At 38.8% G+C, this 576,716-nt stretch overlaps 2 protein-coding genes across 5 annotated transcripts; one reads left to right on the top strand and one right to left on the bottom strand.

Annotated features, from left to right (window-relative positions):
* Positions 1–79,408: 79,408 nt before the first annotated feature.
* LOC149230854 (putative F-box protein At3g61730) lies at positions 79,409–81,850 on the top strand. The gene is made up of 8 exons (XM_089376154.1): positions 79,409–79,512; positions 80,426–80,628; positions 80,730–80,774; positions 80,888–81,052; positions 81,158–81,205; positions 81,294–81,464; positions 81,563–81,670; positions 81,768–81,850. The coding sequence occupies exons 1-8, from the start codon at positions 79,409–79,411 to the stop codon at positions 81,848–81,850; spliced, it is 927 nt and encodes a 308-aa protein (XP_089232280.1).
* Positions 81,851–166,785: 84,935 nt separating this feature from the next.
* On the bottom strand, positions 166,786–570,920 carry LOC149230853 (uncharacterized). 4 transcript variants are annotated; one of them, XM_089379081.1, is made up of 15 exons: positions 570,594–570,915; positions 569,526–569,709; positions 512,995–513,076; positions 456,731–456,834; positions 435,430–435,556; positions 398,189–398,283; positions 363,335–363,458; positions 337,608–337,688; positions 300,928–301,026; positions 270,569–270,745; positions 270,365–270,410; positions 270,149–270,207; positions 215,780–215,854; positions 215,311–215,487; positions 166,786–167,685 (listed from the first exon to the last, which is right to left on the bottom strand). In XM_089379081.1, the coding sequence occupies exons 4-15, from the start codon at positions 456,790–456,792 to the stop codon at positions 167,344–167,346; spliced, it is 1,464 nt and encodes a 487-aa protein (XP_089235207.1). In that variant the 5' UTR covers positions 456,793–456,834; positions 512,995–513,076; positions 569,526–569,709; positions 570,594–570,915; the 3' UTR covers positions 166,786–167,343. The 4 variants fall into 4 exon arrangements, with proteins under 4 accessions (XP_089235207.1, XP_089235208.1, XP_089235205.1 ...); XM_089379082.1 differs by having other exon boundaries at positions 569,539–569,709; XM_089379079.1 differs by lacking the exon at positions 569,526–569,709.
* Positions 570,921–576,716: the final 5,796 nt, after the last annotated feature.

Raw genomic sequence — 576,716 nt, 5'->3', positions numbered from 1 at the left:
CAAAGAAGATAAAAGATTGTTTATCATCTTAGATTGCATTTTAGGAATTATACATCTACATCTCGCGGTGAACCTGAAAGGAAAATTTCTTAAGTAAGATCAACTATAAAATAAATTTAATGAATCTAACAACATTTTGGAACCTAACTCACAACGTCTAGAAGTCTAGGTAGAGACGTATTCTGGCGTCGTAAAGCTTGGTAACTGTTGTTCTCACTGATGGTTGGGTGATTCCTCCACTTTGAGACGATAAGTGCCAGTACGGACTTGTGCTCCCACGTACCGTCGAGTATATTTTGGGAGACCACAATAGGCTTAATCCTTTATCCATAGGAAGCCGTGTATGCCGCCCTATCGATCACAATGCATTGAACACAACATTCGGGAAGATTGACTGTCGTACCGTAAAAAGTATTCTGCAGTTTTGCGATTGGTTTGGTAATCCCTCTACCTAGATTTCCAGAGCAGTCCCTTTCGTTTCTTTTCAGACTCCTTAACGGAAAAGGTCCATCTGAGCACTTGTCACTTCAGGCTCATTAAAAATCGAAGGCGACTAGAGTCATCTTTTGTTTTTTCTTGACTCTTTAAAATTGAAAAAACACGTTGTGTCAAAGCGTCTAAAATTTATTTTAAACGGAATAATCATCACCCTTTCCTACGTTGATCTTAGGTTGAGAAAATGGAATCCACCAACCAAGGAATTCCCCTTGGAGGAAATCCTAGTCCCTTCTCCTCTTGGGGAGATGTTGGTGCACCCCATATGGCCACATTGTCGCTTCCAGGATTGACAATTGGCTTGCGGGTATGGCTCTTCTCAACCTCTGTCGTTCAGAACACCGCAATTCCTTAACAATCGAGTCAGCAACTAGATGAATCCAGAGTTACCCACCAACATTCTACTTCCTCCAATTCTTCCTCTCCTCCTTCCTCTTTGCTTGATGGGGTTGGTAAATCCAAAAATCAAGTACCTGAGAAGAAGAAGGAAAAGAAGAAGAAAGAGAAGAAGAAGAAGGAGCCAAAAGCGAAATGGGGCAACCAAGCATCGTCTAGCGAAAATCCACACACTGCACCGACCAGGCCTAAATCGCCATGTGTCATTTGCAAAGGAGACCACTATCATAGAGATTGTCCCTGCATCCCTCGGATCTTAAGGGACTGGTCTCCTCGTTTGCACAACCCGGTGTCGTCAACCTCTGATGATCATGTTGAAAACACACCGTCGACTAGTGAAAGTGAAGCCCCAGGACAAAAAGGAAAATATAGACTTCCTTGTAAACTGTGTGAAGGCGATCATGTCGTCCACCGTTGTCCCTTCTTAGACAAGGCTAAAAGAGTTTTGGAAGATCGTCCGGTTTCACCATTACGACTTCCTCCTGGATATAAAAAACTCTTGCCGAGTCCATCACTAGTTGAAAATCTGACTGACCCGCCCAGATGGTCGACCGAAGCATCTACCATTGAAGACAAACCATCTGAACCCATACCAGACGAAAGTCAAAAGATCAAGGTGGCAGTTGACCCGGTCTTGCCTTCAGAGGTTCCATCTTCAGATGATACAGTCACAAAAGAGAATAAGGATGATGCCGTCCAAATTCATTTCGTAAGCATAGACTCCGATGAACATGGGGGAAATTTACCCATTCCTTTACCGCAGGAAGGAAGTTCGTCAGAGTCATACCCGGCCATCTATTCGGTCCCACCTCCAAGCAACCTAGTTGTTTCCTTCGACTGGAATCAACTAGGCAGACCCCGTTTACCGGCTAGTGTACCCTTCCAAATTATTGCTCAAATATATAGAATGGTTATGGCTGGTACCATCATAGATGAAGGGGCTTCTGTGAGTATCCTTTCCTTGACTGCTTGGAAAGCGCTTGGTTCGCCATCTCTTTTGCCTGAGATGAGAAATCTAACAGGCTTTGACAAAGGAACCAGTCGACCGTTAGGGATCCTTCCCAATGTGGCCATAACATTGAGAGGGAAAACCGTTCACATGAATGTAATGGTAGTTCAAGGACCCCTAGATTATAATCTACTCCTTGGATGAGACTATATTTATTGCATGGGAGCCATTGTCTCATCACTCTTTAGAGTAATGTGTTTTCCGCACAAAGAAAGAATGGTCAAGCTCGTAGACCAACTTTCATTTCCCGGATCACAAAGAGCAAATAGTCATATGCCATCCCTTAATGGTCTTTTCACACAAGTAATGTCTCATCAATCTCCAGTCCATCCATCTGATGAGCGCGAGTGATTTGGGGGACATGACTGAAACCCAGGGGGCATACACCCTGGTCTGCTTCGGCAGGAAAACTTCAGGTATAGGGTAGGCTTCCGCGAGAGATATATGACTAGACTGTACTCCCGTCTGTGATTGGAAGAGGGGGTTAGACTGGAATAATATTCTCTCATCAAAGTTATGTGAGTGGATTGTCTCACCTTTGTCTATTTTGGTAGACATCGTCGAAGAAGTGTTTTGTTTGCGATGTGAATAGAACAATATTTGGTAACCTGAAAGAGGTAGACCTTTCCTGATAAAACAAATGTTTTGTTGGAGATTTGAAAGGTGACCTTGAAACTCTGTTTTATACCTGGGGGCATGCAAACCTTTTGGCGTGCAAGAAAAGAGCGACTATTTTTTTTTTTTAATTTGTAGGTCCTCTAACCCTTTAAACTCGTAGGATTGGTCGTTTCCTAACTTGCATAAAGAAAGGATGTGGGGCAAAACTCTAAAAATTGTCGTTTTTAAATGGGACATTCTTATTATACGACTGGATTAATCGAGCAGTTTTAGCACATAGTTCAAGCTCGTTAAAAAATAAACATAAGTCATGAGCAAATGTTTCCTCCAGTGTTTAAGCTCAATAAAAAAAAATGAACCGATTTCCGGTAAATAACCATGGTGAATGTAGTACTTCAGCCTTTAAAGCCCTGGTCGTGTTCTCATCATCACCTCCACTCTGTATTGGCCGATCATTCACCTCCATTTGATTGTTTACCCCTTTTGAGGAACAGTTGCGAAGAGTGATCCCACTAGCCATCCTTGTAACACTACCGTGATTGGAAAATTCCAAACCTTACCTGGAATCAGCTGCTACCCAATTTTATCACTCGTTCCTCAAAAGACGAGTCTCCTTTAAGTTCTTTTCAATTGACTCGTAAAATATGAAAAAATTGCCTAGTCATTGGCCTCTCCAGCTCGTTAAAGGGACCGGAAGTGCTATCCCTCCTTTAGATTTTAATCTTTTTGGACCTGAGAGATTATTACACAAAAAGATCGAGCGCTTGTTTTGTTCAGCTCGTTAAAAGTATCGAAAATTCATCCCTTCTGTATTATTTTATACTTTTTCGGACTTAAGGGATTAGATGACGAAAAAGGAATTTTGGAGTTTCCTTTACGTCCCTTTTCAGACTCTCTAAAATTGAAAAGGATCGAGTTATCTTTGTCGTTAAACTCGTTAAAACTTAATAGTGACAAACTTGTCCATAGTAGACAAGAACGAGTTTCACTATCACTAGGCTCGTTAAAACATAGCGATGGGTTTACCTGAAGGGAAAATTATAGAACAAGCATATTTTATCCTCCTCAAGCTTGACAAAAATAAAGAGGTACTGGTCAGCAATGACTGGGGAAAAATTGGGAAGAAAACTTGAAGAAACTTTGTTGGTAGCAAGTCGCTCTTGAACATGACACTTTCACTCCGCATCCAAGGCGGGTTGGGTTGTTTCATTCACCGGTCACATCACCATGGTCCTATCACACCATCCACATTTGGGGTTAATGCTACCAATCCATCACGTCAGTGTTTCCGATATGTTCAAGAGAAGTCATTCAGAGAATTCACCTGTGTCTCACCCGCTACAATACATTTACACTCCATTCTTTCATGACCGCCACCCTGAACCTTTTGTCATCAGATCGTTTTCGCCTCCATTAAAATTATTTGCTCTATTCCATGTCATTGATGTGGGATTCATTAAGGCCCTCCTGTGACGGATCGCTTCTTGTCGACATCAGCTCATTATCCAAGAAGTCGATCTAGGAACACCCCGTTCAGTACTTTGAAGCTTGCATGCCTCAATGGCAAGTTTCTCACTTCCGGCGACAGGTTTACATCAATGGCCTTCGACCGAAATATTTTGTGTGGTGTTCGACGCCAAGTCCTTTATTCACACCACGTGAATTGTACTGCAGTACCTTGAGGGTCATTATCATTATTGGTGATTCCTCTCACGCCTCTTAACAGCTTACATCATTGGCTGGTAATCAGGCGATGTCTTTCCATTTTTGACTCCAGAACATCTCTCACATGGATAGACTTGTACTTCGAGTGAAGATCGAATGAGATTGAAGACCCCGGATCTAGTTTCATTCATCCGGGCTGCGATATATATTCAAAAAAATAAAGACATCAAATGGACATCGTTGCTGCACAGATAATCATCCAATCAAACGGATGATGGCTCTACCAGAATCATCAGTCTACACTCAGACGATTGTCTGTCTTATGTACATGAAAATGAATTTATAAAGCTAAGCATGGGAATGCCTGCCTCGGCTAGATCATGAAAATATTATGAAGATAATGTATTGTTTGTATCTTATTACAGGTCTCCTCCCAGCTTGAAAGAACTTCGGATCCTCATAATAAAGCATTTCACCCGACATCAAAAGATTAACGACCTCATGCTTTAGGGGGCAACTGTTATAGACATTTTTGGGCACTGCAACCCCAAGCATGAAATGTCCATAAACCAAGGGCTCCTAAGTCCCTAAAAGTGTTGTTCTAACCCATAAAGGAACAAGGTCAACTGATTACAGCTTCTCCCAGAAGTTCTCCATGAAAAACTGCTCAAAACTGGTTCAAAACAGGATCATTTCAGCTGCTCCATAGGCAAAGTGCGTTGCATATCACCTAAATACACTCTGTGGGTGCGTTGCATCTCAAAAATCCCTTCTATGGGGTGCGATGGGCGAGAAGTGACAAATGGCAGTGTCATTCCGCGAGGTGGAGAGGCTTGGAATATTCCAAAAACTTCTCCTGTGACACTTGCCTCTCTGAATTCGACCAAGGATGAGTAAGAGATCATCAATCTCCAAGTGGAAGCAAGAACTATCAGAGGGAAGAAACTAATCAAATCACAAGCTGACTCATCTCCCTTACAGATATCTATATATGGATCCCTCATCCCAGAGATCCAGAGGCTGGAATTTTGCATCTTGAAAGGAATTGTTGTTGGTTTCTTGAGATAACACATAGTGTTGGGTGATCTAAGCTTTGTATGAGGTGAAGAAGGGCTTACTTGTTGAGAGGATGATGTTGGGTCAGAACAACTGGTTGTAACTCCCTTGGCTCTTTCTTGGTTATTAATAAAAGCTATTCAAGTTTTCCTCCATACTCTTGTGTCATTTATGTTTTATGCATTTGTATGGTCAATTTACATCTGATCCTAGATTTTTTATGATTATAGATCCATGTTCTTGTATAGTGTTATGCTACTGTGATCCTACAGGTACTCCGTGAAGCTGGGTGTACAAGGGAGCAAGTAGCGAAAGACTATCAAGAGAGAGAGGAATCGAACTAGGAGATTAGCGCAAGACAGAGGTTGGTCTTGTTTGTTCTTCTCTCATCTATATTTCATAAAGGAAACAAAAAAGTAGCTTTACCTTGTTTGTTTCTAAGGTAGCTACCACACCTTAGTGGGATAAGCAATTCTGTGTAGACACTTTTCCCTATAACATTCAATGAGCAAGAAGCTCATTGACATATATCATAAAGATAATATTTATTTTCTTGGATAAATACAAATATAAAAAGTACATTTATGAATACCAAACCTAGCTACATTTCCTTCAACACTCCCTCTTAACTAGGGAGGTATTCATACAACATTACAAGGTGCTTGGATATTATCAATCTTAAAGAATTCATATAAGAGAAACTAGATTGGAAATCCATTTGTTATAGTATCATAATAACCAACATTGTCTCCACAGTAAGGCCTTGACTGACAGCTCTATCTCTCAATAGATCATAGCACAATGTTGGCAAGAACAATGAATTATAGACACCTTAGTCATTGTCTCTCAACGTACATACCCACCCGGGTGTTCACTCAGTATGACCTTCTAGGAATATTCTTGTCTTGGGTTCCCAACCCTGAAATAATATCAGTCCTATTACCTACTCTTGTCTTGTATGCCCTACACATCTTCAAAGAGAATCGATACCAGATGATTACCCATTCCTCCCATTATTTCTTCCCAAGTGAAGACAAGAATGTTGTGTCTATATTGTGTCTACATTTTAATTCATGGCCTTCATCTAGATTTATGGTTGTTAACCCTGGTCTAGTGCATGACACGTGAAATGGAAAAACACAATTGTCACTATTTTGTAATCAGGGGTGATCCAAAACTCCCTCTTGATCATGGACCTATCAGATCTCCCTCTTAACTAGGGACTCTTTCATTCATCAACAACTTCTTCTTCATGGGTCCTTCAGCTGCTTGCTCTCCTTTCTTTCTTTGATGTCATGAAGTCTTTGTTCGAACTTCTTCTAGGTAGGGCACCATCCATTGATGAATTTCCTTCCTTTTTTGTCATTTCATTGCTTCCTTCGTGGAAAGTGGATTTCTTCTCATACACCAGGTTTTCTTGTCATCTAGCTACTCCTTTGTCATCTTTCCATGCTTCAGAATACTCTTCTCTTGGATTCTATATTGTACTTTCTTATTTACATGCTTCAACATAGTAGCCCATCATGACTTCATCCTGATATTGCTTCAACCTTAAATAGTGCTTTTTCTGGATAACTTATTCATCATGACATATTCATAGAGTAGAATCATTTATATGCATATTTCATATCTCCAAGGCCTTCATAGGTGTCAAGGGTCCTTCCTTCCTTTGTCAGAGTTGTCCTGCCTTCTTCAGGAGATATATTCAATGGTTCTTTGTTAGATAGTGATTCTTCGTGATCATGGTGTTATTCACATGCTTGATCTCTTTCTTCATTTTCTTCTCTTGGATCGATTGGTCAACCACCTTATGCTCCTTGTCAGAGTTGATGAGCCTCGGTATTGCAACAAGAATGTTGCAACTCCCAAGGCTACCGACTTTAATTATCAACCCGGGTTTCATACAAAATTAAGAGGTATCAACACTATATGTCCAACATACAATGTATCCTTCCTTTTTTGTCATGATGTAATGGAGTGCATGTACTAAAATCAAATCCTAAACTAATTGCAGAAAATGCTCAAAATGGAAACCTTAACCTATTGCAAGAAATAAAGTACAAGGAAAGAAACCTATTCTAATTGCATAAAGATAATGAAATAAATGTAAAATATACCTAGCTTAACCCTATTTATCACATGTGATTATTTAAACTAACTGAGCATGGAGTCTGATCTATGGAGTATTAACTGCTATGTGTTGTGGGGAAAAGTATCCGACTCGGAATGACCCTATCCCTACTCTAAGGGTGATAGTTCCTTAGCAACAACTGAAAGTAAAGCTTTGATATTTTCCTTTATGAAAGTACAGAGAAGGAAGAAAAGATTGACCAACCGATATCCTTCGCTTTTGTCGATCTTGTCTTCTCTCTTCGTCCCTTGCTCCCAGCTCCTTGTTCTCTTGCCGGCCCCGCTACACAAAGATCCTGCACAAACAAGAGAAGGAAACTACAAGAAACATGTACTCATAACTGATGCATGGATTAGAGTGAATCAGATATACAGGTAAATACAATACATCAATGCAATACAAGTATATAGGAGAACATTCAAAGCTTTATTGATAGAAGTAAAAGGTTCTGAGAAGGTTACAACCATCAATGGCTCCAATCCAGCAGCACCTCCCCAGCAACAAGAAATCTCCTCTTCCCCTCTATAAAAGCAATCACCCAATAGCTCTAACTGTAAACCAACAGCACTTCCTTGCTTTGCACAAAATTCCAGCCTCCTTAGACCTCATAGAAGAGCTCTATATATAGGATAGAAGAAGAAAGGATGAGTCAGCTTGAGACTGACATAAAGCTGCCTTGTGTCCTTTCCCTCTTCAGTTCTTAAGTCCACTTGGAGATCCTTGCTTACACATGGAGATCAAGTACCTCTTACTCATCACAGGGCGAATTCCTTGAACCAAGTGTCAGTTTGGAAGCTTCCTGGGCAATTGACACCTTGCAGAATGACTGTGCCACTTGGCCAATCTCGCCCAGCGCAGGTAGCCTTCATTAGAGTTGACTTTCAGCGCAGGTACAAGGAGGAGCAGTTGACATTCAGCGCAGATGCTCAGTGGAGCAGCTGACATGATCCAAAAATAGCCTGTTTTTGAGTGTTTTCAGGTGGAGAACTGATGGGAAGTGCTGTGGTTTGCTGACCTTGTTCTTCTAGGGGTAAGAACAACATGTTTAGGGACTGAGGATCCCTGTAATTATCGAAATTTCATGCTCTATGCTGCGAGGCACAAAAATGTCTATAACAGTTGCCCCCTAAAGTATGAGGCCGTTTATCGGGTGAAATGCTTTATCTAGAGGGTCCGAAGTTCATTCCAGTGCTGAGGAGGCGCCCTGTAATACAATACAATACAATACATTATTTTTCATTTTGTTTTCATGATCTAGCTAAGGCGGGTATTCCCATGCTCAGCTTTATAAATACATTTTGGTACATAGAACAGACGATCGTCTGATGGTAGACTGATAATTCTCTGCTGAAATTATCATCCTTTGAATAGGATGATCATCTGCTGCAATGATGTACATGACAAATGCTTTTATATTTCCTGAATATATATCGCAGCCCGGATGGATGAAACTAGATCCGGGGTCTTCAAAACTCGTTCGATCTTCACTCTAAGTACAAGTCGATCCATGTGAGAATTGCGCTGAAGTCGAACATGGAAAGACATCGCTTGATTACCGGTCAATGATGAAAACCGTTAACAAGCGCGAGAGGAATCACCGATAATGATAATGACCCTCAAGGTACTGCAGTACAATTCACGTGGCGTGAATAAAGGACTTGGCGTCGAACGCCACGCAAAATCTTCTGGTCGAAGGTCATTGATGTATACCTGTCGCCGGAAGTGAGAAACTTGCCATTGAGGCATGCAAGCTTCAAAGTACTGATGGGGTTGTTCCTAGATCAACTTCTTGGATAATGAGCTGAAGTTGACAAGAAGCGATCCGTCAAAGGAGGGCCTTAATGAATCCCACATCAATGACACGGAACGGAGTTAATGATTTTAGTGGAGGTGAAAACAAACTGTGACATATGATTCAGGGTGGCGATCATGAATGGATGAAGGATAATGTATGGCAGTGGATGGGACACGGTTGACACTTTCAGAATGACCTCTCTTGAACATATAACGACACTGATGCGATGGATCGGTAGCATTACCCCAAATGTGGATGGTTTGGCGAAGACCATGGTGATGAGACCGGTGAATGAAACAACCCAACCCGATGTGGTACGGAGGAAAAGTGTCATGTTCAAGAGCGACTTGCTACCATTAAACTTTGATGTTCTCCCAATTTTTCCCTAGTCATTTCTGACCAGTACCTCTTTATTTTTGTCAAGCTTGAGGAGGATAACATATGCTTGTTCTATAACTTGCCCTTCGGGCAAGCCCATTGCTATGATTTAACGAGCTTAGCGATAGGGAAACTCGTTCTCGTCTAAAGACAAGTTTGTCGCTATTTAATGAATTTAACGAGTCTAACGACAAGGATAACTCGGTCCTTTTCATTTTTAGAGAGTCTGAAAAGGTACATAAAGTCAACTCCATAATTCCTTTTTCGTCATCTAATCCCTTAAGTCCGAAAAAGTATAAAACAATACAGAAGGGATGAATTTTCGATTGCTTTAACGAGCCGAACAAAACAAGCGCTCGATCTTTTTGTGCAATAATCCCTCAGGTCCAAAAAGATTAAAATTTAGAGGAGGGATAGCTCTTCCGGTCGTTTAACGAGCTGGAAGGCCAAAACTCGGCAAACTTTTCATATTTTACGAGTCAGTGAAAAGAGCTCAAAGAAGACTCGTCTTTTGAGGAACGAGTGATAAACAGGGATAGCAGCAGATTCCAGGTACAGGTTGGAATTTTCCAATCACGGCAGTGTCACAAGGATGGCTAGGTGAAATCACTCTTCGCAGCTGTTTCTCAAAAGAGGTAAACACACAAATGGAGGTGAATGATCGGCCAAATGAAAAGTGGAGGTGACGGTGCACAAACACGACCAAGGCTTTTATGGCTGATGAATTTACGATCTCAAAAGGTTATTTACCGGTTCATTTTTTCTGAATGAGCTTGAACTCTAGGGGAAGATTGCTCACAACTTATGTTTATTTTTTAACGAGCATGAACTATGTGCTAAAACTGCTCGATCTTGCGTTTATTTTTTAACGAGCATGAACTATGTGCTAAAACTGCTCGATATACCAGTCATAGAATAAGAACGCCTCCTGTGAGATAGCTATTTTTTTAAGGAGCTTTATCTCACGAAGCTATGCTCCAATTTTGGCAAGTTTTTACTTTTGCCCCACAGACTTTCTTCATGCAAGGTCGGAATCGGCTAATCCTACGAGTTTAAAGGGTTAGACCTACAGGTTTAAAGGGAGGACCTAAAAATTTAAAAAATAAATAGTCGTCCCTCGCTCACATTCCAAAAGTTTGCATGCCCCCAGACATAGGATAGAATTTCGAGGCTGCCCCTCCTCTCCCCTACCTCTGCTTTTCTTTGGGTGTTCACAGCTACTTGTCATCTTGCCAATCTAATGTTAACGATACTAGTCTTCTCGTTATTTTAAGGGGTCTTACGCGGTACTCAGTCTTCCCGTCGGCCCTACTTTTAACGAACAGCTATTTGTGACAAGAGAAGAACACTACTCAAAGACAAAACATTGGTATTATTGAGGGAGGCTTGTCTCTTTCTTATTATCCGAAGAGGGTTCTATTTGCTGCCGCAAATCAATCTCTTTCTTCGGCGATGTCTATCATTGGGTTACTCAAAGATGGTTACCCTCTGTCACAACAAGAGAGTCTCCTTCTTTGGAGGCTGCCCCTACTTATCCTTCAAAACATTTGTTTTAATGGGTGAGGCTTGCTTTTCCCCAAAGATGGTTACTTCTTGCTATCACAAATGGACCCCTTCCTTAGTAGAGCCCACCTCTTTAGACAAATGGAGCGACCGCTTCGCTCACATAACTTTGACAAAAGAATTTTATCCTAGAACAACCCTCCTTTCCACTGCCGGACGGGGTACGGACTAGTCCATTCTTCTGCGGAAATTCTACCTTATACCCGGGGTTTCTTCTGCCCGAAGCAGACCAGGGTGCATGCCCCCTGGGTTCCAGTCTTTCTTTCCGAATCACTCGCACTCATCGGGAAGTAGGACTGGGGGTGGAGGCGAATCTTGAGTGAACAGACCATTTAGGAATGGTATTTGACTATTTGCGATGCGAGATCCCGGAAACGAAAGTTGGTCTACGAGCTTGACCATCCTTCCTTCGTGTGGAAAACACATTACTCTAAAGAGTGAGGAGACTATTGCTCCCATGCAATAAATATAGTCACGTCCAAGGAGTAGGTTATAATCCAAGGGTCCCTGGACGACCATCACGTTCAAATTGACGGTCTTCCCTTTCAATGTAACAGGCACATTGGGGAGGATTCCTAATGGTCGACTGGTTCCTTTATCAAAACCTGAGAGATTTCTTAACTCAGGTAAAAGCGCCGGGGAACCCAGTGCTTTCCAAGCAACAGAGGAAAGGATACTCACAGACGCCCCCTCATCAATGATAGTACCAGCCATAATCATTCTATAGATCTGGACAATGATTCTGAATGGTATACTGGCTGGTAACCGGGGTCTGCCTAGTTGATTCCAATCAAAGGATACAACCAGGTTGCTTGGTGGTGGGACCGAATATACGGCCGGGTATGACCCTGATGATGTTCCTTCCTGCGATAAAGGAATGGGCGCATTGCCCTGACGCTCATCAGAGTCGGTGCTAATGAAAAGAACCTGGATGGTGTCATCCTTATTCTCTTCAGTGAGGGTGTCGCATGAAGATGACTCTTCGGCGACGGTGTCATTTGAAGATGGGTCTTCAATGACAGAGTCATTGGACGATGAAACCTCTGAAGGAAGAACCGGGTCAACTGCCGTTTCGACCTTTAGACTTTCGTCTGGTCTGGATTCAGTGGGTTCATTCTCAATGACCGACACTTCAGCTGACCACTTGGGCGGGTCAGCTGGATTTTCAACTATCAAGGGATTAGGCGCGAGTTTTTGGTATCCAGGAGGAAGTCGTAACGGTGAAACCGGACGATCTTCCAAAACTCTCTTTGCCTCATCTAAGAATGGACATTTGTGGATGGCATGCTTGCCTTCACACAATACACAGGGTGATCTTGATCTCCCTCTTCGTCCTTCACTCTCGCTAGTCGACGGACTGCAATCAACATGACTATCAGAGGTTGATGCTACCGGATTGTGCAACCTCGGGGACCAGTCCCTTAGTATCCGGGGAATACAAGGACAATCACGATGGAAGTGGGTCCCTTTGCAAATGACACATGGCGATTTAGGCCCGGTCGGTGCAGTGTGTGGGTTTTTGTCAGCTGTCTTTTGCTTGCCCCCAGTCGCCTTCGCCATAGGCTCCTTCTGCTTCTTTTCTTTCTTCTTCTTTTCCTTCTTCTCCTTGGGAGGTTGACTTTTGCCAGCCCTACCTTGCGAAGATGAAGGATCAGAGGAAGTATTGTAAGAAGTGGAAGACTGGTGGGTAGTTCTAGACTGTTCTGACTGTTGATTCGACTGCTCAGGATTAGTGGCGATCTGGACTATATTAGTTGAAAAGAGCCATACAGGTAGGCCAATTGTCAATCCTGGAAGTGACAATGTCGCCATATGAGGCGCACCAACATCTCCCCAAGAGGAGAAGGGATTTGGACTTCCGCCAAGGTTGCCTCCTTGGTTGGTGGGCTCCATACTTTTCAACTGAAAGATCAACGTGGGAATAACAGGTGATTTTGTTCCGCTTAAAATAAATTTTATTAACGACGCTTTTAGACACAAACTTGCTTTTTCATGTTTTAAGAGTCGAGAAAAAGCTAAAGATGACTCTAGTCGCCTTCGATGTTTTAACGAGCCCGAAGTGACAAATGCTCGGTTGGACTTTTTCAGTTATAGAGTTTGGAAAAGGCCAAAAGAAACTGCTCTGGAGTTCTAGGCAGAGGGTGTGCCAAACTTTTCGCGAAACCACAGAATACGTTTTACGGTACGGGTGGTCGATCTTCGTGAATGCTGTGTTCACTGCATCGTGATCAGTAGGGCGGTCGACACGGCTTCCTATGGATAAAGGATGATTGCCTATAGGGGTCTCCCAATATATACTCGACGGTACGTGGGAGCACAAGTCCGTATTAGTGCCACCGACTCTCAGGAGGAATCACCCACCTTCGTAGAGATCGACAGTCACTATGTTTAACGACGCCGGAACACGTCTCTACCTAGACCTCTAGATGTTTGCGTTATGTTACAAAGCGTTGTTATGTAAATTGGATTTATTTTAATGTTGATCTTGCTTAACAGTTTGCCTTTAAGGATCACCACGAGATGTATATATACAACTTCCTAAATGCAATCTAAGATGAGAAGCAAAACTTTTCAATCTTTCAACTTTGAAAACCTTAATCTACTGAGGGAAAAGAAAGACATCAACTTTTCTCAGAGATCATAGAACACACACTAAATGCACTTTTTCCTAAATCACATGCAAACTGTCAATAATGCACATGCACAATGCAGATATTTCTTTTCTTTTTCCTTAATGTTGATGTAAGACAAAAAGGAAACTGTTGTATAACTTTGAATCTAATTTCAAGCGAAAGTAAACAAGCTTGTCCAAAATCAAAAGACACCTTAAGATCGACTTGTTTAGACACTGGAAACGTATAGATTCAAACCACAAAATGAAAAACAAACAAACTCAAACAGCCATGAACGGTAATAAAACTAGCTCTTAAGATCTCAAAGACACTTTTACAGTTCAGGATCTAAGAGGCCACAGCTATACTGGTTTGCTTTTCACAATGGGAAACTATAACTGAAGTAAGAAATACTGAAAGAACAATCACAGTTTCATCACACAACTGAGGCGGAATAATGTCAAGGAAAGTTGGTTTACAGCAAGTACAATGACAAGCAATCAGCAGCAAAACAACAGTGAAAACAGGGCTAAGACACAGTGGGAAACCTCAGGAAGACATAGCCTAACTGGATCAGCGCAGGCTCTGGTCTGTCAAATTGACTCTCAGCGCAGTTCCCGAAGGGAGTACCTACGCTGAAATGCAGACTGCCTGTGGACAGCGTGCACTGAGACACGAGAGTTGCGTTTACAAGGATTTCCGGGTCATAAAAAGCTCAAAAATTCACTGTTTTTGCTGAAATAAAAAGCTATAGGTCAAGTACAAGCTAAGGGATGATCAAGAGGATGAAAAGCTATCACAAAGAGTACAAGAGTCTTTTGTAGATCAGCTCTTCAAATCATGAATCTGCTCAGAAAATGAGCAAGAGTAGCAGCCCCTCTACTTCGCTTTTGATATAGTCAAAAGCTTTTCGATTTGGTACTCTTTTGTTCAGGAAATGAATAGCAAAGATACTACAAACACAAATCAAATGGATACGCTCCCCAGTGGAGTCGCCAGTTTGTTGTGGGGAAAAGTATCCGACTCGGAATGACCCTATCCCTACTCTAAGGGTGATAGTTCCTTAGCAACAACTGAAAGTAAAGCTTTGATATTTTCCTTTATGAAAGTACAGAGAAGGAAGAAAAGATTGACCAACCGATATCCTTCGCTTTTGTCGATCTTGTCTTCTCTCTTCGTCCCTTGCTCCCAGCTCCTTGTTCTCTTGCCGGCCCCGCTACACAAAGATCCTGCACAAACAAGAGAAGGAAACTACAAGAAACATGTACTCATAACTGATGCATGGATTAGAGTGAATCAGATATACAGGTAAATACAATACATCAATGCAATACAAGTATATAGGAGAACATTCAAAGCTTTATTGATAGAAGTAAAAGGTTCTGAGAAGGTTACAACCATCAATGGCTCCAATCCAGCAGCACCTCCCCAGCAGCAAGAAATCTCCTCTTCCCCTCTATAAAAGCAATCACCCAATAGCTCTAACTGTAAACCAACAGCACTTCCTTGCTTTGCACAAAATTCCAGCCTCCTTAGACCTCATAGAAGAGCTCTATATATAGGATAGAAGAAGAAAGGATGAGTCAGCTTGAGACTGACATAAAGTTGCCTTGTGTCCTTTCCCTCTTCAGTTCTTAAGTCCACTTGGAGATCCTTGCTTACACATGGAGATCAAGTACCTCTTACTCATCACAGGGCGAATTCCTTGAACCAAGTGTCAGTTTGGAAGCTTCCTGGGCAATTGACACCTTGCAGAATGACTGTGCCACTTGGCCAATCTCGCCCAGCGCAGGTAGCCTTCATTAGAGTTGACTTTTAGCGCAGGTACAAGGAGGAGCAGTTGACATTCAGCGCAGATGCTCAGTGGAGCAGCTGACATGATCCAAAAATAGCCTGTTTTTTAGTGTTTTCAGGTGGAGAACTGATGGGAAGTGTTGTGGTTTGCTGACCTTGTTCTTCTAGGGGTAAGAACAACATGTTTAGGGACTGAGGATCCCTGTAATTATCGACATTTCATGCTCTATGTTGCGAGGCACAAAAATGTCTATAACACTATGTGCATGTGTGAATATAAAAGAACTTTTTTTTAATCTTTTTGTTTTATAAATGCAAATGCTAATCTTTCCTTGTTCTTTGGCGGGGGAGAAAGGTATGGAGGAAGAGGGTTAAAATGGTATTTATGGCATGGAGTTCAAGTAGGGTCCTAATCCTATCTTCAAAGATGATTTTTCTCAATTTGGGCTCAAAAAAAGCTACTACAAGATTTCTTACAAGATGTCTACAAGATGTTACAAATTTACTACACGAAGTTACAATTCATCGAATGACTAAGGAAATGAAATCAAAATTGGATGGGAAAAAAAAAAATATTGACTAGGATTTCTTAGGTCTCCATTCCAAGTTCAATCACTTAAAAATACCTCTGTTAACCCATGCTAAAAAATACAACAAATTACTAGTCGAAAATCTAGAAATTTGAGAACTAGTGACCTCGTAAATCTATAAATTGCATAACCTAATCAAGTGAAACTGCAATGGGGTAATTTTTGTTATTAACTAGAATGTTTTTTTGATATAATTCAATTGGAACCAACTTCATTGAAGCTCAATAGCATGCTCTAAGAAATAGCATAAATTTTTTGTTCTTTGCTAGAAAGGAGTTCCAGAAATCTAGATTTGGGGATAAGAAAAACAATCCAAGTATCTCAATGATTACTATGACCTTCCAAATATTTTCCAAGGATGAAATAATGCTTGTGATCCTGTAAAAGAACTTACATTAACCATTTAACCCAATCCTACAACAAGAAATCATTAATACTAAATGAAAAAATGGAAATAAATAAGAACAAGAGATGCATGTGAATAAGAAGTGAAAAGAAGAAAAGAAAATGATACAAAATGGCTTTGAGGCTCCTGGGATAGCCACGCCAAAGGAAACTCAAAGACCTATGAAGGAGAAAAAGATTTAGAAGTTGAGTATGACACCAATCTTCATTATTTTCATCAATACAATTACATCCCTGCAAGAAAATACAATGAAGCTGCAAAAATACGAGTTCTATCCACAAGAAGACTAATAAAAATATATCCCTAAAGGTAAATTCGACTTGTTACTTATAAAAAATTATTAGGAATCATTAGAAATGAAAGGAGGAAGCTTTCCCCACCAAAATTCCTTGATTAGTGGATCTGGTTCCCAATACTAGGAATCTGCATTAAATCACAGGGAACACATTCCTAAATTTTCTCAATCATTGGAGTTCAAAAATATGTGCCATAATTCCATAATAACTTATTGATTTATTATTTAATATTGATCCTCCTATAGTAGGGAGCAAGTCCCTAAATTATCTTCTCCTCCGAATATTCATAATCTGCCCAATATTCTCATAATATTCCACAAAAATGAAAAAAAATATTAGGCACAAATATGAAATTATTCATAAACCTTCCTAATGAATATATTAAAGTTAAAAATACGTTATCTAATGCAAAAGGAGAGGTGTAATGTGCTAAAGTATGCTCATAGGCGTTAATTTATCTTTAATTTAGAGGCATGGGCCTTACTTTATGTTTAATTTAGAGGCTCATCATACCCCCCTGCTAAAAGTGTTGCTCAACCTCTGAGCAACTTAGTGACCTCATTGTGCCTCATTCATGGACTTAGTGGCCTCTCCCTTTTGCACCCCTCAGTCCTTTCTCTTAAGAAACTTGGCTGTAAGTTCTACAAGGACAAGCCCAATAATCTCTTTGTGCATAGAAAAATCACTGTTTCTTGAGACCATTAGCTTGCTTTCTTCCCCTGATGCAATATGGGTTCTTGAATATTTTTTTAGTTTGGAAAGGTATTAAACATCCTTATCAACCTTATACTACCTTGTTCCACCATTTGGACACCTCTAAAACCTTCAAAATTCCTTTAGATGAGAACTAGGACATCCTATAGTAATTCCCGTCAAAACTACAAGAAACCTATAGGAAACCCTGTTAAAACTACAGGAAACATGTTTTAAGCATAAATGATAGTATGAGGTTAGGGAAGACCCTTAAGTTGGCTTCCATTCCCTTCTCCCATTTCTATAACATCTTTTAGGCCTTGGACAAAAGCTAGAAAGAGATTAGAGACCTCTTGGAAAGCCTCTTTTTATCAATGCAGTTTGAGTTCTATTTTGATAGTGAATGCCTCATTTTCCTTTTGTTTCCATCTTCTTCTCTCTTGTGGTCTAGATGATTGCCTAATGGCCTTGGAGTTTTTTGTTTTGATTAGGTCTGTCTTAGGCACTGTCTTTTTTGGTTTTAGCACCATTTGTTCTTTTATTCCTTCTTGTAGCAACATTTTGTCTTCCTGTAGTAGCCATTCCTTCTCTTTTAGAATCTTTTGTTAGGCCCCTATACTACTAGTGTAACCCCTTATTATTATTATTACAACCCCCTTATTGTATTGTTGTACCCATGTAGTCCCCATATTGTTACTATTGTGCCCCATAGAAGCCCATTATTATTATTTTTGTGCCCTTACATTATTATTGTTATGTCGGCTCTGATTATATTATGACCCCTTAGATTCATATATAGAAAGGAGGTCTTTTCATGTGTATCATCCAAGAATTGTTCATTTGTGTAATGTAAAGGAAGTTTTCCCCTTGAGGAGGTTGAATTATAAGGCGTTGATCTATCTTTTCTATCTTTTTGTGAGCTGGTTTCATAACATTTAGTATCAGAGCTTTGGATTCTAGGGTTTTGCTGCTCCAAATAGGTCATCATGGGATTTTCACTATAAATTTTTTCTGCGACGTTTCAGATGCTACAAAAAAAACCCATTTGGACCGAAATCATTCTAAACCTCAAGTCCTAATTTTAGATATTTTTGCGCTATATTTGCGGAGATATGATCTTAGGAAGTTGGCCATTTTGCAGACTCCTGAATTACATTCCAAACAGGTGACCTGGGGAATATAGTCACAAATTGTGTTTTGAGCATCAGATTGCAATTTCATTAGAAGTTACAGAAAGACGACAGACTGAAGTTTCCTGTATATATTTTTCAGATCCTAAGGTCAAAACAGTGACACGTGGCACTTCACACAAGTTCACTCTTATGAAAAGGTATATAATCAGGTCATCTTGGGAGATTGTGCATAACTCTTTCTTGGAGAATCTAAATTAAATCACACTAGTGGCATTGGAAATAGGACGTAGAGGGATACTATAGGTTGCAATTTCAGAACTTAAAGATCTGAAAGTACAGAGTTACATTCGTTTCAAGATCGAGCTCCTAAAATTAAGAAAAAGCAAGATGAAGAATTTTGATGACAAGGATCCGGTAAATTGGATACTACAGATGGAGAAATATTTTGATCTACATGGTGTACCACTATTACAAAAGGTATGTATTGCATCTTCATATTTAGAACAAGGTCAATTTTTATGGTATAAAGGGATTTGTTCTCGTAAACAACTTGTTACGTGGTCACTTTTCATGGAGGAAATTATAGCACATTATGAGAATACAAAGAGCAACACCAGAACAATTAGAAGAAAAAAGAGAAAAAGGGCTTTGTTACAAATTGGAAAGAAAAATTATGGCAACAAGGAATTCTACCCCTCACAACTATAAAGATGGACGTGTTGTTTCTACTAGCCTTCCAAAACCTACAAGGGTTACACCACAACAATTGGAAGAAAAAAGAGAAAAAGGGCTTTGTTAAAATTGTGATAGCAAATGCACTAAAGGTCATAAGTGTGCTGAGAAGAAATTATTTTACATAGAGTATGAAGAGGAGGAATAAAAGGATCAAGAAACATCAAAAGAAGAGGATATATGCTAGGACCCAACCCCAGAGAAAGAAGAAATGAATCCGACCATATCTTGTAAGGCATTGGCAAGAATTACCACTCCTTAGAATCTCAAGATAGAAGGACATATCAAGAAGAAAAAGGTTTAAGAAGTGAAAGATCACATCAAGAAAGAAGAAATGAATCCAACCATATCTTGTAATGCATTGGCTGGAATTACCACTCCTCAAACTATCCAAATAGAAGGACATATCAAGAAAAAAAAATGTTCAAGAAGTGAAAGATCACATCGTGCATTAAGAAATGAATCCGACCATATCTTGTAAAGCATTGGAAGAAATTACCGCACGTCAAACTCTCAAGATAGAAGGACATATCAAGAAGAAAAAGGTTCAAGCAATGAAAGATCACATCGAGCATCAACAACAAGTTCTCCAACTTTTAAAGGATAATGCCACTTTGCTGCAAAATCGAATGAAACAACAGGTAGATCAACATCGTAGTGAAAAATGTTTTGATGTAGGTGATTGGGTATTTTTACTGCTACATTTCAAGCAAGTTATTTATGATAAGGAAACATTGGGAATACTACATGCACTTAAGAAATGGTGACCTTACTGAATGGGAAAACACTTTAAGGTAAAAATGGATCATGATAGTCTTAAATACTTTTTAGAACAACTATTATATTTAGAAGAACATAAAAAATGGGTCACAAATATGTTGGGTTATGACTTTGACATCATTTATAGAAAAGGGAAGCAAAATTTTTTTGCATATGCACTCTCAAGAAAAGATGAGGATGTGGAAGCATTGTTTAGTGTTATTTCTATTATCCAACCAGATTGGATAAATGAAGCAAGGGATGAATGGAAGAAGGGTGAAGAAGTATGGCCACTCATTCAAAAGTTGCAGAAGATCGCAATTCAAACAATATTGCTATAACTTGAAGAGGAAGGAAAAATCATATTGGAACCTGGAGCAGTCACAGAAACAAGAACCCGACAACTACAAAATCAATCAATTTCAAAGTATGTCATCAAGTGAAAGAACTTACTTGCTAAAGATTCCACATGGGAGGACAAGAATTTTATACAGAAGCATCAAGAACTACTCAAGCATTGAGGACAACACTTTTTGAAGGAGAGGGGCATGTTAGGCCCCTATACTACTTGTGTAACCCCTTATTGTTATTAGTACAACCCCCTTATTATATTGTTGCACCCATGTAGTCCCCATATTGTTACTATTGTGCCCCATAGAAGCCCACTATTGTTATTACTGTGCCCTTACATTATTATTGTTATGTCGGCTCTGATTATATTATGACCCCTTAGACTCCTATATATAGAAATGAGGTCTTGTCATTTGTATCATCCAAGAATTGTTCATTTGTGTAATGTAAAGGAGGTTTCCCCCTTGAAGAGGCTTATTTATATGGCGTTGATCTATCTTTTCTATCTTTTTGTGAGCTGGTTTCATAACATATTTTAACTATATGTTAGTGATGAGAAATGATGTATAGGGCTTGGAGGATGATGCTAGGTCTCAGAGGGAGTAGTGTAGGTTTATGAAAATAGAGAGGATGCTCTGTTTGTTTTCTTCAAGGAATTTTTAAGGTGAGACAAAGTGTAGGGGTTGTTCTTGAAATTATGAAATGGGATGGATGAATGATGGATAGATAGTGAATATGAAGTGGATGGAGGGCTCAGAGTGTTGTGGTGACTTGGCCTTTGCAAAAAATTATTCTTTTAACTATTGTCCTCATTCCTTGATATCATCACCCTTTATAATTTGACTTTTCAACATTGCATGAGTGAAGGAGTGAGCTGGAATTAACTAGTTGAAGGTCGTTGAGATTGCAGACCCATCCTTAGCTTATAAAACCCCACCCCGCATGAATTGACATCAAATTTATAACTATAATATGCTCAAGAGAAGAGGTAACGAATATTTCATACCTGTACCTACCTGATGGATTTTGGAGAGACATGCATGCTACTGCTGAGTTGATGTTGTTGTGTTGCTAATGACTCAGGTACATCTTCTTGACTGCCTTTTTCTTTTTTGTTGATCTCATTTTGCTGATGGGTTGTCTTCTTATTGATGTGTAGGTGTTGGGGGACCTATGTCAACCTTCCCTAAAGCATACTTGACCTTTTGACCCATGTCTCCATAATATTGCCTCTTATAGCTTCTTCTCAGCCTTCCTGTAGAGATCTTCTAGTAATTCGGGATAACCTCTTGTAGCAGACTTGTTTTTTCCATATCTCCCAAATGATAGAATGGATTGACCTGAAAATTTCTGAGCATGTTTCCATCATCATTATGCACCTCCCCATAAAAAAATCTTAGCCAATGGATGCACGAATCTCGAGAAAAACTAAAAATGGTTGAGGTGATGGAGGTTGATTTCTTGGAATGTGCTAAAATTTCTTGGGCATGTTACCATCATCCATATGCATCTCCCCGTGAAACAATTTTTTAAATGGATGCACAAATATCGAGAAAATTAGAAAATGGTTGTAGGTGATGGAGGCTAATTTCTTGGAAACTGTGTACAGAATTTGCTGAAATTGCTTGAGCATGCTACCATCATCCATATGCATCTCCCCATGAAACATCTTGGCAAATGGATGCATGGTTTTCAAGTTATGGCAAAAAATAAATTTTTTTCTATGTATTTTTTTTACGAGATATTTTTCGGTGTAAATCACATGATACTTCATTTGTCGACGCGTTTCGAACCAACTAGTGTGGTTCATCGCTAGGACAAGTTTCCTATAGTAAAACAGAGCATTCTTGTAGTTTTTTGAAGAGAAAACAAATTGAATGGAAAAATCTTGAGAATGATGAGTGGATGGTGGAAATAGATGAGGGTGATGGAGTTAAATGGCCTTTGTCTTGTTGGAGCATTTGAGCAAAGGAGAAGAAAGTCAAAATTTGACTTCTTTTGATTAGGCTTGACCAACTTTTTTCTTTTGGTACCAACTTGTTTTTGTTTCTTGCAAACGTTGGAGAGTACATGAATTAGAGAGACACATGGAGCAATTTTTATTTATTTCTTTTTTTCTAGGCCTACTAGCTTCCTCAATGAGGTTTTCAACTAGTAGGTCTGCCTAGGCGCCTCAAAGGAGGTTTTTGCCTAGGATATTTTCTTTTTTCTCTTTTTCTTTTTTCCCAACCCATTGACTGCCTCATGGAGGTTTTCAATCAATGAGCCAATCTCAAGTGCCTCAAAGGAGGTTTTCACTTGAGATTTAACTTTTTTTCTCTTATTTTTCAATTTTATTTTTTTTCTACCCTACTCTAATTGAAAAACAAAATCACTTTCAAGTATAAGAATACTTCCAATGGAGCCATGTGCACATCAAGATGACAGAAAAACTAATGTGTAGGCTTGCAATATATGATTTGACATGTACCTGGATTTCAGAGACCAAATTATTTGACTTTGAAAGGATCAATCATAGTTGAAGAACAAATTGATGCTCCATCTTGTTGATTTTCTGGAACCAAACCTCAATATAACTTTGATGTCCTTGGTTTTCTTGCTTATATAGATCATTCTTCATGTCTTCTTCTACCATGACCTTAAAATCTTCCTCCTTTTGTTGATTATTCTCTTGAATACATGGAGAATTTGATGGTAACCATGAGGGAGCTCTCTTGATATCTGATTTTGATGTTTGCTTTTCATCAAGTGCAGCCCATGATTATGTGGTCTTCTCATTTGAATCTTCTTCTTCTGGATGTGGTCCTTCAATGATATCAAGATAATGTCTTTTTTGCAATACTCTTTCTGAGCTATGGTGAATACCTTTGATCTCAAGAGGAGATGTTTGGAAGTGTTGTACCTCAGCATTGTAAGTGGGTTGAGTTACTTCAATGTGTGGGTTTGGAAATGGTGATATAGGTAGTTGAGTGGGAGTGGATATTTGAGATGGGTGTGGTTGGGGTTGTGGTTGTGGTGGAGATGAATGGTAGGGATAACATGGAGTTGAGTATGGTAGATATCGAGGAAAATATTGAGGATATTGTGGATGGCTCCCATAAGTTCCTTGCCAACCTTGTTGCCAAGATTAGTTTTGGGGTTGAGATGGCCAACGTTTCCAAGGAAAGGGTGTGTTCCAATTACTTTTATATGGATGTGCATAAGCTTGAAATTGTGAATTAGGTTCTTGCATCATACTAGGTTGAATAGGATGCCATGGTTCTCTTGGAGCTATATAACATACTTGCATTGGCAATTGACTTGTTCCATTGTCCTCTTGGTAAACTTCCTTCAACCTTGGTCATGAGGGGAAATATTTAACATCATGTTATTCTGCATGGATGGCACAAATATCAACATCTTCTTTTTGCTCATATTGTATTCTTAACATTTCTACTTGTTCACTTAAATGACTAAGAATTTATGTTTTAAAGTTATCAAGCAAATTTCCAAGTTTAGATTAACTTACCAATCTTGATGCTGATTGACTTACTCCTACCCTTCCTCTTGATATGTGTTTTCATGTTTCACAAATTTCTTCAAATGATAATTGATATACATCACCTCTACTCATGAGATTAAGAATATCAATCCACTCATCCCTAATTGTTCTAAGTAAGAGGGTTTTTAGTGTGTCAGGTCCTAAATGATGTAGTTTTTCCCTTTTAGCATTATACATGAACCTCTCTATTAGATCCTCTAGACTCTCACCTTCTCTTTGATTTGTTCTAAAGATTTATTCTTTAAGATCATGATATTTATATTTTTCTAGAAATATATTTTGCATATCATTCCATAATCTTATTCAATTAGTCCCTAAACTCATGAACCATTTAAGATCTCTATCCTTCAACGTTGTAGGAAACAATCTCAATTTTTTAGTTTTAATAAGTAACCATAAGATCTACAAACAATTTAAAATTCAAAGAGAAAGGTTTTTGGATCCTCTGACCTTAGAGCATGAAATTTTGGAAGAAAATATGGAGGGATGTTCTTCATGTGCACACTACCATTAATATTCTTGAATGGGAAATCCGAGAGATCTTCCTCATTCTCATCATCTCCATCCATTTCTTCTACATTCTTTGCCATCTTCTTCTTCTACCTGCAAAAGTGAATGGTGATGTGGCTCTTACTGCACCACGTGATCAAATGGGGGTGGGTGGGTTGGTGTTAGAGAATTTTTTGTTTTTATGATTGAATGAAAACTATAATGCAATGCAGTTTTCTACTTTCGAAATTAAATATTCCTAATGCAAATATTTTTTACTTTTTTCACAAAGTAAAAATAAATGAATCAACTAGGGAAGAAAACAATGCATACTTTGACACCTCCCCAGAAACAACACCAAAAAGTGATTAGCCTTGGTATTGCGATAAGAATGTTGCAACTCCCAAGGCTACCAACTTTAATTATCAACTCGGGTTTCATACAAACTTAAGAGGTATCGACACTATATGTGAAAGATACAATGTATCCTTCCTTTGTTGTCATGATGTAATGGAGTGCATGTACTGAAATCAAATCCTAAACTAATTTCAAGAAATGAAATGCTCGAAATAGAAACCTTAACCTATTGCAAGAAATAAAGTACAAGGAAAGAAACATATTCTAATTTCACAAAGATCATGAACTAAATGTAAAAGAAACCTAACTTAACCCTCTTTATCACATGTGATGATTTAAACTAATTGAGCATGGATTCTAATCTATGGAGTATTAATTGCCATGTGCATGTGTGAATATAAAAGAAACTTTTTTTTTAATCTTGTTGTTTTATAAATGCAAATACTAATCTTTCCTTGTTCTTTGGCAGGGTATAAATGTATAGAGGAAGAGGATTAAAATGTTCTTAATGGAATGGAGGTAAAGTATGGGCCTAATCCTATCTTCAATGATGATTTTTCTCAATTCGGGCTAAAAACAAGCTGCCACACGGTTTCCTACAAGATGTCTACAGGATGTTACAGATTTACTAGACGAAGTTATAATTCATCGAATGACAAAAAAAATCAAATCCAAATTAGATGGGAAAATTTTTTCTATTGAATAGGACGACTTAGGTCTCCATTCCAAGTGGAATCACTGAAAAAGACCTCTGTTAACCCATGCTAAAAAATAGTAGAAAATTACTAGTTGAAAATCTAGAAATTCGAGAACTATTGAGCTAGTAAATCTATAAAATGCCTAACCTAATCAAGTGAATATGCAATGGGATAATTTTTGTTATGAACTATGTTTTTTTAATCTAATTCAAGTGGAACCAACTCGATTGAAGCTCATTAGAATGCTCTAAAAAACAACATAAATTCATTGTTCTTTGCCACAAAGGAGTTCGAGAAATCTAGATTTGGGGATAAGAAAACTAATCCAATTAGCTCAATGATTACTATGAACTTCCAAATATTTTCCAAGGATGAAATTATTCTTTCGATCCTGCAAAAGAAATTACATTAACCATTTAACCCAATCCTATAACAATAAATCATTAATACTAAATGCAAAAATGGAAAGAAATAAGAACAAGAGATGCATGTGAATAAGAAGTGAAAAGAAGAAAATAAAATGATACAAAAGGGCTCTGAGGCTCCTAGGATTGCTAAGCCTAGGGAAACTCAGATACCTATGGAGGATAACAAAATTTAGAAGCTTAACATGACACCAATCTTCATTATTTTCATCAATACAATTACATCCCTATAATAAAATACAATGGAGCTACAAAAATACGAGTTCTCTCCACAAGAAGACTAATAAAAATCTATCCCTAGAGGAAAATACAACTCGGTACTTATACAAAATTATTAGGAATCATTCCCCATGAAAGGAGGAATATTTCCCCATAAAAATACCTTGATTAGTGGATCTAGTTCCCAATAATATGAATATGCATTAAATGGCAGGGAACAAATTCCTAGATTTTCTCAATCATTGGAGTTCCACAATCTATCATAATTCCATAATATCTTGTTGATTTATTATTTAATATTGATCCTCCTGTAGTGGGGAGAAAGTCCCTAAATTATATCCTCCTCTAAATCTTCATAATCTGCCCAACATTGTCATAATATTCCACAAAAATAATATTAGGCAAAAATATTCAATTATTTATAAACCTTCCTAATGAATATATTAAAGTTAAAAATGCATTATCTAATGAAAAAAGAGAGGTTTAATGTGTTGAAGGATGGTCATAGGCCTTAATTTATGTTTAATTTAGAGGCATGGGCCTTACTTTATGTCTAATTTAGAGGCCCATCAAGAGAACTTCTTCATTGCTTGCTTCCTGGACTAGTCATAATTTCTTCTTACTTCTTAGTCAACAACCTTATACTCCTTATGTGAGCATATCCTTTTTTTGACCTTCATGTCATTGTAGTACATTCCTTTGAGCTTGTCCTTGGTGAAAGATATTCTTGCATACTTGATCATATTATAGAACTATTCCCATGACTCAATAATATACATATGATAACGTGACTAAACTTTGATGCATACATACCTCACCTTGATTCTCCTTTGATCATCTTAGCTTCATTTGGTTTTCCTTGGTGTGTCCTTTCTTGTTTCATCTTATCTTTCCTGCATATCATCATTTTCTTGAATCCCGTGAATGGGATTCCCGATGAGACATCTACTTTCGTTCATGAACCTTCTTTTGAAGATTCCATCATAGGATCTTAAAGGCCATTTCCTTGAAAATGTTTCTTTTCTTTTGATGATGGAGGTCTTTTAAAATTCTTAATCATGATCAATTTTCTTTCATCGTGGATGAGGTCTTATACTAGGTATGCTCCTTCTACATGAATATCTTGAGCTATATCTACCATGCTCCTATATTCTATAATATATTTCTAACCATGCAATTTGTTCTCATTATAAATTCTACTTCTACATGAGTATGTAGAACTCTATGTATTTCATGCTTCTAGATTCTAGAAGATGTTTCTAGATATGCAATTTTTATTTTATTCCTACATGCTCCTATCCTACTCAAAACCTTGAAAGAAGACTTTAAGCAAAGAATTTGACTTAGTCATAGTAGAGATATGGAGGATATTCCTTCTTTTGCTTCTTTTCTTCTTCTTTAATCTCTTGAGGCATGTGAGCTTCCTCCCTTTTTATTTTGTTGTTATTGTCCTTCTTAATCTTAGGATGATTCCTTTTGTAGTGTCAATATTCTTTGCATCCATAGCATTGGATTTTGGACATATATTTGTTGTTTCTTCTCCGTGGACCAAATTTGCCAAATTTTTCCTTTTTCTTAGCCATGGTAGAAAAATGCTTGCTCCTTTGATCCCACATCTTCCTTTGCTTTAAGTCTGGTTTCCTCTGACTTGCATAGAGACCATATTTCACTGAGTGTGGTTGCTTCCTTCTTGGCATATATGGTTGATGTGAAGCTGCCCCAATCCTTAGGTAGAGCATTGAGTGCTACAATTGTCATTTTTCTGTCAGACATGACTTCCCCCTACTCTTGAAGTTGATCCCTCATCTCAGAGATCTTCATGAAGTAGGGAGATATTCCTTCCTTGGATATATTCATCTTGTACAATGCATTTCTTAGAGATATCACTTCTTCGACTGTGGATACCGAGAATAGATCTACTAGATTATCATAAATTTCTTTTGATGTTTCAAAATTGGAGTCATAAGGAATGAGAGAGTCCTTGATAGATTCTATTAGAATCCTTTGAGCTCTTGCCTCATCCTTATTTTACTTGGCTAAACCTTGGGTTTTGTTCCTTAGCAGGGATAGTGATATTCCCTTTGACATGTTCTAGAAATTCATTCTCTTTGAGAAGCAAATCAATCCTCTTCTTCCATGAAAGAAAGTTATTGGTACCTACCAATTTGTTGCTTTCCTTGCAAAAAGACATTGATGTATATTCAGAAGGGGACATATACTTACATGATAGATTTGAAACATAGTTGACTTCTTTTCTCCTTGAAGTCTTGATGGCTTGCCTTCCTTGAATCTTGATGTTCCTCAAGATGTATTCTCAAAGTGGGCTTGATTTATGATGAGACTTGCTTTATGATTTGTGGCTTGATGATGTAGGTCCCTCTTTGATCTACTCTTCTTTGTAGGTGCCTTCATATAAGGCTCTTCTTTTAACTTTGTAGTATCCCCTAATGAATGATAGATGATAGACTTTCTTTTCCTTGATGTGATAGAGAATCCTTGGCTGGATGCTTCAAATTTTTTAGATGTCCTTCCTTGATTAGTCACCTTATGAGTTTTCTTGAGATGCCCTTTCCTTGATGTGTCACTTGAGCTCTGATACCAAGTTGAAAAATCTAGGGAAATTAAGTGTAGAATGACTCTTTAGGACTAGATAACAATTTGTGAAGTCTTTTTCGAATTTACCTTTGTTATATTAACCTTCTTCTTCTCTTATTAATACATGTGTGTGTACTTCATCAAACTCCTATCAAAACATAAAAAAAGAACACAAGCTATTGGCTCTCTACCAGGGCCAAAACCCCTCTTCTCTTAAGAGGAAAACCCTTCAGTAAGTTTTCTCTTATTGAAGCTTCTTTCTTGATCAATTCCAAAACCTAGACCCTTGACTAGAAGAACCCCCAAGTACAAGTCAATTCCTTCCTTTTTCTATGCACTATGTTTCCCCAGCAATTTGTCCACCTCCTTCCGGCACTTTGTTACCTGGATTTTCATCCTTCTTCCGACACTTTGTTCCCCGGCACTTCATCCTTCTTCTGGCACTTCATTCTTCCTTCCACTATTAGTAGACCTTCTAGAAGAGATACTTATCTTTTTTACTTAGTGATATCCTTCACCTAAGTATAATCCTTCCTTCTCTTGATCATATAAGTCTCTTATTGATGTATAGTGGTAGTCTTAGTGTGACAGCACTGCAGCCCTAATTATTGCATATGTGAGAGTTACCCTAGAGAATTAGGGTCCTTTTTCCTTTGCTAGAGAGATAGGCTTTTTTCTTGTCTTGGGAGGCATTGTAGGCCTAGTTTCAAACCCAAAATACTATAGTTCATGGATTGTTTGTCCCTGTTGTCATACCTACAAATTTGACCTCTTTTTATTTGCACATGTGACTATTTCTAGCCCTAGAAACAATCCTCTACCTTCACTTTTAGTTTTCCTTACTTCATTATACTTTAGAGACCCTTCTAGACTTATTTCCCTTCACGTTATCCCAGCCTCTTCCTTCACTAATTTCAGAGATGATTGCATTCTATTTGGAGGAGTGGACAACCTCTATATATAGAGGAATGTCCCTCTTTTAGGCTGACTTTCTATTTTGAGTCTGACTTGACTTCCTTTGCTTTGATGGGTGCTTTTAATGGTGTCATTTATTATTTTGATGGTACTTGACTTTTCTTGGAGGTGACTTATTTGACTCTTATACACAATCTAACATACACTTAAGGTATTTAACATAATTCTTTTGACCTTTTGACTTACCTATAACACTTTAACATGTGCTAGACCTACTTCAATGAGCAAGAAACTCATTGAAATATATCATAAAAATAATATTTCTTTTCTTGGATAAATAGAAATATCAAAAGTAAATTTATGAATACCAAGCCTAGTTACATTTCCTTCAACACTATGAAGGATACCAATATTTAGAAGCTGAACATGGCACCAAAATTCATTATTTCCATCAATACAGTTACATCCCTACTAGAAATGAAAGTGGAGCTACAGAAATACAAGTTCTCTCCACAAGAAGACTAAGAAAAATCAATCCCTAGAGGCAAATTAGACTTGGTACTTCTACAAAATGGAATCATTCCCCATGAAAGGTGGAAGCTTTCCCCTCAAAAATCCCTCGAATAGTGGATCTAGTTCCCAACCCTATGAATCTGCATTAAATGACAAAGAACACATTCCTAGATTTTCTCAATCATTGGAGCTCCAGAATTTGTGCATGATTTCATGATATATTGTTGATGTATTAGTCAATATTGATCCTCCTGTAGTAGGGAGAATGTCCCTAAATTATCTCCTCCTCCAAATCTTCATAATCTACCCAATATTCTCACAATATTTCACAAAAATAAATAATATTATGCACAAATATGCAATTATCCATAAACCTTCCTAATGAATATAGTAAAGTTAAAAATACATCATCTAATTCAAAAAGAGAGGTTTAATGTGCTGAAGGATGGTCAGATGGGCCTTAATTTATGTCTAATTTGGAGGCCCATCACTATGGGGGTATCTTCGGGGATCATTTAAGATACCCTATCTACATTTATTTAGGATTTATGGGATATATTAATAACAATGCAACAAAATTGAAATCCCTGTGAGAGGGACTACATTTCTCAGACTCAAGGTTACACCAAACTTATGGTGGAGAGATATTCTCAACTCATTATAAACATGATATACAAGATCCTACATGGCACCCAAATTAGCAAAATATTCTCAGTTGGAGACTTGAAAGCCTACTCATATGAGTAGAATTTTTCCTTCCTCAGTTGTGGTGATCATCCACACTTACATCAGAAGAGCTAGAAATCAAATTGTAGATAAGTGTTGTAGCAGCTACAACCACCCTCCAAAAATTTGTTTATGCTTCGTTTTGGAGCCTCCCTTCTAAATCACAATAGCTCATCTCACACTAACCCAGGTACTTGTGCTCTGATTGAGCTTCATCCTTTGCATTATGGCTTGTGTTTTCTTACTTGGTTTATTGTCTAACCCACAAACCGATCCCTTGAGTTGGTCTTCACCTGGTTTGAGGCTTCCCTTAGTGAACTACACAATCCTTGAGGGAAACCAACCTTGCTCTTAGAAATTGCGTAATACAAGCTAATAGTGAGACTTCAGATCCAAAATTGTGCAAAGATACTTAACAATCAACCTTCATCTAGGAAAATATGTAGAGCATGAGGGGCAGCCTAGAGCCACTCAACCCAGAAACTACATAGAAGCTTCTTCCTCAGAATCTGCTAAGTGTATGAGCCAGTGAGTTTTCTAGTCCTTCCCAGAATTACATAATATCTACAGGAAATACATGGCAGTTTTCCCGTAAAAGAAAAAAGAAAGAAGCATCCCTAGGAAGTAGGGATCTATTATTGGTTTCTCAAGGGTGACACATTGCTATCCTTAGAAGTTTCCACCAAGTGTCGCTTTTGTCCTTGATCCCAAGCATGTGCGTCATAAATTCCAATTTTCACATTACATATGTAATGGAGGACTCTACAGCTCATTTGTACATTTGATCATTAAGACCTAGCATTCCTTAGGAGATTAAGGAGCCTTTGGAGCATTGTCGTCAATTTTTTGGGTGAGTTTTTATTTTATCGTCTTTTCCTACTTTTTTTGTCGCTTTTCATTGTTTAACTTATGAGAGTGTTGTTTTACTTGTTTCTTTGAATGACTACTAGTTTTTTAACTTATTTTGTATTTAGAAGTGTTGTTTCAAGTTATAGGCTACCTTTCCTAAGAGTCACATGAGTTTTCCCATCTTGCAGTAATGGTCATTGTTGCGGAAACTCTCTTCACATGAGTCATTTTCCTCCAGTTTAATCAATTTTTGCACTTGTTTCACATGCATCCATCAATACTTAGTTAGATATGCACCCAACTTCACATCATCCTTCAAATTTGCTTGATTTTCACATTCCCCATTAGTATATTTGGTCTCCCTTACCCGGATCTCACACTTCACTACATGCACTGCGCAATTTGGGAGCTCAAGGCCTCTGAATTAGCTTCGGGAATTGTGGAATGCCTGTCTTGGCCTAGCTCCAACTACGCATTGCGCAGTTTCACAAGCTAGTCTCCCAACTTGGCCATTGAGACTGTGAAATCCGCAGTCTCTCCCAAGCCCTAGACTAAACTGAATTGTGCATTGTGTAGTTCCAGTCATCAAGCTTCCACATTGACTATTGGGACCACGTAGTGCGCAATTACCACAGTCAGTCAGTCACCCCTATTGGTTAAAATTGCAAAAATCCACCTCATCGGATACCTTGATTTCTACTTGATCATGTTATGGAGTTAGATTTGTAATAGCTAATGTTTTCTTGCCATGAGTGTCCCTTCTGTCCCACAGGTACCACATTCGTGAAGCACTTCTCTCCTGCAGCAATTGTGCCATGGCACCAAAGATAATTGCTTCAAGAGATACTACTAAAAGAAGTACTGGGGAAGTAGTTGAGAAAGCACCAGTTAACTTGCCAATATATCCATACACTCGACTACTCATAGAAATGGAGTCAACACTAACATGACAGCAAGTCCAACAACAATAGTAGAAGGCAACAATCAAGTACAATATCAGGGAAAGAGGAAGTTGCTAACATAATAGAGGGAGAACAAAGATGCAAAGTAAAAGCAGACTCAATATTCATGCAGACATCTTTGGTAGCAGAAGCAAAAGGAAGCAAAGGACACAGAAAACAAAGTAGAGGAAGATAGAAAAGAAGAGCTTGTAAGTACCAGAATTGAGATCGTAGCTAGCATAACAACAGTTGAAGGAAGGACGGGAGTGGTGGGCTCCAGTATTGTAGCAATAATGCTACAACTCCTGGGGCTCCCTATCTCTAATTTTATCAACCCGGTAGTTCGTACAAACTTGGAAGCGACGGTGTTGTATGCACAAGTACTAGCTCTTGTCGCAGCTGTCACTTGGTCAGCTGGCACAAGTCCGCTAGTGCTCAAGCCAACTTCTATATGCTCTTTAGAAGAAGCTTTCTAAATGATGGACGAAGGCTATCTCGAGGGAAATTGATCTACTTTGCAAAAGTGAACTGAAAGCCAACCAAGACATGAAACCCTAGTAAACCCTAATTTGACTAGTTTGACTCTATGATGCAATAGTGAAAGTGCAAATGTCTAAAAAGGATGCCATTACTTCTAATAATGTGAAATGCATGAACTCAAACTACTTCTATGAAAAAGAACATTGTTTTTGTATTTTTGCTTAAGTGGATGGAGTGATTATGAATTCGTTTCTTATTAGGGTTTGGCTGTGCAGAGGTGGTGCGAAGGGAGAGAAAGCTTGGGAAAGGTCAGGATGGCTAGGAGAGGTCCCAGAGGGTCCCTAGCATCAGTCCACAGAAGTCTACACCGTTCAGATGCTCGGCAACCAAGTTTGCAGGCTTCTATAGGATGTCTGCAGGGGATCCTACAGGAAACTAAGGAATTCTACAGGAAGTCTGCTAACTTCTACAGGATGTGCTGTAAGTGGAAGTTTTGGGTGATGGTGAAGTGATGGAACGGTTTGGGTGGATAGGTAAGGTGGAGATGGAACTTGTGATGGCTCAGGAGCAGAGGAATAAGATGGAGAGAGAGTGCACAGAGTTGATTGATGGACCGAAGGATGGCAGCAACGAAAGGTCAAAAAGATGAAGCTACGTGGCAATGGATGGGTTGGAAGGTAAACGAGCTGAACAGAGGTCGAGTAGGTGGCTTGAGGAGAGGTGAAGAAGAAGAAGAAGGGAGTAGAATGATATGGAGCAGTTTAAATAAAACAAATGACTTATGTCTTGCACCAAAAACGAGAATTCATTAACCAGTGCTACCTGTGCTATTAAATCAAATAACAGTGATGTAAATCATGAAGAAAAGTCGTGCATGGAATTGCAATGACGAAGTATGGCTCAAGAGCGAAAGTGCATGGAAGGATCCACGATTAAACCGACTGTGTTGCAGCTTGCATGAGAGTAGAAAAGACTACGTTTTTTTTTGGTGGTTGGTATAGACTGCACCCCAATCCCTAAACAGAGATGGCAGTGATCTCTAACAACCTTTTCTTGGAGCTCCTGTGTATTACAAACCTCCTATCCGAATCTAAGCAGCTGAAAGTAATTTAATCATAAACCAATCCTACTCAATCCTATTAAATAAATCAAATCAGTAAACTGTATTCTTGAAATGCATATCAAAACAAGTAAACAAAATGCTGGAAAGAAAGGTAAATAACACTACAAGAAGAGGAGATATATTGCTCTCAGGTTGGGCCCTAACCTGAGAGCTATAGCTCCCTTAAAATCTCAGAATTAGATCCAAATCTGCTGGCCTTTATTCATAATCAAAAGTCTGATGTCATGCCAAAATTGGCTTACAAAAACAAACACCGAGTTATGCTCCAAAAATTACGATATCAGTCCAAAAGTTCAAAAGGCTCCTAACAAAGGCTACGGCCTTCATATTTATACAAAATGAAGATCAAGCTGGCTTCCTCCATTCGTGGAGCTTGGCTGTCCAACTGAAAGTCAAACTGCTGTAAAACTGCTGATCCTGTAGAACGTGTTGGCTGCCTTTAAGCTCGGTGGGGAGAGCTGTTAGAGCTCGGAGTGAAGGTGAAAATCACGAGGAGGGTCATCCAGACTGTGGACAACCTCCCTATGAACCCGCAATGTCACCTTTGCTGTCTCCTTGTCTCCTTTTGCGTGGTCTTTTGCTCTCTTTAATGCCAAGAACCTGAAATCATCATGTATTAGTCACATAGATATAATGCTTGCCCTTCTTCCTACAAACAACACAAATATACTAAGAAATGAATGCATAAGTGGTAAAATATGAATGGTTGAGCAAGGTAAGTAGGCCAATATGAGCCCAAATTGTACCAAAAATTGGGGCTCATCATCACCCCCCAGCTAAACTATTTTCTCATCCTTGAGCAACTTTGCTCCGGCTCATTGTCCTTGGCCGAGAACTAGAGCCCGGAGCATGCTCTTCCTTTCCTGTTCTTGGTGGCCCTGCCTTTTCTGCCCCTGGCGGTGATGAGGGTGGTGCTTCCTCCCCCTTTTTCGTTTCCTTGAGTCGGGCTTCGGAAGCCGATTGGCCTATTCTTCGTGTCCAGGAAGTTATTTTTGGGCTTCCCTTCTCGGGGGTGGCCGATGTTTTAGAGGGGGATCTTTTACTGGGTGGAGTAGAGACACCCCCTGAAATTGTTTGGCTGCTGGGTGGAGGCTGCGGCTTGCCCGTGTTGATTCTCTTACTTCTCCTGGCTTCAAAAGGTAGAGGGATCTCCCTCTCTTTCTTCTCCTTCGGCTTTGGAGGTGTACTGAGGGCGGCCAGCGCAGCTGCTGCCTCCTTTTCAGGAATCCCAGCCTTCTCTTCCTTGCGTTTTGCTTTCTCAGAGCTCCTTGTAGAGGGCCCCTTCTTTTCAGATTTCGGGCTTCCTGTAGAAGACCCTGCTTTGCCCACTTCCGGGCCTTCTGTAGAAGATCCTTTCTTTACCAATTTTGGGCTTCCTGTAGAAGACCCGGTTTTAGCCACTCTCGGGCTTCCTGTAGAAGCCCCTGCTTTGGTAATTTTCGGGCTTCCTGTAGAAGACCCTTTCTCTGTCTTCGGGCTTCCTGTAGAAGCCTGTTTCTCAATGATTTTCGGGCTTCCTGTAGAAGCCCCTTTTGCCAATTTCGGGCTTCCTGTAGAAGCCTGTTTCTGCTTTCCTGTAGACACGGGTGTCACCACCTTTTCTTGCTTAGCCGCATGGGTTTTGCTTTTTGCTTTGGTTGCAGGTGCTGATGAGGTACTTGGGCTGACGTGGACCACCTCAGCTTTGTCCATTCTGCTCTTCAACCTCTTTTCTCTTGCTGACAAGATGGGTGTGCCACCTTTTTCTTTGTCATCCTTTTCCTCATGCTTCTTCTTTTGTTCTTTCTTCTGCACTGTGGTCGGGGTCTTCTGGCCTTTTTCTCTCTTTCCCTCGGCCACTGCTTCTTGTTCTTCACTACTGGAGGAACCCGTTTCTTCAATCAACATTTTAATGTCTCCATCTCTTGTCAAATTCCGGAATGATTCCCATGAGAGGGGAGCCTTATATGAATGCAGCGCATCCTCCACAAGAAGCTTGATCAACCCATGGTGGGCTATCTGATCTGGTATGCCCTCTTTTAGCTTTGTGGCACACTCAATTAGAGACTGCAACAGGAAATAAGGAATGCTCAGTTTTTGTTCTACAGGAAGGTCAATCCGGTGCCTCAATTCAGTGAGCAACCGAAAGTGATATGCATAAACGATGCTAAAACGGCCTTCACAAGTTATATATTTCATGATTTGCAAGCTGACTTCATTCCATGGTGGCAGCAAGCTGGTTCTTCGCACCCCATTTTTGTCCTCTGAGAATTCCTCCTCGGGTGGAAAGAATTCCTTCTTGGCTTGCTGGCTCAACTTTCTTTCTTCCTTATCCCATGGCAAACCCATCGGAAGTTCAGTAATCCGACTGATATATTACGGGGTGAGCTTGAGGCTTAGACCTCTGAAGTTCACTGTGGCCAGTGTCTTGGATTTCGGCTTCAGAGCCTGCAAAAATTCTTTTACCACTTCATCATCGTACCCCTGCAATTTGTCACAAAAAGATATCCATTGAACCCGTGTGAAGAGCTCTACCACTTCCTGGTTTTCCCTCAATTTGGTTGAATCAGTGGGTTCTCGTCCTATAAAACCACCCGGCATGATAAAACAAGTTTCTTAACCAGAGGTGGTGATTGTGGAAGAGATTTTGGTTTACTGAGACAGAGCGTAGAATGTCATGCACATAACCCACAAAACTTATCCCTGAGGACTTAACACAGTTTAATTACTCGACATCCTGTAGAATGACAGTATAGGCACAACAGACAACAATTTCACCATTTCTCTATGACCAGACTGTGGACGACAATTCTGCCACCTTTAATAACCAGTTGCATGAAGAGTTCAGGGTTACCTCTTTAATTGGCCACCTTTTTACGTGAGGCACCCGCTTTCCTGTAGAAACCTGTGTTCCTGTAGGATGACAACGTTCCTGTAGAATGACAGCGTTCCTGTAGAATGCAGCGCACGGTTTTCGGGAGAGATTGCAGTCGGTCTGCGCCTTGGGCGTGCTTCTCAATCGCTCTGATAGCCAAAGGCTCGGCGTATCACACTGCAGAAGGATCAGGATAGCCGCTCGAGTTCAAACCGGTGGGTGATAAATGCATGAATGCGATCTAGCCGATTAGATTTTGAATTCGGCAGAATCCGTGGCGCGGGGGTGAGCTGTCTCCGCCGGACCGTTGGGTGACATCACCCCATCATTCAACTGTGCGTTCACTTGCTGCCGCATCAATTCCTGCAGATCTGTCGCCGCCTCTTCTGTTGAACTCGTTTTCTCGACGGGATTTCTCTCACGTGCGTGCAACTCATTCTTTTTGTCACGGCCGCCACCCATACATCCAACTAGACCATTAACTGGCCAACGTGGCCGGCCAACTGACCATACTACCGCTCAACCCATTCACCTTTACACTTAAGCAATCAATCAAAGTAACATTCATGCAATCTGATGGAAGGAAGGGTCGAGACACTTACCTGCGTGGCTGCACACGATGTTTCGGCTCTTTAGACGCTGATGAGTCGATTTACCTGCTGTTGGCGGACTTACACAGGCCCGGAGGTCCATGTTCATGAGCTGCCGTCGATGGATGGGATGCTTCAGTTGCATGCGCCCACGTTTCCCTTCATATGGCCTGCGCGGTGAATGGTATCCACTCTAGCAGGCTTAACTGTTACAGGACTCCCGCAGGATGTCTTGGAATAGTTCTTCCTCCTTGGGTGCATGTTGCACGATGATGGATGGCCTCACGATCATGCTCTCGGAGCCTCTGGCTGACTGTGATGAATATGGTGTGAGGTTTCTAGCGCTTTTTTCCATTTACAAGTTGCTTTTCCTCGAGACTCATCGATCTGCTTCGCTGGTGCAGGTACTTTGTTGCATGTCGACAAGGATGGTGGAGCAAGATAACAACAATGTGCATGGTTGACAACAGTGGCATGCATGCATCCAAACCGATCCTTAGCTGTTAAATCGCCTCATGAAATGAATTCTGGCCCGTTTTGAGCTTCTACAGGAAGCTTCCTGTAGAAATACAGCGCTTCTTGTAGAAAGGATGCGTTCCTGTAGAGAGTCTGCACCTTCCTGTAGAAGATTTGCATCTTCCTGTAGAAACTCTGCATTTTCCTGTAGAAGACTCAAACTGTAATAAAATTGCACATACCTTGAAGAAAATGAGGATTCTTGGAGGAGGTGCTGGTGAGGTGTCCTGGCTGCATGATGAGGACCCTTGGCTTTGAGTTGAGAGGCTTCCTCTCCTCCATAGAACACCTGCATGCAATTTTACATAATGAATCTGCTGACCTTGTTTTTTTTCTTTTTTTTTTTCTCTTTTTTTTTGAAAGATAACAGGGGCGCCTCATTGAGGTTTTCACCCTTGCCATCTGCCTTGAGTGCCTCAAAGAGGTTTTCACTCAAGGATCTTTTTCCAATCTCTTTTTTCTTTTTCTTTTTTGAAAAGACAATAGGGGCGCCTCAATGAGGTTTTCACCCCTACCACCTGCCTTGGGCGCCTCAAAAAGGTTTTCACCCAAGGATCTTTATTATTATTATTATTATTATTATTATTATTTTAGATTCTTCAGGGTATGCCCAAAGCAGAGGCAGAACCCTTCTCTATGACCAACACTGCCTTCTCCATAGTTTTGATGAACTCTTGTCTTGAGGGAGGCTTCCTGTAGATCTTCAATCGATGCCCATTGACAAGCATGGGGATGGCTTCCTCATCAATGGTCCTATTAAGCACAGATCCATTGTCATGACATTTTTCCACTGAATATGGCCCTAGCCATCTGGTTCTCAGCTTCCCCTTGAAATCTTTGTATCTGGAGTCATACAACAAAGCCCAATCTCCCGGCTGAAATTGCTTGTCATGGAGATGTTGGTCATGCCACACCTTTCTCTGAAGTTGAACCACTTCTGAGTGAAGGAGGGCCTGCATTCGGTGCTCATCCAGGCCATTCAGCTGCAATAGCCTTTCTTGTTGTGCATGGCTGAGATCTAGGTCCACCTGAGCTGCCATCCTCAAAGTGTTGTATTCAAACTCAATGGACAGCAAAGCTTTCTTCCCATAGACCAGCTCATAAGGTGTGAAGCCGGTGGTGGTCTTCCAAGTGGTGTTGTAAGCCCATGTGGCTTCAACCAGGCGATCTGCCCAGTCCTTTCTGCTACTGCTCACCACCTTAGTCAAGATCCCTTCTAATGCTCTATTGGTGACTTCCACCTGCCCATTTGCTTGAGGGTGATAGGGGGTGGAAGTCCTATGCTTGATCTTGTCATGAGCTAGTAGATCTTCAACCAGGTTGGAGGTGAACTGGCTCCCTTGATCGGTGACCAGCTCTCTTGGATAGCCAAACTTATAGAAGATGTTTTCTCTTAGGAACTCGGCCACCTTTTCTTCTGTTGCTGCTTTGATTGCTTTGGTCTCTGCCCACTTTGTCAGGTAGTCAGTGCACACAATGATGTAAGACCTTTGCCTCGAAGGAGGGTTGATTGGGCCCACAAAGTCCATACCCCACTTCTCAAATGGCTCAAGAGTCACCTGAGGTTGGAGAGGCATCTCATCCCTTTGGGTCGGTTTCCCCATTCTTTGGCATTGGTCACACTGGCTGACATATCTTCTGACATCTTGATGAAGTGTGGGCCAATAGTAGCCTGCCTGCAGGATCTTGAAGGCAGTTCTCTTTGCTGCAAAATGTCCTCCACAAGGCCCATCATGACAAGCGAGGAGGATATCAAAGACTTCCTCCTCCCTTACACAACGCCTTAAGATTTGATCGGGGCCAAGCTTGAACAGATTGCCCCCAATCCAAGTAAATGAGGCACTTTTTCTGATGATTCTGCTCTTCTCTCTGGAAGATAGGTGCGGAGGGAACTGTGCTGAAACAAGGTAGTTTTCTATATCAGAAAACCATGGAGAGAGTACTGAAATAGCAAACAGATGTTCATCGGGCATCTTGTCATCCACCGTTCCATCCTCATCTGCAGACAAATCCAATCTAGATAAAAAATCAGCAACAACATTTTCTCTACCTGGTTTGTCAACAATGGTCAAATCAAACTGCTGCAATAAAAGTAACCATCTAATAATACGAGCATTCACATCTGGTTTATTCATTAAATATCTAATTGCAGCATGGTCTGTATGTACAAAGGTTTGATAGCCAGTAATATAATGTTGGAACTTGTTCAGTGCATGGACCACAGCCAAGAATTCTTTCTCGGTTACAGTGTAATTCAACTAAGCTTTGGACAAGTTTTTTCTAACAAAGTAAATGGCATATGGAAGTTTTTGCTCAACTTGTCCTAAAGCTTCACCTATGGCTTTGTTCGAGGCATCGGTGTGGATGTGGAAAGGTAGGGCCCAGTTTGGACCTCTCAGGATTGGGGCTGACACCAACTTGTCCTTCAATTCATTTAAAGCCCTCTGACAATCGTCAGTCCATTTAAACTCCACATCTTTTGCCAATAGGCCAAACAATGGCGAGGCTAGCTTGCTGAAATCTTTAATGAATCTCCGATAGTATCCTGCTAATCCCAAGAAACTCCGAACATCCCTTACCTTTTGAGGAGGTGGAACCTTCTTGATGAGAGCAATTTTGTTAGGATCCACCTGCAACCCTTGGCAAGAAATGGTATGGCCTAGCACGGTCCCTTCAGTCATTAGGAATTCACATTTTTCAGGACTAAGGGACAAGTTCATCTCGATGCATTTGGTTAGGACTTTTCCCAGATTGAACAATGCTTCCTGAAAGTTGGCCCCATAAGGAGTGAAGTCATCCATATATATTTCCACTGCATCATGGACCAGCTCCGAGAAGATGCTCAAAACAGCTCTCTGGAAGGTAGCAGGAGCATTGCATAGCCCAAAGGGAAGGACTCGGTAGGCAAAGGTACCCCAAGGGAAAGTGAAGGTGGTCTTATCTTGGTCTTCCGGGCTGATTTGGATTTGGTTGTACCCGCTAAACCCATCCAGGAAAGAGAATAACTTCTTTCCTGCCAGTCCATCCAACACTTGATCTATGAAAGGTAGGGGGAAATGGTCTTTCTTGGTAGCTTTGTTCAGCTCTCGGTAATCCACACAGATTCTCCATTTCCCATTTTCCTTGGGACCAACACCAGAGGGGACACCCATTCACTATCTGAGATGGGGTAGATGAATCCGGCATCCAACAGTTTTTGCAATTCTTCCTTGACAATGTCCTTAAGGGCTGGATTCATTCTCCTCTGGGGTTGCCTAACTGGCTTACAATCCTCTTTGATGTATATGTGATGGGTACAAACCGAAGGATGGACTCCTTTCATCTCCTTATAGCTCCAAGCAAAAGCATCTAGGTGACTGGCCAACAGGCTACACAGCTCCTTTTCCTGGGAAGGAGATAGGGAGGAGCTTATCTTCAACGTTCTCTCAGGGCTGAAATCCACATTCTTGACCCTGGGAGTGACAGGGTTGGTTGTACAAAGATCCACTAAAGTGCTAGCTTGGGCATCCTCCACCAATTTCTCTAAGGATAATGTACTGGAAGGTGGATTCTGGATCAAGGTCTCAATCAAGTCATCCTCGGTTGGGGGGTCTCTTCTAGTGGTCTCTAAGGTGCACAGAGGTGCTGAGTACACCTCGTCTTCCTCTCCTTCTTCTAACCAGAGTGGTAAGTCATGCTCTAAGGAGGGTTGGGCAGGAGGGTATAGGACTAGCTGTTTGGACATAGGACCATTTTTGATGGTCATATTTCCTGCACGACAACTTATGTAAGCATCTGCAGTGGCTAACCAAGGCCTTCCCAAAATGAGAGGATATCCAGTAAGCTTTGCCTTGGGTTGCAGAACCAAGAAATCTGCAGGATATTCCCAAGAGTTGATAGAGACCAAGACATCCTCCACAATCCCTTCGGGAGTCACAGTGGAGCGATCTGCTAATTGCAGTACTGTCGAGGTCTTCCTCAAGGAACCCTGAAGATTGAGTTTGAGCATGATGTCCCTGGTCATCACATTAATGGAAGCCCCCAGATCAATCAAGGTGTGAGTTATGATGGTGCCATTGATGTGGACATCTACTATAGGACTTCCAGGATCTAGGTACTTTGGGCAGATGACTTGTCCTAACATAAGGTCAGACAGTTGTCCTATGACATTGATGGTTGAAGCATATTTCTTCTGCCTGCCTGGGTGTTTGAAGCACTTTTCCTTAACCAGTTTGTTGTATATTGGCACATCCTTGATGGCTTGGAGAAGTGGTATTTTTACACACAACTGCTTGAGCTCACCCATAAGCTCATCCTCATCTAGGTTGGGTTGTGTGGTGGCTGTTAGTCTCTCAGGAAAGGGTGGAATAGCCTTTGGTTCACTTTCCTGTTTATCTTCCTCATCCTCTGGGGGAGGAGGTTGGCGATCTGGTAGAGTCTTTCCAGATAGAAGGTTGATCTCCTGGATCTCCACAACATAGGTAGGGCATGAGGTTTCCCCAGTGTATACCTGTTGGGCCTGTCTATTGTTGGGTTTTGGGTTCGGTTAAGCAGGCATTTGAGGTTGCCTTGGAGGAGCAGGAGGTAATGGTTGAGGTTGAACCGATGGTGGAGGCAAAATGGCAGGAGGAGTGTTGTACTGGGGCCTCCACCCCGACTGAGGTGCATTCCACTGAGGCTGTGGCTGGGCATGTGAATGATATGAATGAGAAGTAGGTTGAGTGGGGTACTGAGTTGGATAAGACCATGGAGGAGGCATGGACTAGGAAGGATGAGCAGGGGGACCCCAGGAAGGCATAGGAGTCGATTGGTTGGGGCTGTAATAAGCTTGAGGTGCCCCTTGCATCCCCTGCTGATAAGGTCTAGATCCTTGTGGCCTCCTTTGGTTGAGGTAATAGAGAGGTTCAGTGGGAGCTTCTGTCCCTTGGTACATGGCTTTAAACCCAGGTAAGGCTGGACACTGATTTTTGGGGTGGTCCTCCTCACAAACGAAACATACTTCAACCGAATGCAATGGGCATTCGTTCTTAGGGTGTCTCCTTGTGCACCTAGGGCAGAAGACAGCCAAGGCTCTCTCAGCTTCTTCTTTCTTCTGCTGGATTCTGAATGTGTCCAGTTGCATGGCAATGGTTTGTCTCACCTCACTCTTGAGATCCTCTAATTGATTTGCAAGCTCATGTTTGGAGAAAGGGACACTAGTTGCGAGGAGGTTTCCCCTACCTCGTTTCCGAGCTGCCCTGGAGTGGTTTCTAAACACAGTCTTGATGTCCTCATAAGGCAGTTGGTAAATGTCCCCCCCAGCTAACATGTGAAGGGTATCTAAGAGGTCTTCAGGGACTCCTCGGAGCAGGACCAACTTGAGGGATTCAGGGTCAAGTGTGCACCTGGCCCGCTTATAGCTTAGTTGGAACCTCTCCTCATAATCCTCTAAGGACTCATCATTTCCCATGGTCATCCGAAATATTTCTCCCTTGGTTTCCTTAGACCTAAAATAATCCCTGTACTTGGTATTGAAAGCTTGCTGCATCTGAGCCCAAGTGGTGATACTATTCCCAGGTAAGCCCATGAACCAGCATAATGCTGCATCCTTAAGAGTTGAAGGGAAGAGTTTCAGCTTTTGCTCATCTTCAGTATAGTCATAGGTTCTACAAAGGATAGCAAACTCAAACAGGAAGGTATCAGGATCTTCAGTAGTCAGACCATGGAAGTGAGGTAAGGCGGAGGGGCTAATGTTCTTCATTTTCATCTCTCCATTGGTCTCTCGGATGGAGAAGGCACCTTCTATTCTCTCATCCTCTCTTCTATTGCCAGCCATAGCTTCAGGTGGAGTGGTTTCTAACTCTTCTTCTACTATAGGATCTTTGTATATCTCTGGATGTTCACCTATAGGTTCTTCTGGGTCACTGTCACCAAAGAAGAGAGAAGGTTGACTCAGTGATGTGGTGGGGGTGTTGGGTAGGAATTTGCCTGATTTATCTCGGTTCCTAGGAGGCATGAAATGGAAAAGACTTTCTTTTTTGATTGTTTTTGCTTTTTATTTTGTACCTGCAAAACTGAAACAGATTGATCTACAGCTAACTATAAAGATGGAGAATTAAACTGAAAGCAGGAAAGAACTAATCTACTTTGCTCAAATGAAATTGCAGGAATGGAAATGCTAGTCTACGCTTGCAGAAATGAAATGCTAATCTATGAAAGCAGGAAATGCTAATCTATGAAAGCAGGAAATGCTAATCTATGAAAGCAGGAAATGCTAATCTATGAAAGCAGGAAATGTCTATGCTACTTTTGCAGAATGGAAATGAAATAAACTACTTAGCAGAAGGCAAGAGTAAGAAAATAGAAGAAAAGAAACAATTACTAATACTCTGACGCTTCCCCGGCAACGGCGCCAAAAAGATGGTGGGATCCAGTATTGTAGCAATAATGCTACAACTCCTGGGGCTCCCTATCTCTAATTTTATCAACCCGGTAGTTCGTACAAACTTGGAAGCGACGGTGCTGTATGCACAAGTACTAGCTCTTGTCGCAGTTGTCACTTGGTCAGCTGGCACAAGTCCGCTAGGGCTCAAGCCAACTTCTATATGCTCTTCAGAATAAGCTTTCTAAATTATGGACGAAGGCTATCTCGAGGGAAATTGATCTACTTTGCAAAAGTGAACTGAAAGCCAACCAAGACATGAAACCCTAGTAAACCCTAATTTGACTAGTTTGACTCTATGATGCAATAGTGAAAGTGAAAATGTCTAAAAAGGATGCCATTACTTCTAATAATGTGAAATGCATGAACTCAAACTACTTCTATGAAAAAGAACATTGTTTTTGTATTTTTGCTTAAGTGGATGGAGTGATTATGAATTCGTTTCTTATTAGGGTTTGGCTGTGCAGAGGTGGTGCGAAGGGAGAGAAAGATTGGGAAAGGTCGGGATGGCTAGGAGAGGTCCCAGAGGGTCCCTAGCATCAGTCCACAGAAGTCTACACCATTCAGATGCTCGACAACCAAGTTTGCAGGCTTCTACAGGATGTCTGCAGGGGATCCTACAGGAAACTAAGGAATTCTACAGGAAGTCTGCTAACTTCTATAGGATGTGCTGTAAGTGGAAGTTTTGGGTGATGGTGAAGTGATGGAACGGTTTGGGTGGATAGGTAAGGTGGAGATGGAACTTGTGATGGCTCAGGAGTAGAGGAATAAGATGGAGAGAGAGTGCACGGAGTTGATTGATGGACCGAAGGATGGCAGCAACGAAAGGTCAAAAAGATGAAGCTACGTGGCAATGGATGGGTTGGAAGGTAAACGAGCTGAATAGAGGTCGAGTAGGTGGCTTGAGGAGAGGTGAAGAATAAGAAGAAGGGAGTAGAAGGATATGGAGCAGTGTAAATAAAACAAATGACTTATGTCTTGCACCAAAAACGAGAATTCATTAACCAGTGCTACCTGTGCTATTAAATCAAATAACAGTGATGTAAATCATGAAGAAAAGTCGTGCATGGAATTGCAATGACGAAGTATGGCTCAAGAGCGAAAGTGCATGGAAGGATCCACGATTAAACCGACTGTGTTGCAGCTTGCATGAGAGTAGAAAAGACTGCGTTTTTTTTTGGTGGTTGGTATAGACTGCACCCCAATCCCTAAACAGAGATGGCAGTGATCTCTAACAACCTTTTCTTGGAGCTCTTGTGTATTACAAACCTCCTATCCGAATCTAAGCAGCTGAAAGTAATTTAATCATAAACCAATCCTACTCAATCCTATTAAAGAAATCAAATCAGCAAACTGTATTCTTGAAATGCATATCAAAACAAGTAAACAAAATGCTGGAAAGAAAGGTAAATAACACTACAAGAAGAGGAGATCTATTGCTCTCAGGTTGGGCCCTAACCTGAGAGCTATAGCTCCCTTAAAAGCTCAGAATTAGATCCAAATCTGCTGGCCTTTATTCATAATCAAAAGTCTGATGTCATGCCAAAACTGGATTACAAAAACAAACACCGAGCTATGCTCCAAAAATTACGATATCAGTCCAAAAGTTCAAAAAGATCCTAACAAAGGCTACGGCCTTCATATTTATACAAAATGAAGATCAAGCTGGCTTCCTCCATTCGTGGAGCTTGGATGTCCAACTGAAATTCAAACTGCTGTAAAACTGTTGATCCTGTAGAACGTGTTGGCTGCCTTTAAGCTCGGTGGGGAGAGCTGTTAGAGCTCGGAGTGAAGGTGAAAATCATGAGGAGGGTCATCGAGACTGTGGACAACCTCCCTATGAACCCGCAATGTCACCTTTGCTGTCTCCTTGTCTCCTTTTGCGTGGTCTTTTGCTCTCTTTAATGCCAAGAACCTGAAATCATCATGTATTAGTCACATAGATATAATGCTTGCCCTTCTTCCTACAAACAACACGAATATACTAAGAAATGAATGCATAAGTGGTAAAATATGAATGGTTGAGCAAGGTAAGTAGGCCAATATGAGCCCAAATTGTACCAAAAATTGGGGCTCATCAGGGATTTGAGGAGGAAAGAATAAGAAGAGAACTAGAAGCAGGAAGAAGAACAAAGATATGTCGCAATGACAAAGAAAACAACACCAATACAGGTTGATGGGCTGGAACAACTAACAACTGAGGAAAAGAATGAATATATATAGGTTCCCTCACCAATGCTAAACACAAGAACCAAGTATGGCTAGAGATCAATGAGTACATGGAACAACTAAGATGAGAGGTCACCAAAGAAGATTTGGAATTGAGTGCACATAACATGCAAAAGTACATCGATGGTCCTGTCATGGTCAAGACCATGCTGCACATGCTTTAGAATGATTTGAACACAGGTCCCAAGACCATATACCCATATTCTATGGAGGAAAGAGTTGGCTACTAGAAAGAAACCATCAAGAATTTTGGGGACATCATCATGCAGGACCAAGCTTGGCATCAATATGTGACTGAGAAGAACCAAGTGGAGGTTTCTAAGTTGGTATTTTTCAAAACTTCGGAATCAACTTGTTTGGTTGTCTCTAGCCTATTTTTCCTTACATTTGTACATGTGGAAAATGTAATATTATTTGTAAATATGTTGTAAGTGAAATTCCAAGTGTCATTAGTGGAATTTGAATGGTCATCATGTTATGTAATCAGTAACTATTAAGGAAGTTGAAGAGTCATGAGGGTAGTCAAAGAGTCACAAAGGGGAATGTCAAGGGTCACCCCACCCTTTTTTATAAATAGAACCTCATAACTCATAGAACCAGCTTTTGGGAGCCAAGATTTTGGTTGGGCTTAGGCTTAGAGAATGTTTGGCGGTATTTTGACAAACCTTGGCTTCTCCACAATGTAGAGCGATTATAATTCTTTGGAGGAACAAGTGTTCTTGACTATAATGTTCCACTATTGGGGCTAGTGGCTATCAATGGTGTATGTATGGATGGAAATTTCACTTATAATAATAATAACTAGGCCAACATGCTTTTATGCATATGTTTTCATTGTTGTTGGAATATTATGGTTTCTTTAGTAATTTTTTTTGTTTAAATTACACATTTTCTTATGAACTACTTTGTATGCAATTGTATGAATCTTGTTGAATGTGTGTTGTTGGATTAACTTGTCACTATGGTCTGTGTACTATTCCGCATTTCATCTTGTGATGTCATTGAGCTTGTGTGTCCCTTTCAAGATGTGTACTATTACATGCTTCTAAGGGGCACACTTCCTTTTCCCCTCCTTGTGTTAGAATCCCCCATGCATCTCACTTGACTGGTTGCAAGGTCACACACTTGCTTCAACCAAAAGTTATCATACTTATCTCTACGCGCTACCGCGGTCAAGGAAGTACACTACCACCCACTACTGGGACTCTGACTCCAAACGATCTGAGGTCTAGTTGGGACTTCTTACTAGGGAGATCCCCTCAATGTTGGTGGGTCCAACACTGTCAACATTTCTAGCACTAGAATGAGGGCCAAATGACAAGCTGAGCCCTTGAAGTTTGTATTGAATTTGTACACATCATTTATGACTTCTATCACAATTACAACCCCGACATGTTTTCCTCACACTACTGATTTCGATGTATCAGCATATGTTATAGATGACTTGTCACAACTCAAATTTAATGGCAAAAGCAGAGAATCCTTGTTAATTCACACAATTTATTTTATGGGTTTCTGCGACAAAAATGAGATCCCCTCGAATGACATTGCCTGTGGCTTGTTCACTTTCACATTCAAAGGGTGCGTCAAGCAATGGTGTTGCACATTTCCCACAACCTCTATACATTATTTTGAGCACATGATCAAATAATTAGGTTGTGCTTTCATCTTTTATGACCATAAAGCACTTCATCACAAAATTTTAAAAGTGCGAAAAGTATGTAGCGAATCAATTGCGCAATTTTATGATCGTTTCTGTCATCATTGTTTTGAATTTCCAGAACAGGAAGTTGACTAGAAATTTTTGAATGAAATATTTCAGTATCTTGTTGATATCTCTCAGAATCCACATGAGTTAGAATCATTCAAACCCCTCCCAACATACCTCTATGTTAGAGTTTCGAAATATTAGATGGAAAATGAGACTGTCCCAAGTGATCCTTCATACCCTTCTCATTAAACAACTCTAGCTTCACAGGATGAGGTGGGAGGAGTTGTGAACCTACCTATTGAACTGTCACCATCTCCTCCTACCCCACCTACTCTAGATTTCCATGCAGATTTGAAATGCAAGCTTGATGGTTGTCACATGGTCTCATCCACTAAAACTCCATCCACTAGTTCTTTCGATCCTCTGGATTTTGGTATGTTGTGTTCATCCATTCCAGACTTCACATGTGATTTTAATGAGGATCAAGTTATAGATGGAGCTGGTATTGAATAGCCAACCTACGCTATTATTTTTTATGAGTATGTGTGAGAATATGAACAAGAAGTTGCAGTGAAGGATGACCTCCTTCAGTCTGCACCTCGTCCGCTTTATCCTGACATCTTTTGTGGTTCTACCATTTCTGATTCCTCTTGTGAAAATATATCTCCAGATGTTTCCACTTCCCATCATTCAAAAAATGCAAGGGATGTCATTCTGTCATTTGATTTTGGGGAGGAGAAATATTTCTTCCCAGATCCACTCGATCTCTCATCTTTCATTTTTGGAAACTTAGAGGGTGACATTTTTTTTTCTCATCAACCCCATTTATGTTTCGTCAAATCATGAGGATATCATTGTCCATATTGAATTTTATGATCATGGATGTCATGGTATTTTCATTCATTCATTTGATCATGATTATGATTTACCTACTATTGATCTTTCTAAGCCACCGGTCTTTGATGATCCATCTTCTGATGAAATGGAAACTCCTCAAGCAATTGAGGCACTTCAGCTAAGATGATGGTTATGTCAGGTTCTCGTAGCCTTGAGGTCAATTCCACTTCTGATTATGAATCTGTTGAATCTCTCCAGGCTCCTCATTGTTCTCCTGTTCATATTGAAAATCAATCCACTTCACAGTTTTTACATCCTCCACCAAAATCACACAATCCTATTGCTCATGCATTGGAGGAGTCATTTGTGGAAAGCACTATTGTGAAAAAGAAATTTTCTTATTTCTTCATGTTTTCTCGTTTTTAAAGTTTGAAGGTGTGTACATCCTTGTCGTCCATGTGCAATGTTACACAACACCATGATACGTCTGCAGAATGCCCTTAATGTGCTTTCAATATTTTCTTTTCTGTGGATGAATTCTAACTTCAAATGTTTTGGTTTGCATTTCTTGATATTTCTTGTTTGTTGGTATGCTTGAATATATGTTATGTCAACCATGCCATCACCTACATGGTTCAACCAATGCGCTGGTAGATAAATTGGAAATATCACTTCACATGAGTTGGACCATGCTCTGCTTATCTTAGGAGTAGGAGTAGTATTTACTTTTCTGTTTTGTTTTTCTTACTTTGTTTTTATTTGTATTACTTCTTTCCTTTGCTTCTTTTCTTGTGCACCCGTAGGATTAGTTTCCGCATCAAACCATATTTGGGTTCTTGAGACAAGAAGGGTGAAATACAAGAGGAATTGTAAAGACATCAACAATTGGTTATCTGTCTATTCCATCTATTTAAGAATATCTTTCATTTCTTCTAGTTGATGATACCCTGATGGAAAATATGTTCCTTTCAGAGTGAGTCTAGGTGAAATCACAACTCTTGCAATTTCTATTAGTACCACCTACTCTAATCAGTTTTCTATATTTGGTTAACCCTTGTCAACCCAATCAAGTAGAGTAAGGAGAGGGGAAAACCTTAACAAATATGCCAGAGGTATATATAAACATCCTTATTTGAAGGGACAACCTCTTCTACTCTCAATAAGTCCGGATCCCTCTTCCGCTTAATGAAATAAATAAGTGCCCATGCACAATTCTATGAAAATCAAATGAAATGGAAAATAAATAAAGGTGAAATAAGAAAAAGGATTCCTGCACAGAGAGGCAAAGCAAGTAACTCCACTGAGGTACTATCTAGGCTCACTGGCAGTGGAGCAATGCTTGTATTCTTGAAGTGACTTCGTCGGGGTACTATCCAGGCCTACTTGCAGCAGAGCAACACTAGAGATGAAACTAAAACTCTGACAATATATATTACTTATGCATAAATATACCTCTCATCCCCAATCGAAACAACTCAGTTGAATTGGTTTGGTATGTGTGTTGTCGATAAAGAGAATGGTAGGTACTATATATTTAACTCAAGCTAGTGAAGAAGTTGTAATAATCGAAGAATAGAATAATACTTCCAGAAGAGTTAGACTTTCTTTACATGAGACAGGGTCCATACAGAGAGCTGGAGTTCTACCTGTGTGTCACCAATGTTGTAGCAGCTACAACCACCCTCCAAATTTTTTCCTATGCTTCGTTTTGCAGCCTCCCTCCTAAATCACAACAACTCATCTCGCACTGACCCAGGTACTTGTGCTTTGATTGAGATTCATCCTTTGAATTATGGCTTGTGTTTTATTACTTGGTTTATTGTCTAACCCACAAGCTGATCCCTTGACTTCGTCTTCACCTGGTTTTAGGCTTGCCTTAGTGAACTACGCAATCCTTGAGGGAAACCAACCTTGCTCTATGGAATTGCACAGTCCAAGCTAACAGTGAACCTTCAGCTCCAAAATTATGTAGAGACAGTTGAAAACCAACCTTCAGCTGGGAAACTACACAAAAAATTAGGGGCAACCTAGAGCAACTCAACCCAAAAACTACGCAGAAGCTTCTTCTTCAAAAGCTGCTCAATACATGAGTGAGTGAGTTTCACAGTCCTTCCCAGAACTGCACAATCTCTCTAGGAAATGCATGGCAATTTTCAGAAAAACCAAAAAAGAAATAAGCATCCCTAGGAAGTAGGGATCTATTATTTCTTTCCTGAGGGTGACACATTGCTATCCTTAGAAGTTTCCACCAAGTTTCACTTTTGTCCTTGATCCTAGGCATGTGCATCATAAATTCCAATTTGCTCAATTCTATGTAATGGACACCTCTAGAGCTCATTTTTACATTCTATCATCAAGCCCTAGCATTCCCAAGGAGATCAAGGAGCCTTCAAATCATTGTCAATCGCTTTTCTGTGTGAGTTTTTATTTTATCATCTTTGGCTACTTTTTCTGTTGCTTTTAATTGTTTATCTTGTGAGGGTGTTGTTTCACTTGTTTCTTTGAACGACTGCTAGAATTTTAACTTGTTTTATCTTGTAGAAGTGTTGTTTCAAGTTATAGACTTCCTTTCCCAAGTGTTGCATGAGTTTTCCCGTTTTGCACTAATAGTCGCATTGCAGTGACTCTCCTCACATGCTTCATTTTCCTTCAATTAAATCAATTGTTGCACTTGTTTCACATGAATGTATCAACTCTTAGTCAGATCTGCACCCGACATCAAATCATCCTTCAGATCTGCTTGATTTTCACATGCCCCTGGGAAAATCTGGGCTCCCCTTTCCTAGATCTCACACTTCACTTCCTGCACTGCAAAATCTGGGAGCTCAAGGCCTCTACCTTGGCTTCTAGAATTGTATAGATCCTATCCTGACTAAGCTCCAACTGCACAGTTCCAGGAGCCAGTCTCCTAGCTTGGCCACTGATACTGCACAATGCACAGTCTCTCCTAGGCCCTAGCCCAAACTGAACTACGCATTGCATAGTTCCAGTCATTAAGCTTCCACATTGACTGCTAGGACTTTGAAGTGTGCAGTTCCAACAGTCATTTTGTCACTCCTGTCGATCAAAATTACGCAATCCCCCACATCAGCTGCATTAATTACTACTTGATTACGTTGTGAAGTTAGATTTGTAAGAGCTAATGTTTGCTTGCCATGAGTGTCCCTTCTCTCCCACAGGTACCACACTCATGAAGCACTTCTCTCCTGTAGTAATTGTACAATGGCACCAAAGAGAGTTTCTTCAAGGGAGACCATTGAAAGCAGTAATGGGGAAGAAGTTTAGCAAGTGCCAGTTAACTAGCCAATATATCCAGGAACTTAACTACTCATAGAAAAGGAGTCAACACTAACATGGTAGAAGGTCCAGCAGAAATAACAGAAGGCAATAATTTAGTACAAGATGAGGGAAAGATGAAGTTTCTAACATAATAGAGGGAGGACAAAGCAGCAAAGTCAAAGTAGATTCAATCTTCATGCAGGTAGCTTTGGCCACAGAGGACACATACAACACAGCATAGGAAGAGAGAAAAGTAGAGCTTGCAGGTAGCAGAACTGAGATCACAACAAGCATAAAAAAAACTGAAGGACGAATAAGAATTGAGGAGGAAAGAACAGAAAGAGAAGAAAAAGTGGGAAGATGAAAAAAGGCAGGGTGGAATGAAAGAGAAAACAACGCTAATACAGGTTGATGAGCCAGAACAACAAGCAACTGAGGAAAAGAATGAAGAGATACAGGTTCCCTCACCAATGCTAAACACGAGAACCAAGTTTGGCTAGAGATTGATGAGTACATGGAGCAGCTAAGATGAGAGGTTAGTAGGGAAGACTTGGATATGAGAGCACATAACATGCAAAAGTTAATTAGCGGTCTCGTCATGGTCAACACCATGTTGCACATGCTTCAAAATGGGTTGTACATAGGTTCCAAGACCACATTTCCGTATGTTATGGAGGCAAGGGTCCACTATTAGAAAAACACCATCAAGCAGTTTCGAGACATCATCATGCAGTACCAAGCTTGGCATCAATATGTGACCAAGAAGCACCAAGTGGAGGTTGTTGAGTTGGTCTTTCCCTAAACTTCGGAATCATAGTGTTTTGTCTTGTTAGGTTGTCTCTAGCCTATTTTTTCTTACATGGGTACATGTGCAAAATGTAATATTATTTGTAAATATGTTGTAAGTGAAATTCGAAGTGTCATTAGTGGAATGTGAAAGGTCATCACCTTATGTAATGAGTTACTTATAAGGAAGTTGAAGAGTCATGAGGGTAGTCAAAGATTCACAAAGGGGAATTTCAAGGGTCACCCCACCCTTTTTTATAAATAGAACCTCATAACTCATAGAACAGGCTTTTGGGAGCCAAGATTTTGGCTAGGCTTAGGCTTAGAGAAGGCTGAGGAGTATTGTGATGAGCCTTGGCTTCTCCGCAACGTAGAGTGAGTATACTAATTTGGAGGAGCAAGTGTTCTTGACTATAATGTTCCACTATTGGGGATAGTGGTTGTCAATGGTGTATGTATGGATGGAACTTTCACTTATAATAATAATAATAACTGATCCAACATGCTTTCATGCATATGTTGTTATTGTAGTTGGACTATTTTGGTTGCTTTAGCAATGTATGTTGTTTAATTTACACATTTTCTTTTGAACTACTTTATATTCAACTGTATGAATCGTGTTGAGTGTGTGTTGTTGGATTAACCTATCACTTTGTTTTGTGGACTATTCTACATTTTAGCTTGTGATGTCATTTCACTCGTCTATCACTTTCAGGGTGTGTACTATTACAGGCTTCTAAGGGGCACACTTCCTTTTCCCGTCCATGTGTTAGAACCCCCCATGCATCTCACTTGAATTGCTACAAGGTCACACTTATTTCAGCCAAAGTTATCATACTTATCTCTACATGCTACATCGGTTAAGGCATTACACCACCACCCACTGTTGGGACTCGTACTCCAAACCATCTAAGGTCTAGTTGGGAATTCTTACTGGGGAGATCCCCTCAATGTTGGTGGGTCCATCACCGTCAACAATAAGTTAGGCACTTAGGAATGCTCTTGTTAGCTTCAAAGATCTCCTCATGGAAATCCTTTGAAAAATCTCCCTCAACAAGAATGCTAGGTTATAGCTAAGTAGGAAAAATATCCCCGACTAATATCTTTCGATCTTATTTCTTCATTTTCTTTATCTATATCTATCAATTTGAAATTGTCTTATCTTCTCTAGCTTTTAGTTTTTGGATTTTATTGCGTCGAGATGATCTCCACAACCCACTATGGGGGAGATGTGTGTAATGTCAGTAAGTAATGTAATGTAAGTAATTAAGTCTGTCAACATTATTAAATATCAAGAAAAGTACATATAGGGGAAAAAACAAAACAAAATTAAGGGTCAGCTTCATATTCAAATTGAAACATATATAAATGTAAAATGCAATGTAAAAGATAAAATGAAAAATGTATAATGTAGAACGTAAAATCCATATAAATTAAAATAATTATTTTGTAACCATATTTAAATTTAATTAATAAGTGCATAAAAACTTAATACTTACAATATAGCAATATTTTTAACCATGCATATTCATCGCCACTTTACAATGGATATTATTTACTTGTAAAATAGGATTTTTCACAATACCATGTGCCAATACCATGGCTTATCAAAAGCAGATGCCCAAAAACAATATAAAAATTTAATTAATAAGCACATAAAAACTTAATACTGACAATAAACTTACAATATAACAAGATTTTTAACCATGGATATTTCCCCCACTTTACCATGGATATTATTAACTTGTAAATAGGTGTTTTTACAATAACATGGCTTATCAATACCAAATGTGCAAAAAACATAATTCATTTCAAAATCAAAGGAATTTAATTATATAATATTTTTTAATTAAATCTAAAAGAAAAAGGGTTATAATTACTTTTGAGATATATTTAAACATTCTATCCACATTACTACTAAAAATATTTCGTAGATATTCCATAGAGAGAGGAGAGAGGTAGGGAGAGAGATAGAGGTGAAGGGGGGAGAGAGGGAGGGAAGAACAAAGACATAAAGAGATGGAGGTGAAGAGAGAGAGGTAATGACAAGGGAGAGACGGAGAGAGAGTGAGTTAGAGATGAGAGGAGGGAAGAGAGAGAGGAGAGGAGAGGGAGAGAGGGAGAGGGAGAGAGATGGGGGGAGACGGAGGGAGGTGGGACATAAATGGAAAGACAGGAAAGAAGAGAGAGAGGGATTGAGAGAGAGGAGAGAGAGTGAGGGAGAGAGGAGAGTGGGTGGGAAGAGAGAGAGATTCCTTTTAGATGTAAAGAATATAATTTATTTGAGCCTTAATCAATCCAAACCTCAAGTGAAGTGACATGATTACCATTGGCAAGAGTATTACATAGACTACATGGACACATCGTAATGTTCACACACATGTATACATGTGGAAATTTAGGCTTATGATGCTAGCTATTCATGTAGCAAGTGTACAATAGTGTATATGATGAATGGTTTAGTGATAAATTATAAGCAACTTCAAAGTTGGAATAAATTACATTTAACTTGGTTATCCTTTTCTAATGTTCTTATGTATTTATGGTACAACTAAAAACTAAGAATCTTCTTTGTTTATATAAACTAGCCTACATCCATCTTAACCCCAAATCTACCAAGCACTAAGAGGGATCAAATCTCTTGAGGTGCAAACCTCTTTTAGAGTGCAATAATATTTGATCCCTCTCGACGTTTGGTAGATCCAGAATTAAAATAGATTTAAGTTTGTTTTTTAATCGACAAACATAAATATGTCCTCTACTCTTTTGAAAAGATTGAAAGTCTAAATCTAGTCTAATTTTCTCAATACTGGACTATCCAAAAACTCCATGACTTAATATATACTTCATATTTTTAGAAAATATAAAATATTTACCCAAAAATAATAAAATAATCGGCCTTACTTCTCTTCAAAATTAAGTTAAAGAGAAAAGGGTAGAGTTTAAGCGACAGTGTACTTAGTAACTTAAAATACAAATATGAGGAATAATTACATTAACATGGCATTCCATTGGAATGAATTATCATTTATCATTTAAAGAAAAAAAGCTTATGTGAAAAGGTAGGTACTTTCTTTGAATGTATGTTTACTCACTAAGTGCTAAAAGCAAATTTGAACTAGAGTGACAAAACGATAATAAAATGCTTGATAATATAAACACACAATAATAATAGAATAATTATGATTGTAAGAAGCTCAACATTAAGCTTCATGGTAATTGAAGGCATGTAATGTAATATTGTGAATATATATATATATATATATATGAATATATATATAAAAGAGTTGTAGTGATTTGAAATCAGCCTACTTTGTATTTGGAAAATGTAATTCATGTGATAGGAGGGATTAAAGTTTGTTGTTTAGGGAATATTTGTTGTGCATTTTTGCTGTCCAATTATTTTTATTACTCTTAAAAAGAAGTATTGTATAAAGGTTATATATATGGTATTTTTTCTTCTTATGTATATTTATTAAATATGTTTAATTGTGTAAATCAGATAAATTGTATAGGTATAATTTTTTGGTTAATACTAAATTTTTTGAGAGATGTGTTATGACTTTTGCGTTTTAAAAAATATAAGAATATAATAACTATAATTTTTTTGGGAAATTTTTATTTTATCATAAATATTATGAATAAGATAATATTTGATCATTTTAAAATTAGGTTTTCTTAGTATATATATAAGAGATAAAAGGTACAATTATAATAAAATGGGATCATTGAGGAATTTTGGTTTATATAACAATATAATAATAGAAATGTAATTCAATATTTAGGGCTTAATAAGGGGTTTTTGGGTTAACATGGGGCTTATATAATGCTTCACATGTGACTCCTCTTCAAAAAAGTGTTGTATTCAACACTTGACTATCTATGGGTATTTCTAGATTAACAACTCATCTTCCCATGTTTCTTATTCCACATGCAGGTTCTTCCATTTGATGAGATACTCAATAATTGCTTGATTTCTCAATTGCTTAGTTCTTATTTCCAAATTTGTTTATGTTTTTAGTATTATTCCCCCCCTTCAATAATCTTTGGTAGAATAGTTTGGACTAGGATCTTATCACCAATTATTCTCTTTAAGCAGGAAACATGGAAGACTGAGTGTATATGTGAAGGTGGATGTAGCTTCAATTTGTAAGCCATACTTTCAATCCTCTGCAACACCTTATAAGGGCCATAATAACTCAGGGCTAATTTATTTTCCTTATTTTGTTACTTAAGGGACATATGTTTATATGTTTGTAATTTCAAAAATACCCAAACCCCCACTTCAAATTCCCTTTCATTGTGATTTTGATTTGCTTGTTGTTTCATCCTATTTTGTGCCATAACCAAGTTGTCATTCAATAGTTTGAGAACCTCTTGTTGGTGTTGAATGTGGTCCTCTACTTCTTAAGCACGTATAGTTCCTTTGAAGGGTGATGTGATGGATGAAGGATGATATCCATAAAGTGCCATCATTGGCGACAATTTTTTATGAATTATGGAAGGATGTATTGTATCACCAATTTACCAAGGGCAACCATTTCACCCATATTGTATGTTTATAAGATGAAAATCAATTTAGATATCCTTCTAAAATTTTATTCACAATCTCAAAGTTCCATCAAATTGAGGATGATAAGATGAGCTATGAGCCAATTGAGTACCCAAACGAGAAAATAATTCAATCCAAAAATTTGCAGTGAAAATTGGATTTTTGTCACTTACAATAATCTTTGGTATTCCATTTAGATTTTGTATTATTACCATGAATTCTTATGCTATATTAGTTTCTTTAAAAGGATGATAAAGAGAGAAAAAGTGGGCATACTTTCTCATTCGATCTACCACTACCATACTAGCATTGTTTCCTTCAAATTTGGGTAAACCTGTAATAAAATACATTGAAACTTGTTTCCAACATTGGTTTGGTATGGTTAACAACTAAAGGATCCCTAGGATCTTTATAGTCTCTCCTTTATTTGGTTGGCATACCACACATTCTGCGACAAGTTTTTGCACATATGCTTTTTTAAGACCTTCCCAGAAAAAATATTTCTTGATACTATGACATTTCTTCAAGAACCTTGAATGTCCTCTTATAGGAGAAGAATATAATCCAATAAAACATTTTGTTTGAGTTGAGAATTCTTATATAAGTATAAGCAATATTAATACCATAATAAATAATTTTTCCATGTAAATTTTTCTACTACATTGGGGTCCTCTTGTGGTTATTCAATGATCTTGAATATCTTCTCATCTTGTTTCTATTCTATCATTTCTTCTTCCACCCAGTCATATTATGGAATGGAAATAGCACATAGTAAACCATTTTTGTCTTCCTATTTCCTTGAGAGTGCATATTCCACAATATTGTGTTGTCCTTGTATATATATTTTTTCAAAGTCATAACTCAACATCTTTGTAATCCATTGTTGTTGTTGTTTTGAGGATATTATTTGCTCCAAGAAGTACTTTAGACCATTATGATATTTTTTACTTTGATGTGGAATATTCCTACTATGTATGGATGCCATTTCTTAACTGCGTGTAGTATAGCCAAAATTTATTTTTCATAGATGGGTGTAAGTAAGTTATTTACTTTAATTTCACTAATTTCCAAGGCAAGGTTCCTTCCTTCTTGTATCAACACTACACCAATGTCATGGCCCAGGGCACCACACTTCCACAATAAATATTTTTTTGAAGTTAATGTTTCGAAGAAGGGATTTGTACACATAGCCTCTTTAATTTATTCAAATTCATTGGTTACTTCTTTAGTTCAATTAAATGTTTCCTTCTTCAATAATTTTTTTAGACATGCTCTTGTTTGACTAGAATTCCTGAAAAACTTATGGTAATATCTTTTCAACAATAATAATCCTTTGAATTTTTTCAAGGTATTAGGGATTGTCCATTCCCTGCTTTAATGTTTTTATCTTCCGCCTTAACACCATCATGTGATACAATATGACCCAAATACTCCATTTCTTGAACCCTGAAGGCACACTTGGAAGGATTTTCATATAGTTGTTTCTCTTCCAATAATGTCAATACCTTATCAACCTATTGTATGCTCATCCCAAGATTTATTGTATATTAATATGTCATTATAAAATACTAACAAATTTTTTCTAAGGTGCATCTGTATGTCCAAAAGGCATAACTAAAAAATCATAATGACCTTCACGTGTTCTAAAGGATTTTTTGGGAATTTTGTCTTGCCTCATTCTAATTTGATGATATCCAGATTGGAGATCCAACTTAGTAAAGAAAATTGCTCCATGTGATTCATCTAAAAATTAATAAATGAAAAGAATAAGATACTTATCTTTGATTGTCATTTTGTTGAGTTGTCTATAGTCTGGACACATATGCCACAAACCATCCTTTTTTATAACCATCACAATTGGTGAAGAGAAATATCTCTAGCTAGGCTAAATGATGTTTGCCTCTAACATTTCTTAAACCGTACACTCAATCTCACTCTTTTGTGCATGTGGATATATGTAATACCTAATGTTAGGTGGTACACTTCTAGGTTTTAAATGAATAGCATGGTCATGATCTCAAATAGGTGAAAGACCCTTAGGAATTTCTCCAAATACCTTAGCATGATTATTGATAACTTTTTGAATATCCACTATAGTAGAGGATATCTATGTTTGAACATCTAATAAACACAATTTTTAAATACACCTTGGTTTCCATTTTTTATAAAACAAATTCATGCTATTAGATCCTATCACTTTACTAGGCTTCCCTTGGATACCTCTAAGCTCAAATTCCTTTCCTTCTTAGAAAAATATTATGAAAAGATCTTGTAAATAAAGCATCATTATTCCCAGTGATTGTAACCTTTGGACCCCTAACACAACATCAACACCATCCATATGGATTGCAATAATGGTATTAACTAATAAATATACCCCATATTTAGCTGAATATGATGGCACTTCCCTAAAAAATTTATGATACCTCCATCTACAATCATTACTTCAAATTATGGTGATAGATATACAAAGCAAATAAGAAGTTTTTTCCAATTTTTAATTGATGAAGATATAGGTATTACTTGAATCAATAAATATTGTTACCCTTTTCCCTTTGAAATATCCTTCTATCTTAATGGTTTGTGGAGCACTGATGTTGAGAAATGCATGACACAAGATTGTTGGAGTAGTATCTTCTAGCTCTAGACCTTGTGAAGTTTTCTCTTTTTGATCTTCTCCATCTTCACAATATATGTATAATAATTTCTTCTCGTTACATTTATGCCCCTTACTATACTTATTGTCACAGTTGAAACATAGTCCCTTTGCTCTTCTTTCATTCATTTGTTGAGGATTCAACCTTGTCAGTTTAGGAAAGGGAGCATTATTTTCTCTATAGTTATTAGTGAACATTTTTCTAGTGGCCATACTTTTACGTTCAAATTTCCTTTACAAACTGAAAGCACACTCTAGAGATTTAGGTTCAAAGGGTGTTAGGCCCCTATACTACTAGTGTAACCCCTTATTGTTATTAGTACAACCCACTTATTATATTGATGTACCCATGTACTGCCCATATTGTTACTGATGTGCCCCATAGAAGCCCACTATTGTTATTATTGTGCCCTTACATTATTATTGTTATGTCAGCTCTGATTATGTTATGGCCCCTTAGACTCCTATATATAGAAAGGAGGTCTTTTCATTTGTATCATCGAAGAATTGTTCATTTATGTAATGTAAAGGAGGTTGCCCCCTCGAAGAGGCTGAATTCTAAGGCGTTGATCTATCTTTTCTATCTTCTCTTGAGCTGGTTTCATAACATTTGGTATCAAAGCTTTGGATTCTAGGGTTTTGCTACTCCAAACAGGCCATCGTGGCATTTTCGCTATAACTTTTTTTCTGTGGAATTTCAAAAGTCGCAAAAAAACCCATTTGAGAAGAAATCGCGTTGAACCTTGGGTCCAAATTTCAAAGCTTTTCGCGTGATATTTGCGGAGATAAGATCTAAGGAAGTTGGTCATTTTGCATACTCCTAAATTACATTCAAAACAGGTGACCTGGGGAAAATCGTCATAACTTTCTCTCTGGGGATTGGATTGAAATTTCGTAAGAAGGTACAGAAAGGGGACGGACTGTAGTTTCTTTTATATCTTTTTCAGAGCCAAAGGTCGAAAAATTGACACGTGGCACTTCATACAAGTTCGCTTTTCTGGAAAGGTCTATAATCAGGTCATCTTGGGAGATTGTGCATAACTCTTTTTTGGAGAATCCAATTTGGATCAGACTAGTGGCATTGGAAAGAAGACACAGAGGGCTACTACAAGTAGCAATTTCAGAACTTAAATATCTACAAGTACATAGTTACAGTTGTTTCAATATCGAGGTCCTAAAATCAAGAAAAAGAAAGATGAGGAAGTTTGGTGGCAAGGATCCGGTAAATTGGATACTTCAGATGGAGCAATATTTTGATCTACATGTTGTACCACTATTACAAAAGGTATGTATGGCATCTTCATATTTAGAACCAAATCAATTTTATGGTATAAAGGGCTTTGTTCTCGTAAACAACTTGTTACATGGTCAATTCTCACGGAGGAAATGATAGCACATTATGAGGATATAAAGAGCAACACCTTCTTTAGAGCAACACCACAACAATTGGAAAGAGTAAAAGGGCTTTGTGACATATTTGAAAGTAAAATTATGGAAACAAGGAAGTCTACCCCTCACAATTTTAAAGATGAACGTGTTGTTTCTCCTAGCCTTCCACAACCTACAAGGGTTACACCACAACAATTGGAAGAAAAAAGAGAAAAAGGGCTTTGTTACAATTGTGATAGCAAATGCACTAAAGGTCATAAATGTGCTGAGAAGAAATTATTTTACATAGAGTATGAAGAAGAGGAAGAAAAGGATTAAGAAACATCAAAAGAAGAGGATATATGCTAGGACCCGACCCCAGAGAAAGAAGAAATGAATCAGAACATATCTTGTAAACTATTGGCAAGAATGACCACTCCTCAAACTCTCAAGATAGAAGGACATATCAAGAAGAAAAAGGTGCAAGAAGTGAAAGATCACATCAAGAAAGAAGAAATGAATCCAGCCATATCTTGTAATTCATTGGTCGGAATTACCACTCCTCAAACTATCAAGATAGAAGGACATATCAAGAAGAAAAATGTTCAAGAAGTGAAAGATCACATCGAGCATCAAGAAATGAATCTGACCCTATCTTGTAAAGGATTGGAAGAAATTACCACTCCTCAAACTCTAAATATAGAAGGACATATCAAGAAGAAAAAGGTTCAAGCAGTGAAAGATCACATCGAGCATCAACAACAAGTTCTCCAACTTTTAAAGGATAACGCCACTTAGGTGCAAAATCAAATGAAACAATAGGTAGATCAACATCATAGTGAAAAATGTTTTGATGTAGGCGATTGGGTATTTTTTCTGCTACATCTAAAGCAAGCTATTTATGAGAAGGAAATGTTGGCAATACTACATGCACTTAAAAAATGGCAACCTTACCGAATGGGAAGACTCTTCAAGGATGAGGATGTGGAAGCATTGTTTTGTGCTATTTCTATTATCCAATCAGATTGGATAAACAAAGCAAGGGATGAATGGAAGAAGGACAAAGAAGTATGGCCACTTATTCAAAAATTGCAAAAGATCCCAATTCAAACAATATTTCCAGATATTGAAAAGGAAGGAAAAATCATATTGGAACCTGGAGCAGTCACAGAAACAAGAACCCGACAGCTACGAAATCAATCAATTTCAGAGTATCTCATCAAGTGGAAGAACTTACCCGCTGAAGATTCCACATGGGAGGACAAGAATTTTATACAAAAGCATCAAGAACTACTCAAGCGTTGAGGACAACGCTTTTTGAAGGAGAGGGGCATGTTAGGCCCCTATACTACTAGTGTAACCCCTTATTGTTATTAGTACAACCCACTTATTATATTGATGTACCCATGTACTGCCCATATTGTTACTAATGTGCCCCATAGAAGCCCATTATTGTTATTATTGTGCCCTTACATTATTATTGTTATGTCGGCTCTGATTATGTTATGGCCCCTTAGACTCCTATATATAGAAAGGAGGTCTTTTCATTTGTATCATCGAAGAATTTTTCATTTATGTAATGTAAAGGAGGTTGCCCCCTCGAAGAGGCTGAATTCTAAGACGTTGATCTATCTTTTCTATCTTTTCTTGAGCTGGTTTCATAACAAAGGGACACACCTCATGTTGGATGATTTCCTTTAAAGTTCCCATAAATAGGTCTAACAAGTTATCCTATGACATAATCTTTACTCTAAGACTCAATTTTTGGAATTGTTGAATGTGCCCTATAATTGTACCTTTTTTTTCAAATATTTACCAATTGAATAAATAATGCGTTTCTATTAATATCCCAATAATTTGATATCAATTCCTTTGTAAAAATAGATCAACATCCTTTTTTCTTTCACAAATCCAATGATACCATACATGTTGGTCTTGTTTTAAAAGCATATATGCAAGAGTTAGATTTTGTAGGGATGCGACTTAGTGTAGACAAAAGTATTTCTCCATTTAAAATATCCATATTACATTATCATTTCCATCAAATTTCCTCATATCAATATTTTGAATGTAGTATTTCCTTGGTGATAACTTGAAGCCCTGATGACGTAGATCTTGGATTGAAAGTTCATGATTATGGTTCTACGATTCAAAATTTATGTTATCTAATTGTCATAGCATATTCCCCATATGATATTGATTCTCGACAACATGCTTCTCCTTATGTTCATGATTTTTTTGGATCTCGAAATCCATTTCAAAAATTCTCCCCAAGAGAAGATTTTCCATGACAATCATGGATTTTTGTATTTCTTCATTATTTTCATTCATCTTCTTTTCTATTCCTTCCTTATTTTCATCCATATTCTTTCCATTTATCTTTTAAAATTTTCTTAGAAACCTAAGAGAATCCACCTTTTTCAACATGTTACCATCCATTTCATTAACTTTCTTATTTAATTGAGGTAACCTAAATTCTATGCCTTCACTTTCTTCATGAGTCAAGGATGGGCCTTTAGTAGATTTAATTAGTGTATTATATTTTTGTTAGGCATGTTTCAAAATAATAGTAGCATTCCTCTTTTTCACAACAACAACAACAAAAGAGAATCTTCTAATCAATGGTTAAGTTAGTAGTAAGTTCCATACCTTAATTTAGAGAACATCAGAATGACTGAAGTTTTATCGATATATCTCTGACATTTGGTTCCTTATAGATATGAAAATTTTCTTTGTAATACTTTGATATGTAGTTTCTATATTTCCAAAGGTATCAATTGAATTTGATGTGTCAACTAAAAGATATAGTAACTTTCCCAAAACGTGTTAATGTTCTAGCCTCTTCCCAAGAGAAGACTTGTATAACATGCCACATGTCTAATTATTAAAATATAATTTTGGAAGTTCACCTGAGGTACTTCTATGTATCTTCTGAAATTACTGAATATTTCACAGTCTCAAAATTACCTGACAAGAACATATAGAAAAAAATCCAAGCTAACTTGCTTAGAAATTATTTCATGACTTCACAAACCCTATATTCCACAAGCTATAACTCTGAAATTATATCAAACCAAATTTTGAAAATGGAACTAGCTATTCCCCAAGATTTCTTTTTAATATGGCCCAAGTTTCCCTTTACAAATCAGTCTCGAACATGTTATTTTGGCATTTTTGCTATAACATGCATATAGAAACCCTAACTTCATTGGATCATGTCTTAAATAATATAATGAACCAATATTTGTAACTTGAACCAGATGTTCATCACCATTTTCTATCAACCTGGTCCAATTTTCATGGTCTTCTGCCTCGTAGAATATAAGTTATAGCAAAAATATCAAACTAACCAGTTTGAGGTAAAATATAGAAGCATTTAGAAACCTAACTTCCTTGGACCATATCTCCAAAAATATAGTGAACCAATATTTAAAAATTGAACCCAAGATTACCTGAGATATCTTCTCAAACTTCTCCAAGTTTCACTATTTGAAACCTCCTAGAAAAAATGTTCTAGAAAAAATATCACGATGACATGTTTGAAACAACAAAACCTTAGGATCATGAGCTCTAATACCAAAAGTTATATTCCTTGTGCCTTAAAAAAGATAAGAAACCAATAATTATAGTCCTTTCTAAGGGGGAAACCCCCTTTTACAATAAATACCATGAACAAGACAATATTTTATGATCTTAAGAGTAGGTCTCTTTAGTATATATAGGGGAAAATTGATACAATTATAACAAAATGGGACCATGAGGGACTCTAGCCCACATAAAAATATAACAATTCAAATGTAATCACTCAATAACTAAGAATTAATAGAGGAGTTTTGAGTCAACATGAGACTTATATAGAATTTAACAAGATGAGAAAATGTAAAATTACATTGATAAAAGATAAACAAAAAAAATGTTTTATCTTCAAAACCATTTTTATTAACAAATTTTATTTCTAATTATATTTCCTTTTCCATAACAAATAAAACAAAATATCAAATCACACCATATAAATGTTTCTTTTTTTTTTTTTTTTTTTTGTGTTATTGTGGTTCACAGACATTTGGTGGTTGCTACATCCACTGTTAGGTCCCTATACTACTAATGTAACCCCTTATTGTTGGGTTATGACTTTGACATCATCTATAGAAAAGGGAAGCAAAATTTTGTTGCAGATGCACTCTCAAGAAAAGATGAGGATGTGGAAGCATTGTTTTGTGCTATTTCTATTATCCAACTAAATTGGATAAATGAAGCAAAGGATGAATGGAAGAAGGATGAAGAAGTGTGGTCACTCATTCCAAATTTGCAGAAGATCCCAGTTCAAACAATATTGCTAAAACTTGATGAGGAAGGAAAAATCATATTGGAGCCTGGAGCAATCACAGAAACAAGAACCCGATAGCTACGAAATCGATCAATTTCAGAGTATCTCATCAAGTGGAGGAACTTACCAGCTGAAGATTCCACATGGGAGGACAAGAATTTTATACAGGAGCATCAAGAACTACTCAAGCGTTGAGGACAACACTTCTTGAAGGAGAGGGGCATGTTAGGTCCCTATACTACTAGTATAATCCCTTATTTTTATTAGTACAACACCCTTATTATATTGTTGTGCCCATGTAGTCCCCATATTGTTATTATTGTGCCCCATAGAAGCCCACTATTGTTATTATTGTGGCCTTACATTATTATTGTTATGTTCGCTCTGATTATATTATGACCCCTTAGACTCCTATATATAGAAAAGAGGTCTTGTCATTTGTATCATCTAAGAATTGTTCATTTGTGTAATGTAAAGGAGGGTGCCCCCTCGAAGAGGCTTATTTCTAAGGCTGTTCTTCTATCTTTTCTATCTTTTGTGAGTTGGTTTCATAACATCCACGAGAAAATCTGGGCAGATCAACCTCGAAGGGAATCACAAATCTCACCTGCCAAGTTAGCAAAGCCTGACCTCAAGGGCGTTGAGGGGAATTGACCCTATGAACTCCCGATCAGTGAGGTACTTAGAAACGGGAACTCAACCAGGTGAGCTAACCCTTAGGACTCATATAAATGTTTCGTTCTCCCAAACTATTGAAACTATTTTTTTATAAATAAAATGGGTATACATTTATATTATTAAAAAAATATGGATTATAAGGCCAGAACCTTTACATATTCCAATCTTACTTGAAGGTTTGAGAATGTGCATGGAGGATCAATCCTAACCCTTAAGCAATTTCCCCATGACAAAAAACTTTAGTCCCTTTCCAAATAATTTTTTTCCAAAATATAGACACATTTACAATCCATTTTTCACTATAATTTTATCTTGATCTAGTTTGAATTTTTGTTTTTCTTGGTGAATTTTTTTTCTTTTCTTCCCAACTTGAATCCAACCTGCATTTTATGCAAATTTTTCTGGATCATTCTTCAACAAGTGCATTATAATACTCTTGAAATATTCCTCACCTGCCTGATCTTCCCAAGAAGTTTCCTTTTCAACGATATTCCTTATGGTTTCTGGAGGGGTTCCATTTTCCAAAAGGGATTTTTTTTTTCCACTAACTCTGCATCTGTAGAATCCTTACTGGTGATCAAAGGATCCACATTGACAAGTGATTTTTCCTTCTTAGATTTTGTTTCCACATATGTGATTTCTTTAACTGTATCTACTTCCTTCTTGTCTTCTGGTTCTTTCTTGTCCTGAAGCTCTTCCTCTTTGAATATTGTATAGTGATCACCTTGTTATCCTTCCCACCATTTAAGCCTTTTGGATTTTTTCTGGTCTTTCATATTATGAGAACATTTGGGGCAGCTTTTAATTACATGTTTGTTTCATAGCAATATCTACACTGAAATGAAATATTCTCATAGTCGATATTTTGGACCAAAACAAAGGTTGGAGCCATTAAATTAATCTCCGTGGGGAAACCCTTGGTGAAGTCAATATCCACACAAATGCAGGCATAAGTAGTCTTGTAATTTTTTTTATTTTTTAGGACAATATCGATAAAACATTCTCAATGCATTCCTAGTGGAGGAAAGTGATGTATGACTCCAAAGATGAAAGGGAAGGTTCAGAAGCTTTACCCAAATTGGGGATATGGATATTAATGTTGTTATCGAGTCTAAAGTGGGATTTCAAGGCTACATGAAGAGGCCAACACTCCCCAAAATCACGTCCCAACTTCACAGATGGCCTTCTTGTACTCAGAATTGTCAAAAACCACAGTGAGGAAACATTGACCCATAGGGTAAATATTTATTTGATCCATCAAAGCAACTTCCATGTCCCAAAGATCTATTTATGCAGATTGGCCAACCACAACTAGTAGCCATTAAACTTTCAAACCAAGCCATTCTTTTAAAAATAATTTTCACAAAAAAAACTTCCTCATCCACAAGAACACTGAGGGAAGAAATTTCTTGAACCACTATAAGGCTAGAACCAAATTTCAACATAGAGTTGTGTGAAACCGAAGAAGTGCTAGCTTGACCGACAACCACACTTGCAAAAGAAACATACTTTTTCACCATATCATAGGGATTCACCATTGAATGATATGTGGAAGAGAACTACGGAAATCCACACAAAAAAATAAAGATTGAGAGGCTAGGGTGAAACCCTAACAGTCGCAAGGGTTTCCAGAGCTCTTTCCATCTCCATTCCTAAAAAAAATGACAGAAAAATAAAAATATGTTGTGGAGTTATGATGGGATCAGGTGTATCAATTCTTATATGGTTGCACCCCAAAATATCAAAATTATTAACAATAAGACATCCACTCTAATTGTGAAAAATTTACTAATAAAATTGGGATTTCTTTAAAACCTAAACATAGTTAATTACACATTTGAAAATTTCCTTAAATTGCTTATATAAATGATTATGAAAAATTTATATTAGTATAATACTATAAAATAGATTTCCTAATATGTTTTCTTTGGCCTATTTCACGTTATTATTTATTACTATCATAGATAAGGAATATTTGGAATGTTTTTTTTATAGTAATATAAATAATCATAAAAATTATTTATATATAAAAAATAAAACACGGTTGTTGCAACACCCAAAAAGGGTGAATTGTGAGAGCCGAGGGTTTTGAAGGGGGGTCTTGGGTATTTTATTTTCCTGTGGGATCTGGGTTCATGGATGGAGGCTATCTTGGCGGTAAAACAACCTGTGACCTTGTGTGCTATTACATGGGTGGTTTATTTTTTTCCAGGGTGTAATTTTGGTGGTTCATGTTTCTTATTTGTCTTGTACTCGGGTTTGAGTCTCGACTGTTGGCTTTATTTTTACTCAGAGAGTTTTTCTTAATTTAATCCCTTTCTCCCTAGGGTTTTCTACCCTTGTATTTTAACACTATTAGTGGGTTTGGGAACAAACATAGGTTTTACTCTCGGGGCCTTCGTAGGTTACTTCATGGTGGTTAGTGATTGCTTTGGACTGAGTGACTTCGGGGTCTTTAAAGAATACATCAGAGGTCAGCGTCTATTGAGGTTTTGACCCAGTTTTCTCAGAATTGCATCCGGAATGCAAAATAGAGTTGTTTATGCATGGATGTGGAGTTGATAGATTATTCTTCTGACACATTGGCCCCATCGAATATCTGGGTTGAATTAAAACACTTGTCGCATGGTAGGAAGGAACGAGAAACAACATTACCACTAGATGTTTAGGTAACCATTCTTTCCTCGGTTATGGAAGACATGGAGGTAACCGTAGAGGGGTTAGGGTTCTCACAACCAGCTACCATGGTGATGGAAGGCCTATTTAATCTAGGGGAGGGAATTGACTCACCAATTTTTAACAATCCCGTCACCTTCAGCGCTGCAAACCTGGGCACATTAACAACAACGTACTGAGGCACTTCTGGGTTGCATGGGGGTGGCAGAGCCGGGATTAAGATGAATGGCATCAAAAACACTGGGTTTCTTGAATCATCCTTACAATGCACTTAGGGTAACTGCCATAGGGTTCCCACTCCCAGTATCTGCTTCAAATAGTCATACCTCAGGGTATTTTGACTTCATCACCCGACAGGATACAAGGCCAGAAGAAAACATAGCCTCTAACTCTAATGAAAACCCCCTCACTGAAGGAGTCCAACAATTTATAAGCCCACATAACAGAATTGGGGGGGTAAAAGAACAAAGTCTTCAAATATTTGAGAACGTGGCCGACTTCTAGTTTTTAGGGTTGGTATAAGCATGGCACAAGCACTGCTGACAGAGAGCATGTTACTTGTGGGCAAGGTCTGTGGATACAATTATACCCCGTCGCACTTAAAAAATAGACAATAGAGGTCTGGGGGACTTTGATGGAGCAACTTCCTGCCGTCCTCACCATGTCAAGGGGTTGGTTTGATCTCATTTTTCCTTGGCCAAAACCAGTGGATTGGGTTTTGACTCATTACTGGCACATAGAGATGACACTAGTCCTGCTCAAACGATGGCCGCCTCTCTTCGATCCAGAGAAGGAAAACATGGAGGCGAGACCGATTTGGGTGTGTCTCCCAGGACTCCCTCTACAACTATGGGTAAAGGATATTTTTAGATGCATTGGGGACGACCTAGGAGTATGCCTGGATCATGACAGATCATACCATGAATTAGGCTACTTGGAAATTGCTAGAATTATGGTGCACTTAGACTTCCCAAGAAGGATTGGTGGAGAGATACCGACTACATATGGGTGAGATCATCAGGTGGTAGATATTAGATTATGAGGGCATCCTGTTTCATTGCAGGAGGTGTCACGAGGTTGGTAAACTATACAAAGACTGCCCTCTAATTACAGGGAAATAGATGGAACCCCCGAGATCTTTTATTTCGGCGAGCACCCAAACGAATGAGGTAGAGGTTTCTTCTCTAGTGGTACTTCTGGGTGAAACTTTACCAAGCCGAGGAGTTTTAGAGGTGTTTACTTCACAGACGAAGTCCAGGACCTCTGAGACACCGATCACCAGATCACGTTCCAGAGAATCTGCACCTTTTTTGGGTACTCTTCCTCCCTCTCCTTTGTTTTCACATGAATGTCTGTTATCTAGTATTTCATCTTCATCTATGTTTATTTCAGGTCCTGGCAGTGGGGTTAACAAACTATGTTCCTTAAATTGTCATGTGGTATTAGCTCCTCCTCCACCCCTCAATTCCTCCCCGACCATTTTTCAGGACACCCTACCTCTGGTCCCCAAGGATAGCCCAAAATCTAGTGGTTCTCACTGCTATAACCTGCGATCCTTACAAATTACAAGGACCCCTTCCTTTGGTTTGGATGAGGACCCTCTTCCATCCTTACCCTCGAAGCCCTCCAGAGGTAGACAATCCCACTTATCCAAAGCCATCATGAGGGTTGGTATAGAGGTGGCATTGGGCATTCAGACTCCTATTGATTGGGTCCTTAGAGAAAAGGGATGCCCTAAAAAGGTTACCCCATGAAGTGCCTCTCGTTCAACTGCAGGGGTTTCGCCAGCCCAGACAAAAAATTGGCGCTAAAGAGGTTGTGTAGTTCAGAGCATTTGGATGTATTATTTATGCAAGAGTCTAGGGGAAAAGGCTCCATAAACAATGTTCTTATGAAAATTCTTTCAAATTGGGTTTTTCAGTTTTTGGATGTGAGAGGGTATTCGAGAGGTTGTGCCTTGTGGTATAACGAAAAGTTTATAAGAATGGTTAATGTTTGGGAAGGGGAGGGTTTTCTGGGAGCTGATATCACCTCGACTGATATCGAAATACCCCTCAGGATCATCAACATCTAGGGGCCATGCCATAACAAGGAGGTTTTTTGGGAACAACTCTTGAAAGATGTTTTTATGCAATCTGAAAATTTGATTATTGGAGGTGATCTAAATTTATCGTTAGGTCTCACGGAATCTTGGGGAAACAGGGCCTAGACTGATCCCTTAACTGCTTTCTTTGAAGTATTAATGGACTCTCATGACCTCCTGAACATTGAATCGACAAAGATCATGCCTTCTTGGAGGAATCAAAGGAACAGGGAGGACTGCAATAGACAATGGGTGGGATTAGGGGGTCTATCCAACCATTCCCCGATTTTCTTAGAGATTTTTATTCGCCTTTTAAGTTTAATGCGACTTCAAGGCTTGCTGAAGCAGAATTCCACAATTTAGTAAGGGATAACTGGACTCATTGTGGACCAGATAACCAATCCTTCCTGACCGATATAATTGCAAATAACCTACCCCAATTACAATCGAAAACCACTAGCTGGGCTAGAAAAAATTAGAAAAAGGATGAGGATGAGTTAAAATGGATCGAAGGAATCCTCAAACAATTGGAAAACATGGGGCTTTCTAGTTATGAAAACTCTGAATCATAGGATAAACTAATCAAATTGGAAACAGAAAAGATCCGACTGTTGAGACAGAAAGAGGAGACATGGCACTTAAAAAGCAGTGCGATATGGCTAAAGGCCAAGGATGAGAACTCAAAGTTCTTTCAATAATATGTTAGGGGGAGGAGATCTATTAATACCATCTAGGCACTACGAGACCAAATGGGCAGGGAGGCCAGCACCTTCAATCAGCTTGTTGATATGGGAATGTGACATTTTTCTCATATCTTCAAGGCACCTAGGGGCACCTCCATCACTAAGATCCTCTGTATTGCTGAGGTTCTCCCTAGATTTGTTGAGGAGGAAGAAGTGGAGGCTTTAAATGAGCCTATATCGATGGGGGAAATGGAAGAAACTCTAAAATGTTTCACAAGGGACAAGAGATCGGGGCCAGACAGGTGGCCCATGGAATTTTACATCACTTTTCTTGAGCTCATTGGGCCTGATTTTCTCTTGGCCATTGAGGATTGTAGAATTTCTGGCAAGATGTATGAGGGGTTTAACTCGACCTTCTTGGTTGTCATCCCAAAAGTTGATAAGCCCCGTACTTTTGACGACTATCAGCTCATCTCCCTCTACAACTGTATCTATAAAATTATATCCAAAATTATTTCCATGCGCGTAAAACCTTCCTTATCTAGGATGCTTTCCAAGGACTATATTGCTTTCCTCAGCCACCGTCAGAACCATGAAGCCATAGGGACTGCTCAAGAAGGCCTCCACTCCATCAAAAAATAGAACAAAAAGTCCATTATCCTTAAGATCGATCTATCCAAATATTTTGATCATGCTAGTTGGTCCTATCTGCAACTCATCCTTACTCATATGAGTTTCCCTCATTCTTTCATTAACTAGATCATGTTGTTTTACTCTTCTGCATCCTATAGTATACTTATCAATGGGGTTTCATCGGGTTTTTTCCATGTTGAATGTGGGCTGAGACAAGGATGCCCCCTATCCCCCCTGCTTTTTCTTTTGATCATGGAGGGTTTAAGTAGGATGTTAAAAAATGCTTGCTCAGAAGGAGCTCTAGGGGGGGGTCCTGATATCCGATGTGTCATATCTCTCTCATCTATTGTTTGTAGATGATGTACTTATATTTTTAAATGGTTCTTTCCATGATAACTCTTTTTTCAAGAACATTATATCATTGTTTCATAAAGCTACAAGTATGGAGCTAAATTATAACAAATCTGCCATCATTTTAGTGTCATTCCTACAAAATCAAGGAAATATATGCTTTAAAACAATTTGCATTCGTTAAACAGTAGCTGGAAATAGGCCTCAAATATCTTGGTTTTAGGCTGAAGCTAAACGGTTATCGCATCGCTGATTGGTCTTGGCTTATTGCAAAAGTTGAAAGTTGCATGAACATCTCACAGGAGCAATGGCTCTATAAGGCTGGCAAGCTTACATTGATAAAATCATTGTAGAGGCTATATCGATTTATTGGATGACTCTTGTCTGCATTCCAAAAGGTATTCTCAATAGGATTCAACAGATTTATTATAGGTTCCTCTGGCGGGACAAAATGTGGGGTGGAATTTTTCTTGGGTTTGTTGGGATAGGATTGGGAAACCAAAAAAATGGGGTGGATGGGGTATAAAGGATCTCTAGAATTTTCCAAAGGCACTGGTGGCAAGATGGGTTGGAAAATAATCAAGTCTAGGAGTCTATCGAAAGAGGTGGTCTACTATAAGTACATTCATCCTCTATCCGTAATTGAATGGATACGTAGGCTCTATCAGACCTTCCCTGGTGCATCGATCATATGGAAGGCCATTACCCTTTATTTAAGTATCATCAAGGATGACTTGGTGTGTTGTATTAGAAATGGTGAATAGGTAATATTAGGCACTGATGCCTGGTCTGGATGTGGAAACACACACATTCTCCCACGAGCTTTGAGACAACTTCTTTCAGGAACCGATATCACCCAGATTACCCAAATTGCTGAGGTTGGATGCCCATCCTGGGCTTCGCAACAATAGCTGGACTATAGGGTCCTTGGCATTCCAGATAGATGGAATAGGGTCTGGCATCAGTTCATAGGTGCTTCAGAGGAAGCCCACATCACAATAACAACACGGGATGATGAGATCATTTGAGCCTCTACTCCCCATGGACATTATACCCCAAAAGATGGATACGCAACCCTTATGAATGCACAGGACATTGGAAATATCTGTTGGTGGTGGTGCCACTTATGGAAGCTAAAAGCTCCTCAAAAAACACGGTTTTTCATGTGGTGTGTCCTCCCGAACAAGGTTTCCACAGAGTCAAACCTTATGAAACGTGCTTTCCAGGGTCTTTGCAGATGTTTCCTCTGCCAAAATGACGCTGAGGATACTGATCATTTATTTCTCCATTGTTTAGTTACTGCACAAGTTTGGTCTTACATTATAATCACTCTCAACATAAAAAAAAAAAATGGGACGGCCAAAACATCGCTGAGGCATGGCATCGTTGGTGGTCTGAGGCTGACAGAAAAAAAGCTAGGAATTTTCCTTTGATTATCTACTGGGGCATTTGGTTAAATAAGAACTACTATATCTTTCAAGATGCTCAAACCTACTGGCCTATCACCCGTAACAATATTGTGGCCACTTACAATCTGTTACCTGATGATCCAGATCGCCAGCATTCTCGAGTCATCACCCCTGGGATTATTGACAAAAGCTCTCCTTGGGTCTATTTTGATCATTCAGCTTAGGCTCTGGGCTATGGGGGGGGGCTATTCTCCACATAAATGAGAACCTTTTTGACAAAATCAAAGTGGGATTAGGGAGGGGAACAAAACTACCACAGGATATAGATTTTTGGGGATTCACATCTTGTTATAAATTGGATCAACAATGCATATCATTGTCACTTGCATACACTAAGGGATTTACTGGACAATGTCATCACTCTAAAATCACAATTTGATTTGATTTAATGCTCTCACATATACAGGGAAAGAAATGGGATTACAGATCGTCTTTCCAAAGAGGTTGCGTCGCTGAACAGGGGGTAGTGGATGACAGAAGAATTTAGAGATAGTGTTTTTTTCCAGTTTTTCCATCGTCCATTCATCGAACTGGATGGAAATATTTTGGAATGATCCACCCGATCATCTGATGCTTTTTTACTTTTTTGTTTTTACACAGTTTCTGGACTCATTATGGACTTTTGTTAATACCATTATTCACTTTTTTTATGTAAATATCATGTTGATATCTGTAAATATTAAACAATTTCTGAACTCATTATGGATTTTTGTTAATACCGCTATTTACTTTTTTATGTAAATATCATGCTGATATCTGTAAATATTGAACGATGATTTTTTTGATCACAAGTGACTGCATCTCATACATGATGAAGATACAACATGTAATTTTCTTAATCTATTAATGAAAATTGAGTTTTTTCCTAAAAAAAAAACACTACCTTATAAATATATTGATGGGTATGTTTATTTAAAAAAAAAAAAATTAATTTTAATTTAATTTTTAACTATTAAGTGAATCATAAGAATTTAACTTTCATAAAATATTCTTAATAATAGTATAAAATAAAAAATAATTGAAATTTTATATGTTCAAAAGGTCTTGGATAGACAATGATTAGGTGTTATGTTAAGGCACTCTTTGATGTGAAGTCATCGTTCAATTTGTGCTATGTTAAGACACTCCTTGATGTGAAGTCATCCGTGCAATTCCCTAGTGATATATTGGACATGATGAAATGAGTTACCAAGCTTACAAAAAGAATTGAGATTTATATGAAAAGTAGTAATATTATTTTTACCATTTTAATTAAATTGATTCACTAAAAAATGATACATAGGAACAAGTGTCATATAAAACAAGTTATAGTCATTTGAACATGTAGTATTGATAAACATAATATTGATCCATTATCCATTTACAAATTAAAAGTTTTCATAATTAAAAATAAATTACATATTTTTTAACTAAATACATATTTTAACATATATATTATTTTTCTTTGTAATTAATAATAACTAATTTATTTTAATGATTTTTTAAATTTTAATAATGGAAATATATTATTAATAAATAAATATTTTAATACTGAACCTAAAATAATAATTTATATAACTATTCTTTTATATATATATATATATATATATATATATATATATATATATCAAAACCATTACGGAACAATTAGTTGCAATGTAGGCATAAATTTAGACAAGTGTCTATTTCTTGTGTAAAAAACTTATTTAAACAAAAATTAATAGGTAATTTATATTGATTTAAATGTTTATAGAGTTAAAAACTATGTATAAAGTATGCTACATAGTAATCATAAACCCTCATTTAAAATAGCTTTACATATGATATCATATTTATATCTTTTAAAATCAAATTATTATTATTATGTAAAAAATTGTATTAAATTTTTAAAATATATAAATTTTGAAATGCAACATCAATATTTTTCATATAAAAAAACATAAAAAAATAAATTAATTAAACATTATCTAAATTAATTAATTATAAATAAATTATGTTTAAAAATAAATCTAAATACTTTATGAAAAAAATAATTTAAATAAATATTGTAATTAAAAAATATATTGTTATTCATTTTATATTAAATTCATTATCCAATTATTAATTAAAAAATAAAAAACTGTCAAAATAAAAATAATATAATATAATATATGAATGATTATTTATTGTCTTGTACATTTTTATTAGTAAAACTATATAGTAAATGTTATGGTACTTGGTTTGGTACTTCATACAATGACAATTCATTTTCATAAATATTTTAGATTTGATACATGCACTATTTATTAAATTTATGACAATTGGTTGCATAAAAGTTTATTTTTTATTTTTATTTTTTTAGTAATTTTTTTTCTTCTAAAAATTCAATTTTAAATATCATGAAATTAATCATTTCATAAAAATGATGATGGTGATAATGGTTAACGTCACTGAGACCAAACTTTGGTCTATGGGACCTAAAGAAACCAATTATTTAGTTTGATCTAAGATTTTATTCTTATGCTCAAAAAGCTTGGAGAGAAGCCTCCCGAGCTCACTGTAATTTTGACAACCTAAAAGGCTAGGAAGGTAAGTATTGCAACAAAGATTTTGAAACTGAGATCTAATGTGGTTGTACGCGGGGCACTCTAAGAGGAAGTGATTTTCATCCTCGATTTCTCACAGAGATGGCATAACCTTTCCATCCATGGTGTTTTAGGAACTACCCAATGACCCGTTTCACTATGGAGCTCATGAGAGTTCGTTCTAATCTTGGCTATCTTAATTTTCTTCTTTGAGCTAGTTAAAATAGAGAGATACTTTTGATATTCTAGGGTGGGGTTGATGTCCTCCTTATAATATCTTAATTTTCTTTTAGCTGCTAAATCTTTCTCACACCACATTTTTCTTTGAACTTAGAAGTAACAATATTTTTAATGTTATTAATGTTTTGCAATGCAACATTCTCGTCGATCTCCCAATGGTTTAACCAGGCCCTGGTGTCTTTATACCAACCTCGTTTGAGCCTTAGGTGGTTTTGGATAGAATTTAAAGCTAGCTTAGGAAGTCTATGGTCTCCTATGTTATTGAGTTTCTGTTTGTACAACAGAAGCCTAGTCATAGCTAAGCTCTGGATAGCGGAAAAACCCACTTCTATAAGGAGAATAGGATAGGGTGTGTTGCTTTTAATTTTGAGGTTATACGTTATAAAACGCTTCTAGATTTTCTCAATCTTTCTCCAGGATTCTAGAGAGATGTTACAACCCCAAACCTCACATCCATATAAGATAACAAGAGTGACTAAAGTTTCAAAGAGGAACTTCTTTCTATCCCACATTATGAGGTTTGTCATTTTACAATTATTTTCAAGACCAAAATAAGCTTTCCATCCCACATTAACCCTTTTCTCAATGTTATAGTTCCAATTGAGCTTGTGATGAATATCAATTCCTAGGTACTTGTAGGAAGACACTTCCTCCAAGTTACTATTGTCATACATAAAATTAGCTTAAGTTTCCTTCTTAGATTTGATAATCATAACTTTTATTTTGTCAATGTTAACAATCATACCCATGGTAGCAGAAATCCTTAAGAAGTATAAGTTGCTTATCAAGATCAGACGGGCATCTTGCGAGAAGAACAATATCGTTAGCTTGCGAGAAGAACAATATCATCAGCCTAGAGAAGAAGGATGATGACTATCCAAACTAATATCATGCCAGCACACCCTGCTTCCTCTAAACAACCTTTTAACTTGTAGATATAAATATCAAAATATTTAATTTAATATATAATTTTTTCAAAACTTTATAAAATTTTCAAAATTAATTGAATATCGAACTTTTTATTAAAAACAAAAGAAAATAAAAATTATACCAAAACCATTTTTAAAACAAATATCCAAGGCCCTCGTATTAGTAAACCAATTAATTGAATATCAAACTTTTTATTAAAAACAAAAAATAAAAATTATACCAAAACCATTTTTAAAACAAATATCCAAGGCCCTCGTATTAGTAAACCAGATCCTAAACTGTCTTATTTAATTTATAAGGTTGAATTTATTTTTTATTATTCAAATATATTTTTTAATGTAAAAATAAATTTTATATTTAATTATTACCATATTTCTAATAAAAATTAATAATAAATATTAAATAAGACCGGAGAGACAAAAAGAAAAAATTAAATTAAAAAATAAAATAAAAGAACCCTTTTGCCTATAAGTGTCTATGCTTACAGTTTTCCTTACTCTGGTTAGAACCCATGGACCGGAGGTCATCCTAGATTTTTTTTTGCCCATAAATATCCTTGGCTATTCAGTACTAATAACCATTCATCTAGGAATCTGAACGTTCCAGAATTTGGCAATCTGCCAATCCCCAACTTCTTGACGATCGCATCCGCCTCAAATTCCAGATAAAACGAAATGAAGAAGCCAGCAAAGTCAAAGCAAATAGTTTGCTCGCCTCGACCTCGAATGATCACCAAAAGAATGTCTCGAGCATGTCCATTACAATCGCAATTCGCCTGGTAATATCGACTGTTATTGTTAATAAGATTTGATAACCATATTTCCTTCGTGTTATTTTCCGTTCTTCGATAAATTTAAGTGAATACGGCATAATGTTTCGAAGCTCATGGGAGATTGACATTTTCCTGTGGACAAGTGCTGAAATAATGCGGTCCGACCGTATAATTGTTAAATTTGCCGGGAGATTTTCCAAGAGGAGGCTCACTTTGAAAGCTTTGACAACATTATGCTGTAAAGTTAGTTCTTATTAAACTGCGCCATGATTTCCTGACTTATTTCTTCAATTTACGGAAGAAACTCTGTTTTTAGTTCAGGAATATAATGGTGTTAGTCTAAGTATTAAAATTTACTCAAGATTTCATGCTTTGCCGATCTTTCCACCAGATGCGGTCTGGAAATTTATATACGATGTCCTGTTATTGCGAAGTTACGCTTTAATACCGTGCTTGACAAAGTTTAGATTTGTAAAAAGAGCTCCTCCTCAAATAAATACTTTAACAGTAGCAGTTATTGCTTTAAATTTCATTGTTTCTTAAATTTAACGGCATCTTTTAAATATTCGTTAATTTTAAAAAAATCAGTAACTTCAAAGTCTTATCAACTTCCGGTTAGGACTCCTTCGAATTAAAGAGGCAGCTGTTAAATAAATGGCAATTCTTGCTTCTGTTGTAACAAATTTTAACTGACAATTAAATTTATTTCATATTAGATTTCAAATATATAATTTTTGTTTTGTCTTCACTGTTTTTGTTTCAAAGACTCATTTTTTCAATGTAGATTTTTCCCGAAAAGATTATTGCCTCCAACTGAAGATCCATTCTGAAATGTCTGCGGCGCAGCTACGTTGCAAATTTGTGTTCTATAGTAGAGGCTTTGTGAATCTTCTAAAGATACTTTAAATTGCGGAAACAGGTACAATGACGACATTTGGACGGCAATTGCACAGTTCCTGGACGCAAAAAGTATTGTAAGGCTGGCATTAGTAAATCACCACTTCTACAATATGGTGATGGACGACAGTATCTGGAAATTCATCTGCTTGAGAGACCTTGAGGTTCCTCCGCCAAGGAAACCCGTTCAATTTAGCTGGAAGGACATCTATACCTCGGCTTTTGGTATGTAGGCTGTCAATCAATTATCTTTTGGAAATTTACAAGTCGACATAAAACTTCGGCTACTGATTCTGATTGCAATTTGCGTAAAATCTGCTATGAAGACGGAAGTCATTCCTACAGCATTCGTCTGGTTGAAAAGCACATCGGTATGTACAGTGTTCATTAAAAATTCTAAACTTTAAACTTTTTCACGTCATTCCTTTTATTTTATATTTTTCCCGATTGATAGATCGCTGCATCTCAATCAATGTTTTCGCAGATTGGATGAGAATCGGAGCCTTCTCCTTTGACTCCGGCGAGGTGCTGGTGACTGAAAAGATTTCAGAGGTTAAAGCCACAATTTCAAATAAAGAAAAGGGAAAATTCAAAATTCCTACCAAAGCATGCCTATTATCGGACGTCAAGACGGGAATATGGATTGCAGGTAATGGGGAATGAAATATAGTAAAACAAAATACAAAATTTAGTCAAAGTTTCAGTCAATTTGGATTAAATTAAAGCGTGGAAATGATCCCATGGCATTCTTCAGATCTCCAACTGGTTCGCTGCCCTGTCTGCAACCTTAAAACATGTGAAGGTGAAAATCTATCTTCTCCCTTCGTCTTCTTTGGCAATGAGACGATGAAGTTTTATGTACAGCCTGATGCTTAATTATTTAATTGTAGGCACAATGCAAACCCTAGATGTCCGACATTTTGAGCTTTTTCTTCACAAAGAATACAAAGATGGATCCTGGGAGTATACCGAAGTAGGTTCACATATAGTTCAGTGCAATTGTCTGGCAGCTACAGCTGGAATCTTTGATGGCATGCACATCAAGTGTGACTCCACATTAGGTGAGAACCTGCAAAACAATGCACTAAAAGCAAGTGACTTTAGCATGATTTCTATTACTTCCAAGTTATTGACGTGGATTCGAAGTATACCTATTTAGAGCTCGTGGATTTAAAGTCATGGATGGGTAAACCCGGAGACTGGGAGCCAAAGGTAAAGATATCCTCACATGCTACAGCAGTGAGCACAAATTTACAGGATAACGAAGGTGTGTTTCGATTACGCCACTGCACTTTAAAGCTTCTCACATAGTGTTCAATAACCTTTGACGCTCTACATCGCAAGGTTAAACTGAACTGTCGCAGGTCTGCATGTGCGGTACCATATACTGAAAGCTGGCGAGGAAGGACCTGTGCTTGCTATTCGTGTTTCCCAGCAGCTCGTCTAAAGTAAAGCGTATGAGCATCCAACCGTGAGGACGGAATGCCCTTACTTTAAGAGCTGCTCTTTTTCACATTAGTTAATTTGTATATGGTTAAAACCTATTCATATATAGTTGGACGAGTAGTTCAATTCTCATTGGGTCAATAGCTTCTTCGGCACAAAAAGAAGCATGAGGGAACATAATGATTAGAACATATCCTAAAGGAAGAGGGGTTTGTTGTCAGCCCACACATTCATTTTATCCTAGTTGTGTAGAAAAGGCACGCACCACTCTTTCTGGCAAAGGTCAAGGTAGTTTGCACTCTCCTTGAAAAATTGCAGTTGTCTTCGTTAATTGGAAGAAAATAACCCCCCTTAAAACAGGGATAGTAGTTTTGGGGTAAATCATTTGTGTGCTGCCGTTTGAGCACTCCTGTGTACTTTTTCGAAACACTTGTCCTGAATCTGGAACATAGCTACGGATTATACCTTCGTCGTGCTTCTTTCATATTATTTTCTTTATTTATGTTGTGGTTTTGTATTATAGGAATGGGATTACATATATTGCACGCTGAATTTCTTTTTATTTTTTTCTCCATTCGTTAAAACTGGCCTGTCAAATATGTTTTTTTGGGTTTGTTTTGTGGTTGTAAAAATGGAATTTAAAAAACAAAAGTTAAAATGCTAAATAACATGAAATATGTCACATATTTTTACTTTTTTGGGGGTGGTTTTCAAAATGGAATTTAAAATACCAAAGTTAAAATCGCTGAGTAAGTAAGATGCTTGCGACACATGTTTTTGTTAAGTGTGTGGGATGCCTATTTACAAAGAATTTTATTGGCTCACCATAAAATTATTAGGTACATTCAACTTCAAATACATTTGGAGTTATATATAACTAATTTCAAATTTGAAGATTATAATTGAGAAAATATCTTATTTCAACAAATCCAAATAAAATTCACTAATGTAAGTATTAATTCTAACACTCTTTTTTAATGCTTACATTATAAAGTTTTCATTTCAAAGAACAATACTAAGTCACATAAACATATTTCGCTTTAAGCTTGTATGGTTTGGCTTTTTTTAGCACTTTTATCCACTTTGAGATCTCTTAGAGTACACTCTTTCTCAACCACCAACTTTGAGCTACCACTTGATATATTTGAGATACAATTTCTTTTGACCATTCTTGACATATTTGTAGGACCGACGATTCATAACATTCAAGTTGAATTTCGAGTATCCACATATTATCATCTTGTCACTATGCTAGAGAAGCAGTCTTGACACCAAATCATTCTACTCTCAAACTCCCCTATGACAAAAACATAGCACATTGTGTTTACTAATTATATATGCAAGCATCTAGATACTGAATTTGTCTAGCAATCAATCTTACAAAGTTACCTTTTTACAAACTCACAGACACAAAAAATCATAACCTGCAATTATTGTTCTTGGGTCACACATCCTCTAGAACCACAAATCCTAACAGATTATAGACATAATCAAACCAATGACATGTTCTTTTGGCATCACATACAACAAGAACCACCATCTTAAATTATGTTACTTTGTTTTATGATTGTTTCTTCCTATTTCATCAATCAAAACAACAAGATAGGTAAAAATTTGAAAAACGTATAGTTAACCTAACAAAGGACATGATGATAAAAACAATCATTGTTCTAAGTTTCCTTGCACCCACTACCAAAAATCAGACGACAGTGATGGAATCTGAGCGGCTTTGGCGTATAGTGGTAGAAAATGAGTCATAATTGGTGGCATGGACCACTTAGTGAATTTCATGTGAATTCCAACTTCTCTCATGTTAATTTGGCAACTCATTCACAAATTCCAACCATGGGATGGTATTACCCTTTTCGAGAGGACCAATTTTGACTATTGAAGTGCTCAATTTGGACAAGGGAAAACTGTATCATTGAATTAAATCCCACATGTGCATATTTGACCAGATTGGCCCTAAAACAAATTGGATACCCTTGGAAGGCTATAAATACAAGTGGCCTCAACCTCATTTGGACATGATCATGAGAGATTATTCTATTTTGTTCTTTGGTTTGGCTCACACAGATTTGAGGCAAGTTTGCAGAGATTGATTGGCACAAGTCCAAAATTGTAGGTTCTGAAGCTCGCATCTCTATTTTTAGGGTTTTGAGTCTCATTAGCAGGCATGCCATAGAGAAATATTGACTGCAGTCACAGGCATGTCATGGAGAAATTTCGACCAAATCCTTTCATTCACATGCATTACACATCTTCCCTACGACTGGAATCTAAAGGTTGAAATTTTCAGTTGACCAAAGTTTTCACCCATTGACCGGAGAGTTTGGAAGCTGACTACAGACAATGATAATTGACTATAGGTTCCTGAATTAGGGTTTTTCGATTTTTAGCATGGTTGGGTTCATCTTATGGATATTGTTTAGTTTATTTGGTTAGATAGTTGTATGGATGAAGATATCGATCATTGTACTCTCTTTTGTTGAATCATTCAATGACAATCTAATAAGAAGAAGAATTTGAAAGGGTTTCCCCATAGTGGGTTTTACCTCGATCTCTGACCAATCCTGGTGTCTCTATATGTGAATTTTTTTCTTCTATTATTCCTTTATGTTTCGTTGCATTGATGATGATATTGTTCTTTCTATATATTTGTATATGTTGTTGAATAATATTGTAAATATGAATAATGTTAAGTTGTTATGGGGTGAATTTAATATGTTAGTGATGAAATGCAATTATCAAAGAAAAGAACAATGTAGCTTTTAAGAAAAATTAACATGGTATCAAAGTTGGGCTAAAGAAAAGTCATTAAGATCACCCCTAACAAGACACCTTTCATGGTAGCAAGAGAAGATGGATGATACCAAAAAGAATACTAGGGTTTGAAGGTAACCCTACGCAATTTGTGTATTAGGGTTTGATGGATATCGTGAGGTTATGGTTTGAAAGAAACCTTGGAATATGAAAAATATTGGAGATATGCACTTTAGAAACCCTAGCATGATCAATGTGAACATGTGCAAGCACTTGTGACAGATTTGATGTAGCTCTAGATGGGATAATCTCAATTAGGCCTTGGTTATTGATAAAGTTGATGAGTATATTGAAGGAAACAATGTTATATGATGAATGGAAAGCCATGAATTTTGAAGGTTGGTTCAAGGGGGAGTTGGCCTCCTCTTGTTAAAATATAAGTACCTTTTATATTTATGTTACCTCTTTGTGATTCTATTCTTGTTTGAGTTTATTCCTTTGATTATTGGTTATACTTCCTATATATATTAGTATTTGGATACTTCTAATGTCTTGATGAGTTGTGATAAGTGTATCTTCTTGAGGATCATGGTTAGTGCAGGAATACTAGCACTAGAAAAGGAAAAGAGGCACTTGATGAAAAATTGACAAAGTGTTACCTATGTCAAATGAGAAGGTGCACAAGTATTTGAGTACTACAAGGTATATATGATGCATTGTTTCAATGTTATGTTTCAGCTGCAACATTGGATGGCTAGGTAAGCCCTAAGCTATGATGAATATCACCTTCACAAATGGTTCATGCATGCATATGCAAGCAAGTAAGTTTGATTCATGGTACTTATGCTGAGATAGTGCACTTGGTATTGGACAATTATCTTGCATTATATTAATTCATGGTAAAGCTACATAGAAACATTGATTTTTGATATAATAGTATACTTGATAATTGGCAAAGAATCTCACATCTTAGACATGATGGATCTCCTAGACACATTTATATTGATACTATTGATAATTATTGTGATAAGCATGATAACCATGATGATAGAAGCGTAATGATAAGACTATTTATCAACATGTACTTGTTGACCTTGTCTTAATAGTTATGACCTATGGTAAAATTGGATGCCTTGATTTGATGATTGAATAAATGTAAAGAAATGACGTAGTGATTATAATATTTGGAGTATGATGATAAACTTGCTAGATACCCTAATCATAAGACTTTAACTCTTGACGAAATTTGATGGTGTGTTCATATGTGATGATGAAGTAGTTGATGCTAACATGTTATGACTATGATGAATATATGTGGTAGAACCCAATATAGTTGGATTTCATGATCTAATAGTCCTGTTGATGCATGAAAATATTATGATAGACAGATTGATGACTTGAATGAGGATGGTTGAAGTGGTTTCTCATTAAGAGGAAGAAACTCTTCATAAGATCCCTACACCTATTATCATTTGCATTAAAAGTATAGAAGATTCTTTATTGTTGAATTAAAAAGACAAATATCTGATGTTGTTGGTTTGCAGCAAGTTTTGATATGGGTAGAGAAGGATTCTCCTAGTCCAAGCCACAATTGCATGTGATCCGAACTTAAACATGAATGGAACAAATTGCAGATATAATAATGAATACATACATGCAACAAAAATAACACTTCATTTAATTAATATCAAATATTGAAATATGATTAGAAACAAAATGGAAATAAGATGGCTCGGGCGATGGTAGCTTATCTATGGGAAGAGATGTGGCGGCCACATGCCTCTGAACTTTGTTATAATGAGGCTCGAAAGCCTATTTATTATTGACAAACAATGGAAAGCCCTAAATATCCAAAAACCTAACCCTAGGAGATGAAGTGCCTAAACTATGGGCCCCGTTTGGGTAAATTAGTACATCAACTTCCTGGGTCGTAACTTTGGCACACAATCTTCGTTTGACGTGCATAATACCCTGTTAGAATGATCTATCCGAGGACTACAACTTTTGAATGCAAACATAGTCAAAGACTCATGTTTTCCTAGTTGTCCCAAAGAACATTATTTAGGGCCTCAAAATGGCTCTGGAAGTTCACGTTCCAAAAAACTTCCAAAAATAGTAAACTATGCTACTATTAAGGAAACTGAAAAACTGAAAGAGACAGTGTTGGGGGTCCAAGTGGAATAGGTGGGTGGCCACCATTATCCACTTGGATTGGTCCTCCCCCCTCAGGAAGTAATGGTCCCCATTGCATTGAGCGCCTCAATGAGATGGGGAAACTTCTGTTGAACTTGGCCCCTGATGAGCCACTTGCCTTGATGTAGGAGTTGGCCAACTTTGACAACCCGATATAGTTGGATCTTCTACTAGCGAGTGTTCTTAATTTGTGTTTCCATGATTCGATCAGTTGTGGCATGTTCCATGTAGTCTGGGTTTAGCTTGTTTGGTGTGAGTTGTTCTGCAATGTCAAATGTGTCCAGGAATGGTGGAAAGTATGGCCGAAGGCAATCTAGGTTGAACACTAGGTGCAGACCAAGGAATGGTGTAATGCTGAGCTCGATGGAATTGTACCCTATAGCCTTGGTGATGGTGTATGGACCATATTGCAGTGGGCAAAGCTTGCGGTGGGGGCTAGCGAGGTGCTCCTTCTGCAAATGTAGCCAAACATTGTTGCCCACCTGGAACTCGTGTGAAACCCAATGTTGATCATGGCGTTGCTTGTACTTAGCATTGGCTTTTTCCAATATATCATGGACCTGCAGAAATGTGCTCAATGAAGTTGTTAGCCCTGTCGACTTCAGACTAAAAATGAGCCAAATCCATCTGAATAGCTGCAAATGATATGGCCACATCAATGGGACATAATGGTTGAAATCCTAGGTGTACCTAAAAGGGGTTCTAGACCGTTGATCTATGGAGAGCTCTGTTGTAGTTGTGTTGGACATAGGGGAGGCTTTCATCCCTTATACGTGGATGCTTTAAGTTGTACATGCATAACATGTGTACGATCATCCTATTGATGACCTCTGTTTGGCCATCAGTTTGGGGATAGAAAGTTGTGGAATTAGTGAGTTTGGTATCTAGCATTGGTCAGAGACTTGACCAAAATTCACTTAGGAATCTGTTGTCCCGATCTAAGACGATGGATTATGGGATCCCAATGTAGATTTTCTTGTAGATTTAATAGCTTATGTGATATGATAAAACACAAGACAAGAATCTACTCTACTCTTCAGCGGAAACCAAAATTGATCGATGAAAACATTAAGCAGAAAGAGGAAGAATATCAATCGCACATAACACAATATTTCTCTGGGGAAATCAACTGCTAAAAACTCTGACTATCTATATTACATTAACCAGAAGATATAAGAAGAAAATATAATGCTTGTTCATCTTGAACAATTCCTGCACTAGTACAATCTAACACTCTGCCTCACAAGCTAGCTCAAGCCAACGTTGCTTTGTGCCAAGCCCTTACTTCCTTGCGCAATACCTGGAGGAATCAACCCATATTTAATTGGGAAATCCACTCTCCATAACTGGCAATCAAAACATAGGTCCTCAACTGATTGCATGCACCATCTATACAACTTGGAAAATTATACAACTAATAGTACATTGTCCCTAAACTCTAATCTCAACTGGGTCTTCATTTGAATTCACATGCATGAAGTATTTATGAGTGAATCTTCAGTTAGCTAGTGTTGTATTGGTGATGCACTGGTGCACTACTCCACTATTAAACCTGTACTAATTCCTCCAACAGTTAGAACTAGTATAACTGACTATAACTCAGTTAGAATGAGTTATCTAATTACAACTCAAAATAACTCAACACGAATCCCTAAAATTTAGGGATCACTCTACATGACTTTAGATAGACTTCCAACTCGAATTTCCTAAGTCAATTAAGTCAATTTAACTTAATTGACTATGAGAATAGAATTACAATTTAATTCAAGGACAAATTAAATTGGAATTTCTGGTTGTTATTTTTAACACTCCCCCTCAACAAGAAAAGGATTATCAGCTACCCCAATCCTGTCTCTATGAAACTCGAATTTTCATCTTGACAATGCCTTTGTCAAAATATCAGCATCCTTCCCCTCTACGGGAATGTACTCCAATAACATAATTCTCCTCTGTAAAAAATCTCGAAGATGATGATACCGGGTATCAATATGCTTCAAACAATCATGAAAAAATAGATTTTCAGATAGTTTGATATAACTTTGATTGTCAAAGTAAATCACAATTGGATCCATCTGCTAACCAAACAAACCAACCAGAATCTTCCTCATCCAGATAGCCTCACAAGCTACTTGATTAGTAGCCATGTACTCTGCTTATGTTGAACTAAGTGCAACTTATCTTTGTTTCCTGTTGTACCAAGAAATAGCTGCTGAACCAATATTGAAGATCCCTCTTTATGTTCTCTTTTTGTCGGATGTACTCCCTACCCAATCTACATCAGTGAAGCCTTGAAGCTTCACTCCCTCTTTCTATTTGTACCATAAACCATATTGATTAGTGCCTCTGAGGTATCTCAACACATGCTTGGATGCCTTCTAATACAACTTGGTCGACTTAACCATCGCTTGACTAAGTTGGTTAACTGCATAGCAAAAAATGGTCGTGTGCTCACCAAACACATGAGTGAACTCATAAGTTGTCTGTAAATAGTAGCTTCCACTACTTCACCCGAAGTAGCATCCTCCTTCCACCAGTTACCTGCTAGAGGAGTATTCATGGGTTTACTGCTCTTCATGTGGAACCTTTTCAATATCTCGTTGGCATACTTTCCCTGAGAGACAAAAATTTCATCATCACCTTGCCATACTTCAATGCCCAGAAAGTAGTGCATGAGCCCAAATTCCTTCATTTCTAACTCTCTTGAAAGGTCCTCTTTGCAATACTTGATCAACTTATCATCACCTGTCATAATCAATTCATCGGCATATAAAACAATAATAAAAAATTTACCTTAAACCAGAATATGGTAAAGGTTCGCTTCTGCTTCACTTTTGGTGAAGCCCAACCTGGTGAAGTAGCTATCTATCCTGGTGTACCAAGCACGAGGTACAGCCCATACAATGCTCAATTGAGTCGGCACACATGCGACTCTTGGTCGAAGGTCTCAAAAACTTTAGGCTGCTCAATATACACCTCTTCCTCAACCATACCATTAAGGAAGGATGTCTTTACATCCATCTAATGTATATTCCATCCCATCTGTGATGATAGTGCTAAAATGGATATGATTAATGAGTACCTTTCAATAGGAGAAAAGGTCTTATTGTAATCAATCCTCTCCACCTAAGAAAAATCTCGGGCCACAAAACTAGCCTTGTGTTTCTCCACACTACCATATGCTGCTTGCTTTACCTTGTAAAGCTATCAGGAACTCACAACTTGTCCGCTGGTCATGGGACCCCATCCCAAAGATTGTTCCTAACAATGGAGTCATACTCCTCAACCATGGAATCAACCCAAATTGGTTGTTGCACTGCTTACTCAAAAGAGTATGGCTCTGTCTCTAGACATCCGCTCATATGAGCCATGTATCTAGTGTACCTCTCTAGTCACCTCCTCTTCCTGCATTGTGATATGGGTGCTCCTACATTCTCTCTCATATCATGCAATAACTTGTCAGCCTCTCTGGTCCGATTTCTCGCATCTTTGGAAGTATTTGCATGAGTGGGTGTCTCCACTCCCTGATCCTCTGCATGTGGCTACTCCACATCAATCTGAGGTTGCTGCTTAGGAGCTAAAATCTTCTCAATCGTATGTAGCTGAAACTCCCTCTCAAGGGAACATCTCATGGCATTCTCTTCATTGAATTTTACATCCCTGCGAACCACTGTCATTAGGTACACCTGATAGTTGTGAGGTGTATTAGTGTACCCCACAAATATTCCAACTTTGTTGTTGGCTCAAGCTTCTTCAGTGACCCACATTTGGTCTCTTCCCTAAGAAAGCCTCCTCCTGTGTACTCATCCCAAGAATTCGATGAGGACTTTTATTCTACAAATAAAAATTTGAGTTACATGCATTAGCCCACAAGTGTAGTGGTAGGCCCTAATCATGAAACATTTCCTGTGCTGCCACTATTATGCTTCTATTCTTCCTTTCATCCACGCCATTTTGTTGTCGTTTATGAGGTGCTATCAACTCTCGTCGAATGCCTTTTGCTGCACATAAGTTTTTAAACTCATTCGACACATACTCTCCACTGTTATCACTCTTGATAGATTTAACCTTACTTCCATTATCTTTCTCGACCAATGCTTTAAATTCACAAAACTTTGCAAAAGTATGATCTTTCTTTTTCATTAAGAAGATCCAACATTTACGAGAAAAATCATTAACAAATATAACATAATACATGTTTGGTCATGGATGCTATCAAGAATGATCCACACACATTTGAATGGACTCGATCGAGGTTCACCTATGCTCATCTATCTTTGTTGTGAAAGGAAGCTCTGGTGTATTTTCCCAAAGTACACCCTTTGCATGTGTCAACTTGCTCTAGTATACCTTTGCGAAGACCAGTAGAATTTTTTTTGCATGATTTTCAGAGTGTCATGATGCAAGTGACCCAACTTCCTATGCCACAACTCACCAATGTTTCAGCTCTAAACCCTCTCTTCTTTTGTACTCAAGGAAACAAAATCTTCTACCTCCAACTTGTAGAGATTCTTCACTTGAACCCCTATCCTCTTTATCTATCTTGTGGTTATGTGACAAATGAATGTCTTTCCCTTATTAAAGATCACATCATAACCTCTATCCTCCAACATGGAAGCAAATACCAAGTTCTTCTTCAAACCAGGAACATACATAACATCTCACAAATTGAGGGGAGCACTCGACTCCCTCTGAAAGGTAATTGTATGAAGCCTGGTAACATTGTACCTCCCGTCATCACCCATCTTAATATGATCTAGAGATCCTTCTCCTCCAAGTTACTGAAGAGCTCTTTGTTACCAGTCATGTGGAAAGAATCTCCACTATCCAGGTACCATACACTACCCATCATCGATGACAACATACATGCGATGAGGGTAAAGTCAGTTTGAATTGTGAGGCAAGAGCCTCACCTCTTTCCATTCCTCCTGAGGGCTTCTTACCAGCCTTCTTGGGCAGACACTTTGTGGAAAAATGTCCTAGCTCATGGGAATGAAAGAACTTAACTTTAAACATGTCCTTCTTCTTGCCTCCATGACAAGAATATGATTTAGAATGGGATGATTTCCCCTTCCCTTTCTTTTCCTTACCTGATAATGAACAAATTTTCTCATCAACAGTGTTTGATGAGGATCCATCTCTGGTATTCCTCTAAATTTCTTCCTGTACCAAATCTGACCACAGGTGTTCCCAATTTGGTAGCTTCTCCCTCCCATCGACATAGTCTTGATAACTATTCCAACTCTTCGAAAGTCCTAGAAGAGCTAGGCTCACCATATAATCCTCAGCAACAATGATGCCGACACTACCAATCTCATCCCGACAATGGGTGAACATGATCAATTACTTCATAATAGAGTCACCCTCCTCCATTTTGATCTAAAAAGAGTTTGTCCTTCAGTGCCAATTTCCTCTGATCATTGTTATTTTGAAATAGGTCTGTCAATGCCTTGCACATTGAGTATGGAGTATCCTTGCCATGGAGACTCGAGAAAATGTGGTCTCGAACTCCCTCTAGGATAATCCTTATCACTTTTTCCACACACTTTCTCCATTCATCCAAATCTTTAGCATCCAATGCTAGAGCCTTAGGAATGTCATGATCTATGAATTCCTTGAGGCAATTTTCTTCCAACACTGCCTCCATCTTGTCCTTCCTAGCTATGTAATTTGAGTTTCCCTCCAAGGCATACTCAAGTCACAAACCATAGAAAGACATATTTTCACTCTAAAATATGAACTTGCAAATTTGATTTTCACCTGCCCACCAAACTCGAAATCTCCTCTTCTATATTGTCTTAAGCTTCGATACCATGCAAACTTTCTTGTAGATTCAACAGCTTATGTGATATGCTAAAACACAAGACAATAATCTATCTACTCTTCAACGAAAACCAAAATTCATCTATGAAAACAATAAGAAAAAAGAGGAAGAATACCAATCACACATAACACAATATTTCTCTAGGGAAAGCAACCACTAAAAACCTCGACTATCTATGTTACATTAATCAGAAGATCTAAGAAGAAAATACGATGCTTGTTCATCCTAAACAATTCTTGCACTAGTACAATCTAACTCTATACCTCACAAGCTATCTCAATCCTACAATTAGCCAATTATGTTGTCTACCAAGCCCCTACTTCCTTGCGCAATTCCTAGAGGAATCAACTCATATTTAATTAGGAAATCCACTCTCCATAAATGTGAAATCAAAACATAGGTCCTCAAGTGATTGCATGCACCATCTGTACAACTTGGAAAATTATACAAATTCTAGTACAATGTCCCTAAAATCTAATCTCAACTGGGTCTTCATCTGAACTGACATGCATGAATTATTTGTGAGTGAATCTTCAGTTAATTGGTGTGGTACTAGTGATGCACTGGTGCACTACTCCACTACTAGACCTCTACTAGTTCCTCTAATAGTTAGAACTAGTTTAACAAACTATAACTCAGTTAGACTGAGTTCTCTAATTACAACTCCAAATAACTCAACATGGGCCCCTAAAATTTAGGGATCACTCTACATGACTCTAGATAGACTTCCAACTCAAATTTCCTAAGTCTATTAAGTCAATTTAACTTAATTAACTATTACAAGTTGCTATGAGAATAGAATTACAATTTAATTCAAGGACAAATTAAATTGGAATTTATTATTGCTATTTTTAACACCCAAAGTGTACCCACAGTCACTCAAAGAAGAGCTTAGCAGTGGCCTTTGCTGTGATACTCTTCTTGCATTCCACCATAATGGCCATCTTAGACAATCTTTCAAACACCATGAAAGCGCAGTCGTTTTCGTGCTTAGTAGAAGGAAGGGCCGACATGTAATCCATGGAGCTGGATTCCCAAGGGAGACTAAGAGTAGGAAGAGGAGTATATAGGCCTTGATTCTTTATGGTTGGTTTGGAAATTGTGTAGGCAGTGCATGATTTAATGTACCTCTCAATATCCTGGTCAAGATTCAGCCAATAAAAATACTTTTGCAGTACTGCCACTATATTCTCTATTCTGAAATGTCCAGCGATGCAACTGTAGTGCACCTCCCCAATCATATTGGCACGCTCGGTTGAAGGAACACATATGTGTTCCATTTGGCATAACAATGCATCCTAAAGGTGAAAATTTAGAACTTTCTTACCTTCCATGAGTGTCTAGTACGTGTTGTCAACTTTTGATCACTTTCGTAAATATGCGGCCACCACGAAGTCTTGTGCCTACAGGAGTTGAGCACAGTGATCAACTCCATCACTGGTGGTTGGCTGAGGTATTCTGCAACATTATTGGTGCTTCCCTTCTTGTACTTAATGTTCAAATGGAATTGTTGCAGGTATGTGGGCCATTTTTTATGGCGATTGTTTTACAACTTCCCTTATATTTGTATGAACTACAAGGGTCAGTGGTCTGTGGGGATGCCAGTTTCCTTCCCCATAATGTAATGCTTCCATTGATGGCAGGCCTGCAAAATGGAATACATTTATTTGTCATAGGTGGGATACTTTTAAATTGTTTCTGAAAGTGTCTCACTGTGGTAAGCCACTAGGTGCCCCTGCCAAGTAAGAACTGCACCAATAGCATAGTCAGAGGCATCTATCTCAATCTTAAATGGTTGTTGCAAGTCTCGTAATGTGAAGACTGGTACAAAGAAGAGGCATTGCTTCAACTCAGAAAATGCCTTCTATTTGGTTTTGGACCAAAATAACTTTGCTTTCGCTCCGCCCTTGGTGACTTGACTTAAAGGCCAAGTGATATGAGAGAACCAAAACATGAACCTGCAATAGAAATTGGCAAGGCCGAGAAAGCTATGGAGCTCTCTTAGAGTAGTTGGGGCTTGCCAATCCTAAATGACTTGTATCATGGATGAGTCCACATGCACACCCTTCTCATCAATTATGTACCCCAGATATTGAACCTGGGTCATGCCAAAAGTGAATTTCTCTAGATTGGCACACAACTTGTGTTGTTGCAGGGTTTAGAGGACCTATCGAATATGGTAGAGGTGCTCTTCCTAACTCTAGTTGAAGATCAAGATGTCATCTAAATGCACCACCACGAATGCATTGGTGAATGGTCACAAGATGTCGTCCATCAATCTCATGAAGGGTGCAGAGGTATTTGTCAACCTGAAAGGCATGACCAACCATTTGAAAAGGCCCTCCTTGGATTTGAAGGTAGTATTCCACACATCGAAGGGTTTGATAGGAACCTGGTGATAACCATACTTCAATTCAATATTGATGAAATATTTAGCCCCTTTGAGCTAGTCTAGAGGGTCATCAATCCATGGGATTGGGTACCTATTACGAACAGTGGTCTTGTTCAGTGCCCAATAGTCAATATAGAGTCTCCAAGTCCCATCCTTCTTTTGTAACAATACAATCAAGCTCCCGCAGAGTGATGAGCTTGGCTTGATGTTCCCTTTCTGCAACAACTCCTGAATCTACATCTTGATCTCATTGTTCTCCAGAATAGAGCATCAATAGATTGACCCATTGGGTAGCGGTGTGCCTGGGGTCATATCGATGGAGTGCTTAACCTAATGGTGTAGAGGTACCCCCATAGATGAGGAAAAAATGTCTTTGTACTCCTCCATGACCATATCCATCTGTTGTTGTTGTGCAGAGGAGCCTTGTTTGGAAGCTGTGGCCACAATCCTCTTCTTTCCCTAAGGAAGAATCATAAGGAAAAAAAATTTCTTGGTCTGTGAAATTATCTTACTGAATTGATTGGCATAGATCAAAGAGATGGCAGTAGGTAGGGCTACCTTCGACATCCTGTACAACTTGTTTCCCAAAGTAATAATCGCATAGTGAGGTCTAGACTCATATACATCATGTCACTTCCACAAGTATGGTTGTCCTAATAATAAATCACAAAATTCAAGAGGAGAAACATCACACAATATCTCATGTGTGAAGGGAATGATGTTGTAGGGAAGGCGACACTGCTGGTTAATGCAAAGATCTCATCCTTGGTGAAGCCACCTGATGGTGTATGTCTGCGGATGTGTTGTAGTTAGTAGACCCAACCGCTTCATGACCTTTGCTGAAATGAGGTTCCTTTGGCTCCCACTGTCGACAATGAACTCCAGCGGAGAACCCTTCACCCACATCTATGAGTGGAAGATGTGTTCCCCCTCCTCTGGATCTTCGGGCTCATTCTTATAAATCTTGTCGATGGCCACGATAGAACTAGGCTCCATGTCAATGATCTACTTCCCTTGTCATTCCCCTTGTCAGGTTCTGACTCAGAGTCAGAACATGCATCTGATTCGAAAGCCTTCAGCTCAGCCACCAGTGACAGCTTGGCCCAACACTCACTTGTGTTGTGAGTGGGTCTCTTATGGAACTCACAAAATTTTCCTGTCTCCTTCTTTGTCTTCAGGGTATTGTTCTTTCCTTGCGGCTTCGCTAGGTTGTCCTAGATTTCCCTGCCTTGGATTTTTCCTTTTCTCTATGGTTTGGGGGTGCCTTTCCCTTGCTTTGGATTTGTAGATCCAAAGTCTCACTTCTTCTATTTAAACTTCTACTCAATCTTGACAGTGTATCGATATGTCGTGTCGAGTGAGAAGATGTCCAGTAAATCCATCTCGTCTTGGATGTATTTGTGTGGACAACCATGGTACTTGAGTACCAAACATCGCTTAGAATCCTTGATACCGAAATTCATGCAAAGGGTATGAAAAACATTGGTAAACTTAGGCACATCTTGGTCCCTTCCCTATCGCAGCGTGGTCGACTTTATGCATTTATCCTCATAGTTCCTGATAGGGTAGTACTACTCCTTGATGACATCCCAGAACAAATTCCAAGTAGGTGTGGCTGAAAATAGTGAGGGTGTACTTTCATCCTTTTTCTCACAATAAGTTTCCCACTAGTCCTTGACTTGGGGGCGGCTTTGAGAAGTGCAAAAGTAATATTTTCCCAACTGGGAAAATCATGAACATAAAATATCCTTCTAGCATATTTAACCATTTATCTATGGAGTCCGCATCTATCTGACCTTCATATATGGGGATGGCAAAGTTAACTTGTACGTTAAAGGGCATGGTGCTCAAGAGTGGTTGTTAGAAGAAATGTGTTGCCTTTGGGTAGCCGTTGAAGGATATGGTAAGAGTTGTCCATCATCACATTCCTTTTTCACTTGAGGGCTTCTTCAAGCAATATTTTGAAAGGATCTCATGCCCCATCATCTTTCTTCTCTTCCACAATTGGAGGCCTTTGGGATTTGCGAGGCTTGTCTTGCAAAGGTTCAACTAGTTCGAGCCCTAACTCCTTATATCCTGACTTCATTGGGGACATGAAAAGAAAAACTAATAAATAACATACCGCTCTGATACCACTAATACAAAATTAAAAAATAATTCAACAAATCATAGATATAACCATAAATATAGATATGCGGCAGAAATAACACTTCATTTCATTAATACGAAATGCTGAAATATGCTTACAAACAAAATGGAAATAAGTTAGCTCAGGCAATGGTAGCTTATCTCTGGGAAGAGATGTGGTGGCTATATGCCTTTCAACTATGATATAATGAGGCTTGAAGGCCTATTTATTATTTAGAAATAATGAGAAACCCTAAACATCCAAAACCCTAACCCTAGGAGATGAAACAATTAAACTATGGGCCCTATTTAGGTAAATTGGTACATCAACTTCTCGGGGTCGTAACTTTGGCATACGATCTCCGTTTGACGCGCATAATACCTCATTAGAAATATCTATTCGAGGACTACAAATTTCAAATGAAAACATAAATCAAAGTCACATGTTTGCCTAAATTTCCCCAAAAAAAACATCGTTTAGAGCCTCAAAAAGGCTTTAGAAGTTCAGGACCTGAAAATTTGCCAAAAATAGTAAATTGTGTAACAATTAAGGAAACTGAAAAAATGAAAGAGACAATGTTGAGGGTCCAAGTGGAATAGGTGGGTGGCCACAAATATCCACCTAGATCATCATGGAAGAAGGCCTATGGGTACGGTTGTGCCTATAGGTCACAAAATCTAAAGCTTCATGCAGAAAATTAAAAGTGTACCTGGAGTATAACAATCCTACAGACATGGAGCAGATAATAGAATGTTCTATGAGCAGGAAATTTCGAATATTTGACAACTATAGAGAATTTGAATGTGTTGACTAAAATTATGTTTGCAGGGAACATAAGTATGCATATTATTAAGATATTTAGATTTGATCATTAAAGGTAGTAGATGATAGTATTTCATAACAATTGCAAGGGTTTGAAAAAGATTTAGCTTGTTGGTTTGACTTAATGAGCATATTGGCTTGGATGATTGATGATGCTTTAGAACTTTGACATGATGCTAGATGGTTCACAAATATGTTTGATTGTTTTAATTGACAATGATAACAAGTTCGAGTTTTGATTTGATTTGGTACTTGATGACTAATGATTTTCCTTGATGATAGTTCTATGTGGGCATATTTACTTTCAGCAATTGATGTTGGCATTAATTTTGTATTTTCTTCATTAAGTTTGGCACTTTGGTTGAAGTATAAATAGTTGTGACTTATACTTGTTATATGCATTTTCATCTAGTGACAATTAACCTTATGATGCCCTGAGGGAATTTTGATATTTCTTAAATTTGTTGACATAACAATAGATGAAGTCTTGACTTGATATTTTGATATGAGCTCTACCTGTCACTTGGTCCAAAGAGTTTGTTACAATTATAATTAAATAACCTTTTATGATTTTGATATTAGTTTGATCCGATATCTAAGGTTTGATAAGCTAACTTAGTTGATTTGATTGCACAATATTGATTTGTGTAAGGTTGAGCATATTGGTTTGATCAATGTTATGTTTGCAAAAATCATTACACGAAGAAAGCTTCCCAAGCCTAGTATGTATGCATTGATAGTTCCATCATGAAGTGAGGAACATGTGAAAGTCCAAACCTCTACTTGAAAAGTGGTCCAAGGTATAACTTTCATTTTGGATTTATATGTTGATGGTCTATTCCTGATAGGTAATGAGCCTCTGATGATCAAATTAAGAGGGAGACAGTGTAAGGTCCCACCTTACCAACTATCAATAATATGGAGAAATTAAGGTCACATTGAACACTAATACTCATTTTTTTTTTTTTTGTTCATAATATGACTAACTTCGTTATCATATGTAATCATTTTCCTTTGTTTATTTCAACATAAGGAGTCATGGATAACTTTCCATTCAAACTAATTTGAAAACACATTTCTCCCCAAGTTTAAATGATGATAACATGTGCTCATTTCATACTTATTCATGAACTCTATGTAAGACTGGAAATAAATTCCACCATAATTCCATGTGTGAGAATTAAGCTAGATCAACCTATTTGATTTCCTAGATTATGCTAAATAAGCTTCACTTATTGGCTCTTGATATCATAACCACAATGTATGTCACAAGGACCTAATATTATGCTTCTATCACAAAAATCACATATAAGAATATGAGCATTAACCTACCTGTAACAAGGTAACCGAAGGAGGAATATGCCTCTCTTCATAAAAAATCTAATAAATATGATATGTTTATGAAATATAAAAATAGAATGAAAAAATATATTGATCCAACCACACTTCCAAATTTATCGACTGAAAATTCCCAATCCCAATTACTAAGGAGAACTATTATTTGCAAAATGGCATTGCTTCAATCATGAGACTTGTATAATAAATGTTTCAGCAAGAGAAACTATTGTTTAAAATTCAGAAGCATATTATTCTTCAAAAAGTGCCAAGTAAAACAATGGACCTGCGAAATTTGGGCACATATAATTTTTTGCTACAGTCATTGAAATATAATATTGCACCCATGAATACATGCAACTCAGACAACTTATTATGCTCACTTGCACAAAATCCTACAAAATTGATCACTATAAAATTGTTTCCAACAAGAACCCCCTTTTTATATGAAAACTTTAGATAATAAAAGTAACAACTATCCTATTCTCTATTCACACTTCAACAACTTATTAAATTCGTTTTCACATTCATACAAAAACTTGTAGAAATAGGAAGCTACATCCATTAAATAATCTCTTCATAAATTTCTAGTACATGAAAGCTACAGTAAGACATTTACTCTAACAATTTATATGCACAAAAGATACAGTCATTGAGGCCTTTTAACAAACACTTTGCAAGCATGCAATCTACAACCATTAAGACCTTTTGACAAACAATTTGCAAGCATGTAATCTACAATCATTGAGGCATTTTGTCAAACACTTTGCAAGCGTGCAATCTACAACCATTGAGGCATTTTGTCAAACACTTGGTAGCAATGAATTTGAGATTCTTCTTCAACCTATTTATCTCATAAAATTGATAAATTGAACTTAAAAATGTTGGCATATTAAAATGGGGATTTTCACCCAAAACAACTTGACAATAGGCAAACATTATTGGTAGCAACAATTTGCAAAGTTCCTCGGATTTTTGAATCAGGTTTTGAAAATCCTTTTTTTTGGAATCAAATTTGAGGTTACATGGTCTAAAGGTACGAATACCCCCTCATGTTGAGTTGAATTGCAATAAAAAATCTAAGGATTCAATTCTTTAAAACAACATAACTTTGGATCTCATTTACAACTTTTGTCAAACACATAGAATGCAAACTTTTATTTGTAGATATAAATGAAGAAAGACAACCCAATATTATGCTAGTATGAGTTTTTCATTGAATATATGAATTTCTAAGTTCACTGTATGAATTATGGATACATGTAATTAATCAAACATTTTACAACCTCCAAAGCTACTTCACTTTACTTGCCAAACTTATTGCAGCCACTGCTACAATTTAGCAAACACATGGCAGCCCTGAATGCTACATCCATTAAGAATTTCTGTCAATCAATTTCCAATGGAACTACACTAAAAACTTACATAAAATAAACTACATCCATTGAGGAATTTCTTCAAATATTTAGTGTGCAACCTTTTTTTAAGAGATCTAAGTTTCAACGAACAATCTAATTCATAGTAAGCAAGAACCATGTATTAAATTTCTAAAAGGCACAATGAAATGTTATCAAACATAGAATATTGGCTTTAGATAATAGACATGACCTACTATGAACAAAAATTCATTATAAGCATAATTTGAATTTGAAATCCTTGGAAACACATTCCTTTTTTAATTCCCTGCATGTAAACTCTCATACATAATTGCTATGAAACTATTAACTCATTGTTGGTTAGCTCATAAATAAATTTCTAAATATTTCACAAATATTCATAATTTTGTAATAGTTTTTTAAAGTAGCAATAATAAATTTAAAATTTCAACACTTTAAAACTAATAAGAAACCAAAATTTGAAGAGAATTTATAGACATAACTGAAAATGTATATATATAACTCCAAAAAGATGAGAATATGCTCTAGCTCTAATGCCTTAGATGAGAGTATGCTCTAGCTCCAATTCCCTTACCAACTCATTGTGAATCATCTGAATTTCCACCTAACCATATCCAAGGAGAACTTTACCCTTGGAACCCCTCAGTTGTATAAGCTCACAAATAGTGCCAAAATATAGCAGTAGAGAGATATATAAGGAAAACTAAGGAATTTAAGTTTCACTTCCTCTCAATACCACTCATGTTCAACTCCATTGGATAGACCTACTTAGTAATTTAGATTAGCATTTGGCTAATCTCCAAATCTCTCCCTCTCACAGTCTTCTTCAATCCCTCAAACTCTTGGTGTTACCATGCACCTCTCTTTTTTCTCCCCTAAGTGAGAAGATATGAGACACATATATAGGAGGAGCAACAAATTCTTGTCATAAAGGAAGAGTAATATTCATGCCTTGAGGAAAAGTAACATATTCCATTTAGACGAGTGTAACTCATGCCATTAAGGAGAGTGTAACATATACATTAAAGATTGTGTAAGAGGAATATTTTATGACATGCTTTTAATGTATGTAAGATGAATATGCCACATATTTGATGAGTGCATAAGAGAGAGTATAATGTATGATTAAGAGAGAGAGTTATGTAGAGCCATTGGAGTCATCAAGGAGAGAGGTGTGAAGTGATTGAGGTGATGAAGGTGACTTGTAATTCCTTTTAATAATAATATCATATTCTCATAAAAGATAATAATAATAATAATAATATTGATGATTAAGTCAAGATTGAACTATTAGGATTGATTAGTGATAAGTTAAGTGATTTTTCTTCGACTATACTTGATTACCAATTTATGCAAGGTGATTTACTAGTTTTGGAAAGTCATACTTGAGATTCTAGACATAACTTTTTATTTTTAGAAAGTCACCCTAGGATTGCCTGAAATGAGATTTTTTAAGGAAATTCATCCCTAGGCTGCCGTAGTAGATTGAGGACTCCACTCCATGATCTACTCCAAGGATCCATGATTCAACATCTTGATCTTTCAAATATTTAGGACTCCATGCCCTAATCCTTTTATTATAGATCCAAGACTCCATGTCTTTATATTTCATGGATTTAGGACTTCACACCCTAATTTCCATGGCTTCTCTTCTACTCTTCTTTGAAACTCTATGCTTCACCTTAATGTACTAATTGTGAGCTCATACCCATTTGATGGTTCATTGGTAAGGTCTTGTTCCAAGGCCAAGAATTGTGCATGAATTTCGCAGTCATTTTCGTTCTGAAGAAATGACTCCCACAATCATTTATAATTTGAACATCCTTGTTTGAAAATACCAATATCCCCTGCAACATTTTGTTGAGTACAATATTAAGAATATATAATCATACAAATCATGTAGCATCACTTCCACATGACTCCCATAGTCATTTATAATTTGAGCATCCATGTTTGCAAATAACCATGCCCCTACCACATCCTGCTAAGTACCAAATTAAGGATATAATCATGCAAATCATGTATCATCCATAAATAATATTTAACCATATTTTCCACATAACCATGATCATCCATGGATATATGTGTCTCAAACCTAGATAACTATCTATGTCATACACCTATGTCCAAACTAGGATACAACAGAGAAAACATCGATAATATGCACTTAACCAAAATGTGCTTACTAAAATCAGTTGTTATCATAAGCACGTAGGAACCATGTGACCTAAACCAAGTCTATAGCATACAAACATATACATAAGTCTAACATGCATAATATTTATATCACTGCATCAACATCACCCTCTCCAAGTGTCATCAATGTTACCTCACCAAGAAGGGACACTACAATTCACCTCTAAAGTTTGAAATGACGAATCATGGAATGATGAATTACTTTACGAATTTTGGGAAATGTAATATTCCTCATTGGAAAAATAACAATAAATACCAAAAACATGAACTAGGAGCGACAATTAAAATTAAATTCCAAGCACCCAAATTAGAATGCCATTGAATATAAGCAGAATAACTAAGCCATTTTATTAATCAATGGGAATATGGATACATAATGGGTAAGCGCAATGGAACCCAGGCTTTCTGTGCAAGATATGCAAACCCCATGTGAAATATCGCTAAACCAATTACTTAATTGGTTCCAAATGAATAATGCACACTGCCCAAAAAATCTACTATAGGCTGCCAAATGGAACTGGTCTTCCTTCCCAAAATAATGCCCAAAATTCTTTACAATTGTAACCACAATATCCTCTACTCAAAATTGAAAATACCCAGAAAAGGTTTGACCTATCTCTAAGCCAAAGTGGAACCCACAAAATGGTGCAAAGTCCCTAGCTAACCAGCAATTCACCTTGCTATAAGAATGAGGATTTCAAGCCTAAATATCACCCAGAAAATTCTGTAAAATTAGTTGGATACTCCTCTCAATAAACCACAAAGAAGCAAAAAGGGTTTGGGAAGAATCCACCGACCCCCGGTGACCCCCAACAAGTGTGAATTTCCCAATCTTTCGAGAAAACGCCCCTCAATTTTGATACTACTAAATTATGCCCAAATCTACCACGTGAAATTCCTCCTAGCACTGGCTAAATTCTCCACTAAAAAATAACTTCTATATCCAAGCCTTATCTCTCCCGACTCCACTTCTCTAAACCTCTGTGCAACACTTGGTTAATAGCTTTTGTGCCCTTGCCAAAAGATAGAAAAATTAACCCAGGTAATAACATTCAATCCATCTCAGAAAATCACTATCCAAACTCCAGTATAACAATAGAAAAATGCCTAGAAAATATCGGAGCCTCTAACCATCACTTTCTCCCACAATGTGCCTCCACAAAATACCTTTGCACCCAAGAAAAACACATTACTAAAAGAACTCCTGCAATGGTGTCCAATGGAAGCTTTTAATTGGGCTCCCCAAATTGCCTCACTAGGGAGACACTCAAAGTTCTCCAAAATGAGGGTGGAATCTCGCTTGGAATTCCTGGTGCTAAACAACACTCTGTCCCTTGTGCTAAATAAATCTAAGAGAAGATGAAATATGAATTGTAAAAGTCAAAAGATGACTAGAAAATGAGCCCATCCTCCTTTTATAATTTCTCCCCATGCTTCTAGACTCCTTTTTTAATTATCATTTTATTGGTAGGGACCACTTTCCACTAAGTGACTTTTGCCTCCATTTTAATAAAATAATTTGTCGCCAATCTCAAATAAAATAATATTTGTGACCTTTCCCTAAAATAATATTTTCCCCTTTACTTAATATCACCAAAATGAGGAAAAGATCCCATGCTCACAAAATTGGTGATATTACAGTCCTCCCCACCAAAAATTGCTTGTCCAAGCAATGTCGGAACAAGCACCCCCTCTGCCTACTAATCACCACTATCATCACCAGTAATACCAAGGTCCCAAATGTGCCACTGATTCATTCTCGGTCTCTACGCTGTCTGATCATGAGTGAATCTCTTAATATCAAGATTCTAAGGCATCCTGATCAACGTGAAGAACCCCTTGCTCCACTCACTGTCCAACAAGGTATAAACTCTAGAAGCCCTATACATACTATCAATAAGTATAGCATCATGATAATATAGGGCTCTGTCCAACTCTCCATGAAGCTTCCCTACCAAGTAGTCCACCTCATGCATGCTAAGAGTAAACTCTTGAAGATACAACCCAATCCCTGTGGGGACAAAGTCTCTCCTACATGTGCTCCTCCTGATATCCTCCTACTGACCAACCTTCCATGTTTATGAAGTCCCCCATGCCATTGATGACTCATTGAAGCCCAACAGAAAGTCTGATTGATCTCCCCCAATAGCAGCCATCCCATCCCTAAAGGTCTTTTAGCCATCTAGTAATGTGATCCTTGAGTCCCATGCCCATCTCAGAAAAGTGTTGCCATGTTGTCATTGCACCACTTTGACTCGAATAGGTTACCCATCATGTGCACACTGAAACCTCCTCCCTTGAAAATTGGAGGTAAAATATCAATGAAGGCCAAGCTCATCCTGCCCAAGTGTCTCTATGATGTCAATATATACCCACCCATTGTTAGTCTCAATCCTGAGATGAAACTAAAGAAGCCTCCCTCACCAAGCAATGGAGGCATCAATGATCCCCCATGTGTCAACCCCAAAGTGAGATAGATCACCCTCTACTATGGTCCTACTCCTCACAAGATGGAGTGGCCTATCAACCAAATGAATTCCTAGATACCCTAGCCAAACCTACTATGGCATAGCTCTAACATCTGTTGGAATCTGTCTATTCCTCGTCCCTAGTCTCTGCATGCAACCGACATATAGGCCCCATATATCATGAACTAATCTAATGCATGCTAAACCACCCTTTTTCGAGTACTGCATAGTACTAATTACTGCTGGAAGCCACATGTGCCAAATAACTGCCCCCCGAAGGTAATGAATAGATGGGTATCTAATACTCACAATCGACTCAGTGTATGTGGACCCATCCTATTCTTGCAAACCATCACGACTAATTTTTCCATCCACCCTGTTGGCCCTCAATTTTGGTCATTATTGCCTATCCTAAACCCATTAATTTACCACCATATTCCATCCTATTTCACTTACATATGCTTCATTTTACTCTTATTTTTCGTATTCAAGTAACTAAATTAAGTTTTTCAATTTTTAGAAATTTTTGTAAACATTGGGGTTTGAGAGTAAATTTGGACTGCATTAAAAATTCCCGTAATAGCTCCATTAAAGTCATATGTGCAAGACACCTCGGTGAGATCTGAGCACATATTTGGAAATCTTGGGAACCATATATGGAGAAACACCTATTGGTTTGGTCAACCTGAGCAAACAAAGGCTCAGTCAACACTGGTCAAACTTGACCTGTCATTCAGAAATACCTATTAAAAAGGGGCAGAATATTATTTTTTGGGATTTTTCCTAACTTTGTGAGCCAGACTTGATGAGTTCGACTTGAATGAATGGATTAGGATAGATAAGACTGTTAGAGCCATTGTAGCAATTTTTTTGATGATTTTCTTATTTAAATTAAGTTTATGGACCATTCAAGTATGTAATTTGTATTCAGACTATTGGAGAATTTTTGATAATTTGAAGAATACTTTCTGCTATTCTAGTTTCTATTCATGTTGTGGATGTTTTCATAAGTTATTTGTAGCTGAGAGTTCCTTAGGTTTACAAGGCAAGGTTGGAGGGCCCCCATACCAAGCTAAGTACACTTTGATTAAATTAGCATAACTTTAATTTCAGTGTTTCTTATTTCAAATTTATGATTCAGTTATTTAGATGTGTGATGTGTTTTGTGTGATTTTTGGACGATGTTAGTTTAAAGTAAAATTTTCATATGAAAGGACAAACAAGGATTTAAGTTAAATTCTCTTTCTATCAAGTTATGAATCATATAGCTAAAATCATCCTTCTTGCATTTCCTGTATTATTTCTTGAATTCTAGTTTTTATTTGATGCGATGGTAATGTTATTGGAGTATAAATGTGTGGAAGGACAACTAGGACCTCCTAAGTTAGGAGCCTCTTCTCTTGCTATCTACACATTACAAAACACTGCTCTTTAGTTTCTCTTCTTGGGTACAATACTGTGAGGAAGGATAAGAAGGACCTCCTAAGTTAGGAGCCCCTTCTCTTGCTTGCTGCATCTTAAACCATAAAATTTTTAGTCTTTTAAAAATTAGAATATATATTTGTAATATGCATTTCCTTTAACCTTGTAGTATTACCTTCCTAAATTGACTTCACCTTAAATCCATATACTTTGGACGTGCTTCCAAGTCTACAAACACGGATTAACAAGTAAAACACCCGTGTTAGTTTACTTAGTAAATTGACCTGACACACCCTCTCAATACTGTGCCAATATAATGTCTGGAGGCTAGACACATACTAGAAAGTTGCCTCCATCGTACATGGTATCCTCTGTTCATGCATGGCATGACATGTTATGTGGAAAGAGTGACACATGTATCTCTTGTAACTAGCTCCATAGGTGTAGGCTCACTGATGGATGACATGTCACCCCTACAGATGATCACCTCATCCCCCAACCTATGGTTGTCAACTCATGCACCAACCCAATGCCACTGCTAAGAGGTCTCTACCCTATTGTGTTGAGTGCCATACCAATATCTTGGGTGAGCTCCCTATCCCTCACTACTCATGCCTAGAGTGTCAAAGGACAACAACCAAATCATTTGTGCCTATAAGTGATCTATAATATGGACAGGCATGTGAGTCCCCATGGATACCATCGAGTATTTCTCAGTTGTGTCCCCATCAATCTTGGGTGAACTACACCCAAAGTTATGCCTTGTGCCTCCATCCATAAGTCTCCTTGGAGGAAACCCTCCAAGACCTCGTTGTGCACACCATATGCCCCTGCATCCCATTGAGTACCCCTGTACTCCTCGACCTGGCACTGTACACTGCAGCTTATCCCTGTACACCACTAGATACCCTATGTTGTTGTTGTACCATCTTGTATCATCTTGTATCTTTCTTGTGCCACTGTACCTATCACTACCCACATGTACTCGATGTAATGTGAGTCACTCAATGCAAAACAATATGCTACATCAAACAAGCACACATCTCCATGCTCCTCTATAGACCATTACCCATTACTGCATACCTATATACAACACTGGATGATAGGGTCTAAAATTGGGTATGTATGCATCAAGTTGCATCCTTCTACATAACACTGGACTCTGCGACATATCCATATGCACCCTAAGTACCACTGCTTATTGTCGTACCACCATATATCATATGACATCTTGCATGTGCCAGCGCATCCACCACTCTGCTAATAAGCCCTCCATGATGTGGCTACATCTCCCTATCTTCCCTTAAAGACTTGAGAAGCCTGACTCCTCACATCCCAATGGGAATGACACTATTGTGCAAATCCCCAGTAGCTATGGTGTCCAATATACCAATGAGAGAGCACTGTCTCCATGTAATGCCCTTTCGGGTGGCCTTCCAATGCCACCTCCTCCTTCTTGCTCCTACTAGAGTAGGATAATCACACTATGACTCCACGCACAATCAATATACCAAGAAAAATCATGAAATATGTTTTCTCCCCTATCAAACCATCTTGTCACTAGTGTTGTCTGAGGCTCTGATGGAGATCTAAAAATGTGTGTGCACCCAAACATCAGATCCATCACGCAACTACTACCATCACCTACCATCTATATGATGTGATGGGAAATCCCACTTGGATCCCAACAACAGTTTGGCCCTCGAGTCCCTCTCGTAATCCATGGCCACTGCTGAAATGTCACCATGGATGTATCAAACCGCCTAACCTACTACATTGGGTAACTCTGGCATAGATCGAGATGCCTCTATACCTATCAACACCTCATCAATGGTGGATATGTCTCCCGACACTTCATCAACATGTGGTGCACTGCTATTACCTGAGTGATCGATCACAACCCCAGATACCTCATCAATGAATACCTCAACAACGGATGGCATCTCATCAACAGGTGTATACTCAATTGTCTCCTTGACAACCATGGCCCCTTCAACAACTCCTTCATCTTATACCTTAATCCTTCTCATCATCCCTACATAATTCCACTAAATTCCCACTGATTTGAGCATGTCTCTTAGTTGATAGAACTCCCAAAAAGAGAGGGACCCTTGAATGCAATGTCTCAATGATTGGTATGACCTCCATTTTTCCCCCAATAACTCCACATCATTTACAATCATGTCTTGCCAGCTTGACGCATTATTCATAATTTTGGGCATAATGGATTTTTTATATAATTGAGAATGGTCCTGATTCCCAATTATGGTATGAATTAGTTGCTTCCCCACATCAATCAACATTTGTTGCATCCTAATATTCAAGGTTACTACCATGTTGTTTGATTTTAAGCTTTCTTTGGATCCCATGATTTCTTAGTTTTTTTAATTATTTTTGCCTTGTCATAGAATGAAGGGTTTCCCACAAGATGAGCCAAGATTACGGCTCTGATACCAGTATAATATTCATGATTGGAAAATAGCAGTAAATACCAAAAATATGAACTAGGAACGACAATTAAAATTAAAGTCCAAGCACCCAAATTAGAAAACCATTGAAAATAAACAAAATAATTGATCCATTTTATTAATCAATGGGAATATGAGCATATAATGAGTAAGAAAAATGGAACCTAGGCTTGCTCTACAAGCTATGAAAACCCTAGGTGAAATATTGTTGATCTGACTACTAAAATGGCTCCAAACTAATAATGCACACTACGCAAAAAATCTGTTATAGGCTACCAAATGGAACTAGTCTTCCTACTCAAAATGATGCCTGGAATGCTCTAAAATTGCAGCCACAAGCTCCTCTCCTCAAACCCAAAAATATCCTGAAAATTTTTCTTTGTCTCCAAGCCAAAGTGGAACCCACAAAATGGTACAAAGTCCCCAGTTAACTAGAAATTCGCCCTTCTATATGAATGAGGATTTCAAGCCTAGATATGCCCAAAAAATTCTGTAAAATTAGTCAGAGACTCCTCTCAATAAACCCACCAAAACCCAGAAAGGGTTTAGGCTGGATCCGTCGACCCCCAGTGATCCCCAACAAGTGTGAATTGCCCATTTTGGTCAAAAAATGCCCCACAATTTTGATACTACTGAATTATGCCCCAATCTACAACAAGAAATTTCTCCTAGCTCCATCTAAATTCTTCACTGAAAAATACCTCCTATATCCAACCCTTATCTCTCCTGACTCCACTTATCTAAAATCTTGTGCAACACTTGGTTAATAGCTTATGTTCCCTTGCCAAAAGAAAGAAAAATTTACCCAGGTAATAGCCTTCAATCCATCTTGAAAAATCATTGTCCAAACCCTGATCTAACAATATGAAAAATCCTTGCAAAACATTGGAGCCTCTAACCCATGCTTTCTCCCACAATGTTCCCCACAAAATACCTTTGTGCCCTAGAAAAACACAATGCCGAATAAACTCCTGCAATGATGTCCAATGGAAGCTCTGAATTGAGCTCCCGAAATTGTCTCACTAGGGAGACACTCGAAGTTCTCTGAAATGAGGGTGAAATTTCACTTGGAATTCCTGGTGCTAAACAACTTCAAGAGAAGATGAAATACGAAGTGTAATAGTCAAAAAATGATTAACAAATGATTCGATCCTCCTTTTATAATTTCTCCCATGCTTCTAGACTCCTTTTTTAATTATTATTTTATTGGTGGGGGCCATTTTCCACTAAGTGACTTTTTCCTCCATTTTAATAAAATAATAAGTTTCTACTGATATCCAATAAAATAATACTTTCCACCTTTCTCAAAAATAATATTTTCCCCTTTACATAATATCACCAAAAAGAGGCAAAATTCCCATGCTCACAAAATTGGGGATATTACAGAAACGAAGATCTATATCATAAAGCTATTAAAGAGTTTGTGGAAAGTGTAAATGAAAATACTTGGACACTCCAATTGAATTTCAAGAAGTTATGAATATATATCGTTGAACCTAATTTGGCAACCAATTGTTGATTGAATTATTGATGTTTCAGGTGAACATCCATCTGTATATATGTTTTGAATAGAATCTAAGTCAATTAATGATTGAGTTGCTTCATACGCATTGAGTTACTGCCAAGAACACTTCAATAAATTTGCATGGGATGATGAATTTTTTGGTCTGAGACATTCTTCGTATGATATGTGACTACATATATGTAACGATGTTGTTTCAAGATCTTTGTTAATGAGATAAGCACATCTGGGTGTCGCCTTAGTGTGAGATCTGCCATGATATTTTGATGAGAAAAAACATAGAAGAAAAAAATGTATCATTAAGCTTGACTGAGGTTGAGTACGATGATGTTAGCATGGCTAGCTATGAGTTAGGTTGAAGAAGCTCTTTGAAGATTTTTTTAAGTAAGTTATGGATATTACATGAATACATTGCGATAATAATGAGTGGGATATGATTGGAAAAGAATACTGAGATATCTTCAGTCAATGTTGTTGCATGAGACAAGCTTAGGCTTGTGGTTGCTACCTCCATGAGAGGGAGGATAAATATGGTATACTTTTGTGATATATGTATTTCTTTTCTAATATGATATTTGATTTGTTGATCTGCATGAATAAGAGATTTTTGTTATTGTGACATGATGATTAAGTTGATACCATATGTGAGCATGATCATATGTTTATGATCTATAGAGAGCATTGTTGATTGAGGACACCGAGCCATCTCTTCCCCCCTTGTCTAAGCTCCCAAGGTGTGGAATTGATATGGAGGGCTCCTGGGGTTGAGGGAACTCTGGAAAATAGGTGTGCATGATGCCTACTCTTGTAGCAGGTTAGGTATATCCACTATTTTCACCCATAGGGTGTGTGATCCTTATTTATTTTGACAATTTGGGTATCTCCCCCTATCTTGATCTAGAAAAGTATACCCCAGTTGGCATCATACCCACAAGTCAGGCTTGTTTAGATTGTCCCTCCCCATTTGGCCAATGGTTTGAGGAGGCTTGGGGATGGGTGATCCTTACCATTGGTAATTCAGGTATCTCATCGAAGCTCAGATTATGATGAAGTTATTCTACCACATGACTCTTGAGGGTCATAGTTGGAAAGATCAGTAGGAAATAGGATGGGTTGAGATGTGCTCCCCTATATCACCTATAGTTTGATATTGGGTTGAAGATGTTTTTCTCCCCCATGAGATTCCAGGTTGAGATGTGATCCCCGGTGTGATTTTGGGTTGATATGTGCCCCCTTATGTGGTTTCCTGTTGAGACTAAGCTCCCCGATGTGGTTTTAGTTTGAGATGTGTTCCCCGATATTATTTCAGATTGAGATGTGCTCTCCAACGTAATAGAGGGTGGTAGCTTAGGATCCCCTCTGATGTAAAATTTCTTCTTCTTTTATATTAAAAAATGTTCAACATACGAGCAGTGATAAATAATGATATTTGATGACGAGATACTTGAGACAAGATATGATTTGATGACAGGATACTTGCAATGATTACATGATGTAGTTGGAATTTCTCCCTAGCTCAGAGGGAGTGTTAATTTCGAAGCTCAATGATAGATTCCAACCATGGGATGAGATTCCTCTTTTCTAGAGGACCAATTTTGACACTTGAAGGGCTCAATTTGGACAAGGGAAAGTGTATTTTTGAATTAAATCCCACATGTGAATATTTGATCAGGTCGGCCCTAAGACTAATTGGACACCCTTGGTAGGCTATAAATACAAGTGACCTTAACCTCATTTGGACATTATCATGATACATTATTCTATTCTCTTCTTTGGTTTGGCTCACATAGGTCTAAGGCAAGTTGGTGGAGATTGGTTGGCATAGGTCTAAAATTGTAGGGTCCAAAGCTCACATCTCTATTTCTAGGGTTTCAGATCTCAGCTGCAGGCATGTCATGGAGAAATTTCGACTGTAGCCATAGGCACATCATGGAGAAATTTTTACCGAAGCCTTTAGCTGCATGCATGACACATCTTCCTGCAAGTACAACCTAAAGGTTGAATTTTTTAGTTGACCAAAGTTTTTTCTTGTTAACTGTAAAGTTCGACAATTGACTACAAATAGTGACAATTGATTACAGGTTCCTGAATTAGGGTTTTGGGATTATTAGCATGGTTGGGTTCATCTTATGCATATTGTTTAGATGATTTTGCTAGATAGTTGTATGGATGAACATATTGATCATTGTACTCTATTTTGTTGAATCATTCAATGACAATATAATAATAAGAAAAATTTGAAAGGGTTTTCCCCATAGTGGGTTTTGCCCTGGTCTCTAACCAATCCTGGTGTCTCTATGTGTGAATTATTTTCTTTTATCATTCCTTTATGTTCTATTTCATTAATGATGATAGTTTTCTTTCTATATATATTTTCATATACCGCTAAATAATCTTGTAATTATGATAATTTTAAGTTGTTATGGGGTGAATTTAATATGTTAGTGATGAAATGCAATTATAAAAGCAAAGAGCAATATATCCCTTAAGAAAAATTAAGATCTCCTACCATATTAGCTAAGTATGTTATTGATTCTCTTTGTAATCAATCTATGTAGATCCCTACCAATATTTAGAAGGAGATCCATCCAGTTAAAAGTGATATTATTCAATATTTTATCATGGACAATACATATTTTCTGACCAAGAAAATCATCATTTTTCTTCTTGGTGAGAAATAGTTGAATGGGACTTAATATTCAATATTTGTTTTTTTGCATCAGTAAATTCACCCAAATGATCTTCAGGTATGTAGTAATTTGTTATAGGATTTGGCGTCCAACACCTTTATATATAACTTGTAGTAATTTTATCATCACCTTATTTTGGGTTCACTTGAATTGATCCTACCAACAAATCTAGATTAGTTGCTACTACATTATCTTCACATTGCATTTGCCCATATTTGATCTCAAACCAAATCCATATTTTTTTCACAACAAGATAAAGTACTTTTCACTTTTTCTATCGACGCAAAGAATATGAGCCATCCATGTGGCATGTCATCTAGGAACAAAGGTGATCATTCAACTACTACAAATTAGGAACAACTCCTCTTTATTATTTCTAAGTGGAGTGGATTAGAGAATATAGATGAGAATCCAGTGGATGTTTGACTCAATTCTTCTTTATCACATCAAAGGAATTTTCTTTTTTGGAATGATCCTAACCAGGTCTTTGTCAAAGGAATTTCAACAATATCTTCAGATGAAATTTCCGGCTGCAAACTTTTAGTATCATTTTTTTGTTTTTTTGGAATCAAATCTTCTTATACACTACTTATGACATCTGAAACTTCTGAAATCTGAACAATTTGACTATCATCATCAACTGAATTCAAATCAATATACAAAATGAAACACTCTAGATCGGTATGTACAACATGAATAGGGTGATTATTTGGTCTTTCTTTGCTACTAATCATGAATTTCATCCTATTCTCTCGATATAGTTTTGTGATTTTCCCAAATACCGGTATAGTAGCATATGAAAAATCAATTTTCAAGGTTCCTTTCATTTCTTCTCCCCATGACCGTGAAAGAAACATGCCAAACCATGGAGGTATATCAACGACCACTACATCCATCAATACATTTTTGGCCAGGATTTGATCAGGGGACACTACTAGATATTTGATAAGGCCAAGGCATTTGACTCTCCCTAAATCAAAGGAATACAAATCATGGTAAGGTCGAGTAATATCTAATCCTAGTTTGTCCATAATAGCCTTTGGCATCAGATTATGTGAAGTGTCGGAATCTAAAATGGCATTATGGAGTATAAACTCATGGATTTTCAAACTAAGATAGAAAGGAAGAACTTCATTATCCTCAGGACTTCCGTCTACAACTAGACCAAATAAAAGTGCAGTCTCATCATCGGCAACATTGACAGTATCTGACATTTGATCTACTTTCAACATCTTAGCAATTTGGAATTTGTACTTTTCATTATGAACTAGTTCAGTTAGAGGAATTGAACCCTTCAATTTGGCAATTTCATTCTCTAAGATAAATAGATTGGATTGTTTGTATACCTATTTTGCTACAGTGTCCTTCCTTTCAGGCTTTCCTTTGGCTTGAGATTCCTTTTTTTTACTTTCATTTTGAACCTCCTAGTCCTTCCTTGCATTGCGGGTAGAAGCTTCACTATTTCTATCCCGACTCAAAACGACAATTTCTTTTTCTCTATTTTGATTTGCAAGAGCTACTTCTTTATCCTGTGCATATTTCTAAACATTCTGCCCTTTCTGATGTAATGTGACAGGGACATTTTTTCTCCCTAAGTTGTATTGTTACTACAAATGATTGAGGGGATTCTGATATCCCCTTTAATTCTCTCTGGTCTGCATTGACCATGAATCATCATTGGCAAGGACAAGCTGTTGATCACTTGGTGTTATTAATTCTTGAGAAAACTGATCTTCCTCAATCAAAAAGGTAAGTGATTCATCTTCTACAAATAAATGATTAGCCTCGACAATGTCTTCTTCATCATCTTCTGGGCACAATGTGTAGTTTTTCTGAAATGGTGTTTTGATATGTCCTTGAGGATCATGATTTTTCTATTCTTTCTTCTTGTTTTTGAACTGTGATTGTTGCTAGCACCTGTAGTTCGGATTCCTTATCGAAGGCTCCACTTGTCTATCAGCAATAGTCATTCTCTCCATCATCCTTTCCATTGTTTTAATCAAAGTGTCAAGCTTTACCTTGGAAGAAGAAGAAGACTCTTCCTTAATAGCAACATTCTTCTCAGGTTTCTATGATTTGATTTTGGACTTTTTGATAAGAAAATTGGCTTCCACAGTTACAACATTGCACTGCATCTCTTCCAAGGTTGTAGCATCTCTCTCCCTAAGTTGATATCCCATGTCTGGATCGAAGGCATCAGGATAGTGGAGGAGGGCCAAAACAGGGGGAGGTTTGATGTCATTAGGAATGGAATTATAAACTAGATTGAACCATGTTGTAAACTCCTGCACTGACTCATTTAGGTTTCTTTTCATAGCATTGTACTCAGCGAAATTTTGTAATGGATTTTTCTTCTCCTGCCACCAGGCCAAGAATAACTCTATCAACCGCTGTGAACTATTGATGGAATTGGCTGCCAAACTACGAAACCATTTCTTCACATCTCTAGAAAAACTCTGAGCTATGATTCTCATCTTTTCATCCTCCTCATCAACCTCTTCAAGGTCAATGAAATCTACCAGTTTTTCAACATGTTGTTGAGCTGTAATCTTTGATGTTCCATCAAATAGAGGGAGTCTTTGGCCATAGTTCTGAGGTAGAGCAGCAAGTTGACTAGGTAATATTAAAGGAAAAAACCCTGCCATGACTACTAGAGGAGGAAGAATGTGTACTACAATGGGTTGGGTAGGTATTACAATAGGTTGTGTTGATGGAGATGATGACACTAGCAGAGATAGTGGTAAACTAACAACGGCAGATGATGTAGCTGATGTGTTTAGAGCTGAAGTAGAAGGTGAAGTAGTAGCCAGGTTTTAAAGTTGATATTGAATATAAGCTTTCTCGATAGTGATTTCAAGTTGGTCTGCTAAGCTTTGGAGTTTATCAAAATTTAACCACAACTCGTGATCAATTTTGGAAAAGAGGGATTTAGCATAAGGAAGGTAGGAGTCAAACCTAATAGGATCAAAAACCAATTCCGAAAGGGAAGACTCAGATTTAGATCGAAACAAAGATTGCTCAAACTGAATATCAAAACAAATGTATTCTGTAGTCAACACTTGATCAGGTAGAGGTGTAGTTTTTACCAATTTTCTAGGTTCACTTTTAGGAATGGGAGGTTTGGGTTTTTTAAGTAACTTCTTTGGATCATTAACAATAGTAGGACCCTTAGGCATTACTCCAAATATCTTGGAATGATTTTTGATAACTTTATGGATATCCTCTTACATAGATGATATTGACATTTGAAAATTTAGTAATCATAATTGTGCAATAACACCCTAATGCCCTTTTTTGAGTGGTTTTGTCATTCCATTAGAGCTTATTACTTTAGAGGGTTTCCCTTGGATACCTTTAAACTAAATTTTTTTACCTTTTTAGCTAAATATTATGAAGATATATATAAAATTATAGGTCGTGGTTCCCAACAGTTTAACCATTAGATCCTTAATACAACATCAACACCACCATTTATATTGCAATAATGGGACTATCCAAGAAATACATTGCCATATTGAGCTTAATACTATGGCACTCCCCTGAATAATTTATGATACATCCATCTACAATCATTACTTCAAACTCTGGTATTGGATATATGAAACAATTGAGAAGTTTGCTAATTCGTAATTGTTGAAATTAAGGGTATTTCTAGAATCAGTCAACATTGTTACCTTTTGCCTTTCAATATATTCTTCTTTCTTGAGAGTTTGTGGAGTATTCATGCCAACCAATGCATGAGAATATATTGTGGGAGTAGGCACTTCTAATTCTGGAGCTTGTGATGGTTCCAATTCTTGATCTTATTGATCTTCAAAGTATATGTAGAATAATTTCTTCCTACTACATTTATGCCCCTTAATGTACTTGTTGTCACATTTGAAACATAATCCTTTTTCTCTTATTTAATCCTTTTTTTGAGGTTTCAACCTTGTTGGTTGAAGGAAGTTAAGAGAGAAAGCATGATTTTCTCTATATTTATTACTAACAAAATTTCTAATGGCTATATTTTTACTCTTAACTTTAATTTCCAGATTGAAAGCATGCTCTAGATATTTCAGTTCAAATTGAGACACCTCATTTTGGATGTCTTCCTTTAAAATTTCCTTTGATAGGTCTAACAAATTATCCTCTAAAATTTTCTTTACCCTGATACTTAGCTTTTGAAATTGTTGAATGTGCTCTGTAACTAGACTTTTTTGTCAAAAATTTACCGATTGACTAAAGAATGCATTACTCTTAATATCCCCATAATGTGCTATCAATTCTTATGTGAAAATGGACCAAGATATATCAAAATTATTTTTCCTTTCACAAATTCATCGATATCATACATGTTGGTCATTTTCTAAAAGCATGGATGCAATAAAAGAATATCCATGTTATAGGATCACTATCATCAAACTATTAAATTTTAATACTATTGCAGTTAATTGGTTATTATTCTCTTATCAAATTGATTGTTTGTCTTCTACAATTTTCATATGGAAAATATTGAATAAAACACTACTACAACTTCACAAAAAATAAATAAACCACAAAAACTAAAAAAATAAAATTATTATACACACACAAATATTTTTGGACAAATATCCCTTGAAAAACCCTAATGTGGGGAAAAACAATTATGTAGATGAGCATTTTATTTATTATTTAGCACAATTTTATGATTGAAAAATTAAAATTGTTTGTCGTAAATTAGCAACCTTCGTAAAAAAATTTCTTTCACTTTGGTAAGTCAATTTGACCTCCTAGAGACAAATCATCCCCTCTGATCCAATTCGACCCTCATCTAAATCCTTGAACTGGTCCACACGTGTAGCCCTAGAAACTCGACCCTCACTGGAAAACTTACACTAGTTGGAAATAAACTTGGCCTCCTCTGGAATTTGACTTCTCCTGGCAAACTCGGCTTCTCCTTTGCAAATTGATCACTCTAGAAAATTTCTCCTTTCTCTGGCAACTCAACCTTTCTGAAACTCGGAAACTCATCCTCTCTTAAGAAATTCGCACTACTAAGAAACTTGACCTCTTTGAAGAAATTTACACAACTGGAAAACTCATCCTCTCTAAAGAAATTCTCATTGTTAGGAAACTTAGTCTCTCTACATAAAATATCGACCTCCCTCTATCTTTGAGAAATTGGAAATCACTATGAAGAATTCTCCTGCAACTTTGTCTTCAATCACTATTGATCTCAATCTACTAGTGCCCTCACACTATTACTCTACCCTTTCTATCACTGCAAATATGTGTCTTTCATCTATTCTCCAAATGCCCATTGATTTCCTCTTATATTTTCTCATTGTTAAATTATGGTATGTTCTATGCTTAGAGTAGTTTACTTGTTTTTCTTATTATTATCCACAGATTAGCAATCACATGTACATTAAGTAAAGTGCAGATAGAACATTAAACAATTGATAGAAAACAAGCCAAGACAAGAGACACAAGATCTGGTGGCTAGCTAGGGACAAACCCCAATATGGGGAAACCCTTTGATCAAATCTTCTTTTATCTTCAATAATTCGGCAAAGAGAAATAGTACATAAAACTGATTTACATCAACAGCAGCAAACCCTAGATCAGCCCTCAACTAGGGCAGACAATATCTTGCAAAACGACTATTGAATCGGCTTGATTCCTTCACCAAAAAATGCGGCCTTCTAAGGAGAGTCAATTCCACCTATAGCGCATTTTTGAGAGAGAGAAAGATGGTCAACACTGGTCAAACTTCTGATCTGCAGTTGCAGCCCTAAATTTGTGTCCTTGCTTCCACACATGTGAGAGAAGAGTCCCTTTCTATGCAATAGGAGAAGAGCCTCTTTTCTACACAGGAGAGAGAGAGAGATGTGATGAGAGAGTGTGTCCAAATGAGGAAAAGACCCCCTGTATTTATATACAAATGTTGATGATTGAATAGATGCGACTATTCGGCTTCTAAGCCTACATGAGTTGCTGGTCGGCTTGATAATTATTCCATAATCAAAATAAATTCATATCTCCATAAATACTTATCGGAATCGGATGATATTTAGATCAATCCTACACCTCTCGACAAGAGGAATCTAATAAAAATATTATCAACCATGAATATGATGACCCGCATGGAGTTTGGCCCTAGTTGCCAATTTTAACACTCCCTCTCAACTAGGGAGAAATCCATCTGCAATTCATCTATCAGTCATTAATATTAATACATCAAATGCACTGCCCTGTAAAGCTTGACCCCTGCTCTGCTCTGCTCTATCCTGCATGCTCTACTCTGTTTTGTTCTGCCATGTTCTGTTTTGCTCTGCTCTACTCTGCTCTATTCTGCTCTGCTCTGCTTTGTCAGAATTATGAAGAAGTTGAAATGATAGACGATGTATCATACCATCCTCCACTGACTCAAGGTCAGTCTCAGAGTGTGTACCACTAGTCCCAAACTAGTCCTCAACCGACCCGAAGTCAGTGTCATAGTGGGTACAACTCCTACCACTGGTCCCAGACCAGTATCATCCTCCACTGACTCAAAGTCAGTCTCAAAGTGTGTACCACTGGTCCCAGACCAGTCCTCAACCGACTTAAAGTCACTGTCATAGTGGGTACAACTCCTACCATTGGTCCTAGAGCAGTATCATTGATCCCAAATCAATGAAGTTCATCCTAGCATAGGGAGTACAGTAGATACAGCGATGCATCCATCAGTACTACTATGGTCCCTATCCTCATTTCCCTACTCATTAATCAGACGAGAGGTACTTCCCATGAGTCCCAAATTGCATGGGTAGGATGCCTCGACAAAAGAACTAATCAATCCTGTCCACAGGAGAGCGAATCATCTTGTCCCACAAGAGAGCGAATCATCTTGTCCACAGGAGAGCGAATCATCCTGTCCACAGGAGAGCGAATCATCCTGTCTCACAAGAGAGTGAATCATATTGTCCACAATCACCATGGAGAACACATCATCCAGGCCTCACAAGAGAACTAAACATCTTGCTTCACAATCGTCATGGAGAACACAACATCCAAACCTTAAAGGAGAACTATCATCCTGCTACATAATCGTCAAGGAGAACACATCATCCAGACCTCACAGGAGAACTAATGATCCTACTACATAGTCGTCATGGGGTGTCACAGGGAAAGTTTGATCCTTTTACTCGATACAGAGTGCACCACCAGGGGATGGTGAGTCACCCTATGGTCATATGTCGCTCCAAGAAGTACCCCGCGCCCCCCCCGCGGAGCTCCCAAAGCTCAATACATCATACAAGACCCTCATCAAAGGGTCTTTTAATGACACCAAGTCATTCTTGGAAAGTCAGGAATTTGACCTTCCCTAGGGGCTTTGTCAGAATGTCGGCGACCTGTTCATCAGTACCAATATGTTGGAGCCTTATCACTCCTCGCTGCACCATATCTCGAATATAGTGGTACCTGATATCGATATGCTTGGAGTGGTCATGAAATATGGGATTCTCTAACAAACGAATCCCACTCTGGTTATCACATAAGATCACGTTGGTATCCAATGTAAGTCCAAACAGCTCACTGAATAGCTTTCGCAACCAGACTGCCTCATAGGAGGCCATGCTAGCAGCAATATACTCTACCTCAGCGGTGCTCAAATCCACCGACTTCTGCTTCTTGCTCATCCAGGATATCGAAGCAGATCCCAAGGAGAAACAACACCCAGAAGTGCTCTTACATTCCTCCACATTGCCTGCCCAATCAGCATCAGTGTATCCAAGTAGTCTCACATCTCTGGCAGTGTATTTTAACCCATAAGAAAATTTTCCACCAAGATATCTCAACAGATTCTTGGTACCAATCCAATGTATGTGGTGAGGTTCAACCATATGTTGACTCAACATGTTGATTGCGAAGCATATATCTGGACGAGAGTTCACCAAGAACATTAATGCTCCGACGAGTTGACGATACTATTGGCATTATGGCACAGGTTTGGAGCTATGGCATAAGTGTTGTCCTTGATGGAAACTCACTCTGGTGACAGATCTCATTTCAGGCTTTCAGAATGAAGGAAAAGATTGATACACAGGTTCACCTAGACGAAGACGTGTATACACGTGGGTTATACGTTACAAAAGCGCGTATGCATATACACACACTTTCACATAAGGAAAAGCGTGTATATGTTGGAGAACTTACTTTTGGTCCATGGTATTTAGTCCTTGGTAATTGAACCTATGGTTTTGGGCCATGGTATCTTGTCAGAAGTGTTGATCCCAAGTATTGGGTCCATGGTATTGTTTTATTATGGTTTTGGACCGTGGTATTGTGAAAGGCCTAAGACTATAAAAGAGGAAGGAGATCATTTGGAAAAATATAATCTGAATTAATTGAATATTTGATAAAAGTGCTAGATCTGGAATATTGGTGATTGGATTATGGTGCAGATCTGGATCTAAATGAAGGAGGAACCTGAGCGCAAAGAGAAGGATAAGTTCTCTTGATGGGTCATAATCTTAAGGCTTGAATAATAGTATCTTTGTATGATTTCGATCCGTTATATGTGGCGCATGCTTGATCTATAAATCTGGTAATCTGGGTTAATTAATGTCTGAATAGTTGAAAGAGTGAATTATCCTTTATAGATCTGTACGCAGGTTCAGTGAGGCTAAGGCGCGTATACATGCAGGTTCTGTGAGTAAAAACAGCGTATACACAAGTTGGTTCAAACACAGAAGCGTATGCATGGAGGTTTCTGGTTATTGAAGTAGCGTACATCTCTTGAGTTGTGTTCTAGCTGCTTCTGTTTATTGCTGCAGTGTTCTGGGTTCAGAATTTGGTGTGTGGTTACTGTTACTGTGTTTGGGATACAACTGTCAGAGAAGTGTCTACTTGATTCAGTTCTAATTGGTGAAAAGGAGATTGTTTGATGTAGAAATTCTTGATGATTGATTGATGTTCATGGATCCAGTCTGAAAATTTATGAAACATGGTCCCTGGAAGAAAGAGAAGGTTGTAGCCTTTTGTAAGCCAGCACTTATGTACTAGTATCTTGGCTAGTGCAAGAGCTAAGGGGGTTGTATCTCCCTTCCAGGAGAAGCTGGAGAACGAGAGAGGGTTGTAGCTCTCTACATGTTGCAGCCTGCGTACTAGTAAAGGACTGCACCAGTACAGAATCATTGTAAAAAGGAGTTTCTAATTAAATAGAAGATAGAGACGAATTGCAGCAGGTGGTTTTCACCTACATTGGGTTTCCACCTTATATCTTGTGTTCTTGTGTGTGATTGTCTTGCTCTGTTTCACTGTTTCTGGTTACTGTTTATTTGATTCTGATACACAAATTAATGATCAACATCTGTAAGATAAAGTAAATTATAAGTTTGCATGGTATATGCGGGTTTCCTTATACGTAGTTGCGTATATACGTTGTTTTCACTAACTGAAGTAGCATATATGATCTGGATTTGAAAAAGGAAATAATTGACTTGATAATACTGATTCACCCCCCCTCTCAATATTATTTCCAACAATTGGTATCAGAGCAGGTCCTTCTGAAGAAGCTTGATCGCTTGAAGGAAGATCCATCATCATGAGCAACTATGAGAGAGAAGCATCGATCAGGCCACCAATTTTTGATGGGACCAACTTCATCTATTGGAAGGTAAGAGTCACAACCTATCTTCAATCTCTTGGTACAGAAGTCTGGGATATCATAGATACAGGGTACAATTTTCCATCCACAACTCCTACAGATTCGGCTGGTAAGAAGCAATATGAAACAAATGCAAAGGCTATCAATACTCTATTAGGATGTCTATCTCAATCAGGATTCGTCAAGGTTATGTAGTATAAATCCGCAAAAGAAATATGGAACAAGATTGTTCTGAGCTATGAAGGAGATGAACAGGTAAAACGAGCAAAACTTCAAACCCTCAGAATTCAGTATGAAAATCTCAGAATGCACAATGATGAAAGTGTGGCTAACTATTTCCTTCGTGTAGATGAGATTTTTAATTGTATGAAAAACTTGGGTGAAGAAATAAAAGAGGTTGTTGTGGTTGAAAAGGTTCTAAGATCTTTGTCCTCTAAGTTTGAATCTAAAGTTTCTGTTTGTTCCTCCATGTCGTCCGAGAAAACCCAGATCTGAAATACCCTCCTTCCATTGCTCAATCCAGCCTTTATGGTTCCCAGATCTCCACACATGGGCGAGTTTTACCTCCAACTGATCGGCTACCCGACCACCCTACTTTTATCTAGCCTTCATCACAGCGAAGTAATCCCGAGGGGCTTCCCAGGAGAGCGATTAGGTGAGAATCTATGGAACCTTACCATGTCACAGCTGCACGGAATTCTGACTGCTTACGAAATGAGGAAAGGAGGACCATCAAACAGGAGAGAAGCTACTTTCAAGGCTTCAGGAAAAGGAGATTACTATGAGTCAGGACATATGTCAGAAGAAGAGGAAGAATCAAATTTTGTCAAGAACCTTCAACGGGGTGCTGGAAGATTCAAAGGTAAGTTACCTTTCGAATGCTTTGCTTGTGGAAGAGTCGATCACTATGCTGCCAAATGTCCTCATAAAGATAAGCTTGACAAGGGTAAGGAACCTGTTAGATGGAACAAGAAACAAAATGTAAATAAGAAAAGCTATTACACTCATGAAGACAGTGATGGACTTTCAAATAGTGATGAAGATGAACAAGGTAATAAATATAGACTTTTAATGGATTTTGAAGATGAAGATTTCATGGATGCTATAGATGAAGAAGGTCTTTATGAAGAGATTTCTAAACTCAAAATTTGTTTACAAGAGAAAAATATGATTATTGATACTCTGCAATTCCATCTGGCTGAAAGGGAAAAACATCATGAAAAGTTAGAATGTGAAATTGTGGGACTTAGAAAAGAGATTGAGAAATCTAAAGCTCTTAATCTTAGATTTGTTAAACGATCTGAAACATTAGATGAGATTATCAAAGTGCAGCGTTCTCCACTAATTAAGATAGGTCTGGGATATAATGAAGAAACAACTCAAGCGCAGGAACCATCTACTCCAAAAGTTATCTTGATGCAGCAAGGAAAAGTGAATAAAGGCCAAATGGAAATCACCAGGTAAATCAGGGACAATTCACCTCAAGAATGAACAAAGACTATCAGAAAAGTTGGGGGCAATCTACTTTGAGAATGAACAGAAGCTACAACCAGCCACAGATAAAACCTTCTCAATTTGCCTCAAGAATGGATGTCAATAGGAACTACAATCATTTGGCTGGTAGATTTGATAATCACAGGAGTTTCTTCAATGGTCAATGTTTCTCTTGCCATAACTTTGGTCACAAAGCAGCTCAATGTGTTGCCTATAAGACAATCATGACTAGAGAAGCTCATAAACAGAGGAGTATGACTGGGATCATGAAAAGGACCTGTTAGCGCTCGAATTTGCCTCAGGCTGAGGAAGGCAAAACTCGAGGCAACATCAAACCAAGCTCAGCCTGGTAGCTAGCCCTACGAGGACAGGAGAGGCCTCTCTCTGGGTCTATCTCGGCAAAAGGTTTTCAAATGGGCTGAGATGACCGATATGAATATTGATTTTAGGCTAGTAAATTGATAAGATAGTTTGATTTAAGATTTTTAGGGTTTGTTGGAAAACAGGGAAAGGCAATTTTGGGTGCGGGGATGTGACACAGTTTTTGTAGAGGTCTGTTTGGGGCAAGGTAGGAAATCTTCTTGATGTCTTTAAAGGAATTGAATGGATAGAAATGACTGGTGAGGAGCTAAGGAGAGCGAGAAACTTTCAGGAGTTCTCCTTAAACAGATGAAAACATAGATATTAAACAAACTTAAAGGCAGAGCATACAAGATTATGAATTCTACCTTAACACTTCATTTGTTTAATTTGCAGAAAAGAATAGTAGGAAAATGATACACATAACAAACTTAAAAGTACATGATAGAAACACACCATCAACACAAATAACCACAGGAATCCCAAATAGTGCTGCAAAACCCTGGTCTTTCCTTTGCCAAAATTGCAGAGATACAATATGTAATACAGTCTAAGCTTATCCCTCAAGAGTCCAACCATGAAAATGACTAAGAAAATACATAATATAGGCAAGCTAACACATTCCCTTGCCTCTAGGGGTCGAGCTCATCATCCTAGGAGCTGTTTCAACCAATTCTAAACAAAGCACTATAATCTAGGCAGTCAAAACAACTTTCCTCTATAAGCTAGGAAACCAATTCATTCATTAATTTTTTGCTATTTTATGAATGAATCTTCTAGAATAGGTAAATAAGTGTCATGTCAACATAAAATTACATTAATTACATCAAGGAGGGTGAAAAATCCCACCATAAGTCAAAACTGGTCAAAACTAGGTGAATTCCTGAGCTGGAAGGTGCAAAATGTGCAAAAAATCCTGATGTGTAGCGCGCCTTTCCACATACTTTTGGGGCACTTACCAGAATCCAAATTGAGCTCCGGTTGGCTTGTTGGAAAGGTATTTGAGTCTAAGTTCCAACCCAAGTAGAATTTTCCAATTTGGTGTCCATTTTCCCCTCCAAAAGTTCATTCTCCCAAGACTTCTTCCTGTGTGTCCAAAAAGGGGCAGTGAGGTCATTTTTTGCATGTTTTTTGACCTTTTGGGGACCCAAACCTTGATGAAATGCCTTGGCAGTGGCTGAGCAGATATATTTCATCATGAAAAATCCAAAAATGCAAACCTTTCGTGATTTGGACCTCCCCATCTTCAGGGTAGCGCGCGGCGCACTACGCGTTGAGCCCAAAAACCTGTTTTTACATAAAAATTTCAAAATTGACAAAATTTTTCCCAAATTTCTTGAAATTTGGGCTGTGGGTCCCCAATCAAGTATTATGCTCAGTCAAAGAGGCTTCGGCCAAAATTTGGAGTGGATCGGGCCTTTTCCGCCGTTTTAGTGCCTTGCTCAATCACCTCTTAAGGATCTTAATTTTTGCCTTGCAAACATGCATGCGGGCCCAATAATGATTGTTCATGTGATGAAGCAAGTCTTTGTCTCTATTGGCTTTTTCCAACAACCCCTCCAAGTGTCGATTGACCTTCTCAAGCACAAATTGCCGCGCCACAAGTGTCAAGTCACCCGGTCTTTTACGGGCCAACCTACGGTCTTCACGGATTCGTTGCAGCTCTATAAGTGTGTGCTCGTCCTCTAACTATTTATTGCGCTGCTCTAGATACCTGATATATGAAGCTGTCTCATCATGACTAGTAACAAAACCTGATGGCTCACCTGAAGGCCTCTCCTCATGCTTGGGCTTCTTGCCCTTATCCTGTACCTGCGGTGCTGCTGTCGAAAGCGAGGCCCCTTCCACACGAGGTGGAGATAACACTCGTTGTGCTGCTGCGAAAAAAGGTCTAGTGCCTCTCTGATATGTAATGAAAATAGGCCTGGTCTCATGATGCTCAAAACACTGCATAGCAAGAGGACAAGCATGCAATTCTCTAAGGTTGATTGGTTCTTCCCTGACATGTTTGCCACTTTTCCGAGGCCTCCGGGATTCCTGTTCTCTCAAGGGAGAATCACTTTCGGTCTCTGCCTCATATTCAAATGAGTGACCAGATGACATGACTGCTGATATACAAACTGCCTTGAATGAAACTGTGGTGTGCAATTGAATGTGAACTGCTTTTTTGCTCTAACAATGTTGTGACCAAGGGGACACAAATATATAAGGGAAATGTTAGGAAAGGGGAAACATTAGGGAAATAGGGGCAATGAGAATAAAATAAGGAATTTAGGGAAGGGAAAGGGCATAGAAATTATGATATTTTAGGGTTTGGGGTGAAGTAGGGAATATTATGGTTGTAATAGAAGGGAGGGGTTAGAATTTATAGGGGGATAGTGTAGGGTTTTATGAAGAATTTTTGAGGAAAATGTTGGTGAATATAGGGGATAGGGAATCAAAAGGAAATAGGAAAATGAGAACCTTGGTTAACATTTATTTTTGAAACCCTACAGCAATCTTGGCATTTAAATCCTTACAGCAAATTAATGGACAAGGAGGGTTTTTACACTTGGTTTTCCATGGCAAATATATCATAATCTCTTATATAAACCGTCCAAAAACCAAGAACAAGTCGTGAATGTAAGCCTACCTATGATTTGATACTTGAGAAGAGGCGTTTTAGTGATTTCTGGCAAAGTTCTGGGCATAAATGTCAATGCGTAGCGCGCCTCAACCAACGTGCCGCGCGCTCCTGATGCGTAGCGCCCTTGCAAAATAACACTACAAATTGTGGCCTGATGCGTAGCGCGCCCGTAGTGCGTAGCGCGCCCACCCTGATGCGTAGCGCGCACTTAGCTACATAGTTAATTTTGAAGTAGGTTTTTGGAGCCCTTCCCGGTGTCCAAATTGGGTGCAGGATAGCTTGTTAGAAAGGTATCTGAGTCTAATTTCCAACCCAAGTGGAATTTTTCAATTTGAAGTTCATTTACTCTATAAAAAATCAAATCTCCCAAGACTGGTCAAAATGTGCCAAATGAGGCTGCCTCAAGGCAAAGTGTTGTTGCCGTCAACTTTTAAATGCCTTCCTCAACTCCAAATTGAGTTCATGATAGCTCATTGGAAATATATTTATGTCTAGTTATCATTTGACTCATCAAGAAAGTCATTTGGCCAACCAATCTAGGAGAAAACTTGATTTTCCCAAGGTCACTTCAGAGGTGCATTTGATTCTCCTGAGGCAACGGTATTTTTGACATTTCTCTAAAACCATGACACCTGTGTAAAACGTGAAGGAGGTTTTTCTTCCTTGGCCTGTTGTGGACACAAAACTCTCTCATTTTTCCCAAATTCATCTTTTATTGCTCTGAAACATCTTTTGAGTGAAACTTATCCCGATGTGTGAAACAAGGAATTTTGTGGAAATGAAGCGAAATGAAGGGGATAAGAGGCTTCTAAATTCTTGGGGAAATTTTTGGAAGTAGGGAGGGATGTTAGGAAGCAAGGGAAAGTGGAATCTCAGAGATCGAGTGAGGGGAAGGGGTCCAAAAGGGCAAAACACAAGCCCAACCTAGAAAATTGCCAGGTTGTAGCAAGAAACTAGGGTTTGTGGAAAAATGAGGAATTTGGGGGATCTCAGAGATGGGAAGTGTTTGATAAGGTACATGAAGGATAGGGGAAGGTGTATGAACATCTGGATACAAGTTTTTTCGATAATTTGACCATCCAAGAGAAATTACCTCCAAAACCCTAGGAGAGGGAAATGGACCTTACCAAGGCACAACTGAAGCATGAACAAGGTGTAGAATGACTCATTAGACACTGACATGATAATGACAACCCTATGAATGATGATAGACTCAGCTAAATGATGACATGGACTGACATTTGGGCAACTTTGAAAAGAGTGAAAGCAAACCCTAGACCTAATGCCTAGTGATCAAATTTTGCTTGAAGACTCTTGAAATGACAAAATTTGACCTTGACACTCTGAGACCACTTTGTAAGAGCATATTTGATCATTGTAGGAATGCTGGAAAGACTGACACTAACAGGACCTACAATAACTTCTCTGCTCTTGAAAATGAAATAGAATGTTCTATTTGTAACAATTTCGGTCATGAAGATTCTGAATGCAGGAGCAGGTTTCGGCGGACTACTCAGAAGGAGCAAGCCTCAAGTGCCAAAACATGGAGAATAAAAGAACCACAACCAGAAAGATGTGGTATAACCTTATATGCAGAAGGGCAAGAAAATCAATGGTACATCGACAGTGTTCGAAACATATGACAGGTGATAAAGAAAAACTTTAGTCATATAGTGCCTTAGAGAAGGAGAAGAAGGTCTCTTTTGGAAATGACACCCCTGCTCTCATAAAAGGTAAAGGTTTTGTTCAGTTGAAAGAAAGGGTCAAAGATGGAAATGTCATGTATGTTGATGGCTTGAAGCATAATCTATTGAGTTTCAATCAGATGTGTGATCAAGGAACTGAGGTAATATTTCGATCAAATGGATGTAGTGTTCGTGATCTTGATACAGGAAAAATGGTGATCAAAGGCGTAATAACTCCAAATAATTTATACATATTCAAAGAAGGACAACATCAATGCTATCTAAGCAAGAATGATGAACACTGGCTATGGCACAGAGGATTGGGGCATCTTAGCTTCTCACAGATAAGGAAAGCATGCAAATACCAAGCAGTTCGTGGTCTTCCAGACATCAGAATTCTAGACAATACAATATGCAAATCATGTCAGTTTGGTAAGCAAACCAAAACTAACTTCCCTGAGAAGGAAGGATCAGCTAGCAGGCCACTTGAACTTTTCCATACTGATGTATGTGGTCCATCTAAGAAAAGGTCACCCCGAGGAGAAGAATACTTTATATTATTCATTGATGATTTTTCCAGGATGTGTTGGATAGGACTTATGAAGCACAAAGACGAAGCCTTTGAAAAATTCAAATCATTCAAAGCCTTGGTGGAGAACGAATTAGATCACAGAATCAAATGCCTCAGGTCTGATTGAGGAGGAGAATTTACCTCGAATGAATTTTTCGATTTTTGTGAAGAACATGGAATAAGAAGGGAATTTTCTACAGCTAGGACTCCTCAGCAAAATGGAGTAGTGGAAAGGATGAACAGAACAATTCAACAAATGGCTCGTGCTATGCTTGATGAGTCTGGAACTCCCGCAACCTTCTAGGGTGAAGCCGCATTTGCTGCAGTTGTTATTCTCAACAAGAAAAATGTCCGGGTGAACAGCACTCAAACTCCTCATGAGCTCTGGTATGGTGAGACTCCTACAGTAAAACATTTCAAAATTTTTGGAAGCAAATGCTATATTAAAAATAATGATGAAAATCTTGGCAAGTTTGAACCTAGAGCAAATGAAGGCATTCTCCTTGGTTATTCTCCCCACAGCAAAGCATATCAGTGTTACAACAAAAGACTTGGAAGAATTGTTGACAACATTGATGTAGTGATTAATGAAGAAGGAAACATTCCTAGGCAAGTGAATTCCGAAGATTTCGAAGATGATGAGGACTATCCGTCAACATCAAATAAGACTTATGATGAAGAAGAAGCTCAAGAGCCACCAGAAGAACAGATAAGGATAGAAGATAAGACTCCATCTAGGTACGTTCAGAAGAATCATCCAGAATCTCAAATTTTGGGGCAGAAAGAGGCAGCCATACAAACAAGAAGAACAATTTCAGAAGCCTCAAGCTATTTGGCATTGCTCTCCTCCACTGAACCACAAAATGTAAAAGAGGCATGCAAAGATGAATGTTGGGTCAAGGCAATGGATGAAGAACTTGAGCAGATTGAAAAGAATAACACTTGGGAGTTGGTTCCTAGACCAAAAGATAAGAATGTCATAGGGACAAAATGGATATTCAAAAACAAGTTGAATGAAAATGGGGAAGTTATTAGAAACAAGGCCAGACTTGTTTATAAAGGGTATGTTCAACAAGAAGGAATAGACTTTGAAGAAACTTTTGCTCCCGTTGCTAGACTTGAGGCCATCTGAATTTTCCTTGCTCTCTCAAGCTTTCAGAAGTTCAAAGTATTTCAAATGGACGTGAAATCAGCTTTTTTGAATGGAGACTTAGAAGAAGAAGTGTATATTAAACAACCAGATGGATTCATCCTTGGAAATTATCCAAAACTTGTATGCAGACTTAAGAAGGCTCTCTATGGTCTTAAACAAGCTCCAAGGGCTTGGTATTATCGTCTGGACAAATATCTTCATCAACAAGGTTTCTCAAAAGGATCAGCAGATAACAATCTTTATATAAAAATTGAAAACAACAAATTGCTAATACTTTTTGTGTATGTTGATGATATCATCTTTGGCAGCAATGAAGAAGCTATGAGTCAAAACTTTGCCTTGGTGATGCAGAAAGAATTTGAAATGTCCTTGCTTGGAGAACTGACATATTTTCTTGGATTACAAATCCAACAAAATGAAGGCGGTATTTTTTTATCTCAAACCAAGTACCTCAAGTAGATTTTGAAGAAGTATGGAATGGAAGATTCGAAACCAGTATGTACCCCTATGGTTACAAGATGCAGCCTTAGTGCAAATGATGAATCAGAAGCAGTGCATCAACCAACTTATAGATCCATGATTGGAAGTCTGCTCTATTTAACAGGTACCCGACCAGACATCATGCATGCAATGGGAATGGTTGGAAGATTTCAGGCAGATCCTAAGGAAACCCATCTTCAAGCAATAAAGAGAATTTTCAAGTATCTTCAAGGAACTCAAAACTATGGCCTGTGGCATTCGAGAGATACCGATCTCACTCTTCATGCTTATACAGATGCAGATTGCGCTGGAAGCGTGGATGACAGAAAAAGCACAAGTGGTGGTGCATTCTTTATGGGTTCCAGATTAGTATCTTGGTTCAGCAAGAAACAGAGTTCGATTGCTCTATATACAGCTGAAGCAGAATATGTGGCTGCCGCATCTTGTTGCACACAACTCCTTTGGATGATGCAAACTTTGTAGGATTTTCAAATCACTTGTACTCCACCTATCTCCATCTTATGTGATAATACAAGTGCTATCAGTATCTCAAAATATCCTGTCATGCATTCAAAGACTAAGCACATACCGATCAAATATCATTTTCTTCAGAAACAAGTGTTGGAACAAAAGGTCAAATTGGAGTATGTTCCCTCAAAGGAACAATTTGCTAATATTCCACCAAACCACTGCCCAAGGAAACTTTTGAATACCTCAGACAGAAGCTGGGAGTAGTTGATGCATCATCTTGCTGTTGAAACTTGTCTGTTTCAGAGAAAAGTGGGTGTACGCGTGTTTCCTGAGAAGGATCCGCGTACATACGCCAGTTTATGCAAAGACAGTCACGTATATGGTAGTTTGAAAGAAATCAGTGGGGACAAACTCTGGTTGAAGAAAGTCTGATATGGGTTTGACAGAGACCATCTGGCACAGGTTCAGGGGGAGCAGATAAAATTATGATAATGCATTGTTGGCATTACATTAGAAGCTCTTGGTTCAAGTTCACAGCTGTTGTTGATCTCAGGTGGAAGAAATGCAGAGGGAGAATAGAAGGAAAACATGGTTGCTGATCTAAATAGTGATTGACAGATGCTGCTGATATCAGTTATTGGTGACTTTCATAAGTCTTGCTCTAGATATTTCGTCTCTATGTCATGTATCTCTTTTATGGTGTCAAGGTCATGTAATGGCCTAGTTTGCTTTCCCCACAATGCCTGGGATGAATGATGTAATATACTTGGTTTTCATATGTAAATTTCTGACGATCCCCACTTGGTTGGGTGATGGATGTACGTATAGAGTCTTTTGGTGATAGGAAGGTCTTTTATGATGTTTCTTCTTGAAGAACATCTTTTTGCAGATCTTTCCTACAGTTAGGGGGAGCATGATCAGCACAACAGAGTAGAGATTTTAGCATGTACTCTGGGGGAGCACAACCCTTTTCCCTTGATGACAAAGGGGGAAATGACTTTGAGGATCTTGGGGTTACCATCAAGTCCAAAGGGGGAGATTGTTAGCATTATGGAACAGGTTTGGAGCTATGGCATAGGTGTTGTCCTTGATGGCAACTCACTCTGGTGACAGATATCAGTTCAGGCTTTCAGAATGAAGGAAAAGATATATATGCAGGTTCACCTAGATGAAGACACGTATACACGCGGGTTATACGTTATAAAAGCGCGTATGCGTATACACGCACTTTCACGCAAGGAAAAGCGCGTATATGTTGGAGAACTTACTTTTGGTCTGTGGTATTTAGTCCTTGGTAATTGAACCTATGGTTTTGGGCCATGGTATCTCGTTAGAAGTGTTGATCCCAAGTATTGGGTCCATGGTATTGTTTTATTATGGTTTTGGACCGTGGTATTGTGAAAGGCCTAAGACTATAAAAGAGGAAGGAGATCATTTGGCAAAGGATAATCTGAATTAATTGAATATCTGATAAAAGTGCTAGATCTGGAATATTGGTGATTGGGTTATGGTGCAGATCTGGATCTGAATGGAGGAACCTAAGCGCAAAGAGAAGGATAAGTTCTATTGATGGGTCATAATCTTAAGGCTTGAATAATAGTATCTTTGTATGATTTTTATCCATTATATGTGGCGCATGCTTGATCTATAAATCTGGTAATCTCAGTTAATTAATGTCTGAATAGTTGAAAGAGTTAATTATCCTTTATAGATCTGTATGCAGGTTCAGTGAGGCTAAGGCGCGTATACACGCGGGTTCTGTGAGTAAAAACAACGTATATGCAGGTTGGTTCAAACACAGAAGCGCATGCACGCAGGTTTCTGGTTATTGAAGTAGCGTACATCTCTTGAGTTGTGTTCTAGCTGCTTCTATTTATTGCTGCAGTGTTCTGGGTTCAGAATTTGGTGTGTGGTTATTGTTACTGTGTTTTTGGTACAGCTGCCAGAGAAGTATCTACTTGATTCAGTTCTAATTGGTGAAAAGGAGATTGTTTGATGTAGAAATTCTTGATGATTGATTGATGTTCATTGATCCAGTCTGAAAATTTATGAAACGTGGTCGAAAGAGAAGGTTGTAGCCTTCTGTAGGCCAGCACCTACGTACTAGTATCTTGGCTAGTGCAAGAGCTAAGGGGGTTGTAGCTCCCTTCCAGGAGAAGCTGGAGAACGAGAGAGGGTTGTAGCTCTCTGCAGGTTGCAGCCTGCGTACTGGTAAAGGACTACACCAATACAGAATCATTGTAAAAAGAAGTTTCTAATTAAATAGAAGATACAGACGAATTGCAACAGGTGGTTTTCACCCACATTGGATTTCCACCTTATGTCTTGTGTTCTTGTGTGTGATTGTCTTCTTCTTTGTTTCACTGTTTCTGGTTATTGTTTATTTGATTCTGATACACAGACTAATTATCAACATCTGTAAGATAAAGTAAATTATAAGTTTGCATGGTATACGCGGGTTTCCTTATACGTAGTTGCGTATATATGCGGTTTTCACTAACTGAAGTAGCGTATATGATCTGGATTTGAAAAAGGAAATAATTGACTTGATAATACTGATTCACCCCCCCCCCCCCCCTCTTAGTATTATTTCCAACAGATACTCTGTGGCATTTCGTAAAACAGGTCCAATAGTGCTACCACTTAACTTCTTAAATTCAAGCTCCATCGGGATAGTAACAGGCTTGCAGTCTACCATACTGAATCTTTCTAATACCTTCACCACATATTTTCCTTGAGATAGGAAAATTTCACCTGGCTTCTGCCACACTTCAAGTCCTAAAATAGTGCATTAGTCCTAGGTCCTTCATTTCAAATTCAAAAGCCAAATCCCTCTTACATTTGTGAATGAGAGGGTTTGCACCTGTTAGGAAGAGATCATCAACATACAACACCAGTATGAGAGGTTTGTCATCTTCAACCTTAATGTAAAGGTTAGGATCGGCTTCACTCCTAGTGAATCCCAGCTTCATCAAGTAGCTATCGGTCCTCTCATACCATGCTCAGGGTGCTTGCTTCAGCCCATAGAGGGCCTTCTTCAACCTGCATACATGAGATTTTAGATCATAAATCTCAAATCCTTCGGGTTGCTCCACGTAGACCTCTTTGATAGAACCATGCAAGAACGTGGTCTTGACATCCATTTGATGTAGGTTCCATCCTTGTGAAGCCGCAAGGGCTATGATCGAGCATATGGTGGTATATCTGGAAATAGGTGCAAATATCTCATCATAATCTATACCTTCCTTCTAGGAGAAGCCATGAATGACAAAACGAGCCTTATACTTTTCCATACTTCCATCTGCTGCATGCTTTATCTTGTAAAGCCATTTAGAAGTGACAACTGTCTTGTCCTGGGGTCTGGGAGCTACTTCCCAGACATCATTCTTCATAATAGACTCATATTCTTCGGTCATAGCATCCTTCAATACTTGATGCTTGACGACATCTGAGAATGATGAAGGCTCATTTTGTATGATCGTGCTCATGATGGTCAGGTATCCCTGATACCTGTTAGGTTTCTTACTTTCACGGAAGGTTCCTCGGGGTGCAATGTGTCCTTCAGCATCATCGAGTAGCCCCCTAATCCAAGAGGGCCTCTTCCTAGGATAGGAAGGCTTGGGTGGATCAATAGGATCCATGGGTTCTTCCACATCAGGCATTGTTTCATCATCCTTTTCTTTTGGTTCCCTAGTGTCAGCTTCATGAGAGCTCCTCAAAGTCGAAAGATTGTCCACCTTGCTGAGAGCCATATCTTCATCAGAGGTGACATCATGACTAATCACGACTTCCCTTTAACCGGCTACATAGATTCTATATCCCTTAGTATTTTCACCATAGCCCACAAAGATTCATTTCTTTCCAGATGCACCCAATTTATTCATTTTCTCTTTCGGCACATGAAAATATACAGGGCTTCCAAAAATTATAAAATGAGATACATCAGGTTTCTTGCTGGTGAACCTTTCTTCAAGAGTCTTAGAACCCAATGCTTAATGAGGGCATCAGTTTTGTACATATATGGCGGTGTTTGCAGCTTCAGCCCATAGAAACTACAGAAGTCTTTGATCATGGAGCATGGCTCAAACAACTTCCACAATCGTACAGTTCTTCCTTTTCACCACACCATTCTATTCAGGAGTATATGGTGTAGTAGTCTCCCTCTTAATTCCAGCCTCTTTACAAAAGTCATGAAACTCGTTAGATTCATATTCAGTCCCATTATCAGTCCTTAAGATCTTGTTCTTCTTTTCAGTTTGATTCTTGATCAAGGCTTGAGATGTGTCACAAGACATGACACCTAGCAGACTTCCTCCGACCTGATATAATGAATCAACTCGAAACCCATGAGTGAAGGCATATTTAATATTGTTTTTCCATGCACGTAACTTTCCATTGCTGAAAGCCACCTTGTAGCCTTTGTCTTCCATAGCTGAAATGGACACCAGGTTCCTTCTGAGGTTAGTTACATATAATACATCCTGTAAGTGGATCGTATTACCTTGATTCAATTTAAGAGAGACATTGCCTACACCTTTCACGGGATATTTCATATTATCTCCAAGGACAATTTCCAGGTTAGTTTCTTTCTCTGTCAGATTATGGAGAACTTCTTTGTAATCAGTGAAGTGCCTTGAGGAACCACTATCACTAAGCCAAATTCCCAGCGAGTCCAAAGGAGCAGAGGTAGATAGAGCAGCTAGTAGATAATATTCATCTTGCTTATTGTCAACAGTGTTAGATTCATACATGAAATTTCTAGCCTTCTTGAATGATTGTCCTCTTAATTTCCAACACTCCTTTCACCTCTGCTATTAGATTTGCCATTCCTTTGATTGCAATGAGAGGGATTTTTATCATCATCTCGGTGTGAGTCCCTTCTATCAGGGCATTCTCTTGCATAGTGACCTACTTTATCGCAAATGTAACATCGTCATTTTCTTCCACCCTTAGGTCCAGCCTTTATTTTTTATTTAGTCCCGGAATTATTCCTTTTCTTAGCATGAGAAGAAAAGGCAGTAGGAGGACCTTTAGGCACGACCATTTCTTGCTCTTCTATCCTTGTTTCTTCTTGAATGCATCTTGCCATTAATTCCTCAAAATCAGGAATTGCGTTATTGTTGAGAAGAGTAATCTTGAACATGTACCATTCGGATGGTAATCCTCCAAGGGTTGAGAGTGCCATTTCCCTATCAGTAATAATTTCTCCAATAGATAGGAGATCGTTCTTCATGTTAAATTGGCAACTAGGGCCAAACTCCATGTGGGTTAGCTTATTTCTGGCAACTGATATTTTTATTGGATCCCTCTCATCGAGAGGTGTAGGATTGATCCAAAGATCATCCGATTCCGATAAGTATTTATGGAGATATGAATTTATTTTGTTTATGTAATTATTATCAAGCCGACCAACACTTATGTAGGCTCTAGAAGCCCAACCGTCATGTCTATTCAACACATGTGTTTTTGGTATAAATAGTTGAGGATTTGATGTCATTTACACACATTCTTCAGGTGATCTCCCCTCCACGTCTTGGTTTTTTGGAGAAGGAGAGAACAAAAGAATACGATGGCCTTAAATGATGCCCTAGAAGCAGTGCAATGCCCTAGCCACAGTGAAAAATGCAGTAAAGGAGAAGGCATTAAATGCAACCCTAAATAACAGTCTCGTGAAGCCCTAAACGCAGCAAAGGAAAAGTACGCAGCCACTATACGCAAAATGAAAAGATACACTGTCACTTATACACACAGCAATCTCTAATCCGTTGGCAATGGAGACCTATACGCACAACAAATACTATATATGTTGGGCATTATATATACGCTGTTTAATACGCTGTGTATGACTTCATATATATGTGCTGGAAATGAATATGTATACGCATCAAATAGTAATACAGTCATATGCATAGCATATGAACGCAACAAATTGTAATACAGTCACATGCATAGCATATGAACGCAACAAATTGCAATACAGTCAAACACATAGCATCTAAACGCAGCAAATGACAATACAGTCATACGTTTTCATGTCATCTGAACACAGTCTTATACATGGAACGCAGTCACTGGAATGCATACATGTAAACGCAGTCATATGAGAACATGTTCATATATACACGCAGTCATATGAGGGATATGGAACCAAGATCATATATGGAATATGGAACCACGTTCATATAATCTATATAGTATAAGGAACACAGCGTAATGAACGCAGTCAAGGCAGCTAGGTAAGGAACACGCTGTAGTGAACACAGAACATAAAGGGTCTATACGCACCTTGAAGAATCATACACGTTGTTCACATGCTGAGAAACCCTATAGACCTGTCAACGCTGTAATAGAAGAGACCTGTTAACGCAAAAAAGAAGTCTGCTGAATAGGATCTATAGCCTAGCTGCTTTGCTAGGCTGCAAGCCATAGCAAACAGCTAAGGCTGATATCATCGGAAGAAAATTGTTGCAGCATGATAAAGCAACGAGAAGGCAGAGGCAACAGCATGATGGGCGGCACTATGAGATCATGTGCATGGGCAGTACAATGATACATTAGCAAGGGCAATAGCATAATGATGATGCACCTTAGTTCGAACAGCATTATGATGGATAAGATCATGGACATGGGCAGCATGATGATAATCATGATTAGTGTAGCATGGTGCAATATGCAGTGGTGCAGCTTGAGGACCTGATGCAGCACGATGATAGGTGAAGGAGTCACCTTGGAGAATCAGTTGAAGCATAATGTCTTCAACTAATCTCATCGCTTTAGGAGATGATCTATGCTCATATCTAGATAAGTCAAAGTGTTGACTTCTATTGTAAATGTACTCTCTCTCTCTCTTTCTCTGCTGAACTTTGAAGATAAAAGAAGATTTGATCAAAGGGTTTCCCCACACATTGTGGGGTTTTTCCCTGGCTCGCGCCACATCTTGTGTCCTCTTGTCTTGGCTTGTCTTCTGTGATTTATATTTATGTTCTATCTGTAGTTTATCTTAACGCTGATGTGATTGCTAACTGTGAAAATTTAAATAAATTTCTCTAGCATAGAACATACCTAAAATTAACATGGTATCCGAGCTGAGGTGAAGACAATGCCCAAGCAAGAGTGAAATAGCAATCACCAAAGACAGTTGGGACAAGACAGAAGGATCAATGGGTTCCTCATAATTCACCGAGGGTGAATTCAAAGCAAAGAATGTTATCAGAATGGCGCAGCGGAAGATTTTGATGGTCCATCTTAAGATCACTTCATTGGGAAGTTCGGATCCAAGGGTGGAAGGAAAGGTGGATGCCTTGTTGAAATAAGTTCGGCCGTTATGCGAAGGAGTGTCCGAATGGCAGAGACACATCTCTTGATGAAGATAACAATCATTCCTGGGACATCTTCAATGATCAAAGGAATGACTGGTAATGCAGGTCAGGAAATGGTCGACTCTTCCACGAAAGCAAGGAACCCCAAAATCTCATTTATGTACCTGATCGAACCTGATGTCCATCTCGGAAATGGAAGTCAAAGGTTGCAGGGTGGCACTTATCAATGGAAATGTACGTGCTTGAAAATAGATCTTTTAAAGATGTTTTTGAGTTCAGGGTTGTATCAAGTTGCAGGAAGTCCACTGGGGACCATGTCTATTGACTCAGCTCTAGAGGTATGTGAGTCAAATGGTGACTAGGATGCCTGAATTCAAAAGGAAGCATGAAGGTACATGTCTGAAATGTACCAAAGGAAAATATTATAAGGGTACCATTTCCCTCATGCAGTAGGTTCACAGGTTTGGAACAACCCGAGGAGTTTGAGAATCATGATCAAGGAATCTCATGTATATAGGTGGAAGAAAGCCCTCTATGGCTTGAAGAAAAACACCTCATGCATAGTATGAGAGGATTGATAGCTATCTAATGCAGCTGAGATTCACTAGGAGTGAAACCGATCCAAACCATTACTCGAAGCTTGTGGATGATAAACCTCTCGTACCGGCACCTATGTCTGACAGGTGCAGACCCTCTCATTTATAGGAGACAGAGGGAGTTGGATTCTGAATGTGGGAAGATAAGCTGCAAGCTTGTGACTGCCTCAAGGATCTTAACTTTCAGAAGTTATATGATAATGATGTCGGACCAGATTTGGGAAATGCCTCTGAGTTTCATAAACTCATTCGTGTTGATGTCCTTGGAGAACCTCTGTCTGGACATATGTGTTGCAGTTAGCATGGTGAGCTCATATTTGGTTGAGCCTCACTGGATTGGTTCCAAGAATCTTCTGAGATATCTTCAGGGCACAATCTGTCATGGATTGAGATACACTGCCGGAAATATGAAACCATATGATTATTCGAATGATGAGTGGGCAAGTAGTGTGGAGGATCACTAGAGCACTTCTCAGTGTTGTTTCTCTGCCTCAATATCCTGGATGAGCAGGAAGCAGAAGTAGGTGACTCTGAGCACCACCAAGGCAGAATACATTGCTGATAGTATGGCCTTCTATGAGGTAGTCTGGTTGTTGAAGCTCTTTAGTGAGGTGTTTGTACACATGATGAATACCACTGTGATTCTCTGTGACAACCAGAGGTGGGATTCGATTATTGAGGAATCCCGTATTTGACAATTGCTCCAGCAGATAGACATAAATTACTGCCTTATCTAGGATATGGTAAGTCGATGATCAAGTAGGCTCCATCACACTGAGATGATGTACAGGACAGAGCCCTGAGGAAAGATCAAATTTGTGATTTTCCTGAACGACTTGGAGTCGTCGAGAGACCTTTGTAAAAGGGTCCTGCATGCTGCATACATTGAGCTCTAGGAGCTTTGGGGGGCTTGCAGTTCTATTGGAGCAATATACGACCACAGGGTGACTCACCCTCTCCTGGTGGTGCGCACTGAAACAAGATGATTCGCTCTCTTGTGGGACAAGATGATTCGCTCTCTTGTGGGACAAGATGATTCGCTCTCTTGTGTAGCAGGATGATTAGTTCTCTTGTGAGGCCTGGATTGATGTGTTCTCCATGGCGATTGTAGCAGGATTGATGTGTTCTCCTGTGAGGCCTAGATTGATATGTTCTCCATGGCAGCCTGGATTGATGTGTTCTCCATGGCGATTGTAGTAGGATTGATGTGTTCTCCTGTGAGGACAGGATTGATTAAGTTCTCTTGTCGAGGCATCCTACCCATGCAGTCTGGGACTCATGGGAAGTACCTCTCATTTGATCAATGAGCAGGGAAATGAAGTTAGGGACCATAGTAGTACCGATGGACGCATCGTTGTATCTACCATACTCCCTACGCTAGGATGTCCTCCATTGATCTGGGATCAATGATACTGGTCTGGGACCAGTGGTAGGAGTTGTACATGCTATGACGCTGACTTCAGGTCGGCTGAGACTGGTCTGGGACCAGTGGTACATACTCCGAGACTGACTTCGTGTCAGTGCAGTACTCGTCTGGGACCAGTGAGAGTGGTACATACTATGACGCTGACTTCGGGTCGGTTGAGACTGGTCTGGGACCAGTGGTACACTCTCTGAGACTGCGATACAGGTCTGGGACCAATGGTACACTCTCTGAGACTGCGATACTGGTCTGGGACCAGTGGTAGGAGTGATACTTACTATGAAGCTGACTTCGGGTCAGTTGAGACTGGTCTGGGACTAGTGGTATGCACTCTGAGACTGACTTCAGGTCAGTGGAGAATGATATGACTCATTCTCGATCAATTCTTCTTCTTCATAGTTCAGCGGAGATGAGCAGAGCAGAGCAAAGCCAGCAGAGCAAAGCTAGCAGAGCTGAGCTGAGCAGAGCAGAGCTAGTAAAGCAGAGCAGAGCAGAGCCAGCAGAGAAAAGCTAGCAGAGCTGAGCTGAGCAGACCAAAGCCAGCAGAGCAAAGCTAGCAGAGCTGAGCTGAGCAGAGCAGAGCTAGTAAAGCAGAGCAGAGCAGAGCCAGCAAAGCAAAGCCAGCAGAGCTGAGCTAAGCAGAGCAGAGCCAGTAGAGCTGAGCAGAGCAGAGCCAGCAGTGCTGAGCAGAGCAAAGCTAGCAGAGCCAGCAGCGCTGAGCATAGCAGAGCCGAGCCAGGAGAGCTGAGCAGAGCAGAGCAAAGCCAGCAGAGCTGAGTAGAGCCAGTAGAGCTAGGCAGAGTAGTGCAAGGCACTAATGGCAGAGTAGTGCAAGGCACTAAATGTACTCTATCTCTCTCTTTCTCTGCTGAACTTTGAAGATAAAAGAAGATTTGATCAAAGGGTTTCCCCACACATTGTGGGGTTTTTCCTTGGCTCGCGCCACATCTTGTGTCCTCTTGTCTTGGCTTGTCTTCTGTGATTTATATTTATGTTCTATCTGCAGTTTATCTTAATGCTAATGTGATTGCTAACTGTGAAAATTTAAATAAATTGCTCTAGCATAGAACATACCTAAAATTAACATGGTATCAAAGTTGCGGTGAAGACAATGCCCAAGCAAGAGTGAAATAGCAATCACCGAAGACAGTTGGGACAAGACAGAAGGATCAATGGGTTCCTCATAATTCACCGAGGGTGAATTCAAAGCAAAGAATGTTATCAGAATGGCGCAACGGAAGATTTTGATGGTCCATCTTAAGATCACTTCATTGGGAAGTTCGGATCTAAGGGTGGAAGGAAAGGCGGATGCCTTGTTGAAATAAGTTCGGCCGTTATGCGAAGGAGTGTCCGAATGGCAGAGACACATCTCTTGATGAAGATAACAATCATTCCTGGGACATCTTCAATGATCAAAAGAATGACTGGTAATGCAGGTCATCAAGGAAATGGTCGACTCTTCCACGAAAGCAAGGAACCCCAAAATCTCTTTTATGTACCTGATCGAACCTGATGTCCATCTCGGAAATGGAAGTCAAAGGTTGCAGGGTGGCACTTATCGATGGAAAGGTACGTGCTTGAAAATAGATCTTTTAAAGATGTTTTTGAGTTCAGGGTTGTATCAAGTTGCAGGAAGTCCACTGGGGACCATGTCCATTGACTCAGCTCTAGAGGTTTGTGAGTCAAATGGTGACTAGGATGCCTGAATTCAAAAGGAAGCATGAAGGTACATGTCTGAAATGTACCAAAGGAAAATATTATAAGGGTACCATTCCCCTCATGCAGCAGGTTCACAGGTTTGGAACAACCCGAGGAGTTTGAGAATCATGATCAAGGAATCTCATGTATATAGGTGGAAGAAAGCCCTCTATGGCTTGAAGAAAAATACCTCATGCATAGTATGAGAGGATTGATAGCTATCTAATGCAGCTGAGGTTCTCTAGGAGTGAAACCGATCCAAACCATTACTCGAAGGTTGTGGATGATAAACCTCTCGTACCGGCACCTATGTCTGACAGGTGCAGACCCTCTCATTTATAGGAGATAGAGGGAGTTGGATTCTGAATGTGGGAAGATAAGCTGCAAGCTTGTGACTGCCTCAAGGATCTTAACTTTTAGAAGTTATATGATAATGATGTCGGACCAGATTTGGGAAACGCCTCTGAGTTTCATAAACTCATTCATGTTGATGTCCTTGGAGAACCTCCATCCGGACATATGTGTTGCAGTTAGCATAGTGAGCTCATATTTGGTTGAGCCTCACTGGATTGGTGCCAAGAATCTTCTGAGATATCTTCAGGGCACAATCTGTCATGGATTGAGATACACTACCGGAATTATGAAACCATATGATTATTCGAATGATGAGTGGGCAAGTAGTGTGGAGGATCACTAGAGCACTTCTCAGTTTTGTTTCTCTGCCTCGATATCCTGGATGAGCAGGAAGCAGAAGTAGGTGACTCTGAGCACCACCAAGGCAGAATACATTGCTGATAGTATGGCCTTCTATGAGGCAGTCTGGTTGCTGAAGCTCTTCAGTGAGGTGTTTGTACACATGATGAATACCACTGTGATTCTCTGTGACAACCAGAGGTGGGATTCGATTATTGAGGAATCCCGTATTTGACAATTGCTCCAGCAGATAGACATCAATTACTGCCTTATCTGGGGTATGGTAAGTCGATGATCGAGGAGGCTCCATCACACTGAGATGATGGACAGGACAGAGCCCTGAGGAAAGATCAAATTTGTGATTTTCCCGAACGACTTGGAGTCGTCGAGAGACCTTTGTAAAAGGGTCCTGCATGCTGCATACATTGAGCTCTAGGAGCTTTGGGGGGCTTGCAGTTCTATTGGAGCAACATACGACCACAGGGTGACTCACCCTCCCCTGGTGGTGCGCACTGAAACAAGATGATTCGCTCTCTTGTGGGACAAGATGATTCGCTCTCTTGTGTAGCAGGATGATTAGTTCTCCTGTGAGGCCTGGATTGATGTGTTCTCCATGGTGATTGTAGCAGGATTGATGTGTTCTCCTGTGAGGAAAGGATTGATTAAGTTCTCATGTCGAGGCATCCTACCCATGCAGTCTGGGACTCATGGGAAGTACCTCTCATCTGATTAATGAGTAGGGAAATGAAGTTAGGGACCATAGTAGTACCGATGGACGCATCGTTGTATCTACCGTACTCCCTACGCTAGGATGTCCTCCATTGATCTGGGATCAATGATACTGGTCTGGAACCAGTGGTAGGAGTTGTACATGCTATGACGCTGACTTCGGGTCGGTTGAGACTGGTCTGGGACTAGTGGTACATACTCCGAGATTGACTTCGTGTCAGTGCAGTATTGGTCTGGGACCAGTGAGAGTGGTACATACTATGACGCTGACTTTGGGTCGGTTGAGACTGGTCTGGGACCAGTGGTACACTCTCTGAGACTTCGATACTGGTCTGGGACCAGTGGTACACTCTCTGAGACTGCGATAATGTTCTGGGACCAGTGGTAGGAGTGGTACTTACTATGAAGCTGACTTCGGGTCAGTTGAGACTGGTCTGGGACTAGTGGTATGCACTCTGAGACTGACTTCAGGTCAGTGGAGAATGATATGACTCATTCTCGATCAATTCTTCTTCTTCATAGTTCAGTGGAGATGATCATAGCAGAGCAGAGCCAGCAGAGCAAAGCTAGCAGAGCTGAGCTGAGCAGAGCAGAGCCAGTAGAGCAGAGCCAGCAGAGCAAAGCTAGAAGAGCTGAGCTGAGTAGAGTAGAGCCAGTAAAGCTGAGCAGAGCAGAGCCAGCAGCGCTGAGCAGAGCAGAGCCGAGCCAGTAGAGCTGATCAGAGCAGAGCAAAACCAGCAGAGCTGAGTAGAGCCAGCAGAGCTAGGCAGAGTAGTGCAAGGCACTAATGGCAGAGATAGTATAGTCATACATATGTATCAGCGGATGGAGTTCTCCCTAGTTGAGAGGGAGTGTTAAATTGGAAACTAGGGCCAAACTCCATGTGGGTTAGCTTATTTCTGGCAGCTGATATTTTTATTGGATCCCTCTCGTCGAGAGGTGTAGGATTGATCCAAAGATCATCCGATTCCGATAAGTATTTATGGAGATACGAATTTATTTTGTTTATGTAATTATTATCAAGCCGACCAGCACTTATGCAGGCTCTAGAAGCCGAACCGTCATGTCTATTCAACCCATGTGTTTTTGGTATAAATAGTTGAGGATTTGATGTCATTTACACACATTCTTCAGGTGATCTCCTCTCCACGTCTTGGGTTTTTGGAGAAGGAGAGAACAAAAGAATACGCTGGCCATAAATGATGCCCTAGAAGCAGTGCAATGCCCTAGCCGCAGTGAAAAACACAGTAAAGGAGAAGGCATTAAATGCAACCCTAAATAACAGTCTCGTGAAGCCCTAAATGCAGCAAAGGAAAAGTATGTAGCCACTATACGCAAAATGAAAAGATACATTGTCACCTATACACACAGCAAATACTATATACGTTGGGCATTATATATACATTGTTCAATACGCTGTGTATGAGTTCATATATATGTGCTGGAAATGAATATGTATACGCAGCAAATAGTAATACAGTCATATGCATAGCATATGAACGCAGCAAATTGTAATACAGTCATATGCATAGCATATGAACGCAGCAAATTGCAATACAGTCATACACATAGCATCTAAACGCAGCAAATGACAATACAGTCATACGTTTTCATGTCATCTGAACACAGTCTTATACATGGAACGCAGTCACTGGAATGCATACATGTAAACGTAGTCATATGAGGGATATGGAACCAAGATCATATATGGAATATGGAACCACGTTCATATAATCTATATAATATAAGGAACACAGCGTAATGAACGCAGTCAAGGCAGCTAGGTAAGGAACACGTTGTAGCGAACACAGAACATAAAGGGTCTATACACACCTTGAAGAATCATACACGTTGTTCACATGCTGAGAAACCCTATAGACCTGTCAATGCTGTAATAGAAGAGACCTGTTAACACAAAAAAGAATTCTGTTGAATATTATCTATAGCCTAGTTATTTTGCTAGGCTGCAAGCCATAGCAAACAGCTAAGGCTGATATCATCGGAAGAAAATTGTTGCAACATGATAAAGCAACGAGAAGGTAGAGGCAACAGCATGATGGGAAGCACTATGAGATCATGTGCATGGGCAGTATAATGATACATTAGCAAGGGCAATAGCATGATGATGATGCACCTTAGTTCGAACAGCATTATGATGGATAAGATCATGGACATGGGCAGCATGATGATAATCATGATTAGTGTAGCATGGTGCAATATGCAGTGGTGCAGCTTGAGGACCTGATGCAGCACAATGATAGGTGAAGGAGTCACCTTGGAGAATCAGTTGAAGCAGAATGTCTTCAACTGATCTCATCGCTTTAGGAGATGATCTATGCTCAGATCTAGATAAGTCAAAGTGTTGACTTCTATTGTAAATGTACTCTCTCTCTCTCTTTCTCTGTTGAACTTTGAAGATAAAAGAAGATTTGATCAAAGGGTTTCCCCACACATTGTGGGGTTTTTTCCTGGCTCGCGCCACATCTTGTGTCCTCTTGTCTTGGCTTGTCTTCCGTGATTTAGATTTATGTTCTATCTGCAGTTTATCTTAATGCTGATGTGATTGCTAACTGTGAAAATTTAAATAAATTTCTCTAGCATAGAACGTACCTAAAATTAACACTTCATCTCGATGATTCTTAAGAATTATGCTTGCATGCTCTCATCTTTTCCCTTCTTAATTTCCTTCAGCTTATTTCTAAGAAACAAAACTTGATTTGCATCATTAACTTTAAACAAACTCACCATTTTATCGTAGATTTCCTTGGAGGTGTTCATATCGGAGATGTAGGCCACCAAGTGCTTGTCGATAGAGTCCCAGATGATCTTCTTTGTTTTGACTTCACCGGTTTTCCATTTGTTCTTGGCAACATCGAGTGCATTTGATGGAGGCTCAAGAATATTGCCTCTCACATGGTCCAACACTCCTTGATATTTCAAGGTTAGATCGAGAGACATCTTCAATACATGATAGTCAAACTTCTCATTGAGCTTGCCTTTGGTAGGGAAGAGTGTTGAGGACCCCATAGTTCTTTTTGGATAGCCTTGCCAATCTTCTCTTCCATTATTTCTCTTGCTCTTGCTCGGGCTTTGTCTTCACCTCAGCTTTGATACCATGTTAAATTATGATATGTTCTATGCTTAGAGAAGTTTACTTCTTTTCCTTATTATTATCCATAGATTAGCAATCACATGTACATTAAGTAAAGTGTATATAGAACATTAAACGATCGACAGAAAACAAGCCAAGACAAGAGACACAAGATGTGGCGGCTAGCCAGGGACAAACCCCAATATGGGGAAACCCTTTGATCAAATATTCTTTTATCTTCAATAATTCAGCAGAGAGAAATAGTACATAAATATGATTTACGTCAGCAGCAACAAACCCTAGATCAGCCCTCAACTAGGGCAGACAATATCTTGCAAACCGACAATCAGATCGACTTGATTCCTTCACCACAAAATGCAGCCTTTTTAGGAGAGTCAGTTCTACCTATAACACAGTTTTGAGAGAGAGAAAGATGGTCAATGCTGGTCAAACTTCCAATCTGCAGTTGCAGCCCTAAATCTGCGTCCTTCCTTCCACACATGTGAGAGAAGAGTCCCTTTTTGCACAGTAGGAGAAGAGCCTCTTTTCTGCGCAGGAGAGAAAGAGAGATGTGATGAGAGAGTGTGTCCAAATGAGGAAAATACCTCCTGTATTTATATACAAATGTTGATGATTGAATAGATGCGACTGTTGCGCTTCTGAGCCTACATGAGTTACTGGTATGCTTGATAGTTGTTCCATAATCAAAATAAATTCATATCTCCATAAATACTTATCGGAATTGGATGATATTTAGATCAATCCTACACCTCTCGATGAGAGGAATCTAAGAGAAATATTCAACCATGAATAAGATGACCACATGGAGTTTGGCCCTAGTTTCCAATTTTAACCTTCATTGACTGACCAACAACCACGATCTAATCTCAATCGAGGGTTAAGATCATCTTGACCCATCAAATGACTTTTCTAGAAGCCACTAGTCGAAAATAGATTTAACTCAATTAATCCTAATTAATTAAGCCATTTTCCTAAGTTATACTTAAGAAATTTAATTAACATGCTAATTAATTCTAATTAAGGTAATTTTCCTTAGACTAGAACACATTTTTGAGCTACATAAACTAAGTTACACTCCCTTTTAGTGAGGAAGGTGTTATGCATAACACCCAACTTGTTTCTTAAGAAGATGAATCTCACCTTCCTCAATGCCTTTGTCAAAATGTTTGTTTCCTGCTCATCTATAGGTATATAATGTAACTGAGAAATCCTACATTATACCATAATTTTAAAAATCGGATAACATAAACTGGAAACCAGTCAAACTAACCATTCACTAGCAAATCTAGCTGGACTAACCGCAAAACCGGGTTTATGCCACCATGCTAATTTTTCACAAAAATTGGACCTAATAAACTAGTTTATTTTAGAACGAAACCGGCCCATTTATGGGTAAACTGGTCAATTCCATCATAAATTAATCGATTCATTTCCATGGCTATCATGGACCCACTGCACTGGTTTTTGGAAGCTTCTTAGGTGGTTTGGAGGGAAACTAAGGGTTGTTTCCTTCCAAAAACACCCTCTCCAAGCCAATAAAAGGAGGTCACCCCCCTCATTTGCCTCACACATATCATTTGGAGTTTTTGTGAGTTTCATTGGGAGCTTAGAGAGTGTTGATTTTTTGTTGGAGTAGTCATCTTGGAGGCTTGGAGTTGGACTTGGAGCTATTTTGGAGATAGTTTCCTTGTTTCTTGCCCTTAAGGAACCATGTTTTTGAGATTAGTTGATGCATTTAATAAGGTGAAGGATGGAACCCTTCTATTTGAGATTTTGGATGAGATTATTTAGGAAGTGGGGGCGAATAATGTTGTGCATGTCATCAAAGATAACGCCTCAAACTATGTTCTTGCTAGAAAGATGCTTGAGTCCAAATATAAGACCATATTTTGGACTCCATGTGTTTCACTTTGCATATGCCTCATGCTTGAGGACATAGGCAAAGTGGAGTGGGTAAAAAACACTATAGAGGAATGATTATGTTGATCATTGATATGTACCAATATACCTATAGCCTTGTATTAGGTGAATGGCCTCATAGCTTGTTGCATTTTTTTCGGCTTTAAAGACCATTTAAATCCTCATTTCTTATGTATTGTGTCGATGATATGTATTACACTCGGTTCCATTTTGAGATATTCACCTTTACATGGTCTATAGATGAGCAAACTTTGCATATTTTATCTCTATCGGTCTGGAATCATGGTTTTAAATCTTAAAAATAGTTTTTTTCATTAAAAATTAATTATTTCATGTAATTTTTTAAAAACCAGTTCATTGAGATCTAACTGGTCCTAGTTTGACTGGTTCCAGTTTGAAAACTGATTTATCAGGTGCATCGTTCCGGTCACCGGCTCCGATTTTAAAACTATGTGTTGTAAATAATCCTTGATGAAGTGGCACCTGATGTTTATATGCTTGAACCTGTTGTGAAACACTAGATTCTTGGATAACTTGATGCAACTCTGATTGTCACATTGTATCACCGTCATCTCTATCCTCTAACTAAACAAGGTCACTAGCAGCTTCAGAAGCCATATGGCCTCACATGTAGCCATGCTAGTTGCCATGTACTTTGCATCTGCAAAAATTTCTGTAGACTTTTGCTTCTAACTGTACCAAGAAACAACTCTTGATCCCATATTGAAGAAACACCTTAAAGTGCTTTTCTAATCCACTGTATTACCTTCCTAGTCAGCATCAGTATAGTCCAGCAACGTGACACCATCACCTTGAGCATACCTGATCCCATACTTGATAGTGTCCCAAAAATATCTCAGCACATGTTTAACTGTTGTCCAATGCACTCTCTTTGGTTCCACCATGAACTAACTAAGATAGTTTACTAAATAGAATATATCTAGCATGGTGTTGACTAAATACATGAGAGAGCCTATCAATTGTCTATATAAGGTGGTGTCTACATCCATCTCCCTAGATGTTTCTAACTTCCTCCAATTCATGATCATGGGTGTAGACATGGCTCTGCAATCCTCCATCTAGAACCTCCTCAGGATCTCGATGCAGTATTTGCCTTGCCCAAGGAAAATATCCCCATTTGTATGCCACACCTCCATGCCTAAAAAGTAGTGCATGGACCCCAAATCCTTCTTTTTGAACTCTTTCGCAAGATCCCTCTTGAACTCCTTTATGAGACCTATTGAACATGTAAGAAACAAATTTTCTACGTACAAGACAAGCATGAGAACCTCACCCCAAACCACCAAGTAGTAGAGGTTCGCATCTACCTCACTCTTCATAAAGCCTATGCCTTGCAAGTACCTATCAATGCGCTCATAAACTCTCTTCAAACTACACACTTGGGTCTCTCTGATGTGTACTAAAAATCCCTCCTATTGTTCAATGTACACTTCCTCCTCCAACTCACCATTGAGGAACCTCATCTTGACATCCATATGATGGATCTTCCATCCCATTTTTGCTAACAATGAGATCACAACCCTAATAGAAGTATACCTGTCCACAAGAGTGAATATCTCCTTGTAGTCTTTTCCCTCCTTTTGAGAACCCCTTGGCCACAAACCTTGCCTTGTATTTTTTGATGCTCCTATCTACATTGTACTTGATCTTGAATATCCAACATGATCCAACCACTGCCCTTTCTATCATATAGGAACAACCTCCCACACATATTTCTGCATGATTGAGGTGTACCCATCAATCAATATAGCATCGTGCCACACCTATTGTTGTGTGTCCTCCTAATAGCTGGAAGGCTCGATATCTACTAAATGACTAACTAATTCCATGTAGCCAAAGTACCTCTCTGGATGTGTTCACTCTCTCCATCTCATCCTAGGAGTCCCCACAAAATCCTAAGCATCCCTAAATGTTTGTTATACCTCGTGATTCCTCCTTCCAACTATAGAGTTAGGAATATCCACCTTTATATCCTCTTGATGCATCTCTCAAATTTTCTACATCTACTGCTCCATACTTTGGGAAGTGTCAGGAATATCTACACTTGAGATAGTGCCCATACTAGTTACTATACTCATGCTTTGTTTCCCCTAATCTTACCACTTAACTCTAGGAGATTTTGTTGGTTGCTCACTCGGATCATCAACTGCTGGAAAATATCTGGACATCCTATATGCCTTGTTTTTAGGTCCCTATAATACTAGTGTAGCCCCCTTATTCTTATTGTTAGTGTATCCCCATTATTTTTATTGTTGTGCCCATGTAGCCTCCATATAGTTATTGTTGTTCCCCATAGAAGCCCACTATTTTTATTGATGTGTCCTTACATTATTATGTTATGTAAGCATTGATTATATTGTGACCCCATGAACCCCTATATACACCAAGGTCTTGTCATTTGTATCATCCGAGAATTCTTGATTTATGCAATGTAAAGGAGGTTTCCCCCTTGAATAAACTAATTTTAAATTCATCGATCTATCTCTTCTTCTATTTTGTGATCTGGTTGCATAACATATGCTATCAAAGCTTTGGATTCTAGAGTTTTGCTGCTTCAAACAGGTCATCTTGGAGTTTTAACTAAACTTTCTTTCTATGAGGCTTCAGATGCTAAAATTTTCACCCCATGGAGCCAAAATCTTGGTAAAGTTCTTGGAAAAAACTCAGATCTTGGTTCGTTATATTTTTGGAGATATGGTACGAAGAAGTTAGGGTTTCTGCATGCTCACGAATTCAGTCTCAAACAGGTCACCTAAGTAAAATCGTCATAACATTCTCTTTGAGCATCATATTTGAATTTTGTAAAAAATGACCGAAAATTCACGGAACGTATTTTCTCATGTATCAATTTCAGAGCCAAAGGCTGAAACAGTGACACATGGCATCCCATACAAATTTTCTCCACTGAACTAGTCAATAATCATGTCGTCGTGGGAGATTTGGCATAAATTTATCTTGAAGAATCCAATCTTGATTTGACTTGTGGCATTGGAAAGAAGCCTCATAGGGCTACCATAGGATGGAATTTCAGACTCTTGGAGGTCGAAATTACATAGATACAATAGTTTCAAGATTGAGTTCCTAAAAGAAAGAAAAATGTGTGTATTTATTTTTAATTTTGCATAGATTTTGTTTGAAAAATCAGTTCGAAGTGATTTAAAGAGTATGGTGAAGCATAGATATCATTGTTTGATTCCAAAATGCCTCAAAACAAAAAAATGGATACACCTAGTAAGAAACTAGAAATATCTACAATGACACATGAGTAAGAGGAATAAATGCAACATGATATATCAAAATTATGAGACCAAGTGCAACAACTATTGGAGGAAAAACATGTGCTCAAACTATTGGAGGAGAAACATGTGCTCAAACTATTGGAGGAAAAACCGTTGTATGAAAAAAACTCCAAATGTTTCTTTGGGGTATAGGAGATGGAATATTTGGGTCATATTGTATCTCATACAAGGGCGTTAATTTAGATATTAACAAAATTAAAGCCATAAAGGAATGAAAAATCCCCACAACCATAAAGCATGTTCAAGAATTTATTAGGTTGGCAGGGTATTATTGCAAGTTTGTTAACAATTATGGGAAAACAGAAGCACCTCTAACAACATTATTGAAGAAATATGCATTTTTTGGAATCCAAAAGCAACTAGGTTCTTTGAATATCTTAAGGGTACAATGTGCCAAGATCTGGTTTTAGCTACTCCAGATTTCACAAAAACCTTAATGGTGGAATGTGATGTCTCAAAAAATGGAATGGCGTTATTTTAATGCAAGAAGGAAAACCCATTGCTTTTGAAAGTTGTCTAATCAAGGGAAAGTATTTACACAAACCTATTTATGAGAAGGAAATGTTGGAAATACTACATGCCCTAAAGCAATGGCGCCCTTACATAACGAGAATACATTTCAAAGTAAAAACAGATCATGATAGTCTTAAATACTTTTTGGAACAAAGATTATCTTCAAAAGAGCAACAAAAATGGGTCACTAGATGTTGGGTTATGACTTTGAAATCATCTACAAAAAAGGGAACCAAAATGTTGTTTCAAATGCACTCTCAAGAAGGGATGAGGATGTTGAAGCATTTCTCTATGCCATTTCTATTATCCAGCCTCATTGGGTAAATGAAGCAAGGGAGGAATAGAAGAATGACAAAAGGTGTGGAAACTCATTCAAAATTTGCAACAAGATACCAGTACATGTGATACATTTATCTAGAAAAATGACTCATTATGGTACAACTATCGCTTATATCTATGTAAGAATTCCCAACTCAAACAAAATATTCTTTTGTAATTGCACACCTCTCCTTTAGGAGGGAGCTCGGGATTTTTAAAAGCATACCATAGGGTCAAGAAGAAAACTTTTTGGAATGGACTTGAATCTGATATTCAAAATTTTGTGGCAAAATGTTTGGTTTTCCAACAAAATAAAGTTGAGATGATTAAGACCCCAGGTCTATTACAACCTTTAGTAATTCCAAGTTTGCATTGGGAGGAGGTATCAATGTATTTTATCATAGGTTTACCCAAGTCCAAAGAAAATAGTGTCACCATGGTCGTAGTTGATAGATTTACCAAGTATGCACACTTTTGTGAATTATCTCATCCTTTCACAGCCAGTACAATTGAATTTAAGGAAACAATTCAAAAGCTACATGGAAACCCAAATATTATTGTAAGTGACAGAGATCACATTTTTAGTGGAAATTTTTCGATCAAATTGTTTTCTTGTCTTGGTACTCAATTAGCTCATAGCTCATCTTATGATCCTCAATCTAGCTAGAAGACTAAGGTAGTGAATAGATGTTTGGAAGGATCACTTCGTTGCTTTGTATCTGATAAAAAAACACAGCGGGTCAAGTGGTTACCTCCGGTTGAATGGTGGTATAACATTTCCTTCCATATTGCAACAAAAATGACCCCATTTATGACACTTTATAGATATCATCGACTATCCATCACATCATCTTTAAGAAAAAATTCTAAGGTTTAAGCAATGGAAGATCACATCAAGCATTAACAAGTTCTCTAACTCTTATAGGATAACCCCACTCTAATACAAAATCAAATGAATAAATAAGAAAATCAACGTCGCAGTGAGAGAAGTTTTGATGTAGGCGACTAGGTATTTTTACAGCTAAACCATACAAACAAATGTCCCTCAAGCAAGATAAGAAGCACAATAAATTATCACCCAAGTACTATGGTCCTTACAAGGTGTTGCAAAATATTGGTACTATGGCATATAAATTGGAGCTACCTGCATCTTCCTAAGGAGACCCAGTTTTCCATGTTTCATTCTTAAAGAAGGTTATTGGTGACAAGCTCCAAGTTCAAACAATATTGTTAGAACTTGATGAGGAAGGAAAAGTCATATCGAAGCCTGAAGAAGTCACGAAAACAAGAACCTAACAACTACAAAATCACTCAATTTCAGAGTATCTCATTAAGTGGAAAACTTACGGCTGAAGATTTTTCATGGGAGGATGAGAATTTTATATGGAAGCATCAAAAACTACTCAAGTGCTGACGACAACACTTTTTTCGAAGGAGAGAGGCATGTTAGGTCTCTATAATACTAGTGTATCCCCCTTATTGTTATTTTAGTTCTCATGTAGCCCCCATATTGTTATTGTTGTGCCCCATAGAAGCCCACTATTGTTATTTTTGTTCCCTTACATTATTACTGTTATGTAGGCTTTGATTATATTGTGACCCCTTAGACTCCTATATATACCAAGGAGGTCTTGTCATTTGTATCACCCAATAATTGTTCACTTAAGTGATGTAAAGGAGGTTTCCCCCACAAAGAGGCTAATTTTCAAGTCATTGGTCTCTCTTTTCTTTTGTTGTGTGATCTAGTTGCATAACACTTGTCCTCTAGGAACATGACATCTCTTCTAGCTATAATCTTTATGGACCTAGAATGAAAATTTTATATGCCTTAAAGGTCTTGATGTACCCCATAAAATACCCTCTCTCTATAGTCTGATCTAGCTTGGAACGTGTATCTCCCAGAATGTGACAATATGCTAGGCTGCCAAATATCTTAAAATCACTGAAATCTAGCCTCTTCCATGTGAATGCCTCCTTTGTAATCATCTTGCCCAATTCTCTATGTGGGACCTTGTTTTTTATGTAAACTGTTGGAACCCATAAGTAGTGTGGTAGATCCTAGTTATACAACATATTTGTCGTTGCCTCCGAAATAGAATAATTATTTCTCTCATTAACCCCATTCTACTATGGGTTGTAAGGAACCATCCACTCTCTCTTAAATCCCACTCTGGTACAAAACTCCTGAAAATCCTTTCCCATGTACTCACCTTCGTTGTTTGACCGAAGAACCATGATCTTCTGGCATGTCACATTTTCCATTAGAGCTTTAAACTTCTAAAAGTGATTAAAGACCTCATCCTTGGTCATTGAGAAGTATATCAAAGTCTTCTTGGATAAATCATCAATAAAAGTAGCGAAGTACTATTATCCCCTCAAAGACGTTGTAGTCATTCGCCCACATATATCTGAATGCATTAAGTCGTGAATATCATGTGATCTAGTGTCACTCCTTGGAAAAGATGATTTCACAAACTTACCCAACACACATCCTCCACAAACATCGTCATGCTCTGTGCTCGCCTCTAGAATACATTTCACCGTCTTAAGAAGCAATCTAAGTGCTCCACGATGTATATGACCCATCCTCCTATGCCATAGATCCCCCTAATCCTTCAAATTATTGTTGCTAACTAGTGCCTTAGAAGTCCATTTGCAACTCGTATATTCATTCACTCATAAATCCAATCGTTATATGTAATTTCCAATCTTTATGCTTGAGTAGCACCCGTGCCCATCTAAAGAGTACATCGTACCCTTTATCCTGAAGGATAGATATGGAAGTCAAGTTCATACCCAAGCCTAGCACATGCAACATGTCATGAATCAAAACTGGCTTGCCATTTTCCCTTTGAAATAGAACAATCCCTCTTGCAATTGAATTACATTTGGAATTGTTCACCATCTGGATCTGAAATCTAGTGTCCTCCTCTTTGTAGCTAGAGAAGTACTCTCTAACTCTTCTCATGTGAAATGATGCCCCGCTATCTATATATCATACACCCTATGAGGTCGATCTAGATAGGAAATCTATTAGTGTGAATTCCTTATCCATCATGCTAGAGAGATCATATACACTCATTGAAACTGTTGTTTTCTTCTTGCCCTTCTTCTTAGTCTTCTTTCTTTACAGACAATTGTTGACATAGTGGCTGAACTCATGAAAACCTAGAATTTGACCTTGGAAAGGTCCTTCTCACCTTTTAGGTTTGGCCCCTTCATGAACCCCTTCTTCGCTTTTTCCTTCCTGGCTAGGGCCACATTCTCCTATTGTTCCTCACTCTTTTGAGTCCTACTGCTATTGCCATTGAAAAGACTTAGCCTCGACTCCTCCTGAGTGAAATCATTCCATAATCGATCCCAACGCGGTAATGTGGCATGTCCAATGATCACTTGGAGGAATGCATCCCACTACTTCGTAAATCCTTAGGGTTATATGCACCATCTTGTCATCATCTGGTTTCTTTCCCACTACAGCTAACTCGTCCTTTACCAATCTAAGTCTGGTGAGGTAACTAATAACATCTGCACCTCTTTGCATCTTCATATTCCTTAGCTTTTATCTAAGAGGTAGCTTCATGTTGATGGTATCATCCTGGAAGAGTTTCAAAATAGTGTCCAACATTTTCTTTGTTGTATCCAACTCTACGATATGTGGGAACTTTATGGTCCTTGACTCCATCAAGGATTATTCTCTGTGTTTTGGAATCTTCCTTATGGTATGTTGAAAGTTATGTTGGATCCATTGAAACGACTATCACATTGGTCGCATACTCAAGACCATTTTCTTCCAACAATAAGGAAATTTTGGCTTTCTAGGCACCAAAATTTGAGGGCCATCCAATCTTTATTGATCTCTCAAACCTACTAAGGCCATTTTATAAACCCTAGGAAATCATTAGAGGAAATTTTAGCCTAAAAGTGCCCCTAAAATTTTCATATAATTTCCAAGTCACAATATGTAAGCCAATAAAAAACAAGTAAATTTAAAAAGAGGTACATGTCTTAAATCATTTTAAATTGTTTAATTTGAGTATTCGTGAAATATTCTATTTTTAATTTTGAAATATTTTTTTATTAACTTGGGTATTCGCAAAATATTGTGTTAATATTATTTACCTATCTTACACATATGAATTAGAATATCAAACAAGTTATTAATGCAATGTAATTCTTGATATTAGTGAAAAAATATAAATTAAAAATGCAAGTCCATTTTGTTAATGTCCAATAAGATAGGTGATCAAAGTCTGTATGTCCAGTTATTTATTTTGAGACTGTTGGTAAAGTTTAGCCTATAAATTCACCAAGTATTATAGTCTAAATTGTTTTCATGCAAAGGTCTCAAATTGGTCAAGTCATTGAAAATATGTGTGTCAAAAGAGGTCCAATAATCTTGATTTGAACTATAACGTCCCTAAGGGGTCATCATTGAGGTGTCGTGAGTGAGTGTTGGACAATTGATGGTGGTTGTGCTAGTATTGTGCATGAATTTTGGCATTGATGTCAACCAGACGGGCTAATGCGTGACTCAAAATGATTCATATGATAGCTAAAGGCTTCATGTAGAGGATCATCATAGTGGGTCTAATTTCAGTTGTCTAAAGAATAAATGAGCAGAGAAGTTTGCAGTCATCTTCCAAGCAGCAGAATGACTCAAAGCCTACATTGAACCCTCTCCATTGGAAAGTGCTCTGAACAATCTTTCCAACGATAGGTGGGAGTCCAAAAATGGACTCTTGGATCAAAAGATATAGTCTGTTGAAGTTTCAAGGATTAAAGCCTTAGGAAGGAAAGAATATCAGAGATTGCATATCAGAGGTCTAGAGATATCGGCGATCGCATATCGGTGGTCCAACATATTGGAAATTTCATATCAGAGGTCCTACATATCGAAGCATCAGCACATCGGAAGGTCGGTGAATTGGAGAATCAGGACTTCTTAAGTGACAACCTTTAAAAAGTTGTGATATGCATAATGTGCTAATAGTGTTAAAAACCATTGGGGAATGTCGATAAAGGTTAATAAAGGATTTCATCACAAAACCAAAGGTCGACGAGCCCTCTTCTCTCTCTAGCGGGACACATGGCAGCATATGATTGGTTTCGATAAAGCTGCAGTGGCATTTTACATCAGCATGGCGTGACGGTATGACAGGACACGTGGCAGGCAGTTTTGGTATTTTGTGGGAACTAAAGGAACAAATCTGGGTGACACGTGTCACCACTCATGAGGTGCCACATGGAGTGATGACGTCATATCAGAGGGCGACATATCGAAGATTGAGGATGTCGACACTTTATAACAGTTGGAAATTGGAAACTTCCAATAAGGGGGCTCCGATATTGGGATGACACATGGTCAAGAAGAACTTAAAGAACCAAGGGCGCTAAGCACTTAACAAAGGAAAAATGACCCCTGGCAGGAGAAAAATGCCTTATCACTGTAAAGCTAAGCAGCAGGTCATAGTTCTCGGTCCTATGACAAGAAATGCAGGGAGGGCTAAGCAGAAGGAGCCAAAATGAAATCAGAAACTTGAAGTTACAATAAAAGGGGGCTTCAATATGGCATTAAGTCAATGGCCACTGGCCCAATCATATGAGAAAGAAAATGCCAAGGGTCTGAGAAGTATCAGAGCATTGCAACAATGTGAAATTTCTTCGATAAGACAATACCGAGAATTAAAGGCGTATGGGTCGACAACGACGAGATTGAGTGCAATAATAGAGGAGTTGGTAGTTTGAAAGGGAAACTAACAGGTTTTGTGAAAACAACTTCAACCACTCCATATTTCAAGGCAGAGGATCAGCATTAATGAACCAATTTCTAGATTTGAAGGTTGAAGATTTTCCAACAGTTCTGAAGTTCCTGCTGTTTTCCTTGATTGTTTTTATCTTTAGTTTATTGTTCATATTTTTTCCAGAAGTAGCCACAGTCAGCAATAGATTTCCTTCAAAGTTTCAAGAGAACAAACAAATTTGTCTAGAATTCCTATTTTCTAGTTTTGTTTCAAAAATATCTATATCTTTGTTAGATATTATTTTGTAATAAATTTTATTTGAAGTCCGAATTTATTTGAGACAAAGTCTATAAATATTTTGTAATAAGACTTAGAAATAGTTTGATTATGTATGAAGAAAATAGTTATACATTGATGTAAGCGGTGGATTGTACTCAAAGTAATCGAATTTTAGAAATACAGAGGCAATTTTGTTCCAGGATTCTTGCATCAAGCAAATGGTGATGTGTTCTCTTATGTTAAATTGTTTCTTTTTCTCAGTTTCCATATGAATTTCCCTTCCTGATTGTTGCAACAAGATTAAGAGTTGAATTTACTTAAATGTACTCTGCTCTAGCTTGTTTAGTCAATCCTAATGTTTTCCTCATGAGATTAAATATAAAATTCATTTCAATATGCTTTATATTTAATTGATCATATGTTTATTCATCTCATTCACACCACAAACAACTCTACAAGATCTAGGAGTTTGCCTACCCTGCCCTGTTACAGCTACTCTATCATTTTGTAATTGATTACCCAAAACTTTATGGCTCCATGCCCAATGGACTTTTCCAACATCTTTCAATCAAAATTTTGAAAAACACACCTCCAACTTCAATACCTAACCTAAAATCTTGAAAGAAGAAAGTAAATCATACAGAGAGATCCCTCTCTGGCACTAGAAGGGCTAGATCCCAACTTTGAAAGTGGTTTGTGGTTACTTTTATAGTTTTCTTCCTAGACCTAGGAAAATTACGGAGTGCTAACACATTTGACATTAATAACCATGTCCCAAAAACACACCAAAAAGTAGTTAAATATAATATAGTTAAATAGTTAGACAACGTGTTCTAGAAAGGAAAAATTACTGGATTTTTGCCAAAAATATTAAATATATAGTTAAATATAAAATAGTTAAATAGTTGAAAACTTATTCAAGGATTTTGGTCAAAAATATAAAATATATAGTTAAATATACAACGGTTAAATAATTAAATATAAAGTAGTTAAAAATGTATTCTAGAAAGAACAAATCACTGAATTCTAACCAGAAAAAAATATTTCGAGTGAAAATGTGGTCTTAGGAGACAACGCCATTAAAAAAACATTGAAAGGAATAGTTATATATATATATATATATATACTATTTTGATAAAAGTGTCATATATCTAGGGATATAAATAAAAGTAAAAAAATTAGAAACAATATACTAATTTTTTTTAGTAAATCTTGTGCTAATAAATATTGTGAAACATAGATAAAAGTAGAGTAATATTAAAAATTGTTTGCATGGCATTTTTTATTAATTTCTTGATTATTCTTTAGGAAACCACTTTTAGGTTGAAATTTACTCTAATGATAGTGAAATCCTAAACTGAAGAATATGATTTAGGTTTTAAACCTTCACCTTTCCTCTTCATGTGCTTGCACAAAGCCTTCTTCTACCCTTAGAACTGTTCTAATACCATGTGAAATTTTAATAGTTGCAGTTAACCAGTTATTATTCTCGTATCAAATTGATTATGTCTTATGTAATTTGTATGTGGAAATATTGAATAAAACACTATTATTTCACAAAAAATAAATAAACTAGAGGAACTGAGAAAATATTACACACACAGATAATGAACACCAATATTTTTAGGCAAATGACCCAGGAAAAACCCTAGTGCAAAAAACAAATTCTACAGATGCGTATTTTATTTATTTTTTAACAAAATTATGTGATTGAAAAATTACAATTGTTTGTCGTAAATTAGCAAACCTTCGGAAAATTGTTTCTTTCAATTTTGCAAGTCAATTTGAACTCCTAGAGATAATTCAGTCCCTCTGATCCAATTTGTCCCTCCTCTAAAGCCTCACACTGGTCCACAGGTGCGGCCCTTGCAACTTTTTCCTCACTAGCAAACTCGCACTGGCTGGAAATAAACTCTACCTGCTCTGAAATTTGACTTCTCCTAGAAAACTCAACTTCTCCCATGCAAATTGATCACTTTGGAAATTTTTTCCTTACTCTAGCAACTCAGCGTCTTAAAAGCAATTCACATTGTTGGGAAACTAAGTCTCGGTGCAGATAAAATCAACCTCCCTCTATCTTTGAGAAACTAGAAATTGTTGTGAAGAATTATCTCCAACAACTCTATCTTCAGTTACTGTTGATCTCAATCTGTTGGTACCCTCACGCTATCAATGCGTCCTTGTTATCACTGCAAATCTGTCTTTTATCTATTCACCAAATGCCCATCGATTTCCACTTATATTCTCTCATGAGCAACCAACGACCACGATCTAATCTCAGTCGACGGTTAAACTCATATTGACCCCATTAAATGACTTGAGTAGTCACAATAGGAAAATCAATTTACCTCAATTAATCTCGATTAATTAAGCCATTTCCCTAAGTTAGACTTCGGAAATATAATAAATTGGTTAATTAATTCTAAGGTAATTTTTCTTAGAATGTTTTTCTAAGTATTGGATAAAATCAATTAATTTGTGTCTCTAGCCTCGTACACAATACTTGACACTAGAACACATGTCTGAGCTACATAAACTAACACAAACTTCCCCATATCAATCTTTGAAATATAGTAGTTCCTTGGTGCTAACTTGAAGCTCTGATGGTGTAGATTTTGGATTGAGAATTCATGGTAAGGGTTTTGTGCTTTGATATTTGTGATCTCTAATTATGATAAAAATACTCCCCATATGTGATTGAATTCTAATGCAATTGTTCTCTCTATTTTTTTTAATTCTTTGGATCTCAATCTCCCTTTTAGACATATCATTTTAACATAATGACTTGTAATTATTTTATGAAATTTTTTCATTTATTCCTTATTTTAATTCATCTTCTTTTCTATTTCTTCCACCAATTCTCTTTTAATGTTTGTTTTAAACCTTAACAAATCCACCTTTTTCAACACACAACCACATTTTCGACTAAAAATGTGGTCTCAAGAGACAACGCCATTAAAAAAACACTGAAAGGAATATATATATATATATATATATATATATATATATATATATATATATATATATATTATTTTGATAGAAATGTCATATATCTAGGGATATAAAAAAAATTAAAAAAAATTAGAAATAATATATTAAATTTTTTTATTAAATCTTGTGCTAATAAATATTGTGAAACATAGATAAAAGTAAAGTAATACTAAAAATTGTCTACATGGCAATTTTTTATTAATTTCTTGATTATTCTTTAGGAGGCCTCTTTTAGGGTGAAATTTACTCTAATGATAGTAAAACCCTAAATTAAAGAATATGATTTAGGTTTTAAACCTTCATCTTTCCTCTTCATGTGCTTGCACAAAGCCTTTTTCTACCCTTAGAACTGTTCTAATACCATGTGAAATTTTAATAGTTGCAGTTAAGCGGTTATTATTCTCGTATCAAATTGATTATCTCTTCTGTAATTTGTATGTGGAAATATTGAATAAAACACTATTATTTCACAAAAAATAAATAAACCAGACGAACTGAGAAAATATTACACACACAGATAATGAATACAAATATTTTTGGGCAAATGACCCAGGAAAAACCCTAATGCAAAAAAAACAAATTTACAAATGAGTATTTTATTTATTTTTCAACAAAATTATGTGATTGAAAAATTACAATTGTTTGTCGTAAATTAGAAAACCTTCGGAAAATTGTTTCTTTCAATTTTGCAAGTCAATTTGAACTCCTAGAGATAATTCAATCCCTCTGATCCAATTTGTCCCTCCTCTAAAGCCTCACATTGGTCCACAGGTGCGGCCCTTGCAACTTGTTCCTCACTAGCAAACTCGCACTGGCTAGAAATAAACTCGACCTGCTCTGGAATTTGACTTCTCCTGGAAAACTCAACTTCTCCCGTGCAAATTGATCACTTTGGAAATTTTTTTCCTTACTCTAGCAACTCAGCGTCTCAAAAGCAATTCACATTGTTGGGAAACTAAGTTTTGGTGCAGATAAAATCAACCTCCCTCTATCTTTGAGAAACTCGAAATTGTTGTGAAGAATTATCTCCAACAACTCTATCTTCAATACGCTATCAATGTGTCCTTGTTATCACTGCAAATCTGTCTTTTATCTATTCACCAAATGCCCATCGATTTCCGCTTATATTCTCTCGTGAGCAACCAACGACCACAATCTAATCTCAATCAATGGCTAAACTCATATTGACCCCATTAAATGACTTTTCTAGTAGTCACAATAGGAAAATCGATTTACCTCAATTAATCTCGATTAAGCCATTTCCCTAAGTAATTTTCCTTGGAATGTTTTTCTAAGTATAAGATAAAATCAATCAATTTGTGTCTCTAGCCTCATACACCCAACTTGACACTAGAACACATGTCCAAGCTACATAAACTAACACAAACTTCCCCATATCAATCTTTGAAATATAGTAGTTCCTTGATGCTAACTTGAAGCTCTGATGATGTAGATTTTGGATTGAGAATTCATGATAAGGGTTTTGTGCTTTGATATTTGTGATCTCTAATTATGATAAAAATACTCCCCATATGTGATTGAATTCTAATGCAATTGTTCTCTATTTTATTTATTTATTTGGTTCTCAATCTTTCTTTTACGTATATCATTTTAACATAATGACTTTTAATTATTTTATGAAATTTCTGCATTCATTCCTTATTTCAGTTCATCTTCTTTTCTATTTTTTCCACCAATTCTCTTTTAATGTTTTTTTGAAACCTTAATAAATCCACCTTTTTCAACACACAACCATCTATTTCATTAATTTTCTTTTTAATTGGGAGAACCTAAATTTTAAGTCTTCATTTTCTTCATAAGTCCTAGATGAGCCTTCATGAGGCTTAATTAGTGTAATAGTTTTTTGATATTTCTTTAGAGCTATGTGAAAAAATAATAATACTCTTCTTTATCACAATTTTCAATTACCCAATCTTTTAATCAAAATTTATGTTACTTGCAAGTTATGTACCTTTAAATGGAATTCAATACTCCGATATGTCATCTCTGCGATTCCATAGGTTTGACTAAAATTTGATGATCCAAGTGAAAATTATGGTAACTTTCCCCAAAATTATTTTTGGCCTCTTGCTATAAACAAACTTGTACAGCATACCACATGTCCAATTCTTCAAAAGATACTTCTTTGTCTCCTAAGGTCCCTAAAGATTTTACAGTTTAAGAAGTACAAGAAAAAAGTTGTAACAAAAATACCAAGCTGACCTATTTGAAACTAATTTTAAGATCCTTCACAAACCTTAACTTCTATAGAGTATTATCTCCAAAAGTATAGGGAACCAAATTCTAAAATTTGCACCAGATATTCCACAAGATGCCACCTTAATATGGTCGATGTTTCACCATGTGAAACATCCCAAAAAATGTTATAGCAAAAATGTCAAGCTGACATATTTGACACTGATTTCAGGAGCATTCAAGAACCCTGACTTCTTTAGAGCATATCTTTGGAAGTATAACGAACTAAGATCTGAAATTTGAACTAGATACTCCCCAAGATTTCTCCTCAATATTCTCCAAGTTTCACCCTCAACAACCTCCCAAAAAAATTTATAGTGAAAGTGCCAAATTGACCTATTTGAAAATGATTTCAGGAGCACTCAGGAACCCTAAATTCCTTGTAGCATATCTTTAAATGTATAATGAACCAAGATCTAAAATTTGAACTAGAGGTTCCTTGAGATTTATGCTCAACATTTTTTAAGTTTTACCATCTAAAACATACCAGACAAAACTTATAGAGGAAAACACCAAGATGATTTGTTTAAAATAGCAAAACCCTACGATGATAGGCTCTAATACAATATATTATGAACCTTGCACATTGAAAATGATAAGAAACCAATAATTATAGTAATCTTCGAAGCGGAAACTTCATTCTACAATTAATACAAGGTACAAAACAATATTTGATGATTCTAAGATTGTCTCCTATATATATATATATATATATATATATATATATATATATATATCAGAAACAAATGGTACAATTATAATAAAATAAGACTATGAAAGGTTCTAGCCTACATAACAATATAATAATAGAAATGTAATAACATGTAAGCACAAAAGTTAATGCTCTAGTAACACCCTTCTTTGTGATACCAATAACATCGTGTGACAATTTAAGTCAATAACATCGAGTGACAATTTAAGTCACTAAGAAACTCCAACAATATGATGAAACATCTACCTTCTAACACCATCAACTAATCCCTTGGAGGTACTAGAACCATCATCCATATCCATGATAGACAAGTATACCAAAACCACATAATAATTAGATAGCATGCTCCAAGATACCAACAAATATACAACCAATTGTTTATCAACAAGGCAAGAACATGTGAGAAGACCACCAAGTCAGAAAGCACAATCATCCAACCAAGGAGAAGACAGACCCCCACTAAATGATCCAAAGCAATGAAGAAAATGGGCTCCATGAAAATGTATCTCCCCAAGTCAGTTCAAAGCTCCAAGGTACAAGTAGCAAATCTCCATCAATGTGATGAAAATCACAAATTGGAACCACATACAGTATGGGGTGTAAAAGGAACAATACAACTGAAATCTACATTAAACATCCAAAATAACAGATTTAGCATACTTTTGTGCACTCTGATTTATTAGCACCAGTCAGGAATGAAATTAAACTCTTGAAGACCACCAAGTTAGAAAGCACAATCATCCAACCAAGGAGAAGACAGACCCCCACCAAATGATCCAAAGCAATGAAGAAAATGGGCTCCATGAAATGTATCTCCCCAAGTCAGTTCAAAGCTCCAAGGTATAAGTAGCAAATCTCCATCAATGTGATGAAAATCACAAATTGGAACCACATACAGTATGGGGTGTAAAAGGAACAATACAACTGAAATCTAAATTAAACATCCAAAATAACATATTTAGCATACTTTTGTGCACTCTGATTTATTAGCACCAGTCAGGAATGAAATTAAACTCTTGAATAGATAAAAACAACAATACAATTACCAAAATAGCATATCTAGCATATTTTTATGCACAATGATTTATTAGAACCTGTCAGGGATGAAATCAAAACCTTGAATAATAAGCACCATAATACAGTGATCTTACTCAACTCTAACAGACGAGAAAAGCATTTTAGTAAAGCATTGCATCATAAAAATAGTACGAAATATACAAATGGTGTGGACATACTTGGATTGCAATTGAGATAAGACCCACGAGCAAATTATGAATACATTTTCCTTCAACAACATTTCTCCAAGGACATGTATTTACAGATTGCCGTTTAACCACTTTCCTGCAGATTTTCCACTACAGAATGCCAAAGTTTCCATGTCGAACCAATCTAAATATAAATAATTGCAACAGATTATGGACACAATATCATGAAACAGTGTCCTCTCTGACAAATAACAGCAAGTTGACATTCTTGATACATGACGAAACAATTGTCACAGGATGTGGTAAGTGCAGGTTTATAAAATATAATTCTGCACTGGTTCCACTTACCTGTTTTGTGTCTTTTTAAAAGAATCAAAGCCAATACCCTGGATCAGAAGCTCTAAAATTACAATGATGTCAACAGTGGGCAACATGAAACTGCCAGACCTCAATAGGCCTTAATTTATAATTCATCATATGTAGTAAATACACTGAATTGATAATGTACAAACAAATACTGTTGGCTGTTTGCTAGGCTTCACGGTTCGCCATTTGAAGGATATTGCCATCATAGACAAACCCACTGGTTGCAGCTGTTGCTATTGGTCATTATGGAAAAAACTACCCTGTTGGTGGCTTCCTTTTGATATGCTTGTTGATGTGTTGCTTTCAGCAGATGAGTCATAACAAGTCTCAGTTTGTGCCTTGACTTTGTCAGGTGAACCAGATTGTGTTTGAGAACCATCCGTACATGGTGATATCATTATTTCAGACGTTGTGGCCTGTGAAAACTCCTTTTCAGGGCCACTAAAAATGTCTTGAAAAGATGTTTCTGAAGCTTTCTTACAGGATATAGTATCTGAAGGTTGGGAGGTTTTATTTTGAGAAACTTCTCCAGTTTCCAGATCTCGAAGGGAGGCAATGATTGCTTCCATGACCATCTACAAAACAATAATGTAAAATTTCATGTCAAGCTTAATCTTGAGCATGCAAACATATGAAGAGGAAGATTTGTTTTCATTGTAAGAACATCAATACCATGAATGATGATATATATCAAAGTTAATAAAGGTTATAACATTTTAGCGTAGATCAATATATAAATGCTTCAAACATAATACAAAGTAGGGAGAGGATAAAGAAACAGTGAATCACTTCCTAATTTATAAGATGCAATGTAAAATAGGCTGATAAACTAGGAAAAAATAGGACTCTTGAAATTTAAAAAATTTTCAAAATATAGAAGCACTATTGAGGATGTTTCTCAGTTATATAAATTCCTTACAGCCCAAACGATAGCGATTTATTACATATTCCGCACCAGAACCAATATTACTGAACTCGAGAACAGCACATGTTAAGTCAATGACAAATCAGATTTTATGTTATTTACTAATTAGCAGCTTTGCTGCTTGGGTATGAATTTACCATCTCAAGAACACACATGAAGAAATGCTAGGAAGAAACGAAGGTTAGGTTGTGAAGATCACACTTTCCAATCTACTAATGAATATAAATATTATTCAAACTCTCAACTATTTCAAAATCTGCTGAAACAAATTTGAAAAATACTTGCGGTCCAATTAGATTTTTTCTCACCAAGATTTTAATCAAGGGAGATTCCAGAGTCAAATGGAATCACACTAGAGAAGTGAAAAAAATATGTCATGATAAAGTCATTTGGTATTGTTTTAAAACGTCATGAATGTTACATTCAAATGGGCTGCTTCTTTCACTAAAATACTTGTCACATACCAAATGTGAGACCCATAAAATCCCACCCAGCACACAGGGTCATGAATGACCATAAACGACTTGCTATGGAATACAGTGCTAGTCATTGTTGCCATCACAAACGAAAGGATTGAAACAATTCTTAATAAATAGACAAAAATAATATTAATAATTGTATAAAAAACTACATGTCACAATATGTTTTCCAATGCTAAAGCTTAATATACACAAGAAATAGCACAAAAAACAACCAGAGCATTGCATCCCTTCAAGTATCAGCTGTCTACAAAGTAGCAAAAATAATTTGAATGTAGCCTTTAATGTATGTAAATACACCTTGACTTGGCGTGCAATGCAGACTCGTCATAAATGGTCGCTTTCTCAGGAAATAGTCCAATGCCAAATGAAGAATAAAGAAAATGGATAGATGCATTCCAGCAAGGAATCACATATAAACACATCAAGTTAATGCACAATTCCCACCCGCGTATTAATACCCTACCCGGGCTACATCATATCATTTCCATGTGAATGTTGAGATTCTATAGCATGTGCAGTAGAATACAATTTTCTGATCTGATAATTACTTTCGAATGAATTTTCAAACAGTGTTTTTCATGCCACTGTTATCATTGAATAATTACACCTAGAAAATCTTGACTGTAAATGCGGCGGAAACAAGAAATATCATAGAAAAAGAGGCCTGCACAAAAGGCACAATATTTTTACCGTGGAAACCCAGTCAGGGAGAAAACCCAGCAATTTTTTCTCGAGGATAAATTGTTTTTTCAGCAAGGTTTACAAATCAGAATGTCTAGAAATCTGTGCCAACCTAAGTCACAGGACACGTCCCTCAGGGTCTCGTGTCCCATATTTCACGTGTCAGACACAAAAACCACCCTAAAATGTGTTGAAAACGTTTTTCTCCGTGTACTCCAATCAAGACACTTGTTTTGGACGTGTCAAAAACATGCCCTAACATTTTTGGTTCTTAGGACACATGTCCCATGAAAAGTGACATTTAAAACCTACAACATGGTTTATTTTTTGGGTTTTTTTGTCATTGTTCGCCATCGAAGTTGAGTTTGCTCGTCGCTGGAATCCAATTTGTTGTGCAGTGTGAGGAATTCCTTCATATTCGAGCGCAATGCTCACAACTTCACATCGACCTAGCCCTGGAGATGTAGGAGATGAGCGTTCGCATGCTTTGTTGAGAGTTTGGAGCACTTAAATTTCTTGTAAGTTGTGTTATAGCTTACGGAACTTAACTTAATTATACACGAGTGACCACATATAGATCGTGTGTTGAAATAAAAATCCAAGCTCCCCATCATGTGCTCATTGCTCACTACACCTTCGAGGTCTAAAGGGAGGGAAAGCTCGATTAACGCTTTGGTCAACAATGAAGTTTGATCACATATAAATTTATAGTTCATAAACTACATTATGTGATGTTTGAAGTTTGAACATTATCAATCTTGTTTGAAGTTAATAACAAAAATTATAACATGAACAATGAACACTGAACTGTGAACATCATTGATGTAGTAAATTAATAAACTAACTAGTAAATTATTAAATAGTAGATAGTGTATACTAAATAATAAATAGATATCATCATGATTCATATCTATATGGATCAAGCACTATATTTCAGTGCTTTTTAATTCATATATATAGATATATATATATATATATATATATATATATATATATATATATATATAAAACGTGTCCCTCGTGCCCTGTTTCCAGGGTCGTTGCATCTCGTGTTGAATACTCGTATTTATGTGTCCTTCGTGTCTCGTGTCATGTGACTTAGGTGCCAACATTACAAGTCAAATCACCATTCAAACCTAGTCAAACTTCTACTTGCCAACTTTGGTCAAACCAGTCAAAAACGTCAACTCAGTCAACATTGGTCAAATTGCACCTTGTAGTCAAAATGGCACGTGTGGCATGCGGTCAAATCAGCCTATGGTCAAACCCTCACACGTGTGGCATGTGGTCAACTCAACTTGCAGTCAAACCCTCGCACATGTAGCATGAAGTCAACTCAGCCTGCGGTCAAACCCTTACACGTGACTACATGGACTGCGGTCAAACCTGGTCAAATCCTCACACATGCGGTTGTACGGATGTTGTTGGCTCAAACTCGATCAAAACCCTTCACACGTGCAGTCTCCAACAGAGAGATAGAATGATGAAAAAAAATGAAAGATGAAAGAAAGATTTCTAAGTTGAAATTTCTCCTCTAGAAAAAATGAATGAGCTTGCTATGTTGATGAGTGTCTCCTCACATCTAAGTTGCACAAAACGGGGAAACGGGTACGAGTTTCTGAAACGGGCACGGGTATGAAACGTGACCCCCCCAAATTTTGGAAACAAGGAAATGCAATATATATATAGATATATATTAGGATATTTAAGAAATATGTGCAATCATAAAACATATATGATACATTCTAATTTATTACATTATGATTAAATTGTCAATTGTCAATGCATAAAAAATAAGTCTCTAAATTTACATCACATTTACTCATGAATGATCACATAATGAAAATAGCAATATCCAATATCAACCACGAGAAATTTCTAATTTCTTGTCTCGTGTTTGATTGGAAGTCTCCTTCTACATAGTCAAACGACCTTAGTGTTCTTGATTAAATACAAGTTCCATACCCTATGTGCTCTTGATTATTGGGAGTCTCCCCTGCATAGAGGGCTTGGTTCTCTTGATTAAATACAAGTTCCATACCCTAGTACATGACAAAATCCAATGGAAACATTGCAATCCCCCCAATCCTGAAATCCCGAAAAACAGATAAGCCTGTTGGATTTTGAGTTAGATCTAAAATTCTACTTTCTCCATATGAAATCCAATGAGGGTGAATCCACTCTCAAACATCCTGAGTCATTTCATGGTAATGTTACAAATTTAAAAAAAATGATGAAAATGACAAATAAAGGAGAATGTCACTTTTACTTTAAGAATTACATTACCATGAAATTCATATCAACACTAGGGCCATAAGCTTGAACATTAGGCTGCCCCACTCAAAAAATCATCTTCTTTATAACTTGAGAGGCATCTAGAAGATATTTTAGTCGCCCAAAAAAAAAATAGAAGCAAAAAAATAAAAATAAAAATACAAGAAAAAGTCAAGTTAGAAGAGGAAACTCCACCGTATGGCCTAGAAACGCGTTTCCGGCCGTACTGACCACGTTTCCTCCTCTATAAATGGGCCAGTATGGCTGGAAACGAGTTTCCAGGTCGTACGGTACGAGTTTCCTCGTTTTCGTTTCATTTGTAGCCGGAAACGGACCCTTCTCTAACATTTCCTGCAGCTTAGCCTCACATGCATATCTATTTATATAGAGCTCTAATGTTGAGTGGAGGCATAAGTCAACTAACAAGGGGTTTCGGGATTCGACAGATACGAGGATTCAAGTGTCGGATACAAACACGTTGACCCCCCAGAATGGAACACGTTCAGATACGATATATATTATTTTATTAAAATATATATATATTGAAAATGGAATTCATCAAACCTTTAAATGTAGAAGGTGCATTAGTAAGGCCAAAAGGCATGACCAAAAATTCATAGTGACCCTCATGTGTTCTAAATGTTGTTTTCGGAATGTCTTTAGTCTTCATTCTAATTTGATGATATCCTGAACAAAGATCCAACTTGGTGAAATAAATTGATCCATGCAATTCATCCAATAATTCATCAATGACAGGAATGGGAAACTTATTTTTAATACTGAGCTTGTTGAGCTCCCTATAATCCGGACACAAGCGCCATGATCCATCCTTCTTATGCACCAATACTACTGGAGCAGAGAAAGAACTTTGGCTAGGTTGAATTATACCAGCCTCTAGCATTTCTGCAACCATATGTTCAATTTCACTCTTTTGAGCAGAGGGATATCTGTACGGCCTGATGTTTGGAGGAACACTTCCTGGAATCAAATGAATAGCATGATCATGATCACGAATAGATGGGAGACCTTTGGGAGTCTCAAATAGCTTGGAATGATTGTCCAAGACTTTTTGGAGATCTGGAGAAATAGATGATTTCGATGTGGAAACATCTAGCGAACATAATTGTGCAATTAGATCTCGTTGTTCCTTTTTTAGAAGCTTTGTCATACCTTTAGAGCTGATTATCTTTCCCGGTTTCCCTGCAATACCCCTTAATTCAACTTTCCTTTCCTTCCATAGAAAATTTCATGAAAAGTTCTTCAAAGTTAAAAGCTATTGTACCCAAGGATTGTAGCCATTGGACTCCTAGTACAACATCAGCACCTCGCATTGGAATGGAAAGCATTGGGCTATTCAATACATATTCTCCCATGGATAGCTTCATATTATGGCACTTTCCAGAGCCATTTATGGTTCCTCCACTTGCAACCATCACTTGACACTATGGTGCTGGATATAGGAAGCAATTCAATTCTTTTGTTATCTTACAATGAATAAAATGGTGGGTACTTCCTGAATCAATCAACACTATTACCTTTTTCTTCTTGATATGTCCTTTTATCTTGATGGTTTGAGGAGTGGTAATTCCAGCCAATGCATTGCAAGATATGGTTGGATTCATTTTTCTTTATATAGGCTTTGTTCCTGGAGCATATCCTCTTCTTTTGACCTTTCTTGTTCATTTTCTTCCTCCTCTTCACAATCTATGTAGAATAATTTCTTCTCATCACACTTATGACCTTTAATGTATTTGCTATCACAACTGTAACAAAGCCCTTTTGCTCTTTTTTCTTCCAATTGTTGTGGTTTCAACCTTAAAGCCTGTGGAAGGCTAGGGGCAACAACACTTCCATCTTTATAGTTGTGAGTGGTAGGCTTCCTGGTTGCCATAATTTTGCTTTCCATTTTTCTCGCTAACCTAAATGCCTTCACCAATGAATCAAGTTCCCAAAGGCGAACCTCATGTTTGATATTATCAATTAAAGTCCCTATAAACACATCAATCCTATGCTCCTCTGGAATATTTTTTACCCTTATGTTCAATTTTTGGAACTCCTCAATGTGCTCAATCATTGAACCCTTTTGTTTGAGACTTATCAATTGGCTAAAAAAAAGTGTTGCTTTCTGCATCCTCATAATGTATTGTCATTTCTTCCGTAAAAATTGCCCAAGTGACAATTTGTTTACAAGAGCAAAGCTATCGATACCATACAAACTGATTTGGTTCCAAATATAAAGTTGCAATACATACCTTTTGTGTGTTTTGCACATTATGGAGATCGAAAAATTGCTCCATCTGTAGTATCCATGTTGCGGGATCCTTGCCATCAAACTTCCTCATATCAATTTTAGGAATATGGTGGGTCTTCAATCCAACATTAAAGTCTATGAAATCATGATTAACATTTCTTTTGTTCTCATCATGAGTTTCCTTTACTATCCTTTCACCATTAGTGACATTTCTTGTAGCAACTTATTCAAATTTATCTTCAATTCTTCCATTTTATTGTCCATGCCATTCATCTTAGCTTCCACGTCATTCATCTTAGCTTCTACGCCTTTCTTTAAACCATCCATCTTAACTTCCATTACTTTTTGTGTGAGTGACATTTTTTGTACTTAGTCTCGTAATTTTGATATATCATGTTGCATTTCTTCTTCTTCTTCATGAGTCATGCTAGAGCTTTCAGGTTGCTTACTAGGTGTTTGCATTTTCTTTCCTCGGGGCATCAATTACCGATAATAATGCTTTACTATGCCCTTTGAATTCCTTCAAACTAATTTTTCAAACCAAGCTTATGCAAAATTTAAAAAAAAAACTACACACCTTTTCTTTCACTTTGTAGGAACTCGATATTGAATTGAATGTATCCCTGTAATTTCGGATCATCCAGTTCTGAAATTGCGACCTGCAGTATCCCTCTGTGTCCTCTTCCCAATGCCACCAGTCTGATCGAATTTAGATTCTCCAAGGCAGAGTTATGCACAATCTCCCAAAATGACCTGATTATAGACCTTTCCAGAAGAGCGAACTTGTATGAAGTACCACGCGTCACTGTTTTGACCTTCGTATCTAAAAAATATACACAAGAAACTACAATCCGTCCTCTTTCTGTAACTTCTTACAAAATTTCAATCTGATGCTCAAAACAAAAGTTATGACGATTTTCCCCAAGTCACCTGTTTGGAATGAAATTCGGGAGTTTGCAAAAAGACCAACTTCCTTAGATCATATCTCCACAAATATAGCGCGAAAAGCTCTGAAATTCGAACCCGAGGTTCATAATGATTTTGACCCAAATGGGTTTTGTTTTAGCGTTTGAAACGTCGCAGAAAAAAAGTTATAGCGCAAATGCCACAATGACCTGTTTGGAGCAGCAAAACCCTAGAATCCAAAGCTCTGATACCAAACGTTATGAAACCAGCTCACAAAAAGATAGAAAAGAGATAAACGCCTTGGAATTCAGCCTCTTCAAGGGGGCAACCTCCTTTACATTACACAAATGAACAATTCTTGGATGATTCAAATGACAAAACCTCCTTTCTATATATAAGAGTCTAAGGAGTCACAATATAACCAAGCCGACCTAACAATAATAATATAAAGGCACAAAAATAACAATAGAGAGATTCTATGGGGCACAGGAATAACAATATGGGAACAATAGGGGCACAACAATATTAATAAGAGATACAACTACAATAGTAATGGGGGCATTACTAGTATTATAGGGGCCTAACATGATACAAATTCAGTGATTTAAACATAGATCTTCATCTAGATGGAAGTTTTACAAAGGAACATTATGCATACAAAATTACAAATACAATTGTGACATAAATGATAAATTATAAATTATAAATTTTTAATACATATTCAATTCATCAATGATCCAATAGGAGAAAGACAAGGTAGTAAGATAAAGATATTGCAGTTTTCTCATTAAGTCATCAAAAATTAAAATGTGTTACTGCTTACATAAGTAGTGTAATGCCAATGGCAAATATAAATAGCAAATGAAAAACAACTACAACTACAAGTATACAAGCCTCGAGGCAGTAGGTAGCTCACGACTCATGACTCATAAATCCTCATAGTCATCATCAAAATGAGCATCAATGTCCTCATCATCATGGTCACCACTTCTCTCCTCTGTTGCATCTGTTGGTGTGGAGGATGACCCCTATAGTATAACCATCATCAAATTTGAGAGGCTCTAACACTTACATGTTGCTTGAATCTCCTTGAAAATGCTACCACGCCCTTTGCTCCTTGCTCCCAAACACCCATAGCAAACCCCTAACAAACTAAACAAGTGAATGTGCAAATAGAAGTGTCCTGATGAGGACACGTTCCGAATTCAAAGTGTCCTGATTGGGACACGTTCCGGATTCGAAGTGTCCCGATCGGACACGACATGTCCCGATTTTCGAACACGAATCCGCCCGAATCGTGTCCGATTCACTGGATTCGGGACACGTAGGGCCTGGGGGACGAATCTGGTTTCATAGGTGGAGACCCACAATAAGAAGCCCTTCATCACAAGAGACCCCTTCACTTATTAAGCCTACATTACAACTCAACATTAGACTAGAATTGTTTATTCCACTAGTGGGTGAAAAACTCCATCAAATAAACAAATTAACCCTACTATATAAACAATAGATCACTCCATCCCGAGCAGGCAATGTGAGTTCCTTGGGCCAATCTCCACGAGCTATGTGAAAATTTCAAGTTTGAAATCCTATTGCACTTAGAATGGCTGCTGAAGATTAATAATAAAACCCTCATCTACTGCACCGGTTTTCCCAAGTTGGGTTTTTTTGGGGACAATTGTCCAAAATAACTGTGTCAAAATTATTGTGCACTATAATTTAATTTTTAGTTAGAAGAATAATTTCAAGTAGTTGCAATAGATAAAATTTTCACACATTCAACCTCTTAAGGGGCTTATTTTTTTGTTTATGACCTAGTTTGGTGGTCTTGTCACCAAAAGTTAGTTATTTTGCACATTATTTTTATTTTAGGGGCTAATGTAGGCCCAAGTAGCTAAATCAAACTCATTAGAAGTGTATAAATAGAAGTGATGAGGACTCATTTTAGGATCATCACTTGGATTTGGAACTAGTATCTCTTTATAGATTTTCGCTATCCTTCTTGGAGGATGAATTTTTGGAGCATGGAATGAATTTTGACGTTGAAAATTCATTCCTTGATCCCTTTCCCCTCCCTAATTAGGTCAAGCCGAGGTGCTAATGTTGTACTAGTGCTGATGTTATTTTGCACATTATTTTTATTTTACGGGCTAATGTAGGCCCAAGTAGCTAAATCGAACTCATTAGAAGTGTATAAATAGAAGTGATGAGGATTCATTTTAGGAGCGTCATTTGGATTTGGAACTAGTATCTCTTTAGAGATTTTCGCTATCCTTCTTGGAGGATGAATTTTTGGAGCATGGAATGAATTTTGACGTTGAAAATTCATTCCCTGATCATTTTGACATCTAGGGCTTAGGGATCTCCATTATAAGGCACATACTCAAAACCTAACCCTTGAAATTGTCCCCCAAGCCCTTCCTTGAGAGCCTTCCATCTTGTCTTCCAAGACAGGCAAGCCATATATTTGAGCCTCTCTTGTGAATAGACTTCTAGGATCACCGCTCACCCTATCATTGATCCATCCATTTTGTGATCCTTATCATAACAAGCCTCCTTCCATCGGTGAAAGTCCATAAAGAGTAGGAAGCCTTAGCTGAGGTGATAGTGGGCTATCGCTCCATTTTTTCCCTTAGCCTAGTAGCAGCCCTTCAAGGATCCCCTTTTAAGAGGCTTGCTAGTTTGAGCGGTAACAAGCCCCTTGGAAAATGACATTGGAAATTACTTCCACATTGAAAAGGAGAAGTGGGAAATCATTGGTCCTCAATTTGATTGTGCTCCCATTTATGATACCGACAAGGAAGATGAGGTTGAGATTTGTTTTCCCTTTCTCTCGGGCAATGTTGATAATTTGGCCAAAATATCTATGATATTTGGAAACACTGCGATATTTGGAAATATAGTGATATTTTTGGCAAGCCAAAATATCACCGAGAAGATATCGCGATATTTCGGCAAAATATCATGCAATGACCCTAAAAGCCGTCGGGCAGGCTGGGTCACAGCAAGAAAAAGCAATTTTGGTCATTTCATTTGCTCATTTTGTTTTCTAAGTCTTGGAAAAGGAAGGGGAAGAGCTTTGTGGTGGTTGTCAAGGAGGGATTGAGGATCAAATAGCCATTATCACCACCAACTAAGAATTTTTGTGGATCAAACATTGAAGAATAGTGAGACAAACTTCATTTCTTCCATTAACAGATATGTTCTTAAAAACCCCTATGTTAATGATTTTTTTCATAGATTTAGGGTTATGCTTGCTTGCCTCTTTGCCTACCAACATTTTGCTTCTTCTTCTTTTTTTCCATTTGCTATGATTTTCATGCCCAAGAGCCAATGCAAGAGTTTTCTCCATATTTGGACAACAAACTTCATTTTTTTTAAACATTCTTATGCATCCTCTTATTGTCATTTTTCATTCACATTGCAAATAATGTAGTAAAAAATATATTTTTTTCAAATAATGTAGTAAAAAATATATTTTTTTCAAATATCCATCATCTTGAGCAACCTATTTATTGCATCCCTTCCTTCCCTCGCCCTTCATTCCCCTCTCATCACAACCTTGTGGCCTATACAAAGCACAATATTATGAGCAATGATTGTGATAAGAACTTCTTAAAGGTAATCATTCATTCCACCATTGTGTACTTCGAGGGAAGGCTCTGCATTTCCATATTGACTCGTGTTCCTTCTCTTAGGGATTCCTCTTACCTCACATAGAAACCATATTTTCCCACCTCCTGCCCACAACATCCTCCATGTGTTTGGGCTTGCATTCGCTTTTGGATTTGCTGCATGAGTAATCGTATAGGCAGGCGTATTTATATTGATTTGATGATATGTTGGTTGCATTGGCTTTATGATTACACTTAATATTAGCTTCGTCGTATGCATGTTAGGGTAGGATGCATTGCATGCTCATTTTCTCATTAGAATTAACATCATATGGTATTTCTCATGGTAGATTAGATGCATTTAGATTAAATTTGCATTATATTTACTTTTTTGTTGATTTTATGGCCTAAAGGCTAACACTAAGCATGGGTGATCATAAGACACCATAGAAACATGTTAACATGTGCGTGTAGTCTTTGATATGTGCAAGTAACAAGTCTCTGGTAACCAAGAGATAGTTGGCGTTCCCATGACCTCTCCATTCGAGTAGCTTCGCCCACTTGTCCGAGAGCTCATGTCCCAATTGGAGCCAGATGTTACCCACCATTTTGTGGGTGATATCCCTAGGAGAAAATATTTCTCCATGATGGTCCTCAGGTGACAGCTCCTTGCAGCAACCATCTAGCTCATTGTGCCATTTCTCTACCACCTGAGCTAACCATGTGGTCCCTAACCCATCTATCATGATCATATGTTTGAAGGTGGGCCTCCCAAACCTAAAGGTATGCCCTGTCATTTGGTGATTGAGTATTTTAGTTTACTTATCATGAAAACTCTTGGGCATGGATTAACAGGGGGATTTGGCAGAAAGAGTGGACTAGGTCTTTGCTCTTGTCCCCTAGGTCTCTTTTGGATGTTAACCTTGGACCCTAGACCCATGGGATCTCTTTTACTGACCTTTGGGCTTTATGGATAGTACTACACGGGAAACCCCGACTTTGGTTGCGTGGTCCCAATCCCCGATCCACATATATCACCCCCTTCCAGTCATTATAATCCCATTCATCACTCCTCCCATCCACATTCCTCCACTGGGTCCACAAAGGGTCAGCCACCCCCCCCCCCCTTTGCCCACACCTTGGATCGAGCATGGAACGATGCCCAGAGGTTGATGCAAACAAAAAGAAAAGAAAAAACATAATTGGCGACATTCAACAGGAAATTGTACCCCAAAATGCAAAAGATGGTTGGAACAAGCACATTAGCACGTGGTCAAAAGCCAATACATGTGCTCCACCCCTTTCCATGGCCATCACCCTGGTTCCTATAGGGCCTAGATGAGCCTCCTCTATCATTCAAGAACTCATGATTGTCCCAACCCTTGGTGGGTGATGAATTGCCCCAACCTCGAAAAGGGTATCCATTGCTATACTTTACACATCATGCTCTCATTCCCTTCAGCCCCAACTAATTAACCAAAGAAAAATCGAAAAAAGGCATATGAAGATGGGTGGAAAAATCAAAGTCAAGGTAACTCATGTACCATCATTTCTCCCTCCTACAAATCATTTACCCAAGTATGGGCTTCCCATTCATTAGCTACCCTTGTACCATAGCATGTGAACCAAGTTTTCCCCTTCAATTCCCTACAGTGTTCCATCACTTTATCACATGCCACCATCATTTGAAGGATGTACCAGGGACATATCCCATGCTTTAGAAGCTGAAACCACCCAATAAGGTGCTTGGTTAACCCCCCTTTGAGCTGGGAGACATTTGCACATGCCAAAGCCCACTATGCAAGGGCATGCCACCATGAAATGGCCACCTATTTTTCATGGTTTGTAAACTCTTTTTCTTGATTTCTTTAATGACTTGGTGTATTGGAGGGCAAGGAGATGCATTGGATCTTATGCAAGATTGCAGATGGTCTCCATTTTGGGTTTGGTCTCCCTACACGAGATCCTAACCCTCCAGAGGGCTACATTGACACATGTAGGGGTGTGCATAGAGAGCCATAGGCCTCCACAGCAACAAACAACATTCCATGGATCCCCAAAGTCATTTAGAGATTGCTCATTGTTCATCTATTGGACAAAGAAGATGCACTTGGTTCACCATGCCGAGCCAACTCCACAATTGCACCATACACTTGGCAGATGATCCAAGATCTATATGATGATGTGGCATCACTTATATCATCATCCTAGCCCTTGCAGATGGTCTACAGGTATCTTAAATCTGTTTGGAGACCCATGAGGAGATTTGTGTGCCCCCACATCCATTTGGTAGCACCACAGGTTTATTACTTGGAGAACAAGGGGCCAACCCGTTCTCCATTATTTTGGAGTCCTACTTCACATTATGGCACCTATGGACTTCATTAGGCCTCCTCTAATGCCCAACAACACATGATATTTATCATTCAAACCTCTTGAGTCACTTACTCCTTTGTTATTGAGCTAATTTGGTGGGCTTGTCACCAAAAGTACTTGTATTTTTCACATTATTTTATTCTAGGGCTAAATTAGGCCAAAATAAGCTAAATCAAATTCATTAAAATTTGTATAAATAGCTGATGAGTTGATTCATTTTCTCATCATCACTTGGATTGGATCATTCTCCCTTGTGATATTTTCACTATTCTTTTTAGAGGACGAAATTGGATCGATGAATGAATTTTCATGTTTGGATCTCTTCATTTTTGTCTTGGAGCTTATATATTGGCAAATGATGATGATTGGATATAATTGTTCTCACATGTAAGTGCTTTTTTAATGCTATTTTGTCTTTTTATTATGTCACATGCATGTTGATGGGGAATTTTTCTATACTAGGCTGAAATTTGTTTCTTTTCTTGTGTGAAATGGTGGAAACCTATATTTTATTAGTGTTGCATCATGTCACAGGCCATGCTTGAATTAGTGAAAATTCCTAGAGATATTTTGTTAAAATTTTATCTCGATAAGTCATCAGATATTGCATATCAAAGTAAAAATACCTTGAAGCAATTATCCCATGCCCTAATTGCCATGCAAAATTGTTCTAGAGGCCTCTTTGACCAAGTGAAATCACTCCAAGCATTGGAATCATCTTGACTCCATTTCTCCCAAAGGATTAGGCACTGGTCCTCCATAAGTGATCACCAAAAAGCATAATCTTTATCCCTCTCCCTCTTTTTCTAGGCCTAGCATACATTGGTCACATAGGGCATCAATTATCTCACAATCTAGCCATCCAAACACTTCGGTTTCTGGTCCACAACTACAATGGAGTTTGCTCTAGAGGCCCTCCAAATTTGAAGCAAATCCGACAATGGGATCTCAAGATATTGCAAGCCCTAGCTCGAGGACCGTTTCTTGCCCTAGGTTTCCCTTGGCTAGTGACCTCATCTGGATCATTGCATTCCATTCCAAGAAGATTGTTCACTGATCCTCTTCTCTTCCACAATTAGGTCAAGCGCCTCCTTAAGTGACCAATTCCTCTTACTTGACCTAATTTTGGGTTCACTTGGTCCCGTGTGGTCCCACAACGTTTTGAAGATAATTTCACAAAGGCCATTATGTAACCAAGTTTTCACAAGGGTTTCTACGACTAGGTCCCTCCATAAGTCTTATTTGCAAACCCTAGGACTTGAAATCCCCTTGGCCCTTCTTAAGACTTAGAGAGCTTTACACCTTCCTTCTCAGGGAAGTAAGCCATTTAATTGAGTCTCTCTTGCGAATAGGCCTCTTCAGGAATCACTCTTTTCCCTTTATTGGCCCATTTATCTAGGTGATTCCGTTCATACCAAATCTCCTCCCATCAGTGAAATTCTGTAAACAGTAGGGAGCTTTAGTTGAGGTGACAGTGGACTATTGCTCCATTGTTGCCCTTGACCTAGTCGTTTCCCCTCTAGGATCCCCTTTTAGGACCCCTGCTAGTTTGAGAAATAACAAGTACCGTCGGCCAATCTCCCTGAGCTAGACACCAAGGCTCATGAGAGAAGCACTGCCCTGGGCCATTCACCCCTAGCCAAATCAACATGTCCCCATGGGTGAACAACTAGGGAAGCCACTAGGAAATTGGACATTTGTGTCATACAACAACACAAGGCTTTCCCATAATTGTTAAGGATAAGGCCCTGCATACTAATGTAATTGACAATCCCTACAAGGCATCATTTGCCACAATACCCATGGACATTGCATGCATCTAATGAATATGAATTTCTCCACGTTCTATGCATGGTTTTGAAGACCATGAAGTTCAAAAGAAAATTCACAATGCAGAACAACGTGATAAAATTCAGCATTAGTTTCAAGGGTGTTGATGTTTTTCCAACATCGGGCATACATTCTCCCACAGGGTCATGCTAATTTGACTAGTGGGGGAATGATACATTCACCCAAAGAAGCCGTGCTAATTTGGTTGGGCCACACTAATTTGGCTAGGGGTGAATGGCCGAGGGGCTGACATCTCCCATGGAGTCATGCTGATTTAACTAGGGGAGATTGATACATTTAACCATGAGAACATGCTAATATGGCTAGGGGTAAATGGCCCACGGTACTCACATTGCTAGCTTCAAGGTGTAGTGATATATTTTATACAGCGGGTTTGAATTGTTTATCTAATGGGTCTTTTACCCATTAGTGGGCTAACAATTCTAGTCTAATGTTATGTTGTCATGTAGACTCTATAAGTGAGGGGGTGAAAAGCCACCTCCATGGGTGTCCACTCACATTAGAGCTCTATATAAATAGACAAAGATGTGATCTCATTGATCTTTTATAAGAGAAGGAGCAATTCAGCTAAAGAGAAATCTATTGGAGATCATCAATTTCTATCTCTTTTGTTATGGTTGCATGTGCGAGGAAGAAAGACAGTTGACCAGCTGAGTTGACCGAGTTTATTGACCATCTTTTCTAGCCACATGTGTGAACTTATTGACCAAAGTACAACCAAGTTTGACTGCAACAAAGTCAGCACATGCGAAAGGTTGACTAAAAGGTTTTGACCGCAAATTTAACTAGGTCGCACATGCAGACTGTAGACCGCCACTGACTGCAGGCCCAAAGTTGACTAGGCCAGGTTGACTGTAGAGTTAACTATTTGACCAATGTTAACTTTTGACTATTTTGGTTGGTTTGACAAATGTTGACTTGCTAAAGTTTGACCAATTTTGATTGGTATTTTGACTAGTACTTTTGGCACAGATTTCTAGACAAATTATGATTTGTAAACCTTGTTGAAAGACAATTTCTCCTTGAGAAAAGATTGTTGGGTTTTCTCCCAAGGTTGGGTTCTATTATGCATGGTTGTCTTTCTATGATCTTTACTATTTGTGTTGCATTTACTATGGATATTTTTTGAGTATAATTATTGAATGATAGCAGTGGCATAAAAATATTGTTTGAAAAATCATTAGGAAATAATTACCAGGCAAAAAATTGTATTCTATTGCACTTGTCATAGAATTTCAACATGGTATCAGATTTTTTTTGAAAGATCAACAATTGAAGTCAGTTCCTAAGAGACAGTATTCAACAACTTGATTGGATTTTAGATCTTTTGTCAAAATGGTGCCAAGTCTCAAATTAGAAGACAGGTTGGATCGTGCCAACAATTTTAGATCTTGGAAGACCAGGATACCCCGTGTCTTGGAAGAAAATGGGCTTCAAGATCATGTGAAGGAAGTCATTCTAGAGCCAAAGGGAGATGAGGAGAAAGCCAAGGCCAAGAGAATCTTGATAGATTCCACATTTTGTTGAGTTGAACACTGTCAAAGAAGTATATGATGCTTTGGTGGGATTGTACAAGAGTAACAACACTAGCAAGAAACTAACCTTGAGGCATCAACTTCGTGGTGTCATGATGACTAGATCCGATTTTTTTCTCTTATCTTATGAGAGTATCTCTATCGAGAGATGAACATAGAGCCATTGGAGATGCCATTGATGATGCAAACCTTGTTACAGTGACTCCCAATGGATTTCCTTCCTCATGGCATCCATTTGTACAAAGAATTTGTGCACGAGATAAGCTGCTCAAGTTTGATAAACTATGGATTGATTGTGTCCAAGACAATGCTAGATTGTTGTCTAAGAACAACGTGCAGAGACCTTACGATGAAGAAACTCAAGCCCTTGCAACTAATGCAAGGAAATGAAAAGGAAGAAGAAATTTTGGAAAGCCTAAAAAGAAAGATACAAGTAGAAGACTAGCTCCAGTTCAGGATCAAAAGAAGAAGGATATGTCAAAGATCAGGTGCTTCAATTGCCATAATTTGGGTCATTATGCCTCCGAGTGTCCTGAGAATAAAAAGAAGGAAAAGTAGCATGCATTAGCAACTAATGTTGTTGATGATGATGAGCATCCACCACAGAAGAAGTCAACGGAATATTTATTTGTCTCCGCTCTTACAGGCACTATTACAGATGACAATGATGTTTGGCTGATGAACAGTGGTGCTTCTAGGCACATGACTGATTTTCAAGATTCTCTTACAGATTTGACAGTGAGGGATTTAGCATTTTAGGTGGAACTTGGGGATAAAACCAAGTTTCCAGTGAAAAGGGATTGGGACAACATCGTTTCAACTAGAATACAAAGATTCTGTACATATGAGAGATGTTTTGTTTGTACTAGGATTGAAGAAGAAGTTTTTCTCTATTTCAACATTGGAGGACAGAGGTTATAGAGTTTCATTTGTAGATGGTCAGGTTCTTGTATGGCCTAAGAGTTCGAGCATAGACTCACCAGAAGTGATTGATGCTCGATAGGGAGGACTATGCAAACTGATGGGACAACAAGCCCAAGCATTGGTACATAACAATATCAATTTATGTGAGTTATGGCATTAGACATTTGCTCACCTATATTGCATGGCTTTGCCAACATTAAGGAAGATTATTACAAGTCTTCCAAAGCTTCGAGTAGAGCATGATGGTGTTTGCAGGGACTGTCCACTTGGCAAGAATGCCAAGGGATCTTTTCCGAGCAATGATAGTAGATCCAAGGGGATCTTGGATCTAGTGCATTCAAACGTATGCAGACCGATGACAGTTCCATCCTTGGGCGGTTACTGTACTATGTGATCTTCATTGACGATTTCTCCCGGAAGACTTGGATCTACTTCATGAAGACCAAGGGTGAGGGCTTCAACAGGTTCCATGAGTTCAAGACTCAGGTAGAGAACTTGACAAGAAAGAAGATCAAAGTTTTGAGGTCAGATAATGTAGGAGAGTATACTTCCAGGGACTTAGTGATATCTGCAAGGTGGTAGGGATCAAGATGGAGTGGATAGTTCTTTACAACCCTCAGCAGAATGGGGTTGCAGAAAGAAAGAACATGTCCATTGTGGAAGCAATGAAGGCAATGATTCATGATCAAAATCAGGATCTACCCATGTTCTTATGGGCAAAGGCATCCAACACAGTTGCCTATGTTCAAAACAGGAGTCCTCACAGTTGGTTGTCAAGTATGCATTCACGTGCCCAAGGAGAAGAGGAAGAAGTTAGAACCTTCTAGAAAGAAGGGTACTTTTGTGGAATAGAGCGAGACTTTGAAGGCCTATAGGATCTACATTCTGAGTCGTCAAATTGAGGTTTTGATGAGGAGGTAACCTTCAAGAGGTCCAAACAGACCCACATGGAGATTGATAGTAAAAGCAGGAGGCTCCGAAGGATGCAGATACAGGGCCCTCTATTCCCATTGATCATCCTTCAAACTGTCAGGAGAAGTCAAATGAGCCAGCAGAGCCAGTGGATCTACCTAGAGTTGTTGTGACTAGGAAGAGACTAGCGTGGTTCTGTGACACTTTCCAGGGTGCAGAAGAACATGCAGCTCCCACAGGTACTTCCAAGGAGGGCAAACGACCATAGATGTAATTGGGTTATATGGCATTGATGAGCCACATCATTGACTCTGAGCCTTCCAATTATGAGGAGGCAACAGGGCAATAGGTTTGGAAGGATGCCATGATAGAGGAGTATCAATTCATCATAGAGAATGATATGTGGGAGATAGTTCTGAGGCAGGAGGGGACGTCAGTGGTGATTTCCAAGTGAGTCTATAAGATAAAGCATGTAGCAAATAGCAGCATCGTGAAGCATAAAGCGAGGTTCGTGGTGAGAAGGTTCTCCCAGAAAGAGGGAGTGGACTATGCAGAGAGTTTGCTCCAGTTGCCAGGTACACTTCTATTAGGACTATTGTTTTTCTTTCTTTTGTTATGTGTTGGAAGATACATCAGATGGATGTAAAGACCATGTTCCAAATCATGTGATTGAGGAGGAAGTGTACATAGAGCAACCTTAGAGCTTTGAGATACATGGGAAGGAATCCCATGTTTGTAGATTGAAGAAGGCTTTGTATGTACTCAACCAGGCACCTTGGGTATGGTATTCCAAGATTAATGGATACTTGATGAGTTTGGGCTTCACCAAGAGTGATCTGAACCCTGACCTTTACTTCATGGTTGTTGATGGTGATCCTTTGATCTTGGTGTTCTATGTTGATGATTTGTTCCTTATTGGGGCTGAGAGCCTCATTTTTGGGTTCAAGAGGGAATTGGACTCAGAGTTCGAGATGAAGGATCTTGGCTTGATGCATTATTTCTTGGGATTGGAGGTGTGGCAAAGACGGAATTGGACTCAGAGTTCGAGATGAAGGATCTTGGCTTGATGCATTATTTCTTGGGATTGGAGGTGTGGCATAGATCAAATGAGATCTTCCTCGAGCGGGTGAAAAACATTGTTTAGATTTTAAGGAGATTTGACATGATGGACTGCAAGTCCATGGATACACCTATGATGACAAATCTAAAGAAGATGAATGATTCTACATCAGATTCAGATTTGGTGGATCCCACGATGTGCAAGAAGTTGATTGGATCCTGGATGTACCTGGTTAACAACAGCCTAGATATTTGCTTTGCAATGAACACCATGAGCCAGTTTATGGTTGAGCTTGGGCATGTTATATACCTAGGGGGGATAATATGGGGTACCAAGGGAGGTACCCAAGGTAATAATGTAATAATGAGATGGGCCATAGTAATAAATAAGGTGGTTAACCCATATCATGTAAGGGACCACAAGTAGTTAATAATAATGTAATGGGCCCATGGTATTAGTTGATGGTATGGGGGAACCATGCTAATGACCCATGGTATTGTATGTATGAGGCCTATATAGAGGCTAGAGACTCCACATGGAGATATAGTGAAGGATTATTGTATAAACAGGCATATGGCTTGTGGAGTGTTCTCCTTCCTTAAGGAGTGAATGTATGGTGTTGCCCTACCTTAAGGGTTTGATCTATAAAGAATCATTTCGTATTATTTTTGGTTTTATTTGCATTATCTTATATTTTCATATCAAATCTATAATATTTCTGGGTTAGATCTATAACAAGTGGTATCAGAGCTACAACAAGTGGTATCAGAGCACTTTCTTGGGCACAAAAGTGGAGATTTTTTTTTTAATTTTTTGCAGGATTTCGGGGGCGGCGAGTTGCAGATCAGATCTGTATGTTTTGGTGCAAGATCTGCAAAATCTAATTGCAGATCTATATTCTTTGTGAAAAAATAGCCGATTTCAAAAAAAAAATCGGTTGAATCGGAGTCCAGATGAAGGAGATATCGCTAATCTAAAAATCAGTGGGGTTGCAGACAATTTTTCAGGGAAGCGAGTTTGCGGCGCAGATCTGGACGTCCTGGTGCACGATCTGCAAAATCTAATTGTAGATCTGGAATCTTTGTGAAAAAATACCTAATTTCAAAAAAAAAATCAATCGAATCGGAGTCCAGATGAGGGAGATATCACTGATTTAAAATCAGCTCTTTTTTGCAGAAATTTTGGTGACGGCGGGACAGTTGCAGCGCAGATCTGAAATTTTAAGTGTCAGGATCAAGATTTCTATCACATGGGTAGATGCAGAATGATTGTTCAATTTCTGAAAACAGGTCATAATAGGGATTCTGAGAAATATTGACGAAACTGTGACAATTTAAAATTTTCGCCAATTTTTTTGTGATGTCTGGCCAAGATTGGAATTTGGGGGACTTGTATAAATTTGATGGCTCTCATCCAGCCAAATGGTTAGCAAAAATGGAGAAATGTTTTAGTTTGTATTACATCATGGATGATGGGGCTCGGCTGAGAATGGGACAAATGTACTTGGACAATGAAAGACGACAATGGTGGCAAGAGCATCAACGTTCCAATGGAAGGTTTTTGACTTGGGATGTCTTCAAAAAAGCTCTTATAGAGTGCTTTGACCGTAAATCTAATCTTGTGGATAAACTCACATAGACAGACACACATCCTAGCAAAGATTTTATTTTTACAGGAAAGAAGGAAACCAAGGAACCAAAAAGGTTATTTTTTGCTGGTATCTCTGTATTGCAGGTTCATGGATTGATTCAGAAAGAGAAAATCATTGTGTCTATAAATCCGAGTTGCAAGCAAAATCTCATAAATTTCAACTTGGCAAAAACCTTGCAAGTTCCTGCAAAACACATTGAAAACACACAGGTGGATGATGAGGATGTTCAAGTGTATAAGGATTTGAAGATTTCTATGAATAAGTATGTGTTGCATGGTGATTTTTATACTTCAGAGATGGATAACATGGATGTTGTTTTGGGATATCCTTGGATGGAATCTGTGGGTACGGTCAATATTAATGTGCAAAAGAAATTCCTGAAGCTCTGGTATAAAAAGAAGAAAATTACATTACAGGATATTTCCATCAATAAACAAGTAGAGTCCACGAAGGTTGACGCAGAAGATGTTCCAGGGACTGACATATCAGATGATGAGCATATGATGGTCGACAATCAAACACAAACAGAGGCTGAAGCTGAAAAGGTAACAGGTGCTGACACATCTGATGAGGATTCAGTGGTTGAAGTCATATTGGAAACGAAGACACCACAACAGGCACCACAGCAGGGTGAATTAAAGAAAAAGGCACCGTGGGTTAAAACTTCAACATATCATCACCCACATCACCCCGCAAGAAAACAACCAACAAGATGGCAACCAATTAGTCATAAGGACAACAACCCCCGTATGACGGATAGCGAGGAGCGACGATCCACCTACTACACATCAACACAGAAGAGCTGCCACGGTCAACTTCCATCTCAAGCGAGCGAGGCACTAGCGAAATTGAGTGTTCACCTTTCTCTTGGATGGCTAGATGCACATGCATGGTACCAGTGGACTACTCTTTTGAGTAGATCTTATTATTTGTGTTCTTCCCATGTTTCGGGGACGAAACATGCTTAGGGGGGTGGAATGTTATATACCTAGGGGGGATAATATGGGGTACCAAGGGAGGTGCCCAAAGTAATAATGTAATAATGGGATGGGCCATAGTAATAAATAAGGTGGTTAACCCATATCATGTAAGGGACCACAAGTAGTTAATAATAATGTAACGGGCCCATGGTATTAGTTGATGGTATGAGGGAACCATGGTAATGACCCATGGTATTGTATGTATGAGGCCTATATAGAGGCTAGAGACTCCACATGGAGATATAGTGAAGGATTATTGTATGAACAGGCATATGGCTTGTGGAGTGTTCTCCTTCCTTAAGGAGTGAATGTATGGTGTTGCCCTACCTTAAGGGTTTGATTTATAAAGAATCATTTCATATTATTTTTGGTTTTATTTGCATTATCTTGTATTTTCATATCAAATCTATAATATTTCTGGGTTAGATCTATAACAAGTGGTATCAGAGCTACAACAGGGCATGTACATTAGGTTGCAACAAAGCATGTGTTGAAATACCTGCGTAGTATGGTTGGATATGGTTTGAGATATGTCTCAAGTGGTGAAGTGAGGTGGCAAGGATATACTAATTTAGGTTGCAGGGATATACTCAAGTAAATTTTTTAGCTGGACACAAACTTATGTTGCACTGACTATAGTAGAGACGGAATATATCGCAGCCAATGCAACAAGTTAGGAAGTAGTATGGCTTTGGAAGCTACGTGCAGGGCTATTTGATCGGGAGCTAGAGATGACCATGATAAATTGAGATAATCAAATTTATGTTAAGCTTTCAGAGAATCCAGTATTTCATGACAGGTCGAAGCACATTGAGATCAAATATCACTTCATCTGAGACATGGTGCAAAAGGGAGTAGTGAAGCTCCAATACATACCCACAAACGAGCAAATTGTGGACATTCTCACCAAGCCTCTATATAGAGCGAAGTTTTTATACTTCAGAGACAAGCTTGGCATGACGCATGTTGCTGCAAAATCTAGCAGGCCTTGGAGAGGGGTACCCTACATGGACATTACTAGACTAAGAGAAAACAATGGGGTAGTGGCCCACTATCACCACAACCAAAACCCCCTGCTCTTTATTGATTTTCACCGATGGGAGGAGTCTCGATATGTGAGAAGGTCAACTAATGGATATTCTAGGTTTATGGTACAAGGTGACTCAATGGTACCTTCTACAAGAAGGGCACAATTTAGGCTTGATGCTCTAATTGGAGGCAATTCGCTTTCATTATAGAGTCCTAGGGTAAGGACACAAGACCTAAGGCTTGATTGATAGGTTGAGTGTTGGGGTGGCCAAAGTCAAAGCAAGGAGAAAGGGTTTCCAACAATGTATATCAGTAAGATCAAGGTACATGAAACCTTCAAACAATCCCCTAAGTTGAAGCAAGACTAGACTAGGGTTCGCTCTAGGGAAAACAACTAGGGCAAAGAAATTTATGGACAAGATTGAAGTGGATTCCCACCAAAAGGATTGATTTTGTGGAAAATGTAGTTCCCTTGATGTTTAGGCTCTCTAATCCCACAAATGTACCTTGCCTAGGGATATTTACCAAGCCCTAGTTTGCAAGCAAGGGCTAAATTGAGAGAATATTTATGGACAAAAAGAGATTGACCACCAACAAAATAAGGCTAGTGCCTTATCCCCTGGGAGTATAGAGTCTATGATGTGATAAGACAACCAAATAGTTGCTAAGGAGGCTAAATTCTTGATGCCCTAGCAACAAAAATTCAAGCATTTACCTATGTAAAGGATAATGGAATTTTCATGGGAGATCTAGTCAAAGTTCACCATTAGGACATTCATTCACATGTTATGTATGAGTAATGTATGCAATGGGTCATCTGGATAGAATTCAATAAATTTTCAATAAATTAGGGCATAACTGCAAGACCAAGATTCAACATTATTCCATACATTAGACATATAAGAAATAGATATCCAACAGTAAGTTTACTTACAAGATAACATGCAAAGAGAATCCATCCATTGATCCAAAGAATAGGTCCAAAGACAAATAAATCAACTCCAAATATCAAAGTGGATTCAAAGATCCAAGTTCTCCACAAGAAAGAAGGACAAATTTACTAAAGGGCTGAAAATCCCAAGTTGTGATGATGATTTGATATACCTATATGAGGAATTCGACTTCTAATTTTGGCCTAATGCCCCTCAAAATAATAAAATATGCTCATCACAAGTAAGATCACAAGCCAACCTAGTAGCAAATGATAAAACATAACTCTTGCCCACACGTGTGAACCGTAAGAGAGAAAGATTAGAAACCTTCTAAAATCACCTCCTAAGGGTTGACCCTTAGGTCCCCGTCAATGCTCCTTTGTGGACTCAAAATTTCAATCTTGGGGCACAAAAATGGACTCATGGGTCTCTAGGTGGTCAAAATACCAGTCTCTACTCGAATGTTGGGGGTTTTCAAGGTGGTGCTAGCCCTCCCATGTCTCAAGGTGTGAGACCATCCTCCTCCGTACCCTAGATCAACTACCCTCCCTCTAAGAGTGTTAAGCCAACTGGGGCATTCTGGGTCCAGCTGCATCATCCCATAAAAGTCATCAATATAGGGCAAAGTACTAGAACAATGTGTATGCTTGAGGTGTCCACGAATATGTATGATGCTCTACTACTACTTGGTGTCCTAGGGTTCTCAACGCTCCACCTGTGAGTGCCAATATGCTCCTCTAAAAGACTTGGGCCCCAGTTAAGTTGCCCAAGCCATGGTTGTGGAACCACCTTACAATTATACATAATATTCAGTACTAGAAACTACATCATTAGGTACATTTAATCATTTTTGCATCCAAGTGAACCAAGCTTGCAAGTAATGGGTAATTTGACACTTCAAATGAGGTTTCCTTCCCAAAATTAAGGCTTTGAACTCACAATGGTGTAACCTCCCTAGGTAGGAGTGGCTAATAGACCACCCTATTAGATGTTTTCAACCCTCAAGGAGAATTGGCACGTCCTTGGTCCACCCTTCAATTGATAGGTGCCATGAGAATAATGATGGAACGAAGGGGGGAAGACTTCATGGCCAAGTGCCATGGTCAAAGGGAACAACAATGATGGGCTCCTCATCCTGGGTGTATAGATGTGGGGAGGAAGCAATCATGGATGCATGAATTACCAACTCGGCCTTTGTTTTTGTTGAATTTTCTTATAATACAAACTGATTTTCTTATCTAATAATTACTTCCAATGATTTACACTCAACTTATCTTATGTCACTTATATCATTAAGCAATTATACATAGAAAATATCAGTTGTAATGCAATAATAACCATCGGATCATAAAGAGACATCAAAACACAAAGAGACAACAAAATTATCTTCGGAAAACCCAACCTTGGGAAAAACTCGACCAAATTTTCTTCTAAGGAGAATTCAATTTTCAGCAAAGTTTACAATAGAAAATTGTCTAAAAATGTGTCAATTTTTAAGCACAAATACTAGTCAAACCTGATCAAAATCCTTCAAAATATCTAACAGTCAATTCTGGTCAAAGGGGGTTGAAATCCAGCCTAAAGATAGTGGTAAAAGTAGCCTGTGGTCAACTATGGTCAAAGTGCCCAGAACTGTGGTAAAAAAAGGTCTGAATTTCAGTGGTTAATCCAGCAGTCAAAAGTTGCCTTCTTTCTCATTCAAACCTTGTCCAAGATCAACCTAACAGTAGTCCAAATTGGTAGGTCAAAGATGTTCAATGAATAGCTTCAAAATCCTTGCTTAAAACACACAGAAAACCCCCCTCCTTAACTCACACGTGTGAACAGAACTGCAGATGATAATAAGAGATCTGAACTATCTAGATGATGGAGGTTGAATGGTGTATTTATATGACTCAAATGAGTTGGTTATGACCAAGAGTCACACCCTTTCATGGTGGGGCCGACTTGATGATTTGGGGCCTACATGAACCCCATAAATTACAATTTTAATATTATTTTCCATAATTTCCTTGGCCAAATTAGTAGGCCTATTTGGCATGCAGGAATACCTCTCGATGCTACACAAAAAATCAACTCTCCCTCTTAGCAAGGGAGGTATTCTCTTGCAACAGATTTCCCTTAGCTGGGAATTCTCCTTCCTTAAGAAAATTTTCATGAGCTTATCATATTGACACATGGTTATAATTATATCTTTTACAAATATCCAAGGGTGGGCCAAGATTCCTTTATGGCTCCTCAAGCAAATATATCAAACTTATTTGGTCATGCCCTTAGCCTAAGCATTAAATTTTACTTAACTTCTCAACAAGATTTTCCTTTGGACTATTCACCTTTCTGGTCAGAGTCCTTTGTGAACTACCCAAATCCTTCTGGTATTTAAAGGTGAATCTCATCTATCTCCTTTGGTCAACATAGCCAAGTCCTTTTTGGCTTCTAAGGAGAAGATTTGTCCAATCTTATAGTTTCCTTGGAACATTCACTTTTGGTCGACCTAGCCAAGTCCTTTTGGCTTCAAAGGTGAATGTATACATCTCTTCTTGGTCAAAATCCTTTATGACCCATCCAAATCCTTTCTGGCTTCAGTAAATTGTTTGTTAAATCCTACAAACACTTCATCATACCCTTCCATTAGGGAGACATCCAACATCATACTAAGCTCATCTCTATCCACAATTTACTCAATTGTGGATATGTACTGGAGCTCTATTACTCCACTTTTTATCATGTCTCAAATGAAGTGATCTGGCCATTGTTTTATGACTTGTGATGTCCCTGCAAAAACTCACTTCACCTCCTAAGACATTTCCACTGTACAACATAGGTACCAATGTACCATATATATATATATATATATATATATATATATATATATATATACAGAGAGAGAGAGAGAGAGAGATAGCAAATATTTGGTCCATAGATGTAGTCATGTACTTTCAAGAAATAAGGTAAAAATCCTTCATCTTAATTTTTGAAGCTAACTCTTTTTGAAACTGAAACAGGTCTTCCTTGTGGTAATCTTACTCCTTCTATTATGACAACAATCCTTCTAATATTCCTTTTCATAAGCAAGTCCTTCTGTTACTATCACTCCCTTTGTCACATTGGTAAGTCCTGTGGACTACTGCTGCTACTCCTTACTTGAGAGATCCTTTTAGTCATAATTTTGCTTATCCCTTTTGATGCTTAGTATCAACAATGTTTCTGCAAACCTTACTCAGGATATCATGTAAGAAACAATTATCATTGAGTAGAAAATACAAGGACAAAGGAATGTTCAAGAGATGGATCTTTTAAATTACTTATCTGTTAACTTAGAGTTGTTGACTCCCTCTTCATCCTTGCTACCTTACTGAAATCCACCTGCAAACTTCATCAAGATTATGCAACTTCCTTATTATGCATTCCAAATCTAGTTCTAGGGTATCCCATAAACTCTAGAATTTATAATAGGTTGTCCTTTTCCTCCAATGTCATTGATGATCTCAACTCATGTCATGATCTTGGATTTTGATCGAAAGAATCCTTTGACTTCTTTGGAGGTGGCTAGTTATCTTCATGTTGCTTGCCTTTCCTTCCTTGCATGAGCTAGGGTTTCTTCATTCAATGCAATCATTGATATAAGTCAAGCTCTAGGGTTTTATCCACAAACCCTAGGGCTTTCTCATCCAAGTCTTCTAGTCTTCTGGGGTTTACATACCTTTAGACTTCCAAATTTCATTGACACTTTTTGTAAGTCAAACAAACTTTGTCATATCATGTTGTTAATCTTATTTCTTTATAGGTGAGGAAACCTTTTCTCCTCAACTACCTTTGATTCTGGAGCAACTTCCTCAACAAATCAAATCATTTGATCACTGAGCATTCTAAATATATTGTGGACATAGAGGTTGTGTCCTAGTTCCACCAATCTTCCACAGAATACTTCATGAAAGTAAAGTGTCTTCAAAGGAGGGAATGGGATTATGGCAATCTATAGAATCTTAAAAGAGAACTTGCTCCAGCAACCAACCTTTAATAAATGAGCAAGTAACAATCTTCAATGATCTAGACTTTCTTTGTAGAAGGGTCATTAACAAATTTTGTTCACAAACAAAATCCTTAGCAGATCTTAGATGATTCTTTTTCAGCCCTTCCAAGTCATTGGACCTCCTCAAAATCATTGCAATATTAACAATATGTCCTTTACGATTTGACATCCTTTACGATTTGACATTCACAAGAGAATTTCAATCTCCAAAACTAATGAGGAACTTGGTCTCTTCTTCACTAAACTTATGAATACCCTTGACCTAGCTATATTTGTTTGCATTTTCAAAGGTATAGATTGCACTTGAGTTTGAGGTAATCGTCTACTTGTTCAATCTTCCAAGATTCATTTCTTCAAACAATGGTGAGTGTAAATCTGAGAATTAGGAACTAAAGTTAGCTCCTTCTAGTTTCTTGAATCAAACAATCTTCCAACCTATTCTGGCAAGTAATGGCACCCTTGTTTTCAAGGTATTAGTCAAAATGCATCCTTGACTTACAAGGAAGGTTCTTTTTGGTGACTTCGCTAGTCTCTTTACTTTTGTTGGTCTCTCCACAAGCTTATTAGCTTCCTTTTTTCACTCACTGAGACCTCTCAGCGTTCCTATTCTATGACTAAGGTCCTTCGGTCCTATTGCTACAGACTTGAGGCCTCTCTACTTCCTCAACTGAAATCATCCTTAAAATGTACTTCTCATTCTCGGCCTCTTAGAAGCTTATTGTTCAAGAAATGTACAATCTTAAAAGATGACCCATAATAAAAAACATTGATTTCTGTGCCTTTAGGATTGCATGTCAACTTCTTTTCTCGAAGTGGGCCAATGATATCTTTCCTCAAGCAAGCCTCTGATCTTATTATCTCAAAGTGATATGCTAATTACTGTGCAATTTCTTAATCAGATTATTTAGGAATACATGAATATCTAGCTCATTTTCATTTGGATTTCTATAATGTTCCACAATCTATAGGAAATCTCTATTCCATCCAACTCATTCTTCATGTATTCGACATCAAGGCTTTCTTGTTCGATGCATTAGATCATTCAGCCCTTTATTAGTATTTTTTCATTCATCCCTCAACTTGATGCCTTTGCTTAACTCAGCGTGTTGTATAAATCTAAGATCTGAGGCCTCTTTCTAGAGGTATTGTGACTTACTTATCTGCAACTTTGGATAAATGCCTAAGGCCCTACCTGTGGCCTATACTTGTCCTTTTCAACCTTGTTCTTCTTCAAAACTTTTCACAGACTTAGGTTACTCCCTCTTTCTAGGTCATGTTTTTCTCATCAAAACATGGCTTCTTCAAGGTACTAAAGTGGCTTCTCTTTCACCTAGGCTATGATACCATGTTGAATTTTCTTATAATAGAAACTAATTTTCTAATCTGATAATTACTTCCAATGCTTTACACTCAAGTTATCTTATGTTACTTATATCATTAAGTAATTATACATAGAAAAACCCTGGGAAAACCCAACCAGCGTTTCTTCTAAGGAGAATTCAATCTTCAACAAAGTTTGCAATAGAAAATTGTCTAGAAATCTGTGCCAATTTCTAAGCACAAATACCAGTCAAACTTGATCAAAATGTTGATCAAAATCCTTCAAACTATATGAAAATCAACTCTAGTCAAAGGTGTTCATTTTTCTTAGGGTTGTATTGTTCTTTGCTTTGATAATTGCATTAATACACTTTTTATCACTTACATATTCATTCACCCCATAACATCATTAAAAACATATGCAATTATATAGAAAGAACAACATCCTCAACAGGGCAACAAAAATAAAAGGAACATTAGAAGAAAAGCACACACACAAAGAGACATCAAGATTGGTCGGAGACCAGGGAAAAACCCCACAAGGGGGAAAACCCGGAATTCAATGATTCTTCTTCCATTAGATTGTCATCAAAAGTTCAATCAAAGAGGTACAATGTACAAATGTCAACAGACTACCCATGGCCATGACTTGTTCACAACTTTGTTTGTGAAAAAGTCTCATCACCAGAATTTCCATATGATACTAACATCAATAACTTACCAAAATACCTTAACTGCCTTTAGACTGGAAGGAAACCATACATATACCAATACTTCTTGTAATGCTATATATGAATATATATGATGATTAGGGTTTCTGTTGGAGATAGAGTTTCTACCTATGTTGCACGAAACTTCCAGGAACCCGATGTTTCGGGCTGTATCCATACCTGAAACTCCAAAACTTGGCCGAAAATCTATCAAAACTCTACCATCATGGAATCATCTATGAGAGTTAATATATACTTGTTTTTCCTTCTAAATTGTAATCTATGACGTTTCGGCTGACATTTCCATTTTTCAGAGGTGACGTTTCTAAACGTACCCATTTCGGAAACTCCGAAACATTTCGGTGTTTCGTGCAACTTAGGTTTCTGCATATTACTTGAAGATGCCAAGGAATATCATTAGCTACCTTACACAATTGAAATGTCAAGTCTAACCATATAGCTATACGTGTTGTACAAAAAGCCAAATCAATATGTCGAGCTATACCAGTACTGTCTCACTTCTGCATATATTAGGGTTTCTCATAGATGCCAGTACCATAGAATACATGAGATCATTCTATCATACTGTGATGACCATGAAGAAATATATACATAACTAAATTATGATACCAAGGTAGTGATAAGAATACTGTTTTGAAACGCCATGTATGCATTGGATGAAATGTCATGGATCCCCTGCATATACTTATACACATACGTTGCCAATAACAACAGAGATTCATATAATGGAATGCCATATATAACTGAGTCATATAAGCAATCGTGATATCATACGTCTGAGATGCTATATGTTGGATCATGCCATACATACAGTCCATATAACAGAGTCATGACTCATCTAGTGTCGAGCTATGTCGCATGAAACTTCTAGGAACTCGGCGTTTCGATCCGTACCCATACCTGAAACTCTGAAACTTGGCCAAAACTCAGCCTAAACTCGACCATCATGTAATCATCTATGAGAATTAATATACACTTGTTTTTCCTTCTAAATTGTCATCTATGGGTCTTATTCCATTTTTTATTGCAAGATAATGTGTTATTCACTTATTTATTTATTTATATATATATTTTATATATACATAATGACGTTTTGGCTAATGTTTTAACCGATGTTTCCATTTTTTGGAACTAACGTACCCATTTCAGAAACTCTAAAACGTTTCGGCGTTTCGTGCAACTTAGCTGCCGAGACAGATAAATATTGCTGAGACAATAGGGATGTCGGGACTGAAGTATAACAATGAATATATGTGAAAGAGACTTCAACCATGTCAGATAGATACCATACATATGATGCCAGCCATACATACTATACCATATATATATATCTATATATATATATATATATATATATATAGTAGACATCCACAAAGACAATATACCCATCGTGGATCATTCGTATCACTGAGATTGATAATCACAGAACAAGCCAATTGTGCATTAAATCGCAAAAGGAAAAAACATATGTTCAATCAAGAGACTACCCATATAGACGAGATTCTATGCCAATACGCTGAGACTATGATCATACCAATGAGATGTCAACTGCCAAACATTCCTATGATACTACTGAAATGTCGAGAGCCAAGATTCAGTGGATGTAAACCATAGAAATAGAATGCGAGAGCCATAGATGTCATATCACTAAGATAAATGCGAAGAACAAAGAGATATATATAATGAGACCATCCACAGAGAGCGAGTAATCTTTCCACCAAGAACTAACTTCAAATGTCAAGACACTATGAAGTTTGTGACACTATGGAGAATGCAAAAATGAGAAGGCGAGGTCCAAAGAAGCCATCGAAATTTCAAAATGATCCAAGTTTCTTTTGGAAATCACCCCTATGGGGTATTAATAGTTGTCCACCACTGGTGAAGGGTCGCAACCCTTGGATGGGCCGACATGAAACAATTGAAGCCGACTTGAAAAGAAGTTTGAATTACAATAATTTTCCCGCCATTAAGGTCGACATTGAATTTCAAAAGAAAAGGATTTCTTTAATAATTTCAGTCGACTTGGAGATCACAAATAATAGTTCAAAGTCAAGAGGGCTATGGAATTTCTTCATAACTGTCAAAATTAACAAGAGGGAGCCGAAATTTGGCCTAAAGTCAGTGGTCAAAATGTTGAAATTCGTTTTCAAGATTGAATTTCTAATCATGATAATTACTCATGACAGCTAAATACGTTTTTCTTTTAGCATTTACTTCATTCAATTAGGTCATCAAGCAATTATACATTCATAGTGCAAAAAAGACAAAAGACACCAGAAATTAGACCAATTGCCAGGGCAAAACCCACATGGGGGAAACCCAACAATCCTTATAGAATATTCGTCAACAAGAGAGAAATCCAACTCATATACAAACTAAACAGTAGTAACTAGATAACTCTCCAACCACCAAGCCAACCCTCAAAGACTTCCAGAAAAATGCCTCAAATTGTCCACAATTAAATCTGTAAGCAAGTCTGCTTCAGTCTTTCATAACAGTTGAATTTCGTCTTTTGCTTTGGATCATGTCACAAATTATCCTTCAGGATGGGAGCAAGGTTCCACAGAGACACTTTGTATCGTTCCACAAATATTGTTCCTTAGAGATACTGCCTCAGACTTGCACATTGTCACAGCCTCAGATTCACACTATTACAAGGATACATCTTGCCTCAATCTTGTGTACTATCACAGCCTTAGACTCGCACTATACAAAGATATATATCTACCTTAAATTCTTCGTATAAGCCTTAGAGATGTATGTGATTTGAAGTGTGTCCTGGAGGCGAGTGATTAGGCTTTATTTATAGTTGTTTCGTCATGCAAAACGGTGTGTCCCATGAGCAAGCTGACTTGATCCTTGGAGAACAGACTTGGGCACTTGGAGAAATAAGAATATACTATAAAAATTCAATTTTATTCCTTTTAAATGTCCAAATGGGACATGACAAACAATTTTTCTTTTTCACTCAATTTATTTTTGTGACTTATACAAAATCATAATGATAAAATATTATGAAGACCGAACCTAGTTACAACTTCAATACTCCCTCTTAACTAGGAAGGTATTCACAATGACTCATCGAGATATTCTCAAGTTGAAGACTTCTATAAGAAACGATTCAGATTTATAAGCATAGTTATAAACATCATCATGACCGGCATTATCAAATTACCAAGGCCTTGACAAGTAAGCTCTCTCTCCAATAGATCAGAGCACAATGTTGAGAAACATTCAACGAGACACCACACAACTGCGGAGTATGTACTCCACAGGACCATTTCCTAATTCGGTGTCACAGTACTTGACTTAAGCGTGCCAGTTCTAATTGGTCACGATACTTGACACAAGGAAATGTCGATCCACTGGACCATTCTTTAACCATGTCCATGTACTTGACTTACAACTGTTAGTACTAGCCACAATACATGACACAAAAAAGTTTGTCCAAGATATTTATCCAATCCACCACTCTCCCTATTTGTGTCCATGTACTTGACTTACGACTGTTAGTCCTAGCCACAAAAAATGGCACAAGGAGAACTAGGTGTCCATCCTCATTGTCTCTCAATCTTGGACGAGTCATCCATAAGCCCAACCTTGTCTAATGTAGCTTCTCGGCACCCAACAACTCCATATCTCGAATAGTGGTACTTATTCATAACGTGCTTCGACCTTCCATGAAAGATCGGGTTTTCTATCAATCTTCATACAAAGCATCATGGCCGAATTCAGCACGCCATCAAACGGTCCATTAAACATCTTTCAGAGCCAAACTTTTGCACAAACTATCATATACTCCTCCTTTGCAGTGCTTACTGCAACATAATCTTGCTTCATTCTTTTCCAAGAAACCATACCAGATCCCAAGCAGAAACAACTACCAGTAGTACCTGTTGACCACTACGTGTCAACGACCCATCGCAGTACACCCCCTTTTTTGCAAAAGGGATAGCACCTGATCGATGCGTTCCTACCATCCAGCTATCATCGTCAACCTGATGATCATGTTAAAATGTAAACCCATTCTGCATGTGTATAACGTAAATAATCTCAACAGATCTGTGTTGTGTATGTAATCACCTAGGTAAACCTACTTTTTCTGGTGACGATCATTCCAGGATGTTTTTGTCTCATCAATCCATTCTCGGATGGTCGGCAGAGTTTTCCTTCAACCTTACCCAAAGCCGGAGTGGATTTTGTCATTGGGATCTTAGGGAGTCCTAGTGTTATAGATCGAGTCTCTGTAAAAGTGATTTGGGAATAATCCTAACTATTTGGTTAGGTTATTTTATAACAAATTGCTTAGTCTGCTGGATTATATTTGTGTCACAAAAATGGGTAGTTTCTGAAAGTCTATTTCAAATGGGTTTCCCCCCTTGAGATGTAAAAAATGTAAAAATCATGATGTAAAATGTCTTGAGGGTTAGAAAAATAATTTGTTCCCTCATAGGTTAATTAATTAAATTTTCTAGCCAAAATTAATTAAAATCCTAAGCTAGAAATTTAATTAATTATAGGTCCTAGGTAAATTTAAATTTTCCAAAGGCAAAATTCATGGGTCCTTTAAAAATTAAATTTTAAAGAGATTCAGGGACTAAGGTTAATTGATTATTTTGCTAAATTTTAAGCCTTTGGTCCTTGGGGTTAAATCAAAGTCAAAATTTTGAGGAAATTAATTTAAAAATTTAATTTTTGAATTAATTAAAATGCATTTAATTAAAAATTTCGAATTTCCTTAATAATTTAAAATTTCGACAGATGAGATTAAAAAAAAAAAATTAATACTCATCAATGGTCGAGATTACTTTGACGAGGATCACTCGAACTAGTCATTGGAGGATTTATCTTTAAATAGGAGGTCATTTGTCAGTCAGTTCATTCGATCTCTGGATCGTGTACTAAGCTCTCAAGCTCTCTTGTATACTTTTTTGAATTAATGTAAAAGTCTTTGGGGTTTCAACGTGCTGTAGCGTTTCTCTTCATGAATTTATGGTAACATTGTTTTAGCTTCTGCTTAATGTGAAAACTATCAATCAATAGCTTTCTTAGAATACTCTGAATACAGGTATCTTATTCAGTTTGTTGGATCTAGGGTAACATTTTTTATTTTGATTGAAGTAGCAGGTATCTCTATTTCTTCAGAATTTGATTGTTGTTCTATTTCTCTACTTGATTTGATAGTTGATTTAGTGTTTGCAGAAGATCTCTCAGGTTCTCATTGAGCATTTGGGGATAGTCCTCGGTTGGAGTAGCCAACACTCAACACATATTTTCTGAAGAGCCTACTTCATATAAGCCTTAGGGTTTATCTAACAATAAATTTTTTTCTGCAAGGTGTTTTTGGGCTAGTACCTCTCTAAAATTTCAAAAACTTTTAGATATTTTGTAGAAATTTTGATAGATCTGACTATTAAGAGCCTTAGATTATCAGATCTGGGAGCGGAGTTGGACTCATACTTCTCAAATCTGATAGATCTGTAAATTATTTGTATAAATCTGTTATTTATTTGTGTAGATCTAAAATTTCATAACATAATTTTGAATTTTAACACTTGGGTTTTTGGGATTTTCTCTATTTTTGTACATATTGGGTATTGGGTTTTTCTCTTTTCACTTGTGCAGGAATAGATTTGAGAAATCAGTCAAGTAAATCTTCAGATCTAAGCTAGATCTAGACCCTGAAGGGCAAGATCTAAGCTCAAAGATTGTTTGCAAAAATAGATCTGAGAAATCAACCAAGTAAATCTTCAGATCTGAGGTAGATCTAGACCCTGGAGGGCAAGATATGGGCTCAAAGATTGTTTGCAAGAATAAATATGAGAAATTATCCAAGTAAATCTTTAGATTTGAGCTAGATCTAGACACTGGAGGGCAAGATCTGGGCTCAAAGATTGTTTGCATGAATAGATCTGAGAAATCAGCCAAGGAAATCTTCATATCTGAGATTTTTCAAGCAGATCTGGGGGTTTTGAGGCAGATTTAGACCTTGGAGGGCAATATCTTATCTCAAATCTTTTTACACGGCTAGCCATTAAAGATTTTAAAATAAATCTGAAGATCTGAAGCAAAATAATTTTTTTCAGAACAAGGGTTTCAAGTTTTGGAGCTCCTAAGCCCAGATCTGCCTTCTCTTAGCCCAACGCTAGTTCTATTGGGCCTAGATTCCCCTTGCTCCATTTCTGATTTGAATATTTGATTTTCTGAAGCTAATCAATGGTGGGTTTTTGCAGAAAATTTGGTAAAATTTGCGTTTCAGGTATATAAAAATTTTGGGCAACTTCGGCAAGTGATTTTCAAGGCCTAGGGCCTAAGGGTTTGATCTCCAAACCATCTTTTTCCTCACTGTTTGCGACAGCAGTGATACCTTTCTAATAGTGGTGAAAAACACATCTAAGTGGTTTGAAATTAACTAAAAAATTACTAAATACATTAATAAGTCATTTATGTTTGATGTGTATCATGAATTTCGCCTAGATCTACATTTTGGGTCACTGTTATCTCTGAATAATTTTGTTTCTGAAGTTTGAAATATAACAGTGGAAAAATTTCATGTGGGTTAGCCTAAAATCAGTTCCTAAGTTGTCTAATACATTAAGGAATTAATTTCTTGAGTTAGGCATTCATCGTTAGGATTATTTCATGTTTTAATTGTTGGCAGTAATAAGTATATCAGATCTGATATAATTTTAGAAATCACATCACAACAGGCTGAAATCTTTTTATAATTCATGTGGGCAAGTTTGGAAAAATTTCGGTAAATTTTTGGCATAAAGATATCATTGATAGCTTATTGTTTTCATTGTCATATTGCTGCTGTCATAAAGTTTTTCTTACTGCTGTCCTAAAAATCAATTTCTGAAAATTAAGTACTCTGTCATTAAATTGTGATAAAATGCATATCCTTTGTTTCATAAAACTGAGTATTTTTTGAGCATTTGTTGATATTAATTGCAAAGAAGTTTTTGTTCTCTTTGAGCTATAAATGTATCAAAAAGATTTGAAATAAGCTTGTGTTCTAATGTAATATCTTCGGGGGTTTAATTTTGAGTCTTCATGTAATAAAGCGAACATTTCATTTGGGTATTGGATGTTTCTGTGACATAAGCATCTTTTCGTCCTTGAATCTAACTTCATCTCATCTTCTCATCATCTGGTGCATTTGCATATAAGTTAGTTTTGCATAAATAAAATTTACTTCCACGCACAAGCTTGGTCGATAGCGAGATAGGTATCCATCAATCCTTGCTTGAGAAGCTTGTTTTAATAGTACTTAAAACGGTGACCTTACAATCGTCAGAGCAACATCCCTCTGCATCGTCGGAGGCACCAGATATGTTATAATTTCAGGAGAGGTATCATTAATCACACCTTAGTATGCTTCTCCTTATCTTCTCTCTGCCAATTACTACGAAATCAGGCTCAACACAAAAAGGATTGAAGGGTTCACATTTAAATAGGTACTTAACTAAAGTTAACCAAGATTCTTGCATCTGGCATTAGCTTTAAGATCTGCATTTCATATAAAACAGTCATTCATCTAAGTAGCAGTTGCTAATCGATTACTTGGTCTTAATTTCCCTAGCAAGATCGTTGACTCCATAAGGCACTGGTATCAATCACTTAAAATCTAATCAAATCCTATAAGTCTTGCTAAATCTTAATCAAGTACTTGATTGCTTCACTATGTCTCCTGAACTAGCTGGTTCCCAACTAGTTCTTCTTCATGCCACTTTTCCATAGGGTCTACCCCCCTTAGCGTGTTGTAGGGAGACGGCTTAAACGGAGGGATTGGGGATCAGGGTGACAACCCCCGATCTGAGCGTTATCGCAGTGCCTAGACATCTTGTGCGACAACATTTTTGGCGCGGTTGTCGGGGATGTTTTATTCTTGGCACTTCAACGACATTTTATCCAGTGTTTTTAAAACCGGAACCGGCGACCGGACCGGTCCACCTAATGAACCGGTTTACCGACCGGAACCGGTCTAACCGGGACTGGTTTGGTCTAAACGAACCGGTTTTTAAAAAATACATTAAATAATTAATTTTTAATGAAACAAAACTATTTTTAAGATGTAAAACCATGATTCCAAGCCAATAGAGACAAAATATGCAAAGTTTGCTCATTTATATACCATGTAAAGGTGAATATATCAAAACACCTTTACTTCCCCCCCAAAACCCCTAAACCACAGTCAAAATCCGCCTTTTTGCACCGTCATTACTTGTATTGCTATGGTTTAAGAGCTGACCATTATTTTAAATTAGTTTAGGTGACTAAGGTTGCTGTAAGCACTGATGTGGGGTCCCATAACCACCTCATGGATGGAGACTGGAATAAATAGTCCTTGTTTATTACTAAGATTGATAGAGTATATCTGCAATTGTAAATTAAAATACTGGATAATGATTGATTGATAAGAATTTATTAAGAATGATATCAACATTGGGCCTCTTGACTGTGTATAGATATACAGTGATTGGTCACGAGGTGTGTGGCCTTTGACCTTTCATTGGCATAATTAGTATTGTTCCTACTACATTGCCACCCTCTTAAGAATGTTTTGTTCTCAAAGCATAGTAAATGAGATTTTCTCTTGCTGAGCATGCTTTCTTGGTAGCATCATCTTTATTTGGTTGTGGGAGTTTGACTCAGTTCTTGATTTGAGTGATGGTGAGGTTCCTTTGCAGTGTGGTTACACAGGTGATCTGTTGATTTAAAACTTATGACTGATGAAGTCGATTCACACTGATACAATGGTCTGCAATCTGGTACTGGGTAAGGTGAAATCGCTCTAAGGTCCAAAACTTGTATGTCATATCTGCATTTTGAAGCTAAGATCAGTTAAGTCATTGTTCCTGAAGCGGAAACAGAGGTTTGCATTAGGTATACTGTCTGATTATGCTGTTGTATGCTCATAATTGATATTTAGAAGCTACACTATGTTTGTTTTTACTATTGCATGATGTTTGGAATGAGATCAGGGCTGTTATAAAAGACTCTCAATGTTACAAAGGTTGCTATAGATCTTCTATAGTCTTTCTTGGCCCTTGCTATTGTATAATGCTTGGTGTGTTGAATGGTGAACCTCTAAGGAAATAATTATAATTTGAAGTCTGCTGCTACCTGTTGACAGAGACATCATATGGATTAACTTGGAGAAGTATTTCCGAGGCTGTAAAGTACTTGCTGGTTGATTTGTTCATTGCTGCAGTATACTATTGTTGACTCATAAATTGTTGATCTGCTGAGTATGATGTTGAATAGGATGCTGATAATATGTTGTTGATGCCCAGAGCTCCAAGAATGTTTTGTTAGATTGTGTGCTATTGATCAAAGAAGATTTTTGCTTAGGGTTTGTATAGCAGAGATGTATTGTAAGTTAAAACTGTTTCGTTTGAACAGCATGCCTAAAACCGGCCGGTTTAGGACAGAACCGGCCGGTTTGATACAAACCGGCCGGTTCCGTCCTAAACCGGCCGGTTTTTCACCGGTTAGGGCAAAAACTGGGCGAAGGGGGCCTTCCAACCGGGTTTTTTGGCCGGTTCGGACCGGCCAGCTAGCTAACCGGCCGGTTTGACCGGTTACCGGTTTTTCAAAACGGTTTTAAAAACTATGATTTTATCTTCATTCTCCTCATATCATCTTTATCATTTTTACCGGCAATGCTAACATTTTTGGCGTTGTTGCCGGGGACCAATTTATTGGTCCTGGGCTTTATGAAATTCATCATTCATCATTCATCTTTCTATCATTCACTTGAGCAGGCAACGACAACATCTTTTGGCGCCGTTGCTGGGGATATTTTATTCTCGACACTTCAACGACATTTTATCTTCATTCTCCTCATATCATCTTTATCATTTTTACCGGCAACACCAACATTTTTGGCGTCGTTGCCAGGGATAGATTTATTAGGCCTGGGATTTACAACATTCATCATTCATCTTTCATCTTTCTATCATTCATTTGAGTTGGCAACGACAACATTTTTTGGTGCCGTTTTCGGGGACATTTTATTCTCGGCACTTCAACGACATTTTGTCATCATTCTTCTCATTTCTCATTTTTTCATTGCGCTGGCAACGACAACATTTTTTGGCGCTGCTGCCAAGGAAGAAGTTTTTTATGTCCTTGGTTTTTTCGACATCGTTTTAATCATCTCATATTTTCCGCCATTCATTAGCCTGTCAAGCGGCACAACATTTCCTGGCGTCTTTTGATATTTCCATCGCCCTATCCTTCGTCATCTCCTTAATCATTTCATCTGCACCTTTAGCACCTAGACATTTCAGTTTGTTTCTTGTTTGGGTGGCGACTCCACTTCTTCCATTTATTATTTCTCAAACAAGAAGCCCTCCCTTATATCCAATTGTTTGTTTTCCTTTTGGACCTTAGAGCTAGATTCATGTTCAAGTGGTAAGTCAAGCAAGTCATCATGGATGATTCGTTTACCTCGTGTCATTTTACTAATCTTCTCCATGATATTCCGGAAGTGGCCATTCATAAATTGTCTTTGTTCTCAGGTGGTGATTCAATCGTTGTTAGAAAGCATCTATGCAGGTTTACTCATACAATGCTTAGATATTGCCGATCTCCCGAAATGATCATGAAGATGTCAAAATGCGTCTACTTGCCTTTTCTTTAGAGGGTGATGCTTTGAATTGGTTTAATAATTGTCCTAAAGATTCTTTCGCTTCTTTACAAGACATTGTCAATGCTTTTAAAGATAGATATGGTTATCAAGATAACTCGTCTTGTGCCCCTAAAATTATGCAACAAAATGAAAGTGATCTTGTGAAGGATCCAGCTTATCGATGAAAGATTTCAAGACAATTCTCCATATCAGAATGTGCCATCCACTTGTACCGTTGCAGTTCAAATCCATGATAGTGGGAAAACAGGGACAAGTTGTCAAATCAACGTCAACAATGAAAGGGAAAATGATAAGCAAATTATAGAAGAACTAAAGCAGTTGGTTAGAGACATGCAATTCAGTCAAACGCAGCTGATAAAAAATATGGAGCTTAATCAAGAAATATGTGTAATCAATTACGTCAGGTATATGAGAACTTTATACAACGACATGCAAAGTCGGCATGCTAATTGTGGCCAAGGAAAAACCCACAAGGGGAAAACTCAGCAATTCTTTACTTATAGAATCTTTATCAACAAGAGAGAAATCCAAGTCATAGACAAACTGACTAGTAGTAACTAGAACACTCCTAAACCACTAGCCAACCCTCCCAGACTTCCAGAATAAGGTGCCTCAAACTGTCCACAATTAAATATGTAAGGAGGTCTGCTTCAGTGTTTCATAAGGGCCGAATTTCATCTTCTGCTTCAGATCATTTCCCAAATTATACTACAAGATATGAGCAAGGTTACAAAGAGACACTTCGTATCATTCCATAGATATTGTTCCTCAGAGATACTGCCTCAGGCTAGCAAACTTTCACAGCCTCAGATTCACACTGTTACAAGGATACATCTTGCCTCAGTCTTGCATACTCTCACAACCTTAGACTCGACTATACAGAGATATATATCTGCCTCTGATTCTCTGTATAAGCCTCGTAGATGTATGTGATCCGAAGTGTTTCCTAGAGAAGAGTGATTAAGCTCTATTTATAGTTGTTTCGTTTTGTCATGCGAAAAGGTATGTCCTATGTGCAAGCCGACTTGATCCTTGGAGGGTCGACTTGGGCACTTGGAGAGAAGAGAATATACCTTAAAAATTCAATTATCTTCCTTCTAAATGCCCAAATAAGACATGAAAAATAATTTTTCTTTTTGACTCAAATAAAAAAAAATTGTGACTTTTTACAAAATCATAATGATAAAATATTATGAAGACCGAACCTAGTTGCAATTTCAAAACAAAGTAGCCTACGGTCAAAGTGTCCAGAACTTTAGTCAAAATAGGTTAAAACAAGTTCGAATTTCAATGGTCAATGCAGAAGTCAAAACTTGCCTTCTTTCTCAAGACAAAACTCATCCAAGATCAGTCAAACAATAGTCTGAATTGGCAGGTCAAAGATGCTCAATGAATGGCTTCAAAATCCTTGCTTAAAAGCTCAAAAAACCCCCCTCCTTGACTTGCACATGAGAACAAAACTGTAGATGATAATAAGAGATCCGAATTGTCCAAATGATGGAGGTTGAGTGGTGTATTTAGATGACACAAATGAGTGGGTTTAAAACCAAAGTTCACACCCTTTCATGGTGGGGTCGACTTGGGTTATGAATAAATAATGTAAAATAATGTAAATGATAATAACCATAAATAATTATTAGTTAACTAGTAATTAGGTTTAAGAGTCATGTCTCATTTTTATTAGTTAACTAGTAATTAAGTTGAAAAGTCATGTCTAAATGAGACATGACTCTCCATGAAGAGACACCTGCTTGGTATATAAACAAGTCTCTCATTCTCATTACATCAATCATTCTTATTCATTCATTTAATATATAATATTTGTATCCTCATGGATATCTTCATATTCCAAGTCTTTTGGAGTAATTAATCTGTAAAAGGAACTTTGTTCGCTTCACTTGGTATCAGAGGAGTTTGATCCTCCGGCCACTCCACCGCTACACAGAGCCACACTCTCTAATCCAGTCCCTTGGCCATCAAGGTTTCGTCAACATTGTTGCTGTCAAGTTTGAAGCATTTCGCTACAAAAAGTTGGAGTTTCTCCATATCAGGCCTTTGGCCATTAATTAATTAAAATTATTAATAAAACGATAAAAAACAAAAACAAAAAAACATATCTAGTAAATAAAATAAAAAGAAAAGTAAAATTAAGTAAAAAAAAGAAAACAACAACAACAAAAATTCAATCAACTGCCATATGCTTTCGATAATCAATTCTTCTTCGTGAACGATGCAATAAAGACCTCATTGTATTGTAATATCAATTCTAGCCGGGACGTAGACTCAAACTTAGTAATCTTTTCTGCTTTTCGTCGAGTCATTTGGAGAGAGGGCACTCAAACATTCAATGACTTCTACATTCGACTGTGATGCATTTTCATTGCCCCACCATCAACTACCAAATTGTTGTTCCCATTGGTAGTAGCGTCCTCCATTTCACCTTACCCTACCGACTTCACCAACGCGCTGCCATCCCTACCGCAAGCCATCACAACAAACCATTCAAGCCGCCACTAACAACGACCTCCGTCTGAGCCCAACGCTAAGTCAACTACACAGCCACCACAACCGTCGCCTAACAACGCGTTAACCACACACACCTGCATGCCTCTGCTAGATCCTTCATCGTTCCCGTCACCCATCCCTTGTTCTGGCTCCTAGCGTCCCGTACCCTGTGCTCCTGGCGTCCCATGCTCCTGGAGCCCTGTGCTCTCCGCTGACCTGTCTCCCCCTCGAGTCGTCCTCCTGTCCGTGGCCACCATCCACAACACCGTAATAGTTCTGTTGTGCGGGAGCCACCATCGACTCATCAGACACCCTAGCCATGGTCAACAGTCGTGACCCAATCAACTGTCGGCCCGCCTTTTAATTAATACTCCATAATAATTATATTATAAATTTAAAAAAAACAAAGAGTAAAGTATTAAATATATTAAAAGGATTATATTAAATATATATATATATATATATATATATATATATATATATATATATATATATATTAAAAAAAAAATTAATATAGAAAGGGAAAAAAATGAAAGGAAAAAAGAATAACAATATGAAAAAAAAAAAATCCATACAAAGTTAAAAGAAGTGAAGAAAAAGAAAAAAATATGGAATGTCTAAGTAATGAACAAAAACAATCATTTGCAAGAGATATAGAACAATTAATGACTATAATTGAGTGACAACATGCTGATTTTAATGAGAAGAGAGAAATGGGAATCCCAATTGCAAGTTGAACGTCCATCACCACTCCCACAAAACAATGTAATCCAGTGTACCAAGAAAGTGCAGTGAAAAGATCAAGAGAATGGCAAAATAGCCAAACTTCAACAAAACAAGAAAGCGTTAGAACACGAACATAAAAATCTTGTGGATATTCATTACAAAGAAATAATGGAAAAAGGCAAAGAAATTTCTCGTCTCAAGAACCACATTGAAAAGTTACTAACATAAGTGAAGAAGACTAAGGCCACAAAGAAAGAACTCAAGAAGCACTTATCAGAACAAGAAGAGGAAACCTTGTGTTTAAAGAACCCTAATAAAAATTTATTTTAGAACAAATCAAAGATCTAAAAGATGAAAAGCTTAAAATTCAAAACACTGAAAATAAGGTTGATAAATCAGAAATCAAGGAACTTTTAAGTCTAAGAAACCATAATCAAAGTCTATTCACTCAAATTAAGAAACTTAAAGATGATAAGAAAGCATTAAAAGACAAGTTAGAACAATTCACTCAAGAAGAAGTGTCGAAATCTCCAGTGGTAACAGTCCAAGTTGAAAATAAGGGAACGAATATCGATCGAGTGAATATGACAAGTCAGTTGAAGAAATGACACACTTAGATGTTGTAGTTCAGACAATGAACATCCCAAGTGAATGTTCCATAACCAACTCAACAACATCTTCGCCAGAAGAAAATCTAAAAATTGCCACATGCCCAATAAGGGAAAGTCAAACCAAAAAAGTTCCATATCGACATCTGAATCACAAGATTAGACAATTAAATCAAGCTATGTATATGTATCATTTAGAACCGAAACAACAAACTGATGTTCCAGAGAATAGTGATGTAACCTCAATCCAGTCCTATGATGACAAGTCGTTACAAAATTCCAGTGATCAGAATATTACACAGAAAATTAATCTGGAATGGTCTAATCCCTTCTCAGTGCGACAGTTTTGTTTTTCACTTAGAAAATCATATCAACATGTATCGACAAAGATGCCAGTTTCGAGATAGAAAGACATTTGAAGCCGAAAAAAAGATCAAGCCTTTTTCATTAACAAGCTTTGAGGACAAAGCTTTCTGAGAAGGAAGACAGTGTTATGAATAAATATATAACAAATAATGTAAAATAATGTAAATGATAATAACCATAAATAATTATTAGTTAACTAGTAATTAGGTTGGAGAGTCATGTCTAAAGGAAACATGACTCTCCATGAAGAGACACCTGCTTGGTATATAAGCAAGTCTCTCACTCTCATTGTATCAATCATTCTTATTCATGCATTTAAAATATAATATTTGTATCCTCATGGATATCTTCATATTCCAAGTCTTTTGGAGTAATTAATCTATAGAAGGAACATTGTTAGCTTAAACTTGATGATTTGGGGCCTACATGAACCCCACAAATTACAAATTTAATTTTATTTTCCATAATTTCCTTGGCTAATTTGGTACGCCTATTTGGCATGCGAGAATACTTCTTGATGCTACACAAAAAATCAACAATTTTTCCACCCTTCTTGTGTTCCTTTTACTTTTTCTTTATTTTTCTTTGTATTATTGCTCGTAGCTCAAGGTTTAGAGTTAACTTTCTATGATGTATAGCAATTATTACCCCCTTAATGATGAAGCAGCTCATTGCCCATCAAGTGTTGGGACATGCAAGGGTTCCTTCTCATAATATGAAGATCAACATGTGCTTAGGAACCAAGTGATGTCAACAATGAGTGAGGTAGATTTCATGCTAGGCTTTTGCTCACGTGCTAATGTTTATGTCCTGACCATACTTTGCATTTCAATCTTCCTTTGTTTTTTCTTGTGGCCATCATATGCTTTTTCTTGTTTTTTAGTTGCATCAACCTCCCAAGGCCAAGTTCCAGGCCCTACCCATGTATGAGGATGTATGGTGCCAAATCCTAAAGAAGCAATGGCCAGTTGAACCTAAAGAAGGAAGGTGGAATATAAGGTTTGTAATGTAAGATGGAAAGTGGTAAGTATGGAATAGGGAGAGATGGGACCACGCTATCTCAATCGGGTTTGCCCAAGTAGTGCCCCTCCATACCCATTGGGTTATTAGCGCAGGTCCCACTGGACTAGGATGAAAGATTAACCCCCCATTTAAAGTGAGGGAACAAGATCACAGTGAAAACCCTCTTCCTTCCAAGTTACCCCTTAATTTGTGCCAAATGCCCAAAATACAAACAAGCATAAGCACTCGATTGTAAAATGAATAAAGTACCTTTTGATCGGAATCACACCTTCCAAAATGTGCTCTTGCCAAATGGGCAAGGAAACATATAACTAATGTAGGTGAAAAAGATATGAATGGCACATCATCATCTGCTAGTAGTAGCTGTCAAGGGTTGTTGGTTGGCCAACTAGAAGAGATGATGAGAGAAAATTTCTCGTATGGGGTCACCCATTTTTGGTGGGTAACAATGCAGATTGTCTCCCTCTCAAAAAGGGAGTGTTGATGTTTGTGCTGGAGTGGGTAGACATTCTCCCACGAGGTCATGCTGATTTAACTAGTGGGCGAATAATACATTCACCCAAGGAGCCACGCTGATTTGGCAAGGGGTGAATGGCCTAGGCCAACAATATATAGAGTCAAGACTCAAAAGTTAAAACTGAAAATTAAAAATGAGCAATGAGCATTGAATGAGCATCGCAAGGGAAGAGTGTCAGCAATTAACTAGTAAGTTAGATAGTGTCATGGGGTAAGCCACGCAGAGGTAAGCTTGGTAAGTCGAATGAGTGAGTTAAGAATTGCAAATTAGTTTAGGTTTTGATATTTGTTTTGTATTTTTCCTTTTAGTTTTAATTTTTTTTTAATTCAAGGATTATTAGACAAATTGAAGGGGGGGGCCTCCTCAAAAGTGGTGCTTTTGGGCTTGGTGCTATTGATTAAATACTAGTTCCAGACCCTCATACATTATAAAATCCAATGGAAACATTGCAATTCCCCCCAATCCTAAAATCCTGAAACTTTAAGTGTGATGGATTTTAAGTGGGACCTAAAATTCTACTTTCTCCATATGAAATCCAACGAGGTCAAAACCACTCTCAAACACCCTGAATCAACTAATGGTAATGTTAAAAATTTAAGTATGAAAATGAAGGATAAAGGAGGATGTTACTTTTACTTACCATTATTTCCATAGCATTAGTAGGGCCTTATGGTTGAATACTAAGCTTCCCCACTCATAAATTATTGTTTTTAAGCAAAATTAATGGGGTAAGCCTAGCTCTTTCTGAAGGGAGACACCCACAAGCACCCTTTTTGGGGAAACGTGTGCCCGACACTAGGGAAATATTTCCCTTGCGTCTCCCCATGTATCCCCGAAAGGGAGGCGTGGGGAAACGTTTCCCCAAGTGTCCCCCTGCCCCAGGTGCGTGGGAAGCATGAGGTGCATGCACCCCACCTTGGAGGGGACACGTCCCCATGGAACACTCAAACAAACATGAATGGATTTGGAAAATTACCGAGGACTGAAATGAAAACTATTAACAGGGATGATAATGCTTTCATGCAAAGCCTATGTGTCTCAAAAAGTAATTGAATATAAGAAAATCACAGTAGTTGAGAAAGAATGAGCACATCTATTATAGTGCACAAGATTCTAAAAGACCTATGGAGCAAAAGATCTAATACAAGCTTTTTGATACAAAACTCTAACATAATGTGGCAGACACTATAAGCATGACCTTTTTCTAAGATCAACAAACAGCTAGATATTAGAAACAGAGGAGGGCATTGAGGGTGGTGAGTAATACATGTGTAAATGTGTGTGTGTGTGTGTGTGTGTGTGTGAGAGAGAGAGAGAGAGAGAGAGACCCTTTCTTCATCATCTATTGAAATTGGAACTCGAGCAAATCTATCCAAAGGACAGTCAGAAACTTGGTTTCCTGTGGGAAATGCTGCTACCGTATCAATGCAATTTTTGTCAAGGATGCTGTCACTGCTTTTATCGCATTTATTGGATGTACCTTCAGCATCGCTGTTTTCTTTCCTCTGACAGAAGACAAAATGTAAGTGATAAAGTAAAATTGAAAACCATTAACATTAGCATTCTTAGAAGACTTGAAACAGGAATATTTGGTTAGCAGGCCACTAAGTGCCTACTGTAGCTCCATCAATCTATCAAGAACTTTAAGCAGCCTAAAATTGTGGAAAGCTCCAGTATCTATATCAAATAAGCTACTCATGAATGTACGAATTTAGCCATAGTGGAAGCATAATTATAATATCAAGACTCGCCGCTACATATTTCAACATCAGGATCCTAAGAGTTTGAAGCTTGCACCTCCTGTCCACTTAAGTCCTCTGCATGGATGATGCCTACAGTTTTTTCTGATTTGTCTGCAAATTCAAAAGGTACCTGAAGATGTGTACAAAAAATTAGAATAACTAAAAATATTGCTTTACCTACTATAAATTCAAGTGCAAATTGACACCTTCAGCTCTTTAGCAACATAAAAAAATTGTTTCTATCTCGAGCATCTATGAACTGTAATTTTTCAATCAATGTCATCAAAACATGTATAGATATGATAGATCAGAATGCCAGTAGCAAATACAAAATAGGGTATAAGAATCTCAAAACATGTACTCCTAAATCTCATAATCAGTAGCACCGCTATTGACACTGACATTGTGCTCTCCTCCCTCTTCCTCCAACATATCCAGTAAAAGCACTGCATCTGCTGTATGGCAAATGACTGCCCAAGAGGATCGCCATCATCAAAAGTGATCAACTCTATGACCAATGCATCAAAATTGAGGTATTGAAACAGTGACAATAGTTAACCAATGCCAACACACAACCATTGGCCATTGGCCAATGTCAGGACCCATGTGACTTCAGTGTTGAACATTCATAGAGACATGCCCTAAAAAACACAAATGTCCCATGATCTTTTTTATGCTTGGGATACAGATGTCCCAAGTGTCTAGGTGTGCGACACAGTTCAGGTGGCCTAAAGGATAGTGTCGTGTGACATAGTAATTAACCAAACGGTTAATTACTAGAGCATCCATAAAAGAAGTGGTAAACCCTAAATGTCCAAAGAGAGATATATTTAATAAGTGATTCATACAAGTATAAATGTAATTGAGGGATTGGGTCATTATGATAGTGAGTCACCATTCAGCCTACCTATTAGTTAATAGGATATAACTATAATAATAGTAATTAGAAATAATATATATACAAAATACGTAGGTATATTACAAAGCCCTTGTCCAAAGGAGAATCAAAGATCCAGAAGATCAATCGGTACAGGGATTTTACCTCCCTACCTAAGTGTGCGAGTCACATGTCAGAAGGTCCCATGAGCTGTATAAGCTGTATAACTGTTGAGAGAATAGAAGATTGTGAAAGCACCCTTAAATGGATGAACAGAGGGAGATGCATGCAATGAAAAATTCCCTTAAGAGGGTGTTGCAGAGATGATTGTAGAATGAGTTTACAATACTACAAGCTTGCTGTACAATGTTGCTATAAAAGTCTGATGTGACGTAGTTGTTTGGGCAATGGAGATATAAAAGTCTAATGTCTTCTTGGAAAATAGTGGACGTGAATTCACTGTCGGAGAGGATTCCTTGGCTCATGACACTCTTTATGACTACTTGTGTCTGCAAGAGGTTAATCCAACAAGAGAGAAGATGTTGAAGCATGTTACTGAGCATGAATATATGTAATAGGTGTTGACATTCATGTCAAAGGAGTCAACAATAAAATCCTCTAGAGTGTATGTTGAAATCCATAAGAAAGAGAGGATCAAATGGAACCAACCAGCAATTCTAAATCCTGCAATATACAAGGAGAAAATAGTGAGCACTAGCGCAGCCCTCAAAAAAGAAATAATGCTAGTGTAAGTGCATAAGTGAGAGAAATACTTCACAAGAAGAGGGAGTCCATAAGAGTGCTCTAGTAAGAAAGATAACCATGCACAATGGCAGCCAGGAACAACAGGATGCAATAGCATATGGTGCTCGTAGGCTAAAGAAGAATCAATAGATCACTACAACATGATATTATAAATTAGATGTAAGTTGTGTATTTATACACAACTCCATAGTAGGGTGTCATCCCCAAGAGGGTTTATGGGCCCACTATGATGACTAGCTCTGCTTTATCCACTTAGGAATATAATAAATGAGTGTTCACTAGGTTGGCATTAAGCCAATCCTAAAAACACAATAATGATAAAGTTAAGCTTACACCATCATCTCAACATACCCCCTTAATTTGAAAAAAAAAATCATGATAAAGAATGATGATATACAAATGAGAAAGTTTTTAATAGATACCCAACTCAAATATCCTTGACAGTAGGTTTACAAATACCTAGTACAAATGCAAGTGGGTGTATAGATACCCAACTTGTTAAATTTGGACAACTAGGTCCAAACTCCATGTTCTGATGCTCAGATTAAGAGGCTAATATTTTTGTTGGATTCCTCTTTCTGAGAGGTGTAAAATCCATATAAAAATAGTCTTAATCCGATGAGCAGAACTTATATTGTGAATTTATTATTCTTAATAAATTATATGTGCAAGGTCAGCCAGTTTTGTAATGTAGGCTCACATGCCCAACAGATGTGTCACACACCCTCATTGATGGATATATATACAGGAAAAGTTGGAGAGAATTTGATCACAACTCAACTCACATCTTCCTCTCTCATCTTAGAGAGTACGCTACCTGGAGGACGAATTTCAGCCACACGTGGGAAGGACGAAGAGGACAGACTGTACGGATTTTCTGCTGCTAGGGTTTCGCAGAAAGTTTGACCAGCGTTGACTTTGGTCAACGCTTGGTCCAATCAAGCTGAAAATTGGTGGAAAGTTCGATTTTTGAAGGCCGTACTATCTGGCACAAAAATCGAGGTCAAAGGGTTGACCGTTTTGCTGCTGCGTTGACTTTTAGCTTGCTGCCCCTGCATTGACTTTTCAGGACAGCGTTGACTTTTGTAGAATTGACTTTGGTTGACTCATCTACTAGTTGGAGGGATCTTGTGACACCTCTGGGCTGGCTGACCAAAGGAGACTTTGCTGGTTGAAGCATCCTGTTGACCGCCGAAACAAACACACACATTTTTCCTGTTTCTGATTTGTCTTCTGTAAGATCTGCTTATATGTTCTATCTGCATTTTGCTTAACTACTTGTATGATTGCTGTGAGAAAAGTGAAATTGCTCTTAGCATAGAACATCTTCAAAACTTAACATGGTATCAGAGCTGAGGTGAAGACAAACTCTATCTATAGCAATCATCATCGATGTCAATGGATGCCTTTGTGTCGCTGTACATAAAGGATTATATACGCTATCAATGATATACACGTTGTAACGGAAAGATATACAGCGCAGCTGTAGAGGATATGTTTAGGCAGTAAAGGAAGCCGCAGTCATAAGGACATGAGGCTGTCGTCATGAAGAGTCAAGTATCCGCAGGCTTAAGAGCTCTGGCCAAAGTGCGAAGAGGAGTATTTCTGTGTCTTTTGTTTATGATTTGATTGGCCGAGTAAGGAAGGAGGCTAGCCGAGCTTGTAAAGAAGAGTTCTGGGCATAAAGACAAGGGTTATTCTCTATGCACAGGCCGCTGAGTGATTTTGAGTTTTACAATGGGACAAAAGTCTGTTTTGAGAGGGTCGAGAGGCCCAACAAGGAGCAGGAAGAAGGCCGCAGTACCCTTGACCATCAACGCAGTAATTAAAGAAGTTTGAAGGCTGTATAGTAGGGCTGTCGTAGCAACCACAGAAAGCCCTAACCAGGGCCGAAATTTCAGGGTCTGTGCATTGGTCGAAATGTATTTTTGGACAGAAATATGACGTCTATAACAGGTATGTGCTTGTCTTTTGTAATGATGAATTTGCCAGATATTATGGTCCAGATTAGACAGTTTGCAATTCTGGTATAATGGGCTGTAAGAAGATGCTTGGTAAAGCTCCAAGTATAGTCCCTTGAGAGGGACATCAAGGGCTGTTACAAGGCAGATGCTTTGGAGTCTTAAAAATGGATATATGGAAGAGCTTAAGGGTAGTCAAGTGGGCTTATTATCAGACCCCATCTTCTGTAGTGAAACATGACAATATGACATAGTTTTCTGACAGTGATCTTCTGCACTTATTGTAGTATCACTTACTCTCATGACAGTTATGCCTAGCAGTGATATTTCAATTTTCACAAGTCCTCCATCTACAAGATGTACTCTATGTACCCAAATTGAAGAAGAACCTTGTGTCTGTATCTGCCATGGAAGACAAAGGATTCAATGTAACTTTCCCTGATGGAAAGGTACTCATGTGGAAGAAGAGCTTCAAGGAAGCTATCTCAATTGGTTTTAGAGTTGGTACACTCTACCAGGTTGGAGGGAGTCCGTTGGGAGCTATGACTTGTGATACTATCCGTCAAACCAAACTATGGCACCGAAGATTTGGACACCCTCATTACAAGGCTCTTCCCGAAGCAAGGAAGGTGGTGACAGGGATGCCTGATTTTGGAAATAATCATGAAGGTGTATGTAAGGGCTGTGCTGAAGGAAAACATTCAAGGGGACCTTTCCCCTCAAGTGTCACAAAGACATCTGAGATATTGCAACTGGTCCATTCTGATCTTTCCGGTATGTTGCCTGTAACATCCCTAGGGGGATGTTCTTACTATATGACATTTACTGATGACTTCTCTCGCAAAACCTGGATATACTTCTTGAAGAAGAAGGATGAGGCTTTCATGTGGTTCCGTACCTTCAAAGCCTTGGTGGAAAATATGACCGGAAAGAAGATCAAGATTTTGAGGACTGACAATGGCACTGAATATGAGTCAAATGAGTTCAAAGACTTTTGCAGAGAAGCTGGCATTAAGAGGGAGACTACCACTGCATATACTCCTGAACAGAATGGTGCTGCTGAACGCAAGAATAGGACTATTGTGGAAGCTGCCCGTGCCATGCTATGTGACCAGGGTCTTCCAAAGTTTATGTGGGGAGAAGCTGCAAATACTGCTGTGTACATTCAAAACCGATGCCCTCATTCCGCTTTGGACTCCAAAACTCCCGAAAAGTTTTTCTCTGGTAAGAAACCTGATGTCTCACATTTGAGAATTTTTGGATGTCCTGTCTATTTTCATGTGCCGAAAGAAAAGAGAAGTAAGCTGGATGCTACTGGAAAGAAAGGAATGTTTGTGGGCTACAGTGAGACTTCTAAGGCATATAGAGTCTATGTACCTGGTCAAAGGGAAGTAGAGATAAGCCATGATGTCACTTTTGACGAAGATGCTTCCCTGAAGAAAGTAGTAGATCTTCCTAGATCTGAAGAAAATCATGAAGAAAGACCTGGAAATCTGGAAGAACCCCAGGATGAGACTATGCCTGATGTTGAAGGGCCTATGGACCCTATTGATCCTTCCCCTTCTCTAGGAAAGAAGCCATCATGGCTCAGGGACACCCTCGAAGATGCTAAGGGTCATGCTGCCCCAAGGGGGACATTCCGAGAAAGCAAGAAGCCGTGTAGATACCAAGGGTATCTAGCTGCCATGAGTTCTATTATACAATCTGAACCTGGATTTTTTTGAGGAAGCCATCAAGCATCAAGTCTGGAAGGATGCTATGCATGAAGAATATGAGGCTATTATGAAGAATGATGTCTGGGATGTGGTCCCAAGACCGAAGGACAAATCTGTTGTCACCTCTAAATGGCTCTACAAGATTAAACATGGACCTGATGGGAGTGCTGAAAAGTTTAAGGCAAGATTTGTTGCCCGTGGCTTCTCTCAAAAGGAAGGAATTGACTATGACGATATATTTGCACCTGTGGCACGATATACCACCATCCGATCCATCATAGCCCTTGCTGCTACGCAAGGATGGAGTCTTCATCAGATGGATGTCAAGACCGCTTTTCTGCATGGTGCAATAAAGGAAGAGGTGTATGTAGAACAACCTCTGGGATTTGAAGTTCAAGATCGAGACACTTATGTCTGCAGGTTGAAGAAAGCCCTCTATGAGTTAAAGCAAGCACCCAGAGCTTGGTATGAGAGGATGGATAGTTACTTGATGAAGCTGGGCTTCACTCGAAGCAATGCTGATCCAAACCTTTACTTTAAGGTTGTGGAAGGAAAGCCTCTCATTCTAGTGCTGTATGTGGACGACCTCTTCCTGACAGGTGATGACCCTCTCATTCATCAATGTAAGAGGGAGCTTGCTGCTGAGTTCGAGATGAAAGACCTAGGACTGATGCACTATTTCCTAGGCCTGGAGGTCTGGCAGAGACCTGGAGAGATTTTCCTTTCTCAAGGAAAATATATTGTGAAGCTTCTGGAAAGATTTGGGATGATGGACTGTAAGTCTGTGTCGACACCAATGGAACTCAACTTTAAGAAGTTGAGTGGCAGCGCTGCAGGGCCTATCTTGGCCAATCCTACTGAGTATCGTCAACTCATAGGAGCTTTGATGTTCTTAGTGAACACCCGTCCGGACATATGTTTTGCAGTGAATACTTTGAGTCAACAGATGGTTGAGCCTCATCATTTTCACTGGGTTGGTGCCAAGAATCTTTTGAGATATCTTCGGGGCACGATAAACCATGGGCTGAGATACATTGCCGGGAGTGTGATACTCCGTGGATATACTGATGCCGATTGGGCTGGCAGTGTGGTGGATCGCAAGAGCACATCTGGATGCTGTTTCAATCTTGGTTCTGCTTCGATCTCATGGATGAGCAGGAAGCAGAAGTCGGTGGCTTTGAGCACCGTGGAGGCCGAATACATTGCTGCTAGTATGGCCTGTTGTGAAGCAGTTTGGTTGAGGAAGCTCTTTAGTGAGCTGTTCCAACATGTGCTAGATACCACTGTGATACTCTGTGATAATCAGAGTGGGATTCATATGACTGAGAATCCTGTGTTCCACGACCGATCCAAGCATATTGATATCAGGTACCACTTTATCCGGGATATGGTACAGCGAGGCGCCGTAAGGCTCGATCATATAGGAACTGATGAGCAGGTCGCGGATATTCTCACTAAGCCCCTGGGGAAGGTCAAGTTCCTAACCTTCCATGAGAGTCTTGGTGTCGTGGAAAGACCCTATGATGTGGGTCCTGTTGGACGATGAGCTCTGGGAGCTCTGGGGGGCTTTGGGGATAGCTTCTCGGAGCTATAAGCACTCATAATGCTTTTGCCCCACCCTTGTGATTATTGAGCTGGTTCGCCACTCATTTATCTGTGCCCCGTATGCATCCTACCCATTGAGTTCAGGGCTCATGGGAAGTACCTCTCATTTGGCCAATGAGGTGTGGAAAAGTTAGAGACTATTAGCAAAGACTGATGGACGCATCAGAGATTGCCGTACTCTCTATCTAGGATGGCATGGTCCAACCACTTGATCTGGGATCAAGATTTGTGAGGTCTGGGACCTCTGGACTGACTATGTCAGTCGGGGAATGATGTCTTTGTGACTGACCCACTTCTGTTCTGAAATAAAGAAGCCAGCAAAGCAAGTTTCGGCGGGATGACTCACGATGTTGATTGCACTAATAAATGGAGTTCTCCCTAGTTGAGAGGGAGTGTTAAATTTGGACAACTAGGTCCAAACTCCATGTTCTGATGCTCAGATTAAGAGGCTAATATTTTTGTTGGATTCCTCTTTCTGAGAGGTGTAAAATCCATATAAAAATAGTCTTAATCCGATGAGCAGAACTTATATTGTGAATTTATTATTCTTAATAAATTATATGTGCAAGGTCAGCCAGTTTTGTAATGTAGGCTCACATGCCCAACAGATGTGTCACACACCCTCATTGATGGATATATATACAGGAAAAGTTGGAGAGAATTTGATCACAACTCAACTCACATCTTCCTCTCTCATCTTAGAGAGTACGCTACCTGGAGGACGAATTTCAGCCACACGTGGGAAGGACGAAGAGGACAGACTGTACGGATTTTCTGCTGCTAGGGTTTCGCAGAAAGTTTGACCAGCGTTGACTTTGGTCAACGCTTGGTCCAATCAAGCTGAAAATTGGTGGAAAGTTCGATTTTTGAAGGCCGTACTATCTGGCACAAAAATCGAGGTCAAAGGGTTGACCGTTTTGCTGCTGCGTTGACTTTTAGCTTGCTGCCCCTGCATTGACTTTTCAGGACAGCGTTGACTTTTGTAGAATTGACTTTGGTTGACTCATCTACTAGTTGGAGGGATCTTGTGACACATCTGGGCTGGCTGACCAAAGGAGACTTTGCTGGTTGAAGCATCCTGTTGACCGCCGAAACAAACACACACATTTTTCCTGTTTCTGATTTGTCTTCTGTAAGATCTGCTTATATGTTCTATCTGCATTTTGCTTAACTACTTGTATGATTGCTGTGAGAAAAGTGAAATTGCTCTTAGCATAGAACATCTTCAAAACTTAACACAACTTGAATACAATACAGTGAGTATATGGATATAAAACTCGAATAAATACAAGAGTAACCAATTTAGTACAAACGAGTGTGGGTTTATGAATACCCAACTTAATGTAGAGTTGATTATGCCTGAAATACAAAACAAGAGTGGGTTTATGGATATCCAACTTAAATACAACATAGGAGTTGGTTATGGGTAACCAACTCAATACACAAAGTGGGTTTATGAAACCCGACTCAATGCAAAATGAGAGGGTTTACGGATACACAACTCGAACACAACTAAGAAGTGCATTTATGGATTCCCAACTCAATACAAATGAGAGTGGGTTTATGGATACCCAACAAAATACATATGAAAGGCGAGTTTATGACTACCAAGCTTAACACAAACGCAAGTAGCCTACTAAATACAAGTGTGAATGGCTGTATGGATACCAAAATTAAACATAAAGTGGAGTGTATGAATACTCAATTCAAATATAGGTTGTCCTCAAACAAACTACAAAATTTAGTGAGCTCATTGATACATGTTCAAAATAATATTGGCATTATTCTCAACATACTCCTTTAATATGAACAATGAGCCTTGGAGAGTGTTGAAATTTGTAAACAGGTTCGGTCTTCATTAATGTATTTACGATGTACTTATCAAAAGAATGAAGAAAATATTTTTATTATTATTTCTATGACTTATTAAAGCATGGGTTTCATGCTTGGGTCATCATGTTTTAGGTCAAAGTCCCCATTGCGGACTTCTATAGGCTGTCCTCAAACAAACTACAAAATTTAGTGAGCTCATTGATACATGGTCAAAATAGGATTGGCATTATTCTCAACATACTCCTTTAATATGAACAATGAGCCTTGGAGAGTGTTGAAATTTGTAACTAGGTTCAGTCTTCATTAATGTATTTAATATGTACTCATCAAAAGAATGAAGAAAATATTTTTATTATTATTTCTATGACTTATTAAAGCATTGGTTTCATGCTTGGGTCATCATGTTTTAGGTCAAAGTCCCCATTGCGGACTTCTAGGATTTATCCCAAATCATTAGAGCCGTTGTACATTTAAACAGACCCTTCTTGGGCTTTCGAATGATGTAAAAAGAATTATTTTTGAGTCAAAAATGAATTTAGTCTCCTACAAACCAAGTCGGCCTCAAGACAGGTAATTCGACCTCCTTGGAAGGCTACAAATACAAGGAGTTTCAATTCATTTGGAGAATCTCACTCACTCACTCATAGTTTGATTTCTGAAACTGGAAGTTGGAAAAGTGCGAAGTTGATAAAGGGATAGACATGGAGCTGGAAGGAAGTGTGAGTTTCTAGAAAGGGATAGAAGGCCTAAAGATTGAAATTTTGGGACAAATCTCACTTTGTTCTAAGGTGTATCAAGGGTGATCGAATTTCTCCAAGTTGGGTTGAAGTTGTTGTTGATGCTGCCATGTCGAAGTTGCTCGTGAACAATTGTCGTCTGCAAGAAGGATTGATGGCTGACTTGGTGTGGAGGGAGACTTGGACTAGGTGTAGAGTCTTGGACTATCTCGAGAAACTATTGAAGGAAGAATCGTTGACAGGGTTTTCCCCTAGATAGGGGTTTTCCCCTGGTTGTCCGCCTACATTTGTTGTCCTTGTGTTATTGTTTTGGTAATTGCTTGATGAACTAAAAGATAAAGAAGAACACAAAGATAAAAGAATCACAAGTAATTATCTATATAGGAAATCTTTCTGCCTTTCTGATTTTCTAACAGAGAGAAGCCACTACAACAAAACTTCTCCCCTCAATGTTGAACATGTGTCATAAAACAATGCAACTGATATAATGGATTGATAATATTTTCCCTCCTATCAAGGTTTATCAAAGTTTTCTTTTGAAGCATTCAAATCCTTAAGCGAAATAATTCCATTCAATATTATCTAATCAATATTCAAGCAATTGACCTCAATAGAAAGGAAAGATGACAAGTGGAAAAAAGAAAAGCCATCATTACATATACAATAGCAACGCTCTCTATCAAATCACAATTACGTCTATAATTCAGGAACAACAACATGCTCCTCATCACCCACCAAAAGTGGGTGAACTCTAAGCTATTGTTGATTTGGGGTAGCATCGAATGTGCTCTAGCCACGAAATTTGGTGGAGAGGTTAGGGCACATGAGATCTCCAATACCCAGAAAGGGTTTGGGCAGATTCTAAACAGATCAGGAGATATTAAAATAATTAATATTTTTAATGGAGTCCCTAAGTCTAAACTTAGGGAAAATAAAATATTAATGTGTATTAATATGAATCTGTGTTAAAATGGTCCAAAAGACCTGGATCAAGCCAGATCTAATCTTAGCCGTCGATTAGGGACTTAATCTCAGCCATTGAGATGTCAACAGGAAAAGTATAAGAGGGGGCTTGAGGGTCACTTGGAGGAGACACCAGAGTGATCAATCATTTTATTCTCTCAAGCGGGGTTTGCTAAGAAAGATACAATCAGTGATCCAGAGAGCAGCTGAGGGGCATTGAGTACAGAGAAACAAAGAAGGCAAAGATTGTGTCGCGAGAGCAATGCAGCAACCAAGGAGAGTGACGCAGAGCCAGCAAAGGCTCACGCAGGGCCATGCAGAGGCAGCCAAGTGTTGCGGAGAGCACCAGAGGGGCTAGCGTGGTTGATGCAGAGGTTCCCAGAGTTGACGCAAGGCCTCCTGGGGCTGACACAGGCGAATGAAGGCTTATGCAGGGCCAGCGCTAGGCTAGGAGAGGCTGACGCAGTCCAGATTGGGCAGACACTAGGGTTGCAGAGCAATTTTGTGCTGAGGAACTGCCGGAAAGATTTACCGGGATTTCAGCCAGGAGAATTCTCTCAAACTGTGAGGCATAGCTGCTAAGGAAATTCTCTGTTGGGTAGGCCAGTTTCGGCACCCAGATTGTACTCTGATATTGCTTAATAAGAAAACCCTCAGATAGTTGCATTGGTTTTCCAGCATTGGGTTTTTCCGGGGACATTGGTCCAAAAAAAATGTGTCATGTGTCTTTTAGTTGCTAATCTGTAATATGTTGAGCATGCACTAGTATTTATTTTTAGTGTTTAATTTGTAAATAACTTGTTAAAGAAAAATAACAAGTAGGTAGGAATAAATCGAAAAAAGTGCATGAATGGGTTCTAAACTAAGTAAACTTAGAAACTTCAACATGGTATCAGAACATGATTGCAGATCACAGGAGGACTAAAAGACATCAACCGAGCGGAGCAATAGTAGCAGAAAACAGTTGTCCTGAGGTGACAGAAGTTGTTTCTAGCCGCGTAGAAGCCAAGAAGTGTGACGCAGAGCCAGCTAGAGCCACACAGAAGAAGTCGGGAGCTACGGAGAGCCTCTGAGAAACCAGCATTGCCGACGCAGAGGGCTAGAGGGCTAATGCAGGGCATCCCAGGGCTGACGCAGACCCATCTGGGGTGACGCAAAGCCAGCGTCAGGCAGAGTGGCGCTGACGCAGTTCATAAAGAGGCAGTTGTTGGAATCTAGAAGGCTGCAGAAATATTGCAGAGTGGAGCTCGTGAGGTACTGTAGTCAGAACAATACCTGACAGAGCAGGGCCAGAGGAGTTGTTACCGAGGGTTTCTAGCCGAGGAACCTGGATCAACAGTGCGTGCACAAGACGATCAGAGTAGGGGGCATCTCGACAAGTAGTAGAAGGATTTCCAGGAGGGAAATCAAGACTCAGAGGGAGTCCAGAAGAGAACTTCCAGACGAGAAGTAGAGACTCAGAGGAGATGAACAGAGAACTTCCAGGGGGGAAGTAGAGGAGCGTCATGGCACTACACGGAGTAAGAGACCAGGATCTACTGGACGGTGCATCGAACTTCACAGTTTGGAAGGCCAGAATCTTATCACTGCTTGACAGGAATTGTGTCAAGAACTTTGCCTTGAAGGTTATAGCTATCCCAGTCGACCCCAATGATAACAACAAGTACGGAGAGGCGATGACGAGGGCCAGGTGCATAATCCTTGACGGGGTCAAGGATCATGTGGTGCCATATATAGCCGAGAAGGAAATGGCAGTTGAGATGTGGGAGGCTCTCAAGAACCTATACCAGCATACTTCTGTACAGAGAAGAATGTTGCTTGAGAACCAGACGAGGTCGTATTAGATGAAGAAGGGTCAATAGATTGACACCTTCCTCGGAGGACTGAATGAGATCCGAGACTAGTTGACTACTATAGGAGCGACATCAGATCAGGAGCTTATCGTGAGCACAGTCCTAAATGTTGTCTCAGAATATTGGGAAGTGTTTGTCCAAAGTATCCTGGGTAGAGGGACTCTTCCACCTTGGGACGAGATGTGGGCAGCGCTTCGCCAGGAAGAGATCAGATGGCAGTCAAAGACAGGTAGGAACAGCAAAGGGATCAAGGTCAAGCAGGAGGAGGAGGATGTGGCCCTAACATCTGAGGGAAAGCAGGAGAAGTGGAAGAAGAAAGATCTCTCAAAGATCAAGTGCTTCCACTGTGGAGAGATGGGTCATTATGCGACCCAGTGCCCAAGGAAGAAGAGTAAGGGAGAGTCTTCCAAGACTAAGGCAGCGCCAGCACGGGAAAAGAAGCAAGTTTTGACAAACGATGACTGTGCCATGAGTGCACACGTGCCACTTGAGCGGAAGTGGGGAGACATCGAGCTGTATTCAAGCGAACTACAGGCGATGAGGGGCAAGATCCTCGAGGTACCCAGCCTCTTGGATTAGACCTTGCTACGGGAGCCCTGACGAGGAGTCGCAGCACTGGATGAGTCAGGTACAGACGGATGCGGATGGAGCAATAGAGAGAGCTACAGTGCAGGAGTCCCAAGATAGCGCAGAGCTAGCAAGCTGCAGCAGTGCGAGAGGCACAGGGGTGTTGCACCAGTGCAGGAAGGCATAGAGAGGTGTGCAACAGTGCAAGATGGAGGGAGTTGTTGCAGCAGCGCAGAGGTCAGAGAGAGGGAGCACTTGTCAGCGGCAGAGGGAGCTTCAGCATCAGTGGGTGTTTCTAGCCCAACAGGGAGGTCAGTTGGGAGATCAGTTACTTACTTCTCAGTAACTAAGTTGCAGTGTAGCAGTGGGCAGCACGATGTGGCATGATGAGAGGAGGTGCAGTGCTAGGAGAAAGGACCAGCAACAACACAGATGCAAAGGGAGTTGTCATACAGATGCAACAGTGGCAGTGGCAAAACCTGGGCAGCAGTATAAGATGCAACAGTGCAGAGGATGTTGGGAAAGAATGCCTAGCATCAGTACAAGTACCGATGTCGGATGATCAGAGTAATATTCAGTGAGGAGTATTGCTAGAGCACAGTCCTCGCTAAGAGGGAGTGTTGATTTGGGGTAGCATCAGATGTGCTCTAGCCTCGAAATTTGGTGGAGAGGTTGGGGCACATGAGATCTCCAATACCCAGAAAAGGTTTGGGCAGATTCTAAACAAATCAAGAGATATTAAAATAATTAATATTTTTACTAGAGTCCCTAAGTCGTCCCTAAGTCTAAACTTAGGGAAAATAAAATATTAATGTGTATTAATATGAATATGTGTTAGAATGGTCCAAAAGACATGGATCAAGCCAGATCTAATCTTAGTCGTTGATTAGGGACTTAATCTCAGTCATTGAGATGTCAATAGAAAAAGTATAAGAGCAGGCTTGAGGGTCACTTGGAGGAGACACTAGAGTGATCAGTCATTCTATTCTCTAGAGCGAGGTTTGCTAAGAGAGATACAATCAGTGATAGGGAGAGCAGCGGAGGGGCATTGAGTACAGAGAAACAGAGAATCCAGAGATTGTGTTGGGAGAGCAACGCAGCAGCCAAGCAGAGTGACACAAAGCCAGCAAGGGCTCACGCAGGCCCACACAAGGCCACACCAAGCGCTGCGCAGAGCACTAAAGGGGCCAACGTGGCTGACGTAGAGGCTCCCAGAGCTAACGCAGGGCCTCCTGGGGCTGGCGTAGGCCAAGGAAGGCTTACGCAGGGCCAGCGCTGGGTTAGGAGAGGCTGACACAGTGCAGATTGGGCAGACGCTGGGGATGCAGAGCAGTTTTGTGCTGAGGAACTGCCGAAAGGATTTACTGGGGTTTCAGCCAGGAGATTTCTCTCAAACTATGAGGCATAGCTGCTAAGGAAATTCTCTGAGGGTAGGTCAGTTTCGAAACCCAGATTGTACTCTGATATTGCTTAATAAGAAAATACTCAGATAGCTGCACCGGTTTTCCTGCATTGGGTTTTTCTGGGGACATTGGTCCAAAAATAATGGTCTCATGTGGTATGTTTGTTCTTGTTTCTTTTAGTTGTTGATATGTAATATATTGAGCATGCACTGGTGTTTATTTCCAGTATTTACTTTGTAAATAACTTAAAGAAAAATAACAAGTAGGTAGGAATAAATCAGAAAAAGTGCATGAAGGGTTTCTAAACTAAGTAAACTTAGAAACTTCAAGAGCTATCTCTTCAGTGGACAACCAGTAACCGCTAACAACCATCGATGCAACCAATATATTGTGCCATTTGATCTCCTCTCCCTGCATTAGCCATATATCCCCTCGCCCATCTATCAAGAGCAATTTTGCAAATGGGTGCTTATGCTCGTTTCTCTCAGGCATTTTGGGCATGAATTATTGGGTGTCTTGGAAGAAACAAGGGCTTTTACCATGGTTTTGTTCCCTCAACTTAAATGGGCGGTTAATCCTCAATCCTAGTCCCATGGGATCTCCCCTATTGACCTATGGTTTTAGGAAGGGCACTACTTGAGAAACAACGAGTCTTGTTTTCCAGTTCCACGTTCTTCACTACCCTCCGCACATTACAAGCCCTATTTCAACATTTTCCTTCTCGAGTTCCACATGACCACTGGGTCCACAAGTTACAGGCGCTCCCCCACTCTGTGTCCACATATCTGGGTCAAGCCTAGAAATGTTGCCCCAGAGGTTGATGCAGCTGAAAGAACGTTAAAAGCATAGCATGGCTACAAGCAAGCAACAAAAGGAAAGAATATTATAAAATGCAAAAAATGGTGAAGACATTTAATATAGGACATGGCCAAAAGCCAAAACATGAGCTCTATCCCTCGTCATTATGGCCATCACCCTGGTTCCTAGGGCCTATGAATGCCCACAAAACAATAAAGGAACCCACGAATGTCCCAACCCCTATTGGGCGATGACCTACCCCACCTTAAGTGGGTAATAATTGCTTCATCATATACAACATGCTCTCATTTCCTGGAGCCCCAAGCAGTAATACAAAGAAAAGTCAAGAAAAGTCAAAAGGAAAATAATGAAGGGTGGAAAAACAAAGGTCGGGGTAACTCATGTATCCACAATTGCTCTCTCCTTCATCTATATTCCTAATATGTGGAAATCCCTCATCATTGCTATTCTTGTACCCACAGCATTTGGCCTTGAGACCGTCGTGTACCATTCCATCCATCATCATTAACATGCCACCTATCCATTTAAGGATGTACTAGGGGGGACCTATCTTTCCCCTTAAGGGTTGGGAACACATAATAGGGTTGTTTATTTACCACTCCTACCTAGGGAGGTAACACTATTATGATATCAAAGCCCCAAATTTGGAATGGAAGCCCCATATAAAATCTAAATTTGCCCTTGATTGACAAACTTGGTCCACTTAGATGCATTAATGAGTTATTGTTATTGATGGTGAGGATGCAACACTAGACATTATATGTGATTGACAGGCTGTTTCATCATGGGTTGGGCAACTTAATTGGGGCCCATGTGCACCGGAGGATCATATTAACACCCCCAGGTGAAGCGTTGAGAGCCATGGGACTCCCATCATTTGCAAAGCATCATTTCACGCCATGGGAACCTTCAGTACCCCCAACAGTCTGCTCATTGCCCCACATTATTCACAAAATGGTGCACTTGGACCAGTATGCCTAAGTTGGCTAAGCATTTACCATGTGGTGTGGCAGTTGATCCAAGGCCCAAAGGAGGTTTGTCATGCATTTGGAGACATGGGAGGGCAAGTACCATCATCAGAGGCCTCAATATTGGAGCATTACAAGCTATTCTATCATTAGGAGAAACATGAGACTGTTTTTTGTGCCCTAGACACAACATTGGGGCCCACATGATGACTTGCTTGGAGAGTTAGGGGCCATCCCCTAGTTCAATATTTATGGAGCATCTCTCACACATTTTGGCACAAAGAGGCCTCAATGTTGCCTTCCAACAACCCTACATCAACATGACATCATTATTTCAACTAGCATTTGGATGGATAATTCATATTTTCATTAACCTACTTGGTCTGCTTGTGACAAAGGGATGAATCTTGCCCAATTTTATAATGTTGTGTGGATTCTAGGCTAAAATTTGACTTAGTAGATCATGTATAAATAGATGACAGCTCATTTGAGCTAATCACCATCATCACACTTTCGATTGGTCTTCTTGAGATAATTTCGCAATTGTTTCTTTGGCTATTGGAGATCTTGTGGATGCATTTTGATATATGGAAGCTCTTTCGCATCCTTCTTTCGAGCTATTTCCTGGATTTTTGGATGGATTTATTACACATTACTTTGCAAGTGCCTCATGTTGATGAAATTTTTCCTCTTGAACTTGTTTAATGTATGGAATTGCTACTTCTAGAATGTCCTCAATTATGCCCTAATTATTGAAAATTAATTTTGAAAATCTTTCTATTTGAGTATTGCATACGTTATTCAATGTATGGCATGTAATGAATGTTCCTAGTGGAGGAAAATCTTTGAACTCTCCATGAAACTCCATTATCTTTGCAGTCAATAAATGCTTAAACATGATACCTAGGGCATCATTTTTAAGCTTCCTTAGAGATGATAACATTCTAAGACTCCATATGCCCAAAGAACAGGGCACTAATCCAAATCCTTGGTGATCATCTCTACTTTTCATCCATAATTTTTCCTCTTAAAATTCAATCCTTTAAGCCTAGGGCAAAAATATAGGGCTTGCAGCGAAATTTTCAAGAGGATACTTTTCGAGAATTCGAGAGCCTAAACATCAAGTTTATGATCTAGGATACCTATGCTCCAAGTTTGGTGGGCATCCACTCGAGGTTCATCCATAAAATCTTTTGACCTAGGTGTTCCTCCAAGACAGAAACCCTAGGTTCTTCTCCCTCGACATGAGGATTCCCTTGAAGGTTCTACGAGCTTAGCACTTGTTGAAGTATATCATAAGTGTTGGAAAATCAAAGATATTATATTAGGGTTTGATTCTCGGATCTTGATAATTTCTTGTGAGTGTGTTGGCTTCTTTTACTTCTTTATTATCTTATCTTTCATCAAGCAATTATACTTACATGAAGATCACAAAACAAGAGACACAAGATATAGGCACATGCCAGGGAAAAACCCCCCTCGAGGGGAAAGCCAAGTCAAAGTAACTCTTCCTTACAATAATATTCTTTGAGACTCTTCACCCTAGACCAAGACCAGACTTTCCCTCCACACCATGTCACCCTCCAAGATCTTTGACCCTTTCCACCAAATTCAACTATGCAGCAGATCCCAGCAACATGCAGCTTCCGGCAACAGCAAAACCCGACCTCGATCTCCTAAACCAGACCACGAAACAGAGGGAGAGAGGCACCAAAACTTCGATTTCCCTCTTCTCTAGAGACTCCCCCAAACTTGCACTTCTTTCCTCCTTTTCACAACAAACTTCGCATCCCCAGAACTTCCCAGAAGATATCGAATTGCTTGTGAGAGTGATGCTTCCAAATGACTTCGACTTCCTTCTTTATACACTCTTCTTGTGGGTTGAATGAGGGTCTCTACGCCGACTTGATCTTCCTTGGGCCGACATGATGTGGAGGACACATAATTCATATTTTGCTTGATACAAAACCTTTTTACATCATCCGAAAGCCCAAGAAGGGTCTCTTCAAATGTACAATGACTCTATAAACTCAATATTAATCCTAGTAGTCCAGAATGGGGACTTTGACTAATATGATGATGACCCAAGCAAGAAACACATGCTTTAATAAGTCACTGTTACAATAATAAAATTTATTTTCTTTATTCTTTTGACAAGTACATTACATAGTGACTCAAGTACATTATTGAAGACCAAACATAGTTACTTTTCCAACACTTGCTCTTAACTAGGGAGGTATTCATAATGTATAAATACAATGGAAGATCTCAAACTATATGAAAACATGAAGATCCTTTAGGCACTGCAAGGCCATAGACAACATTCCTAGCTAGGGCAATCTATCCAACTAGTCACTCAACAATTTAGGCACTGCAATGCCTTGGACTACATTCGTGACTAGGGCAATCTATCCAACCAACCACTCAACAATGTAGGCACCGCAATGCCATAGACTAGATTCTTGACCAGGGCAATCTACCCAACCATTCACTCAACAATTTACGCACCGCAATGCCATGGACTAGATTCTTGACCAAGGCAATCTATCCAGGTGGGACTAAGGTGGACTCAAGCTTTCAACCCCTCTAAATACCATCAGGCTTACTTTCTAACCACCAACCCAAACATACAGGTGTGTATCCAAAAGCCGAGCTCAATAAACAACACCACCTCTCCAATTTCAAGATTCCTGACATCAACACACAGTGTCGACCTCATATCTCCCCAGGCAATGCTTCACTCGCAAAGCCTCAACAAATCTCTTGCATTCCTTTATCATCATAACAATCACCAAACCCAACAGGTTCCTTAGATATTCAAACTTCTTATCAGGAAGAGCCTTTGTCAGAATGTCTACTACATGTTCGTCTGTCAGAACATATTCTAGCTTCACGATCCCACCCTGTGCCAAGTTCCTAATAAAGTGGATCTTATTATTGATATGTTTCGTCCTCGAATGAAAAACGGGATATCCAGACATCTTGATACAACTTTGATTATCACAGCTAATCACAGTAGGACCCAGAGATTTTTCGAACAAGTCTGTCAGAAGCTTCCTTAACCAAACAGCTTATTTTCCTACTTCACATGAAGCCACATATTCTGCCTCAACACTACTCATTGCAATGGGATCCTGCTTCCTACTCATCCATGAGATCATAGCAGCTCCCAGACTAAACCATCCTTCAGTAGTGCTCCTTCCATCGGCCTCACTGCCACCCTAATCAGAGTTTTGTGAAGCCAATCAGCTTGACTTCCTTACTATCATACTTTAGGCAATGATGTATAGTGCTACGAAGATACCTCAATATATGTTTGGCAGCTATCTAGTGATCATGACAAGGCTCCAACTAAAACTGACTAAGAATGTTTACTGCAAAACATATATCTGGCCTAGTATTTACCAAATACATCAGGGAACCCACCAATTGTCGATATAAGGTGGGATCCACGAGACTCGACTCAGAGCTTCTCAACTTCTTGAGATTGGTGGTCATAGGAGTAACCATCAGCTTGGATTCCATCATCCCAAATTTTTGCATTAACTTGATAATGTACCTTCCTTGCCCCAAATATATCTCTCTAGGTCTTTGCCATACTTCTAGACCTAGGTAGTAGTGCATCAGTCCTAGATCCTTCATCTCAAATTCCATTGCCAACAACTTCTTGCATAGATCATCCACATACAATAGAATAATGACTATCTCATTATTCATGACCTTGATATATAGATTCGGATCAGCAGTACTCTTCACGAACCCAATCCTGAGAAGATATGCATCCATTCTTGCATACCATGCCCTTGGTGCTTGCTTCAAGCCATATAGAGCCTTCTTGAGTCTGCAAATATGAGAGTCCCTACTATTCACTTCAAATCCTTCAGGTTGTTCGATGTACACTTCCTCATCAATGGTCCCATTCAAAAATGCGGTCTTAACATCCATTTGATGGATATTCCACCCCATTGTAGCAGCTAGTGAAACCAATGATCTAATGGTAGTGTACCTAGCAATAGGTGCAAATGTTTCTTCATAGCCAATGCCTTCCTTTTGAGAGAAATCCCTTGCAACGAACCTTGCCTTGTCCTTGTCTATACATCCATCAATAGCATGTTCGATCTTATAAATCCACTTTGATGTGACAACTAATTTGTCACTAGGTGTAGGAATAATTGCCCAAACACCATTCTTCATGATGGAATGATATTCTTCCTACATAGATTTCTTACAAACCTCTTCATGCTTAGCTTTCTGAAATGTAGATGGCTCGGCTTCAATCAACTTTGACATATATGTAGCATAACCAGAATACCTTTTCAGTTTCTTACTTTCTGTGGAGGACCCTTTTGCAGCTTCATGTCCTTCATCTTGAGGGGCACTAGTGTCCTTTTGGTCAAATCTCTCCACAAGCCTTTGTATGAACTCTTTGTAGGATGTGATATGTACATGACCCAAAGGGATCAACCCTCGATACCACCATTCCAAAGCATCTCCATCCAAGTGCAAAGTTGCATGTCTAATAACGTCTGCCTCCCTCATGGGGTTTAGCCGGAAATATGTGTCCAATTCTTGTACCCACTTTCTGACAAAACTCCTAGATGAACCATCAAAGTGGGTGAGGGTCATTTTTCCCTCAACGATACTCACACTCCCTTGAGCCATGGTTTTGTTTATAGTTCACCCATCACAGTGCATACATGCCCAAATCTTCCATGATCTTGATGGCTCCTCCACAACTGACCAAGATCATGCTTTGATAACACTGTAATGATCCTAAATAGGAATACAAGTGATAACAAGCAAATAATATATGCAACAAATTACAAAAATGAAATATTCAGCAAACACCCATATAAAAGTTGCAAATGGAGAACTTCTGAGCCATTTTATTTAATTTCTGCAAGCCAAATACAATAGATGATGGAATGGTGCACCTAGGCTTGTCACAATGGACAAGAAGGACCAAACCCAGGTAGGAAAATGGCTGAGCTGAAGGTTGCCCAGCTGCTGCACCAATCTGCACTGCGCTGCCCAGAAAACTATTGCTATGTTGAAGTTCGAATGGCTGGAAAGTGTACTAAAACTGGCCAGAAATTTATATGCTTCTAACCCCAGATTACTTGGACACAACCCAAAAAAAACCAGAAGGGATTTTAGTTGGTTTTGAATTTTGATTTTCAAGCCCCTTGGAGCCTCCCCTCAGCTGTAGCTGCAAAACTCGGCCTGCTAGAAACTGCCTGTAAATCCACCTGAAAACTCCTCCAAAATGTTGAGTTCACCCCTGCTATCCAATCCCTGACTTCCCAAATGATCTCTTGGCCCAAATCAGTTGCTCCCAAGCACCACGAAAATCTGTTGAGTGGCCTTTGCGTTGTCCCTCAACCCAGCAGTTTGACTTGTTGGAATGTTGGCTCAGTTGGCTGTAAAACCCAGCAAGAATATTGGTCTAATGCTGTTGCTTCAGCGCCCCAACTCCTAGACAAGCAATCAAATCTCTGCTTGACTCAATCTCCCTCTGCATGTTTCATGGCTGCCCAGAAATACGCACTCCTTGCTCTGCAATGGCTGCTGGTGTATGTCATTGCAATGTAACTCCTGAAAACTCTTGTGGAACAGCCTCCCTAGGGCGAGCACGGATGGTCCCCCGAAGTAGAGGTTGAATCTCCCACTTGAGAGACTCGTGGCTAAATGGTCGATAGATTCGCTGAACAGTAGAGTGATAAGATGAGTAGTTGTTTGCAAATGTCCAAGATACCAAATGGAGGCCTCCAAGCTCTATTTATAATTGCTAGTCCTCTCCCTTGGTGGTCCCCACCTTCCACTAATAAAATATTACTTTGTCACCATTCTTAATTAAAATAATAATTTCCACTTTTCTCCCACAAAATAATATTTTCTCCTTTTTATTTAATATCACCAAAAATTGGCAAAACTCCTTAGTGAATTTTGCACTCACAAAATTGGGAACATTACAAACAACTATGGATTGTATAGTGGTGTATTGGGCAACTAGAGCAAAATCTCATCATAGTCGATTCCTTCCTTTTGTGAGAATCCACAAGCCACGAACCTTGCCTTGTATATCTTAACACTTCCATTAGCCCCATTATTAATCTTGTAGATTCATTCTATGGACTTTTCCTTGGGTTTAGGCACCACTTCCCAGACATTGTTCTTCATGATTGACTCATATTCCTTAGCCATAGCATCCTTCCATACTTGGTGCTTCACAAATTATTAGAAAGTGCAAGGTTCAATTTGAATGATAGTACTGGCAACCAAGTATCCTTGATACTTGGTAGGCTTCTTACTTTCTCGAAAAGTTCCTTTTCTCTTTTGGTACATCAAAATATACAAGATAATCAAAGATTCTAAAATGTGCAACATCAAGTCCAAAAAAGACTAGGCCTGCAACCTACCTCTACCAAGAAAACAGAGTTGCGCCCTACTGTTAGGAAGAGAAACCACACACAAATACACCCAAAACCTGCCCAGACTTTCAACAAGGCAAGTGTTTGCCTCCTGCTGCAATATTGAACCTGCAATACACATAAAAATGCTCCAAACCAGTCCTTCCTTCCCTCCATGGATTGCCTTCTCCTTCTAGCTGCGACTACCTCAAAGGCATAATTGATAGATGCTTTTGGATGATGTTGAAATGCCTCCAACATCACTCTAATTTATATCTTTCACAAGGGCTTCAACAAACTATCCTAATGGGCTTGTACAACTGTCACAAAACACAAGCCTACATGACTTGTCACCCACAAAACCCACCAACCACATAAAAAATTAATATCTCCACTTCTAGAGCTCAAATTTGAGTGATTTGCATTTCCTCTTTCTCCTCTTGAGGACCTCTATCATCTCAAATCATCACATGTCAAAATCCGCTAATGGTTTAACACCCACAAGCTTGGGTGTAAATCCCACACCTTCAGTTCCAAGCCCACAAATCACTTTTGTGGCACTCCAACCTCCAAACCCCAAACCCTAGGGCCTAGAGTACCTCCCAAGCTACCAAATCTCAACAAAGACCAGCGATGTCAGAATGGATAAATCGAAGAATATCAGTTGTCTTGCTCTCCCTATAAGGGAATGCTCCCTTTGTATGGTTTCCTACTACACAACCTTGACAAACTCCTTCGTGATTCATATGAAATTTGGCCATCCCTGTGACCATCTTCCTTACACTCGATAACGCTTTGTAATGTAAATGATCAAATCTTCAGCACCATGGCTCACGTTGAATAGAAGTGTCATTTGTCAAAACTCCCAAAGGACTTCCACCAACTTGATAAAGACCATCAACCCTAAACCCAAGAGTAAAAGCATCTCTAAAATTCTTATTCCATGCACGTAAATTTCATCAGTGAAAGTTGTTGATTTGGGGTAGCATCGGATGTGCTCTAGCCACGAAATTTGGTGGACAGGTTGGGGCACATCAGATCTCTAATACCCAAAAAGGGTTTGGGGAGATTCTAAACAGATTAGGAGATATTAGAATAATTAATATTTTTAATGGAGTCCCTAAGTCTAAACTTAGGGAAAATAAAATATTAATGTGTTTTAATATGAATCTGTGTTAGAATGGTCCAAAAGACATGGATCAAGCCATATCTAATCTTAGCCATTGATTAAGGACTTAATCTTGGCCAGTGAGATGTCAACAGAAAAAGTATAAGAGGAGGCTTGAGGGGCACTTGGAGAACAAACTAAGGGAGACCAGTCAGTTCAATTTCTAGAGCAGGGTATGCTGAAAAATTGAACTAGTGGTCTGGAGAGTAGTCAGGAGGCAGCTAGTACAGAACAGAGAGACAAGATATCAATGCAGAAGAGGCAGATGCAGAGCCAAAGGAAGCCACGCAGAGGCAGCAGAGACTGCACAGAGCCAGAAGGGCCTGCGTCATCCATGCATACGCTGCAGGAGTGACGCAGAAGCCCAGAGAGGCTGCGCAGAGCCTCAGTACGCTGACGCAGAGGGTTTTAGGTTGTAGCAGATGTCAGTAGGGCCTACGCTAGGTTTAGGAAAATGTTGGAAGTTTGTCTATCTGTGGGTAAGCCAGCTTGGCACCCTGTTGTACAAGAAAATTGTTGAATAATAAAATCCTCCCTCGCTGCACCGGTTTTCCCACATTGGGTTATTTTGGGGACATTAGTCCCAAATAACTATGTCAATGTGTGCATATTTTTGTTTTTGTATTACGATGTGATATCTGCAACACTATTTATTTTAATGTTTGTTGAAGTAATTTCATGAAAGCAGGTAATCAGAAACAGAAAGGGAAAACCAGTTATGGGTTGAGACAATGATGCAGAGGCATCCACCTCAGAGCACTCACGCAGATTTTCAAAAGATTGCACAAGAGAGAGATTTTGATTTCTCTATGTTGGCTTCCAGGTTGGAAGAAGAAGTGGCATGCATGACTAGTGCTACATCATCAGAAGTATGGTATATAGACAGTGGAGCCTCGTGGCATATGACGGGAAGCAGGGAGTGTTTCTCAGAAAATCGAGAAGAGAAGATGAACTTTCAGATCACCTTGGGGAACAAGGCAAATTATACTCCAGTAGGAAAGGATACCATAGTTTTTCAGACAGAATTAGGAGAGCGGTTCCGTGCCACAACTGTGCTGCATGTGCCAGGATTGGGGATGAACTTACTTTCCATGTCATAACTACAAGGCAGGGGCTATGACATCTACTTCATCAAGGAAAAGGTATATGTCAAACACCCGAGCTGGAAAAAGAAAGTGCAGATCGGAATCAAAATTAATCGGTTGTACAGATTAAAACTAAAATCTCCAATGGCACTAATAGGCAATCAGAATGAGGAAGAGGAGCAAACAAAAGCACCTATTAGCCGAGGAAGAACCAGCAAGGAACTTCGTCAGATTCTATGTGATGTAAAGAACTTCATCGGAGAGCCAAGGAACAGTAAAAGGGAGTGTTGACCACTACTGGTCAACTACCCATGCAGTACCCCCCCCCTTTTCTTTGCAAAAAGGGGCAGCACCTGATCAGCGTTTCCGTGCCATCCTGCAGTCATCAGCAGCTTGATCATTTTGATTGTAAACCCAGTCTGCATGTATGAATTGTAAATAATCTTAGCAGACATGAGTCGTGTATGTGTATTGCCTAGGTGGACCTAACTTTCTAGTGGTAATCTACGTCCCGGAAGGTTTTTCGTTTCACCGATCCATGGATCGGCAGAGTTTTCCTTCAAACCGGACCCCAAAGCCAGGATGGATTTTGTCATTAGAACTTTAGGAGAATCCTAGTGTGTTGATCTGCTAGATTATAGTTGTGTCGCAGAACTGGGTGTTTTGTGAGGGTCTGTATTAAGTGGGTTTGTCCCCTTGAGATGTAAATTGTAAAAAGTCATCATGAAATGTGTCTTGAGGGTTGAAAATGTTTTAAATCCCCTCGTGAGTCCTAAGTCCTAGGTCCTAGGTGATGTTTCCGAAGGCTTAGTTCGATGATCCATTTAAAAAATGAAATAAAATAATAAAATAAATAAAAATTAAGAAATTTAAAAATTTTAAAAATGAAATAAAATAATAAATAATAAAAAATTTAAAATTTTAAAAAATGAAATAAATAAAAAAATAAAGCAAAAACCCTAACTAATAAAATAATAATATTTTAAGTGAATAAATGGACGGATGAGATCAAGAGATGTCTTGATCCTCATCAACGCTCGAGATCATTTCTACATGGATCATTCGAACTAGCCGTTGGGATCATTTCCTTTATATAGGGTCTTAGGTGGTCATTTCAGAGCATTCGATCTGTGAGTCTGATACTGAAGAAGCTCTCTTGTAAATCTGATTTCTGGTTAATAAAAGAAGACTTTGGGGTCCAAATCGCGCTGGTGTTACTCTCTGGAATTGCTGTGAGATGTTTATTTTTCTGCATATTTCAGTTTTCAGCCATTAATAGTAGCTTGTTTTCAGAGTATTGTGAGCACAGGTATCTTGTTCACTTGCTAGGGTTTGAGTGTTGTTAGGGTTTCTGAAATAATGGCAGGTATCTCCATTATTTCCTGAGATCTAGCAGCATTCTTGCTCTCTTTATTGATGGTTGCTTGAGATGTGCAGGAAATCTTTAGGTCAAGGATATTGGTGGGCGTTTGGGGAAGTTCTAGGCTGAACCAACCGACTCCCACAGGCTTTTCTTTGCAGAGCCCAGCTGATTTTGCCCTGGGTTAATCATTTAAAATTTCTTTCCTATTTTACATGAGAAATTTTCTTCAGTCTGTTCACATCAAAATTTAAATTCCAATATTTCGAAAATATCACTGCAATTATTGTTAAATTTGGTTGTTCTAGAGCTGTAAATTTTTTGTGATTCTAGGTTAATTTTGAAGGGTTTTACTTTGAAGTTTTGCATATATCTGTCGGGCTCTTGTTTTCTGTTTTCCAGGGTTATCATTACGTTGTCTAGGGTTTCTCAGGCTCAAGCGCTTCTGATCTGAGGCTGTTAAAAATATGCCAGAACTGTGATGGGCATCATTTCATGCACCAGTGCACTAGCTAGATAAAAGGAGAACGCATTCAATCTATCAGATCAGCAGACCGATTCCGTTCAATAGATCGCCAACGTACTTTGCAGCGGCAGTGATAATATAATTAATCTGCGGTTCGAGAGTGAAAAGCATTCAGCTCATTCATAAACCCTGCATAAGTTTCCTATCTAGCACGCTGTCGCATAAAGACCTGTCATCCAGCTTATCGGAAGTCTCTGCGTAACTCTCTGGGTGGACTAGCCGCTCCTCAATCTCATTCACCGAAGGTTGTTCATCGATCTGGTCATCGAAATATATCCTCGGCCAGCATCTTCGTTTTGGAATTTGTGTGCAGACTTATACCCACATCAAACCAAGGGAGAATGCGGTTCGCCCTTCCTATTTTCCCAAACATTACAGCGTGGTCACCTGCTAATTCTGCATAAGTCGTTCCAAGTTTCACTTCCCAGCGTTTTTCGATTCTCTTTGTCACGTTGTTGAGGGTTGATCTCGTCTCGGCGTTCTTCCTTGATCGTATGCGGTAAGTTAGGTTTTTTGAAGCATAGCGTAAGTTTGCCTGAGACTCTAAGTTTCGTGTGCGGCCAAATAGTTTCTGATTCCTGTTTGATTGGTTTTCAATTCGATATAGTGCGTAGTCTATGTTTTAATTTAGAGCTATTTTAGATTTGTAATATATGTTTATGTCTTAATATTTTCGTTTTAGATTCGGATTTGGCTTGGTTATTCCTTTTAGGTTAGTCTTAGTTTTAGCTTTAATAATTTGTTTTATTAGCGTAGATTTTTTCTTTAGATTTTAATTTGATCTAAAATTTGTATAGTTTTCTTTTATGTAGATTTTATTTTTATGTTTTAGATTTCAGTTAGAATTAGATTTTAAGTTTTAGTTTAAATAAAGTTTTATAAATTTTAGGATTTTTAAAATTTCATTTTTATGTAAAAATAAAAAATAAAAAATGCAAAAAGATTTATTTATAAATTTTTAGGCCTTTTTTTTATTTTCATATAGTTAGATTTTTCAAAAAATTCGAAAAAAAAAAAAAATATATATATATATATATATATAATTTTGTGGAAAATTAGTTTTGCCAGTTTTAGTGGCTTTTCATGTTATATCTTTCATGTTGAGATCTGAATCTTCAAGTCGAGATACGAACAGGATATCTGGTTAATGGTTTATGACTCGTGGTGGTTTAAAGCATTCATCTCTTCAAAATTTTCAGTTGCTGGATATCGTTTTGGTCATTTTAAGAGCATTATGATTTAGCTGAAGATAGGTGATTGCTGTTCACGATTTATTTTTCTATATCATTTAACAAGTAATCATTTTAATAACAATCTCTTAAGGCACTGGTCAGATAACTAATCAAATCATTTTAGTGCTTATCTTAATCGTGTCTCGTGTCTCCCAACCAACTGGTCGACAGTTGGTCTCATCATCTCACAGGGACTACCCCCCTTAGTCGCGGGAGACAGGCTTGAACGGAGGGATCGGGGATCAGAGTGACAACCCCCGGTCTGAGCGTTGTCGTGTCAATCTGCGCGACAACAGGGAGCAAAAACAGCTAGACAGGTATCAGGTGTCAGTAGCTCAGAATGGAGAGCCTACCAACTTCAAGCAGGCAAATCAGCATCAGGGCTGGCTAGATGCAATGGAGTATAACTCCATAATGGTAAACGATGTCTGGGAGGTGTTGTCAAGGCCTCATGATAAATCTATGGTAGGTTAAAGATGGATCTACAAGATCAAATATGTTGCAGACGGCAGTATTGAAAAATACAAGACCAGGTTTGTGGCTAAGGGGTATGCTCAAGAGGAAGGGATTGACTATGAGGAAACCCTCGCCCCAGTAGCCAGGTATACATCTATTAGGACCGTGATATCTCTTGCAGCCCAGATGGGATAGGAGATCCATCTTGAAAAAAGCCTTGTATGGGCTGAAGTAGGCACCAAAAGCATGGTATGGTCGAATAGATGGCTACTTGCAAAAGATGGGGTTTGTCAAGAGTGACACGGATCCGAATCTCGACTATCTGGTCATAGAGAGCGAGCCACTTATCTTAGTATTATATGTGGATGATATCGTCCTGACAGGATCATCCAGACTCATCGAAGACTACAAGAAGAATCTAGCCACAAAGCTCGATATGAAGGATCTGGGACGAATGCACTATTTTATAGGGTTGGAAGTTTGGCAGTAGAAAGGAGAAATCTTCCCTGGGCAAGGAAGGTATGCTACAGAAATTCTGAAAATGTTCGGGATGGGAGACTGTTGACCTATGGCTACACCAATGATCACCAACTGGAAGAAGATTGATGCATCAGAAGATAAGGATGTCGATCCCACCCTATACCGACAGCTCATAGGGTCCCTAATGTATCTAGTCAATACCAGGCCAGATATTTGCTACGTTGTCAATACCCTCAATCAGTTCATGGTGGAACCAAAGAGGGCTCATTGAGCAGCAGCCAAGCACATTCTTAGGTATTTACAAGGAACAGTTGATTATGGGCTCTTATACAACAAGGGGAAGGATATCAGGTTGAGTGGATTCACTGATGCAGATTGGGCAGGAAGTTCAGTGGATCAAAAAAGTACCTCTAGGTACTGTTTCAACATTGGATCAAGAATAACCACCTGGTGCAGTGGGAAACAGAAGTTCGTGGCTCTGAGCTCGTCTGAGGCAGAATATATGGCGGCAAGCACAGCTTCGTGTGAGGCCATATGGCTTAGAAAACTACTGGTAAACCTATCCAGAAGAAATATGGAGGCGACCAGGATCATGTGTGATAATCAGAGTTGCATCAAACTCTCTAAGAATCCAATGTTTCATGATAGGTCAAAGCATATTGATATCCGGTGTCACTTTGTCATAGATTGTGTCCAACGTCGAGCTGTACAGTTGAGCTACACTCCTACAGTGCAACAAGTGGTAGATATCCTCACCAAGGCCCTCAGAAAGTCAAAAATTGACTACTTCAGAGAAAAGATGGAGATGGTAAAGAACCCCTTTCAGAAGTAGTGTGTCAGCAGCACGAATAAAGAGGGAGTTGCAGTGCAGATGCAGTGTTGGGAAAAAGGACCAACCGCAGCACAGATGCAGAGGAAGTTGCAGTGCAGATGCAGTGTTGGGAGAAAGGACCAACAGCAGCACAAACGCAAAGGAAGGTGCAGTGTGGATGCAGTGCTGGGAGAAAGGACCAGCAGCACGGATGCAGAGGGAGCTATCGTATAGATGCAGCAGTGGCAGTGGCAGAACCATTGGCAGCAGTACAGGATGCAACAATGTAGAGGATGTTGGGCAGGGAGGCCTAGCATCAGCATAGGTACCGATACTAGATGATCAGAGTAATTCTCAATGAGTATTGCTAGAGCACAGTCCTCGCTAAGAGGGAGTGTTGATTTGGGGTAGCATCGAATGTGCTCTAGCCACGAAATTTTGTGGAGAGGCTGGGGCACATGAGATCTCCGATACCCAGAAAGGCGTTGGGCAGATTCTAAACAAATCAGGGGATATTAAAATAATTTATATTTTTAATGGAGTCCCTAAGTCTAAACTTAGGGAAAATAAAATATTAATGTGTATTAATATGAATCTGTGTTAGAATGGTCCAAAAGACATGGATCAAGCCAGATCTAATCTTAGTCGTCGATTAAGAACTTAATCTCGGTCGTTGAGATGTCAACAGAAAAAGTATAAGAGGCTTGAGGGGCACTTCGAGAACACATTGAGGGAGACCAGTGAGTTCAATTTCTGGAGCAGGGTTTGCTGAGAAATTGAACTAGTGGTCTAGAGAGCAGTCAGGAGGTAGAAAATACGGAACAGAGAAACGGGATATCAGCGCAGAAGAGGCAGACGCAGAGCTAGAAGAAGCCACGCAAAGGCTGCAGAGATTGCACAGAGCCAAAAGGGTCTACATCATCCACACAAAGGCTGCAGGAGTGACGCAGAAGCCCAGAGAGGCTGCATAGAGCCTCAATAGGCTGACATAGAGGGTTTCAGGCTATAGCAGAGGTCAGTAGGGCCTACGCTGGGTTTAGGAAAGTGCTGGAAGTTTGTCTATCTGTGGGTAAGCCAGTGTGGCACCCTGTTGTACAAGAAAATTGTTGAATAATAAATCCCCCCTTGTTGCACCAGTGTTCCCACATTGGGTTTTTCCGGGGACATTAGTCTAAAATAACTGTGTCAATGTGTGCATATTTTTCTTTATGTATTACGATGTGATATCTGCAGCAGTATTTATTTTAATGTTTGTTGAAGTAATTTCATGAATAGCTTATGATGAAATAAGTAGGAGAAGTAAACCAGTTGGTGCAGTGGTAGAATTTTCACAAAAGCTACCTTGAAGCCTTTGTCCTCCATTGCAGAAATAGATACCAAATTCTTCTTCAAATAGGGCACATAGAAAACATCTTGAAGATGTATGATTTGACCATAGTTCAAGTGAAGAGTAACAGTTCCTATTCCTTTCATGGGGTAGGTGGCATTATCACCAAGAATAATATTTAGATTAGTGTTCCTCTCAACTAAATTTGAGCAAACCTCCTTATATCCAGTGACATGTCTTGAGGCTCCACAATCAATTAACCATTGATCCAAGGTATCCGAAGGAGAGGCAGTAGGCAAAGTAGAAATGAGATAATACTCATCCTATTTTTCAACAACATTATTTTCATCATACTTGGCATTCCTTGTCCTCTTGGGAGGTTGATTATTTCCTTCTCGAGCAGAAGGAGCACTCCATTTTCCTTTGTAATTAGACCTGTTGTTTCTTTGATTGTTGTTGTTGTCGCTTGGAGGATTCTTCTTGTGAGTACATTCTCTAGATTACTTGTTGCAATCGAAGCATATTCTTTTGCTTTTTCCTTTGAATCCCTTGTTAAAGCCAAAACCCTACATTCTTGAATTCGATGGACCAACACCATTTCTCCTTTTAGCATGTGTAAAGAAAGCAGTAGGTTCACTTCCATTAACAGACTTATCTCTCTCCATCATCCTTATTTCCTCTTGAGTACATCTAGCCAATAGCTCATCAAAACTAGGTATCTTGTCATTGTTGAGAATGGTGGTAACAAATGTTTCCCATGGCCTTGTAAGACCTCCAAGTGCAATAAGGGTATGTTCCATGTCAGCGGTAACTTTCCAATTGATAGAAAATCATTCTTTACTTGAGTTATTCTCATGAAATATGCTTGTATAGACTCCCCTTTGTCCATTGTGATATCCTTCAACTTGTTCTTGAGAAAGAGAATTTGATTTGCATTGTTGATTTCGAACATCCTTATCAACTTATCATATATTTCCTTGGAAGTTCCTTGACCAAAAATATAAGAGATTAAATTCTTTTGAATGGATTCAACTATTAGTTTCTTAGCTTTGACCTCTCCTTTTCTATACTTCATTCTAGTAGCAGCAAGTGCATTTGAAGGAGGCTCCACCACTTTCCCTTGTGCATAATCCAACACTTCATGTTCCTCCAAGGTCAAATCAAGAGTTACCTTCCAAGCATTATAATCTGATTTTTCATTGAGATTATCCTTTGTCTTGAAATAAGAGTGAGCCATAGACACTTGTTCCAACACACCTTGTTCAACAGCAGCAATTATTCAACAATGATTGTTTCTCTTGTTCCTTGGGCTTGTCTTCACCTAGGCTCTGATACTATGTTAACTTTTATGGTATGGTCTATGCTTGCAAAAATTACTTCAATGTTTTATTAGCCTAATAACCATCACATTAAAACTTCAGTAGCATTCACTTTAGATCATCGTTGATGGTAATTGTAGATAAAACATCAACATTAAGTACAAGAAGATATGAGATGACACATGAATTGTGTAAAATGAAAAGTTTCAAGTGAATTTTATGCTCAAGATGCCCAAGAGACATGTCTCTTTCTAAATTGGATCACTTATCTTTGTAAATTAAACTCTAGTAAGTTTGCACATTTACATTTTCATCTGTATTTGTTGAAGTGTTGAACAACTCGTAAATAATGGTGGCCAGTAACTCCTGGTAAGTATATAGATTTACATGTTTTTCCTTATCCCATCTTTTACGCAAATACTTGCTTAAATTATGGTGGATAGTAACTTATGGTAAATATGTTATTTACGTGAGTATGAGTTATTTTCAACGAATGGTCATATCCTTAAAGGCATGAACCTTCAACACTTGTTATTAAGGAAAATCTCTCTTTAACAGATTTTCAACAATAACTAACAGAATAGAAGCCCTGGATAATCATCCATTCCATACATTAGACACAAATAAATACATATCAAATCCAAGGTGCACTTACAAGATAGAATGCATGAACAAGCCTTTATTTCTCGAAAATAACATCTCCAAGACCAAATAAATAGCTCCAAATAGAAAAATACACGTAGATGAAGCCCATCCCAATTCAGCTTGTTTGCCAGTGATGGAAGCTTGATAGGGCCTCCTTTCTCCCACAATGTCTATCCCTATGAGAATTCTTTCCCGGCGTCTCCCCAGAGTCACATCTCCACAAGAAAACAAGAAGGACGAAAATCTCTAAGAGGGTTGAAATGAGTCACAAGTGATGATGGTCCAATATAATGAAACTCTACTCTATTTATATGAGTAGGACTAATAATTAGCTTAATAAAGCCCCTAAAACAAGTTTTATGTTAAAATATGCTTGGGTTACAAGCCAACCCATTAGCTTTATCAAAATATGCCCTAATATTCCTAAATGTGTGAGCCATAAGCTCCCTCAAGCTGACATCATCAACAAAAAATGCTCCTAATGCCATCTCCAAGGGTGATGAGATGTCCAAGAGGGCGTAGATGTCTGTGAAGTCCATGATTTGAGGGTTTTCCCTCAAATTCACCTCATTACCTCGTGTGGGGTCCCAAGATCCAGCTAGGGTGCCACAAAGTGGTCTCCATGGGTCTCCAACTACCAAAAGTGACCTCCTCTCTTCTAGTGTTGGGGCTTCTTCAAGTGCAACAATCCCTCCCTAGTCTCTCAGTGTGAGACCATCATCATTTGGGCTCTGAATCAGCGACTACCCATCACGTTGTGTTAAGGCCATCCTGGGGGCATGTTGGATCCAGCTATGTCATCCTGAAGAATCCTCAAGTCTAGGTCAAAGTGAACCAATGTCTTCGGTGTTATAAGAACTCTAGGACATGTGTCATCTAATATTGTTGCTAGGAGGCTCCAAACTCTAGACACTTCACTTGTTGGTGCCAATGTACTCCTCGAAAGGCCTTGGGTACCTATGGAGTAGGTGCCTAAGGCCTAGGTTGCTAAACCACTTGACAAGAACAACATGGATTCTAGTCATGAGAGACAAAGATCAATAATGCATCTATGTGAACCAAACTTGAATGTTAAGGTCAATTTAATATTTACCCCTTTCCAAAATCAGGTCCAAGAAAGGTGTTTCCTCCCTAAGTAGCTCAGGGAGAAATTCCCTCCTTTAGAAGCCCTCCTCATCCTCTGTGTTAAACACACATAGGCAGCAAGAACAATATGAAAGATAAAACATGACAATACATTTTTATTAACAATTGATATACATTTATAGTACATTGTTTGACCGTTGGGTTCCATATCCCAAGGTCTCTTGGACTCCTTTGTCCATTCGGCTTCCACACTAACCCATTGAGGATTTAATTCTTCTTGTAATTGAGATTCAAGCTGCAAAAATTCAATCTGTTCTTGTGCATATTGTAGACATGTTTAAATTTATGAGAGAGAGCCTTCGCTGATTTGGAATGTTTCATCAACATTACAATGTATAAGAGTTTTCATGAACTCTAATACTTTAGTAATTGTAGCCATTTTTCTCAACACTTAGAAATGCACCACTAGATGCTTGTTTTAGTATGAGTTGAAGTGAAAATGTACCCTAAATAATCACAATGCTTGCAACAAAATTCTAATACATCTTCATAAACATGTTAAACATTAGAGACCCATCATTCCAAGGTGCATGTATAACCAACATCAGCTTTAAATGTTCTACATAGCACTCAACCATCAACACAATTCAATAACAATACTATACCACTCCAAAAGACATGATTTCACCATATAGCCTTCAAAGCTATATGTGAAGAGCACCTTCATGAACATGTAAAGAGTGAGGACACACGAAGCATATAACCAGCACATGAACTACTGTACATTCACGCTATCCAATCATATAATACAACATATAGGAGGCATATATTCTCTTCCCAGCAACTCTTTTGTCACAAGTCAGCTTCAATGTACATAGAACACAAACCAATATATCTTTGCCAAAATGCAAGGATGAATATGGACTAGAACTCTTCCATTATAAAATCTTTCCCTGTGCCTTTGTAAGATAAATCTCACTAGCAAACATTATGCGTGGAAACTTGCCGAACCGTTCGTCCAAGAGTTTGCAGGTTCAGGTGCAGATTGAGATGTTGGGGCCTTCATCATTTCTTTAAATTTCGAAATGATATGTTGGATCTCGTCATTCACATTTAAAGCCTAAAAAGCATGGCCTCATTATCACCGGCTCTCTCCACCATCCTCTATATAGTAGATTGTGATTGTCGGCATACCTGTCCATGTGGAAGAGGAAGAGTCGCCTCGAGCTGCGCCAGAAGATGCCCTTGTCAAGAATCGCACTACGAAGCCCTCAAATGCCCGTCGTCTACAGTTCAGTTGAGTTCTCACGTCGGGTTCACCATTTTTTCTTCAATATTTAGCACTTCACAATTGCATATAGTGCAAGTAAAGTTCGATTATAGATATACGGTGAAATGAGTGAACTTAGAAGTTCATACACCAGTCACAACCAGAGAAATAATAGCACAGATTTCCAAGGAACAGTGAACCTGATATAGCGTTGTCCAGAAATGCTTGTCTCCACTCAAGTCTTGGTCTAGATGTCTCGAATCAGTTCCAGAAGTAGATTCGACTGCTGTAAGGGAAAATTCAGGTGCATGGGAGAGCGTGAACCTTCTTTGGATAATTGTCTAGTGATTAAGAACGGTGGGAGGTGCTTTCTTAGCACAACCTTAGAACTGATAAAGGAGTCCCCACAATACGCCTTTACCCAAGCGTCTTTGTGAGAGGTGAAGAGCAACAAATCTTCTGGTTCAAAAATTTCTAATAGACACCACTCAAACCGGGATCATTGAAGGCATCACTTCCTTTCGACTTCCAAGAGCGGTTATGAGGTCTCAAAGATGCAGTCAAACGCATATCATATTCAATTCAACCCAGGTTCCACAACTTCATAGTTTAATCAGTGCATTGTCCGACAATAGGTATAACATTCAATTCACTGGAGAGCCCAGAGCAGCCTAAATTGTTAAAAGCAGAAAGCAGAGAACTCTTTGTCCAAAAAGGCAGAGAACGAATAATGCAGAGAACAAATAACGCTTTGTCTAAATGTAGAGAGAAAATAAAGCAGAGATTTCAAAGATAGTGCTACATCGACAAACTTGTAAGGCAAGTGCAGACTAACCATCAACGTATCAATAGAACCTCCGCATTTCAATAGAGCATAGGACAAACCCAGGTAATGCAGGCTGACAGAAAACGTTTGGATTTGCAGGCTGACAATTTTTTTTGTTGTTTCTATTTTCAAAGTGTAGATAGCACAGACAAAGGGACAGTTCTGTATGTTAGACACACATGGAGAAAACTAAAGATGAAGGGCCAACAAACATCAAACTTGTCTTCGCTACACACATAGAGATTCGACGAGCGTGTGAATCTATCCAGCAAACTGTTGGATATAAATCAAATTAATCTGCAGCAAAACTTTGATTTAAAATGAACATTCAAACGAAGCGCCTTCTACGAGTCCGCTGCGCTGAGTGAGGAGCTGAATTCAGTGTCCAAAGAAGGAGCTTTAGAGAACAAAAAGGCAAAGAAGAGAAATCTTTCCAAGAAATGGTCTGTGGCCTTCGGAGCTATCACGTTAACTGCACATCACATCTGGTCGTGGCCGTTGGACATTATTTCGACGACCTAGTGTCATTCTCACTCAGCCCAACGGTCCAAGGTTCGAATCAAAGAGAGGCACACTGCAACGCAGTTCTTCTACACCTTATCAGCATAAAATCTGAGAAAACTCCAAAATCTTCTTTCAATACACTGTTATACATAAATCACTGACTCAACCCAAACCCATAACGATTAATACATCAGCACATATATCATTTATCACAAGCGCACACAGAGATGGAGGCACGGGATATATGATAGAGGCCACAAATCAAACTCAACAGCTCTCACGCAACGGAAATTTTAACAACCCAGAAGTTACCAAGGACCACACTTCCCGCTTCAGTTGTTTGATCAATACCCAACACTGTACAAGAGCAGTGTAAATGTCGTAGAAATTTCTCATATCCCACCCCGGTTTTCAGTTTCACCTTATCTCTCCAAAATAGTTAAATGCCCTTTCCCATATCCATACATTCAACAACAGGAAAATAAATTTTGCTGAAAACACAAATTCTGGAAATATAACAGAATGCTGGAAAATGCAGAAATAAATATCAGCACATACAAACAGCCATTTAACACATTTAAACACAATCATTTTTGGTCAAGGTGACCCTGGAAAAACTCCCTACAACTCTTGGGGAAAACCAGTTTGAAAGCTCCTTCTTATTTCTGGAAAATGCTTTTTACAGTGAGAGAAAATATTCAGCAAAAATCAGCAAGCAAACTTTTACAACTTATCTCGTTTTCCGTGCCTCAGCCCACTGGAAAAACTTGCAAACAGCAAAACTGAACAGCAATAAATGATATACGGCCTCCTCGATTTTTGTGCCAAATTTCAACGTTAAATGCTGTTGTACGGCCTGCCTAGAAAAGCGTGCAAGCTGCCATAAATGTTGTTGTACGGTTTCCTTGATTTTTGTGCAAAAAAACAACAGTACAGTGTACGAATTTCTGCCTAGAAATGCATGCCAAGGTACAGCCACTTGTTGTACGGCCTCCCTTGAAAAACGTGCTAGCAAATTTCAGACTTTCTGCTCCTCGATTTCTGTGCCAACTTGTTGTACAGACTTCTTGGAATCTGAGCCAAAGCTGTTGTACGGCCTTTCTAGAAAAACATGCCCAAAACCTACCTTTCACTGTGTGCTAACTCAGCGGTACGGACTTGTTGGAATGCTGCCTTGGAATGTGTGCCAAGCTGCTGCCTCCTTCTCCTCACTGTCCAGAAATCTCCCTCGCTCTCTTGTTCTCCCTCTCTCAATCTGCTCATGAAAGAATGAATGAATTTTTCCTCCTTTCCCTCCTTTAATCTAACCCTAAATGACTTTTCGGGAATCCCTAAATCCAATGGCTAAAATAGATTGAGATCTAAGGCTGAGATTAAATGCTCATTTAAATCTCACTTTCTATTTTTTAATTCACCCCACTTTAATAAAGACCCACTTAGTCATTTATTTCCAAAGTCACTTTTCCTTTCTAATTTTACATTGACTTTATTAAAGTCACTTTAAAATTAGACTTTAGTAACTTTATCACTTAAAGTCACTTTTAAATTAAATTCTTTTGGACACTTTTCCCTAGGCCAAAGATCAAAGCCTTAGGGAACCACCTATCCTCCGGTACCAAATTTCAATACTCCCTCTTATCGAGGAAGGTGTTCCTCACCACACCCATCTTGTCTTTGAAGTAGGCATGCTTGCCTCGTGGTAAGGCTTTGGTAAAAATATCTGCAACCTGCTCATCAGTGAGAATATACTCAAGCTTCACAGCTCCCTTCTGAACATAGTCTCTGATGAAATGATATTTGATCCCGATATGCTTTGACCTGTCATGAAATACTGGATTCCCCGTGAGTTTAATGGAACTCTGATTATCACAGTAAATCACTGAAGGTCTCAACGGCTGACCAAATAAGCCAAACAACCTCTCGCGAAGCCAAATGGCCTCACAACTAGCTAGACTGGCTGCCATATACTCTGCTTCCGCTGAACTCAATGCTACTGACTGCTGCTTCTGGCTGAACCATGACACTACTGCCGAACCCAACCCAAAACAGCACCCTGAAGTGCTCTTCCTATCAGAAGCACAACCTGCCCAATCAGAATCAGTATAACCTACCAATCTCACTCCATCCCCCTGACTGTAGTCCAGAACATAATCCACTGTCCCCTGCAAGTACCGCAAAATATGTTTTGCATCCACCCAGTGAACCTTCCTAGGCTCACACATAAACTGACTCATCGTGTTGACTGCAAAACAAATATCTGGTCTAGTGTTGACCAAATACATCAAGGAACTAATCAGCTGCCTGTACAATGTGGGATCCACCAACTCAGAATCCGAAGCATGAAGCTTCTTCCAGTTGGTGATCATCGGTGTCGACATGGGTTTACAATCCTCCATGTGGAATCTACCAAGGATGTCCACAATATACTTCCCCTGCCCCAGGAAGAAATGCCCCTCCTCCTGCCACACCTCCAAACCCAAAAAGTAATGCATCAAGCCGACGTCCTTCATCTCAAACTTCGCCGCAAGATCTCTCTTGCAGTGCTCTATGAGTCTCTCTGCACCTGTAATGACCAAGTCATCCACATACAGCACCAGAATGAGAGGCTCCTCACCTATCACAATATAGTAAAGGTTTGGATCTGCCTCACTCTTTGTGAAACCCATCCCCTGCAAGTATGTATCTATCCTGGAGTACCAAGCTCTGGGAGCTTGCTTCAGGCCATAAAGGGCCTTCTTCAGTCTGCACACATGGGACTCCTTCCCATGCACCTCAAAGCCCTGTGGCTGCTCAATGTACACCTCCTCCTGTATGAAGCCATTGAGAAATGCAGTCTTCACATCCATCTGGTGGATCTTCCAACCCATCTCTGCTGTTATCGATATAATGGAGCGGATCAAAGTATATCGAGCCACGGGAGCGAAGGTCTCCTCATAATCAACTCCCTCTACCTGGGAGAACCCTTTCGCCACAAACCTCGCTTTGAATTTCTCAATGCTGCCATCTGCAGCATGCTTTACCTTGTAAAGCCATCTGGAAGTAACCACGGATTTGCCCTCAGGCCTCAGCACCACCTCCCAAACATCATTCTTCATGATAGAAGAATACTCCTCCTACATGGCCTCTCTCCAGACCTGCTCGCTAGCTGCATCCTCATAGCTAGAAGGCTTAGAGTCAAGGATGCTGGTAGCCATTGCCATATAGCTACAAAACCTCTCAGGTGGTCTACTCTCCCTGACCGGCCTCTTAGGCTGATCCGGATTTAAACAGGAACGCAACAAATTACAGAGATAACCATATACACAAAGATGCAGCGGAAATAATACTTCATTTCATTAATGGAAAATACTGAAATATGCTTACAAACAGAAATGGGAATAAACTAGCTAGGGCGATGGTAGCTTATCTCTGAGAAGAGATGTGATGGCTACATGCCTCTGAACTGTGTTACAATGAGGCTCGAAGGCCTATTTATTGTTGAGAAACAATGGAAAAACCCTTAACATTCCAAAACCTAACCCTAGGAGATGAAATGCCAAACTGTGGGCCCCGTTTGGGGGTAAGTTGGTACATCAACTTCCCGGGGTCGTAACTTTGGCATATGATCTCCGTTTGACGCGTACAATAGCTCATTAGAAAGATCTATCCAAGCACTATCATTGTTGGAACGGGCAACACCAGTCCATTCCATGGACTCGTGTTGCCCCCGGATTCCCCAAAAAACGTCGTTTAGGGCCTCAAAACGGCTCCGGAAGTTCAGGACCCGAAAAACTGCTAAAAATAGTAAGTTGTGCTACAATTAAGGAAACTGAAAATGTTGAGAAAGACAATGGTGGGGGTCCAGGTGGACTTGGCAGGTGGCCACCAATATCCACCTGGATCATTCCTCCCCCCTTAGGAAGCAATGGTCCCCATTGCGTTGAGCTCCTCCATGAGATGAGGAAACTTCTGCTGAACTTGTTCCCTGCTGAGCCACTTGCCCTGCTGAAGGAGTTGGCCCGCTTTGACAACTCGATACAGTTGGATATTCTGTTGGCGAGTGTTTTTGATCTGTGTGTCCATGATCCGATCAGTTGCAGCTTGTTCCATGCAATCTGGATTTAATTCTGTGGGTTTGAGCTGTTCTGCAATGTCGGATGTGTCTAGCAATGGTGGAAAGTATGGCCGAAGGCGGTCCACATTAAATACTAGGTGCAGGCCAAGGAATGGGGGAATGCTGAGCTCAAATGCATTGTCTCCCATAGCCTTAGTAATGGTGTAAGGACCATATCGGAGTGGTCTCAATTTACGATAGGCTCCAGTAAGGCGTTCCTTTTGCAAATGCAACCAAACTTTGTCGCCCACCTGAAACTTGTGTGGCACCCGATGTTGATCATGTCGTTGCTTGTACTTGGCATTTGATTTCTCAAGAATGTCATGGACCTGCTGGCGAATATGTTGGATGCGCTCAATGAAGCTGGTGGCCTTATCGGTTTCGGACTGGACATGAGCTGAATTCATGTGAGTAGCTGCAAGTGGCATGGCCACATCAATGGGGCATAGTGGCTGGAATCCCAAACCCACCTGAAAAGGGCTAGGCCAGTGGAGCTGTGAAGATCTCGGTTGTAGCTGTGCTGAACGTAGGGGAGGCTCTTGTCCCATGTGCGTGGATGCTTTGAGTTATAAATGCGCAGAATGTGCACAATCATCCTATTGACAACCTCTGTCTGGCCATCAGTTTGAGGATGGAAGGCTGTGGACTTCGTGAGTTTGGTGTCCAGCATTGACCAGAGACTGGACCAAAAGGTGCTGAGAAACCGACTGTCCCGGTCTGAGATGATAGACTGTGGGATCCCAAAGTGCACCCACACTCGTTCAAAGAAGAGTTTAGCAGTGGCTTCTGCTGTGATATTCTTCTTGCAGGCCATCATAATGGCCATCTTTGAGAACATGTCGACGACCACAAAAACACAGTCATTTCCATGCTTAGTGGAAGGAAGGCCTGACATGTAATCCATGGAGATGGATTCCTAAGGTCGACTAGGGGTAGGCAATGGGGTATAGAGGCCTTGCTTCTTAATGGTCGGTTTGGCAATGGCACAGGCAGTACATGATCGGATGTACTTCCCAACATCCTGTCGAAGATTCGGCCAATAGAAATAGTTTTGCAGTACTGCCACTGTTTTCTCGACCCCGAAATGCCAGCAGCCCGACTGTAGTGTGCTTCCCAAATCATCTTGGCACGCTCGCTTGAAGGAACACAGAGGTGACCGAGGTGGCATAATAGGGCATCCTGGAGGTGAAAATCTGCAACCTGCCGACCCTCCAAGAGTGTTTGGTATGTGTGGCCGAATTCTGGGTCGCTTTTGTAGAGAAGTGGCCAATCAGAAGTCTCGTGCCCGCAAGAGTTGAGCACGGTGGTTAGCGCCATGATCGGTGGTCGACTGAGGCAATCTGCAACATTATTGGTGTTGCCCTTTTTATACTTGATATTCAAGTGAAACTGTTGCAGGTATGTAGACCACTTCTGATGGCGATCATTCTGCAATTTCCCTTGGGTCTGTATGAACTGCAGAGGTCGGTGGTCTGTGTGGATGACCGTTTCCTTCCCCAAAATGTAATGCTTCCATTGTCGGCAGGCCTGTACAATGGAATACATCTCTTTATCATAAGTGGGGTACTTCCGGACTGTGTCTGAAAGTGTTTCACTGTGATATGCCACTGGATGTCCATGTTGAGTAAGGACTGCCCCAATAGCATAGTCAGAGGCATCTGTCTCGACCTCAAATGGTTGTTGTAAATCTGGTAACGCGAGCACTGGTGCCGTGCAGAGGCGATCCTTCAACTCCCTGAATGCCTTCTGTTGAGATTCAGACCAAAAGAATTTTGCTTTCGCCCCGCCCTTGGTGACTTGACTCAAGGGCCAAGAAATATGAGAAAATCCCAACACAAACCTGCGGTAGAAGTTGGCAAGACCTAGAAAGCTGCGGAGCTCTGTTAGAGTGGTTGGAGAGGGCCAATCCCGAATGACTTGGACCTTGGCTGGATCGACATGCACCCCCTGTTCATCAATGATGTATCCCAGATACTGAACCTCGGTCATGCCAAAAGTGCATTTCTCCAAATTGGCACATAGCTTGTGTTGCCGCAGTGTTTGGAGAACCTGTCGGATGTGGTGGAGGTGCTCTTCCCAACTCTGGCTGAAGATCAGAATGTCATCCAAGTATACTACTACAAAGGAGTTGGTGAATGGCCGCAAGATGTCATCCATTAGCCTCATAAAGGTTGCAGGAGCATTCGTCAATCCGAAAGGCATGACCAACCATTCGAAGAGGCCATCCTTGGATTTGAAGGCAGTCTTCCACACATCTGAGGGTTCAATTGGTACCTGGTGATATCCTGACTTCAGATCGATCTTGCTGAAATATTTCGCCCCCTTTAGTTGGTCTAGGAGGTCATCAATCCGCGGGATCGGGTACCTATTACGGACAGTGATCTTGTTCAGCGCCCGATAGTCAATACAGAGTCTCCACGTCCCATCCTTCTTCTGTACCAACACTATCGGGCTCCCACAGGGCGAAGAACTCGGACGGATGTGACCTTTCTGCAGGAGCTCCTGAATCTGCCTCTTGATTTCATTGTTCTCCAGAACGGAGCGCCGATAAATTGGTCCATTGGGTAGCGGCGCACCTGGGGTCAGATCGATGGAGTGCTTGACTTGACAGTGCAGAGGAACCCCTGCCGGGGAGGTGAAGATGTCTTCGTACTCCTCCACAATCTTGTCCATCTGTAGCTGCCGTGCAGAGGGACCCCGTTTGGAGGTCGCGGCCACTGTCTTCTTCTTCCCTTGAGGGCGTATCATCAGGAAAACAAATTTCCTGGTTTTGGAAATGATCTTACTGCATTGTTTTGCAGTAATCAAAGAGATGGCGGCAGGTGGTGCTACCTCTGGTATCCTGAAGAACTTATTTCCCAATGTAATAATAACAGCACGGGGCCTTGATTCATACACACCATGTCGCTTCCACAAGTATGGTTGTCCTAGTAATACATCACAAACTTCAAGGGGAGCAATGTCACACAATACCTCATCCGTGAAGGGCTTGATGTTGTATGGAAGGCGACACTGCTGGCTCACGCGAAGATCTCGCCCTTGGTGAAGCCACCCAATGGTGTATGGTTGTGGATGTGCTGTGGTCGGTAAGCCCAACTGCTTCACGACCTCTGCCGAAATGAGGTTCTTTTGACTCCCGCTATCAACAATGAACTGTATCGGGGAGCCCTTTACCCACATCTGGGAGTGGAAGAGACGCTCCTCCTCCTCTGGATCTTCGGGTTCATTTTTCTGGATCTTTGCGGTAGCAACAGTGGCACTGGGATCCGCATCAATGATCTGCTTCCCTTTTTCATACCCCTTATCGGGTTCTGACTCAGAGTCGGAACATGCATCTGATTCTAAAACCTTTAGCTCAGCCACCAGTGACTGCTTGGCCCGACACTCACTTGTGTTGTGAGTGGAGCTCTTATGGAACTCGCACCATTTTCCAGTGTCCTTTCTCGGCTTCGCGGCGTTGCTCTTTGCATGCAGCTTCGGCTGGTTGTCTTGGGTTGTCCCGCCTTGGCTTTGTCCTTTGTTCTGTGGTTTAGGGGCACCTTTCCCCTGCTTTGGATTCGCAGATCCAAAGTCTCGCTTCTTTTGTTTAAACTTCTGCTCGACCTTGACGGCATACCGGTATGCTGCGCCGAGCGAGGGGATGTTTAGGAATTGTATTTCTTCCTAGATGTACTTGTGCAGGCAGCCACGGTATTTGAGTATCAAATGTTGCTCCGAATCCTTGATACCCAACTTTGTGCGAAGGGTATGGAAAAGATTGGTGAACTCTGGCACGTCTTGGTCCCTTCCCTGCCGCAGCGTGGTCCACTTTATGTATTCATCCTCATAGCTTCCGACAGGGTAGTACTGCTCCTTGATGGCATCCCGGAACGAATCCCAGGTGGGTGCGGCTGAAAATAGTGAGCCAGTACTTCCATCCTTCTGCTCGCAGTAGGTTTCCCACCAGTCCTTGACGTGGGGGGCTGCTTTGAGAAGAGCAAAAACAATCTTTTCCCGACTCGAAAATTCATGAACAAAAAAATAACCCTCTAGCAGATTTAACCATTTATCTACGGCATCGGCGTCTATCTGACCCTCGAATATGGGGATTTCAAAATTAACTTGTACCTTAAAGGGTGTGGCGTTTCCAGAGGAGCTGCTGGAAGCCGATGCGCCGCTTCTGGGTAGCCGCTGAAGGATCTGCGCAAAGCTGTCCATCATCGCGTTCCGTTGTCGCTCAAGCGCTTCTTCGAGCAAGATTTTGATGGGATCTCCTGCCCCCTCGTCTTTCTTCTCGTCCGCCATGGGAGGCCGTCGGGATTTGCGAGGCTGGTCTTGCAAAGGTTCAACCAGTTCAAGCCCTAACTCCTTATATCCCGACCTTGTTGGGGACATGCAAAGAAAAACAGAGAAAAAGCAGACCGCTCTGATACCACTGATCCGGATTTAAACAGGAACGCAACAAATTACAGAGATAACCATATACACAAAGATGCAGCGGAAATAATACTTCATTTCATTAATGGAAAATACTGAAATATGCTTACAAACAGAAATGGCAATAAACTAGCTAGGGCGATGGTAGCTTATCTCTGAGAAGAGATGTGATGGCTACATGCCTCTGAACTGTGTTACAATGAGGCTCGAAGGCCTATTTATTGTTGAGAAACAATGGAAAAACCCTTAACATTCCAAAACCTAACCCTAGGAGATGAAATGCCAAACTGTGGGCCCCATTTGGGGGTAAGTTGGTACATCAACTTCCCGGGGTCGTAACTTTGGCATATGATCTCCGTTTGACGCGTACAATAGCTCATTAGAAAGATCTATCCGAGCACTATCATTGGAATGGACTGGTGTTGCCCCCGGATTCCCCAAAAAACATCGTTTAGGGCCTCAAAACGGCTCCGGAAGTTCAGGACCCGAAAAACTGCTAAAAATAGTAAGTTGTGCTACAATTAAGGAAACTGAAAATGTTGAGAAAGACAATGGTGGGGGTCCAGGTGGACTTGGCAGGTGGCCACCAATATCCACCTGGATCATAGGCTCAGCAACAGATGTGGCATCTCTCAAGGTGTCTTGAAGCCACTTGGGCTTCCTCTTCCCTGAGTGCACTTCTCCCATTGGAGAATGAAACTCCTCCTCATCATCATCATCAGGAGCCTGAACTCCTGACTGTCTATCTGTTGTCCTCCTGCCTGCACCTAAACCTGCAGAAGCTGAGGTACCGTGTGAACTGTCCATCAGTGGACTCCCTAGTGAACTGCTCTGTGGACTGCTCTGCATGCTGCTCGGAGCACCACCCCTCTGGCTCGGCGAGCCACTGCTCACTGACGAACCTAACATCCTCATAGATGTACCTCCGCATCCTCCCGATCCCTACCTACTAGATTCCTGCGACTAACTCAACTGCTGCTAAGGGTTTGGCTGATCCAGATACTCTAACTCCCGTGACCTCCTAAAGGCCTTGTCCTCCTCGAACTTCACATCCTGCCTGACAACAACTTTCCTCTATGCAGGAATGTAAATCCGAAACGCCTTTGAGGTCTCACTGTAGCCCACAAATATATCCTTCTCTGCGGTGGGCTCTAGTTTGGTCCTCTTCTCCTTGGGTAAGTAGGAGTATGTAATGCACCCAAAGATACGAAGATGACCAATATCAGGCTTCTTCCCAAAAAAAGCCTCCTCTGGAGTCATGTGCCCCAAGGCACAATGCGGACTCCTCTTCTGCAAATAAACATCTATGTTGCAGGCCTCTACCCACAAGAACAATGGCAACCCCTGATCATGTAACATGGCTTTGGCAGCCCCTCCGATGGATCTGTTCTTCCTCTCCGCAACCCCGTTCTGCTGAGGGTTGTAAGGAACAGTGAACTCCCTCCTAATGCCTTCCTCTGCACAATAGTCAACAAACTCTCCAAGCGTGTACTCTCCCCCATTGTCCGACCTCAAGGACTTGATCTTCCGACCTGTCTGTGTCTCCACAAGAGCTCTAAACTCCTGAAACCGCTTGAAGACCTCACTCTTGGTCTTTAAGAAATAAATCTAAGTCCTCCTGGAGTGATCATCAATGAATAAAACATAGTACTCATATCCACTCAAGGAAACATGAGACATCTAACCGCTCACATCGGAATGAATCAAATCAAGTATCCCAGTCGCTCTGCTGTCACTGCTGGGAAAAGGGGATTTGGAAAACTTGCCCATCGCACATCCTCTGCAAGTATCAAAGTGATCAGTACTGAAATCTGGCACACCTATAGTGATCTCTCGCAAGGTCCTCAAGGCTCCATGATACATATGCCCCATCCTGCGATGCCAAATCTCACACAGCTCAGAACTGCTAGCTCTGCTGTCGGTACTACTACTCAATGCCAAAAGGGGCTAGAATGCAAACTTGTACACCTTTGCATGGCGTACACCTATCACTCTAGCTGAATCAGCTGGAGTGCCTCTGGGATACATCAACACCTATCCTCACCTGAACAGTACCTCATATCCTCTGTCCTCCAAAGCTGAGACGGATATGAGGTTCTTCCTCATCCCTGGCACATAAAGAACATCTGACACCTTCAAGGGAGGTTTGGACTCCCTCTGAAATGTCAGTGTCCCCACACCGACTGTGCTAACAACTCTGTCATCACCGAGTACTACCTCTATATCAGTGCCACTCTCTGAAAGCTCTGAGAAGTACTCACAGACTCCTGTCATGTGACATGAAGCCCCACTGTCTACATACCAGATACCCGAAGATGCTTCGTTAATCGAGGGAAAGGCATGCTCCCCCTAAACCTATGTGGCAGGTGATCCTGCACTAGAGGACTCACACGCAGTGAGCCCAAACTCCCGGTCAAAACGATCTGCAAAGTCCTCAACCTTTGCTGAAGCTGCCAAGCTCTGGTTCTTCCCCTTCTTCTTCTTCTTCTCCGGACACACAACTGCATAGTGTCCCATCTTTTGACAATTCCAACACTTCACCTTGGAATAGTCCTTCTGTGTGTTACCCTGTTTACCTTTACCTTTGCCTTTGCCCCCACCATTGCTTGTGGAAGCCTGCTTCTTCCCTTTGCCTTTCTTGCCTCTTGCCAACAGTGCTACATCCTCATCCTGCTCAACTGACTTGGCTGCCCCAAGCTGACCTTTCCTGATTTCTGTCTAAATGCAATCATCCCAAAACCTCTCCCATGTGGGAAGGGTCCCACGTGCACAAACCCCATCAGCAAAGTTCATCCATGAACAGGGGAGGCCATTCACTGCAATCCACACCAACTCAGTGGGTGGAATGATCTCTCCAACTGCTGCCAACTCATCTATCACATTAGTAATCTTTGTGAGATATCCAGCTGCACTATCATTACCCATCTTAATGGTCTTCAGCTTCTCCTTCAGGACCATTTTCCAGTTCTCATTGGTACTCTGGTAGAGATTGGACAATGTTGTCCACATCTCATGGGCATTTCTCTTTCCTCTCACATGAGGAATGCAATGGTCTTTGACTCCGTCTAGAATTAGTCTCTTACCCTTGTTGTTCTTTCTATTATAAGCAGCCAACTAAGTGGCATCAGTAGGCACAACAACAGGGTTCTGTGTGGTATGCACCATAATGTCCCAGACTTCTGCCTCCTCAAAGATACTCTGCATTCTCTCCTTCCAAACGTTGTAATTGGTATGCCCATCCAACCTATCCTCCACCCTCAATCCCAATGACATCCTGCTGTCCTAAAACTGAAAAATAGCACTGCTGTAGTAAAGATAAAACTGTTGTTTGTGAAAAATCAGCGTGCTAGAATTTTCTGAGTGAAAAATCAGCAGGCTGTAATTTTCCTCCTTGTTGTCCCAAACTGCACTTCAGCACTCAAGCTCTGATACCATGTAGAAATTTCTCATTTCCCACCCCGGTTTTCAGTTTCACCTTATTTCTCCAAAATAGTTAAATGCCCTTTCCCATATCCATACATTCAACAACAGGAAAATAAATTTTGTTGAAAACACAAATTCTGGAAATATAACAGAATGCTGGAAAATGCAGAAATAAATATCAGCACATACAAACAGCCATTTAACACATTTAAACACAGTTATTTTTTATCAAGGTGACCCTAGAAAAACACCCTACAACCCTTGGGGAAAACCAGTTTGAAAGCTCCTTCTTATTTCTAGAAAATGCTTTTTACAGTGAGAGAAAATATTCAGCAAAAATCAGCAAGCAAACTTTTACAACTTATCTCGTTTTCCGTGCCTCACAGCCAACTGGAAAAACTTGCAAACAACAAAACTGAATAGCAATAAATGTTGTACGGCCTCCTCAATTTTTGTGCCAAATTTCAGCGTTAAATGCTGTTGTACGGCCTACCTAGAAAAGCATGCAAGCTGCCATAAATGCTGTTGTACGATTTCCTCTATTTCTGTGCAGATAAAACAACAGTACAGTGTACGGATTTCTGCCTAGAAATGCGTGCCAAGGTATAGCCACTTGTACGGCCTCCCTTGAAAAACGTGCCAGCAAATTTTAGACTTTCTACTCCTCTATTTCTGTGCTAACTTGTTGTATGGCCTTCTTGGAATCTGAGCCAAAACTGTTGTACGGCCTTTCTAGAAAAACATGCCCAAAACCTGCCTTTCACTATGTCCTAACTCAGTTGTACGGACTTGCTGGAATGTTGCCTTGGAATGTGTGCCAAGCTGCTGCCTCCTTCTCCTCACTGTCCAAAAATCTCCCTTACTCTCTTGCTCTCCCTCTCTCAATCTGCTCATGAAAGAATGAATGACTTTTTCCTCCTTTCCCTCCTTTAATCTAACCCTAAGTGACTTTTGGGGAATCCCTAAATCCAATGGCTGAAATAGATTGAGATCTAGGGCTGAGATTAAATGCTCATTTAAATCTCACTTTCTATTTTTTAATTCACCCCACTTTAATAAAGACCCACTTAGTCATTTATTTCAAAAGTCACTTTTCCTTTCTAATTTTACATTGACTTTATTAAAGTCACTTTAAAATTAGACTTTAGTAACTTTATCACTTAAAGTCACTTTTAAATTAGATTTGACTTTATAAAAATTATAAAGTCACTTGAGGAGAAAAATTAAATTCTTTTGGACACTTTTCCCTAGGCCAAAGATCAAAGCCTTAGGGAACCACCTATCCTCCGGTACCAAATTTCAATAAATATATGGCAGCGTAAACAAATAGGGGCAGCGTACCAAAACAGCGTTCAACGCATGGCACAGCGCTTCCAGAATCTTACTGCAATCCAGATTGTCAAATTGTAGGTCGTCCAGTTGATCTCAAGGGCATTCAACTCAGCGATTCAGAGGATTCTCCAGGGCAACGCTAAAATTACCATGTCAGAACAGCGTTTCTTTTATGAAACATTTATGAACAATCAGGATAGTCAAAGAGCACAAGTAAAGCAAGGGTCAAGACTGTAAAAGATAGAGGGCGCAAGTAACGCAGAAGAGCCTTAAAATAGCCAGAGTCAGGTGCAGCGTATACAGTGCCAGAGGTCAGGTAGGAGAGGCAGCAGATTTCTGGCAGACAATGAATTAATGGAGCGTTACAGGTAATGCACAGAATTGGCAGGTCTGCACACAGTAAAACGCTTTATAAGGTGACAATTCTGCTCAATTCTGATTAAGAGAAAGGCAGAACTGACATATATATAGAGACCACAAAACAAGTGGCTCAAATTGGAGCAGGACCAGCAATCGCCCGCTCTGATACCATGTTAAACACACATAGGCAGCAAGAACAATATGAAAGATAAAACATGACAATACATTTTTATTAACAATTGATATACATTTATAGTACATTGTTTGACCATTGGGTTCCATATCCCAAGGTCTCTTGGACTCCTTTTGTCCATTCGGCTTCCACACTAACCCATTGAGGATTAGGTGTCCAACACTCTGGAGACTCTTCTAGCCCTTGGAAGAATTTAATGTGCACAAGGAAAATTATTATTTTAAATGTGAAACCCACATCTACACAAAAGTACAACTCAACTTGGTTAAGGAAATTCGACCTCCAAGGGCACATATAAAGGGAACACTCTTGGCATCACTTAGAGGCATAATCACACATCACATCTTCTTATTTGATTTGACTACCTCTGAAATTGCAAGTCCAAGTTCACACATGCGAAGAGGAGAGAGAAAGAATTTGTTGACTACGTTGACTTTATGTATCGAGACTTTGACTAATGTTGACTTTTGGTGTTTGGACTTGATTTGACCTTTGACTTGGGATTTTGGATCTATTTGGAAGACTAAGTTGACTAGCACATTAACCAAGATTTTTTGGGTTGTTTGGCCAATGTTCACTATAGAAATTCGCCTAGGGTTTCCGCAAGTCAACATTTGAATTTGACCAAATCTTATGGGCAGAGTTTTGGGACTGCTTTCACTGATTTAGACGGAAGAAAGGAGGTTGCATCTTTTAGCAAGTTGACTGAATCTTTTGGAGCTAATATTGACCATTGATTTTCACCGATTAGGGATGTGTTAATTGTTGTTGACTTTGACCAAAAATTGCAAAATTTAAGTTTGACCAGATTTGACTATATTGCTCAAATTGGTTTGGATATTGGATAGTTGACTTGGTTGGTCAAGAGTTTGACCCTTTGACTCATTATTGATGTATTTGGGCATTGTATCTCTCTGTTGAACATTTGAAGACAATCAAATACAAGAAGAATTTGGAAAGGGTTTTCCCCCTTGTTGGGTTTTTCACTAGTCTTTGACCAATCACCAAATTGTTGTCTCTATTGTTCTTGGTTGTCTTCTATTGTGCACTTGGTTTATTGTTCTATCTACAATTGCTTACTGGTGCTGGAAGATTGAAATTATATTGGAAATCAATTGTTATAAGTGATTGTGTTAAGCATAGAACACAGGAAAATTAACATTTAGGTGCTTCCGGTTGCGTCCACCCTTCAATTGATGGATGCTAGTGAATATTAATGTGGAAAATGGAGGGGAAAAGACTTCATGGCCAATTGCCACAATCAAAGGGGCCAGTTGATTAGGGTGTCCACACCCTCAATGTACAGATGTCAGGAGGGAGCATTTGTGGATGCATGAGTTACCAGCTCTGCCTTTGGTTTTCTCACCCCTCTTGTGTGCCTTTTACTTCTTGATTTTTCTTTATATTATCGGTCATAGCTCAAGGATTAGAGCTTACATTGTATGATGTAGTAGTTTTATTTTGCCTTCAAGACGAGTCAATTTATCGCTCATTGAGTTTGGGACATGCAGGGGTTACTTATTTTGATGAAATGGAGCAACATGTGCTCAGGAAACGGGTGATGGCCATATTAGTGAGGTAGAGCTTATGTTAGGATTTTTCCCATGTGTTAATCTTTATGTCCCTAGCCATCTCCTACAACTTGATTTTTCTTTCTTTTGTTTAATTGTGGCCATGATATGCTCTTGTTTTTTTCTTTTAGTTGCATTAACCTCCCCGAGCAAATTTTCCATCCCCTACTGAAGGTATGTGAACATTTTTGTCGCAAAATCTAACAGGCCTTGAAAAGGGAAACCCTATAAGGTATCCCACTATACCACAACCAAAACCCCCTACTCTTTATGGCCTTTCACTGATGGGAGGAGTCCCAATAGAAAAAAGATTCAATTATAATAGGTATTCTAGGGTTAATGTGTGAACGATCTCACTAGGAGGTCTTGAAGAAAGACACAATTTAGGTTCAAGGCTTCATAAGGAAGCAATTCCTTTTCTTTCAAGGGTCCTAGAATCAAAGGCACAAAACCTAGGGTTTGATAGATTTGACAATTGTTGGAGCAACTCAATGTCAAAGCAAGGAGAAAATTTTTCTTATAATGTATATTAGCTAAGCCAAGGCTCATGAAACCTTCAAGAAAGTCCTTGAGAAAAGAACTAGCATTTCCTTCTTAGAGCAAACACCTAGGGCAAGAGAATTTATGGATGAAATTGGAGTGGATGCCCACCAAATTGATAGGTTTTGTGGAAAGCCCTACCCTCTTCATGTTTAGGCTCTCCAAACACCAAAATCCTTCCTCCCTATAAATTCGCACTAAGCCCTAGCTTTCTACCCTAGCCTCAAAAGGACCGAATTACGAAAAAGAGTAAATGGATAAATGTAAGATGTGATCACCAACCAAATGGACCAGTCCCTTGTTCCTTGGGAGTATTGAGTCCTTATTGCATTAGTTGAGCCAAAGAGCTTCTAAGAAGGCCAACATTTTGATGCCTCGGCAAGCAAAATTCCAACAATTACCTATGCAATGGAAGATCGATTTTTGATGGGAGAGCTACCAAGATTTCACCACTAAGGACATTAATTTACACATTATTTATGAGTAATGCATGCAATAGATCATCAAAATCAGCATTCAATAGATATTCAACAAATTAGGGCACAATTGCAATTACTAGAATCAACAAAATTCCATACATTAAACATCGAAGAAATAAATTTTCAACATCTAGATACACTTACAAGATAATATGCATAGAATCGATTCCATTCATCCAAAGAATAGCTCCAAAGATAGACAAATCAACTCCAAATGTCAAAGTGCATCAAGATTACTCCAAATCATCCATGAGAGAAAAGTGTGAATTGCTCAGGAAGGCCAAAATTCCAGGTGATGAAATGATGAGAGATCAAATGAAATGATCTCTAATATACATGTGTCTAACTAAGACCTATTTTAGCCTATAAGCCCCTCAAATCATAAAATAATGGGCAAAAACTAGTCAAGGTTACAAGCTGACCTTGTAGCTAATGTGAAACATAATAAAATCTCCAACAAGAGGGCCAAAATGCTGATGTCATGTTGTCGTAGGCTCTTCTAGGGCTTGCGTTGAACTCCTTTAGTGCCATGACATGTGTAGAGGGTTCATAAAATGAAGGTCTAGGGGTTAGCCCCTAGATCTCTATGCAAATCATCCTATAGCCCTCAAATGTGGGTTTGGGGCACAAAATTAGGTATCATTGGTCTCCAAGTGGTAAATAACCCTGATTCTGCTCCCACATTGAGGGCTCTCAAGATGGTGTTAGCCCTCCCATGTCTCAAGCAAGAGAATTTTACTAGGTAATAAATTGGCAGTAGCTAGGGTTAATAAAATCAACAATTCTACATGCTTGGTGTGCATTAATTCTTCAGGGCTCTGACAGCAACATTGCTAATGTCTATGTATTGTCTAATAACAGTTTGAATATATATACCGTCTTCTAACACTTTGAAATATAGGCAAAGGAAATGGTTCCATTTGTTATGAGATTTGAAGTTGCATATTATGAATTTTAAACCATTAAGCAATGAATCATGATATGCTTTCCAATGACTATTCAACTTATGATTAAGTTAATCGTATATGATTCTGATAATATTATAATGATTTAAAATCTCTCTTTTCCAAATTGTCTACTAAATAATTTATTCCAAAATTTTAGGGATAGCCTAATCACACACTAGCTTCTTGTAACTTTGGCTGAACTCATTAGTGAAAATCAAGGAAGCAAGTTCATTGTTAGTAGGTACTGATGAACAAATCCATGATTTAGACAACTTTTGACCATGTATTATGAATAAGATTACTCATTTCATATAGATCTTATTTTTTATGTTGAATATTCACCTGGATGTTTGGTTTCAACTTTCAAGTAAAGGATTCATGGAAATAAATGCATCACTACTCAGTGGTCACCATATCATCTTCAACCAAAACTCATTGGTATATGATTCAAATAAGGTGCAAAGAAAGGAAAATTGCTCCAAGGGAATATTCAACATACCTCAGTTCTACTCATTTGCCACCTAGAGCGAAAATGATCAATGGCATCTTCAGTGGTGTCTGCATTGGATTGGAATTTATGGTATAAAACTTATGCAAAAGCAACATAAAAGCAGAACAAAAAATAAGAATACTACTAACTATAAAGAGAAACCAAAAGCAAATGCAATCATGTCGATGTGGATATCAGAACCATTAGGTCAAAGCCAAAAAGTACCATTTTGTGTGGATCCTGGACCTCCAATAATTTCATGCAACACATTCTGCATATGAAAAATTGTTTTGAAAGTCAAAAACCAACTGAGATTAAAGACCAAGTCATTAAAATTAGCACCTCCAGAGAGCATATCAGAAAATAAAATGTAAAGCAAATGTCACAAGACAAAATAAGAATTCACAAATGAAGCTGTATGGAATATACCTCATCCAGATTTCCTAATTCATCGAAGTAGTCATATAAACATTCAGAAGCATGTGGTTCAATCAAATCATCTGGAGGATGCAAGACATTATGAAAGAAAATGCTTATTGAATCATAATAGAATGGTGGTCGTGGAGAGTTGTGGTCACCCTCAAACTTGATGATGTTTTTGTCACCCTGCAAGATATAAATGTCAAATGTTCACAATCAAAGACTTGTAATGGTTGCATCTTTTTATTCTACTTTTCATAATGCAAGCAAAGTACATATTTAAGTAAAAGGGAGATTTTGATTCAAGAACAGCACCAGTCATTAGTTTATCAAAATACTTTACTGAAGTGCCAATCCATGAATATCATAATTTCATAAAAGCATGAAAAACAAAAATGGATGACAAGATTAGTAAATAATATACTTTTAAGGTCACGGCCCAGCCAAACAACAAATTGGTGTATGAGACCCCCTTGTTTGTGGGACAAGGGACCCACCTCCATGCAGCGATTTGACTGCTAATGTCTACGGGGCTGTACATACTCTATCCCCCTCTAGATTTGAACTTGTGACCTCTTGCGAGGAAGTACATGTTCTTAACCATTAGGCCCACTCAAGATGGAGGTCGATTAAAAATGCCACATGTAAGTCAACTGCTTGTTCAAGGACAATATCTCAAAAGGGCACTAATAGATGTCACAAGGTAATGAACCTTCAAAGTGAAGGGGCCAAGTTATGTGTTAGGACAAGGTTTTCTTATTTCAACGTATTGATGGACACCAACTTTTCAAAACTGACCACAGTGAGGTCATAAAATCAAACAAAACTGTTCAGTATTTGTTAATGGTTGTATTTTCATATGAACCAACACTTTAGAATCCTCAATGCATCATCATTAATTATATTTCCTTGTGACGTACCTTCTGTTAGTCACATGAGCATTCATAAGAAAAGAGACTGGCCCAGATAGTGCATAAGAACAATAATACAATTATAAGTGTGAAAGATGTAACAGATGATCGACAAGCAATCACCAAGATTTTCTTATAAAGTACCTAGGAGAGAAGACTAATATAAGGGATGCGCCCTTCCATATTTAATATAATTTACGTAAATTAGGTACATAACAACACAATATCGATGCACTGTAGAAGCATCAAGCCATCCCACATCTAAGTTGTCGGAAATGGACACCAACCACCCTGCCCGCATAAAACCAGGGCGAAAAGCATATGGAAAACACCAATACAGGTACAAAACACATGGCATTGTACAACTATACAAAAACATGTTTCACAAATGGAAAGGCATTTCAACGTTTTTGTTGACTTTTATGGACATAAACTTTTGGATTTTGCATAATGTAAGTAATGATCATCTTTGGGTTTCCTTCTACATTGTCATTTATGTATAACATTCTTATTTCCTTGAACGATAATGTGTCATTTTAATATAACACATATTGTAATTTTCATATATCATGTTCCCCCAAAGCACCCTACATCTCTTTTTTTGCAGGAGCAGGGTGGGGTGGGGGCAGTATGTGTCAAGTTTGCATGGTTTTCCCATTTCCAAAACCCATACCCAATTCCACGTTCTATCCAATTTAGTTTTGCATGGACTTTTGTTGGGAATATCCATAAGAGTCTCAAACAGATCTTGTTTGACTCTAAATATGCCTCCGAAAGGGAGTTGTACTGGGATTCAAATTCTTTGGAATGTAAATCATTTGTCATCTTTGTTGACGGTGGTTGTGACCTCATGGGTTCTCACTTGGTGGAAAGGTCCCAGCCACAAGTGTGGGACCCGAAGGGCTCATCTCATCAACGTCACTACCCTTCCCTTGCATTTGGTCATTTAACCAAAACATGGATACGCTCATAATCATGAATTCTATTCCCTTGTGGCATACCCTATGGTAGTCATGAGAGCATCCATAGGAGATAGGCTGAAATAGTCCATAAGAAGAAAAATATAATTATAAATGTGAATGAGTCAACGAATGATAGACAAGCAATGAAAATGATTTCCTTCTATAGTACCAAGAAAAGATGACTAATAGAAGGGACACATCCTTCCATCATTAATATAATTTACATAATTTAGATACATAATGACACAATATTGATGCATTGTAGAACCAACAATCTAAGTTGTATGAAATGTCACCTCCAACATCATATAAGTTGTATGAAATGTCACCTCCGACATCCCCCCCCCCCCACCAACCTCCACAGAATACCAAGACCAAAAACATATGGAAAACGCAAATATAAGTATGAAACACATAGGGTTGTACCACTGTATGAAAACATGTTTTCATAATGGAAAGCATTTCAACCCATATAGTAGCACTTCAACACTTTTGTTGACTTTTATGGACGCAAATGGATTTTGCATAATGCAAGCAATGATCATCTTTGTGTTTCTCTCAGAAGTGTTAATGTATATCATTCTTATTTTCCTAAAAGATCATGTGTTATTTTAATATAATACATATCGTGATTTTCATATATTGTGTTTCCCCCAAAGTACCTTTTGTTTTTGGCTGTGGGGGGAGGTGTTAGAAAATCAGAAAGGCAGAAAGATTTTCTTTAAGTTGATAAATTCTTGTGATATTCTTATGTTCTCCTTTTACTTTAGTTCATCAAGCAATTACCAAAATAATAACACGAAGATCACAGACACCGGATGTAAGTGGACAGCCAGGGAAAAACCCCTATCGAGGGGAAAACCCAGTTAACAACTCTTCCTTTAATAGTTTCACGAGATGATCCAAGACTCCTTGACCTAGACACAGACTTCCTCCAATCACCAAGTCAACCCTTCCTTTATTCTGCAGATCAAAGTCTTCCAACAACAACTTGGACCTAGCACTTCAATCTAGTAGTAGCAGACTTTCGACTTGCCTAGCAACAGAACTTTGACCCAACAGACTTTTGACTTCCCCAGCAACAGAACTTCGACCCAACAAAACTTCGACCTTCCCACCAGCAAAACTTCGACCCAACAAATCTAGAACTTTGACCCAGCAAAACTTCGACCTTCCCAACAGTAGAATTTTGATCCAGTAAATCCACGCGTTTGAGAGAGAGACAATCTAGAAAATTTGATTTTTCTTCTCTAGCAAATCTCCTCCTTCTGCAACTCCGCACTTTTTCTGTTGCCTCTTCTTGATATCTAACTTGTGTCTGAGTGTGTCTTCCAAATGAATCGAACTACTTGTATGTATACCCTTTTCGGAAGTTTTAATCACCCTCATGTAGGCCGACTTGATCAAGTAAGGGCCGACTTGGTGTGGAGGTGACAAATGACTATTTTACTCAATAATAATTATTTTTACATGATTCAAAAGCCCAAGAAGGGTCTCATTAAATGGACAATGACTCTAAGGACTTAAGACAAAACCTAGAAGTGCTCAATGGGGACTTTGAACTAAAACATGATGACCCAAGCATGAAATCCATGCTATAATAAAAATAAAAATTAAAAAAAAAACTTTCTTTTAATAAATACATTTCATTATGACTCAAATACAATTATGAAGACCGAACCTAGTTATATTCTTCAACACTTCCTCTTAACTAGGGAGGTATTCATACATACAAGTACATGGAAGATCTCAAAACACATGAACCACGAAGAGTTTAGGCGCTTACGATGCCACGGACTAGATTCCTGACCAGGGCAATCTATACAAGAGAGACTAAGATGGACTAAAGCATTCAGCCTCTCTAGGTACTAGTAGGCTTATTTGTTAACCATCAACCCAAGGACCTAGGTAGGTAATGCAAGGTCAGAGCTCTATGACCAACGTCACCCTCCCTACTTCAAGAACTAGACATCATCACATAGGTCGGCAAGATGTCCTTCTAGGCATATTACACATAGTGCCTCAACACATCAAATCTCTCTCAATTAAACAGATCGGTAGCATCGAGCATCCTTCCAAAACTTTGACAAATTTGCTTGAACAATCACAACCCCAATCAATAACAAACTTACACATAAGTAAACACAAACCTTCGGGGTCAAACATCTTGATGTTTCTTCACGATTTATCATAGTAGGACTTAGAGGCTTTCCAAACAAATCTTGACAGAAGATTCCTCAATCATATAGCTTCCTTTCCTACTTCACATGCAGCAACATATTCTTCAACCTGATCCTACTTTCCTTCTTTCAACAACACCTCAATCTACATTCTCCAATTTCTTCAAGGTATCCATCATGACTATAATATGCCCTCCCTCTCAACTGGAGAGATATCCTTCTTTCTTCTATCTAGGCTCCCTCTTAACTTAGGGAGATCAACTTCTTTCTATGACATCAAAGAATCTATCATGGCTTCCATCCTTCCTATCAAATTCATCTTGATCATCATTATTCATATAACTTCCTTTATAATGCTTATCAATCAAATCAACTTTACTTATGAATATCTTCAGCATCTTGAAGATTATGTACCTGCACAACTTAGATAGCAACTACAACCAACTACATATATAGAAGCATGAATTTAACTATATCAGAATCATATAATAATGGAAGCAATAGACTTTACACCAGTGTTGCACGAACCCCCCCCGCCAAGGATCCAAACTAAGAATCTGTCTCGTACGGATCCGTGGTTCAGAATTTCGAAACTGTGAATCAGGTCGGCGAAGACAGTTCCTAGAAATTTGGAACCATGTCGACCTGATCAGCACTTCCAGATTTTTGAACCGTAAATCTGACAACGAATCCTCCCTGGATCCGTGGCGGATCAGGCACAGATCCGTACGGATCCCAAGCAAATCCGAAGGGAGATGGGCAGTTCCATAGGATTCTAAATTTTTTTTTTTTTTTCCTTTGACCTAAGTTGGATTGGGGCTTCTCAGACACTCCCAAGGTGCTCCCTTGATGCTCCTTAGATTCTTCCTAGATGCTCCCTCGTTGTAATGTTAGAATCTTAAAGTAAATGTGGCGTTCTTCCTTATTTTTCATTTTCATCCTTTTACTTAAAGTTTTAACATTACCATGAAATGACTCAAGATGTTTCAAAGTGGTTCCAACCTCATCGGACTTCATATGGAGAAAACAGAATTTCATATCCTATTCAAAATTCAATAGACATAACAGTTTTCAAGAATTCAGGATCAATGGGATTGTGGCATTTCATTAGATTATATCATGTATGAGGGTATGTGATTAGCATTTAAGCAAGAGCACCACGCACTATATGAACCCTAGTGTTGGTGGTGTTAATTGTTCAACTACTTTGTCATGCCCTTAGCAAAAAATTGCCTTTCAATCAAGTTAAAATCATCGATCAAGCATGTTAAGCTTTTTCTTCCATATTTTAAGGCTTGGATTAGGTAGTTTGATTAAAAGTGGGGAATGTTGACTAATATCCCAAGACAATCGAGCAAAAGGCAAAGGCTAGACAAGACGAGAAGAATCTAGATTCTAGATGGTTGATGCATCTAAATGGTTGATGCTCGAATAATTAATCATTAATGTACAATGGATGCCATATCTATCTTGATTTATGTACAATATGCATGTTTCCATATCTTCTACAACTAATTTGGTATTTTGGATGTTTTTTTAATATAAATGCAACAAAAAAAAACAATATATATATAGTAGACGTTTCCAAGACGCTACCACGTCCCCGCTTCATGCAACATTGTTTTAGACATCAAATACCTAAACTTAGTTAGGTTCATAATCAACAAGAGACACATACTTTTATACTTCAACTTCTTGCTAGGGTTTTGTCATAAACCCTAGATTTCATCATCAAGACTTCGAGCAACTCAATCAAGATAACAATCTTCATTATATCTAGGGTCTCAATATTTCTTCCAGAGATATGACATACTCTACTATAATATATTGCAAACCCTAGAAGCAATTCAAACAAGTATAGTTCTACAATGCATCCAACAACTTTAGAATTCATATGTTAGACTTCTACTAGGATTTAATGCAAACCCTAGATTTCATCTTTGAGATACTAAGCTTCAACAATCAAAACCAATCACAGCACAATCTAAGGTTTCAACAATATGACCAACCTTTTTGTAAACCCTAGATTTTATCATCACATTTGAAACAATATCATCACATCATATCCTAGAATATCAAACTTCTACTAGGGCTTAGTTACAAACCCTAGATTTCACACACTATAAGCATCAACAATTTGGTTAGCAAATATATCTAGGATTTCATAATTATGCGCAAGCATATCAATATCCATTAGGTAAGCCCAAGATACAAATATCAATACATTTTAAAGTCAGACTTATAACGACCTTGACTAGGCTAGGATTTTGATCAGACAAACAAACATACACCTAGGGTTTCATTCCTAGGAGCTTACTCTCGATACATAAGGCTTTTACTCATAAACCCTAATTTACCAAGACCTCAAGGTCTAGGAACACATTACCATCCAAGCCTAAAGGACTAAAGTTTCCATAATAATACTAAAACTCCAAACATGGCATTACCATCAAAACCCCAAACATCAAAAGAATAGTACTTTCTATATTTCATCAATAACCCTAAGTAGACTAGGGTTTTCCTATTAGCATACCCTTAGGTTAGGGTTTTACAGAGAACCTTTTAGGGTTGTTTTTAACGAGGTTAGGTTCAATCTAATGATTAATCACCCAAATAAGAATCTCTATGCTTCAAAGAACCTAGACATAACACTTGTTAGTAATGTCAAGCAGAATTAAATGAATATACCTCTATCACGAAGAGAACAAAACTTATGATCTAAAACATAACTTTGAGTTGGTTTCTAGACAAACCTTATAAGACATCAATTTCAATGCTTTGTCTTGTGAGATCTTCTCCATGGCCCTTGAGCATATCAACAAGCTTTTCCTAAACAAGGAAAATATAAAAGGAAATGTTATTAGCATCTAATATAAATACATCTAGATAAGAAAAAGGAAAACCAAACATAAAAGATAATACAAGGAGTAAGATACTTATCTTTGGAAAAATGGTGAGGACACCCTCTTAATCCAATCTCGAGGGATACCTATAACTTTAAAAAAACAATTCAACAATGTTTTTCCAAAGCATGTGAAACCTATAAGTGCTAAAAAATCAAAATACAAAACAATTCAAAAACTTAGAGTAGAGCGACTTAGTAGTATAATTCCTTTATTTCTGATTCTTTGGTTTTGTTCTTCTTTGGAGATCCTTCTTCGACAACATTTGCTTGATCCCTATTTCTCTTTCTATTCCTTGGATTCTCAAGACAATCACTTCTATAGTGACCCATCTTTTGACAATTGTAGCATTTGATTTTGGATAGGTCCACCTTCCTTCTAGGCCCTTTAGACTTCTTGAAGGTTCCTTTGTTCTTGTGATGAGCAGAATAGGCATTTGAAACTTTCTCCTCTTCATTCTCTTTGTTGGTCACTAATGAAATTCAGACTTCTTCTTGACTAAATGTATTCCATAATTGTTCGAATGTAGGAGTTTCCTTCCAACTATTGAGACCTGATGAAAAGGCACTCCAATATGTTGGTAATCCTAGAAGTGCAGTGATTATAAGCTCCTTTTTAGGTACCGTCTCATCAATTTCCTAGAGTTCATCTCTGATTCTAGCTATTCTTACAAAGAAGGATGCCACGGTGTCTTCCTTTGTCATCTTTATAGTTCTTAGTTAATTCTTAAGACTTGCTATTTGACCAATATTCTTGATTGTGAATAATTTGGACAAAGCTTCATACATCTCATGAGAAAAATCTATGTTACATGTATATGAGATGAGGTTATCCTTTATTCCATCCAACATTAGTGTCATGGCCAATATCTTTGTTTCTCAGAACTTTTCCTTTTCTACATCACTTGAATCATTTATAGGCTTTATTCTTCTCGAGGATGAGATCTATCATCTTTTTCCATGACCTCTAATTGGATGCTCCTTGTAATTTGCTTTCTCCATTCATTGAGTTAGAAATTGTTCTTGAAGATGGTAGGCTTGACTAGATCCAAGAATTTATTCTTCTCGAGGATGAGATCTATCGTCTTTTTGCATGACCTGTAATTGGATGCTCCTTGTAATTTGTTTTCTCCATTCATTGAGTTCGACATTGTTCTTGAAGATGGTAGGCTTGACTTCTTATATGATCCTTTTCCTTGATGACCCTTTATTCAAACTTCTTAAAACTCGTTATTCTCCTTTTAATAGATCTTCAAGTTGCCTTTTTCCTTCTTCTTCACCTTAGCTCTGATTCCATGTTTTATTAACTTTCTTATGTTCTTTTACTTTAGCTCATCAAGCAATTACCAAAACAATAACACGAAGATCACAAACCCCAGATGTAGGAGGACAGCCAGGAAAAAATCCCTATCTAGGGGAAAACCTAATCAACAACTCTTCCTTTAATAGTTTCACGAGATGATCCAAGACTCCTTGACCTGGACACGGACTTCCTCTAATCACTAAGTCAGCCCTTCCTTTCCTCTGCATATGATAGTATTCCAGCAACAACTTCGACCTAGCACCTCCATCTAGTAGCAGTAGACTTTCAACTTCCCCAGCAACAGAACTTCAACCTTCCTAGTAATAGAATTTCGATCCAGTAAAGAGCCCAATAAATCCACACGTGTGAGAGAGAAACAATCCAGAAACTTCATTTTTTCTTCTCCAGCAAAGCTCCTCCTTCTGCAACTTCGCACTTTTTCTGCTACCTCTTCTAGATATCAAACTTATGTGTGAGTGTGCCTTCCAATTGACTCGAACTGCGTGTATATATAACCTTTTCAGGAGTTCAAATTACCCCCATGTAGGCTGACTTGATCAGGGAAGGGTCAACTTGTTGTGGAGGTGACAAATGACTTATTTTACTCAATAATAATTCATTTTACATGATTCAAAAGCCCGAGAAGGGTCTGATTAAATGCACAATGGCTCTAATGACTCAAGACAAAACCTAGAAGTTCTCAATGCGGACTTTGAACTAAAACATCATGACCCAAGCATGAAACCCATGCTTTAATAAGTCACAATAATAATAATAATAATTATTTTTCTTTCTTTTAATAAATACATGTCATTATGACTCAAATACAATTATGAAGACCAGACCTAGTTATTCTTCAACAGGAGGGGGGTCCTGTTTTTGAGACCCATACCCATTTTGACGTTTCAGTTTTGTCAATAGCATTCTCAAATAGATATTTTTTTATTATTATTCCAAAAATGCCTTCAAAAAGGAATTGTATTAGGATTTTGTTTCTTTGGAATGCAAATTGACTATCATCTTTGTTTAGGGTTGTTACCTCCCGAGTTCTCACTTGGTGGAAACATCCTAAGCACAAGTATGGGACCCCAATGGTTCATCTCATTAACACCACTACACCTTCCCCTGTGTTTGAACACTAACCAAAACAAGAATACACTCGTTATTACATACAAATATGCTGGAATATTTGTGATGCAATATTTGTGACATGATGGCTACCAAAAAAATTACATTATGGGAATGATAGCCATTAGAAAACTCTTCAACAAAGTGCCACAATCTAGCACATGCTATGTAGATCTGATGCTGAAGAGGGTTGACATAAGGTTCTAAACATGCATGGGGAAACCCTTCATCAACCTACAAAAATTATTTTTGGTGTCTCTCCCAATGCAAATCTACATGTGGTATGTCAGTCACAACTTAACCGAATGTTGAACTTTTAACACCAAATCTGATCTATTTTTCACACAATTATTTATAGAAAGAAAAAGAATTAACATAAATTAAAAACTAAAACTATGAAAATAAATATGTTGATGTTCTCAACTTTTAAATACTAAATTTGCAGCAGAAAAATAAATAGGAAATCACCACAAAACAGTAGAAACTCCCTTCACTTTATACTAAAATATGGAAACTTTAGGGCCTAGACACACACAGATATTACACAGAAAATACAGCAATTAGAACCTGGAACATGCCCTAGGATTTTTGGCCCAAAGAAGAATTTGGCCCCCTAAAAATGGCTTCCCTGGAAGATAATTTGACCTTAGGAATTTCTCAACCTCCACCTACAGAAAATTCAGCCTCCACCTGTACGATTGCACCATGGGAAAATTTTGGCGCCCAAAGAAGAATTTGGCCCCCTAAAAATGGCATTTCTCAACCTCCACCTACAGAAATTCAAGCCTCCACCTGTACGATTGCACCATGGGAAAATTTTGGTTTCCTTCCTCACATGGCACTATATGGAAATCTAGGCCTCTCCTCACAGTCTTGACTTGCACCAAAAACATGGCCTCTCTCCTCCAAATCTCGGCCCCCTTCAGAGATCTCGACCTTCTCTCAAATTCTCCTTCCAAAAATCACTGAACACTTTTCCTCTTTCTCCTTAATCACTCAAGCCTCCCACTCATGAGAAAATTGCTTCCTCAATAATGCAATTGTGTCTCCATCCTCTCCCTTGGGTTCTCTTTATAATTTCAAATTGAACAAAATCCCTAACCCTCAATCTCCAAAGTGATAGATGGGTAAGATTAAGTCCTAACCTACTTAGATCAAAGGCTGAGATTAGATATAAGTCACTTAAATAATTAAATATTTATCCTTAAAAATTTACCCAATTAGCCAACATTAATTTATTAAATTAAGTAATGTGTTTTTCCTAAGTTAAACTTAGGAAAAGAATTCATATTAGTTGCTTCTCTCGAACAACCACCTTGTTACCCTCCAAAATGGGTAACCCATAGGAGAAAAAAAATTATCCTACATTTAAAAGCTAGCTGATCAGCGAGACAGCCAACAGCTCCTGCAAACCACCATTAGACAATAATATGACATGTGCCTTCACCACTTCCATCAACCATGTGCCTCTCACAATCTAGTATTACCATTTGGAAGTTGGGCTACTATTCAAAAGCTAAGCTACCGTAAACGCCTAGACTAAGGGCCAGAAATTTCGTTCCCCATTTCTGAAATGGAAACGGGGACAATCCTCCTGCAAAAAGCCACGAAAACATTTTCTTGTTGTTTCAAAAATTTGGAAACACCGTGTAACGAACAAAGTTCGTATACTTAGAGGAATGCTTTGATAGCAATGAAATGAACAAAGTTCGTATATGCAGAAGGTCACACAAAGTATCCAATAACCGCAAGATTCCGCATAAGATTGATTTAGGGTGGTCAGATCCCTTCTCAATTCAACAATTTTGTTTATCACTCGAGGGATCATATCAACTGGTATCAACGAAGATGACAGTTCCAAGACAATAAGACATTTGAAATAGAAAAAGAGATCAAGCCTTTTTATTAGCAAGCTTTGAGGACAAAGCTTTTTGTGGAGGAAGGCAATGTTATGAATAAAATATAGATATAAATAATGTAAATATAGATAATAATAGCACATCATAGATAATGATTACCTAGTAATTAGTTAATGAAGAGGTATGTTCCTAAGGACATGGTCGTTCATAAACATGCCTAGGGTATATAAGCAGGCCCTCACTTTCATTTGTATCATCATTCTCATTCATACATTTTATATATATTCTTGTATCTTGAATGGAGATCTTCATATTCCAAGTCTTTTAGAGTATATAACTTTTGCGTATACGAACTTTGTTCATTACACACCGGTTTTGTGCATAATCACATATCCGAGGGGTTTTTTAATTTTTTTTAGTTGTTTCCGAATATCTGAAAACGGATCCATGAAAATCATGATCCATTTCTGGAAATGGCTCCACATTAAGTACCTTAAAAGTGTCGGGAATGAGGTATATTTTTCAAGTTTCATTTTAAAAATTAAAAGTTTAAAGCCTTTACCAATACTTTAATGACGATTTCTAATCCACCGACAACATTCGAAGTTCGAGTTGTTGTTGGAGCATAGAGGTGCCATCGTCATGACCACTTAGCACTGTCTCGCCATCGCCATAGGCATAGAGCCTGCTGTTGGGGCCATTCCCTGTTGTTGGAGCCATTCCCTATTGGAGCCATTCATCATTCCCTATTATTGGAGCCTCGTGACCACTAACCTATTGGAGCCATCGTGACCACTGACCTGTTGGAGCGGGTGTGACCATTGACCCGTTGTAGCAAGTACCTGAGCAGAGTCCAAAGTCCAGACTCACAGTCTATAGAGATTCGTTGTGACACTGTCGCTTAGTCACTGAATCAGTCCCTCAACCGCCCTGAGAGGAGCCGTCGTTACCTCAGGTTGGAGGCTATGACTTTTTTTATGCAGAGTCTAGAGTCAAGACTCAGAAACATTGATTTGTTTTAAATTTTTAAATTAAAGATTTTAACTATTTACTAATACCTTTGTGTGCTATTGAGGTGCTTTAAATTCTTAATAAATCGCTGTAGAGGTTGAAGGTCTCCAAGACCCAATTCTTAGACAACCTTACAAGGTAGACGGAGTCGGGACTGAAGGCCTCCAAGACCCAATTTTTAGGCAACCTTAGAAGGTAGAGGGACTAAAGGCCTCCAAGACCCAATCCCACAGGCACTGTTTTGTGGCCATCTGAGTCCTCTTTCTCAGGTATTGGCTGCAGCAATTCACTTTGCAAACTAGTATAGCTTGTCAAAGCAATTGCATTATTTGATGAGGAAGACATGTCAAGATCCTTCATATTGACCTCAATTTCACTTGAAACTGGTCCCATATCAGTTGTAATTTCAGACGATGCAACTTCTCTTTTGTCATTAAGTGATTTTTCACTCACTGTTGACTCTTTTGTTAAAGAATTAGACTCATTTCTAGTAGCTAAGCTGGTAGTTGCTTCTTGTTGATCAGGCTACAAAGTAGGGAAAGTACTATCACATGGAGACAAATACGTTTAGTGAGTAGACTATCAAAACCATAGACACAACATCTAATACTTGTTGTTGCTGGTTTAGACTCCCAGATTGAGTGTAAGCTCCCATTACTTGCTACAATACAGAGTTCACTAAGTTCGCCGTGTCACTTCCACTACTAACTGCTACATTGCTATTATTACAATTTCTCAATTTGTCTCTCACAATCACTGTTGATACCTAAATGCTCATCAGACCATCCTTGTTGCACTATATCTTGTTTTCTTGTAGAAACTGTAAAATAAAGCTAATATCATCACTCCAGAGTCCAAAGTATAACACACAAGATTCAGTCTTCAGATTGTCCATCTCTTTTCATACCTTTTGTAATTTCTTGACAAGTCTAGGCACATGGTTTACAATGTTTGGTTCTTATACTTTCTCCATCATCATTCACCAATTTATACTACTTTCTTCACAGCCAACTACTCATCTAATTATAATTTTTAAAATTTTTATGAAGAATATAACTCTATTAATGGTTGCACTCAGCACTGAGTTGCAAGTTGGCCTGAGAGTTGGCAGTCTTCCTTTCTTGGTGGTTTTGACTTACAATTATTAAGTTAATTATTAGCCTACTGCTACATTCATTAGGTCTTTATTAAACAGACTCCAGCCAGATATGTAAAAACTACAATTAAATTTCTAATATGACTAGTGCATAAAAGAAAATTTAAATAACATATGTTACAGTATTTATATGTATTGTTTCAAGCCTAGAAGGAACACCAATGCCATGCTTAACAGCAAAAAAAATGAGTCTAAAATTTTACTATATTTTAAAATGGAAGTTTTAAGTTTTAAGTTTTAACTAAAGCAATTTATAATTGTCAAATTTATTTTTCAGTTTCATTTACATCATCATCATGGCAACTTCAAGTTCAGTCATTCGTGAGGCAGAGGAACAAGAAATTGAATGTCTCTAAAGTTGATCCAAAGTCACCATTTTGGAAATATGTAAATGTTGTGGGGAAGATCCAAGGAGGAGGACCATTGGCAAGGGTTTGTAATGAGTGTCAAAAGAGTTTAGGGGATCATACACTCTGGTTAAAGCACATTTACTTGGTTTAAGAGGCAATCAGATTCGAATATGCACTGGCCCACCTAAACAAAATGGGACAGAGGGAAAACTTTTAAGCAAGGAAAAACTTGTAAAATATCAGAAAGAATAAAATGAGGTGGATGCTAAAGCAAATGAGGCAAATCTCGTCTCTTAATTTAAACAAGCAACAAGGTTGGGATCATCTTCATCAAAGCTTCCACTTGGACCACTTCCCTATTATGGAATTGGCAACCCTAGTTCAACGCGGTCTAGTTTGGGGCTGCTTGAAAAGAGTTTTAATAATGATGCTCGAGATATGGCAAATGCATCTATAATTCAATGCATTTATGCAAATGGTCTTCCCTTTAACCTTGTGTGATCTTGTTAATGGGCAAAGATGATCAAAGTAGTCAATGAAGCCCCAAAAGGGTACAAGAGCCATAGATATGAGAAGGTCCACACTACAATGTTGAGTGTTGAGAAGTTAGATTTGGAGGTTAAATTAAACCTCATTCGTAATTCATGGCGCATTTCAAGGGTGTCCATCATTTCTAATGGATGGAAAGATCAAAGGAATAGGCCTTTGATCAATGTGATTGCTCAGAGCCCAAAGGGGGCAATGTTTATGAAGGTAGTGGATTGTGAGGGGTAGCTGAAAGATTCCCAGTTCATTGTTGACATCTTGATTGAAGCAATTGAATTGGTGGGGCAAGAAAATGATGCCCAAGAAATAACTGACAATGCAACGACGTGTAGAGCAGCAAACCTAATTATTGAAGGCAAATATCAGCACATCTTTTGGACCCCTTGTGTTGTACATTCATTGAGCCTCGTGTTAAGCAAGACGAAGAAGAAAATTGAGTGGATTCAAGTTATTTTTGAAGAGGCAAAATAAATGCAAACCTTTATCACAAATCACCACATGTCCCAAGGCATCTACAGGGAATTTGCGAAGTTGGAGCTCCTTAAGATACCTAAACTTTAAAGTTTATTTCATAAATTTTAATTTCTATGACTCTAAATTCAAATATATAAATTGGATTCCCATCTTTCATGATTCGTGAATCATAATAATTATTCAATCAAAATATGAATTTTAATTTATTGAAACATTGACAATTTGGCACTTGCAAGTTGTCGAGACTCGTTTTGCTTCTCACATCATAGTCTTAACAAGGCTTATGCAGGTGAAAGAAGCATTACAATCAATGGTATGCAATTCTCTTTGGAATCAATGGAGACAATCCCAATCTAAAAGAGCACAAGCAGTGAAAAGGTTGGTTGTTGATAATGAATACCTCTTAGCATTTACTAAGCTAATTGTGGATTTGCTTCACCAGTTTGACACAGATATCCCTAATTTTGCAGAGGTGTATGAGGGCATTGATTCCAAGGTAGAGAAGATAAGGGTGGTTATGAATTCCAAGCATAAAGACCCAGATGAATTCTTTTATATAAAGGTAAAAGATATATTGACCAAAAGGTGGAACAAGATGACCACTCCATTGCAACTTTTGGCCTATGCAGTGAATCCAAAATATTATGTTGCAGAGTTGCTAAGTAATCCAAAAAGAACTGCACGAAACAAAGACCCAGATGTCTCACAAGGATTTAAAAAAGCTTTTAGAAAGCTTTTTGTAGATGTTGAAATTGGGATTCAGATTCGTTCAAAGTTTGCTCATTTTGTGGGATCAAAGGGTTGGGGTGTTGATATTGATTGTATGCAAGACAAGACCAAATTAAGTCCAATTGATTGGTGGAACTACTATGGTGGGGAACTTCCACATATCCAAAAATTGGCCATCAAGATCTTGTCATAGGTTGCTAGTTCCTCTTTAGCAGAAAGGAACTGGAGTACATATGGCTTCATTCATTCAATGAAGTGAAACAGATTGGGCTCCAAGAAGGCTGAGGAACTAGTGTATGTTCATTCAAACCTTCGCCTTTTGTCACACAAGAGAGACGAATACAAATTTGGGCCCACCAAACTATGGGATGTGGAACCAGAGTTGCTTGACTTGGATATGACATTGAATGTCAAGTCTCATATGAATTTGTTTGATGAGGAGGCACCAATAGTTGGATCTTCAAGTGGACATGGCAGCAATGCTCCCACTCCTGGAGAGGATGTGGTTCTTAGTGACATGAATGAAGACATATTTGATGATATGTAAATGTAATTTATGATGGTGTTTTAAAATTTTGAACAATGAATATTGAATACCATAATATGACATATGAATTATGAATAATGGTAGTAGACTACTAGACATAGTTCATTTTGTACTTTGTATTATGTAGTGTGCATTATTAATTTTGGTGATGATGTTGTAACTTGTCATGCTGATGATTGAAATTTGAAACAGAAACTTGATGACATGTCGAATCATGAATGTTATAATAATCATTAATGATGATGACAATGTTTATACTGAATTGATGATAGATGATAGATGATAATTGATTATGTATTTTTAGATATAGAATCTAGATTCTAAAAGATGAATGATAATATGAAATTCTTATTTTGTTATATGTTTGTGTGTGTGTGTGTGTGTGTCGTTTCCTTACCGTATCATATCCAAATTTTTTGAAAATTTATCATATCCGTTTCAAACCTCGTATCTTTATCTATTCCCATATATGTTTTAGTGCAACTTAGTTCCAAAGATACTTTGATCATTTTGCAACCAAGTGCTCATACTTCTGTGTTTTGAGCATTTAGTATGGATAATGGGGTGATCTGGAAGATTGACAGACCTTCACTGTAATTTTATTCTCTCACCTATCTAGAAACCCATGATTGAGATAGCGAGTTCCATTTTCCCTATGCCACACTTAACACCTTCCATCCCACATTACAAGCCCCATATCTCACCTCCATTCCTCAAGTACAATTTGTCATTAGTTCTTGGGGATTTGGCACTCATATGTTCGCACACCTTGAGTAGGGCCCGAAAACTTTGCTCTGAGAGGTTGATGCAACTAATAGAAAAGGAAAGAGCATATCATGGCCACAACGAAACAACAGATTGAAAATCAAAATGCAAAAGATGGTCGGGACATAAACATTAGCACAAGGGCAAAAGCCTAGCATGAGTTCTACCTACCTCATATGGCCATCACCCAATTCCTAAGCACATGATGCTTCATTACATCAAAGAGGAACCCTGGTATGTCCCAACCACAATCAGCGATACACTGACTAAGCCTAAGGGGGTGAATAAAATTACTACATCATTCAAAGCAAGCTCTAACCCTTGAGCTTGTTGCCACAAAATCTTGCAGGAAAACATCACCTTAAGGTGTGCTTCCAAATCAAATCAGTTAGTATTGTATGGAAATCAGAATTGAGAGCAACTCAAATTTGTGCTTTGTCACCCCTTATCAGATTATTTAGGCTTTCCAAGACCAAAAATCTACCTTCCTAGTCAATTTTTACTAAGTGCCAATTGTTGCTGAATTAGGTAAGAGAGAGAGAGATAAAAGTTAATGGATAAAATTGACTTGATCACCAACAAACTGATGGCCCATGCCTAGTCCTAGGGTTGTTGGAGTCTATGGATTCTTTAGGTTGGCTAAAACTTGCAATTGAGGAGTCCCGATAGGGGAGATGTCACCTAAGATTGGCATTCTAATGTTAAGGAACAAGGTGACCTAAGTAGGATCTCAAGAAGAAAGGCACAATTTAGGTTCAAGGCTTCACAAAGGAGCAATTCGTTTTCTAAAGGGAGAGTTCTACAACACAAGGCACAAGACCTAGGGTTTGCTAATTTTGATGTGTTTTGGAGTATTCAAAGCTCAAAGTCTAAAGAGAAAGGGTTTCTTGTAAAATGATATGACAAAGGCAAGGCTCATGAAACCCTCGACAAGTCTCCAAGTTGAGGCGAAACTAGCCTAGGGTGTGACCTTAGGAAAAACAGCTAGGTTAAGAAGATTTATAGATAAGATTGACGTGGATGCCCACCAAAAGGATAGATTTTGTGGCAAATGACATCCTCTTGATGTTTAGGCTTTCGAATCCCCTAAATTTTCGCACCCTAGGAATTCCCATCAAGCCCTAGCTGCTCCCCTAGCCTTAAAGGGTCCAAAATTAGCAAGAGAAAATTTTATGGATAAAAGTAAGGTGTGATCACCAACAAAGTAGAACAATCCCTTGTTCCTTGGGAGAATGGAGTTGAGGATGAGATAGATCAACCAATAGAGTTTCCAAGGAGGTCGAAATTTGATGCCCTAGCAACAAGATTTCAAGCATTTACCTATACACTAGAAAAATGTTTTTTCATGGGCGAGCTTTTAGGAGTTCACCACTAGGACAATTCATTACATGTTATGTATGAGTAATGCATGCAATATTCATCTAGATAGAAATTCAATTAATCTTCAACAAATTAGGGCACAATTTAGCATAACCTAGAATCAATTATTCCATACATTAGACATAAAGAAATAAATATTCAACAATTAGGTGCAACTTACAAGATAACATGCAAGATTTCCATCCATTAGACCAAAGAATAGCTCCAAAGATAACCAAGATCAACTCCAAATATCAAAATGCATCCACAACATCCAAATCTTCCACAAGAGAACAAGTTTGAATTCAACTAACTAGGTCAAACATCTCAAGAGGTGTGATGATCAGAGATCACAATGACATGTTTCTAAATTTATATGAGGCATATGAATGCCTATTTAGCCTACAAGCCCCTATAAACATAAAAACAATGTGCTAGGTTACAAGTTGACCTAGCAGCCTTCGGAAAATTAAATAAAACTCTGCATGTGTGACTCGAAATGATGGCTAGCGTAGGCTTGCTTAAGGCAAGTGTTGAGGGCAATAGATGCCTTAGCAAGTGTAAAGGGCGGGGATATCTTCCTTGGTCAAGGGAGATATACTACAAAGATTCTGAAGAAGTACAGGATGTAGGACTGTAGACCCATCTCCATACCTATGATTACGAACTGGAGGAAGATAGATGCATCGAAGGATGAGGGCATGGACCCAACCTTGTATAGACAACTCATTGGTTCCCTTGTGTATCAGGTCAACGTTAGGCCAAATCAGGGTTGTGGAGCAGTGGCTCCCCCCCCCCTTGAATTCCTCCAGGAGCGCGCTCTGAGAGGGGGCAAATCAGGGCGAGCCGGGAGTGCGCTCCCAAAATTCCCTCTCGCCACGCTCTCGCAAAAAAAAAAAAAAAAAAATCACTCTTTGTTTTTCTCACAAAATTTGTCACAAAGATGTTCCAAACACAAATTTTTTTCAAAGAAACAAGATTTTTTGAGTAAGGCAGCCTAATATTCAAGCTTATGGCCCTAGTATTGATATGCAATTCATGGTAATGCTAAATTCTGAAAGTAAAAGTGACATTCTCCTTTATCTTTCATTTTCATCCTTTTACTTTAAGAATTTATCATTACCATGAATTGCCATTACCATGAAATGACTCAGGATGTTTGAGGGTGGTTCTGACCTCATTGGATTTCATATGGAGAAAGTAGAATTTTAGATCTCACTCAAAATCTAGTAGACTTATCAGTTTTTCAGGATTTCAGAATTTGGGGGATTGCAATGTTTCCATTGGACTTTGTCATGTACTAGGGTATGGAACTCGTATATAATCAAGAGCACCAAGCCCTCTATGTACATTGATGTTAGCGACAATGGTTGTTGAACGCCTCTATCATGACCCTCCTAAGAATGTACACATCACTCTAACAAAATCTTGATTTGACATGCTACACTTTCTCAATCTTATGTTTTTGCTTAGAGGGTGATATTAATGACAAAGATCCCAAGATAGGCAATGATTTTGATGATACGTAGGTATTTGTTGTAGCATGATTTTTTTATATGCTAGAGTCCATCTAAAGCCTATTTGTTGATGCATTTTTTGTTCAGAGATGGATTGCACCCTTACATGCTATATAAATGACAACTTGTAATTTGTGGACATGTCGTTGATGAAGATTATAACTACTAGATCAATGATGTTATATGGTTTAATCCATGTTTTTATGTTTCTTACCATTAATCCATCATTCTGCATGCTTTTGTTGACATATATGCATCAAAATACATAAAAATATATATTACATAAATTTGCTCCAAAAATCGCTCCAGACCCGAGAGCTTTTGAAAATATCACTCTGCACTCACGATTTTTCTCCCATTCCCAAGCAACCTCGATGCTAGCCCTCCCTATCACACGATATGAGACAATCCTCATCTGGTCCTTGGATCAACTACATGCCTCTGTGATCATTGCTATGTTGGTTGGGGGAATGTTGGTCCAAGTGCAGCATCCCATAAAAATAAGTGATATAGGGAAAAGTGTAGAACCATTATGGGTGTTGAAGGTGCCCATGGTTACAAGTGATACTCTATAACCATTCAGAGGCCCATGGCTCTCAACGCCTCACCTGTGGGTGCCAATATGTCCCTCTCCAGGACCTGGACCCAAGTTCAGTTGCCAAGACCTATAGATGGAACCACCTTTCAATTACAAACAATATCCAAAGTTGCAACTTTCACCATAAGGTACATCTAATCATTATTGCATCTAAGTGAATCAAGCTTGAAAGAAATGGGAAAATTAACACTTCATACAGGGCTTCTCTTCCAAAATTGTAGCCTTAGTCATGTAATGGTGTTACCTCCTGTGAAAATTTTATTGCAGTTACTGGTGATTATTCTTCTATCATTAAATATTATTTGTCTTTTGTAAATTAGCTTACAACAAATATTGAATAAAAACATAACTACAATTTCACCAAAACTTAATCACAAGAACTAAGAAAAGAATGCATCACTTTGAAGAATTTCTCCATAAATTCTCTCCTCAATTTCTCTTGTTGAAACCCCATTGTTGGTGTCTCCCATGCTATCACTGCAAATCTACTTGTTCAAATGATCTCCAAAGGCCCCATCGATCTTATCTTATAATCTCTCATTGACTACTCAACAACCATGATCTAATCACAACTGATCGCTAAGATCATATTGACATCCTCCAATCACTTTTCTAGAAGTCACTAGAGCAAAATTGATTTGTCTCAATTAATCTCGATTAATTAAACCGTTTCCCTATGTTAGACTTAGGAAGAAGTCCCTATGTTAGACTTAGGAAGATAACTAAAACTGGTCAATTAAATCTAATTAAAACATTTCGCTTAAAAACATTTTATGTGTTTTGGAGATAATTAACCCACTTGTGGTCCTAGCCTCATCAACACCATTTGAGACTAGAACACATGTCTAAGCTACAAAAACTAACACCTCCCTAGGTAGGACCGGTGAATAGACGATCCTATTAGGTGTTCTTAAGCCCCAAGGGGAAGTGACATGTCCTTGGTCCACACTTCAATCAATAGCTTCCATGAAAATAATGATGGAACGGAGAGTGAAAGACTTCATGACCAAGTGTCATGGTGAAAGGGACCGGTTATGTTGGAGTAGCTCATCCTAAGTGTATAGATGCGACGAGGGAGCAATCATGGATGCATGAGTTAACAACTCGGCCTTTGTTTTTACATCCCACTTATGCCTTTCGGTTTTTCTTGATTCTTCTTTGTATTACCGCTCATAGATCAAGGAATGAGAGCTTTTTTGTATGATGTATAGCATGTATTTACCCCATTTAGGGTGTGGCATCTCAGTTCCCACAAGGGCTTCGGACGTTTAATGGTTCCTTTTCATTAATATGTAGGGCAACATTAGCCTAGGATCCGAGTCATGGCCATAACAAGTGAAGTAGATCTCATGCTTGGGTTTTTCCCACTTGCTAAATTGAATGGTCCCATCCATCTTTTGCATTTTGATTTTTCCTTTGTTTTTCTTGTGGCCATCATATGCTCTCTCTGTTTCTTTTAGTTGCATCAACCTCCCATAGAAAATTTCCACGTAATACTTGTTGAAGAATCTAGGGCATCTAGGATAAGATGAGATTCTTCTAACGATGATAACTATTTGTGAGGTACTTTTTACTTTTTCTTATTGGCACAATCTTCTCCTATTATTATTAGAGTGTGTTCTCTTACTTCATCACATAGTTACCAAAACAAAAGAGACAAGAATAGAAGATGTTGGCTCTCAGCTAGGGCAAAACCTCTCCCTCCTAGACAGGAAAACCCTTCTACAAATTTCTCTTATTGAAGCTTCAATTAACCAATAGATCCTCCAAGCACAAGAAACAGTCTCTCTTTTGCAACTTCCCTTTTGTCTTCAATCAATGCCTCCTTCTATGTTGCACCTTGATCTCTTACTTCTAGCAATTGATGGCACTTTCCTTCGCTCTTTTTCTGGCAACTGCAGAAACCCTAGGTCTTATTAGAAACCTCTTCGTTGATGCCTTACTTTCCTTTGCTTGGCAATCTTCCTTCGCTTTGATACTTAGACTAGATAATTGAGGCTCTTCTTCCGGTATATCTCTGAGTCAAAGGCTGATCCTCTTAACCCTACTGCAGACCTAATTTCTTTGCACGTGTGGCTGATCTAAGGCTTGAGATAGAGCATTTTGCTTTCTCCCTTCCTTCGATAGATGTGGGACCCCCTTCGCTTGAGATGGAGGCCTATTTGGAGTCTCTTCTTAGCCCAATCGAACTCTCTTATGTTGTTGCACTTGTCGATCTAATGTGATTGCAGAACTGCCCTCCTTTCTTGGCACGTGTGACAGAATTAGGCCCCAAAACAATCCTCCCAAACTCAGTTTCTACTATTCCTTCTTCACAACCTTAGAAGCACCTTCCAACTCCTTTTTCGCACCTCTTTCTTGACTCTCTTCTTCGCTGATTTCAGAGATCACTTGACGGTCTAATTGTGAGGTCGAATGGACCTATATATAGGACACAAGATGTGGCCAGGGACAGACCCCAATGTGGGGAAACCCTTTGATTAAATCTTCTTATTATTCTTCAATAGTTCAGCAGGGAGAGAGAGAGTACAAATATCATAAATACAAGCCCAAAACAGATTTGCCAAATTAGCAGTCAAATTAGTAGTCAAATCAGCAGTCAATGCAGCCCTAACCAAAAAGTCAATGGTGGTCAAATTTGCATCAAATCATCCTCTAATCAGCTCAGTCAACAGCAAAAAAATGTGACCTCCAAAGATGGTCAAAGTCAACCCAAAACAGCTCAGTCAACCCAAACAAACCTTGTTGTAATTTCTGCGGTCAAACCAAATGGTCAACACTGCAGTCAACACAGTCAAACAATCCCCAATCACCTCGTATTTCATGCCAAAGAATGCTTCTAGAAAAGATCGAAATTTTGGCCCCAAAACAGAAGTCAACACATGGTCGAAGTGACCAAGTCAATGCTAGTCAACGCTGCCCTAATCACAAAATTTTCAGCCTCCTGAAATTTTCCTTCCATCCACACATACGAAGAAGAGAGAGCCTCGAAGTGTACGAACCAATCAAGAGAGGAGAGAGAAGATGTTGTGATGAGATAAGTGAGTGTCCAAATGAGAGAAGGGTCACTCCTATATATACAATTCGTTGAGGGTGAGGAGATACATCCATTGGGCTTCATGAGCCTACATTTGATTGAGGTCGGCCTTAACAACTTGTACATGAAAAAGAACAAATTCAAAATTCCATTTCTGCTTGTCAAAATGAGATGATCTTTATATCAAAATTGTACCTCTCAGAAAGAGGAATCCAATGCAATAATCATCTCCATCATATGAGTTGTCCTAAGGTGGAAGTTGGCCCTAGTTTCCAATTTTAACACTCCCTCTCAACTAAGGAGAATTCCACCTGCCAATCCATTATCATGCCAACCTGTCATCCTATACCATCATTGTCTTGTACTGCGCTGCATTGTTGAACCATGAAGAAATAATGAAGAAGTGATCAAGAGTGGGTCATAAGATCATACCACTCTCCACTAACTAAAGTCAGTCCTTGATCCCAGATCATGTTTTTGAACACCATGCATCCTAGTCATAGGGAGTACGACAGTACACGATGCCTCCATCAGTAGCGCTATGGTCCCTAACCATCTTTTCCCAACTCATTGGTTAGATGAGAGGTACTCCCCATGAGTCCCAGACTCTATGGGTAGGATGTGTGTCGGGGAATCAGCAGGGGAAGGTGAACCACTCATCCTATGCATATGTCAATCACAGGGGAAGGTGAACCACTCACCCTACATACATGTGTCCGGGTAGGGGAAGGTGAACCACTCACCCTACACACATGTCAACCATAATGGGGTATCACAGGGGCAGGTGAACCACTCACCCTATGGTCGCTCATAGCTATCTCCAAGAAGTACCCCACGCCCCCAGGAGCTCCCAGAGCTCCGTGTCCAACTCATACGGGACCCTCATAGGAGAGTCGTTCCACAACTCCAAGCCTCTCTCAAAAGGTTAAAAATTTGACCTTCCCTAAAGGCTTCATGAGAATGTCTGTAACCTGCTCATCAGTCCTGATGTGATGGAGTCTAACTGCTCCCCGTTGTACCATATCCCAGATAAAGTGGTACCTGATATCAATGTGCTTGGAGCAGTCGTGGAAAACGGGATTCTCTAATAGACGAATCCCACTCTGGCTGTTGCAGAAGATCACGGTCGTATCTAGCACGAGCTCAAATTGCTAACTGAAGAGCTTCCTCAACCAAAATGCTTCACAACAGGCCATACTCGCAGCAATGTATTCGGCCTCGATGGTGCTTAGTGCAACCGATTTTTGCTTCCTGCTCATCCAAGATATAGAAGCAAACCCCAAAGAGAAGCAGCACCCAGACATGCTCTTACGATCCACCAAACTGCCAGCCCAGTCAGCATCTGTATATCCATGTAGCTTCAAATTCCCAACAGTGTATCTAAGTCCATAGAGGATTATGCCTCGGACATATCTGAAGATATTCATGGCAAAAACTTGGACTAAAAATTTGAATTTTCAGTTTCCCGGCAAAAACTTGCTATTTTTAGACATTTGGGGCAGCCTATTCAGTATTTTCAGCTTGTTGATCTGTAACAAACTTACTGTTCTAATTAGTTTATCAGTTTTGAATTTTTTGAATCACATTCTCTAAAAACTCAAAAAAATAACTTTTTAATTTTGGTGAAAAGTTTCTATTTTTAGAAGTATTGAGCAGCTATTTTTGGCTAGGTTAATTTGTTGATCTGTAGTTAATTCAGTACTGTAATAATCATACCAGTTCTGAAAATTGCTAAGGCAAACGCAACTAGAGCCCTAAATCTGAAATTCTCAAGTTTTGGCGCATTCTGCTATTTTTTGGCATATTGGATATCTAGTTTGGGCAATCTTTATTTTTCTATTTGTTTTTACTTACTACGGTAATCTTAAAATCAGATCTGAATAATTGTTGAATACTCCATCGTAAAGTGTAATTTACATCGCAGGTTAAATTGGAAATTTTATGCTTCAATGTGTTGTGTAATTTTCATCATTTGGATTGGCTTATGCACTGCGGTTATACATTGGTAAATCTGAATTTTCTGAAGTAGTAGTGCTGATATAAACTATCATAAATCTGTGATCAGCGTCTTGATTGACTACTTAGCATTTGGCATCTTGGTATCTTGGTATATTGTTCAAAATTTGCGCTTGTATCTATAAGCATTTTATCTTTTTTAAGATTGTTATTCACTACTGATAAATACTCTTAAAAGTTTTATAATCAAAGTACTTAAACAACTTAAGAAAATCTTAACTCAAGATAAATCTCACTCATAATCTCTTGCACAAGCATTCTAGATCTAGATTTTCATTAATAATGTACCTCCTAGCATAAGCTAGGTTGATAAAGATATAGGTCAACCCTTTTTATCTAGCTTGAGGGGCCTCAGCAAATCTTCGGTGGAGGCCACAGTCTTTGCAACGTTGGAGGCATCGAGTGATAAAAGCCTAACAGAAGGTACCGTTAATCACGCCCTAGCCTGCTTCCTGTTAGCCTCCTTCCCACAACCTACCTTGGAGCCCAGCTTCAAAATAGTTAAAGGAAGGCTACACTTAGACTAAGCATTTAACTAAAATTTACCAAGATCACTACATCTCAAATAGGTCTTAGGATTTGCACATCATATAGGTAGGTCAATCATTCAAGCAGCGGGTGTCCATCCCGTCATTTGGTTTCAATTTGTAAAAAGCAAGAGTTTGTGACTCCATCAAGGCACTAGTCTCATAATTGAAAAATCTAACTTAATAAATAATCTTGCTTCAATTCAACCAAATGGCTAGGCCACTCATCCGTGTCTCCCAAGTGAGTTGATTCTCAACTTACTTTCTTTCACTTCTTTCCATAGGGACTAACCCCCATAGCTTGTTGTTGGGAGACAGTTAGAACGAAGTGGGCGGGTATCAGAGTCACAGCGCCCGTCCTGAGCCTTGTCACGGTGCCTGTACAATCAGGGCAACAACAAGTTGCATACTTCAAGGAAGAGATCCTTTGAGGGATTTTTGTTATATTCACATTTCATAATATAGAGCCTCTCTCCTTGCTCATATAAATGGGAGAAAACATCCTTGGAGTTACATCCGATCATAAGTCGCTTGTAAGACTCTTCATATTCCACCATTCTTTCTTGTAACACCCGGAGGCTTTCAGGATCAAGATCCTCATTTTCTTCTTTTGGGGAGAAGCTTTCAATTTTATCACTGTTAATTTCCAAAATTGCAATTGACAACTCCACATCGTCCTCACTTTCTTGGTTGTCTTGGTCATCCAAATCCTCACCAGGTAATGAGCCATATTTTTCTTTAATTTTATGACACAAGGAATTGAATGCACCAGTATAATAGACAAGTTCAGAGAAGAGATCATATGTAGGGCATTCTTCATATTCTTGTTGTATGCTTTGGAGGTCTAACCTACCCTTATCATGGAATTTGAGTAAGAAGTCCTCATCTTCATCTTCTAGTACCTGCTCACAAAGTTCATTCAGCAAATCCAATCTTTCCCATAGGCTTTAAAGGCTTTCAAAGCTAAGGTTATGGACATTTTATTTTTCATAATCAGCCATTCAAAGGGCAAATCTGGAGTCGCCAAGGTGAATATTCAATGCCTTCATAGATGCTTGCTTCACCCTACAAGCATTAACTTTGGGGTTCAATGAAGAACTAGGGCTTCATTCTTTCAATGGAGTCGCCAAGAATGATATGTCAATAATGTCACAAGGGAACAAGACACAATCTCATTTCCCCGGCAACGGTGCCAAAAATGTTACCACTGAATTTAGAAGGGGTTCCTAAGGGACTACTACTAGATGAAGTGGAAATAATTGGACAAGGACCAACTGTCACCTCAGTCGATGTCCCCTGCTCTTTACGAACTTTCACCGATGGGAGGAGTCCCTGTATGAGGGAAATCACTATGAGTGGTAAGTCAATGATTGTATAGGTAAAGATTTCTAGAGCCCATTCAAAGGAGAGACTCAAATGATGGGGTTCGCTTGCTTTAGAAGCAAGGTGTGGGGCTCTCCAAGAAAGGCTTAAAGGAGACCTAGACCTCGAGATTAGAGATAATCCTTGATAAGGGATGCCCTAGACCTAAAATTTCTGAGGGAAGAAGTTTTCTAGGTAGCCTTGTGAAATAGTGAATGATAAAGGTATGAGACCACAAAGAAGCCCAATAGGACCCAAGCAAGGTCTAGGATTTCAGGTGAAACTTCAAACAAAAGATCTAGACCAAGCAAGTGAGAAGAATAGGGTCAATGAAATGTGGATTTCACTTGAGTTTTAATGCAATGACCCTTGAGGAAGCCACTTACCAAGGAAACCTAGGAACAAAGTTGTGTGATATTTTGTGATAATCAAAGTTGTGTGAAGCTAACAGAGAATCCAGTTTTCCATGAGCACTGTTTTAAAAACCGGTCGTTTCGACTCCGATTCGGCTGAGTTGGTCTGGGTCATAGCCCAATTGGGTCGACTCGACCTTTGAACCGGACCGGCCGGCCAGGTTGTTACCAAGCCGGCCGAGTCTGAGCCAACTCGGCCGGTCAAGTCACTTTAGGGACATTTTTTTTTGAAATTTCATTTTTGGGGACTCCCTGGGCTTCCCTGTCTGACTCTGATCCCTAGTATTGATATGCTATTCATGGTAATGTTAAATTCTTAAAGTAAAAGTGACATTTTTCGGTTCCGGCCTCATTGGATTTCATATGGAGAAAGTAGAATTTTAGATTCCATTCAAAATCCAGCAGACTTGTCAGTTTTTCAGGATTTCAAGATTGGGGGATTGCAATGTTTCCATTGAATTTTGTCATGTATTAGGATATGGAACTCGTATTTAATCAAGAGCACCAATCCCTCTATGTACCTTGATGTTAGTGACAATGGTTGTCGAACTCCTCCAGGATTCGCTCCCAAACCGAAAGCTTCTGAAAATGTCGCTCCCGCTCCCCGCTTTCGCTCTCGCTCCCAAGTAACACTGAGCCAAATGATGTTGGCAACTCTAGCAGTAGCCTGTAGTATTGGTAATAGACTTTTGTTGCAGAGGCCATTTCTAGCCTCCTTGGTTATGTGTTTTTGTTTTGATCTCTATATCATCATCGTGTATGTATTGGACAGTGCACTGGGTCCCATTTTGATATAATGGATATATTCATAAGCCTACTTTGATCATATGTTGTCTTCTATCTATATTCTAATGTTGTGTGTTTGGAAACATGAATGAAAATCTTTAAAATTATGTGTTTTTATAAAAAAAAAAATATTTAATGTATTTTTTACAACGACTGAGTCATTGAAATCAAGCCGGCCAAGTTGATACCAAGTCGGAGTCGGAGTCGGAGTTGACCCTCAGCCGAGTCGGAGTCAGAGACGGAGTTTGAAAACATTGTCCATGAGAAGTTGAAGCACATCAATATCAAGTACCACTTCATTCATAACATGGTGCAAAAGGGAGCAGTTAGGCTCCAATATGTCTCCACTGATGAAAAGATTGTTGATATTCTTACAAAGCCTCTATCCAGACGAAAAGATTGTTGATATTCTTACAAAGCCTCTATCCAGACCGGAGTTTGTATAATTTAGGGACAAGCTTGGACTTGTTGAGAATGCCTCTCTCATTAAGAGGTAATATTGATGAGATAGCATCATGGATTGACATTCTTCCTGTGTCAAGTATATTGACTCGAATTATGGAGAATGGTCTAGTAGAGGACAGTTTTTCTTCCTGTGTCTAGTATGTTGACCTGAATGAGGAAAAATGGTCCTAGAGCATCAATTTCATTTAGCATCGAGCCTTGGATTGTGTAGTTAGAGTTTGGCCTTTGGTGATTCACCATGTCTTATTGACCCAAATGATGGTGAAGCAAGACTAGTCAAGATGCCATGTGTCAATTACCGACCCAAATAATGGTGACTAGTTGATCCTAAATGATATCCCATGTGTCTGAAGTACTAACCCGAATTATGGTAAGGATATACCATAGGTCTGAAGTACTAACCTGAATGATGGTGATTAGTTGATGCAGATGATTCACCATGTGCCTGAATCGCTGAGCCGAATTACGCAGAGGATATACCAAAGGTCTAAAGTGCTGACCCGAATTATGGTAAATGGTTGATGTTATTGGATTACCATGTGTCACATTCGTGACCCGATTATGGTAATGATTTATTATAACCTTGTCTTCGAGAAATTTGTTCAACTAAAAGAACATATATCTAGTCATTATGAATACCTCCCTAGCTAAGAGGGAGTGTTTAATTTTGTAGCTATGGTTGGTCTTCATAATTTATATTTTAGCCCTTGTAATGAATAAAGAATTTGAAAGGCATGTTCTTCATGTCAGATTTAAATGAGAAAATTTCGAAATTCAAGTTTGAATTTTTGGCTCCAAAATAGTCAAGTCAGCCCCAGTATCAAACAGGGACTCTTTACTACCCTAATTTACAATAATTTCAGTTCTGTACTCGAAAATGACCAGGTGCCCATACTTACTGATAGATTCAGCAAGACGTCAATACTTGTGCCATGCTGCAAGGCAATCACGAGATAAGTAGTGAAACTCTTATTCAAACAAGTGTGGCTACACTTTGGACTCCACAATTCCATCATAGAAAACTACGACAACAAAATTCTTTAGCGGCTTTTGGATATTGTTATGATGATGAAGAACTAAAATCTATACAAAGACTATATCTATAAATCCAAACAAAAAAGCAAAGAAGAAACAGAAGGCTTCATTTTAGAGACTGCACATTGCAACAACAGTAGGTTAAAAAACCAAGGAATCAATATAAAACAAAGTGTGGTCAAATACATATGTGCACTTGAAAATAATTCATAAGAATAAGAAAGTCAAATGAGAGAGAATCAATCCCTGCATGTTTTCCATCTATCTTCTTGTTTCAAGATTCGCCAACCTAAATACATGTCGTAGAAATGAATTCCTAGAAGTTTTGTCCTAATTAAAACTAAATGTGCCAAAAATTAACATTGAAAGTCTTATAATTTTCCCTGTACAAATTCCAAAGTAACATAGTTATTGGAAAGATGTAGCTTACAGCATATGAGTTATATACGAGATCTGAATGATGAGGCTGAATAAAAAGGTCCCCTGTGCCATGTCCAAATAATGCAGGAATAAAAGACTTTGTCGCTATCTGTGGGATAGAGTTTCAAAATAATGAGTTCAACAGCTAAGAAAAAACTTGAAAGATGAAAACATACTTAATTTCAATAGGGATACATTATAACTTCTTGCATAGATTTATAACAATCTGAACGGTTAAGGTGAAAATACTTGGGAAGCTTAAAGAGTGAATGAACCCAAAATTATGATTTTGGAAATAACAATAAGATAAAGATAATCAAGAAACAGTGTTTTTTCATGACTTAAATGAATGAGAGAAAGCAAATACAATCAAAATATCATCCATCTGAACACAGGAATTATCATTTTATCCCTTATTCCAACTCGTTACCTATTTACAAATACAAACAAGTACACATAATCAACATACAATATACAACAATATTGCTACCACTAATAATGATTATTCAAGATTAGGGACTCTTTATACATTTACTGTTGGAATTTTGGTATTTGCGGTCGGTATTCATTAGCTCACAAAAGAAGATGAACTTAAGTCAGCCCTAAAAAGAAAAACTAAAAGGAGGGAATTTAAAATTTAAATTTGAATTTATTTTTTCCTCCAAAAGATAAGTTGGCCCTCCAAAAAGTTCATGTTGGCCAGCCATAAAGACACTCCTATTTGGGCTCATTAGATCACTATAAAAAGGCCACTCGTCCTCCTCCTTTTGGCATCAATTTGGATTACATCAAGATCTTCTGAGGTTCTGTTCACACGTGCAAAGAAGAAAATGAGACCAGCGAGGTTTGACCAGCCTCTTTGACTCGCATTGACCAGCATTTGACCAAATTCTGGACACTCTGTTTCACTGAATTTTTTAACAGTTTTGACCGTAGTTGACTAGGGTTACTGAGGCAGTTGCAGGAGGCCGAAATTCAGCCCTGTTGACCAGGGTTGACCAAATTTCTGAGGCAGTAACAGGAAGGCTGAAATGTGGCTTGTTTGACCAGGTTTGACTCATTTGCTTCTGAGGTCAGTTTGACCCATATTGACTGGAAAATCAGATTGCATCTCTTGTTGAATTGGACAATTTCTCTAAGAAAAGGTTGCTCGGTCTTTCCCAAGTTGGGTTTTCCCAGGGTAGATTTTCTGTCTCTTCTGTTTCAGCTATCTCTTCATGATCCTACTGTCATTATTGTTTTACAGCTGAGCTTTTCTATGTATAATTGCTTAATGATGAATATGACACAAGAAGGATTAATTAAAAAACCATGAGAAGTAATTATCAGATCAGAAAGTCATGAAAAATCAACATGGGATCAGAGCTTAGGAGAAAGAGCAGCCTTGAAGAATTCAAGTTTGTAATATGGCCGAGTTTGTTTAAGAGGTCTGTGTCCAAGAAGAAATGCAGGCTGCAGTGAAGCAAGCACTGATTGTGCCATAGTTCTGTTCCAACAGAAAAGTCTGTAGGTTTGTAGCCCTAACCACAGCCAGGAAAGGTGATGCAAAGCCTCAAAGAGACCTGGTAAGGCCATCCATAGAACTGGTTAGGAAGTCTCAGGGATAACTTTAGGAGGACCAAAAGACCTCAGAAGTTGGGCAGACTAGGACACAGACCTAAAGGCCTCAAACCCTCAGCAATTCAGGACTGAGTTGCCTCAGAAGGACAGAAATAGTGAACAGAAGTTGCAAGATGATGTCGTTGAAAAGAAAAGTTTGGTTTGAAGAGTCTATTCAACTAGGTCTGTGAATCCTCAGGGCTGAGGAAGGTTTGTGACAGCCACTACCAAATTATGCATCCAGCATTTGGATTCACAAATACTTGACACCATGCCTATGCCAGGAAATTGTAAACCTGATTTCATGTGCACGTTAAAGTTTTCTTTCCACTGCCAGACATGCAATCCTTTTCCCAAGAACAGGTAGACATATGCATGAAAGGAAGAATGAGGACCCTACAAAGAAAAGGAAGGAACCTGGAACATCTAGAAATGTTGAACAGAGTTACTGTTAAATAGGCAATAAAGTATCTGGTTTGCTCTTCGGAAACATTATGGTAATTTATATCTTTGCTAATAAGCTAGCTGTCAATATAATTTTTGTTCTTGAATAGAAGTAACAATTACTTGGATTGATCAGTTGACGGGGCGAGTTCTCTTATGGAAGACATTGGAAGGCCATATTCCCTCTCTGCTGAGGTCATTTTTCATGAAGCATAATGACATTGTTGACATGGTAGTTGGAGAGCATTGCTCTGTACAGTGCTTAAGTACAAGCCTTACAAAGACTTTATTCATCATTAATCTTCATATATTTGCTTAGACTGATAGTGGTAGCTTGACTGAGATAAAACATTCTTGATTGATTGATGTCTTGATTAGGACTGAAACAAAGATCTAGAAAGCAGAATAGCAGGACCAAGATAAAGAGCTCATGTTCAGGCCTTGTTGAGCAAAGTTGAAGTCTGTTTAGAAAGAATCAAGAGTGTCACTCATGTATGTGTAAGAATCAAGAGTGTCACTCATGTATGTGTAAGAATCAAGAGTGTCACTCATGTATGTGTAAGAGACACCTTGTATATGCTGAAGTTTGCATTGGATGTCTTTCCAGAACAGGTTGAAAGATACAGTGAGAGGGAGGTGAGGAAAGATTCCAGGGATGAATTCACAAGTGGTCAAAAACTCAGGATGATATGACAGCATCCCATATCAAATTCTTAGTTCCATGGGAGGCTAAATTTTCACATGACAAAATTTGCCGAATTTACAAAGAGTGTTGATGAAATTTGGAAGTATTAGGGTTTGTAAACCCTGGAAGACTAGAAGTCTTGGATGAGAAAGCCCTTGGGTTTGTGGATAAAACCCATGAGCTATACCTACATTGATGATTTCACCGAATGAAAAAACCCTAGCTCATGCAAAAAAGGAAAGGAAAGCAGCACGCTGATGATGAGGACGAAGATGATGAGTTTGCAGATGGATTTCAATGATTTCTGCAAGAAGGCAAAGATCAAGAGAGAATTGACAATTTCCGACAATCCTCAAAACATAAGTACTTTATATCTCACTTCCCTTACTATTATTTTTTTACTATTAGTTAGCCCCACTTTCTATCTTTTCTTCCATGACCTCCTAATGAGGGTTGCAGGTACATTGTGAAGGCTGCCAAGGCTTTGGTAAGCAGATAGAAGCACTAGGAAGAACGAAGGAAAAATGTTATGAATATAATTCATAACAAGTAAATAAATCAAATAAATGTAAATATTAAATAATCAAATATTGATTATGTTAAATAGTCATTAAGTGAAAAGACATGTCTAAAAGACATGCCCAGTCACGAAAGGACACCTGCTTAGGTATATAAATGCGGGTCCTCATTGTAACATTCATCACTTATACATTTTTATATATAATAAATTATTATTACAAATACCTCTCGTATATTTTTACATTCAAGCCTCCAAGCTATCAGTTTTGATGCTTCAGTGGTATCAGAGACATAGTGCACAATATAATCATGTGGGTCTTTGAACGTTGTTTTCCGCACAATGTGCCATTGCGTTCATGTCCTGAATGTGTTGAACAGTTAAGTAAAATTCAAGAAGCATTTCAGTGTTTAGAAAAATCATATGCAGAAGTTAAAGCGTGTTGAAAGGAAATCAACAATAAGAAAGATGACAGCGACAATGAAGAAACAAAACAAGGTGAAGCAAGAGAAGAAGATTTTGATCAGAATGATGATAATGAAAATGAAGATGTAATAGATAATGATATCGATCAAGATGATGATCCAGATGAAAGGGACAATGGATATAATTCAATAACAAGGTCAGGAAGCTCATATGGGATAGTTGAAAATGAAGAGGAATCTGAAGGAGTAATGTCAAATGCATCCAATGTTGGTCCACCAGATGTGCAAAGACAATCTAGATATCATAATTACGAAAGTAATGATGAAGAGTATGATTCCTTTTCAGGTTCTGAACACTCCGTTGTATCAGTTGACTTTGAAGCAATGCCCATAATCACTCCAGTGCATTCCTTCACTAACTCTTGTCATCGTGTAACTAGAGGTAATCTTAGTCTCATGGTTGAAGAGTTCATAAGAGCACATAGGACAGTTGTACAGATACATACATGTGAGACACTTGAGGACATACTTGTTTTTCTTACTAGACAAGAGGAAATAGAAGATGCATGCAAGAAAATTACAAAAGAGATTCAGAACATGGTTGATCAGGTTGGGCCTGTGAAAGCAGTTCCACGCTATTCAACCCTACCCCCAGCGATGCAACAAAATATTTCTGAAGCCAGCAACCAGACAATTTATAGAGAATGCAGGAGAAGAATTGAGCAGTGACAGAACACGCAGGAGCAGAGACTCTGAATTCAACCATCAAAAATTGAGAGATGACAGACTGAATGACACAGAATCTATGACCAGTAGCCAAAGTTATAGAATTGAAATACCAATGGGCTTGACAGGGAGTGAAACCCACAGTCACAAAAGTTGTAGACATGTAATAACCAGTAGCAGAGGTGGCTCTGAAATCAGCCATGTAAGTTATGGAGATGAAAAACAGAAATACAGAGAATATGAAAGCAGTCACAAGACTGGTAAACTTGAAATACCAATCGCCATTAAAGATAGTGAAACAAGCAGTCAGCATAGCAGTTGCAGAGATGGAATATTCATACACAGAAGCTATGATAGAGGGCAGTCTGAAAGATCCTCATGTGACAATGACAGCGGGCAGTCTGAAGGGTCCTCTTGTGACAATGAAAGGTATTCATGCAACTATATCAGAAAACCTATACCTCGTTATGAAAAAACTTATGGAAATCCAAAGGAGATTGGGATCAGCAAAATTGTTTTTGCAGATGATGAGGAAGCAAAACAGTATACAATGAATGAACAGGATGGGGAGGAATCTGAAATCAGCCACCATGGAAGCCATATCATTGAAAAACCCAGAAGCAGGGAATCCAAAACCAGCAGTGAAACCAGCAGACAGGAAATCTGTAGAGATGGAATACTTGCTAGAAGACATTCTGAAATTAGCCCTAACAGTTATAGGGATGAGAACCCAAGATTCAGAGAATCTAAAATCAGACACAAGATGAGCAAAATTGTTTTTGCAGTTGACAAAGACCTGAAACAATACACAATAAGTGAACATGAAGGAGAATCATCTGAAATCAGCTCACATGAAACCTTTAGTCTTGAACATGATGGAGAATTAAAATCTGCAACCTCCGGGTTTGTAGCAGAGAACCTCATAGGAAAGGGAGGCTGCGCAAAGTGTGGGTCAAAAGATCTGATGCTTGAAAATGATATCATCCTTTGTGAGGGTGCTTGTGATCGTGGCTTTCACCAGAAATGCCTGGAACCTCCTTTGGAAAATGCAAATATTCCTCCTAAAGGCGAGGGTTGGCTCTGCCCAGAGTGTGACTGCAAAGTTGACTGCTTTGATTTAGTCAAATGAACACTTTGGAACAACCTTTAAAATTAAGGGTGTTGAGAAACAAGTTCTTGATGATATTGTTGAGGATCAGGCTGATCTAGATTCTACACACATATGGCAAGCACAAGAAAGGTCCAGCTTATTCAAGGGGTTTGGTGTTGGAACCAAAGAAAGGCCTTTATGACAAATATATTATTTTTATAGCATTGCATCATGTCATGGGACATGTATGAATAAGTGAATGTTCCTAGAGATATTTTGTTGAAATTTATCTTGATAAGTCATCATGTATTGCGTATCAAAGTGTAAAGACCTTGAAGAAATTGCCCATGCCCTAATTGCCAAGCAAAATTGTTCTAGAGGCCTCCTTGACTAAGTGAATCCATCTCAAGCATTGGAATCTCCTTGACTCCATTTCTCCCAAAGGATTAGCCACTGATCACCTTAAAGCATATTTTTCTCACCTTTCTCTCTTTCTCTCTAGGCCTAGCCTACATAGGTCACCTAGCGCATCAATTATCTCACAATCTAGCCATCCAAACACTTCGATTTTTGGTCCACAACTGTGTTGGAGTTTGCTCTAGAGGCCATCCAAATTTGAAACGAATCCTATGGTGGGATCTCGAGATATTCCAAGCCCTAGCTCAACGATTGTTCTTTGTCCTAGGTTTCTTTTGGCTAGTTACCTCATTTGGATCATTGCATTCTATTCCAAGAAGATTTGTCCATTCATCCTCTTCTCTTCCGTAATTAGGTCAAGCCCCTCCTTGAGTGACCAATTCCTCTTGACCTAATTTTGGGTCTACTTGGTTTTGTGTGGTCCCACAACTTTTCGAAGATAATCTCACAAAGACCATTTGGAAACCAAGTTTTCACAAAGGGTTTTTAGGACTAGGTCCCTCCTTTACAAAGATTATTTGCAAAACCTAGCCCTTGAAACTCCCTTGGCCCTTCTTAGAGTGTAAAATCCCTTAAAAAAATCTACTAAGTGTCATTCCCAATTTTTGCAAATTATGGATGGGAAAATTTTGGATACAAACCTAGGAAAAGTGGGTGGACATTAATTAATTTAGTGTTGTGTGGTAATAGAGGCCCCAAACATTAGACAAAGGCAAGATTAATCACATAGTGGGATGTGGGGACCACCCCATGATGAAATACGCACCCCCTTGATGGAGAAATTTGAATCACTAAGGACGGAGCTCGAATTACTTGGTGTAGGGGCCCACATGAAGGAAGAGAGCAGCAATTATAAATAAGAGGAAGGTAGCATCATTCAACACTTTTGATCATTTGACATTTTACACTGTTGCACAAGCTATTCAATTGAGTCACAGGTGTTGTTTAAAACCAGCGGTTTCCAAGAGGAAATCTCACCCTCTTCTTCGATGGACCACGAGTGCCACCCTAGGGAGGCAAATTCTACTCATTTTTGCAGTTGGAAGGAAGACCACGCAAGCAGCAAGAATTCTGAGTTCGCTGGGACATAGTTTAGGGAGCCAAATAGTGATTGGAGGAGAGAAGAGCCGAAGTGAGGGGTTGTATTGTTGTTGGGGCACTCTTTGATCAATTTTCTAGCACAGGAGGGAGATTTGCAGGGACAAAAATCATCACCCAACAACCATTCGAATTCCTGGAGGAGGGCCTACGTCATTATGTTCATGGATTGTGCAATCCTTTCTTGAAGCAACTTCTGGGGTGGCTTGCGCAAGGGTTCGAGGAGCTGGGGCTATTTGGACTTGGATTAGAGGGGATTGTGGGGGATTTTCTAGCATTTTGGTGGAGCAGCAAACATTGCATCTGTCGCGGGTTACATTTTCTGCGTGTGGAGGAGGTCCAAGCATTTGGGGTCAATTTTGGAGCGTCAAAACTAGAGCAAACCCTTTCTGGGTTTTTGACAAGGATCTCATAAATAATTTGGCAGAATTTTCTGGGCAGATTTGAGGGGTCAAACAGGGATCCCAACTCAGCCAGCAGCGGGAGGAGTTAGGAGAAATTGGGCTGAAATTTCAAGGTCAACATTTGGCCAATTCCTTCGTGGGTTTTTGTGGGTTATTGGTGGAGGGCCTGGGTTAATTTCACGAAATTTTCTGAGCACCAGAGGAGGCCCTAGCAACCATTTCTTGCAGCCAGCAGTGCAGATTTCAAAGGGACAACCACACTTGTATCTGATTTCATCACTTGGGCATTGTTAGCTTGCCTTGAGCAAGCCCAGGTGCATGAATTCTGATCTTATCTTGTACCTAACATTTATCTTACTAATATGGCTTAGCTCAGCGTAGATTTTGGCATTTTCTAGGTGTTTAATGTGGTGCAATTTTATGTGTGTGTGTTTTCTATGTTTGCTTTGTTTATCATTGTAAATTTCTATTAGAAATATTACATAAAGAGCCTTACACCTTGTTTCCCAAGAAGCAAACCATACAATTGAGTCTCTCTCATGAATAGGCCTTAGGAATCACTCTTTATCCCTTCAATGACTCATTCATTTAGTGATTCCCCTCATACCGGGTCTCCTCCCATCAGTGAAAATTCGTAAACAGCAGGGCGCTTTAGCTGAGATGACAATGGGCTATTGCTCCATTATTTCCCTTGACCTAGTAGTTGTCTCTTTAGGATCCACTCCTAGGACCCCGGCTAGTTTGAGTAAGTAACAGTCACCATAGCACTCCACCTCCTGCTCTTTAGAGTATTTTCACCACAAGGGAGGCTTCTCTGTATAAGTCAACTAACAGGTATTTTAAGGCTATGGTTCAAAGGTGACAAATAGATAAGCTTAAGAAGGGCACTCAAACTAAGGACAAGGCTCAATCCAATAGAAAAAGGAATAGTGTCCTCTTCAAGAGGCCTATCAAAGGCACTTATGACCCATGGTTTTATGGAATAATCAATCATAATGGCTTACCAAGGTGCATAAGACAAGAAAAGGCTTGTGAAAAATTGATATGATCAACAGAAGGAGCCACAACCCTTCAACAAGCCCTAAGTTAAATCCCTTGTGATAATTTAGGGTTTCCTGAGGAAAAATAGTTAGGGTCTGTGACGTCAGCCCTAGGGAGGAAAATTTAACCATGGAAAAGACTAGATTTTGATGCAATGAGACTCAGTCCATGAGAAACACCTCATACTAGCGTCTTCCTCCTAGTTGAATTCAACACTATGCCATAGCCTAGCAGTCAGCATTGAAGGACTAGGAATCAGAGTAGAGAGAAGAATAAAATTTTAAAAAATATTTAATGAAGTTTGATCACCTATGAGGAAGCTCGTGATTGTTCCTTCGGTAATGAACTCTAAGGGAAACCTACTATTGAGATATCAAACCCTAGAAGGGAATAAGCGGAAGAAAAACTCGAGTTACCACTTTACGAGGGGAAAAAATCAAGAGAAATGGGTTGAAGGAAATGTAACTAGGTTCGGTCTTCATAAATGTACTTTTGATATTTGTATTTATTCAAGAAAAATAAATATTTTTTTATTATATCTGTCAATGAGTTTCTTGCTCATTGAAATAGGTCTAACACATGTTAAACTGTTATATGTGAGTCAAAGAGTCAAAACAATTATGTTGAAGACCTTAAGGGCATGTTACACTAGGTATACTTATGTATTAGAGTCAAAGAAGACACCTCCAAGCAAAGTCAAAGTCTCCTCCAAGCAATGGCACCATCAAAAGAAGAAATCTGAATTATATCAAGCAAGTCGGCCTCAAGTCTTCATGTCGGCCACTAGTCAGCCTAAAAGGAGACAGACTCCCATATAAGGAGCCATTCAACCTCCTCAAAGTACAATGATATCATTTCTGAAATCATCGAGAAAGAGGATGAGTAAAGGGTACGGAAAAGTCAAGAAAAGAGGTCTCCAAGTGCAGCGAAGAAGGAAGGAAGAAAGGCGAAGTTTTGGGACTGTTCTAGGGTTAAATACAGCGACACGTGCAAAGGCAAAGAAGGCTATTTTGCTGTCATAATGAACTCTCCTATTACAGTCATAAAGGAGAAGTGTTTGGGCTAGAAAAGAGTGCCTATAAGGCCTCTCACTCAAGTGAGGAAGAAGGCTATACAAGCGAAGGAAGAAGGAGAAGTCTAACATAGTTCTTGTGAGGGTATTCCCTCACACATGCGAAGAACTAGGGCTGCACTACTACTGCTCTAAGGCTGCAATCTTTGTGAAAGAGAAGAAGGTTCGGTTGGGAGGCAACAAGGTCATCTTCTTAAGTTAGAAAGGTTGCATCTCAAGCGAAGGAAGAAAAGGTCAACAATCATTCTAAAGCATACAATCTAAGGTCTCTACAGTTGCCGAAGGGAGGAAGATGAATAAGAATCACACAGCCATATAACCATATGCACAACAAATTAACACACAAAAATTAAACTGGTGGAAAAGACAGAGAGTCATCATGTGGTCTCTCGTGCTCATGTAATTCTCATTATTCAAAAAATTTAATAACACATTTAAATACATGAGTAAGTGGTCTTAAGATAGTGCGTCTATCTTAGGCTCACTTGGTTGAGACAATTTCTCAACTTACACATTAATTTAGGAGAGCTAGTTGGAGAGAATCTCTCATCCAAACTAGACTCCTTAGTTTGAGGAATTCTCGTGATTTTATTTATTTAATTTAATAATTGGATTTATTATTGAATTTTAAGAGAGTGACGCTAACAGAAGACAAAGTGTTGGAAGGAGGAGGACGAAGTGTTGCAAAAAGAAGTAATCTTGAAAGGGCTTGACTTGTGCTTGGAGGATCTTCTTGTCAAGAGTTTAGGGCTTCGCATTGATCAATAGAAGCTTCAATAAGAGAAATTTACCAAAGGTTTTTACTCTCAAGAGAATAGAGGTTTTAATCCTCGCAGAGACCCAACATCATGTGTTCTCGTTCTTATGTTTTGGTAGCATGTTAAGTTATGGTATGTTCTATGCTTATAACAGTTTACTTATCTTTCTTATTATTATCGACAGATTAGCAATCACATGTACATAAGGTAAAGTGCAGATAGAACATTAAAGGATTGACAGAAAACAAGCCAAGACAAGAGACACGTGATGTGGCAGCTAGCCAGGGACAAACAACAATGTGGGGAAACCCTTTGATCAAATCTTCCTTTATCTTCAATAATCCAGCAGAGAGAAATAGTACATAAATCTGATTTACAACAGCAGCAGCAAACCCTAGATCTGTCCCAAACTAGGGCAAACAATATCTTGCAAACCGACCGTCGGATCGGCTTGATTCCACCACCAAAAATGGGCCTTCAGAGGAGATCCAGATGGACCTACAACGCAGTTCTGAGGAGGGAGTCTTTTGGTCAACGCTGGTCAAACTTAGGTTCTGCAGTTGCTGTCCTAAAACTGCGTCCTTCCTTCCACGTGTGAGACAGAGTCTCTTTTCTGCGCAGTAGAGAAGAGCCTCTTTTCTGCGTAAGAGAGAGAGAGATGTGATGAGATGAGTGAGTCCAAATGAGGAAAAGACCTCCTGTATTTATACATAACTATTGATGTTTGAATAGATGCAATTGTTGGGCTTCTGAGCCTACATGAGTTGTAGGTCAGCTTGATAATTATACCATAATCAAAATAAATTCATATCTCCATAAATACTTATCGGAATCGGATGATCTTTAGATCAATCCTACACCTCTCGACGAGAGGAATCTAATAAAAATATTATCAGCCATGAATAAGATGACCCACATGGAGTTTGGCCCTAGTTGCCAATATTAACATAGCAATTTGATGAAGTACACACACATGCATTAATAAGAAGAAGAAGATTAAGCTAACAAGAAAAATTGTAAAAAGACTTCACAAATTGTTATCAAGTCAAGAAGACTAACACTACACATAATTGCCCTTGATTCTTCAACATGGAATCGAAGCAAAGGTGACACATCAAGGAAAGGGCATCTCAAAAACACTCATCAAGAAAGGACATGTACAAAAGTTGAAGCATCAAGCCAAGAAGTCTATCTCACTTCAAGAACAAGAAGGTCTACTATCTATCATTCATCAAGGAAGACTATAAAGTAAGAAGAAGAGCCTTATATAAAGACACCTACAAGAAGAGCAAATCAAAGAGGGACCTACATCATCTACAAGCCATCAAGCAAATCTCATCATCCAGCGAGTCCACTTGGAGAAAGTAACTTGAAGAACATCAAGATCTAACGAAGGAAAGCCATCAAGTCGTCAAGGAGAAAGCAAGTCCACTACATCTCAAATCTATCAAGTAAGTATATGTCCCCTTTTGAATATACATCAATGCCTTTTCGCAATTAAAACAATAAATTGGTTTGGACCACTAACTTTCTTGCATGGAAGAAGACGATTGATTTACTTCTCAAGGAGAATGAGCTTCTAGAACACATCAAAGGGAATATCACTGTCCCTGCTAAGGAACAAACTCATGCCTTAGCCAAGTACAATAAGGATGAGACAAGAGCTCAAAGGATTCTAAATGAATCCATCAAAGACTCTCTCATTCCTTATGTCTCCAAACTTGAAACATCAAAAGAAATCTATTAATAAACTAGTAGACTATTCTCGGTAGCCACAGCTAGAGAAGTGATATCTCTTCGAAATGATTTGTATAAGATGAAGATATCAAAGGAAGGAATAGCATCATACTTCATGAAGATCTCTTAGATGAGGGATCAACTTCATGAGCTAGGAGAAGTCATGTCTAACAGAGAAATGACAACCGTAGTACTCAATGCTTTACCTGAGGATTGGGGCAACTTCACATCAAGCATATATGTCAAGAAGGAAGCCACCCCACTAAGTGAAATGTGGTCTCTATGCAAGATAGAGGAAACAAGACTCAAAGCAAAAGAGGATGTGGGATCAAAGGAGCAAGCATTTGCAACCATGGCCAAGAAAAAGGGAAATTTGGCAAATTTGGTCCACGAAGAACCAGTGTTCCACGGGGACGCGTCCCCCAGGGTCGGGTGCACGCACCCCTCGCACCCGGGACAGGAAGTCTCTTGGGGGTGTGTTTCCCCACGCACCCTTTTTGGGGAGTCTCAGGGAGACGCAAGGGGGTGCGTTTCCCTAGTGTGGGAATCTAGACTCTCCAAAAAGGGTGCTTCTAGGCGTCCCCCTTCAGTGTGGGAGTCTAGACTCCCCAAAAAGGGTATGCCTGGGCATCCCCCTTCAAAAAGGGTGGGCCTGGGCGTCCCCCTTTAAATTTGTCTAATAGGACTTAAAAATTAAAAATCAAAAATCAAAAATTCAAAAATCAAAACCATTAAATTTTTTTTTTAAACTAAATAACTAAAACTTAAAAGTCTAAAAAAAAAAACATAAAACTCAATAACTAAAACTTAAAAGTCTAAACCTAAAAGTCATGAAAGGCAAAACTTAAAAGCTCATTTCATTTCAACGCAAAGTCATTTCCATTTCCACGCAGAGGCATTTCCATTTCCAAGCAGCGCTGAAATTCCATTTCCATGCAGAGCTGAAAGCGTGAACAGTGAACACGCCCAGCCAACCTCCCTGCCGCCGCCGCTGAGCCGAGACTCTGAGCCAATCACCTTGCGTTTCTCCAGCCCGCTGTTTGTCTGAACGTTGAGTCGCTGCGACTGAGAGACATTGAGTTGAGAGACGCTGAGCCGAGTCATTGCTGCTGAGAGACACTGAGCCGAGACAGCGAACTGCATCACCTTGCAGGCTTGTTGTTGGCAGTTGCTCCAGCCGCTGTTAGTTTGACCACGACTTCTAGCCGCAGCCCAGCATCCACGGACCTCCTTTGCGGTCAACCCTCTGTGCCTGACATTGTGCGGCTCCACCTCCAGGTAGACACTGAAGCTTGAAATTTGAAATGTGTTACTATTGTAGTTTAAAAAAAAAAGTTGTAACAGTGAACATACAGCCTGCTGTAATTTTTAAATTTTTTAATTTTTTTTAAATTTGATATCATCTGTTTAAACTTTAATTATAATGTTTTAAATTTTAATAATTTTTAAATATAAACTTTAATGAAAACTTCAAAATGCTTCAAACCACAGTCACTCGAATTTAATTTTTATTTTTTGTTCATGTTTTTGTTTTTGAATTTTAATAATTTAAATTTAATTCTACTATATTTGCATTGTAAATTTTAATTTAAATGATGAGAAATTTATTTATTTTTAAACTCTTCCTGCAGGGCAAAAAAACAAAAAAAAAATTGCAAAATAAATTAAAACAGTGACACAACAAGCTGCAAGCCTGCAAGTGTAAAACCGTTGATTACAACATGAGCAGCCACAGTCACACTGATAGTGATAGTGATTATGATGTTCAAATAGAAAGTCCTCTTGGATCTGAAATCGATCAATGTATTTGAATATTTTATTATTGATTTTTATTTTTGTTTTTCGAATCTCATGGTATGTATGAATAATAATTAATTCAATAATGAGACTTGAGTATGTCATATGAATGATGTATGTATCAAAATGAATGATGAGGATGGATCAATGATTCAATTGTCTATTTAATATTTTTATGCTTTCATTATTGAACAGTGAACAATGAATATGAACTTGAATGATACATATATATATATACCTCGACATCTCCCCGCACCCCTGAAATTTCCCTAAAATTTGAGGGTACTCCCACACGCCCCCCCTGTGCATCCCCCCGCACCGGAGTCTTGCTAGAACATTGCGAAGAACAAATAATAGAGATATGTCCAAAATCCAATGCTTTGGATGCCAAGAATATGGACAGTAAAAAATGAATTGTCCAAAACTTAAGAAGGACAACAACAACAAACGAAAAAGGGAAGAAGCTCACATGACTCAAGACGTGAACAAAGAAGAAAAGAAGCAAAAGAAGGAAGATCCTCCGGATCTCTACTATGACTAAGTCTACTTCTTTACTTAAAGTCTTCTTTCAAAGTTTTGAGTAGTATAGCAGCATGTAGGAATATAATAGAATTGCATGGCTAGAAACATCTTCTAGAATCTAGAAGCATGATGTACAGAGTTCAAAATACTCATGTAGAAGGAGCATTTATAAATAGAACAAAATACATGCTTAGAAATATCTTCCAAAATATAGGAGCATGGTAGATATAGCTGAAGATATTCATGTAGAAGGAGCATAACTAGTATAAGACCTCATCCACAATGAAAAAAAATTGATCATGATTAAGAATCTTAGAAGACCTCCATCATCAAAAAGAAAGAAACATTTGCAGGGTAAGGGTCTTCAAGATCCTCTGATGGAATCTCCAAAAGAAGATTCATAAACAAAAGCAAATGTCTCATTGGGAGTCCCATTCATGGGATTCAAGAAAAGGATGATATGCAAGCAAGCTAAGATGAAGCAAGAAGGGCCACACCAAGGACAACCAAATGAAGCTAAGATGATCAAAGGAGAATCAAGATGAGGTATGTATGCATCAAAGTTAAGTCATGTCATCATATGTATATTATTGAGTCATGGGAATAGTTCTATGACATGATCAAGTATGAAAGAATCTCTTTCACCAATGACATGCTCGAAGGCATGTACTACAATGCAATGAAGGTCAACAAAAGGAAATACTCACATAAGGAGTATAAGATTGCTAACTAAGAAGCAAGAAGAAATGTTGACTAGTCCAAGAAGTAGGCAATGAAGAAGTGCTCCCACAAGGAGTAGAAGGTGGTTGACCAATCTATCCAAGAAGAAGCCAATGAAGAAAGAGATCAAGCATGAGAAGAACACCATGGTCACAAAGAATCACTATCTGACAAAGATCCATTGAAGACATCTCCTGAAAGAAGGCAGGACAACTCTGACAAAGGAAGGAAAAGATCAAAGGACCCTTGACACCTATGAAGGCCTTGGAGATATGAAAACTACAGATAACTGATTCTACTCTACAAAGATGTCACAATAAAGAAACTATCCAACAAAACCACCATTTAATGTTGAAGCAATATCAGGATGAACTCATGAAGGGCTCATAGATCAAAGCATGGGAACAAGCAAGTACAACGAAGCATTCATGTGAAGAGTAGTCTGAAGCATAGACAAGATGACAAAGAAGCAACCAAGATGACAAGAGAACCTAATATATGTCAAGAAGGCCACTTTCCATGAAGGAAGCAATGACATGACAAACCAGGAAGGAAAGTGATCGATGGATGATGCCCTACCAAGAAGAAGTTCAAACAATGACTTCATGACATCAAAGAAAAGAAGGAGATCAAGCAGCTGGAGGACCCACAAAGAAGAAGTTGTTGATGAATGGACAGGTCCCTAGCTAAGAGAGAGTTATAACAAGCTCCCAATTACAAAGGAACTTGGACAAGTACCTTGTTAGAGGATACTTGGGCATGTCTTCCTCAATTGAGAGGAAGAGATAGACATAACATTATTGTCTTCAATTGGGAAGAAAGAATGGGAGGATTGGGTAATCATCTGGCATCCGATACTCTTTGAGGATGTGTAGGGCATCCAAGACAAGAGTAGGCAAGAGGACCAATATTCTTTGAGGGTTGGGAACCCAAGATAAGAATAGTCCAAGAAGGTCATACTCAGTGAACACCCGGGTGGGTATGTACCTTGAGAGACATTGACTAAGGTGTCTATAACTCATTGGTCACGCCAACATTGTGCTTTGATCTATTGAGAGATAGAGTTGTGAAGGCCTTGTTGATGCAACAATGTTGGTTACTATGATGCTATAACAGATGGATTGCCAATCCGATTTCTCTTATGTGAATTCTTCAAGATTGAAACATAGCGAAACACCTTGTAATGTTGTATGAATACCTCCCTAGTTAAAAGGAAGTGTTGAAGGAAATGTAACTAGGTTCCGTCTTCATAAATGTGCTTTTGATATTTGTATTTATTCAAGAAAATAAATATTATTTTTATTATATATGTCAATGAGTTTCTTGTTCATTGAAATAGGTCTAGCACATGTTAAAGTGTTATAGGTGAGTCAAAAAAATTATGTTGAAGACCTTAAGGGCATGTTACACTAGGTATATTTATGTATTAGAGTCAAAGAAGACACCTCCAAGCAAAGTCAAAGTCTCCTCCAAGCAATGGCACCATCAAAAGAAGCAATCCAAATTATATCAAGCAAGTCAGCCTCAAGTCTTCATGTTGGCCTCTAGTTGGCCTAAAAGGAGACAAACTCCTATATAAGGAGCCATTCGACCTCCTCAAAGTACAATGATATCATCTCTAAAATCAACGAGAAAGAGGACGAGTAAAGGGTACGGAAAAGTCATGGAAAGAGGTCTCCAAGTGCAGCGAAGAAGGAAGGAAGAAAGGCGAAGTTTTGGGACTATTCTAGGGCTAGTTACAGTCACACACGCGAAGGAAAAGAAAGCTATTCTGCTGTCATAACGAACTCTCCTATTGCAGTCATAAAGGAGAAGTGTTTGGGCTAGAAAAGAGTGCCTATAAGGCCTCTCACTCAAGCGAGGAAGAAGGATATACAAGCAAAGGAAGAAGGAGAAGTCTAACATAGTTCTTGTGAGGGTATTCCCTCACACGTGCGAAGAGCTAGGGTTGCACTATTGCTTCTCTAAGTTTGCAATCTTTGTGAAAAAGAAGAAGGCTCGGTTGGGAGGCAACAAGGTCATCTTCTTAAGTTAGAAAGGCTCCATCTCAAGCGAAGGAAGAAAAGGTCTCTACAGTTGCCAAAGGGAAGAAGACAAAGAGCTGGAAGGAGGAGGACGAAGTGTTGCAAGAGTAAGTAATCTTCAAAGGGCTTGACTTGTGCTTGGAGGATCTTTTTGTCAAGGGTCTAGGGTTTGGCATTCATCAATAGAAGCTTCAATAAGAGAAATTTACCGAAGGGTTTTCCTCTCAAGAGAAGAGAGGCTTTGGCCCGGGCAAATAGCCAACATCTTGTGTTCTTGTTCTTATGTTTTGGTAGAAGTTTGATGAAGTACACACACAAGCATTAATAAGAAGAAGAAGAAGATTAAGCTAACAAGACAAATTGTAAAAAGACTTCGAAAATTGTTATCAAGTCAAGAAGAATCACACTACACCTAATTGCCCTTGATTCTTCAACAGAATGCTCCCTTGGAGGTCCTCAAGGGATGTCATACACTCTCTAGTTAAAACACACAATATTTTATCAAGATTCCATATAAAGATATGCAATTTAACAGGAACATAGACACCCTAGCAAAAATTATTTCAAGCAATAATAATCAAAAGATAATCAACAATAAAGATACTCACAACTTACAAGATATGCATGAACAAATCCTCGATTATCCGAAAGTGATGTCTCCACAACAAAAGCTAGTCTCCAATAGAAAAATTATCCACAAAGATCACATTTCCACAAGAATACAAGGCAAAAACAACTAGGTTGAAATCCTCTAAGGAGGGCAAAATAGACCACAAGTGATGATCAAATGAGATGTGAGGTGAGCTTTTATTTATATGAGGTCTACCTTACCTAATTTTAGCCTAAGAAGCCCCTGAACAAGTTTGGCAATGAGTAAACATAAAATAACCCTTGGGTTACAAGCCAACCCACTAGCTCAATATGCCATACGCACATGTGAGTCATAAGCATCATAATGTCGATGCCATGCTCTTTTTGGGCTTCAAATATCATGTATTCATGGGATGAAGGCTTAAAATGTGTCTATGTGCCACGATCATCCATCATTTGAGGAGTGTTCCTCAAATCCCGCTCGAATCATGTTCAAGCGTCTGAAATCCAGCTGTGGTGTCACCACGTAATCTCCATGGATCTCTAGTTGCCAATGCAAGGCTTCCTCTCTCCAACATTAGGGCTCCATCAAGTGCAACAAGCCCTCCTAATCATCTCATGGAAGACCATCCTCATCCATGCTCTAAATCATGGCATGCCCATTAGGTAGTGTCAAGGCCAGCTTGGGGGCATGTTGGCTTCCGTGGTGCAATCATCAAGAATCCTTTGTGCTAGGTCAAAGAAGATCAGTGTCCTCGGTCCTAAGGGTGCTCTAGGACATGTATCATTTGCTCAAGTCATCATAAGGCCTAACGCTCTGATGCAAGTGGGCAATGCTGCACTTACTAAGTCATCAACCTCTCTGAAAGGCCTTGGTACCTGTGGAGCGAGTGCCCTTAAGGCCTGGACTATTGTGGATGACCTGACAAAACCAACTTAAACTCTAGTCAAAGCAACCATTCATCAAAGACTACGATCATATAAGCATCTAAGTGGACCAAACTTACATGTTAAGGGCATATTAATACCTCAAACTTGGATCACCTCTTGATATCTAACTAAACCAAGTCACGCAAAAGTGCCCCCTACCTTGATAGAGGTGGCTAACAATCAACCCTATTAGGTTCTATCAGCCCCCTGTTAGTTTTTACGGATATGGTAGCATCAGACAAGTGTTCTAGTCTTTAAGGTGTCAAAGAGGCTTAAGAACACAAGGACTCCAAAACCCAGAAAAGGTTTGGAGAAAAAAACACTTAGAAACCCCTCAATTAAATTAATTGATCAATAATTAAAAAGGTTCCTAAGTCTAACTTAGGAAAATTGATTATTTAATAGGTATTAATTAACAAAATCGATTTTTCTCTAGAGAATTTCAAAAAAAAGTGATTTGGCGGAGTCTGAGATGATCTTGGTCATCGATCATAATTAGATATTGGTTGTTGATGCTCCAGTGAGAGATTATAAGAGCAAGTCAAGGAGCTTGGAGAAGACACAGTTTACAGGTTGTGAGAAAGGTCGATCAGATTCCCCAGTTTGTAGTACTCAATGAAGGTGTAGTTTGAGCCAGGTAAGAGCATCGGAGTGAGGGAGCAACAAAGATTTGGGAGCATAGGTCCTGAGGAGATTTTCCTCATTTTTCCAGCGTCCAGGAGGCAGGAAAAGAGGAGGTTGAATCGTCTGTAGGAGAGGCTGATTTGTGAAGTGCGAGTTAGCCAGAAATCCCAGTGTGAGTTGCCGAAAGAGGTTCAATTTAGTTTTCGTAGTCTAGATCAGTGTCCGAAAGGCGAAGCGAATTCATTCCAGAGGCAGAGGGAGGCTAGACGTCCTAGTTAGAGGCAGTTCCATGGTTGTGCAAAATTATTCTGACTAGTAGCGTGCAGTTCTGGATGGAGTGTGAACTCCAAATAGGGGTGCAAGTTGCCTAGAGAGAGGCCAAATCCTTTGCAAAGGAGACAAGGTTGTCTACAATATATTTTTCCAATTAGGCAACCAATTGTAAATCTCTCAAATTGTTGCATAATAAATAACACCCTCATCTCCTGCACTGGTTTTCCCTTCGGGGTTTTTCCGCAGACAATTGTCCAACAATAACAATGTCATTATTTCATGTGTGTGCATCTATTTCTCAGTTCCTGTTATTATTTCTGCGACATATTTTATTTGTGAAGTATTTGTGAAGAATTGCAGTGTGGTTTATTCGCTACTTGTTGTTAATAATTTAACAAAAGACAAATAAATTGTTAAGTTAGGAGAATAATACTCAGTCTCTACAATTCAAGGAATTTTTCACTTAGTATCAGAGCATTGAAGATCAGATCAAAGGCTCAGAGGCGAAAGAAAGAGAGATCGTACAGTTTCAAAGGGAGATCTAAAGCATTATTTCCAGATCTGCGCAGGCCAGCTAGGCAATGCGAGTAGCAAAGAGGCAGAAAATCGATTTCCAGTTCAAGTGTAGGAAAAGTTCGATTTTGCCTCCAATCTGTAGCAGCAAGCAGTAGGATTGTTGGAGAAGCTTTTTGTTGAGCAAATCAAATAGTTCGCAGCATAGATCTAGCGCATTGAATTTGCAGCAATGGTTTTGCAGTTGCAGATCAGCGCATGGAAGGAAGAGAAATGCACAACGTAGAACTATACCCAGGACTTCTCCCATGCATTTGAAGTTCATAAATTTTTCTAGTATGGCCGCAGAAAGATGCAATATTCAGGAGACCACGCATTGTCTTCCAGATTGGAAGATGAATTCGCTCAGATAGCTTGCCTCTCTACCTCAACTTCATAGGGTGTCTAGTACATACACAGTGGAGCGTCAACTCACATGACAAGAGTTAGAGACTAGTCCAATTATAGGGACGAGGAGATGGATTTCCATATCCAGATGGGAAACAAGCGTAAATGTACTCCAATTGGGAGAGGAACCATCGAGATTCGGAGGGAGTCAAGGGCAAGCACCAGTGTTACAGATGTGCTACATGTGCCTAACTTAGTTATGAACCTATTTTCAGTATCAGAACTACAGCACAAGGGATATGATGTCTACTTCATAGGGAAGAAGGTGTTCATCAAACACCAAAGCTGGAAGAAGGTGAAGTAGATTGGCATTTGTAGCAACGGGTTGTATAAGTTGCAGCTCGACTCTCCAAAGGCACTCATTCGCAACAGTAGCAGTGACAATAGTAGCAATGGGAGAGACCTGAATGAATTGTGCCATAGGAGAATGGGTCATCTACAACATGGAGCACTTAGGATGCTCAAGGAGACAGTGACAGGTGTTCTAGAATGAAGCACAGAACACAATGATGTGTGTAGGGGGTACATACTTGGGAAATATGCTAAAGTAGCATTCCCAAGAAATGACAATAGATCAGATGGTGTGTTGCAGCTTATACACTTAGATATTTGCGGCCCAATGTCCACTAGATCTCCCAAAGGATACGAGTACTTCATCACCTTCATTAACGACTACTCCAGGAAGACCTAGATCTATTTTTTGAAAACCAAGGATGAGGTCTTTAGTCGTTTCCAAGAGTCTGAAGCTCTAATGGAAAATGCGACAAGGAATAATATCAAGGTGTTTAGTGGATAACAGAGGAGAGTACACAGACAGTGACTTCACGAGCACTTGTGCAAAGGAGGGCATCAAGAGGGAATGGACAGCTCCATACAATCCACAACAAAATGGAGTAGCGGAGAGGAAGAACGGGTCTATAGTTGGGGCAGCAAAATCTATATTGTATGACCAAGATATGCCCAAGTTTCTCTAGGCAAAGGCATGCAACACAGCAGTGTATATTCAGAACAGGGTTCCTCACAAGGCATTGGGGAAGATAACACCAGAAGAGGTTTTCTCAAGGAAGAAGTCGGAGGTCAGTCACTTCAAGATCTTTGGCAATTTAACCCACTGCCATGTACCAGAAGAGAAACAAACTAAATTAGATCAGAATATAGCAAAGAAGGGGTTCTTTGTGGGGTATAGCGAAACCTCAAAGGCATATAAGACCTATATTCCTAGTAGTAGGAAGATTATCGTGAGACGGGACATGAAGTTCATGGAGGACAAGACATTCAAGAGATCTCACGAGATGCCGACAGGTGATCAAAGTGAGCCAGCGAAAGCTCCATTAGTTCAACAACAGGGATAGTTGCAGGGATAGTCACAATGTTCTAGTACAGTGACCAATACCAACACTAATTCAAATGTCGGGAATCCATCAAATTACAACAGACGGAGCAGCAGAGGCAGGATGAGGAGTTGGTCGAACCACCCACCACTAGTTGTCGCACCAATAGAGAGGTTCGTCAGACACTAAGGGATGTCTACGGATTTATAGGGACTCCTAGGATGCATCGTGTTACCCAACATTTTGTGGGTGATATCCCTAGGGGAAATTTGTTCTCCAAGATGGTCCTCACCCTACAAACAGCCGCCACAAACTAGCTCGATGTGCAATTTCTCTGCCACCTGAGCCAATCGTGTGGTCCCTCACCCATCTGCCACGATCGTATGTTTGAAGGTGGGCCTCCCAAACCTAAAGGTATGCCTTGTCATTGGTAATTAAGCATTGTGCTTTAATTGTCATGGACACTTTTGGGCATGGATTAATGGGGGGATTCGGCAAAAGGAATGGGCTAGGTCTGCGCTCTTGTCCCCTAGACCCCTTTTGGATATTAACCTTGGAATCTAGTCCCGTGGGATCTCTTTTACTAACCATTTGGCTTTAGGGATGGTATTTCATGGGAAACCCTGATTTTGGTTGCATGGTCCCACTCCCTCATCTGCATCTATTACCCCCCTTCCACTCATTATTACCCCATTCATCATTTCTCCCACCCAGGTCCACACAAGGCTAGTTCTCCCCTTCCCCTTGCCCACACCTTGGGTTAGGTCTAGAATGATGCCCCGGAGATTAATGCGGCTAAAAAGAAAAGAAAAAGCATAATTGGCCACATTCAATAGGAAAATGTACCACAAAATGCAAAATATGGTCGGAACAAACACATTTAGCACGTGGGAAAAAGTCAATACAAGAGCTCTACCACATCATCATGGCCATCACCCTGGTTCCTACAGGATCTATGAGCCTCCTTCATCGTATAGGAACCCACTCATGGTTAACGCTCTGATGTTAAGACAACCCCTCTAAAAGTCTCATGATACATATGGCAAAGAAATACTAATAGGTTTGTTGTATTAAAAATTATTAAAATCTTTAACCATCCGCAATGTGCAAGAATCATGTGTCGGTCAACCTTTTCATTCCCGGGATCACAAAAGCACTATATAATTTCATCGAGGGTCTAAGAAATGTATGGCAATGTTTCAAAAATAATTTTATCTAATTTGCTGGTGAGTACATTTTGTTTAGTCTCAGGTGCAATGATCTCTGTTGAGAAGTTATAAGCATTGTAATTGCAAGCCGAATTTCAAAGCGGATTTTGGCATAAGTTTTTTCTATTTGGGAAAATTCGTGGGCCTTGGTTTTTTCTTAACAAAATCGCTTTGAAGTCTTCCTCAACATCGCATCCTAAGACAATGTAGCATTGACCCAAAAGGATGGAGAGAAAAATACATAGATTTTTTGCATGCATTTTTGAAAGAGATATTGTAATACCTAAATGCTGCTCACAACACTGAAACCATGTTATAACATATCTTATAATTTGATGATGTGTGGGCCCAAAAAGTTTGATGAAGGTAAAATTTAAAGCCTGGATCTGCTCTTGCTAATGTAATATTTCATTTTTAACATAGGATTGGACGCTTGATGGCACATAGATTTCCTATGCATGTTAAATCTGGGCAACTCGTTTACAGTTGTCTATTGCAGAGTTTATAAATCAATTTGTTCTATTTTCATTGAGCCGTGTTGACCACTACGTGTCAACGACCCATAGCAGTACACCCCCTTTTTTCACAAAAGGGATAGCACCTGATCGACGTGTCCGTGTCGTTCAACTATCATCATCAGCCTGATCATCATGTTATAATGTAAACCCTTTCTACATGTGTAAATTGTAAATAATCTCAGTAGATTTGTGTCGTGTATGTAATTGCCTAGGTAAACCTAATTTTCTGGTGACGATCTACATTCCGAGACGGTTTTTGTCTCACCGATCCATTCTCGGATGGTCCGCAGAGTTTTCCTTCAGCCTTACCCCAAAGCCGGAGTGGATTTTGTCACTGGGAGCTTAGGGGAGTCCTACTGTTATAGATCAAGTCTCTGTAAAAGTGATTTGGGAATAATCCTAACTATTTGGTTAGGTTATCTTATTACAAATTGCTTAGTCTACTGGATTATATTTGAGTCATAGAAACGGGTAGTCTGTAAGGGTCTATTTCAAATGGGTTTTCCCCCTTGAAATGTAAAAAATGTAAAAATCATGATGTAAAGTGTCTGGAGGGTTAGAAAAATAATTTATCTCCTCATAAGTTAACTAATTAAATTTTCTCGCCAAAATTAATTAAAATCCTAAGCCAGAAATTTAATTAATTATAAGTCCTAGGTAAATTTAAATTTTCCAAAGGCAAAATTCGTGGGTCCTTTAAAAATTAAATTTTAAAGAGATCCAGGGACTAAGGTTAATTGATTATTTTGCTAAATTTTAAGCCTTTGGCCCCCGGGGTTAGGTCAAAGTCAAAATTTTGAAGAAATTAATTCAAAATTTTAATTTTTGAATTAATTAAAATGCATGTTCGAAATTTCCTCAATAATTTAAAATTTCGATGGATGAGATTAAAAGAAATTTTGATCATCATCAACAGTTGAGATTGCTTTAACGAGGATCACTTGAACTAGCCATTGGAGGATTTATCTTTAAATAAGAGGTGATTTTGTCAGTCAGGACCATCCGATCTTTTGGTTGTGTACTAAGCGAAAAGCTCTCTGGTATCTTTTTTATGAGCAATAAAGAAATATTTTGGGCTTAAAAATTTAATAAAAACAAAAAACAAAACAAAACAAAAAATCTAAAAGATTAAAAATTTAAAAAAAAAAGCATTAAAAATTTCTAAAAATTAAAAACTTTAAGAAGTCATAAAAAATTCTAATTTTGGTGGCTAGAAAAATAAATTAAAGGACTTGCACTTTCACATTAAAAAATTTCCTAAGGAACGATTGAAATTCTAATTTTAAATTCCTTTGTGTTAAATGTTAAATCTTAAATGCATGTTTTTCTATGGTCGAGGTGCAATGATGTAGGAGCATTCAACCCAAGAGAAAATCATCGTATTTTAGTAGACATAGGGGGTCATGTGTTTTAAGGAAGTTGGATTCCTAAGTGTTGAATTAATGTAACATTTAGGCTTTTGAGTGAGTAGGGTAGGAATTAATTAGATAATGTGAGATATTTTGTAAATGCTCTCGAATGAAGGATAACATGAGTGGTTAATAATGACGAGAGAGTTAGAAGTCAATTATAACTCTTAAGGTAGTTTCATGATTCGAGGAACTAGAGAGGACATTTAGGAGCCAGTTCAGTAGATTAAGGATCTGAACCAGAATTAGTTCAACAGAAACTTTCTGGTGTAAATGTAAGCCTACGAGCAGAGTGTAGAGGGAAGCGGCCACTGATATTGAAGATCAAGCCTGAGAGACAGGGAGTCTCGATATGTAATCGGTTGTTTATACTTATATGTACAGAGTTTTATTCCATAACTATGTAAGTGTGTGGAATGAATATTGAATGATTGAATTATATGTAAGATTGTATATTGTGTAACAAAGGTTGCAAGCAGAGTTTTGTAGAACACAGAGAGGAAGAGAATGATTCAGAGGAATCATAATGGGTCTTTGAATCCAATTGGAAGATCAGAGAGGATCACTAGAGAGACAGCAATGTGAGGATTCGCAGAAGTCAAGCTCAGGAGAGAATTGAGCAGCAGAATAGTGGAAGTACGAGAACCTTTGAAGGAACCTGAACCACAGAGAAAACACTGAAGAAATAGCGTAAAACATAAGTAAAGAGAAAAGCAGAGAAATGAAGAGGTGATGCACAGCAACCATTGGATCTTATAGATCAACGGGCAGGATCGATTCACATGGTGGAAGAGTGCAAAATATAGTCGGCGACAAAGCGGTTTTTATACAGGAAAGTGGTATTTCGGGTGGAGCAAAAGTGGCGAAGCAAAAGTGGTAAGTGGTATTGAAGGGTAATCACCCGACTCCACTCATCGGTTGACACATAGCACGAAAGCAAAGAGAGAAAACCGCTTTATCGGGCGGGTTTTCTCCATGCTTGTGTCTCACCCGAAATCATTGTGGACCATTGGATCCGTTGAGTGCAGATCCACGATGGAGGATTGTCGCGCAAGTTGTTCGATCGGAGATCGGGAATAACAAAGGACGACGAAGTATAGGGGAAGGCTTTGATGCGCGGACCCGACGATCTATAGATGTGGGAGTAATCCTTTTGAAGTCCGGCTTAAGCATTAAACGTAATCGGAGATCGAAGAAGGTGGAGCGCAACAAAAAGGATTGAAGCCATGAGACAGAACCGACGGAGTTATAGATGCGGGTCTAATAATTTGAGTTCCGAAAGGTTATGTTATCGCAGATCAGGGATGCATGGAGTGTGTAGTGTGACCAAGGAGAATCGCGATTGCGATAAGCGATAAAGAGAAACCTCAAAAACTATGCAAGGGCTTTCAAAAGTGCGGAAAAGGTATGTTTGCAATAGAATTCTATCATAAAGGGTTTATAATAGAATAAAGCACCTATATGAGGTTTCTATGTGAAAGTCCAATTATAAGTGGGTTTGAATATATATGCGGGCTTAAGGGTTAATAAAAGGTTTAAAGTAAGGTTTATGAGAGTGAATGATTTCCGATAGAAAAGGAAGGATGGATTAAGGGTTAGACTTGGTTAGTCTATAAATTATTCCGCAAAGATTAAGAAAAGGGGCCTTAACCATTGATGTTTGAAGATTTGACTCAATTGTGAGTTAAATTCCTGGGACAATGTGCTTATGCATTTTACATGCATACTGTGGATGTAAGCAGGGGTAACCCTGCATCATGCAACAATTGTTTTAAGTTATATTGACTGCTGGAGAAAATTAATTAATTCTAGATCTTGGTCATTAACGATAATCATCTTAAATCTGGAATATCTTGCGTGATACAGTTTTGGGCATTTATATTGATTATTCATGATTGTCATTATTTGTCACATATTGAAAATTGTTCTAGATAACTTCTTTTATTTAGTTGATGGTTAATTCAAATATTAAAGGCACTAGTCCATAATTATTTATATCTTGTGGTCATGTCTTGGTTACATTAGCGTTTAATCTATTCATCTAAATTAATCAAGATTCATTTAGATTCATCACGTTGTCCATCATTAAAATCTCCTAGAGCCCGTGATCCACAGGCTTTCTCATCCATTTACCTTAGGGACTACCCCTCTTGACTTGTCTAGGAGAGGGTCTAGACAGAGTGAATAAGGATCGAGAGTGACAGCCCTTACTCTGAGTGTTGTCGCGGTGCCTAGACATTATGTGCAACAACAAGCCGCATTGATCTGATCTGAAGCAAGGTAACCTTAGTATTACATTTTTGTGCCCAATACAACGAATTGATTTGAATACGCTCCTACAGTGAAACAATGTGAAATTGACATTTCAGCAATCTTGTGTGTTAGTCACTACTAAGAGGGCTACAGAGGTCGCTATCATATATTGTTATGAATCTTGTTGCAAAACATATTTCAACTGTGCATTTGTTGACAATATTCCTACAGGGATCATTATATACATACACTGCTGCTAGCCAGGGTTTGACATTGATTCTCATTATGAGTAGAGAATGAAGTGATTGAGGTTGGGAATATATTTTTCTGCACATGATTGTTGAATGCATGCTAGTATATACTGCAATTGTCATGTAACTTGTGTGATTGCGTAATGATGAGAACAAGACATTCTTCAAAAGTATGAGATCATTTATATTTAGAGAAAGAGTTTGTGGTCATCTCTTATATAGTACTAGCATAGTTATCTTATATGTGCCACTAGGACTCTGTCATCCTCTTCACAACCACACACTATTGACCTATACCCAGTGCCTAAGTCACCTAACATGGGGACATGCAGGACACGCAAATTCGTGTCCGACACGGGGCACATAGACCCCACGAAATAGGACACTTTATATATATATATATATATATATATATATATATATATATATATATTTCAATGATTTCATATTACACATATTCTCATTCATGATACAAATTCAAATATAGATATAGATTCTACATTGTAAATTTGTAAGTTGTAACATTATGCATACATAATAAAATGCAATCGTAACAGATTCATCAATGACCCAATAGGAGACAGACAAGAAATTGCATTTTTCTCATTAAGTCATCAAAGTCAAAATGTGTTACATAGATACTGAGTCTTGAGGACTTCCAACTAGCAATGCCAATGGGAAATAGAAATAATAAATACAAAACAAGGTAGTAGGAAGCTCATCAATCATCATCATCCAAAACAGCGTCATTGTCATAGTCACCACTTCTCTCCTCTATATCCAATGTAATATATGCATTCGTTGATGTGGAGGATGACTCCTCAAGAGTATCACCATCATCAAAAGTGATAAGCCTAGCACTGACTCATTAAGGTCCAAGTTGGCCAATGCCAACTCAACACTATTGTCCAAACCTATATCAATAGGAAACATATCCCACATCTTTGTCTTTCCCTTCAACACTTGCAGACTCTAATGAAACTGGAACAACCAGGGCATTGCCAATGGGGACATTCTTCCCCCTTCTTTTGCCCCTTCCCTACTACCCTTGATTGAGCCATGAATGCTATAAAGAAACGAAGAAAAAATTCAAAAGCGTTAAACAAAATGGACAGGCAAACTGCTGTAGCAAAAATGGAAAAATAAAAATAAAAATAAAAAAGGAAGCATAATGCACTTATTGTTTGCTTGAATCACCTCCAAAACACTCCTAAACCTTTTGCTACTCACTCCCACACACCCACAGCAAGATACAAACACAAGAATGAGGAAAAAGTGGCCCAAATCAGGGTTAAAATGACCCACGACACGCTTTTGAAGAGGGACACGTGTGCCAAAATCAAGACACATTGGCTCGGAGAATTTGATTCGTTGTCCCAAAGAATCCCACATCTTCAGACACGCTCGAGCCACAAATCGGATATGTGTCCCTCAAGAATGGTGTCTGACACATGGGATTCGAGACATGAGCGGGTGGAGGACAAATCTAGTTTCTTAGGCCAGTGCCATACTCACTTAGATGATGAGCCTTGATGAGTTAAGGGAAGTAATTTTGTAGGAAGATTGTATTAGAAAGCTACAAAGATAGATCTTCATATAATGAGTTGATGAAAATGAACTTGGACAAGAATTGATGAGCACAATGTTTGCAATGTCATGATGCCACTTTTTCGACATCTAGCATTTGAGCCAGAGTGCTGCAAAGCTTCCTTGCATTTTGATGACAGAGTATGATTTGACATTGTTGTTACTGTCATGATAGCATATTAGCAGATTTGACCTTCTAGAGTTCTTGACAGTGAAAGTTTAAAATTTGAGGGAGAGGCTAATTGGAAGCTAAGGTTTGTTAGTTATGGATTGTTGGACAAAAGAAAGGCAGTAGCAAGCAAATAATGTGATGATGACAGTGATCATACAATAGTAACATCAATTTGTGCAGAGGTTTCATTGACATACTGTTGAATTGTTGGTTAGATATATTTGGGCCAGAGATTCACTGTTATTATTGAAGTAATATTGCCTACGGTTTTGAGCAGGGTTTATGTTACTACCAACTAGTATTATTATAAAGATTAAATTATCTATGACCTTGGATTTGACATTAATATTCAAATGATAAGAGTTAGTCAAAGACATATAATGTTGCTATTTTGACAGACACATACATGTTGAGACAGGGTTGTGGGAGATGAGCAGTGAAGTAAGGGTTTGATATGCTGATTGACCAGAGGCAAATTTGATTGACAAAGATTGTATTGCAGTTTCTTTTGTATTATCAAACATCAGTGGATCCAGTCTGAAAATTGTGAAATGTAGTCCTTCGGTTGATTAGGGTGGTACAAGGCAAGAGAGTGGAGTCTCCTTCAAGTTGGAGCCTGAGAACCTTTTAGGGTGGCAAGATGGTGCTAGGGCAGGTTGGCGCTTGCACAGGGCGTTGGAGCATCTGCCCAATGGCAGTTGGTAAATAGGGTGTTGTCGCATCCTTCAAAATGGAGCATGTAAACTAGGTCGTTGGAGCGACCGCCCAGTTGCAGTTGGTAAATCAAGGCATTGAAGCATCCTTCAGGTTGGAGCCTATAAACTAGGGGGTTGGAGCCTCCCTTAGTTGGAGCTGAAAATATTGATGTACATTTTATTGAAGACAAATACTAAGAAGCGTTCAATGGTTTTTGTCCCAGACGAGTTTCCACCTGAAAATATGTTGTCTACTGTCTTGATGTTTGCACATTGTTGAATGGTGTTGTTTACTGTTGATTTATCTTACATCTGATGATAATGTTAATTAATTCTCTATAAAGTTAAAAATATACTAATTGAAGAGGAATGTTGATTCACCCCCCTCTAAGTATTTCCAACGCATCCCCTCCTTATAACTAGAGAAATATTCTCTAACTCTCATCATGTGTGTTGACCATCCACTGTCGATATAACAAATATGTGGATGTAGAGCTAGAGAGGCAAACTATGAGAACGAATTCCCTCTAGCATCGAAGAAAAAACCTCAATGTTTGTTAAGGTTGCTATCTACTTCCCCTTCTTTTCTCGTTTCTTCTGGTTAGGACATTGGCTAACATAGTGTCCTAGTTGATTGCAACCAAAGCACTTGATTTTACTCAAGTCCTTTTCTCCTTTTGGGCCTGATCCCTTGTTGGATCCTTTCTTCACCTTCCCTTTAACTGTTAGGGCTACGTTTTCTTGCCCCTCAAACTTCAAAGTTTTCCGATTGCTGCAGTGGCTGCCATTAACCAAGCTAAGCCTAACATCCTCCTGAGTTAAATCACTCCATAGGCGATCCCATCCTGGTAGTGTATCTCGTCCATTTATCACTTGGACGAACACCTCCCACTGCTTAGATAAACCCATTCATGGCTATTCACACCAGCGCTGTGAAAACATCCCAATAAGAATCCCTACTGCAACAACTGATGATATTACTCCTATTTGTTAAATTCCTTTAAACAAATTACTTGCAGTTTCCTACGGCAAATATCATAATACATACATTGCAGCGTTCACTTAATTAAATTATATGCGGAAACAAAGGATGAGCAAGAAAGAAAATACAACACAATTGACACTGTTATTTTTGGACAAATGTCCCCGGAAAAAACCAAAGCGGGAAAACCGGTGTAGCAGTTTTGAGGGTTTATTATTATTAAGCAATAGCAAATTCTGAATACATGTCTAAATACCTCACAGGTTATTCAGTCACAGAGAGAGAAATACTAGCAGAAAGATTTGTGATTACCTCACACAATCACTGAGAAAAATCTCGGTTGATCTGGTCACTAGATGAGGTTCCTCCGGCAAGCCCTATCTGCCTCTGCACAGTGCTCACGCAATCCATGCATCAATTCCTCTAGGCACTACGTCACCCAACCTACTGATCAATTTTCTGCCCAGAGACTCTCCTCTCAACCTCTTGGTCTCATACCCCGGCTCTCGGCTTCTCAACACTGACTCTGCTAAAAAAAAATCGGACTCTTTCTCACCCTCTACGCTGCCTCTATGTGACCCTATGCCAGCCTCTGCGTGAGAGTTGCTAGATCACTCTCTGCCTCTCTCTATTGATGATTCTCTGGTTGAGAAAATCTCTCTCTCTCTCTAGATGCTATCCCTACCCCTCAATTGCAAGAAATCTCCTTGATCAGAACTTCCTTCTGAGAACTTCTCACTTCAGAAATTCGATCTCTTGATCTCTTGATGTATGTTTTGCAAACGACCCTTAAGCTTCCTTAAATAATCTTCTCGTTGACATTCAACGGCCCAAATTAAAAGCTAATTAATGGCTAAGATCATTTTAGCTTGATCCTCGTCTTCTTCTAGAAGTTACACCTGCAATTAGATTAATACCCATTAATATTTTTAATTTCCTAAGTTTAGACTTAGGGTCCCATTAATAAATATTAATTATTTTAATAAAATTGTTTCTGGGTTCTTTCAAATGCATGTGCCCGAGCCTCCCTGAAAAATTTGAGGCCTAGAGCACATCCATTGCTACCCCAAATCAACAATCTTGTCATCACTTGGCTTATCTCCTACTGCAACCAAATCATCCTTGGCAAATCAAACTCTGGTGAGATAGGAAGTCATGTCTTAACCCTTTTGCATCTTAATCCTCCTCAGCTTCTCTCTGAGAATCAATTTCCTATTTTCAATAGGATTTTGGTACAGATTTACAATCGCGTCCCACATTTGCTTACCTATGTCCTTCTCTAAGATATGAGGGACTATATGGTCCTTGACTCCATCAAGGATAACCCTCTTGGATTTGGCATTCTCATTTTTATAAGTTGCTAGTTGTTGTGGATCTATCGACATGGCAATAGCATTCTGCACATGCTCCTTTAGTCCATACTCGTCCAATAGAAAAGACATGCTGGCTTTCCACGTGCCAAAGTTGGAGGCTCCATCCAATCTGTCCTGCTCAAACCTGTTGCGACCATTTCTAGAAATCTGGAAATATAGCAAAACCAAAATAAATTTGGAGAATATAAAGTGGGTTATAAACCCTCGTCTTTCTCTTCATGTGCCCTCTGTTGATTTACTCCTACAAATCCCCTGCATTGATCTACTCTGATACCATGTGAAAATTTCTTAATTGCAATTACCAAAATTTATTCTCCTATCTATGTTGATTATTTGTCTTTAGAAATTAATCACGTCAAATAACGAATAAATCACTACTACAATTTTCACAAATAATAATAGGAACGAAGAAATAAAGTACACATACAAAATAATTAACACCGGTGTTTTTGGACAAATTTTCCTTGGAAAAACCCCAATGTGAGAAAAACCAATTCTGTAGATGAGGGTTTTATTATTATTCTTCAACAAAAATTGAGAATTACAATTTGCTTACCTCTCACTAGCGAAGCTCTGGAAAATTATCTTCTCTTCACAAAATCGGTCTGGAAACCTCAAAATCTCCCTTTACAGATCTAGTCAGCCTCCCTGTGAAGTTCACACTCCTCCCTGCAATTCGCACTGGCTACTCCAGTAATTCGCACTGCCTCCGAGTGATGGATCTAACACTGGCAACTGAAACGAACTTATTTGTCACTCGCACTAGCTAATTGGCTATTCGCACTATTGGACTCAGCTCTTCTGTTGATTAAATTGACCCCCTTCCTCCCACTGGAAACTGGAAATCACTGAGAAAATTCCTCTGGAAATTTTCTCCCCAATCTTCTTTGCTAAAACCCTTTTGTCGATGTTTCCCTTGATCAAATTGCACCCTTTCTCTCACTACAACTAGGTAATTCAAACTCCTTGATGTGTCTCCAACTAACCCTTCGATTTCCTTTTATAATCTCTCATTGACAAATCAATGGCCATGATCTAATCACAATCGACGGTCAAGATCATCTTGACCCTATCAAATGACTTTTCCGGAAGTCTCTAGAGAAAAATTGATTTACCTCAACTAATCCAATTTAATTAACCAGATTTCCTAAGTTAGACTAAGGAAAATATTCAATAATTGGCTAATTAATCTAATTAAGACATTTTCCTTAGAAAAACCTTCTGGGTCATGGAGATATTTATCCTTTTGTGTTCATAGCCTCTTAGACACCAATAGAGACTAGAACACATGTCTTAGCTACTCAAAAACTAACACATCCTATTACTCAACCCTAGGACCCTACTAATGCATGTTAAATTCTAAATGTAATAGTCCTTTTACTTAAATTTTTAAAATTACCATTAATTGGTTCAGGATGTTTGAGAGTGGTTCCAACAAGTGTTGCAGGAACCGTCCCCCCCCCAAGGATCCAAAGGCAGATCCGCATCCCATACAGATCCACCACTGATCCTTTGGCAAAACCACGGACCGGAAAATCGAATCTGCAGTTCCTCCTTTTTTGGTGATTCCTGCAAATTTGGATTCGTGGGGGCCCAATCCGCGGTTCCTATTTCCCGATCCGTAGATCTGGAAAGGATCAAGTGCAGATCAATGGAGGTTCGGGCGTGTATCCACCGTGGATCGCGAGCGGATCCGAGAGAAGGTGGACAGTTTCGTGGGGCTTTTTTTTGCTTTTTTGTTTTTGGAAATTTCGAACTATTCTATGAGGAACTACACTTTCCAAATACTCCCAAAGTACCCCTTCATGCTCCCTAGACGCATCCTAGATGCTCCCTAATGGTAATGTTAAATTCTTAAAGTGAAAGTGACATTCTCCTTTATCTTTCATTTCCATCCTTCTACTTAAATTTTTAACATTACCATGAAATGACTTAGGATGTTTGTGAGTGGTTCCAACCTCATCAAACTTCATATGGAAAAAATAGAATTTCATATCCCATTCAAAATTCAGCAGACTTAACAGTTTTCAGGATCAATGGGATTGTGGCATTTCATTGGATTATATCATGTATGAGGGCATACGATTGGCATTTAATCAAGAACAACAAGCCCTATATATACCCCAGTGTTGGTGTTATTGATTGTTGAACTCCTTTGTCATGGCCTTAGCAATTATGTACCCTTCACTCAAGTCAAAATCATTGATCAGGCATGTTAAGCTTTCTCTACCATATTATAAGACTTGGATTAAGCTGTTTGATCAAAATTAGGCAATGTTGACTAAAATCATAGAGGCAAAGGCTAGACAAGAGAAGAGGAATCTAGATTGTAGATAGTTGATGCTAGAATAATTAATCGTTGATGTACAATGGATGCCATATCTATCTTGATTTATCATGCCATATCTATCTTGATTTATGTAAAAATGTGCATGTTTCATGTCTTCTACAATTAATTTGGTATTTTGGATTTTTTTAATATAAATGCAATAAAATATTAAAAAAATTATATATATATATAGTAGACACTTCCGAGACGCTTCGCTTCCTAGATTTTTGGAAAATGACACTTCCTCGTCCCCACTTCCAAAAAACATCCTCGTTTCATCCCCACTTCATGTAACATTGGTTCCAACATCATTGAATTTCCTATGGAGAAAGTAGAATTTTGGATTCCATTCAAAATTCAACAGACTTAACAATTTTAACTTTTTAGGATTGGCACGATTGCAATGTTTCCATTACATTCTGTCATGTGTGAGCGTATGAAATTAGCAATTAATCAAGCGCATCAAGCCCTCTATGCAACTCAAGGTTGGTGGCATTGATTGTTGAACTTCTTTGTCATGGCCCTAGTAAAAATGTACTCTTCGCTCAAGCAAAATCATTGATTTAGGATGTTAAGCTTTTTCTATCCTATTTTAGAGCTTAGAGGGTGATATTGATGACAAGGATACCATTAGGCAATGATTTGGATGATATGTAGTTATTTGTTGTAGCAATATTTTTTTCTGGACTCTAAAGGCCGTTTACACCCTCTTTGTTAATGTATTTTTGGTTCAGAGATAGATTTCTCTCATTGCTATTTTGGTTATATGCACCCTTGCTATATATTCCCATGGATCATGCAGCTTCAATATTTATAGCTGCATGTGGACTGATGAGAATATTTTTCTGTTCTTCCGAAAAAATCTCAAAGCAGTTAGTCCAAAGGATACCAAACTTAATACAGAAGTGATCAAAGATATAAGGATAGTAAATTTTAGAAAGTTATATTTAGTATTTTGAATACAACTTGCATCGCTTCGACTTACTTCAGACCCATAATATCATCCTTATTACTTTTGATTATTTTCCAATATTTCAACTTGTATTCACTAGTAGACACCTTTCATGCAAGCACATATTCATATTTCTTACTAATATTATGTGAAGTCCCCGACATCCTAATCTCAATAGTCACAGAATCACGGTAGGAAAAATGGATATGCAAGAAGCATAAGCAGAAGCATCAGGCCACCTTAAACAAGCTACGCACATTAAAAATGCATGTAATGATTGATAAATGAGATCACATCAAGACCAACGAATGAAAACCATGATCAAAGAGATATCTCCAGACAACTTGCGGATCGCTAAAAGCTCTGGGTAACCACAGTAGTAGTACACAACCATCCCAAAACCCATTTAATACGCAATACTAAGCATGAAATCTTCCAAATATAACATTCATGTCTAATAAGTGAAACATTTATCTCACTTTCGATTGTGAAATATAATATGCCGCACAGGGGAAGACCTTAGAATAAAAGTGCATACCGAGTTTTATATGGCAATTTTCCTAGAGATTGATAGTCCACGACAATTGTACACATAGATTATTAGCTGAAATATGCACTTTGGAAACAATGCATATTGTACATTTTTTTCTACAGCTCAGTGTCAAAGCCAATCTTTCCAAATAGGAAGACGTTGTTACATGCATAAATACTTCTAAGCACAAAGAGCTTAGTAATTTTTAGCCAATACCAGATATGCAACTATGCCGACAATGTCTAAGAAGACCTAACCTATCACTGTCCAACTTCAATTTAAGTCTTATATCTGTATTACTGTAAAGAGTTCTAGAACCAAAAACCTTCAGTGAATGTTTACTTCATTCTACTGACTATCAACATAAGTTTCAGCTAACATCATTACTAAACAAAACAGATTTGAAATTCACAGCTAACAAAACATTTAATAAACCCCCTACAGACAAGCTTTTCATCAATTAGTTATACACAATTATCAAATTTTAAAGAGCTACTGCCACAAAACATACCAATAGCTTTTCATAAGTAAGTGACTTGGATATTCGTGTTTTAGAAGATTAATCCAACATAAAAATAGCCATATGTCAACAACAACAGTTTACCAAACAAGAGGATAATGGGAACGTGCAAATAAACAACAACCTTAACAACATCAAGATCCATGATATCAAAATGCGCCTTCTTCTGGATCACCTTTCGCATATATTGAACTGCAACTTTAACCTGCACCCAGAAATTATATACTAAGACAAACAAATATTGAAAAAGAAACACACTCGGCTTACTTTTAACTAGCACTCAAAATATGATCCACAATATTAATTACATATGGTATTACCTTAGCTTAGTAAGGCTCTGAGATGTAGTTAACCACTCATAGTGACTCCACTCATTTTCATTTCATCACACATGACATTCTCTTCCTGTCTAAGAGAGTGTGACCTACTCTTTTTCGCTACTGTGGGCACAATGTGATCTTTTGGTGGCACGACTTTATTGTGGATATGGTTTTTGCATTGAAACGTTATTTTCGGATTGAAAGAAGTGTCTTATGTGGAGAATTTTGTAAGTTTAATGTTTTATCATAGATATTATGCATGTCGAATGTTTAAAGTAGGATTTCTCTTTATACCATGACTAAATGCTTAATTATTGTTAGAATCTCATTACATTATTGCATGTAAAATTGTTCTCCCTAAGGCCTATAGGGAAACATTGAATGTGCAGCCCCTATATTTAATTACTCCCCTCACAAGAATAATAGCTATGGTTTTAAAAGTGGATGCCCTAGACATCCCCCCTTGCTCCATCAAGGTTTCTCCCTTGAAGTTTAACCCTAAATGACTCCATTAAACCCTAGTAGCATAGTGCATTGATCATTAGTGTATTAATCATCCACATGTTTTATAAAATTTCATCTTCCTCTTCCTTCTCCTACACATTTTCACTAGATGCTAGGATTTCTAGGGAAGATTTATGCATAAAAGTGAATTTTGCGTGAATGTTTGAGGCTCATAGATTAGGAGTTCCACTTATAAATTGTGAAAAGGCATAGTGCATGGTTGATACCTCCTATCTAAGGCTGATGTCACCTTTTTGTTGCTTATGCGTACCTAATAGCCATAGAAATAAATTCCCTAGACTAATCCTAGTATCTACTGGAAGATATTTAATCCTTTGTTGTTGAATATCACTTTAAGATCTTTTCTAGGGCTACTATAAGACATTGAATACCCTTTCATCACATATCATCCAAACCCTAACTTATAGCAGCCTCATTCTTAATCTAGGCAGAGTATTTTATAATATCCCTTGGTATTATTTTCACTTAACATTACAGGAATCGCTCCAAAAAAATTAAACCATGCATTTCTATTCCAAAGACTGCATAAATTTGCACAATTTCACGCCACAGAAAGTACCAGCAAATTAAATAAAAGTTTGCAATGTAAAAACCCAAAAATTAAATAAAATGTTGTTGCTCCAGCAATTTTTATTAATGGATTCTGAGGGATTTTAAATTAATTTCTTGAGATGCAACCTAGTGAAATAAGCCTGAAAATGCTTTCCCTGAACTTATGATAACTCGCTCTTTCAATGTAATTTCAGCCCCTGCAAAACAACAATTCGGTCCACCATGATATATGCAATTCAGCCCTCTCACTGGATGGATAAGTAGCTCCTTGTTGGACAACCACCGAAACCTATCAGCTAGACAACCACCGAAACTGACCGCCACCAGCTAGGGTATATATTTCAACACCGAAACCAAGAAATACCAAGGGTTTCTCACTCACACCATAAACTATTAAAGCTCTTGGAATAATTATCAAAATATCAACACTCAATCATACCCTGAATGGACTCTTCTCTTTCTTTTTATAACTTTTCCCCTCCAAATACCATGTGTCGCTGAAATACCATGGGTAATACCATGGGCCATGAAAAAACCATGGATTTTCCCTTTATAACCCATTTTAAATTAATTATTCATTTCACCTTTTGATGTTGCTTTCCTTTCCAAATGAAAATGAACAATTAATTTGATCTTCTTGGAAAGGGATGTTAAATAGTGTAGCTTAGACAAGTGTTCTAGCCTTGAGAGATGTCATTGAGGCTAGGAACACAGAGGATCTAATTATCTACAAGCCCATATAATTTTTCCTAGGTTTCACCTAGGGACAAATCTTAATTACGTCAACTAGTGATTTTTTAAATATTTTCCAAGTCTAAACTTAGGGAAAGTGGATAATTATTGACATTAATCAAGATAAGATCAATTTACCTCTAGAAGCTTATGGAAAGTTTCTAAGATGATCTTAGCCATCGATTGGATCAAGTGAACTTCTAATCGTGGTCATTCATCTATGATTGAGAAATTATAAAGGGATTCAAAGGGCATCTTTGGAGACACATTGAGTGGGTGATTTTCAGTGAGACACGAGGAGGGTTTTAGCAGTAGTGATTGGAAGAAGATTTTCCGAAGATTTTTTCTATTGGTTATTTTCTGCAAGAAGCTGAGTTTTTTTCCAGTGAGGTCGTGAGCTTCAAGAGGCCGAGTTGCTCAGTAAATTCATAGGAGTAGAGGCCAAGATTATTTCCGGGATGCAATGTGAGTCTTCCAGTGGCCAGTGCAAGTTTTCCAGAGGTGGTGCGAATTCTCAGGAGGTCAAGTCGAGTTTTCAAAGGGGCAAATCAAGTTTCCAAAGGGTGGTGTGAATTTTCCAAAAGACAATGTGAATCACCGAAAGACCATTGGGAGTTTCCAGGTTGCCAGTGAGAGTTGTTTGAGGCAATGCAAATTGCAAAAGAGGAAGTTGTGATATTTATTCAAGTTGATTTGATTAGCAGAAGTGAAGATAAAATATTGTCGAAGCTTTGGTTGTGTCAAGAAAACAGTTGATGTATTTTCTCAAAAGCAGTTTTTACTAAAGATAATAATATAAACCCTCAGATCTGAAAACTTGTTTCCGCACATTAGGGTTTTTCTAGGGACATTTGTCCAATCATACTTGTGTAAATTGTGTGATTGGTTTCTCGTGTAATTTATTTTCTGAATGGTGTTATTCATGTTTCTTATTCATTACTTTTAGTAGAAAAAATAATAAGTCGTGAACAAGTAATAGGAAATAATTAACTAGGTTAATAGCACCTTCTGGGTAGCCAGAAATTTCACATGGTATCAGAGCACTAAAGCGCTGAGGTTATTGGTTATCTAAGCGAAATGGTTTCAAAGGAGAAATCAAAGGTTTTCGCACAGCCAAATCTCTTCAGATTTATTGGGGTTTATTTTTCGAGGATTTCATAAATGGCTTCAGCTGGATTGAGGTTCGACGACCACTGATTTAATTATTTTTCTAGTTTAATTTTTATCATTCACACTAGAACATTTTTACAAGCCAGGTCACTTTAAAAGATCCTAGATAAGTCCAGATCAACATGAACAGGTACAGGTGTGTAGGAGATTTCACAGAATGTGGAGCAGCTGCAAGATAAGGAGCTTGAAGCTCCACCCACAACAAGTGGGAGAAGGAATCTCAATGTGCTTCAAACATTAAGAGATGTGCAAGAGTTTGTTGGAGCCCCTAGATTGAGCACCAAGGAAAGGAGACTACCAAAGAAATATTTCGAGTATAAGGTGTTTGTGAGTGAGCTTAATGGTTGTGAGCTTTCCAGCGATGAAGAGGTTGCACAACACTAGGTGCGGCAAGATGTTGAGGCGAAGGACAACTCCATCCAAAACGATGGTTGGGAGGTGGTGCCTAGACCATTGGATAGCGCAATTGTTGGTTACCGATGGGTCTATAAGATCAAGCACGCTACAGATGGCAGCATAGAAAAGTTCAAGGCAAGGTTCATGGCCAAGGGGTTTTCCCAGAAAGAGGGAATAGATTTTGAGGAAATGTTTGCTCCCATGGCCAACGTGTACTTCCACTAAGGTTGTGATCTCACTTGCAGCACAGATGGGATGGCAGATCCATCAGATGGATGTCAAGACAGCATTCTTGAATGGAGTCATAGAAGAGGAGGCTTACATTGAATAGCCAAAGGGATTTGATATGTATGGGAGGGAAACTCATGTATGCAAGTTGAAGAGAGCACAATACGGACTCAAGCAAGCTCCAAGAGCATGGTATGGTCAGATTTCCAGCTACTTGCTAGAGATGGGTTTGATTAAGAGTGAGGCAAATTCGAACCTCTACTATCTTATGGTTGGAGGTGAACCAATCATTCTTGTTTTGTATGTGGATGATCTATTTTTCACTGGGTCACCAAGTCTCATAGAAGACGTCAAGAGGGACTTAGTTTCAAAGTTCGAGATGAAGGACCTAGGGTTGATGCACTATTTTCTAGGTCCAAAGGTGTGGAAGACTAATGGGGAAATCTTCCTTGCTCAAGGTAGATATACTATGGACATCTTGAAGAAATCCAATATGCTATACTGTAAACCCATGTCTACACATATTATAAACAAGTTGAAGAAGATTGATGCATCGCAGCAAGAAGTAGCGGACCCCCCCTTTATCTACAGCTTATTAGCTCTCTCATGTATATGGTCAACACAAGGCCAGAGATTTGCTTTGTAGTCAACACTCTTAGTCAGTTCATGGCGGAACCAAAGAGGGTGCATTGAAGAGTGGCAAAGCATGTGTTGAGATATCTATGAGGTATAGTTGACTATGGGTTGAGATATACTCAGGGTGATGGTGTCAAGTTGATGGGATATACTGATACAGACTGGGAGAGAAATGCAATGGACAGGGAAAGCACTTCAGGGTGTTGCTTCAGCATTGGATCAGCAATAGTCTCTTGGTAGAGCAGGAAGTAGAAGTCAGTTGCATTTAGCTCTGCAGAAGCAGAGTACATGGCAGCAAGCATGGCTACATGTGAGGCCAAATGGCTTTGGTAGCTGCTAGTGGCACTGTTTGATCAGAGGATGGAGTTGACCATTATCCAATGTGATAATCAAAGTTGTGTCAAGCTATCTAAGAATCTAGTATTTTGTGATAGGTCAAAACACATTGACATCAGATACCTTTTCATCACAAATTGTGTACAACATGGGTCAACTCGACTACAGTATCTGCCTACAAATCGGTAGGTGGCAGACATTCTAACGAAGGCCTTGAATAAAGCAAAGTTTGTTTTCTTAAGGGTTAAGTTGGGTGTTCTGCAAAACACCTTCCTTGCTAAGATGGAGTGTTAAATATTGTAGCTCGGAGCCTCGGACAGATGTTCTAGTCTTGAGAGGTGTCATTAAGGCTAGGAACACAAAGGATTTAATTATCTCCAAGCCCATGTAATTTTTCAGAAGTTTCACCTAGGGAAAATATATTAATTATGTCAATTAGTGATTTTTAAAATATTTCTTAAGTCTAAACTCAGGGAAAATTGAGAATTAATTGGCATTAGTTGGGATAAGATTGATTTACCTCTCGAAGCTTATGGAAAGTTTCTAAGGTGATCTTAGCAATCGATTGGATCAAGTGAACTTCTAATCGTAGTAATTCATCTATGAATGAAAGATTATAAGGGAAATCGATCCGCAACATTGGAGACACATCAAGTGGGTTATTTTCAATGAGACACTAGAAGGGTTTCAACTTTAAACAACAGTAATCGGGAGAAGATTTTCCGGAGTTCTTTGCTATCAGTTATTTTCTGTAGGTGGTTGAATTTTACCAGTGAGGTTGTAAGCTTTAGGAGAAGGCCGAGTTGGTAAGAAAATTCGCAAGAGTAGAGCCTGATATAATATCTGGGAAGCAGTGCAAGTCTTCCAGTGGCCAGTGCGAATTGCCAAGGGGGAAAATAGAGTTTTCCAAGACACAAATTGAGTTTCTAGAGGGTTGTGCAAATTTTCCAAGAGACTGTGCGAATTAATAGATGACCAGTGCGAGTTGCCAGGTTGCCAATGCAAGATGCTAGAGGCAATGTGAATTGACGAAGAGGAAACCATGGGGATTCTTTGGGATGATTTGATTAGCATAATTTAAGATAAAATATTCCTGGAGCTTTGCCAGTGTCAGGAAAATAGTTGATGTATTTTCTCAATAACAATTTTCTTGTGTTGATTTGGGGTAGCATCGGATGTGCTCTAGCCACGAAATTTGGTGGAGAGGTTGGGGCACATGAGATCTCCAATACCCAGAAGGGTTTTGGGAGATTCTAAATAGTTCAGGAAATATTAAAATAGTTAATATTTTTAATGGAGTCCCTAAGTCTAAACTTAGGGAAAATAAAATATTAATGTGTATTAATATGAATCTGTGTTAGAATGGTCCAAAAGACATGGATCAAGCCAGATCTAATCTTAGCCGTTGATTAGGGACTTAATCTGAGCCTTGAGATCTCAACAGAAAAAAGTATAAGAGGAGGCTTGAGGGGCACTTGGAGAACACACTGAGGGAGACCAGTCAGTTCAATTTCTAGAGCGGGGTTTGCTAAGAAATTGAACCAGTGGTCTGGAGAGCAGTCAGGAGGTAACAAGTACAAAATAGAGAGACGGGAGATCAACATAGAAGAGGCAAATGAAAAACCAGAGGAAGCCACGCAGAGGCAGCAGAGACTACGTAGAGCTAGAAGGACCTGCGTCATCCACGCAGAGGCTGCAAGAGTGACACCAAAGCCCAGAGAGGTTGCGCAAAGCCTCAATAGGCTGCCACAGAGGGTTTCAGGTTGTAGCAGAGGTCAATAGAGCCTACGTTGGGTTTAGGAAAGTGCTGGAGTTTGTCTATCTATGGGTAAGCCAGTTTGGCACCCTATTGTACAAGAAAATTGCTGAATAATAAAATCCTCCCTTGCTACAACGGTTTTCCCACATTGCGTTTTTCTGGGGACATTAGTCCAAAATAACTATGTCAATGTGTGCATATCTTTGTTTCTGTATTACAATGTCATATTTGTAGCAGTATTTATTTTAATGTTTGTTGAAGTAATTTCAAGAATAACTTATGATGAAATAAGAAGGAAACGTAAAGCAGTTGCTGCAGTGATAGAATTTTGACATGGTATCAGAGCAAGTAATCAGAGACAGAAAGGGAAAATCAGTTATGGGTCGAGACCACGATGCAGAGGCATCCACCTCAGGGGACACACGTAGACGTTCAGAAGCTTGCACAAGAGAGAGATTTCGATTTCTCTATGTTGGCTCCTAGGTTGGAAGAAGAAGTGGCGTGCATGACTAGTGTTGCATCATTAGAAGTATGGTATATAGACAGTGGAGCCTCGTGGCATATGACGGGAATCAGGGAGTGTTTCTCAGAATATCGAGAAGAGAAGATGAACTTTTAGATCACCATGGGGAACAAGGCAAAGTGTACTCCGGTAGGAAAGGGTACCATAGTTTTCCAGACAGAATCAGGAGAGCGGTTCTGTGCCACAAATGTGCTGCATGTGCCAGGATTAGGGATGAACTTACTTTCCATGTCGCAACTACAAGGCAAGGGCTATCACGTCTACTTCATCAAGGAAAAGGTATACGTCAAACACCCGAGCTGGAAAAAGAAAGTGCAAATCGGGATCAAAAGTAATCGGTTGTACAGATTACAACTAGAATCTCCAATGGCACTAATAGGCAGTCATGGGGGCAAACACTTGAACGAACTACGCCATAAAAGGATAGGTCACTTGCACCATGGAGCTCTGAGAATTCTCAGGAGCACTGTAACAGGAGTTTCGGATCTAAGTACAGAACAAGATGATGTATGCAAGGGATGCGCTCTAAGAAAGTATGCCAAGGCAACATTTCCTAGGAGCAACCATAGGGCCAAGAGTGTACTAGGATTGATACACCCAGATATCTACGAACCTATGTCCGTCAAAGCTCTCAGCGGTGCCAAGTATTTCCTTACTTTCATTCATGACCACTAGAGGAAAACTTGGATCTATTTTTTGAAAACCAAGGATGAGGTTTTCTATCGATTCAAGGATTTCAAGGCTCTAGTGGACAATCTGACACGTAAGAAAATAAAAGTCTTGCGCTCAGATAATGCTGGAGAATATGTCAATAAGTACTTCACTAATTTTTGTGCTAAAGAGGGCATCAGAAGAGAGTGGACGGCTCCCTACAATCCAGAGTAGAATGGGGTGGCAGAAAGGAAAAAAATAGGACTATTGTAGAAACAACTAGGGCCATGCTATATGATCAGGATATGCCAAAATCCTTGTTGGCAGAAGCATGCAACATGACTCCTCATCAAGCATTGGGCAAGACTACTCCTCTACGTTCAGAACAGGACCCCTCATCAGGCATTGGGCAAGATTACTCCAGAGAAAGTCTTCACTGGAAAGACACCTAAAGTCAGTCATTTCAAGATATTTGGGAGTTTGGCATATTGTCGCATATCCAAAGAAAAGAGGAAGAAGCTGGATCAAACTACAAAAAAGGGGTATTTGGCAGGATATAGCGAGAACGCTAAGGCATACAGGATCTATCTTCCAGGAAGCAAGAAGGTAATAGTACGACAAGATGTAAATTTCATGGAGGACAGAGCTTTTAGAAAATCTCGCGAAATGCCTTCCAAGGAGCAGTCGAAAGAGGATCCGTTGGTCATGCCTCTTCAACCAATGGAAGTGAAGAATCCTTCCTCAGATGAGGAAGATTCTCAGGATGAGGAAGAGGAGCAAACAGAAGCACCTGTTGGCAGAGGAAGGACCAGCATGGAACTTCGTCAGATTCTGCGTGATGCAGAGAACTTCATTGGATAGCCAAGGAACAGTGAAAGGGAGCGAAAACAGCCAGATAAGTATTAGGCGTTAGTAGCTCAGGATAGAGAGCCTGCCAGCTTCAAGGAGGCAACTCAGCATCAGGTCTGGCTAGATGCGATGGTGCAGGAGTATAACTCCATAATGGTAAACGATGTCTGGGAGGTGGTGTCAAGGCCTCAAGACAAATCTGTGGTAGGTTCAAGATGGATCTACAAGATCAAATATGTTGCGAACAGCACTATTGAAAAATACAAGGCCAGGTTTCTGGCTAAGGGGTATGCTCAAAAGGAGGGAATTGACTATGAGGAAACCTTCGCCCTGATAGCCAGGTATACATCCATTAGGACCGTGATATCTCTTGCAGCCCAGTTCGGATGGGAGATCCATCAGATGGATGTCAAGATCGCATTTCTAAATGGGGTAATAGAAGAAGAAGTATACATTGAACAACCAAAGGGCTTTGAAACTCATGAGAAGAAGTCTCATGTATGCAGACTGAAGAAAGCCTTGTATGGGCTGAAGCAGGCACCAAGAGCGTGGTATGTTCGAATAGATGGCTACTTGCAGAAGATGGGGTTTGTCAAGAGTGACACAAATCTGAATCTCTACTATCTGGTCATAAAGAGCGAGCCACTTATCTTAGTATTATATGTGGATGATCTCTTCCTGACAAGATCATCATGACTCGTTAAAGACAGCAAGAAGAATCTAGCGACAGAGTTCGATATGAAGGATCTGGGACGAATTCACTATTTTTTAGGGTTGGAATTTTGGCAATAGAAAGGAGAAATCTTCCTTGGGCAAGGAAGGTATGCTACAGAAATTATGAAAAGGTTCGAGATGGGAGACTGTAGACCTATGGCTACGCCAATGATCACCAACTAGAAGAAGATTGATGCATCAGAAGACAAGGATGTCGATCCCACCCTATACCGACAACTCATAGGGTCCCTGATGTATCTAGTCAATACCAGGGCAGATATTTGCTACACTGTCAACACCCACAGTCAGTTCATGGTGCAACCAAAGAGGGTTCACTGAGCAGCAGCCAAGCACGTTCTCAGGTATTTACAGGGAACAATTAATTATGGGCTCTTATACAACAAGGGGAAGGATATCAGGTTGCGTGGATTTAGTAATGCAAATTGGGCAAGAAGTTCAATGGATCGGAAAAGTACCTCTGGGTACTGTTTCAACATTGGATCAGGAATAACCTCCCAGTGCAGTAGGAAACAGAAGTCTGTGGCTCTGAGCTCGTTTGAGGCGGAAAATATGGCAGCAAGCACAGCTTCGTGTGAGACCATATGGCTTAGAAAACTGTTGGTAAACCTACTCAGAAGAAATATGGAGGCAACCAGGATCATATGTGATAATCAGAGTTGCATCAAACTCTCTGAGAATCCAGTATTTCATGATAGCTCAAAGCATATTGATATCCTGTGTCACTTTGTCAGAGATTGTGTCCACCGTGGAGCTGTACAGTTGAGCTACACTCCTACAGGGGAACAAGTGGTAGATATCCTCACCAAGGCCCTTGGAAAGTCAAAATTTGACTACTTCAAGGGAAAGATGGGGATGGTAAAGAACCCCTTTCAGAAGTAGTGTGTTAGCAGCACGAATGAAGAGGGATTTGCAGTGCAGATGCAGTGTTGGGAGAAAGGACCAAAAGTAGCACAGATGCAGACGGAGTTGCAGTGCAGATGCAGTGTTGGGAGAGAGGACCAACAGTAGCACAGATGCAGAGGAAGGTGCAGCGCGGATGCAGTGCTAGGAGAAAGGACCAGCAGCAGCACGGATGCAAAGGGAGTTGTCATACAAATGCAGCAGTGGCAGTGGCAAAACCATGGGCGACAGTGCAGGATGCAATGATGCAGATGATGTTGGGCAGGGAGGCCTAGCATCAGCACAGGTACCGATGTCGGATGATCAGAGTAATACTCAGTGAAAAGTATTGCTGGAGCACAGTCCTTGCTAAGAGGGAGTGTTGATTTGGGGTAGCATCGGATGTGCTCTAGCCACGAAATTTCGTGGAGAGGTTGGGGCACATGAGATCTCCAATACCCAGAAAGGGTTTGGGAAAATTCTAAACATATCAGGAAATATGAAAATAAGTAATATTTTTAATGGAGTCCCTAAGTCTAAACTTAGGGAAAATAAAATATTAACGTGTATTAATATGAATCTGTGTTAGAATGGTCCAAAAAACATGGATCAAGCCAGATCTAATCTTAGACGTTGATTAGGGACTTAATCTCGGCCGTTGAGATGTCAACAGAAAAAGTATAAGAGGAGGCTTGAGGGACACTTGGAGAACACACTGAGGGAGACCAGTTAGTTCAATTTCTGGAGCGAGGTTTGCTGAGAAATTGAACCAGTGGTATGGAGAGCAGTCACGAGGCAACAAGTACGGAACAGAGAGACAGGAGATCAGCGCAGAAGAGGCAGATGCAGAGCCAGAGGAACCCACGCAGAGGCAGTAGAGACTGCGCAAAGCCAGAAGAGCCTGCTTCATCCACGCAAAGGCTGCAGGGGTGACGTAGAAGCCCAGAGAGGCTGCGCAGAGCCTCAGTGGGCTGACGAAGAGGGCTTCAAGCTATAGCAGAGGTCAGTAGGGCCTACGTTGGGTTTAGTAAAGTGTTGGACGTTTGTCTATCTGTGGGTAAGCCATTTTGGCACCTTGTTGTACATGAAAATTGTTGAATATTAAAATCCTCCCTTTTTGCACCGATTTTCCCACATTGGGTTTTTCTAGGGACATTAGTCCAAAATAATTGTGTCAATGTGTGCATATCTTTGTTTCTGTATTACGATGTGATATCTGCAACAGTATCTATTTTAATGTTTGTTGAAGTAATTTCATGAATAACTTATGATGAAATAAGTAGGAAAAGTAAATCAGTTGCTGCAGTGATAGAATTTTCACATGTTGAAGATACTAATATAAACCCTCAGATCTGAAAACTAGTTTTCTCCACATTGGGGTCTTTCCAAGGGCATTCGTCCAGCAATACTTGTGTCAATTGTGTGATTGGTTTTCGTGTAATTTATTGCGAATGGTGATGTACATGTGTCTTATTGATTACTTTCAGCAAAAGAATTATTTTTTCATGAAAAAGTAATAGGAAATAATTAACTGGGTTAATAGAACTATTAGCCTTGTACTCACATAAAACAATCAATAAAGTCCAAAATAATAAATTATTAAACTTGGAATAATTTCTACTTGTCTTTGATTCTAGAATGAGACTGTACCTCATACTTGGGAGTTTGTTGAGGTCTAGTTGGTTGAGAGATTCTCTCCAACTAGTTAGCCTCCTAGATTGGTGTGTGGTTGAGATATTCACTCAACCACAGAGATTGTGTCCAAGATAAATGAACTATCTTGAGACATCATCTTGATGTTTTTACATTGTATCATTCTCATTATTCGTAAATACAAGACAATACATTGAGGCTTAATGCTTTTTCTGCCATGTCTCTGGCTCTCAAAATTTAAGTTTTTATTTTTTAATTCTCTTTAATTGGTATCAGAGCGAGATATGAGCTTAAGGGTTTGAGAGTCGAATATTTTTTGTATGCATGGAATAAAGTGTGCGACCTTGTGATGCCACAATCAAGCATATAGTAGAACCCGCGCTGAACCAAGATAAGTTAGTGGGAGTTGTCTTAGCGTGTGCATCCAAACATGTGCTCAAAGGAGCTCTAGCTTTCTGTACAGTTAGTCTTTTGTTTCTGTATTTTCTCTGTGCTACTAGATTTGATCGTGTGCGATCCTTGCTGTAATTTTCCTAGGCGATCTTGAGACGAATTTTATTTGTCTGGGAATAGGTCGGTCCTACCTTCGTGAGATCTGGTTTCAATCTGGTGAACTCGACATGAAAGGCACTCGTTCGCCATTTGTATTTTGAGTGTGATAATAAGAAGAAGTGACTTTCTTCTCTACTGCGGCATTTACATTTATTGAAACCTCGTACTCCCGAATTGAAACTCTATTTCCCTCAATTTGTTGTGATTTCACGCTCGTTCTTTACTCAAAATTCGAGCTACCTTTCGATCGAGGTACATTACTAGTTACTATTTTTCCATCTCATGAACCCGATGGTGCAAGGCAACGCTTGTTGGAAGACATGAGCTGATTATGGGAGGAGCAAAGGATTATCAATATATGTGAATTCATTTCATACTACGAGGAACTTGAAGAACTGTGCATTGAATCGATTTTCATTTGGTTTGTTTGTTTGAATTGTGTGCTTATATCGGACCCATCCAGTGTTCGAGCTAGATGCGAATGAAGGCACAGTCTTCGATAGGCATTAGTTGATTCTCGAAAACTCTGTGGAACCCTAGCTACTGGAGGCCTATGTTGGATATTAAAGAGAAGAGAATATGAGCTGTTAATTTGTGATTGTGTGTGTGAAGTCTGCAAGATTCTGCTACCTGCGCACGAGAAGTCCACACCATTGGCTATTATATCACAGGACAATGGATTGAAGGGTGGTGGTTAGAAGGCACTTTGGTGCTGAAGGCACCATCCACAAGCGTGCGCTGAAATTGTTAAATTTGTTTCTGCTTGTATTCCTGGAAGTCCAAGAATTGCAGCGTTGGCTGAGTGGACCAGAGTGCTTGCATGTGGTTGTTCTTTCGCCCATGCAATGTGATTATTGGAGTTGAGTTATAACAAGAAGATGTCCATCAAGAGATGTTGAATTTCCAAGCATTGGAGTGACCAACAGCGTGGAAAATTTGTTAATCCCTGTGGAAGATCATGATCAATGCCAGACTTCTGTGGTGAGACTATTGTTACAATGTTGGTGAACCCTACCATCAGCAATTTTGCATGTACATTGAGAGCAGTTGTGAAAGTCACTGACACTCTTGGAGGAGAGCCAGACATGGATCGATAGAGAACTGGGCCTATTTAGTGTAGCAGATTTGCCATCAAAGGTACCTGCCAAGTTTGTTCAATCTGAGTCTCCTCTCGATCTGTTGCTCCAGCCTGCGAATTCGTGTGGCATCTTGCCTCAGTTTTTCTTCTAACCAGCACTCATAGGTCGTCCTGGTATTTGTGACAACGTTGACCAAAAGAGTGTTGCCACTAGAATCGTTGTCCAACAATCGCCATTCGCTGAACTGCTCCGAAGGTTTGATTGGAGTGTGCTCTTCTGCCAAGTTATGGTTGGGGTAATGAATCAAATCAACAGCCCCTAGAGTCACAGACATCCAGAGAGTCTAGGCATTTAAGTTTTGGATCTCAAGATTTTTGTAAAGAAGAGCATAGAACCTGCGTGGAATACCTGCAGCATGGAAGTCAAAGAGCATTAAGTTCTTGTCAAAGAAACGACCAGATCTACGCCAATTGATGACAACCCAGATCGAATTCTGCTTGGTCTGAAAGCCAATGAACCAAAACTGTTTGAGCATGATGACTGCAAGTATGCAAAAACTCAAAGACAGATACTAAGTCTGCCTGTTTTTTCAGATTTAAAGTAGAGAACAGGTATGTGTCCAGAGATTCATTTCCTTCTTTGTTCAATACACTCTGGTGGGGTAACCATTTCGAAAGATGTCTTCAACATAGGCATCATTGCTTTAACTTTAATTAGCCAAAATCTTTCATGTGCAATATTCTCGATGAATAATCAGGTGACAGAATGAGTAGGTCCTTGCAGTGAAGCAACGGTTTCATTGTCTCAAGAGAAGTGCAAACATTGGAGCTTGCATTCAGGTCTAACAAATTTAGAACTCTTGTCAATAGCACACAGAAGCCAGAGAACATAATGAGCTTTAGAACCCTGCGTCAATGCGTCTGGAGAATGTTGGAAGAAAGTGTAAGTAGGTTCGGTCTTCATAATGACATGATCTTTGTAAATGATGAAATAAAAGAAATAAAATTATTTTTGTATGCCTTGCTACATGGGTTTCATGAGCAAGAGGTTTATTTAGTAGTTGCTCCCATTGGGAGCCTTAGGATTTATTATTGAGTCAAAGAGTCAATGTCATGTATGAAGAGTTCTTCTTGAGCATATGTAAAATATATATGAGTCAACCTAGTGTCTAGAAAATCCCTCCAAAAAGACAAGCACAATCCTCTTAATGTCGGCCTGCAAAAGGAATTAAATGAATAAAAAGCAGTCATGTCAGCTCAAATAAGGTGACACATCTCTTCATTGGTTCATGTCGGCTAAATATGGAGGACAAACCACTATATATACCCAGCTAGGGTCTGCGCAAAAGGGAAGGTTCAGGATCTCGGCATACCTCTGAAATCTCGGTGGTAATTACAGTGAGATCTTCGCATATGTCCCTGAAATTTCGGATGGCAAAACAGTAAGTCACTTTGGATGGGTACAACAGAGAAAGTCTGAGATTTTTGGATGGGTACAGGCCTGAGATCTTCGCATATACACCTCTGAAATTTCAGATGGCAAAAACAGTGAGACACTTTCAGATGGGTACCACAGAGGTACAGTCTTGGCATAGTTGTGACAAGGATGATCTCGGTGCAGGGAGAGAACACTGTCTCAGCATACCTCCAGATGCAGTCAAGATCTCAATTATGATCTCGGTATAGCACACACAGTCTTGACATACTTCAAGGTGCAGTCATGATCTTAGCATAGTTATGATCTCAATCTTGAAGGAGACATAGTCACAAGGTGAAGATCTTAGTGAAGGAGCAGCAATGGTGCAGCAACAATGATCTAGTTGTTATGATGAAGACCTCGATGAAGGTGCAGCAATGGTGTTGCAGCAGTAATGAAGATTTAGTGATGGCCTCAGTGGTGCAACAATGATGATGATCTCAGCAGTGACAAAGAAGAGGATTGGTGTCTTGGCCTTGGAATGGCTAAATAGGTCAAGGGTCATGGTCTTTGTATTCATCAATTGGAATCTTTATAAGAAGAATTTTGTGCGGGTTTTCCTCTCAAAGCGTGAGAGGTTTTGGCCCTGGAAAAAAGCCAACATCTTGTGTTCTTGTCTCTTTTGTTTTGGTAACTATTTGATGAAATGAAAAGACACACTCTAATAATAATAATAAGCAAAGATTGTGCTAATAAGAAAAGTTAAAAGTACTTCACAAATAGTTATCATCGACAAGAAGAATCATATTAACTTGAATTCCCTAGATTCTTCAACAAAGAAGCCAACTGACTATTTTGCATCGAAGCGATGCTTGTAGATATGGCCCAAACTATATATCAACTCTCTCTTGTTTCTAAAATATTTCAGCTCTCAAGTTATGTATCTAACAATGGGTTCTACTGGGAAGATCAAGATCAGAATCAATGGTTGTTACTCGACAGAGATTTAACAGGTGTTTCTGCGTTGGTGGTTTTCTCTATTTTCGTCTGTTTTCTTGACCTTTTATTTGGCAATGTACGATGGATTTTTCGATGTGCGATGATATTGAGCTTGTGGCAGTGAATGTCCTGTTCATTTCCACCGATTATATGATTTATATGTTCAAGTATAACAGTGTCCACGGACGATGGAAGCATCAAGAAGTCAAGGTCAAAGACTTGAAAACTTCACTCTTTAGAGAAAAAAATTTGTTGTATTCGGTGTCAAGTTATACACTCGTTTATGGAGATCAATGAAAAACTTTAGTACATCAATTACTGCATCAGCTTATGCATGAACAGTGTTAACTTAAGAGAGGGAGTTAGTGTAATCACTTATTTGTAAAGTGAGTTGAGTGAAGTTTGAATCTGTGTCAAGTATTTCGGATGGAGTTCTTTTAAAACAAATTAGTGTCAAGGTCATATAGCATTGCTCACGAGTCTTGAAATGTCAGAATTTTAGTTTGGTATATGTTGAATGTTGCATCAAATTTTGGTATTTTGAGTTGTATCGAGTGCATTCTCGGTTGAACTCAACACCCAAGCCTTGAATCATTAAAGTCATAATTGGTAGAAGACATTTGAACTTATCATCCACTCATTACATTGTAAAATCATTAACTTGGGTGCATTTTCAGTGGTAGCTGATACCCTAAACTTGTCAAACCAAGTGAGCGAAGCAAAGCAAAGCACAACTCTAAGATCAAGCGAGCGTGAAATTCAAGAAAGCAAGTTTAAACAAACAAGTTCAAGCAAGCGAGTTCGAAAAATCAAGCAAGTGTTAAAAGCAAGCGAGCATGAGTGCCAAAATGTGTGATTGCAGGACGTCGCAACTCCTTGTTTCTAGTGTATCTCCTCATGAGGCTAACAACAAAAGCATGGTTATATATAAACTTGGGGACGCTCCTAGCCATATGAATCACCTCCTTGATGAAGGAGAGTTTCCCCATATCCTCAAGCAGAGAATCGATACAATGTGTTGCACAAGGAGTCCAGAACAATGTGTGGTGCCTCTCCATAAGCATCCTGTCGGCAAAAACATAATTAGCTTCTTTATCTGTTATAACTTGCACCACATTCTGCACACCAATCTCCCGGATGAACCCATTTAAGAACTCATATATCATTGTTGCATCTTTTATACATGCTAATGCATCCATTGATTTAATAAACATGGTACCTTTAAGGCAATGTAACAAGAATTTAGAAGGGTCCTACCCTTCCTATCTATCCAACCATCAGACATCAATGTGCATCTAGACACTTCCCATGTTTGTTTCAACTCCACCAATCTAGAGTCGATGTCATGCTTTTCTGCTTGAATGACTGACCCCGCAACTCCTCATATGTAACACTTTTGTACCCTAGACCCACAACAGCAATAGCAGCACACAACAGCTTCAAAAATGGATTGGTTTTGGTGATGTTGAGAGGTAAGTCGCTCCAGAAAAGACAACTCCCCATAACTCTATCTGCTTCTTGCTTCTCCCTTTTTTTAACAACTGATTTTATGGAAGGTTGTGCTCCATGTCTTGTTCGTGGAACAAAAAAAGATGACCTCCCACTCCCAATAACATTAGCACTAGTAGGTGACGCTATGGAGCCCCTCCCACTACCCTCAACCTCAAAATCAAAAGAAAATATCCTAAAAGATCTACCTGCATGTTCAACCTTGTTTCTTTCTGCCTCTTCCTTCTTTCTGTCTTTTTCATCAATTGCTTCAAGAGATTTTTGTATAAGCTCCGCACTAGAAACTGTACAAAGCCCAACATCATGTCCAGGGAGTCTAGCCAGATGGTATTTCAATCGTGTAACCCCTCCTGTCATCTTGGTCCCACACAATTTGCATGATAGATATGCCCGATTTGTCCCACCATCAGGCTCCCCATACTCCCAAAATGGGTCCAAGGTTTTTGGCATATTTGTAGTGAACAAATTCAAACCTAGGGCACCAAAAAATCAAAAAATTGGCATTAAATACCCATACACAAAAAATAACAAGTAATAACTACCTCATTTTAAAAAATATTTTTTGACTATATTATTTGCAATGTGAATGAAAAATGGCAATAAGAGGGTGCATACAAAAGTTAAAAAAAACGAAGCTTGTTGTCCAAATATGGAGAAAACCCTTGTGTTGGCGCATGGGCCTGAAAACCATAGCAAATGGGAAAAAAAAAAAAAAAAGCAAAATGTTGGCAAGAAAAGAGGCAAGCAAGCATAACTCTAAATCTATGAAAAAATCCATTTACATAGGGGTTTTCAAAAACATACCTATTAATGGAAGAAATGAAGTTTGTCTCACTGTTCTTCAATCTTTGATCCACAAAAAATTCTTAGTTGGTGGTGATAATGGTTGTTTCATCCTCAATTCCTCCTTGACGACCACCATAAACCTCTTCCCCTTCCTTCTCCAAGACTCCGAAACCAAAATGAGCAAATGAAATGACCACAATGGCTTTTTCTATCCGTGGCCTAGCCTGCCCAACGACTTTTACGGTTATCACGCAATATTTTGCCGAAATATCAGCGATATTTCAGAAATATCAACTTGCTAAAAATATCGTGATATTTCCGAATATCGCCAATATTTGGGCAAAATTATCAACATTGAGCTCAACAGTTTCAACATGAAAACTTGGGGATGGTACCAAGTTCTTACTTTGGACTTATGATTGAGGGGGGACAATGTTAGCCTCATACTCACATAAAACAATCAATAAAGTCCAAAATAATAAATTATTAAACTTGGAATAATTTCCACTTGTCTTTGATTCTAGAATGAGACTGCTCCTCATACTTGGGAGTTTGTTGAGATCTAAATGGTTGAGAGATTCTCTCGAACTAGTTAGCCTCCTAGATTGGTGTATGGTTGAGATATTCACTCAACCAAAGAGATTGTGTGTCCAAGATAGATGAACTATCTTGAGACATAATCTTGATGTATTTATATTGTATCATTCTCATTATTTGTAAATACAAAACAATACATTGAGGCTTAATGCCTTTTCCGCCATGTCTCTGTCTCTCTTGAATTTAAATTTTTATTTTTTAATTCTCTTTAAGAACCTTCTAGGTAGCTAGAAATTTCACAAGGGACATTACAGTCCTCCCTTCCCGAGATTGCTTTCCCTCAAGCAATCCAAAATTTTTATATCAATACCAAGATCCCAAATATGCTTGTAGGATGCTTCAACATATAGTTGTTGAACCATCCTAGCATAACTGAAACCAACATCACTATCACACTCTGCCATTCTGCAAAACAACCCATTATGATGTAAACCATCTGAGGATAGAATTTTAACCAGAAAACATACAGCAGAAATCAAGCATTTCATTTCTGTTGTTAAACCTTTGCACTTAACAATTTCATTGAAGATTTTCCTCTATTAATTTAACAATTGTGTTTTATCATCATTGAAGCTCAACTCCAAGGGTAAAGCCATTTGTATAGGTTGGCTCGCTGTCCAAAATGGCCCTCAATCATTCACTTTAATAACTTTTGATTCAAGCAAGGTTCCCCAAATCCACATTGATACCTCATTCAGTGTGGTTCTATCCAGCAAGGATTTAACAAGTATCAACACTCAGTGTTATGTTTGTTTCTCCACAAGAACTAAACATTTGTTGATCCACACTTCGCAACTGAGAAAGTGTTGAGAAAACAATGCAAGTGGATTAGGGTTTGATTCCTCTTTCTTGATAATTACTTGTGAGTTATGTTGGCTTCTTTTACTTCTTTATTATCTTATCTTTCATCAAGCAATTACCATATTATGTGTGTATGAAGATCACAAAACAAGAGACACAAGATGTAGGCACTATGCCAGGGCAAAATCCCCCTCGAGGGGAAAACCTAGTCACAAATTCCCTTCCTTCAATAGTATTCTTTCAGTCTCTTCGACCTATACAAAGACCAAACCTTCCCTCCACACCAAGTCCACCTTGCAGATCTTTGACCCCTTTCCAACAACACTTCCTTCCCAGCAACTTCGATTATGCAGCAATTTCTAGCATCAAGCAACAATTGGCAGCAGCAATACTTGGAAGACTACGATCTCACAAACCAGGGCACAAAACAGAGAGAGAGTAGCTTGAGAATTTCGATTTTCTTCTTATCCTTAGACTTGACTCAACTCGTACTTCCTTTTGCTTCCTTTTACCCACTTCGCACTTCTCCACCTTCCTTAGAGATATCAAACTAGCTTGAGATAATTTGCTCCAAATGAATTCGACTTTCTATTTGTAGGCTCCAAGTGAGGTCGAATTAGTGTCCTTAGGCTAATTTGATCTCTTCTAGGCCGACTTGGTGTGGAGGTTACATAAATTATATTTGACTCAATAGTAAACCTTTTTACATGATTCAAAAGCCCAAGGAGGGTCTATTTAAATGCACAATGACTCTATAGACTCAATATTAATTCTAGGAGTATGTTGTCGAGGACTATGATTAATATAATGATGACCCAAGCATGAAACCCATGCTTTAATAAGTCATTGGCACAATAATAAAAATTATTTTCTTTATTCTTTTGACAAGTACATTTCATGATGACCCAAATACATTAATAAGGACTCAATCTTTCAGCCTCTCTAGGTACCATCAGGCTTACTTGCTAACCACCAACCCAGGGACCTAAGTGCATATACACAATCAGATCTCTACAACCCATGCCACCCTCTCTACTTTGGGACCTAGATATCAACACAAAGTGTCGGCCAGATGTCCTCTAGGCAATGCTTCACTCGTAAAGCCTCAACAAATCTCTTCCAGTCTCTTATCATCAATACAATCAGCAATATCTACTAAACCAAGCAAGTTCCTTAGATATTCAAACTTCTTATTAAGAAGAGCCTTTGTTAGTATGTCTGCTACATGTTCATATGTCGAGAGATACTCCAACTTCACGATCCCATCCTGCACCAGGTTCCTAATAAAGTGGAACTTATTGTTGATATGCTTCATTCTAGCATGAAACACGGGATCTCCAAACATCTTGATACAACTTTGATTGTCGCAATTAATCACAGTAGGACCCAAAGACTTCTCGAAAAAATCTATCTAAAGCTTCCTTAACCAAACAACCTCCTTTCCTACTTCACATGCAACCACATATTATGCCTCAGCACTACTTAAAGAAATGGGATCTTGCTTCCTACACATCCATGAGATCATAGCAGCTACCAGACTAAAACATCCTCTGGTAGTGTTCCTTCCATCAGGCTCACTGCCACCCCAATTAGAATCTGTGAAGCCAATTAGCTTGACTTCCTTACTATCATATTTTAGGTAGTGATGTATAGTGCCACAAAGATACCTCAATATGTGTTTGCCAGCTATCCATTAATCATGACAAGGCTCCAACTGAAACTGACTAAGAATGTTTACTGCAAAACATATATCTTGCCTAGTATTTCCCAGATACATTAGGGAACCCACCAACTGTCGATAGGAGGTAGGATCCACGAGACTAGAGTCAGCGCCCCTCAACTTCTCGAGATTGGTGATCATAGGAGTAGTCATTGGCTTGGAATCCATCATCCCGAATTTTTGCAACAACCTGATGATGTACTTTCCTTGCCCCAAATATATCTCCCTAGGTCTTTGCCATACTTCTAAACAGAGATAATAGTGCATCAGTCCTAGATCCTTCATTTCAAATTAAGCTGCCAACAACTTCTTGCATTCTTGAATTCTTCGCTCCACAACTGTGATGGATATATCATCCACATATAGTAGAATAATGACGGGCTCATTATTCCCAACCTTGACGTAGAGATTCGGGTCAGCAAAACCTTTTACGAACCCAATTCTAAGTAGATATGCATCCATCCTTGCATACCATGCCCTAGGTGCTTGCTTCAAACCATATTGGGTCTTCTCAAGTCTACAAACATGAGAGTCCTTGTTATTAACTTCAAAGCCTTCGAGTTGTTCTATATACACTTCCTCATCAATGGTCCCATTCATAAATGCGGTCTTCACATCCATTTGATGGATATTCCAACCCATTGTAGCAACCAATAAAACCAAAGATCTGATGGTAGTATACCTTGTTGTGGGAGCAAAGGTTTCTTCATAATCAATGCCTTCCTTTTGAGAGGAACCCCTTGCAAGGAATCTTGCTTTGTACTTGTCTATACTTCCATCAACAATATGTTTGATCTTATAGATCCATTTGGAGGTGACAACCGATTTGTCACTAGGTCTAGGAACGATTTCCAAAACACCATTCTTCATGATGGACTGATATTCTTCCTGCATCGCTTTCTTCCAAACCTCTCAATGAGCAACTTCCTTGAATGTAGATGGTTCAGCTTCAATTAACTTTGTCATGTATGCAACATAACCAGAATATCTTTTCGGTCTCTTACTTCCATTGAAGGTTCCTTTCGCATCTTTATGTCCTTCAACATCTTCTAATGTAGCTTTTAACCAATTTGGCCTTTCCTTGTGGTTGGGATGACCACCAATTAAATAGGCTCACTTGGTCCTTCTTCGTCTTCTTGATTTGTAGTAGGGTTTTCATGATAATCTTCTTCTTCAAATATAGGAACTTCTTTGTCATCAGAATCAATAGGAATATCCTTTGATTTCTTGTAGGCTTGATTTTCATCGAATATGACAACCCTGCTTACTTCAATATGTCTTCCTTCCTTAATGTAGATTCTATATGCTTTTGAGAAGAGACTATATCCAACGAATATTCCCTTGCTACTTGTAGAATCCAACTTCTTTCGCTTGTCCTTTCAGACCTAAACTCCTTGAACTTTTCAAATACGTCATCATTTGTTTTGAGAAGGTAGAGCCATGTCTTTCTAGAATGGTCATCAATGAATGTTACATAGTAGAGATAACCTCCAAGTGATAACTTCTTTCGCTTTTCCTTTGGAACATGGATGTATGCTAGACTTCCAAAGATTCAGAGGTGATCCACACTTGGCTTCTTTCCTGTGAACACTTCTTCGAGTGTTATATTATTAAGACTTCTATGAGAACTTCTATTTTGAATGTACACGGCTGTCATTGTTGCTTCTCCCCATAAGAAATTTGGTAGGTCTTGATCAAGGAGCATTGTTCGAATGCCTTCTTCAATTGACCTATTGTTCCTTTCAGCCAATCAATTTTGTTTGGGATAATAGGGAACAATGAGCTCCCTCTTAATTCCTACTTCCTTACAATATGCAATCAATTCCTTAGAAGTGTATTCCCCACAATTGTCAGACCTCAGAGTTTTTATCTTTCTTTAAGTTATGGTTTCCACTTCAGACCTAAACTCCTTGAACTTTTCAAATATGTCACCTTTTGTTTTGAGAAGATAGAGCTAGGTCTTTCTATAATGGTCATCAATGAATGTTACATAGTAGAGATAACCTCCAAGTGATTTGTCAGACATGGGCCCACACACATCATAATGGATGAGGTCTAATATCTCTTTAGACCTAGTTTCACTATTCGGAAATGGCTTTCTTGTCTGCTTTCCCAAAGAGCATCCCTTGCACACACCTTCATGATCTAACTTCGTATTGGGGATGCCATGAACCAATTGACTAAGAGTAGTGTTAATTTTATATAACAATGGTATGTTTTATGCTTAGTACAATTTACTTCGATGTTCTTTTAACAGCCCAATAAGAATTTCCAATTATTTCCAGTAGCAATCACATTAACCATTAATCACATTGACATTAAATGCAGATAGAACAAAAAACAAATGCAGAAGACAAGCCAAGACAAGAGGACACCAGATTTGGCGAACACTAGGGAAAAACCTCAATGTGGGGAAAACCCTTTGATCAAATCTTCTTATTATTATTCAATAGTTCAGTAGAGAGAGAGAGTACAAAGGTCAAATAGAATAGCCCAATACAAAGTCAAACTAGCCCTGTGAAATTCTGCAGGCAACTACAGTTAAACTTCAACCCTAACCAGAAAGTCAACATTGGTCAAATCAGCTCCAAAAGGTCCTCCAAGCAGCTCGGTCAATAGCAGATAAATCCAACCTTCCAAGATAGTCAAAGTCAGCCCAAAACAGATCGGCCAAACCAGTGAAAGGAGAGAGAAAATGCTAATATAAACTCTGTAGTCAAATCAGGAAACTAGACCGAATCTTGAACAAGGTTGACTACAGTTTCAAGAAAGTTGACTTCATTTAACTTTGACATGGGAGGAGGGCTGACTTGGAACCTTTGAAGGAGTCTTTGGTCTTGGGTTGGATATCTCATCTTGACTTGATTCGATAAGAAGAGGATTGTTGGGTTTTCCCCTTTGTGGGGTTTTGCCCTGGCTTGAAAGCCTAAATTTATGGGTCTCTTTGCTTCTTTGTGATTTTGGAAGAATAGTTTTGTGTAATTGTTTGATGAAGAAAGAACAATAAATAACAAAAGAAGAAGGTTAACTATCACAAGTAATTACCAAGTAAAGAAAATCAATCATCATCTCTATTGCCTTTGATTTTCTAACAACAAGATCTCTCATTTTGGTGGGCATCCACTTCAATTTTATCCATAAAATCATTTTCCTTAGGTGTTTGCCCTAAGAGGGAAACCCAAGTTTTCTTCTCTCAACTTGAGGACTTCTTTGAAGGTTTCATGAGCCTTGACCTTGTTAAAATTAATCTTAAGGAACCTTTTCTCCTTGCCTTGACTCTCGGGAATTCCAACACCCGCCTAACTTATCAAACCCTATGTCTCGTGCGTATTTTTCTAGGCCTTCTCATAGAAAGTGAATTTCTTCCAAGTGAAGTCTTGAGCCTAAAAATGAGTCTTTCTTACGAGATCCTAGCCGATCACTTCATTTATCATCTTTACAATACCATTCATAGGTGATCTTATCATACCAGGACTCCTCCCATCGGAGAAAGTCCATAAAGAGTGGGGTTTTTGGATGTGGTGATAGTGGGCCACTACCCCATTGTTAGCGCTTGGTTTACCTTTAACCTTGTAGGGTTCCCTCTCCAAGACCTGCTAAATTTCATGGCAACAGGACCCAATATTTATGCTTGTAGAAGGAATAGATGGCCTTACTAGTAGGTCATAGACACATTACTATTTGATGTATTTTTTTTTTGTAACTATCGATAGATAATGTGCAATCTACACTCTACAAAATTTCATATCCTCATTGTATATATGTATCTTTTCATCATATTTGTTGATTATTTGATGTTCTTGTTAGTTTTCATTTAAACTTTATATGAAAAAATTGAATATTCTGCATTTTCTAATCCTTTTTGACCTTTTTTCAAGTCATGATCAATTTTTTGTACAGTATTTTGATTTTCTGAGTCATTGACCTTTGTCAAGTCATTCGCGAATTCAAATTTCTCCATGTTTAAGTTACAAGGTCACATGCTTTTATTGCAACACTGAAGTTATAACATGACAAAATAGAGTAAAAGACAAAATGAACTTAGTAACAAAACTTGGGCTACCACTGACACCAAATCCTTTTATGATTTTTGTTATCAAACAGTAAACTTCACAAGGGCTCCTTAGGATTTCACATAGGTAATTCAGAATATAACTTCTCATATAAGTATGAGATTTAACGAAAATCAAGCTAGGCATTGTAATTCATAGCATAAGTAAAATTGGTCCAAAAAGGTATATTGGTTTACTTTAATCATTGTTCACCATGAATTCCACATGTTTCACAAAACAGTGTAATATATAACCATCTGCAAATAAATACTACACTGTATAATGAAAAGAAAACTTGAAACTAGAAAACCCGAGCACAAGTTTAGGATCCATTGAACATGGAGTTATATGGAAGAAACTAATTGTGAAATATTAAGTTAAAAGCTATATCCATACAGTGAACTTTGGGAGGCGGATCTTGTACACATCAACCAGCTCCATCATCAGATCAACTAAGTTTGCAAAAGGACTATCAAGAACCAGCCCTGCAATTGATGGATCTTCAGCCCCATACATCAAGCTGCAATTAGGAAGATAAGCATATTAAAGGAATGGCATGGATATTATTGTCATTCTGTGTAAAAGCAGGAAACTACATCAAAATTATATTTAGTATTAAACAACAGTGCAATAAATATCTAACTTCTTGAAAGTTTAACCAATGCAAAAGAATTTTCAATTGAGATATGGAATATTTACAATAAATATTGTAAAAGGGTAATATTACAAAAGCCAAAAGTGAGCGAAGATACATTGAATGTGTACAAAATAGGCAGTATTTTTTGGGACCTCAAGCACATTTGACGACTCTTTGAAACAATAATGCTAACACACATTTCACTAGTCTTTGAAACAGTAACAGTAACTACAATTACTAACATAAACACCTAAACCAACATTGCTTTCTCCTATGAATAACATTACATGAGCAAGCAGATGTGCTTACAATAAATGAAGATTATAGAACCCTTTCCAACCCTAATAACATGGGAACATAAAGGGAAAATACTGCAAGAAAAGCCTAGATGTTTGAGCTCTTTCAAGAATTAAACAAAAAAATCCCCAAGAAAGAATTTCTCAGGTAACAATACATCAATGCTAGATGAATTTATTCCTACAATTAAAAACAATAATGATTTTGATCTTCTACTAATAGAATATACTAAGTTTAGTTTATCAAGCCCTATGTGGCTCACTAATGGCTATGGCTATGGGATATAGTCATGGGTGGACCTTGTGAATGGCCTCCCCCTGCTTTCTCTAAAATCTGAACTATTTTTATGTACCTCTTCATTTATACATCATGAGGGATAGACGTATGGGTTTCATCTTATATAAAGCTATGTTGACGATGTTGGACCCGCCAACATTCAGCGGATCTCCCCCATATGAAGTCCCAACTAGACCTCACAACATTTGGTGGAGTCCCATCCGGTACAATGGCCCGGTTGCCATTATCTTAAAGATATGCCATAAATCTTGCTTGTCAGCACGTGAGAGTGGTCTGCTTCGTCTTTGAACAGCGAGATTCGCGTGCTTGGTGAGTGCTATTGTTACATGTGTCAAGGTCCTTTCACCGTGGAGAGAGAGGGTGGAAGTGAGTCTCCAGTTGAAAGGGAAAAGGTCCCAACTCTGTCAGAGACACACAACAAAACAAGACATGCACAGCTTCCGGAGGAGCAATCCACACGGATGTGGTAATCACAACACACAAGAGAAGATAGCACATACAACACCCAGCGGAGCAGTCCGCGCGAGTGCGACGGTCGTTATAACAAGTTTATGGAAAAGTTTTTGTCTGATGTCCGGTGAGGCCACCCTCGCAGGCATGACAGCGTTAACAACTCATACAACACATTTTCATAAATATATGTATTAGAGCAACCGAAAGAGTTCAATTGTTTAACACAGGTTAAAGCAACATGCATTACAAGTGTTCAAGATTAGTATCACAAACAGTTACAATACATGTGTGAAAACATGTTGGCCTGTTATCAGGCTTCTGAATTAAGTGAAAGTTCCAAGACACATTGGTACACCATACATCACTAACCCCATGAAAGGGCCGTTGGAGCCACTGCTCACTCCTCAAAGAAAAGACTACAGACTCTCAAGGCTATGTGGGAGGAGCCAAGGTGAAAAAGTCTTTTGCACGTACAAATGAGGGGGTATTTATAGCCAATACTAAAACTGGCCCTTGTGACTGTTCGACTTCCCTCATGACTGTTTGACTTATTTAACTCTTCAGCTTTACATGACTCTTCGTATGACATGTGGGTCTCTTGGACTTCCACGTTACATTCATTGATTTACATAGTATGTGGCCCACAGTAGTGATGTGGCCGACATGAATCACGACACGACAGTGCTGGTATGTTCAAGTTGCTGCTAGTGTCCATGTCAAGCTACAGTGCTGCTAAGCGATGGATGTGTTCTTGGTGTGTCACAGCTTCACCTCCGCATGGCAAGTTGTGCAAAGTCTTTGATGGTCTTGGTGTTCGCTTGATGTTGCATGTGCACGTCACTCGCTTGCTTATACTTTGGCATGCTTCACATGTTCGTCTGTTCGCGGAACATTCTCCTCACATGCATCGTCCATTCGCGAAAAATTCACCTCACATGCATCGTCCGTTCATTTGTTTGCGAATAAATCTCCTTGCTTGTGCTCTCCTTGTTCATCATGTTTGTCATCGTGTCATGTCTTATCCATGTACCTGTATCTACAATCACTCATGACGAGATGACATCAAATCCATAAACCTCCTAGTCTACCATGATTCATTGTCGTTCGCTTTCGGATGCAGGTGACCAGGAGAGAGGACAAGGCTATGAAACTATACAAGGCAAGTTTCAAGCTGGGATGCGGGCTCTTGGCACTGCTAACGAAAATTGCGCAGAAGTCACTGGGAGACTGAGATGGGCATTCCAGATTAGCAGGGACTATCCGTAGGATCTAGCTCAGCTAGAGGGCAGATCTATGCAATTTCTGGGAGGAAGCAGTTCAAGCAGCAGCAGAGCTTGGCAGCAAAAATTGCGCAATTCCTAGAGGGAGCTGGAAGCGGGCTGCAGAGGGGCTTGGCAGCGAAAATTGTGCAATTCTGGAGGGAGCTGACAACGGGCTGCAAGAGGCTTGGCAGCAAAAACTATGCAATTCCTGGAGGGAGCTGGCAACGCGCTGCAGGATTGCTGGTGACAAAAACTGTGCAATTGTTAGGACCCTGACCTGCTGAACACTTCTGCGCAATTTCTGAGATGAGCGGGTTGTTGGGCCGCTGAGGGACTACTCATGAAAGTTGTGCAGTTTTCTAGGTGAGCGGCGGGTCAACTGACTAGGAAAACTGCGCAATTTTTTGAGGGAGATAGGGACAGACACTGGGTGTCTGTTCGGCCTGTCTGCGCAATTTCCTCAGTCAGCCAAGCAGGCAAGGTCTGTAGCTTTTGTGCAATTTTCTGGGGGAGTGAGTCCCAGGGTCAATGCCCAGTCAAACTCTCTGGTTGACCAGCTGGAGGATTGGTTGTTTCACTTGCAGGCAGCACAGATTGAGATGGCTCGCTGAGAAACTTTTGCGTTGTTCTGGGTGACAATCGATTCGATCAATTCCAGGATTGCGCAGTGCAGGCTACTAAGAGGACAGCGTCAATCTGTGCAATTCTAGGCAACAATACATGTTCACTAAGTGTTGAAACTGCGCAATGCAACTCAGTGAGGGTCCGATTGATTGAGGATGATTCGGTCAACAGAACCTCAGCATAAATGGCTAAGTGTGTGAGTGAGTGAACTTGAACATACTTGACCTTGCGAACACACACTCAACATGACTCGACGACAAGACGCCTCAAACCATGAAGACAACACATGCTCAGTGTGATTGATCAACAGTGCAAACAACAAGCGCGACGCTTGTGATAGATCGTTGAATGACCGCGACGACGCTTGTGCGGCAGTGCATACAACTTCGTGTGTGAGTGCGACGGATGTTTACATAGCGAATACAACACGTACACACAAAGCGAGGACCTTGTGCATGACCATGACATCGCTGCAAGTGTGACATTATGACCAACATGCAAAAAAGTTGTCCGTTGAACGGTCAAGCAAGGAGGGTCCAAAGACTCAACACGAGCCCACGAGGTGAGCCCGAGTGCTTGCAAACATCAAGTAAAAACCCAATGGAGGCTCTGAAATTGGATGCAGGCCAAAATTTTGGAGGGTGTTGCAGCCGCTACAACAGGCCACAAATTAACTTGATTGTATTTATTATGGACATATGCCTATGGGATTAATTTTCACTTTAGGCCATAAACCAACCTTATTGTATTTATTATCACGAAATGCCTACCTTTGTGTAACACTTTACCATATTGTTGTTTTGGCTATTTTAGGATAAGGTTGACTTAGTCAAATGCCCTTGGCACTAGCATCGTACCTCATGCATAGTGCAAACACTATAAACACACCACTCTTCATGTTTATTATTCATTCAAGTGATTCATTGCTAATCATAAGCCTAAGGGTACCTTCTTTATATTGTGCTCTCTTTGGCGATTATAATGCTTCTGCTATGGTTCTGTATCTCTTTCTTTTGGTACACTTACAAAATATAGCTATCACTCTCTTTCCCTAAGCACTCTTGTGCTCTGTCTTTCTTTCTAGCACACTAGTACCCTCTTTCCAGAGAAATCTTGTTGATTTGTTGTTGTTTCTTCATCTCACGCTAAATTAGTGTTCTATAGGTCGGTTCATCACCAACCTCTTATATCTTAGATCTTGTGTTGATTTTCTAGCAAGCCATTAAAGTAACTATTGTAGCCTCCTCCATCTAAGGCCCTTTTTCCATGGTTGTAGTCCCACTTATTTCACTCATTTTTCCACCTCTAACCCTTTGATGTAAGACTGCGACTAAACTAGGATCCCATTGGATTCATGTGGAACCATTATGGAAATCTATGATCACTTCTATCTGCACACTATGAGGCGCATATTGTGATGATTTGATGTCTTCTTTGTACCCCCTTATTTAGCTTAAGGGGGGATGTCAAACTTATGGTTTAATCTTCACTTGAAGCCACAAGCTAACCTAATTGTATTTATTATATCTACATGCCTACCCCTCTATAACAATTTGTTGCTGTATTTTTCAATATTTTAGGCTAAGGCCAATCTAGTCAAAACACCTTCAGGTCAGCACCCTATATCTTGGATGGTGTAAGAATACACCACTTCTCATTTGTATTATTCATTCAAATAATTCATTCTTAATCACAAGATTGAGGGCACTTCTCTACGTTGCACTCTCTTTGGCTATTGGAGTGGTTTTCTATGGTTGTGTATCTCCTCTTTGGCACACTTATGAGTATGGTTATTGCTCTCTTTCACTAAGGATTCTTGTGTTATCTCTCTCTACCATACTAGTGCCCTCTTTCTAGAACACTAATTGACCTATAAACGAAGGAATTACAACCCACTCACTTCACCAACATGGATACTTTGTGGACTTAACTTCCAATCTCTATTTCTTTATCTTATAAAAAGACACTTTGTCCTTGGTGTGACATCATATGAAATTGGACATGGTATTTGTCACCACAAAATCTAGTAGACCTTGGAGAGGGAAACCCTACAAGACAAGAGCTAGACAAAGTGCTAACAATAGGGTAGAGGCCCAATGTCATCTCAACCAAAACCCCCTACTCTTTACGGATTTTCACCGATGGGAGGAATTCCAGTAGGAAAGATAATCACCTTTGATAGATATTCTAGGGTTTAAGGTGCAAGGTGATCAAACTAGAGCTCATTCAAAAGAGAGGTTCAATAATGGTACAAGGCTTCAAAGAAGCAAAATGCTCTCAAGGAAAAGCTCCAGAAAAGAAGGCTCAACACCTGGGCTTTTGAGATTTTTCGATGGTGATATATATTCATAAGGTCAAGACGCAATAGAAAAGGCTTCTTATGATTTATTTCAACTGTTGATTTGGGGTAGCATCGGATGTGCTCTAGCCACAAAATTTGGTGGAGAGGCTAAGACACATGAGATCTCCAATACCCAGAAAGGGTTTGGGCAGACTCTAAATAGTTTGGGAGATATTAAAATAATTAATATTTTTAATGGAGTCCCTAAGTCTAAACTTAGGGAAATTAAAATATTAATGTGAATTAATATAAAACTATGTTAGAATGGTCCAAAAGTCATGGATCAAGCCAGATCTAATCTTAGTCGTTGATTAGGGAATTAATCTCGGCCATTGATTTGTCAACGAGAAAAGTATAAGAGGAGGCTTGAGGGCAACTTGGAGAACACACCAAGAGATCAAGATTTCGACTTTCTAGGGCCAGGTTTGCTGAGAAAGTTGAGAGAGTGATTTGGAGTTGCAGCTGAGGGGCAGTGAATACAGAAGCAGACAGGCAGAGATAGTGACGGGAGGATCAGCGCAACAACCGGGAAAGCTGACGCAGAGGGCAAAAGCCGGAACTGCCGGGAACAGTGGGAACAGTCGGGAAAGCTGATGCAGAGGGCAGAAGTCGGAACTGCAGGGAACAGCCGAAACAGCCGGGAAAGCTGACGCAAAGGGCAGCAGCCGAAACTATTGGGAAAGTTGACGCAGAGGACAGAAGCCGGAACTATCAAGAATAGTCGAAACTGCCGGAACTGCCGAGAAAGCTAACAAAGAGGGCAGAAGAGGCTGACATTGGGGTTTTTCGTGGGGTAGATTGGAGATGAGGAGTTGTCGGAGTGTTTATCTGGGGTTTCAACCAGAGCATCTGTCTCTGAAGGAGAGGTACTACTGCCAAGATTTTTCTATGTTGGGTGAGCCGGATTTGGAAGCCAAATTGTATTCTGAAACTACTTAATAAATCAAACCCTCAGATAGTTGCATCAATTTTCCCGCATTGGGTTTTTCCAGGGACATTGTAGAAATTTTGAATAATTTAACACATATTCACAGAGATTATCCCGATCATACAATTATAAGCGGAACATGTATAATACATAATCTCCTCTACGTTGATCATCAATTTACAGAAGCAGAAACATTCACAGGTGCACATAGAAGCATCAATCAAACTCATAAACACAGTATGTATCCCGGGGAAAGCATCTCGCTAAAAACCCCACACTATCTGTATATTATATTGATTGAATCATGTAACAATACAAAGCATAATACTTCTCACAAGTATCTCCACCTGTTACACACAATACAGCTCAGATTTGATCTCCAAATCTCCCCGCTGCTTGCCTACCTCCACTGCTCAATACCTGCTCAAGAACTGATGAGAATAGCTTCCCAAACTCGTTTTTCACCTGCAAAATAGTCACTCACTCTTTGTGGACGTGAGCAAAGGCTAAAATGTGGGCCAAATACGTGAGCAAACTCATTGGCATACTCAATCCCTTGATTGTGCAAGATCTGATGCACAACTATAGTCACAACTGATAGCAATCTGATTCTCTACCACTTGTCCCTGTTGAACTGAACATGCACTGACATGCAACTGAGTTAACTGATGTATTCTTTAGTTGTATTATGAGTTAATAATTAGTTTAACAACTCATCATTAGTCTATCTGCAGTTAGACTAACTACAACTAGTTTAACTAAGTCAAACTGAACACAACTCCATCAACTGTACCTCCAGTCCACTAAACTCAACTCACTTGAGTTCTAACTGAAGTCATGCATGCAACAACTCAACTGACTCATAAGAAAAGTGTATTTCCTTCTGACAGCTGCATGTGCCACCTCTGTAGCTCAAACTGAAGTGCTCCAAGAGAATAAGATCAAGTTTATAGTCCAAATATTATTGTGAGATAATAATATTTGACTTTTCTATTTTTGACAGCCAGTCTAAAAATAGACTTTGATCACTCACACTTTCATCAAAAATAGAAGTCCATCTATTTTTCCCAACTTGATCAATCATCCATAAACATAGACATGATCCATATGTCTAAAAATAGACTTGCGCCAAAAATAGCCTGCGGGCCCACTTAGTGAAGGCGACTCTTTTCACTAAGCTCCATCATCTTGTTGCAATCTCAACAAGAATTTCTTGTTGCACACTTTTCAACAAACATTAGTCCAAAAATAACGGTGTCATTTGTGTGCTTGTTTCTATTTCCTTCAGTTGATGATCTGTAATGTGTTAAGCATGTACTTGTGTTTATTTTAAGTATTTACATGGTAAATAACTTGTTAATTAATCAAAACAAGTAGGAAGGAATAAATCATAAAGTACATGGAGGGTTTCTAACTGTTAGACTTAGAAACTTCAACATGGTATCAGAGGGTGGTTACAGATCACAGAAGAACTGAGGACATCAGCCAAGCAGAGCAGTAGCAGCAGAAAACAGCTGTCCAAAGTGACAGAAGTTATTCCTAGCAGCAAAACGGCAAGGAAGGGGTGATGTAGTGCCTGCGTCATCAAGTTCGGGCTAAGAAGGGGTTGCGCAGAGGCTGAGGGAGGCAAAGACAGGCTAACGCAGAGGCCGGGAAGGCTAACGCAGTTGGCTTAGGGAGCTAGTTTGCCGGTGCTGGGACTGCGCAGAGCCTAGGAGCTCTCACCTTCAGGTTGTTGGGGTTTAAGACGTTGTGGATAAGTTGCAGAGTGGAGCTGGTGGGGTACTGTTGTCAAAACAGTACTTAACAGGGCAAGGCCAAGGAGGAGGGAGTTGCTACCAAGGGTTACACAGACGATCAGAGTAGGGGGCATCTCGACATCGACAGAAGGATTTCCAGGAGGGAAATCGAGACTCGGAGGGAGTCACAACGAGAACTTCCGAGAGGGAAGTAGAAGAGCATCGAAATGGCACTACACGAAGTAAGAGACTAGGACAGACTGGACGGAGCCTTAGACTTTGTAGTCTAGAAGGCCAGAATCTTATCCGTACTTGACATAAATTGTGTCAAGCACTTCGCCTTGAAGATGATAGTGGTCCTAGTTGACCCTATTGACAATGGCAGGTATGAGGAAGCAATGGCGAGGGCCAAGAGTATCATTCTTGATGGGATCAAGGATCATATAGTACCACATATTGCCAAGAAGAATACGGCACGGGAGATGTGGGAGGCCCTGACCAAGTTGTGTCAGCATACTTCCGTGTAGAGGAAGATTCTGCTAAAAAATTAGTTGCGGTCATACCAGATGCAGAAGGGAGAACAGATCGACACCTTCCTCGATCGATTGAAGGAGATCCGAGATTGGCTGACTTCCATAGGGGCCACACCAGATCCAGAGTTGATGGTGAGAACAACCCTGAATGCAGTCTCAGAACACTGGAAGGCGTTTGTCTAGAGCATACTGGGCAGGGCAACCCTTCCAGATTGGGAGGAAATGTGGGTGGCTCTTCGCTAAGAAGAAATCAAGAGGGTGACCAAGACAGGAAGCAGCAGCAAGGGGATCAGAATCAAGAAGGAGGAGGTGGATGTTTTGCTAGCATCTAAGGGTAAGCAAGAAAAGCGGAAGAAGGACCTCTCCAAGGTCAAATGCTTCCACTGTGGGGAGTTGGGTCATTATGCGACCCAGTGTTCGAGGAAGAAGAACAAGGGAGAGGCTTACGAGACCAAGGCAGCGCCAGCAGGGGTAGAGAAGGAAGTGGAGACAGACGATGACTGTGCCATGAGTGCACACACACCACTTGAGCAAAAGTGAGGAGACATCGAGCTGTAGTCAAGAGGACTACAAAAGATGAGGGGCAGGACCCTCGAGGTACCCAACCTCTTGGATTATACCTGGCTACGGGAGCCCCGAAGAGTAGTAGCAGGGCTAACGAATGTCGGTAGAGACAGATGAGGATGTAGTGGCAGAGAGAGCTACAGTGCAGGATTCCTAGGACAGCGCGAGGCTAGCAGGCTGCAATAGCGCGAGAGGCAGGGGAGTGTTGCACCAATGCAGGATGGCACAGAGAGGTGTGCAACAGTGATAGATGCAGGGAGTTGTTGCAACAGCGCAGAGGTCAAAGAGGGAGCACTTGTCAGCGACAGAGGGAGCTTCAGCATCAGGAGTGTCTCTAGCCTGACAGTAATGTCAGAGTTGGGAGATCAGTTACTTCTCAGTAACTAAGTTGCAGTGCAGTAGTTAGCAGTGGCGGTGCTATGGGCAGCAGGGCTAGCATCAGGGACTGATGTCGGATGATCAGAGTAATACTCAGTAAGGAGTATTGCTAGAGCACAGTCCTCGCTAAGAGGGAGTGTTGATTTGGGGTAGCATCGGATGAGTTCTAGCCATGAAATTTGGTGGAGAGGCTAAGGCAAATGAGATCTCCAATACCCAGAAAGGGTTTGGGTAGATTCTAAACATTTTGGGAGATATTAAAATAATTAATATTTTTAATGGAGTCCCTCAGTGTATAAACTTAGGTAAATTAAAATATTAATGTGAATTAATATAAAACTGTGTTTGAATGGTCCAAAAGTGATGCAGGAGCATGAGGCTTGGAGGCAAAAGGCTTCAAACTTATTCCAAAAATACAAAAAAAATGTTACAAGCAAAGGAGTGGGATCCTTTAGCTGTCAATTTACCAGCTTTCTAGATAGGATTTTGAGCTAGAATGTAGGGTTGAATGATTTTGTAATTAATTAGAGTAGTTTTGTTTTAAGTTGAGAGCTTTGAGGAGGATATTACTCAGATTTGGTATTGTATGAAAATAGGCAGATTTGATCCTGTGTTTAAGGATCTGATAGTTAGGATGGAGGAGTATATATGTATGTTTTGAATGATTGAACAAGGATTTGGACTGATTGGATTATGCGCGGAACTCATATATCTCTATGTATTTTTATTAAATTTGTTCAATCCCGGAGGTATTTGCAACCTCCGAATTCTTGCTGTGTATTAGAGAAATATCAGTTTGCCTTTGAAATCTCTGAGTTTTAATAGATCTGGCATGTTTCCTTTTATTTCTTAAGTCATGTTAACAGCGGGTCAGCCTTGGGTTTTTAATTCATGCATTGATTAAGTCCCACAAGCATAAATTCGATTTACATTGGAAATTGGCGCATAACACAGAACCGGATCCGAAATCCAGACTTGTAATATTATAGACGGGAACCTATTCCCTATCAGGTCTGCGAAACACTATCGCATCGCATCGCTTCAGTGCAAAGGAACCGGGCTTATTGAACTGCCGAACTTCAATATTGCGATATAACCGGATCCGAAATTTTATAAAGGCGGATTTATAATCCTATCAGGTCCGTGAGCCTGATTACATCAGAGCTTTTAAGTGTTATAGCATCGGGCCTTGAAATCCTCCGACTTGCGATATTGCGATGGGCGAATGAGCAATTTAATCGTGACCGTCGGATCGGTGAGTAATTGGGACCATTGGATCGGCAATATAATATCGCATCGCTTGTTAATAAAGGGACATAAGGAAACAGACCCGAGAGCATTGTGATTGCGATAGAGTTCGGCGGAAGAGCGGATCCGAAAAGTTTCAGAATGTGGGTATGTTTTATTTGAGGTCCGGCCTTAAGCATTTACGCTCGGGCTTTTCATATATTTCCTTTGTATTCCGATTAGTTGTGTTGTTCGGGTATTTTTTTTAAAAGGAAAGGCCTATAATCACTTCTGATAGAAAGAGTCGGTCCTTTGGGAACTACGAAGTGTGATTGCGATAATATCGCACCGCATCTCTTTTAAATAAATGCATCTGGCCTTTATAAAAAAAACTTTGATTAAAGCAGCTCTTAATGAATTAGTTCCATTTATGAAGTGATAGTCAGACTTAAAGGTAAATGACTGATACTCCGCCTGATAAAGAAGAAGGAATTCCGCCAGAATTAAAGGAGATTGTAACAGGCTTTGAGCGTTTGTCAACTACGCCTGCACCCAGGCCATCAAAAAGTCATGGATCAAGCCAGATCTAATCTTAGTCGTTGATTAGGGACTTAATCTTGGCCGTTGATTTGTCAACAAGAAAAGTATAAGAGGAGGCTTGAGGGTCACTTGGAGAACACACCAAGAGATCAAGATTTCGACTTTCTGGGGTTGGGTTTGCTGAGAAAGTTGAGAGAGTGGTCTGGAGTTGCAGCTGAGGAGCAGTGAATACAGAAGTAGAGAGGCAAAGATGGTGCCGGGAGGATCAGCATAGCGGTCGGGAAAGTTGACGTAGAGGGCAGAAGCCAGAACTGTCGGGAACTACCTGGAAAGCTGACGCAGAGGGCAGAAGCTGAAACTACCTAGAACTGCCAGAACTGCGGAGAAAGCTGACGCAAGGGCAAAAGAGGTTGACGCTGAGGTTTTTCATGGGGCAAATTGGAGTTGAGGAATTACCGGAGTGTTTATCCGGGGTTTCAGACGAAGCATTTGTCTCCGAAGGAGAGGTACTACTGTCGAGATTTTTCTCTATTGGGTGAGCTGAATTTGGCACCCAAATTGTATTCTGAAACTGCTTAACAAATCAAACCCTCAGATAGTTGCACCGGTTTAACTGCATTGGGTTTTTCTTGGGACATTAGTCCAAAAACAATGGTGTCATTTGTGTGCTTGTTTTTGTTTCCTTCAGTTAATGATCTGTAATGTGTTGAGCATGTACTTGTGTTTACTTTCAGTATTTACATGGTAAATAACTTGTTAATTAATCAGAACAAGTAGGAAGGAATAAATCAGAAAGTACATGGAGGGTTTCTAACTGTTCGACTTAGAAACTTCAACATCAACAAGTACTAAGCTCATACATCCTTCAAGGAAGTCCTCATGTTGAGGGAGAAGAATCTAGGGTTTCCTTCTTGGAGCAGCACCTAGGGCAAGAGATTTTATGCATGAAACTCGAGTGGATGCCCACCAAACTTGGAGCATAGGTAGCCTAGACCTTAAACTTTATGTTTAGGCTCTCGAATTCCCGAAAGATCACCTTCCTAAAATTTCGCTGCAAGCCCTAGATTTTTTTACCTAGCCTTAAAGGGACCAAATTTTAAGAGGAAAAAGTATTGATGAAAAGTAGAGATGACCACCAAGGACTTGGATTAGTGCTTTGTCCTCTGGGCATATGGAGTCTTAGGAAGTTCTAGATAAGCTAAATTGTCTCTAAGGAGGCCTAGAATTGATGCCCTAGGTATAAATTCTAAACAATTACCCACTTCAAGAGATAATGGAGTTTCATGGAGAGTTCAAGGATTCTCCTCCACGAGGAACATTCATGCATGCCATGCATTGAATAACATATGCAATACTCTACTAAAAAGCTTTTCAAAATTAATTTTCAATAACTAGGGCACAATTTAGTATAATCTAGAAGCAACAATTTCATACATTAAACAAATTCAAGAGAAAAAATCCATCAACATGAGGCACTTAAAAGATGACATGCAATATATCCATCCAAATCCAAGAAATGGCTCCAAAGAAAAATAAGAACTAGCTTCTATACATCAAAGTGCATCCCAAAGCTATCCAATAGCCAAAGAAACAAGTGCAAAAATATCCCAAGAAGACTAATCCAAAGTGCGATGATGATGAGAAGCTCAAATGAGCTCTAATCTATTTATACATGATCCATCAAGCCTAATTCTAGCCTAGAAGCCCCTCTTAGTTGTCAAATGGAGGGCAAAACTAATTAGGGTTACAAGCCAACCACATAGCCAATGAAAAATCATAAAGATAAACCCACAAGAAAGTCGAAATGTTGACACCATCACTGCATGGGCCTCTTGAGGCGTGCACTGAGCTCTCTCTATGCCAAAGTGAGTCAAGAGGGCTCCATAAATCATCCCAATTTTGTGTTTGGGGCACAAAATGAGTCTCATGGGTCTCCTAGTGATAGAATAGCCTGAATCTGCTCCATCATTGAGGGCTCGAAGAATGGTGCTAGCCCTCCCATGTCTCAAGCGTGAGACAAACCTCATTTGGGCCTCAGATCAGCTGCCAGAACCCATATATATTGTTAAGTTGGCTAGGGACATGTTAGTCCAAGTGCATCATCTCGTGAACAATGTCTGGCATGGTGCAGACTGTTGTGGTGTTGTAGGTGCCCATGGAGTGAAGTAAGGACACTTTATAAGTATAGGAGTCCCATGGCTCGCAATGCTTCACCCCGAAGGTATCATAGTCTCCTTTAGTGGACTTGCGCCACAATTAAGTTGCCCAACCCATGATGAAACCACCTACAAGTCACACATAATGTTCAGTGTTGTATCCTCACAATTAGGTACAATAATTCATTAGTGCATCTAAGTGAACCAAGCTTGTTAATCAAGGGCACATTGAGATTTCATATGGGGGTTCTCTTCCAAATTTGGGGCCTTAATCTCCTAATAATGTTACCTCCCTAGGTAGGATTTGGTTAATAGACAACCCTATTAGGTGTTCTCAACCCCTAAAGGGAAAGACGGGTCCCTGGTACATCCTTCAATTAATAGGTGGCATGTGAATGATTATGAAATGGATAGGAAAGATGGGTCTCAAGGCCAGATGTCATGGGTACAAGGATGGCAATGATGTGGAATGTGTTGAAAAGAGTAACTAGGTTTGATCTTCATAATGATGTGTAAATATGATTTTATGTAATTTATGTAAAGAAGAAAAATAAAATTATTTGTGTAATGCTTGAATCATGGGTTTCATGATCAAGGAATTTTATTTTAGCAAAGGTTCCCATTGTGAGCCTTTAGGTTTGGTCATCAAGTCATAAAAAGTCTATTGAGTCAACGTCATGTATGCAAGACCCTTCTTGGGCATGTTATATATTTGTATGAGTTATTAAAAGAGCAAAAAGGCCTCCAAGACCAAGTTAAAGCACCTCCAACAAGTCAGCTTCAAGATGGAGTAATGGAACCTCGCCAAAGGACATGTCGGCCTAGATCTTTGTCGAGTTGACTTATATACATGTGCAAATCACTATAAATAGGCAGCTTGACTCTCCTTTGTAGACAAGCAATTCGATCAAGGTCTGAAGCAAGAAAACAAGTGCGAAAATCTCATAAGAAGACTCTCTCTCCAAGTGAAGAAGGAAAAACTAGAAGATGAGTTGTTTGGGTCTGTTTCAGGGTTGATATCCATCACACGTGCCAGGAAAAGGAGTGCAGCCAGCTGTAGAAAAGGGTCGAAGCCTGCTCTGCTATATTAGAAGCCAAATCAAGAAGCATACAAGTTAGTTCATCAAGTCAAGTTAAAGGAGGAAGCTATTCAGTCCAAGCGAAGAAGATCAGGGGCTCATTTGCAATATATATCTCCCACATGTGCTGCAACTGGGGTTTCTAAGGAAGCCAAAAAGTTGCAGGTTTGATTCTGGAAATCAAAATTTGAAGGGTAGCCTAGAAGGAGAGAGAAGTTAGCGTTTTGACCATCAAAGAAGGAACTCACTAACAAAGCTTTGTGATTTGGTATTGGAGAGGCAAATAGGTCAAGGGTCTTGGTCTTGGTATTCGTCAATTGAAGTCTCTATAAGAAGAAGAATTCATTTGGGTTTTCCTCTCAAGTGGGAGAGGTTTTGGCCCCGCCTAATAGCCTACATTTTATGTCTCTTGTCTCTTTATTGTTTATGCTTTGTCAGTTGTTTGATGAAGAACAACACTATAATAATCTAACTAAAGAGAAGATCCTAATTTATTGAAGTAGAAAGCATTCACAAGCATTTATCATAAATAGAGAAATCACCTAATCTTGATGCCCTAGATTTCTCAACAGGATGTCCACATATTGGGTATATAGATATAGGAGGGAGCAATCATTGATACATGAGTTACCCCAGCCTTTGTTTTTCCACCACTCTTTATTTTCCTTCTCTTGATTTTTCTTTGTATTTACTTCTCGGGGCTCCAAGAAATGAGAGCATGTTGTGAACGATGTAAAGCAATTATTACCCCTTTAAAGTGCGGCAATTCATCATCCACCAGACGTTGGGACGTGCATGAGTTCCTTAATGATGTGAGGGGCACTCATGGCCCATAGGAACCAACATGATGGCGTTGATAATGGGTACAACTCATGTTTGGCTTTTTCCCACGTGCTATATTATATGTCCCAACCATCTTTTGCATTTTATAATGTTCATTTTCTGTTGTTTCATGCATGTGGCCATGATATGCTTTTATCTTTCTTTTAGTTGCATCAACCTCTAGGGCCAAAATTTCCATGCCCGAGTCAGATATGTGGAAAAGGGGAAGGGGTGTGCCAGTGCCTTGTGGACCCAAAGAAGCAAAATGATGAAATAGGGCTTGTAATGTGCAGAGGGGAGTGAAAAATGTGGAATGGGAAAGCGAGACCACTCTACCAAAATCAGGGTTTCCAAGTAGTGCCCTTCCTAAATCCATGGGCCAATAGGGGACGTCCCACGGGACTAATATTGAAGATTAGCCCCCCATTTAAGGTAAGGGAACAAAACCACAATCAAAGTGTTCGAAAATGTAACTAGGTTCAGACTTCACTTAGTGTATTTGAGTCATCTTGTAATGTACTTGTCAAAAGAATGAAGAAAAGATTTATTATTATTATCATTATTATTATTATTATGACTTATTATGACTTATTAAAGCATGAGTTTCATGCTTAGGTCACCATATTTTAGGTCAAAGTCCTTATTCAAGACTTCTAGGATTTTTTTGAGTCAATAGAGACATTGTACTTTTAAAGAGACCCTTCTTGGGCTTTTCAATCATGTAAAAAGGTTAAGTATTGAGTCAAATGTAATTTATGTATCCTCCACATCAAGTCGGCCTAGAAGAGATCAAGCTGGCCTAAGGACATCAATTCGACCTCCCTTGAAGCCTATAAATAGAACCAAGTTGAATTCATTTGGAGCACTTCATTTCAAGCAAGTTCGATATCTCAAAGGAAGCTGGGAAGTGCAAAGTGTGAATCCGGGAAGCCAAATGAAGTGTGAGTTGGGTGGAGTCTAAGGAGAATAAGAAAAATGCAATTTTGGTGCCTCTCTCTCTGTTTCGTGCCCTAGATTGGGAGATCGAAGTCTTCCAAGTTTTGTTGATGCCGGAAGCTGCCTAATCCCGGAAGTTGCTACATAGTCGAAGTTGTTGGAAGAGATGTTGAAGATCTGGGAGGCTGACTTGGTGTGGACGGAAGGTTTGGTCTTTGTCTAGGGTGAAGAGTCTAAAAGAATACTATTGAAAGGAAGAGAATTTTGACTGGGTTTTCCCTTCGAGGGGGGGTTTTCCCTGGCATATTGCCTACATCTGGTGTCCATTGTTTTATGTTCTTTCACTTTGGTAATTGCTTAATGAACTAAAAAAAGAAGATATAGAGAATCGTAATAACAAATCAAGAACATCACAAGTAATTATCAAGAATATGAAAATATTTCTGCCTTTCTGATTTTCTAACATGGTATCAGAGCTTTGGTGAAGAAAGAAGAAAAAGGCAGTCTCAAGCACCTGATCAGGGAACCATTCAAAGGGATTATCTCTGGGAAGGAATCTGCTATATTCAAGGAAGATGTCTGACACAATCAAGGGAGAGAATAAACTTGAAGGAGCCTCTAACTGCAGGCCCTGGAAGAAGAGGATTGACCTCATCCTTGAAAAGAACAAGGTACTAGACTTGGTCAAAGGAAAAGTAAAGAAGCCTACAGAGGATTCCAGTGATGATGACAAAGTGAAATTCAGGGAACTAGAATTGGTGGCCATGACTCTGATGGTAGAAGGAATAAAGGACAACCTTGTCCCATTCATAGCTAACATCGATCATGCTCAGGAAATGTATGAAGCCTTGTCAAAGTTATTTACTATTAAGAACATTGGTCAAGTAGCAAGTTTAAAGAATGAGCTAAGGACCACAAAGATGACTCAAGAAGACACAGTGGCATCCTTCTTTGTGAAGAGGGATGACCTTTTGGCCATTGATGAAATTGTTCCAGACAAATAACTCGTGATCACTGCTCTATTAGGATTGCCACCTACTTGGGGTGCATTTGTTGCGAGTCTTAACAGTTGGAAGGAAGCTCCCACTTTTGAATAACTATGGCCTACCTGCAGTCAAGAAGAATTAAGATCTCATTAGTCGTCAATCTTGAAGGAGTGCCAAATGCCTACATTGCTCAACATAAAGGAAAGAAATCGAAAGGACCAAGGAAGAAAGTTGACATGTCTAAGGTCGAATGCTATCAATGTCATAAGAAACGTCACAATAGGAGTGATTGTCCCGACAATCCAAGAAACAAGAAGAGAGAAAGAGATCAAGCCAACTTTGTTGAAGAAGGAGACTCAAAGAAAGTCAAGCCCGAACAATCTGACATTAGGGACTTACACTACTAAGTCCTCTGCTTGTAGCTTTAGATATTTTGTTTTATATGTTTTAGAATTTATAGGTTTTTAACATATTTTGGAAAAGACATTTTTATTGTTTTTAAAAGTTTATAAGTATCCCTCAAGCTTTGGAGGGAGCCCTGAACAACTCCCTAAGATAAGTATCTCATTTGCTTTCAGTTTTTGGTTTCATATACTCATTTAGTTTTTGGAAAACATCTACAATATTCTCAAGGAGTATGAAAGAGGAACTCTCAACATAAGGTTTGTCAAGAATTAAAGGTATGCCTTAAACTACAAAAAAAAATTGACTTCTTTAGTAAATGTTTATTCATTTGACAATCTGTTACTAACATTGTTGTGTCTAGCTATATATTGAATCATATCGATTCTTGTTTTGGGTGATTCATCACTCGATAAATCTACCCACGCTACTCATATTCCTAATTGACTTTGTAGAACCCTAGACAGGTTCTGGAAAACCCTAACCTAAGGGTATGCTAATGTGAATGACTGAAACCCTAAATTGTTTAGGGCTATTAAGAAAATGCTATTTGAATTTTTTATCGATAATCTCATGATTGGGATTTTGGTATGATCAGGAAAACCTAACTTAGGGTTGAATGATAAGGTCTCAAATACGAAACCTTTGAAGTTTTGGTAGTTTTTGGATTTGTTATGCTCCTATGTTGAAACCCTAACTCATTACGGTTTGGTGGAATGTATTGAAGACCCTTATAATGTTTTAGAAATGATTTCCTTGGTATGTGTGTATTTGTTTGACCAAACCCTAGTCTAATCAAGTTTGTTGTATGTCTAACTTCTATTGATATTTGTGAAGTTGGGTTTGACTATCATAATAAGAAATGCCTCTGCATGATGATGAAACCTTTGGTATATCTAGATGTGTCCTTTTGCTCGAAACCCTAGCTTGGTCTAGGTCAGTGTATGTCTAATATATTAATGATGTCGGATATATGATATATGAATTCCTAGATGTGTGTTGACGTAGTTATTGATGGTCCTTGTCTAGGATGATGATATTTGAAAATCTAGGGTTTTGCAACTAAACCCTAGTAGGAATTAAATTCTCTAGTATGTGTGATATAACAATCTGAGATCTAGTTATATAATGATTGTTAAGATTGTGAAAATGAAATTCTAGGGTTATGGAGTCTAACCTTAATAGAAGTGACATCTCTAATAACAATACGATAATTTGAGATTTGTTGAAATCTGAGTTTTGGTTGCAATTGATGGTTGATTGAAAATCTAGGGTTTGCAACTAACCCTAGTGGAAGTTGGTCATGTCAATGACAAAGCTATGTTTGACTTTGATTGATTCTTTTGTATGAAATCTAGGATTTGCATAAAACCATGGAAATTCTAACATATGAATTCTGAAAGTTGTTAGATGCCTTGTAGATCTATATTTGTTTGAAGTGTTTCTAAGGTTCGCTATATGTTGTAGTAGGGTATGTTACACATATGAAAGAAACATTGAAACCCTAGATGGAATGAAAGTTGTTATGAAGTAGTCTAGGGTTTATAACAAAGTCCCTAGCAAGATGTTGAAGAGTATTTATCTCTTGTTTTGGTATCTAGTATGTATAAACTTTAAAGTTGAAATGCTTTCGTGATTCTGATATGGCTAACTTCATGATTCTATAGATTTGGTTGTACTTGCTATCTAAGTTGTGCAAGTACACAATCTTCAATATGGTGAAGATGTTTAGTGATGTGATAAGCATGATGAGAATGATGATAACTCTGATGAAATGTTTGGAAACCACGAAAGATTCTCCGATGATGAAAAGAAGAAGTTGATCTCCCTAAAGAAGCCTGAATAGAAGAGATTTCCCTAAGATTAAGAGGGAGTCTGGATAAAGAGATGCTACCTAGTTGAGAGGGAGGGTATAGCTCGGTTTTGATTGAAGAATGAATTTTGGAGGATATGTTGCTACATGAGAAGTAGGAAAGGAAAGTGTATGATTGAGGACTTTTCTATCAGAGATTCGGTTGATAGTCCTACTATGAAAAGATGAGAAGCAACATCTAGACCCCAGAGGTTTGTATTTGATTATGTACATATGAAAGTATATTATTGATTGGGGTCGTGTTTGTATAGGTAAATCTCTCGAAGGATTTGATAGCAAGCTAGTTACCAATCAGTTTGATTAGGAGAGATTGGTCATCCTTGATCAATGTTGAGGCTTTGTTAGTGAAGCATTGCTGGGAGGGCATCTGGCCAGCACGTTGTGTTGATGTCTAGGTCCCGAAGTTGGAAAGGTAGTGTTGATTATAGAGCTTTGTTTTTTGATACACACTTGGATCTTTGGGTTGGTGGTTAGCAAGTAAGCCTGATGGTACCTAGAGGGGCTGAAAGCTTGAGTTCACCTTATTCCCACTTGGATAGATTGCCTTGGTTAGGAATCTAGTCTGTGGCATTGCGGTGCCTAAATTATTGAGAGACCAATGGATAGATTGCCCTACTCATGAATCTAGTCCATGGCATTGCGGTGCCTAAAGTTCTTCATTGTTCATAGAGTTTGGGATCTTCCATTGTACTTGTATATGATGAATACCTCCCTAGTTAACAGGGAGTGTTGGAAAATGTAACTAGGTTCCGTCTTCATTTAATGTGTTTGAGTCATCTTGTTGTGTACCTATCAAAAGAATAAAGAAAAGAATTTGTATTGTTATTATTGTGACTTATTAAAGCATGGGTTTCATGCTTGGGTCGCCATGTTTTAGGTCAAAGTCCCCATTGAGGACTTCTAGGATTTATTTTGAGTCAATAGAGTCATTTTACTATTAAAGAGACCCTTCTTGGGCCTTTGAATCATGTTAAAAGGTTAAATATTTAGTCAAATATGATTTATATATCCTCCACATCAAGTCGGCCTAGAAGAGATCAAGTCGGCCTAAGGATCCTATTCGACCTCACATGGAGCCTATAAATACAAGCACGTCGAATTCATTTGGAACACACTCCCACAAGAAGTTTGATATCTCTTGTAGCTGGGAAAAGTGTGAAGTTTGTTGATGGGAAGCCAAAGGAAGTGCAAGTTGGATGGAACCTAAGGAGAAGAAGAAAATCGAAATTTTGGTACCTCTCTCTCTCTGTTTCATGTCCTAGCCTTCCAAGTTTCACTGTTGCTGGAAGCTGTCAGTTGTCGAAAGTTGTTGCCTAGTCGAAGTTGTTGGAAAGGGGTCCAAATTATGGGAGGTTGACTTGGTGTGGAAGGAAGGTCTGGTCTTGGTCTAGGGTGAAGAGTCTCAAAGAATGCTATTGAAAGTAAGAATTTCTAGACTGGGTTTTCCCCTCGAGGGGGTTTTTCCCTGCATAGCGCCTACATATGGTGTCTATTGTTTTATGTGTTGTTGCTATGCTAATTGCTTGATGGACTAAAAGAAAGAAGATATAAAGAATCGTAATAACAAGAAACATCACAAGTAATTATCAAGAATAAGAAAATATTTTTGCCTTTTTTATTTTCTAATAGATGGGAAGTGCGAAGTGTTAAGCTGGGAAGCCAAAAGAAGTGCAAGTTGGGTGGAGTCTAAGTAGAAGAAGAAAAACAAAATTTGGTGCCTCACTCTTTCTGTTTCGTGCCCTAGATTGGGAGATCGAAGTCTTCCAAGTTTCGTTGATGACGGAGGCTGCCTAATGCCGGAAGCTGCCTGATGCCGGAAGCTACTACGTAGTCGAAGTTGTTGTAAGAGAGGTCAAAGATCTGGGAGGCTGACTTGGTGTGGAGGGAAGGTTTGGTCTTTATCTAGGGTGAAGAGTCTCAAAGGATACTATTGAAAGGAAGAGAATTTTGACTGGGTTTTCCCCTCGAAGGGGGTTTTGCCCTGGCATAGTGCCTACATCTGGTGTCCAGTGTTTTATGTGTTTTCGCTTTGGTAATTGCTTGATGAACTAAAAGAAAAAAGACATAAATAATTGTAATAACAAGTCAAGAACATCACAAGTAATTATCAAGAAAAAGAAAATCTTTTTTCCTTTCTGATTTTCTAACACAAAGCCCTTCCCTCCAAGTCACCCAATAATCCATGCCCAAAATGCCCAATGAAAAACAAGCATAAGCACCCGATTGCACAATGAAAAACATATATTTTGGTTTGGATTGCCCACCTTCTAACATATGATCTTGACAAATGGCAGAGGAAACATAGAATTGATGTAGGAAGCGAAGATAGAGTGGCACATAACAATGGCTACGGGTGGCTCTCAAGCGTTGTTGGTTGCCATCTAAAGATGGCAAGGAAAGAAACTCTCCTAGGGGTCCCCACTTTTGGTGGGTAATAGTATTGAGTTGTTTGCTTGAATGTAAAGATTCGAGTTAATGTTGTAAGGGTGCCATATTGTTGAAATATGTAGATATGGTCGGTCTTCATAATAAAAATTATTTATCATTGATGTTGTTGACACCTAATCCTCATGATTGGGTGAATATAATGTAAATAGATAAATAAGTAATATGAACAGTCATCGGGAGATGAAGTGAACAGTCTCTCCCTCATGCATTTAATGAAGACCTACCTGAAGGAATATGTACGAATGAATTTTTGGTTGAGGAGTTACTGCCTGGTCTGACATGGTATCAGAGCCAGGTTCCCAAATTAGTTTTTTGTGTTGTAACTCCCGTAAGTTTTCTGCCATTGTCCTTATTTTTTCCCTGCCATTATTCCTTGTCCCTCTGCCAGAATTTGGAGCGTTGGCAAAATTGTAATGACTGTGAGACCGTGTGTTGTGTGCTCGTAGGATTCCGTGTAAATGGTATGCTGTGTCATACCCTGCATTGAATGGAATGTTGGATTACTGCTCTATGTTTGACTGTGAACTTCACTGAACTGTGCACTGGTTGTGTTGGTCATGGTCTGCATGTAAATGGGGTGTAAATGGTACCGTTGTTCGATGTGTTGATAAACTGTGAGCGCTGGAATGGACTTTCCTGGTGAGCGATGAAATCTATTCTAAATGATGGAAGCGTGGTGAGACCCATACCTGTATAGTGCATTAACCTTTGTTGTTTTTGAAGACCGTGCATTCCTGGTGTGCGTTGGTTTTGACTCCATGCTGCATTGTTTGTCTGTTTAAATAAAAAGAGGGATCATAAGGTATGATGGCGTATTATTGGTGCGATACTTTTTTTACATGAAAGCATATGTTCATGTGTGAAGGTCGTGTTATATGTACAGTCATCCTTATGATTAATGTGTGTTTGATTAGAATGGAGTAATAAGAATAATAATATATTATATGGAGTGATAATATATTATTTCGAATGGGAATAACAAAAGTGAACGTGACATGAAATTCATTAAGTTTTTTTATGGCGATGTGTTATATGGTATAAAAAAAAAACATATATGGCTATATGGAAGGTATAGCATATATATTTGAGAAGTGGAAGGTATAGCATATATATATGTTTCTATCAGCAGAAGTAATTTTTTTTACAGAATGCATGCAATCATATCCATGGTGGGAATATTTCTCACTGGCAAGGAGAACTATCCTGAATGGTCCCGGATGATAAAACACACCCTCATTTTCAATGAGTTGTGGAAAGGAGTGTGTGTCAGAGACGGAGACAATGAACCAGTACAGCCTACCTCAGACAAAGAGCTCGTCATTTGGGAAAACAAGAACAGCAAAGCTTACGCTTTAATCGCAGCATCTGTAAATGAAGAGGTGAGTCGCCATATTTCGTCATTTTCAACTGCCTTTGAAGCCTTACAAAAGCTGAAAGAACTCTATGACTCACATTCTGCACTTGAAGTTGTTCAACTTGTCATTAAACTCTTCACTCTTGAACTGCAAAATAATGATCCTCTTGCTCTTGCATCTGAAGTAAAGTCGATAATGCATGATATCAAATCCACTAAGGTTGAATTGGATATACCTCTTATCGCTTTTCTCAAGGCACTTTATCCTATTTACTCCAATTATCTTGAGTCATTGCAAGCAAATGGAAATCTCAAAGATATCACCTTTGACTCTCTTGTGAAAAAGTTTGCTAAAAGAGAGATAGTTTTTGGAAAGAAGACAGCCCCTGAATCTTCTGAAGAGGCTGTGCGCCTTGCTCACAAAGAAAAGCATCCTACTCAAGAGGAAAGGTGGTCGAAGAGGAAGAGGAAGATATTTCAGAGGCAGGGGGGGCAGACATTCTCAAGGAGAAAAGGCAGATTTGCACTGCATTCGCTGCAAAAGAAATGGATCACATGATGCCTCTACATGCAAGCTACCATGGCACAAAATTGAGCAGAAAAGAAACCAACAGAAAGGTAAAACTGATGATACAGACAAAGGTAAAGCACTTGAATCAGCTCACTATGTTGTGGCACAATGTAATATTGGAGTAAATGAAGATTTATTTAATGCTTCACTTGCTTCTTGATAAAATGATTGGTTGCTTGATTCAGGAGCAACCTGCCACATGACTCATAGAAAAGATTTTTTTGAAGAATTCAATGATAATGTTGGAGCAGTATACTTTGCAGACCAATCAAAAATTAAGCCATCGGGGCTTGGCACAATCACGCTTAAACTGCCTGGTCTTCCAGACTTTCTTCTGCATCATGTTCTATATCTCCCACAGCTCAAGAGAAACTTGTTGTCCTTGGTCCACATCCGCCAGCAAGGTCACTCCATTCATATGTTTGATGGCAAGCTTGAGGTAAGAAAAGCATCTGACCACTCACTTGTCATGAGGGGAATAGAAGAAGAAAGGCTTCTCAAGCTGCAAGGAACCTCTGCTCGTGCACAACATTTCCCATACAATTCTCATCATGAAGAAGGTACACTTCCATCAAGTTTATTATGGCATACCAGATTTGGACATTTGAACTATGACAGCCTCCGCTTGTTGAAAAAAAATGGTGTTGCTAGTTTGCCTACAATTCCTAAGAAATTTAAGCAATGTGATGCTTGTATTCTAGGAAAGCATAGCAAACAGTCTTTTCATCATTCACATTCAAGAGCACATAGAAAACTTGAACTCATTCATTCATATTTATGTGGTCCAATGCTTGTTCCTTCTGCAAATGGAAATAAATATATGATGACTACACCAGAATGTGTTGTGTTTATTTATTGAAGAACAAATCTGATGCTTTTCAAACATTCAAGAATTTTCATAAATGGATTGAAAATGATGCACAATCTCATATTGGGTCTATTTGCACTAATAATGGAAAAGAATACACATCAAATGAATTTGAAAACTATCTTCGCCAACATGGGATCAAACATCAAACAACTGTACCTTATAATCCCCAACAGAATGGTGTAGCTGAAAGAATGAATAGTACAATCCTAAATATGGTATGATCCATGCTCTTCTTCAAAAATGTAAAGATAATGTTTTGGGCTGATGTTTTTCTATGTGTTCCATATATAAAGAATAGATGTCCATCTAATGCTATCAGAAACAAGACTCCTTATGAAATGTGGTATGGACATGTTCCTTCGGTAAAGCATCTCAGGGTCTTTGGTTCCACCTCTTATGCCTTGATACCAAAGGTACATAGAAACAAACTTGGTGCTAGAAGTCGTAAGTGTGTCTTCCTGGGGTATTCAAACACCTCCAAAGCATATCATCTCTATGATGAAGTAAATAAAAAATTTGTTGTATCTAGAGATGTAATTTTTCTTGAATCATCCAAAACTAACAATATTGTTGAGCGGCAACTTGATCGCTTGCATAGATTCGCAAGAACAAAATCATTTCAAGAATTTGATAGTCAAATTCCACATCTTGAAGGGGGGATTCCTATACTAGATCAACATGTGGAATCTTCTTCTAAAGAACACTCTCCCCCGCATGAAACTCCAACAACAGATGATGCTTTAAGTGATGTGATTGATAGAATTTGGAGACTCAATCTTGATTCAGTGCCAACTCAATCAACGGAGCAGCCTGGACCATCTGAGAAAGGTCCCCCAAAGTGGCTGACAAAGACACTTGAAAGTGTTCATCCTGATGAGGTTGGAAAGACAGGAACTAGAAATTCAAACGAGCAAAATAGAGGTGATGTGGATAACTCTAATTCAGCTGTTGATATGGATATTTCTTATGGTTGTGAATTGAACTTGTCTACAGATTTTGAACCAACTTCCTTCAGAGAAGTTGCTTTTCATGATGAATGGAAAGAAGCGATGCAAAAGGAGTATGATGCCCTCATAAAGAACGGCACTTGGAAGCTAGTTGATCCTCCATTAGGAACCAAACCAATTGGCTGCAAGTGGGTCTACAAGAACAAGTATAAAGTTGATGGCTCACTTGAAAAGCACAAAGCTAGGCTTGTGGCAAAAGGTTTTGCACAGAAGGAAGGGGTCGATTATGAGGAGACTTTTGCCCCCACAGCAAAATGGGCTACCATCCGGAAAGTCCATCAAATGGATGTAAACACTGTTTTCTTAAATGGAGATATAAAAGAGAATGTTTTTATGTCTCAGCCTGATGGATTTGCTGTGAAAGGACATGAACATAAAGTATGCAAACTTGTTAAGTCCCTATATGGCCTCAAACAAGCACCGCGAGCCTGGTATGAAAAATTAATTGAGCATCTTCTGAAACTCAATTTCAAACATTATGATCTTGATGATGCAACTTTATTTGTCAAGAAAGTTGGCAAAACAGTTGTATATCTTGTGGTATATGTAGATGATCTTTTGATGACAGGGAAGTCATCCTTGTTTCATGCAAGGACTAGTTCATAAAATACATTGCAATAATGAACTTTGTCCCCGCTTAAAAGGAATTTCGAGCTATCTATCTTAATAGGCCTAAAGTCCTAGACATTGAAAAGGCTGAAACCAATTGCAAAAAGAAAAAGGTGCCTCAGCAGGCCAAAAATCTTATAAATTAGTTTTAGTGCGGCCAAAAATCTTTGAGGCCAGTTACAGGGGCCGAGAATCCTTAGGAGATGTGAAGAAACCTTAGTCCCCTTAGCCGATTCTAACCTCGGATTAGAAGTTTGCAAATCCAAGGGTTTGATTAGAGGACCAAGAGCCCCAGGAAAATGATCAAATAACGTATTAACAAGTTAGCATCATGTTTAAGGTTAAGGGCAGTAGAAGAGTCCATGATCCATTCTTCAATTATGTTTAAGATTGATCTTAGTGTATCAGTTCGAAATCCAAAGATCTCAAGACCATTGATATAGGCCGAAATACCTCAGATAAATCCTGAAATGATTTTGTGACTTGATCTAAGTCTCACAAGAAAAGATCTTAAGCACAAATATTATGATATTTTTATTTTGTCATAAGTATTCTAAGGTCAAGAAATATCAGTGATAGGAGAACCTCAGTTTGCTAAGAATCGTAACCTCAGTGACCAAGATAGCTATAGCTTTGTATCTACACTGACAAAGTGTTTCATTAAGTCGAGTCTCTTGAGGAGTTGATAATGACAAAGTAGTTCATAAACCTCCTTCTTCTTAAGGATCAAATGGCTCTGTATTAAGTGGTGATCAAGAAAGAATATGAGGCTTGATGCCTATGAGGTATGCGTTATCATAATAATTTTTTATAGTCTTGAACCAAAGCTTTGTGTGAAAATTTCTAACACGAAATTCTACTACCATAACTGATTTATTTCTCCTACTTGAATAAGTTATTTACAAAACTCTTCAATAAACATCAAAATAAATTCTACTGCAGTTGTCACATAATAACATATAGATAAAATAACACCGATATACAAGCACAAGAATCAATCACATCAACACAGTTATTTTTGGACAATTGTCCCCGGAAAAACCCAATGCAAGTAAATTGGTGCAACAGACGAGGGTTTATTTATTATTCTTCAGCAACAATCTCTTTACAAAGAACAATTTTACAGAATATAGAGACACCTCTGAGAGAAAACACCTGGGACAATTTTTCCCTTTGCTTTGGAGAAATTTTGATACCCCGGAGACCCTTCAGACTTCACTGCGTCACTTCTGCGTGAGGCCTGCATGAGGACTGCATCCCTTGTTGCATTGTCTCTCTGATCTTCCCTCTGCATTGTCCCTCTGATGCCCTACGTCACTTCCTCCTCAGTCTCTGACTAATGCTGATGTCCTCCTCTTCCTTCACCTTGCAACTCTCCCTCTGAAATCAAACTCCTCCTTGAGAATCAATTTCCCTTGGGTTACTGAGTATTTGCCCAGTGTATCTCCAAATGACTCTCAAGTCTTCTCTTATACTTTTCCTGTTGATGAATCAACGGCCGAGATTAAGTCTCTAATCAACGGCTAAGATTAAATTAGACTTGATCCTCGTCTCTTAGAAGCTTCACACATACTTTCATTAATACTCATTAATATTTTTATTTTCCTAAGTTTAGACTTAGGAACCCCATTAAAAATATTAATTATTTTAATAAAATACAATCCGGGTGGAATTTCTCCAAACGATTTATGGGTCTTGGAGATCTCATGTGTTCTAGCCCCTCCACGAAATTTCGGAGCTAGAGCACATCCCATGCTACCCAAAATCAACACTTTGATGAAAGGTTGGGTCTTTATCAATGTTGCACGAAGCACCCCCGCCCCCCACGGTTCCAAGCCCCGAAGCGCGTCCCATACGGAAGCGCCTAGGAAGCTTGGTCAGAAGAGCGCTTCCGAAATTCGGAAGTGCCGCTTCCGAATTTTTTGCCGCTTCCTGGAAATTCGGAAGCGCCGAAACGCGCTTCGTACGGCGCTTCGGGCGTCAAAAGCGTGGCGCTTCGGAGGAGGAAGCGTACACTTCCGGAAAAGCGTTTAGAAAAACGTTTTTTTTTTCAATTTTTTTTTAATTTTAGATGAGTTTGCTTGTTGGGGGTGGGTCCACCTTGGGTTAGGGTGACGAATGAAGGCAAAAAAAAATATAAATATAGCAGATGCTCCCTCATGTTAATGTTAAATTCTTAAAGTAAAAGTGACATTCTCCTTTATTTTTCATTTTCATCCTTTTACTTAAATTTTTAACATTACCATGAAATGACTCAGGATGTTTGAGAGTGGTTCCAGCCTCATTGGACTTCATATGGAGAAAATAGAATTTCATATCCTATTCAAAATTCAGCAGACTTAACAGTTTTCAGGAATTCAGGATCAATGGGATTGTGGCATTTCATTAGATTATATTAAGTATGAAGGTATGCGATTAGCATTTAATCAAGAGCACCAAGCCCTATATGTACCCTAGTGTTGGTGGTGTTAATTGTTGAACTCCTTTGTCACGCGGCACGCCCTTAGCAAAAAATTACCTTTCAATCAAGTCAAAATCATTGATCAAGCATGTTAAGCTTTTTCTACCATATTTTAAGTCTTGAATTAGGTAGTTTGATCAAAATTGGGCAATGTTGACTAATATCCCTAGACAATCAAGGTAGAGGCAAAGGCTAGACAAGAGGAGAAGAATCTAGATTCTAGATGGTTGATGCATCTAAATGGTTGATGCTCGAATAATTAATCATTAATGTACAATGGATGTTATATCTATCTTGATTTATGCAAAAATATGCATGTTTTCATGTCTTCTACAATTAATTTGCTATTTGGGATGTTTGTTTTGAGTATAAATGCAAAAAAATATAAATATATATATAGCAGATGCTTCCGTGGACGCTTCGCTTCCTAGATTTTTGGAAAATGACGCTTCCACGTCCCTACTTCCAAAAAACACTTCCGCTTCGCCCTCGCTTCGTGCAACATTGGTCTCTATACCTTTAAGGATGAAAGATTATTGAGTACAATATTGTATCAATGTGAACTAAGGAAATGTTGTGGCTTGAAACTTATTATAATATGACAAGAAGATATGACAACACTACAAATCATAGCCATATAAAGAGGAATATGAACTCAAGTTCTGAAAGATTGAAAAGTTTTGGAAATGTTGTTGCTTATTGGGCAATTTGAAAGGCTCAGCCTTGAAATATAAAAGGGATCACTTTCACTATCATGCCTCTGAAGAAGGTACATAGTGATCAAAGAATCTTGATTACAGACTACAGTGGAAAAGTGGTCAAGTCCTCTTTCAAGGTTGAAAGTTTGCTCAAGAAAATTAAGTAATCTATAGAACTCAACATAGGCTACTTGGGTTGAAAGGCTCAAAAAACAATAATGCTCAAATACACTTAGACATTGGAATATGAAAGGAGAAATTAAAAATGCACTATATTTTCAAATTTCACGAAGTTCTGGAGGATGTGCATTAGATATGACTAGCTCACTATCACCAGCCAAGGACATAAATACCTGAATATTCTTGAATGAATCTACATTGCTTTGGGAAATATTGAGTACTGAGATCACATTCTCAAGTGCAAAATGGTGGAGTCCATTAAAAGAAAGTCCAAGTATCTAACGACAAAAACATTGTTGTTGCTACAGCTATTTTGAGAAAGCAAAGCTACCTAGTTTGAAGAAACTAAGAATAATTATTGATCAACTCATCTTGTAATTGATTGATAAGAATTACGAAAAGCAAACTCCAGGGTTTGGTCATTTAGACATTAGGGTTTGAAAACCCTATATGGTTTAAAGGGCTTGAATAAGAAAGCCTAGGGTTCATGGACAAAAACCCTAGGATTGTATGTTTCTGTTAAAAGAAGAAACCCTAACCCTAGCAAGGAGAGAATGACATCATGATGAGGACAAAGATGATAAGGTGGCAATGAATGCAAGGAAGCTAAGATCAAGAGGGAGCTGACATTCCACTATAACCATCAGAAAATAAGTATTTTATATCTCTCTAGTTTGATTATTACTATCATTGTTATTTTACTATTAGTTACTCTCTTGTCTTTGAGTTCTTTGCTTGATTGTAATTGTTCTTCCATGGCCTCCTAATGAGGAATGCAGGTACATAGTAAGGGCTACCATGGCTATGTCAAATGGAAGTAGTGCAAGAACAAAGCAAAGCAAGAGGACTTTCCCAAAATCAAGACTTGTGTTAACATTTATTATACCAGTTGAAATATGAACTCAGAGGGAGCAATTAGCAAGCCTGAAGTATGCTTTCATCAAGGTGTCTACAAGATCTAGCAATAAAGGTTCTCTTAGTAAGAGGGAGAGGATCATGGCAAGGCATTTATCCCAGTTGTGAGGTACACTTCTATTATCATTGTTTTTAAGATTATACCAAGTTGATGCAAATATTGTTTTCCTCAATAATTGAGGAGGAAGACATGTACATAACACTGCCTCAGGTTTTCGAACTACATGAGAAGAAGTTTCATGATTGAATAATTCTATCACAAGCAGACACGTTGGGCTTGTTACTTTTGGTTAATAGATCATCAATGATCCTATTTGATTTATCTCTGATGGATGCTGAAGGACTCATGTCAGAGGCAGAAGTTCAAAGAGAACCTTGTTTAGCTTCAAAGGGAGTTGACCTCTTACTCTGAGATGATGGACTGTCTTTACAATTGTCAAACTAGATAGTTGATTTATTGGAATATAACAGTGTCAAAGGGAGCTCTTTGTCAGAGTGACAGTCAATGTAGTTGTGATGATGAACCTAGTGAAAGGAAACTGATATGTTTTATAATTCAATGCATATTGTTCATCATGTGTTGTTGTACCAGCATGGTACAGTTGGTCATGGAAAAATCATTTATGATTTGTTGCAGATTCAATTTGAGAGTGTTGAAGACAGAAAGATATTGCTTCAGTTTGGGCTCTGTTATAATTTCTTGGATGAGTAAGAAGCGGTATGGCAGAGGCCAAGTATATTGCAATTGAATTGGCAAGTTGAGAAGCAATAGAGCTTCAAAGGCTACTTGCAAGTTTTGATCAAGTGCAAGTGACAACCATAATGACAGACATGGTGCAGAAGGGAGCAGTGAAGCTCGAGTATATCTCCACTGATGAGCAGATAGTCGATATGTTGATGAAGCCTCTTTCTAGAGGGAAGTTTGTGTACTTTCGAGACAAGCTTGGGCTTGTGGAGAATACCTCTCTAATTGAGAGGGAGTGATGATTGCATCATGGATATGGTTTCTCCTTGTGTCATGTACTTTGACCAGAATTAGGGATGTTATCCCTGTGTCAAGTACATTGACCAAAATTAGGGAGAATGGTTTGATAGATTAGATAGCATCATGGACAAACATTCTTCTTGTGTCATGTACTCTGATCGGAATTAGGGATGTTATCCCTTTATCAAGTACATTGACCTGAAATTAGGAAGAATGGTCCATGGACTGTCGTTCTCCCAATGTCAAGTACTTTGACGGGAATTAGGGAATGTATCCCTATGTCAAGTATTTTGACCTAAATTATGGAGAATGGTCCGGCAGAGAACATACTCACTATGTCAGTTGACCTTGAATGGAGTATGGTCCTAGAGGTTGTAGCCTCCCAGCATCATGCTCTAATCTCTCTCTAGAGTGAGTTAAGTGAAGAAGATAAGGAGTATAAAGGTCGAAAACAAAAGGAAGAAATACACTTTATCTACCCTCGCTCTAGTAGACAAAGGAGGTTTAGTTTTGGATTATGTCGCATACTTTTTGTGGTATAATGCGAAGTTTGAGGCCGATTTGCAAGCCGAATTTCGGCCATCTTGTAAACCTAAAGCAGACATTGTTGTAGAGATCTTGTGGATAGATTTGAGGACACGTGTATTGGAATTTGTGGAGGGTTGGCTTGGCTCTTGGTGAATGGTCATATTGCTTCAATGTTGGTTAGTTTGTCCTAGACCTTGATATCTCTTGTTGAATTGATTCTATAAGGAAGGATTGTTGGGTTTTTCCCCCATGTGGGTTTTTCTAGGGTAAACTCTTGTGTTCTGTGTGGTTGTCTCTTCATGATTCTAATATCATATATTGTTGATGTCTTCTGCATAATTACTTAATGATGGAATAAGAGTAATAAATAGGAACGTGGAAAGTCAAAATCATTAGAAGTAATTATCTATATAGAAGACACAATAAAACTTAACACATGTGACACATGACATCATCCAATGAGTCATTTATGCATTGAAGTGTGGAGTTGCCTAGGTTGTAATTCTTATTGGTTGACCTCTTTACCTAGCTCAGGGAACACATTCTTAATTACTTTCCAATGAAATGTGGGGCCATGGACATACTTTAATCAAGTGATTTCGTAATGCTTGGCCAAAGCTCATACCTTCATGAAGTTTTTCGATACCTTCATTGTGACGGACTTAACTTATCCATGACCACTTATGGATACTTTATTACACTTACTTATGCATAAGTGATGAACACCTATCTTTCAGGTTAATCGCTCATTGATTGAGAAAGAGATCCTAAAGGTTATTAAAGTCAATTGTCCACATTGAGGAGGCTGTTACCTTGTTGACTATTTGTAATGCTTCTACCTCACTCATTATTTTATTGTTGTTGAAATTTCTCGTGAGTTAGGTTAAATGAAAATGATTACTTTTTTATTGTAAGAGGAATTGAGCTCAAACCTATAGAAGGGTTTGCTCTCTCTCTCTCTCTCTCTCTCTCATTTTGTATGGGTGGAGATGGGGAATTTTCCTTTTGAGCATTTGTTGAATATCTTGAAGGATATGAGAAGCTTGAGGCATGTACTGTTAATTTGTTGAATATAAAGCTAAAAATACAATTTCTTTAAGTGTGCCCTGAGGGCTTAAATATGGTAACTTTATTCTTTATCTAGAGGAATTATTTAGAAGGGTAAATTCTGATGAATTTTTGTTTAGGACTCTTTATGTTTGCTGCTGGAAAGTGTTGATGAATGCTATGTCTTCTTAATTAGAGTAACCTTTACAATTTCTAAGTTGCAAACAGACATTCATGTGCACTTGTTAAGTTCTTTTTCAGTACTCTTTGAAATCAGATTTCTTCATTTATAAACAGCTATATAAGAACGTCGGAATTGCCTTTATGACATGACAATATAGCTCATAAGTCATAACCTTATACTCCATATACCCAATGGATATGCAATAGGTTTGATCTACCCATCACTTTTTATTTTCCTATACTACAACACTCGTTTTGATGAAGCTACTCTCCATTTCACCTTGAGCCCTTGTTGCCTGCAACCCTACCTTAGGGAAGCCCCCCTCGAGTTGGAGCAGAGCCAACCTAAAGTTGAATAGAGTCGGTGAAATGACATTGGCCCCACTCTCTGTTTCCCAATGGCTAGTGCCAATCTTTTGGACTTTAATTTAAAGGTGCTAGTTTGTGAGGTAACACCTCCCATTCCAAATAAAGCAGTCAGATGACCCTCATTAGATTTTTCTATTTGGCCTCATATGTTAGTAGAGATACAATTTATTGTTCTCAAGCTCCTCCTGGGATTAAACATTCAAACCCTATCAGTCTAGACTCTACAGCATTCCTAGAGGATATTATCAATCTTTGAATAGTTCACTCACAATTTTGGATGATGACAAGGAACTTCATTATTTCACTTCTACATCTATTTCTACTTCAAATAGGGTGTAATATCTCTGTTTTTGTTTGGTAATAGAAAGCATGTGGCAGCAACTAAACACTGCTAAAAACAATGTTTAGAATAACTAAGCTGAATTCCTATGAATATTATGAAGATTGGATTCTGACATCCACTATGGAAATGTTAAAGGCAGGTATTAAATGTGATTTGATTCCATCTGGAATTGGCAGTAGTTTCAGTGAAATAAGGAAAGCCCGTGCAAAATAGAGCCAATCAAAATGCAGAACACATAAAGGAGTTGAAGAAGGGGAAGGTTACAGAGAAACTTATCCAGGAGAAACAGGAGTAGCCGGAGGAAAATTTAGAAAACAAGTTCATAAAGATGGAAGTTTGAAACAGAGATGGTGGTGAAAACTAGTAAGCTGATCTGTGGAAAGAATGGCATCACCCACAACAACATCAATAGCACTATCCCCAACAACGCTAACCATTCCAGATATGAACATTCCTACCAGGACTAGATGCAACTGCAGCAAATGCAAGTACGCTAGCAAATGTTTTTAGACCTTTACTCCTAACAACTACTGGAAACAAAAACAATGCTAAATGCAAGATACTCGCTGTCCATAATCTTTAATATACAACAAAGAAGGGCATTCACCTTGTTACAGCCCCCATTGATCGACCCCACAAACCAATGCATGAAACTTGTTCATCTGTTCGCAAAAAGTTGACGACTGCCTTCAAATCATCCTTCTGAAAACCATACAACTAAGGTCAATTAGATATCAGTGCCTAACTAACATTTCATGTCACTATTTAACCATAAACAGATCACAAACAATAGAAGCATCATAATATCAAGACATTTACCTGAATGATACAACGGATACTAACTTTATATGTTTATATATAAAACCAATAGTCGTGCTTCTATAATGTACATTTCAAGACTCTTAATATCACTTATTTAAATGGAAAGGGAAATAATGTGAACACAGCAAACCCAAGAGATATAGTTAGTATTTTTTTCATGTAAGCCATAGCATTGCCATTTCTCAATCAACATGTTGCTACCTCAAATAGTAATAATTCTCTCTTTGGACCACCTCATGTTGTGCACAAGTACCTAAAGTTAAGAAAGTTGGACTCGGGAAAAGAAAATCCACATAACCTTCAGCAGGCCAAAAAAGGCAAAAGAAAGGCATAAAAAAAGACAACAGAAGCATCAACAACCTAATAAGAACAAAATAGGCGTGCACCATATGAGGACAGATACAAGTGCCAGTTAAGAAAACATGTATTTATAGGAAAAGTAACTGTAGTCTGGACAAAACTTTAAACTATTAAATGCTCATTTAAGGAGCTATAAATACCTCAAAGGCCCACATACATAACTATTATAGGAAGGAATGAGACCACAGTTTTGCTTAAACACTTGTGCACATCCAAGAAAGCTTGTGATTCATGAAAAGATCGTTTAAGTTAACAGAAGAATACAACAGGTGGATTTTGCATGGATTTGTGGGCATTGTGGAAAAGTAAATTCAGCATTATTTGTCAGATCTTGCTATCATCATAGATTGCATTTAGAACTAGTTTAAAGAAGTCATGTGGCTTGTCTCTTCTAACTGTTTGACACATGATTAGTCCTGAAAAAGTGTTACATTTGCTTCCTGTTATCAAAGAGTTTGGTGTTGTTATAAGCAGTTCTACACAGTGCTCTGAAGGCTAAAAATGTTGTCATCACTTCTGCGCACAATCTCACCCAATTTTGAAATTCAGTTGCTCAAAATACTATATTTTTGTCTTTTCAATGTATCATTGCTGAAGTATTAATATCCAGTTTTATGGTTTTATTTCAGCAGAAATGAAATCTAATTTATGATGACAACACCAGTGTTTCATAAGCACTAGATAGCCCCTTTTTATCATGGCAAAAAGGGCATGCATTAGAAAATGGACATTGAAAACTCTGAGAAAAACTGTTCATGAACCATCAATGCTAAAGGGCAGTCTACCTACAGCTTGTATTAGAGCTTTATATACAGCTAGAAGGAAGAGATGTAAGTGCGCAAAATTCAAATTCAATGTAAAATTACAAATAAATCTATTACGACTCAAAGGGTAGCTTTCGATACATTCTTCAAACGAGGTATTTTTACCTCCTGGGAGGTACCCTAGTATTTTTTGTTAAAGAAGTGTAACAAGGACAAGTGTTTCCTAAGGCTTGGGTTCTTGCCTAGGAAAAAGAGTCCAACATGACCCCTTGACATAACTTTATGAGATATAAAGTAAATGTGATTTTATGAGGCATAGAGTCATAAAGTGACTTCTTGTGAATTAAATGAAAAGGTGACTTGGGGGATAAGTGACTAAGTGGTTCAATGAGATATTAAATCCCAACCCTTGATCTCAATGGCTAAGATCTAATCTCAACCATTGGATCATAGGTTTAGGTCACTCTTTTATGAGAGAACAAAAAGGAAACTCAAGGGAGGAAAAGGCACCATTTGCATTCATTCTTCATGAGTTTTGGAGAATGAGAGAAGCAAGGGAGAATTTCACAGCTGAGAAAGTACAGCATGAGTCCCAGGACATGGCACAAAATTCGAGGCAGGATTGTGGCATAAATTTCGAGGAGAGCATTAATAGTAGTCTGGGCAGCGTACAGCACAAATTTCGAGAGGTACTGTGCATTTATTGCGCTGTCAGAATAGCAGTCTGGGCATGAAATACGAGAGGGTTTCCACTGCATTAATTGCTGTCAGCACGAATTTTGAGGGAGCTGGGCATGATTTTCAATGGACAGCAACATGGAATTTGAGGGTTGTCAGAGAAGTAGAGCAGCACAAATTTCAAGAGAGTTAGGCACAAATTCCAATGAGATAAGTCTGCATTTAATGTTGTAATAATTGTTGTACAATTTCTCTGAAGAATAAAAAATTTATCTCTCATTCATTTTCCCTTCGGGGTTTTTCCAGCCTCTATTGACCAAAAATCTCGTATAAATCTTTTTGAGTTTGCTTGTGTTTTATCTCAGCAAAAGGCAAAAAGTAGATTAGATTCATGTGTTTCAATTTATGAAATATTCATGTTTATGACAGCAGCAAATAAACATGCAGGTCGGGCATTGAACAAGATGAGACTTCACTAAACTTGAAACTGGGTTGGCTCTAATTTGAAATTTCTACATGGTATCAGAGTTAAGTGGGCCAAAGTGCTGAGGAAGTAGACAAACAGCAATCGAAACAGCGAGCATAAACAGGGATTTGTGTTTGAGAGGGAGCAGTCGTTTACCTTGTGACAGATCCAGGACTTTGTGTGGGGTTGAGCAGATCAAATGGCTACAGGTTTGAGGGTTGTGGACAGGTTGAATGGAGCATTAGTGCTCCTGTAGGATTCCAGAGATATTCTTCACCACCGAAAGATAATGACTGTGCTTCCTTTCGCTGAGATGTACACCACCGAGGAGGAGAGGACTATCATCTTTCTTCACTGTGATCATCACCGAGGTTGATGAGGCTTTCCGAGATCCTATACCCAACCGAGATCTTCTTCCTGCACCTCATACCCATCTGAAATTTCAGAGGAGAATGCGAGTTCTGTACTTGTGTTTTGCGGATACCCTAGCCACATATTTATAGTGGTTTGTCCTCAAAAATAAGCCGACTTGTCAAGTGAAATGTTGTGTCTATTTCCTTGAGCCGACATGACTATCTTTTATACATTTAATTCAATTTTGAAGCCGACATGGTGATCTCCTTGTCGTTTTGCTTGCAGACTTCGTTGTGCTTGCTTTTGGAGGATTGATCTTGGTCTTAGAGGGTTGCTCTTGGCTTGAATATATTTTACATAGGCTCATGAGGAGCTCCTTCATACATGACTTGACTATTTGATATATTAATAAATCCCAAAGACATCAAGAAGAAGTCTTTAACCTAATGACACTTCTTGCTCATGAAACCCATGCAGCAAGGCATACAAAATAAATTTATTTTCTTTTATTACATCATTTACAAAGATCAAATCATTATGAAGACCGAACCTAGTTACACTTTCTTCAACACTCCCTCTTAACTAGGGAGGTATTCATAATGGTACTTGGTCATTCTCAATCTGAAGAATTTCTCATAAGAAGAATCAGATTTGCAATCCATCTGTTATAGCATCATTTCAACCAACATTGTTTTCATATAGCAAGGCCTTGACTAACAGTTCTATCTTTCACTTAGATCAAAGCACATAATGCTGGCAAGACCAATGACCGATAGGCACGCATCATCATTGTCTCTCTTAGGGTCATACTCACCCGAGTGTTCTCCGAGTATGCCCTACTAGGACTATTCTCATCTTGGGTTCCCAGCCCTCAAGAATATCGGTCCTCTTGCCCACTCTTGTCTTGGATGCCCTACCACATCCTCAAAGAGTGTCGGATGCCAGATGATTACACAATCCTCCATTCTTTCTTCCAAACTGAAGACAAGAATGTCGTGTCTAACTCTCCCTCTTAACCAGGGATGAGTTCCAAGTTTCTCTTTACCCTTTACTCATAGGAACCTTCCAAAGTTCCCTCTTAAACAGGGACTCTATCATCAGTACTTTATAGGGTCTTCTAGTTTGATTGATGATCGAAGACCTCGATGTCATCAATTTCTTCATATTTAGGGTTCAACCATCCATCACTTTCCTCCATCATGTCATTCCTTCTTTCCCAGAAAGTATCCTCCTTGGCTTTACATCTGGGGTTTCCTTCATAGGGCCATCTATCTTCACTTTTCCTTCAACGGTGATTGCTCTAGATCACAAGGTACATAATTGTGACATCCTTCACAACTCGCCTTACCTCGGTCATGCACACATACACAAAATTTCTCCAAGAGGTCAGAAACCCAAAACAAACCACATATTACCTTTTTAGTGATGGCCTTTTCCAGTGACATCTTCTTGTAGGTATCAACACCCTACATACATGTTGATAGGTCTCCCAAAGATATTTGTTGTCAAGGGTCTTCATCTTTTTAGACTTCCATCGGAGTCTTGATATCTTTCCGGCAGATTTCCTAGTCAAATCTTCCTGATCCTTTGGATGTTGATTGCCTTCATCATGGTTGCATATTTCACGATCTCTTCCATCCTCACACCTTCCATTCCCAGGAGCTTTCAATCAGAGTTTCTTAATTGTAGTCAGCCACCTCATACTTCATATGAGGACATATTATGTTGATTTCATCTAGTGTGACTTAAGCCTTCCTGCATCCTTTCAGAGGAGGAGATCCTTTTTCTCTTGATCATGCTTGATCCATGTTACCTGCAACCATATGACATGACATTACAATATTAAACACAAGCATACATACCTCATTTTACCTTTAGGTCATCTAGGCTCCTTCCAACAGCTTCCTTGATTGAAAAGATCTTCAATCCCTTGATATGCTTCATTTCTCATGTCATCAGACCTTCATCTCATGAATTCCATAAGTTGGATTTCCTAATGAAACACTTGCTACCTTCCCAGATTAGTGGATCCTCCACTGAGGTTTCTATCAGAGAATCTTGAGGATCTTGCATGTCTCGATCTAGCAAATGTTTTCCCTTTTGACTTCTTGTCCTTTCATCTCATGAATTCCAATGAAATTCCCAAGAGCTATGTCTTTCATGTTTGACTGCCATGGATTTTGTCCTTCATGACTCCCATGGCAATATTACAAGTTGTTGTTTCCATGATGCCACGATGCATCTTATCATCATGATCATATCTGCAGAAGATTTGGAGCTTGTGATAGGACCCTTTTGTGAGGGACACCATCTCACTCATAGTAGAGGTCTGCTACTCCCTCTTTCCTTGGCCTTTTTCTTCAGCTTCCTCCATCCTTCCAGCGATATGAGCTTCTTTCCATAGCATTGAATCTTAGCTATACTATTCTGTCTTGAAAACTTCCATTGCCTTTCTGCACATGTTTAAGTCTTTTTAACCTTCAACACTTTTGTCCATAACTTGTCCTTCTTCCATCTTGCATAGATACCACAAGTTGTTGCATGAGGAAACTTCCATGTCCCAAGGACACTTGCCATCTTGCTTATTAAGAACGTAGATGATTATCTTCTCATCATCTTTATCAAATCTCCCAATTGAGATCTCATGAAGATATTTCTTTATTCTTTGATACCTTCTTTACTGCATTTTAGAGAGTATATCTTCTACCATTTCATGTATCCCTTTTATGTCTCCTTTCTTACTACATAGGAAAAAGAGACCCTTAAGAGTTCTTATGAATTCAAAGGAGACCTTGATATGTTCAATGACTTCTCTTCTCCATAAGGATTATGACAATCCATCTTATTCCATGCAAGAACCTTTGATGACCCATCCAACCTATAGATCTTCTTGCAATCATGAAGTCATAGAACCAAACTTGATTACAGAATAAAAAGATACAAGTCATAGAACCAAACTTGATTACAGAATAAAAAGATACTTACTTGATTGTGAAGATGAAATCTTCACCTTGATCATGTTGGAAGTAGTTGGGGCAAATGTATTGATGCTTCCTCCGAATGAGATCCTTGATAGGAAGATTGCCTTCTTTGCCTTCGAGCTATCTTGATTTATATATCCAGCAAATTGTTGATATAATTGGGCTACATAAGGAACCCTGTAGTATGCAGCATCGAATTGACATTGCTTGCCATGATATATAGAGACCCATCAGTTAGAATAGCTTCTATATCAAGTACTTTTTATTCAAACTCTTATATATGCCCTCAAATATATATCATTAAGTTCTGAGAATCCGAGATTTCGAGATTGTGTTCTTTATAGAAAAGGAGTCAATTTGAGATAGTGACTATCACTGGGATGTTGTAGATTGAAATTATGGGAGTCACCAAAGTTGTTGCCATGTATCCTAAGATCTGAACACTTCATCTTTTGATTGTTGTTCTCCAAAACCCTTGTTGTTGTAGATTGTTGTTGTAGCCTGCTTCTTTGATCTAGGTCTTGATTTTTGGATGTAGATCTTGATTCCTACAGCTTGCCTTGACGCTTTGCTTGAAACTTGATCCTTGAATGTCTCTTTTATACCCTTCCTCTGACTTCTGGACCTTCGCTTTGATACCATGTTGAAGAATCTAGGGCAAACATAATTAAAGAGATTCTTCTTAACATGATAACAATTTGTGAAGTGTTTTTACAATTTATCTTAGCTTGATCTTCTTTTCATTATTAGTGTGTGTGTTTACTTCATCAAACTGCTATCAAAAACAAAGAGACAAGAACACAAGATATTTGGCTTTTTGCTAAGGCCAAAACCTCTCCCTCTTGGAGAGGAAAACCAACACAAAAAATTATTCTTATAAAGACTCCAATTGACAAATACCAAGACCATGACCCTTGACCTGCTATGCCACTCCAAGACCAAGACACCAATCCTCTTCTCTATCACTACTGAGATCATCCTCATTGTTGCACCATTGAGGCCATCACTACTGCATCACTGAGATCTTCATTACTGCTTCTTCACCATGTCAACGAGGTCTCTTGTCTTCATTGAGGTCTTCACTGTGACCTTGATTCTATGCTTTTATCAATGCACCGAGAGCTTCATTATGACAATCACCATGATGATTGTTTCACCATATCTCCATCTGTACTTAGATCATCATTGTACTCTTGTTGAGATCATCATCACATTGACTGTGAGCATGCCGAGAATGTATTCCGAGACTGTGATGATCCTTATCACTTTTTTTCTTTATGTCAAGACTGTAATCCTTGTCACTGCTTCTCATTATGTCGAAATTGTAACCCTTGTCACTGTCATTAAGGCTTCTTCTCATTATGCCGAGACTGCTACAGAGATACCACTTAGATTCTCTTCATTATTAGTATGTCGAGACTATAGCAGTGCTTAGAGAGTATGCAGAGGTTACTAGAGACAGATCTGAACCCTTTACTGTGATATCCTCCGAGACTTTTAATCATGCCAAGACTATTAGTGCTCCTGTAGGATTCTGGAGATCTTCTTCACCACCGAAAGATAATGATTGTGCTTCCTTTCGTTGAGATGTACACCACCGAGGAGGAGAGGACTATCATCTTTCTTCACTGTGATCATTGTCGAGGTTGATGAGGCTTTCGAAGATCCTGTACCCAACCAAGATATTCTTCCTGCACCTCATACCCATCCGAAATTTCAGAGGAGAATGTGAGTTCTATACTTGTGTTTTGGGGATACCCTAGCCACATATTTATAGTGGTTTGTCCTCAAAAATAAGCCGACCAGTCAAGTGAAACATTATGTCTATTTCCTTGAACCGACATGACTGTCTTTTATACATTTAATTCAATTTTGAAGCTAACATTGTGATCTCCTTGTCGTTTTTCTTGCAGACTTTGTTGTGCTTGCTTTTGGAGGATTGATCTTGGTCTTGCAGGCCTGCTCTAGGCTTGAATATATTTTACATAGGCTCATGAGGAGCTCCTTCATACATGACTTGACTCCTTGACATATTAATAAATCCTAAAGACATCAAGAAGAACTCTTTGACCTAATGACACTTCTTGCTCATGAAACCCATGCAGCAAGGCATACAAAATAAATTTATTTTCTTTTATTACATCATCTACAAAGATCAAATCATTAGCAATACTGAACCTAGTTACACTTTCTTCAACATTCACTCTCTTGTCAATTCCTCCGAGGTAGAAGTCATCTTAGGCTGCAAGTTGATGATGGCGAAACCTTGGGATCTAGGTAAAGTAGTTACAATTTCAAAGCTTCGCAAGAGCATCAGGGAATTGAATGGACATAAATTAGTGTCTGGGGTAATGTACAGGGCACTGGTTCCTCACTTAGCTTTTGGTCGTAAGCCAGCTTTAGTTTGGAGTCGAGTTTCTCGACTCCTCTCAGTTGTATCCATTCAAGGGTCCATATAATTCCGAGGGTGAAAATTTTGTTTAGGCAAGAGTAATTCTCCTTATTCTTCTCCAAGTCCTGAGTTTTGTCATTTAATAGTTGCAACTTGCCATCTTCAATCGTTGTTGTGTCACCTCCTCCTCTAGGGAATATTCAGAGAGTCAGAATGCTTGTGACCTCGCCATCTCTCGTTGGTCTCTCCTATCCACCTGTGGTTGGTTTGTTGGCTCAATTATGGAGTTTGGATTCTGGGGCCGTTGTCACCAGCACTCCAGAAGAGTGACTCGGAAAATTGACAAGCGTAGTGCCTCTGCAAGTAATCTCTCCAACCCTGAAGCCATGGCTCCCAAAAGTGAACAATGTTGCAAAGAACTTGCAGAATTGAAAGTCAATGTTTATGACCTCCAAGTTTTGCTTCATCAACAGAGCCTTGCTAACAATTCCACCTTGGACACCATAGAAAGTCAGCAAAAGAAGATTTCACAGCTCGAGGATGAATTGAAGGCCCTCCGAAACATTGTGGCGGAACTCTAGTTGCAGGTTGCCAAGGTTGACAGTCCGCTAATTGAACCTTGCAGGGATAGACCTAAGATTTTGGTCGTACGCCGACTTTAGTTTGGAGTCGAGTTGCTTGGCTCCTCTCAATTGTATCCATTCAAGGGTCCACATGATTCCGAGGGCGAAAATTTTGTTCAGGCAAGAGTTATTCTCCTTATTCTTCTCCAAGTCCTGAGTTTTGTCATTTAGTAGTTGCAACTTGTCATCTTCAATCGTGGTTTGTAGGAATTTATAGGGTAAGTTCCTCAGACAGAACACCAAAGGACACCGCTCACAAACAGATCACAGATCAATACACCAGTATTTTTGACGTGGTTGAAACCCTCAAAGAGGGAAATAGTCCACGGCCTGAGCCAACGCGGCCACTTCAGGCAATTTATTAATAAAAGAATGAAAATTTACATAAGCTTCTCTCATGAACGGTTACCCTACAAATGACCTTCCATGCTCTTTAAATAGAGATCATGGACCAATCGGGTGTTAAGCCACGGATCAAGTATCGGTAATACAAAGGAGAGAATGAACCGTCGGATCACTACATATCGTGACCATCGGATTGTAAGTTACAAAAGTACATAGTAAAGAAACACACTTTACCTAACTCTACACTAGACCAAGTTATACTTAACTATTTCCTATGTGTCGTAATATCCTAACATCCCCCCTTAAGAACAACTTGGGATAGGATTGAAGGATGTACAAATATGACACAATAGGAGAAGGAAGGAGGCATTAGAGCCCATCCCCCCTTAGTGACAACTTCCTGAACTACAACCATAAATCGAAGTTTAGTAAACTTCACCTCTATGAGATCCTTTGTAAAGATGTCTGCAACTTGATCATCTATTGAACAATATTGCACTTCAAGAACATGGTCGTGAATGAGCTTCCTGATGAAGTGCATGTGCAGTTCAATGTGTTTGTTGCGTTGATGTTGGACTGGATCTTTGCATAGTTGAATGGCACTTTGATTATCACACCAAAGTGTAGTCGGATACTGCTGCTGAAAGCCAAACTCTGACAGGATCTGATAAAGCCACAGGGCTTCCTTACTAGCTTCTACGGCACCACGATACTTTGCTTCTGCTGAAGAAAGAGAAATGGCACTTTGTTTCTTGCAAACCCATGTAATAGGTCATGAACCAAGAGTGAACGCATAACCTGCATTAGGCTTCCGATCATCAAGGTCACCAACCCAATCAGAATTAGTGAAACCAACCAATAGAGGAGATGCTTCTGCACTGTAATGAATCCCAAACTGCATTGTACCTCGAACATAACGAAGTATTCTTTTAGCTGCTTTCCAATGACTTTCATGTGGGTTTTGCATAAATCGAGCAATAAGGCCAACAGCAAAGGAAAGGTCAGGACGAGTATGGGTCAAATACAAAAGTTTTCCTACAAGTTGACAATATAAGGTAGCATCAACTTTAGGGGAAGTACAAGTGACTGAAAGTTTGGCTCCAGACTGAAAAGGAGAAGGGGTTGGCTTACAGTTTTCCATGTGAAAATGGCGTAGAAGATCACAGGCATACTTGGACTGGGAAAGGGAAATACCTTCCTTGGATTGCAAGACTTGAAGACCAAGAAAATAATGCAAGTGTCCTAAGTCTGTCATTTCAAACTTCTTTTTAAGGCTGGAGTTCACATGGTTTATAAGATTGGGATCACTACCAGTAAGGACAAGATCATCAACATAAAAAACAAGAATGATAAGAGACTTGCCCACTTTCTTGGTGTAGACAGTATTGTCAGAATGACACCTAGAAAAGCCAGTTTCTAAAAGAAAGCTATCTATTTTGGCATACCAAGCTCGGGGAGCTTGCTTGAGACCATAAAGGGATTTCTTAACCGACATACAAGGCTGGATTTTGTTTGTATAAAGCTAGTAGGTTGTTCCATATAGATTTCTTCATGCAATTCCTCATGCAAGAAGGCAGATTTAACACCCATCTGATGGACTTCCCATTTGAAAGAGGCAGCAAGGGAAAGAACAAGGCAGATAGAATTCATTTCAGCAACAGGGGAGAAGGTTTCCGTATAGTCAATGCCTTCAACTTGTGAAAAACCCTTAGCAACAAGACGAGCTTTATGTTTATCAACTTTTCCATCTGGTCCATACTTGGTTCTGTAAACCCATTTGCATCTAACAAGTTTTCATCCCTTTGGTAGAGGAACAAGATCCCATGTATTATTTGCCAATAATGAACGACATTCTTCATTCATAGCTGCGTCCCAATCTGGATGGCCTGAAGCTTCTGCAAAGGTGTCAGGATCATAATTCGTTGAAGCTTGAGCCAGTAAAGAAGAGGCTCTATCGAACTAAGAACGTGTACGTCACTGATCTGTGGGATCATCGGCAAGAGCGCCTGCTGCATCCCGAGTAGCACGGACCCATTTTGGAAGCTGAGGAGCTGAAGCAGGATCCTAAGAAGGTGGGGGAGGATTGCCATCCTCGCTTTCATCATCTAAAGAAGAAATATTTTCAAAAGTGGAAGAGAAAGAGAGAGGTGGCACATCCGCCGAACTAGGCTCGTAGGCCGATATATTTTCAGCGAACTTTACATCTCTTCTAATGATAACATTTTTGGACTTAAGTGGAATAAGTCTATATCCTTTGACATCTTCAGAATATCCAACAAAAATACATTTTTCACTCTTAGGTTCTAAAGCTTTATGTTTCTCATTTGGAATATGGGCCCATGCTTCACTTCCAAAAACATGAAAGTGACTTACATCTGGTTTAATACCCTCCGACAGAACACCAAAGGACATAGCTCACAAACAGATCACAGATCCATACACTAGTATTGTTGATGTGGTTAAAACCCTCAAAGAGGGAAACAGTCCATGGCCAACGCGGCCACTTCAGGCAATTTATTAATAAAAGAATGAAAATTTACATAAACTTCTCTCATGAACGGTTACCCTACAAATGACCCTACATGCTCTTTAAATAGAGATCATGGACTAATCAGGTGCTAAGCCACAGATCAAGTGTCGGTAATACCGAGGAGAGAATGAACCGTCGGATCACTACATATCGTGACTGTCAGATTGTAAGTTACAAAAGTACATAGTAAAGAAACACACTTTACCTAACTCTACACTAGACCAAGTTATACTTAACTATTTCCTATGTGTCGGAATATCCTAACATGGTTGTATCACCTCCTCCTCCAAGGAATATTCTGAGAGTCATAATGCTTGTGACCCCGCCATCTCTCGTTGGTCTCTCCTATCCACCTGTGGTTGGTTTCTTGGCTCAATTATGTAGTTCGGATTCTGCGGCCATTGTCACTAGTGCTCCAGAAGAGTGGCTTGGAACATTGACAAGTGTAGTGCCTCTGCAAGTAATCTCTCCAACCCTGAAGCCATGGCTCCCACATGTGAACAATGTTGCAAAGAACTTGCAGAATTGAGAGTCAATGTTTATAACCTCCATGTTTTGCTGCATCAACAGAGCCTTGCTAACAATTCCACCTTGGAGACCATAGAAAGTCAACAGAAGAGGATTTCACTACTCGAGGAAGCATTGAAGGCCCTCTGGAACATTGTGGCGGAACTCCAGTTGCAGGTTGCCAAGGTTGACAGTCTGCTAATTGAACCTTGCAGGGATAGACCTGAATCGGTTGGCTTCTCCCACGGATTAACCAATTAAAATGTTTGGCTTTGAATGTATTGATCTTTTGCATCAGTTTTGTCGTATATATAGTATTAGAAGAATAAGAGTGTTATCGTATAGTATATTTTTTTACTATGTTAGGACTGGATTTGAAAGCTCTCTCATGGCCGCTATGTGCCTGAGAATCACTCTACAATGTAATTCACCCGGGTTCTTGCAGCGATCGAGCGTGGAATTAATATAAGTCGTACTCATTCTTGTTTCAAAATAAAAACATCTGAGGCATTCGACCTACAAGTTCTGAGAATTCGGATCATACATTTTGAGATTTATTCGAGGTCTGAAGCCTTTAGGTCTATTTTAACATAGGATTAGAACTTCGACCTTTTAGGGCATCACACATAACAGATTCCCAGATTTCCTCAAATTGTTCAACCTCTGTAACAAGTTCAGATTGACGTTCAGATAGAGGCTTGGTCTAAGGTCAGAAACTCTTAATTTCGGCCTTCACAAGAGCAAGACCGAGTCATGGTTCTCACCAATAAACAGAATGAAACTTTTTATCTTTGACCCTTCTATAGAGATTTGGATTGTGGCTCAGATTAAGGCTTCTCTTTTTCTTCAAATCAAGGCTGCTCTTTCACCTAACGCTCTAATACTATGTTGATTTTTCAATAGTTCTCCAAACTGACAATTGAATGATATTTTCTTACAGTTATTGTTCAACATAAAACAATTACACAACGAACTTCAACAATAGAACAAAAAGCTAGAGGATCATAAAGTGACAGCCACACAAGAACACAGGAGTTTACCCTACGAAAACCCACATGGGGGAAAACCCAACAACCTTTTCAATAGAGAAATCCTTCAATTCAACAGAGATACATCTTAGTCAATCACTAGGAAACTTGGTTCACCCTCCTAGTCAAGTCATCTACCCACAAAATAGGATAGGCCTTCTACTTTCTTCAGATTCTATCTCCTGCCACAGAGTTCTAACCTGCTGCTCTTCTTCACCACAAAAATTCGCCCTTCTTATTCATTCATGAACAATCCTGCAACTCTTGTTCATAACAGAAATTTCAACCTTCCACAAGGATTAGGAATTCGTCCTTCAACAGAGATCTTCCACAGAGATTCGCTACGTCACAAAGTATTTGTCTCAGACCTTCACTTGTTGCCTCAGACATTCACTACCTCAGACCTTAATTGCCTCAAACTTTCGCTTGTTGCCTTGGATCTTCGCTACCTCAAACCTTCGCTGCCTTAGACTTTAGCTTGCTTCAAATGATACAAGTTGCTTGGCTCAAAGGAGGAGCGAAATGGTGTCTTTATATAGTTTCTTTGGAGGGCGAATGGGTGTCTTTAGAAGCTAGGCCGACTTCATCATTTTGGAGCCCAAAATTTAACTTTTATAAATTCAGATTTTTCTCTTTTACAACCGACATGAAGAACATATCTTTTAATATTTTTCTTTTTGACTCTAGCATGAAGAACATGCTTACAAATACATTAAGGGCTAAAAATATACATTATGAAGACTGACCATAGTTACAAAAATTCAACATGGAGCATTTTACAAGTCGTACTAAGAGGGATATAGATCTTGAGGTGCTGCCTAGTGATGACTCTATAATCAGGGCAGTTGGTATTGGGACCATATCGTTTCAAAGGGAGTCACAGCCTCCCTTGATAGTGACAAAGGTCTTATATGTTTCGGGGCTGAAAAAGAACTTGATATTAATTTCCACTATTGAGGACAAGGGGTATCGTGCAATGTTCTGTGATGGTCAAGTTCTCATGTATCCAAAGAGATCCAGTATCACTTCAACCAAAGTGATTGGAATCTATCATGCGAAGTTATACAAGCTCATGTTTCAGCCAGCTAGAGCATCGGTGTCTACCACCACCAGCAATGACTTATGCGAGTTGTGGCACAGGAGGATGGCCCACTTGCACCATGGGGCTCGGTATTGAGAGAGATTGTCACAAGGTTGCTAGATTTCAGTATTGATCACCAGGATGTGTTCAAGGGGGGGTGTGCATTAGGAAAGTACACCAAGACTGCTTTTCCAAGCAGTGACACTCAAGTACCAGGTATCCTTGATTTGGCTCATTCTAATATTTGTGGTCCTATGCCTTCTATATCATTGAGTGGATATGAGTATTATGTCATTTTCATTGATGACTTCTCTAGGAAGACCTAGATTTTCTTTATGAAGACCACAAGTGAGATCTTCAAGAGGTTCCAAGAGTTTAAAGCTCTTATGGAGAACCGAACAGATAAGAAGATCAAGGTGTTGAGGTCCAACAAGGGGGGCAAGTATACCTCCTGTTGTCGCACAAAGTGTCTAGGCACCACGACAACGCTCAGAGTAAGGGTTGTCACTATTAATCCTTACTCACTCCGTTTAGACACTCTCCTAGGCAAGCCAAGGGGGGTAGTCCCTAAGGTGAATGGATGGGGGTAACCTGTGAAACACAGGCTCTAGGAGATTTTAATGATGGACAACTTGACGAATGTAAATGAATCTTGATTAACTCAGATGAATAGATTAAATGCTAATCTAACCAAGACACGACCACAAGATATAAATAATTATAGACCAGTGCCTTTAATTTGAATTAACCATCAACTAAATAAAACAAGTTATCCAGAACAATTTTCAATATGTGACGAATAATGACAATCATGAATAATCAATATAAACGCCCAACACTGTAACATGCAAAAGATTCCAGATCTAAAATGATTTTCATTAACTGCCCAGATCTAGATTCAATTAACTTTCTTCAATAGCCAAATATGATTTAAAATGTTTATTGCACCTTGACCATAGAAAAATATGCATTTAATAACACTAAGGAACTTCAAATTCAAATCTTAATTATTCCTTAGGTGATAACTAAAGAAGTAAAACAAATCAACACGTTAAAGAATCGAAATTTTTAATGGGCCATAGGCCACACTAAAATATTAACGTTTAAGCGAAAACCCCTTAATCTATTTCATTTTTAATTCTCAAGTTACTAAAAATTTAAGATTTTTTAGAAAAATATTTAATGTTTTAATGTTTTTTTAAAGATTTTTTTAGATTTTTATATTTTTAAGTATTTAAGAAAACAAAAAAACAAAACGAAATGAAACCTAATCGAATTGAAATAAAAATAGTAGAAAAAATCCAAGACCAAAGAATAAAATCAAACCAAGTTAAAATTTAATGGAACAAAAAAAAGGTACACACATTAAACCTAATCACACGCATATATAACAAACAAACAAAAATTTGAATGCGTGGTATTTGTTGTGTACAGGTTTACGAGAGGAGAAGGTGACGGCGTAGGGAAACGAGGGTTCAATGGCGAGGAAGAAAGGCAGGCAACGAGGAGGAGAACGTGGGTGCAGCAAGGAGGGTTGAAGGCTTTGCGACGGCTGAAGCAGAACAATGGACATGAGGAGGATAGGGACGCGTGAGGAAGAGCAAACGGCATATGGAGCAGCATGGGAGATTAAGCTGCAGATTGAGGAAGAAACGTTGTGTGAGGGTTTGATTGCAGGGAAAGTGTGGAGACAAGCAGTGAGGAGAGGGTTAGGCTGCATGGGGTTTACAGTTGCGTATTGACGTAACTGAGGCAGCGTTTAGAAAAAAGATGGACAGGAGAACTGCGCGAAGGAGAACAGGTTTGCGCGAATCACTGGCAATCTGAGCGGGGGAGGGAATGAAGAAAAAGCTGTGGAATGGAGAGGTGACTGAAAAGAAACCGAGGCAGCAAACAGGGGTTTGCAGATTTTTAGAGAATGCAGCTACAGTAAAATGACTGTGAGCCCTCTAAAAAAATTCGAAAAGCATAGTAAACCCTAAGACCAGGCAGCAAATCTGCAAAATGGTGGCCCAGAACTTCTTTAAATCCACCATAACCTCTAAAAAAATAAATAAATTCCAGCGATCTTAATTTAAAATTTTGAAACAACCTACTTCAGATTTAAACCTGAAGCCCTCACAAAATTTCTAGATCTGAATTTAAATTTAAGCCCCCGGACTGCAAAATGTCTGGATAATATCCCTGAAAAATGATGATTGATGAACCCCAGAGATCCAGATCTTACCCTCCAAGGCCTAGATCTGAAGTCTATACAGATTTCTCCTTCAGATCCATAGCTGCAAGACAACAATAAAACACCCAAACGATATATACAAAAACCCAGAAAAACCCAAGTCAGAAAACCAAAAAATAATTACAAATCTATGTACATGAATGACAAATCTATCTGATCTAGGAAGTATGAGTCCAACTCCGCTCCCAGATCTAATAATCTGAGGCTTTCAACAGCAAGATCTATCAATTTAGCACAAAAAAAAAAAAAAAAAAAAAAAAAAAATTAGATTAAATTAAATTTTTTGAACTTTAGAGGAGGTACTAAGCTCAAAACCCTTCATGCATCACCCATAAAAAATATCTTATGATAAGCCCGGGATCAAATTAAGCGGGGCTCTTCAGAAAACACGAATAGGGAATTGGCTGGTTCAACTAAGAACTTCACCGAACGCCCGATGATCTAAAAAATCAATACTTTCCTGCAAAACTCAATTCAACCATCAACATAGAGCGAGAAAACAATAATAAAATTCAAATAATAGAGATACCTGCTATTATATTCAAAACTTAAATTATCATTCAAACCCCAGTGACTAAGCAAGATGCCTGTACTCAAATCACTCTTCCGAAAGTTATCATTAATGGCTAAAAAAGAAATCTATGCATGAAAATGACACATCTTACAGTATTTCCACAAAGAGTAACACCAGTAAAAATTTAACCCCAAAGTCTTTCTTTATTGCTCATAAAAAAATTACAAGAGAGCTTTCGCTTAGTACACAATCGAAAGATCGGATCAACTGACTAACAAATGACCTCCTATTTAAAGATAAATCCTCCAACGGCTAGTTCGAGTGATCCTCGTCAAAGTAATCTCGACCGTTGATGAGGATCAAAATTTCTTTTAATCTCATCCGTCGAAATTTTAAATTATTGAGGAAATTCGATTTTTTCAATTAAATGTATTTTAATTAATTCAAAAATTAAATTTTTGAATTAATTTCCTCAAAATTTTGACTTTGACTTAACCCTAGGGACCAAAGGCTTAAAATTTAGCAAAATAATCAATTTACCTTAGTCCCTCGACCTCTTAAAATTTAATTTTTAAGGACCGAAGAATTTTGCCTTTGGAGAATTTAAATTTACCTAGGACCTAGAATTAATTAAATTTCTAGCTTAGGGTTTTACTTTTAATTCATTTTGGCCAGAAAATTTAATTAATTAACCTATGAGGGGATAAATTATTTTTCCAACCCTCAAGACACTTTACATCATGATTTTTACATTTTTTACATTTCAAGGGGGAAAACCCATTTGTGATAGACCCTCACAGACTACCCATTTCTGCGACACAAATATAATCTAACAGACCAAGCAATTTGTAATAAAATAACCTAACCAAATAGTTAGAATTATTCCCAAATCACTTTTACATAGACTCGATCTAGAACACTAGGACTCCCCTAAGATCCCAGCGACAAAATCCATTCTAACTTTGGAGTAAGGCTGAAGGAAAACTCTAGCGACCATCCGAGAATGGATCAGTGAGACAAAAAACCTCCCAGAAAGTAGATCGTCACCAGAAAAGTAGGTTTACCTAGGTAATTACATACATGACACGAATCTGCTGAGATTATTTACATTATACATATGCAGAATGGGTTTACATTATAAGATGATGATCAACCTGACCATGATAGCTAGATGGCATGAACACATTGGTCAGGCACTATCCCTTTTGTTAAAAATGGGGGTGTACTGCTATGGGCCGTTGACACGTAGTGGTCAACACCTCCAATGAGTTTAAGGACTTTTGTGCGACATGCATGCATCAAGAGGGAGTTGATGATTCCTTACAACCCACAGCAGAATGGGGTTACAGAGAGAAATAACAAAGCCATAGTAGGGGCTACGAGAGCCGTGCTTCATGATCAAAGGCTACCTTTCTTTCTTTGGGCCAGGGGTTGTAACATTGCATTGTATTTGCATAACAACAATCCACATAGAGTTTTGGGGAGCAAGACTCCTGAGAAGGCTTTTTCTAGGAAGAAGAATGAGGCTAGGCACTTCAAGATTTTTGGGTGTCTGACTTATTCTCATGTCCCTCAAGAGAAGAGGACAAAGCTAGAACCCACAATTGAGAAGGGAATTTTGTGGGGTATAGCAAGACCTTGAAGGCTTACCCCATATATATTCCTACCAATAGGAAGGTTGTTGTGAGGCGAGATGTTACATTTGAGGAGGGGAGAGCGTTGAGGAAGTCACGGGAGTTGGATCAGGTAGAGCAGTAGTCTCCTTAGCAGGGAAGCTCACCATAGGGTACCAGATCACAGGGGTCTAGAGGAACACAACCTTCAAGAGTGACAAGTCCAGAGGTGACAGGGTCACAAAGCACAAGTTCTTAGGGTACAGGTTCACCATCGACCACAGGTGCATCATCTTCGCGAATACAATCTTCAGAGGAGGATATAACCACCCCTGTACAGGAGGCCACTTCGAGGAAGAAGCCAAGATGGCTTCATGAGACCTTGAAGGAAGCCCAGCAGTCAGTTGGAAAACCCAAGGGGTCAGTTAGGGAGAGCAGATCACTAGAGTGGTTTGGTAGTTATTTGGCTATGGTAAGTGGCATTGTTGAGTTTGAGCCTTCTAGCTATGAGGGGGCAGCAGACCAACGACTCTGGAGGGATGCCATGGTGGGATAGTATGCTTTCATCATAAAGAATGATGTTTGGGAGATTATGCCGAGGCTTAAGGGGAAGTGAGGGGTAACTTCTAAGTGGCTCTACAGGATTAAGTATGTTGCAGATGGCAATATTGAGATGTACAAAGCTCAGTTTGTGGCTCGAGGGTTTTCATAGGTAGAGGGAGTCGATTATGAAGAGACCTTTGCCACAATTGCTCGGTATACTTCTATCATATCAGTGATCTCTATAACAGCAGAGATGGTTTGGAAGATCCACCAGATGGATGTGACAACTACGTTTCTGAATGGGATTATACATGGGAGGAGGTTTATATTAAGCAACCACAAGGCTTTGAAGTGCATGGGAGAGAGTCCCATGTTTGCAGGTTGAAGAATGGCTCTATGGACTAATGCAAGCTCCGAGATCTTGGTATTCTCATATAGATTCTTAGTTGCAGCAGTTGGGTTTCAGGAAGAGTGATGTAGATCCAAGCCTTTATTACAGTGTGGTTGGTGAGGATCCTCTCATTCTAGTACAGTATGTGGATAACTTATTCATTACAAGTACAGAGAGACTCATAGAGTACTGCAACCAAGATCTTGCTTCATAGTTTGGGGTGACAGATCTTGGATTCATGCATTATTTATTGGGATTAGATATGTGGCAGGAGGAGGACCATATCTTTCTGCGACAGGGCAAGTATGCAGCGCAGCAGCAGACATTCTAATGAGATTTCACATGGAGGACTATACACCCATGACCACACCTATGATTACCAACTGGAAGAAGCTTCATGCTTTTGAGTGTGAGTTGGTTGATCCCACGATTTATTGCCAGTTGATAGGCTCATCTGTTTTGCAGTCAACACTCTCAATCAGTTTATGGTGGAGCCTAGGAGAGTGCATTGGGTGGTTGCAAAACACGTGCTTCGATATCTACAACTTGCAGGGGGCAGTGGACTATGGTCTAGACAATGTCCAGGGGGATGGAGTCAGGTTGACTAGCTATACATATTACATACTCAGATAGGGCAGAATGTGTGGATGATAGGAAAAACACTTCCAAGTGTTGTTTCAAGTTGGGTTCAAAAGGTGTCATGGTCTAGCCAAAAGCAATGGTCAATAGCATTGAGTTTTGATGAGGCAGAGTACATCGCAGCTAGTAATGCCAGTTGTAATTCCATTTGGCTTCGCAAGTTATTGGTGGGCTTATTTGGTCAGCAATTGAGGCCTACAATGATTTACTGCGATAATCAGAGTTTCATAAAACTCATAGAGAATCTAGTTTTTCATGACAAGTCAAAACACATAAGGTTTAGATACTACTTTATCTGTGACTATGTTCAGAAATGGGTAGCGCAACTTGAGCAGCATATATCTACCGATGAGTAGGTAGCTGGCATTTTCACAAAGCCCTTGCCAAGAGGCAAGCATGTCTACTTTAGAAACAAGATGGCGGTGGTGAGGAACACTTTCCTCGGTAAGGAGTGTTAGAAAAGTGTAGCAACAACAAGTTTTTCCCAAGGCACAGTGTCTTGTCTAGGAAAAAGTGTCTAGCATGACCCCTTGACAAAACTTTCACATATAAAGTTAATGTTTCTTTATGAGACATAAAGTCATAAAGTGACTTTTTGTGAATTAAATGAAAAGGTGACTTAGGGGATTAGTGCTTGCATAGGCATTTCCTTTGATTTAGTGGGTTTGTCCATTCTTTGGCATGCATCATAATGCCTCACATATTCCTTTGCATCCTTATGCAATGTTGGCAAATAATACTTTGTGGAAAGTACTTCCTTAGCAATTCTAATGGCTGCAAAATATTGACCAAATGGCTCATCATAACAAGCCTTTAGAATATCATATACTTCATCCTCTCTGATACATCTTCTAAGAATTTGATCTAGTCCCAACTTGAACAAATATCCTTTCATCCATGTATATGGTACATTATTAAAGCATTATTTTCCCTAGATGAAAAATGCTGCGGCAACTTGTGGGCCACCAAATGGTTCGCAATATTTGCGAACCATATTGTCATTATTGAAACTGCAAATAGATGTTCATCTGGGAAATAATCATCTAATGGTTCATTTGATTTATTGCTAGTAATCCTTGATATGAAATATGTGACCACATTCTCACGACCAGATTTATCAAGTATAGTAATATCAAATTCTTGAAGTAAAAGCCAACAAATTATCCTACCATTAATAATTGGTTTATTCATTAAATATTTAATGGTTGAATGATCTGTATGTACAAAAGTAGGATATTCAGTACCGTAATGTCAAAATTTGTTAATGGCATACACTAGCGCTAAGAATTCCTTCTCAATGCAATATAATTCAACTCTGCATGTGCAAGATTTTTGTTGATATAATAAATTGTATGTATTGTTGCATCTTCTTTCTGTCTTAATGCAACACCCAAACTTTTATCAGAAGCATCAAAATATATATGAAATGGTACATTTCAATCTGATCCCTACAAAACAGGAGCAGTAGTTAATTTTCTTCCAAAATTTGGAAAGCTTGTTGACAAGTTGTTGTCCATATAAATTCAACATCTTTAGTACAAATACAAAGAATGGTGGAGCTATTTTGCTTAAATTCTCTATAAACCTTCAATAATAGCCAGCATAGCTCAAAAAAATCCTCCCATCTCTTTGCTTTGTAGGAACAGGCAGATTTTTCATGACCACTACTTTTGCTAGGTCCACCTTAATTCCTTGTGCTAAAACATGATGTCCCAAAACAATTCCTTCATACATCATCAAGAAACACTTTTCGTTACTTAGTGAGAGATGGTTTTCTATACATTTCTGTAGCACCTTTTCTAATTTGGCCAAGCCTTCTTCAAATTCATTCCCCAAAGCATGAAAACTTTAGCAATTTTCGTGATAAGGTTAGATAATATACTCAAAACAACCCTTTGGAAAATTGCGAGTGCATTCCATAATCTAAATGGTAAAACTATGTAGGTGAAGGTTCCTCAAGGACAAGTAAACATGGTTTTATCTTGATCCCCAAGAGCAATTTGTATTTGATTGTACCGGCTAAAACCATCCAAAAAGGAAAAATATTTTTCCATACCAATGAGTCGAACACTTGCTCAATAAATGGCAACGGAAAGTGATCTTTTTCGATAGCTTTATTGAGTTCTCTTTAATCCACGCAAACTCTCCATTTGCCCCCTTATTTTGGAGCTATGACAAGTGGAAAACCCACTCACTATCAGAGATAGAGTAGATGAATCTTCTTGTTAAAAGTTTTTGCAATTCTTCTTTCACAAAATCCTTAAGAACTGGATTCATTTGACATTGGGGTTGTCTGACAAGAAGAACTCCATCAAGAATATAAATATGATGCATACAAACCGATGGATCAATCCTTATCATGTCTTTGTAATCCCACGCAAATGTTGTTGATTGTTTCTGCAGTGGTTCCTGCAGTTGTTGCTCCTGGAGTGGTTGTAGTTGACTATTCATAGTTAGTGTCTTCCCTAGAGAAATTCCTTTACTCTAGAATTTGGAGATTCTTTAGTATTCTTCTGGATATTGATGTTCAACTCCTTCTGTAAAAAATTTAGGATGATCAATAAATAAGTTTTGAAATGAACTTGAATAATGATTAGGATTTACTTGAGTTTCGTCTTCATCTTGTCTACGGAATTCTTTGATTGTAAATTAAAAGAAACAAAACAAAACAAACAAACAAAAAATATTCTCCACATAATTAGAAAGCAGACGATCCGCTATTGGTTCTTTCAAAATTAATGCTCAGTCTACAGTACGGATTGGCATGGATTATTCATCAAAATAATCATTCTCGTCATCTTCAAGAATCCATAATGGTTCTTCAATTTCTTCAATGATTTTTGCAGGGAGGATATAAATTTAATTCTTTTACCGATTCTCCTTGATAGATTGTCATATTTCCTTAGCAGCATTTTATGTAAGCATCTACAGTTGCTAACCAAGGTCATCCTAGAATTAATGGATAGCCTCCTATATTGGTTTTGGTGTGTAAAACAAATATATCAAAAAGGTTCTCCCATGAATCCATAGTGATGATAATATCTTCCAAAATATCGTTAGGTTTGACTGTGGACCTATCAACCAATTGTAACAAAGTTAGGGTTTGTCTCATGAGATTCTGAGGATTCAAACTCTTCATAATTTTATCACTCATCAAATTAATGGCTACTCCAAGATATAAAGGGTATTTTGAATGGAGTAGCCATGAATTTCTTCCCTATTTGTACTTGAACAACAGGGGTACCAAAATCTCCATACTTTGGATTCAAGCATAATTTCTGACAATTGACCAATTACTTGAATATTTGGAGGATCTCGTTTCTTTTTCCTTGGTTTCTTGATACAGAAATCCCTTATAGCTTTATTGTATATTGGGATATCCTTGATAGCTTGAATGATCAAGATTTTAACACACGGATTCTTTAATTCCTCCAGGATATCAAAGGTTGGCTATAAAGGTACTTCAGCCTATGTAAGCCCTTCAAGAAATGGTGGTGATTAAGATAGATTACATTGTTGATTTTCTGACTAACATAAATCTTGAGAAATGGGTAACAAAGATTCATCTTCTTTCTAAAATTGTTGTTTTTCTTCACTCACATCCTTAATTTTAGGAGGTCCTAGGTCTTCTAAAATCTTTCCTAACCTTAAGTATGTTGCTTGACAATTAACTATAGAAGCAGTAAAAATTGAAGATTCACTAGATTCATTGGTTTAAACTAGTTTATTTAATTGAACTGCTTAATTTGGTTATGTTTGTTGATTTTCCTACCCCTTCGTAAAGTTTGGATTTAGATTTGGTTGAGCAGTTAATTGAGATGGCCTACATGTTTGATTAGAATTTTGCAATTGAGGTGAACATACCAATTGTTGTTGTTGTGACCAATTTTGGTATGGTTGGTTCAATTGTTGCATAGGCCACTAAATACCTTGCATAAGAAAGGATTGAGGATTTCAATACAATTGTTGGTTGTAAGAAAGTGTATAATTCCAAGTATTAGTCCTTCTTCTTCTTTCTTTGCTTCCCCTGTCCCTGACTGGGACCCTTCAATGCGAGAGCCACATTCTCCTCCTCCTTCCCCTGCATCAATCCGCTGCTGCCACCGATGGAGCTCTTCAATAGAACTTGTCTCAACTCCTCCTACTGCAAATCAAACCACAGCATGTCCCTCCTTGGCAAGGTATCTCTGCCCAAGATACTTTGGGCAAAGACTTGTCACTCCTTTGAGACACTTTTCAGTGTCAATCGCACTAGCTCTGTGGGTTGAGGCACTGCCCCAACAGCTGACAAGTGGTCCCAAACCTCTTGAATCCTGGTGAGGAAAGAATCTATGCCTTCCCCTTTCTGCATCCGGATGAGCCTCAACGTCTCCTCTAAGTACATCTTTCGTTGCTTGGAAGTTCCTTGGTACATCGTGGAAAGTGTATTCTACATCTCTTTAGTTGTTCCCTTGGCTGCTATGTGTGATATAAGATGATCTCGGACACCATCTAGGCTCAATCTCTTTGCCCACACCATCTCCTTTTTGCACTCCTTCAATTGATCTGCATCCTGGGGCACTGCTACCACTGCATCAATATATGGCTTCAGGCCATATTCATCCAGAAGGAAGGACATCCTTGCCTTCCAGATGACATAGTTGGAAGCTCCATCCAACCTGTCCTGATCACGAAGTCCAACAATGGCCATCTCAACAAATGTCAAAAATCTCCTCTTCCCTTCTGCTCAGCTGCTGCTAGGCTATTCACACTCCTTTCTAGAGTGAGAAACTCTGCTCACAACGACTGTTGATCTGCAAGGGAAATTGAACATCTTGAGACTAGAAGTTCCCTGAGGAAAGTTTTCCCTTAGTATGTGCTCTTCTTCCTTCCACCCAATGCTAGCTCTACTCTAGCAAACTGCTGCAAAACCACTGCATCCAGCTAAAGATTTGCTCTGTGAAAATACTAGGCTGCTCCCTCTGCCTCTAGAATCCGTCGATCTGGAGAGATCAAATTTTTTCTATCCCTCACTCAAAAAAATCGAATCTCCTCAAGAAACTCAGCCTCTCGGCAAAGTGATTGTGCTGCCTCTAGGGTTTCGATCTGTTGCCCACACTAAACAGCGAAACTCTTCTTGTCTTCGACTCTTCGCTACTGAGCTCTCCGGATAATCAATTGCGCACTAATACCATGTGAAAATTCCTACAATGGAATCCTATTGCAGCAACTAGAAATTATTCTCCTAATTGTTAATTAAATTTTACAATCTATTTATTATTTCCCACAGCAAATACTGAATGACTCACACTGCAATATGCACAAATAAAATTGCGAAAGAATAAACGTTGGAAGAAATGCTAGCACACACATAAAATAACATGGTTATTTTTGGACAAATGTCCCCAAAAAACCAACTTGGGAAAACCGGTGCAGCATGTTAGCGCTTGAAATTTCACCTCAGGCTGAGAAAGGTAAACTCCAAGGCAACATCAAACCACTTAGCCTCGTAGCTAGCCCTATGGGGCAGGAGAGGGCTCTCTCCAGCCTATCTTAGCAAAAAGTTTTCCAAAAGGGGCTAAGATGACTTTTAAAAGAAACTGATTTTAGGCTAGTAAATTGATAAAAAAGGGTTGATTTGGGATTTTTAGGGTTTTTGGTGGGCAAATTGAGGGGATAGCAATTTTGGGTGCGGGGATAGGACACAGTTTCTGCAGGGGGTTCTTTGGGGCGAGATAGGATACAGTATTGATGCCTTAGATTGAGGTGAATGGATGAGAAAGACAGGTGAGGAGCTAAGGAGAGCAAACAATAACTTTGAATTCTCCTTAAACAGTAGAAAACATTGAAATTAAACAAACTTAAAAGCAGAGCATGACAGTCATGAATTCTACTTTAACACTTCATTTGTTTAATGTGCAGAAGGAAAAGAAAAGAAATGATTCACATAACACACTTACAAGTACATAGAGAAACACACCATCAGTACATGTAACCACAAGAATCCCAAAAAGGACTGCAAAACCCTGGTCTTCCTTAGCCAAAAATTGCAGAGATACAGTGAATAATACAATGATAGCTTTTCCCTCAAGAGTCCAACCTTCCAACCCCTGAAAATGACTAAGAAAATACATAATATAGGCAAGCTAACACCTTTCCTTGCCTCTAGGGGTCGAGCTCATCCTTCTAGGAGCTGTTTCAACCACTTCTAAACTAAGCACTGAAAACTAGGCAATCAAAACAACTTGCCTCTATAAGCTAGGAAACCAATTCATTCATTTAATTTTCACCTTTTTCATGAATGAATCTTCTAGAAGAGGTACATAAGAGTAAAAGTGTCATAAAAGTACATTAATTACATCAAAGAGCATAATAATCCACCCCAAAAAGTCAAACAGGGTCAAACTGCGTTTTTCTGAGCTGTACACTGAAATTTGGAGAAATTTGCCTGACGGGTCGCGCGTCTCTGCCTGACGGGTCGCGCGCCTTTGGGACCACTTTTGGGGCACTTCCAGGTGTCCAAATTGAGCAAGAGTAGGCTTGTTGGAAAGGTCTGTGAGTCTACTTTCCAACCCAACTGGAATTTCTGAATTTGGTGGTCATTTGCCCCTCCAAAACTGCAATCTCCCAAGACTGCTTTCTGTGTCTCAAAAATGTGGCAGAAAGTCATTTTTTGCTTGTTTTTTGGCTTTCTGGAGGCCCAAAACTTCATAAAATCTCTTGTCCATGGATGAGCATATGTAACTTCTCATGACAAATCTGAAAATGCTGAGTTTTTGCAAAATGGAGTTGCCAGGATGAAGGGTCGCGCGGGGGGTGAGACCCGTTAATGGAGAAAACCTGTAAATTGCCTGAAAAAACCAAAATTTACCCAAAATGCTCAAAATTTCTTGGGATTTGTGCTGTGAGTCCCAAATAAAGTACCATGCTCAGTCAAAGAGGCTTTGGCCAAAATTTGGAGTGGATCGGGCATTTTTCTTCGTGTTTTTGTGCCTTGGCCAACCTCCTTGGATCTGGCGATTGCAATTTTGACATTTCTCTAAAACCATGACACCTGTGCAAAAAGTGAAGGAGGTTTTTCTTCTTTGGCATGTTATGGACAAAAACCTCTCTCAGTTTTCCAAAATTCATCTTTCATTGCTCTGGAACATCATTTGAGTGCGACTTGTCCCAATGTGTGAAACAAGGAATTTTGTCGAAATGGAGCGAAATGAAGGGGATAGGGGGCTTCTAAATTCTTGGGGAAATTTTTGGGAGTGGGGAGGGATGTTAGAAAGTAGGGGAAAGTGGAATATCAGAGATTGAGTGAGGGGAAGGGGTCCAAAAGGGAAAAGCACAGGCCAAACCTAGAAAATTGCCAGGTTGTAGCTAGAAACTAGGGTTTGTGCAAAAATGAGGAATTTGGGGGATCTCAGTGATGGGAAGCATTTGTAAGGTACATAAAGGATATGGGAAGGTGTATGAACATCTGGATACAAGTTTTGCCAATGATTTGACCGTCCACGAGAAATCGCTTTCAAAACCCTAGGAGAGGGAAATGACCTTACCTAGGCGCAACTGAAGCATGAACAAGGTGTACAACGACTCATTAGACACTGAGATGATAATGACAACCCTATGAATGACGATAGACTCAGCTGAATAGTGACATAGACTGAAATTTGGACAACTTTAGAAGGAGTGACAGCAAACCCTAGACCTAATGCTTAGTGACCAAATTTTGCTTGAAAACTCTTTGAAATGACAAAATTTGACTTTGACACTCTAAAATCACTTTGTAAGAGCATATTTGATCACTGGAGGAAGGCTGGAAAGACTGACACTAACACAACAGTGAGGGTTTTATTTTATTATGCAATAGTGAAATCTGAGTACATATATGGATGCCCAACTGGCAATCCAAACAGCAAGAAAATCTGGGCAAAATACTGAAGGGAATTACCCTTCTCCCACAAGCAATCTTTGGCATGGCTTTGCCTACCAAAACTCGGCCTCCTGGAGCTATGCGTCAGCCTCTGTGCTACTCTGCGTAGCTGGCTGGACGGATTGCCTCGGACTGGGCTCCAATGAAGTCGTTCTGTCTTTGGATGCTGAGGAAATTATCTCTTCGACCCTCTGGGACTTCTTCCCAGCCCTCTAGAATTGAGAACAATTTTTCTTTCCTCCCAATCAAACTGCCTGGCTGAAGCAACTGTGTTATCCCTCAGCACTGCCTCTCTAGGATAACTTGGCCCTCTTGTTGTTGCCTCTCCGGATCTAGAAAATCTTTCCTCCAGATCACTGTCCCTGCCCCTCACTCACTGCTTCAATCTCACTAGCTCTCTCTCTGGCAACTGAATGTTGCTACTCAGGAAATTGATCCGCTCATGAAATCGAACTGCTCAAGTTTCTTCTCCAAGTGCCCATCGACTTCTTCTTATAATCCTCTGTTGGGACTCCAATGGACAAGATTAAATCTTAATCGATGGCTAGGAATAACTTGAAGTCAATCCGTGTGAATTTCTAGATCATTCACGCCTTGACTTAATTAATTCTGATTAATTAACCATATTCCCTAAGTTTAGACTTAGGAAATATTTAAAAACTGGTTAATAATCTAATTAAGTCATTTCTAGTCGAAATTTCCAGAACCAATTTATGGGTTTTGGAGATCTTCTGTATTCTAGCCTCTCCACAAATTTTCAAGGCTAGAACACATCCGATGCTACAAAAACTAACAGTCTTCTTGTTTTTTCCTTCTTTGTAAAGCATCTAATTGCATAGAAAATAAATTCAATATATCAGTTTTTATATCCTTTAATAAATTTCCAATCTCAGCGTTCCAAAATGATTCTTAGATGTCGAGGTTACTAAACCAATTGTTCCTCTACCATTTCTCACATTTGCTCTATTAATTCTTAAATAGCTATCTAATATCATCATAAGAATGTTGATAAATGTTTCCAGAAGCGATAAGATTCAGGACCTCCATTAGGTCTTCTCTAACTCCTCTTAGCAAGACTAGCTCAAGTGATTCATCATCGAATTTACAGGTTGCTGAACATTTATAGCTAAACTGAAAATGCTCAACATAGTCTTCTAAGGTTTCATCAAGTTTCTAAGTCATCCTAAAAATTTCATCTCTTGTTTCCCTTGCTTTACAATAATCCTTACATTTCGCAAGAAAGGTTTCTTTCATCTCCTCACATGGACTTATATTTCCTCCTTTGAATCCCATAAAGCATCTAAAAGCAGCATCTTTTAGAGTTGAACGAAACAACCTTAACTTCTGAGAGTTTGTTTTACAATCATAGGTTCTACATACAACTTCAAACTCAAATAAGAAGGTATCAGAGTCTTCTGTGGATAGTCCATAAACACACAGGAAGAACTGAGGGGTTGATGTTTTTCATCTTAGCATCATCTTCACTTTCCCTTATTGGAAAAGGAAGTTCTTCTCCTTCTTCTCTCCTATCTTGTTCTTCTTCACGGTCACCCATGCTGAATAAGCTAGTCTCAATTTCAGGATTAGCTGATTCAGGTCTTTCTCTTTGTTCTAAATCCCCAAAGTACAAAGTTTGGAGGTTTGTACTTAACAATTGCTTGATGTTCTTGCTGCGAGGTTCTTGAAGTGGAAGCAACTTCCAACTTTACCTTTTTTCTTTGGAATTGGTCTTGGAGGGGGATTAGAAAGAAATTGTCTTAACTTATCCCTCTTTATTCCCATTTATTCTTAACTCACTTCTCGAGGTAATCTTACACCAAAAAGGTCCCAAAATTTGGCATTTCCTGACAACGGCACCAAAAAGTGACAAGCTCCTACAATGCACTTATATGAAGTTATGAACCTATTTTAATATCAATCAAAGATTGTTTACTTTTACAAAACACTCAGCAATATATATGCATTTCTAGGTTATTATGATGTTATTAGCCTAGGCCAGTGAATAGATTATTCACAGTTTATACACAAGTATTTACATATATTCTAAAAATGGCTAAAGAAGAAGTCATTATTGCTGAATTAAACTAAACTAATTTCTACAAGAATTTCTGAACTTTAAAAAGCAACAAAACAACCATGCTAACTATGGAAATTCTTAAACTGCAGAAAAGAGTAAATCTAATGGTAATGCTTGTTACAGAAATTTGTTACAACTAGAGAGAAATTGCAATTACATGTAACAAAAATAAGGAAAAAAAAACAGAGTATTCTATTGTTGATAAAACAGACTGCAGCTAATGCTAAGGAATAAAATGAACCACTCAAATAAATTGATGGCTATACAAAAAAAATACAGTTCAGCTAGTAGAAACATATCCAACTACAACTGTTGTTAGAAAAGTATGCCGCAATGCAGAAATATATTCACAAAAAATGATGTATATATATGATGAATAGATGAAATATATCCTAAGTACGGGAAATTGATAACTGCATACAATGAAAATGCATGCAAGAAAATAAGTAACATTCACGAGAAAATATACGAAAAAAATATCACCATGACTGTAGAGTGGCCCTTGCTCTACAGTCAGCTGTTGATCGTAAAACACACTTCACACAGTCAAAAGGATCACGAATAGTTGGTTTCTTATATTCCAAAAGATAATAATAACATAACCAAAAAGTTGAACCTTTCTTAGTTCAGGTCTCTAGTTTTATATAGAAAAGGAACTTTTATTGACACAACTACCTACTAACTCCTAGTGGTTCTTGCCTGATATGAAAGAGGCAACCACTTTTTAGTTACAGCAGACAGGTGCCCCAAAACCTAGCATCTATCCAAAAAATTGTTTTAGCTACTTCCCTGAGTTGCCCTTCTTCAACCTATTTTTAAGCCCGGGTGATCTGAAGTAATAAAAGCAGGAAACGTAAGGGTTAATCTGGCAGGAAGGATGGTAATCAAGAAACAAATATTTACAAAAGTTAAAACTTATTATTGTTGACCAAAGTTTCAACAGCAGTGGTTATCATTCTTTAGATTTCTTTCAGCTACAAAAAATCTCTGTAATATGGTTGTGTAAGTTGGTGCAGCATTTATACTGTGGAGAAAACTCCTTAGCGTGCTTACCGTCACAAGGGTCTGCTCAGCTTGTGATTGCTGACAAAGATTTCTGCAGTATGTCTTCTCCATTCATAAAAGATAAAAATGAGTGTCCCTTTGATACTTGCAAATTGCACATTATCCAACCAATGTACAACAAAGCATGTAAATTCATCCACATATTATAAAAATACTTGTCCCTTTCCAAATTCCACCTAATCCGATCATACAAAATATGGTGTGCATTTGAGATAATATGAATGGAAAAGTGGATGAAACTTGTTATTGTCACAGGAAAAAGGGTGATAAATGGATGATTAGGAATGACAAATTCAGGCCCCATCAACAGGAATCTCAAAACAATCTACAGAAAGTCTCTCCTTGTGTGGTGCCCTCACTCTTATCCATGTAAAAACGAAATGATGACCAATCACTAGTGTGAGCATGAGGTAAAAATACAAATTTCTCAAAAAATAGTGGACAATGCCAACTGAAAGATATAAAATGGATAACATGTTATTAGTGATAAACACATTTTCCACCATCTTTCTGTGTCATTATTATTTAATATTTGTAAATGAATATGCATTTATCTTTAAACAATTCCATTCAGTTTTCCTAATTTTCAAGGAGTTCATCTAACAAATTTTGCTTTCTTTCATACCGATTATCCCAACTTCCTTGTATTTTGCTCCTGCAGCTTAAACATCTCAGTCTTCCAATGTAAAAGCCACTTTAAATTTTTTATTGACATCTCCCTGTGAGGTGTGTCAGATTTTATGTTTGTGTGATCAATTATTACATACTTCCATAAATTCTTGACATTGTTTCATGCCCTCTTGAAAGAATTCAGTGCAAAACCCTATATTCCAGCAATGCCACAAGCCACAAGCAACAAGCACATTGTAGAGCACAATTTTGATGTTCACATCCCAAAGTTCAGCTTCACCCTCCCTGTTCTTCTCATCTAATGAGATCCACGCTATCTCGTTCTAGACCTCTTAGCATCCAATATCTGCATTTCGTCATTATAAATCAATAAAGACTTCAAGATGGATGATAATAAGAACATAACTTCCCAATTTCTTAGGGAAGAACAAGGAAACTCAGCATTGAGTTGTCGATTTATCCAGATGCAGACACAAGATGATGGGTAATAAAAATTCCAGTTTAGATGACAGTGAAAAGATATTTTTGAGATATCAAGTTCGGGCGATTATCTCAGAAATTACAAAAGTTTATATATTTATTATTAATGATTGAATGATGATTTACATTGTGTGAGGACCTGGCTTAAATACAGCCCTGGGTGCCTCTTGGTGAATGGGCATGATCTTTGATCATGCCCTTTACCTAATTAGCTAATAGTTATAGAGTAACTTTTACATAACATTGCCTCCCTCTTGAAATGATGTTTTATCCTCAAAGCATACGTAACAACGTGTGTTGTTGACGAAACGCTTTTGTCTCCCAAGAAACATCTTCTTCTGGTAAGTCCTTCCACTTGACCAGGTATTCTTTGGTTACTCATGATCGCAGCTTCTTTTCCCTGATGGAGATGATACTCTCTAGCTCTAGAACAACCCTTCCTTCGTCATCTGAAGTCGGAAGTGTTGTTTGCTCTGATTGATGTTCAACAAGTGCCCTTTTAAGGCAGGATACATGGAAAACGTTGTGAACACGACTTTTATCAGGAAGGTTTAAACTATATGCTACTTGGCTGATCTTTTTGTTGATCTGGTAGGGTCCATAAAACCTTGGTGCCAATTTGTTTTTTCCCTTTTGTTTTAAGGACAATTGCTTGTAAGGCTGGAGTTTAACAAATACCCATTCTCCAACTTCAAATTCTCTCTCGGTTCTATTTCGGTCAGCTTGTTGCTTCATACGATTCCTTGCATTATTTAGATTTTCTTTTAGAGTTTAAACAACTTTTTGGGTTTCTTCTAACTGGTTTTTAACAAATGGAAGCTTTGCCTCGATGATAGCAAAGTCCTTCCATTTCAGAGGTTCGTAACCGCACAAAGCTTGAAATGGAGTCATTCTTGCTAATGTGTGGTAAGTAAAATTGTACCACTATTCAGCAAGATGGAGCCACTGAACCCACTTATTTTGTTTATCCGTGGCATAACAACGTAAGTAGGCTTCTAAACATTTATTGACAACCTCTGTTTGGCCATCCGTTTGAGGATGGTAAGCTAAACTCATGTTGAGGTAGGTTCCTAATGTTTGAAAAATTCCTTCCAAAAGTTACCCTTAAATTTGGCATCACTATCGCTCACAATGACCTTGGGGAATCCAAGTAATTCGTAAACATTTTTGCAAACTATCTCAGCAATTTGTTTTGCTAAGTCTGATTTCCTCATTGCAATAAAGTGAGCATACTTGGTGAGTCTATCAACTACTACAAAAATTTTATCCTTACCATCAAACACAAAAAAACCTTCAATAAAATCCATTGATATTTCCTCCCATTTCTGATTCGGGATGTTTAAAGGATGAAGTAGTAGGGGGTCATAATATTTTCATTTTTATTCCTTTGGCAAATATCACATTTTGCTACATATTTTTGAATATCATTACTCATTCCCTTCCAAAAGAATGACTTGTGTGCATTATAATAGGTTTTAAAGAATCCTACATGTCCGACTGATAGCGAATCATGTGACTCTTTGAGAATCTCGTCTTTTAATTTGGAATTTGAATTCAAATAAATTCTTCCCTTGCACCAAAAAATATCATTCTTCCATTCAAATTTTGAACTCTAAGGCAAGTTATTGATTATAGCAATTGTTTCTGGATCTTTTGCATATTCACTTTGAATCTCATTAAGCCATTCAAGAACAACAACCAAAACTGCAAGTAATGATGGTTCTTCATCTTTCCTCGACAAGGCATCAGCGACTACATTATCTTTCCCTTTATTATGTAATATATCCATGTCGAAGGTAGCGATTTTTTCTATCCATTTTTGTTGTTTTGTAGGTAGTGTTTTCTGCTGGAGGAGATGCTAAAGACTATTATGATCTGTTCGTATTAAGAACTTACTTCCCAATAGATACTGTCTCCATTTGGCTAATGCGTGCATAATAGAAAGTGTTTCCTTGTTGTATGTAGACTTGAGATGTTCTTGTTTATTGAGCTTCCTGCTTTCAAACACGATTGGGTGACCATCCCGCATTAGTACTGCTCCTATGCCAAAACCCGGAGCATCACATTCAATTACAAATGGTTTTGAGAAGTTTGGAGTTGCCAATATAGGGGCATTTGACATAGCTTCCTTCAAGTCTTCAAAACACTTTTTTGCTTCATCATTCTATTGAAATGTGAAAATGTTGAGTCCTTTCGCCATGGTTGAGTCCAAAAAATTATGGGTGTTACCAGTATCGATCAAAACCATTACATTGTTCTTCTTGATATGTCCCTTTAATTTTAATGTTTGGGACTGTGATATACTTGTCATCACCGATAATGATACTTGCAGAATGCTCTCATCATCTGGTTCCGGAGAAAATTGTGGGGAATCTTCAATTTGCTCTACCTCTGATTCATCACCATCAAAATCATTAGTTGCTTCACATTTATATAGGTTCTTGGTTTCGTTTGCTTTAGCACACCTATGTTTAGGGTCCCATTTTTCGCCACAACATTTGCACTTTCCCTCTTCCATTCTTTGCATTTCCAAGTTAGTTTTTTCTCCTTCACGAACATGTGGTGGAACAAATTTTGTGTTATCCGTGTTCGTGGCTTGGGGAAATCTTCGTCTCGAATATACGCTTTCAAACTTCGGCCACTACATTTTTTCGTGTTTCTTTTCAACAGCTTTTGCCTTCTATTTGGCTACCTCTATAGAAGTGATGTCATGAAGCTCGAGCTCACCCTAGAGATGGGATTTAAGTCTCATGGCATATGATTGAATGAGACGAGTTTCTGATAATCCAAGTACTCGTGTAGCTAAAGTTTCCCATCCTCAAGTGTATTCATCCACATCTCCTTTTTCTTGCAATCTGGTGAGTGTTGAGAAGAACCCTTCTTCCTTGACACCTTGGAACCTTTTAAAGAAATGCATTTTTGAATTTCCTCCAACTAATAGCAAGTGTCGTCTTCTTCCACCACATATACCAATTATATGCTTTGCCTTCCATTTGCATGGAAGCATCCCTAATTTTTTCATCATCATTGTCAATACCGTAAATCTCAAAATATTCTTCTGCTTTATTAAACCAAGCAAAGCTACATTTTTCGTTACTATCAAATTTGGATAGCTCAAGTTTTGCTCTTCGTTGATATGTAGCTATCGACGGAGCGAAGAAGGGGTATTTATTTGAAAACGACATATTGGTGTATGGATTCCAGAGCTGCCTATTTTGAAAATTCGTGTTACTATTTTCTTGATTAGGCATGGAAGATGTCTTTGGAGACTCGGGTTTCTCATGTGATTCTGATGAGCTTGACGAATCTGGAGAATTGAGATGTTGAGTAGCTTCATTATTCTGGTGTAATCTTCATCCAGTCACAAATACAGGTCAACATCACCATTGCTTGATCCACCTTACTTGAAAGGTTTGCCTAATCCTTTTTAAATTCATTCTTGTTCTGCTCGAGCTGACTCTCTATTCTCTTTGTTGTGTCCTGGAGCACTTCGATTTTTTCGCCATGTTCGGTCACCTTAGCCTCAAGATCTATCAATTTTTTATTGAAATCAGCCATCAACATTGATGAAGACATAGAGCGAGTTTGAGGTGGAGTATATTTATCCAGCTTAACTCTTTTTCTTAACTTGATCCTAAATTTTTTTTTAAATATTGAATTTAACTAATTTTTTTAATTATTTAATTTATATAATTATAAATTATATAATTAATTCGTAATTTATACAATCACGATATAAAGTGAGATTATTAAAAACTGTATATATATTGGTCAACGGATAATTTACGGTTTGAATAGAATTGAAATGGTGGAAAAATGAAACGGAGGTTCGATGGGTTTTCGACAGCTGGGTGTGTGAGCCCAATAAGGTCAGAAGAATAGTCGAGCGTGGGTCGATAAGCGGTGGACAAAGGGTTGTCGAGGAGGTGTCAAGGTTGTCAAGAGGTGGCACAGCAAAACGGCGGGCGGACAAGGGACACAGCAACGGCGAACGGACAGGGTCGAGGAGAGGGCACAGGAGGACACAGCAAAACGCTGGCAGACAAGGACCGAGAAGCGGACACTGACAGGGATGCGAAGGCTGGGAAGGGGTCGAACAACAGACTAATCAGAGAATTGTTGGGATTGCAGAATGTGCAACACTAATCCGAGGAACGACTTGCTCTAATACCAAATGGGGGGATTACCTCAGCAGTTTATATATTTATTATTGATGATTGAATGATGATTTACACTGTGGGAGGACCTAGCATAAATACAGCCCTGGGTGCCTCTTGGTGAATGGGCATAATCTTTGATCATGCCTTTTGCCTAATTAACTAATAGTTATAGATTAACTTTTACATAACACAAGTCCAAACTTCCAAAGCTGCTAAGAAACTTACAGTAGAAGGAAAATTAACATCACACATAAAGAGAAGCAAAGCATAGTAAAATGAAATAGTGATTCTGAAATGGAGAGTGCAACCAAAAATTCATCTCAAAGAATGGTATTCTATAAATGGGCAATTTCCACTTTATAATACTAGCCAAAAGGTTTTGCTTGCATTTCAGGGCCATATGTTAGATGATAGGAAATATTCATAAATGAAACAATAGCATGGTGTTACTTTACAAGCAGTGGATACCACCAATATACGATAATTGCTACAGGCAATCAGAAACAAGCAATTTACCTGTCTCCAACCCAAAGTGACATACCCTCCATCTGATAATCCAGACTCCCGAGCCAGAAAAATATATCCAAAGAAGTGAAATATAACCAAAGAAGTTTTATTTACCATAATATGATGATTATTACAGGAAATCAGAAACAAGCAACTTACCTCCCTCCACCCCAAAGTGACATATTCTCCATCTGATAGTCCAGAGCCAGAGAAATCAAGGGTGAACACTGTAATATACGAAGGAAGCAAAATCATGACAGCTTCACTAGCATCTGCTCGGCATCCACTGTATAGAAACATATTTTCATATCACCATTATAGTTCCAAGGATTGCTGGTTAATTGAAGAATGTTGTTATGCTATTCAATAAAAAACAGAAAACATGAATGCAGCGAACAATGATCGTGCATTTAAATTATTCTCCCTTCAAGGAATAGTGCAACTACGAACACTAAGACAACAAAATTAGAACACGATCTACACATCAAGCTGGAGGCAATTCTTAAAATGGAGAAAAATAAATAAATAAACTGTCATGGCAACTGCAGTAGTATAATAAACTACAAAATTTTTGTTTAGGATTTTTGTTATGCAATGACTATTTTCCATTGACACTGCGTATAAGAAAATAGGGTAGTGTTGTAAATACAATGCTATTTGAATACGAATAATAAAAGAACATTTTAAATGTAAAAGACGCTTGTGATTTTCATTTTCCAGTGACTAATAGAAAATATTTTTCAAATTCAAACAATAAAATAAAGATCACGGTTCTCTATGGACTATTTAAGAAAGGTTTTAATTTATTCTATTCAAAACCTTTATTGAAACATTAGGGATCGAAAAATGTAAACATTTACCATCAATCAATTACAAAATGCCAGTGATAAACAAAATAGGATAAAGCCTGATATGGTAGACCTATCCAACAAGTTTCTGACCTGAGCCATTTCTAAAATTGCTGATTTTAGAAATATGCTTTGCACCAAGAAGATGGTCTTTAGTTTCAGTATTGGAAATTCTCTGAATATTGGTTGGATCTTCCTGGGGAATATTATGTAGCTTGCCTTATCTTTAATCAAGAGATCTTAGGAAGAAATATTTATATAAAATCTTCCAGATTCTCTTTTAGGGAATATCAGATCTAAGCTAGGAGCATACGATGTCCAAGAAGGCTTGTCTTTTCTTGAATCTCCTATAATCAATCCTTACAGAAATTGGAATGCCAGATGAAATTTTTTTTGGTATTCAATTTGTCACATCAAATTGAATATTTTTTTTTCTAATTATGAGGGGTAAAGTCCTTAAAGAAGTCAACTGACAAAATCAGAATGGATTTGAGGTCCTTCCAAATGTGTACACTGCAACTCAAAGGGAATAAATATCACTCAAACTTGCTGATTTTCTGTCCTTCTGTTGTAATGGTTTGGGAATGTGTAAGTCACCATTCTTGAGATCCACAAATGTTAGCAAAAGAATAGAATGGAACCAAAACCAACCCAAATTATGCAAAGAAGAACAGATATATAGCACCTGGATAGCCAAGAGAGGCACAGTCCTACAGAGAGAAATAACACAAGCATAAGATAGATCAAACAAAGAACTGTTAACCTCATATGCCTAAAGTTTATTTAATTATTTAGTTAGATAGTTTTCCTAGATTAATAAAGTTATTCTAGAATGTATTCTTTATACAGTAATAAAGTTAATTCTAGATGTGTTGTATTCACGAGAAGATAGATAGGCCTTGTCACAGCCTTGTCATAGAGATTATCCTTGATTTGTTGATCAAGCACACATGGCATGATGAAATAACTATGGTCCGTCTTCATAATGTATATTTTCATCTTTTTTGTATCTATTATAAGCATGTTCTTCATGCTAGTGTCAAAAAGAAATTATTAAAGCATGTTTTTCATGCTCAAAAGAAAATTATATTATTTGTATTGGTCAAAGAAAATTAGAAGGCTTGTTCTTCAAGAACTTCCAAAAAAGAAAATTGGAATTTGTATTGTGTCATGGCTCCACAAGATGACCAAGACGGCCCCTCGTGTTGGAGAGCTCACCTTTCCAGTTTCAGATGTCACAATATCAGCTGCAACAGAGATTCCCCTTCAGGGAGAGCAATAGTTCAAGGGCATGCCTCTTGATATTGTCCATTATAAAGATTTTCTAAAGCATGAGCAGAGAGATAAGGAGTATGGGTCCGTTGTTCCTAAAGAGTATTTACTTGAACATCATAGCAAGCTTTTGTAATCTATTCAGAGGTATTTTACATGTGAGGGTAGGTTTGGAAGGATTTATCAATACCATTTCAGACTTTTAATGCATTTTACAGGGAAGAGCCCCTTGAATTTGCCCTTCTATCTATTCAGGAGTCTCAGCAAGATGGCAAACAAAGTGCAAGGAAAACAAAGCCAAGTGGAACCTAGCCTTTTCCACTTTTCCTTAACTAAGTTGTTGGTATTGGAGGAGCTAAATAAAAGAAATCAATCATGGCAGTCATTTGTAGATTCTTCAAACCTAGTGGTTGACTTACCAACCAGTTCTTTGAGCAAGAAAGAAACACCCTCAGCAGTGGTAAAAGACATTCAATCACCAACTGGAAGTTCAGTGAAGAGGCCCTCAGCTACAGTGCATTCAACAAGAAAGAAGAAAGGCAAGAAGCTACAGTTTTCTCCAGAAGTCATGGATGTCCCTAAAAAGCCCCTCACTAGGTCTACTACAAAATGGTTGCCCTTGGAGCAAATATTTGAAGCCACGAAAACCATACCAAACGATGAGGTTGTTGATGTTATATAAGAGATTGCACAATTGCAAGAACAGTTGAAGAAGGCCCATATGGTTATTGCACAGTTGCAGCAGAAAAAGAGGGAATTAAAGAAGCTTATTCTAGAAAAGACAACTAAACCTATGTAATGTCCCAAACGAAGAAAATTTGAATCAAATCCTTCACATAAAATTATCATCTACTTAATAGAAGATTGTCATGTAAAACCCAAACCCTAAATTCATGAATTGCATAAAAATCTCATTAAAATTCACAACAGTGAAGAACAACGAGAAATCAGTGTTGTGAACATCGCGAATTTTTAAGTCTGCAGATTTAATCGCCTGATTTTTATAAAAAAAAAAAAATAAATCGCTGAAAAAATCACAATTCTTACGAAAAAATCGTGGCCCTCGGGACAATGTGTTTTATAAGCGATTTCATAAGTTTTATTTCTCATTTTTAGCAGACAACAGACTTGTTTGAGAGCTGAAGAGGAGACGAAGGCGACTACTAGGGCAGACGAGGAGAAAAAATGGGAGATTTTAGCATCCCAAGCAAGAGAAATTCATTTTTGGACCAAATTTCTTCGGCAAACCGTGGTTTCCAGGTATGGGCACCAAATTTGGCCATTTTTTTTTGTTTTTTTTTTTCTTGTTTTTGCTTGGATTTCTATAACCCATTGATTATCAATGATTTTTGAGTGGATTTGATTGTGTTTTTTTTTCATTTTTGTTGCATAAAGTGGAGAGGGTTCATTTTGGTCAAAAATGCAAAAACTTGATTTTTAGATTTATTAGTTTAATTTCTTCTTGCGCTCTATTTTTTTGCATCATTTTTGTTTGGGTTTGAATGTGCATTTTTTCTATTATTGTTGCATTGAGTTGAGTTTTTTTTTTTTTGTCAAAAATTCAATGTGTTGTGTCATGTATGTAATTTTATTTTTTTTTAACTTGCAATTCTTATTGTGCCATAGGTTCAACTTCAAACTTCATCTTACATTAAAACTCAAGAGTTAAACCAAATTACAAACATGCCAAGGAAATTGGACCCTCGTGGAAATTTGGTGAACTTGATGGAGGGTTTGATAGATCTGTCCAACGAGGCAGTAACTCCTCTTCAAATCAATTCGTTTATTCATTCTGATTGATCTTTATTATATACATGAGGGAGAGACTGTTCACTTCATCTCCCGGTGTCTATTCATATTTCTTATGATTTATTTACATCAGTTACTTATTCACCCAATCCTGATGATTAGGTGTCAACATTCCCCCCCTTAATCTGAAGGGATGTTGGTGAGTCCAAGCATCGTTCTGAATCGTTCAAGCTTTTCTCTTCCAAGCGCTTTGGTGAAGATGTCTGCAATTTGCTCATTAGTGGAACAATGGCAGAGACGGATTGTTTTGGCCTCAACATGATGTCGAATCAGATGGTATTTAGCATTGATGTGCTTCGTTTGATCATGGAACTTTGGGTTCTTGGCCAACTTTATTGCCGAGGTATTGTCAATCATGAGTGGAGTCGATTGTTCTTGTTTTACCTACAAATCTTCAAGAATTCTCCTGAGCCACACAATTTCTTTTGTTGCCTCAGCTACTGCCACATATTCTGCTTCTATTGTGGAATCTGCTGGAATTGATTGTTTGCGTGATCTCCAGGAGACAGCGCCTGATCCAAGACTCATAGCATAACTTGAAGTAGATACCCCAATTTCTTTGTCTCCATCAAAGTCTGAATCAAAGTATCCAATCAAGCTGAAGTCGTCCACCTGTGTATACTTGATTCCAAAGTCTTGAGTTCCCTTCAAGTACCTTAGAACTCTTTTTGCAGCAGACCAATGTCCCTCACAAGTAAACCTGGAGACGATTCCAACAGCAAACGAAATGTTTGGTTTGGTAGTAGTTAGGTAGTTGAGACTTCCTACGAGCTGTCTATACTTTGTTGCATCTTCAAATTCTTTTCCTTCAATGGATGTGAGATTTAAGTTTTGTTCCATTAGAGTAGTAAGAGGATTGAATTTTGTCATGCCAAACTCGTTCAACACATCTCCACTGTACTTTTTTTGGAAAAGGAATATGGACTTCGGATGTTGAATTACTTCAATACCAAGATAGTAATGAACATAGCCCAAATCAGTCATTTCAAAACCTTTCTTCAATTCCTTCTTTATGGATGCAATGTAGCTTTCATTGTTTCCTGTCATCAAAAGATCATCTACATATACCACAAGATATACAACTGTTTTGCCAACTTTCTTGACAAATAAAGTTGCATCATCAAGATCATAATGTTTGAAATTAAGTTTCAAAAGATGCTCACTTAGTTTTTCATACCAAGATCGTGGTGCTTGTTTGAGGCCATACAAGGATTTCACAAGTTTGCATACTTTATGTTCATGTCCTTTCACAGCAAATCCTTCAGGCTAGGACATAAAAACATTCTCTTTTAGATCTCCATTCAAGAAAGCAGGTTTTACAACCATTTGATGGACTTTCCAACCGTTCTGAGCTGCTAGGGCAAAGAGTGTCCGAATGGTAGCCCATTTTGTTGTGGGGGCAAAAGGCTCCTCATAATCGACCCCTTCCTTCTGTGCAAAACCTTTTGCCACAAGCCTGGCTTTGTGCTTGTCAAGTGAGCCATCTACTTCTCAGCTTCCAAGTGTCGTTCTTTATCAAGGCATCATACTCTTTTTGCATCGCTTCTTTCCATTCATCATGAGAAACAGCTTCTTTGAAGGAAGTTGGTTCGAAATCTGTAGACAAATTCAATTCACAATCATAAGAAACATCCATATCAACAAGTGAATCAGAGTCATCTACATCACCTCCATTTTTCCGGTTTGAATTTCTAGTTCCTATCTTTCCAACCTCATCAGGATGAACACTTTCAAGTGTCTTTGTCAGCCACTTTGGGGGACCTTTCTCAGATGGTCCAACCTGCTCCGTTGATTGAGTTGGGACTGAATCAAGATTGAGTCTCCCAATTCTATCAATCACATCACTTAAAGCATCATCCGTTGTTGGAGTTTCATGCGGGGGACAGAGTTCTTCAGAAGAAGATTCCACATGTTGATCTAGTATAGGAATCCCCCCTTCAAGATGTGGAATCTGATTATCAACTTCTTGAAATGATTTTGCATTTGCGAATCTATCCAAGCGATCAAGTAGCTGCTCAAAAACATTGTCAGTTTTGGATGATTCAAGAAAGATTACATCTCTAGATACAACAAACTTTTTATTGACTTCATCATAGAGATGGTATGCTTTGGAGGTGTTTGAATACCCTAGGAAGATACACTTACAACTTCTTGCACCAAGTTTGTTTCTATGTACCTTTGGTATCAAGGCATAGCAGATGGAACCAAAGACCATGAGATGCTTTACCGAAGGAACGTGCCCATACCACATCTAATATGGAGTCTTGTTTCTAATAGCATTAGATGGACATCTATTCTTTATATATACAACACATAGAACTGCATCAGCCCAAAACATCAACTTTACATTTTTGAAAAACATCATGGAGCACACCATATTTAAGATTGTCCTATTCATTCTTTCAGCTACACCGTTCTGTTGGGGATTATAAGGCACAGTTGTTTGATGTTTGATCCCATGTTGGCAAAGATAGTTTTCAAATTCATTTGAAGTGTATTATTTTCCATTATCAGTGCGAATAGAGCCGATATGAGATTGTGTATCATTTTCAATCCATGTATGAAAGTTCTTGAATGTTTGAAAAGCATCAAATTTGTTCTTTAATAAATAAACCCAACACATTCTGGTGTAGTCATCAATAAATGTCACAATATATTTATTTCCATTTGCAGAAAGAACAGGCATTGGACCACATAAATCTGAATGAATGAATTCAAGTTTTCTATGTGCTCTTGAATGTGAATCATGAAAACATTGTTTGCTATGCTTTCCTAGAATGCAAGCATCACATTGCTTAAGCTTCCTAGGAATTGTAGGCAAACCAACAACACCATTTTTCTTCAACAAGTGGAGGCTGTCATAGTTCAAATTTCCAAATCTAGCATGCCATAATAAACTTGATGGAAGTGTACCTTCTTCATAATGAGAATTGTATGAAAAATGTTGTGCACGAGCAGAGGTACCTTGCAGCTTGAAAAGCCTTTCTTCTTCTATTCCCCTCATGACAAGTGAGTGGTCAAATGCTTTTCTCACCTCAAGCTTGCCATCAAACATATGAATTGAGTGACCCTGTTGGCAGATGTGGACCAAGGACAGCAAGTTTCTCTTCAGTTGTGGGATATATAGAACATGATACAAAAGAAAGTCTGGAAGACCAGGCAATTTAAGCCTGATTGTGCCAAGCCCTGAGGGCTTGATTTTTGATTGGTCTGCAAACTATACTGCTCCATCAACATTGTCAGTAAATTCTTCAAAAAAATATTTTCTGAGTCATGTGGCAAGTTGCTCCTGAATCAAGCAACCAATCATTTTTCCAAGAAGCAAGTGAAGCATTAAATAAGTCTTCATTTACTCCAATATTACATTGTGCCACAACATAATGAGCAGATTCAAATGCTTTACCTTTGTCAGTGTCATTAGTTTTACATTTCTATTGGTTTCTTTGCTGCTCAATTTTGTCCCAAGGTAACCTACATGTAGAGGCATCATGTGATCCATTTCTTTTGCAAAATATGCAGTGCAAATCTGACTCCTCCTTGAGAGTGTTTGCCCCCCCACCTCTGAAATATCTTCCTCTTCCTCTTCGACCACCTCTTCCTCTGGAAGAATCTTGGGCAAGATTCTTTTCTTTATGAGCAAGGCACACAGCCTCTTCAAAAGATTCAGGGGTTATCTTCTTTCCAAAAGCTTTTTCTCTTTCAGCGAATTTTTTCACAAGAGAGTCAAAGGTAATATCTTTGAGATTTCCATTTGCTTGCAATGACTCAAGATAATTGGAGTAAGTAGGATAAAGTGCCTTGAGAAAAGTGATAAGAGGAATATCCAATTCAACCTTAGTGGATTTGATATCATGCATTATAGACTTTACTTCAGATGCAAGAGCAAGAGGATCATTATTTTGCAGTTCAAGAGTGAAGAGTTTAATGACGAGTTGAACAACTTCAAGTGCAGAACGTGAGTCATAGAGTTCTTTCAGCTTTTGCAAGACTTCGAAAGCAGTTGAAAATGGCGTAAGATGGCGACTCACCTCTTCACTTACAGATGTTGCAATTAATGCATAGGCCTTGCTATTCTTATTTTCCCAAATGGTGAACTCTTTGTCTGAGCTAGGTTGTTCTGGCTCTTTGTCTCCCTCTCTAATACACACTCCTTTCCACAACTCATTGAAAATGAGGGTGTGTTTTATCATCTGGGACCATTCAAGATAGTTCTCCTTGCCAGTAAGAACTATTCCCACAATAGATATGATTGAATGCATACTGTAAAAAAAACTTCTGTTGGCCAAAAAAAAATTTGTGTACTGTAAAAATACTTCTGTTGGGAAAATGTGCTTCAAAAATAATGCAGCCTTATTCTTTCTTCTTGATTTAATATACAAAGATCAAAACTGTATTCTATCCATATAGAATATCGCCATTCAAAATATCACCATTAGTATCATAATATATGACGTACCATCACATACTATTGTATTTTCAACCTTCCTTCATACGACAAAAAAGAACCGCTCACCGCACCATTATCAATATCATGCAATATATATTGTATTCCAAAACAATACTCATCGCACACATGGTCTTAGTCTCATACACGGTCTTCAAAACGGGAGCACACGGTCTTGGTGGAGGGAGTATTGTATTAACAGCAGTGTATATTAAAACAACAATCTTAAATATGAACAACGTGGTATTACTATTATGGAGGTATCAGCGGATTACCAGTATGGAGGTATCAGCGGTATTTTAGTGTGGATTATTGATATGTTCAATCAGCGCAGTATTCAGTGGATCCCAGCAACGGAACCAACCCCAAAACACTGCTATACGAGATCTCAACCAGTATTCCTCCACCGTCTTCAACGCCAGGCTGCTCAGAACGGAGCAGCGCGCAACCACGGTTCGAATGGCTTTAAGAACGAACAAACGGAGGGCAAATGAAATGGGATTTGAGGGAAGCAACCACGTCGACCGATGAAGTAGGAGTGGGTTGCATCTGTGAGGAAAGTCGTTCAATGTGATGTAAAGGGTAAAATATAGTGTGCAAATATATATATATATAGATATATATATACCTCGGTGGGCGCCAAGGAGAGATTGAGGCAGAGGACTAGTGGTATTCAACCGCAATGGGTAACTCAAACAATGACTGTCGAGCGGTATTCAAACAATCACTGTGTAAGAATGAAAGCGCAGTGGGATGGAGACCGAAGGTAATACGATATGCGTGGAATATGGGCCAAAAACGCATATGACAGTGTAGGCCTGTGGGTGCAGACCTTAGGAGCATGACAAACGTGTGAGTTCTGCAAAATAGGTAGGAAACTGACACCAAGAGTTACACAAAGGCTAATTTGGGAGTTGGCTCTGATACCATGTCAGACCAGCCAGTAACTCCTCTTCAAATCAATTCGTTTATTCATTCAGGTTGATCTTTATTATATACATGAGGGAGACACTGTTCACTTCATCTCCCGATGTCTATTCATATTTCTTATTATTTATTTACATCAATTACTTATTCACCCAATCCTGATGATTAGGTGTCAACAAGATCAAACTTGTCTTGCAAGTTTTGTGGGCATCATATGTCGGGGGTTTATGGATTGAAGTATCACCTTGCAAAAATCCCTGGACATGAGGTAGGGCCTTGCAAAAATACAAATCTGAAAATCATCCAAAGAGCCCTCAGATCATTGGAAGAATTATAGCAAGTCAAACTGTCCAAGTCAGATCTGAGGAATCAACTAGCAGGGAGAGTGTTAGGAAGTGAATATGAAAGTGGCACTGGTTCTACTTCAACATCAATATCTACAACCAACCCTGTAGCTACTTCATCATTTTTTGTTCATAGAACCACGGTTGGTTCACAACCATCTATCACTTCAATGCTTAAAAAACAGGAGAAAGAACAAGCTAACAAGTTGTTGGGCAAGTTTCTCCTTTGGAGTGATATTCCTTTCCGCGTTGCAAGGAATAATCCATTTTTCCAGCCTATTGTTGATGCTATTGTAATTGTTGGCCCATGGTACAAAATCCCTTCTTATGATGACTTTCGAGGCCGCATTCTTCAAGATGAAAAGGTTGAATGCACTAAAATATTGGAAGAGTTTAGGGCATCATGGGCACAAATAGGATGCATTGTGATGTCATATGGTTGGACCAACCAAAAGGGGAGAAGCCTTATAAACTTCTTGGTTAATTGTCCCAAGGGGTCAATGTTTATGAAATTTGTTGATGCATCTGCACATATCAAAGATGCAAAATTATTATGTGATTTGCTGGATGGGTACTAGCCCAATCTCACTGAATCACCTAAGGGTTTTTGTCTTGGGGCTACTGCTAAAGTAGAGAACCGAGTTCTCAAACCTCTCCACAAAACAATACTCAAATCCAAGATGTCTCCAAATGTCCTCCTCCTCCCCTCTTTTATAGATTTGATGGATAGATCTCCAGGCCTCTAGAAGCATCTTATTTTATTATTGTTTTAGAAGCTCCTCCATTGACTTTATCAACTGACTTTTTAATTTTATTTTATTTCACTTAAGTCACTTTTGGCCAAATTTCCCAATTAATTATTTTTCCTTAATTAAGTGACTAATTAAAGTCATTTTTAACTAAGGAAAATGGTAGATCGCTGCTAAAGTAGAGAACCGAGTTCTCAAACCTCTCCACAAAACAATACTCAAATCCAAGATGTCTCCAAATGTCCTCCTCCTCCCCTCTTTTATAGATTTGATGCATAGATCTCCAGGCCTCTAGAAGCATCTTATTTTATTATTGTTTTAGAAGCTCCTCCATTGACTTTATCAACTGACTTTTTAATTTTATTTTATTTCACTTAAGTCACTTTTGGCCAAATTTCCCAATTAATTATTTTTCCTTAATTAAGTGACTAATTAAAGTCATTTTTAACTAAGGAAAATGGTAGATCGCCCACCATGCTCTCTTCGGCCACTGGAAGTCACTTCTCAGCGCCCCATCTTGAAGATCTTCTCGTTCTGGTTCCAACGGGCTATTACACTGATGTTTGCCATCAATTAATCTCTCAAGAATGCCACCTCGAGAATAATTAATTAAGTTATGCCAATAATAACCCCGTTTTACAGGAATTATCAGAAAGTCACAGAACCAAAAACAAGATGTGCGGAACTGCTCATAATGATGAATATGTCAAGCGAATATCATCAGACCCCATGAAAACTCCTCAAAACTCCATCAGAACCCCTGATGACATAAACCTGTTCCACTGACCTAGCCATCCCATGCCCTAGAAATCCACCCTAGTTGTACTATGAAGAAGAATAAAAGTGGGGACATTACAACCTAGTGAAGATGAACCAGTGGCTAACGTTGTACCAGTTGCTGCCAAATCCAAGGACAAAGAAAAGGTAGTGAAAGAAGATAGGGTCGTTCACTAATGGCTCTGCCCATAGCACTACCCCTCACACTATAGCCTTAACCCCTCCCTACAAGCGACCCTGCCTCTTTCCCGATCGATTTCATGTGGGCAAGCAGCTTTCGAAGGGAGTAAAGTAAGCCCCAAGGGTAAGAGAGAGTCCTTGGAAACCTACATATTAAGAAGGCAGAAGTTCCAACAACTAGAGTTACCAGATCCTCATCTACAAAGCTACAAATCCAAGAAGAGAAGACAGAGATAGATGAGGGGAAGCACACCTTTAACAAGTTGAGAATGCACTTGAAGAAGGCTCACAAGGAGATTTCTGAGCTCAAACAGCAACATGAAATGGGTAGGAAACAAATGAGTGCTTTTTTGGACATCTATCAGCCAGCAATGGACAATGCCAAATATTCGTTGAAGAGGTCCATTCCACTACACAGGCAAATGAAAAACATATGCAGGCAACATCTTTCTATGAGAAAATAATTAAGAGCCACCAAATAGCAGTTAAAAGAGATGCAGGAGAAAGATAGAGGCAAGTTGGACCTATTGGTTGAAGAAGACAAAGTTTGAACACTGGAAAGGATGAAATAACATAGTTTTGATTTTTGATTTTTGCCTAGAGTATGCTTGTTTATGAGGTTGAGGTTAAAGGTGATAATGTTTTGCATAAAATCCCTCCTGCAAACGCAGTTAGTCGGAGGTTCGTAAGCCATTTTTTGAAGAAGCTTTCACAACATTTTTGTGCCCTAACTAGCATTAGGGTTAGGGTTTTTGGTGTGGAGATGAATGTTTTGTATTTTTGGCAAAAGGAGGCTTGAAAGAGGTATGTGGCATGATCATTGCAGTGTCAGCATCATCACCAACAGAATGAAGACAGAAGTGTAATTTACAAGGATTCTTGTGTTAGTTTGCTTTGGAGATGTGCTTTCTTCCTTTGTAGGTTATCTTCTATAACAATCATGCTTTGAAATGTATCCTCTTGTTTAGTTAAACAAAAATACTGATATAGAATTCACTCCAAATAGTGCTCTGTTTCAGTTTGCTAGACATCTATGTTTTCTGCGAAAACAACAGTTAGAATTCATCTTGGTGTTTGATGCTCTGTTTGTCATTTTCCATTCGTCTTCCACTCACCCTCCTACAACGAATTTAGACTAAAAAACTCCAAAGATACTACCTACCTTGTTGTAGAAGCTCCATTTTCTCTTCAGTTCATCACTAGAAACATAATCAGGTAGACATGACTCCATGCCTAATGGATCTGTCTCCTTTCCTACCAGCAAATCTTTGAAAATTATACCTTACTTAGCACCATACCTAGCCTAACATCTGAGTAATTGAACATTCTAGACAAAGAGAGCACTCTCTAAAGCTAGAAGGGCTAGATTTTAGCTTACAAGTGGTTTTGTGGTTACCTCTGATTTTCTCTCCTCAACGTAGGGAAAATTACAAAATGCTAACAAGGCATACAATTTGACTCACACATCAGACGAATACATCTGCTCCCAAGCAAAGGAAAGAGGTTGAAATCAAAAAGAAGTTGATTGGGTCAAAGAATAAGAGAAAGAGTCTCCCACGTGTGGTAGGAACAGGAACTTTTCTATAATCTGGCCAAATTTCTGTTGAGAGAGAAGGCCAAATTTCAGCCTCTCCTATTGCAGGTCTAGATTAGACCTTGACCGAGTTTGACTTGGAGGAGTCTTGGAGGAGGGATGACTTGACATCCTGGTGGTTTGTTGGTCTTGTCATCTTGCTGGTCAATTTCTCTATCACCGTGACTTAGATGTCCCTCTTGTTGATTTGATTTTATAAGGAAAGGATTGTTGGGCTTTCCCCCATGCGGGTTTTCCCAGGGTAAACTCTTGTGTTCTTGTGTGGTTGTCCCTTTACGATCCTCTAGCATTTTGTTTTACTGTTGAAGTTCTCTGTGTAATTGTTTTATGATGAATACTAAATGTAAAAAAAGATCAATCTACGAAAAATCATAAGAAACAATTATCAATTTAGAAGACTATTGAAAACACAACACGGTATCAAAGTTATTGTGAAAGAGAAGCCCATGAAGTAGAAGTCTTCTATGTTTCAAGTCATCATCTAGGGCTTAATTTGTCAATTAACCCTATAAGCCCATAGTTTCAGAATCTCATCACAAAAGAAGGGCCAAGGTCTGCCCTCTTGTTTGAAGGAAATCTATACTCCATTCTTGTGAAAATTCCTTGAACTGCAGCAACTGGATATTATTCTCCTAACTAAATACAGTTGATTTGTCTTTTGTTAATTATTAACAGCAAGGCAAAAGATTCACACTGCAATTCTTCACAGTAAAATTACACTGCAGAAATTTAAAAAAAAAAACAACATTGAGGATTAGATGCACACACAATAAAAATGACACCATTATTTTTGGACGAAATTCTTGGAAAAACCACTACAACAGATGAGGGTTTTATTATTATGCAGCAAAAATAAAGGATTACAACGGCTAGAGTTCCTAGCTTAGCTCCGGCTATTTATCTCAACTGGATATGGACTGGGAAAAAAATTTCCCTCGCAGCAACTCGATCTACCCCTCTCTGGGCTACACGCACACCTTCCCAGCACTCGCACATCTGCCCAGAAATGCACACTGCAGCCTCAGAAAAACTCGTTTTCCCTAGAAACCCTTCCAAGCAAGTCGTCATGCCTTCCTTTGCCTCTGAAACCCACTTGCTCTGCCTCTGAGACACTGATCCGGCAATTGGAAACTGAAACAATCCTCCTAGCAACTCGCACTGGGAATCTGGCTAACTCGATCTGCTAAATACAGCCTCCTCTACTAGATAATTTGGCCTCCTATCCCGACTCTAGATCACTAGAAAACCTCTTGAGAGAATTTCTCTGGAAATTCTCACTGTTGCAACCCCCAGGACTATCTCCTACCCTGTCTCGAACTGCACCATGTTGAATACTGCTAACTGGGTAATTCAAACTGCCTTGCTCGCTTGATGTGGGTCTTCTCCAATCCCTTCGACCTGCTCTTATAATCTCTCGTTGGAGCATCAACGGCCAAGATCTAATCATGATCGATGGCTCAGATCATCTTAGACTCCGCCAAGTCACTTTTTCAGAAGTCTCTAGAGAAAAATCGGTTTTCTCAATTAATACCCATTAATTAATCAATTTTCCTAAGTTATGTACAAAATTATGTTATGTTGTAGTCCACCCAGTTTCAAGTCTTTGCGATGTTTAATGCCCAAAACTCATCAAAACATGTGACTGATAAACATGTTAATTTGCATTCAACAAGAAACATAAGGACTACTATACTTTCTCTTTTTAGCTGATATAGGAAATGAATGAACAAGCACACACACATTAAATAGACATAGTGAACACAGTTATTTTTGGTCAACATGACCCTGGAAAAACCCACAAGGGAAAAACCATTTCAAGAAGGATTTTGTTTGCTTTTAAGGAAAATATTAAATAGCAGAAATAAAAATACTTATCTCCCTTTTGTTTGGAGATATCACTGGTCAAGTAGACAGAAATTTGAGTCCTCTCTAGATGTCATAAACTCAGACAGACTTGGCTTAGTTTTATGTGCAACTGACAGTGGCTTGATTTGCTGTCAAACTGAGCAGAATTGTCCTTGGAATATCTGCTCCACGTTCTGATCTTCTTTGACCAAAAATTCAGACCTCTGTCTGCTCCTTAAACACGGGAGATTTGGACTTTTGTCTACTACCTAAAACAGGAGATTCAGATCTCTTTCTGCTCCCTAACATAGGAAATCAGGCCTCTGATCAGTCAATAACTCTGCCTGTAAAATGGTCCTTCTCAGCTGAATAAACACCCTCAATCACAAGGAGTTCCTGTCCAAACTTGACTGCTACACCTTCAGATAAAATGCTGTCAAGATTCAAAACAGATCTGTTCTCGGCCTGCATACCCAAGAATTTTCTGCCCAGAATTCTCCTGTTGATTGGAGCTGAACTTGGCCTGTATGCAGCAGAAATCTCGGCCTGGAAGGTAAACTTATAGCCAGTGATAGTTAAGGCTTCAACTCAACCTGTATAACCCCTGCAAAAATGCCTTAAACAGCAACCCGAAAATTTCGAGACTCGGCCATAGAAACTCGGGATATGTACCTGAGTGTTAGCTGAGAGATTCGAACTCCTCTTGTTGTTCAGTCTTCTCCTTCAGCTGCAAACTTGCCTCCTTGGTCTCCTCTTGCTGTAGGTTTCTCCTTGCTCTCCTACACTCTTCTCATTTCCTTGAGTGAAGGATGAATGAGCGTACTTTTTCCTTTTCCTCCCTTTTTGTCTTCTTTTAGTGAGGTGAACCCTAAACCTAATGATCAAGGGCTGAGATTAAATCTCATCCCATGAGATCAATGGTTGAGATCAAGTCCCCCACTTGACCCCTTTCTCATTGGGCCCCCCTCACTTAAAACACTTCCTAGTACTTTTTAACGTCTTAGTAATATGGTCACTTTTTCTCTCATAAAGTGACTTTTAAAATATTCACTTTAATACACATGTGACTTTAATAAATTAAAATACAAGGTACACAACTCATAAAAAGTACTTTAGCTCTTTGACATTAATAAAACAAAAGGATGATTAATGTGTCCCCTAGGCCAAAAATCATGAGAAATTAGTCAGTTACGACTACCTCTCATGGAAATGGTCATAGATGAATGACTTACTTAACGCAGTTGAATCCCAAAAAATGATATCCAATATAATGCACTGCGGAAAGTTGGAAACCGCTATACTTAAATTAAAAAAGAGTGAAGGGAACTCTACTTGAATGGTTCATGAGGAACAATACTTGCTAAAGGTTTTGCAAATCGGGTAGCAAGCTAAGTGGGCTTGATTGTGGGGAAAACTCCACAGTTAAGCGCGCTTGAGCCAGAGGCGATCTAGGATGGGTGACCTTTTGGGAAGTCCTAGTTACCGGGTGCAAGCCCCGAAAGTGATGATTGACACTATAATCCCACTTCTTCACCCCTGTGAGCATCACCCGATGCAATGAGTGCTAAGTGGACTATTCAAAAATCATGAGAAATTAGTCAGTTACGACTATCTCTCATGGAAATGGTCATAGATGAATGACTTACTTAACGCAATTGAATCCCAAAAAATAATATCTAGATCATTTATAATTCATTACAGTAAAAAAAAAAAATACCCTAACCTTCAACAAGTTCTATAATGCTTACCATGTTATAACAATTAAGTAAAATGTTTTAAAGCGTCACAACGGACGGGTGGCTTTGATTCCAAAATCCAACCCTTGTCTACTCTAGCCACTCCATCGTCACTATAGATAGTTCTATACTATCGGTCTTAGCCAACGGTATTCACTTAAAATAATACAAACATAATTTTTTTTGTCAAAATCCCTATCTCGTGTCAACGATTATAAAAATATATATCATGTCACATATATAACATGTCGCAGTCATAGTATCATTGTTTGGCCGATGGACGTCTATTGTTGTCGGTAGGTTAATTTGGGTTTAATTGAATACTCACCATTCTTGGAATTCTTTGGGCCATAACGCAATTTCTATAGTAGAAAAGTAATTCATCAATGGCAAAAGAATTAAGCACAGAACTTTTGTTCATCGCAAACCCTCGTTTGACATTTATGGTCTATATTCCCTTCATTGTAGCGTATGTATTAATTGAGAAACAATTACACGATAATTCGAATGAGCAGACAAAAGATAACAGCGACTAGAGATTTGAATTCATGGAATTCATAACTCTAATAGAGAAAATAAATAATGTATGGTCATCGATGCAGGGACTACAACGGGTCATTTTCTTATTATGTAAGTCCAGTACACTGAACAAATAGGGAGGTCTCACTCTCTGTGCAACCCAGAGAGAGACGGCCAAGAAGAAAGAGGTAGGTCTCGACAGTGTTGTGGCTACTAAAGGAAGTCGCCAGAGGATATTGCTACCCATATCGAACATTACCCAATAATAATAAAACCCACGCCATTAATTTAACAAAGGAATTTTAAATTGGAGGTGTGTAGGGCCTATAAGGTCTGAAGAATTTGAACCAAGCTCTGATACCAGTGGTAAAGCCTTAAATTTAAAAATTTTAACAAGGTATAACCATTCAGACTATTAGAATTTATCAATTTGATGTTGAGTACCTACCTAGGGTTTTTGTGGTTGAAGATGCTTCTGATTTTGCTCCCACTCCCGCTCCCGTTACCAAAAGACCAAAACCTCCCTGCCAAACTGGGCACAACCTCGGTACCCAGCTCCAAAATACTTCAGAATTCCAGCACTCTAGCCCCCGTGCCCAAAAGCATCAAGAACAATTGCGCTCAGACTTCTTTCTATCAATGGTTAGAATTTCCTTCTATCCCTCTGAATCTCCAAAGCTCTTCGTCCATCTACCTCTGTATCAGAATTTTCATTTTCTTTCTCTACAGTACCTTACCTCCTCTTATATTGGGGAGGTTAGCACTCCACCGCTTTGAATTTCTCCACCGTCTTGCATTGGATAACTTCAGAAGTGTGTGGAAGCGGTTATCAACTTATAAAAATACTTCCCTTTATATATCCCTTTTATTATGTTATGGTTGCTTTTGTATATATTAAGTTATTCTTTTATAATATTATGGCTCTATCTTAAATCACACTTTAATACATAGATATACTTCTCTATATGTTAATTTCCTTTAATTTCATATATAGTTTCTTTTTGTTAGAATATTGATATATATATAATAATTCCTTTGTATTTAGTTTAATACTTTGCATTTATTTTATATTTTATATAATAAAATTATATACATATATTATGGTCAAGTATCTCACTATGTTCTTGTAAGTTAGGTATTTATTTCACTAGTTAATTCGTTATCCTAAATATAGACACATTTTAATGATATTAACCAATATGTATACTAGTACAATACAGGCAATGCATGCATATGTAGCTATCATATGCATGCCTCACATGCATGCTAATATCTTATGCTTCCTTTAATTCGAGATGGGTCGTTACAGATCGAAAGTCTATTAAGGCAAGAGAATGTCAAAGGCACTAGATTGATGGTTCTTTGTTGTTGGCAGTGCGCATTGGTTGAGGAGCTAAGATCAGGAATTCGAGGAGCAAGATGAGATTAGTTTCAGCAGTAAGCAATTGTGTATGCAAGTTGAGATCAATAGGTAGGACTAAGGCCAAGAGCAGTGATCAAGGCAGGGCCGAGAGCAATTATGGAGCTAGGAAATTAGATTCTCAGAGGCTATTTGTTGGTTGCAGTAGCAGCAGATCGAATTTGTAAAAGATCTATTTTCTCAAAGAACAATCAATAAAAAGCCCACAACAACGAATGCAAGTTTTCCCATTTGGGTGCATGTGTTTTTATCGCAAGTATTTTTCCGCTACTTATTGGATGTTAAGAAACTCTGTATCTTGGTGAAAGTTAAACTTGCTTTCAGTTTTCAGTTGCCTTGATTTGCAAAAGGTTCATCTAAGTAGTTGCAGAGTTTCAAGAAAATTAACAGCTTGTGGAGAATACCTCTCTCCTTGAGAGGGAGAGCTGATGAGATTGCATCATGGATATAACTTCTCCTTGTGTCAAGTACTTTGACCTGAATTAGGGAAATTATCCCTGTGTCAAGTACATTGACCTGAATTAGGGAGAACGGTTTGAAATATTAGATAGCATCATGGACTGAAATTCTTCCTGTGTCAAGTACTTTGACCTGAATTAGGGAAATTATCCATGTGTCAAGTACATTGACCTGAATTAGGAAGAATGGTCTGATGGACTGACATTCTCCCTGTGTCAAGTACTTTGACCAGAATTAGGGAAGTTATCCATGTGTCAAGTACACTGACTTGAATTGGGGAGAATGGACCGGCAAAGGACATACTCTCTGTGTCAGTTGACATTGGGTGGAGTATGGTCCTAGAGGCTACTCAATTGAGTTGGAGCCTCGTAGCATCATGCGTTGATCTCTTTCTAGAGTGAGCTTGTTTATCAATGATGAAGCCTCTGATGTTTCACCTAGACGAAGTCTATGGTCGTTTGATGGTGAACCTTGATTATGTATGGTTGATGCTGGTGATTATGATATTGATGATGATGCTTATCTTAATCTTGAACCTTCCTTGTAGAATTGTCAACTTGAGAAGATCTTGATAGTCATTATGAACACCTCCCTAGTTAAGAGGGAGTGTTCAATTTTGTAACCATGGTCGGTCTTCATAATGTATATTTTCATCATTTATGCATTTATTATAAGCATGTTCTTCATGCTAGTGTCAAAAAGAAATTATTAAAACATGTTCTTCATGCTCAAAAGAAAATTATATTTGTATTGGTCAAACAAAATTCGAAGGCTTGTTCTTCATGACCTTCCAAAAGAGAAAATTTGAATGTGTGTTATGTATCATGGCTCCACAAGATGACAACGTCGGCCCCTCCTGTTCAATTCGGCCTGGCCCCTTGGAGGCACCCATTCAACCCTCCTGGATGACTATATATAAGCATTCGTTACTCCTCCATGAGACATACAATTCGAATCACACATAAGGCAAATACATCTGCTCCCAAGTGAAGGAAATAGGCTGAAATCAAAGAGAAGTTGACCAAGTCAAACAAGAAGAGAAAGAGGCTTGCACGTGTGGAAGAATTCTCTGCTGCAGCTCACACGTGTTGAAGGAAATGAAACTTTTCTGTAATCTGGCCAAATTTCTGTGGAGAGAGAAGGAGAAATTCGGCCTCCTATTGGAGGCCTTGTTTAGACCTTGACTGAGTTTGACTTGGAGGAGTCTTGGAGGAGGGTTGACTTGACATCTTGGTGGTTTGCTGGTTTGTCGTCTTGATGGTCAGTATGTCTATCACCCTGACTTAGATGTCTCTCTTGTTAACTTGATTTTATAAGGAAAGGATTGCTGGGTTTTCCCCCATGTGAGTTTTCCCGAGGTAAACTCTGGTGTTCTTGTGTGGCTGTCTCTTTATGATCCTCTCACATTTTGTTTTACTGTTGAAGTTCTCTGTGTAATTGTTTATGATGAATAATAAATGTAAGAAAAGATCAATCTACGAAAAATCATAAGAAACAATTATCAGTTTACAGGACTAGTGAAAAATCAACATTTGGAATAACAATCTGCTCCAAATTAGCTAACAGACTAACAGACTGAGACAGGTTCCTCTAAATCAGCTAATCTGGAACAACCTGAGACACACTCCTCTAATTTAGCATAATGAAGGACCATCTGCCCTACCACTGAAACTAAGTGAAATTCAAAGCAAATCACAATGTCAACGAATGGCTATTATTTCCAGCAAAAAAGTTATACTTCAAAGTTCAAACATGTATACTATTTCTTAAATTCTTAAAGGAGAGCATATTGCTGCAGAGAAAAGTGTTTGTGACATGGTAAATTTGCACTATGGACATGATAATTTATAGGAAAAGTGGTAAGCAGAACCCATCCGATATACCACTCAATTATGATCAGCTGAATGATACCATTGTAATTCCATCTCTTGTTTTAAATCATCCCCCACTTCAGGAAAAGCAATATCAGTTGAAAAAATTCTGATTCTTTCAGGAAATAGATGTACTCCAGAAGAATGACAGAATGTTCCATGTACTAAAATGGAGGATCATCTCCATGCATTGTGTTGTATATCTTTCTAACAGTTTTTGTCTTTCCACTCCGATTTGGGTTGGAAAACATAAAGACTTGCATACTAGTCCAATATCACTTTCTTCATGTTTTTTAGGGTTTAATCATTTCATTGTTGATCTTCTGCATCATGCTTTTGTCAAAAATATGAAAGGATAAAAAGGTATCAAAATGTTTACTTTGCAGGAAATACAGTTTCCTATAGATAAATATACTCGTATAAATGGCAAACTTCTGGTCAATTGAAATTTTGAAAATCTAGTATGCATTTACTTATTTGATTGCACCAACCATACCAAAAGCCTTTTTGGTAAGATTGATGTTAATACCTTGCCCCATTTTGCTGCTTAATTAAAAAACTAATAACAAAAAGTGAACCCACCATTTTGCTGCTTAATTAAAAACTAATAACAAAAAGTGAACCCACTAAAGAACACACATCTTCCAAATCTGACTTGTTTATCACCTGTTTCCATGACAATAAATTACACATGGTAATGTTCTGCCTTGAGGTATTGGGTGTGGCATGTAATGGCTGCACTTCAAGATATGCCCATGTTCACTAACAACCTGCATAGTTTCCAGATTCAATTGTTACAGGCAACAAGAATCAGTAAACATAGTTCATTTCCAAGGTTGATTCCTATACTGTAGCTTCCACAGATTTAAACAAAACTTAATTTATCTCTCTAAAGTAGAAGAATTAGGAAAATAGAATGAAAATGAAAATTAGTATAGCACGACAATTTTAGTACTGTGAAACTATTCACTACTCACTGTAGACATTTAAATTAGTGCTACTTTATTCACTACCTATGCTTAGCATTTATCCCTGGATCTATGCTCAGGACTTGCCAATATAATAACCAGCATAACAGTCACATTATATTTAAACCCATTATAGATCCATCTTAACCCGAGACATATTATGTGCAGTGAGGTATTGTAAAACTGAAGGTTCCAACCTCAATGTTTTCACACCCACCTGGTGTGGTTAGATGTCTCTTTTAGGTGTAAAATCATTGAGGATGACATCAAGTTTTTAAGCCTCTCAGTGCATATAAGATCTGAAAGATAGATCTGTGCTAGTGGTAACCATGCACAACCAAGACAAAAATGTCATTTATATATAAAAATATGTATCATGTATCATAAGTTTATGCATGCAATACTAACAAACAAATTATGATAATCAAGCATGCTATGGTGAGACTGTACACCATATGAACTAGCAATTTAAATTTAGATATCCAAAACTTGACACCATTTAAACACCATAAATATTTAAAAAGTCTAATTTTCTATCACAAATATAATATCAAAAATAAAGTAAAACACAACCATTCAAATATACTGAATGTTTTCCATGGAGATATACAAACATTAAACTTTTTACTGATAACAAAATAGTAAAATTATATTCTCTGGCAGCATAGTTACAGTAAATCACCAAGAGTGTGATATGATCAACATATACAAAGAGAGATGTTGCATGATAATATATCTCTATTTTCTTACATCCACTTTCTTTAAAGGCACCTGCACCACTTTTCAATTTTATATGTCAATCATATTAGAAAAGAGGTAGAAATCTATGACCATCAACTCCTTCAAAATTCGCAAGCAATACTGCAGTGTAAGGGAGACCTCGTTGCTTCAACATTTCCTAAACTCTTCAGACATTGGTCTTGAACTGTTAAAATTGGCAACTAGGGCCAAACTCCATGTGGGTCATCTTATTTATGGCAGCTGATATTTTTCTTGGATTCCTCTCGTCCAGAGGTGTGGGATTGATCTAAAGATCATCCGATTCCGACAAGTATTCATGGAGACATGAATTTATTTGTGTTATGGGACAATTCGTCAAAGTCGGCCAGCAACCAAATTGCCCCCACTTGTGCTCAACGTTTTAGTATAAATAGAGGTGCCTTGAAGGTCATTTGTACACACACTTCTTGTGATCTCTTCCTCTCCACTTGTCTTGAGTTTTGGTGGAAGGAGAGATCCTAAGAAGACAACGCTGCCCTAATGGAAATGATGCCCTAAAACGCTGTTCAAAATGAATCTGCCCTAAACATTGTCCACAATAAATCTGCCCTAAACGCTGTCCAAAATGAAGCTGCCCTAAACGCTGTTCATGATGAAGCTGCCCTAAACGCAGTTATGGTGAAGTCCTAAACACAGGTCTAAGAGACCTTATGACGCTGATCTACGAGACCCTAAATCTGCTGTCAATGTGCCCTAGCCGCAGGCTTGTGAGAAGATATATTAACAGAAAGAGGAGACATATATACATCCTATCTAACGCTGTCAAAAGGAAGGCTATTCGCTGTCCTAGATATCTACAGCAATCCTATATTACTGTTCTGAAGAGTTATCTACAGCAAGACACCTAGCCGCAACAAGATGATCTCTCAGAGGAAAGACTTCAGACGAGGACAGTATATGGATCTGCCTTCTTGCAATGTCTATCAGTTATCTATATATATATATATATATATATATAAAAATATATATATATATATATATATATATATATATAAAAATATATATATATATATATATATATACTCTTTCATGGTTTGATGAAAGTAAAGTTTGAAGACGGCATGATGATGAATGCTGCAACATAATAAGGTGCTGCATAATGCAAAGAGGTGCAGCATGATGTGATGGATGCAGCAGCATGGTACAGCATGATACAGCACTATGGTACAGCATGATGATGGGCATGGACGTATAGCACAAAATGAAGTTCGTGTACATCCCACAATCCACTAGCTCTCCAAATGCCTAACTAGGGAAAACAAAGAAACCCTAGCTCAACCAAGGAGACACAAAAAGCACGATTCACTCAAGCAAGTCCTCCAAAGCAAGATGGCTCCTCCTCTTCTTCTTCTTCACCACGTACAGACTAGGGTTTCATCTCAAAACCCTAACCTTCAAACCTCCAAGGGATGATAACCTAACCCTAGTCTTCAAGATACTCCAATAACCTCAAAAAGCCCTAGCAACTTTACGAGAGAGAGAGAGAGATCAAGCACACATAAAGTTCTAAGAGAGAGAGGTCACATGTAATCTGGCACATGTGAGTGCTACACTCCAAACGTACACATGTCAAGATCCAAGGTGATGTTATCCACAAGCAAGGCTCCAAATGCAAGGGTGCTCCATGAAGTGCTAAATGAAATTATAAAATAAGCCTAAAGGAGGGATGAAGACACACGTTATGTGAAGGATCACATAATCCCTCACATAACAAAGAAGGATTCAGCCAATAAAATGTCGACGGCCTTGACAAAGTTGTACCAAAGTGACAACCAAAACAAAAAGATGGTGCTAAGGGAGAAGTTGAATAGCATTAAGATGAACAGATCTGAGACTATGGCCTCATACTTCACAAGGATTCAGCAAGTTTGTGATGAACTTTCAACTGTTGGGGAAGAGGTGGATGAGATGGAGCTTGTAAAAGTAGCATTGAAGGGTGTACCAAGCAGTGGGCTACATTTGTGACAGGTATCCTAGCCAAAGATAAGCTTCCTAATTGGGACAAATTATGGGACGATTTCACCCAAAAGGAGATTTGGGAGGAATCAATCACTGGTGGACAAAGCAAAGATGGAGATGAGGAGAACCTTTCTCTTGTTGGGCAAGCAAGGAAGGGCAAGGGTAAAGCCAAGCAGAACTAGAGTAGAGGAGCACCTTCACAAGAGAAGAAAGACATGAGCTAAGTCAAGTGCCTTGCACGTCATAAGTTTGGTCATTATCTCAGATAGTGTCTAAATAAGAAGAAAGGCAAGGAGAAGACCGCAGCAGTTGCATCTACACAGATGGATGAGTTGGCGGAAACATTCGAGAAGAAATTTGCTCTAATATCCTATCTTTCTAGCACCATTACAAGAGGGGTGTGGTTTGTGGACAGTGGACCATCTTGTCACACGACGGAATCTCGTGATATATTCACCAATATGGCCAAGGAGCACAAAGATCTACATGTGGAGCTCGGTGACAACAACAAGTATGCAATGGAGGGCATTCAAAGTATATAGCTCCAGTTAGACTCAGGAAGTCTTATAGAGGTGAAGGAGGTAATGTATGTACTTGGGTTGGAAAAGAATTTTCTCTTAGTTTCAAGTTTCAATCATGGAGGACATAGGACTTGAGGTCAGTTTCACGAGAGGTGAGGTAGCCATCAAACCAAAAGGGGTTGGTCCTAGCATGAAGCGAATTATAGGCAGCAGGAAGAATAACTTGTATATGTTGAGAGGACAGTGAGTGAAACCCTAGTTCATAGCAGTGACATCCAATGAAAGCCCTAGTACATATTAGTGCAAATGACAGCCAAAGTGAGATTTGGCACAGGAGGATGGGACATTTACAATACAGGACTCTACTATTATTACGGGAGATGGTCACTGGTTTTCCAGAGTTCAATATAGAGCATGATGGTGTGTGTAAGGGATGTGCACTTGGCAAGCAGGCCAAGGCAACATTTTCTAGCAGTGAGACCAAATCCAAGGGTGTGTTGGATTTGGTGCATTCCAACGTTCGTGGTCCTATGTTAATGGAGTCTATCTCGGGATGCAATTATTTTGTGACATTCATAGATGACTATTCTTTGCGGACATGGATTTACTTCTTGAAGGCCAAGGATGAGGTGTTTAGTCGATTTCAAGAATTCAAAGCTCTTGTGGAGAACCACGATAGGAAGAACATCAAGGTCCTGAGATCAGACAATGGGGGAAAGTACACCAACAAGTTTACGGAGTTCTGCAAGGAGGCAAGAACCAAGAAAGAGTTGACAATAGCCTACAATCCACAGCAGAATGGAGTGGCAGAGAGGAAGAACAAGAGTATAGTCAAAGCAACCAAGGCCATGATCCATGATCAAGATCTGCCTATGTTCTTGTGGACAGAGGCATGTAATATGGCTATATAATTGCAGAATAGTAGTCCTCATAGGGCAATGGAGGACATGATTCTTGATGGGGATTTTATAGGAGTGAAATTGGAGGTGAGTCATCTGCACAACTTCAGTAGTCTAATGTATGTCCACATTCTTTGAGAGAAGAGGACTAAACCGGATCCCTCATCAGGGAGGGGCATTTTTGTTGGATAACATGAGACTTTAGAGGCCTATATGGTCTACATTCTAGGACAAAGAAAGATAGTGGTTAGGAGGGATGTCAGATTTGAGGAGGTTGGGACCTTTAGGAGGTCACGTGGGGCAAATACAACAATGGTAGAGGATTGGGAGCGAGAAGCTTCGAAGGTTGAGTGGGGACTAGTAGCACCAGCAGTAGGGGCACGACCTTTAGATCAAGAGGAGCTAGATGTTCCTTCGAGCTCTAACAGGACGAGGCCAAGATGGCCTGAGCAGAGCATATGGGATGTCAAGGTGCATGTAGAGGCTCTTAGCGAGATCTTTAGGAAGAGTAGACCACCAGCCCAATGTTACTTGGGAGCGAGACCGAAAGCGGGGAGCGGGAGCGACATTTTCACAAGCTCCCGGTTTGGGAGCGAATCCCGGAGCATTTTTTATATAATATATATATTTTTTATATTTTGATACATATATGTCAACAAAAACATGTAGAATAATGAATTAGATATAAAAAACATAAGAAAACATAGATTGAACCATACAACAACAATCATCTAGAAGTTATAATCTTCATCAACCACGTCCACAAGTTAGTTACATAGTAACATACAACATATTGAGTCTCATGATTCATCAATCATAAAGTTTCAAGCTTTCACAATTCAATATATAACATTTATCATCATTGATCACCAAAGTTGTACTTGTAAGCTAAGCGTAACCATTACAACAAATAATATCTAACATGAAATGAAATGTTATAAAATGAAATGAAATGAAACAACTTTCAACTTTCATGAAGCATCATATTCATAATTCATTACTAATGAGTTATAATTGCCAACTTCAAACTTAAATTGTCATATATTGTTTAAAAAAATATCATAATAAATATGAAAGAGTCAATAGTTATAAAAGTTACTAGAAACTAGAAAAGAGAAGTACATCTATTATCTATTTCTTATGCTTGGGCCTCTTGCCACCACGAGAAATGTCTAATTTTTTAGTCTTGTTGGAAAATCAGGGTCTTTGTCATTAATATCACCCTCTAAGCATTAATATGTAGAGGTATCTTTGTCATTACCTCTGTATCTGTATAGGGATCTTTGTCATTAATATCACCCTCTAAGCATTAACATAAGATAGAACAAGCATAGCATGTCAAGTCAAGATTTTGTTTGAGTGATGCGTACATTTTTAGGAGGGTCATGATACAGGAGTTCGACAACCAATGTCACTAACATCAAGGTACATAGAGGGATTGGTGCTCTTGATTAAATACGAGTTCCATACCCTAATACATGACAAAATTCAATGGAAACATTGCAATCCCCCAATCTTGAAATCTTGAAAAACTAATAAGTCTACTGGATTTTGAATGAAATCTAAAATTCTACTTTCTCCATATGAAATCCAACGAGGCCATAACCACTCTCAAACATCCTGAGTCATTTCATGGTAATGTTAAAAATTTAAGTAAAAAGGATGAAAATGAATATTAAGGAGAATGTCACTTTTACTTTAAGAATTTAACATTACCATGAATAGCATATCAATACTAGGGCCTAGACTTGATCATTAAGCTACCCCACTCAAAACTTATTTGTTTCTTTCAAAAAAAATTGCATTTCAAACATTACTACAAAAAAAAAATTGCAAAAAAGGCAAAACGCTCCCGAAAAGGCAAGGAGCGAAATTTTTTTAAGGGAGCGCGCTCCCGAAATCGCTCCCATTTCGGGAGCGCGCTCCCGACCCGCTCCCAAGTCGCTCCCACCCGGAGCGCGGATTGGGAGTGGGAGCGGGGGGGGAGCGCTCCCCCGCAACATTGCACCAACCAAATTATCCATTTATTTGGCATTGACAAGCAACATCAGTGATTTCAAGCCTTCTACTTATGAGGAGGCAGCAGATCAGCATGTTAGAAGGATTCCATGATGGAAGAGTATAGTTCCATCAAGAGGAATGATGTTTGGGAGACTATACCGAGGCCTGAAGGGAAGTCAGTCGTCACTTCTCGATGGATCTATAAAATCAAACAGGTATCAAATGGCAGTGTCCAGAAGTACAAAGCGACGTTCGTGGCTAGAGGGTTCTCCCAAAAGGAGTAAGTAGAGTATGAGAAGACATTTTTCCCTGTCATCAGATATGCATTTATCAGGGCGGTCATTTTTATTGCTTCAGAGATGGAGTGGAGGATACACCGAATGGATGTGAAGACTACCTTGTTCAATGGCGTGATTGAGGAAGAGGTGCATTTTGTGCAACCTCGGGGCCTTGAGGTGCATGGGAGGGAGTCCCACATCTGCATATTGAAGAAGGCCTTATACGGACTTAAACAAAAACCTCAGGGTGGTACTCTATGTTGAGAAATCAAGGGCAAACAAGCTAGAACAAATTTTCTTCACCAGATAACTACTTCCAATGATTAATATGCATTAATAACATTCATATAGCATTCAATATCATTAAGCAGTTATACGAAAGAAAATATCAACTATTTAAGCATATGAAAGAGTAATAAAGATATCCATGAGACAATGAGACAAAAGACACGGAGATTTAGGCTTGAGGCCAGGGCAAAACCCACAACGTGAAAACCCAAAATCTTTCCTTATGCGAGAGAGAAAATTCAATGTTCAGCAATACATCAAAAGTAACAACATCAAGAGAACAACCAAACTAGTAACCTAGGTTACCGAAAATGTCACCCTGAACTACTAGAAACGTCATTACAAGTTTCTGAAATGGAACCAGGTACGATTTGCCTACGAAACGCCTTCAAAACATTTATGATCCATTTCAAGGAGTTGGAAACGTAGATCTGGAAATGGAAACATTTCAAAACTTTTAAATTTTTTTGAATCCGTTTCCAGAAATCCGGAAATGGATCCACATTTAAAGGTCAAAAACCAAGAATGGTGGTTAACTTCCAAGTTGGGCTTGGCCCCTCTTAACCTATCGCCTTGTAAGTTTGACATTTGTAACCCTATTTTCATATTTCCATTTCGTTTGACCAACGTTGTTGGAGGAGGTCGTCGTGACCCGTCACCATAGACACTCTGCTACACTAAGTCATAGCCCAAAATAAAACTTTAAATTTGTTTTGGTTTGGCCTAAGGTTCATTTTGGATTGACGCTACCAAACTGCTTCAACGGGCTATGTTTGGTCAACCTCTAGTCGTCCTCTCCATACCATCAACCAGACAGGTTCTCTATATTGTGACACATGTGATTTGCTCTACATGGTGACTAGGGAGTCAATGATTCCACACCTATGGCATCAAACGACCATACTTTTCAACTAGCAATGGGTGAAGGTTCCAAGTTCCAACTGTTACCACTGGCTATCGACTATGGTCACACCAACAGCAATCATAGCTCACAAACCATGACATCAATTATTTATTTTTCATTTTCATATTACTTATTATTCTTTTTTTTCCCATAGGAAAGAACTAAGTTGATCAACCCCGAAGGGGATCAAGCCCCACGGCCTACTAGCTAAGCCTAACCCCAAGGGCATCGAGGAGAACTGACCCTGTGACCTCCCAATTGGCGAGGTATTTTAACAACAGGGATTCGACCAGTTGAGCTAACCCTTGGGGCTTACTTATTATTCTATATATGTATATTACAAATTAATTAAAAGTTAAATTGCACCATATATGAGTTATATGTTGATAATATATATTATTATATTATTTTATATATAACTATACGAATTATATTTTATATTAAAGGTTAGTTAAACTTTATCTGAATTAATATCCAAGTAATATTAAATGGTCATAGATGAATAACTTACTTAACGCAATTGTATCCCAAAAAATGATATCTAATATAATGCAGTGTGAAAACCCCCAATACTTAATCCAAGTAATATTTAATAATGTAAATTAATAAATAATATATTTCTTTTGCATAATTATAAATTAATAATAAAATTTACTAAATTATAGCATTATTGAATTAAGTTATAAATACATACATAGGTAGAGGGCTTGACCACAAAGATCCATTTGCAGCTTTAAAAGCGGATATTGCAACATATTCTCAGCTAGGTGAAGTCCTTATAGTGGGTGATTTCAATGCTAGGACTGCCAGTAAGCAAGCTAGCATTCTTTGTTGTAAAGATGATTGTGACCCTATTTGGCTTACAGAAGAAAGCAATCATCAGTGGGAAAGAATTTCAGAGGACAAGGGCTGCAATCTCTTTGGTGAACAATTGCTTACTCTATGTGGGGCCTTTGATTTAGTCATTTGTAATGGCTTGACTAGATGGGCAAAGTCCAGTAATTTCACTTGCAATACTTACAATGGAGCAAGTGTGGTAGATTATGTAATTTTCTCGGATGGTTTGTGTGAGAAAATGGAAGAAGTTTTGGTTGGAGACCCGCTGTGGGATTTGAAATCAGATCACAAGCCAATTTATTTATGTTTCTCTTGGATTGGAAAGAAACAATTAGAGTCAAAAATTCAGCATGTCCAACAAAATCTCCCACAAGGCAAAATTCTTTTGACCCCAGAAAATTGTAATACCTTCAAAATGACGCTAGAGAGACTCTTTGAGAAGGAGAAAATTACAACTCACAACCTTCATAGTCATGAATTAACACATTTAATTCAATGCGCACTTGCAAAGTGCAAAAGAACAAAAATTAAGAAGTCTGAAACAAATTGCTTTCCGGTTAATGCTTGGTTTGATGAGGAATGCAAAAAGGCAAGGAGAATGTGGAAAGAGTCAAACAAGGATAACATAAAGCTCAAATCTTACAAGCATTTATTAAGCAAGAAAAAGGTCGATTTCATGGTTTCAAGGAGGGAAGAACTAATCTTCCTTGGGAAAAATAATCCCAAATTATTTTGGAAGGAGCTCCAACCGAAAAAGATACAAATTGGAAATAATATTACAGCTTCTAAATGGTTTGACTATGCAAGACAACTCTATGAGCAAGTTCCCAAGGTTGACCCTCCCCCCTTGGTCAACACTGATACTAAACTCTTCACGGTACAAGAGGTAGAGATGGGTATCAAGAAGTTGGGTGTTGGAAAAGCAAAAGACTTAGCTGAACTCCAAGCAGAATATCTAAAGTGGGGCTCAAAGATTCTTGCACCTCACATTACAAAAATCTTCAACAACATCATACAACAAGGGTTCCCCACAGATTGGACAACTAGTCTGGCAATACCTCTTTTCAAGAGCGGCGAAATCAATAATCCCTCAATTATAGGACCATCATGATAAACCCTTTGTTTTCAAAGCTATTTGGAAGCATGCTAGAAAACAAAATTAGCAAGTGGGCAGAAGAAAGAAATAAGCGTGCTAAAGGGCAAGCAGGTTTTAGACCTAAGCATTCCACAGTTGATCATTGCATAACTTTAAGCCACATCATTGAAAAAGTTTGGGAGAAGAAGGAAGAAGTCTTTTGTTGCTTTGTTGATTTCAGAAAAGCGTTTGACTCTGTTCCTAGGGATAAACTTTGGCAAAGAATGGAGGAACTTGGGGTTCCTAAACATTTGAGAGCAGTTGTGCATAGGCTGTATGAAGAGGTGAAAGTAAAAATTAGAACTTCAGCAGGCATTTCTGAAAGTTTTAGAAGCGATATCGGGGTCAAGCAAGGTTGCCCACTGTCTCCTACCCTTTTTGGTTTATGTATCGACAAGCTTGAGGAGTGGTTAAATTCGCAAGGGGGTGATGGTATCTATTTGCGCAAGTTTGTTATAAGGCTTCTTTTGTATGCAAATGACCTTATTCTGATTGCTAAATCAGCTCTTGGTTTGCAAGAGCACTTACTATCTCTTGAGCATTTTTGTAGAAGTGTGGGGATGCAAGTCAATATCAGCAAAACGGAAGTAGTGGTCTTCTCTAAGAAAAGAAAACATAACCAACATAAGTTCTACTTTGAAGGCAACATTCTGGAAGAAGTTGTGGATTACAAATATCTCGGAATTGACGTCAACCAAAAATTAAAGCTGGAATGGTTGTAGAAAGAAAAGAACTTTGGGGGGTTGGAAAGCATTTTATGCTTTTCAAAATAGGTGTAGAGAGGCAGAGTTATGGGATTGGAAGACCACTCAAACTCTTTTTGGGCTTCTAGTGATTCCAGTGATTCTATATGGTTGTGAACTGTGGGCTAGCAGTACTTCCGACATGCAGTGGAGACAAATTGAGAAAATTCAGAAGCGTTTGATTACAAACAAATTTAAGATTAAAAGTGCAGTTCCTTATGATATCTTGTTAAGTGAAACAGGGACTGCTCCTATTGAAGCAATTGCTATGGTGCGAGTCATAAGGTATTTAAAAAAAATTGAGCAAATGGAAGAGGGTAGATGGCCTAAGGTTGTCTTTAATGATAGATTGTGCAAGAGCAAAAAAACTTGGGTGCAGCAAAATAACAAATGGTTTAGTAAATGGGATATTTGCTTGAACGCGTGCCCCATAAACAGCAAAGAGATAAAAGCTTTTGTTATGGAAAAGTTCCACAAACATACTTGGGAGAAGGAGCTAGGAAGAAAGAAAAATTACTATATTGAAGTGTTTAATCCCACTCATAATCATCAACCAAAAGCATACATAGAGGCCAATATTTCTTGGAGAGCCAAAATTCTTATTGCTCAGTTAAGGACTAATTCTCATCAACTCCGTTGTGAAACAGGGCGCTGGAAAAGGCCAAAGGAAGTGTGGGAGGAAAGGGTATGCATTTTTTGTTCTTCCGGAAAAGTGGAAACAGAAAAACATTTCATTTTAGAATGTGAGCCTTCAAAGACAACAGGGAAAGCTATGTAGATACGCTAACAGCTAGCTCTTGGGATAATCTATTTAACGAGGGGTTTGTCGAGAAGATGGGAGCATTTATTGTGAATCTTCACAAAATAAGGGTCGAATACATCAAGCAAATGAAGAAGCAATCTGTCCCATAGGCTATCTTTAGCCTCGTGGACATTAAAATAATTTCTTTCTTCTTTCTTTCTTTCTACACACACACAGATATATATATATATATTTGAACCTAATGACTAACCTTATGCAAACTTCATAAGAAAATTCAAACTCGAATCAAATATTATCATTGTCGAACACAAACCATGTGACATAGACTTTGCAGACTGCAGCCCGTCACACAGACCGAGCACCTAAAGGTTGGTTGTTGAACCACTCTGTCGTCCGAGCACCTGAAATTTATGATGATGTTTTAAACTTTTGAACAAATGAACATTGAATACCATAATATGTCAGTTGATAGTAGACCGCCAGTCATAGTTCATTTTGTAATTTGTACTATGTAGTGTTCATTTAGCATTATTAATTTTGGTGATGATGTTGCTAATTAAATTGGAAACAGAAACTTGATGATATGTTGAATGTTATAATAATCACTAATGATGATGACAATGTTTATGCTAAATTGATGATGATGATTTGTTTATGTTGAATTTATGATGATGATCATGTATTTTTAGATATAGAATCAGGATTCTAAAAGATTAACGGTAATATGAAATTTGTATTTTGTCACACACACACTTATATATGTCGTTTCCTTGTCGTATCGTATACAGAGATTTTGAATATTTGCCACATCTGTTTCAAACACCATATCCATATCCGTTCTCGTATCCGTTTCAATGCAACTTAGTTGGTAACCAAGAACTAGATGAAGTGCCAAGCCCTACTCCTGAATTTTTCGGGCCCCTCCTTCCTTCCTTTTTATCGTTGGAATAGAGCTCCTGACAAGATAGATCGATGTCCCAAATGAGGAGAGGTGGTATCCTTTATATAGTGATAAAAGGCGAATGGGTGCCTCCAAAGAGCCCAACAGACTTAAAATAATAGGAGGCTGACTTGAACAATTTAGGAGGCAAAATTTAAAATTCAAATTTTCTATTTCTTCATGATGAAAATACCATCCATGGCTACCATATTTCCAACACTCCCTCTTAGCCAGGGAGGTAATATTCATTCTCTCTCAAATCAATCTCCCCGACCAATCCATAGGTCTCCCAGCCCACATCCTAAGGGAGAGATCACAAGTATAAGTCTCTCTCTCAAGATAAATCCCCCCAACCAATCCATAGGTCTCTCAACACACAGCCTAAGGGGGAGATCATCAGTCTCATCATAAGGAAAGATATATAGCATCCACCACATTAAGTGGGATTAGTCAATGAGACCAAACCAATCATATGCACAGGGTACATCTCCCCGACCACAAACAAGGTCTCTCAGCCCATAGCCTAAAGGAGGAATCCCTATCTCAATCCCCGACCACAAACAAAGTCTGTCAGACCATAGCCTAAGTGAGTAATCGCTATCTCAATCCCCGACTGCAAACAAAGTCTCTCGGCCCACAGCCTAAGGTAGTGAACTCGAGATCAATCTCCCTGACCTATCCATAGGTCTCTCGACACAGCCTCAGGGAGAGATCAAAACATCAATGTCCCCAACCAAACTGGTCTCCTAGTAAAAACTTAAGGGATCACTTCAAGCCTCAGAACCAAGCTCCCCGACCAGACTCATTGGCCTCCTAGTCAATTGACCTAAGGGAGTGACAATCTTCCCGACAATCCATAGGTTTCTCGAACGAAGCCTAAGGAAGATTCATGATGCTATCAATCAATGCTCCCTCTCCAATGGGATTCAGCCATTCCAGGCTTCTCACATAAACATCAACAACCTGCTCAACAACAGAAAAGTAGCCATGGTGGATTTTAGCACATGATCAAACGTTCCAATAGACAACAACATCCAGCTTCAGTCGGGGCTTCTCTCAGAGGCAAACATCAGTAACCAGGATTCAACAAGTGGCTTCTTACAAAAGCAAACAACCTACTCATTGGCAAACATGTATACCATGGTTGATTCCATCACAACATCCAATGCATCAGCAAAGAGCTTCTGAAGCCAACCTACTTCACAAATGAACTATATTTCCAGTGTTAATCGTGCAAATAAAAACATTTGTGTCAGACCAACACACCACCCAAAAGTGCTCTTTCTTTCTTTAATACATCCAATCTAGATAGAGTCAGCAATTTCATGCATTGGGTGGTTCAACAAACCAATCAGAGGGATTCATCAATTCAATAGCAGAGTCTCACAGCTTCTTCAAATTTTCCTCAAGCAAGTGTCCATGGACTCACAATCCATTATGCCACAACCTTAGCAGGGATTTTACCAAGCTCGTGCTATACTTTCAATCTTACAATTCTTCAATCAACTCCCTCTTACACTGGACAAAGAGGACCACAGTATTTGTCAAAAACACATTATCAACACAGTAGAAAAATCACGAGCTCTTCTTAAGCAGATTTGGATCAACATTAATCTTCAAGACGTCAAGCCAACTTTATCTTGGAAGTCACAATTGACTTCTTTCGTCGTAGATCAAAACATGTTTCAATTTAGGTTGGTCTTATCTACTCCCTCTGACTCCAAACGCCCATCTAATCATAAGTCCTTTTGTCATTTTGTTCTTCCATCCTATTAACAATTGCCACAGTCTGGCAGTCTTCATTATATACCTGCAATCCTCACTAGGAGGCCAGGGAAGAAAAAATACAACCAAGTAAGATATACAAATACAAGAGACTTATAAATGAAACAATAATAGAAACAATCAAGAAAATACTTACCTCTAGAGAGTGTGACAGCTCCCTCTTGATCTTAACTTTCACAAATCCAGTCAACCTTGTTCACATTGTCAAGGACTTAACCTTATTCTCATCATCAAGGAGTTGACCTTGTCCACATCATCATCAAGGAGTTGACCTTGTCCACATCATCATCAAGGAATCCATATCATGATCAGGTAGTCCACATCATATATCATCATCAAGAAGTTGACCTCGTCCATATCATCATCAAGTAGTCTACAACATCAAGGAGTCCATATCATCAATAATGTTTACAAAAAAAGAAAATAAAATACAAGATACTTATCTTTTGAGAACATGTCAGCGCCCTCTTAATCTTTAGCCTTCATGCATCCAACCTGCAATTCAACTTCATCATCAAGATGTCAGATCTTCTAGAAGCTAGGGTTTCTTCTTCTTTTAAGCAGAAGCGATCAATCCATAAGCCCAATGGCTTTCTTTTCTAACCCTTTTTGTCTAGATAGGTTAAACAATTGTTTGGATATGGTTTTGATTCCAAACCCTAATGATCTTTAGGATTTACAAACCCTAACACTTATCTTCATCAATCAATCCTAGGGATTTGAGTAACATACATCCTAGCATTTTTTCCAACTTCGTCAATTTCAACATCGACAATCCTAGGGTTTCACAAACCCTAGGGCCTTCTTGTTCAAACCCTTACTAGGGTTTTGCAAACCAAAAACATTCCATGAATCTGGTAGGATACTCAGACTTATCATTAATCGATCGATATTTATCCTTCATCTCTTGAAATCAAGAAACCCTTTATTCATAGTAGTAGTATTTCCTTTCACAGTGCAATAGACTTTACTAATCTAATCTTGACCATATAAGCAAGTTCCTCATATCAAAATGTCTTTAGACATTTATGACTTGGTCTTTGAAATTCAAAACTTGAACTCAACCTTCATAATCTAATTTCAGGTCTTTCAACAAGTGCTCAAGAATGCTCTTCGTGAGAACTCCTTTTACAATGCCTGTTCCAACTCTTTTTATACAGGACCTCAGCAACATCTATAAGGATGCTTCAACAGGCTTCAACATTGACTTCCAGAAGGGATACAAAGAGTTGTTCTTGCTTTAAACATTAGTTTCAAAAATTCTCTATGTCAGCACAGGATTGTCAAATTTGCTACATAGAATGCTACTCCAAGACTTGCACTTGATGCTCCTATAAACAGCACCACTTGACTTTATATATAGGGTTAATTCCTTTTATTTAGAGATTGATAGTCTTATTGAAATATTGAGCCACCCATCAAGCGATATCATTCATGTCAAATTTTAGATCAATCAGGTCGGCTTGCTTCAACTACTCTTATACATATAAAAGACACATACTATACAAGGCTCATATTTGAATCAGACCTCTCAGATCATACTTGATATTCTTGGATATGTTAGAGATATGTTTTCAATCTTATTTTCTCAGAGACTTTGACTTGATCCTTATTTTTACAGACGACACAATTGTTGAGAAATTTAGGGGCAGCGAGATTAGATGATTTCTCTTCTTTGATAACTGTTTGTGATGTGTTTTTACTTAACTTAATTAGCTTCTTCTTTCACTTGATTATAATTAGTGTTCATATCATCAAACAGCTACAAAACAATAATAAAGATGAGACAAGAGGACAGCCAGGGCCAAAACCTCCTTTGTTGAGAGGAAAACCCACAAGAATTCTTCTCTTCTTATAGAACTTCAAATGACGAATTCCAAGACCTATGACCCTTGACCAAGACCCCTCCAAGACCAATTCAAGCCTCTCCTTGATGAGCTTCTCTTCCACAAAGTCAACTTCAGTCAAACTAGCTTTCCAGTAGCTGCAACTTCTCCTTCAACCTCTTTTTCGGACCTGCAATTTCGGCTACTGCAGAAACCCTAGTTTTTGCACATGTGGGAGAATATGGTGTTATTACCCTTCTCTCTCCTTTGGTTGAGATTGTTCCTTCTCCTAGGAAATTCAACTTGCTAAGGGACTTCTTTTGAAGACAATTCTCGTCTTCTTAGTATTACGCAATTTGGTACTTGATGCAGCAAGATTGATGCCCTAACTTCGCAAGTGTGAGGAAAGAAAGCTCAAAACAATCCTTGATATACTTCGCTTTTTCTCTCTTAATGTCTCCTCCTTTTCTTGATATAGGACTTCTTTCCTCTTGATCGAACTTCTTGTCAGCTAAATTTATGATCTTCAAATGAGGTCAATACATCCTTATATATAGTCCTCCTTAGAGGTCGAATAGTTGTCCATGAGGCCGACTTGATGTTGCTTGCAGGCCAACTTGTCATATTTTTAAGGCCGACTTTTTGTAGCACTATGACAAGGTCTTGGAGGGTCTTTGACTCTAATTTGACTCAAATAAATTATTTTTTTACAATAAGTAACATGCCCAAAAGGGTCTTCCATACATGAGAATGACTCAATTGACTTATAGACTCAATGACAAGCCCTAGAAGCACTAAATGGATACTTGACCTATAAATAATTTTTCCTTGAGCATGAAACCTATGCCTCAAGAATGACAATAATAAATTTATTTTTTGTCTTTACATCAAATACATAAAATCACGATTACATATGTCATTATGAAGACCGAACCTAGTTACATATTTCAATTCTCCCTCTTAACTAGGGAGGTATTCATAATCCATACAAGGTACTTGGACATTCTCAAACTAAAGAATTCTCACAAGAGTCAAATTGGTAAGCCATCTCATAAGTTACTTCCTTAGCTTATGTCAAAGCATCTCGTCATACTAACCAACATTGTCACATAGCAAGGCCTTGACTAACAACTCTATCTCTCCACAAGATCAAAGCACTATGTTGGCGAGACCAATGATTGATAGACACCATCATCAATGTCTCTCAAGGCACATACCCCACCCGGGTGTTCATAGGGTATGTCCTTTTAGGACAATTTCTATCTTGGAATAACACATCCTCAAAGAATTTCCTCTTCGACTACTCTTACCTATTGGATGCCCTACCACATCCTCAAAGAGTATCGAAATCAATCTCAAATGGTTACCCAATCCTCAAATCTTTTTTCATAATATGAAGATAAGAATGATGTGTCTATCTCTCCCTCTCAACTAGGGAAGATATGCTCATTCCTATAAAAGGAATTTACACAAGCTCCCTCTTACCTAGTAACTTGTCCAAGCTCCCTTTTAACTAGAGACTTGTTACCAACAACAGCTATCTGCTCTTTGGTGGAGATCATGGTACTATCAGCTTCTTGTAGGGCTCCTCCTTTCGATGTCATGAACTTCATCTTCTTCATTATGGAGCCTTCATCTTCTAGATTTTTTTCGTAGGGCATCGGCCATCCATCACTTTCCTTTCAACGAACCATAGTGTTGAACCAATAGTCATGTCATTCTTCTTTACATCGGAAAGTGATCTTCCAATCCACATCTCGCTTTTCTTCACATAGCTACCTCTTCCAAGTCATATTTCTTGCAGAATCTTTCATCCATTCCCATGAGTACTAGTTGTAGGTGACATCTACAACTCTCTTTCGGTAGCCCTGTTTCAACCCAACCAAATGTTGTTCAAAAATCAAAAATGAACATCAAATCAAAGTTACCTTTTATGATGACCTTTCATCATGCCATTTGCTTCTTGCAACATCAACATCCTGCACATTCATAAACATATCTCCAAGACCTTTAATGTCAAGGGTCTCCTTCGTTTACAAAATTTATCAAGGTCTTCTTTCTCTATGGAGATGGCATAGATAGTTCTTCTAGTTATTGAATGTTGATTACTTATCTTATCTTACGTGACTATAGTTGCATCCTTCCCGAATTCTTCTTCTTTTCTTCACATATTGCTTTTCCCGAGAATTTCTATACATAGTTTCTTCATCATTATCAAGCACCTCATATACCACAAAGATCATATTATGTTGATTTCATCTTATCAATATGTGAATGAGTTCAAGGCATATTATCTTCATGCCTTTATGGATCTTCCTAAAGGAAGAGATCCTTCTTCTTCAATCACGCTCTGCAACTATATGATGACATGACTTTATCTATATATTTCCAAATATATACATACCTCTTCCTTCACATTGTTATCTAGACTTCCTTTGGCAACTCCCTTTGAAGGTACTTCAACCATCTTGACATGTTGCACTCCTTTGTCACCATACTGTCATCCTCCTAAACAATGGATTCCACACAAGGTGGAATGTAGACCATCAGCAAGACACTTGCTTCTTCCAAGTAGTGTTGAACCTTCTAATGAAGATTCCAATGGAGGATCTTGATTATCCTCATCCTGCAAATGCTCCTTTCTAATAATGATGATGTGTGATGATCTTTCTCTATCTTTTATCATGCTAGATGACTTTCTTCCAACCATATATACTACTATTTTGGTTGTATTTTCATGCTTTCAATGAGGATAGCATGAGCTACTTCCTTTCCATCATAATGACTTTTACAATCATGCAGACTCCTACTTCAGCTATCCTCTCAAGCCTCTACAATGATGTCATGAGCTCTCGCTTCAATCATATGCTTCTAATATGATGCCATCTTTGAATATGATGCATCCTATCATACTTACAATGCTTCCTACCATGATAGCTATCTTTTACAAAACTGAAAAGAACTAAGTGAAGGAGATTATCTCAGTCATAGTAGTGATCTTTCACTTCCCTGCATTCCTCCTCCTTTCATTTCTTCTTTTCAGGTTCTTCCACTTCTTCGGTGACATGGGCTTCATTTCTTTCCTTTCTCTTCTTGTTGTCCTTGAGTTTAGGACAGTCTCTCTTTAAATTCCCATATTCCCGACATCCATAGCATTGGATTTTTGACATATCGATCTTCTTCTTTTTCTAAGGACCAAATTTCCCAAACTTTCTTTTTCTCCTTGCCATGGCGACAAATGCTTGAGTTTTTTCATTTGATCCCACATCACTTTCTACCTTCAATCTTACACAATGACCAAACGTCATTGAATGGCGTGGCTTCCTTCTTTTCATAGATGCTTGCTACAAAGTTGCCCCATTCATCAGGTAGTGCATTGAGCACAACAGTCGTCATTTCCTTGTTGGACATTATTTCCCCCAACTCTTGTAGTTGGTGTCTTATTTGTGATACTCTCCTAAGATATGAGGCTATCCCCTCTTCCTTTGATACTTTCATCCCATATAGCTCGTTTCTCAAAGATATAACTTCTCCTGCAGTGCTTATGAAGAACAATTCTACCAACTTATCATAGATTTCTTTTGAATTCTCCAGCTTTGCTACACAAGGGATGAGAGAATCCTTCATTGATTCTATACGGATTCTTTGGGCCCTTATTTCCCCTTTCATGTATTTCGATAGAGCTTGAGCTTCTTCTTGTGATGGTTTGGTGATTGAACCCTTAACAGGTCCAATAACTTTATTCTCTACGAGGATCAAATCTGTCCTCTTCTTTGATGCAAGGAAATTTGATGACCCAACCAGTTTGTTGCTCTCCTTGCAGAATGAAGTCATTTTCATAGTAGATTCAAACATAAATATAAAGATACTTAATTGTTAAGTGAAGATGCTTCTTTGACGATGATATCTTCAACTTGATGTCTTTCTTGATGGTAGTTGATGATGATAGCTTCCTTGAAGATGACAATACTTCTTTAGAGATGTATTTCTTCAAATATGCTTGAGAGGCGATCCTTGCTTCAATGAGAGAGAGATCACCTTGATGTTTTTGATGATGATGGCAATGCTTATTCTTGCTTCCCTTTGATGTAGATTCTTCAAGATGTAGTCCTTTCTTTGAGTCGAGGTAGGGTCCTTGAGGTCTTCTTCTCTTTGTGATGATGATTGTAAAATGTGTGAGCTTCCCAGGAATGCTTCAAGTCTAGAATCCTTCTTTGAATGAGCTAGGGTTTTTGAGGTCCTCTTTGATGCTCTTAGTTCCTTCCTTCAAGATGATGAGTGAGTTAGTCATTCTTGACAATTTCCTTCTGCCCTGCCCTTATGTATCCTTCTTCAATAATGATCTTCAAGCAGTCTTTTCTTCTTTTCATAGCCACTTTAGCTCGGATACCATGTTGAGAAATCTAGGGGTAGCTAGATTAGGTGATTTATCTTCTTTGATAACTGCTTGTGATGTATTTTTCCTTAACTTAATTAGCTTCTTCTTTCACTTGATTATAATTAGTGTTCATATCATCAAACAGCTATCAAACAATAAAAACAATGAGACAAGAGGACATAAGATAGGGTATCAGCCAAGGCCAAAACCTCCCCTGTTGAGACGAAAACCCACAAGAATTCTTCTCTTCTAATAGAACTTCAAATGATGAATTCTAAGACCTACGACCCTTGACCAAGACCCCTCCAAGACCAAGTCAAGCCTTTCCTTCATGAGCTTCTCTTCCACAAAGTCAACTTCAATCAAACTAGCTTTCCAACAACTGCAACCTCTCCTTCAACCTTGTTTTTGGACCTACAATTTCTAACGGCAATTTCGGCTACTGCAGAAACCCCAGTTTATGCACGTGTGGTAGAATATGGCATTTTTACCCTTCACTTTGCTTCACTTGAGATTGCTCCTTCTCCTAGGAAATTCGGCTTGCAAAGGGACTTCTTTTGAAGACAATTCTCAACTTCCTAGTATGACTACAATTCGGTACTTGATGCAGTAAGATTGATGCCCTAACTTCGCACGTGTGAGGAAAGAAAGCTCAAAACATTCCTTGATATACTTTGCTTTTTCTCTCTTCTTGTCTCCTCCTTCTTCGCTTGATATAAGACTTCTTCTTACCTCTTGATCGAACTTCTTGTGAGCTAAATTGATGATCTTTAAATGAGGTCGATACATCCTTATATATAGTCTTCCTTGGAGTTCGAATAGTTGTCCATGAGGCCAACTTGATGCTGCTTGTAGGCCGACTTGCGTTCTTTTTAAGGTTGACTTGTTGTAGCACTATGACAAGGTCTTGGAGGGTCTTTGACTCAAATAAATTTTTCTTACAATACGTAACATGCCCAAAAGGGTCTTCCATATATGACAATGACTCAATTAACTTGTAGACTCAATGACAAGCCCTAGAAGCACTCAATGGGTGCTTGACCTACAAATAAATTTTCCTTGAGCATGAAACTTGTTGACCCTGCCACCTACACCTACCTACAAGTTAGTGAGAAAAGCCTTCAACCCCACAAGGTCTGGTTGGTTGCAGCGAACTCAAAGAAGGGGTTGTCACACTAAACCCGACTCTCTCCATTTGAGTTATCTCCTAAGTTAGCTAAGGGGGTGGTCCCTAATGAAAAGTTAAGTTAAAAGTGATATGAGGTTCTAGGAGAGTTGTTAGAGTTAAATAGATTACTTCTTAAGATTTATAAGCAAAAACTGATATGAGCAATAACTAGTATGAAATATATAAGCATCCAGTGCTTTCAAAGTATTGCTCTTAAGAAATGAAATTGTATTTTCTTAAAATGAAGTGAAATGCTTTCAAATAGAAAGTCAAAGTTATCCTAAAAACTGAAAAAATAAACTGTTAGCACAAGATATTATAAATGCTTTTAAGATGAACAAGTTTACAAATCAAAGCATGGAAACTATCTTGCTCAAAAGGATATAATTAGAAATCTACTTGTGAGAATGAGATGATAAAAAGAACTCAAATGTTAGACCAAGATGACAACATGCAATTAAGTTTGCAACAAAATAAGAGTACTTGAAAGTGAGATCAATGACCATCAAAATGGCAATATGTAATTAAGCTTCAAAGGTAAACCAATTTCCAAATACAAGAAAATTAAACTTGTTGCAAAATTAAGAGATTACAATGCTTGCATCCAAGGTGCTTCTTGACATGAGATTTGCATGTGAAACTTTAAACCATCAAGATAGCAAAAATTTGAGAACTTTGCAAGTAAAGTAAATGTGATTAAAAAGTGTTCTTGGCTTATTTTATTAGTTAGCTCTAAAGAAAGATTGCAATTAAACTCTAATTCTCAAACCTCATCATCACCCACAGTTTTGGATCTCGCAATGGAGAGTCAATAGAGGTAGAGGGTCCCTAAAAGTCTATTCAACCAACTTAATTTGGAGATAAGTTTTATTGATGCTTGGGGCATGTAAGTAAATTAACAAAACAATGAAAATTAAGTCCAACTTGAAATGTACTTGTTTGACATGAAAGAGAATGTTACTTTTTGGAGAAAATTTGTCCAAATACTTGATGCATGTAAGAAGTGTTTAATGGTGAAGCATAAATAAACTTGGAACTATGTTCAAGCAAAATAAGATCAAGTAAAAAGTGTGTGCATGTGAAAAATCTAAACTTGTTGTGGATTTTAAACATGTAGTAAATTAAACTAAAATGCATGCAAAATGAGTGTGATGCATGTTGTGTTAATTTCCCAATTAGATGATATGCATCCAAAATGGAATAAACCAACAAAATCAAACCACCAAGTCTCTCCAAAAGGTGGAAAGATAGGGATACCAATGGGTAAAACCCACGCTCCCAAAATCATAATTTTTATTAGTTGTTACAAGAAGGAAAAGATAATGAAATCTTCTCTAAAATCCAAATAAATTCTTAACAAATTGGCATCAAACCATGAACCTTTCTTTGCTGAAAATTTCTGCAATTTGAGGCCCAGGGTAAGTTCCTTATATAGAACACCAAAGGACACAGATCACAAATAAGTACACCAGTATTCTTGACATGGTTAAAATCATCAAAGAGGAAAACAACCCACGGCCTAAGCCAACACGACCACTTCAGGCAATTTATTAATGTAAAAGAAATAAAATTTACATAAGCTTCTCTCATGAATGGTCACCTTACAAATGACCCTCCATGCTCTTTAAATAGAGATCATGGACCAATCGGGTGTTAAGCCACGGATCAAGTGTTGGTAATACCGAAGAGAGAACGAACCGTCTGATCACTTCATGTCTAGAACATATCATGACCATCGGATTGTAAGTTACAAAAGTACATAGTAAAGAAACACACTTTACCTAACTCTACACTAGACCAAGTTATACTTAACTATTTCCTATGTGTCAGAATATCCTAACATCCCCCCTTAAGAACAACTTGGGATAGGATTGAATGATGTACAAATATGACACAATAGGAGAAGGAAGAAGGCATTAGAGCCTATCACCCCTTAGTGATAACTTCCTGAACTGCAACCATAAATCGAAGTTTAGTAAACTTTGCCTCTCTGAGAACCTTTGTAAAGATGTCTGCAGCTTGATCATCGATTAAACAATATTGTACTTCAAGAACATGGTCATGAATGAGCTTTCTGATGAATTGCATGTATAGTTCAATGTGTTCGTTGCGCTGATGTTGGACTGGATCTTTGCATATTTGAATGGCACTTTGATTATCACACCAAAGTGTAGTCGGATGTTGCTGCTGAAAGCCAAACTCTAACAGGATCTGACAAAGCCACAGGGCTTCCTTACAAGCTTCTACGGCGCCACGATACTCTGCTTCTGCTGAAGAAAGAGAAATAGCACTTTGTTTCTTGCAAGCCCATGTAATAGGTCCAGAATCAAGAGTGAACACATAACCTGCAGTAGACTTCCGATCATCAGGGTCACCAACCCAATTGGAATCATTGAAACCAACCAATAGAGGAGATGCTTCTGCAATGTAATCAATACCACACTGAACTGTACCTCGAACATAACGAAGTAATATTTTGGATGCTTTCCAATGACTTTCATGCGGATTTTGCATAAACCGAGCAATAAGGCCAACAAAAAAGGAAAGGTCAGGACGGGTATGGGTCAAATACAAAAGTTTTCCTACAAGCTGACGGTATAAGGTAGCATCAACTTCAGGGGAAGTACAAGTGACTGAAAGTTTGTCTCCACACTGAAAGGGAGAAGGGGTTGGCTTACAGTCTTCCATGTGAAAGTGGCGTAGAAGATCACAGGCATACTTGGACTAGGAAAGGGAAATACCTTCCTTGGATTGCAAGACTTGAAGACCAAGAAAATAATGCAAGTGTCATATGTATGTCATTTCAAACTGCTTTTTAAGGTTGGACTTCACATGGTTTATAAGGTTGGGATCACTACCAGTAAGGATAAGATCATCAACATAAAGAACAAGAATGATAAGAGACTTGTCCACTTTCTTGGTGTAGACAGTATTGTCAGAATGACACCTAGAAAAGCCAGTGTCTAAAAGAAAACTATCCATTTTGGCATACCAAACCCGAGGGGCTTACTTGAGACCATAAAGGGATTTCTTAAGCCGACATACAAGGCTGGAGTCAATTTGTATAAAGCCAGGGGGTTGCTCCATATAGATTTCTTCGTGCAATTCCCCATGCAAGAAGGGAGATTTAACATCCATCTGATGGACTTCCCATTTGAAAGAGGCAACAAGGGAAAGAACAAGGCGGATAGAGTTCATTTTGGCAACAGGGGAGAAGGTTTTAGTATCGTCAATGCCTTCAACTTGTGAAAAACTCTTAGCAACAAGACGAGTTCTATGTTTATCAAATTTTCCATCTCGTCCAAACTTGGTTTTGTAAACCCATTTGCATCTAACAAGTTTTCGTCCCTTTGGAAGAGGAACAATATCCCATGTATCATTTGCCAATAATGAACGATATTCTTCATTCATAGTTGCGTCCCAATCTGGATGGCCTGAAGCTTCTACAAAGGTGTCAGGATCATAATTCGTTGAAGCTTGAGCTAGTAAAGAAGAGGCTCTATCGAGCTGAGAACATGTAGGTCGTTGATCTGTAGGATCACCAGCAAGAGCACCTGTTGCATCCCGAGTAGCACGGACCCGTTTTGGAAGCTGAGGAGCTGAAGGGGAATCCCGGAAAGGTGGGGGAGGAGCTCTATCGAACTGAGAACGTGTACGTCGTTGATCTGTAGGATCACCAGCAAGAGCACCTATTGCATCCCGAGTAGCACGGACCCATTTTGCAAGCTGAGGAGCTGAAGGGGGATCCTGAGAAGGTGGAGAGGGATTGTCATCCTCGTTGTCATCATCTGAAGAAGAAATATTTTCAAAAGTAGAAGGGATAAAGAGAGGTGGCACATCCACCGAACTACGCTCGTAGGCCGATATATTTTCAGCAAACTTTACATCTGTTCTAATGATAACATTTCTGGATTTAGGTGGAAGAAGTCTATATCCTTTGACATCTTCAGAATATCCAACAAATATACATTTTTCACTCTTAGGTTCTAAGGCTTATGTTTCTCATCTAGAATATGGGTCCATGCTTCACTTCCAAAAACACGAAAGTGACTTACATTTGGTTTAGTTGAGCTCCATGCTTCTTCTGGAGTGATATTCTTTAAAACCTTAGTAAGAGTGCGATTTACTATGTAATTTGCACAATTAATTGCTTATGCCCAAAAATTAAGACTAATTCCTTTAGATTGAAGCATACAATTAGCCCTTTCCTTTAAGGTGCGATTCTTCCTTTCAACTACACCATTTTGTTGTGGAGTATATGGAACAGTATGTTGCATTCGAATTCCATGCTCAGCGCAAAAGTTGATGAATTTGTTGTTAACATGTTCTCTGCTACTATCAGATCTTAGCTTAAGAATTTGATGTCCAGATTGTTTTTCAACAAAGGCCTAAAAGGCCAAGAACATGTTAAATAGTTCACTATTGAGTTTTAAGAAGTATAGCCAAGTGCGTCTAGAGAAATCATCAATGAAAGTTAAGAAATACTTGTTGCCAGAGAATGAAACCACTGGAAGTGGACCACATAAATCACTATGCACAAGATGTAAAGGGGCTGAGGTGTGCCAAGAGGCACGTTTTTCAAAACTATCCCGATGATATTTTCCAAGTACACATCCGGAACAAACACCATCTCTGCAAGATACCATAGGAAGACCTGTCACCATATTTTCTTTACATAGATTTTGAAGGAAACGATAGTTTAAGTGGCCAAATTGCTCATGCCAAAGTTTGTTCACTTCATCATTACGAGGAACAAATAACGAGGGAAGATTTGATGACCCAAAATTGTTAAACTTATACAACCTAGTAGAATCATCAGCAATTCCAATAGCTAAAATCTGTCTAGGATCTCTTAGGTCCTTAATTACAACATAGTGAAGTGAAAATTCAACGGTTTTACCTTCACCTAAATGAGTTATCTGATATACAAATATAAGGTTGCGGGATAAGGTTGGAACACATATTACATCATTAAATTGACCATTGTCTAGATGAATAGTTCCGGTCCCTACAACACTAAGAGATCTATCATCACCAACATATATATTTTTGGTGTTACAATCATTTAAAGAAGAAAACATGGCTTTGTTTTTGGCCATGTGATAAGAAGCTCCAGAATCAATGAGCCACTCATGAGAATGAAAAGAAGAAGATACATTTAGTGCATAACCAGACCAAGATGCTTGACAACCACATGAAAAAAGTGTTATTCCTAAACGTGAAGTTGAAGAGTGCTCCAAATGGATGTTATGCTTCTTCATTGTTGCTTCCAAGGTTCCATCTTCTTAAAGCATTTGGATTCTCAGTGGCCATCTCAATTACAAAAGTTGCAATGTCTATCAGTCTTCTTCCCTTTGTTTTATTTGCCTTATCATTTTGTTGAACTGATTTTTCATTTTGTTGAGACTGAAAGTTCTTAAGACTCTTGTTTGGTTTAGGACCATTTTTTTTAAATACTACTTCTTAGGATTCTTTGAATTTGGTTGTTGTTGGATTGCTAAGGCTTTCTTAGAAGAGTTTCCAGTATTAAGAAGACAAGATGTAAGAGTTTTTCTTGTTCTCTTATTAAAGAATCACAAAATGCATCAAAAGAGGGGGACTTGTAGGATTGTCCTTGAAAAATAAAGGTTTCTCTAGTAGAATGGAAGGTGGAAACAAACACAAAGTACGCTAATCCTAACTAAGTAAGAACAAAATAGATAAGGCTACCATCTTCTTTTTTAACCTTAACACCTTCCAAGAGAAGGCTAAGGGTCTTGAACTTGAACAAAAAATCTTCAATGGAAGACAAATTATTGGAGTCCAACGTATGCAACTCATTTTTGAGTTTACGGTCTCTAATTTCATTTTTAATTCCAAAAACTTTATTGAGCTGCTTCATTGCTTATCAAGAGTATCAAGTTCTGCGATATGGAATTTAAGGTCTGAAAAAATAGACATCCCTATCAACCCACGTGCTTGATCTTCTTTATTTGACTGCCTTATCTTCATCTTTAGGTTTAGATTCTTGGCCCGAAGCTATTCCACAAAAACCTTTACTTCTAAGTAAATCCTCCATGTAGGACACCCATTGGAAGTAGTTGGTGTTGTCAAGAATAAATTGGCATGGACATTCCATTTTAACATAAATTGAAGTTGTAGATGCTGAAACTAAGTGTTCCAATGGAAAGATATCAAAAAATTAGGCCGATTCAAAAAAAACGGCTTTGAAAACAGTACCTGAATGAAGAAGTTATGTCTTTTTGAAGAAAAGTTGTTGAAAACGCCGATAAAGTACGTGAATGTGTGAAAGTGAATGATAATGTTATATTTTAAAAAAAAATCCTCCCTCTTTCCAAACTTAATCTAATTAGCTCACTTTTAAAAAAAATTATGTGACCCATTTTTATAAATAACTGAAAGTCACTTTTACAATGGTACTTTATAAGCTACCCACTAAATTGTAACTTAAATAAAAGATAAAGAGACTTTAGAATTATAAGTGACTCACTTTTTATAATGGGTGAGAACACTTTTACATAAAGTAACTTTAAAACATAAATTACATGTGCTTTTTGAAAAAATAACTCAACCCAAAAAAAACACTTGAACCCAAAACCTCTATTCTTATAAAGTAACTTTGTACCAAGTGAGCTAGTTTAAAAGGTTAGTAATTTTTGGAAACGAGGGGGAGGGGGGGGAGTTGAGGGGCGTGGGGGTTTAGTCACTGAAGCTTTGGGGTTCGTGCTTACTTGAGAAAGTTCTTTTTGCCTACAAAATAAAAAACCACACAACCGAAAGGAGACATGCAAAAAACAAAAAACCAAACCTTATGGCTTGAAATTAGATTTCGCTGGAAACTAAATATTTTCTTCAATGTTTCTGATTTTCTGAGATCACACTAATTCGCAGCGGAAAAGAGCATACGCATGAGAAAAATCCTTCCTTTCTGTTTCTGATTTGCCCAGATTGCACAGAGTCACAGGGCAAAGAGCATACACAGAAATGAAAGGTATAGATCCGGTAATAAAAAACAAAGAGCTACATAAACCGAAATAAACAAAGAGATAAATAACTAAAATTGCAAATAAAGATTGTATACCTCCAGATTTAAAAATGACGTAGCTAGGGCTACTGGAAACCTTCGCGTGAAACGAAAGGGTTCCTCAGTGAAACAGATGCTCCTAACACAATAGAGTAGTCCACTCGGCCCGAAAGCTGTCAAAAACAGTAGATCTAGGAAACGACAGCCGGATGCAGTTGTACCAGCGTCGGATTTGGATCAGCGACGGATGCGGCCCTCAAATAGCTCTGCTACCATGTAAGAATTTACAGGATAAGTTCCTTAGATAGAACACCAGGAAACACCGCTCACAAACAAATCACAGGTCAGTACACCAGTATTCTTGACGTGGTTAAAACCCTCAAAGACGGAAACAGTCCACGGCGTAAGCCAACGTGGCCACTTCAGGCAATTTATTAATGTAAAAGAAAGAAAATTTACATAAGCTTCTCTCATGAACGGTCACCTTACAAATGACCCTCCATGCTCTTTAAATAGAGATCATGGACCAATCAGGTGTTAAGCCACGGATCAAGTGTCAGTAATACCAAAGAGAGAATGCACTGTTGAATCACTTCATGTCTAGAACATATTGTGACCGTCGGATTGTAAGTTACAAAAGTATATAGTAAAGAAACACATTTTACCTAACTCTACACTAGACCAAGTTATACTTAACTATTCCCTGTGTGTCGGAATATCCTAACAATTCTTAACAAATTGGCATCAAACCATGGACCTTTCCTTGCTGAAAATTTTTGCAATTTGAGGCTCACAAAAGCTCAACAAAATGCAAATTTTTTAAGAAGAAGAGAAGATAAGTCTCCTCTATGGCCACGGCCAAGAGAGAGAAAGAGATGGCCAAAAGAACTCGGCCTCCCTCAAGAAGAACACGACCTTGTCCAAGAAGAACTTGGCCTAAAGGTGGAAGTAGTCACTAAATTCGAGCCCCAAGGTCCTGCATGCAAACTTGTAAGTAGTTTTTTGATGATGAATCCCGCAAGTAGCTGCAAGAGAACAAGTTAGAAATGGCTACAACAACACAACAAATATTAGCTTAGGAAAACTACAAAATATGTTACAAAATAATCTACAAGAGGCTAGGCCAAAGAGTATGAGCAAGCTCTCCTCTTTGACTAGCCATGACTTAGCTCTTTGAAATAGTCAGATATTGATAAATGAAGTGCAAATACAAAAAGATAAAATTATTTTAAATTTGATATTTTGATGCAAGAAATAAGAGCTTTAAGAGACTTGAAAGAATCCCTACAAGACACAAAATAAGATATAGATGAGAATTTGGAGTTCAACACATGCGGGTTCTTCTTGAATATTTTTCAAGAATTGGTTGATTCCTCTGAGAATTTCCCTCACACTTGAAAAGCTTGACCAAAAAATGATTCCTCTAAAAAACTTCACCACAAATCATTAAATCCACATAAAATTAAATAAGTGCAGTGGAAAGAGTTCTTAGAGATACATCTAACATCCACTCGAAGATTTATTTTCCTAAAACAAATAAGTAATTCTTATGTTAACATGAGATAGTTGCATACTAACATAACTTGAAACAAGCATGAAAGAAACAATGATATAAAGAAATAAGTAGAAGCATAAGAACAAGTCAAGCATTTACCACATATGCAAGGAGAAGAACACCATCACGATTTACCCCAAAGACTGTTGTATTATATTGCAAGTAGTGAATATAATTCTGCAGCGTTTGCTCAAGCACAATAGCTCTTATTACATGATACAATATGAGAGCCCACAGCCTCATTATATAGAGAGATGGGAGCAAATCCCATGAAAGAGCAAGTCAAGTTCCAAGTGGAGATGATAGAGACATCAAGGAAAATCAAATTCCTCATGTGTCACCGAAGGAAAATCGAATTCTCTATATGGCATAGTAAACATATTCATGAGTGAACCAATGAGATAACTCCAGTCAAACCAAATCAAACTCGAACAAGTGTTGCCACCTCAGATGATGATCCCAAAGATGCTCTGCGTAGATCCCTAAGAATTGCATGATTTCCTCTAAGTGAAACTCGTAATCCTCCATGTGAAGTGTTAAGTGTAGAAGCAACTCGAGCTAACAGTAAGAGAAGGCCCCACCAAATCCTCAGTCTAAATATTTCGTAGAATATTCCTTCAGCACATGAGTTCCTTTAATAAATTCATTTTCCACATGTGCAACTACTGCTTTATCTCTCAGGAAATTCGGTTTTGCCAAATAACGTTGTATTTATGATGCAGTGTGCTCAGTCATCCTCCACATGTCCGTTGACTCAACTCTTTGACTTAGGATAATTTCTAAGTCATTTCCACGTCATTCTATCACATAGAATAATTTATTTCTCTCTATTTTATTTAATTCTAACTTAATTAAATGCCATAATTTCCACTAAACTAAGGAAATGTGGGTTTTGAGGGTCCAAAACACATTATTAACCCCTCAAAGTGTGTCATAATAAAAAGTTGAGGGTGAGAGGTGTAATTTTTATTACTCATACCCCATACAACTTCTCTAGACTACACTTATTACAATTTTAATTGCAATTTTTGACGTGCGGGAAATATAAAAAACTTTAAAAAGGCTACCTGGACCTAGCCAAATTCCACAAAAAAATTGTGTGATCTAGTATGGTAATATACATCAACTCTAGACACTAAGATGTGTTAAGGGCTAAACCTTCAAACCGTGACCTCAGCTTTAGGGTAAAAAGTGAGTGAAAAAACCTAAAAAATTATTCGCCTCTAGAAAAGAAAGGATAATTAACCAAATAAAAAAAAAACTCCAAGGTGTACTCATTTATTGATCGAGTCCCAACATCCTAAGCCTATTACAGACTCAAAACTCGTAATCACTAATATCACTTATTACAATTCCCCGCAAGTTGTGGAATCTGGGTACAAGAAAGATGAGGAGAAAAAAGAAGTAGAGTTAAAAAACTCTGTTGATTGATGATATCTGATGGTACAAGTGTCGTCTGGATCATCCTTGGCATCGAATCTTTCATATAATCACCAAGTGCCACTCCAGTGGTCAATAAAACCCATGCCTCAAGAACGACAATAATAAATTTATTTCTCTTGACATCAAATACATAAAATCATCCCCTAATCGAGGTGAGTGCTGGAGAACTGACAATGATGGGATCCGCGCATTGATTAGAGAAATTATGAACCATAATAGAGGATGGTCAGATGGTGGCCCTCATTTTATTCAATGCATGCGCAAGGTGGCAAACAATAGATATGGATGTGAGAGATGGTGTGAGGTCCGATAAGATGTAACGCCTCTGAGGTATGGTGCAGAGAACCCAGTCGGATCTGGTATAGCTAGTTACAGCCTCTCTAAAGTTTCAAGGGTGATTGTAAAAGGTTTCTTCCAACCCAGTCTCGCTCCTCAGGCTGCAAGCGACGGTTGCGGGTATGTTCTTTTCACTTGTACCAACCTTTCCTCTATCACTGTATTCACCTGCTTCTTCTTAATTCATCGAAGGGTCGTTTCTAAGATGGCACTACAAGATAATCATGAAGAAGACCATATAATTTGGGGGGAAAGTATGTATTATTCTGGCAATTGGATGGTCTATCTCTATAGTCTTTTTGTTACTTATGGCATCATGCTATCGTTAATGTCTGTGCATACCCAAAATGTACTTGGGGTTTTGATCAGTATGTCTCATATAAAGGTTTTTGATCTGGACTGTCATGGGGTAATTCGAAGAGGAATCCTCGCGGTGTGACCACAACTCTTATCTCAAGGAGATTATGTAAACAAAGGGTGGATGTGGGTGGCCTGTTACCTCATGGTTGGGTCATCTCAGTGAGAAAAAATTGGGTGCATGGGCTTTCTGCTTATTTTCATTTTGCATTATGTTACATTATTGTTATAGGATTACTCTACTCCCGGCTTCGTAAGTTTTCTACGCCATGTTGTCTTTTTTGCGAGTTCGCCTCAAGCTTGGTCAAAGTCCTAGGCAACAGTGTGGTGGTTACTTAGTTTTCGGGTTCAAGGGCACTTGTGTGGTCTGTGGTTTAGTTCCATGGCTCAACCTTCACGCAATGGGGCCACTGGACAGGGGGGTCATGGCCGAAGCCGAAACAGTGGAGCTAGATAGTGGAGTATCTCAAGCATGACCCACGAGGTCGCTCAGGCTTTCCAGTTCAACACACCCCCACAAGTTCGGCAGTTGATTTCTGGGTGGGAGACAGATATCAAACAACAAGCAGACAACACTGATTTGGACATGGCGAAATGGCATACTTCAATCATAGACCCAGGCCACTCTAGAGGACGATATGCCCAGTTTCAACAGACAGTGTACTGATACTTGAAAAATAGTGTGGCAAAAGCAATGATGGCTTCCTCAGCTAGTTCATCTAAGGATGCTTCAGATTTGCAGGAAATTCACAGGGAATTTCAACACATCCAACGTCAGATTTAGCTTCAAAATGCTCGCCTCAACTGCATGGAGAAACACATCCTGTGCCTTCCTTAAACTGAACTTCCGAGCTCCAGCCATAAAGATCTGGCGCCCATAGACTCATCTGATGAATAATCAGATAATATGCATGTTTCTTTTTAAAATTTTGAGATGTCAACATGATAGCTCTACAGATTTTGATGTTTAGGCATGTAATTCATAGGAAAATCAATGACAATCGGACGTATATAACGATGTTAGACAGTCTCACACTTTTTAAATTTTGGGCAGCTTATAATGCAGTCAGATAGCCAACAGACATGGTTTCCCGATTGGCAGATTGAGGCCATCTGACCCTTGTGGATTTAGATGTAAAACTTGCTTGTTGATGTTTAAGAAAATGGAATAGAAAGGTACTGCCAAGCTTACAAAAAAAAAATACTTAAAATCATGATTACATATGTCATTATGAAGACCGAACCTAGTTACATATTTCAACAACAATAAGCTTGGACCTAATGTCATCATCAGGTTTCTCACCTCATATTTCGTTTTTGACTTCTCCATACAAGTCGACAATTCGGCCCGCCACAAGATTGACATGTACCAGATTATAGAAAAAAACACACAAAAAATAACCAGACTTTTTTACACAACTCGGATGCCTTGGATGCTATGTAATTCAGATTCCACAGAGGTGTAAGGCAACCTTGCATTTCATGAGGGAACTCGAACTTATCACAGAATTGCATATGTGATGCCATAGAACATGTGATGAAGACAAACAGTCTAAGTGAATGTGCTTCAAAACCTTTGCATGGTTCCATAGATACATTGCGTTAGGATCGCAAGTTTCCACAGCCACAGGAGCTCGCATACCATAGACCTTAAGGTTCAGATCCTTATAGTTTCTCAGATTAGTATAAATTTTGGACTCTTTAGAGCTCAAATACATGCACAAGACTTGGATCAAAAAACATGATTTAAGCTTTGTCACCATAGAGGCTCCAATCATTTCTCCATATCTCTCGAACCCTTCATGACGCAAGTAAAATGACATCTAACCATACCGTCATCACACAAAGTCAAATAAAACTAAACTGAAGAACACACACCAAGCATATGCACATAAAAACTCAGAAAATGATTAATTAATAAACAAAATAATTACAGGAGAATTGGCCCAATTGTTGGGCTCTCATTCCTCACATTCACTCACACACTTCTACATGTGTTTATGCCTCATAGGCTCACCTCAACTTATACATATGGATTAGAACCCAAGTAGGTTCTAAATCCCTAAACTAACTCCCAAAATTTCTCTCATGATCCCTAACATGTCTCATATAATCCCTTATCCCTAGATAAGAGCTAACTAATCCATAATCCTCCCAAACCTTCCACAATACTCTTGAATCTTCTCCTATTTACAATAATCATCATTCTCTCTTAAAACTACTACAAAAATACATTCATTAATTAAATCCTAACTTTACAAACTAACTCCTCTAATAAACAATTGACCCAGGTTGGATGCAACTGCACTAGACTCCCTAGGTAAAAGAAAATCATGGTCTCTGAACCATATGTTTTCATAAGATGATAAAAATCTTCCTAGATCCCAAACTTTTACTTGCAATTAATCAATTGTTGTGTCATGTTATTGATGCTTTATGGTCGTCCTTTTCAGGTTTCTAGGCTTCCCAACTTCATGTTGCAATTATCCCTTCTCCTTGCTGATATATGCTTGTTCTGTTGTCATCAACAAGCTCTTGCCATCTTCTTTCCTTCCTGCAATATGTCTCTTTTGTGACACTTTCACCATCAATCTTCTAATCTCTTCAATTGCCATGTCCAACTTGTCTTCTTGCTGGTAAAAATCACCCTTTCTTTGTTGAAAATCATTGTTGTCCTCCATGAATTCACTAGGATACCACTCATCTTCTATCATTCTCTGCATCTTCTCTTGGAAGTCGTCCTTATTGCTGCCACTTTACTGATGCATTTTCTTCACTAAAACCTCGTCCTCATCCTCTATTAAATTGTTGCAATCCATCATCATTTCATTTGTTTCACAACTGTCCTTTGGATTGTCCAACCAATCCTCTAAAAAATCCATTTCTGCAGCAGCAAACTCCATATCTATGCCTTTGTCCATCTCCATACATTCATCGTCCTCAAGTTGTTCCGGCTTCTTTTCAATCTGCAGAATAGTCTTCAATGACTGTTCTTCAGAATAATTTATGGTGTCATTTATGGGAATCGAACCCACACCCATTTCATCATCGTTGTCACCAAGCAATGATCCTTGCTCTGGTTCACAAATATATATGTTTGTCTGGAGTTTCTCTACTTCCAAAATTTTTAGTTTATGCTTTTGTCATCTTTCCATCAATTGTTTAATTGGCCATTTAATTGTTCTCTTTATTGCCCATCAATGTCTTTGTCTTTGTAACAACTCCAGCTATAGCATCATCGTGGCCTTTCTCTAGAATCTGCATCTTCATATTCTTCTCCTTTCTTGAACTTCACCTTGTTCACTGTAACCTGCAATTGAAATACTTTACCAAGTTGTTTCCTCTAAACTTGGCCAATGGTTCACTTCACTTGAACCTTCTCCTGAGCACTCCTTTGTACTGCAATATTCCTTCAAATTATTTTTACAATGACCATTACAACCAATGACACTTTTGACTTGACTCTAAATTTCCTTTTGACTCCAGACTTTTAATTTGATGCTAACTTTTAATGGACCTTGGGTGTCGTGTACGACCGAAAATGCACCCTTTTACATTCAATACTTTTGACTCTCAAATTCACTTGTAACTTGACGCATTACATACAAAAAAAGATAACAAAAAAAAAAAAACCTCAAAATTTTCCATGACTTTCTCGAATTGACCCAATAACTTTTAAGTATTCAACTTAGACAACTTTATTGACTTCCAGATCTTACTCTCATGTCTTTCATAATTGTTTCACCCTTATCATCATCACTTTGTAAGTGGACTTCATTACATTATTGTTCAAGGCTTTATACTAAATAAAAGTGGCATATTTTAAATACCAAAAAGGTGAAGATGGAAACCTTGAATCCACGTCTTCAACATTTTCCATTTTATGAAGAGAGCACCCATTGTAACTTAAAATTTAACTCTTAAAATATTAAATAAATACTTCCTTACCACTTATTATCTCTCCTTCACTAATATCCCACATGGACATACGTGAGCATTTCATTTAAAATTAAACCTTCACACATGAAATTTCATGCTTACGTAAATTACCCACTACCAACGTGAAAATTAATTCACTTCAATACAATTCCTTTCCCGCATATAAATTCAAAGTTGAATGTTATCCACGCTGTCTCCAATCAAGCAAGCACCAAAATTCACAATAATTCACGCACTCAGGCTTGCAAGGGTTTCTATCATTCCAGCACTGGTCCACGTAAATCTTACACAAGGTTTCAACCATCATACACAGGGCGTATGCAAATCTCATACGAAATTACAGTGACTCTCCTTCGTATTCTTTGTTTTCTTCGTTATCACACAAAAGTATTGCGTTGAATGTTGTTACACATTGTAGAACACTAAGGAGCAATGCACGCAAAACTAGAGAATGGAACAACAAAGAAGGCAGGACTGTATACGCTGGACTGTATTAAGGAACAACAACGTTGTCTATGCAGAACTATATTACAATGCTCCTCCCATACCTGATTGTGGCCTCATATGAACTCTCCCAACTCGTAATTCATGTGTCTCTCAGCAACCATCATAAACAAAACACCATAACGAACTCTCCCAACTCGTAATTCATGTGTCTCTCAGCAACCATCATAAACAGAACACCATAACGAACTCTCCCAACTCGTAATTCATGTGTCTCTCAACAAATATCATAAACAAAACACCATAACACACAGTCACGGTGATACTTTCCAATCCGAGCTCTGATACCAAAATTTGACCCAACTAAAACAACATCTAACCATACAGTCATCACACAAAGTCAAATAAAACTAAACTAAAGATCACACACCAAGCATATGCACATAAAAACTCAAAAAATGATTAATTAATAAACAAAATAATTACAAGAGAACTGGCCCAATGATTGGCCTCTCATTCCTCACACTCACTCACACACTTCTACATGCGTTTATGCCTCATAGGCTCACCTCAATTTATACAAATCCCTAAACTAACTCCCAAAATTTCTCTTATGATCCCTAACATCTCTCATCTAATCCCTTATATCTAGATAAGAGCTAACTAATCCATAATCCTCTCAAACCTTCCACAATATTTCGAATCTTCTCCTATTTATAATAATCATCATTCTCTCTTAAAACTATTAGAAAAATACATTAATTAATTAAATCCTAACTTTACAAACTAACTCCTCTAATAAACAATTGACCCAGGTTAGATGCACCTACATCACTTCACAACTTCAGACTTGAATCATGCCACAATCTTGGATTAAACAGCTCACAATAATACATATGCCACAAAAACAGAGCTCAGATAACTTCCACGGGCTTAATCTCATTACGGTTTTGTTGACCACTAAAGTTGCGCTTAAAGACTCCATGCCCAAGAGTATTTCAGAGCATTCCTGCACTTACAAGTCATTTAGAGTTCCAGATTTTGTTAAGGCTTCTAAGCCGCTTTTCTTCTCTTCTTCTTCATTGTACTCAGATTCCATAGCCTTGCAGCGACATTGTAATCATGATGCTAACATGATGAATTAAGCCATGTAACAAGCTTAGGTAGCTTGGGACTTTACCAACAAGTGAGTGCACTCTAGGGAGTTTTTTTTACTTAATTAATTATTGGTTTTTTTTAACGCTTAATAATTAATTGAGTTTTTTCTCCTAGATATACCACCAAAGTTGGAGTGCGGCTTGATGGTAGAGCCTTGGGTGAGTCTTAGTGTCTAGAGTCAATGTATATTACCATGCTAGATCACTTGTAAAATTTCGCGGAATTTGATTAGGTTTATGGGTCGTTTTTAATTGTTAAAAACTTCTCATTGAATTAAAAATTGTAATAAGTGATGTCTAGAGAAGTTGTCGGGGGTATGAGTAATCAAAATTATACCTCTACACCTCAACTTTCTACTAAGACACACTTTGAGTGGTGAAAAATCACTTATAAAACCCAAAACCTACTTTTTCCTAAGTTTAGTGGGAAAATGAGAAATAAATAGCCCATAAATAAAATAAAAAGTGGAGAAAAATAAAAATAAAAATTCCACATGCCAAATGACATCGATATTAAGTGGAAAATCAAGTCAAATTAAAAGGACAAGTGGAAGATGATTTGGCACACCACATAAGCAAGGAAATGAAGCACATGGGAAAATTGTTTGGTGGGCCAAAATTAAGGGTACGATTTCCCATTTGGCAGCTCGAATTATCTCGAGGGAAAATCAACGCATGGTTGAGATTTATTGGAATATTTTGTTGAGAAAACTATGTTGAAATGTCTCCACTCTCCTACCTACCAAGCATAACACTTGTACGCAAGTATCTCACAAGCTAAAATGCACTTCAGTTCAGCAAGAGATACGCATAGCTACATGGCAGCTAACGCAAAGAAAATTTGAACTCGTTGCATCTCCATTGCACTTCTAAAATTAACCTCCAAGCATAAACTTGGTTGATAGAAAGTTAGGACAAGCTTCCCCTGCTTTCATTCAATTTCCTTGACTTGAGTTTTGAACAAAGGTTAAAACACATGACCTCGCAGTTCTCTTGTGCCCAAGTCCCTTGTAGGAACGAAGACATGTGGGTTTTCTTGAAGTCTAGGTGGGTATCATTAATGAAGGACAAGTGCCTACGCATCCTATCCTTTTTGCAATTCACCTCACTCTTTACCAAGTTGAAGGAATTGAGTGGAAGAAATCACCTTAGAATAGGCATCAACTAAAATGAACCAAGAACACATTAGCACACAAACACCATACAAATTTTGAAAGATTCTTCTTGCATGCATTTGAAGTTGGCATCTCATTGAACATCTCACTATTAGAGCTCTTTATCAAATACAGGCAAAAGATTTAGAAAGCACTTACATCTCATTTACTTGCAAGTATTTTAAATTCACTCTTGTGCTTTATTTATGCTCATTTGGATCAAGTTTAAAGCTTTTATATTATTGTTGTGTTTGAGCATATTTTCTCTTTTCAAGTACAAGAAGTATTTACTTACAAGCTTTCAATTTTATCAAGTTATTTCCTTTCAAAGTTGTATCATCATAGCATAGTTTTGTTATTGGTTGATCTAATACTTGTCTTGCAGCTTTCACTCGATTTGATCTTGTTGTGCCTTGAAAATAGTTCCATCATTTGCAAGTACCTTTATCTATTTGAGCATATATCTCCATTTTTGACAAGATTATATTTTGCCCTAGTCTACTTACATTTTCCTTGCAGGATACATTGTTGAGTCATATTGATCTATTTACATTTTAATGTTGATTACATGCTCATGATCATTTGTACTTGCTAAATTTGTATTGGTTCAAATTATATTTCAAAATATTGAATGGTTAATGTCTAATTGACCTACTAATTATCTCCTAGACTTGTTAATTTTAGCAAGTTTCCTTTAAGCATCTTCCTTAGGGTCCACCCCCCTTGGTTTTAGCTAGGAGAGAGCCTAGACAGAGAGAGTTGGGATTAGGTGACAACCGCTTCTCTAAGCTTTGCCACCAAGGCCACACCTAGTGGGGTTGAGGATTTTTCTGACATTAACTTAGGTGTGTAAGCAAGGCGGCAACAGATTCCACAGAGATATGTAAGCTCAGGGAGAAGGCTCGGATGACATACCCAAATCAATTCAGAACTTCGAACAAGATCACAAGGGTTGGTTTTTCATTACGGAGGAACTCGGATCACATCATAATTTTGTTTGGACTATACATCAGAATTATCCTTGTTTACCATACTTCCAAATATCACTTAACATGTATGCCTTGATTTGCTCCTTGATCCTTCTAGCAGACATTGATTTTGTGTTTAAACTCTTATTGCACAGAGATATAATACCATAGAGATTTAACATGAATCTTTTGAGGCTCGGACTTCGAATAGCCCACAGGAGCAGCGAACCTCGGACTATGAGATGGAATTTTATGCCAAGGAAGACCAGAGGAGGTCTTCAAGTGATCCAAATAGGTGCCTCAATTGCTTAGATATCCACGACGAAGTGGTGCCTCAGGAAATTCAGTTAACACGGAGATAATGTGCCTCAGGAAATTCAGTTGACACAGAGATAATGTGCTTCAAGAAATTCAATTGACACAGAGATAATGTACCTCAGGGAAGCTCGTATACAATGCCATAGAAAGGATCGCTTGATGCCACATAACTTCGCCATAAGCTTTCTGGATTCGCTTGAGCGAGGGCAAAACAAGATATATTAAGCCTTCCAAAGAAGCTCAAATAGGCCACAGAGAGAATAGAAATGTGGCCTACTAACAAGAAGAAACTCAGTCTTCCTATAGTTCCATAGATGCCTTGGATTGGACACAGAGAAGGATGCTTGAATGGATTTGTCTCAACTGCTCAACATACCAGCTCTGATGCCATGTTGAGAAATACAAGGCAAACAAGCTAGAACAGATTTTCTTCACTAATAACTACTTCCAATGATTAAAATGCATTAATAACATTCATATAGCATTCAATATCATTAAGCAGTTATATAAAAGAAATATCAACTATTTAAGCATGAAAGAGAAGTAAAGATATCCGTGAGACAAAGAGACAAAAGACACAAAGATTTAGGCATGAGGCCAGGGCAAAACCCACAAGGGGAAAACCCAAAATCTTTCCTTATGCGAGAGGGAGAATTCAATGTTCTTCAATACATCAAAAGTAACAACATTAAGAGAACAACCAAACTAGTAACCATGAACTAGATGACGTGCCAAGCCCTCCTCCTGAGTTTTCGGTACCCTCCTTCCTTCCTTCACTAGAACAGAGCCCATGACAAGATAGATTGATGTCCCAAATGAGGAGAGGTGGTCTCCATTATATAGTGATAAAAAGGGGTCGAATGTGTGCCTCCAAGGGGAAAATTCAAATTTATTATTTCTTCATGATGAAAATACTGACCATGGCTACCGTATTTCCAACACTCTAGGTTCGATGGGTACCTATTTGGATTGGACTTCCCCAAGAGTGAGGCAGACTCCAACTTGTACTGTGTATTTGTTGATGGTGAGCCAATTATCTTGGTATTGTAGGTTGACGATCTCTTTCTAACAAGATTGGAGAAGCTCATAGGGATGTCTGAGGACCTTGCTTTGGAGTTCGAGATGAAGGATATTGTAGAAATTTCTCATTTCCCACCCCGGTTTTCAGTTTCTCCTTATTTCTCCCATATAGTTAAATGCCCTTTCCCATAACCATACATTTAACAAGCTGGAAAAAATAAATTTGCTGAAAACACAAATTCTGGAAATTTTACAGAATGCTGGAAATTGCCGAAATAAAAATCAGCAGTAATAAACAGCCATTAAAACACATTTAAACACTGAGATTTTTGGTCAATGTGACCCTGGAAAAACCCCCTACAACTCTTGGGGAAAACCAGTTTGAGAGCTCTTCTTTATTTCTGGAAAATGCCTTTTTACAGTAAGAGAAATATTCAGCAAAAATCAGCAAGCAAACTTTTACAACTTATCTCAGCCTTGCTGAAACTCCGCCCTGCTGAAACTTCGTTGTACAGACTCGCTGAAACTCAGCCTTGCTGAAACTCCGCTGTACAGACTTGCTGAAACTCCGCCCTGTTGAAACTCCGCTGCTGAAACTCCGCTCTGCTGAAACTCCGCTCTACTGAAACTCCGCTGCTCACTGTCCAGAAATCTCCCTTGCTCTCCTTCTCTCAATCTGCTCATGAAAGAATTAATGACCTTTTCCTCCTTTTCCTCTTTTAATCTAACCCCAAGTGACTTTTGGGTGATCCAAGTGACTTTTGGGTGATCCCTAAATCCAATGGCTGAAATAGATTGAAATCTAAGGCTGAGATTAAATGCTCATTTAAATTTCACTTTTTATTTTTTAATTCACCCCACTTTAATAAAGACCCACTCAGTCATTTATTTCCAAATTCACTTTTCCTTTCTAATTTTTCAATGACTTTATAAAAGTCACTTTAAAATTAGATTTAACTTTATAAAATTATAAAGTCACTTTAGGAGAAAAATTAAATTCTTTTGGACACTTTTCCCTAAGCCAAAGATCAAAGCCTAAGGGAACCACCTGTCCTCCGGTACCAAATTTCAACAGATATTGCACTAATGCACTACTTTTTGGGATTATAAGTGTCAAAACAGCCAGGAGAGGTCTTCCTTGGACAAAGCAAGTATGCAGTTGATATTATAAGGAGATTCAATATGTAGGATTGCACCTATGATCACCAGCTTGAGGAAGCTAAGTGCTTCTACATGTGAATCAGTGGATCCCACCTTGTACAAACACTTGATCGGGTCCTTAATGTATTTGGTCAACACAAGGTCGGGTATTTGTTTGGCAATGAACACACTCAGCCAATTCATGGTGGAGTCGAGGAGGATTCATTAGCTATTAGCGAAGCATGTGCTAAGGTATCTCTGTGATACAGTGGAGTATGGACAGAATTATGTCAAAGTAGGTGGAGTGGAGTTGCAGGGCTACACAGATTTAAACTGGGTAGGAATTGTAGTGGACACGAAGACTACTTCAAGTGTTGTTTCAACTTAGGATCATTTATGATCTCGTGGTATAGCAGGAAGAACCACTCAGTGGCACTTAACTCAACAAAGGCCAAGTACACTGCAATGAGTCTTGCGAGTTATGAGGCCACATGACTTCGCAAGATGTTCACAAAATTATTTGGTCTTGAGATGTGGCTAAGCTCTATGGGAATCCAATGTTTCATGAAAGGTCCAAGCATATAGAGATCAAATACCACTTCATTAGGGACACGATCTAAAGAGGTGATGTAAGATTGCAATACATCTCCACGATGGAGCAGGTAAAAGATATTCTCACCAAGCCTCTAGTGAAGGGAAAGTTTGTGTTTTACAGAGACAAGTTGGGAGTGGTGGAGAATCCCTTCCTTGCTAGGAGGGAGTGTTGATTTTGTAGTCTCACAAGGTCTTCTACATTAGCTTGGTGCCTTAGCATGTAGAAGATATTTGATTGCCTCTTTACGTGCTTGCTTGGTCCAGTAAATGATTTTATGATTTCTTTCCTAAGGTTAAATTAGAATAAGTAATTAATTATTGTGGACTATTAGGCCAAAATTCTAAGGATTTTGGCTTAACGAACTTAGATATAATCTCAGTTGTTGATCTCAAGTGAGGTTTAGGACTTAATCGTAGCCATTGATCACTTAGGAGATTAGGGTTAAGGATTTTGGCTTAACGAAATTATAAAATTATCCTAAGGGAGAAGTGAAGACACACATTATGTTGAGAAAGCAATTTTCTCAAGAGCGAGAGGCTCGATTGAACTGAAGAGAAGTGAAAACAATTGCAACAGGGAATTTCAGGAAAAATTTGGGGGAAGTCGAAGCAAGGAGAGAGTGAGGTTGAGTCGGTCGAAGAGGATAGCCAAATTATTTGAGGATGTTAGAAAATCGGAAAGGCAGAAAGATTTTCTTATGTTGATAATTACTTGTGATATTCTTGTGTTCTTATTGACTTTCTTATGTTCTTCTTTTATCTTTATCAAGCAATCATCAAAACAAAACATGAAGATAAATGACACCAGATGTAGGAAATCAGCCAGGGCTAAAACCCCTATATAGGGGAAAACCCAGTCAGAACTCTTCCTTCAGTAAACTCAAATTGAGATAGACCAAGACCCTAGACCCTCCTCCTCCACCAAGTCAGCCATTAAACTATTCTTCCAACCTTCAAAGATCGACTGCAACAATACTGCATCAGCATTGCTTCAATACTGCATCAATATTGCATCAAGGACAGATTTTCGACCCTACTGCACCAAAATTTGGCCCAACTTCAAGACTGCAATTTCAGCCCTTCTACAGCTTCAGTTCCTTTGCACGTGTGAGACAAGAGAGAGAAAACTTCAACTTCCTTAGCTAGATAATGACCTCCTTCTCCTTCGCTAGTGCTTTCCTTCCTCCTTGAATTTCGCATTTTTTCTGCTTTCAGCTACTGCAATTCAAACTTGTTGAGAGAGTGTGCTAAATGAGGTCGAGTAGTTCCAATATATAGTGAGATAGTGAGGTTGAATTTCCCTGTTGAGACCGCCTTGTCCTTCCTTAAGGCTGTCCTTGAGGCCAACTTGGTGGAGGAGGCCTAGAAGACCTATTTTACATAAAAATAAATTTCTTTCTTGATAAATGAAGTCCAAGAAGGGTCTTTTACGATATGACATGGACAAGGACACTTAACACAAACCCTAGAAGCCTACAATGGAGGCTTTGACCTATAAATCATTGACCCAAGCATTAAACCCATGTTTTAATGAGTCAATTTCTTTAATAATGAAATATTTTTTTCTTTCTTTTGACAAATACATTACATCATAACTCAAATACAATTATGAAGACTGACACTAGTTACATTCTTCAACACTCCCTCTTAACTAGGGAGGTATTCATAATTACATATATACAGAGGTACATGGAAGATCTCAAAATGATATGCTCTATGAAGAGTCACAGCACACGCAGTGCTACAGATTAGATACCTGACCAAGGTACTCTAATCGGGTGGGACTAAGGTGAACTCAAGCTTTAGCCAATCTAGGTACCATAAGCATTTTAAGCTTTATCACCAACCCAGGGATCTAGGTGTGTTAAATTGGCAACTAGGGCCACACTCCACGTGGGTCAGCTTATTTATGGCAGTCGATATTTTTATTGGATCCCTCTCATCGAGAGGTGTAGGATTGATTAAAAGATCATCCGATTCCAATAAGTATTTATGGAGATGAATTTATTTTGACGTTGTGATTATTATCAAGCCGACCTGTGACTTATGTAGGCTCAGGAAGCCCAAACGTCATGTCTATTCATCCTTACGTTTTAATATAAATTGGCAAGGACTTGAAATCATTTCACACACATATTCTTGAGGTGATCTCCTCTCCACGTCTTGGGTTTTTGGAGAAGGAGAGAACAAAGAATACGCTGGCCTAGTTGATGCCCTAGCTCACACTCAAATGATGCCCTAAATTACAGTATGATGTGTTTCTATACGTTGTTCAGGAAGTGAAACCCTATGTCGCAGGTGGAAACATATATGCTGTCATACACAACGACTTCATGATAAGGATTATACGCAGACTTAGAGACATGTATACATTGTTATGTATCTCTGTAATACGTAGGCCCTAATACGCATAGCAGCTGTCATGTATCACTGTAATTCGCAGGCACTAGATACACTAGTCACTGATGACGCTTATACGCAAAATCATACATGCTCTCATGGCATATATATATATATATATATATATATATATATATATATATATACATATGCCATGATACGTTGGTCACTGATGACGGTTATACGCTCGAATATACGCTGGGCAAATACACAGGCATAGAACACCGTCTATGATGACTCAAACCTAGCCGCAGGACATAATGAAGAATCAGTCACGCTGGGCATAATCATGGTTATATATATATATATATATATATATATATATATATATATATATACGCTGGTAATATGCCGCACACTGGGTAGTCACGCTGGAGCCGCAGTGATGAAGAGGTGCAGCACGTCACACTTGAGCCGCAGTGGTGAAGAAGTGTCAGACGCTGGGCAGTCACGCTGGAGCCACAGTGATGAAGAGGTGTCGCAGTACAACGCAGTCTACACGCTGTTCATGATCATGATTCAACGCAGTCAATGAATACTCCTTCACAGCAATAGCTACATATACGCAGGCTATGATATATGAATATATATACACACAGTATTGTTGTATATATATATACACGCAGGTGGAAATATATAAATTGTCATATGCAGCAAATGTATGTGGTTGACAGAATGGATATATATACTCGCAGGTGGAAACATATAAATTGTCATATGCAACAACTTCATGATAAATGGTCTATACACTGCCATGGTAACAACATGATACATTGCTTCATGGAGAAACCCTATACGTTGTTATAGGAGCCGTATTAACACAGAAAGAACCAGTTTAAGAAGTCTGCCGAATAGGATCTATAGCCTAGTTGCTTTGCTAGGCTGCAAGCCATAGCAAGCAGCTAAGGCTGATATCAACAGAAGCAAATTGATACAGCATGATGAAGCAACGAGAAGGCAGAGGCAGCAGCATGATGGGCAGCACTATGAGATCATGTGCATGGGCAACACCATGATACATGGAGCAGAGGTAGCAACATGATGATGATGCACATTATTTTGAGCAGCATGATGATGGATAAGATCATGGACATGCGCAGCATGATGATAATCATGATTAGTGCAGCATGGTGCAGTATGCAGTGGTGCAGCTAGAGGACCAGATGCAACATGATGATAGGTGAAGGAGTCACCTTGGAGAATCAGTTGAAGCAGAATGTCTTCAACTGATCTTATCATTATAGGAGATGATCTATGCTCAGATCTAGATAAGTCAAAGTGTTAACTTCTATTGTAAATGTACTATCTCTCTCTCTCTCTTTCTCTGCTGAACTTTGAAGATAAAAGAAGACTTGAAATTTTGATCAAAGGGTTTCCCCACACATTGTGGGGTTTGTCCCTGGCTCGCGCAACATCTTGTGTCCTCTTGTCTTGGCTTGTCTTCTGCGATTTATATTTATGTTCTATCTGCAGTTTACTTTATGCTGATGTGATTGCTAATATGGAAAAGAAATTAAATAAATTGCTCTAGCATAGAACATACCCAAATCTTAACATGGTATTAGAGCTGAGGTGAAGACAATGCCCAAGCAAGAGTGAAAGAGCAATCACCAAAGACAGTTGGGACAAGACAAAAGGATCAATGGGTTCTTCACAATTCACTTAGGGTGAAGTCAAAGCAGAGCATATTATCAGAATGGCGCAGCAGAACCTCTGATGGCATACCTAAAGATCACTTCATTGGGAAGTTCGGATCTAAGGGTGGAAGGAAAGGTAGATTTCTTGGTTATGAGTTCGGCCCTTATGCAAATGGCAGAGATGTTGGTCATCAAGGACATGGCCGACTCTTGAAGGAAGCAAGGAACCCTAGGAATAGAAGTCGAAGGTTTTAAGGTGGCATTCGTCGATGAAAAGGTAAGTGTTTTAAAATAGAACTTTCAAAGTTACTTTTGAGTTCAGGGATGTATTAAGTTACAGGAAGTCCACAGGGGACCATGTCCATTGACACATAGCACCGGAGGTCTGTGAGTTAAATGGTGACAGGGAAACCTGAATTCAAAAGGAGCATGAAGGTACATGTCTGAGATGTACCGAAAGAAAATCTTATAAGGGGACCATCCCCCTCATGCCACAGGTCCACAGGTTTGGAACAACCTGAGTTGTTTGATTCATGATTGGGAATCTCATGCATGCGGGTGATAGAAAGCCCTCTATGGCTTGACGCAAGACACCCCAAGCATACTATGAGAGGATCAGCAGCTGTCTGATGAAGCTGAGATTCACTAGGAGTGAAATCGATCCAAACCATCTGAAGGTTGTGGATGACAGATCTCTCATACCGACACCTATGTCTAATAGGTGCAGACCCTCTCATTTGTAGAAGACAGAGGGAGTTGGATTCCGAATGTGGAAAGATAAACTATTAGCCTATGACTACCTCGAGGATCTTAACTTTCAGAAGTTATATGGTAGTGATGTCGGACCAGATTTGGGAAATGCCTCTGAGTTTCAAAAAATCATTCGCGTTGATGTTCTTGGTGAACCTTCGTCTAAACATATGTTTTGCAGTTAGCATTGTGAGCTCATATTTGGTTGAGCCTCACTAGATTGGTGCCAAGAATCTTCTGAGATGTCTTCAGGACACAACCTCTTATGGATTGAGATACACTGCCGAAAATATGAAACTGCATGATTATTCGAATGTTGATTAGGCAGGTAGTGTAGAGGATCACTGGAGCACTTCTTAGTGTTGTTTCTCTTTGGATTTTGCTTCGATATAATGAATGAGCAGGAAGCAGAAGTCGGTTGCCATAAGCACCGCTGAGACCGAATACATATCTACGAGTATGATCTCGTATGAAGCTGCCTGGTTGGGGAAGCTCTTCAGTGAGTTGTTTGATCACATACCACTGTGATTCTCTGTAACAACTAGAGGTGGGATTCGATTATTGAGGAATCTCGTATTCGTCGATTGCTCCAGCAGATAGACATCATCTGAGATATGGTAAGTCAATGAGCAAGGAGGCTCCATCGCATTAAGATGATGTACAGGTCGATACATCTTGTCAAAGCCCCAAGGAAAGATCTAATCTGTGATTTTCCCAAACAACTTGGAGTCGTCAAGAAACCCTTGTACAAGGGTCCTGCATGTTGCATACATTGAGCTCTGGGAGCTCTGAGGGCTTGCGGTTCTTACTGGAGCAACATACGACCACAGGGTGACTCACCCTCCCCCGGTGGTGCGCACTGGAACAAGATGATTCGCTCTCTTGTGGGACAAGATGATTCGCTCTCTTGTGGAACAGGATGATTCGCTCTCTTGTGGAACAGGATGATTCGATCTCCTGTGTAGCAGGATGATTAGTTCTCTTGTGAGGCCTGGATTGATGTGTTCTCCATGGCGATTGTAGCAAGATTGATGTGTTCTCCTATGAGGCCTGGATTGATGTGTTCTCCATGGCGATTATTGCAGGATTGATGTGTTCTCTTGTGAGCCCTAGATTGATGTGTTCTCCATGGCGATTGTAGCAGGATTGATGTGTTCTCCTGTGAGGACAGGATTGATTAGTTCTCCTGTCGAGGCATCCTACCCATGTAGTCTGGGACTCATGGGAAGTACCTCTCATCTGATCAATGAGCAGGGAAATGAAGTTAGGGACCATAGTAGTACCGATGGACGCATCGTTGTATCTACCATATTCCCTACGCTAGGATGACCTCCATTGATCTAGGATCAATGACACTGGTTTGGGACCAGTGATAGGAGTTGTACCATACTATGACAATGACTTCGGGTCAATTGAGACTGGTCTGGGACCAGTGGTACATACTCTGAGACTGACTTCGTGTCAGTGCAGTACTGTCTGGGACTAGTGAGAGTGGTACATACTATGATGCTATCTTCGAGTCGGTTGAGACTGGTCTGGGACCAGTGGTACACTCAATGACACTGCGACACTGGTCTGGGACTAGTGGTAGGAGTGGTACTTACTATGAAGCTGACTTCGGGTCGGTTGAGACTGGTCTGGGACCAATGGTATGCACTCTGAGAATGACTTTGAGTCAGTGGAGGATGATACTCGAGGATGTATCATACTGACTCAAAGTCAGTCTCAGAGTATGTACCACTGGTCCCAGAGCAGTCTCAACCAACCCAAAGTCAGCGTCATAGTGAGTACAACTAGGACCACTGGAGTTGTACTCACTATGACGCTGACTTTGGGTTGGTTGAGACTGCTCTGGGACCAGTGGTACATACTCTGAGACTGACTTTGAGTCAGTATGATACATCCTCGATCATTTCTTCTTCATAATTCGGACAACAGCAGAGTTAAGCAGAGTTGAGCAAAGCCAACAGAGCAGAGCAAAAGCCAGCAGAGCTGAGCAGCGCAGAGCAGAGCCAGCAGAGCCGAGTAGAGCAGTGCAGGGCACTGATGGCAAAAATAGTACAGTCGGACATATGGATCAGTGGATGGAGTTCTCCCTAGTTGAGAGGGAGTGTTAAATCGGCAACTAGGGCCAAACTCCACGTGGGTTAGCTTATTTATGGCAGCTGATATTTTTGTTGGATCCCTCTCGTCGAGAGGTGTAGGATTGATCTAAAGATCATCCAATTCCGATAAGTATTTATGGAGATATGAATTTATTTTGACGTTGTAATTATTATCAAGCCGACCTGTGACTTATGTAGGCTCAAGAAGCCCAAACGTCATGTCTATTCATCCTTACGTTTTAGTATAAATTGGCAAGGACTTGAAGTCATTTCACACACATATTCTTGAGGTGATCTCCTCTCCATGTCTTGGGTTTTTGGAGAAGGAGAGAACAGAGAATACGGTGGCCTAGTTGATGCCCTAGCTCACACTCAGATGAATTATAGTATGATGAATTTCTATACACTGTTCAGGAAATGAAACCCTATGTCGCAGGTGGAAACAAATATGCTGTCATACGCAACGACTTCATGATAAGGATTATACGCAGACTTGGAGACATGTATACGCTGTTATGTATCTCTGTAATACGCAGGCCCTAATACGCATAGCAGCTGTCATGTATCACTGTAATTCGGAGGCACTAGATACGCTGGTCACTGATGCCGCTTATACACAGAATCATACACGTTGTACATACACACTATCATGGCATATATATATATATATATATATATATATATATATATACGTTGGGCATATACACAGGCATAGAACACCGTCTGTGATGACTCAAACCTAGCCACAGGACATAATGAAGAATCAGTCACGTTGGGCATATTCATGGTTATATATATATATATATATATATATATACGCTGGTAATATGCATAACACTGGGCAGTCACGCTAGAGCCGCAGTGATGAAGAGGTGCAGCACGTTGGGCAGTCACGCTTGAGCCGCAGTGATGAAGAAGTGTCGCACGCTGGGCAGTCACGCTGGAGCCACAGTGATGAAGAGGTGCCGCAGTACAACGCAGTCTACACGCTGTTCATGATCAGGATTCAACGCAGTCAATGAAGACTCCTTCATCACAGCAATAGCTACATATACGCAGGCTATGATATATGAATATATATACGCACAGTATTCTTGGATATATATACACGCAGGTGGAAATATATAAATTGTCATACGCAGCAAATGTATGTGGTTGACAGAATGGATATATATACTCGCAGGTGGAAACATATAAATTGTCATATGCAGCAACTTCATGATAAAGGGTCTATACGCTGTCATGGTAACAACATGATACATTGCTTCATGGAGAAACCCTATACGCTGTTATACGAGGAGACTTGTTAACACAAAAAGAACCAGTTTAAGAAGTCTGCCGAATAGGATCTATAGCCTAGTTGCTTTGCTAGGCTGGAAGCCATAGCGAGCAACTAACGCTTATATCAACAGAAGCAAATTGATACAGCATGATGAAGCAACGAGAAGGCAGAGGCAGCAGCATGATGGGCAACACCAAGATACATGGAGCAAAGGCAGCAGCATGATGATGATGCACAGTATTTTGAGCTGCATGATGATGGATAAGATCATGGACATGGTTAGCATGATGATAATCATGATTAGTGCAGCATGGTGCAGTATGCAGTGGTGCAGCTAGAGGACCAGATGCAACACGATGATAGGTGAAGGAGTCACCTTGGAGAATCAGTGGAAGCAGAATGTCTTCAACTGATCTCATCGTTATAGGAGATGATCTATGCTCAGATCTAGATAAGTCAAAGTGTTGACTTCTATTGTAAATGTACTATCTCTCTCTCTCTCTCTCTCTCTCTGCTAAACTTTGAAGATAAAAGAAGATTTGATCAAAGGGTTTCCCCACACATTGTGGGGTTTGTCTGACTCTAAATTCAAATATCTAAATTGGATTCTCAAATGTCATGATTTGTGAATCATAATAGTTATTCAATCAAATTATGAATTTTAATTTGTTGACATTTGAAACATCGGTAATTTGGCAACTGCAGGGTGCCGAGAAACGATTTGCTTCTCACATCGTAGTCTTAACAAGGCTTATGCAAGTGAAAGACGCATTCCAATCAATGGTATGCAGTTCTCTTTGAAATCAATGGAGGCAATCTCAATCTAATAGAGCAAAAGCACTGAAACAGTTGGTCGTTGATGATGAATAATGGGATATGGTGGAGTACCTCTTTGGCATTTACTAAGCCAATTGTGGATTTGCTTTGTATGTTTGACACAGATATGCCTAATTTGGGAGAGGTGTATGAGGGCATTGATTCCATGATAAAGTAGATAAGGTTGGTTATAAATGCCAAGGAGAATGATCCAGATGAATTCTTTTACAGAGAAGTAAAAGATATATTGACCAAAAGGTGGAACAAGATGACCACCCCATTGCACCTTTTGGCCTATGCAATGAATCCAAAATATTATGCTGCAAAGTTGCTAAGTGATCCAGAAAGAACCGCACCAAACAAAGACCTAAGGGTCACAGAAGGATTTAAAAATGCTTTTAGAAAGCTTTTTGTAGATCCCAAAATCGGGCTTTGGATTTGTGCACAATTTTCTCATTTTGTGGGATTTGAGGGTTGGGGTTGTGATATTGATTGTATGCGGGACAAGACCAGATTAAGTCCAATTGAGTGGTGTAACTTCTGTGGTGGGGCACTTCCACATATCCAAAAATTGGCCATCATGATCTTGTCACGGGTTGCTAGTTCCTCTTCAGCAGAAAGGAACTGGAGTACATACAGTTTCATCCATTCAGTGAAGCGAAACAGATTGAGCTCTAAGAAGGCTGAGGAACTAGTGTACGTTCATTCAAACCTTCGCCTTTTGTCACACAAGAGAGATGAATACAAATTTGGGCCCACCAAATTATGGGATGTGGAACCAGAGTTGCCTGACTTTGATATCACATTGAATGCCATGTCTCATATGACTTTGTTTGATGCGGAGTCACCAATAGGTGGATCTTCAAGTGGACATGGCAGCGATGTTCCCAGTCCCACTTCTAGAGAGGATGTAGAACTTTTTAGTGGCATGAATGAAGACATATTTGATGATATGTAAATGTAATTTATGATGGTGTTTTAACTTCTAAACTTTTGAACAACCATATGAATTATGAATATTGATAGTAGACTGCTAGTCATAGTTCATTTTATACTTTGTACTATGTAGTATGCATTATTAATTTTGGTAATGATGGTGTAACTTGTCATGTTGATAACTTGATGATTGAAATTTGAAACAAAAACTTGATGATATGTTGAATCATGAATGTTATAATAATCATTAATGATGACAACAATGTTTATGTTGAATTGATGATGATGAATCATGATAGATCATAGATGATAATTAATTATGTATTTTTAGTCTTTAGATCTAATCTAGATTCTAAAATATGAATAGTAATATGAATGGTAATATGAAATATTTATTTTTAAAATATGTGTGTGTGTGTGTCGTTTCCTGCCGTACCGTATCCAGAATTTTTGAAAATTTGTCGTATCCGTTTCATACCCCGTATCCGTATCCGTTTCACTGCAACTAAGCTCCCAAGAGGGCAAAATAATAAATACAATAGGTTGAATGGTCATTGAGGATGCCTAGTGGAATCCAATGTGTGCCAAGATGAATGAATGAGCTCCGAACATAGTGATAAAGGGGGTGGCCCCTTGATATCCAAGCAAATGACATATGGTGTCCCCCAAGTGTCTATGGGGGCACAAAACATCCTCATGGGTCTCTAAATGGATCAAACAAGCATGCATCCCATCTGTAAGGGCTAGAAGAACGATGCAAGCCCTCCCATTGTCTCCCATGGCAAGGCACATCCTCATCTGGGCCCTTGATCAGTTGTCAGGTGTGTGGTGCAAGAGTGGAGTCCGTTCGGCAAGGTGGTCGAAGTGCATCATCATTGTCCAATAGGTGGAACATGAGCAAGCAATAAATGGAACTGAAAGATCCCATGAAATGGCAATATGCTCTCTACTATGGTGGAGGCCCATGGGCTCTCAACGCTCACCCTACAATTGCCAATATGAACCTCTGGAGGTCTTGGACCCTGTATAGGGAGACCATTCCCAAGGTGAAGACCCACCCGCAATCCTGTATAAAATCCAATGCGTCCCCTCACCTTCCGGTACAACCAAACATTAGTAAAATTGAGTAAATGAGCTGACAAATCATAGATCCAAGTGGACACTTCATAGTGGCATGCCCTTCCATAGTGGGCTTTGGAACATACAAGTGTCCCCAAGTTCAAGAAAAACATTAACCTAGGACCCTATTAGGTGGTTTTAGCCTTTAAGGGGAGTGACATGTCCATGGTACATCCATCAAGAGTCAGGTGGCATGTGATATAATGATGGAACAGAGTGGGGCACCAAGGGAAGGCTCCAAGCCACATGCCACAGTACAAGGGTACCTATAATAAGGGAAGCCCACACTTGGGTGTATGAATGTAGGAGGGACCAATCGTGGTACATGAGTTACCCGGCCTTCGTTTTTCCACCCTTATTCATATGTTTTTTGGCTTTTATTGATTTTTCTTTTATAGCTGCTCGGGGCACCAAGGGATGAGAGCATGATGTGTAAGATATAGTAGTGGATACCCCCTTAAGGTGGGGCAGTTCATCGCCCACCAGGGGTTGGGACAATCATGGGTTCTTTAATGATGCAAGGGGCCAATATGAGGGGCCCTAGGAACCAAGGTGATGGCCATGATGATAGGGTTAGAGCTCATGTTTGGCTTTTGCCCACATGCTAAATTTGTATGACCGGGCCATCTTTTGCATTTTATGGCACATTTGTGGTTGAGTGGCCATATTATGCTTTTTCTTTTCTTTCTAGCTGCATCAACCTTTGGGGCATCGTTCCAAGCTTGACCCAAAGTGTGGGCAAGGGGAAGGGGAGGCTAACTCCTTATGGACCCAATGGACAAATGTGAACCTGGATGGGTAATATGGTGAATGGGGTTATAATGAGCGGAGGGGAGTGATGTATATGGTGTCGGGGAGCAAGACCACGCAACCAAAATCGGGGTTTCGCATGTAGTGCCACCCCTAAAGCTAGAAGCCAATAAAGGATATCCCACAGGACTAGGATACAAGATTAACCATCGAATCGGACAAAGGGGACAAGGGTACAAACGAAGCCCACTCTTTCCACCGAATCCCCCCACTAATTCATACCCACAAGTGTCCATGATAAATAAACAAAAATACCCAACTACACAATGAAAATCCATACCTTCGGGGTTGGAAGGCCCACCTTCAAACATACAATCATAACAGATGGGCAAGGGAGCATATGGCTGGCTCAGGTGGCCGAGATAGTGGCACATTGAGCTATATGGTGACTGCAAGGGGCTGTTGGATACCGGCAGAGGACCATCTAGGAGAACTTTTTTTCTCCTATGGATACTACCCACAAGTGGTGGGTAACAGGGCCTTGCTAGATTGTGCGGTAACAAGCCCCAAACCTCAAAAATATATAAAACAAAGGGTTTAATGAGTGTATCAAAAACCTTCATCTTGGATGATGTGTCCTAGAAATGAAACTGGAAGAACAGCAAAGGAAGTAAACCCCCTTGCACACATGTGGCAGGGATGCAAGGTTTGGACTGAAGGTAGGACTGTAAATCGCACCCCTCAATTAGTATGTGAGCTGGTGATCTCCACTAGTTTCCACCAAATAAAAAACAATGATGAAGCTTTGAGAGGACCTCTTTGGTATTATTAAGATCATGACCTTTGGTTTCCCAAGATTTACTGTCAGCTTCCAAAGATTGCACTTTCGCTTCCAAAGATTGTAGAACATGTCTAAAGTGTTGACTTACTTCCCTCTGTCATTGTTTTATCCATATGTTCTGAGGTTATTCTTATGTAGGTTTCTTTTTTTATTTTATTTTCAGCATTTTCTAGGAGATGCACTTGCACTCCCACATTGCACCCATACTAGCTGTACTCTTCAGTCCCATAAACCTAATTTTGTGGTCACTCATCAGATATAAATAAAATTAACTTATATTATAACCTTTCTGAGAGGTGAGGGGATAAAATTTTGAGTTGAAAACTCGAGGCCTGGCAGCCATTTGAGGCTTCAAGGTCTTGAAGGGCCTATTTATCTTTCATCTTTCTTAATGCATGTGTTACTGGTGACTTGATTTATCACTAAGTGACTTGAAGTGTGTATGGGTGTTTCAGGTTATAAATATAAGACCTATGCCACATCTGTAAAAATATAGTGTAGTAAAAGTATTCTAAAGGTTAAATATTTCCACATTTTGATGCATGACATAAAACAGCATAAGACAAACATTGAGAGCAATGTGTTCTCTATTCAAGTGAGTCATACAGAAAGCAGGAGAAAATAATCACATATACTACCATATATTCAACAACAACTCATGACCACAGTTACCTCCAAATCTTTGCGCCGAAATGTGCGTCCTCTAAGAACAAACTCCGGCTCTAGTAAGTCATGTGTGGGACTATAATCAGCTCTAAGAACAGCCAGAAAATAAGAAATGATCAGACTCATAACACACACAATGAAAGTGGACACGATAGCAATTGAAATATGAGTGAGCCAACATCAATAACAGATAATAGCAAATTTAAAAGTTCATTTTGTCCCAGGAAAACTATCATGTCTATAAATACTAGAAAACACCAGTAAAATGGTCCATCAAAATTATTGAAGCATTGCCTGCCATTGTAACAAATTTTGGAATAATGTGAGACGGGCCTTTTTCTGAAGAAAGAAAATCTCCTTCCACATAAGAGGTCTGAAGTTTAACGAGCAGTATTTTGTGCTTATCTTAATAAGATGGGTATATCATAGCCATCCAGACCATAAATGTAAAACCCAGATCATATAATCTTCCAAACATGTGTTTATCCTTGACTAATTTTTCCCAGAGCACAAATCCCAAGAAATGAATAACAACAGCCAGGAATATAGAAATTAAGAAGGTAACAATTAATAAATTCTCATATAGCAAAATCCCGTCAAAAAGGTTAGAAATTTTGAATTGCAAGTTTTTATTTTGGTACCATGATTGTACATATGGCAATTCTGATCATTGCATGTATATTTTTATCATCATAAAACATAGTTGAAAATACCCTACGATGATTTGTTGAGACTGGAATGCATTATGAACATGAAAATGATCACAGCCAGGCCCATGCTTAACACATGAACACTAAGCTTATACCAAACTAGTGCATACCTAATGTTATTAATACAATTTTCTACTATGAACCGATAGGTTCATCACCTATGGCTTGTATGATGATATATTCACAGTTACAACTTGCCATATAGAGGGTAATGAAAATTCCAATAAGTTTGAGGGCAGAGTAGAGCTATTGACCACAACCCCTACTTTCTTTGTGATAATAAGTTCCAAGGCACTAAGGGTCAATATCTTTTGAAAAACCCATACGATGAGGGAGCAAATGTAAAAGCTACTTTTCTATTTCATGGGGTATATTAACAACATGGCAACAACATTTGGAGACATAGTTGGCCATCTAGCTTTCCCTATTGTACAAAGACCATCCAAGGCAGAAACAATGTATAACTTAATCATCGAATTCCTTTATAGTGCCTTCAACAGGAATTGTGTTAAATTTGGCAACTAGGGCCAAACTTCACATTGGACAACTCATATGAGGCAGCTCATATTTTTCTTGGATTCCTCTCTTCGAGAGGTGTAGGATTGATCTAAAGATACCCCATTCTGACATGTACAAATGGAATTATGAATTTATTTTGATTATGGACAAATTGTCAAGGTCGGCCAGCAAACTCATGTAGGCTCGGAAGACCAACAGTCATGTCTATTCATCCTCAACGCTTGCCTATAAATACATGATGCCTCCTCATTTGGACACACTTCACTCACTCATATTCTCTCTCCTTCATTGACTGGGTACAAAAATCAGAAGCTGCTCTCCACACGTGCGAAGGGAAGAAAGGGTTTTCTGTTCCAGCGTTGACCAGATTTGACCGAAATTGCAGAGGCTGTTTTTGGACTGCATTGACCAAGCATCCTGTTTTGGTGCAGTTTTGGGTGGAGGAATCTTTTCCTAGCAGGCTGCAGTTCTGGGCACAAGAACGAAGGCAGTCTGACCTCTTGATTGACTAGCGTTGACTGTACTAGGGCTGGCCGCAAGGTTGACTTTTGTTGACCAGTCTTAACTGGACTTTTTCAGACTGTTTTGGGCTGATTGGACTTGCTGTGGGAGGCCAAAGGTGACTGGGTTTGACTGAGCTGAATTGGGGAAGAAATCTGCCCTGTTGACAGCGTTGACTTTCTAGTTAGGGCTTTATGTTTCTGTTGTTTGACTGATCAGATTTTCACTGTAATTGGACAAGTGAATATTATACATTGTACTCTCTATCTCTGCGGAACTTTTGAAGAATTGTAAAAAGAATTGATCAAGGGTTTCCCCACATTGGGGTTTGTCCCTCACTGGTGCCATATCTTGTGTCCTCTTGTTTTGGCTAAGTCTTCTACTGTTATTGTTTATGTTCTATCTGCATTTTACTATCATATTGATGTGATTGCTAAACTGGATATTGATATTGGGCTAATATAGAAATTTTAGTAAAATTGCTCTAAGCATAGAACATACCACTGTTACCCTAAAATTAACATGGTATCAGAGCCGAGGTGAAGACAAAGCCCAAGCAAGAGTGAAATGAGCAATCACCAAGAGGAGCAATCACTGATCAAATACAAGATTCAATGGCTTCCACATCCTACTTCAAGTCTGGTGATAAGCTTCATGAAAAGTCTGATTATCATGCATGGAAGATGTCTCTTGATTTGACATTAGAAGAGCAAGATGTGATGGATTATGTGCAAGGAAAGATTTTAGAACCTCCTTCTAATGTATCGGTTGCTACTAAGACCAAATACAAGAAAGGTGAAGTCAAAGCCAAGAAGATCACCAAGGATTCTATTCATAAGTATTTAGTTGCTTACATTTCCGATTTGAACACATCAAAGGAGATATATGACAAGTTGGTTGGCATGTTCAAATCTAGCAATGCAAATCAAATTCTTTTCTTCAAGAACAAGTTGAAGGATATAAAGAAAGGGAGAAATGAAGATATTCCATCCTACTTCATGAGGATTACTGAGATCAAAAATGATCTTCTTTCGATTGGAGAAGCTATTGCTAATAGAAAGCTTACCCTCATTGCCCTTGGAGGACTCCCTCGTGAATGGCACGTGTTCAACACTATTATTCTTAATAACGACAGGATTCCAAGTTTTGAAGAATCGTTGACTAGATGCTCTCAAGAAAAAACAAGGATGATGGAACTAGATATGCCTTCAAATAGGAATGATCCTACTGCATTCTCTGGTCATGCTAAAAAGAAGAACAATGCAGGTTCAAAGAAGCAATGTCAAGGAAGGTCGGGTTTCAAAAATGGAAGGGAAGATGCTTCATTTGCAACAAGTTTGGTCACTATGCTAGGGAGTGTCCTAATAGCAAGGATACACCTCATGATGATGACAACCACAACAACAACAATTTCAAGGGCAATAACAATCAAAAGAATGGCATATTCAACAACCAAGGAAAAAGGAATGCTCCCGCTTCTCATCAAGGAAATAGTCGCCCTCCCAAGAGATCAAGAAACACCAGGTATGATGAATTTAATGTTGTTGATAACAAACAAAAAGAATTCTATCTTATATCTGCCCTTTCTACTGCATCTCCTCCGCACCATTTGGGAAATTGGTTGATTGATAGTGGTGCCTCAAGGCACTTCACCTGGTATAAGGAAGCTCTTTCAAATTTGATTGAAAGGGATACAAATTTAGAAATTATCCTTGGCGGCAATGCCACCTATCCCATGAAATCTGATTGAAAGAGATACAAATTTAGAAATTATCCTTGGCGGCAATGCCACCTATCCCGTGAAGGGAGTTGGGAATGTTACTCTTCAATTGAATCAAGGTAACACCATTCATCTACAAGAAGTACTATATGTACCCGATCTAAAGAAGAACCCGGTATCTATCTCAGCGATGAAGGACAAAGGATTCAAGGTGGCATTCATCGATGGAAAGATACGTGTGTGGAATAAAAATTTTAAAGATGCATTTACACTTGGCTTCAGGGTTGATAGCCTATATCAGGTTGGAGGAAGCCCAATGGGAGCTATGTCTTGCGACACATCACTTCAATTTGAATTATGGCACCAGAGGTTTGCTCATCTACATTCTAAGGCTCTACCCGATGCAAGGAAGATGGTGACAAGTATGCCTGAATTTAAAGTAGAACATGAAGGTGTTTGTCAGGGGTGTGCCGAAGGAAAGCATACAAGGAGACCATTCCCCTCAAGTGATAGCAAGACTACTGACATATTGCAATTGATTCATTTTGATCTATCTGGAGCAATGCCCATGAACTCATTGGGAGGATACTTATATTATGCAACCTTTATCGATGATTTCTCTCGCAAGTCTTGGATATATTTCTTGAAAAAGAAGGATGAAGTATTCTCATGGTTCCGTTTTTTCAAAGCTTTGGTCGAAAATCAAACCAGGAAGAAGATCAAAATATTGAGGACCAATAATGGAACCGAATGCAAATCAAATGAGTTCAAAGATTATTGTAGAGAAGCTGGCATAAGAGGGAGACTACTACCGCATATACTCCGAGCAAAATGGTGTTATGGAAAGGAAGAACCGTTCTGTCGTAGAAACAAATTGTGCCATGCTTCATGATCAAAGCCTTCCGAAGTTCTTCTGGGCCGAAGCTGCAAACACCGCCGTGCATGTTCAAAATAGATGCCCTCTTCAAGCGTTGGACTCTAAGACTCCCAAAGAAGTTTTCATCAGTAAGAAACCTGATGTTTCCCACTTTAGAATTTTTGGTAGCCCCGTATATTTTCATGTGCCGAAAGAAATCAGAAGCAAATTAGAAGCTTCTGGGAAGAAAGGAGCATTTGTGGGCTACAGTGAAACTTCTAAGGAATATAGAATCTATGTTCCTGGTCAAAGAGAAGTGGAGATAAGTCATGATGTCACTTTCGATGAGGATGTTGCCCTTGGAAGGATTAGTAACCTTCTTCTTCCAAAGAAGGACAAAGAAGCAGATTCCGAAAAGCAGGGAGAACCGCAGGATGAGCAGATGCCCGATGTTGAAGGACCAATGGATCCCATTGATCCACCCCCTCATGAACCCTCATCCTCAAAAAGGAGACCCCCATGGCTTAGGAAGACTCTCAAAGATGCCGAGAGACATGTTGCACCAAGGGGGACATTTCGTGAAAGCAAGAAGCCGAATAGGTACCAAGCTCAGTTGCACAAAACGCTGAAACATTTCCAAGTTTCCGAAACGGGTACGCTTAGAAACGTCACCTCCCAAAAATGTAAACGTTGGTCTAAACGTCATGCGAAACATCATATATGTATATATGAAAAATATATATATATATATAAGTAAATAATGTTGATTTTGGGTAGCATCAGATGTGCCCTAGCTCCGAAATTTTCTGGAGGTGTTAGAATACATAAGATCTCCAGAACCCAGAAATCGTTTGGAGAAATTCCACCCGGATGAGGAGTTATTAAAATAATTAATATTTTTAATGGGTTCCGAAGTCTAAACTTAGGAAAATAAATATAAAAAAAATGGGTATTAATAAAGATATGGGTGAGAAGCTTCTAAGAGACGAGGATCAAGTTTGTTTTAATCTTAGCCGTTGATTAGAGACTTAATCTTGGTCGTTGATTCATCAATAGGAAAAGTATAAGACGAGGCTTGAGGATCAGTTGGAGATACACTTGAGAGATCAGTCAGTTCGATTTTTTTGGGGCGTGGTTTGCTGAGAAAATCGAATAAGTGATCTGTTGCAGTGAGAGGGGCAGTTCAGCAGAGGGACTTCAGTCCAAAACCAAGAATACATAGCAGAGAGGCATAGCAACACCAAGAGACACAATGCAGAAGGAAAGCTCTGATGCAGTGTCGCAGTGACGCAGAGGGAGAGCTCTGACGCAATGTCACAGTGATGCAGCAACGCAAAGGGAGAGCTCTGACGCAGTGACGCAGAGGGAGAGCTCTAACGCAGTGATGCAGAGGGAGAGCTCTGACGCCACGACACAGTGTTGTTGTGACGTAGCTCCTACAGGAGGTGACATAGTTCTAGCGCAGAGCTTGGAGCTGCCATCGCTGCCCAACACTGGGAACAGTGCAGTGACCTGTGGGGTTTGTTCATCTGTCTCTGAATAGAGGTACTTCTGTCGGGTTTATTCTCTGTTGGGTGAGGCGAATTTGGCAGCCTGGTTGTATTCAGAAATCTGCTTAATAATATAAACCCTCTGTATGTTGCACCGGTTTTCCCGCATTGGGTTTTTCCAGGGACAATTGTCCAAAAATAACAGTGTCCCTTGTGTATTTGTCTCATTTCATTCCAATTCATGATCTATATGTATGTGTAGTCTGCAATAATGTTGTCATCGCTATTTAAATAATTAAATAACTTGTTGAATGTAAAAACAAGTAGGAGATGGTAAACCACTGATTGCAGTAGGTAAACCACTGATTGCAGTAGGATTTCTGATGTGTAGATTCAGAAATTCTCACAAATACCACATTATCTTGCAAGAAAAAAAGGGATAAGACCCATAGATGACAATTTAGAAGGAAAAACAAGTTTATATTAACTCTCATAGATGATTACATGATGGTTGAGTTTCGGTCAAGTTTCAGAGTTTCGTGTACGGGTACAGCCTGAAATGTCGGGTTCCTAGAAGTTTTGTGCAACATAGGGGTACTTAACTACTATGAGCACCATTGTTCAATCTGAGCCTTGCAAATTCGAAGAAGCTGCCAAACACCAGGTTTGGAAGAATGCGATGAATGAAGAGTATGAGTCGATTATGAAGAATGATGTCTGGGATGTGGTCCCTAGACCCAAGGACAAATCTGTTGTGACCTCAAAATGGCTCTTCAAGATCAAGCATGGAGCTGATGGAAGTGCTACAAAATTCAAGGCCAGATTCGTTGTTCGAGGCTTCTCTCAAAAGGAAGGCATAAATTATGATGAGATATTTGCACTGGTTACCCACTACTTCAGAAATTCTCACAAATACCACATTATCTTGCAAGAAAAAAAGGGATAAGACCCATAGATGACAATTTAGAAGGAAAAACAAGTCTATATTAACTTTCATAGATGATTACATGATGGTTGAGTTTCGGTCAAGTTTTGGAGTTTCAGCTACAGGTACGACCTGAAACGTCGAGTTCCTAGAAGTTTCGTGCAACATAGGGGTACTTAACTACTATGAGCATCATTGTTTAGCCTGAGCCTTGCAGATTCGAAGAAGCTGCCAAACACCATGTTTGGAAGGATGCGATGAATGAAGAGTATGAGTCGATTATGAAGAATGATGTTCGGGATGTGGTCCCTAGACCCAAGGACAAATCTGTTGTCACCTCAAAATGGCTCTTCAAGATCAAGCATGGAGTTGATGGAACTGCCGAAAAATTCAAGGCCAGATTAGTTGTTCGAGGCTTCTCTCAAAAGGAAGGCGTAGATTATGATGAAATATTTGCACTGGTTACCCGCTACACCACCATTCATTTGATTATAGCCCTTGCTACCTTGCAAGGATGGAATCTTCATCAAATGGATGTCAATATTGCCTTCTTGCATGGTTCACTTAAGGAGGAAGTCTATGTAGAACAACCTGAGGGGTTTGAAGTTCAAGATCGTCAAACACATGTATGCAGATTGAAGAAAGCCCTTTATGGGTTGAAGCAAGCACCCCAGGCTTGGTATGAGAGGATCGATAGCTATCTAATGAAGCTAGGATTTACGAGAAGTGAAGTTGATCCAAACCTTTACTTTAAGGTTGAGAATGACAAACCTTTCATCTTGGTACTCTATGTGGACGATCTGTTTCTGACAGGTGCAGACCCTCTTATTCATCAATGTAAGAGGGAGTTAGCTTTTGAATTCGAGATGAAGGACCTAGGATTGATGCATTACTTCCTAGGGTTGGAGTTCTGGCAAAAGCCAAAAGAGATTTTCCTTTCTCAAGGAAAATATATTGTGAAGATACTTGAAAGATTTGGGATGGTGGATTGCAAGTCCGTGACTACTCCGATGGAACCTAACTTCAAGAAGTTATGCGAAAGTGCTGTTGGGCCCGATTTAGGAAATCCTTTTGAGTATCACCAACTCATGGGGGGCCTGATGTTCTTAGTAAACTCCTGTCTGAACATATGTTTTGTATTGAATAAATTTAGCCAGTTTATGGTCGAGCCTCATCACATACATTGGATTACTACCAAGAGTCTCTTGAGATATCTTCGGGGCACAATCACTTATGGACTAAGATACATTGTCGGGAATGTGAGGCTCCATGGTTACTCTAATGCAGACTGGGCTGGCAGTGTGGTGGATCGTAAAATCACATCTGGATGTTGCTTCTCTCTAGGTTTTGCTTCGATATCGTGGATGAGCATAAAGAAGAAGCCGGTTGCCTTGAGCACCGCTACAGCTAAATACATTGCTGCTAGTTTAGCCTCCTGTGCAGCTGTTTGGTTGAGGAAGCTCTTTAGTGAGTTGTTTGGACATGTACTGGATACCACCGTGATCTTCTGCGACAACCAGAGTGGGATTCGTCTTTTGGAGAATCTCGTGTTTCATGACTGCTCCAAGCATATTGATATCAGGTACCACTTTATCTGGGATATGGTACAACGGGGAGCAATAAGGCTCCAACACATTGGGACTGATGATCAGGTCGTCGATATTCTTACAAAGCCCCTAGGGAAGGTCAAATTCTTAACCTTCCGTGAATGACTTGGAGTCATGGAGAGACCCTCTTATGAGGGTCTCGTATGAGATGGATGTTGAGCTCTAGGAGCTCCGGGGGGGCCTGGGGTACTTCTTGGAGCGATGAGCGACCATAGGGTGAGTGGTTCACCTTCCCCTATTGGTGCGCAATGTACAGGGTGAGTGGTTCAGCTTTCCCTATGATACCCCATGGTGGCATATGCATAGGATGAGTGGTTCAACTTCTCCTATGGCATATGAGCAAGACGAGTGGTTCACCTTCTCCTGCCGGCACATCCTACCCATGTAGTCCGGGACTCATGGGAAGTACCCCTCATCTAGTCAATGAGTAGGGAAATGAGGATAGGAACCATAGTACTACCGATGGACACATCATGTACTACCGTACTCCCTATGCTAGGACGTTGATATTGATCTGGGATCAATGGAAACTAACTTCGGGTCAGTTAAAAGTGGTATGACGGGTCAGTAGAGAATGGTATGATACACTCTCGATCATTTCTTCTTTCTTCATAGTTCAGCAAAGCAGAGGCAGCGATGGTATAGATTGTTAAACAGTTTTGCAAGTGAAGTTCTCTCTAGCTGAGAGGGAGTGTTAAACTTGGCAATTAGGGCCAAACTTCACATTGGGGTTTGTCCCCGGCTGGTGCCATATCTTGTGTCCTCTTGTATTAGCTAGTCTTCTACTATTATTATTTATTTTCTATCTGCATTTTACTATCATGTTGATGTGATTGCTAAACTGGATATTGATATTGGGCTAATATAGAAATTGAAGTAAAATTGCTCTAAGCATAGAACATACTATTGTTATACTAAAATTAACAAATTGTCCACAAAGTAATTGTTGTAACTTTTGCTTCTCTTTTGTGGGTTATTTCAAGCATTGAGACCTAGTAAAATTGTACAACCACTAGCTTTGAGATATTCCATAGCATAGAAGCATGGAAAATATGAATCAAGTTATCGCATTGGTATGCAAGTTGTAAGAAAGAGTGACCTAACAAAACTAAGCCATTGAAAAGCTTTGTTGGCAACATGAGACTCCTCTTGTATACTATCAAATAAGAGACATGCAAAATCCTTTCTGTGAAACACCAAGCAAAAGAAGCAAGTACATTAAGTTGCCCTTTCCTAAATACAAATGTAGTGGTATAAGAGCAAAGATTTATGGCATGGTTGATATCAACAGATATGTGTTTATCTTTTGTGGATATCCAAGAGGGACTAAATAGTAAATACTAGCGTTGTTGTTTCTAAAAGAACCCAAAAGAGAGATGTAGAATAATATCCATGTTGATGTTTGTTTCCCAGCCAGGTACTTCTGCATAGGCCTAAGCGTATAGTTGTGTGGAAGTCGCCTAATAGACCCTTAACCTTAGTGATTGCTTTAGTGATTAAAGTAAATTCTTTTTATAAGATTGTGAGGAAAAAAGTTCGTTCACATACAAAATATTTAAAATATCTGAAATATATAAATATCCACAAGGATGAATAATATATATATAATATTTGAGTACAAATTGATATCGTCAAATACAATGATGGGTCCCATATAAATATTAGGCATAGTGCCCTTTCGAAAGGAGTCATGTCTTCTGAGGCATACCCCTCCATAATTAGTAAATATTATTATTTATATTATTTATTATTTGTATTATACCATATTCATGTTCCGAACATTGCCCTCCGCTACAGAAATGCTTTGTCCTTAGAGCATATGGATGAAAAAACGTGTTATCTTTTTCTTTGTCTTGTAATCTATTCACATCTTTCCGAATTCTTGGAGTTGTCATCTTTAGAATGATATAACATGATATGAACTTCTAATTGTGGTAAAGAATTGTCGAACTGTGAAATGATCTAACCATCCCGATTCCCAAATCAATATTTTGTGGAACTCTGTGCTTACAAGCTTCAAAAGATGAATAGTAATCATAAGAATTAACTGTCCTAACATCGATATTCTTCGAAATGTAAATCAGTTTTTTCAGCCAAAGCAACCTGACGAAGGTGAATAATAGCAGCAAGCCAAAAGAAAGAGAGATCCTGCTAGACAAACAAATAACCAGCAGCAACAACCAGATCTGATGGGCAACAAAGGGAAGTGGCTAGCCTCTCCAAACAAGGTAGGCCCGGTCGATGGCGAGGGAAATAACAATAGCTACAAAGCTTTGAATATGGTAAACAAAGAGGGGGAAATCGGGTGAAATCCCTCAGGAAACCTTCTCCTGCCGGCACATCCTACCCATGTAGTCCGGGACTCATGGGAAGTACCCCTCATCTAGTCAATGAGTAGGGAAATGAGGATAGGAACCATAGTACTACCGATGGACACATCATGTACTACCGTACTCCCTATGCTAGGACGTTGATATTGATCTGGGATCAATGGAAACTAACTTCGGGTCAGTTAAAAGTGGTATGACGGGTCAGTAGAGAATGGTATGATACACTCTCGATCATTTCTTCTTTCTTCATAGTTCAGCAAAGCAGAGGCAGCGATGGTATAGATTGTTAAACAGTTTTGCAAGTGAAGTTCTCTCTAGCTGAGAGGGAGTGTTAAACTTGGCAATTAGGGCCAAACTTCACATTGGGGTTTGTCCCCCGCTGGTGCCATATCTTGTGTCCTCTTGTATTAGCTAGTCTTCTACTATTATTATTTATTTTCTATCTGCATTTTACTATCATGTTGATGTGATTGCTAAACTGGATATTGATATTGGGCTAATATAGAAATTGAAGTAAAATTGCTCTAAGCATAGAACATACTATTGTTATACTAAAATTAACAAATTGTCCACAAAGTAATTGTTGTAACTTTTGCTTCTCTTTTGTGGGTTATTTCAAGCATTGAGACCTAGTAAAATTGTACAACCACTAGCTTTGAGATATTCCATAGCATAGAAGCATGGAAAATATGAATCAAGTTATCGCATTGGTATGCAAGTTGTAAGAAAGAGTGACCTAACAAAACTAAGCCATTGAAAAGCTTTGTTGGCAACATGAGACTCCTCTTGTATACTATCAAATAAGAGACATGCAAAATCCTTTCTGTGAAACACCAAGCAAAAGAAGCAAGTACATTAAGTTGCCCTTTCCTAAATACAAATGTAGTGGTATAAGAGCAAAGATTTATGGCATGGTTGATATCAACAGATATGTGTTTATCTTTTGTGGATATCCAAGAGGGACTAAATAGTAAATACTAGCGTTGTTGTTTCTAAAAGAACCCAAAAGAGAGATGTAGAATAATATCCATGTTGATGTTTGTTTCCCAGCCAGGTACTTCTGCATAGGCCTAAGCGTATAGTTGTGTGGAAGTCGCCTAATAGACCCTTAACCTTAGTGATTGCTTTAGTGATTAAAGTAAATTCTTTTTATAAGATTGTGAGGAAAAAAGTTCGTTCACATACAAAATATTTAAAATATCTTAAATATATAAATATCCACAAGGATGAATAATATATATATAATATTTGAGTACAAATTGATATCGTCAAATACAATGATGGGCCCCATATAAATATTAGGCATAGTGCCCTTTCGAAAGGAGTCATGTCTTCTGAGGCATACCCCTCCATAATTAGTAAATATTATTATTTATATTATTTATTATTTGTATTATACCATATTCATGTTCCGAACATTGCCCTCCGCTACAGAAATGCTTTGTCCTTAGAGCATATGGATGAAAAAACGTGTTATCTTTTTCTTTGTCTTGTAATCTATTCACATCTTTCCGAATTCTTGGAGTTGTCATCTTTAGAATGATATAACATGATATGAACTTCTAATTGTGGTAAAGAATTGTCGAACTGTGAAATGATCTAACCATCCCGATTCCCAAATCAATATTTTGTGGAACTCTGTGCTTACAAGCTTCAAAAGATGAATAGTAATCATAAGAATTAACTGTCCTAACATCGATATTCTTCGAAATGTAAATCAGTTTTTTCAGCCAAAGCAACCTGACGAAGGTGAATAATAGCAGCAAGCCAAAAGAAAGAGAGATCCTGCTAGACAAACAAATAACCAGCAGCAACAACCAGATCTGATGGGCAACAAAGGGAAGTGGCTAGCCTCTCCAAACAAGGTAGGCCCGGTCGATGGCGAGGGAAATAACAATAGCTACAAAGCTTTGAATATGGTAAACAAAGAGGGGGAAATCGGGTGAAATCCCTCAGGAAACCCCCCCCCCCCCCCCCCCCCCACTGCAAGAAAGACACTCGAAATTAGATATGGTTCAGAACACAAAGCATATACAGGAAAACATGCCTCCATTGGAGGATGATCCGATTGCAGCAAACCCTGCGAAAGACTGTCATCGGATGAGGAAGAATTTATTTCTTCCAAAACCCTAAAAGCATGTCCGGCATTCCCCATATCGGTGGATGAAAAATCTAAGGCAGAAAAGGAGGAGCAAGATTGCCTACAAAGGAAAGCAGGAAGAAAATCTAATCGACATATCCAGAAAGAGAAAGCAAAGAACAAGGAGCTTGGCACGCAGTCGACCCTGGATCCAAAGCTATTAAAAGAGCATCGAAACACTAGAAAGGGAGAAAGTTCAACCCCTATCACAAGGGGCAACCCACACCACAAGTAAGTAATGAAACTCATCTCCTGGAATTGCAGGGAACTTGGGTCTGCAAGAAGAATGGTTGAAGTAATGTCGTTAATCAAAAAGGAAAAACCATTAGTCCTCTTGCCCAGGAGACTAAAATGGGGGATTGTGAGATCCTCCAAAATATAAGCAAAATCTGGCCTGCAAGTGACCTCTGTTCAATGAGTTCTCGTGGGGCCTCTGGTGGAACTTGCACTTTGTGGGATCCGAAGTATTTCAAATTATTGGAGCAGCGCTCCACTAATCACTGGTTGGTGACTAAGCTGTTGCGCTTACCCGCCAACCAAGTAAGCACAAATGTAAATGTTTATATGCATGTTAATTTTCAAGAGAAAACAGAATGTTGGAATACATAGCTTGAGCTAGGAACCTCTGGCTTTGGATCTGATTTTGTATTCAGAGGAGACTTTAACATCACACTGCGCCAGTGGGAAAAGAAAGGTGGATCCCTGGTTAGGGATAAGTTTCAAGAAACTATGGAAGATTTCATACAAAAGCTTAATTTGCTCGGTGTAAAGCCGATAGCCAACAAGTTTACTTGGTACAATAAACGAGGAGGGTTGTGCCATATCGCGGCAAGGCTTGAGCATTTTCTTATAGTCATTACCTTTCTCGCAAAGAAGGTCTTGGTTTCCTCTTGGATCCTTCCTTGGCTCAGCTCGGATCATAGACCCATTGAGCTGGAATTCTCTGTTGATGATCAACATGGCCCGATTCCATTGATATAACCCAACTTGGTTACGTTTGGAAGGATTCCATGAATTGGTCAAATGGAGCTAGAGACTGTGGGTCACTGACAGTCCGCTTGGTATCTGGGAAACGAAGGTAAAGTGGCTGAGAGAGACTATAAAGCAATGGGCTAAGGCACAGGAAGAAGATAAGTTAGCAGTGATCCAAGCTCATAAAACAAAAATGGAGTCCCTTCAATCCAAAATAGAAGAGGGTTCGGTAACGAAGAAACTTCTTAAGGGGGAGGCAGAGGAATTTGTGGCCTATCATAAAATCCTTAGAGAAGAAGAAGAGGAATGGCACTTAAAATTCCAGAGTTTATGGCTACAAGCAGGGACATGAACTCTAAGTTCTTTCATAACCAAGCATAGAGCAAGCTTTGGAGAAACAACATAAAGGTATTATCTAGCAATGGTAAAAGGTTTTTTGGAAATCATCAAATCAAAGAAGTCATCGGTCATTTTGCTAACTTATATAGTGCTTCCTCCTCTCATGGCTTGAAAGCAAAACAATATATGCTGAAGCATATTCCTGAAATTATCACTCAAGAAGATAATATGAAACTCATCAAGGAAATCACTGAGGATGAAATCAAAAAGGTTGTCTTCTCTTTTGAACCGAACAAGATGCCTGGACCAAACAAGCTATCTGCAAATTTTATAGACACTTCTGGGAGGTAATAAAGTTCGACTTCTGTAGAATGATAGACTATAGCTTCAAACATGATAATATAAGTGGATGGGTCAATTCATCATTCCTCATTTTAGTTCCAAAAGAGGCCAACCCTTCCTCCTTCTCAAGGTTCAAGCCAATTTCTTTATAATGTCTCATGCAAAGTCATCTCGAATATATTGGCATTAAGATTGAAACCTCTTATTCCTAAACTCATCTCTACTAATCAAGGAGGATTTGTTGAAAAAAGACAAATTGTTGACAATATAATCTTGGTTCAAGAAGCGATTCACTCTAGTTAGGGAAGGGAGGATCAAGGAATAATTATCAAGCTAGACATGGTGAATGCTTTTGACAGGATTCGACGTGATTTCCTACTTCAAATTATGAATAGATTTGGTTTTGAAGATCAGTTTGTTAAGTTGGTCTCTTTAGGCATTAACTTGCCTTGGATGTCCCCACTAGTGAATGGAAGGGCAGCTGGGTTATTTCAGGCATCTCAAAGGCTTCGCCGAGGCTTCCCATTATCTCCCTTCTTATACATATTAATGGCAGACTCCCTCAGCCAGGGTTAGAATTTGAAAGACAGAGAGAAGCTTCTTGGCATCAGGTTTGGACCAAATATAAAGAGTTTAAACCATTCTTAATTGCAAATGATTACACTCTTAATAGGCAGTGGCTCAACAATTATTGCCCGCAAATTCAAAAAGGTGTTTGACAACTTCCTAGAAGCTTCAGGCAGATTAAACAATTCAAGTAAATCCGAAGTCTATTTCTGGAATGTCTCCCGAAGGAAGCAAAGACAAATAGGAAGCATTATGAGCTTTACTCCTGTAGAAACTTGGAAGGAATTCAAATATTTAAGGATTCTCATATGCTTAAGGGGCCATTCTATGCAATCCTGGAGTGGAGTTATTGCCAAATTTGGAACAAGATTAGTTGCCTGGGGTGCTCGATGGTGTTAAGTTTAGGTATGTTCTATGCTTAGAGCAATTTATTTCAATTTTCGTAGTTAGCTCAATATCTTTTCTAGATTAGAAATCACATCAACATTAAAGTAAACTGCAGATAGAACATAAACATAAATCGCAGAAGACAAGCCAAGACAAGAGGACACAAGATGTGGCGCTAGCCAGGGACAAACCCCAATGTGGGGAAACCCTTGATCAATTCTTCTTATATGTTTTTCAATAGTTCAGCAGAGAGAGAGAGAGAGATAGTAAATTTACAACTGAAGTCAACACTTTGACTTATCTAGATGACAGCATAGATCATCTCTAAGAAGATGATACATGAGATCAATTGAAAACAAGCTGCTTCAACTGATTCTGCGATGCTCGATGGTGTTAAGTTTAGGCATGTTCTATGCTTTAGAGCAATTTATTTCAATTTTCATAGTTAGCTCAATACCTTTTCCAAATTAGCAATCACATCAACATTAAAGTAAACTACAGATAGAACATAAACATAAATCGCAGAAGACAAGCCAAGACAAGAGGACACAAGATGTGGCACTAGCCAGGGACAAACACCAATGTGGTGAAACCCTTGATCAATTCTTCTTATATGTTCTTCAGTAGTTCAGCAGAGAGAGAGAGATATTACATTTACAACTGAAGTCAACACTTTGACTTATCTAGATGAGAGCATAGATCATCTCTAAGAAGATGATGCATGAGATCAGTTGAAAACATGCTGCTTCAACTGATTATCCAAGGTGAATCCTTCACCTATCATCATGTTGCATCTCGTCATCATGTTGTGCCTCACCGTGCTGCACCATGTTGCACCTCACTGTGTTGCACCATGTTGCACCCATCATCACAACACTGCATCTCATCATGCTTCATCAATCATGACAGTACCCAACAATGTACTGCATCATGTGTCATTGCTACACCACATTGCCATACTAACCTATGTGTTTGTTGCACCTAGCTAGCTTGTTGTCCCTTGCTTGCTTGTTGTCCCTAGCATGCTTGTTGTCCCTGACATGCTAGCTGTACTTGCTACACTAAGTATCATGTTGTTGTCCCAATGTGTTATACTAGCAGCACTATGAACTTGCTATATCATACTGTTGTACCTCACCATTGTGCTGCCCCTCATTATGCTATGATACACTTCATCGTTGTACCCATCATGCTGCAGCATTCATCAACATGTTGCTGCAATATATCTGCTGCTTGCAACATCATGCTGCTTCAATGTATCATCATTGTTTTCTCCATCCAAGTGACTGTACTATTATCAACACAGTCCTAACATATGCTACCTTGCTGGACAGACTTCAACGTATACCCTTCAGCTCTCTTCTCCATGTCATACAAGCCGCTTTCAAACCTTCCTTCCTCCATGGTTGTGACTGGGGCATGCTTGAATAGTCTTCCTTTATATCACCTAGAGGACTGCAGTTAGGGCAGCATAGAGCTTCTCCATAGGGTTGCGTATAGGGCAGCGTAGGGCTCTCCAATAGAGCTATGTATAGGGCAGCGTAGGGCTCTCCAATAGAGCTGTGTATAGGGCAACGTAGGGCTCTCCATAGAGCTGTGTATAGGGCAGCGTAGGGCTCTCCATAGAGCTGTGTATAGGGCAGTGTAGGGCTCTCCAATAGAGCTGTGTATAGGGCAGCATAGGGCTCTCCAATAGAGCTATGTATAGGGCAGCGTAGGGCTTCTCTTTTATACCAGCAATTACATCTCTCCTTGTTGCATTATGTAGGCTTTCTTCACCGCATTAAAATCTCCTCCATGATAGCGTTAGGATCTAGGGCACCCTCTAGGGTAGCGTATCCACTTTAGATCTCCCCTCCCACCAAAACCCAAAGACAAGTGGAGAGGAAGAGATCACCAAGAGGATGTGTGTCCAAATGACTTTCAAGGAAACTCTATTTATACTAGAACATTGAGCACAAGTGGGGTTTATTTGGTTGTTGGCCGACGTTGACGAATTGTCCCATAACACAAATAAATTCATATCTCTATGAATACTTATCAGAATCAGATGATCTTTAGATCAATCCTACACCTCTCGATGAGAGGGATCCAAGAAAAATATCAGCTGCATTAATAAGATGACCCGCATGGAGTTTGGCCCTAGTTGCCAATTTTAACAGATGGTTAAACCTTGCAAGTAGTATAGTGCTAATCAAGGCAATTCTATCAGCACTCCTCTATCAATTTTCCATTCTACTTGCCCCTCAGCGTGTTCTCTCGGTAATGGCTATGGAGATCCACAAATTCCTTTGGGAGGGGGGCAGGGTAAGTACAAAGAAGTTTCACATAATAAATTGGGTAACAGTCCAGCAACCGAAAACTTATGGACGGTTGGGTATCAGATACCCAACGCTGTTGAATAAGGCAGTGGGCGCAAAGCTAGTACGGAGGTTAATAACACAAGAAGAGGATTGGTGGAAGACAATGATCCGCACCAAACACATAGGAGCAGATCAAAATCAAAGCTTAAAGATAATACAAAACTCCAAAGGTGGTTCCACAGTTTGGAAGCTAATAACTGCAACAGTGCCCGTAATTAGTTCAAAGATCTTTTGGAAACTGGGGAATGGCACAGAGATTGACATATGGAAGGATCAAGTTAAAAATAAACCTCTGATGAATCGCCAGCAAGAATTTTTCCCTTTTAAGATAATTTTCAATTCCCAAGGTAAAATATCACTAAATGATTTGTCAGATGGGACAACGAAGGTAACTGGTTGGACTAGAATTTTCATGGCACCCCTACAACTTTACAACATTTGATTCCACATCTAAGGAAGGAGCTAAATGGATGTGCTCCATGGAGGTGTGAAGAGGCTGATTAGTTGGGGTGGAAGAATTCCACATACATTGTAAAGGAGGGATACATTTTGTTGCTTTTCCCTCACAATTCCCCTCCCAAATCAAATGTGTGGAAGAAGATATGGTCTGTGAATGCCAATCCAAAGGTGAGCACATTTTGTTGGCTCCTTATGCATAAAAAAAATTCATTGCTGAGAATCTAAAGAAGAGAGGAATACAGGGGCCTCATGGTGCCCGCCATGTAAAAAGCAGGAAGAAACAATTCAACACTTATTCCTGGAGTAAGATTACATAGAGCTGTAGGAAAATGCAACAGCATTGCTTTCTTCTAGATTCAATTAGCGAACCTCCATTCAAGAATACTTTGTTTCCTGGAACAAAAATTATGCTAGGAATCTTGCTAAGAAGCCCTTCCTCAAATACTATTGGATATTCCTTCCAAAGTTCATTTTTTGGAAGGTATGGATAGCTAGGAATAATGCCATTTTCAACATGGAAAATAAGCCAACTATTACAGCAATGAAATCCTTGGTTTTATGCTCAGAGTTTGGGGCCTCCAAAACACCAAGGATAGCTCAAAGCATGACTTAGGTTGGGCTAAGAAAAGAGTTCATGTTCAAAGTTCGCAAACCCTCCTACTAACTTGGAGAAGAGATCAGGTAGTATTCAAGAACATTGGAAGCTGAGAATGCCTTAGATAGACCTAAAAGAATGGAAGAGGAAGAGGGAAGGGGTGATTCTTCACTTTGATGGTGCATCCAAAAGGAAACCAAGAGTGGCAGGAGGGGGAGGGGTACTTCAAGACCCCGAGGATACAAGAGTTGTTAAGTATTCATGGGGATTGGGAAGCAAGACAAATAATCAAGCCAAAGCTTATGCCCTCCTAAAAGGCATTCAACTAGATAAAGAAGATCAAATAGTCGTGTTCACAGTGTTGGCAAACTCCTTTCTCATTATTCAACATTTAGTACAGGGCAATTTTTCTGAAAGACAAAATGCTAGAAAATTAGTAGAGGGCACTTTTCTGAAAGACAAAATGCTAGAAAATATACCGAAGAGAATGTTGGAAACACTGAGAGGGGGGGTGAATCAGTATTTCTTTTCAATTATTATTTATATCAGTTAAAAACATTTATATTTGGAACACAAAAGTAGATAACAGGAATAGATGCTTTTATTAATGTGATATTTGCAATAAATCAAGTACAATATATATATATGGTTTCAATCAGTTTCCAAGCACCAACTTGGACTCTTTGTGAGGCTCCAACCTCCAAAGCACCAACTTTGTCTTATTAAGGCACCAACCTTGAATTTAGGAGCACCAACTCCCAAGGACACCAATCCTTTCTATTTTGAGGCGCCAACCTCAAGGGCTCCAACCCTCTGCTGTAAATCGTCTGGATCTGTTTGGTTGTAATTCTCTGCTCCCAACCCTGTTGGGCCTATGACTTCTATCCTCCTGTTCCTTCCACTTCTACCAGAACTTCGGCTTCCTTTATTTTCTTACAGTTCGCCAGCACCCCTAAACTTTCCTTGTTCTCTGTTTTATATTCCTGATACCCTTGACCTTTGGCTTCCTTTCTCCGCTAGCTCTTCGGCTTCCTCAACGCTCGCTTGATCTTTCGGCTTCCTCTGCACTCACTCTTCGGCTTCCTCTGTCTCTTCAAATCCATCAATACACACAAGACACGTTAATGTGGAAGAGAGGTCGAATTACAATAATGTTGCGTATTAAAGAAAATATCAAAGAGGCCCCCTTTTATAATATTCATACAATATATATTAATAATCCTGCAATCGCAATTGGAGCTTTAATATGACAAGGCCTTAAGCCTTTAAACCTGGGACCACACAACATATCGGAATACAGGGATACACATGGAATACACAGAAAACCCCGCTCCGAAACACTTAGTCGGACTTCAAATATTTATACACCCAAACATATATATATCATCGGGTCCGCACATCAAAGACACATCCACAGCGCTACTCCTTCCTTTCTCTGATCAACCCTTCACCTCCGCGATTAGCATTTAAATCGCGACCATCGATCTCGCGCTCGATCCGACGGTTGTCGCTTATCCTGATCACCAACCAATCCACTCGATCTCCACCGTTGATCTCCTTTTATTTGATCCAACGGTTGACATTGATTTCGGGTCCATATATATATATATATATATATATATATATATATATATATATATATATATATATATATATATATATCGCAATCGTAGTTTATAGTGTGCCATCCCTTTATAACTTGCGATGCATAACCTTCGATATGGCGGACGGGATATGATTATAAATTGTTTTTAATACCTCTGTCGAGTCCATATATATATATATATATATAGCAATCAGCACTTTCAATGTGGCAAGGCTTTACAAGAGGCTTGCGATATGCGATGGATGCGATAATATATTCAATCATATTGCAATGGTGTAGTCGAGTCCGCATACATATCGCTATCGCAGTTTTAACGTGACAAGGCTTAACATACTTCAGTACATAACTCCCAATATGGCGGACGCAATATATCATTAGGGCGCGATATAATAGGACCATCGGGTTCGCAACTGTATATCGCAATCGGAGGTTTCAGGGGTGACAGCCCTTTGAGACTAGCGACACAGTGGATGCGATATTACATTAGGGCGGTTTATAATGGAGCCACGGGTCCATGTTATTATCACATCTATATAATATATATACTCCTCCGCTCTTTGTACTCCTCTGCTCTTTGCTTCTCGTGGTTTCAAATGACTCTTCCTCTATGCTTCTCTTGCTCCGTAACCTGCTTCTTTGAGGGCTTCCGATGTTCTCTATTCTGATATTCTGCATTGTCTTGATTTCTACTACTCCTTTGTTAACTCCTCTGATGCTCTGTTGCTCTTTGTTCTTCCGATAGCAGTTTCCCTTGGACATATCTCTTTGTGACTTCCGATGACTCTATTTATGTACCTTCGCTGATGCGATCCTCTTTCCAGTGGCTTTGCTCCTATTCTTCACAAGTCTACTCTGCTTCTCCTTGGCTTCATATTGACATTAATGACAATCTAGATCAACAATCTCCCCCTTTGTCATTGATGGCAATATTCTTCTTCTCTCCCCCTTTGACATCAGTGGCAAAGGAGTGCACAAGGACTCCCCCTGTCGAACTGCTCCCCCTATCCTGCAACCTCTTTATGAATCAACTTAAGTCATGCTAAGGAGATAACCCCCATCTTTTGATGAAGGTGTTCAAATTCTTCTCAAGGAAGAGGTTTTGTGAAAATATCAACTATCTGCTCCTTAGTATTGATATATTCCAAGATGATGTTTTGTTCAGCTACTTGTTCACGAAGGAAATGATACTTGATTGGTATATGTTTGGTCTTTGAGTGCATCACTGGATTTTTGTTGAGGGTGATTGCACTTGTGTTATCACAATAGATGGTAATTGGTTGATTTGTACCTATGTTGACATCTTTTAGAGCTTCCTTCATCCATAGTATTTGAGTACAACAATCTGCGGCAACTATATACTCGGCTTCAGCGGTAGATAGTGATATGGATGTCTATTTTTTGTTGAGCCAAGATACTAAACAGTCTCCCAGGAAGAATGCATTTCCACTAGTACTTTTCCAATCGACACTTCTAGCCTAATCAACAACGGTGTATGCAGTCAAAGTAAGAGTTGAGCTCTTAGGGTACCAGAGACCGAAATCAGGAGTTCCTTTTAGGTATCTGAGAATTCTTTTTACAGCCAACAAATGGGATTGTTTAGGAGCTGATTGAAATCTTCCCACCATTCCTATTGCTTGCATAATGTCGGGTCTTGTAGCAGTTAAGTACAGAAGGGCTCCAATTATTGACCTGTAATGAGTTGCATCTACCAGAGGGGAGTCATCATTTTTGCTCAATTTGCAATTTGTGGTCATAGGTGTGCTCATGGGTGCACAGTCTTCCATTCCATATCTTTTAAGCATGTCTTTAAGATATTTGGCTTGAGATATAAACAAGCCTACCGTGGTTTGAGATACTTGTAGTCCAAGGAAGTGAGATAACTCTCCTATCATCGACATCTCGAACTCTTTTGACATGTTTTGAGAAAATTCATGGCTCATCTCATCATTATTACTAGCAAAAATCAGATCATCAACATAAACAAGTGTGACTAGTAGCTTATCCTCATTCGTCTTTATGTAAAATTAACTTCCTGCCACCCCCTTCTTGAAGCCTTGTTGTTGTAGATAGTGATCCAATCCTGCGTACCAAGCTCTAAGAGCTTGTTTCAACCCATATAATGCCTTTTTCAACTTACAAACAAAGACTTCTCTCTCTGTTAGATTAAACCCTTCTGGTTGCTCCATGTAAACTTCTTCCTTGAGTTCCCCATTTAGAAATGCTAATTTTACGTCCATTTGATAGATTTTGAATCCTTTTGAGCAAGCAAATGCCAAGAACATCCTGATAGCTTCCATACAAGCTACTAGTGCAAATGTTTCTTCAAAGTCAATTCCTTAAACTTGTGAATAGCCTTTACAAACAAGCCTTGCCTTGTTTTTGATGATTTGTCCATCTTCATTCATTTTGTTTTTAAATACCCACTTGGTTCCTATTATGTTTTTTTCCTTTGGACGAGGTACCAGCTCCCATGTCTCATTCTTCTCAATTTGAGACATTTCTTCTTCCATGGCTTTTACCCAATGAGGAACCTTGCTTGAGTAAATGTTTCTGGTTCTATCATGGATAGAAGAGCAACATCATTTTTCCTTGGTGTACTGTCATTCTTTTTCGCGTCTACATCCCTTCATCTACATTGCCAATAATCTGCTCTTCTAGGTGATATTTTTGGAGAAACTTCATCTTTGAAGGGGTTTGAGATGGTTATTTTTCCTTGGGTTTTTCTTGATCTATTTCTTCTTTTTCAGGGTCTTTTTCTGGAAGGTCTTCATCAATCTTTACATCAATGCTTTCCACTATTTCTCGTAGTCGATTATTGTCGCACTTGTAAGCTTTGCTCCGTGTAGAATATCCAAAGAAGATCCCTTTGTCAACCCGAGAATCAAACTTTTCTAGTGAGCCATCATTGATTTTTATGAAGCACTTGCTTCCAAAAATCTTGAAGTATTTTACTGAAGCAGGTCTTCCTTTCCATAATTCATAAGGAGTCTTTTCATTATTTGGTCTTAATTGAGTTCGATTCAAGGTATAGACAGTTGTCCCAACTGCTTCTCTCCAGAATTTTGGCTGCAAGTCTGCTGCTATTAACATTGTTCTTGCCATTTCTTGAACTGTTCGGTTTCTTCTTTCAACTACCCCAGTTTGCTTGGGTGTTCTAGCAGCAAACAATTCTCTTTTAATTCCATGTATTTTACAAAATTCATTAAATTCTTTTGATATGAATTCTCCTCCTCTATCTGTTTTGAGGCACTTAATCTTGGAGTCCTTTTCATTTTCTACAAGAGCTTTAAGATTCTTAAAACACTCCAATGTTTCGGATTTACATTTTATAAAATATATCCACATCATTCTAGTATAGTCATCAACAAATAAAGCAAAGTACCTTTCTCCTTGGAGTGCCTGAGTTCTAGTTGGTCCACATAAATCAGCATGGATGATCTCCAAAGGCTTTGATGTAGAAAACCCCTTGGTCTTATGGTTGGTTCTAGTTTTCTTTCCATGTTGACATGGACCACATATTCCTTTATTTGGTTTGAATAGCTTTGGGATGTCTCGTACTGCTTTAATCTTGCTAATATTGATCAAGTTATCAAAGCTTGTATGTCCAAGTCGCTAGTGCCACAACCAACTTTAATCTGTTTGACTTAAGTAGCATTTATCTTCTTGAATCTTGTTCAGAATGTAGATGTTGTCTGGTGTTCTAACCCCTTTCGCCACAAGTTCCCCTGAGGAAGAGTTCCTTATTTCACAGTCTTTGGTGCTAAAGACAACATTCTGTCCTTGATCACAGATTTGGCTAACACTCAGGAGGTTGTGTTTGAGCCCGTTTACTAGCAAAGCATTTTGAGCTTTTCCTTTTCCATTAATAAGAGTAACAGTTCCTTTTCTAGCAATTTTGGTAGATCCACTTCCAAAGGATACATTTCCTTCCTTTTTGTTCAATGAGACAAACTTCCTTTTGTCCCCTGTCATGTCTCTGAAGCACCCACTATCCACAAACCAATGATTTTCATTATTTTGAACACATAGAGCTATGCCACATTTATTCGTGTTGGGATTCTCACTTCTTGCTTTTCCTCTTTTGAGTGGGCAATTTTGTTCATTGTGTCCATTATTATTACATAATGAGCAAATTAAATCAAATTTGGCCAAGGGATCAAAAGAATTGTAGGTCTTGATTTGTCCTTGCCCTTTGGGGCCATATGGTTTGTTTATTTGATCGTTCAATTTTGGTGTTTCATTCTTACGAGCCATGCAATGTCTAGCTTTATGACCAAAGTTTTTACAATAGAAACAATGCCCAAAAAAGATAGTTTTGTACCTGTTGTAATAGCCTTGATTTGAATCAACATTCTTCCTTGGAATTACTCCCGCTTCATTCTTTGGATTTGAGATGGGCCTTTGATGAAACACTGTTTTGTATCTGTTGTAACATCCATGATTCCAATCAACATTCTTCCTTGGAGTTACTCTCTCTTCATTCTTTGGATCTGGGATGAGCCTTTGATGAAATAATCTTTCTTCTTTTGGGTTGCTGGAAAGTACATCGGCATAGCTTTTCGCATTATTCTTAGTACTTGATGATTCTCCCTTAAAAACTATTCCAGGTTTATCATATTGAGGTTTTTTTATTATTTAGGATAGTGTCAAGTATTTGAGAGCTTTTCCAACCCTTTTTAACTTGCTCCAATTCCTTCCTCAGAGATACTATTTCGACTTCACGTTCTTCGCAAGCTTCTTCTTTTTCTTTTAGCTTATTTTTCAAGAGATCTTCCCTTCTTTTTGTTTCCTCGTTTTCTACCTTGAGAGAAATGATTTTATTCCATAATTTCTCATTTTCTTCAATGGCACTTATTAACAATTCATCTACATTTCCATCTAGCCCTGACTCATCATCATTTGTGAATGCCATGAATAATACTTTTTAGCTTCCAGCATGGTCATTTTCTTCATATGATTCTTCATTACCTCGTTTGCAGTGAGGGAACTGGTTAGTTGATTTCTTTTTTATGACTACAAATTCATCTTCATCAGACTCATCTTGCTTAGCGAGGAAATTCTTCTTATTGAACCCTTTCTTCTTGTATACCATCCTTTTAGAATTTTCTTCATCATCACAATCATGCTTATGAGGACATTTTGCAACATAATGACCTATTTTTCCACATTTGAAACAAATAAGAGGGTATTTACCTTTTAGCTTAGATCCTTTCTTCAGCCTTCGTACAAATTGCGCCAATTTGGATTCAACATCAGAGTCATCACTACTGACATTCCTTTCTTTCCCCTTTTTTAATTTTGAGGCCTTCAATGTTGCATCTTTGGAACTTAGGCAACCTTTTCTCATCTCATAGGCAATGAGGATTCCATGGAGTTCATCCATCTTGAGAGTATCTAGATCCTTCACTTCTTTTATGGCACTTACTTTGGAGTCAAATCTGTCCCGGAGAGATCTTAAGACCTTTCGAACAATGGTGCTTTCTTCAATGTTTTCGTCCAATCATTTAAGAGAGTTAACCACTTCAGCTACTCGGAGAAAGTATGATGCAATATGTTCTTCATCATCCATTTTCAGACTTTCAAATTGCCTTCTATGTGTTTGAAGCTTTGCCTTCTTGATTTTGGAGTCCCCATCGTATAAGCTAATTAGCTTATCCCATACTGCTTTGGCAAAGTTACAATTCATGACTTTTGTAAATTCAGAATCAGTGATTCCACTAGTGATGGAGTTTAAGGCTTTTGCATTTGCAACGTAGACTTTCCTCTCGTCTTGATTTGTTGGAAGAGTGGAAGGAGCTATGTACTCATTTAAGACCGAATGCCAAACCTCAGGTCCAAGGGACATTAAGTAATAGGACATTCTCTTTTCCACAAACCAAAATTTGTGCCATCGAACAGAGGTGGTCTTCCTGACACTTCTTGATTTCTCGTCATGACTAAGAATACTTCTTCAAGCTGTTAGGCTGATATGAAGAAGCCCGCTCTGATACCAATTGTTGGAAATACTGAGAGGGGGGTGAGAATCAGTATTTCTTTTCAATTATTATTTATATTAGTTAAAAACATTTATATTTGGAACACAGAAGTAGATATCAAGAATAGATGCTTTTATTAATGTGATATTTGCAATAAATCAAGTACAATATATATATATGGTTTCAATCAGTTGCCAAGCACCAACTTGGACTCTTTGTGAGGCCCCAACCTCCAAAGCACCAACTCTGTCTTGTTAAGGCACCAACCTTGAATTTAGGAGCACCAACTCCCAAGGACACCAATCCTTTCAGTTCTGAAGCACCAACCTCAAGGGCTCCAACCCTCTGCTGTAAATCGTCTGGATCTATTTGGTTGTAATCCTCTGCTCCCAACCCTGTTGGGCCTATGACTTACTTCTATCCTCCTGTTCCTTCCACTTCTACCAGAACTTCGGCTTCCTTTATTTTCTTACAGTTCGCCAACACCCCTAAACTTTCCTTGTTCTCTGTTTTATATTCCTGATACCCCTAACCTTTGGCTTCCTTTCTCCGTTGGCTCTTCAGCTTCCTCAACGCTCGCTTGATCTTTCAGCTTCCTCTGCGCTCACTCTTCGGCTTCCTCTGTCTCTTCAAATCCATCAATACACACAGGACACGTTAATGTGGAAGAGAGGTCGAATTACAATAATGTTGCATATTAAAGAAAATATCAGAGAGGCCCCCTTTTATAATATTCATACAATATATATTAATAATCCCACAATTGCAATCAGAGCTTTAATATGACAAGGCCTTAAGCCTTTAAACCCGGGACCACACAACATATCGGAATACAGGGATACACATGGAATACACGGAAAGCCCCGCTCCAAAACACTTATCCAGACTTTAAATATTTATACACCCGGACATATATATATCGTCAGGTCTGCACATCAAAGACACCTCTGCAGCGCTACTCCTTCCTTTCTCCGATCTCCGATCAACCCTTCACCTTCGTGGTTAGCATTTAAATCGCAACTGTCGATCTAGCACTCAATCCGACGGTTGTCGCTTATCCTGATCACCAACCAATCTGCTCGATCTCCACCATTGATCTCCTTTTATTTGATCCGACGGTTGACATTGCTTTCGGGTCCATATATATATATATATATATATATATATATATATATATATCGCAATCACAGTTTATAGTGTGCCATCCCTTTATAACTTGCGATGCATAACCTCCAATACGGCAGACGCGATATGATTATAAACTGTTTTTAATACCTTCGTCGGGTCCATATATATATATATATATATATATATATAGCAATCGGCACTTTCAATGTGACAAGGCTTTACAAGAGGCTTGTGATATGCGACGGATGCAATAATATATTAAATCATATTGCAATGGTGTAGTCAAGTCCGCATACATATCGCTATCGCAGTTTTAACGTGACAAGGCTTAAATTACTGCGATACATAATTCCCGATATGGCGGACGCGAAATATCATTAGGGTGCGATATAATAGGACCATTGGGTCCGCAACTGTATATCGCTATCGGAGGTTTCGGGGGTGACAGCCTTTGAGACTAGTGACACAGCAGATGCGATATTACATTAGGGCAGTTTATAATGGAGCTGCGGGTCCGTGTTATTATCGCATCTATATAATATATACTCCTCCACTCTTTGCTTCTCATGGTTTGAAATGACTCTTCCTCTATGCTTCTCTTGCTCCGTAACCTACTTCTTTGAGGGCTTCCGATGTTCTCTATTCTGATATTCTGCATTGTCTTGATTTCTGCCGCTCCTCTGTTAACTCCTCTGATGCTCTGTTACTCTTTGTTCTTCTGATAGCAGTTTCCCTTGGACATATCTCTCTGTGACTTCCGGTGACTCTGTTTATGTACCTTCGCTGATCCGATCCTCTTTCCAGTGGCTTTGCTCTTGTTCTTCACAAGTCTGCTCTGCTTCTCCTTGGCTTCATATTGACATTCATGACAATCTAGATCAACAGAGAATTTGGAAGTTAGGGGATGTATTTGCAAATTGGAGATTTGGGTGATCCCCACTTCCAACCCACAGATCTGCTCACCAATTGATGCCGATGAAAATCTATGAGATTTCTGAATGAAATCTCCACAATAGTGAGTTGGGGTTTCGTCCAACACACCATAAACCCAAGGGTTTTCGTCCTAGGCTCTCTGAACCTGAAAACCAATTTCTCAAAGCTCTCCAAGAGAAATTAAACCAAAACCATGATGCTCCCAAATGACTTGCTTCCCCCCTTTTAAAGATCTTATGGATCTCTCTCCAACCTTCTAGAAGCACTTTTATTTTATTACTTTATTTCCATTCTAGAGTCTTCTCCCATTTATTTTATAATTTTATTTAAGTGACTCTTTTTATTTTATTTTATTTTATTTATGTCACTTTTAATACCAAAAAATGGTTAATCTACCTCCATGATATTTTTGACCACTGAAAGTCACTTTTCATCATCCCATCCCGTAGACCTCTGCATCCCTATTCCAACAAGCTATTACAAGGTGTTTCACCAAATAATATGCTCCAAATTACACCTTTTGCGTATTTAATCTAATAATAACCTCATTTTACATAATTGTCAGAATGCGGTAGAACCAAGAACAAACCATGTGGAACTGACCCTGATGATGAAATATAACAAGCGAACCTTGTCGGACCCCATAAAACTCCTCCAAAACCCTTTGGTCCCACTGATGACGTAATCTCGCTCTGGTGACCTGGCTATCACAAACCCTGGAAATCCATCCTAACTGCATCATAAGGGAAACCAAAGATGGGGATATTACAAAGCATGTCTATTTGAATCAGTTCAAAGCTTTGGAAAGGGCAATTGGTGACCTTTATGGGGAGTCGGGTCATCATAGTGGTTTAATGAATTTGGCTGCAATATCAATTGGTATGAATGACAATATAAGAAGTTTGGTTTTACCTCAGTCATTATGTTTCTCTTTATGTTAGACTCAATCTCGAGCCAACCATGTTTACTCATATGATTCCAACCATACTTGGCCCATGAAGCTTCTTGAGAAGCCTTGGTGGGTGGATTTAGTTTAGATACAGGTCAATTTCACAGTGAAAGTAGACCTCGTCATTCAAGGAAAGGAATTGAGGTTTGGTCAAGGTGCATCAGTAACTGAGACTATATCCATTCAAGCAATTTAGCGAAGGGTTAAACTCTAGTTGGAGGAAACAGGGTTTCTCAATCATGCCCTGTTGTTGGAGGTGGTCACGACCAACAAACTCTATGGAGAAAGTTAGAAGCACCTACAATTCTTTCCAGTAAAGGTTATTGAGGATTACAAAAATGTTGATTAGGGATATCAAGTGGGGGAGGATCAATTCACGCCCCTATGGCTCAATCATTTTGGGAGCTCAGTAGTTGTCCTGTGTGGAGTTAGGAGGTGGCAAGGAAAGTCCTCCCCCAAAGGCTTTCAGGTGGCAGTAAAGTGTAGCATTGAGTTTATTGACATGGGTTGTCCACATGAAGTTCAATTGACTCAGCTGCTACAGAGGCTTGAATCTCTTCAGTTGGACCTCATCACACTCAATTTGAAACATATTGACAATAGAATTTAATCTCTTATGTGATGGACAAAGTGAAAAAAGTGGAGACCAAAATGGAGAGGCGGGATGACAAGATGAATGTGCTCAAAGGCAGATAAAAGTACTAAAGGTACAAGTCTCCAATTTGGCAAATAATTTAAACGACTCTGCTAGCACAAGTGCATCATCAATTGCAAAGTGTCCAAACTTGAATGAATCTGCTCAGCCAAAACAAGACCAGTCTCAAAAATGATTCTGTTGTTTATAAGATGGAATGTAAATTTTGGTTTGTAGGTGGTCAATATTGTAAGTTGTACACCTACAACACCCTATATTATGTTACTTTGTATCAAGATCATTTGAAAAACTTTGATGATATATTAGATAAGAGGACTCTATGGAAATAGCGATGTAAACCTGACGGACCTCATACATTCTAGGTGCGGATTTGCAAATTAATATAAATTATCGTTCTTGTTTGAAAAAAAATTGCATTAGTGAATTAGACGAATCTTACCCATTGATTTCAAATAAAGTGAGATCTAATCTCAACCATCAATCACTTTGGAGATTAGGGTTGTGGATTTAGTCAATAACTCAAACTTATAAAAGAAAGGCTAGGCTAACAGAGAAGACACATCACATGCACACACATCTTGAGCACAAGACACAGTGAGAGTTGGATCTCAATGATTGGGTGGAAAAGTGTTGGAGAATGTAATTGGTTTTGGTCTTCATAATTTGTACCATTATGTATTTAATGTAAAAAGCAAAAGAAAAGAAAAAGAAAAAGTATTATTATTTTTCTAGATAAGCATGTTCTTCATGCTTTTAGTTTTTGAGTCAAAGAGTCAAAGTGCTATTTTGGACCTATTGTAAAAGAAAATTTTAAATGTAATTTTGGGAGAGAAACCCCTCTAGATGCCAAGTCGGCCTACATGTCAAGTTGGCCTTGCCCCAAAGGACATGTTTATTCGCACCCCTCTAAACTATATAAATATAAGGAAGATGGAGCTCATTTGTAAACACACTTGGATGGTTTTGGTCTGAAATATAGCAGAGAGGGCAGAGAAGAAGTAGAGAGCCGAAATCTAAAAAGAGGATATCTTCTTGTGCTAGAATTTGTGGAAGATCTGTCTTGGTTCGTCTCTTGTTGCCGATCTCTTGTTGATGAATCTGCCAGAAGGAAGGAAGGTTTGACTTGGCATCTAGAGGTGGAAGATTTTGTGGTTATGGGTCTTGGATATCTCATTTGATTTGATTTTATAAGAAGACAATTTTCTAGGTTTTTCCCCTTTGGAGGGGTTTTGCCCTAGCTTGGAGCCTATATCTTGTGTTCTATTATCTTCTGAGACCTTCATGTTTTATGGTAATTGCTTGATGAAGAAATAAAACATAATAATAAAAATGCTAACAGTCTCACAAGTAATTATCATGTAATGGAAATCTAATAATAAGATGAAAACCCTCCAAATTTCCAACATGGTTTCAGAGCTGAGGCAATTTGTAGAAGGAGGTTTGGATATCACTTGGTTAGCATTCTGTTGGCATTTTTTAGTGGCTCGTATTTCTTCAAAGCCCTTATATCTAAAACCTGTAGCGCGAATCTTTTCCTTTGGCTCGCATTTCATTTTGTTATGTATGGCTCATATGCAGTGATTTGAATATGGCTCTTCAACATAAATTTACATCACTGTGGATCGTAACTATGGTTCAAAACATTTTTGAGACATTGTCTTTAGTAACAGTGGTTCAATTAATTTTGGAGGATTCACTTTCATTTCTTCAGTGATTCGATGTGGCTTACTATATCATTTTGCGGCTTGTCTCACTATAAATTACGGAGTGGATCGCACCCCTCGCTGAATGGCTCGTATTAATTGTTCATATCATAATCTTTGCGGCACGAAACTACAATGATGGATCGTTTATCTCTGTGGCACGTTATTCACACTCTATGTCACGCATATCTAACTACTAGGGCAACATCCAGCTTACATAGTATCTCTGGATCACACTTACGGGAATCTTTGTGAAGGCTCGCTTGATTGTGGCTCTCCATGTTTGCATTAAAACCTGACCTCAGTAATAATGCAGAGCTCACAAAAGTGGTATCGTAATTATAGAGTCTCGCTACTCAAGACCTATGGCTCGAATGAAGTCATAGGTGGTTTGCATGTTCAGATCTGAGGCTCGATATAACCTGATGGTATCACAGTCGTATAGTGAGGACATTATAGTGATCTGGAGTGCCCTCATATCTTGTGAGGCATCACATTATGAGAGAGGAAACTCGACTCTGAGGCTCTAGTATATTTGTATGACTCATACTCGTGTATTCGGTTGCGAGAGACTTGACACGTCAATATTGACTGGCACCTATATTCTTGAGGTCATATAACAAGGACAAATGGTTTGGATCACTTCTAAAGCATATTCATGGCTTGTTCTTGTGACCTGTATTTTTGCAAAAAGGCTCAATGGTTCGCAATAAATGGCTTGATCGGAATTCAATGGCATGCATCTATGCGACATGAATTGCTTTCCTATGACTTGTGGGTTGAACAATGACTCAAAGTCATTGCAATTCTTGGAGAGATTCGCATCTCTACCTGATTGGCTCAACTTTAACTCGATGGTTCGTATGAATTCATATTCGCATGGCTTGATATGAGTGATATTGCAAAGTCGACCTGTAGATCGCATACATCCTCATGTGGAAGCATTGAATGACGATAAATATGACTATGAAAAATTATAATGACCAGGTCCTTTATCTGTCACGCGAAAGGATCTTATGTGTCATATAGTGGCTCAACAACACTATGATTCAATGTCATTATGCAGTATAGTGGCACACATAGTTTTAAAACTCCAACTCCAACTCTGAACCGGTCGAGGGTCGACTCCGATTCCGACTCGGTATCGACTTGGCCTAGCTGATTTCAATGACTCGATCTTTGTAAAAAATACATTAAATGTTTATTTTTTTACAAAAAAACATAATTTTAAATATTTGCATTCATGTTTCCAAACACAAAGCATTAGAATATAGGGAGAAGACAACATGTGATCAAAGTAGGCTAATGACTATATCCGTTATATCAAAATGGCGCCCAGTGCATTGTCCAATACATGTAATATATAGATATCAGAACAAAAACACATAACCCAGGAGGCCCTAAATGGCCTCTACAACAAAACATCATTAGTCACTAGTCACTACTAACTACTGCTAGAGAAGCCAACATCATCTAGCTCAGACTCTGAATCAAAGTCAGATGGGGAAACCCATGGCTCCTCCTCATCACGATCTCCAACTGCAACTGTAGAAGTAGTAGCACTAGCAGGCGCATCAACTGCACACTGAGATAGACAAGCTATGCGTTTGTGTCATCGCTGAGTAGAGGAAGTGCCTGCAACTGGAGGACTTGGGGCTGGGCCTGGTACTAGTGGATCTGCATTGAACTGAACATTATGTTCAACTTATTCCTCCATCTCTAAATCCAAATCAAGACCAATATCCTCATTAGAATCAAACTCTGTTGGATGTGTCTCCACTACCCAATCTGAGGTTGGATCAATATCTTCCAACAAAATGGGATCTGTATCAGGGCTTTTGTTTAGTAATTGGTTGCATCTTAGCAAGAAGTTGTATTGAACATAAACTAGATCATTTAACCATTTTCGTTCCAAACAGTTTCTCTTCTTCGTGTGAATCCTCTCAAAGACAAGTCAATTGCGCTCACACCCAGAAGCACTGCAAGTTTGACTCAAAATATGGATTGCAAACTTCTACAATTGACGACAACGGCTACCAAATGCATCCCACCATTGTGCTGCAAAAAACATAGTTGTGTAATGAGTTAGCTCAACAAATTATATCCAACTTTCAAATTATAAACAATTTAACAAAATAAGAATTTGAAAATTGAAATTATTTGTTTACCTAGCTCATATGTTTCCCTTGCAATCCTTGTTAGGTTCTTGCTAAAGGTACCCGTGGCTTTACTGAAACAAATGATATGTCGGTGTATCTCCAGCTGATCACTCTCCTTAGGGACCATGTGCTCAAGGCACTCAATCAATCCATCTCTAACCTCCCCTGTCAAAGCTTCTGCCTCTAGAGCTTTATAACGATACCTTGGGTTCAGAAAAAACCCAGCTGCATGTATAGGGTAATGGAGTTGATTGTTCCATCTTTGATCAGTGATCTCCCAAATGGGCCCATACTTAGCCACTCTATCCTTGTATGTTGCCTTTATTTGCTCCTTTTCTTGATCCATAGCCTCATGAATGAAGCCCATAGCCAATCTTTCCCCATCCACCAACCGCAACACCTTAAGCAGTGGCTCAACAACATTCACAAACTCTGTTGCCTTTTTCCAAAATATTTCTTCATTAACTTCTTTGCCATCCTGTTTGCGAGCCCCATTGACATTCATTTCATTCATCACAGTAAAACATCCTTTGCAAGTTTCTATGTTGGGAAAGCATAGATTGCAATGTCAAAAACTGAGTTTCAAATCTAGTGATGGCAGGCTTAACAATATCCTTGCCCCTTGTGTTTTTCCTCATCAAGTTCAAAATCCATGAGTGATTGTAGATATATTTTGTTATGCTTTTGGCATGCTCTACAGTGTTCTTGATCCAATCTATTTTACCAATATCCTCAAGCATGAGGTCTATGCAATGTGCAGCACATGGGGTCCAAAAGATGGTTTTGTGTTTTTCCTCTAACATTTTACCAACAAGAACATAGTTAGAGGCATTATCTGTGATGATTTGAACAACATTAGCCACCCCCACCTCTTCAACAACCTCATCCAAAAGCTGAAACAACAAGTGTGCATCTTTCACCCTATCAAATGCATCAACTAATTTTAGAAACATGGTTCCCTGTGGGCAAAAGATAAGAAAGTTTATGATGGTACGATTCCTTTGATTAGTCCATCCATCTGACATGATGGTACATCTTGTTTTTGCCTATGAGCTTTTGAAATCTTTCAAATATTCTTCAACAAACAAAACCTCTTTTTGCAAAAGAGATCCCCTTAACTCATGCATAGTAGGGCCTTTGAAGCCCTTTCCAGCAACAAATATGGCATCAAACATAGGTTAATAATATGGTGAACAAGAAGATAACAACTCGAACGCGCGCGCTACAACTCGAAGCTGTGCAGACCTAGCCGCCTCCTTGCCCCCGCAGGCCGCTCTCTCGGCAGCCTCCTGCTACTAAGGCTCTTGGACCAGGCGCCCCTCTGAGGAGGGCGATCCTCCCTCATCCACTCACCAAGGAATCGAAGAAAATGAAGAAGCATTTGCATCCCTGATCGTTGCGAATGGAGCTCCAAGGAACAGGCCATCAATCAGCAAATTTGTTAAGAAGCTCGAGGATATACCAGAGATCTCTCTTCCACCTGCTCTCCCTCAAAGAGCAGCTATTTCTCTGGCAGAACGCGAACTTGTGGGACAGTTCACGGGGTTATGGCCGTCACCCAAATCAGTTCAAAAATGGGTTGAAAGAAACTGGAATGCAACCACCCAGGGGAAGATAGCAATACGTTTTTGTGGAAGGGGGTATTACACTTTTCTTTTTGAATCAAAGGAAGACAGAGATCTGATATTTAGAAACGGTCCATACTTCATGGATTCTAGAGGTTTATATCTGAACAGGTGGACGCCAGATTTCGACCCAGAAATGGATGTTCCAAGCGCAGTCCCAGTCTGGGTCAGACTTCCGCACCTTCCACTTCACTGCTGGGGAGATGATTCGGTCAAGGCTATAGGAAATGCAGTGGGCAAGTATATAGACAGATGCAAACCAAAGGATAACATGCACGCATGCGCCAGAATTTGTGTGGAAGTAGATCTCGAAAAAGGTCTCCCAGAGGCAATAAAGATCAAGGTCGATCAATGGACGCATATTCAGCAGCTGGACTACGAGCAAATCCCATTTAAATGCAAGGTATGTCATGAGTACGGTCATTTTGCTAATAGGTGTCCTAAAAAAAAGAGCATGAAAACGTAGAAGAACAAGAGAATACATGGGAACAAGTAAAAAGGAAAAAACCTATCAATAAGCAGTCAATACCAAATGCCTCACAGCTCCAGGAAACAAATGAAACTACTACTCAGCCCTCACCAAATGGTATCCCCCCTATACACACATCTCCGAACCCCTTTGGGCCCTTGGAAGACCCTATTGAACCACCCTCTCCTAGATCCCCATCATCAAACCCCAACTCCCTCGCTCTCATACCCTCCTCCCCCATCACCATTTCCTCTCCACCCCCTCCCTCAGTGGACCGCATACTAACCAGAAATAAAGCTAAAGAAAATCCCCAAACTTGGGATCAACAAAAAAAGTGGGAAGAAAATCCAATAAGGAAATCAGAGATGAGGTAGCCGCAAAAGAAATGGCACTAGGAACTCAACAACCAATGGAATCCTTTCTTGGGAAAAATACAGGAAACAATGAAAAAATTCAGCAAAGAGGAAAGGGAGGATCACATCAACACAACAGTAAATGATGATAGTGGTCTCTTGGAATTGTCGCGGCCTTGGCACCATCTTTAAAGTCAATGCAGCTAGAGATATTTTAGTCAAAGAAAAGCCGACATTTATATGATCCAAGAGACCAAAACAAGCAAGCAAGAAAATCAAAAACTGATTCAAAAATTAAAAAATTATGAAGGAACACTGCTAGAGGCCATAGGAGCTTCAGGAGGAATATGTACCATTTGGGACAAAAGGAAATGCGAACTAAAAAACTAAAAAATCAGCAATCACTAGATTAGAACAGACCTGAGAGATCTCAACACAAAGGAGTTATATAGCATTATGAATGTATATTCCCCAAATCACTATAGAGAAAAAGAACACTGTTGGAATTCGGTTAAAGAAGAACTAGCAGAAAGACAAAATGGGAAATTAATCCTTGGAGGAGACTTAAATCTGATTAGGAACACTGAAGAAAAATTCGTCGGGAATTATCATTCAGAGTCGTCAAGAGAAGCTCTTGAAGAAATAATGGAAAGCATACTTGGAGTAATAAGAGAACAGGTAAGAATAATATAAAGTATACTTGGAGTAATAAGAGAACAGGTAAGAATAATATAAAGGAAAGGTTGGACAGAATCCTAGTACAAGAAAACATAGCAACTGCCTTCACTCTTGTGAAAAGCAAGATTGTCCACACAACAGCTTCAGACCACAAGCCGGTGGTTTTAAGCATGGGTAATCTGGAAAATCAAGGCCCGCTCCCTTTCAGATATAATTCGATTTGGGACAGCAAGGAAGAATTCGGCAAACAAATTAAAGAGAGGTGGAAAAAAAGTGTCACTGGGTCCCCTCAGTACGTCTAGGAAACAAAATTAAAGAATCTAAGGCTGCATTTGAAAATCTGGGCAAGAGAAAATGATATCTAAGATAAAGCTAGGAAAATCGAATTACAAAAAAAAATGGACAGCATCTATAAAGAAAAAAAAAACAAAGAAGAAAGCAAACAAGATTATCTACAAGAAAAGGAAATTTTCTTGGAAATTTATAAGCAAAATAGGAAAGAAGAAAAGGAAAGCCAAATGAAATCCAGATGTCTCTGGCTGAAATAAGGGGATAAAAACACAACATTTTTTCATAATACAATGAAAATAAGGAGGGCAAGAAATCAGATTCAACAGATTCAAGTAGATGGGCATGAGATAAAAGGAGCTGAAGAAATAAAAATAGCAGCTCACAACTACTTCAAAGAACTGCTAACCACAGGTGACCAGCAGGCAGTTAATGAAGAATTTTTGCAACACATAAAAAAAATAGTGATCAGCAAAACACAGAAATAAACAAAGAGATCGCCGAGGATGAAGTCAGAGAAGCGGTTTGGAGCCTCCTCACTGACAACGCTCCGGGGCCAAATGGGTTTACAATGGCTTTTTACAGACAGCATTGGGACATTATTAAAAAAGATCTTATGAGAATGATCAAAAATTCCTTTCAAAAAAAAATGGAGGAAATACAAAATCTTCCTATTTGACACTCATACCCAAAGAGTCCAATCCAGTAACCTTCAATAGATATAGACCAATTCCCCTCTACAATTCTTCTTATAAGACAAACACCAAAATTCTAGCAAATAGAATCAAGAATTTTTTTCCATAAATCATATCTGAAAATCAAAGTGGATTTGTACCCAAGCGGCAAATCACAGATAACGTGATCATTGTTCAGGAAGCTATTCACAGCAATATCCAAAGGAAAGAGAAAGGAATGATAGTAAAGTTAGATATGGCAAATGCTTTTGACAAAGTAAATCATAATTACCTTGCAGCAATTCTCAAAAAATTTGGCTTTTCAATAGATATTATAGAGACTATCCAGGTGTGCATATCATCCCCTTGGATAGCCCCTCTAATAAATGGAACTCCCAGTAAATTTTTGCAAAGTACAAGAGGGCTACGACAACGCTGCCCTCTTTATCCATTCCTCTACATCATCATGGAAAAAACTCTAAGTGCAGCGCTGGAAAGTCAGAAAAAGGAAAAAAATAACAGGTATTCAAATAGCAAGAGGGGTCGAAGATATAAATCTCTCTTTTTGTAGATGATACCCTTCTTATGGGAGGGGCGTCAAGCATAATAGCTAGAAGATTTAAAAGAGTGTTGGATGAATTTCCCCAAGCCTTTGGAAGAATGTTAAATAACACCAAATGCAGAATATATAGTTGGAACACTTCTCCAAGATTTATGCAACATATATCACAAATTCTGGAAATTTCAATTCAAATAAGATGGACGCATTTCATTTACCTTGGGCTGCCTCTAGCAAAGGAAAATGTAAAAGCGGAATTATGGAGCAAGCAAGAGGAAAAAATGAAGGATAAATTTCAGAATTGGGGAGTGATGTGGCTTAATTTGGCAGGAAGAGTGATCATGATTAAGGCACTCCTTCCGGCCCTTCCCATTTATCAATATGCTATTATTTTGGCCCCGACAAGCGCCCATAAGCAAATGGAAATAATAATAAGAAGTTTCCTATGGCAAGGAGGAAAACAAGAAAACAAAAAATTCAGTCTAGTTCGATGGGATAAAGTCACCCTTCCCTATGAAAAAGGAGGTATAGCAATTCGATTACCAGCCCAAATGAACATTGCTTTAGGGACAAAAATAATTTGGAGAATGATAAGTGGAAAAAAACACTGGTGGGAAAAAGTTCTAGCAAGGAAATATTTAAATTGTCATAGAACAAAGTTGATAACTGATTCTATACCAGATAGGCCATGCACACAAGTCTGGAAACTTGTAAAAAAGATAATCCCTCTTATTAGAGAACAAATTTCTAAAAATCCAAGGAATGGCAAAACAATTGCAATTTGGGAGGATCGCATAATGGGAAGAGATCCTTTAAACCTTCAGCAAAATTTAAGAGGACTACAGTGCTGGATGGAAGAGAAAAGTATAAATACTTTATACTCAATTTCTGAGTGGGACCAGGATAATTGGCTTGGATGGAAACTACCAACAATCCCAAAAAGATTAAAAAGTCAGTGGGAGAGATTAAAATCGCATCTATCAGGGGCAGCTCCCATAAATAGAGAGGAGCAGGACGACTTTATATGGGATCCAAATGGAGGGGAATACACGGTGAAATCAGGGTATAATCTCCTTCAAGAACAGCAAAGTCAACAAGATTGGAGTCTATGGAAGGCAACCTGGAAAACAGAATGTCTACCCAAAATCAAAGTTTTCATTTGGACTCTACTTAAAGGTAAAATTCTAACCTCTGAAAAATTTAAAGAAAAAAAGGAATACAAGGGCCCTCCAGATGTGTTATGTGCCAAATGGAGGAAGAAACAATTCAACACCTCTTCATGAATTGTAGGGTGGCTAGAGAGTGTTGGACTCAGATAACAAGTCCGCTGGAAATAAATATAAATTTTTCAATTCAGCTGTCAGAACTTCATAAAATTTGGGTGAAAAGCTATCCGTATACAAAGAGAAATAAGGCCACAATAAGTAGGATATGGAAGTGCCTCCCCTCAATTCTGTGCTGGCAGATTTGGTTAGCCAGAAACAAATGCATATTCAAGGAACAAAAACCAAGTATAGGCAAGATTCTGTCAAAAACTTGGAGCCTAGTATCAGAGATCATAAGCACAAATGGAATATCAAAAATGGATCAGAGCAACCTACAGCAAGAAGAAAAAGATTGGTATAGCAAAGCAATTCTAGAGAAAAAAATAGAACCTACAGCAAAAAAAAAGAAAAAACTTCCATAGCCAAGAGTTGGAAATCAAGAATGGATGACAAAGAATTTGAAGAATGGATGAAAGGACAAAAAAGATACACTCTTTTTTTCAATGGGGCCTCAAAAAATAACCCAGGAACAGCAGGGGCAGGCAGAGTCATTATAGATCCAAATGGAAGCAAACAAAAAAAAAATTATGAATGGAGTCTTGGAGAAATGACAAACAACGAGGCTAAAGCATATAGCCTTCTTTTAGGCACGACGCTTTTAAAAAAACATGAGATCAAGGATCCTATAATTATAGGAGATTCGGCAATAATCATAGCAACAATGGCAACTGAAAAGGATTTCAACAGTATCGCCATCAATAAAATTTGTCAGAGGATTAGATCAAACATAAAAAGTTTGGGAGATATAACACTCAAGCATGTGTTGAGAAATCAAAACAAGGAAGCAAACAACTATGCCAACAAGGCACTAGAAAGACCAGCTGGGACTGTAAAAGAAAACAATGAAGTCTATACTGTAAACATACCATGAATTTCACAATCATGATGAGGACTGAGAAAGAAGAAAATGGAAAGAAGCATAACAAAAGGAAAAAAAGGAGAATCAAAACTTCACTTCAAGAATCAGATTGTCTATAGAAAACAATGAAGATCTGATAACAGGTGATCTCAAGTGCAATCAACATGGTTTAGAGCACAATATCTACTCAATCCCAAAAATGCTACAAAGCATGTATGATAAGGATCGCATGCGTCCTTTACTTCTGAGCAAAGACGGTAATGGTCATATCAACCACAGGCAGCAGGATCGTAACTGTTGCACAAGATTAAGCTATGTTACAACGGGCATCTATGCAAGCAAAAGGGCAACCCGAATCACGATGGCTACCTACAGCAACAAGTTACCTCTTCGCCCTGAGATCAATAAATTGGTAGCAGAACTAAGTAATTCCCACTGTTTAGAAAACTCATCTCATCCTCAGTCAGGCCATTTCATTAGTGATCCTCTCGCTTGCAGTCAGCTGGAAGTCTATAGACTGAAGCATACAACAGTCTTTCAAATTCTCCCCCTCGACTCATCAAGTCGCATATCCAGGCCCAATCCTCATCAGCGGGGGACACCTTCGTTGTCATTTGCCTCACAGTGCTCTCCCTCAGTCGTTTGCTTCACTGTCTCTGTTTATGATCATAGCATTGTTTTCCCCTGTTTAACACACAGGTTGTCTCAAACCCATAGCGCCCTCAAGCCTCAGGTTCTGTGTCCAAACTTATTAGAAGCAGTATTCTCTTTTCAGCGACCTCAAGCCTCAGACTTTTTGGAGCCAAACTCTCCACCTTTGCATTACATCTCGCCAATCCACCATCTCCTAGCCAGCACCCAAATTCAAGATCACTCCTTGGACTGGTTTTGGAATACAAAGCAAGGACAAAGTTATATTGTTTTACTCAGAGCTTTGGAGATTTGTCTTCAAAAGGATCCCAACGAGCAAAACTTCACCATCAACAACAGAGGAATAAGCAGAATATATCAAAGAAAGAGGACCATCCCTAGGACCAAAATAGACACAGCATCTACAGCAAATCAAAGCAACAGAATGGCTTGCAATCCACTAGAGAGAGCAGAAAAGAACGACAGCTGCCCAACTTGCAGGGCCAACAGATTTATGATTGGAAGGTTTAACCAAGCTTTAAAGGACCTCAGGGCAGAGATGAAGACAGCCAATGTGTATAAGCAAAGAGACATAGATCTCCAGAGAGCTGAAATAGAAGAATTAAAAGACAAATGCAAACACTTGGAAGAAATTGTTGAGTACATCAAAACTCTCAATCAAAGCCAGCAAGGGGAAACATCCTCCAGGTACAGCAAGAAGCACCGCCCCCAGCAGGAGGAATCAGTAAATCAATTTTGGTGACCTGTTTATTTTTATTAATGCAGTGCAAATACAGTTTGTTTCTAGGACAGTTTGTAAGGCAGTATGCCACCCTAGTTTTTGAAGTTTATAGAATCAAGGCTGCAAGTGTAGATGCGGGGACTACGCTCCCATTTTGTGCACTACATTTGAAATAGTCTTCTTACGAATGTACAAGGAGCTCGCTCTTTTTCTTTTTTGAAATATAAAAAAATACCCGACTGTGTTAAAAAAAATATGGTGAACGAGAAGCATTGAAGGGGATATCAGCATCATACCACCATCTAGCTATGTAATCACAGACAGTTCCTCTCAATTTTTTCTTCCAATGGTCATCTAAAGTGGGTTACATTTGACCTCTATTAGTTTGAGGACCATGTGCACTATCAGAGGGAGAGGAGGGTGTGAAATAACTTTTGATATCACCCTTCTTTTAATTTTACCCTTACCATTTTCTTGAGGGAGAGGAGGGTGTGAAATAACTTTTGATATCACCCTTCTTTTTAATTTTACCCTTACCATTTTCTTGAATAGACTCCAAAGAGGGAGGAACATAGCGAAAGGGGTTGGATGCATCAGTGCAAGGGATAGATGAAGAGCCCTCATAATCAAAATTGGGGTTGCAGCCATCATGTGTTTTATACTCCTCTTCCTCCCAATTTCAACCTCTATTTCTTTTTGCCTAGCTTTTTCTTCCTCAAACTTCTCAAATTTTTCTAGAAACTCCTTCCTAATATCCCCAATTTGTTTTGTTGGTGCTGCACATGGAACAATTTGGCCTCTAATACCAGCCAAGTGTTGTTTCAGCCTATGAATGCCCCTTCCACCTCCCTTAATTTTTCTATGACAAAATTTGCAATGCATTTGATTATCAATCATCTCAGCATATGCCCAAGCAACATCTTTCATTTTAGGAGCCATTTTCTAATATTTGGACTTGGAAATGAAAGGACAAAAATATGAAAAAATGAAAAGAAAAAAAAACAACTCTTTAATGTTCATTTCTTTTACAAAAATTACTTTTGTCAATTTCCAGATTTGTAAAAAAAAACAAGCAAAGGCAGATTTGAGAAGTGAAAAAAAAAATACCTCTAGGCTCTAGCCTCCTCAATGCTGCTCCAAAAAACCAACTCCTCAATGTTGCTCCAATGATTGCCCAAGAAGCTCCTCACTGTTGCTCCAATGATTGCCCAAGAGACTCCTCACTGTTGCTCCAAAAACCAACTCCATAACTCTTCACAAACTCCTCACAAATGCAATGAGATAGTTGTGAGGAATGTGAGGGGGCTGGGTAACTTTTACAGGCTTGGGAGAAGTTAGATGGATTTGCAAAAAACCTAAAACCCAAAAAAAATCTAGTTTGGAGTCCGTTGTTCCCTCCTTTTTCCGTCGCGGACCATTTTGAGTGGCTTGGCCGAATTATGTCAGGGTCAGCCAAGACAACCAGTTTGTTACCGAGTCGGTCGATTCGGTAACTGGCTCAGCCGATTCGGTAACGGACCGGCCGGTTTTTGTATCGAGCAAGACCCGAGCAGGGGTCCGGCTCAGTCAACTCGGTCGATTCCAATTTGGTTCGATCGTTTTTTAAAACATTGGGCCACCATATCGTGGCCCACAGTGAGAACATTATGTTACAATAAGACAGTACCTTATTGTTCACACCGTAAGAACAATAATATGTGATGTATGATGGCAATCTTGACAGTGACATAAAAACAAAAATCAGTAATCGGATGTGGCTATAATCTCAATAAAGCAGAAGCCTTCATGTGACAGTCAACCGATGCTTGACATGATGAATCATCTCTGAAAGACTGGAAAGATCTAGAAGAAGTTAAGTCACCTTGTTGTGACACAAGAAAGGAACCAGAACTATGATCGTGTGAACAATGAAGCATCCTTGTTAAAGAATGATTAGCCCTTTACATTTGAAGGACCGAATCCTTGCAAAGAAGAAGGCATGGTAAGAGGTATGTACAATTTGTTTCATGTTGTGAGTCAAGGTTAAAAAGGGCCTGAAAAGTAATTAGGGTTTTTGCAGCATACTTTGTGTAAAAACTAGGGTGTAGATCTTACATTATTGAAGGTTTTTGGTATCTAGGGTTTGTAAACACTAGAGGGAATTTGGATTAGAAAACTCTAGGAAAAGGTGAAAAACCCTAACCCTATCTTGGTTGTTCCCTCTATAAAAACCCTAGCAATAAAACATTTAGGGTTTGCATATCAAAATCTTGCAAGGATAATCTAGGGTATATGGTAAAACCCTAGCAAGGGTTGAAGTGAATAAACCCTGGGACTTGAAACTCCAAACCCTAGGGCTTATGTTTCTACTAAAAGTAAAAACGCTAATAAGGGTTAGATTAAGAAATATAGGGTTTGTCATTAGAACCCTAGAAGTACACCCTCTAAGATACCATGGAAATCCTAGATTGACAAAATTGGCATCATGCTTATGTCTTTGTATATTTTTGCTTGGTTGTACTTGTCGATGAAAATTGTAGGTACGTAATAAAGGAAGCAAGACGAGAAGGACGAAAGATCAAAGCAAAGCAAGGCTCATGCTTGATGAGGAATCCTTGATGATGATGAGCATGATGGAAAGAGGGACCTATAAGGACCCTAATGAACATGATGTTGAAGCTTCCAACTAATGAGTTCATTCCAGAATACATTGATGATTAAAAAAAAAGCAGAACTTTGTTGCAATATGAAGATAAAACATGCAAAGGAATGTTGACTTCAGAGGGAGCAAATAGCAGTTTTAACATGACATTTTAACTAGAATTTGGAAAATTTGATATTGATGATCTGCATAGGATCTGACTTGGCTCCCTAGTAAGGCATATTGCAAAGCATGTAAAGAGGTTGGAAGGAGAGTTCATTTGATGATATTGATCAACATTAGATATGGTCACCTGACGAAAGAAAGAGTTGACAATGACAACTCCAAGGAAGAAGATATTAGAGCTTGTTGATTAGTTCGTTCCATGGGCACTTTGATTGAGAAGTGAAAGCATGGAGAAATTTTTTCTTTGTACAATATGGAAAATGGACCATGTGGAATGATGTTGATATTAAAGGAAACATGTAAGCAGAATTTGACAAGAGGCCATCATGTTGAGATAATCATGATATTTATGTTTTGATATTAGTTATCTTGTTGATATATGGTTTTGCTACCTGGAAGAATGTTGCAGAAATTTATAATGAGGTGGACTCGATTCAAAGAATACATGGATTGAGTGAATGTTTTTGGTAATCCTTGAAGGATTACATGTTCAAGATATCTATATCATCTTGGGATTGAAAGGTAGCAGTACAAAAGGATAACCCAATGTTTTGATCACTTTCATAATTATACGAAGCTATGATTAGCTCTACCTTGATTGACTCAATATAATGTCTTTGTTGATGATGCCTAGAGGAAAGTGATATGAAAAATTGATGGTCTGAATCCTGTTTGGTTCGAGGAATATGAAAGCTCAATTTGATGAAATGCGAAGAAAAGGAGGAACCAACAAAAATCCTAAATCCAATGGCTTCGAGAGGAAGAACGCAATACAAGGTTTTTCCATAAAGCAATGATCCAACATAGACAACATAACCACATCTTCTCCCTCAAGGACGGGGCAGGGAATTGACTGGTACAGCGTGAAGAGATGGAGCTGGTGGTCAATCATTTCCAGAACCTTCTCTCGGAACTAGACCAGGATAGATCAAATGCCATCGCATGAGTCACACGACACATCCCTCGGCTAGTCTCCCAGGAACAGAACATGGCCTTGATGCGGGTAGTGACTCCGACGGAAGTAGAAGAGGTTGTCAAAGGAATGGCGAAGAACAAAGCTCCAAGACCAGATGGGTTCACGGCAGAATCCCACCAAGCTAAATGGAAATTTATTGGTAAGGATATTCTGGAAGTAGTGGAGGAATTACGAAGAAATCAGAAGGTATGCCCGAGTCTCAATTCTACGTTCATTGCTTTAATTCCTAAATCAGCCAAAGCGAAAGACCCCCTAGGTTTTAGACCGATTGCATTATGTAATGTCATCTATAAAATCATCTCTACTGTCATTATCAAACACCTGAAACCCCTCCTTTCCACCTTGATTTCTCCAGAGCAATCGGGCTATGTGGAAGGTCGCCAAATCCTGGATGGCATCATTACCTCCCAAGAAATGGTTCACTCTCTAAAGCATCTCAAATCTCCTGATATAATGATTAAGCTTGACCTTTCCAAAGCCTATGACCATCTGAGTTGGTCCTACCTGACAAGGGTTTTGAAGCCCTTCGGCTTCGAGCAATGATGGGTAAACTAGATTCTATCTCTGGTGTCAACCCCAGTGTGTTCCATTATGCTCAATGGCTCTCCATCCAGAACCTTTAATCCTACTCGGGGCCATCGACAAGGGGACCTGGTCTCTCCATTTCTTTTCATCTTAGCTGCTAAGGGATTAGGAAGTTTCCTAAAAGAAGCGGTCCGCTCCTCCCATCTAAAGGGTCTTAGACCTTGGGGCTCTGATTTACCCATCACCCATTAGCAATTTGTGGACAACATCATGCTTTTCTGCCATGTTTCTTTAAGGGAAGCCCAAAAGATCAAAGAAATTTTGCAGGAGTTTATGATGGCCTCAAGCACGCTGATTAACAATGAGAAATCAAACATTTTCTTTTTTAATACCACAAGAGCTACTCAATCTTTTCTAGCCCGCTTAATGAGGTTTGGCATAGGGACAATGCCTATGAAATATCTGGGTATGCCTCTAGCGTATAACTCCCTAAAAACCTCCTGCTGGCAAGACCTCCTTGTTAAAATCCAATCGAAGTTGAGTGGATGGGTGTTCCGTGCTCTCAACCTGGTAGGTAGAACTGTGCTTCTAAAAGATGTCCTTCAATCTATCCCGATTTACCAGCTATCTAGTATGGTGGCCCCTAAAACCTCATGTTCTGCCATGGTAGATATTTTCAGGAAATTTTTATGGCAAGGGGCTCAAAAAGTAAAGAAATGGGCCCTGGTATCTTGGAACATGCTAACCCTCCCTAAGATGGTTGGAGGCCTAAGTCTCAAAGACCCGTACATTTTAAACCAAGTTATGGGAGCTAAGATATGGTGGAGATGGATAAAAGGTGGCCCTGACTTATGGAAGAGAATATGGACCCGAAAATATGGAATGTCGATCCAACCTGAAGATATCCTTAGATATAGGGATCCTCCTCAAGGATCAGCCATCTAGAACTTGGCAGCAAAGAATAGGGACCTAATTAATCAACAATTCTTCTAGGAAATCAGAAATGGTCACACAACCTTCTTCTAGCATGACTCTTGGCAGTAAAGAGCAAAATTATTCACTCAACAGGATCTTCGAGATATTTCCCTGTATACAACCAGCAGGAATTACTATACAGTGGACTAGTTCAGGAAAACCCCTCCCCAAAGTGCAAGATGGCGTAAATGGAAAGCGGTACGGGACTAGCCAAACCCCTCACACTCAGAGCAATGGAAAATCATGGATCAAGAACTTCAATCAAGGAAAATAACGTACCAAGAGGGGGAAGACATTTTGCGATGGGGATACACGACTAAAGGCACCTTTAGCATTAAGGAAGCTTATAAGCTTAGAGTGGAGGAACCCCAAAACCACCAGTGCCCTCTATGGAAGAAGATTTGGACAAGCAAACTCTGGCCAAAAATTGTGCAATTCCTATGGCTGGTATGTCACGGGAGAATCCTCACATGGGACCAGCTTCAGAAACGAGGTCAGCAGGGCCCCTCCTGGTGCGTTCTTTGTGGCCAACACAATGAAAATCTAGAACATTTATTGAACACTTGCCCCTTTGCAATCCAAAAATGGAACCAGCTCGGGAATTTGTTTGGCCATTTAAACAGAGACCCCCTGAGCATCAAAGAAACTATAATCCAATGGCGTAAAGGGATCTTCTCGAGCCCCATCGTAAATAGAGCATGGAATTTAGCCTTGGGGTTTATAGTATGGGCCATATGGAAGGAAAGAAACAGTAGAATCTTCAAAGATAGACAAAACTCTCAAGAAATAATATGGGAAGGGATCATATAGAATATAAGAGAGACTATCCTATTGGAAAAATGGCACCCGAATGACTGGAAAGTCGCTACAGCAAAAGCAAGAATCTTGAAGCTATTGAACTTATCAGCAAGCATGATAGCACCAAGCTCATGGAAAGTCTTGAGTTCTACCACATCACCACCACTTCATTTCACGAGACCCCCACAAGGCTTTATTAAATTAAGCTTTGACACGGCTCCAAAAGGAAACCCTGGAAACGCTAATTCTGGTGGCCTATTTAGGGATTATAAAATGAAAACCAGACTAATCTTTGCAGCACACTGTGGGTATGCCAGTAACAATGAGGCAGAGTTCACTGCAGTCAAACAAGGCCTGCTTTTAGCACAGAAAATAGGGTTCAAAAGACTGGTAATAGAAGGTGATTTGAGACTGGCGGTGGATATAATTAAGAAGTTAATTCAAGGCTCCCATTGGGAAAAACTGCATCATAGTTGGTGCATAGCTCATTTAGTGCAAGAGGTTGGAGAAATCATGTCCTCGTTTGACTATCTAATAACCTCTCATGTCAGACGTGAAGGGAATAGAGCTAATGATTTCCTGGCAAATTGGAGTTGTGCCCATCCAAGAAGTACATAGAAATGGCATGGCCACAAAACCCTCTGGAGAATGATCTGATTCCACTCCAAGGTATCCTAGAGAAAGATAACAAAGACAATCAACAGCAAGAGGTGAGCATGAATCACCGTCCCTAATCGGGTTGCAAGTCGACCCTAGTGGGCTTGTCCATGCCCTAGTGTGCGAGGGGAATTCAGGGCAAACAGAGATAGTCGGCGTTCATAGTCACTGGTAGCTATCGGCCTTAACCCTGCAATTTTAGTTAGAATGGAGCAAAGTATTCAACCTCAGGTCAAGGAATTGGACATGTCTGGGGTATGGGGTGACGAGCTCTGGAAGGGTCAGAGGCATGGCCTCGCTAGGTTCAAAGTCAGGTCTATGTCCATTGCTCTGCTCATCCCAGTGTTAGTAGAGTTTGGGATATGTCTATCTCTCATGGGTGCATGCAAGGTCGGGATGGTAGAGAGTAGGGTATGTGGAAATTCCCCTCACACGGGTCTGGAAGAGCTGAAAGGGGGTTGGGTCTGCGGAGAATTGGGGGGATCCAAATTACCTCAGCGTAGAGAGAGCCAGGGGTTCAGGGAAATCCAGATACACCCTCTGGTGGCAGAGGGGCAAAGGTGGAGAAGCCCTGTTGGATAGTTTATGGGTCAGTCTGATCTTGTGGACGCAAATATCTTGGGTCAAGAACCTCTGTCTGGACGGAACTCATCTCGGGTATCGGTGTTGGGTATGGCTTGAAGCCGAGCAATTAAAGCCAGTTATGGACAATGGGGTCTCGATTCCCACAGCTTGGGCACTCTATATGGGGTCGTTTAGCAAGGGGTTTGATGGGCTATGGGCTTAGTTCCACGGCCGGCTTGAATCCCCTTTCAATTCTTGTTACTATGTTTGGTTGATGAAGTCAATTACTGTTGGCAAGTGTTGTTATAATACTGATGGCCTGGTAATAGTTGGCACGACCAGTTCGTTCAGGCTCTGCGCTGGGCAGAGGAAGGCATTTAAAAACAATGGCACTATAATCCTGTGTTGGCATACAATTACTCGCATTAAGTGGAGTGGGTTCCTTACTCAGTTGGTATTGTTTGAATTTGAAGCAGGTCTACAGTGTGGGCGCAACCTCTGGCAGCGTCGAGCACCCAAACTGCGGCCCTAGGCTGGTGGAAATCTGGGGGTGGGAAAAGAAAAGCAATTGACAGGCAACGAAAACAGAATGGCTCGAGCAAAGGGAACAAAGAAAAATGGCGATGGAAGTCGAGGACGAGGGAGGCAAAGAAAGGCAGCCTCGTCGTCGGGAAGCCAACCCACTCTTTCATTAGGGCGACTGGGACAGGACGAGGATGCAAGCCAGCCTGGCGTATAATTGACAAAGCGGCCCAAGCTTACCATGCCAGCAGCTCCAACTCAGTTAGGCCGCTGATTGCAAAGTGGGAAGAAGAAATCCGACAAACTGTGGAAGACTTTGATTTGAACATGGATGAGTGGCAAGCAGTGACCACGGATCCAGGGCATACTCGTGGAAGAGTAACCCAATACAAGCAGATAGTGCACCCATTCTGGATGGTGAAGAGCATTCTGGCAAAAGCTCTGGAATAGTTTCCTCTTGACATGCATGTAGCCTCTCGAGGGCAATTGGATTTCACCAAAGAACTGCAAAAAATACAATTCCAACTGCAACAACAAACTCCGAATATGAATCAAATGAATTCAATGACTATTGTAGAGAAGTTGGCATTAAGAGGAAGATAATCGTTGCATACACTCCCGAGCAAAATGGGGTTGTTGAAAGGAAGAACCGAATGATCATGGAAGCCACTCGTGCCATGATTCATGATCTAGGCCTACCGAAGTTCTTATGGGGAGAAACTGCAAATACCGTCGTATATGTTCAAAATAGGTGTCCACATCAAGCATTGAATTTCAAGACACCCGAAAAAGTTTTCACGAGTAAGAAACCTGATGTTTCTCATTTTAGAATATGTGGTTGTCCTGTATATTTTCATGTGCCTAAAGAGAAGAGAAACAAGTTGGGAGCTTGCGGGAAGAAATGAACTTTTGTGGGCTACAATGAAAACTCAAAGGCATATAGAATCTATGTGCCTGGTCAATGAGATGTGGAAGTAAGCCATGATGTTACATTCGATGAAGACAGCACTTGGGAAAGCCAGAGATCTCCCCATTCCAGGAAAAGAAAATGATGGTGCTATAGGAAAGCAGGAAGAACCTTCGTTCGATGAGCCCATGCCCGATGTTGAAGGTCCGATGGATCCCATTGATCCACCTCCTAGTGATCCCTCTACCTCAAGGAAAAGATTGTTGTGGCTCAAAGACACTCTCGAAGATGTTAAAAAGCATATTGCTCCAAGAGGGACATTTCATGAAAGTAAGAAGCCCACCAAGTATCAAGGGTACCTTTCTACCATGAGTACCATTGTTCAATCTGAGCCTTGTACGTTTGAAGAAGCCGTGAAACATCAAGTATGGAAGGATGCAATGAATGAGGAGAAAAAATCCATCATGAAGAATGATGTCTGGGATGTGGTTCATAGACCCAAGGACAGATCTATGGTCACCTCTAAATGGCCTTACAAAAGAAAACATGGCGTTGATGGGAGTGCTAAAAAATACAAGGCCAGGTTCGTTGCTCGAGGCTTCTCTTAAAAGGAAGGGGTGTACTATGATGAGATATTTGGACTAGTTGCCCAGTATACCACTATCTGTTCGATTATAGCTCTTGTTGCCTCTCCAGGATGGAGCATACACCAAATCGATGTTAAGACTACTTTCTTGCATGGCTCGCTTAAGGAGGAAGTCTACTTGGAACAACCTGAGGGGTTCGAAGTATAGGATCGAAGGACACACGTATGCAAGTTGAAGAAAGCCCTTTATGGGTTGAAGCAAGCCCCCAAGGCTTGGTATGAGAGGATTGATAGCTATCTTATGAAGCTAGGATTTACAAGGAGCGACGCTGACCCTAACCTATATTTCAAGGTTGAGAATGACAGGCCTCTCATTCTAGTCCTTTATGTGGATGATCTCTTTCTGACAGGTGCAAACCCTCTCATTTATCAATGCAAGAGGGAGTTGGCTTCCGAGTTCGAGATGAAGGACCTAGGACTGATGCACTACTTCCTAGGCCTGGAGGTCTGGCAAAAGCCAAGTGAGATTTTCCTTTCTCAAGGAAAATACATTGTGAAGTTGCTTGAGAGATGTGGGATGGTGGATTGCAAGTCTGTGTCTACTCCGATGGAACTCAACTTCAAGAAGCTATGTGGAAGTGTTGTTGGGCCCGAATTAGCGAACCCTTCCGAATATAGACAACTTGTGGGGGCCCTGATGTTCTTGGTAAACTCTCGTCCTAACATATGCTTCGTTGTGAACACGTTGAGTCAATTTATGGTCGAGCCTCATCACATACATTGGATTGTTGCTAAGAATCTCTTGAGATATCTCCGAGGCACAATCTATTATGGACTGAGATACATTGTCGGGAACTTGAGGTAGCATGGATATACAGATGTTTCCTGGGTTGGCAGTGTGGTGGATCTTAAGAGCGTGTCTGGATGTTGCTTCTCATTGGGATCTGCTTCAATTTCTTGGATGAGCAAGAAGCAGAAATCGGTTGCTTCATGCACCGCAGAGGAAAAATACATTGTAGCTAGTATGGCCTGTTGAGAAGCTGTTTGGTTGAGGAAGCTCTTTAGTGAGCTATTTGAGCACGTGTTGAATACCAGCATGATCTTCTACGACAACCAGAGTGGGATCACCTTTTAGAGAATCTCGTGTTCCACGACCACTCCAAGCACATGATATCAGGTACCACTTTATCTGGGATATGGTACAACGGGGAGCAATAAGGCTCCAACACATCAGGATTGATGAGCAGGTCGCAAATATCCTCATGAAGCCTTTGGGGAAGGTCAAATTCTTAGCCTTCAGAGAGAGACTTGGAGTCGTGGAAAGACCCTCCCATGAGGATCCCGCTTGAGTTGGACAATGGGCTCTAAGAGCTCTTAGGGCTTGGGCTTGGAGCTATGAGCGCCCATAGGGTGAGTGGTTCACCTTCCCCTATGTGGTGCGTTATGTGCAAGGTGAGTGGTTCACCTTCCCTTGTGATACCCCATGGTGATATGTGTGTAGGGTGAATGGTTCACCTTCCCCTACGAGACACGTGTGTAGGGTGAGTGGTTCACCTTCCCCTACGATTGGTTCACCTTCTCCTGTTGATGCCCCAACATACATCCTACCCATGTAGTCCGGGACTCGTGGGAAGTACCTCTCACATGTCCAATGAGTTGGGAAACGTGGATAGGGACCACAGCACTATCGATGGACGCATCGTGTACTACCGTACTCCCTATGTATAGGATGCATGGTGTTTGACAACTTGATCTGGGATCATTTGAGGTTCTACCTCTAGATTGACTTTTGTCAGTGGAGAGTGGTAAGGTCTTGTGACTCACTCTCGATCGATTCTTCTTCATTATTACTTCATGGTTCAGTAGAGCAGAGATGAGATGATAGAGATGGTACATGACGACATGATGATGACAAATGGATTGGCATGTGGAATTCTCTCAAGTTGAGAGGGAGTGCTAAAATTGGAAACTAGGGCCAAATTCAACCTTGGAACAACTCATTTGATGGTGATGATGATTGCATTAGATTCCTCTTTTCGAGAGGTCCAAGATTGATATAAAGATCATCTCATTCGAACAAGCACAAGTGTGATTTTGAATTTATGACCACACATGTGCAAATTGATCAGATCGGCTTCATCATTATGTAGGCTCAAGAAGCCCAATGGATGTGTCTCTTCACGCACAATGAATTGTATAAATACAAGAGACATCACACCTCATTTGGACATTCATCACTCACACATTCTTCTCTCTCTCTTCATCAGATTGGTTCGTATAGTTATTGGGCAGCCTCTCTCTCTCTCACACGTGCGGTTAGGAGGACAAATTTTCTGAGCAGAATTACAGGTCGAATTTCACACTTCAAGGAAAGGTTTGACCAGCATTGACCGATGTGTTTTTTACTGAGTTTGACTTCGGTTTTTAGGTCAAAGATTCAATTTTTCCAGGCCACATTGCTAAGCACAAAAACTGATAATTTTTGGGCTAATTGACCTGCCTTGATTTCAAGGTTGACTGTTGTTTGACCGCAAAAAAATTACAGCAGTTTTCTCTCTCCTTGGACAGAGTTGTTTTGGGCTAAAATTGACCTCCTGACTAGACTGAGTTTGACCAAGGAAGATCGAGCTGCTTTTAGGAAGATTAGCTGCTGATTTGACCAGCGTTGACTTTCTGGTTAGGGCTGAAGTTTGATTGCAGTTGACTGCATAAATTTACAGGGTTGTTTTGACTTTGTATTGGGCAAGTGAATTTGACTTTTGTACTCTCTCTCTCTCTGTTGAAACTTTGATTTAATAATAAGAAGAATTGATCAAAAGGTTTTCCCCACATTGGGGTTTTTCCCTGGCATCCGCCAAATCTGGTGTCCTCTTGTCTTGGCTCATCTTCTGCAGTTTGTTTTATGTTCCATCTGCTTTTACTGTCAATGTGATTATTGTGATTGCTATTAGAAATTGATATTGGGCTGCTAAGGAACATTGAAGTAAATTGTGTTAAGCATAGAACATACCATTGTTAACTAAAATTAACAAGATGTCAAGTCAGCCTACATGTCAAGTCAGCCTTGCCCCAAAGGACATCTATTCGCACCCCTCTAAACTATATAAATAAAAGGATGATGGAGCTCATTTGTACACACACTTGGATGGTTTTGGTCTGAAATATCACAGAGAGGGCAGAGAAGAAGTAGAAATTTGAAATCTGAAATCGAGGATATCTTCTTGTGCTAGAATTTGTGGAAGATCTGTCTCAGTTCATCTCTTGTTGCCGGTCTCTTGCTACTGAATCTGCTGGAAGGAAGAAAGGTTTGACTTGGCATCGAGAGGTGGAAGTTTTTGTGGTTATGGGTCTTGGATATCTCATTTGATTTGATTCTATAAGAAGAGAATTTTCTGGGGTTTTCCCCTTTGGAGGAGGCTTTTGCCCTGGCTTGGAGACTATATCTTGTGTTCTATTGTCTTTTGTGATCTTCACGTTTTATGATAATTGCTTTATAAAGAAAAAAAAACATAATGATAAAAATGCTAACAGTCTCACCAGTAATAATCATGTAATGGAAATCTAAAATAAGATGAAAAACCTCCCTATTTCCAACAAAAAGGACACATCTTGAGCACAAGACACGGTGAGAATTGGATCCCAATGATTGGGTGGAAAAGGACTTCCATTCAAGTGTGTAGGGTTCAAGGAAGGTGCAAGGGGCAGCGAGGCAGCTCCAGATCAGCCAAGCAAGATCAAAGGACAGATCTAGGGTTTGATTGGCTGGATCAGTTCCAGGCTTTTGTTGTATGTATTTTTCTCAGTGGGATTACCCCACGAAGGGAGCCCCTGTAACTTCTAAGTTATTTAAATGGAGGACTGATTTGAAGGGCAGAAATCTGTATGCACGTGATTGTGAGATTGATGTATTTAATTTTGCTTCCGCTAACTATTTTGTTTATGTTAAAACTCTAGCTGTGTTAAAATTCTGTAGATCTGATCTGCTAGGAAGTAATTGACTAGGTGCTAGGGTTAAGGAAAATTAACAATGACTACTGTTTTATTATGGACATTTTAAACATACAGAAGAGACAAATAGAATCTCTTCAAGCTGAGTGTGTTACCCTTTGACAAATGGTCTTGAATAGCCAGAAGTTTCAATTCTGCTGCATCAAATGCCAGACTGTCTATTGGATCAGTTGCAGAGAAAATTAGAGAAAAGGAGACTCTCCAGCAGCAGCAGGATGATGTGGAAATGATGATGGGTATGGATCAGGACCATTAGTCTATACCAGAGAATCAGGAGGAAACCAACAGCAAGCATGCCTTTATCTAGTGCTAGTTTTTAAATGTTTTGCAAATTTGTTTAGCTTAGGGCAACTATTATAGAATTTATACCAGCTATGGGACAAACTCTATGTTTTTGTATTATTATGCTAACTAGCCCAGCTGCAGCAATTTTCTAATGCAAATTAAATCGATTTCTGTTAAAAGAGAAAAATAATGCAATATACTCCTCATAGATTATCAACAGAGCATAGTATGAAATGAAAATCAAAATGGCTAAACCCAACCTGAAGTGACCTTGAATTATAAAGTAGTCAGAAGTTATCCTTGGTCAAAGCTATCTAGATTTTGACTTATATTAAGGCACTGGACATACCTTCACTTATGCACTTTAATGGGCCACTTCACATTCACAGTGAGATTAGGTTAACAAAATTCATGAATCTGCTAATATTTACACACAATATTGGCTTTGAAAATAGGCCATTGAATTCAGTACAGTTTCAATGAATATTAAAGTAGCAGGCTAAGGCTGATCCGCCCGCCTCCAGTCCAATATCAGCTGCATCATAGTCTCTTGTTTGGTTATTTCAGTTACCTTGTTTATTCGCCTTTAAATTCCATATATTATAGACTGTTGATCCTTTATTTTTGGCATGCCAGGTCGTGGTTGATAGTCGAGATAGGATGTGGGGCAATTTTGATACTATTTATGGCATTTATCGCCTTAGCTTGTGCCCATGATAGCTACCCTAGTCAGTATTTTCTAATTAAAAGAAAATGCCCTGTATGTACATACTATGTTTAAAGCAGGATAACTAACCAATGAAATGCACCTTTTCCATCAACGCCTCGCCGGAATCCGATGAGCCAAATCCAGCCCAAAACACACAAGAGTCGGTCGAACAGATGCTGCGTTAATCCACACGCATCAAAAACCCCAGGGCACACCAAATACGCAATCTCAAGGACTGGATTTCACCATTCCAGGAATGCAAAATCGAATTCTACTAGATTCCAAAAGAAAAACACCACAAAGGAACGCGTCAGGACTCAGAGAAAGTGCATTCCATTGGCCCTTATCCTACTTGTTTTTTTAGAGTGAAGAGGAAGCGTTTTCTAAGACAAATGGTAAATTCTGGACCCGGTAAATAATAAAAGTTGTTAATCTTGATAATTCCAGAAAAGAGAGCAAGCTAAGCTTTATTTATTCTGCATCGGTAAAATGCTCTCTAAGCTCGTCTTGTTTAATATTCCAATGGAAAGGAATTTAGTACAATTTATTTGACCTAAGTCCAAATTACCTCCCATCGGTTCTCAATATAAATTCTCAGCATAAGCACTCCATTTGCATATAAATGGACCAAAATTTTAACCATCTTAATATAATTTCTATGCGTGGGAGAATTAAGACCTAGTTAGCTCGCAGAAAAACGTTACAGATTTTCTTTTATTTTAAAATTGCAACTGTAGTGATTAGCCGGCCAGTATTACATTCGAATAATATCCTCGACAAAAAGACAGTAAATTAACATAGACGATTTGCAGTAATTGTATAAGAAATCAAAACGTCATGACCAATCCAATGCTATCGTAAGCGGTTTTCTAAGCAGAGACTCAAATGAGGATATAATTCCATTCTAACTTCTTACATCGAAACCTTCCCCATAAAAAACAGCAATTCCCGGAAATTATAGGGGAAATGGAGAAATTGACCACAAATAATCCAGAAGGAAAAAAAATGGAGAAAACAAGCTGAAACTGGCCAAATGAGGATGTGGCACTGCAGAAACAAACTTTAGCCTCACAATATGTGCGAAACACCTCTTAAATATCAACACATAAATTTTATTAAAAGCCTCAACCAGCAGAGACGGGAAGAGTTTCGAACCTGGGCGGACGGATAACGAAATTCACGAGCTGTTCCATCAATTTGCAGCAGCGAGATGGGCACATAAACTTTGTATGTCGCCGCTGACACCAATCCTCCTTTTTCTTGGCTATATGTTTAATTTCGAAACCACAGAGGCGATGTGAAGGCTTATTTGTCGTTCCTGGTCCCGGTCCCGACGTGAACAGGGCACGTTTCTGCGTGGGGCCTTTACTCTTTATTTCTCCCTCCTAATTTCTTCCGGTGACGAAAAAGGTAAATATACGAATACGATCCTGTCTAACAAATCACGTCTGCAATATGCAAATCGTTGCCGTGTGTTTTCCATAAAAGCATCAAAGCATTGGCCAGTTATAGTTTGCTTCACCTGCTCCTCTTCTTTTCCCATGAAATATTGTACCAATAATATTTTCCATTTAATGATATATCAGAAACACGTGCCTTTAAATTATATCGCATTAACTAAGTCGTATATCACAGCTCACAAATAACAAAAGAAAAGAATTAAATTAGATATTTTTAAAATTATATAATAACAAAAGAAAAAGAAAAGAATTAAATTATATATTTTTAAAATTATATATAGATTTAAAAAAAAAAAATTCTGGTTTAATTTGACAAAAATTTATTAAAATCATAATTTTGCACAATCCAAATGCCTTAAAAAATTTCTGGATAGTAAAAAATCACTTTAAATAATATAAATTAAAATTTCATCTCAATTTTTCCACCAATTCCAACACGAAAGGAGTTTTTAACGCTGAAATATCCACATCAAAATCCTCGACTGTCATAAATGTTGTTGAGATGTATTTTAAAAGGGTAGCGTAGACGATGATACTAGTCTTGAATGCCACTCCACACCGTTACATCCATTGTTGAGGCATCGTGGCACGGAACATACATGACTACACTACGCTATTATACATGACCCACGCCATGTCATCGTCAATGACTGGAAAGGATAACATTTGATGTTTGAACCTTCAAACAAATATAGACATTGACATTCTAATGATCGCTTAAGTATTTTGAGGTAAGTTTTGACTCGAGTATAAGTGATTATATGTAGAATTTTCTCCCTATATAAGGGCCTAGTTGAGATATGTAATAAGTTTCCTACGCGAGATATATGTACTAGAATTTGCATCTGATGTTGCAAAGGAAACGACGTAAGGCATAAAGTGTGGAAGTGTGGAAGAATAACGATAAAGTGTGTATGCCATAAAGTGTGGAAGAATAACGACATGTGAATGGACATTGTTGAAAGTAAGGGTGGATGATAATGATTTACAATTGATATTTTTAGTTATTTGTATTGTGAGTAAGGATATTTTGTAAATAATAGTAGTGTGTAGAAAAATAACTAAATGGACATTGTTGAGAGCAGGGGTGGATGATAATGAGTTACTTTTGAAAGTATTAGTTCTGTATTTTGAATATGGATATTTTGTAAATAATAATAGTGTGTAGAAGAATAGAAACATGTGAATCAAGATTGTTGAAAGCAAGGGTGGATGAAAATGAGTTATAGTTAATGTCATCTCACAGGTTATCTGTTATCCCCATTATCCATTTAATTGTTGTTCATGTGAACATGTTTTTGTATATTATTTTAAGGTTTTTTTTCAAGTATCAGTCTTGAGTCTCCTCAACTTGCCAAACCAATTACTATGAAGAAAATATATTAACAATTTTTCCATTCCTATGACATTTATATTAAAGAGACCTATAATAATATTTCTGGAATTCATATGAAAAATATGTTAAAAAAAAGACAGATAAAAATATTATAAATCACTTCTCAACTTCGCAAACCAATTATTATGAAAAAAATATATTAACAATGTTGTCATTCCTATGATAACTATATTAAAGGGAACTATAATAATATTTCTGCAACTCATATGACAACTATGTTAAAAGAAGGACAAATAAAATATTATAAAGCATAACAAAGAACTTCTAAAAACAAGATTACACCGGGAACATTCCCTGGCATCGTTGTTTCCGAGATAAAAAAAAATATTATGGTGAGGACGTGGTCTGAATTCCACTATTCCATTTCCTAAAAAGCATAAAAAACACATTCAAATCATCCAATGAAACTCTTACTTATAAAGATAAGCCTTTATGGATTAGATTGCACCACAAAAATGTGGAAGAGTAGCCTACGATTGATCACCACAATGAATAGTCTTAATATGCTAGAGGGGCCTGTCATATCTTTTGAATTGGTCTTCAACCATTTCGAAGACAAGCCACACATGTAGACTCAACACAAACCTTTAGCTTACTTATAAAATTGCTTGAAAATGATGCAACTTAAAAGCTGAATTTGTTGGATGTTCACTTTGTAATTGGGGCTGCCTCGGCAAAGACCCCTCCTATCTTTTTCAAACAAATAAAACTTATATCCGTTACAGTTAAAAAGAAAAAACAACAACAACAATGTGCATGCACTATTCAGTACGACATGGATCCTAGCCCTTAGTAACGAATGGAGAAAGGACTACTATGTGACTCCTGGACATTGCCATTTATGCTGTGAATTTTCTTTTCTCAATAGCAGACAATAGTAGCATTTTACTGAAGATATATATATATATATATATATATGTATGTATGCCAAGGAAAAGAAAAAAATAATAAAAATGTTATAAGCTTTATACTGTATGAAAAAAGGATGTCCATACTGTTCAAACATGCAAATGTATTATATAAACATTGTATCAAAATGCACGCCTTATAAACAAAAATGTCCTAACAAATTCTATATGGCTAAGAAATGCTTCCATCTGGAAAATCTTAGGGAAGAAAATCATTTTATTAAGAGGTCTGTCAAATGGAGACAAGAAAATTCCTTTAGAGACTGAAAAATTTCTCCATCCAAACACAAAAAGCAACTGATTTCAGTATAATGTCTTAGGGTCCATTTCATTAAAGCAACTGATTTCAATATAATCTCTTAGGGTCCATTTCATTAAAAATGCATGGATAAGCAATTGCAACAAGAAAACATATTTAAAAAGCACTGCCAGTTATACAAGATCTTGCTTCCACTAGTGCGTGAATATTCAGTGTGTAGGGGAAACTTGCTGATATAGTTGGCACAAGTGAAAACCACCTATAGTCATTCCCAATAAGTATGAAATAGTGTAAACTCAAACTTTCCTTTTCTAAAACAGGTCTTACGAACAAAGAGATACCATGTCCACCAAAAAACAAAATCCAAGCTGCAGAAGAAATCCAGTAACAAAAGCCAACTCTAAAGTCTAGACACAATGATATATGAGAAAGAAAATAATGAAATAGAAGCATTGTCAAATATCCACCATGCGTTTCCCCTGATATCATTTTGGAGAATGATCAGTACAAGTCTCTCCTATTCCAAATATGTAACTTTTTGGTTAAGAATGTAACTTCAAGCACCTGTGATTGTACATTGAAAATTCTAACAGCTATAGCAGAAAAGGCACACATTTTAAATAAGACCTATTAAGAAAAAGAAAAAAGATTTACAGAGTGTTAGAAAGCTACAGTTCAACAATAATCATTAATTATTGGAAGACTGGAAGTAGTCAAACATATTCATATCAAACCAATCCAAGAAGAGCATTGGGGGTTTCCCAACGAGCCTCACATATTTTCCACATCGCATGCAAAGACTCTGGATCTCATGAAGGGGATTGGCTGCCTCTTCATCGGCATTCACTGCCTTAGCTGCATTTCCAACATCAGCAACAACTGTATCCTTCCCCATTGGCATTGTTTTTACTGGCCGCGTGTTCAAAACGACCAACAACAAGATCTGCTTAAAATACAAAACATGTGCCAGCACTTCATGTCAATCCCCAACTATCAGTAATGAAATCCTTTAGACAGAAATAGATATCTGTGCCAATCAAGAGCCATCTAAATTTGTTTATCAAAAGACATAACAACCATGACAGAAGCTTTTTACAAAACAGACAGCATATTTCATATCTTCCACATAAGCAGTCTTGGAAGAACTTTGAATGGCCAACAAATTGAATTCAGGTGACAAGATTGGATGTACTCTACAGAACGCTTCTTATCTAATTTCAGAATATGTTCACAAAATGTTCACTATATCCTTAAGACTTTTTACAAGAGAATCCCTAAGTGACTCAAGGACGGTATGTGTGGAGCTACATAACAGACTTAAGGCACGAGGAAGCAGTTACCATATTTAGGAATCCTAAATATGGCCTATATCTATTACATAACACGAACGCGCGCCTTAAATGAGTAGTTGCAAGGAGTCTAAATGCCTCTGGAACCTTCTCAAACCTGCTATCTTGCTTTCGATTAATCCTCCGGCATATTGATTGTCACTGAATATCTTGCATTGGCTTTTACTTTCCGCTTCTCTCTCCTTTCGTATATTAGCAATTGTCCCAAAAGTACACAGAGAGGCCGATAAGATTATTAAATTGAAATTGTTAAATTTTTCCAGAAGAGTTAATTGATTATCCATGAAAATCCCCAAATCAGTAACAACTTATTTTCCCCTCTTACTTGTTTCAAAATATTAGAGAAAAGGTTCCTCTGCAGGTAACGCGGCACATTAACGTGGCCTGAATTAGGGGCAGAACTGTAAATGGCGAATAACCCCATATCTCTTTTCTGAAACTTTTTCGTCTCTGCTACAGTACAGCAGCCGCGGCAGCGATGACCAGAATAATTGCCATATGCCACTCCACGGATTTGATTTTGCATACATGATTGACTACCAGCCGGTGACGGATCATTCGAGGTAACAGGAATTTGCTGCAACTGAGGTGCCATCTTCAAATTTTTCACATCGAGATTCAACAAAGTCTTTCTCCCTTCACAGTTAGATGGTGGCTCTTCATTTTCATGAATATTTAAACGAGCGAGGGAAAGTGCAAGGTCTCACACGGAGAAGAAAGACATGAAGAGTCTCTGCAGGGAAGAAAGACATGAAGAGCCTCTGCGAAGAGTCTCATCGCCAGCAGAAGAGTCTCATCGCCAGCAGGCCAGGCCTGGCCTTTCATGGCCCATTACCATGGGAAAAAAACCATTTTTATATGAAGAAAACAGATTAAATTAACGGCTGAAAACACTCCAATCATCTAACACACATAATCAATGGCTCAGGATCGCACACATCACATTCTAGGGATGTCTTTCTCAGAGGGAACGCCTTACGGAGTAAATATAATTTTCTATCTAAATCTACTTTATTTTAACCCTAAGTTTAAAAATAATATTACCCATCATCAGGCTAAGACTTTATCTAATGCATTTTGAACTTAAATATAAATATATTACCGCATCCTCACGGTAATACTTTATCTAACGCAACCAGACACTGCATCCTCACGGTAATACTTTATCTAATGCAACCACACAATCGGACATTAGCGCAACCATACAGTACGATTTAGACGTTTGTAATCCAACTTTATTTTAACCCTAAGTTTAAAAATAATATTACCCATCCTCAAAGTAAGACATACGTCATCCTCACGGTAAAACTTTATCTAATGCATCCAGACAATAGGACTTACATTTAAAGCAACCATAGAACACGATTCAGACCTACATGTAATCCAAATTCTGGGGATTGCGAACTAACCAGTTTTGTTTTCCAACTACTTGTGCTTTTCTATTACAAGAATTTGTGCTTTTTTATTACAAGAATTAAGCTATCACATGATTTGTGTGAACTTACCAGTTTTTCTTATCAAGAAATTTAGTTTACCAACAATTAAGCTATGAGAATTTCTGTAATGAGCAATTTCGGTTACCAACATTTTTATGATTTCGCGTGGCACAGAGGATTAGAGATTGTGTACATACCTAACCAAGATTGCAGTGAATGCCTTTAAGAACTCCACAGACTTTAAGGTAGTACGAAGAAGCGATCTCGTAGAACTGGTCGCCCTCTTCCACAGACATTAATGATTAAAGTAGTACTAAGAAGCCATCTCGTAAAACTGGTTTCCCTTTGCAATATTATCTTCACTGTAAAATTCGCATGCAATAGCGTATCACAGTGAATTTTTATTTCGTTTTTGAAAGAAACCCTGAATCAATATACAAGAAAACCCAAGAATTTTCTCATAAGCTACC

Source organism: Pinus tabuliformis, chromosome J (genome assembly GCF_031772625.1).
Source record: "Pinus tabuliformis cultivar Carrire ecotype Pingquan chromosome J, CPIR1, whole genome shotgun sequence".
NCBI lineage: Eukaryota > Viridiplantae > Streptophyta > Pinopsida > Pinales > Pinaceae > Pinus > Pinus tabuliformis.
Note: the sequence above shows the minus strand (reverse complement) of the source record. Positions and strands in the feature narration are given on the sequence as shown.

Bases quoted from the DNA above. Each gene is read 5' to 3' on its own strand.
- LOC149230854 (XM_089376154.1), top strand. From the start codon at position 79,409: ATGAAGAAGCCAGCAAAGTCAAAGCAAATAGTTTGCTCGCCTCGACCT. The intron at 79,513-80,425 runs GTAATATCGACT...TTGCGGAAACAG, and splicing joins TTACAATCGCAATTCGCCTG to GTACAATGACGACATTTGGA. The intron at 81,053-81,157 runs GTAATGGGGAAT...GGCATTCTTCAG, and splicing joins GACGGGAATATGGATTGCAG to ATCTCCAACTGGTTCGCTGC.
- LOC149230853 (XM_089379079.1), bottom strand. From the start codon at position 570,658: ATGTGCCCATCTCGCTGCTGCAAATTGATGGAACAGCTCGTGAATTTC. The intron at 301,027-337,607 runs GTTGTTGTTTAT...TCTATCCCACAG, and splicing joins TGGATCTTGATGTTGTTAAG to ATAGCGACAAAGTCTTTTAT. The intron at 270,411-270,568 runs GTATATTCCATA...TTTCATATGCAG, and splicing joins AATTAGGAAATCTGGATGAG to AATGTGTTGCATGAAATTAT.